At 50.6% G+C, this 469,788-nt stretch overlaps 6 protein-coding genes and 1 long non-coding RNA gene across 27 annotated transcripts; 4 read left to right on the top strand and 3 right to left on the bottom strand.

The window, feature by feature from the left end:
* Positions 1 to 60,641: 60,641 nt before the first annotated feature.
* On the top strand, positions 60,642 to 62,379 carry HES4 (hes family bHLH transcription factor 4). 2 transcript variants are annotated; one of them, XM_072884193.1, is made up of 4 exons: positions 60,642 to 60,829; positions 61,005 to 61,100; positions 61,187 to 61,274; positions 61,413 to 62,379. In XM_072884193.1, the coding sequence occupies exons 1-4, from the start codon at positions 60,719 to 60,721 to the stop codon at positions 61,994 to 61,996; spliced, it is 879 nt and encodes a 292-aa protein (XP_072740294.1). In that variant the 5' UTR covers positions 60,642 to 60,718; the 3' UTR covers positions 61,997 to 62,379. The 2 variants fall into 2 exon arrangements, with proteins under 2 accessions (XP_072740294.1, XP_072740293.1); XM_072884192.1 differs by having other exon boundaries at positions 60,642 to 60,916.
* An 87,234-nt stretch (positions 62,380 to 149,613) lies between these two features.
* Positions 149,614 to 156,427, top strand: PERM1 (PPARGC1 and ESRR induced regulator, muscle 1). The gene is made up of 3 exons (XM_072884281.1): positions 149,614 to 151,660; positions 153,602 to 153,718; positions 156,028 to 156,427. The coding sequence occupies exons 1-3, from the start codon at positions 149,614 to 149,616 to the stop codon at positions 156,105 to 156,107; spliced, it is 2,244 nt and encodes a 747-aa protein (XP_072740382.1). The 3' UTR covers positions 156,108 to 156,427.
* A 7,711-nt stretch (positions 156,428 to 164,138) lies between these two features.
* PLEKHN1 (pleckstrin homology domain containing N1) lies at positions 164,139 to 190,768 on the bottom strand. Its single transcript, XM_072883996.1, has 16 exons — positions 190,653 to 190,768; positions 188,858 to 188,957; positions 182,911 to 183,057; positions 182,452 to 182,532; positions 180,920 to 181,007; positions 177,399 to 177,523; positions 175,768 to 175,917; positions 175,288 to 175,368; positions 170,850 to 170,919; positions 170,195 to 170,349; positions 169,342 to 169,536; positions 168,547 to 168,798; positions 167,807 to 167,959; positions 166,831 to 167,043; positions 166,523 to 166,571; positions 164,139 to 166,102 (listed from the first exon to the last, which is right to left on the bottom strand). Exons 1-16 carry the CDS (start codon positions 190,730 to 190,732, stop codon positions 165,909 to 165,911), a joined length of 2,133 nt encoding a protein of 710 aa, XP_072740097.1. The 5' UTR covers positions 190,733 to 190,768; the 3' UTR covers positions 164,139 to 165,908.
* A 4,518-nt stretch (positions 190,769 to 195,286) lies between these two features.
* KLHL17 (kelch like family member 17) lies at positions 195,287 to 218,324 on the bottom strand. Of its 3 annotated transcripts, none has more exons than XM_072883849.1 (13): positions 218,229 to 218,324; positions 207,272 to 207,524; positions 206,985 to 207,056; positions 206,737 to 206,858; positions 206,043 to 206,264; positions 204,874 to 204,990; positions 203,502 to 203,715; positions 203,269 to 203,413; positions 202,506 to 202,673; positions 202,059 to 202,147; positions 200,882 to 200,955; positions 199,660 to 199,841; positions 195,287 to 198,989 (listed from the first exon to the last, which is right to left on the bottom strand). In XM_072883849.1, the coding sequence occupies exons 2-13, from the start codon at positions 207,480 to 207,482 to the stop codon at positions 198,761 to 198,763; spliced, it is 1,845 nt and encodes a 614-aa protein (XP_072739950.1). In that variant the 5' UTR covers positions 207,483 to 207,524; positions 218,229 to 218,324; the 3' UTR covers positions 195,287 to 198,760. The 3 variants fall into 3 exon arrangements, with proteins under 3 accessions (XP_072739950.1, XP_072739951.1, XP_072739952.1); XM_072883850.1 differs by lacking the exon at positions 218,229 to 218,324 and adding an exon at positions 217,770 to 217,976; XM_072883851.1 differs by lacking the exon at positions 206,985 to 207,056.
* Positions 218,298 to 278,372, top strand: NOC2L (NOC2 like nucleolar associated transcriptional repressor). Of its 2 annotated transcripts, XM_072883847.1 has the most exons (19): positions 218,298 to 218,444; positions 218,717 to 218,902; positions 219,806 to 219,977; positions 220,532 to 220,642; positions 221,317 to 221,437; positions 222,700 to 222,790; positions 224,483 to 224,561; positions 226,527 to 226,637; positions 228,453 to 228,566; positions 229,238 to 229,426; positions 231,725 to 231,864; positions 237,255 to 237,366; positions 244,654 to 244,767; positions 244,939 to 245,040; positions 249,918 to 250,061; positions 256,053 to 256,166; positions 261,174 to 261,309; positions 269,609 to 269,752; positions 272,330 to 278,372. In XM_072883847.1, the coding sequence occupies exons 1-19, from the start codon at positions 218,425 to 218,427 to the stop codon at positions 272,473 to 272,475; spliced, it is 2,346 nt and encodes a 781-aa protein (XP_072739948.1). In that variant the 5' UTR covers positions 218,298 to 218,424; the 3' UTR covers positions 272,476 to 278,372. The 2 variants fall into 2 exon arrangements, with proteins under 2 accessions (XP_072739948.1, XP_072739949.1); XM_072883848.1 differs by lacking the exon at positions 218,717 to 218,902 and having other exon boundaries at positions 218,410 to 218,444.
* On the bottom strand, positions 276,285 to 469,089 carry SAMD11 (sterile alpha motif domain containing 11). Of its 17 annotated transcripts, XM_072883832.1 has the most exons (24): positions 468,973 to 469,088; positions 467,391 to 467,654; positions 463,948 to 464,033; positions 463,488 to 463,555; positions 462,614 to 462,700; positions 458,366 to 458,472; positions 435,727 to 435,821; positions 414,526 to 414,621; positions 408,289 to 408,331; positions 407,489 to 407,562; positions 406,322 to 407,121; positions 404,661 to 404,752; positions 367,685 to 367,863; positions 354,281 to 354,331; positions 332,115 to 332,239; positions 315,233 to 315,325; positions 308,368 to 308,532; positions 302,359 to 302,503; positions 293,042 to 293,157; positions 292,585 to 292,663; positions 291,608 to 292,311; positions 284,038 to 284,162; positions 279,340 to 279,450; positions 276,285 to 276,533 (listed from the first exon to the last, which is right to left on the bottom strand). In XM_072883832.1, the coding sequence occupies exons 11-24, from the start codon at positions 407,106 to 407,108 to the stop codon at positions 276,285 to 276,287; spliced, it is 3,021 nt and encodes a 1,006-aa protein (XP_072739933.1). In that variant the 5' UTR covers positions 407,109 to 407,121; positions 407,489 to 407,562; positions 408,289 to 408,331; positions 414,526 to 414,621; positions 435,727 to 435,821; positions 458,366 to 458,472; positions 462,614 to 462,700; positions 463,488 to 463,555; positions 463,948 to 464,033; positions 467,391 to 467,654; positions 468,973 to 469,088. The 17 variants fall into 17 exon arrangements, with proteins under 17 accessions (XP_072739933.1, XP_072739932.1, XP_072739930.1 ...); XM_072883831.1 differs by lacking the exon at positions 414,526 to 414,621 and having other exon boundaries at positions 406,322 to 407,124; XM_072883829.1 differs by lacking the exon at positions 414,526 to 414,621.
* Positions 406,170 to 411,955, top strand: LOC140661536 (uncharacterized). The gene is made up of 3 exons (XR_012045803.1): positions 406,170 to 406,559; positions 409,593 to 410,021; positions 411,751 to 411,955. It is a non-coding gene; the product is annotated as an uncharacterized lncRNA (long non-coding RNA).
* Positions 469,090 to 469,788: the final 699 nt, after the last annotated feature.

Here is a 469,788-nt window from a genome sequence, read left to right as displayed (position 1 = left end):
AAACCCCGCACCCTCTTTCAGGTCCCCTTCGGCTCAAAGCTTCAATTTCTGTCCCATAAAACTAAGTTCCCAGTTCAGCACTGAAGGAAAGCTGCCTATTCACAAGCATGCAGTATTTAATCCCCTCAGTGAGGACTTCAGAGAGATGATTTGCAGAAGAAAGTGGCCCACTACATACCCAGGTCTGCAGGAAACCTGGCTTCACCTGGCAGGGCTTAACTCTTCTAAACCTGCCTGTCTTCTGTATCACTCCTGTGGAAACCCCAAGGGAGGAATGGGTTCCTGTGCTCTCCCCTGCCGAGAAGAAAGTGCCGCAGGGCCAAGGCACCCAAAGCAGGATACGCGATGTCTGATTTTCTACCTGTGCCAACCGAAAAACTTCACTGAAATGTGTGGTTTCTGGATGAGGGGCAAGGGAGCAGCGCTCAGCTGCGGTGGGAAGACTCTGTCATAAGCCAAGAGCAATGCGGGGTCCAGGCTCCACAGTCGTCCCTGTTACACAGCGGAGGTTTAGCACAAAGGACTCCATTATTACATGGCTGCTATTATAAACTCAAGCAATCAGCTAAAAATATTTCAGTGCCTGGCGTATTATTTTTGCTATTTTAATTATTAATTTTTATTGTATTCCTCGAGTGCCGCTCAACTGTAAATCACAGAAACAACTTCAGTTCAAGGTGGAAGAAACCAACTGTAATATTCTGCTCCCACACTTTGCAAAGAGGAGAGGGGGAGAATTATTTACGCCGTGTTTGTACTATTTTCTGTTTGTTAGTTCTCTCCTTCTAGCCCCACCCTGCCATCTGCTTTCAAAGCTGTGAAGAGAAAAATGGATTTCACAAGCTTTTCTGATGTATTTACCCCTATATGGTCAGTTCTTTGAGTGGATTTACTCAGCCTTGTAGGCTTTCTGGTGGAGGTGCCGCACAAGTCCCCCAGGATCCCGGCTCTCCTTTCCACGTGCAGGTTTAATAAAGTTCATAAGGAGAAGGCATTCCTTCTTGGCTTTTTCAAAAGACAGCACCAAAACGCAAGCGAAGGAGCGCAGGCGCTCCGAGCAACCCTCTTAGGGACAACGTGCTCTGGGAACCGGCACGGAGCCGCACGCTCCCGCAGGGTATTGCTCTGCTCCACCGCCGTCGTGCTGAAGCCTCACGCTGACGAGAGGAGAAACCAGCCAAGAAGCTGATCATGCTGTGAGAAAGCCCGAAACAAACTATTTGGCAAATCAGTGCACAAAATAAATAAACTGTGTAACTGACAAAAATACATAAATCACTGGCGTTTGTCCGGGCTCTTTACAAGACAGCTATTGTAAACCTGGGGCTCACAAAAACTTCCGTGCGCTTACAAGCGAAGTAGCTCAGTCAGCCCTTGAAAAATCCAGAGATCTTGCAAAACTGACAAGGACTTAGGCAGTGTTTGCTGTCTGACACCTCTGCATGCGTTTGGATTGCATTTCCAAGATTGGCTTGCAGGAGGGGCCTCAAATGTCGAGGGAGAGGAGAGGAGAGGAGAGAAGAGGAGAGGAGAGGAGAGGAGAGGAGAGGAGAGGGAGAGGAGAGGAGAGGAGAGGGAGAGGAGAGGAGAGGAGAGGAGAGGAGAGGAGAGGAGAGGAGAGGAGAGGAGAGGAGAGGGAGAGGGAGAGGGAGAGGGAGAGGAGAGGGAGAGGGAGAGGGAGAGGGAGAGGGAGAGGGAGAGGAGAGGGAGAGGAGAGGAGAGGGAGAGGAGAGGAGAGGAGAGGAGAGGGAGAGGAGAGGGAGGAGAGAGAGGGAGAGGAAAGGGAGAGGGAAGGAAGAGGGAGAGGAGAGGAGAGGAGAGGAGAGAGAGGAGAGGAGAGGAGAGGAGAGGAGAGGAGAGGAGAGGAGAGAGGGAGAGGGAGAGGGAGAGGGAGAGGAGAGGGAGAGGAGAGAGGAGGGGAGGGAGAGGAGAGGAGAGGAGAGGAGAGGAGAGGAGAGGAGAGGAGAGGAGAGGAGAGGAGAGGAGAGGAGAGGAGAGGAGGAGGAGGGGAGGGGAGGAGGGGAGGGGAGGGGAGGGGGAGAGGAGAGGGAGGGGAGGGGAGGGGGAGAGGAGAGGGAGAGGAGAGAGGGCTGTGATACTTCCAATCAGGTGGTTACAGCAACCAGCGGTTTCATGAAACCCGCTGGTGGTGTGAGACCATCGCTAGCACTGGATGGCTGAGCAACGCTGACCTTTAGACGCTGTTTAACTCCCAGCCCTCAGCAAGCTTCGGTGATGTCCGCGGCATTTCTTACACAGCTGAAGTTAACTGCCTGGGTAAGGCTTTGCCTGATCAGGGCTTTTCCCTCCAGCAGTAGCAGCTGTCACATTTTCGACAGGACTGTAATTTTTTTCATGTCCTTTGAAGATTTTTCCAATTTTATCAACTCATGGCACAGGCAAATGAGCTTCTTTTAGGTTGGGCTGAGTAACTCTGTAAAGGTCTCTCATTTATTGCGAGTTATTGCCTCCTCAGAATGACTGTACAGACACTCCTGCTGCACTCAGCAGTTTCACGCCAGCATCTCTCTGCCGTTTGACCCCGAAGCACTTCCCTTTCAAGATATTTGTTATCACAGCTCTCAGCCAAGGCTATCACAAGTGTCATACCTTCATTCTGCTTCCCTTGGTGGGGCTCTGGTGTCTGTGGGCAGGTGCTCGGCGCTTGCTGAGAGCAGATCCTTTAAGGTGTATCAGGTTCGGTATCCGAAAGTCGCAGCAGCCCCAGTATCAGTAACCACGGGGTAAATACCACCGGCTGCTCACCTCTTAGTACAGCGAGGGGCAGAGAGCAGAGCTCTTCGTTCACACTGGTATGGCACACACATCATAGCAGCAAGATTTTAGGCCAAGCCTTCAAAGCAAATAAAAGACTTGTGCGAATACCGTGGCAAAGCAAAACGGAGCCCCGACGTTAATCGGAAATACTTCCCCAGGGGTGAGCAAGTGTCCCCATTCCTGCTTGGGCTGGCCCCTGATTTCCCCACTGGTTGCCTCTACGCCCCACTGGCTGGTTTTTCTGCTCTGAGGCTCTCCATCTCTGATAAGCTTCAAGACATGTTTTAATGTGGGTTTTTTTTCCCCTTTTCTCTTTTAAGTTAATCCCTCTCGGTGGTTTCTGACATTGTCAAATGGCTTTTGTGTACTGTCAGAAAATCTCTTGATGTAGCTACAGAGCAGCTGCTAACAAGTTGCCCCTGGGATCCTACATCTATGAGGCTGTCTGCCTGTATAATGATTTTCAAATAAGTAAATCTATTAATGAGATCTCAGTGGGAGCGGGGCTGAGGGCCGGGGAGCAGCTCCCCGTCAGAGGACCCACACAAGAGGGGCTTCGTGCCGCAGCAGCCCCCGGCCGGTTCGCTTTGGCCGTGATGGGCACTGCAGCATCACGAGGGGAGTCACAGAGAGGTACTGTCCCTGTGGGGGACACGAGCCACTCGGACCAGTGGCCAGCACTGGCTGCAGCGTAGGTGCGTGGCAGCGACCTGCACAGCCCTTTCCCTTTGGTTACGGGGGGAAAGCGAGGAACAAACTGGGATCTGTCACACGCTCTAGGTAAGATTCAAGAGATGAATGCAAGAAGTCAGTCTCTTCCTCCCCAAATCAGGGCGGCAGCCTTAGTACTGAGTTAAAAATGCACAGCCTTCTTCAGGGGTTTGAAGAAGGGGTTTGTCAAACCCCTTCAGGGGTTTGTCAGCTTTGCCCCAAGGTTTAGGAGCTACTAGGGTTTTCTCAACAGCATGATCCTAAACCTTCAACTTTAAAACAGGAAAGTATGAGGAGATTTGCACATATTCACATGACTCCAGGAGACAGAGTATAAAAACCCAAACCACTGAGTATAACAAGCACTGTGGTATAATAACAGGTTACGAGGAACTCAACCTGGGCACATCCAATGCCCACACCCTGCTTTACGATGGCAACGAGATGCAGGGCTGCAGTGGCACAGGGAGGCGGTCGTTTCGTGCCCATATGCAGTAGATCAGAGCAGCGGCTGGTCTCCAGGGCCCCCAGACCCGAGGGGTTCTGGTGAAGGCAGAGTGGGGAGCCGGCAGCCTCCGCGACTCGGACCCCAGCACTCGGCGGCCAGCACAGCCCGGGGTTTGCTCAGTGGCCCAGGCTGCATCTGCACGCGGGACTGGGGAGGAGGTGTGCTGGTCCGTCGCACTGGCTGGGCTCTTCCCTCCCCCTGGAACCAGCCCTGCATCTCACGTAGACGGGTACTTTTCCCTCTGAGTCAGCAGCGAGCCCGTGCCCTCGCTCGGTACAAGGGCCAGGCTTCGAGCTCGCAAAGATGGGCTCGGTTTAGCATTGCGAGAGGGACAGGGTATCGGCACAGGGCACACACACACAGGTGTCATCTTGCTGTGTTTTCAGTGGCCGTGAACCTCCAGCATGGTTTAGGACTTAACCTAGCAACCTCTCAGCTTGGAAGCAAAAGTATCCAGTGAACCACAATGACTCTTTTAATTAAAAAAAAAAAAAAAAAAGAAAAGAAAAAAGGAAAAAGAAAGAAGCAGAAAGAAAATTCAGCGTGAACTTCAGGGCAAATGATCCTCCATTATCAAATCCCATCTTAAAAAGTGCATGGGGCTAATTGAATTACTCTTGCTGGATTTCTATGTAGCCATGAAGTCTTCTTAATGTGGATTGATAGCATAAATCTGTTCTCCATTGAGGAAAAAGTGAACACTGGCCCCTGACATCTATCTTTCTTTCCAGAAATCCCATCTAACTGGACGTCTCCCTAGGCCACTTCCAAGAGAAAGATGTCTCTATCCATTACCCCTGACACGCAGCAGCAAAAGGAAGTGAGGTCCGTTCACGTCTAATTACTCCCACTCCTGGATTTATTACAATCATGCCAGGATTAATTGAGAAAGTAAAAATGCTTAGTTGGGTGATCAATCTTCTCCGAGTTACTTACCTTGTCACTCGCTAATAACTGTAAAATAAAAATGCCCCTCTTCGCTGCATCTCAGCAAATGGATTTCTATAATACATTGCTAGGAATCTTTAAAAGGCATTTGAAAGCAGTAAGGAGACAAATTGGATTAGCTGGAGAGAAAGTGCAACCAAAGCATTTTTTTCATTACCATAAAGCAAAAATTTCAGCTCTCCAACACTCAGGCGGCGATACAGAGAGAGTGCCCACCCCCCGACGGGCCCGTGGACACTGGCAGTCCTGCGGCACCAGCACGGTGCCTGGGGCAGCGTTGGCAGGAGCTACGGGGCAGGCTTCGCTACGGGGGTCACGGATACAGCGATGGGGGCTGAAGAATATTCCGAGTGAAACCCGACGAGTCTTTCCTGATTTAAAGACCAAGTGGTTTTTGACACTAGAGACGCATGTGCTTACGTAAGGGAGGCTGGGGCTTTTGCCCAGCTGAAACTGGACGTACCCACTTGCTGCTCTCATCTTGCCCACTCTCCACTCGAGGCTCCCTGGGTTGCCGCGGTGTGTCCTCAGGAGCCGGGGCAGCTGGTTTGGTTTAGATCTCCTAGCTAGTAAGGCCTGGTTTCCCCCGCCTTGACACAGGATGGCCACCCTGTGTCAAGGCGACTTGAAGGATGTTAATATCTTTGAGATCAGACCTCTCTCCCTGCCAAATTTGGCCCAACCATTACTGCAAGAAACACACATCATGCACAACGCTAATAACCCAGCCCCATTCTTCCCCAAAATCTTCTCTGAGAGAAATATCCTTTTTTCCTTCTAGATATGGATATGGATTTCCGAAGGAAAATATCCATTTTCCTTCCGCAACAAGCTCTCTAAAATAACAAGAAGCCAGGAGCTCCCGCAGCCGGGGCGGTCCCGGTTCCTACCGATGGCATCCCCGTGTAATACGCTGCCCTCGCCGTGCTAGCGGAGCCCAGCTGCAAACCTGGGTGCTGGGGGCTGCAGGAGAGGTGGGGCGGCAGCAGCAGCCGTCCTGCGTGTGCCCTGCTGCAGGCTTGAGCCAGCATCCCCGGCGCTGGCAGACGCCACAAAGACACCCAGCTTTCGGGAGCCTTCTTTTAATGGAAAGCATTGAGGGTTCTGGGAAGCAGGAGTCGAGCTGAAAGAGAAGAGATTAAGATTCAGAGCACGCAAGGATCGGGCTTTTTCCTTTCCCCCCTTTTTTGAAGAGCGAGGAGCCAAGGTTTTAGCACTTGGTTAGAGGGCTCTTGGCAACCCCTGCAAAGCTGCTGGCAGGGCAGAGCTGCTGCCCGGCTCCTCTCTGCTGGGCTCCTCTGACAAAAGGTCTGCGTGGTGCCCAGTGAGGCTGCTGGGCTGGAATGGCCTGTCCACAGGCTGGCAGGGAGGGGAGCGAGCCCTCCCAGCTTGTGGTTTCACACTCCCCTTAGCCCATTTCATAGTTAAAGGCAGGATTTATTGGACCAGACTCTCAGGGAGATAGAGGCTTTTGTATTGAATTTTATCCAAAACAGTTAATGCAGCTGCTGCTGTTGCCATTAGCGTGGGCAAAAAAAAAAAAAAGAGGGGAAAAAAAAGAGAAAGAAAAAGACATTGAAACTATCAGCCCTTAAAAGATTTCTTCTTCTATCTGAAAATCAATTTCTTAGTGCACACACACAGAATGACCAGGAAATACTTCATCCTCCTGGTGCCAAGCTGAGAGAAGCCAGCACTGGGGCGATGCTGCCTCGCATTGAAGCTCCCAAACGCTCTCCTCTGCATTCATTATTCTGCGCACACACGCGGAGCAGGCACTCGAGCTGAGTTAACCTCTTGCTGCCTGCTCTCCCACGGCAAAGTGAAGGGATGCTGCTGAGACAGAGCAGGGCCACTCAGCCCCTGGGCACTGGGCACGTCACTGCCCTTCTTTGCCTTACCTTTCCCCAGTGTAAATCGGAGATAACGTCGAGGACCCTGTCCCAGCGAGGGTCAAGGAGAGGCCGCGGATTTGTGTGAGTCTTGATGGTCCATCAGGCTGGTGTGGGCAAGGCAGAGCTGCCAGCCTCCTCCCTCCCAGGCAGAGCTGCCAAGCAGCCCCTCGCATCGCCGCTGGCAATCGGCAGCAGGAGTGTCCTGCTTCAGTCCGCGTTGCACTAGACTTTCAAATTGAGCAAGATCCCCAACATCACTTGATGTCCTTCTGCATCAAATATTTATTTGTGTCTGCAGGTCACGGGCTGAGCGTGCTGGGGCAGGCCCTGTTCCATGGGAACCCATGCCCAGCTTAACGCCTCCTGACTTAATTCAGGTCATGGAGGGAGAGGGGGCAAGAGACCCGGGAGCTGAGGCTGCTGTCTGCCTCTGGCCAGGGGATGAGCGGGCTGTTGGTAGGAATCCCTCCCCAGTAATGTAGCAGCCCAGGCTTTGAGCCCTCAGGCAAAGCCCAGCGGCACTTGGAGTGCATTGCCAGAGCAATTGCCAGCCGAGGGTCCTGCTGTACCCAGCATCGTGATCAAAGAGGATGGAGGAAGGCAGCCCGCCCTCCAAGTGCCCCTGTCCGGCTGGCGCCTAATGGCCTCTACAGAATTCTCCTTTCCCTGAATCTGTCTGCTGGATGCACTGCAAAGAGCTGAATCCAAATAAAAGGCCTGGTGTCATCGAAAAGTGACAAGAGAAGGAGAGAAAAATCAGCCTCACATGCCCGAGCTAAAGGGGCGAGTCAGCATCACGCGATGTACCAGGCTGGAGCAGGAGTGACGGACACAGCGCTCCCAGCAGACATCCCCAGCCCCATAGCGACTGGCCACCCCGCACACCTTGCTGGCTGGGCTTTGGCAGACCCCTGCACTCCAGCCTGACCAAAGCAATTGCTGCTCCCCCAACACTGCAGTATTTGAGAGCTGAACTCCCTTTAACACCTTTCTCTTCACAACTGCTCCGTGAAGCAGCTTCTGCACAGTCGTACGCGCTCTGATCTGTAGGAAGCCCTGGCAACGCTAAGCGACTGGCCCAAAATGATAAAGGAAGTCTGAGGCACAGCATCAAGCAGAAAGATGCCTTCCCCTCCAACCTCCTTTGCTGATCCAGTCCGAGGTGAGGGGAGCACAGCCGGTGTCCTGGAGCACAGCCGGGAGAGCAGTCTCGGGGCAGTCCCCTTCACACCGCATAAGCTGCTGCACCCAAGGGGGGGGACAGTCAACTCCCTCCCGCCGGCAGGGCAAGAGCCTGGCTGGCGGATGCACGGCCATGGGGCGGCTGCAGTGAAAGACTCCAGGCAAGGTACCGCCTGCCTGCCAAGGCGACTCAGCTTGCTGCAGGGAGCAGGAGGCGAGCCAAGGAGCCGAACACAGCAGGGTTGGGGACTGAGCCTCCATATATTGTGTCATCTACTTAGGGCCTGTCAGGGGAACCACATTCTGACTCCCTTTGGCAGCAATAGGCAGAGCCTTTCAATTAAACAAAGTGCTTCAGCGAATTGCCGCCTCATCCATTAGGCTCATCTGACTCAGGCACTTGCAGACTGTCTGCTCCCCACTGCACTTCATTTGGGAAATTGGTTTCTTTAAAAAAGCAGAAAGGAAGAGGAAAGGATGAAGTCTGTGCAAGGGGAAAGAAACGACCCCACCGTGAAAAACCAAATCTTGCAGCCCCAGGCAGGCTGTGCTTTTAGCTCTTTAACAGCAGAGGCAGCTCGTGGCAGACTGGTGCAATGTTCAAGTCAGTGGGAAAACCGGGCAATGTTTTCAGTCAGGTAAGAGAGGGAGGGAGGCAAATGCACATGATGCCAAAGCAGAAGGCATTGCACGTTCACACGTGTGGGTCCCCCCTCTGTGGGTGCTATCAGCTCCTCCGGCGTGGGGAGGCACAGAGCTGGCAGGTCCTGGCCGATGCTTGCGGCAGGGTGCGAGTGACCACGCAGATGAGGAGCGACTCAGCCCCTTGGGCTGAGGAGACGTTGTTCCTAAGCCGTGCTGCTCTTAAATCAGATGGCTGATACAGAAAAACCAAGTCCTGTTCTTTTTCTGTAGTCATAAAAGTTTTCTTTGTTAGGCAATAGCTGGAAAACAGCTGCTCCCGAGCTGCGGGCTTGTTCAGACACATAATCCTTGCTGAGGAGCCAGGCCATTTACAAGGGTGAACAGCTCTGTGCTAGGATCTTAAAACTGAGCAGCTCCTCATGTCCTGGCTGTATCAATGCGCCCATGCTATCGGCTGCCAAACTGGAGGCAGTCTGGACAGTGTGTGCATTCACACCCTGGGCGGCCAGGCAGCGGTTAGGTCCCTGGCAGGCAGCTGGGTGCCGGGGGCACTCCTGACCCGGCACCGGCACCATGGGGAAGCCAGCAGCCTCTGCCAGCGACGGCTGGGCCCTGCAGGGAGATGGCAAGGGTGGATATTTGGGCAGGAAGGAGGCCCTGGTAAACAGACCTGCTCTGTGGCTGGGGCTGGACGAGCTGACTGCAGCCGCCAGAGTTCTGCCCCCACTAAAAGGAGGGCTCCCGGCTCTTCTCGCCCCCTTCCAGAGCTGTCAGGAGCATTAGGAATAAGATGCTGTGTTGCAGAGCTGTCAGAACTGGGCTTGACCCCATCTTATTTACTGGATGGTCAATAAGGTAAAACTAAAATAAAATGTGCCAAAATAATGCAGAAATGGACCTGAGCCAGAAGTTTTAAGTCCAGAGGCTTTGGTGGGGCGGAGGTAAGGGAAGCTAATCAGTCTCGTTGCTCTCGGTTTAGTAGTTCAAATCAAAGTTCAGGCCTGGGACCAGAGATTTGCCCAGGGCTTGCTTATAGTCTAGTCAAGCAGGATTTGTTGCAAGCAACTTACTCTATTTTGGCTTTATAATTCAGTTGGTCAAATCTACTTTTGGAAACCATTAGTGCCCTGGATATCTCTACAGCGAGCAGATGTCTCCCTCATGGATGCTGATAGCTACAAGAGAAGCAATAGCAGGGCTGACCTCAGCCTGAGAAAGGCTGGCATAACCCATCCACTTCTCCCTGGCAAGGCACTATTGTTAATTGTACTTACACTTATTAGAGCAAGCACGGCCAAATCAGGCTTGCTGGTGCTAGCCCCTGTACAGAAACGGGCTCACAAGTCTCAGAAATCCTCTCACATCACTCTGGTGTCCAGCTATTACAAGACCTGCTTCACCTCAAGCCAGAGCACCACTCCAGTCAGAATTAGTTTGAAGCCAAGCCCATCTTTCCTCCTGAGCTGTGTTTTTCTCCCAGCTCGGGTGGGCTGGGCAACGTCAGCCACTCCAGTCACGCTGGCAGGAAAGAACAAGAAGAGCTGTGGGGTCAGGAGGCAACATCTCTCTCCCTCACCTCCCACCAGTGTGGGAACAAACGCTGCCAAAGCCAAGGGAGATGCTGCAAAATGAAACCAGTCCCAGTGCTGGTCCTGGATCAGGGGTCAGAAGGAACACGTGTTGCCTGCTGTGGCCAGGCAGGACAGGTTGCTGTAACAAAAAGCAGAGGTAACTCCAGCATCCCAGGATCTGAGGGCAGAGGCTTTGGCATGATTCTGCCTCTGTCTGGACCAGAAGAGACAAAGCTCTCTTTGGAGAGAGTCCCCCTCCCTCCTCTCCCTCTAGTTTTCATCAGGACCTTCCACTTCATTCCCTTCCAGGCCAGGGAGCTGGTTCCGCTGAAGGTGGGTCCCTCTCACAAGTGCTATCCCTGGGTCAGCCAATGCCATATTCATTCTTTTCCTTCCTTGCAAAACTGGAAGAAAACCAAGGCTGAATTTGCAAAAGTGAGACAGGAAAAGAATGTTCAATTAAAAACACAATATAAGCAGGGCTGACCCAGGAGAATTAATACAGCTAAAGTAAAAGGCTGGCTTGAGGCTTTGGCAGCAGGAAAGCTTCTATGAAATGAAATGCCATAAACCTTTACCAAGTGGGGAACAATAACAGCGCCAAGACGCAGTACGTGGATATTACTCACACTGATTGAGTTAGTGACTGGCTATTGCAATGCAGCCTCAGTGACAGAAACGAGGAAATCGGGTCCTAAGTAATTAACATGCCGGCACAGGGGGAAACTCAGGAGAGGAGACGGGAGGAGCCAGGAGGACAGGAGTGTTGCTCTCTACCACAGCCTGAGCCCCAGCCCAACCTCCTTCTGCTCCCGAGCAGGATTTCCCAAATAGACGACCCTCCACAGGCCACCACAGAGCAGCACGCAATGGCAAAAGGCATTTAAGAGAGTCTCAGCCCGTTCCCTGAGAGCAAAGCCCATGGCAAGCTCGAGCGGCTCAGATCTTTCTCCAGCACTGTAGGCACGGGTTCTCAGGGACAGGCGAGACCGGGTGCACAGAGACAGCTTCGCGATTCTTGTCCTGGTCTTGCTTAGGGGTGACGAGACCCAGACATTAGAGTAACGCTGGTGTTGCACTGCCTCGTTCCTCTGGGTGCTGGGAGAGAAGGGCACAGCCCCTCACGTAGCTCCCGGTCCTGCTCCCTTCCCGCAGACAGGAGGTGGCTTTTCCAGCTCTAGTGCCCTGTGCTAGGGTGAGCCTTTCTGGGCTGCCATCCAGCTGCATGGCTGGGAGAGAGAGACAGTGCAGAGTATCCCTTTGTGAGTGAGCTGAAGTTCACAGGGCCTTGGGCCATTTGCCTTTCCAATTAGCCAGCCTGTCTCCTTGCAAAGGGCTGACCCTGCAGCCTGCCAGGCAGCTGGTGGCCATGGGTGGCCCCGAGGCTTTGAAGCGTTCCCACTCAAACTTTTGGTCTTCTGCTGAAAGCCCTTCTTTGCCCTTTGGCACCCCCTAAGCACAAAGCCACACTGTATATGGGCTTGAAGCGGTGAGATGACCAAGGTGCCCTCCTGTGGGTTTATCCCCGCAGGGCACAGTGGGAAGCGTGACTTGCTGCTGCCTGGGCAGCACAGACTCGAGTAGAGGCATCGCCGACACCGGCGGCGGGGTGCAGCCCCGAGACTGGCCTGTGCCGCTGCTTCTCTGGTCCCACCTGGCTCTCTCAGGTGCCCTACAAGGCAGGCTTAAGGTGTTACCTAAGCCAGGCAGGAGGTACGGTCCCAACAAAATACCAGTGCAGTTTCTTACCAATTCTCTCTTGCTTCATGAAGCAGTGGAGAAAAGCTGGGAAGAAGCTGGGCTTAGGCGGAGAAGCACAGCCAGCCACAGCCTGGAAGGGACATCCAACCCCAAGCCTGGGACCGGCTGTCCTCTGCTCATTTGCCCAAGCGAGCGCATGTCTTTCTTCCCAGCGTTTCCCTGGCTGGGGAAGGCTTTTTTGCTGCAGCAGCAAACGCTAGAGGAAAGTGGCCTCTCGTGGATGAAAGCTGTGATGCACCGCTGCGATGCAGGCCTTTGCACCCCGCAGGAGCAGGGCTCGGTGCAGCAGGGCCCAGGGCCCCTGGGCTGACACCTTGTCCTGGCATGAGGGGCTGGGACAGACGTCCTGCCACGGGGCCCGAGGAGGGACGTGCGCAGGGAAACCCGGGCACGCTGTGGGGCCCGGCCCAAGCCGTGCATCGCCCGGGCTGGCTGGCCGGCAAGCGGGGAAGCGGCAGGCGCAGATCTGGGGAAGGACGGTCTGGGCTTTCCCGTGGCGGGACATCGGTGTGAACCCGCTCCCGCTCTCCCGGCCGAGACACCGCTCTTCACCCTCGCCTCTCTGATGCTCGCCCGCTCTCTCTGCGGGCTCCTGCAGAGCACCCCGGATACCAGAGCACGGTCTCTAAGCCAAGCATGGGCTTGAAGCTCGGCACTTTGGGGACTGTTTATGGGCTTGAAGCGGTGAGGTGACCGAGGTGCCCTCCTGTGGGTTTATCCCCGCAGGGCACAGTGGGAAGCGTGACTTGCTGCTGCCTGGGCAGCGCAGACTCGAGTAGAGGCATCGCCGACACCGGCGGCGGGGTGCAGCCCCGAGACTGGCCTGTGCCGCTGCAAATAAACCGCAGCGCGATCGCCCCCAGCTCCGCCGGGCCGGGAGGCGGCGGGGGGCGGTGCGGGCAGGGGGGCTCCGCGGCAGCCCCTCACCGGAGGGCCGGGCCGCGGCCTCGCCGCTCGGAGCGGGAAGGGGCCGGCAGGGGGCACGAGCGGCCCGCGGTGCCGGCGGGCAGCGGCAGCCCGGGGCCGGGGCCGCTCGGCGCGGGGGGAGCCGGAGCCCGGCGCGGGGGGAGCCGGAGCCCGGCCCGGGCCGTGCCGCGTCCCGGCGCTGCTGGCTGCCGGCCCCGCCCGGCCGGCCGGAGCAGAGGCGGAGCCGGTCGCAGGACCCGTCCCGCCGTTGGGGAGTCGCCTTCCCGCGGCTGGTGGCGAGGCCGGCCCGGGGCCCGGCCACCGCAGGGTCGGTCCGTGCTACCGCCCGGGCTGGGATCCAAACTACCGGAGTGCTACAGCCCGGGCTGGGGCTGCTCTTCGCTGGCCTTAGCGTGAGAACGCCTGGGGGTATGCCCGCCGTGCACAGCGAGGATTTATACTTTTTTCCCCCCTCAACCTGAACAAAAGCAGTTCTAAAGCAAACTTTGTCGCCTTTTGCGTACGTGAAGGTCCAGCGTTAGCTCCCCCTCTGCGGCAGCAAGCTCACTAAACCCTCAGAAAGGACAGACAACCAGCAGGAGAGGAACTGGTGGAGTCAATGAGCCATACTGGACAGAGCGTGTTGGGGCAGCTCTGGCTGAGCATCCCCTCCCGCTGCACTCCCGGACCTGCTTGCTGCTTTGTGGAGGGAAGGGCCTTGCTTTGTCCAGGTGGGAGCAGCAGGAGAATGTGGCCGAGCTCTGCGTTCAGAAACCGTTTTGTCCTGAACAGCAGGACGGCGCCCTGGGAAGAAGGTTCCTGCTGGTGCCGTTACCGCTTGTCACAGAGCATCTTCGGCAAGGATGATCCAGGTTGCAGCAGCCGTCAGCGGGGAGACCCGATATGCCCCACCGTTCTCCTGTCCCAGAGAGTGCCCGGTACCTCGGAGCAGCCCGAGTGCTAGAGGGTGGTCAAGGCACAGGGCAGGTACATGGCTGTTCTGCAGATCCAGAGTGAACCAACAGCAGAGCTCATTAAAGCACAGCTCACGAGACACTGTCATAGCATGTGCCTGCCCCTTGCTGGGGTGCGCAGCGCCTAAAGAAAACACACTGGATTGCAAAACACAAATGTTTGGCACAAAGAAGTACTTTGCTTTTGGTTCCAGACCATGGTGACGTTCCAGCCTGAAAGCCCCTGTGTTTGCATTTCTGAGAAACCGCCACAATTTCTTATCCTTCTCTCCTTCCCTGGCACAGCCAGCTGCCAACTAGGACGAGGGACCATGATCCTGTAAGGGGGGTGATGTGACGGAAAGAGGCGTGCGCTACCAAACTGCCACGCTGGAGAAAAATCAGGCCTCACTACCCAGATCCCACACCCCACACAATGCAGGCCGCCCCGCTATTGTCCAAGGGAGGCAGAAGGGGTTCATCGCAAATATTATTCTGCTGGCTGAGATTCATCAAGTCGGTGGCTCGCTCATGGGCATAGAGTCATCAAAGCGTCCATCAGCACTAACCAGCACTGACAGCCGCACAGCAGGAACAATGGGGCCATAACACTTATTAATCATATCCCTCCCCATTGAACCCGACCCATCAATCAGTCGCCTTGGCCTTGTACTTTGAATTCCCCGAGCGGCGAGCTGCCGATCCCATGGCTTTCCCAGTGGGGGACCAGACGGAGGGACACGCCGTTGCTGGGGCAACGCTTGCCGCCGTTTCCTGTTTCCCCAGATGTCAGCCATGTGTTTCCATAAGAACTGGGATTGTCCCCAAACCAGATGGAGCCACAGGGCGCTTTCACGGGCACTGCGGCAGCTGTGGCAGCCCCTCACACACAGATGTTGTCGTGCATTCTCTCATCTTGGCTGTCTGTGCATCCTGGTGGCTGTTCTCGCTGCCCTGTGCTGGTTCTCGCTGCCCTGTGCGGTAGCATGGGAGGAACGAGCAGGTTCTTCCAAGAGCCTCCAAAACACAGCGACTTCTCACAACAGCTCCCGGCCAGTCTCTGTCTCACCTGCGGATCTCCAGCTGAGGGTGCCACAGAGCACTGGGATGGGGATACCGAAACGTCTCCGACATCCTTCTTTACAACTTCCACCCGCAGTGGGAGTCTGGATATCCATTCAATAAAGCCTTGGGCCTTTCTGAGAAACTGTAAGTCTGATCCCTCAGCCCATCTGCATCAAATAGCCCAAGGTTAGCCTGAGTAACGCATCAAAGTGTGGAAGTATGAGGTCTGATTAAAGCTTTTTCAACGCACGCGTTCATTTTTTCTTTTTTGGTCCCCTGGCTTTGGAACCATTCCCTCCATGTGCTTAAGACATATGCGGAGCACACTGCATGGGAAATCGCACATGCTCCCCACATGGATGGCTCCAGAGCTCCCCAGGGAGCAGACAGCAGTCCAGGAACAGTCGGAGAGCGTTGGCAGTGCTACTGTTTGACTTACTGAGCAGGGCTACGGCCGCTTGCTCTCCGTGCTCAGCGTCAGGGGCTGTGGGGAATTCACAGCCCATTTTACCACACGAAGGAGCTGTCTGTTTTCCACTCAATTATCTGCCTTCCTTTGCACTTTATCCTTTGGGCTGCCAAGACTCTGGTTCAGAAGATGCTTAAAGCCTCCTTCCCTGTGGCCACGTGGGCAAGCTGGCTGCCACCCTGCAGAGAAGGGAGACCCATGCAGCAGGCTGAAGGCAGGCAGCTCAGATAAATGAGATGTCCTCACTAGAACCTGTAGCCAGTGTGCAAGCATTCCCTTTGTTATAGACAAAGGATGTGGCCCCACTGAAGGGATCTCACCATCCACCTCTGCTGAAATCCCCTAGGCAGAAATCTGTGAGTGTGAATGTTGTCCCTTCTTTCTGCCTAAAGCCAAACTGAAATGCTGGGTCCAAAGCTCGGAATGCAGGCAACAGTCCTCCTGCATCCCAAAGTTGTGCCTTAGCCATATCTCGTGTTGGGAGTGTCCCAGGAAAAGGGCCCCCAAAGTCCTGCTAAAGTTTTGAGGGCTCCTGAGAGCAGCCCTGAGGGACGAGCCTCCGCTCGTTCATTAGGGAAAGGCTGTCTCCCCAAGTGCAGGGCTGGAAAGCTGATGGTGAGGGACACACACAGCCTGGGCTGGCAGTCTGGGTCCATCTCCAAGTTACTGTTTTGCTCTTTCTCTCTTTCCTCCTGCCCTTTGCTCTGGAAGGATAGGAGACTCAAGGACGGCTGCCCCCGTGCTGCAAGCAGTGCTGATGGAGCTGAGAAGTCTCGCCCTGGTCCTGTTACGCGGACTGCCTGGGACTGAGCGTTGCCTGCTGGCAAACCACACCTGGAAGAGGCTGGCTTCAGGTGACGCTTAGTCTGTGCCGGTAGGTACAAACAAAGCTCCCCTGCAGCCCTGAGCAGTGTAAGAGGTGGGCGTAAAGCAAGCTGAGGAGCAGGCTCTAGCACCCAGCACTGCGTCTACCCCAGCCACAGCACGGATGTGTGCAGCCAAAGGGCTTGCGAGTCCTGGCTGGAAATGGAGCTGCTGAACTAGCCTGGCTCTCCTGCCCAAGGCGACGCTCGCCTCTCCCCCTCTCCCTTGCCCTTCCCCGCAGCCCAGATCCCCCTCCCAAAGGGAGCCCCCTTGCCCTTGATCTCCAAACAAGGCGGTTCCCAGGTTAACTGGCCTTTTTGTGCCTGCCGAGCGGACGGTGCGAGAGGCCGGCGAAGCGGAGCCGCCCTTGCCCTGCACACAGGATTAGGGCTGGGGAACAGGTGGCTAATTCCCCCCCGCACAATGCAGCGTGGCGACCCAGGCAATGCTGCTGCTGACCCACGGGCCACAGGAACATGTTAACAATTTCCAGGTCAGTGGAGGGAAGGAATGGCAATTTTTTCTGCTCCAGAGGATAACAGGATATGGTTTTCACAGCCCCCACCACAGCCCAGAGGGCAGATTCAAGGAACAGTAACGTTATCCTCATCTTCCTTCACCCTCACCCCCAGGACAGCCAGACCCCTCCACATCCCCGGGTGCGAGCACAAGCCCTGGACGCTGGTCCCAGGTGGGAAAGGCCCCATGCTGCCCACACACCAGCCGCTCCTGCCGTCTAGAGCAGGGCAGATGAAAGGCAGGGGCAGTGCAAAGAGACCCGAACACCCCCTCCGCCCCAGATCCACCGCCCCTTCCTCCCAGAGACCGCGTGGGGCTGACACTTGGTGGTATCCAGACACCGGCTGATGTTAGCATCATTCCCGTGGAGCCACCCATTGTGGCTACCCCTCTGACACATACCTGGTTGCGCCGTAGCTTGCCAGGACACAGCCCGCATCCCCTGTCCCTCTGCTTACAGCAGGCACGGATTTCTTCAGGTCACGTTCCCACGGAGCCCTTGTGAAAAGCTCTTTCATTTCCACAGGCCCTTCATGCTTGAGCTGGCAAGCAGCAGTGAGGCCAGTACTGAGCCTGGTCATTACATCTCCCTCCTTCTGGTTTCCTCTTTGGAAGGAGCTCTTCTGGGCAGGCAGGGCTGAGAAGCAGAAGGAAGTTTCTTAGAGAAGGTGAAAAATGAAGAAAAAAATAAACATTACTCCATTTCCTCATTTTGCTTTAGTCTTACCCTGACTTATGCCAGAATGTCTGCATTTGCTGGGATTCATGAAGGTCCTGTCCCTCTGGGCAGCCACACATTAATGTTCTTATCCTGTTGGCTGCGAAATAGCTTTGGAATACTCCTCAGCAGCAGCAATAAAACAGTGAGGCTCAGAGGAGAGCTAACAAGAGCTGGTCCAGTTTGAGGGTGCTGACAGGTGACCCTGGGCACCACAAGTCCCTTCCCTGTATTTGCTCCAAGTATAACGTCCAGCCACGTTCTTTGCATCCCTTGCTCAGCCTGCAGCCCCGGTGGGGCAGGGGCTTTCTCTGGCTGCAGTCATACAGCGCTTAGCCCATGGCGGGGGAAATCAAGGGGTTATTCCCATCCCTGTCAGTCTGAGGCTGCAAGGCAGCAGGCCACAAAGGCAGGGCAAGGGCAACCTTCTCCTGGCACCAAGACAAGTGCATGGAGCCTCTTGGCAAAGCATGGAAGGTCCCAGGGCGACTGCAAGGACAGATGCTTCTCAACTTCTGTCTCATATAACCTGCTGCTAACAGCACAGCAATGGTTTCTTCAAGCACTTTGTGAAGCAACTGAGCTTAAACAGCACTGCTGCTGCAAGGTGACAGCCTGTCTCTGCCCTGCCTGATGCCTGGCTCGATGGGGCTATGACACCTTTACCTCTCCAGCCCTCTGGCAATCCCACTCTCCAAAGCAACGTGGGAAGAGAAAATGGCAGTGGGAGAAGGTGTAAGGAGGTGCGGACACCCTGGGTTCAATTCCCAGCTCTCTCAGACCTGCTGTGCAACCCTGGCTACCCTCCTCCGTGCCTCTTCTCCCCACCTGGAAAGCAGGGATGATGATACTTAGCTCTGTCGAGTCCTGTGGCAAAAGAGATGCTGTAAAAGGACTGAGCAGTAGTTCTCCTCCCATGCACTGCATTCCCACACTCATTTCTCTCTTTTTCCCTTTAATGAGATTAAGTGAGAATAAATTATGCAGAGCCCACCCCTCTCTCCTCACCCCCACCCCCAAGAGGCTGCCCTGCATGGTTTCTAATTAGCATCATTAATAGGGGTGGGGGCAGCCTTGCTGCCACAGTGCTTTAACAATCAGAGCTGTCAGCGAGGCCCTCAGTGCTGTTAAAGTGTCCCAGAGCTTTTGTCCCTGGGCAGAAGGGAGCCCCCGACTTAAAACCACTTTCCCTTTGTGCTGGGAAGGGGGAGCAGGAGGGGAGGCTCTCCTTTGCCTGCGTTGTCCCTGGGACCACCAGGAGAGACCTAGGGCTGGTGCCGCCAAAGCCCCTTCTCCGGCCAGGTGACCCCCGGCTGGGGGGGTTTTGCCCCGGGCTCCGGGCAGGCGCAGGCGAGGGCCGGTTAGGAGCGCTGCCCGCTCCCGTCTCTCTCCACCCCGCGTTTCTCCATGGGATTTTAAGCTCGGCTTGGCCTCGCCAGAGAATGAATACAAGCAGGTGGCTGCTCCCGTGCCCCGCTGGCTGGCCCTCCCCGGGGCCCGTCCCAGGGGTGGCACGCAGCAGCGACCGTCCCTGCCACGGCCCCTAATGAGCAGCAGAAGGGGACACGTCGGGAGCGGATGTGTTAACGGTTTCTGGTTCAATGGAGGGAAAAATCCCCACAAAGGAAGGTGTACAAATATTGTGGGAAATCTATTGGCCCCTTAATATTTGATGAAGGCCCGGGCCATTCAGCCAGGGTGAATTCCGCAGCAAGGTCTCATTCAACCAGCATCAATGGGAAACTTTTAATTGAGAGGCACTTCATTCAGGGCCTGTGGGTCATTCAGTGCGAGGGGCTTTCAGGGAGAACAGAGAGCCATGTCTTTCCAAGTTGCACCAGAAGAAAAGCCACTGTTTCCTGCGCTGGGAGCTTGAATGCTGAGGGCTCTAATCCCCCCAAAGGGAAAACTGATTCCATTTTTTAAAATTCATTTCTCAAATAACAAAAAGGGAGGAAGGACAAAAAGGGAAGTGGCAAGGGACGGGGCTGGGCAGGGGACCACTGCCCTGCAGGGGTTGCTCCGTTGCTGGGAAAAGGGCTGAACACCCGGCGATGGATGCCCTTCCCTGGGGAGCACTCCCTCGCCCGCTCGGAGGGGCTGGCTGCTCTGTGCCAGTGTCCACCGGGTCCAGCGCCCAGGCACCTCCAGGTTCATCTGCCTGGGGCCACAAGGGAGAGGAGCGTGTCTGGGCTTAAGGGAGGTTGTTCTCCAGCCTCGGAGGTCAGCGCTGACATTTGTCCTGTGCAGTCGGACAGAGGGGTTTAGGGGAAGGGGAGGGAGAAAAGGTCCCAATCACTCAGGGACCCAAGCCTCTGCCGAGCCTTTTATTGGGGCCACAACAGCGGCAGCCCCGACCCCGCTGTCGCGGCAGCTCCCTCGCTTTCTCCTTTGAGCACCAGCAGCCCAGGAGTCTGTGGCAAGGCAGAGCATCCAGTCCCGACCCCGCTGTCGCGGCAGCTCCCTCGCTTTCTCCTTTGAGCACCAGCAGCCCAGGAGTCTGTCGCAAGGCAGAGCATCCAGCCCGGGCCCCGCAGAAGGGAGGGCCAGCCACCGCTGCACGGCGATGCGGTTGCTCTCCCTTTGTGCCCCATCCCCAGCGGAGGTGGGTGCCCCCGGCCGGAGGACAGCAGGGGAATGCTCATTTGGCAGGAATGTTTTGCTTCGCTTCAGTCTTTTCTCTCCATTTTTGGGGGGCGGGAGGTCTTGCGGGAGGCACGGGGGTATTGCTGCGAGAGGCAGCGGTCGGTTCCCTGTTTTGCAGTATGGTGCGGCATCTGGCAACCAAAGCGACAGCCAAAGGGCAGGACAGGCATCTCTCCCGCAAGCAAAGGGACACGAGGGCACCGTCACCCTGTCTGTGCAGCCAGCCAATCTGTCTGCCTGGGCACGCTGCCTCCGAGGGGCAGGAGGTTAAAGCTTTGATGCACACGAGGAGGCAGCAGGAGCCTTTGCTTCAACTTCTTAGAGCTTTGGAGCAGGATTTAAAAGGCAGCTTCCTCCATCCTACCTGCCGCAAGAACCTCTGGTGCAGAACGGCGTGTCGGGGCAAGGAGGGAGTTCAGCTGCGCAGCCCTGGGGTCACGGTGTCCGTGGGGGGGGCCCACACCCCACCAGCGCTTTTCTTCACAGCCGCTAAGGATCTGCTCCGGGCATGAGCACCAAGAGCCTGGGGAAAATGCACCCAGTGACCCTCCTCCCGCCTGGGATGGAGCTTGCTTTCCTCAGCTGTTCTTGCACCGGGGCAGGGTGCCTACCTGCTTCTGCACGTGAGGTGGGCACCCCAAGGTGCAGCTGCAGGCTGCGAGGGTTAGCGCCTTCGGAGCACTGCACCGGGCAGTCAGCTCACCCTCCGCGGTCTCACCTAGGTCCCAGGCAACAGCAGCAGTGATGACATGGGGACCTTGATTCCGTGGGGCTGTTATCCCTCCTCCCCATTAGTCACCTGCACTTGAATCTGCCTTCGGAGTGTAAGAACATACACGCTTTTAGGCAGCATGAATGAATATGTCTGTCCCACTGCTCTGTCCCCGGCGTGCCTTCGGATGCCCTGTCTTGAATGCATCGTTTAGATACCATGCTTGTGGGAAGAGCCAAATGAGAAAGAGATGGGAGCCCGCGTCTTTTCCCCCCTCTGACTTTTTTTGAGGGTCCCTTCTGGGACGCACAGCACCCTTTGCATGACCTCCTTTCTCGTCCCTCCCCCTCCACTCCCAAGCTATAACAAGACATTGCAATAAGTTATAGCGGCAGCTGGGTTAAAAATGTGCTTTTCTAAGGCTAGGTGTCATAAACTCACAATAGGCTGGGCTGAGGGGGACACCCTGCCCCGCTGCTCTGCTCTTCACTCCCCCGGCTGTAAAGAAAGATGAAGAAGGAATTAAAGAGCGGTTGGAGGGGAGGGACACTCCTCATTATGTCTCCTACGCTGCGGTTTCCAGGGAGACAGCTCCTGGCGCTGCATCCCTCTCCCATCCTGCTGCGGCCCTTTGCAAGTTACAGTAGCGGCGGCTGCTGTTTTCCCTCTGTTCCCAGCTGTCTGCCAGGCGCTCTCCCAGGGTCTCTGGCCCAAGGTGGGCTTGAGACCATATGGAAGAGAAAAGACCCCCCCGGTACATATGACCTGTTTGGAGGGGGAAGGAAAGGGAGGTCGAGTTCATGCCTATACGGAGCCAGGAGGGACTGGCACGCGCTGACAGCGTTACATACAGATAAGCTAGGCTCTTGCTTTTTTCTGTAAGTGGTGCAGGGAAGTCCGGTAGTATTTCCAGTGCTGGGTGATATGACTGTGACGGGAAGTCATTAAAATGGCCGTAGATCAGATCATGTGCTATGATCTGTGCTTCTTTTGGGAAGACTAGCCAACGGGAAGCATACAGCCACTGCCGACGAGCCAGAGCTCCTCTTGCAAATGCGTCGCAGCCGGCAGCGGGAGTGAGAGATTCGGGCGCCCTGACTGCAAGAGCGGGCCAGTGCCCCGAGAGCGGGAGTCGGAGTCAGGAGACCTGCAAGCTCTCTTACCTTTCATGGCCTCACTACACCTATGCAAAGTGAGTCTCTCCATGTGTCTGCATGTACGGGAAAAGACAGGTCAGGCTTCCAGGAGCCCAAGGACTAGAAGTAGGTCACATCATATGTGAAAGACGTAAAAGGGCATCCCTCTACTCTGGAAGATATTGAAAGGTTCACAAATGGTCAGAGATTGCAGACATCTTGTGCGGCCCTACCTGAGTTCTGAATTAGCTAGCTTGAGTAACCGCAGCAGCAACCAAGTGCTTGTCGTGCAGGCAAATCCAGAGCCCTGCATGGAAACACAGAAAGCCAGAAAGTGCATTAATTATACATTAATTAAATGTAATTTACTGGGTTTTTTTCTGCATCCCCCCGAGTGCCAGTGTGTTGGTTTGAACTGCCTGTGCGGTGTATCACCGTACAGCAGCCCACACCGAGAGCTGGGCGTAGCTTTAGTGCAGGTCAAGTTCGTAGAACAACAGCAGGACATCTGGGTATGGCTGTGGCCACAGTGGTTTCAAATTTATTGGCATGTGCATGCACAGAGGTAAGATTATATACATTAGAACAGAGCAGTAGAGACATGCCTGATTCATCCCTCAACCGTACTTGTGTGTTTCTGTAGAGAACACTTTTAATAACAGATGCCTGAATACAGCCAAGTCATTAGTGGTTACTGATCTATCTTGCATACACATGAGTTTTTTTAGGCGTCTATTAATGAAGAAGCGACACCCAGACTTACAGCTGAGATCGGACTTCTCCGTCACATGCACGGGCTCAGGAGCGCGCCACGGAGAAGGGCAGCCCAGAGCATGGCTCAAGCCCCACTTGGGAATTGCTGCTTGAAGCTTGACCAGCTGCTGCTTTGGGGGCTGAAATCTCCTGCATGCCATGCACCCTCCCCTGCCTTGCAGAGCGTGTGGGCACCCACGGAGGGGAACCCATGGAGGGGGACATCAGTAGGGGGATCCCAGGCAGCCCCCACCCACTCCATCCACCCCTGGGCACCTCTGCGCCAGCTGCCACGGGAAAGAACCACAACTCCCAGCATGCCCAAGAGGAGCACAGCATGCCCAGATGGCCTCCCAGACCGCTTCATTTACACCTGAGCACCCGATCGGTTCATGCATGAGCATCCATTTTGCACATGCATGAGAGCCCCCCATGTTCATGCATGACCGTCCAGCTAATTTATGCATGAGGGCCCAATCAGTACACACACAGCACCTGATTAGTTTCATGCAAGAACACCCAATTAATTTATGTTTGATTGCTCAATTACGTCACACATGAGCACCCAATAAGTTCACATATGAGCTGTTAGCTCATGCCTGAGCTCCCAATTAGAACATGTATGAGCGCACATTTGCATCACACCTGAGCACCCAATTAATTTATGCATGAGCGCCCAGTAGCATCATGCCTGGGCGCCCGATTACGTCATGCATGAGTGCCCAATCAGTTCTTGCATGAGCGCCTGATTACTACCTGCATGACTGACCAATTATTCATGCACGAGTGCTCCGTCAGCGCACACCTGAGCATGCGATTAGCTCATGCATGAGCGTTGCGTTGGATGCACAGGGCAGGTTTCAGCAGCAGGGAGGTGACGAAGGAGGGAGGAAGGCACGAACTGCACTTTGCCATCACAGTTGCTTCCAGTCAGTTCTGAAACAAATGTAATGCGCCGTCGCGTGTAGAAATATCAGCCCAGCAGAGCACAGACGGATTGAGGAGTGTCAGCCATGATGGGAGGAAACACGGGAGGAGACATGCGAGGAGGTGCAGGGAGATGCTGGAGGAGATGCACAGAGAGGCAGAGGAGACCTACTCAAGAATCCAGCTCCTGGGGAGAGTTTAATTAAGAAGGGCAGAGGTCTTCCCAAAACAAGCTAAAAACTATGCCAGCTTTCTCCATATTCCACTTTTCTTCCTCCTCCGTGGGTGGGATGGTGGAAACATATTCTGGTGACCAAGTGATAAACGAGGCCTCAGTCCCCTGCGTCCACAGACAGGCAGAGTTCACACGCAGACCCCCAGAGCTCCCCTTGCTTCCAGCTGTGACGTTGCAAAGAGGAGCCGTCATTTAGCAACCCCAGCATCCACTGAGCAGCTCTGTCCAGCTTTTGTATTGCTCTGCTTTCTCACTTTGCCCTCAAAACACCTTTGCCGCAGCTCCCAGGCAGATGTTAACTTCATTCTTTCTTTGGGGACACTCCAGTGAGAGGGATTTATCTTGTCCTCGCTGCCTCAGGACCGACATGAGGCAGAGCTACCCCGGGGTCAGATGGACGGCCTGACTCGCACACATTCACCCCATCTCCCCTCGCCAGAGCTCTCTGCGCAAAAGGGGATTGCAGCTTTAATGAAGTCAGGATTTATGCAAGTTAATCTGGAGGTGGCCTGTCTGCGTTAAGCGGGTTGACATACACCCGGTGCCTCCCACCAGCTTTTGTCTTACAGCTCAGCACACGTAACCTGCGGGGCTGTCTGTCCTGGGGGTAGGCAGAGGGGACGGCGAGGAGCTGTCAGGCAGCCAAGCGCCAAGTCCAGTCCGAAAAGCTGTGAAGAGCCTCCTGGGGCAGGGCACCTCGCCGTGCATGGAGCTCAAGAGGTGCTCCAGGACGTCCCCAGCACCAAGCACCAAGCTGGTCCTCCAGCCACGAGAGGAGCCTCTAAATGACCCCTCCTGCCCCGCTGGCAGCTGCGTGCCTGGGGGTCTCCGGGGTAAGAGAAGCGTCTCTTCAGCCATTTTTACTTATCGACACATAGGATCAAAGCCCTCTTTTGTCCCAGGAGGTCTTGGGCCATGTCTCTGAAATACAAGTTCAGGCCCCTTAACCCACCTCCCCAGCAGTCACCAGTGGCAGAGACTGGTTAGGACACCCTCTTGACTATTAGCACTGATGGACAGAGCAAGTCACTCATCAATCTCTTCCCCTGCTAACCCAGTGTTGAGCTTCTCTGCTGCTGCCAGCACAAGGGAAAGCCCCGAGCCATCCCAGCTACTGGAAATGAAGGGTTTCCCTCCTGGCTAGCCCGCCTGGGAGAGGGAGCATAACGCCCCAGCCGCTGTGAATCGGTGCTTGCCCAGGTACCGGGCAGGTAGGCAAGCCTGCCCAGACCTGAGCAGACCTGCCCAGCCGCTTAAGCAGAGCTCCTGGATTTTCAGCCGGGGGAGCCCTGAGCCTGCGCTTGGCCAAGCCCATCAGACCCCGCGAGAGGACCGGCCTCGGTTTGGACCAGTTTGCTGGGCGAGAAGTCAGCTGTATACACAGAAGCGTGCGCTTCTCCAGCCGCTTGCTCCAAACACACGGACGCTGGGGTAGAAAAGCACGAGGAGTGTCAGAGCAGGCAGATGCAGGGGCTGCTTGCCCAGCAATTACCTCAGTTTCGGCTCCCCTGGAAGCAGGCCATGCGTCCTCTGCAAGCTCCCAGCGACAGGGGCCTGGGAGGAGAGGTCTGGGCGAGCCAAAAGCCGACCGGTGACAGCCACCAAAGGGGTCACTGGAAGGAGAACAAGAGCAAAGAGAGACAACGGAAGGTCGCTGGAGGAAAAAGGTGCAGGGCAAATAGAGAGATATGAAGAGTACGAGAGAGAAAAACAGGGTATATAAATACTAAAAAAAAGGAACAGGAGAGGATGGAGGAGGGAAAGTAAAGTGAGCAGAGGAAGGGATAAAGAGCTGTGCCAAATATTCCCCGTCTTGTCCTTTAAGCCCTAAGCTGATCCAGCGGAGGCAGGTATTTACAGGACGGGCTCAGCTTTCCCAGCTTGTTCCCAGTCTTGGCACAAAGGCCAAGAGTAGACGAAGAAGAAGGACAGAGAATGGCAACAGGGCCCATGAAAGCCCCCGACAAACCCCATTGACGTGGCGGTCCTGTTCCCATCTGTCAGCAGCCACTCAGTGAAAGGGTGTGAAGGGGAGGGGGGCAGGCGGTATGAATCAAGGGCTGACACAAAGAGGAAGAGACTGATTATGCTGTTATTTCTCCACTTTCAAACCCCATTAGGGGACATGCCGGGCTTTTCTCAGGGTCTTTGGGATGCTTAAGCTGCCCATTTAGCAGCGGGAACGGTCCAATTAAAAGAAAGACAAAGGAGGAGCCCAGCCTGTCTTAATTGAAATGGGTTTCAGTCTAATGAGGATTAGGTTCAAGAACAGACCTAAGGGAGCAATCCAATACCCATTACCCTCCTGGACTGTACCACGGCCAGGGCCGCTGGCCATGCCGCCCTGGCCTGGGAGCCACACGGCGTGGCAGACCCGGCACGCCAACGGCCTGGTGCGACGGGAAGGAGAGCGGCCCCTTCCCCAGCCACCAGCCCCAGGGGCAGCAGCTCAGGCTTTCAGACTTTGCACTTGCCCTGCTATTTGGAGGTGAGCGGCCTGCGTTCACCCGTCCCAGTGCTGCGCCTAGCAGGGAGGAGGGCAGCGGGCTCGAACAAGGAGCCGTGCCCAGCTCCCCTCGCACCCTGCAGAAGGGGAATGCCGCTGACCTTCACTGGGAAGCCTTGGCTGCCGCTCCGGGGTCTGGGAACAGGCTGAGGAAGGATCAGCTTCCCCAGCCCCGAGCTCAGCCTCGTCCAGCCTCTCCCTCCCCTGCAGCAGAGCCTGTAGAGGGTCAGGGCTTCCCCTGGCTCCCCATCGCAGCGGCCAGTCCCAGCCTCCTGCCTTTTGCTCCCACATCACCCTCTGCCCACCTAATCCCTTTGCTGTGAGCCCCAACCTGCAATCACCCACACCTGCATTTTCAGGAAAGTCCTATTTAACTCGGGGTGGAATGTGCACAGTGTTGCTTCAATTTGCAGGCTTTTTAATTCCTAAAATCCTGCAAAATTTCAACTCTACAGCTGTGGAATGAGATTACATATATATATATATATAAAAAGTGTTATATATGCTTTATATATAAATGCTTTATATAAATATATATATGCTGCTTTATATATGTATGCTATAAATGCTTTATATATATATAAAAGCATTTATATATATAAAAAGCATTGTCCAAACAATGCTTTATATATATATATGCTATAAATTAGAGAGCTATATATATACATACAAAGCATTGTCCAAATTAGGTTGGATTTTCACAGGGATGGCAAAAGCCATATCTCTGTTACAGCATTCTTCCTCCTTCCTCTCCCCTGTCTCGGTGTAAAGTTGGAGAGTGCTGGAACAGGACAACAGCGAAAAGCCAGCAATCTTTTTTTTTTTTTTTTTTTAAATTTGTGGAACACCCGGTTCCCCCCTCTTTTAAGGGCCAGCTGAATGATTTTGATCGGCATTTTTCCAGCAGCCCTTCTACCCCAGCAGAACAAAGCAGGAAAATTATAGCCCAGATGTTAAAAACTCATCGGACAGTCGCAAGCGGGGCCTATAGCATGGACGCCCCGAGCCGCCTGCCCCGCGGTCCCACACCAGCAGCACGGGCGATGCGGAGCCCGGCAGCGCTGGGGACCAGGGGGGCCCCCCCTCCTGGGTGACCCTCCCACCTCCGAGGGGGCTTCTCTCCCTGGTTTTGTTCCCGCGACTGCAACACTCGCTGCGGTCGCGGTCGCGGTCCCGGTGCCGGTGCCGGTCCCGGTCGCGGTCCCGGCGCCGCGCGGGGGCACTCGCAGCCCGGCCGCGCCGCCGGAGCGGGAGCCGCGGGGGCGGCTGGGGAGCGGCGGGGAGCCCCGCAGGGCCCAGCCCGGTACGCACGGCTCTCTGGCTGGCCCCGCACCGGAGCGATGGCCGCGGCCCCGGAGCAGCGCTTCTGCCCCGCTGTGCTGCCGGGAAGCCGGTCCCGGAGCCGCGCCGCCCGGCTGTGCAACCTGCCCTTCCCTTCCTCGCCGCTGCCCGGTCCCGGGGTGCTCCTGCTTCCCCGAGGTTTATTCCCGGCCCCCCCCCCCCCCCCCAAGAGCAGGGGAGGCAGCGCCTCGCAGCAGCCCGCGGCCCCGGGCTGGGTGTCGTGTGTGTCCCCCCCCCGCCCCGGCAAACCGGCAGCGCGCTGTACCCGGGCCCCGGGGAGAGGCCCCGGTTGCCGGGGGGGGGGGTCCCCGGCCGGCCCCGCCGGGAAGCAGCGCGGTGCCACGAGAGGGCAGCGCACACCGGAGCCGGTTGCGCCGGGAGCTGGGCGCTCCCTCCAGCGGGGAGAGCTGCGGGGAGGCGGAGGCCGGGCCTGCGGAGGCAGCGCCCCGGGACACGAACTCTCGGGCTGAGCCGGTGCGGCCGTTTCACGTGTGTGATCTTCAGAAGTCGCTTATATTCTCATGACAGCCCAAATGCAGCCAGCAGCGGGAAGGCGCTGACCTCGGAGCCCAGCTAGAACGGGGCTGCTCGATGCTTCGCTGCCCGTAAAGCCCCAGAGGGAACCGGAGCTCCTCTGCTCATCCTCCGGTTGCACCGAGATCCCCCGCCTGTTTAGGCTAGAAGCAGTTTATGGCTGGCAGAGGCTGATGCTATCTAGTCATAAACACTAATAAGAAGGGCAGGACCACTTATTGCTAATACGCCACTTAATTCTGCTGCCAGATCCTGTAAGGGTGACCGACACAGGTCCCAGCGCAGGCGGCAAAATCACAAGTGCCAGTACTGAGAGCCGAGTATCTCAGATCTGCTCTCTCTGAAGCGGATCTGTTCCTCTTCTCACCTCACACTTCCCCTTCCCCACAGCTGCCCTCCACCCTCTCGCTGGCAGCTGCGGAGTGAATTCGCAAGGACCCAGGTCTCCAGAGCCCCAGGAAGCAAGGCTTTAGCGATCATCTGGATTCTTGTGCGCTTCACCTCTCAGCTGCCAGGAGCGGGGAGGGAGGGAGCAGAAAGCAGCAAGCAGGCTGGGCAGCCTGGGAGGCAGCTGGGATGAGAGGCGCATGATATTTTCCATTTTCTCATCTGAATTACGAGCTCCAATAAATAACCCTGGAAATTTCACATAGTGCGAGCGCTGGCCTCCCAGGTATCCCATGGTTTGAGTCAACAGAGGTGGAAGCAGGTGGCATGCACAATTTATCATCTCCTGGGGGGGGATTTCTTGTGGTGACTGACAAGCGGGTCCTTTCTGTTATTGTCGTTCGTCTCTGTCAGCCCTCCCTTATCAGCACATTGCTAGGTCTCTCTCTGCCTCCCCTCAGCATTAATCATTCTAGTGATGCTGCCCACGCCTCTGCTGGAACCAGGTCGTGAAACTCTCATCCCACCCACTTACCACAACCCAGCTCGAGTCACGTTTCAGCCTCTGGCAAAACCATGTGGGGCTCTGCGGGCCGGTGCACAGTGGGAAAATCCCGGCCGCTCTTTAACCCGTGCCACCCCGAGGCAGGCGTGCAGTCCTCACTGCCCGGGGGGTCCTGCGGGTGGGAGAGGGCCGGCCCAGCGCTGGGATGATGAGGAATGCCGTCCACGCACCGAGACGCCATCCTCGCTGCCTCCGCCACACAGCCAGGCAGGCCGCTGGCAACGCCGAGGCCAGACTACAAGTGATTATTGTCTCTGCGTGTGGCCACAAAATGTGTCTGAAGCTGCCGCCTGCTAAGTAGCTGCAAACCCAGAGCTGCAGGCAGAGCGGGAGGGCAAGCTACCCGGGACCTCCCGGGGACGAGAAGGGAGGGAGATGCTCTGGGGTCACCAGTGGTCATCTGGGACAGGGGCCCAGAGCACTGGCGGGAGGGAGAGATGTGGGGCAAAGCTGGCAGCTGCCTGAGCCCCACCATTCTTCTCTCTCCTCCCCGTACTCGCAGCTGGGCTTGGGGTCCCTGCTCTGCTGGGGATCGGGGGGGGGGAGGAGTGCGTGAGGCGTGCAGTAATGCAGGGAACCCTGCGTCAATGCAAAGGGTCGGGTTTAGCACCCAGAGGGCTACAGCAGTGAGAAAAAGTCCAAGTCACGGATGCGAGGGACGTGCCCAGAGGACCCTAGCTATACACAGCGGCTGCTCTTCCCCCTTCTCTGGTGGGCCCTGTGCTCACGGGCGTGCAACCTCCCTGGCTTTCTAGTCACCACGCAGCTCTCTGTGGCCCCTACAGTTCTTACTGTCCTGTACGTGGGAAAATCCCCTCCATCAGGTCAGGGGATAAAATAAACAGAGCCGGGAGACCGAGGCATTCCCGAGGCATTCTCACCTGGGCCTGGGGCCCCCCCCCTCGGAGTGGGAGCTGGAAAATGAGATTAAAAGTAGCGATTTGCTTTCCCATGCTGAGAGGAAAATAGGGACAAGGGATTAGCCCCAGAGCGAACATGTCACGCCACACCTGCTGCTGCATGGCCAGCCGTGAGCAGCGCTGCAGCGAGGAACGGGGGCCAGGCTCAGCACCGGCCACGCTGACTGCCCGGCTGCCCTGCCCCAGCCCCTTATCCCCGTCATTCTACATCCCCCCCGCAGGTCTTGCATTGCACGATCACGCACAGCACAGGGCAATGCCACAGGGCTTTTGGAGCACTACCTACCTATGGTGCCGGACACTGGGTCCCAGCATGTCCGCACTGGGCAATGGGAAAAGAGACTTTGGGGCAGGCTGCCATAGCACGGGCGGGTGCTGCCTGCCCCCAGCTCAGGATGAAGCCTGGAAGAATGAAAACATCCTGGAAGTGGGAGGAAACTCTGAATTTTAGACCTAGACTCTAGTGCTGCTCCAGGGCTGAATGGAACCACAGATGCAAACGTGCATTTCCAGAAAGGCTGGGTCCAGATCACGACCTTGTGGCCCAAGCTTTGCTCGGGCCAGCCTGAGGGAAGCAAGGCTTCTGATGGTGAAAATACTTTCATCACATCCCTGGTCCCAAATTCTTGTTCTGCCTATTTATCTGGCCAGAACACAGGGCCAGCAGCATTCCCAAGCACGTGGGAAGGCCTGGAGAATGTCTCTTTCCAAAGAGGGTATCAGGCTTTGCATTAAAATACAGCAAGAAGCTGAGAAAGGGCAATAAAAGAAGATGAATGATGTGCAGGTGCTGGCTGGGATCCCCTGGAATGAGCCGCACTAAGTCCCCGGCTCCGCTCACCATCCTGTGTGCTTTTCCCACTGGCTTCTTTAGCAGGAACTTGATTTTTTTTTTTTTTTTCCTGAAGTGTGTGGCTCATGTGCCTGAACGTGCTGGGAATTTCCACCCTCTGGTCCCAACTTAATGGATCCAGCTGCAAAGATACTGAATGTTCTGGTCTAGGGTTTGCCTGCTCAGGTCTGTCTCTCATTTCATTGTTAAAGCAAGTGAAATGTGACAGATTTAAAAGTGAGATTCAAAGCAAAGCTTGGTGGGGAAGAACCTGTGGAGGTTTGAAAGCTGAGTAGGAAGTAAATGGAGCTGCAAAGCTAAGTTTGTGCTCCACAAAAAAGTCTGCCTTTTCCAGACCTGTTCTAGTTCCAAACCACTGTTGGTCGCAGTCCCTAAATTACAGTCAAACAGAAATTTTGAAACTCTAGGACATGGGAACGCAGCAGTACCTCACTGATAATATACTGTAATACAAACAATGCAGTAATGCTAGATGCAGACACTAATTATTGCAAAGAAATGAGACACTCCGCAGCCTTTTCAGAGCACTCCCACCTGCATTATCATCACGCTGAGCTCCCCCCAGCACCCTCATTTCCCTCTCCCGGACATTCCCTGCCTCATTCCTCCCAGCAGCAGAGGCTTTGGGACGCCTTCCTCTGGGAGGAAGGCTCCTGCCTGCCCCAGCCCGGCCGAAGCGCTGGCCTCCCAGCGCAGGTGCGTCAGCCCGGTCTGCCGCAGGTCTGTTCACAAGCTCGGCTGGGACCGTACCCCCGCAGCCTGCGCGCCCACGGCAGCGGGGGGAGAGGAGACTGTTCCCCTGACTTTTATTACGGGAGGTTAGCTAGCTGAAGGGCCAGCCAAAACACACTTGTGTCTGCTAGATGCAGGGCTGACGGGTCACGGAGCTGGCCGAGACAGGATTTCCAGCATGAACAGCAAAAGCCAGCCGTGCTGGGAGCAGCCGGTCTGCTCCGAGAGCCGCCATGGGCAGGCTTCGGCTGCCCCGCCAGAGCTATCGGATGTGACCATCAGAGTGCCTCTCTGCAGGGTGACAGTCACACGGCTTTTCTCCTCAGGGCCTCCCTCTCCTGCTGCTTCGCTTCCTCCCAGCCCCTGCACGCTTGCAGCTCTGCCCGTCTGCCTCATCTGGCTCCGCTCTGAAGCAGAAGCCTACGGGCAAGGGCGAGCCATGGGAAAGAGGAGCCCGGGCTGCCTGCGCCACAGCGGAGCATCCTGCCCGGTGCACCCAGCTTCCGTCCCTGCCGGATCCCGGCAGCCGGCGGGATCGCAGGGCCAGACGCTCAGCTGGGGAAATGGGCGCGGTGCCACCGAAGGCAGCCGCCAGCTGATGGCCAAAGCGATCAATGTACCCACAGCCCCGGCTGGCCAGCGGAAAGCTGTGCACATGTGCCCGTACCCGTGCAGGGGCTCTGGCTTGGCCCATCTGCACGGCTGCCAGCAAATTAACCCCGCAGGTCCTCGACGTCGCCCTCGGCGCTTGGCACTCGCTGTCCATCTGCGTGGGTCCGCAGAGCAGACAACTGCAGCTGGGGGGATTATCAGCTGCTGAGGAAGCTGCACGGGGTGGGAAGGGGCCCTGATCCCCTATCGCTCGGGCTGCAGCCCCCGTCGCTGGTTGCCTGCCAGGCTGGGAGGGCGGGTAGGGCTGACTCAGCAGCTGGATGGAGCCTGATAATGCAGCGTTATCGCCGAGACCCGATTTGGTTGATTGTTGTCTTGGGTGCTTTCCAGATCTTGATACTTCAGGGAGCTGCAGTGACTCACTGGGCGCGTCGGGAGGAGGGCACGCTTCCTGCAGCGTGTTTCAGTGTAGATTGCCCCCGTTTCAGTAAATGAGTAAATTTTATTTATCGCAGTCGTGGTGTGCTGCCTGCCACCACCACGCATCTGAGGGGAGCGTGCCTGCCTGACAGAGACATTTCGAAATTGATGCTGACACAAGCCCATATTTCAAGCTGCAGCGCAGGCGTCAGGGGATCAAACAGCCACCTCCCTGTTTCCATTTGTGCAGTGAAGGCAGGGATGTTGCTTGTGTCCCTGTGTGACATTTATCACTGAGCGAAGGCAGAGCAGCTCCACAACACGTTCTCAGCCCTACGGAGCCTCTCAGAGGGTCTCGACTCTTCCTGCACGTCCTTTCTCCATGCGGTGCTGCTCTCTGGTGAAAGGGCTGGACGTTTGTCCTGTGGCTGGCTGCCCTTTGCCTGCCTCCAGGCAGGGTTTGCATGTTCAGTAGCCAGAGATACATGCAGAAATCCTTGAGCTGATGAAAGCACAGACCCCCTCCGGTGGGATTCCCCTCTCAGGTACTCTCAAATAAAAACGGCACTACTCCAGGATAAACCAAGTGGTCTGAAAGTACTCCGGGTTGGATAGCAACTGGCTGACTCACAGTCAGGAGCAGGTTTGCTGGGAAATTGGTTCTTCTACACCTGCTTACAGGGGGCGATGCCTCCCCCTGGACCTTGTACTGCTGAAACCAGCCAGCCTCTGATGCCCTTCCCTTGGCCTGCCTGCATGTTGGCCCTGTGGCTCCTGAGATGCAACTGGCTTGAAAACTCCCCTGGGATGCCCCGGGCAGACATTGGCAAGAAAAGCCTTCCAGGAAGGCTGGTATTCACAGCCCCATCCCTCCTGCCCTATTTCCCACAGGGCAAGATCTGAAGATGGGTTTTTGCATGTGCTGAGCACATTCCTGCTGTTTCCTTATCAAATTTCATCTCATCGATCGGAGGAATGACTGCTAGCCAAACTCAATTTCTTCCTAATGCATTTCTGGTGGAGAGAAGCGTCTGAGCAGGAGGTGCCCAGCCAGGGCCTCCCCAGTCCCGTGACTCTGCCCTGCAGTCCCCAGCCATGCAGCCTGTGTGCCCACATACTCTTTCATGCTCCAGGTAAGGTGGCTGGCACGTCTTGATCATCCTTGCCGTGTGTGGTAGTACCTCAAAGTGCCAATCCTAAAGACAGTCCTTATCGATATGCAGTTATTGTGCTCCCTCTTGTCTTTTCTGTCTCCCAAAGTGGCCTCTGTGAACTGCTGCTGTGGAAGCCACGAGCCAAACCCCTTGAAGCTCCCCTGGGCTCAGCCAGGGGATCTGTTCGGTCTCCCCAGAAAGGACACAGCTCCTGAGACAGCTCTTTGCAGAGCCCATTCCCTTCCCAGCTGGGTCAGCCAGGGTTTGCCACAGCGAACCTGCACCTCGGCGAGATCAGCGCTGGAAGCTCACAGGCAGGAACATGTCCTCCTCTCCAACAAAACCTGTCAAGCCCCACGGGGCTGCCTTGCAGGTCAGCAGCTGAATCACTTCTTTCTAGTTTCATGCCTGCTGGAGCAAATCTGTAGCACAAGGACAGAGCTGGCCTGGCTTGTCTGAACACCCTTCGTTCATTGTCCTCTCAGAAAATTAACCTTTTTGTGACTGCCACTCCCCTCCACCCCATTAGCCAAGTCATTGCAATGGGCAGGGTGTGTTGACTGGGCGGGCGGTGTCCCTGGGGACCTTGTGGACAGCCCTACGTGTAGCCTTGGAGAGTAGGGGCGTGGGGCGTTGCAAAGACATGATTGCAGGGTTCAAACAGGGGCCTGGAGACCACAGAGCCCGAAGGGCCAAGCTCATCTCCCACATTAACTCATGCCCTGATGAGCAGGTCATTTACTGCTCTGCTGAGACACCTCGGAGGCCTCATCAACAACAGCCACAGAGACAGGATGCGGGGCTGAGGGTCACGGAGCGAGGAGCTGAGCCCTGCTGCAGGCAGAAGTAATGGTGTTCCTCCCGGTGCCGCTGAGCAGCGTCTTGGGCCAACGCTCCTAATGGGCTGGGGAGGGCGAGCTCCTTGTTCCCGTGCCTTCGAGCTGGGAAAGGCACAGGAGCAGCAAACCATATAGATTGAGTAGCACGGACTGAGCATCACAGGGCCCCCAGGCTCCGGTGAATGAACAGTGCAGCCCAAAATCCATGGCTGCCATTAGGAGAGGAGTCTTTAAAAACCTCAAAGAATCCATGCCTGATAAAATTTGGGAAATGCAAACCAGATTTGGCGGGGGGGGGGGGGGTATTTTTGCATCCGGCATCCCAGGGCAGACGTCATTAGCAGAGAGTGGAACGCAGATGCTCGTATAGCAGGGACAGCAGCTGGGGATTGTCTGTCTGCAGAGTGTTTATCATGAACAAAAGGAAGGAAAAGGAAAAGGAAAAGGGGAAAAGGGAAAAGGAAAAGGAACTGCCACAGACTCAATCTCAGTCAATCTGCTGCTGCTCCACTGCAGAAACACCTCTCAGAACCCCACTCTCTACAACAGGTCCAGTCCTTGGGCTACCTTCCAGTGACTGCTGAGAGAGCAAAACAGGCTGCAGGGTGAATTTCTTTTGCCTGAACAGAGCAAGATGGGGTCACTCAGCTTTGAGCACCCTCGAAACAGACATCAGATGGCAGTAGCATCTGGCTTCTAGTGACCTTGGCTGATCTGGCTACCGCAGCGTGGAAGGCTCCATGCTCTCCCACCACCTGAATCCTGCAGTTAGCCAGCAGAAAGGAGCTACGTTTCAACTTCACGTCCCTGTGAGAGGATATCAGACTTTGTGGATGAGGCAGCTGCCACCGGAGCAGCAACCCCAGGAGCACAGAGCCAGCTGTGCCTCTGGGCACCGTCCAGGGCTGCCCCTGCGCTTCAAACGACTCCAGCCTTTCCCGGTGTGGCTCAGCACCCCCAGGCATCTCTAAGTTCTCCGCCCGTTCCTTCCTAACGTTTCTTGGATGAAGTGTTTGTTTCAGGAGTCAAGGCCTGCTTCACCATTATGGAAGCTCCCAAAGCTCAGCATCCAGGCAGATAAGGACCATCCGCACTCCGCCTCCTCATCAATACCGAGCATCTCAAAAGAAGCCTTGAACCCCCCCAAGGCAGATGAGATCATTAGTGGCATGTGTGTTGCAGAGAACGGGGAAGTCGATCCATTTAGTCCTTCATCTGGGAAAGGGTTTGCAGCATGGAGCTGATGGAAAATAATGGCTCTAGATCACTGTATTTCATGGTGAGGAATGCGTGCTTAGGACATTCACGATAGCTGCAGTTTTACTGGTGTGTCCTCTGGGAAGAGGTGAACTCCAGATACCGGGTTTTTAATCAGCAATTAGCATTCACTGCCCAATGAATGAAACTGCATTTCGCCTCTGAGTCAGAGAATCCCTGAACTCCATTAGTCTCCACGTCTCCCTCCACCCGGCCGCCTGGTTGATAGCATCGTGCCAGGGCCACGGCCACCCAAGCCCTGCTAAGGGCAGCAGTTAAAGCGAAGAGCGCAGCAGCGACAGAAACCAGCAAGTCACTTTTGCTCAGCCCTTGAAGGTCTGGGTTTCCAGCGGAGATGTATGTCAGAGCTGAGCCAGGCTGCAGAGTTCCCAGATACGCACTGGTTCCCAGATACGCACTGGCCTTTCAGTGGCCAGAAAGGCCACTGCTCTCGCATGCCCTGACCTGCTCCAAGGCGTGCTATTCCAGCCATTCCGCTGAAACAAACAGCGTGGCAGATAAGCAGGTGAATGTCAGGACCGGGGTTAGAGCCTGTCCATTTACCACTTCACTGCCTGGACACGCAAACAAACAGCAGTTAGGAAAAGGTGGGGAAGGCAGGAATCCTAAATTAGGAGCAGACGTGAATTTAAGTGCTTAGGTTGGTGGTTAGTTGCCACTTTGAGGTTTCTCCGGATAAGCTCCGGTCTCTCAGAAGCCCTGGCCTTCCTGAGTGCTCTCCAGGAAGGCAGGAACGCCTTCCAAGAGCTCAGTCAGCCCCTGGTGATGCAGGGGGAAGGTGCAGGCTCCCTCGCACCCCTCAGAGGTGACTGTCGTCCAAACTCTGTGTCCACAGAAAAGGCCAATTGCAATGTGTGAACTGCTAATTTGTTCTCAGTGGTGCAGCCGTGGAAGGAATTCCAGCTGAATAAAGTCCTTTCTGCTCTGATTAATTGTCCCCCCTGGTTATGAACAATGCAGAACAAAACAGGGATAATATTCATGCTAGGGAAATGGGGAAGACAGTCACCCAAATGCTGCCATTAACGAGTCCAAATAACCGAGGCTGAGCCTGAATGCATTAAAGTCGTGGAGGAAGTCCTGGGAGGAAAGAATGTTCCCTATTAGCCAAGCTCCTAGTGTCTCGAGTATTACAATAGCAGAGCGATTCCTCGCTCCTCACTGCCTGCTGCTGCCCTGGGTTCAGTTAAATGTCAGCTCAGCATCGACAAACTACAAATTACCAGAGGGCGTGTAGCTCTTTCAGTCCCACTGAACCCTATCAACGGGGAAATAATAATGTGTCCCCCAGGCTGGCTGGGATGGAGGCACATCCCCGGCGGGATGGGACCGGGACCACTGCCTCCTGCTCTGGGCGCGGGAGGAGGGAGCAGCCCCGGCCCCTCCAGCCTGCCTGGAGAGCAGGGAGCTTCACCCTCCCCGGGGAACACGGGCACCGGGAGAGCCATCCCCGAGGAACCCACGGCCCGAGCCAGCGACAGGCCAGCCGAGCGGCAGGATCTCCAGCGCAGGCTCCGGTTCCCTGCCCGGCAGCAGGAGGAGCGATGCAATATGCCTCCCCCAAAATGTGGAGGCAAAGGCAGAAAGCTCAGCACGACTTTTGCCCCCCCAGAAGCACTGGAGCCGGTACAAGGCTCAGTCTCATGAGGGGGACAAAGGTTGTGGTTGGAAAGCTTTGGGTTTTCCTCGGTCCTGAGATAGCGTTGGGTTTAGTTGCTCCAGAGAATTTGTTTCAGAAACCGGAAAATATTGGTAAGCGGAAGCCAAAGGAAATAATAGCTGTTTGCTTTCCTCCTGGGGGTGCTCGGAGAATAAACCCATTCGTGATGTTCCCACACGCAGGTCAAGCAGACACACACTGGGGCAGGTAACAGAAGAACGGCTGGAAAGCTTGGCCAAAATTTTCAAGCCTTCCCACCGATGTGGAGTCTCCGAGACGGAGCCGGGGTCCCCGGAGGTCGATGCCTCTGGCTGCGGTTACCTGCGGGGCAGGCACCCGAGGTCGGTTGCGTGAGGACTCCCGGGGAGCCGGAGCCGGGCGGCCTGCCGTGCCCCCGAGCCCCCAGCTCGGTAATAAAAGTGCACAATTTAGAGCAGCCTGGGGTAGTTCTCAGGGGAAAAGAGAGGCTCCGGGCAATAGCCGGTCTCATCAGGAAAGCGAAATATGCTGGCCAGGGCGTTGATACACTTATTTTGCCATTGTCCCTGGAAAAGGAGCCGTAGTGCTTCCCTGCTGCTGGTTTTAAACTAATTACATTCCCTTTAAAGCGGGAAAATAAAAGGCGCTTCGTTTACTGGGAAGCCTGGTAGCATTTTACAATTGCTGCCAAAGCGCTGAGCTTTGAACCACAAACCCCTACTTATGCTGCCCCTACCTAAAATCGCCTTCGGGCAGCGACCTCCATGGCAGGGGAAATATTCCAAGGAGTTGAAAAGTGGTGTAAAGATCGCGCTTTATTTTTAAATGCTAGTTTTCAGCACATAATCTTTCATTCCGTGGGTCGGTCCGCTCTCCCTGAGCCAGCCCCTCTCCCTTACCCTCACCCATTGTTCTGAGCTGTTGTTTTCAATAGATGCATTTTTAACTGATTGCTAGTGGTTTTTACCCCGTTTGCGTAGGAGCACCCAAAAAGCGCTGAGCTACCTCTCTGTTGCTCTGGAGTATGTCTCATCTGACCCGTTCACCTCTGTGTTCCACACTCTGGCTTGCTCAGGGACACGCAAAGGGTAGATGGCCATGGATTTGTTATGCCATGGTATCATCCGTAGGTGTAGGCCTGAGATGTGCCATCCCAAAGCAAGCCAGCTGGTTGCTGGAAGGACAGATGTCCCTGTGTCCTCCCAAGGCATGCAGTGGAAGTGGCACCTGAAGGCAAAATGTTGGGAGCAAGTCCCAAACTTGCCATGGCCACGTGCATGTGGTACCTGGCACAGGCAGGGTCAGGCTGGACATTACCCAAGTGGTCTTCCTAACCATTGCCGCTTCCCGAGTCCGTATGGCAACATGTCCCTCACACACGTTCATGTTGCCTACCCTATTCCAGCCCTGGCTGGACACAGGTACAACAGTTACTGAGACCTCGGGCAAGAAAGCAGTCACTGGCATGATGCTTGTGAGGAGGCAGAAGAGCTCTTCCCGTGTTTGCCCACTCTTTCCTCTGCTCTGGCCCTTGGAGCCACCTGCTTTGAGTTCGGGGTCACTCCCGACGTTGTATGAACGCTTCTTCTGCAAACCATTACGGCAAGTCTCTAGAGACCCAAACCTTGCTGCTCATCCTCGGCAAGAAGGAGAAACTAGGCAAAGAGCAGCTTTTGAAAGCTATGGTGAGCGGGAACGGGAAAGGGAAGGTTTATGGCGAAGCTGGGCACTCTGGTCGAGGGCATCTGCCCCGCAGAGAGGGCTTTGCTGTAGCATTCCCATGAGAACAAGCTGCTGTGCTGAAATGCCTCAACCTCCCCTCCCTGCCTCTCGCCCCTTCTTAATTGGTTTGCAAATGTTAAATGTTTTGGCTCTGTGTTCAAACCGCTGTCTGGCTCCTGTAGATACGGCCTAACCCTAGGAGTTCACCCGGGGCTCCTGGCCCCTCCGGCTCCCCCTCTTTGCCATAGCAGCAAGCCCCTGCCGGGCCGGCCATTGTGTCCTCCTCCCCTAGCCGGAGCACCTGGAGACCTTCTTGTAAAAACTTCATTTGCTGGGGAAAGCTTTGATTAAAACAGCCTGGCAGGGGGCTCCCCCACTCCCGAGTCAATATTGGTTTTGGAACAGATGGGGGTGACGACAGGACGGGGGGAAGCGGAGCAGCCAGAGCCGCAGCCCCGGCGGTGCCAGCGCCGGGACCGGGTTTTGCTGTGCGTGGATGCCTGCGTCCCGAGCGCCTGGGGAATGGCAGGAGGCCCTTAGCAGCGCTGCCGAGATCAAAGTGGAGCAGCCACCGAGAGGTGGAGCAGCCCTGTGTGCTGGAAACCTCGGGGAACAAAAGCATCAAAGTAAATCAAATGAAACTAATTGAAGCGCTTTAACATTAAATAATGAGGGAGAGGCTTTCATGAAACGCCAGCTTCTTCCCGTCAAAATCTAGGGACATGCTTCCAAGAAAACCAAAGCGACAACCCCCCCAACAACAACAACAAAACCCCGAACCCAAACATCTTGCACAAAAGGGCAAGATGATTCCGGCTGGGTGGCTGCGCGGGCCCTCCCAAAGCACGGAGCCCGCCGCTTCCACAGCCAAGCAGCTCCCGAGCGGACGGCGGGCTGCGGGCAGCCCGGAGACCCAAGCACGTGGCCCGTTTTCCCAGACGGCTTCGGTCCCCGGGATGGGGGGGAAGCGCTTTCTGCTTGCTCCGGGCACTTCACAGGCAGCAGAAGGACGTGTGCGGTCAGGACGCCCGGAGCTGCTGGTGCACTCCGGGAGCGGCAGCGAGGGCAGCTGCCATGGCGGCCCTTGCTGGAAGTGCCGACGGCTGAAGCCCGCCTGTGCCTGCAGCACACCGCAGCGAACAGGGAAACGCTCCGCGGGTGCAGACCTGCCTGGTGCCACGGCTAAACCTCAGGTCTGCAGGGCACGGCCCCGGCAGCCTCTCGGCTTCTGGGGAACCCTGTCTTTGCAACACAAAACTCTGAGAGGTCTGATAATTGCTGGGACTTAAGGTTCAGCCTGGCCTCCGGAGGTTCCCAGGACAGCCGCAGCAGCAATTACCATGACCTGCGTGCCATTGCCAGGGAGCAGAGGGAGGACTTGCCAAGTCCATTCTGTGCTGGCTGGGAGCAGAGGGCTCCAAGGAAGCACCTCTGATTGTGGCTTACCTATTTCTGTGGCTCACTGTCTCTGGCAGCAGCAAGGAAGGACATTCCGGCAGTTTCTCATCCTTTTGGCCAGGGCTTAGGATTTGCATGTTTGCAATTACTCCCAGCTAGGCAAAAAGTAGAGCTGTTTTTCCCTCCCTGCTCCCTGAGAGCGGGACTTGAGCAATAAAGCTGGATCAGTTGTGGGATCTATAGCAGAGCTCATTGCAGAGACAAACATGGTCCCTCTCCCCGATTTCTCCTGTGCTCAGCCCAGCTCTTTGGAAAAGTCTCTCTTTTTGCCATCAGAGAGCTGCTACCAGCCCTGCCCTGGGAAACTGAAAGAGAAAGAAGCAGCAGAGATGGACTAGACGGACACCCATTGAAATGTCCCTGGTAGCCGCTGGCTAAACCGGATTGTGGCCATGATGAAAGAAACCCACATGAAGACAATTAGACTAAATTATGTCCAGTCGCAGAAGACAAGTTAGCAGTGAAATGTGAGGCAGTCCGACTCCAGCCAGGCTCAATGTCTGGCTTGCCCCATCGCTGCCACTCATACATCACCGATCAAGGGAAGCCCCTGCAGGTTGTTTTAAACCAGGGCCAGCAGGAGGCTGGGCTAATGAGTAAAATCTGAACATTCCTCAAATTTCCCATCCATCCCAAGTGAGGGGAGGGTGGAGGAGGGGGATGGGGACAAAGTGCCTCTCTCCAGAGAGAGGCTGATTCTAACGGAGGGACCAAACGCTTGTGCTGGGAACGGGGAGCTGCTAATCCCAGACCCGACCCGCGCCAAGCCAGCCTCGGTCTGCACCACGGGGAGGTGAAGTTCTCCTCAAGATGGGAACCCAAACCCCCTCTCCTTTCCTTCCCTCCCTCCCCACATGGAGTCCAGTCTTCCCTCAGCTCTGAAACCAAGTTGGGGGGTGGCTGGGAGACAGCCCGGTCGCTCCCATGGTGGGAGCAGGGTGCTCTGTGAGAGCCATTTTATCCGCCAGAGCCTCCTCCTCCTCCGAGCATCCCCGGGAGCTACCCCAGCTCCTGGCCGGGGGCTGCCGGGGGGCCGCGGGCTGACACAAGGGCTGCACGGAGCAATGACGGGGCTTTTCAGCCTCTCACAGGAAAGCAGCCCCGGCCCCTGTTATTGCATTATTCCCCCAAAGACGACTCACTCAAGGAAGAGGCTGTTCAACACCCAGCCTCATCCATAGCAAAGCCAATAAATAAACCTCGCCCACCTATTCAGAGTTCTCTAAAAGGGGGATGTGGAGGAGGGGAACAGTAATTAAAAGGCATCAAAGAGATGGCAGGAAGAAAAAAGGCATTTTAAAGAGGAAAGAAGAGGGAAAACAACCATTCCTGATCAATACAATTACGGTGCTTCAGAGAGCTGCTTTAAAGCACAAGCATGCAAGAGCCCAGCACCAAGCAGCTCAGCAGCTCATCTCTGCTAAGGACACACAAGGCTTTCCAGGGGCACTCGGGATCCTGGGGCTGCAGGGTTTGTGTGCCAGCCCTGAGAGCTTTAAAAGGACCCCAGTAAATGAGTTCCCTGAGGTTTCTCTCTCTGGCTGGTCACTTGGCAAGCTGAGGCAGCTTTTGAAATCTTGGCTTGGCTTTTGCAGCCAGCAGCCAGCACCAGCTCCCCTCCTTTAGCATTCCTGCACAGTTACGGTGGCAAGGGCTGGAGCCTGCCTGCTGCAAGGCAGGCAAAGGTGGCTTTTGGCTTCCTAAGGACGAGAGGATGGCCAACTCTTGCTACAAGAGAGCAGGGGTAGGGACGTGGGGTCCCAATACCACCAAGTGCAAGGGGAAGAGCTGTAGAGAGCTGGGCTCGCTGCTCCTGTGGTTGCCGAAGAGAGAGGAGAGAGGTGGGACAGCGTGAGAAGAGAAGGTCTAAAGCTGTTGCTGCTGCCAGAGTCCTTCTGAAAGTGGCTGGGTTTCTGCTTCATGTGGGGCCAATGCCAGCAAAGCTGCTTTCTGCTGAAAAACTCCTGCCCAAGTTCCCAAGCGCTTCGCTCTCATGCCTATGAAGCAGTGCTGGACGCCAGCCTCTCCTCATACACATGCCACTGGAAGAATTTGGGAGGTATCTCCTGCAGACTTCTTGCAGCTCATCACCTGATACCAGTAGCCTCTTAAGCCAGGGATGCTCAGAGGACAAAAGTTTCTTTAATCCACAGGCAGCGGCACGAAGCTTCGGAAGGCAAAACCTCATATCTGGATGCAAAGCCCACTGGGGCTGGGTTTACGTGTCAGGTCAGACTGGATGGTTATACTTGTCCTTCAGGCTTTAAATCCATGAAATTTTTTTAAAAGGCAAGAAGAAGAGAGGAAAAGAGGAGAATTTATCAGTAATAAGTTTCTACCCTTTTTCTTCATTAATGAAATCAGCATATGGTCCCTATCCTGAAGACTATCCGCCTCCCGTTACTTGGTTCCTCACCCTCCACCACTCTTTCTCCCTCCACTGCTCTTCTGTGTGTCTCTGTCTCCATCGCTCTCGCCCTGGGATTTTAATTACATTCATCTATTTCGACTCACTAGGTCTGTCACTTTCCAGCAGGACTGCTGTAATTATATTGTGGGAAGCACCGTTCACTTTGCTGAAGCCTGAGCGGATTAAGGATCCTCCGCGCCTTTTCCCACCCCTCTCTGCCAGGTACCTGCACAAAGATGACAGATGGTCAGGGGCCATTTATTTCCCCTAATGAGCTGGTACAAAAGGAGATGGCTCCCAAAACACATGTATATTTTTGGTTAACTAAAAATGCCCCAGACTCCCAGGGCTTTGCCTGAAAGATGGGAAGGGTCTTAACCCAGGCAAGGAAACGTGCCAGCAGACGGAAACAGGGGTTTTCAGGCGCCGCAGGAGGAGCCCAGCTCTGGGTTCAGAGGAGCCTGGACTGCGGGAGCGTGTCCTGCCCTGCGGTCTGCTCAGCACCAGGGTTACTCGAGCTCAGTTTCTCTCCCACATTTGCTCTCAGTACTCATAGAAGGGTACCAAGCGAAAGCTCTGAACCTTGCCTGCGTGATGGGTGCCTCAAAAGCAAATCTTGCATTCCTCTCAGCTGACGAGGAGAGAGGTCCCCAGCCTTATCTCCATGCCCCTGGTAACGTGTGATGAGCACCAGTGCAGTTCAGCTTTCCCAAGGAGCACGAGACGCGGGGCACGCTCAACGGTGGCCCAGCAGAAGCTAACACGAACATGAAACTTAGGCCGATGCGGATGAGAGCGGGCTGTTGGTGGGCATCAGAGGATGTCAAAGGATGAAGAAGATAATTCCAAGCATAAGCATGTGCGGAGATTACAGCATGAAAAGAGAGCATGGCCGCCTGTAGCCTGAGCTGATGTAAAGCACCAGAGCTTTCAAGGATCCGCATAGATTTCTGCCAGCTGAAAGCTTAGCCTGAAAAGTGGATTCAGTTTAACCCTCTGGAAGCATGCTATTAGACTGTGGGGCGCTGGAGATAAACTAGGCACGGCATCCTCCCAGTTTGCTGTAGCGAGTATCTTGACCCTGACCCAGCTGAGGCCTACCGGTGATTTAAAACACATATATTGTGTTACAGAGGCCTGTCAGTGGTGGGGACGGAGGAGTTCCAAACCCCCCGCACGTTGGTTGCCCCATTTCACCCCCCACTGCCTGCGCAGCACCCGGTGCAGGTGTCGTGCCCCCCCGCCGCCGCCCAGCCAGCTGCCTTCTCATCTGGACTCCGAGGTTAAATTTGCCAGTTGTCCTCTTTGTCATTCTGAGGAAACAGAAGCTCGATTGTCCCCTTGCTTAGCCATGAACACAGCAATGGGGTGACTGGGATCTCCCCTTCCCAGGCTGCCTGTGGGAACAGAGGGAAAGCCGCACAGAGCAAAGCTTTCTTAACTCCCTTCTACGTGGCCACCACTTAGCCCTGCTTTCAAGGCGGACGCTGGACAGGCATTGCTGCTGCTGACTGTTTCCCAGGGGAGAGAAAATAAATGAACCTAGAGTTTAAATTAAATCCCATCAATGGAAAAGTACTTGCAGGGCTGAACGTGTCTCTCCCAAGTGTCTCCAAGTTCCCTGAGCTCTACTTAAGCCCACAAGGTGCAGGTGGAGCCAAGACCTCAACTTGCCTCTTCAAGTCTTCCCATTTTTACCTGGGCATGGCTTATATGGGAAATACAGGCTGCTCAGCATTTCCCGAGGTCCCACAGTGAAGGCAGGCACCAGGTTCTGGAGACTGAGCTCCGCATGCAACTTTTTTCTGGGACAAGAGGTTCCGTTGTGTCCACAGATCTTTGGCCCCAGCCACGGAGAGCAGCTCCATGGAGCGGGCACAGCAGTAAGGGCTGCTCGGCTGCTTCAGAGGCTGCCTCAAACATTTACCTCCAGCCTGTCTCCTCTGGGGATCTGCAAAACAGATGCCCGAAGCAGCAAGGCTGAAACTCGCTCGTTGAGATAACGCTCGTTTGCTGCTTCCATATATTTTCAAGAGGTGGCACCTGTAAAATCGGCACAATTCAGTGCTCCGAAGTTAATGCTGCGGCTGCTGCAGCGGGCCCCTGGGCTGCCAGCAACGCCGCCTTAGAGATGAAATGTGCTGGTAAAACCAAGGGTCTTGACCTGCGGTGGTAATTAAAGATCCCACAGCAGTTTTTGCAAGAGTAAGGGAACTAGCCCTGCTGTCCTGGCCAAAGTCCAGCTTGGGTAATTATATTCACCCCCTCGACCCCACCGGGCTGCGTCCACGGCAGCTGTGACATGACATAGTGTGTGCTGGGGCTTCAGAGCCCGGCGGGAGCCCGGCTGGCCACAACTGGGGGGACCTGGGAGCAAGATAAAAGGTGAGTTGAGGGTATTGAGCACATAACCCTGCTGCTAGCTCATTAAAAGACAACATTTGCAGGTCCCCTTTAAACTGTTTATCCATTATTGAAAATACCATATGTTACATGTCCATGAAGATCAGCTTTCAGCCGCAAGATAAGCTGCCTCCATTTATTGTTCTTCCCTCTCTCCCTCCTCCCTCCCTCCCTCTGGGCTTTTAATTACATCCATCACCTCCCACCCCTCTGGTGGAGCTGGCTTCATGTCTCACCAGCCCAGCAAGGGAACAAGGCCCATTTTTTTTCTCTTGGAAGGGAGCAATTGTTTCGCTTCCCGCACACAAGTCCTAGAGCGAGAGACATTTAGCAGCCGCTGTGAAATTTCAGCCAGGATTGGAATTTATTTTAAGATGCCGGCCTTTAAATTTTTCATTAAACCTTTTCCCCCCTGCGATGCAGCAGGCTTCTGCAGGGACCAAGGGAACGTCGTGTTTATATGCCTGGCTCATCGGGAGAGGACGGAGGATTTCACAGCATCCTGGGCAAAGGCTTCCCAGCGCAGCGCACGCCACGAGCAAGGTCCTACAGCAAAAGCCGCTCAGAGCCGAGCGCGGCAGCCCCGGACCCGGGAGGGCACTGCTGCCTCTCGCAAACCGCCCCGGCCTGGCTTGCATTTCAAATGCCACCCGCTTCGCCGGAGTTGGACGTGCTTTGCCAGAACAGGGCTACCTTGCGGGAACAGCCCCTGCGAGTTGCCCTTTCGGTTGGCCCGTTTCCAGGCCCGGCGGTGACCCGGCCGGCGAGCTGTGCGCGGGAGGGACTGGCTCGTTGCCTACCGGGGCGCTGAGCCCAACGGTGCGGTGCTGTAAGCTCGCAGCCGGTGCCAGAGCAGTGGCTTGGAGCGCTGCCTGCTGTAGGGATTGCTTGAAGCATCCTGTTATAAGACCTCGGGTTTTGTTGCTTGTAACTCTGCCAGACCTCAGGTGCCTAAGCTGAAATTTTCCGTGCTAGGTGTCTGCTTTTGCAGGAAAGGAGATGCCCGCAGCAAACTCGGAGGGGATGAAACTGCCTGGAGGAGATCTTCCTTTTTCTCCCCATGTGCCCCCGTTGCATTTACCTTCCAGCTCCTGCTGTATGTGAGCCAGGGGCTCGGAAAACATCGACCGAGCCCATGCACGAGATGAGCTGGGGCTCCTACAGAGACATGGCTCATGATCACGGCGTTAAAGACACCATCACGCACAAAGGTGCTGAGATAGGGCTGCCCGCGCAAGCTGAAGCAGTATTTCTAGTGTCGTGTGCTTGACTTTGCAGCCTTAACCAAGTTCTCTCTTTTTGGCATGCAATAATTTTCCAGTATCGGCTCTTTTAGATCATTGGCTGGTCTTTATATTTTCCTGAATACGACCTGAAAAACCGCTGCGAGGGAGTGCAGTAACTCCTGACTGAGCAGTTTCGGTAAACCAAAAGGAAAAGCTTGACCAACCCCCTATTAGAAGTCCGCTGGCCAAAATTTGGTTGCTGTCAGATTGGTCATTTCCCTGAAGAGCAATTACAAACCCAGGAAAGCCCACCATAGAGGGACCGCTCCACTGGCAGAGTCGCACACGGATGGGACCAAACCCCACCTCCGCACAACACAGTCCAGCTTCCCGGCTCTGCAAACTTCTCCGTGGCCGAGGAGCACGGTTTAAATATAGCCCAGTCCCACCTATGCAGCCAGATCACGTTAACAGGGTTTAATCTCCCTTGCAGATGAAGGGTGCCGCAAAACTCGGCAGGGGCTCCCCGCACCCTTCCACATGAAACACCCCCGTCCAGAGCCAGCTTTCCACGCACCGCCCCGCAGGAACGAACCGATCTGCCTGCACCCAAGCGCTCTGCCAGGTTTTTGCAAGGCAGCAGGTTTCAGCTGCAAGCTGCCATTGTATTTAACGTACAGCGGCGAGGTGTATCATTAATTTATTAATTATTCATGGAGCACCAGACGGGCACGCAGAAGATCAGACAGGAAGAGCTGGCTCCCAGCGAGCTCCCGGACTCTCCTTATGTCAAGACTTGCTCTTCAGTCACAGGCACGTTGTCACCAGCCACATGCACCTGACAGGGCAATCTTTGTTAAAATCCCAATTAGCACATAATAAGGTAGGCACAAAACCTGACTCTCCCAAGCCAGATGGGCCCCCACTTCCCTTTCTTTCCCTTTTTTAAACAAAAGGTTTCCTGTCGTTAAAACCTGGGGGGTAAGAACAAGGCTTTGGATTAGTGGCGGGGGACCTCGGCAGGGGCGAGACCCGCTGCATGCCCCGAGCCCGAGGCCACAGCCCACCCCGTGGGGAGCCCAGGGAGCCTCCGGGCTGACCGGCCGGCCCTGCCGCAGCCACCGGGACACTTGGCAAGAGCCCGGCAAGTGGAGCTCCCCCAGCATCCCTTGGAGCTGGCCAAATGGCCCTGGCATTCTCCGGAGGGGCTGGTTTTGTTATCCGTCCTGGGAAACGAAGAGGGTCGTTCAAAGGCCCTCCACAGCCAGAGCAGTTTCCCTTTCATCGCTTGCTTCCAATTGCCGTAAACCATTAATGTCGGCTGATAAAGGGTGAGTACCGCAAACAGGCCAGACAGCAACCGCAGCCCTTTCATCCACGCGTAACCTTGAGGGTGCAGACTCGGGAGCCTCCTTCCCGATGATCCAGCTGGATCAGCGACAAAGCTATTTGGCCGGGCACATCGGCAGGGACATGGTAAGTGTCGTGGTTTAGCCCCAGCCGGGAACTCAGCCCCACGCAGCCGCTCGCTCACTCCCCCCCGGTGGGATGGGGGAGAGAATGGGAAGAGCAAAAGTAAGAAAACTCGAGGGCTGAGATAAAGACAGTTCAATAGGGAAAGCAAAAGCCGCGCACGCAAGCAAAGCAAAGCAAGGCATTCCTTCACCCCTTCCCATGGGCGGGCAGGGGTTCAGCCATCTCCAGGACAGCAGGGCTCCATCACGCGTAACGGTGACTTGGGAAGACAAACGCCATCACTCCGAACGTCCCCCCCTTCCTCCTTCTTCCCCAGCTTTATATACTGAGCACGACGCCCTATGGTATGGAATGTCCCTTTGGGCAGTTGGGGTCAGCTGTCCTGGCTGTGCCCCCTCCCAGCTTCTTCTGCACCCGGCAGAGCAGGGGAAGCTGGAAAGTCCTTGACCAGTGCAGCAACAACTAAAACATCTCTGTGTTATCAACACTGTTTCCAGCACAAATCCAAAACATATATCCAAATAACAAATCCCAAACCAGCCACTATAAAGAAAATTAACTATCTCAGCTGAAACCAGGACAGTATGGAACAGGCAGAGAAACCTGCATGGGCCATCCCGGACGGATGGAGAGGACCGGCTGGGAAATGAGGGGTGGTCTGCAGAATGGATTTCTACTGACAAATAAGTTGATGTGCGAAGGCAACCTCGATGCTTTGCCGACCCAGCTGACAAGGGGGAAGCGTGCCGCGGTTGCTGTGAGCTGAGCTGAGGTCGGTGATCTGCTGACGGGGGCTCTGGAGCCCGCTTCCATGCAGACGGCCACGGCCCTCACCAGCTGCCTCAGGGAATCTGCCTCGAAATGGGTCCGTCCCATGCAGTGCAGCGCTGCGCCGGGGATGGGTGCCGCACCTCAGCCCTGGTCTGAGCACAGCACGTCACCGCTCCGTCGGCAGTTTCTCGGGGTCTCACAGATTAACTTGTTCTAGGATCTTGGCTACTTGTCTCTGCATTTGTCCATTTTCTTGCCTCCCGTGCCTCACACACACTGTTCCTTACAGCAACCGGTTAAGTGTAGACTTAAGAATTATTTGAGTTCTACTTCCTTCAAAGTACAAATCCTAGCCTCATTTTTCTCATCTTATTTTCAAACAGGTTTTAATCCAGGCATAATGTCTTTAGTAAGAATAACAGGTGGAAACTAGAACAAAAGTTAATATTTTGCCTGTTCAAAGGAAGTTTGGAGCATTCAGGTTCAAAGTATGGAGAGAAAAAGCTACATGAGCAATGTCTGGAGATACGACATTCTCTCTGCGATGCTGAGGGGAGCAAATGTGTCCTAAAAGCATGAGCTAGCAAGGGACTATGGCTGTTACTATTTTGCAGGGAGTGGGAGGTGTGCCAGATTGGGTGTCCTGTCTCTCCCGCCCAATTAAGACAACTCTTTTTGCCATTCATTGCAATTTTTAATATAAAGCTGATACCATGAAAAATTACAGTCTTCTTCCTGGAAGACAATAGGGTATTTTTCAGGGAGTTGTTTTGCTCATTGTGTGCATTGTGGGGGCTTCTTTGCTTATTTTTAAGTGGGGCAAGTTTTATCAAAGACATGAAATGACTCTAAGTCACGGTGACAATGGCAGGGGGATGAAGTCACAATGTTAATCTTCTCTGTGCAAGTCTAAAGAAGTGGAAACTTCCACTGAATGCCATGAAATCCTCTCCACAATGAAGTTGTTCAGACATGCCAATCACAACCTCGCAACAACTACAGAAGTGAAAATCTTCTTGGAAGGAAAAGGCCTGGCCTGATGCTAATAAGAGGATCTCTAGATGTTGAAACGTGTGCCTATATGGGTTTTTTTACAAGCATAAGCGCCAACGCATACCTGTAGTGAAATGGGAGCCTGGGAGAACGAGAGTTTGGGCTCCCTCCTCTTCCTGGCTTTGCAGGACGCCCCATTCCTGCGCTTGCAGGGACACACGGGAAGGTGGGTCACCGCACCCGCCAGCCACGCCATCGCGCTGCCTCCGAGCAGTCCCCCCTTTCCCCTGTCGCTTGCAGCCACAGTGGCTGCTGCAGCACCGGCTCCAGAGCTCCCCACACCTGTGACTCGGGCGGTGCAGGAGGGGCTCAGCGGGGACCGCGCGGGGGCCTGTAGCCCTGGTGCTGCATCGGGGCTGGCTGCGCTGCTGCACCGGGGCTGGCTGCGGCACTGCACTGGGGCTGGCTGCGGCGCTGCACTGGGGCTGGCTGTGCTGCTGCATCGGGGCTGGCTGCGGCGCTGCACTGGGGCTGGCTGTGCTGCTGCATCGGGGCTGGCTGCGGCGCTGCACCGGGGCTGGCTGTGCTGCTGCATCGGGGCTGGCTGCGCTGCTGCATTGGGGCTGGCTGCGCTGCTGCACCGGGGCTCGCTGCGGTGCTGTACTGGGGCTGGCTGCGCTGCTGCATCAGGGCTAGCTGCGCTGCTGCATCGGGGCTGGCTGCGGTGCGGCATCGGGGCTGGCTGCGGTGCTGCACAGGGGCTGGCTGCGCTGCTGCACCGGGGCTGGCTGCGGTGCTGCACTGGGGCTGGCTGCTGTTCTGCATCGGGGCTGGCTGTGCCTGCTGAAAGCATGTGGCCGTAAGCAGGCCTGCACCTGCATCCAACCTCCCCGAGGGAAAAGGGTGCTTTCTGCCACGTGTGTTAAGCCTAGCCTTTGTAGCCACATTCATCTCCAGCTAAAATGTAAAGGAACGATCGCTGAAATTCCTTTTCCTAGCTGCAGTGTATCAGAAACCTTTAAATTATGTACGGCAGATCGGTCTGGTCTCCCGAGCTCTGGAGCGGGAGTGCAGGAGGGAGCGGGAAGCAGCAGCTCTCACGCCCAGCTCGGGGGGCTCTGGTCGCACGCGTGCGTAGCTGGGCGTTCCGCACGCAGCCGAGCTGCTCCATCCTCCCCCTGCCAACGGAGGAACCTTTGCTCCGTGGGTTTCAGTGGGATGGAATCGAAATCCGGAAGCGAAGGGAGAAGTCCAGCATGCAGCAGCATCACAAAATGCCCCGCGGAGGCAGCGCGGAGCCTCTCATCCGGATGAGGAATAGTGGTGCGCTAAGGTCCCAACAGATCTTTTCCTGGCGCCTGCCAAAAGAAAAGCGGCGTGAACACCCAGAACTGTAAAAACCGGTCAAGAAGCTGTTGCTTTGTTTTCTGTCTTCTTCTGAGCTCCTTGTGGGTTTGTTTGAGGGGAAGGGTGGGCTGGGTAAAGAACAGACACCAAAGCGTGTCCTAGCACCCGGAGAACTTCAGAGGAAACCAGCTCATTTCATTAGCGTTGTAAACAAGATGGACTTTTTCAAAATATTTATTTTAGGAATCAAATTAAATGTTCCAGCTATTTGGGAATTCAATTCCCTCTTTCTGCGGGTGCTAGTCAGGGCTCCCAATGCATCAGTGCACGGCTTTAAAGGCATTTCTCCACTCTTTTGGATTAGTGACCCATTCTAACAGGTCTTCATTGACGGGGAGTGTGGGTCTCTCAAAGAGTCCATTGGATACAGCTTACAAAAGAGTTTAGCCGGAGATGAAGAGTTTACAAAAAGTTTGTAGGAAACCGTGGAGTCCTTTTAAAAGAGAATAAACTGCCACTGCTGTGTCTGGGTTGAGTTAATCTGATTAGGCCAAGCTCATCAACAGGCCCACTGAAAAGAATGAGGCGGGGGGAAAGCAAGCTGTGGACAGGGCCAAGAAAAAAACTAGGGACCTTTTTACTAGAGAAGTCAAACAAAACCTATTGTTGCAGAGCATGCTTGCCTACAGATGGCAAAATGACAAATCTTTTCAAAGGCAAAGCAAATATAATTGATGGCTTTTTTTTTTTTTTTCCCCAGGTATGGGAACAGACACTTAATAAGATTAAGGGAAACCAAAATGAAAGGGGCTGTGAAATACCGCAGATACTTGTCCTGGTTGTTTGGATGGCAGAGGCCCGTGGAGTTTACCTACTCTACATAAAACCTTGAGAAAAAAAGACCCTACCGTGTATCATTTGTGCTCCTAGGTCCCTTAGGAAGTGTACGTGTATCGTTCCCTCCACCCCCGGTTCATGCTTGTGCTCTTCCAAACTCAAGGAGACGGCAGCACCCAACCAAGGAGTGGAGCAGCAGACCAACAGGACGGCCGACTCGGCCCAGGGCTGTTCCATCTCTCCAGCCCTGGCTCCTGCCCACGACCCCCCGGCTCTGCTCAGCCTGCCCTGGGCTGGGGAGGGCTGCAGCAGGCCTCCTCTTCCTCCAGCCGGGGTCTGCTTCGGCCGGGCAGCCCCAGCCGGAGCAGAGGGGAGCAACACAGACCCCGTCCCGCCAGCGTTCAGCCGCTCGCTTCTCCCCGAGGGAGGAGAGAACCAGCAAAAGGGCAGGTTTGCAGCGCTCTGAACCCGAGGCAGGTCCTGGTGGAGCCGCTCCGAGTCACCCGCTTCTGCTCCTCACCGGGCACCCTCCCGCCCGGGCGCTTCACCCCTGCCCGCGTTCCGCTCTGCTCGGCGCAGGGCTAGCGACAGCACGGGCTGGGCAGGAGCAGGCGTGCACGCCGCCGCCCCGCCGCCGGCTACGCGCAGCGCTGCTGCCCCGGGCACCCCGCGAGCTGCAGCGGAGCCCCTGCGGGCCGGGGGCTCGGTGCCGGCGTGGTGCCGCGTCCTGCGTTCAGCGCCGGGGCTGGTGCGAGCTTCGTCCCCTCCTAGGAGGAAAGGGGCTGCGCAGGGTCAGGCGTCCCGGGCGCAGAAAGGGGGTGACGGCATCATCGCACCGTCTCATTTTGAGATGTTTATTGTGGGCAAAATAAAAAGCCTAATTTAAAGTCCTGCCGGAAAGTTACATCACCACCATTACGTTCTCAGGAGATATTTCAGGCTCTATATTTAGAGCAGCTCGAGTTGTGCTTGGATTTAACATAGGCAGCTCCTTAGCCAATATAATTAAGAACAGTATCAGTGGAAGGCATGTAAGGAGATTTTCTCCCCAAGGCCACCTAATACAGATGTAATTGACTCTATTTTCTGCTTTCTGCACACGGATTGCCGCAACTCAGCCCCTATTATCCATCAACAAATGAACAGGATCCAGTGAAAGGGACCTCTTCAACCAGGACTGGTTTTAGAGAATGGAGCACTGGGCTGTGTTAAATCTGGACACAACGCGGCTTCGTTCCCTTCCTTTTTATCTCTGCCGCCTTTTCAAGATGTTTTCCAGTTAAGGGTAAGTCAGCAAATATGTGTTTGGGCAAAGTGTTGGCACTTGCTAAAGAAGAGAACATCTGTCTCAATCAGCTGGTCTATTCTATCGCTGCAGCTCAACGGAGGCTCTCAGCACTGAAAGACAAAACCAGGGCAATGTCTTCAGAAAGGTTTTTTGTGTATGCAGTTGCAATTTTCTTTTGCTAAAATTTCCAAGGGCGGGGAAGGAGGAAGGGAGGTGAGAAAAGAAATTAAAACCCATTTGCTTCATAGTAAAAGAGCCCCAGAAAAATCTCCATTTCTAATGTTGCAAAATTCCTGCCGCGTTACCATCGTTGCATTCCCACAGCCAGTTTCGCAGCCCTGAAAAGGATGTCCTTAATAGCAGCAGGCACAATGAATAATAGTTTATTAGCGCAGACAGTAATTTTCTTAGAAATATCTTTGCGTTTAGCTGAAAGAGCCTCGACGTTTCCTCGGAGCGAAAGAATGCCTTCGGTTTATTCTAATTGTGTTCCCGTGCACAACATGACGGTGCAGCCCGAGTGGTCAGCACGTGTCGGACGCAAGGAACGTGCCGTGCACTGTTCTGGAAGCGCGCAGAAATCAGAGAGCGTGAAACCAGGCAAACGGAGGAACGGGGGAAACCTTTTGCACGCCTCGAGACACAGTTAAGGAAGAGCCTTTGCCTTGCGAGACCCGGCCTCGCCTCCGAAGCCCTCGCCTTTGCGAAGGCACCTGGGCCCAGCCTGGCTCTGCGGATAAGGCAGAGACGGCTGCGCTGAAGTCCGAGCCTGCGGGTTTTGTCCCTGTCCGAAGCGGTTCGGAGGCGACTCTGAGAGGCACCGGAGAGAAACAGAGGAGCGGAGAGCAGCAGAAACGGGCCGCGGGGTCGGAGGGAGGCAGGCGCACGGAAAACGCTGCTTCGTGTTTCCCCGAACCCCTTTCTGGCCCTGGGCTTGTTTGGGGGATTTTGCGAGCCATGCGACCCTGATAATTAATTTCAGCTGATTAGAGCGGTAAGCTCCAGAGGGACAAAAGAGGCCGTGCTAGGTTTGAAAAGGATGCTCGGGGCAGAAGGCTGTACTGTAATTTGTTACACATTATAGTCTGCTAAAGAACCTCCTCGCAATCTGCCAGGCCTTAATGTCTTAATTTCTCCTTCAGCATTCCTTTTGACACACTATCCAAAGTGATGTATGGCAGGGGATGATTGCATGGGATCAAGCAGAGGGAAATCCAGGAGGGATTACAGCCCAATCCCTGGGCAAACAGGCGCTGGAGTGGCTGAACACAGCCACAGCTGTCTGCCCAACAATACCCAGAACAAACAGTGCCTGGGGAACAAGGCACGGCCAGCGGCACAAGCAGGCAGGACCCGGGAAGGAGACAAAACCTGCATTCAGCCCCCTGGGACCCCGGGGCCTTTTATGAGCCTTTTCACCCCAGCTGCAAGCTTTTGAGTCGTGCTTCAAAATTTTAGAAGCCTGGCTGTAATAAAATTGGGTTTAGCGATCAAAGAGAGCTGGAGATCCAGTGCAGATCCGGGCTGGGCAAGGACAAGTGGAGACCGCCACGAGCGGTTTGTCCTCTTCTGTTCTCTCTCATCTAATCAAACACCAATATTAGGATTAATAACCTGTCTCACGTTGCCGGTCTTCAGGCGGAAAGAGCCTTTAAGCTGTTTTTTTAAAAACCCAACATGTATGAACATGATGGCTTTTTAAGGGTTCAGGATTAAATATGTAGGCCGTGCCCAGAGAGGAATCACAGAGAGTTTTCACATAAGCCTTAAGAAGGAAAATCCCAGGCCTCCATCCAGAGACAGTTTAAAGGCTTTCACTTTCCCAGTGCATATTCAGGACAGGTTGCCGCTGACACAAGCTGTAAAACCCAAATTATACCAAGCCTGAGTAGTACTACCTGCAAGTGAATAATTGTATGAGAGTAGTATTAAATGCAAGTGAATAAATGCAATTCCAGTTGCACTGGAATTCACCAGTCATGCTTTTTGTGTCTTTGGCATCTCCTACGGACCTTGCTAGTGAACTACATCCATGATAAAACGGGACGTAAACAAGATGCGCATGACCTGTGATGGAGAAAAGCTGCTTATAAGGAGAAAAGCCTTCGTGGGGAAGAGAGTCTGCCCACCCTCTGCCCAGCACCACTCTCTACCCCGATGTCCCAACAGCCCCCCGTTTCTCTGACGCCCCGCAGGCACCCGAAATCCCCAGGGATTTGGCATGCTCGGGCCAGTCCCCATGGGCCCTTCCTTGCACACCTCCGGAAAGTGAAGCCAATTGCTCCTCGCCCCCTGGGCGGTTTCTGTGCTCCTTAGACCATGGCTGGGGCCAGGGGGGAATTTTCCGGTCCCTGTGTGCTCTCTGCCAGCCTGGGGAGCCTGTCCCAGAGATGGGAAGCTGTGAGCAGGAGCAGCTGGCCACAGCTGTATAGCCCCATCGCTCTCGCCCGTGCAGAACACAGCCGGAGCCGACCCGCACGGAGGGTAGCAGAGGGGAAGGCGGCTTGTTCGTCTCCCATCCTGTCACCATTGTGCAGGCTAAATTGCCGCTAAAGGGATATAGAATACTGCAGAAGGGGGCCTGCTGGGAAATATCCCTATCTCCTTTAATAGCACTGCCTCGACAGCCCGCCGAATCACAAAGCACGAGGGGGGCAGGACAGGGGCTTTCGCTTCACCTGCAGAACCCACTTAACGAACCAGTTCAGCCACTGCGCAGCGATCTTCCAGCGTGAGTGTTACTGGGCGCGTCAGTGCCCCCAAAGAGCCATTGCAAGAACGGGGTTCCAAACTGCAACCGAGCTTTCCTCCCGGTTCTGCAATCAGCCTCTGGCTCAGGTTTGGAACTGCAACGTTATCCAAACGTGGGCTTAGGTAGGAACGAGACTCGGTGAAAGCAACACGGTACCTCCAAAATACCAGTCCTGGGATAAGACAGAACTCCAGCTTAATCTGAAGTTACTTAAGGAAATGAGAGTCTTTCCCTAGATTTCACTGAGCTTTGAAACCTGAACACATTTGAAATGTGAGGAGAAAGGCTATGTGTTATGTCAGGGTTTTAGAACGACAAAAATTCTCCCAACTTGTCACACGGAGAATTCTCTCTGGAGAGGAGCACAGTCAATAATCACTGCTGCCAGCCTGGGAATTGCATCACTTGATGTAGATTCTGTTGAAAAACTTGCTCATTTAATCTTTTTTTTTTTTTCCCCCCACTGTAAATATATAATTAATGCATTCTGAATTAACTGTCAAAGGAGGGACACTATTTTTGTTATTAGTTATTTCCTCACAGTATTCTTACATGAATAAGGGAGATTGCACAAAGGGCTGTTGTTCTGCATTTTATTGGTCTCATAAGGAAACAGATCCCTGAACCTTTCCAATGAGACTTACAAAGCAAACATTTATTATTCTTCAGTAAGACAACATCCACCTCGGTGCACTTTTTGCAAAGGAACAGGCTAGACTTTGTGGGCATTGAGATAAGTAGCGCTTACCCAGAAAAACAACATGCCTCCCACAAACCAAAAATCACAATTCAGCCAAGAACTGCTGTTTCTGTGGTCACGTGTGTGTTAGTGTGATAGAGGAAAAGGATCCTGAGATAAATGTATTCCCCTAGATCCTTTGATGTCTGCAGGAAGATGATGCTGTTTCATACAGTACGTCTCACTTGTGTGCATTTTGCAGCCTGTATGTGGCAAACCACCTAAAATTGCACCTGAAATGACAGGCCCAGAATCTGATGCCGCAATGAGAATGGAAATATTTCCAGGAGTTTTTCTTTCTTTTTTTCTTCCTTCCTTCTGTTTGGCCTTCTGGGTCTCTCCAGCACCCCTCTTAGCCATGCCAGAGCACCCGGCGCAGGCGAACAGACGCATCGCTGCCTGCCTGCAAGGCCCACGGAGGGCTAGCTCCTCCAGGGAGGAGGCTCGCCAAGAGGCTACTGCCCTCCTCCCGCTTCCATGCCCCCTGGGGAGGTGGGAGCGCGGGACACATTTCAGGCACTCATTCTGCTCCTGGCGTCCCTTTGCGAGGCGTGGGTGGCAAGCCCACCGTCAGCAGGGGAGGCTGATGTTGGCCCGGTGCCCGGGACCAGATCTCTCTCATTGCCTCACACCTCCGGCTCTGGCTGGCAAACGCTCCGGTGTTCTCCTCCTTCACGCTGCCAGGACGGAGCGCAGGGCTCCCGCGGCTCTGCCGGCACACCCACCAGCGCCAGCGTGGGAGATCCCTTGGCCCCCAGCCCATCCCATCCCGCAGGGAGCTCCCGGGTCACCCCCTGCCCCGGCCGCAGGGGCTGCCCTCCTGCAGCTCTGCAGCCTGCTGGCGTTTCCCCCAGGGCCAGGCTGAGGCCACCAAACTCGCTGCACTTGTGCTTTCAGACCAGAGAAAGGCTCTTTTGAAGAGCCGGCGCTCGCCCTGGGGCAGCGCAGAAGGGCACAACCCGCCCCAGCTGGGCTGCACAGCCTCGGGGTGCCCCAGCACCCCAGCTCGGCCCAAGGCAGGCGGGTGGCAGCGGGTGGAAGGTCCGGGGCTGTCCCCGTGCCCCGGCCCCGGCTGCCACGGCTCAGGTGTGGGACCATCTCTGCAGCCCAGCGCAGCAGCAGTGCCAGGAAATGCACAAATTACAGCCCTGGCTGCAGCAACGGTTAAGGCAAACAGAATGATTCATCGGAGCAAATTAAAAGCAAAGCACGAGACGGGCCAACAATAGGGATTAAATGTAGTACGTGGTTACGGTCTCCTCCAGAAAAATTTCCCCAAACTAAGCCATGTCGTGCTTGGTTTTCAGAGGGCAAATCGAACGCGTTTTCGTACGAGAGTTTTCAAAATTTTAGCAACCGACTCTTTTATCCTTGCTTCAGAATTGGTAATAAAAGGAAAAAAGGCATAATGCGTTTCAAGTCAAGATACCATTCTGAATTTCACGTTGGTCTTTGGAAAGCTAATACCCAATTTCTGATTATTAAAAGATTTAAGCCTGCAGCACAGAGATTTAATACGTATGCTGCATGCTCTAAAAAGCAGGCAGGTTTTGAAATTAGCCGAGAGCTCGAAGGCTGCGTCAATGATCGCGCTCGCACATTAAAGGAAGTTATTTGGACGTGGGAGCAGAGGAACTGACCCACGCAGGGCTGCGCCGCGCCGGGCACAGAAGGCAGCACAGCGTGGGAGACCCACGCCGGCCCCGCAGAGCCAGCAGCCGGCCCTGGCAGGGCTGTGCGTGGGCACCGTGACCCACGCAGCCACCAGGGGCTCGGTTCCGAGTTGTGGGGTGCCAGCTGAGATGTCCCCAGCTGCTTTGCCCAGGCTCAGAGGGGCTGGGGGGGGGTGTCCCAGAGCCCCACACCCTGCCCGGGCCGCCCACGGGTGTTTAAGACACGCTGCACACCTCTGCGGGGGCAACTGCGGGGCGGGGGGGGGTAGCCCACAAAAAGGAGGGAGATTTTGCATCTCCATCGGCATGACGTCACGTGCCTGGCATCACGCGCTCATTACGGGAGCAGAACGCCGGTTTTAATCTCCCTTAACGAGGAACAGCAGAGAAGCGGGGCCAGAGGCCGACTTCCCCCTTGCAGGGGCACGGCCGGGACCTCGGCGGGTGCCGGTAACCGCCGAGCCCCGGTAACCGCCGGGCCCCCCGTCCCGCTGGGGGGGACGCAGCTGCCGGGCCCGGACAGCGCATCCAGGGGGCTCGGGCAGGGAAACCCCTCCTCGGGGGGCGTCTCACGACTCCCGGGGGGCCCTGACCCTTCCTGACCGGCTAAACCGAGGGGTGGCGGGGTACTCCGGTGTCACAAGCTCTCACGGGGAGCAGGCGTGCCCGCGGGGGGGCTCTGGTTCCCCGGGATTTCGCGCCCGCCCCCCCCCCCCCCTTTGCTTTGGGCTTCCCACGCCGCGAGGGCCGCGCACACGCCCGCGCACGAGCGGGTCGCCGAACCCCCGGCTCGCTCCCCCCCGCGCTCCCTGCCCAGCGGCTCCCACGCGTGCCTCCGAGCGCCGCGCATCGGCGTTTGCCCCCCTCCCGCCGCTGCACACGGAAGCGGAGCGGGGGCCGAGCCGGGGAGGGAAGGCAGCGCGCACCCGCCGGGAAGGGCGAGCGGCGGCGGCGGCCCCCGGCGCGGCGGGGCGGGGTTTTCCCATGGCCGCCCCGAGCGGAGCGGGGCGCGCCCGGCGCGGGCAGCCGGGAGCCGGGAGCGCTCTGGCACGTGCTCCGGCGGGGGGCGCGCGGCGGGGCCGCGTCTCGGGGGCGGAGGCACGAGCGCCGCCGCCCGCCGCCCGCCGCCGCCCGCCGCCTGATTGACAGCGGGGGCGGCCGCCAGCCAATGGGCGGCGAGCGCCGCCGGCAGCCCCCCGCCCATTGGCCGCCCGCCGGCCGCGGCCTCGCGTGCCGCGCCAGCCGCCGCCGCCGCCGGCAGCAGCCGGGGCCGGGCCGCCGCCTCCGCCTCCTCCGCCCGCCCGCGGCACGGCCCCGGGCCCTGGCGGCGCCGCGGGCGGGGCTGCCCCGGGCGCGCTCGCAGGCCCCGCTCTCCCCCCCCCACCCCCCGGGGCGCGGCCCCCCGCCGCCAGCCCGTGCCCGGCGGGGCCCCGGGCGGTGCGGGTGTCACAAGCAGCGCGCGGGAGGCAGGCAGGCAGGGAGGGACGGCCGGCCGGCCGCCGGGCCGCGCTCGCTCTGCGCCCCGCCCCCGGGGGCGGGGCGGCGCGCCGCCGGCCCGGGGGCAGCAGCGCGGGGCAGCCCCCGGGGGGAGCGGGGGGGGGGAGCGGCGGTGCCCGGGGCAGCCCCGCCCGCTCCGCCCCCGGCCGCCCCCCACGTGGCCGCGCGCTCGGCGGCCGCCGGCGCGGGGCGGGCCGGCGCGCGTGACGGACAGGCGGCGGGGCGCCGGCCAATGGGAGCGCGGGCGGCGCGGCGGCCGGGCGCGGGGCGGGCGCTCATTGGCTGCCGGGAGTGTGGGAACGGCCGCGGCGGCGGTTTCACACGAATGGGGAGCCGCCGCCGGGTATAAAGGCGGGGGGCGCCGTCCGCCCGCACCGCCGGCCCCGCCGCGCCGCAGCCGCCGCACGCGCCCCGCGCCCGCCGCACGCGCCCGCCCGCCGCGCCATGCCCGCCGACACGGGCATGGAGAAGCCGACCGCCTCGCCCATCGCGGGGGCGCCGGCCAGCGCCAGCCACACGCCGGACAAGCCGCGGAGCGCCAGCGAGCACCGGAAGGTAAATGGCGGGTGCCGGTCGGGGCGCAGCGGCGGCGGTGGTGGTGGCGGCGGCGCTGGATGGCGGCGAGCCCGCGGCCGTGCTGAGGTCGGTGCCGGGGCTGGGGTGGGGGGGGGCCGGGCGGGGCGGGACCGGGCCGGCTGCGGGTGGCTTACCGGCTCCGCTCTCCCCGCAGTCCTCCAAGCCCATCATGGAGAAGCGGCGCCGGGCGCGGATCAACGAGAGCCTGGGGCAGCTGAAGACCCTCATCCTGGACGCGCTGAAGAAGGACGTAAGTGGGGCCGGCGGCGGAGGGGGGGGCTGCGGGGGGCCCGGCCGGCCGCGGGCAGCCCTGACGGTGCCGCTCTCTCCCCGCAGAGCTCCCGGCACTCCAAGCTGGAGAAGGCGGACATCCTGGAGATGACCGTCAAGCACCTGCGGAACCTGCAGCGGGCGCAGATGACGGGTAAGCGCTGCCTGCCTGCCTGCCTGCCCGGGGGAGGGGGGTGGGGTGCTCCGGACCGGGGGCTGGGCACCGGGGGACCGGGCACCGGGGACCGCGCTGCTGGCCCGCTGCTCACCTGCCGCCCCCTCCGCCCTCCAGCTGCGCTCAGCGCCGACCCCACCGTCCTCGGCAAGTACCGGGCTGGATTCAACGAGTGCATGAACGAGGTGACCCGGTTCCTGTCCACCTGCGAAGGGGTGAACACCGACGTGCGTACCCGCCTCCTCAGTCACCTCTCGGCTTGCCTGGGTCAGATCGTGGCCATGAACTACCCGCCACCACCACCGCCGTCCGGCCAGCCCGCACATCTGGCGCAGCAGCCTCTGCACGTCCAGCTGCCCCCCGCAGCAGCCGGAGCCGTGCCCGTGCCCTGCAAACTGAACCCTGCTGAAGCCCTGTCCCCCAAGGTCTACGGGGGCTTCCAGCTCGTCCCTGCTACCGACGGCCAGTTTGCTTTTCTCATCCCGAACCCGGCTTTCCCTCCCAGCTCCGGACCAGTTATTCCCCTGTATGCCAATGCCAACGTGCCGGTGTCCGCAGGCAGCGGCTCGGGGAACGGGGCCGCCACCCCGTCGGCATCCCCGGTGCAGGGGTTGACATCATTTGGGGGCAGCATCGTTCCAGCGTCCCAGGCGGGAAGTCCCATCGGAGAGCGCAGTGAATCGGTGTGGAGGCCTTGGTGACTTTGCCTAAAGCGATTTCCCCCCCTCAAAAAAAAAAAAAAAAAACCCGAAAAAAAAAAAAACCCCACTCTTCTGTTGGCTCCGTTGTATGGAGCCCTGTTGGGGGTTTTTAAGCAGATTTAAACAGAAAGGAAAAAAGGACCTCGCTATGAACGTGCTATTTATTATTTTCAGAGGTTGGGATCTTGACTTGTATTTTTACTCCTTTAAAATGCCTTTATTTGAGATACTTTTTTTTAAAAAAAAAATAAATGAGAAATAGTTTTGTAACAAATATTCAAAAGTATAATGCCAAAGTTGTTTGTATCCTGTTGGTCTGTGTGTGTGTGCGTGCCTGTGTTGAAGACTTCCAGAAAAGAAAAAAAAAATATGCAGGTGTTTAAATAAATAAACTCTTTGAAATAGATTTAATTTCCCCCCACCTTCCTTTCATTTTGTTGGGTGAGAGTGGGCAGGGACAAGCTCATCCTGGGTGTGCAACCCCCTTGAAAAAGTCAGAGCGAACTTTATGGCCTCAAATAAGGCTGTTGGAGGGGATTCCTGTGAAAAAATAGGGGGGCGGGGGGGGAGGTGATGGGGTTGAGGGGGGTCTGGCAGTGTTAAACATCTCCTGAGAGCTTTGCAAGTGTCACATTCCCACTCGGAAGCAAGAGATTCCTAAAAAATCTGCTCCTGCAACCTGAGGCAATGCTTGCAGCCTGCTCCAAGAGAGCTCCTGAAATAATGCTGCTCTTCAGCTTTCTGCTCCTGACCACCTTGCCGTAGGGATTGCATGTGTGGGGGTGGTGTGCGCAAAAGTTACTATCTATCTCGCCTACAAAAGAGGCAAGAGAGTCTGTCCCTATTGTGAGGAGGGTAATTAGAAGGTATAAAGGGTCTCATCGAGTATGCAGCGGGCTCTTTGGGAAGTTGGGAACCCTATTGAAACGCCTGGGAACTCGGAGCTGAGGGTTAATGTGTGTCTTTTTTTTTCTTGCCACTCTCATTGACAGGGCCAGATAGACTCTGATACTCAATGCTGTTGTAAATTCAATTGCCTGGCCTCACAATGCCTACCTCATAAAAGAGAATAACTCGGGGTTGTGGCTTTTTTTTTCCAGTAAGCAAGGGAACTGAGGAAAAGACAGTTTTGCCACCCATTCTGACTCACCCCCAGTACTTGAATCCTGGCCAAGTGGAAGCAATTGCAGCCTCACACACACAGAATTAACCACTTCCAATTGTCACCAATTAATAAGGCCGTGGTGTGGAGAAAGACCATTAAGAGTGAATGCACAGTATGGAAGGGAAAGCTTTGTGTGCTTTGCTCCAAATTTATGAGGTGGGGCTATCGTGTAATCTTGGAGAGCAAAGCCACCAGATGACATGTGTGCGTGCCAGAGCCACGTCCAGAGGCATAACCCATCTCGGCCGGGCTTCCTCCGTCCTCGAGTCTGGGGGATCCCCATAGGCAAAGCTGATTCTCCTGCCCCCCCCACCCAAGACCTAGGGTTTTTCCTGGCGGTTGGGCTGGGTGGGTTGGGTCATGGTGGGACTGGCAGCGTTGCACAGTTCAGAGGATGACTTGATATTTGCAGAACATCCAATTAATTCGACGGGCCTAGGGATTTTTTTAGAATGGAAATGCAATTTCATCTTTTAAGGTCTAGTTCTATTAGCAGTCAGGTTGCAGCATCTGTGAGAACAAGGCACTGTGTGTGTGTGCGCTGGCAGGTATATAAAGCAGATTATCCGCTTCTGAAGGCTTTCCTACACCTTCATGAGATTTCAGCCAAGGTTAGATACAGGACTGCAGGCTGCTTGGAGCCTGGTACTGATCCAGTCCAGCAATCCCTCTGCACCAAAGCGTGGGCAATCGATCACTGCTGAAAGTCTTCCATCGCACGACCAGAACTAGGTATCCATTTGAATCAGGAGGTTCCCAGGAGGTTTTGTTATGCAATCACAGACATAAAATCATGTTACAGCAATTCTCTTCCATCCCCCACAGCCAGTTACTACCCCTCCTCTTCTGTCTGAAGAAGGCTTGGAAGAGCAGATGAAAGCCTGCCTGTCGCCTGCGTGTAACTGTATACCTCCCTGGGGCAGCACCATGTCTCTGGACTTGTCCCTCACTGCCCAGTCCCCCTCCAGATCGCCCCTAGATTCAGCAAATTTCTTGTATTGACAAAGTACCCAGGCCAAAAGTGAGACTGCCAAGCGCTACACTACTGAGTGGAGGCACAGAAAAATCCTCTTTTCTGAGTGGGTTTTGAATGATTGCAGCAGTGCAAACATGACACATACCGTGGCGGTCCTCTGGGACGCTCATCTCCCAGCGCGAGAGAAGCTGTCAGTCACTGCTCTGCCGCTTAAGTGAGACCCTGAGATGCGCGCGCGTAAGGGTACCGCTGTCATTTCACCCCCATATAAACACTGCGGGGAGGGAGCAGAGCCCCAGTGGTCAGCACCCTACTTTTATGTCCAGCACTGCCACCTGCTCTTCTTTTGGCCTCAGGCAAGTCATAGACTTCTCTGTGCCTAGCTCCGGTGGTACAGAAGCTGGACATGAGGTGCATGGCACCAACAAACTTGCATGCCAGAAGCTCAAAATCCTTCTGCAGCAAGGGATGTTGTTAACTCCAGACCGCTTCAGAAGACGTACAACTCGGGTTCAACCACCGTGTCTGCCCTTGGGTTGTACCCAGACCCTGCACTTCTTCAACTGCTCTTCTGGCTCTGCCAGGTTATTCCTCTACAACTGGGTGGCTGCCATGCTCCTTCAAGGCTTTCTATACGGCTGCTTTCCCAGCTTGTGCTAAATTTGGTCTTATCCCTTTAAAGGTGCAGGAAAAGAGCAAAGTATGCCGCTGCAGAAAGGTAAAAGTCCAAAGGGATGGACACAGCGCCAAAGCGATAATGGTTAGGCAGAGTGCGGGCAGCCAGAAGTCCATGGGCGTAATGGCATGGTCTGGGTGTGGTGGAGCAAGGCGAGGTGGGAGGAAGACAGCAGTGAAGCCCAGCTAGCCCGTGATGCCTCCTTCATCTGAACTTAACTGCGACCCCTCTTCCAAGGGGAAAAGTACAGGGGTAGCTGTTCACTAGCCATTTCCAGAGCCGGCAGAAGGCTAGCCAGAGCAGGGAATTTAGTTCCAGCCACAAAACCCAGTGAAATGTTTAGCGGCAGTTCAGCTATGTCTCCACAGCACTGTGGCCCCAACAGGCAACCCCCCAAGAAGTACTGTTCGGTGCAAGGGAAGAGAGTCTCCGGCCAGGCCCCAGGCAAGAAGCAAAGCCCCTTTCAGCTTCTGGGCTGGCCCAGTTCACCAGCCTGCAAAGAACCTCCCGGGAAAAGCACCCGAGACTTCGGCTGAAGTCTTTTTCCCTTCCCATCTCCCGCCCTGGTGCCTTTGCGCTCTTCTCCTTATGAGTTTTCCCAGAGAGGAAATTTTCTGGGCTTATCCTCCTGCCTGCGCTCCGCTCCCTGCCTCACGGGGCTGTTTCCTCGCCCTCCGCCTCCTCCGACTACAGCCACATCTCCTTCTCTGCTGCGGCTTAGCTCTTCCCCTTCCCCGCCCGGGAGGCAGCGGCGCAGCCCGCAGCGACGGGCAGGCTCGGCACCGGCGCAGCGCAGGAGAACTGGGGGGGTGGGGGGTGAGGCCTGCGGGGTGCAGGGGTGGGAGCTGCCCACCCTTCCCTTTCCACGTGGGGTCTTGCCCCCTGCCCCGTCCCAGCAGCAGCCCCGCTGCAAGGCAGCCAAGGGCTGTGCGAGGGGCCCGGCGGCGTTACGGAGGGGGGCTGCGGGGTTGTCTCCCCGTTATTCCACGGCCGGCCTGCCGCCGGTCAGGGAGAGGGAGACGAGGGCGTCCCCGACCCCCTCGACCCGGGGTGGCCAGGGCAGGCAGTCCGGCACACACCGCCTCGTCCTTTTGGGTCGTGCATCCCAGAGACCCTCCGAGGAGAGGGAGCGGTTCCTCCGGCTCATTGGATGCAGCCAGATTTACTCAGGCTGTTAAGTTGATTAATTGAAATGAAGTTCCTCCAGAGAATCGGCGTGTTCTTTGAGGTCAGGGTCACAACACTGAGACGCTTAATCAGATCTTTCCATTTAGGCCCTCTTAGGCAGGCTGGAATGCAGGCTCTTTCAAAGCAAGGCGGTTGGCGCCAAATTTCTGCTCTGCTATCTTGCCTCTTCCATTACATTTAACCAGCACATCCATCATTATGAAATAAAACCCAACTCTACAAATCCAGCTCAGGTGATCTTTCCACAACCAAAGCCGGTAGGTTAAAAAAAACCAACCAACCTCCGTCCAAGCTTGATATTGCTGTTGTTTTAAAAAGCAATGAAGAATGGTGCGGAAAGGGTAACTGTCACTCTAAGTCGGTCCTTTCGGAGGAAGGGGGCAGATGTTTCTGTGCGGATAACAAATTCTTTTATCTGACTGAAGCATTTCTCTGGGGAAGGTGGAGGAGGTTATTATAAGGTTACCCCGAACTATTGTTAAAGAAAGGGTTTTTCATTGCAATTCAAGAGCCCATCATATTACCCAGAGATAAATCACTCCTGTATGGCTATGGAACAGCTCTTACGCAACAGCCAAGCCAGATCCCACACGCATTAAAAGCACTGAAAGCTTGTCCATTGTCTAACTGATCAGCCAGAAGTTAGCATATCCAATTAGCACGTATACTTCTGTGGACCTCTTCCATTCCTACTTCAGTCCCTGTAAGCAGAAGGCTGTTTCTTACATCCGAATGCATTGACTGAAAATAATGTAATTGTTCCTATTTCTTTATTTTATCAGTCGATGTGGGGCTAGTATCTCCATTTCGCTGTATAGCAAGATGGTTATAATTTCAGTGGCAGGATTAGAAGTGCAATATATGCGCTTTAGGCAGAGCTGCGTAAGCAATTAAGGAACCCCCCCCAGCCCTTGGTAATGCTGGCTGTGGGGGGGGTTCCCCCGAAAACCTCCCAACTCTTTCCCATTCACTACTCTAAAGTTCAAGACAACAGCCACAAAGTGTGGTCTGCAGCGCAGACACCTATGAGATGTGGATCTTTATCAGTCACGACCAGGCTCTGCAAAAGCTCGCAGGGCTTTAAGGAAGTCTGATCTTCGAGAACTGCCGAGTTTTGCTCTTTAAAAATCAACCTCTTTAAGGCACCTTAAACTGAACAGCAACATAAAAAGTGTCAGTCCTTGATAAGGTACCAGTCCTTCGTGGAAGTTTTTGAAGCCTTGATAGGCTCTTTTCAGCTTTAGTTTTTAGCAAGTCCAATCCCACTGGGCTCCTCCAGCAGTTGGAGACCCCTCTTTGCGAGGGGGGACTACCCCACCGGGCTGGCCGCAGACTGGGTGGGAAACGGCGAAACTCCTGGCTCCTCCACAAGTGTTTCCACTGGAGAAGGTCACTTTACATCCTTTTAAGTAACCTGCCTCACGCCGGGGATAGCACGGAAAAGTCTATGGAGTATGTAGGAATATATTCTACAGTAATTTTCTACCAATTCCACAATTCTACAGTAATTTTAAACCAAGTATACTGTTTCTTGCACAGTAAAAAAATCGACCGTGCATGCAGAGTTTATTCCTTACTGCATCAGACAGCAAACAACTCACATCTGTCTTTGCACTTCTTTTTATTTTCTGATTTGTTAGCAGACAGCTCTGGGGTGAGCCATCCTTCCTTTCACAAACTAGGCCTTTCTGCCTGCTTGCAAGATCGTACCCATCTGGATGTATATATTGTCCACGCAGAGATGAGCAGTTTTTCTTTCTGCCCGTTTGAACGGCAGAACTTTTCCGAGGCAAATATTTGTAAACAGACTTGTTTTCAAAGAAAAGAAAGGTTTCAAGGCCAAAACATAAAAATAGACTGCAGCAGATGGAAAGAAGGCATGAGAATCCACGTAGGTTTACCAAAGGCCTCAGTCAGGGTCTCTGAGCAGCCCCTGGTTTTTTGACAGCGTTTGGGTGCTAAAATAGCTGAGAAATACGGAGTGCAGAGGCTCTGCTACCGATTCCCCGTGCCTTAGGGAGCGACAGGGGCAGGTGAGGAACTGCTGAGCGGCGTGGGTGGGATGGTGTGAAGGCAAAAGCTTTCCCCAGACATCCAAAATCAATTAGCAGCATTTAGAAGCTATATTTAACTCTGTTTCTGAAAACAGCCAGATCTTGGTTTATAGTTTTCTCATTAAGGCTGTTTATATGTCTAGAGATTCTGCTCTCCCCCCCCCAAACCTGGAGAAGATAAAACAAGGATGAAGTACTCTGCTCGCAAAGGGGCAATCGCTAGGGCACAGATTTTCTCTGGGAAGACAAAGAAGCATCAGTTTGGAGGCAGCGGGTCAGATTCTGATCTTGCGGTTGATATAATTGAGTTTAGCACCTGTCCCCTTGTATAGGAGGAGGACAAAAATTATACCAAAGTCCCACCTTCTCTTTGTGAATCATAAAATAAAGTCCCAACCCACCGTGACGCGCTCTATGTATCACGGTATTTTTCACAAGAGCAACAGTGTAAGCCATAGTGATCCACCCAGATCTAGTCGGAATATGGGCGTTTTGCGTCCTTGCTGTTCCCCTTCCATCTCCCCTATAAGCTTCTTCCCCCACTGCTCCTAGCATGCCACGTGCTGTTATTTGCTACCGCACTGATGCCGTCTATGACGCGAGGAAGGCTGCGCTGAGGGCTGAGCTGCTTGGGTTTTGTAGGGTCCCCTCTTGTATCTTCCAGTCCCTCTGCATCCTAGGTCCTGGGGCAAGAGGTGAAGAAGTGAGAAGGTGGAACAAATCCAGACGCTAATAGCAAAGGCAGTGGCACGTGTTATTGCTGCTGTTATCTGCATGTGGTATGTTAGCATCAACTTAAACCTCCAGTCAAGGAATGGGACCCTGCTCTGCAAGACACTGACACCCAAAGAAATTAGAGAGGATGTGAAGAATGGCCATAGCCAGCAAGTAATTTTTTAGCATATTTTGCTTTGTGAACAGCTTTTCCCACTCTAAGTCCAAATGGGAATTATCTTCCCCTCACTGCTGACCGTCAAAAGCTTCATCGCTTTCTTTGCATAACAACTTTGGAAGGACAACAGCGCTGAAGTGTACACAAAAGCTATGAGATGACACAAACTGCTATTTAAGATTCAAATAGCCTAAGACACATCTATTGCCTGGTTATTTTTAGTGGGGACCAAAGTGCAGTGACCTGGCTGTGAGGAGGGTAAATCCAACTGCCTTGGAGCAACTCAACTTGATTGGAAAGAGCAAGCTGTTAGAAACGATCCTGGCTGGTGATTGTTTCACCTACCAACGTGACCTGTGCTACAGACCTCACTGTCTTTCCGCCTCCTGCCAAAGTGGACTATCCTTCAGTTACCGGCGTGTTTACAAGTCTTGAAGTGCCCTGGCCCCCGGCTAGAGGAGAGCTGAAGCTGACTGTGCCCCTTGCACACATGTGATTCTGGAAGCCCAAGGTCAGCCCGCTAACAAGAGACACAGCGACATCCTTGAGAAGCTTTTTCTTCTTTCCCATTGCAATGCACTCAACTACTGTTAAAATAGCTGACAACATGAGTTAATGTAAGGCAAGGTAATGTAACTTTGCTGAAAATGGAGGTCTGCTCTCAGAGGAGCGTGACTCAGTCCCACAGCTATGGATCTCGCTTGCGCCCTGTGAGCAAAGGGATACTTAATTAAAAACAGGCAGCCCAGAAAACACACAAGTAGAAAGATTTGCTTCCATAAGTTCTTCCTCTATATGTGGCCTTTGAGGGGTAGGACTTCAAGTGGCTCAGTCCGGAGGGGAAAACAAAGCGCTACTTAATGCGTCGTGCAGCTGTGGCATGGACACAAAACGGGCGATTGCCTGCAGGCAAACACGGGCCCCGCAGCTGCTCCCCGGGTCCGCGCTACCTGTGTGTGCTCTTGACCTTGCAGTCTAGCAGTGCCGTCAGTGAAACCTGCCCCGGGTGTTCTGCAGCGTGAGAGAGCATAGACAACTGTGTAGTATGGAGAAGCAGCGCGCTGTAAATTCACACCCGTGCTGGTAACTCGTGTGTGCATCCGGAGCCAGGTAACGGGGCACGGCTGAAATAGCTGCGCTGCTCTCGAGAGGTGGGTGCGCATCCTGCGTGGATACCCGTGGGTTAGCTTTACTCTGCCTAGCAGCAGTGCAGCAAGTCCGGGATCCCGGCTGCGTATTCAGCGGTTGAAACTCAGGCTGTTGTGGCTTTACTGTTTACATCCAAGCTAATAGACTAAAGCTAGCTCATGTATTACAGACGCATTCCTGCAGATTTGTTCCCCCAAAACTAGGGTGCTACACACTGTTGAGGTCCTTCTGGCTACTTCACTGAAAACATACTAAATGGGAGCTGGATCACTGCAATAGCAGTGGGGGAATGAATCCGATTTTCTAGAGGTGAATTGCTATTGGGAGCTTGTCTGGTCTGAGGTCAGTTATCAGTGACGCTAGTCCCATCCTAGGTGAGATGCAAGTTTTATGAAAAGATACAGAGCAGTGCCTGTCTTGGGATGGATAACTCTGCTTTCAGGAGTGAGACTGGCAGCCCACTGTTTTGTGTCTAATGGTTCGTGTGGAGGCTACATGGTAGAAAGGATCCAGTCTTACTGAATTACAGATTGTGGCTTTGAAGGCAGATTCTGCTCAAGATAAATCGAGCTCTTGTACCTTAACTTTTATCCTAAATGCTCTCAAGACTGTGGGATTCTCTCTGAGCTCTAAGGTTTCAGCAGCTTTTGCTGTGAAATCTCAGGGGACCGGTTGGAGAGATGTTACGCCCTGCTGCTGGAGCACTGATTTCCCACATTGGCTGATTTGCCATTAAGAGCAAAGTTCTCGAGTGCAGAGCCCTATTGCTCTGAAGCAGAGCAGGGCAAGAGTTCAGACTGTTGGTTGGGCCAGGGTTTGAGGTACCTTTCCCTGCAGCGCAGGGCTTCACAGGAAAGGTATCCCTTGCTGTTAGTTTTCCGCACAACTCCCTCTTTGGGAGGGCACAGGGGCTCAAGCTGCCTAGTCTCTGTTTGCTCCCTGCGCCCTTGGGCGATTACTTTACCTCCTCAGAAGCAGAAGGCACCAATGTCTACAGTATTCCTACCATGCCAAGCAAAATGCATGCAGCCAGTGGGCGTACTACAGACTGGCCCTTCGTTTGCAGTAGGGACTAAGTCCTGTCAGCATCAGGGCTCCGGTCCCTGGAGCCGTAAGGAGTCCTGCATGAAAGAAGCTGCTGAAGAATGGGTGGATGCCTCACCTTCTGCGAAAGAAGGTTACTTATCCATTTTTGTGTCCCGGGGGAATGTCTCTCTGCAATGCTATTTTAATTTGCAGAGAATGCAGAAGGCTTGCAGCGTGGTGGCTGGAATCAATACAGCAATCAGGTGCCCCCCACTCAGAGACCGGGACCACATGTGCTTTGCCAGAGGTGTCTGCTTTGCTTTGCTTTGCTTTGCGAGAACATGCAAATGGCTTCTCTAGAAAGGTGACAAGGGATCTCTGCCAGGCTGAAATTACTGCGGATTAGCGAGCGCCTGCCTTGTCGTGTTCCTGCAGCCCTTGCAGCAATTTAAAAGGCACAGGTTCTCACAGACTAAGTGAGCACTTCTGTGGCATCGGCAGAGGGATTTCATACCGGGCCTGGTTTTAGCAGCCCTGTGCACATTAAGCGTGGTATCCAATGCACAGAGCACCGCACCCCTCAGCACCAGGGGCGACAGCTCAGCTCTGCCCGCTGCTGTCGGCAGGTCGGGCGCTGATTTGTAGTTTACGGCCAGCTAATGGGTGCCTGTCCGGCAGGAAGGCTGCCATACCAATGACTTTCTGAATGAATGGCTGCTCATTGAGTGGGGAAGCAGGGTTAGAAAGGAGTAGGAGCAGCACAGACAGCTAATGCCCAGGGCAGTACAGACCAGGGCACCCTCCTCCGTGTCCTGCTGGGGGGACCGAGAGCCCTCCAGAGCAAGGAAGTGCGTGGGCTGAGGTGAATTTCAGACTTTGGCCCATTTGCTCTTCTTTCCTAGCCCCTGTTCATCTATCTACCTACCTAGCTACCCATCCCCCTGTATTTATGTATCTAATAGATATACGAACGCACATAGGATTTTATAAAAACTCACCCTTATTCAGTGTTCAGCGGTGTTTGACTAAGTGTTGGGAGAAGTGTCAAGTATCTTCTTCCTCCCCTCCACCTCACTGGAAATCCATGTATCCAAATTTGGTAGCTTTCAAAATGCAGCAGATCAAAGTGTTTGCAAATGTTATTTTTAAGTGGAGTAGAGGAGAATTATAAAGCCAGTTGTGGATTTAATTCTGCATTTGCTGGGTTTAAACTGCTCCTGAGCCAAATGAAGTTGTTACGATTGAGTTGCGAGTATAAACCTCACTGATTACAGTCCAAACAAACCTTTGGGTCTCTTCACCAGGAAATCAAAACACGAGGGTTGTGTGGGATGAAGGAAGCTAATTTTATGATTTGCTTTTAATATCTCTTTGATACACAGTGTTACAAGCTGACTTCTACGTTCATAAACTAATGTATGCTTGGCTTCCAAAGGTATCTCCGTGGTCCAATCCCATTCCTGGGGTCACAAAAAAGTCCAGATATAGGTATCAGTTCTCTGTTGTATCCAAGCAGGGATGCAGGCAGAGATTCCTCCCAGGTACTGTGCAAGAGGCCGACACATGTTAGTGCAAAAATTCCACTGGCTTTAGCAAGAATGAAGATGCAGCCCAGAGTCACTAGTACTGTAAAATGGATAGAAAAGTTTGCAGGGGACCTGAGATCAAACTCTTTCTGAGCCTGATTGACCCCAGGCCATGAATTTGCTAGTAGCTATGCTTCTTCAGAGGACATAATTTCTATCCCAGAGGACGTGTAGCTTTTCCACCACACTTTAGATGTAATTTTAATTCCAAATCTGAACAGAGAAGATGGACTTTCAAAGGTCCTTGGGAAGAAAAAAAGTTGTGAAAAATACTGTTTTGGAAACAATCTTTTTGCCTAAGATCTGTCATAATAATATATCTCAGCATTAAAGCATTCACGTGAAATAATATTTATGGTATAAAAAAGAAAAATAAGCTTAAAGCAATTCATTTAACAAGTTACTGTATTTTCACATCACTTGAAACTGTAACTGTGGACATTGACTTGTGACTGATTCATTCCCGAGTTCTCGCTCTGTTTTGCATGCAGCTGTTCTCAGAGGTGAACTGCCCTGCTAACATTTATTGGGTCGTGAAACATGCACCTCTTTGGGATCATATTGCACTGAAGGCCTGACTCGAAGTTTATCAAGATTAACTGGAGCCTTTCCATTACACCGATTTCTATGGCCAGTGAACTAGTATATGAAATCAATTCAGTGGTAACCCAAACTTTCATTCAGAACTCATCCCGACTTTCTTTTGGCTGACAAGCATGGGTCACTCCCTACTTATCGTTTCCTTTTCCCACACAGTTCTTTGCAAAAGAGGATTTGGGCTTGTTCTTACGGAAAATAAGAAAGCAAGAAGCCAAACGAGGGAGCTCTTTTTGCGCTTTCACAGTCCGTGTAAAAATTTGCTAAGCCGCCGTATCTTGGGGCTTTCTAATGAAAGGCCTTCAGAGGTCTGCTCCTCTGCAGTGATTTTTCTTCCCATACTCTGTTTCTTTGTGAACCTGCTGCCTCAAATTCCTTCAGAAGAGTTAGGACAGAAATGGATATATCTTGTTCTCATTTGCTGACCCTCCACGATTTGCCTGACCAAGGTCCATCGGCTTCCACCCCCTTCCGCTGTCAAATCCTATATCTCAGCTTAACAGGGATGCAGAAGAACGCGTGTGTCTGAGACTAGTTGAAAAATGATTTGTTCAAACCTTCTCATAATATATGGATGATGGAAGTCTCCCACTGATGACCTGTCAGGCAGCACTCCAGCACTGGGTGCTGGGTGGGATGACACATTCACAGATAACAAACTTTGCTGTCAATCACTCGTGTTGTTAGACATGGACTTGACGTGACAGCTATGGCTAACAACAGTTTTGATTGACGTGTATACGAATTGCAGAATATGGAATGTGAATAGAAACAGGACTCATCTCCAACTGGACATAGCCCTTGTGCATTTTAAAACCCAGGGCAAAAAGCAAGCAAGTTTTAAACTATCGTGGGCAGAGCACCCTGCCATAATGCTGTCCTGGCATTGACTGTGATTACCTGTTGGGGAACTTTAAGCTCATTGCTTTCCGTTAGGGCTGTTTCATCGTAGTTGCTACCAGCACCCTGATGGAAAGCCCAAGTGCTCTAGGTGGGAGGCAGACTAGCACCAGCCCAGCGTCATTGTACGACAGTCCTGTGCTGACGCTGCAGACTGCTGCAATACGCAGGGTTCCTCACGTCAGTCACCCGATAATGAGCTGTCTCCTAATCTCACTGCTTAGCCCCAGGAACTGGCTGCTTCCTCGAAAACTGAAGCAGCCATCTCTCTCTGCCGTGGAGGGCAGGGGACCCTTCTGGTATCTGCTGCCACGCTTACTTTTGCACGTGGTGTCGTGCCGCCCGCTTTGCCCTGCTTCTTTGCACCTGTACCTCTGTCAGTAGGTCTGACTTCACTGTCTGGGGCCAGCTGTATGGCCAGGGGTTCCCAATTTGGAGCGCACAGAATTCTCTAGAGCAACCGACGCTACTGCTCCTTTCTGGCACCAGCGCTGGTACTTGAGCAAACACAGCTCAGGAACTCCATCCGAAGCTTTAGGTTAAAGCAGGGAGCGCAAGACCAGAAAGGATGGGCACGGACAGCCAACTAAAGCAACTTCTGCAATTTTTGCTGGCCATAGCCCCATTGCTCATCCTCCCCTGGCTGCCACTTCTAAAAGTCCCACTCAGAGAGTGCATTTCTTCAAGCACGCAGGGCTGACGCTTTGCAGGGCTTGCTCTACGCTTTTCTGCGCCTGTCCTCTCTGCTGCCTTTTCTCTCCTCTCTGAACCCTCTCAGTTATTTTAGGCGAGTGACGGAATCCAGACAGGTCTGTCTCCCAGGAGGGGAGCAGAGGGCGGTGGAGCAAGGCAAAGGAGGGGAAGTCAGCTGGTGAATCAACAGCAGGCCAAGGCATGCTCTGGGACGTGGCTTCAGGGAAGTTATTCATCTTGTAATTCACCCTTGGGTTCTCTTGGCCTCATTTTCCCATCGCTAGGTCTATTATTTCAGTCATTGTGAAGGTATCCTGTCGGAGCTGTCAGGCTGGGAGTGGCCCACCTCCCCGCTGACAGAGGGCAGAAGGCATGGGAAAGTGTCAGCCTGCCAAGATTGCACGCTCGGAGCAGAGGCTGCTCGCCTCACGCTGGAAACTTGCCGGTGGCAGATTGTTAATGTCATTACAACACTTACACAGGAGCAGCAGGTTTCGCCTATCAACCAACCTGCTGCAGGCAGACGAGAAGGAGAATGGGGAGGGGGGCAGGGGGAAGGGAGCGGGCGTACGGAGAGGAAAGGCGGCGGAGAGTCTCTGGGGAGTCTGCAGAGCCGCAGCCGGCAGCCATGTGCCCTTTCTGCCTTCTGCCAGGTAGTTTAACCGGATCCACCCAGACCTCACATGGAGGCATCTGGGGCAGAAGCGCTTTAGAAATGCAGCAGGTGCTGCGTGGAAGGAAGGAGCACGGGACAGGTTGTCTGGGCTGGCTTCCCCAGCACACCTGTGCCTCTGCGAATGCTGAAACATAAGCCTCAAACGGAACAGAGAGAAAGGCACCGGGCCTCCTCGGGGCGTACGGGACGGCTGGGGACTGTCCCCGGCCCCTTCGCGGCGGGTGGATCCATTCCCACCCTGCCGGCTGTCGAGGCCATGCTGCACTGAAACCAAGGGGCGAGCCAGGTCCCGGCCGGTGCTGAGCACCCGCGCCTCTTCCTGCAGGGGCTGGGGGAGTCCAGGCTGCTCAACCGAATGCCCGTCCTCTAAACCGACACCGTACAATCTCACTGTCGTGGTCTCATGAAATACTGCACTTCGGGCAGGTTCAGGCCGCAGATGGGCTGAGGATTTAATGCATCAAGAAGAGGTAGGACAGGAAAAAACACAGAAATTTAGTTTCTTTTTTCTCCCCTAAGCCCCATCTTTGCATTGCAAAGGACTCAGCATGGGACAAATCCCAGGGCTGAGCATCCAGGTTGGGCTGGGTCCTGAGCTGTGGTGCTGAGAGACCCACATCATCCACCCCCAGCACCCTTTTCATCGACAATCCAGACCAGTTGCCCAGTTTGGGACTGGAATCAGCAAGCTAAAGAGTGCTCTAACCAAGCCACAGAAAGGAATTCGTCCCGAAACGTTAAAATAGCTTTTGTTATTGGTGACAGGGGTTTCTGCAGCAGGAGGAGGAGGGATGCAGCACAGTCTCTGCATGCAAGCGGCACTTCAGTGTTTTGCTTGTTGACGCTGTTGTACCCTAATGGCCCAGCCGAGATCAGAGCCGGACAGTATGTGAACAGATGAAGGGGACAGTCCCGGCCATCAGAACAGGCAGAGACCGAGCAAGAGAGAAAGCAGAAAAGGAAACGACTTCGTGCCACCCACGAAGGTAATGGAAGAGGCAGGAAGAGTCCGAGTCTCCCAAATTCCCCCTCTGAGGCCACACTCCACCTCCTGCAAGAGAAAAAGGAGGACACAGGACCACTGGCGCTCCCTTTCCCATGCCGGGACGCAGGGCTACAGCTTCTCTGCCTGGTCTGCCTGCTCCCTGCCCTGCCCAGCTCCCTGCTGGCTAGCCCAGGGGCCCAACCGGGCCACTCCAGAGGCCAGGCTGGCAGAGTCACCCACCGCCAGCGAGATGAATCGGATTTTGAGGGCAGCCACAGCTCTCCAGCGCACGCAGGCACGAGCCTGCCGGTTGTGCGTAGATGCAGCGATAACCAGAGAGAAGGGACCGTGCGTGGGACCAGCGCCTGGCACAGGGAGCCCTTCCTCCCTCTCTCTTCCAGGCAGGTCCGGGTGCAATGTGCATCGCTTCAGGGGAGATATGTGCCTGCACCCTGCTCCAAAACCCTGGGAGCCTTCAGGGCAGCACTTTGAATGTTTAAGCAGGTACCTTTTCTTTTCCTTTGAATGCTTAGCCTCTTAAATCAAATCTAACTCGGGTTCAGCGCAAACTGAAGAGGGAAATCCGGAGCTGCTTGGGGCAAAAGCTAATGTGTTAAGCACTGAGATATAGTCCAGATGTAGAATTCTCCAGGGCCACAACGGGTCTTTGAGCTGCTTGTTTGACACCTCTGGTTTAGACATTAAAAGTCCCACCGGGGAGGAAATCCTCACAGCCTGAGTTATGTGCTATTTACGGATGGGGCTCTGGGCAGCCCTTGAAAGAGCTTGTAATAAAACCTGGAATAATAGTAAATTATTAGCATAGACTAGGAAAGGGGCTTTATTTTTTAAGGCAGCTGGTTTTATGAATTTTTTTTTTTTCATGCTGGATGAAGATAAAAATCCTTCTGCCTCTGAGGAATAAGAGAATGCAGAAGAGGCAGAGAAGTGTGTGAAAGCTCCAGGTCCCATTTGGAAAAGCACTCGGCAGGCAATAAAACCATGTTTCTCGAGCTAAATTGTTTGCATGTGATAGCAGAGGCTTTTCCCCCCAAGTCAGATCTGGGGCTCACACAGCACTTACTGGCTGGATGCTTCAGCTCCCCATTCGGAGTCCTGGGAATCTTTCCCTCTCTCCGCTCCTCCTGGGTCCCAGGTTTTTTCCTTCTGTTGTCCACCTATGAATTGCCCTCCTGTGTGCTCCTCTTTCCTGACTCCCCCCCTTCTGCCCTGCCAGGTCACCTCTCGCACATCACTTCTCCTCTTCCTCCAGAAGCCCTTCAGGGACAGACCACATCTCCTGCTGCCACCCCACATCTCCTGCTGCCACCCCACATCTTCCGCTGCCACCCCACATCTCCTGCTGCCACCCCCACATCTCCTGCTGCCACCCCACATCTCCTGCTGCCAGCCCCACATCTCCTGCTGCCACCCCCACATCTCCTACTGCCACCCCACATCTCCTGCTGCCACCCCACATCTCCTGCTGCCACCCTGACATCTCCTACTGCCACCCCACATCTCCTGCTGCCACCCCCACATCTCCTGCTGCCACCCCCACATCACCTGCTGCCACCCCCCATCTCCTGCTGCCACCCCCACATCTCCTGCTGCCACCCCACATCTCCTGCTGCCACCCTGACATCTCCTACTGCCACCCCACATCTCCTGCTGCCACCCCACATCTCCTGCTGCCACCCTGACATCTCCTACTGCCACCCCACATCTCCTGCTGCCACCCCACATCTCCTACTGCCACCCCACATCTCCTGCTGCCACCCCCCATCTCCTGCTGCCACCCCACATCTCCTGCTGCCACCCCCATCTCCTGCTGCCACCCCCACATCTCCTGCTGCCACCCCACATCTTCTGCTGCCACCCCCACATCTCCTACTGCCACCCCCACATCTCCCGCTGCCACCCCCCATCTCCTGCTGCCACCCCCATCTCCTGCTGCCACCCCCCATCTCCTGCACCTTTCCCGCCCGGGGGGTCTCTCTCCCCTCCAGACGTGCCTTGCCCGTGTCCCAGCTGCCTCCCGCTGCTGCCGCTGCCAGGCCGTGTGTCCTGCTCACGGGCCCAGCCTGGGAGCCGGGCTCTTTGCAGGAGCACTTATTAGCTCTGGTTTCTGACTGCCTGGGAGCTATGGGAAGGGGATTAAGTAGTTGCTTATGTATTTCCCAGCTCACTTTCACCATCCCAGGAGTGAATCACAATGGATTTTATTCTTTTTGACTCTCCTAAAAAAAGGAACTGACCCTTAATTTGCACAGAAATGAGTGATTTTCCTAAGCAGGCTGTTGCAATTACAGGGGTCTTCACCCTCAAGTGGGGATCTCACCTAGAGGAGAGGTGTTCAAGCACTGGCAGAGCACCGTGATATGGAGAGCTTTCGAGCCATGCACCAGCCACTCTCCCAAAAAAGGTGAGCAGAGCACTCTGGATCCAGGCAGCGGCCTGACAAACGTGCTTCCCACTCATCCTTCAGGCTGGTCACACAAACCCTCCACCCGGGGCTGCGTTGCTGCGGCCCAGGGGTGAACACGACGGTTCGTACAGCAGCCACACCTTCCTTCGCCTCGCCTGCTGCCCAAAGCCAGCACGCTCTGCGCTTGCCAGGAGAAGCCAGAGCCCTCATCAGCTCTTTGCCCGTGTTCGCACGCATTACGAACACAGCTGTCATAATTCTCCCTAACCTGAGTACTTTAAGGATGATAACACAGTGTCTGCATGGCTTTCCTCTCTCCTGATATGACTGGAAGTGGCAGGATTTCTCCTGCTCATCACTGGCTGCCCTTGAGTTGTCTTCTAGACATGTTGCTTTTTTTTCCTTCCAGGGCTTTATTTTTTTCTTGTCACTCTGTTTGCTTGTTTATTTTCCTCCCCGCTTGGTGTTAGCCATTGAGACAGAACGTCCAAAGCAGCTACAGGGCTCGTTCAAAGGGTGACAGAACTGAAAGGATGTTTTTTCTATTGGTGAGAGATGCTGCTTTAGAGCAGTCATCCTCTTTATATCAAAGAGGACGTGGCCAGTGAATGCTGTGGACTTCACTGGTGCCAAAGACTTGCAAGGGAGCGTAGTGACAGCTACGCACCCACACAGCCAAGCGGAGAGCGGAGCAAGGTGCTGAACTGCCATCTCCCCAGCTGCCCTGCTCTCCATCCTCTCTTCCCTGGATATCACTGCACAGCCTCATGAGACTTCACAAGGCCAGGCTGTGATCCTGGCCACTGCTGGAATGGACTTAATGGTTCACGAGGAAGCACAGGAGACCTAAATATATACATGCGGCCAGATTTTCTAGAGAGCTCTGCTCGCATACAAGTACCAAAGTAAGAGCCAGAAAAGCTCCCAAAGTTATCCCCGCAGCAGCTTGGATGCACAGGCCTCTCTTGGCTGTCTGACCCCAGAGATGAAAAGAGGGAATCTGATCTGCTAAGGGATTTGTTTCCCAGGGAGAAAGGGATGATCTAGCTCTCTACATGAAGGTCCCCTCAGGAGCAGTGGAAAGGAACCACGAGGAAGAAGAGCAAGGCTGAAGAGAGAAGGCGCTTTTCTGCTTATGAGCTGCACCAGTGTCTCCAGGACTCCTCAGCTGTCCCTAGACAAAGCAGCGTACCACGAGGGTCACAGACTTTGCTGGTATCAACCGTCACAGTTTCACGGACCTCACCGTGGATTTGCTGGTTTGCAACAGTCAAGGCCCACCCCATTCACCCTGCTCATTACAGCATCACACTGCAGCCCGTAGAGGAAAAACCCAGAGACCTTTATGAAGTATGCAGAGGGACCACCAGCAAAATGCAGCCAGCGCTGATGCAGAGTGTGGCTGGTATCCAAAAGACACAGTGGCACTGCACAGACATATGGGGCAAGGGGACACTTAGAGCTGTCCCAGTGGGGTACCAGGTCTGTCATGCTTCTGAGACACTCCAAACAGCCCCAGTCTGAGCAGCTTCCTTGAACTGATCACAGAGGTGAGATGCCAGTGCCCAAATACTGATCTCTCTGACCTGCTGACTCATTTGTGCTAGCACTCCAGCAGAAGGGACCTGCTCATCTTGCCCATCCGGTCCCTACCCAGGCGTGGCTGCACTATTTGCTCAATGATTACTGAAATAAAACCACCATTAAAAGAAACTCCTTCCACCTTGCCAGGTATGTAGCTCCCCTCTCCACTCCTGGGAGGAAGTTTCCTGATGTTTGAGCAGGCTCCTCCACTTCCACACCGGTTCCTCCCAGGTCAGGGATGCCTCCAAGGAGCGGCTGCTCTGTAGGATTGTGTTGTGTCCCAGCAAGGAGCAGCCTGGGCGCTGAGCCCCTGCTCAGAGTGCAGCTCTGACGCCTGCACGCTCCAGCTCTGTACCTCCTGCTTCGATTCGGGAACAGTGCAGCTGACAGGGTGGCGTTGGGAAGGAGCAAACAGAGGAGGAAGGATGGGACTTGTAGAGTACCGGAGGCATTAACTCAAAACTGGCTCCATCTCCCCTGTTTTATTAGAAATGAGGGCAGGAGAGAGCAACAAGCTAAGTTAAAAAAACAACATTTTTCAAACCTATATATTCCATATAAACACAGGCTAATCCTCAAAAGAAAACAGAGAGCCATTAGAGCACATCTGTGTTTTCCAGTTCAGAGCTCTTACTGCATTTATGCTTGGTGCTGTGCAAACGCAATATCCCGACTCGGTGAGCTTGGAGCTGACCCCCACCTCACTGAAGCCAACAGCAGTAAGTTCAGTGGCATGCTTTGGCATCGGCGTGCTTATCTTACTCCTCAGACAGCAGGCTCTTGCAGTCTAACTGCACTCTACGTCCTGGGAAATTTCTGGGGAAGCAGCTTGTAGGAGCTCCTCGTGTAGGAGCTGTGACAGCAGTCCTGAAACACACGTCCTAAAGACTGGCACTGGCTTTCATTTACCTCCTCCAGCCCAGGCACCAAGCTCTGCCACAGTGACACCTGCTTCTGCTTCATAACGGCAGAGAAACCCCAGAAAGCAGAGAGCTGCCCCAAAACACCCCCACCGCCAATGCCTCCCGCGCCCCGGCGGAGTGAGTGACCGGAGGGACAGATAAAGGGTGCTGGGCTCGCTCGGTGCACACCTGGCCGGGTGCGCGTCTGCGAGTGACGCACACAGGGACCCAGTAATGGGAGTGACAGAGGTTACGATATTGTTCACATGCTGCCAAGCACCCGGGCAGCAGCCAAACACGAAGATTATACGGTAGAAGCAGACACAGCCCTTCTCTCTGCCTTTGATGTAGTTTTTATTGTATTTTGGGGAGACACTGGAGAAAGACAAGTCACAGAACTCACAGAGATTAATTTGCAGGCATTCTGCAGAAAGATTTTCCTTTGAAAAACAGATATTTCACCCTTTCTAAGCAGCGATTCCTTCTCACTTTTATTTCTGTACGGTACCGTAACATCTTGTGACATTCTAGTGGCTGCAGAGAGAGGCAGAGCTCTTCTGCCAGCTCATCATCATGTCAAATATGTGGAGCCCAAGAGATTCAGCTCAGGTGTATAAAAGAGTTTATTCTGCCTCTCCGAAGCAATGGAAATTCAAAAGCGGGACACCATGGGATCTTGCTGGGAAAGTCTCTTGGAACGCTCAAGCCCCAGAGAAAGGAAGCTGACATTTACACTATGTTTAAAATATATTAAACTAACAAGGATTTTTCTAGGAAAGAGGGTAAATTTGGGTCACAACTACTGTTTGCTCAGAAGAGGGTAGGAAGTCTTTCGGTTTACAAGTACGGATTTGTTTTTTCCTGTAGCATACACACACATAGTGGTCTCATAGCCTAATCCTGAAAACATTTTTATTGGAGAGAGCACTTGCTATAGGAATTGTCCTGCAGGATACATAAAAAATATTTAGACTATAAAGCTTTTACATGGATATGGAGATAGCAGTACGCATCTGAGAAAGAAAGTGTGAGGAAGAATCATTTCAAGGGCTTGCAACACAGATATTCCTAAATTAAACCAGCTCACAGAGAGAGCCCAGATTCAGAGGCAAACCAGATTCAGAGGCAAAACCCATAATCAGCACCGAGCTGATTTTCATGAGGAAAGAAATCATTTGTACTGCTCTTAGAACCAAACCCAAATATTAAAGTATTTTCCATAGAATCAATAGGTATTTAATCCCTCCAACTGGGGTTTGGACAAAGGCTACGGCCGCACGTCTAGCAGACTCTCTGGAGGACTGCAAATGAATTTCACAGACAACAGTTTGCCTTGCTTCATCCACAATTTCCTGTGCCCACCTTGGAGACTGAATTAGACACACTTGAAGCCCTCTCTTTAAAGAGAAGGGATTCTTCTCTGAAAGGGAGCAGCCATGCAATGGGGAGCTGGGAAATGCCTGGGATTTCTGGCTTAGCTTCTGATTCCCAGGGCAGCTCGGCTCTTCCTAAAGGCAACGTGTCAGAACACGGGGTGCGCGCCTTCCCCATTTTCCTGTTTCATCTCCCGTCTCATGAGAAATGAGAATAGCTGGGACCTCCACTGTATACGCTGCCAGCGTCCTTTCCTAGAAGGGGAAAAATAACCCTGCGCTCTTCCATCCTTTGAGGAAACAAAAGAACGTTTGTGTCTTGCTGGTTGCTTTAAACTTAGCAAAAACTCACTGTGCAGCACTGTATTTGATTCCCCAAGGTCTGTTCACGTCCATTCAAATGAGAGGGGTGCACTAGCGACAGGAATTTGCCAAATGTTTGCTAAATATAACCGGTGTTTTGTGCTGAGGCTTCAAGGAGGAGGATGCTCCTGTGGATAAAGCTCGGGACTTAAGCCCAGCAAAAGAGCATCTTCCTGCCACTCGTCGTTGGAGCGAGTGCCAGTTAGCTGCAGCTCTCCAAAGGCATTTAGGCACATAGTCCCCTTTGCTGGGCTACAGGAAGAAATGGCTTGACATGACACAGTAGCGACAATTAGCAGTACAGTGTAAATCAGGTGCAGGTTTGCTGAGGTCAGCGTAATTCCCCGAACGTGAAACTAGGATGTGATGAGAACCACGTCGTCTGATTTCAGAGACGTGGCCAGGCTGTTGTGGATCCTGGCTAAGCCCCCTGGATGCTTCTGTTTGGGGTACTCCTTGGTACGGGGACAGCAATGAAGAGAACCTGAAAAATAAAGTCTGCCAACCACCTGTGAGCCTGCCACAGGCTTCAACGCGGTGCTGCACGTGAGCTGAGGGCTGCGTACCGCGCTTTTTTTTCCATCTCTACTTTGCAATTTAGGCCCAGAAAAAACACAAGCCTTCTCCCATCTCTTTCGGCTACACGTCCTGGGAGCCGGACAACTGCATGCAGTGAACTCAGCACCTTTATGCCTCTGACTCTTCCTGGCCGCTCTGCCTCAAACCTTCACCTGTCTCTCATGCAGAACCTAAACGAACGCTTTCCTGTCTCCAGCCCAGATGTTTTCTCACTTGCAATGCTTTCCACCAGAAGTACCAAACTATAAAACAAGGCTGGAGAGGGAAGGTGCACACTGCTTTAGAGGAATCCTGACGCGCTCTGAATAGCCCTTTCTTCTCTTTTGGTATGTCCATCCTTTGGGGCCGAGGCCACTTCCTGGCTTGCATTTTAAGCTCTTTGCCAGCACAGTTACCATCACTGTGGGCTGTAAAAGTTTGAATCCAACTTTTGTTAGCCCACTCCTTAGCAATGAACCCAGTCACCCCAGCTGAGATCTGGAAACCCTCTCCGCCATCTGACATATGTTCTAGCTAGCAGGGGTCGGCGCATCTGCCTCCCTCTCACGTATTTGCACATGGCTTCTTGCCCAGACTGGGATCCCAGGTATCAGCTGCAGCAAGCTGGCCTGATCTGTGCTCCACCAGGCTGCTGTGTGTGCTGCTTCAGGCTCCAGAGGGGGAGAGAAGTTGCAATACTACGCTGCAGCTGGGACCGTCTTACCAAGCAATACCCTACCTCATGCAGAGGACTGCCACACCGTGCTGACCAGGCTTACAGTGCAGGTGGGATAGACCCAGCCTGCATTTCAGCCAGATGCCCAAGTCCGGCTGGGACCTCCTTTTTGGAAGAGCCAGCAACATAAGAGGTACCCTGACCATCAGAGGAGAGCTGCTCATCGCGGTAGCGCAAGAGGAGAGACATCAACGTCCCACGTCACTTCTTTTAGTGGCCACTGCAAGAGCTGCCTCCTTCAGCTCTACGAGAAGGAGATGGTCAGTAAGAGCGCGTGAAGGCTCACCGGAGAATCCCCAGCAACATCCCAGCCACGCAGCCCACAAACCCCACAAAGAAACACCAACAACAGACTCTCCTCCCCCAGCAGGTAATTGGAGTTGCTGTTTGCTGTGAGGAGCAATCCTTGAGTTATTAGGGTTTAACAGCTTGGCGAATTCACTTTTAACAAAGCTTTTGACCCAATGTGGCAGGAAGATCGGGGCTGGTCTGGCATTCTCGAGGACACTTCAGAAAGGAAGGAGCAATGAAATGCAGAGCCGTGCTAAGAGATTGTGGCTATCTCAGCACAGAGCTGTGTTAGGGCTGAACGCTGTCCGAGCAAATAGCCGTCCAGGTGCGGTAACACGGACAGGCAGCATGGAGATGCTTCCAGCCTCTGCACCGGCTTCTTCAACGCCCTGGGATTCCCCCCCCAGAGTTGCTGTATAGGTGCACATCCTGAGCAATTTTCACAGCTTCTGTGGTGGTACCTGGGCCAAACCGCTTTTGCTAAACCTCAAGTGCATCCACAGAGCACCCCCGGCGTGCCGTCCTGACCGTGGCAGGCACGGCATATGTTACGTGCCAAGGGACTTTGCATCCTCACCCACTGGGAAGAAAGCCGGCTCATCAGCGACTGACCACCATGAGTACGGAGCTGAATTTGGCTTCCTTTCTGTCCCAGGTGAGGAATACAGTGACGTAATGAAGAGAAAGATGGCCAATATTGTCTTTAAGAGCTAGCCATGCACCCCTGTGGGCAGTTTCAGCATTAAACCGAGCCAAGCTGATGTGGACCTCACAGAGGGAATAAGCGTCTGTGTGGCCGCATTGTCATCTCTTTGCAGAATGACTTTCTTCACTACAAGGGGAGATGTGTTCAGCAGCCTGGGGCCCACCAGGGGTATTGCGCTGCTTACAGACTTTAAAATAAATAAGTCTTGATCCCTCAGCTATAACCCTCAGCAGCATCAGTGTCAACCTCTGTCTGTCCAGGCCTGGGTGAACACATCCTCCCGTCCCGCTCTGTCCCAGGCCTGTTCGCAGCGTTTGAACTTTGCTGACATTGTCAAGACGCAGAGTCCACAAGGCAGCAGCTTTGTTAAATGACTTTCTGAAGGGACTGTGGCCCAGTGTGGGAGGGTGAGGGCAGCCATTTGGAGAGCAAACAAGAGCAGGAGAGAGAAAAATGCAGTTTACGACGGGCACAAATGTTAAAGCCTGCGAGAAACACAGAGAACATTAATCCATTAAGGACCAAATGGATGCCATAAACCAGGAATTTTTGTTTTATTCCTATTGCTTTGATTATAACTCCATGTCACTGAGCATTTACCCAGCCTGCAAAGGAGAAACGAAGTCTTAGCCTTCTGCATGGGCTTTGTAAATCAGCCTTCACTAAGGAAGAAGTTTCTTATGACAGTAGTTTCCTCACTGTACAAATTTCCATCCCTTTTCCATCAGAAAATCTTCCCTCATCCATCCCTTAAAGAGTATGCTTAGCCGGGTGCTGTTGCATCTGCACTTTTAGGCAGCAATTCCAGAGACTAAAGAAAGACTAAACCATGCAATTCCCACATGTTGCATGCTAGCCACTTCCTCCCTCTCCATTTATAGCATGCACTATTCTTGATTAGCAGAAGGGATGTTGGAAGTACCTCGGGTAATTAGCTAGCAAGAGAGGAGGATTCATTCCTGAACTTTGAAGCGGCGGAGCGTGCTAAATGTCAGGATGTGATGTTGTATTGGCGTCACTTCCTCTCTTTCAATCTCACCTTACAACCTTCCTTTTCTCTTTAGCCGACAATTAAATCATTCTGCAGAGGGCTGGTGACAGGGTATATTACCCAGATCCTGTTTAAAAATGAAACTCGCTGGACTTAGGGGCTGTGATGTGAAAACAAATCCATTACACTACAGTTTCATCTTGCAGGTGAATGCCTCTTGCAAGATTTTAACCTTCCCTTTTACTTCATCTTCTTCTCCTGCTCAGATGCCACCAGCTAAATAAGAGCAATTTTCTTTCAAATGCAAGGAATGGCAATAAACTTGGCAGGAAAATCACTCCTAAGCAAATGGTAAGCCCGTCACATGCAAAAGAGAGGGTGCTTTGCTGTCATGGGCGGATGTATTGCTGGTTGCCTGACCTCCATGGATCCGAGCTTAAGAGCATGATCAGACTCCTTTAAAAAGGGATTTAAAAAAATCAAGCCAAATCAAAATGGGCTAATAGATATAATGAATAAAGACTTTTCAGTAAGGTCTTCCAAGGATAAGAACTAGTTTTCCCCAGGAGAAGCTGGTAGCTTTCAAATTAAGGCATTAAATCTCAAGCTAAGCTCAACTCTGGAATATATTAATGAAAAGCGAGACCAAAGAAGCACTTTTTTTTTACCCCCTCCCCCCAAACTAAGGAGATTGCACCAGTTTAATTTCAATCCATTTTAAAACCCTATGGTTACCCTGATGCAAAGCCATTTCCCTGCATCTTCGAGATGCACAGACACCTGCAAGGAACAGGGTAGAGCAACTCACTGAGTTACCCCAGATAAGCTAAGCTCTATTCGTTAGCTACCCGCATTGCTGCAAGATGTTAATGTGGCTCAGTTCAGCAGCTATTAGCTGGTTTGCTCTGTCTGCTCACACCCTCCGGTAGGGAAAGCAAAACGGTGGGAGAAGATAACACCAAGAGCGGGTAAAATAAACTGATTTGCAAGTGCCTGAAAGGCAGCAGCAAAGACCTGCTCTAGGATCCAGAAGGCAGGAGATCTCCTATAGCCCAGCTCCTGCTCAAGCAGATGTTAGAAGAGATCTCCTGGTCTCCTGAGGAGCAGCCCCTGGTATCGATACGTCGCACTGCGCTGCCAAAATTTCAATCCCGACTTTCAGGAATTCCATCTCCGTTTATGCTCCGACTGCTGTAACTTTTCTGAGACAAGAGGTACAGGGGACACTAGATTTTTTGCTCTCTCAGATCTGATGGACTTGATGCATGCAGACTACCAAACTGCCAGGAAATAACTTCTGCTCGTCATGCAGCTGTAGACAAACTCACACCCCAGAGATGAAAGGGGGAATGCAGCTTATCTTCAGTCCCCCTTTAACACCAGTTTCATGTCCACAGCAGAATACAGGATGGTTTTGAAAGCAGAAGACGACTAGGGGTGGAAAGCAATGAAGAACTCACTGATCTTTTGATATCACAGACAGCATCCTGTCTCATAGTCACGTTTGGAAAAAATTCTCTTCTTAAGAAAAAACCCAGTAACCACGTTATATTGTGAGCATGATGTAGAGTTTGGCAAATAAGTTGCAGTGACTGGTTGAAGAGATTTTTCATTTTTCCCTGCTTGTGGAAGGTTTTCTTCAGTAGATTCATTATTCTGAAGGAAGGATTTCTTCCCCAGTTTGGCCAGCTCCTGATTGTTCACAGCCCAGTCCCCATGTATTTTTGACAGCAAGCTGTTTGACTGGCTGCAACTGGCATGCCTGCTCACCTGGTTCCGTTCCAGTTCTCCGACTAGTGCCTGCACGACATTAGCGTGGCAGCCTACTTCTGATGACTTTTGTGCGTCTTTCGGATTCCTTTATAAATTATCCGTACCCATGGATTCCCTCAGACGAATGTTCCTGGAGGAAGAACGCAACAGGCGGCTGGATTACGCGTCCACATGCAAATACCGTTGGCTTGTGGATTCACTGCCCATCGCAACCGAGGGCTGAGCAGAGCTCACAGGTGGGGCGTTTACAGGAAAACAGGTTTCAGAGTTACACAGTTCACGTTTTTGTCAGGGAGGTGAAACAATGCAAAACAATCCGGTTTAACACGCAAGTCACCTGGAAAAATTCGAATTTGGGTGTGGGGGTGAATATCCCCTCAGGTTCCTCGTCCTTGTTGGATGCATTTAATGCTGACTACTGTAACAGATACGCTCCAGGGCCAGGTGGACCCTCAGCCTGATCCAGCTTCACCGTTCAAATACCGGAGAACATTTCTCCCACTCCTGTGCAGTGTTCATGCTGCTCACAGGATCGCAGAATCACGCAGGCTGGAAAAGACCTTTAAGATCATGGAGTCCAACCATAAACCTAACACTGCCAAGCCCACCACTACACCCTGTCCCTAAGCACCTCATCCAAACGGCTTTTAAATCCCTCCAGGGATGGCGACTCAACCCCTTCCCTGGGCAGCCTGGTCCAATGCTGGACAACCCTTTCAGTGGAGAAATTTTTCCTGATATCCAGTCTAACTCTCTCCTGGTGCAACTTGAGGCCATTTCCTCTCGTCCTATCACTTGTGACCTGGGAGAAGAGACCGACCCCACCTCTCTCCAGCCTCCTTTCAGGCAGTTGTAGAGAGCGATGAGGTCTCCCCTCAGCCTCCTTTTCTCCAGGCTGAACAACCCCAGGTCCCTCAGCCGCTCGCGTTCATTCAGCTTCCAACCAAGTGGAAAGCAAACATCTCTGGGACATGGAGAGCCTTTTTTTTCTGCCTTTATTTCTTTTCTCTCTCTCATTCTTCCTTTTGCCAGACTCTAGCGATCAACGGCTGAGATTTTTTCTAAAAAAAAAAAGACCCCAAAGACCCGGGGAGTGGGTTGGGCAAGTCGACTTGGCCAAGGGATGAACAGCCCGCGCTAAAGGGGGGACGGCTGGGGCGGCGGAGCGGGGCAGCGTGGTTGCCTATTGTGGGGCTGCCCGGGGTCAGGCCGGACCATATGTCACCGCTCCTGCGCGCGGGGCGGCGGGGTCTCCATGGAGCCCCATCAGCTGGGCCCTTTGTCCCCGCATCCCCCCCACAATATATTCATGGCCTGGCGATGCCATGCCTGGAGACAGAAACAAATTGATACATACAAGCGCCCACCCCGTTGGGCTCACATGACACATTTGAAGCAGACAATAAAAGGACATTTCAGACTGTTTAAAATCTTGAGAAAAGGGCCCGTTTCCATGGCGATGGGATGGGAGGCCTGTTGCGGCCCATTAAACTCCAATCAGATGTAAATTTCTCCCCAGGCCTTGCTCCGTATTCATCGGCCGGCCTCCGAGCAAGGGGGGACCGCCAGAGCTGCAGAATAGCCCCCTACAATAACCAGTTTGTTTATCAATTCAGGTGCCGTTTAATTGGCTCCATTCAGCCCCCTCTTTGTTTAAAGTAATAACCTTTACAAAGCCCCACTGATTTATAATTTCCAGCACTCTATTAGATAGGCTTCTTTAAATCCTTCGTGCCACCTCATCTCTGGGAAGGAATAAATCAAGCCGAGATCCTTCGCGTTGGTACCCGCTCGTGGAAAGGCCTGTCATCCTGGACGGGCCTCCTGGCAGCCATTCTGCAGCCTGGCTCCATTTAGGCACGTCGGGGCTGTGTTTGCAGAAGGTGGTACGGCGGCTCCGACCTCGTTTTAAACTTTTGCTCCTCTGCGGCGCGGAGGAACGCCGCGGTTGGTTTAAACGCGGTTGCCCTGGAGGTTTGCGAAGGGCTAAACTCAGAGAGAAAACATCTTGAGCCCAAGCTGATGGGAAGCAGGGAGAAAACTTATTTTAGCAGTAGTGATCTCAACGGAGGAGGAGGAGGGCTCGTTTCTTTAGATAGTTTGTAGGGGAAGCGAGCACCAAGGGGGGTGAATCAAGGGGTGGAGAGGCTCAGAGCCTGCTGGCATGGCCATGCAGCAAATCACAGAATCACAGAATTGCACAGGTTGGAAAAGACCTTTAAGACCATGGAGTCCAACCGTAAACCTAACACTGCCAAGCCCACCACTACACCCTGTCCCTAAGCACCTCATCCAAACGGCTTTTAAATCCCTCCAGGGATGGGGACTCAACCCCTTCCCTGGGCAGCCTGTCCCAATGCTGGACAACCCTTTCTGTGAAGTAAAATTTCCTGATATCCAGTCTAAACCTCCCCTGGTGCAACTTGAGGCCATTTCCTCTCGTCCTAAAAAAGCGGCACAGAGGGGCTGCTCAAACCCCCGGGTGCCCTAGGCTGCTGCAGACGAGGGAGGCACAAAGTCCTCGGTGCGTTCTCACACACTGCCCCAGGCTGCCTCCACACCAAGAAATGTAGCATCTTAATGACGGCCCAGGATAGCCAAGAGTTGCTAGATAGGATGGGGAAGCAGCAGACCCTGTATTCTACAAAACATAGCCCAAACCTCCTAAAACAGCCTCCAAAAAGCCTCCCAGGAATACCGTCCCAGACAAAGCTCCCAGCCAGAAGAAGCTCTGGGAAGAATTAATTGGACCCTTGAGACAGACAGACAGAAGATAAAGCTAAGTCCTGTGAAGACATGGTGACTCAGCTAATCGTTACTAGATTTACTTTATCATCCTCTGCTAAGGAAAGGAACTCACGTGGCGAAAAGCACACGGGCCATCCAGTCACGAAAGCAGGCCACAAATGCTGGCCAGAACTCTCGCCTCGTGCAGTCTGCTGCACAGATGCGCAAAGAGGGGGAAAGGGATGGTATCCCAATTCTGGTTACTGTCATCGAGCTAAAACTCCTGGTGGGCGGGACGGACAGCTTGCATCCGCCTGGTTTTTGATTCTCGATGGGAACAATTGTCTATTAGTAAGGCGAAGATGCGCCCTTGGTGCCTGGTGCCTGTGCACCCTGCACCTCCTGTTCAGTAGATCCTGCTGGAACAGATCCCTCGGAGCAGGGACTGACAACGTCTCGTGACATTGTCCCGAGCTTTTGCCAACTTGTCTGAAAAAGCAGCGCAAAACACACGGGACGTGCACTTTTCAGGTCTACTTCAGAAAGACCTTCATCCTTGCTATAGAAGAAGGAAGCACAGAGTCAGCCCTGCCAGGAGCAGGACCTGTTGTGGGAAGCCTGGTTATGAGAGCTGACAAAACATGCAGAAAGCTGAATAAAGGGTAAATTGAATGAAGATGCCGCAGTGTTATTGACAGAGGATATGATTAGACTTACTTGTCACCTCTGGTGGCTCCTCCTTCCTTGGGGACTTGTGCATCCTGCAAATGTTATGTTCTGTTTCTGAGCGGTGAACATGAGGGGAGGGAAACGCTAATGAAGCTGTCAAGCTAATGTTACGCTCACCCCACCTTAGAGCATGAAGTTGGTTCATTTCCTTGCCCGCAGAAGAGGCTACAGTTTGCAGTGGTACCATCTCACGGTACTGGGCATCCTTCTCACATCCTAGCCTCTGAAGTCAAGCGATTGCACAATAAGCTCAGCTTTCGACAAGTAAATCGCTACTTCATCTGGCCGCAGAGGAAAGCTAAAAAACACGGTCTCTAAAGGCACAGAAATGAGGTAAACAAAAATAACATCAAATATGTCTATTTTTGGTAGTGGTTGGGTTTTGTTTGGTTCTTTACCAGTCATCGTCACTACTTGGAGTTTGATTAAGGAGCTTGAATATCTGAGTAATTAAAAAAGTTCCCAATTGCTTTTTACTTGCATAGCGGAGAGCAAGAGAAGCGTACTGCTGACCTACACCAGTGCGCTTGAGAGGGGACTCGGATCCAATGCTTTGACCAGAGGAGCCACTTTTCTGGGGGAGAGGAGGGAAAGGGAAGCAGAAGAGAAGGTCAGGGGTTAAATGGCAGGATTGGAAAGTTTTTTGCAAGTGAAAAGTGGGTTTTGCAAACCCGAGAGTAATCCCAATGGTTTGCAAAGCTTTCAAACTTGCCCCCCAGCCCATGGAAAGCTGCCCCTCACTGTTGTTTAGTCCCGAGAAGGAGCAAATCCATGAATACATTATCATCTAGACAATGAGCTCACATCCCAATCTTTATTTTTCAAATGAGACTTACAAAAAAAAAAACCCTGACACAAACCTGAAAGCCCCCTGATTTTTCTCCGCTCTTTTCTAGGCTCCGTCATGCAGAGAAGCTGCTCAGAATATCCCCGCTCCGCACACACGCACGCATCTCCTCACTGATAGCGAGACACGGTCTAATTAAGAAGAAATCTACACAAACCCCTTACAAAGTCTGAGTGGCAGGTTATTATTGTAGCAAAGTGCAACCTCTGCCATTTTGTCAAGAAAGCCCATCAAATTAGAAATAAGATGTCCATCTGTTTCATGAATGGCGGTGCTGCAAAAAAAAAAAAAAAAAAAAAAAATCAGATTCCCACAAGTTCCTTAAGTCCCAATTATTCCCAGATTATCTTTTGAGATCTGGAGATCTCAGTTGAATAAACCTGTGGCCTTGTTACTGACAGCCCGGTGCATCTCTAAGGAGGGCAGCGCGGAATCCAGGCCCTTGGGTTAAGGTGTCAATCCCTCGGGTGACCCCGGGGGCGAGGGATGCTGCGTTATAGACTGACAGCAGATAAACAGTCTCCGCACACCCTCGCCTTTGGCTCCGCAGCCGGGTAAACAGAGAGGACAGTCGCCTTAGAAAGTTAAAGAATAACGAGGGTGGAGGAGGGGTGGGCAGAAACGCATCCTGGCTTTGGGGACTTCAAACCAAGAGCGAGGTAAATAATATCAGAAGGGAGAAAGGCAAAAGTCATCACGCTGGTTACAGAGGGGGCTTTTCAGCTGTGTCAGCAATCGGCGCTTCCTTTCACGCAAGGAGACAAACCTCATAAAGGCCTTTCATAGATGCCATGAGGGCTGTACTTTTTTAAGACACTCTGCAATCATTTTCCTGAATGCCCCAAGCTTTGTTGTCTTCCCCGTTCCAGCCGGCCAGCAAGCAAGCTGCTGGGGACAGATTTACCACAGCACTGCAGATCTGTGAGAATGCAACAAGATTGTCCTGCTGGCTTTCCACTAATCTCTGGATTGCTTTTCTTACACCACAGCTTCTCTCTCATTTCCCCAACAAGGCTGTGGTTATTGCCCCCCTCGCTTGTAGGGCTTTTCGAAAATACAGTTGACTTCAGTTGCAGACTCTTGCCGTGGAATGTTTTTTACTTCTCAACTCTCTCAATATGCATTTAGTTTGAAAAGGAGAATGAGACTGGGCATATAGAGCAAGAGTTCCACCTCTAACACACGCCTTGTTCCCTTCCCTTCTGCTTCACCCACAGAGCTCAAGCCTTATTTTGTTTGCACCAAAGTAGAGAGCACGTTCTCTTGAAAGTCAAGCAGGCACAACAGTGCATATGAAGGCAAGTTCGTGTCCCACACGATTAAACTCGATCATCCCCTTTCCGTCATGGGGCCGCAAAAGGAGGTAAGAGACTTGGGCAATGCTCACGTGCCTCAGTAGATCCATTGGCTGGGGGATCCAGGGCCATGGGAGACAACCGTGCCCGTGGCTGTGTCCACATATCCTCACTGTAAATGGGGCAAGAAGAATCCACAGTTCTCCCCCCTCCACTTCCAAGCTGCCCAGACAGCATGGATGTACATGGAAAAACTTTTTGAAGCCTTTTTTTCTTCCCTTTTATTTTTTTTTTCCTATTCCAAGGCTTTGATTGCAAATCCTTTTGTCTTTCAGCTCCAGGGAACTCCCCATCTTGAAGGTAGTGTTTGGCAGATGAGGGGGAACTTCACAGCAGAGATTTCAGGCTGAGCCCTGGAGAGAGGACGGGCAAGCAGGGGGTGGGGTGGGTGGGAGAAACTCATCGTTTTATAAAATTTTTCTAACAATCAAGGCTTTCCAGAACATTGCTGGGAGCATACACGCTTCAAATCTGCATGCATTTCCACTTCAAACGCTACACAGAATCATCCTTATTACTAAAACCGGTGTCCCAGCTCCCCAAAATGAAAGCTTCTCCAATCTCTCTCCAAAAGCTTTGTTGAAGTTTAAAAAAAAAGAGGCAAAAAAGGAAGCCCCAAAGCTTAGTCATGGTGTTCCCTGCCTGGAAATGTTCCATGCCAGGTTACTGTGACTCGAGAGCAAAGCACTGAAGCTCTCAAGGTGATGAAATGAGGAGCTCTGACTACAGCGGAGCTGAGTAGGTGCCCACATTTCAGTCCAACTGGATTCCCAAAAGCTGGTCCCAGTGCTCAGCCTGAAACCTAGGCACACAGCAGCCAAGGACCCAGACTTTCTTCCTTTTTGCCAATGTCCTGGACAGTTTTCCAACGATAACAGAATAGAGTTTTGCCAAAAAATAAGCAAGCAAATGAAAAGGCAGTCTGTGGCATTGTGATGAAAAACCACACAGACTAGAGCTTTTCCAGTGCGAAAAGAGCAAAGATTTTGGTCACCTCAAAACAGAAACACAGAAAGAGAAACACAAACCCAGCCTCACAGAGATGGGCATTGGTAACAGCACCAGCTCCTGGTACAAAGAAATTTGGAAGGAAACTTTTCAGCCAGACCGAAGCATTTGAAGGAGTGCTATTTAATGCCTCTTACAAAACTCTCTCAGTCCTCTTCGCCTGGCAAAACAATACACAAAAAACAATACACAAAACTTCGTGAGCACGTCTTGGGATCCAGAAGGAACGACGGGACCGCAGCCCCAGTTTCACTGCCATGCGGTGGCCTGTGGGAAGCCTACCACTGATTTTGGTGGCCGGGGGATCAGGTTTCCAGAGAAGGCTGGCTCTGGCTGCTGGGGAAGGTGCCCGGCAGCCAGGAATTGAGACGAAAATAGAGGGAAACAGTGCAAAACACGTTTGGTTTGCAAACTGCTCCGAGAAGCGGACCGGAATGCAACAAACACAAATACCTAGGGGAAAAGCAGCTAGAGAGAGGCAGGGAGGCTGAAGGCAGGGAGGCTGAAGGCAGGGATTAATATTCCAGGGAGAGGTTGCCCACCATAACTACTGGCCTTCCCTGGAATTTACTCCCCCTTGCTGCACCCTGCAGCAAAGCAGAGCTGTGGGACTGTCCCAGTCCGGTCCCTGCCATGTATCCCTGACGGGAAAGAGTCAGGGGGTCCCTGGTGCCAGCCACACCTCTCTTCTTCAAAGGCATTAATAGCGCAAAGAGGAAAGAAAAAAGAAAACAACTTTTTATTGATGACCCAGATTGTTTTTTAATGTTCCTGGGGAGGGCAAAAATAAACAACAATCTGCTATATAGAAGTCGGGACACCTACCAGGTCAAACTATGCCCGTATTAAATTGTGTGATGGGACAATTTCCATACAAATGCTGAAAAGAGGCAGTTGCAAAAGAGAAAAGCCAAAAAAAAAAAAAAAAAAAAGGGAAGGGAAAAAAAAAAAAAGCCCTCCACAAGCCACAGACACAAAACTGAAACTCTTGATTTCATTGTGCGCTTGTGACAAGAGCAAACCCAAAATCAAAGAGTTTCATGGTCATTTTTCTATCAGAAAGTGATGTCGAGTGAATAACTTATTTACATGCCAATGTGTAGCACTGAAATGGCCCAGGATGGGAAAAAAACAGGCCCTCTGTTATCAACAATGATAGGAGCGGATCCTGGGAGCCACCCCGGGAGGAGGACCTTAACGAGGCGATGGCTGCAGCAGGAGAATGGCAATGAGTTTTTAATTGGTGACACATTATATTTATCAAACTGACAGCAGAGGGGGAGAGCGGCAACCTCCTCGTTGTGTGTTTTCCTTACACGACTTCCTTTGAACCCATTCACGTGTGAAAAGAATTTAAAGGTTATGGGGGGAAAGGAGGAGGGGGAAGGGAGGGAAGAAACCCTTGTAATAATCCAGCGTCATCCTGAATGATAACACTGAATTATTCAGGAGGGTCCTTAAAAGGGTGGCTAAATCAAGGCTGAAACAGAGCCGGAGTGATGCCATTGTGCCGGCTCCTACCACTCGGGGCCTATTTAAACCCAGGCAAGAGAAGGGAAGCAGGGGAGGAAAAAAGTCCTTTCAGAGTCATTTAGCGAACTAGAATGGACTCTGTTTCATGGCATGGCAGAGTTATTAAGAAGTGTTTAATATTTGTAACCAGATCCTTTTGTTAGCTCAGGGATGCCTGGGGGAGCCTGTGGAGCAACTCAGAGCCCTCATAACCTAGGCAAAGGGTTGGTCAAGGCTAGGGGAGGCAGGATTTGACTTCTTTCTTTCCCTTCTCCACCGTCTCCTTCTGAAGCGTTTACATCCTTCGGCCAAGTCTGCCTCAGAAGGAGTTAGGGCCCGTCGTCCGAAGTGTTGGCATACAGGATCGTTTTCGGATGCGGTTTCCCCGGTTTCGCTCCGGGCTGGTGTGAGTGAGCAACCCGGTAACGTCAAAGAGGATGCATGATGGTGACAGGCCAAACGCTGGTTTCCCAAAGCTTTCTTCCCAGATGAGGGACAACACTTTGATTCCCCCCCCCGACCCAACTGGGCTCAAGCTTATTGGGGTTGCAAAGGAGTAGGATGGTGTTTTCCTCAGAGCTGTTGCCTGGCAGAGGGAAAGCAGGGAGGCCGGCACTGATTCACATACGTATGGCCGTAGCTTCTCAGCACGTCTTGGGCTCCGTCAAAGACAGGCGGAGTTTGAAACGCTGCGGCTAGCAGACCGACTCCGGAAAGGGGGGCCCAGAAGCGCTCCCTCTCCACAGCCAGCGCCAGGGCTTGGCCGCGCTGCTCTCCGCGGGCACAGGACAGGCGGCACGGTGCCCGCCAGCCCGTGGGCTGCACAGCCCGGGGCTCAGCTTCCCCGCTGGCCGCACAGCCTGCCCTCGTCCCAGGCCCCGTGCCACCGGCCCCGCCGGCTACCGTATTTCAGTCCGGGCTTCTCTATGTAAACAGGTTTAAAAAAACTACCGTACCTGCCTCGAGTGCTAACTAAAAAGTGGGAGAGTTTCTTTTCTTTCTTTCTTGCCTTTGTAGTGTTCCACGCTGGACAGCAGCACAAGTAGCTTCCCCCACTACTAAACCCATCCCTTCTCCTTTTAAGCCTTTGCTTTAATCATTTGTTGACCGAGAGTTTTAGTGTCCACATTTGCTTTTTTAAGCCCAGATCAGGTAAGAGAGAAAGAAAGGGACCAGAAGAGCCTAATGAAATATTTAAGATTTTCCAGGGAAAGTCTTGGAAGTGCTGACAAAGGTTTTGTTTGTTCCCGTCTTTTGTGAGAATTATTGGAGATGAGCCTGGAAGCAGGTTGCAGAAAGAGCCAGGGTCACTCCATATTGACGGGAACTGTGTTGGCATTGGTCACAGCTGTGCTGCCTCGACTCCCAGCTGAGCCACCAGCCCCCCAGCCTTTGTCCCGCATTGTGAGCGGGACACGGCGCCAATTTTATACAAAGTTGGTTGCACGGCCGCTTTGTTCCTCCCCCACCTCGCACACGTATACACACACGCACACACACACACACATACTCGCTCTCTTCGCGGATAAAAAAAAGAAGGGGAGTGACAATGTGATGAATTCCTTCACTGCTGGGCCGCATAATAAACTGAAACACTGCTGCCCGAGCTTTAAGGAAAAAAAAAAAAAAAAATCGTATCCCACTGCTTTCCTCCTTGGAACCTGATTTTTTCCCACTAACTGCTCCCTGATTTATGGAGCCTTTCTTGTGTGGAGCATATGTGGCTCCGGGCATTTGGCATTCGCTGACATTTTGCTTAAGCAACTGTGAAAGGGCAAATTTTCCTTGAAACGGAGCTGCAGAAGAAACACATGTAGCTATTTCCCCTCCTTTCTCCCACTGCACTCCCCTGGATGCAGCAGGGACCTTGAGCATCTCTCACGTGAGCGGACGGGGCGAGGAGGGGGCCCAGCTCCGTGCAGCATCAGCACCGCGGGTCCCCGTCCCGCGCCGCAGCGGCAGCGAAGCGCAGTCCTCGGCTGCCCTTTCCATCAAGGATATGCGTGCGTTAGTCCTTGCTGCAGCTCGCCTGCCTGTCAGCCCTCAGGGGCACTTCTCTGCACCGAGACCTGAGCCACCAGGAGGGAAAGGAGCTCCTCCAAGGCTGCGGAGCTCAGCAGTGGCGGGGTAGAGCCGAATTCTGGGTCTCTCCGCTCCCTCCACGAGAGCGGGGAGACCTATTTCTAGGGGAGGATGGTGCAGCTAGGGAGGGGGCACTCACCAAAACCCAGGCTATTTTCTCTTTTTTCTCATAATATATGGATGGCCATGGCTTCTGGCCTGTGTTTTCCCACCCTCCTCTCTAGCAGGGTCCCCTGCTGCCTCGACCCCTTTATACTGTGTCGCGTTTCACCTTGGAAAAGAAACCAAACAAAAGTGTTATTGAACAAGTCAGTCGGACAGCGATAAACCTTCACGTGCGTGCTTTCAAAGCATCACTGTACATAAGCCGAGTGGCAGCTCCTGACCGGAGGCAACTGAGAGCCTACAGTCAAAAATGGAGAATCTGGCCGTTTACTTGTCCTGCAGCTGGCACTCCTCCGCAGCTTTACACCAGGCACTTCTTGCAACAGCAAGTTATGGAGGATCATTGCCGAGACGGGGACACTGAGGCATGGAGACTCCTTTCACCTTATCGTGCCAAAGCTCTCTATTCAGAATTGTCTCTAGGAGCAAGACGAGAATTCCTGAGCACCTGTATTTACTTGCTGGCCATACACCTAAGCCAAGCCTTCATCCAAACACAGCCCAAGACCCATCTCTCTCCGCTACAGCTCTGAATATTCGAAAGCACTGAACCACAATGGCTGGGCTCTGCAAACCTGCCAACCTTCACAGCTCAGCTGGCTTGCCAAAGAGAAGGGCCAGCTCCTTTCCTCCTTTTTGACAACCACACAGACGTCGGGTCTCAAATCCTACGTGGAAAGATCACTCCATGGCATCTAGCGGGTCCTGGCAAAGACTGTCTTGACTTTGCAGCAGGTACAGCTCCAAGCACACGCACAGTTTTTAATGAAAACGGTTTCAAATTTCCTAGGACATATTCAGCCTGTTTGCTACTATACCTCCACCACATTTAAATCAGTCATTACTGCTCATTCGTTGAAACTCCTGAGCTCTCATGGCAGACAAACTCACATTTTACTACAGTTCATGCTCTATTTTGTGCAAAGACACAGTTTCTGCCGTCATCCGATTGTGTGAGAATCTCAGTTTTCGTTTTAAAAGTGATCAAAATATGGCCCTTGTGGCTACAGAGGAAAGCTTGAAAATGTAGTTTGAGGAAACACCAGAGGCTAAAAAACTGCAAGGCCAATCGAACCCCACATTTCTTTTTCCTAAGTCTCACGACTTTAAATTTCGTTTCCCAATCTTCGTGTACATATATGGCTGACTCGTGATTTTCTGAATGTCTGGGGACACCAGTGCCATTCTTCTTTAAGTGCCTCGAGGCCCAACACATAGAACGGTAGGAGAATCCCTGTGAGATCACTGCAAAACACAGGGGGTTAGCCTCTACTGAATGTGCTCCTGTGCTGTTTTCACGCTAGTTTTAAATGAATCAAGCATGGGATTTCCCACAACTGTGTATGCAACAGATGCTTTCCAATACACAATATCCAAAGATACTTTCTCCTACGTTCTGGTCATCTTGTCCACAGTTTGAAGCACAGAATTCAACCACGAGTAATAAAATGCAATAGTCAGTGAAGACAAGGAAGAAAAGTGGAAAGGCAGGAGAAAATCGAAAGAAACCAAAGGAAGGAACCCCCAAACCATTGCTGGCAAGAACAAAGCAGAGATACCCTAGAAACATATGTAATCATCGAAATGGTCCAGATCAGTCTATAGTATTTTTCTATAACCTCCATAAATAGTGCCTGTCAGGTTCACTGAATCTTTTTCCTTCTCTGGGAGCTACTTGTAACTGGAAGATCTCAAAGTTCTTTCTAAATGTGGATATATCATCATTCATCCCCATTTGGCAATGAGCTAAAATCGTGTCAGCTACAGCAGGATTGCTGATTTATTAGAAATTTGGAGAAACACTCTGAGCTGGGAACAGACAGGTCTGTGTCACATACTGCCTCAAAAGTAGGCAATATTAAATGCATGAAAAGGCTATTTTTAAAAATGCCATCAGCCAGTTGTAAAAATCACTTGGAAATATTTAGCAATCACAAGAGAGAGGAAGAAGTCTGTAGGAAACTAAACACTGCTCACAAACACCCGCTCTCACCTGCTAACAGCTGGGGATCAGTCTGGAAAATGCAACTGCGTCCCTGTGTGCCATTTAAGCAGAAAAGACGCGCCGCTGTTAAACCGTCGGCTAATGACGGAGCGAAATGCAGGAAGTCTGATCCGTATGATTACCTGTCGTACCTGCTTATTATGACAGACTGTCCCAAGGACTCAGCTGCACTGCACGGAGAAAATTAACGTACCCTGAGAATACATTAAGATCTGGGCTCAGGAAAAAAAATATAAATAAATAAAAATCATGCTCTTTCTGGTCCTTGTTCCATAGTGATTCCTGTGACACTACTCCTTTCTAATCGTGTTATCCCTGAGGCTGGTCCTAACATCCATCATTCCCGTTAATATACGAGCACGGCATGGTTCAAAACATAAAAAGGCAAAAAGGCAGGTGCGCTGGATGGGTTCCTCGCACAGGCTCTTTCCCATCGACAGACCCATGAGCAATGCATGCGAGTGTTTTTCAAGACGTCTTGAAGAGGGCCCCCGAAGGGCCACCACCTCCTCTTCCTCACAGCGCTGGAGCCCAGCGGGGCCAGCACCGTTCAAAGCAAATGGTCTGGAGGGGCTAGCAGTGAGGATGCTGACTGGGACCCGAGTTCTTTCATAACGTGGTTATGAAAGAACCGTGGTGGAGGAAGGCCTGGACTCCACCGCGTGCTGTAAACTTCACAGCCAATTTGTGTGGGAAGGATCCAGACCCTGCTCCGTGCTCTCCTGCAACCAGTGCTTCTTAGATGCGGGATGCCTAAGAACCTCTGCTGTCCGCACCGCCCTCCCCCAAAAAGCTGCACTCTGACCAAGAAAGAGAGAAAGGAATTTCATAGAAATGGCATCAGCTAAATATTCCTTTTGTAAGAGGACAATTCACAGTGTCTCCTGGAGCCGGCACCCTTTGCCCCCCCTCCCCACGGCTGCAGCAGCGGCGCGCAGGCTGTGTGATTTCCTTCGCCTCCAATGAACTCTGACTAAGCTTTATTGAAGGGTCAGTGACTAATGGCAGGTTTGTGCGCCAAAATGAAAAGGCCAAACGCAAGGCCTAAGAGTGGCCTGGGGACCTGAATCCTCCAGGGACTTTATCTGGGAGAGCTCGGAGGATTTTCTACACTTGTCTGATTCTAAATGCCTCCAAAAGCTTGCTCACGGAGAGAGCTGACACTTACAATGCACGTGGAGCTGGGTAATGAAGGAGCCTTAGATCCTCTATAATAGACAGGGTCAAAAGGCCTAGGCCAATTATACAGGCTTTCCCAAAATCTTCTCTTCCTTGATCCCGCATCCTCTCCCTCTGTAATTTATTTGGAACTTAATTTTACACAATCGTGTCAGGGTTGGGAGCCGCCAGTTTTGAGCGGTGTGTTCATTTATAGAGCTTCGGGTCTGTTGGCGTTTAAAGACATTCATGAATTTGCACAAACCAACGTGAGCAGCGTTGAGCCTAAGTAATGTAACATATCCTTTCCACAAAACGTGGACTGAGCCACAGCGCCCGTCCTGATCAGCTCTGTCGCTGACTGCCCCTTGCAGCATCAGGGGTTTGGACACACCTCCCCAAGAGCAGATATTAAAGCGGTCAGAGCGGACCTTCCCTGCCCGAGACCTGCGGAAGCGATACAGGGATCTTGCCAAAGCCTGATGTGCGCGAGCTGTGCCAAAACCACCACTCACTTTGAGCACCGTGGTCACATCAAGTCTGCTGCCGTTACCTTGGCGCTGTCCCCATCCCAGTCTCCGTCTCTTCCCCTCTCTGAGCAAACTGCTTATTTTGCCCGATCCTGGTATTTCAGTATACGCAAGCTGTTTGGTTTTCAGGCACCGTATTCTCCTCACAGCAGTGCCATAGGACAGACAAGGAGCCGAGGCACCCAGACATTGCATGACTGCCCCAAATCCAAGCAGCAGAGCGTGGGAGGGCCAGGGAGGCTCTGCACAGTAATAACCTGTCCCTGTGGTGCCCAGCTGTGACCCTGAGGGACAAGGACGCAGAAGAGAGACCTTATTTTGGAAGATGACACTGCAACGTGTCTGGGAGCCACACTCCGCACCATGAATAGCGGCATTTGACTCCCGCCCGTGTGAACAGACCGGCGGAAGGGCTGCAGGTACAGGGCTCTCCCTCGCCCCAGGCGACCTCCTCGCACCATGCTGTCCTCCCAGCCTGCTCCAGGCTCAGCAAGCGCCAGCACCGCTCCCTGCCTCGGTTTCTCCACCTACAACGTGGCACGCACCACGTTGACACACGCAGTGCGTACACCAGAGGTGAACTTGTGCGGTGCCGCAGCTGGAATAGCTGCTCACGGTACTCGGCCACCAACCACACTACAACAACTCCCCTGCAATCTACCCCAAACCGCCTGCGGGTACATTGTAGGAACAACGGCACAGAGACCCACAATAGACCTAACCAAACATCTTTCAGCCCAAACGAAACCCTCAACTCCTCCCTCACCAGCCCCTGGGTTTAAGCTTACTTCTAGTGCACCGGGGGTGGACTTCTTGAGTCAGATGCCAAAGGGATTTTACGGGAATCGGAGCAGTCGCTGGTGGTGCCAGCGCAGTTTTCTGAGTTTTCTGACAGTGCTTAACGTGGGCCTGGTTCCAAGGGCTGGCCACCACGGCCCACAGAGCCTCCGCTCTCAGGGACAGAGCAGGAAACAGCTACAGCTGAACCCAGTTGACTAAAATAGTAATGAAAAAGCCAGAGGGGCCAAATTAACTTCTGCTGTGAGCTCCCCGGGGCTGGCTGAACAACGATGGAGCTGGCCTGAGCTGCTGGTATAATGGGAGGAGGAGGAGGAGGAGGAGGAGGAGAATGTGCAATTGAGCAATATGCCAAAACACGTGGAGAGGCAGCTCAGAGGGTGAAATCCCTCATGCCAAAGGACAGCACAAGCTCTAGACCCAGCAACATCTCAAGTGCGAATTCCACCCAAGGGACAGATTATGTGGCTCCTGAACAGAAACTGCTGTTTTGTTCTGCTCTGAATAAAGCCAAGGCCAGAAATGCATCTTATTGCTTTGGTTCTGAACAAGCTGACTTGTGCATTGGTATGAAAGAGGGGGTTTTGATTTTTTTTTTTTTTAAATCTAATTTCCTTCTAGATATTTTTTACAGAAGAGTTTTACAAGGAAGCTGGCACGCAAGACTTAGTCGTAAGAATAAATGAGAGCACTTTAGTAAGCTCTTTCAAAGCTGCTGGCTTCTTTCCTCTTCCTGATTATCAGAAGTCTGAGTTTTCAGGGAATGCGCGCTGCTGCTAAGTCTTGTTTCAGCAGAGCATTTTACAGTATGAAGTGGTTTTACTCCAGGTTGCAGCTCCTGGAGTCAAGTGATCTCAGCAGAAAAATCAGCTTTCATTTGAAATTAAAAAAAAGCATGTCTAGAGCCTCCATTGTTATAATGAATAGCCTGGTGTCAAAAGACAATCTGCTTTTTGAATGCTATGCTTTTAAGATGTTTTTTTGGTGTGTCTGGCTGCTCAATCTACCATTCTGCAAGCGACACTAGAAGGAAAGTCCCATGTAAAATGAAAACCTGTATTTTCCTATATAATAGATGCTTAGATATAGCACACAGATCACCAGGAAAATTCTCGGGGATTAAAGCTCTGCTAGAGGAGGTGAAATCACACTGGTCCCCACACTGTGATCTGGTTCTTTGTTGCTGCCATCAGGATTGGATGGTGTGATGGCAACTGTAAAACAAGTGACATGAAAAACTACCTGACACGAACTGGGCTGTGAACCTCAGCTCCGCTTCATGGAGTGCATCGAAGAGCTATGGCAAAGGAGTACGTCCCTATTTCTTGAAAAGGACGGCCAGAGCCTCCATCTGCTTCGCAGCATACGGTATTCATACAAGGTAGACGTGCCACGGTGCTCTTTATAATCCAGGTTTGTTGAAATGGGGAAGCCCCGCAGCTCACCAAAGCATAGGCAGTCGATTGTTGCAATGGATGCTGAAATGCAGAGCTAAGTGGCCTCAGTGAGATGACAGCCACCCACTTACACGAGAACTGGCTCTGGGCCAGTGTCTGCAATCTCAGAACGAAGGACCTCGTTCTGATGTACTCACGAGCAGGAAAAAAGTGCCAGTTCACTGAATGCTTTATGACCACTGCTAAATGTTAATTCTGATAGAGGCTGGGAACACAAGAAACATCAGGGCCCCTGAAAGTAGAGAGAAGCCATCCCTCCTCCAGATAACGCACTATTAAATAAGCAAGGCAGAGGAGAAACTGAGGCCAGAAATGAATTTGCTTGCCCACGATCACTTGGTGGGTCAACATCTGAGTGCAGAGCCCAAGCTTTGGGGCTAAAGCACTTCTTGGGACAGAAAATGTATCTGCTCAGAGGCTTTGCCGCTCCAGACGGATCGCAGAGCATCGCTCGGGTCAGCTCTTACCCCTGGGGGAGGGCGAGCGGAGGGGGGTCAGGCTCCCACCAGATTTCACCTCTCACTAAAGCTGCACGCATTTAATGAGCGTGGGATCCCAGCGAAGGGATCCCCGGCATGCTCTTGCCCCTGGATGGAAGGAGCACGTCCGTCCGCCTTGCTCCTGGATGGAAGGAGCACGTCCGTCCGCCTTGCCCCTGGATGGAAGGAGCACGTCCGTCCGCCTTGCCCCTGGATGGAAGGAGCACGTCCGTCCGCCTTGCCCCTGGATGGAAGGAGCACGTCCGTCCGCCTTGCCCCCGGATGGGAAAGGCGGCACGGTGGCCAGCAGTCGGGCTGGGGAGGAGGGTGTGCAGCCATAAAGCGATGCTGCTAGGAGGGTGCGTTTCTTGCCTCTTGTGTGGGAGCTGCTGTTTCAGGCCCGGGCTGGCACGCAAGGCAGCATAGTTAGTTGTTATTAATGATCCTTCTGGCTCTCCCCGGTCCCGCAGAGACATTCCGGCTTTAATAAGCCACAGCTGGAGCGAGGTTTCCGGGCCGGCAGCTGAGGGGGAGAGGGAGCGCAGGCGGGCGGACGGGCGGGTGGCGTGGAGCCTGCTGGTGTCCAGCTCACGCCTGCTGTTTCCCGGAGCCGGGGCCGGTAGGGAGGAAGGAGCCTCGCAGCCCCCGGAGTGCGGGAACCACTCCAGGCCCTCCCATCTCCTCCTCCTTCCTCATCCCCGGGCAGGCAGGGGAGGGAAGGCTCCCCAGGGGCTCCACGGGCTAAGAAAAGCCTGCTTAAAAGCCAGGCGCTAGGGGGGAAGTCAGTGGAAGGGGAAGAGGAAACCTTTTCTTTGCTGGAAGGAAAGGGAGAAGTGGTAGCATACCCCGAGGCAGCGGAGGGAGCAAAGCCACCAGCCCTGAAGCCCCCAGCTTGCCACCCCACTGCTGTTGCTTGCCACCCCACTGCTGTTGCTTGCCACCGTACTGCCATTGCTTGCCGCCCCACTGCTGTTGCTTGTCACCGTACTGCCATTGCTTGCCGCCCCACTGCCGTTGCTTGCCGCCCCATTGCTGTTGCTGGCCACCCTACTGCCGTTGCTTGCCGCCCTACTGCTGTTGCTGGCCACCCTACTGCCATTGCTTGCCGCCCTACTGCCGTTGCTTGCCACCCTACTGTCGTTGCTTGCCGCCCCACTGCTGTTGCTGGCCACCCTACTGCCGTTGCTTGCCGCCCTACTGCCATTGCTTGCCACCCTACTGCTGCTGCTTGCCGCCCCACTGCCGTTCCCCGCCGCCGGACCGAGTCGAGCGAGCGGAGGCGTTAGCAGTGACCTTGAGGAGGAACCGTGGCCCATTTCCACGCGTTGCGGAGCAAAGCACCTTCTCCTCAGCGCGTGCAGGCGGCGCGGGGGCTGCCAGGCCGGCCGACCTCGTTGCTGGCTGCGGCCCAGCCGCTCCACGCCTTGGCAGGGAGAGCGTGAGAAACCAGGGGGCGACACCCAAGTGTCATCACAGCTGCAAAAACTGCTGAGCAGAAAAGCCTAATTACAAAAATATGCGCCCGGAGGCTTTTCCGTGATGAAAACAGAGCCGCGTTTTACCCTCGCCTGCCAGAAGTGCAATGCAAGTTATTCTCTGCTATGCAGTGTGGGATTTTTAACTAGGCTGGGGGGGGGGTTAGGGGAGACCGAGGTCTCCATAAAGCAGGGTTGTCATCACCAAGTGTGGCATATCTGGGAGATGAAGGAGGAACATAACACACCCTATTAAAATTAACAAAGCTCTTTTTCTTCCTGCTTTTATTTTTCTCTCCCTTCTCCCCCCCCCCACCCCCCCCCCGCCGGCTTCTTGGCTGCCACTATTTACAAAGTGACTTCAGAAACTGATAAAGCACTTTAACCGCAGCCAGACACCATCCTGGCCTCACATGGCAATGCTCAAAGGAATGCACCACCACCGCACAGGCGTGACATTAAAATGGAATCTGCTCGGTTGACGTGTGCAAAAAAAAAAAAAAAAAAAAAAAAAAAAAAAAAAAGAGAGGCATGTGCCACCATGTCCCCAAGGCCTGCTTCTCTATGCCCTTGACACGTGTCTTAGAGGCGGGCAGTGCCACCAAGTCCGCGGAGCTGCACTAATTTAACCTCGATGTCAACAGAGGACAGAGCCAAAAATTCAGGACTTCTGCAGTGCAAGTGGCAATTGCATCCGTTGTGAAAGTGGATGGAAGGATCTGTCCCACCTACAACACCTGGTCCTGGCAGATAGGAGGGACACCAGACCGGTCAGACCGTGGGTCTGAGCTGAGCTTAGCTGGTTGTTCTGGTAGCTGTGGTGATGACAGTGGGGAGGACACCGCTAATTGCACATCAGCGCACGCAGGAGATTGCTACGTGGGTGAGGAGTCAGCTTCGCACCCGGCAGGCTGTGATGTGGATCTGAGGGAAGTGCTCTTTGCACCCACCTTGCCACGGCTCCAGGCATGTGATTAACCCACACCTTCCCCCTGGGAGGTCCTGTGTGCCTTATCACCCTCCCGGGCGCCTTATCACCCTCCCGGGCCCGCGGGGAGCGGTGCCACCAGACCACTGCCATCCCAGCGGCAGAGACCCAGCGTCGGAGACCCAGCAGCACAGCGATCTGCGCCTTGCTTCTTTCTGAGCAATTCTCAGCCAAAAGAGTCCACAGTCTTCATTAACGACCCCATGCCTTTGCCGAAGACAGGCTGTCGGAGCTAGCTGCACCTGCTAAAAGTGTCCCTGTCCCCAAGCTGCCTCTCTGCTGGAGGACGCTATCCCCACAGCTTGGTTGAATTCCCCGCTGAGAGGGTCTTACTCTAATGCCTCTGGCTCCGTCCCAAAGAGAGCTCACGTCCTCCTTTCTGCCCCTCTTCTCTGCAGGAGGGAAGTTATAAGCTCTTAGGTTGTTTTCAAAGGGATTGTGCACCCACACCCCAAAAGTTCATTTACACTAGGAGGTGTTTGGGCCTCCAGGAAATCTCTGCTTAATACTCGTGCACTTGAGCAGCCTTAACTTGAAGCAAACAAAGGTTATGGTCCAGATGTAAACATAAAACACGTATCTTTATTCTTTATCTAATCAAGCTTACATTTTTATCTTTACTGCCACTGGTGTTTAAATGTTTGTACTACTTTTTTAACTAGCTAATGTAAGAGGGACCATAAATCTGAGATGGACTTCCATTGCAGCGGCTTTAGTTCTGCGTATGCTCTTTCAATTAAGATCAAACTGATTTCTCAGAGTTAGTAAATGTGCCCCATGACAACCATGGCCATCACCAAGTAGTTGCTGAAGGTGAGATGCCTCAAAAATAGTTATTTGCCCATCCCAGCCACATTTTGCCCCTCTGTCTTCTAGTACTCCTGTTAAGTCGCATTAAATACAGTGAAACAAGCCTGACAGCAGTGGCATTAGCAGAGCTTTCTACAGGCTACCAACCGTTTGCCAGGCTGCAGATCTAAAACGGGAAGATGCATTTCCTTCCAGAAGTACTGTAAAGACTGTAAGAAAAAGTAAAAAGACCTGTGTAAAGTGTTGTCTAAGGACTGGGGAGATGTGTTGGGTCGACAGTCCTACATACCCAAGCTGTGCCTACATACCCAAGCATGCAGAACAAGTAACAAAGGCGGAGGAGAAGCTTTTCCAGCTGAAGCCCTGCTGTGAAAGAGGCCACCTCCAGGGATGAGAGTGGGGTCTCAGGCTCTCTGTCCCTCTCTGTCTTTGGCTCCTGAGCTGGGACTGACCATCACGGAGCCCATTAGCAGCCCCCGAAATCACCCTTCTCCATCAGACAGGCAGGGACCGCAGCTATCTGCCCATTTCCTACAGGCAACCAAACAGGCATCAGCCAGCAAGAGCCTTTGGTCAAGCTCTGGCCCAGGAAGGTGAGAACGGGGTGAGCTGCTCCTCGGAGACAGCCAGTTTCTTCTTGAAATCATACAGGTGGACTCCCCTGCTACTGTGCCCCTTAGCCATGCACCAAGCATGCAGAAAAGAGTTGGCCTCCCATAAAATCACTGGCAAGCCAGGGTCATGGGGGTGGTGTTTGTCTGTGTCAGGGTCAAAGTGAAGGGGACAAATTCCAGCCATAAAAAAAAAAAAAGAAGAGAGCATCGGTGTTGGCAGTGCAAAAAGAGAAGTCAAGGTACATGGCACGTCAGCTGCTTGGAGCTTTCCAAAGGAAATGCATGGCTCCAATGCTGCATTTCAGTACAGAAAGCAATGCAGACAGGGTGTGGGGGAAGCCTGCAGAACGCGTCAATCTGTTTACCAAGGGGCAGTCCTACCAGATCCGATTAAAGGGGAGGTTCTGGCCATTGATTGCCACATCCCCATGGCCCTTATCAGTCTCTTGTGCGATACCATCTCTGCTTGCAGCCCAGGTAGCCTGCCAGACAGACAGGGAGGGGCAGAAGGCAAAGGGACTGATAAGCCCCGTGCAAAGGAAACGTGCTGTCTCCCACCAGTTCCCTTCTGCACAGGGACTACACGGAAACGGGACCTTTCTCCTCAAGAAGCCTGGAAATTACCTGTATCCAGAGCTGCACATCCTGGTCTATGTGCAGGAGCAGGGGTTTTTTTTTCTGCTTTTCACCCGTCAGCCTGGCAGAGCTGGAGCAGATTACAGAAAAGCATGAAGGGGAGATGGAAGGGGAATTCAGTTGCTCCTTGTGCAGCTTTAAGAGTTATTGTTTGCTCCAGGAGCACTCAGGGCAGAGTGTGAACTACATGAGAGTAGCACACGTCCCTCCGAGAACACATCTGCACGGTCTTTTTCTTGGCGCTGTGCTAACTGAGGCCACAAAGCTTGCGGTTCGGAGCTAGCTCGTGTCTGCCTGGCTCGGAGCTCACTCACAGAGGCCCTATAGGATATACGCTGCTGGCTAGTGCAACAGAGAAGGAGGGAAAGACCCTACAGCACAAGCTGCTTCCAGGAACCGCAGTTTGAAAAAATCCCTCCAAGCCTGCCAAAGGAGTATGCGTGATGTAACACGCATCTTGGGTCTTGGACACCCAAGATGCAGTTTTTACAGTGCCTTCCCAAAACCCCAGATTCTCAGAGCTGATCCTTCAGAGGACAAAGAGGTGGCATTCCCATCCTCAAGCAGCACAAAGAAGAGAATTTGTACAAACCCTGTATTTTAGGAATCAAAGTCTCCTCATGCAGTAACTGGGGTTCATTTCAGAGGCTGTGGAGGGATCATTGGACCTTTCCTGCCCATCCAGTGCTATAGCATTAAGAAACCCAAAGCATTTTGCTGCTTCAGTTTATATCCTGTCTCACCAACTGACGGGAGCAGAGTTGGAGATAAAGGGAAAAAAAACCTAGGGCAAACCCAACCTCAGACTCCCCCTCACCTCTGATCGTGTCACACTGATTAAAGTTGCACTGTCTGGTGTGATTGATCCCTCTGCATAATAACTAAAGCTGACCTATATTATCGAATCGATACCTTGACCAGGCTCTCTCCCAAGGCTGGTAAAGACAACCAAAGCTTTCAGAGCCCCTGTGCGACCGCTCGGACAATCCCGCAGCACGCTTCCGATGAGGTGCCTCTGGCAAGCAGGGGACTTTAGGACGAACATGAAGAATGCCTTACCCAAAGTGAACCCACACTTGGCAGTTACAGATAGGCTGTAATCTGGAGGGTGAAGTTTATTTAAAACCCACACGCTAAACTAACCGTAGAGGCTCTAACCTCACCCTGCCATCCAGAAAACATTTGTATTCAGTGTCCTGTAAGCCAGACACACTGTTTACCCCTGGCTTGGACTTCTTGTCCTCACCTTAGTGCCAAGGTGGCAAGGTTATGCCAGTTTGTACATCGACTGGAAAGAAGTGTCCCTCAGCAAAACTTTTGCCCGAATCACTGCTGCTCCAAGCAAAGCGTGCTCTGCCCTGATGCCTTTTCCTGAGCAGGCCTGGCTCCTGTCCGTGCGTGGGGATTTAATGATGCCGTGTTCCTTCTCTGGCTGCCCAGCCACCATCCCAGCCCATCCCGTCCCATCCCGGTGCAAACGCAGTAACGAATGGGGTGGCTCAAGCGCTTTGAAAAGGCACTGAAAGAGGAACTGTGACTGCTCCGGCAGGGAGGGGAGCGGAGCGGAGCGGAGCGGGGCGAGCGAGGTGGGAGCACCAGTCACATAATGACCACTTTCTTTGTGCGGTAGGCTGTCTGCTTCGTGCCTGGGAAAGGCAAGCCAGGCACGCAGCCTGCGCTGCCACCCACGCAGCCCGGGACCGGAGCTGCTGTCGTGTGTCAGAGGAGCACCTCGTCAACCTCCCCGCTTACCCCACCTCCTCCTCCGCTCGCTCCGTGCTCGGCGCTGTGCCTCCCGCTCTCCTCCCTCGCCATCGCTGTCACTCGTGCAGCACACGCCGGCGGTGCAGCACCTACTCGGCACTTGGACCTGCCAAGGTCCGCACAGCTGGGCACATCCCCCTTCCCAAAACTGTTTGTGCTGAAATTTCAGTGTGGGATGGAGTCGGGGGGACTTCTCCATTGTGCCCAGCTCATCCTGAAAGCGCGATGTATATTTAGATGTTTGCACACATCCCCTCCCCTTCCTTCCTTCTCTCCCTTGCTATTTTTTCTCTTGCTCTGTATTTCTTTCTCCGTCAGCCTCCCCTCCTGCTTTGTGAGAACAAACATTGCACAGTCGCTAATTCCCATCTGCATGCTCTAGCCAAAACACAGGGAGCTGCTAGGCTGGATAAGACTAATGGTCTGTTCAGTGCAGTCTCCTATCTCTGACAGGGAGTAGCACAAGTCACTACTGAGGATGGCGTGCCCCTAAAATACCCTTTCAGAACAGCAGCCTTCTACTGGATAACCTACTGCCCTCGAGCAAAACGTCTTCCTACACACAGACAGTGCTGGATTAATTCATACCCCAAGCACGATGCTTCATCCTGCTTACTGTAACTGGATGTTTCCTTGTTATTCAAGAAAATGCCTAATCCTGGTGATTGCATATGAGTACCTAATCCTTGCTCCATCTAATCCCAATTTCTCACTGCCTGCCTTGGGCTCAACAATCCCGCATGGATTGGTGGAAACCAATCCCGCATGGATTTGGTGGAAACCAAAGCCAGGGAATCAGCTAGGCATAAGTGAAATGCATCCTGTACGGGCCCTGCTCAGCTGCTTCAGGGTCTTCGTAGATGTTGGATGTGTTCCCAAGGGTCCATTCATTTTGGGCACCTGGCTGGAGGCACTGTACAGACCTGTGCAACTGAGACCCTGCAGTCTTATGACTCATGGAGGCATCCAGGTACCCGTGGGATGCAGGATGAGGGTGCTAACTGTTCAGGCTGCTTTCTTGCAATGCAGCGATAGCTGCCACGGTGCCTGTCCAGCTGTGGGATTTTAAACACCTTGTGCAACCCAAGGCACGCTCGGCTGCATATGCTGCAGCCCGGAGAACAAGCAATGGAGGCCAAATGCACAAGTCTCACACTGAGAACGTGAGGTGTAATAGGTCTAGGCAGGGGAGGCTAATTCTTAAAAGAGCTGGATGCAAATCGTGGTAGCTATCTTCAAAGGGAGGGGAGATCCAAATCTCTGTGTCCCTCAAGGTACTCAAAGAATGGGGAACTGAAACTCATCAGCCCTGATCTGACACAGCACAAGGATCGGCTGATGCACGGTCAGCTACGGGCTAGTGGCCCCAGCCCCGAGTGATTGATCGATCGCCCGTTGCAGCTGCGCTCCGAAGAGGTCGAAGCAGGAGTCCCCCTTTAATTGCTGCCTCATCTCCCCTTCACAACAGGCAGGACACTGCCCAGCCCTCCATTTCAGCAGGTGTGTTGAAATAAAAATGACAACCGATTAAAGAAATTACTTTCAAAAAGAAGCCAGTGAGCTGGCCTGAACAACAGGAGAGGCTCTACGGCGATGCCTCTTTGCCCCCTGTTCGAAGAGCCTGCCTCCTGAAGAAGTAAAGCCCAAAGCATACGGAGTCAGAGAACCTTGGCAAGCAGAGCTCTTTATGCTTTGCTCCAATGCTGTCCCATGGGAAAAGGGAAGCCTCAGGGTTTATTTTTGTTTCTTTTTCTATCCCTTCTTTTTTTTTCTGAAGTTAAGCCCTTGGAGTGAATGCATCAGCCAATATCCCAGAAACCTGATTCATTTTCCAAGAACATGAGTTTGGTTTTTAAATACAGATATAAGACAGATTTTTTTTTCCCAAGGACAAGCGAAACGTACCTCTCTTCACTTATATCTGTCTGTTTTTACGGTTGGACTCAACGATCTTAAAGGTCTTTTCCAACCTATACGATTCTGTGATTCTGTGACGGTTGAATGTCAAAGCCTTCTGTGGAAGTGTCTCCAGTGGATTTCCCACTACTCTTCAGCAAGGCAAGCAGTGCCTGGCTCCCCGTGGCCACGCCAGCCCTGTTCCAGAAGTGTGCGTTCACAGCGTTCACAGAGCTCACTGAAGGGGAGAGGAAAAGGCAGCCACAATGTGCTTAAGATTTTACTGTTGCAAGCTGCTCCTGTCCTAGCCACATCCGAGCATGAATGCCAAATTTGTCATTCCTGATATAAACTTAGGTGCTAAAAATAAACAGGACAGCTTACAGGCATGAACTCACGCCATGCCTACTGTGGAAGCCAAAATACTCCCTTCGGATGGCACCATCCCCCTGCCTCGCTGGTAAAACAAACTGCTAGGACTCGGGACTCCAAGGTTTATTTCCCGCTCTGTCTCTAACTTGCCATGTGGGCCCAGCATAAATCACTTCTACCCTCTCTGTACAGCCACCTTGTAAGTGCGTACAATAACCTCTGCTTCCCTAGGGTGTTGTGAGGTTTAATTGCTTGCAGACTGCTCTGAGGTCCTCAAAGATTTGCAGAAGCACAAAGTAATATTAATGCACCAACTCAGAGCACACATTTCACATAGTTATCTACCCTGCCTGGCTGAACTGGTTCCCAGCATTTGGCTCAGATGATTTTGCTTCATTTAATCCATTTTAATTACCTTTTGCTGATTGCTTTTGCCCTTTGTTTAAAACATTTCAAATTCCTAATTGCATCTCTGGGTTCTCCCATCAGTTGTTGTCATGGCTGGTTCTTATCAGCAAGGCAGGGTTTTCTTCGTTTGTTTTCAGATGCTCTCATACTGGTGAGCGGCAAGGCAGGCTGAAACCCAACTCCGGGTCATGTTTGTTTGTTTGCTTTACTAGCACAGGAACCAAGCAGGTTTTCACAGTTTCTCCAGGAAAGGGGCCACCCATTTTGTGGTCTGCACTTTGCTAACAGACAATTTAAGGCTTGAAAGTAAACAGACGATTTTGTCTGCCTCCTGTTGTAAATTAGTGGTTCCTGTGCTTTTTTGGGGGCAGCTGCACCCGTTAACCAGACCAAGACCTTGTCTGAACCTTTCGAGTTTCAGCCCAGGGTGGTTTCTGGGATGCTCCAAACCCCAGGCTCAGAAGGAAGCAGCCCAGCCTCCACTCAGCATCATCACTCAAAAGCAACTTAAAAGCTGCCTGTGCCCGTCCCTCAGCACGCCAGCAAAGGAAGGAAGTATTAACCCCCTTGTCCCCACTAAGACATGTGCCTTGTCTTCTACAGAGGCTTAAAAGGTGAAACCAAACCTATGGCAGAATGTCAGCACTTGCGAGTGAAGGCCAGCGCCCGCTAGACTCCATACGGAGAGGAGGAGGAGAGGGCAGCCGGTTCCCAGCTCTGCAAAAACCAGCCTGGGAGTCAGCCCAGCAAGCAAGGTTTAAAACAGAGCAAAGCAGAGCGCAGCCAGCTACCGTGGCTCACCAAGCGAGGAGCAAGAGAGAAGGCCAACACCTCTGGAAGCCCTGCAGCCAGCCCTTGCCCGGCAGCACATCACTCCTGGTCCTCGTCTAAGGAGCCGCTGCAGTGAGGGCAGTCCTGGTCCAGCGTGGGCATCGCCAGTGGCACAACCCCCCCAGCAGGCACGGTCCTCCGGGCCCCAGCTCTCGGCATCAGGTTACTTCAGGCAAATCTCTTATAAAAGTGCGTGGAGAAGAGCCTGCAGCCCTCCGGCTCCGGCCACGAAGCCTATCTGCCCCAGCACAGGCTCTGTGGCTCACAGGACACACAACCGGGGGCTTTCTCACGCCTCCTGTTTTACCCAGGGTCCCTCCAGCAGGGGACAAGAATGGCACTCTCAGGGAGGGACGAGGATGGGGACAGCGGGGGACAAGGATGGAATTCCTCAGGGTGCAGTGCCGCGGGCTGCGAGCACAGCCCCTGCGTGACGCAGGGGGACGCACACGTGGCAGCACCCATACGTGGCTGCGGTGATGCACACACCCGCGGCGGCGTGGAGCGGGGCAAGGCACGCACGGGTCCGGCGTGCCGCAGGGGCGATGCACGCAGAGCAGGCAGCCCAGGCTGGGGCATGCGCAGCCCAGAGCGCGGTGCGTGGCATGGCCAGCGGCCCCGTGCCCGGCATGTGCCTGCACATCGCTGGCGGGGCCGGGAGGGCCAGGATGCCGAGCCCGGAGCCGCAAGTCTCTCCGTCTGCATCAGGGCTCGCCCTGCGCCCCTCTTGTCCCCCTCGTGCCGTGCCCGCACGCCTGCCGGGGCCAGAGGGACCTGCGGCTTCCTCCACTTGGCTGCAGGTTTTTTGGGCAGCTCCTGCCCAACGGCGTTAGCACTTCTTGTTTAATGCTAACAACAGCAGCCACGTGCATACGTTCCCATTGCTGCATGTTGCCCGTGTGCCCGGTGCAATTCAGAGGGACTGTAAAGGCCAGCGAGCAAATTCACGGCACATCAAGACAGCGTGGGTTGATACCATCCGCCATGGCAGAACTTGACTGGGTTGTAACAGCATCCTGAAGTGGACGGGCCGTAAAGGCCACCACGCACCAAAGGGGAGCTGGGAAAGACTGCGCAAACTATACCCCCCTTCCACGAGTGTCCAAATCGGGGCCATTTCAGTGGAACCTAAATCCATTTCAGAGATTTTCTGAGCTTCCTTATCCGCGGTTTATGAGCGTGGTGGCAATGAACTTTGTACTGAGCTCTGCGTTGTGCTGTGCCGATGTACCTCAACCTTCGTTCTCGCCTGAGAGTGTCCCGGCTCTACGGCTCCCAGCCACCCCTCTGCTCCCTGTGCCTCTGCAGGGCAGACACCCTGGTTCGCGCCTCCCGCGTGACTCTTTCCTCATCTGCTTTGCCCCTGCCGTCTAGCCCTGGCTCTTTCCATGTCTCAGCTAATGTACTTCTGCACTTCAGTGTTTATCCTGTTACCTTTTTAGCCCCTTCACCAGCATGTCCAAGGTGGGGTTGTCAACTGGTACATGCAACAGCTTGCTCTTTGCCACCGTGACTTGCAGCATCCGTGTTTCGTGTGTGGATGAATTCCGTGTCTTTATTTCCCCAAAGAGAGCTAAACCTTTATCTTTGCAGCTCCTACCCTCTGCTCATGCTATTCCCTTCAAAGCAGGCATCACCTTGGTGCCTCGCTACCTAGCATGTGCAATGGCTCGGTTAAGTCGGCCGACATAACCTAAGGAGCATGGAACCATCAAACTAATTGTCACTTGTTTCCTAAAGCAGGATTTTCACTTAGCTCTTTGGTGATGAGAGTATGGTGAATACAATGTTTCTGCTTCTTATTTAACGATCCGTTGACAGGAAAGATCGAGTAGGCAGAAATCTAAATTCTGGATTCTCTCCAATTTTTTATCCACGGGAGCCCAAGCCTTTCAGCATTGGGAAAACAGCAACAGGAAACGAGTCAGGGGGAATTTTAGGAGCTGTTGAGATGGCTGCAGTGTTTTACATTCCCAGAACTCAGCAGGCAGGCAGCTGTCTGGTCTATTAATCCTTTCCAAGTTTCTCTTTTGCCCCACGAATGCATTCCTATTATGCCCGTAGAACATGCAAGGCATGGTCCCATCCTGGCGTTATCCCCTTGCACACCACGACGGGGAAACACCAGCAGCTGTGTTCCATCTCGCTGAAAGGCAAAACGGGACCTGCGCGCCTGTTGTGCTTGCCTACCACAGACTTGGATTAAGCCTGAGCGGTTTCAGGGTTCCCTACTCCCGGCTGGATTTCCCACGGCGGCAGGCTGTGCGGAGCTGAAGGGAAAAGCTCGGAGGGAGATGCCATGTTTTCTCAGGAAGGCACAGGAAAGCCTCCCTGACCGAGTCAGTGAGCTGCGCTGCGCTTTTCTCAGCTGGATGTTGCTGTTACATCCGTGTTTTTCTTCCTCCTTGGCCCAGCTGCTGAAGCTGCTTTCCAGACCCCCCGAGCAAACTTGGATACTTCGCAGGACCGTCTCCTTGCCCCGTGCGAAAGCTAGCTGCGTGCATCCCAGGGGCTGTCTCCAAGAAAGCTTTGGAGCACAGCATCCCTCCGGAGGCCATTTGGACAGCCCAAGCATCGGCGCGTTGCAGAGAAACTGCCTCCACCTCCACCCGCAGCCCCTCGTGCCCTGGGGAAGTTCCTTTCAGGTCAGGGTCAAGACACATCAGCAGGGCTGTGCGAAGGAAGCCACTGCATTAATTAGAGGAGTTCTGTGGGTAAGCGGAGCGTGCCAGGCCCAGCAGACTGTCACTGGAACCTTACGCCAGCGTGCAAGGCAGACGGGCCTCGGTGGAAAAATCTTGGCATCCAGAGGTTACCGCTGCAGCCTGGCACGCTGTCAGCAGAAAATCCCTGCTGGCTGGTTTCTACCTGCTGAAGGAAATCTGGGCAGGAGAAAAGCCAAACCTCCTCCCTTTTCCACGCTCGGTCCCATCCCGGCCCCCGCCTCCCCCACCGCCCGGAGTCAACGCTCGCAAGCACCCCGGCGGAGGCCAGAATTCCTCCCACAAAATACGGCTGGAACGCAGCCACGAACTGCTCAACCTAAACACAAAGGGGAAGGCAAGCCTAAAATAAACACGCGCGCGCACAAGCGCACACACGCATGCACACACACGGCGCTCCGACGTTCGGGGGAGGCGGAGGGGGAAGCGGCGGTGGGAGGATGGCTGGGTGGTGAGGAAAAATTTCATGCTGGCCTCTTTAAAGGTGTGTTATTTGTTCAAGGCTGTCCAAACATTTGCGGAGTGCTGGCAGGCCCGGAATGTGTGCAAGAGCTCCGGCAGCGTGTCTTAGGCGTGGGAAAGCTCTGCTCTCCTCAACCTTTACAGGCTTGTTCCCCCTCAGGCAGTGATTCAATAAAACCCGCGCCAGAGATTTATTGAGCTGATAATGACAGCTTCAGTCAGCAGGCAGACACCAGCAAAGCCAAGGGAGAGGGGGAGAGAGACTCCCAAGTTGCGGAGGAGGGACCAGAGGTCCCAGCGCCGGGCCCGGACGGGGCAGGGGCTCTGCGTCTCCTGGGGGCAGGCTGGGGTCTGCACCTGGGTTAACAAGGGTAGAGCCAGGCTTTCGGGCCCCTTTCGCCAGTGCCCGAGCACGCAGCCCTGCCGGGCGGAGCAGAGGGTGTGCCTTGCAGGTGTGCAGGGCTCCCTGGTGTGGGAATCGCCGGAGAGCGAAGCCGGCGTGCTTCCTCGCCTGGCCCCGGGGAGCTCAGGGACGTGGCTGTGGGACGGGCTGGGCGCCTGTCCCCCAGGGTGACAGTGTCCTGGGTGAAGCGCCCCGGCTGAGCTGGCCGCCTCCGGGGGGGCTGTGCCACCCTCGGCCCCTGGCCCGCTGGGCAAGTTGCTTCGCCTGCCTCTCCGCCACCGCCCTCTGACTGTTTAGCTCTGGGTAATTCCCCGGCCTCGCAAACGCTAAGCTGAGAAGGGCAGCAAGAGGCTTGCTGCTCGCGCTGCTCTGGGGTATTTCTAGCAGGCTGCCCTGGATGCACGGAGAGAAGTTCTGTTCTTCGTGGAAAGGCGGGAGGAAGGTGATGGCCATGAGGGCTTGCTTAAAGGCATTGCTGCTGGTCTAGGTTGCACAGCCCAGCTTGTGGTGCCCAGGGATAAAGGAAATGCCCCGTGAGAGAGCTCTGTGCCACTAGCAGTACCATTTCACTGGCCATTCACTGGCCCACTCAGGCCAAGCGTTGGTTTCCCTTGCTGTTTTCTTTAATAAAACCTTGGCAGATAAAAGCAAGGAAGAGCCCAGGGCTAAGCGCGCGTGAGAAAGGCCAGCAGTTCCAGCAAGGCACTTTGCACTTTCCTACTGTCCCACAGAACTTTGTGGTCACTCCGGAGTTAAATCCCGTAAACACACCTGTGGTTATCAAGTCCATTTTCCCAGTGGGAAATGCTCGCGATAGAAGGGGAGTGACTCACACGGCAAGGCAGAGGCACGACCAGGAACCAACCTTTCTGACTCCCTGCCCATGATAACCCGTGGGCTTTTGTGCCCGCACATACGTTGGGCCCAGCAAGCAGCTATGCGATACGCGCGTGTAAGGAGCATGGCGTTAGGACTCCACTCCTGCGAGCCCTGAGAGGCTCCCCTCCGGTTTTACCGGGGTGCAAAGCCACGTAATGGCAGAGCCCAGGGCCTCGCGCGCAGCGCGGCGCAGTGCTTACCTCGGGAGGGCCGTTGTTGCTGTTTTAACAAAAAATGCTTCAAGGAAAATCCTTCCCAAGATAACCTTCAGTCTTGCGCTCCGCAGCCAGGGAGACACGTATCTCTTAGCCTTGGCAGTCAGGTAGCTGAAGGCAATAGAGGCATAGAAAAATGTGGCTAGCTAGCATTGCTGGGATAAAAGGGAACTCGCATCGCCTCTTATTTAATTATTACCGTCTGTGTTCGTTCTGGCATTGCAAACGTTTGGGAACTTGGCGGCTTACTGCCCGTATTAATACAAAGTGTTTTCTCTACAGTGAGAGTATTCTGTGGTGCTGGAGGGGGTGGTTTTAGCCTCACGCCCGAAACAGCTAGACTTTCTCGAGCGTTAGGTTCAAATCCCAGCAGGACCTAATGAGAGCTTCATGTTGCTGGATGCAGAGAGGGAGTTTTGTGGGTGTTTCGGCTGAGGCCACGGCTCTGCATGGACCTTGCAGTTCCAACAGGCCTTTGCAATTTGGCTGTCAACAAAGAGGGCAACTGGTTTCTATAATAAACACTCGGGGATAGATTTTCAAAGAGCAGAGGCCCTGCCTCGTTTGGGTGTGTGTAATTTGTAACAGAGAGCAAATTCAAGTGTCTGGATTGCTGCCTCTTTCTGGCTGGCACTTGTCTCTAACATTTGGGCCTGGGTTTGGTGGATACGAAGGAAGCCATTCCTCTGAAAATACGAGCCCTGGTATAGTAGAGCTTCCCTGGTCTTGCTGTTTGGTGCCTTCAGGATTGCAATTACAGGTGATGTCCCAGCTGGGAAAGGAAAGCTGGGTCTTTGCTTTTAGACAGGAACAGTCTTAGCTCTTAGCCTTAACCTGCCTTCTCTGACCCCTGATATTGATCCTTTGCAGCATCTGTGGTTTCACCTGCAATTAAAGCAGCACATTTTGGCCTGACTTGATCCTGCCTGGCCTGTAAGGGCCCTCCATTACTGGTTTGCTCAGGGGGAGCAGCCTCTCCATAATCTCAAAGGTGCTGCTCTCCTTGCACTGGCTCATTCTCTCTCCCTCTCCGATGGAGCGGCCTGCGTCAGCCTCAGCTCCTTGGGGTTATTTCAGTGAGGTGCCTCTGAACTGGGTAGCATGCAAAGAAAAGGGCAACAGAGCCAGGATTCCAGCTGCCGGGCAATCCTATAGAAACCTGTGCTGTATTGCAACTGCAGGCATTACAGCCCACAGGAGGACAGGGAGCCGGGGGTGCCAACTGACGAGAAAGCTGTCCAGCAGCCACAGTAAAGACACTGGGAAGATGCAGAGTTGCTCTCTAGAATTACACTGCATGCGTTCTAAATCCACACAGAAGTTTGAGGGGAGGCATAAAGATTGCTTGGAGGAGGGAATTGTTTTGGTTAGAATGAGAATGCAGTCTTAGGACTGCAAAGTACAGCTCAAAGAGCGACTAGCATAGACCGGGCTCCGGGAGCTGTGAAAGGGACAGAGTAGTAGGGGCACTGAATCTGCAAGTGGGATCCACAAATAAAGCGCACGTCCCCCCTCCGCAAGCATCCCATCCCAGCAGGGGAGGCGGCAGGAGGTGCAGAGTCCTCTCCTTTGTCCTCGTCTCTTCCTCCCCAGGGCCCAAGCCAGACCTCGCCGCGTTATGCAACTCTGTCTGGAGCCCAGCAAACAAACCAGCCGGTTGCTCTGGAACATGCAGCTCTCCTGCTGACGCCAGTCCAGTCAAGCCATAGATCAGATGACTGCTTGCCCAGAAGCAGGGCACTCTGTCCAGCTGCTAAGTGTATCCTCAGAGCTAAGGGCAGCCAGGACGGAGCTCTTCTCCTTTAGCAACCATAGTTTGACTGAGGAGAGCACCCAGCTGTCTTCCTGGAGCTTTCCAGGGGCTGGCTGAGAACAGCACGTGCAGCGTCTGCTCAGCCACAAAGCTGGCTTTCTTTTCCAGCAGTGGCAAGAGTTGCTCTGAGAAACGTGTGCTCTTGGCAGAACAGCCCCAGCTCCTGAACCACTGCCTGGCACAGCTGTCTGCAGGAGGGCAACTTCCTCCCTGGGTGGCAGGTATCGAACAAATCTGGTTCTCTCAGCGCTGCCCCGGGAGAAGCCACAAAGATATTGCACACATGTGCGTGCAGGCACGCATCCCTCGCCTGGCCCTTCCGAAGGCTCTGCTGGATCCCCAGCCTTTTCGGCATCTGTTCCACATCACCTTCCTCGTTTTCCAGGCTCTGTGGACTCACTCCATCCTCTCCCAGATGTTTCCATCCTCTACATCCCCTCATGGCATGAATACTCCTAATAGCACCGGGGAGCGAGTGCAGATGTTTCGGTTCTGGAGTAGGCTCTGGTACAGGATGTGTGCAAAGCTGTGCAGAGACTGCGCGCAGAGATCGAACCCGGGAGCTGTGGTGAAAGGCGGCAGCCCCTCAAAGCAGCAGCCCCTCAAAGCAGCAGCCCCTCAAAGCAGCAGCCCTTCTGCACTCTAAGCCCCATTCCCCACCCTGCCCAGCTCTGGGAGCAGGCACACCGGGTGTTAGCACAGGTCGCCTCACTCTCCATAGCCAAGGTCCGCCGTAATGCAGAGGACAAAGCCACCCCCCCCCATGCACAGCTGACTGTGACACTCCATCATCTCCTCGGAGGCACCCACCAACACCTCTCTCCTTCCCTCACCAGCTCCTTTCCCCTGTGGGGTGGGGACCTGCGGTGCTCAGCTGCCGAGAGGGGTGCAGCGGGCTGCGTGGGCCCCCTCCGCCGCGGGTCGGACGCAGGCAGCAGCGTTAGCACCAGGCTGACGGCAGGGAGGGGCACTGGGAGCACAGAGCTCAAGGATAAGGTTCATGCTGTTGAGAGACTTCATCTTTACTGCTACATTATCGAGCCTGTTGGCTTCTAACACACTCCCGGGATGAAAGCACAAGGGGAGTGATTGTCCGAGTATTTACCAAAGTTTAGGTCCGATAAGCCCTGTTGATTTTACAAGTGCTCCTTGCAGCCCTGGGAATGACTTTATGGCTGGAGCTAGCAGGTGGAATACTTTGCAGTGGAGGGGAAGGAGGGCAGACACACCAACCAAACCCACCATTATCCACTTGTTTGCTGATTATTTCTCTGCAATTTAACTTCCTTGCTAAGCAGCCCAGGCTCCCCCAGTGTTCTGCGTGCTTTCCATCACCCCTCTGCAGGCTGCTCACTTGAGGTTGGGAAAGTCCTCGTCAGGTTCGTCATGCTTACATTTTTCCTGAGAGTTTCAAATTAAGAATGGAAACATCTCTAGTGAAGGGCAGAAGAACCTCTTGTCACTGAGATCTGCTTGTCTATAAGCAACTTTCTTTTGAGGAAATTTTGAGGAATGATTCTATGATTCGATGATGATGATGATAAAAGAATATACAAAATAATTGATGCACAATGCAATTGCTCACCACCCGCCGAGCGATGCCCAGCCAGTTCCCAAGCACCGGCCCCCTGGCCAGCTTTCACCCAGTTTCTATACTGAGCATGATATCATATGGTATGGAAGAGCCCTTTGGCCAGTTTGGGTCAGCTGTCCTGGTTTGCAGTGGCGGTTTCCTTTTGAGGAAGCGGTAGAACATCTCTTACTAAAGGTTTTTAGAAGTAGACCAAAAAACAGTCAGCACCAGGGTCTTGTATGGTGTAAATGGGCATCAATGCCACCTGAGGATCTGAAACTAGAACGGCGGAATAGCCCTGTGCATCGGCTGACAGGGCACTTCTCTGCGCTCTCACCCCCTTAACTAGATGCCCCCATATGCAGCTCCAGCCAGCATTTCCATCGGTGTGATACCAGGGTTCTTCTGAGGGCTAAATGTCGTTGCTGGTAGGAACCGATGCCACAGCACTTGAGCGAGGGTTTATACCCCTTGAAGAGCTGCCCACTGTGTTTTAGAGTGCTCTCCCTGCAAAACACTCCTCGCCACAGAGCATGTGGCAAAGGAAGACTACCGTGCTGCTTCGGATTTTCGAGTAATCGGGGTTTTATATGCTGTCATTTTTGCATGATGTTTCTGACAATCGTAGTAATTACTTTCAGTCCTTCTCTATGCCTTCTCACTGTACCTCTTTGTACATTGGCTTTATTTCACAGGCGGAAAATAATGAGTATTAGGTTGTTGAGGGCTAGACAAACCAAACCAAGCCAAACCAACACGTCTCAAATTAGGGACAATATAAACCAGGGCGGCAAAACCGCTGGGCAAACCTTTGCAGCACCTGGGAAGCAACCAGCTGAGCAAGAGCCTTCCTTCCCGGAGCACGGGACCTCACAGAGAGCTCGGAAATGAACAGAAACTGCTGAAGTCTTCATTTCCCCCATTACTCGGGTTAAGCACCAAAACAATGAATCTTTCTGTAAATGCTATTTACAGTGAGATGCACCCTCACTGGGGTGAGGATGGGAGCTTAGATTTTTCAAATAGAAATAGTACAGGGTTTGGCATCCTCAGGAAGTCAGAGTATCTTTCCTCTTAGTATCTCAGATGTTAGAGGAGAGGAAAGCATTTGAAGTCAGGCAAAATAAATAATTCAGTTGCTACATCAACACAACAGTTTCCTCTCTGCTAGCTCTGCCATTTGTCTGCAATTCTGGAAAGCAGCCTTCTTTAAGATGGCATTTAAGTATTTTCTTTTAGATTCAACAAAGCACTTAAGACCATGTTTTAAGTTAAGCGCCTGTTTAAGCCCTTTCTTGAACTGGGGCCTTCTTACATTCCTGCCTCTCCGATAAGAATTTGCATAACATACGTGTCTGCGATGTGCGAAAATCAATAGTGCGTCTCACTAAGACAGCGTATGAAATCCATACCTTGTGTGTGCACATATAGCTGCCTGCGTGTTTGCATGCATTCACACGGAGATGTTTATCTGGCTACTACAACAAATAAAAGGCATCTTGGTGCCCTCTTTCCGCATAAAGCTGTTAATTAGTGTGAACATCCCAGGTGCTGGAAGGCCCTGCTTGTTTGACGTTAGGTGACAGGGCCTGGTTGCCCACGTGTTGCTATCTCCTCAAAGCCTACCCGGCTGCCAAAAACCGCAAAGGCTGTTGATATTCCAGGTATCAGCAGTCTGACTGCTGTAGCAGCCTACAGCTCTCGGGAGCGGGTCACCGAGTCATTAGCAATATTACTAATGGCTAGGAAACCTGAAGCAGCCGGTGACGGCCAGTCCCAGTGGAACCGTGGCCCTAGGCTAGGACCTGCTGCCAGTCCCCACTACGTGACCGGCTCTGCGGCTCCCGCAGCCCGTGGGGTTGTGACCCGAGAGCCAGGTTTGCTTTCCCAGCCCTGCCAGCCAGGCTGCTGCAGCAGGCACGGCTACGCCGAGCGGCAACACCAGAAGGAGAAGCGCCCCAGATGCTACGCTGTATCTGCTCCCGAGCCACGGCGAAGAGCTGAGACTGCTGCCGTGGGTGCTCCGGTGCGCGGCCATCACCGACTCCCACAAGAGGCAAGCCTTCCTCTGCGACCGGGCTGCCGAGCAGGGCTCTGGTACCGTGGCTAATCTGCTTTAGCCGGCTGATGGAGCGCCCCGGTCGTGCTGCTTCAGAGAGGAAACGCGGTGCTGGGCTTTCTCTTTTTTTGCCAGTATCTGTTGAACAAAGCGCCTTTCTTCCCGGCAGACTGGCTGACCTAACACAAGGGGAATTGTCCTCCCCGGCACAAAGGGCGGGGGCGGGTGCCGCTGCGGAGGGCGGAAATGGCCGGGTTCCTCGCTGGGCTGCACCTGTGTCTGCGGCCTCCGGCCCCGCCACGCCGGCATGGACGCCCGTGCCGCCGGCCACCCTGGTCCTCACCTGCCGGGAGGCGTGGGACCGCGCCGTGGGAACTCTCCACCCCTCCGCTCGCTTGCTGCCAGACCGCCCGTCGGTCCCGGGGCTGGGCCCGCACGCCCAGGTTAATGAATTGCACCCGGCAGCAAGGGCGGGGGGAAGAAAGGGAGACTGCTGCAGGAGTCGGGTATGCGAGGCCCTTAAACACATTTTATGCCCTGTCTCTTATCAGCGGCCCTGTCTCCCAGCAGAGGTTGCCTAACCCTGTGAAGAGGGAGAGCAATCCACCTGCTCCGGGGCGGTTTCGGGCACCGTCAGTCGGGAGCGAGGCAGGGCACGTAGGCAGGCTGGGAGCAGGGGCGGTGGCAGCCATGCGGGAGAGCAGGACTGTCACAGCTGACGAGAGGCAGGCCGGTGGCAGTGTATTTTTCTCATGACAAAGATGCCCTTGTGCTGCCCAGAGCAGAAGATGCTAATGGGAACTGTCTTTCCCAGGCCGAGAGTGCTGCAATCTCAAAGAGCAATGGAGAAATTGTAAGCGGAGCTGTGAGTACCAACGGGAGCATTTTGGTTGCAACCATAGGGTTTTAAAACCTTCTGACCACTACGTAAATCCACTTGAAACAAACTCAGCTGAGACCTCTGATTTCTCCAAGGTTCAGCTTTCAAAGTGCCGCAAAGCGCACACGGTTCTACCTGAAGCCATAAATGGCCCACGGAAAGCCGAGAGCCAGATCACATCCTGCAGCCACGCTTCTCCCCTCACCTTCCTTTTCCCCTCCCACTCCTCCTTGGACGTCCTTGCAAACCAAAACGAGGAGTGTCTAGCTGCAGAGGCATCCAAGCCGTGCGACAAGTTATCTCTGAATTCTCCTTGCACTTGGAGTTGTTCGGGTGCAGCTTTTCCATTCAGCCTCATCTGTGGCCCCAGTCTGAAGGCAGCCGCAGGACCATCGCCCTGCCTGCAGACCCACACGCTCTCTCCCCTGGTGCGAGCCAAGAGCGACCTGCTGACCAGCCTGAGATGTCTGCCTTGTGCCCCATGGGTCTAGTCCAAGGCTGCTGGTGCCAACGGTGAGACCCCGACGGGCTCTGGGCGAAGTTCAGGCCCCAGGTATCTCTGAGCCATCCAGCTGAGCGAGGACACTGCTTGAAAACGCGTGTGGCTCATCAGGGCCCTGAGTCCCGAGGCAAAAATAGGAGGATGGAGTAATAAAGGTGAGCTTGTCTCCAAGACATCCACCTAAGGGCTGGGCGCTCCACCCTGAGCGTGGCAGCGGGCGTTGCTAATTTATTGTAATCGCCGTGCCACGGGACGGGTCCTCAAAGGGTTCGTTGGGGGAAGCGGAGCAGAGGCAGGTGCGGCGCGGGGTCCAGCGGCGTGTCTGCAGCCGCGGGGCAGGCTGTGAGGCACTGCAGGCTGCCACAGCCCCCCCGGGCTGCCTCATGCTCCCCGCAGCCCCTGGGGCAGAGCGATTCAGCGCCTCGGGAAGCCGGGCATGATTTCACCCAGCCGGCCTCCGCCCAGCCTGCCAGGTCCCTGGGCATTCACCGGGACGGTTTGGGTCTGGCAGTTCCACCCGTGCCAAGAGCCTGCTCTGCACAGAGCCTGTTCTCGGTGGGCATAAAGGTCCGCTTTGCCTTGCTGCTATGGTGGCAAGCTATGGGGCAGGGCTGTGTCGGAGCTCCTGCTAGCAAGCGTGGAGGACTCAGCTAGGCCAGCGTACAAGAGGGAAGGTGAAGTATCGTGGTCCTTTCTGTGATTTTTTATAAAAGGAAACATGAGCATAGAGCAATTGTATAGAGGTCGGGATGGAGCCAGGCCCTCGGATTGTTTCTTGCTGAAGCCCAGACTGACCCCGCAGGCTGATGTCTCAGAAAAAGCATCCAGGAATGCAATGGTTAATTACAAGTGCCCTGCATTGTTCGTCCTTAGGCTTCAGAGTCAACGACCCCAGTGCACTCCTCTGAGCTCCGACCAGATCCCCTCCTCACTCCCCTGCGGTGATGTGCAGGGGATGGGGAAGTGGGCAGAGGAAGAAGAGAGATGTGGGAGACAGCCTCTGTGGCTGTGTCCTTGCGTAGTGGCGGCAGTTTCCGTGTCGGGGAGTTCATGTCCGGAGAAGAGGGAAGCCAGGTTCCTGCACATTCCAGCCTTTGGCTCATGCTGCCTGCCCTGCCACCCGCTGCCTCTGCCTTATTTCCTTGTGTGTGTGTGTGTGTGTGGTGTTGCCTTTGGTACCCGCGATAATGTTTACACTTTGCATACAGAATAACACAACTTGATATGAATCTGGCTTGAAAAAAATAAAAAAGGGACAGAAAGACAGAAAGAGCAAACCCTAAACTCTGCAGCTGAAAAAATACTGCAAGCTCCCACGGCAGCCAAGATCAACAGCAAGGACAGGCTACTACTCTCTAAGAGGGATACGGATGGGTTTTGCTAACCCACTAATAATTTGTGACGAAAAATAATCACAGAAGGCAGGCAGGTTGGCGCCTGCCCGTCAGGGTGGCTCACTCCGGTGGACCCAACCCAGAGTCCAGCCCAGCTGGGCTCCTTGCAGCGAACTGGACTACTTGGGAAACATCGGCAGTGCTTCCACAGGGGTTAAACGGCAACCGGTTTCTGTTCCTCCAGTGCGAGCAGATAAAAGGCTCTGGAAGAGCCGAGTGTTCCCGTGGGGAGCTGGCGGCTGTCCTTCAGCCCCGTCCCGGACCCTGGGCCCCGGGCAGGAGTGACGGGTGCTCTCCACAGCCCGCTTCGGCTGCTCACAGGCATGTGAGTCCCAGCCCTTGAGCCGCTGGGCTTTGCATCAGAGTGTGGGGCAGTGAGGCAGAGCTCAGAGATGCTGGTCCCACCCCTTTGAACACAAAGGCCTTTTACAGCTCATTTGTGGTTCTGCTGAGGACTTCTCAGGGCACTGGTGCTGGAAGACAGGGAAGACTTTTGTTTTGGCTGTCAGTTTTCCTTAAGTCCTAACGCGGTGTCATCTGGATGGAGTGAGGAATCACCGGTACCTTCCCCCTGCCCTGTCTCTGTCAATTGTCTCCAGGACTTGCCGCTCTCGCCCACCTTTCCAGTTCAGCTCTTTTTCAATCTCAATAGCCTTATTGGCATGACACGGTTTGCAAGTATTGCCAAAGTTAATACATCAAATGTCCGTCCCTAGGAGCAAGCATTTCTCAGCACAATTACTCCCCAAAGACTCATCAAATGCACAGGCCACGGCTGAACACTACGGTTTAATGTCCTCATTAAATAACGATGAATAACCACCCCACCCCCCATCAATGTCATTCTGGTTTCAGAGTACGCAGCTTCTTGGGCTCGGAATCTCAGGGCCACATGGGCAGAGCGTTAGGAGCTCGTTCCAGCATTTATTTGGATTACAGGCGCCTGTCCAAAAGCAGGCCTCTGTTGTGCCTGGCGTTGCACATACAGAACAAGGAAAAGTCCCCGTCCCAAAGAGCTTGGACAATGCAGACATATAAATTATTCTTCTTCTCATTTTATTGACACGTGAGGTGCTTAGGGACTTGCCCAGGGGCATGCAGCGAGTTAGCATCAGAGCTAGGGCTTAAACCCAGATCTCCAGGGACTAAACTGCAAAACCAGTTCTAAATCCCAGCTCTGCAGGCCTTCCCATGGAATTTGCACCAATGAGGCTACCGCAGGCACTTGCGAGACTCAGGGCAGCTCTGTCTCTGGCCAGCCGGTTCCTCCTCTGCTTCCAAAGAGACCTAACTGGTGCATTTCAGAGCTGCTTGCGTTTCTGCAGGGGCTGGCGCAGTGCCCGTGTGCTTACCCTGTGTATACAGCAAGTCTCTGGGCAGTTTGGGATCCTGGAAGAGGAAAGACGCGCACATGCTGTCAGCATCTCAATTCTGCTTTTCTGCCTGCTTAATGTCTCACAGACAGGAGAGGGCTTGGATCCACGCTCAAATTACCACCGCGAGATAAATCCCCTGCTCGGCTGAGCCGCGGTAACTGAGGTGTGCGTGCTCTTATTCAGCAGCAAATGCAGGTTAATTCAGTTTAGCTTAGCTGGCAGCGCTAGCAACCTAAGCTGGGTTGTGTTACACCGTGTTTGCCGCAGCAGCAGAGCTGACGGGCAGACAGTTGCCAAGGCTCGGCTGGTGCATGGTAACACAGAAAGCTTCAGGACTTGCTCATGTCTTTCAGCCCTTCAGACAGATTCACTGTATCTGGCCTTAACAGATGAATAGACAAGAGGTGATTCACAAGGCTCAGGAAGAAACCTCTCCTCCCAGGGAACTGCTGGCAGCAGTTTACATGTGCCTTTTTGGCAGCCTGATCCTGCCCGTTCTCGGTTGCTGGATCCTGCACCAGCTGAACCACAGGTCTGATCCACCTAAGAAAAACACGGCCACACCAAAACTGACAGGACAAAGTTTAGAACGTGCCATGACAATTCCCTGACCTCTCTTCTCTCCCCTCCCACCCCGATGGGAGCAATTTCTGGCTATTAGACATTTTCTCTGTTAATTTTGGAGTAGAAGAGATGGACACACCAGGCTCATCTACGCGCAGAGCTCTGCGCACGCTTGCCGCATCCAGATCAACTTTATATCGCCCAGATAGGTAGCGGTGTCCCAGCCGGGATCAGTGATGGTGGGCCCACGGCCTGACATCCTCGCTGCTCTGGTCCTTGCTCCCTCCCAGACGTGGGGATGTTCAATGGGCTGGGAGATACTCCTGAAAAACAAAGCAGCAGCCTCATAAAGAAAAACCTCCTATAGAGGCATTTCAGTGAAGATTTCCCCCTCCCTGGGCAGGGAGACAATGGTGGGAAGGAAGTCAGAGTCATTATCGTCATTGTTTCAAGGTTTAATCAGGCCCTTGGGGATTAGCACCTCAGCACTGAGGGCACAGCTGGGTGGGAAAGGGCTCGGCTTTCTCCACCGCAGCGGAGAAGGGCCATTTTGCTTGCTGCTGTTTGAAGTGTTTTGCACTTTCCTGCAACCAGGCTTGTTGGGTCCTGTGGCGGGAGGCATACCGGCAACTTCAGGCTCTGGGCAGCAAAGAAAGGCTGAGACTTGCTGGGGAGGCTCCGCGCCGCAGACGGGGGTAGCCGACGGGGCAGGGGGGAGCCCATCAGCCAGGGCCCCTCCACCTCCCCCTCCTGCCCACGTCAGAAGGAATCGGCAAGAGGGTGTATTTCCGGAGAACCTGTTTTCCAGATCCCCTGGCATCCTTCCACCGCTCTCAGTGCATGCGTCATCATTTTATGAGGCTGCATCGTTCCCCGGGAGCCCCCTTCCCCTCCCCTTTCTCTCTCGCACACAGAGGTTTTATTTATTTGTTTATAACACTTCGCCTATCCCCAGGATGCCTTTCATCTGCCAGCGCTTAACCGTTTCGGTGACAGCTCAGGGAGGGAGGGCAGAGCCGTCACCCCGTAGTTTCAGCCAGGATGGACCGGGGCAGCGCTGCTGGTCCCAGAGGTCACCCCGCTTCCCCGGCCCTGCTGCCTTTCTCCTCTCCTCTGCAGAAGCAGGCTCCTTGCACTTGGCTGCTCCCCAGAGAGCTGGACTGGAGGGCAGCTGGCGTGGCTTCAAGTGCATCTCCTGTGTCCGACAGGACTGCCAGACGTGTGGCTGAGAAACAGACCTTTCCCAGTGAAGCACATCCCTTGGGGCCTGCTCTGGAGGTCGGATCTCCCCTCCTGGGACTGGCCTCTCCATTAGTGGGGGACAATGTCTCTGAAGGAGACAATGAGTCCAGCCCAAGCAGCAGCTTGGCCACCCTCATGCTGTGGGTGTTGCCTCCAGACACTGACTGCTGCCCTTGGCTCCTCTTTAAAGGGCTCTGAAAGACTTTTTGTTCACGGATTGAGTGCAGGGCTGTGAAGCGATGGGGCTAGCTCCTTCCACACTTGATGCTTTGAGAGGGGGCTTAACTCTTCTGCCCCTATGCCTCAGCTGTGCCCGTTTCCTTCCCCTGGCATCAGCCCATTGCATCCCAGTCCTACTGCAGCGCTTTCCCATCCACTCTGTCACCACTGTCCCTTCTGTCACGATGTCTTCTCCCCAGATGACATTTCTGGCTGTAGGAGAAACACTCAGTCCAAACCAGGGCTGAGCTGTGCATGCAGAGCCCAAACACAGGGAGCTCTGTGGGAGCAGGCTGGATGGAGATGTTCGAATACGCTCTCATATCCGAAGCAGAACATCGTGCCTGGGCATACGGAGGACAGGGAAAAAGCTGTGTCTTGCCATGTGCGACCTAAGGTGCGGTCAGTCTCGGGGAAGCACAGGCAGAGGTTTTGCGTGTGCTAGAAAGTTGTGATATACACTGAACAGGAGCCAAGGAGAAGTGTGGGCACATCACAGGCCAAACAGCAGGCTCTGGAAGGCCAAGGGAAGTGCCAGCCTTTCATACACCTCCAGGTGCAGCACCCAGCCCCTCGTGCCGTTGGGTATCTCTGGACATGGCGGGGAGCACCGCGCTGCTCTCCAGGGAAAGCTCAGCCCAGAAGATGCGTAGATGGGGAAAAGCCCGGCTAAAACTGCCACGTGCTTTAGCGAGGGGCAGAGGAGAGCAGGTCCGACTCGGGCCCAAGAGGTGTGAGCGGGCGAGGGCAGGGTCAGGCTCTGCGCTCAGTATTGCCACTTCCAGGGGAGTTTTTGGCACCCAACATGTGTGTGTTGGGGGGGGGGGGTAAATATCCCAGCCTGGTAAGTGTCAACAGCAATTAGTGTTTCACACTCGGCCTGAGAGGGGGATAAACATTCACAAGTAACCAAGCAGTGCTGGGCTGCCTGGGAAAGGGTGCCAGACAGGGAGGAGGGGAGGAAGCAGAACAATCAATGCCTTCTAATGCCATTGCTTTGTCAAGAGAAGTTTGCAGCTTGGTGGGAAAGATGCTCCATCCCACACGCTTTCTTGTCTCCCCCTTGTTGCTTTGTGGTTATCGACTGGGGAGACCCCAGGCATTAGCGCTTAGCTCCGTGCAAAGCTTAGCTCCGTGCAAAGCTGCATCACTTCCGAGGGAAGCCGATGTAGCGTGAGCTTAGCTAAACCAGGCTGCTGCTGAGCAGGAATCACATAAGGCAGAACTGAGATGAGCCTATCTTGAATGGTGCCTTGCATCAGGTACAAAAACCAGCTTCGGTTTTCTGTCCTGGGAGTGTGGAGCAGGTACAACTAAACCAGCATGAAAGGAAGTATATGTGCAAGGGCAAAAGCACGCTGGCAGTAAGGCGATTTGCCATCCTCCTTCAGGTTGAACTGATGCAAATTTTGCTTTCAAAGTTCTCCTGTTGCTTCTGACAGTGTCCATGGACCGACACTGACTTGCTGACTTGCTCCTGCTTGGCACTTGTGTGATGAAAAGAAGAATAGGTGCTTAGCATTTAGGGAGGTGGGACGTTCGGGTTCCACAGAACTGGAATTTTGCTACTATAACGGCCAGCCTTTTTACCAGGAACTGACAGGACTGAGGTGCAGCTCCCAGTCACACCAGCTGGCAGGCTCTCTCGCAGTCCTGCTGACTGCGGTAGGATGCGTGCAAGCGTGGGGTCTGGGAATGCTTTTGAAAGCATTTTGCAGGCTACCTGGTGAAGCCCTACGGACCACGTGTGGAGCAACGCAGGCCTAGGCAGTGGGGTTAGAAGGCAGCTCCCCAGCACTAAGGACCTGCCACCATACCAGGTCTGGAAATAAATCTCTCTTCCTTCCAGCCTCCCCACTGCCACTGCTGCTGGGATATTGCTCACATTTCCGCCTGGCACTGATGGATAAAAGCCCTGCTGTGCCAGATGCTGTCCAAGCACTGCTACAGGGGCAAGCCCCTGCCATCCAGTTGGACAAACTGGGCAACAAAATTAATATTTATCCTTGTTTCAGCACTGAGGAGCAGAGGCCCAGGGAAACTGAAGCTGAAATTATGAGTGTCAGTGGCTAAGTGGCCAGATCTCACAGGAGAAGAGGGTCTGACTGACTCCATCCCCTAGTCCAGCCTAGGTAGCTCCCGGAGTCACAGGGGGAGACTGACCCGGACTGTCTTCCTTCTCGGCGAGAGGCAGAGGCTGACTGGCTCTGTCTGCGAGAGCAGCTCATCTCCTGCTCCCGGACCAGGCTGTCTCTCTCAGGAGAGCAAAGGATCTCAGTGCTGAGCGGAGAGGGGCTGTAGGCACTGGAGCTGCTGGGGTCGGGTTGTGCTGCGCCAACACTGGCTCAGGTAAACGTCTCTCCTGCAAATCACCCCTGCCAAAGCTCCTGAAGCTGGTGGAAGGACTGCCCCTCCTTTCCTCCAGCCCTGAGCTGCACGGGGCAGCGCCTGGCTCCACGCAGCATCGCACAAAGGCGCTTTGTCGACATGATTAAAAGGCAGACGTTCTCTTTCTGGAGCCTGGCAGCAGCGAGTCCTGCCTGCCCTCCTCCGGGCGCCCTCCTCCCCTGGCTCCCCATCCGTGCCGCCAGCCTCCGTGATTAGGAGAGCTGCAATGCGTGCTCTCTCCTCCTCACGTGTTGCGCACACGCGCGCGCGGGCGCGAGCGCGCCGCGAAGGGGAGCTTCAAAAGAAGGATGCGTTCCTGGCTCTGAACCGCAGCAGCTCCTCAGGGAGCCGCTAATCCCACCCAGGGCAAGCAGAGAGCGCAACGGCTCCCGGTGATGCACCTTCTCCGGGGGAGCCGCGCAGAGGGACGTTAATGAGTTGCCTGCCTCCAGAGGCATTACCGCTGGCTCTGCGTGTCTGGCACTCGCAGCCGCGGCCTCCCCGGGAGTTACAAACTGCAGGCAGGCTCCCTGACAGTTGTGCTCGTATCGGCAAAGGAGCTCTTCCTCCAGAGAAATAGCAGAGTCACATGGATCCCATTAGCCCTTTGCTTAACATGAACCAGAACCAGAAACAACCACCAGCACCACCCCCAACCCTGGCTCTGTCAGAGACGCTGCACGGCAAAAATCTCCTTATGAAATCAGGCCGAAGCACCGCCGCGCCTGTCTCCAGAGCCCTGCGCGCAAGGAGGGCACGCAGGGGCCACGTGAAAAATGTTGCTTGGGAAGGGGGAATCCACCTGGGGCAAATCGCTGCCGTCAAGTGCTTGTTTCTTACTTTATGGATGGGAACTACCTGTGCTCCGTACGTCACGACAGCCAGCACCGTGCGAGCCCCCGGGGTCCCTGGCAGACAGCGCTTTCTAATGGCTTTGCTAATATCTGAGGGAGTTGAAAGCAAGCCACCAAGTGTTTTTTCTCCCCACCGCACCCCCATTCGTGCAAATCCACACGAGCACAAAAGCCTCCAAGCTTCCGTGTCTGGGGCTGAGAGCTGCAATGGGTGGGATTGCAAAAGCTGGATGGTTGCACAGTCGGGCTAGCGTGTGCCATGGTGAGCAGAGGCAGGCGCAGGCTGGCACCCTTCGGTGGCACCTCTTGGCAGCCGCGCCGCAGCCAGCACTGAGCCCTCGATACGGTGAGCGTTCGGGGTCTAACGCAGGGCACCCCTTGGCACAGCTCACGGTGGTGCTCTCTGGCACGCTGAGCCCTGCAAATGAACCAAAGCCGTTTGCCACTGTAGGCTCAGTGTGATTAACTGGAGTGTGAGGCAATTAACTTTTTCACACTTGCAGCCTCTAAACGCCCCCATAACTCAGAGGCGACAGACTCAGTGTTTATTTTCTGCTTAAAGAGAAGGCAGTTGCAGGTTCCAAAGGAAAACAACCGTTCCCCAGATTTATAGTCAGGCTTCAAGGCAGATAGTAGGACAAAGGAGCCAGTCAGTGCTAAAAGCTGAAGGCCAGGTCCTTGTCTGCAGAAACTGGCATCAAGGAAGCAATTCTATCAGCACAGATCAGGTCCAGGCCTTGTGTGAGTCATTTTCCTTCTCGAGTCACCATCCTTGTCCCTGCCTGGACGGAGCAGGAACTGCATGTAAAGGGCAGCCGTGCCAATTATAACATGGCAGTCTCAGGGCATGGTTAAAACCAGGTTAGGTCTTGCTGTGCTCTGGAGCCCCACGAGCAAGGCACATCTGCTCATCTCTCACAGACTGTCTTCCTACCTTTTTAAGTATTTGGGGGCAGGGCCCATAACTTGCAATGTGTCCAGTGGGAATCCTGCATCCGTGCTCCCAGCTGGGAGAAGGCCTTTGATTTTGTCATTAGGCAGCACAGAGCCAGGAACTGCATGTGTCCTGCTGGAGCGAGCCCTAGGACACCGTCAGATCACTCCATCTGCCTCTTGTTTATAATGTAAACTTCTCTGCACCCCTTCCCTGCCGCAAGAGAATGTGCCAACGCAGACAGAGCAACATGTATCTGGACAGCAATATTCCCAACAGAAAGCAGCAAGCTCTGCTTCTGCCTCTGCCATGGGCCACTGGCTACCCTGGGATGGGGACTGGGCAAGAAGGGAGGGGGGGCTGAGGATGGATTTGCATGCAGGTGGTACTCATCTTTGCAGCTCTCTAGTTATTTTTTTTAGCTAGGAGATGTTTTGTATGCTGCAACAGGCATGTTTTTGCATAAAACTGGTGCTTGGTGACGCCTATATTTGCATTAGGGCTGAGGAGGGACACTGGGGACCAGGAAACTTGAACGAAAAATGGGGCTCTGGCTTTCTAGTAAGGGTCCTGATGCTAAAAGATGATTAAAGGAATTTCCTCAGAACGCCCATATTTTGGTTGGAAGCAAGAGCACCTTCCCAATCTGCTGTAACAACTTCAGTTGCTACACAGTGATTGTTTTTTATAGTAACATCTCCAAGGTCTCAGCCTCATTATCCCCATTTTAGCAATGAAGAAGTAAGCAAAGGGACATGCTGTGTTTTGAATAAGGTCTCCTGGGAGGCCAGCAGCACATCACAGCTTTCCCGAAGGTCCCAGCCCTGCGGCCTTCCCACCAGACACTGCTGGAATTGTCCTGTGAGCAACCAACCCATCGCTCACAGGGCAGCTGACAGCTTCACAGCTCCGCAGTAACTCCCTGACCCACAGCTGCTGCCTACAAGTCGACAGGAAAGCCCGTCTGCTATTAAGGTTAAAAATGTTGCCCATAGGGAGAGCAAAGTCTGACATTGCCTGCAGCATACCTCTCGCCTGGAGTTATTGCCTGTGGATTAGCAAAGGTCAGGGTTTAGTGCTCCAGCCCTTCCCAGTCTCTTCCTTTACTGCAGGTTAGGGCTACACTTGAAAATTTTGTTGATTTAACCTGATCTGTAAGTGCATGGAAAAATCCCACCCAGTCTGGGGGAGCCATGGGAGCAGAATTCCTACAGCAGATGTAATCGTGCTGGCAAACGGAAAATACCCCACCCCTTGGCCGCTGCAGCGTGTTAGGGGAATTAATAGGATCCCTATGGGCAAGAAAGCTCCTTATCAGCAAACGCTGTGTTCTCCTGGTCCTGGCACCCTCTCTCTAGCAACGCGTGATCCCAGCATACCCTCTGCTCCTCCTTTTTCTGCCTTTAGTCTTTTCATCTCTTTTCTCTCTCCCGCCCATTTTCATTTTGCCCTGACAACTTTTTTCCTTGCAGAATGTGGGAGGGATGAAAGCTGCAGATAATTAATAACCCGGCACTTCTCAGCTCTGTCTTCCTGGGAGAACTCAGAGATTCCTGCTCCCTCCACCTCTGCCTCCCCCTGCAAATGCTCTCTCACTTCCAGTCATGAGCTGTCTGTTCCCATTGCCTGACAAATTGCAGCTGGCAGCTCTTGCTCCAAAAGACTTTGCTTATTTTACGTGTGTGCTCGTGGGTAAGGATTCAGTTTGAGCTAGGGACAGGGGAATGGCTTAGCAGCTCTTCTGGAGATGAGTGTCGCTACAGTTTATCCGCAGGCAACCCCCCACTTGCAGAAGCAGCTTCTTGATGTGGGGCTGTGAGGGCTTTGCCGAGATCTTGGGTAAAGCCACGTTGAGGTAGCAGAGACTTCCCATCTCCCTAGCCCCAACGACGCCAGGAATCGCTTCTCCCGCCTCTCTCCCTCCTGTTCTGCCCCTTCCAGCCGGTTCCCAGCAGCTCTGCAGGTCATTCAGGCTTAGGGCAAGGGCAACGGCTCTCCTTATTTGCTACCTCCTGTTCTTTCTTTCTTGAATCCTGCTGTGCTTTCCTACTGCTGAGTGGGTTGGAAATAAGTGAGTACTTTGTGTTGAAAGAGAGATTATCTGGAAAGGCAAAAGGCAGGACCTAAAGAAAGAGGAGGCTTGGGACAGTGCCTCACAGGGGGAACAAATCGGTGCTGCTGCAGAAACTACCTGAGCAAACAGCAGGAAATGCAACAGGGAGAGGCCAAGGAGAAGCTGCTGATAACCTCTGATCACCTCCCAAGAGCCGCATGGTAAATTCAGTGCTGGATCCGTTTGCGTTCAAGAGGGAGCAGCCAGGCGGGTGCTGAATTACGCTCACTCTCTGGTTCTGAAGCATGATTTCTCCTAAGCATCAGTTTTGCAGAAGCCTGGTCACCAGAAACCTTGCCTGTTTTGCAGAACCCTGGAGAATACGCTCAGGAACTGGGCCAGTGCTCCTCCGCAGCGTGGACGCCACTGCCTTCTGCAGCGGAGGCCGAGGCCGCGGATTCTGTGCAACCGTGCAGCTTCTCCTCCACGATTCCCTCCTGTGTAGCCAGATCAGTTTGGCTGTAGTGCAGAGATCTGATGTCCTTAAGGTGAATATTGCATGGATAGAAAAGGAGCCTCTGGCATTCCTGCGGGGTGGGGGATGCTGGGGAAGGTCCGCTCTTTGCTTTGGAAATGTCCTGGCCCACAAGCCTTCATCCAGGCAGCTGCAAGGCAAGCACCCCTTCACCCAGGCACACCCCTGCACCCAGGCCCTGGGGGGAAGGCGTGTGTTCCCCGGAGCCGTGCTGGTGAGCAGGACTGCGAAGCTGCTGGGAGTGCTGGTGTGAGCCTTTCAGGCTGCTGGGCTGCTTTCTTTGCCACGTTGCCCCTTGCTAAGAGAGAGGCTGAGACCAGCCGATGGCTCCCGGGAGGGGCACAGAGCCTGTGCGGTGCTGCCCACCACCGTCCTCGGTGCCCACGGGAGAATTAGGGCAGAAAGAGCGTAAGTCTTGCAGCCCCTCATCCCCTTTCCCCATCAGTTTTGAAGTTCAGGATGGACAACTCCCTCATCTCCACATGTACGCACTGTTTGTTTTATTTTGGGCGCTTCTCTTGCTCTCTGTCCCCTTTCCTCTTCCCATTCAAACAACTTGGGGCCCTGCAGCTTTTTTCCATTTGTGGGCTTACTTTAATCTCTGTTACAGCATTTTGTCTCCTCACCTCCTGCCTGGTGCCTGAGCCGTAAGACAAAGAGGTGTTTACACTCCTAGACTGCCCAGGCATTGAGGCCGGAGACAAGCAGCACAGCGGAGGGCGGATAGAATTGAACATTTCAACATTTTTTTCCATCTGTCCCCAAAACCAATATTGACCCAAGACCCCTGTGCGGCTGCTTTAGTCAAAGTTTTACCAGACAAAGCGGCTCTCGGGACCGCAGCCCCCCCGGGGCTCGGGTCTGAGGGGAGGCAAGGACATGGCCGCTCCCCCGAGAGGACCAGCACATCAGGACGGCGGAGCCCGAGCGCTGCTTTGCCTCCCGGTGCGAAGGAGCCGGTGCCACCCGGCCGGTGCTGAGCGGGGCCACGCAAGAGGAGGGCCGGCGGCCTTTCTCCTCAGGCAGGGCCGAGCCGCCCTGCGTGCTGAAGATCCCCCTGCCCAGGGGCTCAAGGAGGCGAGGGGCTGGATGGAGCCCTCCATAGCGGCAGGCAGATTTTCAGCTCCAAATTACCTTCAATTAAGGAGCGCTAATGGGGCTGGATTTGGCCTGAGCAATAAGGGAGCGGGGTCAGCGCCGAACAATATCCTGTCGACATCGCTTCTGAGGAGCAATTCACTGCGCAAGAGGAGAAGGGGCCTTGCTGAGACGCTCCTCAGCACAAAAACCTCAAAGAGGGCTTTGGCCTCTCCTCCCGCCTCCCCCGGCTCCATTAGCTGGCAGGGGCTCCGTGAGGCGCGTCCTTAAGGAAGAGGTGGAGGGGAGTGAGAGGGGGAAGAGTGGCCATTTTCCCTCTGGCTCGTCTGCTGGTGATCGCACATCCTCTTGGGGAGGGGGGCCATGGGGGGCCTGGGGTTTGGATAACTTGCCTCATTAGTGGCTGTATGACATCATTATCTCACATTAGCGACACTCTTCCAGAGGTAATTGGGAAGCCTCTGGAATGGCCCCGTGACCTTTAATTAATGCAATGGGGCCTTTTCCTTGTGCGATTCCTCACTCTGCCTCAAGCAGCTGCTTCTTGTTAAGATGCCAGAACAGGGGAGCCCTGGTCCCATGCGGGGATTTTCTAAGCCGCTCTCCCCCAGGGGAGGAATAAAAAGGTGCATGAACAGTCAGCTGCTGCCTGACTTGTTTCAGCCTCTGTTTTCACCAGCCCCTTGCCCGCCCCTGACTCCAGGCTGCTGCCTGGGCAATTACCTCCGGCTGCCCTGCATCAGCTCGGCCGAGGCTCCCTGCCTGGCGGGTACCCCTCGGCCTGCGGTGCCCACTGAAGGGCCGGGATGGGGGAGACGGGGCCGTGGGGCACCGACAGCGAGACCCGGTCCTTTCGCTTGCAAAGGAAAGAGGAAGAGCAGCTCTTTGTGTATCTCTGGGGAGAGGGCTTGGAGGAGGCTCGAGGCCTCCGGAGGCCCCAGAGCCACAGGCGGTGGGGGGCTGCTGCTTCAGGTCAGGCAACGGTCACGGCTGCGGACAGGACTAGCTTCGGATGGGGTAGACGCACGGTAGAAATGCCGTATTTCTACAGTCGTCTTGGCTGTCAAAGCGAAGAGGAGTCCTACACGCTGCTGCAAGAGAGAAGGGATAGACCGTGCTCCTCCCAAGCCTTTCATCTCACTCCAGCTGTAATTCTGGTGCCTGCTCCTGTCTTTGCAGTTGTTATTGTCTCTTCAGCTTGGTCTCAGCTGCTATATCAATGGCCTGAGATTAGTCATTGGCAGCCCCAGGTAGCACAGAGATTTCCATTAGTGCTGTGCATCTGGGCTGTCATTATTATTAGCACAGTTATTACAGCAGCGTCTGGAGGCTCCAGTCCAGAGTGGCACTTTGTTGTGCTTGGCACAGTGCAGAAGGGGAACGGGTGCCAGCGCTGATGTGCTGAACAGGCAAAGGAGCTATTGCATCCCTGTTTTACAGCCAGGGCACTGAAACACAAGTAGAGAGAGTGAGTCCCAAGCAAGGTCATGCAAAAAGGCTGGGGTGACCTAAAATACACTCCAGACCTCCTCATCTACTTTCCAGTGTATGGGGTCCTGGAACTGCCTTCTCTGTGCCCTTGCCAGTAAAAAGCCTGACTGGAGCTGAAAAACATAGTCTTCCTTATCACCTCAGGCCAGGATTTGCTCCCTTAAGTTCTTTTCAAAGAAGCACAAGAATTTTTGCAGCATGCAAAGGAACTCAATAGCTCAGAAACACCCGGTCCCCAGTCAGAACCCAAATAACTGGTATGCAAATACAAATGCAAGCTACACATCCACCCCACTCACAAGGAATAGGGGGAAGAAATATCTTACTTTCAGTAAAAAGGGGAGGAAAAATGTGCACTTAAAATTCCCAGATGTGGCACGGGGAGACAGGAAGATGGGAAGAACTCACTGCCGTGGAAGGGTTTTGCTGAAGCATGATTTCAAAGGCTGGAACAATAACATTTCCTCAAAAGACAATAGCCTGATAGAGGGAGGTGAGTTTGTTTGGTTCTGCTCGGAGGCAGATTGATCCATGGCCAGCAAACTGTGTGCAGTATGTGTGTGCTTAGGGGCGGCGGTCGTTGTGCTGGAAAACAGGGAGCTCTGAACATGGGGTGCCGCAACTGGAGATGAGTGGAGGAGCACAGGCAGAGAAGCCTGTTGTAAGGAAGCTGCTCTGCGTTTATTAAGGCAGCACACTTCCAGCTCAAGCTGCACGTGTGTGGGGGAGATCCCAGGCCTGGTAAAGGGGAGTCAGAACATGTTAGGGTGGCCGGCACCGACCTGACTTGTGTTTGAACAGTCATAAGCAGGGAGCGAGTGAAGGTGAGAGCTGCGGGAAGACCTGTCCTCTCCGTAAGATGGTACTGTGTTTGGATATGCTCGCTTGCATGTGCACAGCACAGTTAAATGGTCCCAAATAACTCTCTGTCCCTAATCACTGTTTATGCTTTGCAGATAGGGCAGAGGAATCGTGCCCAGATGTTTCTGTTCCCTGGCCGCAGGACTACAAAGGCAGCAGCTACTACAGCTAAGGTCTACTTAGCTGGAGTACTACTACTACAGCTAAGGTCAGGACTTGGGAAGGCCAGTTGAGCTGTCCCAATCTAGTGGACAAGAGCAGCGTGTGGGCCCCTGGAGCCAGCCAGGCTCTGATTTCTGATTTTGCCACCAAAACTGGGACACCGGTGATCGCTGGAACATTGCATCCCAGCCTTGTGCTTCTGCATCTCCCGTCACCTCGTGCTTGACTGTTCTGTCCATGTCCCACGCAGTTTTTCTCCCTTGCGCTGGGCTCCCCCAGCAGAATCAGCCCCGCTCGCAGGCAGGCAGGAGCTCTAGGTGTTACTGGGATGTAAATAAAGCTCTTTCCTTTGTCCGGACTCAGGCTTTACACTTGCTGCTCTACCCTGGCTGCTGGGAGGCCTCCAAGCACACACACTGCCTTAGGCACTCGAATGGATAAGCAAGAATTGTTGTTGTGGTACTGGCCCAGCTCTAATCCTGATTTTGTCTCAGAAACCTCTGTAATAATCTTCAACCTGAGGAGATAAGGACCACTGGGGGTTATTCTCCTGGCCATGATTCTCTGTGGGGCTTTTGTATTCAAAATGTGGAAACAAATTAACTCCCTGGAAAGAGCTAATCAGAGGATTGAGGCTTTTAATTCACAGGTGACCGAAGACAGCATATTTCAAAAGCAGGTGAATGATGTAGTCAGGTCCTTGGGAGCCTTCAACTTGCAGAGAGCTTTAGCTTTTTTGACAGTGGCATTTGGACTGCTCAGGCTTTGGGGCTCAGCCCGCACAGTGCCATGCCCTGCAGCGCTGCTTGTTGGCACAGCTCGCTCCTCAACAGTTGGCACAAGTTCCACTGTCCCTTGTCGCAGTAAGCAGGGCGGGCATGGCTGTGGGTGCTTTGAAAGCACTTCCCCGTGGGCAGAGGGGAGCGCAGCTCTCCATAATAAACAAGGATTTGGGGATTCCCATTTTACAGCCCCAGCCTTCAGAGGGTTAATGTCATCGGCTCTCCAAGGCTGATTTAATTCAAGCCAGACTGGAGTGCTGCACAGGCAGCCTCCCCTGGAGCTGGAGCCTTTGCTCCGGGTCTCTCCTGCCCTCGGGAGACGGGGTGAGCAGAGCAGCCGTGTGCAAGGAGCTACCGGTGTCTGTTGTGCTTGCAACCTGACCTCTCCTTTGCTCTTTGAAGCTGCTGACAGTGGGTGGGCTGAGATCAGTGGAGTGGCCGATCTGCTGGGAGTTAGAATAACACAACCGTGATGCCCTGTTCAGCTGGGAATAGGATCTGTTTGGAAGGGGGTGGGCAGCACAGGGGTGAAGAACTCGGGACCCTGAGGACTGACGGAGTCCTGCAGATGTGGAACAGCTTGCATTTGGGGCTGGATGGGAGGGGAGACCCTTTCAACCCAAAACATAATTAATCAGAGACTTGGACAGAAAACGGAGCTGTGGCTTCAGGTCCAGCTACCGTTGCCCTTTCCAGGCCCACAGCCAGAACGGGGAGGGGAGAGCTTCACCAAGTTGACACTCTGAGAAAGTCTCAGGTCCTTCTCTCTTTCCACATCTCATCCCAGAGCTCGCTCTCGCTCCCGAGGGCGAGGGTCAGTGTGCTGGCCGGCAGTGCCTTCCCCTCCCCGTTCCAGCCCAAAGCAGCCTCTCTCCCTCACATCACGATGTTGGGTGCAGGAGAAAAAGAACGCCAAAGAGGTGGCCCAAGACACAAGCTCATGCTCCTGTGAGTTTTGCTTTTACCACATGGGTCTGAGGACCTCCTCATCCCCAGCTGGGATTGCCCAAATTACCATTTTTTTGCTAAGCACAGATATAATAGCTGGTTAAACCTTTAGGGGCAAGCTGAAAGTAGCTGATACAATGGCATTTGTCTTGCAGGGAGCCTGATCCCAGCAGTGAGCGACGCAATCTCACCTGCTCCCATCCTGAGCTTGGGCAGCCCTCACTCCTTCCAGTGCTACCTCCCCAGTAGCGGAGGGAGCGGAGGTGGCGCGTGCGGGGGCTGGGGCAGCAGGGGCAGCAGGAGCAGCAGCAGGGGGAGCACACACGGAGGGGCCTTCGGTCCTGCCCTTGAGCCCCGGGCAGCCTCCCGGGAAGGCCAGGAGAGGAGCTGCCCCCCAGCTCGGCCTGCCCGGTGGGACTGTGAAGGAGAGGGGGCCGTGGGGAGGGGAGGCGGGTCCTGCTGCAGGTGGGGTCGGTGTACGGGGTGGCTCAGCAATGCGCTGGGCTGCCTGCACCCCTCTGGCTTGCATAGGAAGAAGAACCCTGAAGGAAAGGTCTGAGCCAGCACTTGGGTGTGGTGCCAGCCTTGCGGGGTGTGGGAGGCAGCCGCTTTGGCTCTAGGATGGAGACACCAATAGGGGGTTTTTTTGTTGCTGTCCAGAGGGCTTGGAGCAGCCCTGGCCCAGGGTCGGGAGACTAGTGGTACTGCTGCCTCGCGTTGCAGCATCACCTCTGAGCCCCTGCTCAGGGCCGAGCACCTCACGTGTGCAATGACGCGCAAAGGCAGAGCAGGCCTTACCCCAAAGCGCTTAGGACAGGCTGGTGACTGCGGAAATAGAGCTGCCTGCTGGCACAGAGATTTGGACACCCACACGTGGCAGCTGGTGACCTACCTGCATGGATCACTGAACGTCTAACGTTGCAGCACAAAGCAGGACAGGTTTGCTGTAGAGACTCCCAACATGCACAAGTCAGCGTTAGCAAAGACCCTGCTCTTCCAGCCTTACGGAACGTGGCTTTTTCCTCTCCCCTAGAGGCACCACACCAGCTGGACGGGCTGCTCAGGAGACGTTAGCTTCCCCTACACCCCTCTCTTACAGCCTGCAATCCTGACTGCTCTAATACCATTACAGTCCTAATGTCATCTGAGACACCTTTTCAGGATTAGCATAGACCTGCGTGCATCAGGAGGAGGTTAAAAATCTAGGGAAACTGCTAACTTTCTGGCTGTAAGTGACATCTAGTGGAAATGGCAGGAAAAATGAGCTCCACAGGGAAAATACTGATCCTGTTGGAGTCCGTGGTGAAACTCTTGATTCCTGTGAGCTGGAACTTCAGCCCAGCAGCCTCTTTTAAGGACTTGGAAGGAAAAAAAAAAAAAGAAAAGAATAGCTCTATCTGTCTGGGTATGACTTCCAGAGAGCTTGGCATGCTTGGTTTGTCTCACATCAGTGAGCAACGTGAAAAGTGAGATGGCTGTGCTGTGACAGCGGTCACCTGGCCTTACGGCTGCTGGTCCCGAGCCAGAAACACTACGGCCACAACAGACCACGCGCTGGTCTGGTATTACTGTGCTATACTTCAGATTAAAACAATGCAGTGGGGTAACTTTGCGCTGCTAAGCTTCGTGGCAGTTTAGGTCTTGCCTAGGTCTTGCTAGCGACTGCTCCTGTGGCTCGTATGGCTGCAGCTCGTCCTGCCGGGTTCTCTGGCTGTGCATGGCGCAGGGGCAGGGGACGGTGGCCCCACCAGCCCCTTGGCTATTCTGGCTGGCAGCGCCTGGAGAGAGGCATAGCTGGGGAGTTGCAGAACCTGCCGCTCGGGGACGGGGAGGCCAGGGCCATGGATATTGGGCCCATCTGTGTGTCCTGTGCCTCTGAGGCAGCCGCGCGCCCTGTTTGCCCGGCCTCCTCATTCTTGGCATTGGAGGTGGCTGCCTGCTGCCGCCCCTGCCCCGGCAGGAAGGGTCCAGCCGGCAGAGTAGATGTGGCTTGAGGCTATTCTTGTGTAGAGCAAAGCCAAAGCTTGCAGGGAAACCTGAAACCCAGTGAGACTTGGATTAGCAACCCGAAACTCAGGCCAGGATACAAGCCTTTTGGAAGAGCTTGGCAGAGTTTCAGGCAAGTGCGGGCTGGGTTTCAAGTCAGCTAAGGCTGACCTTTGAGTGAGCCCGCTGCTGGCTGCTCGGGAAGCATGGGCCTGAATTTTAAGAGAGCCTGGGGGATGAGTTTCAGGGGAAAAAAAAAACAAAACCAACAGTTAAAGGGTTTAAGCAAAAACAATGCAGACCTCTTATGGTTTGGGGGTGATAATTCCTAGCCACTCACCTGCCCCCAAACCAGCAAAACCAGACTGGTGGTTACAGCTTCATTGCGCTCTCAGTTTCAATGCAGACTTAACCCCTTCCTCAGCATGGAGTAACTGTTACTTCCAGGCTTTCTCTGGGGTAGATCTAAATTCCCCGTTTGCTCTCTCCCCGTCACAAGGGCGGTCTCATGACTGTTAGTGGTGCAAGGTCGAAGCTGTACCTGAGCAGCTCAGCATTCCCTGCTCCTGGACACGAAGGGCTGACCTATCTATATGGCAGTTTGTACCTCGCAGGAATTTATGGAAGGGGAGAAATGAATCAGATCGAGGGGGATCACAAGATGGAAAGGCTGGTGCTACGAGAGCAGAAGACCAGAGTCCAGGGATCAGCCAGAGATGGGCGGACAAGGCCACACTGTATCGGTGACCGAGGTTGAAGGATGATGATTAAGCCAAAGCAGAAGAAGGCATGAGAAAATGGCCACGAATAGAGCTGTCTGTCCCAGGCAGTGGGAAGCAGCCAGGGCCAATGTAGTCTTGCTCCTGAAGCTGTGAACATATTTCTCTTCCCATTATGATTTTTTTTTTTTTCCATTGCTTTTCCTGCAAACTCATCACTCTCTTCCTCCCCTAACACACAGCATGTGATGGGTCTAGATCAGGGCAGGGAGGACGTGTTTGTAATCAGACCCACATTTCTCTGCATTGTCTGCGTTGTCTCGGCACTTAATTCAGGCAAAACCCCCATACTTGTGATGTTTTAGTGCTGATTTCAAAAGCTCTGTGAAGGTAGAATTTTCCCAAATGGAGTTTCCTGGATAGGAAATTGCTTATCTTAGAGTATTATTCTATATAGCTCTGATAGCTCCTTCCCCCCCACCAGTCTGTTGAAGTCCCTTTACACTGGGAGTAACGAACGTGGAGCCTGAAGCCACAGAAGGGATCTTTATGCCAAAGGAAGTGCCCCTCCATGACACTGCCGGTGTTCTTGCCTAGCTCCCTTTTCTGTGCCCTTGATTCTGGCTCTTTCTCCCACGCTGTGTCCTATGTCGTCAGGCAGAGAGGGGCCTCATCTGCTGCTTTATTTCAGGCCCTTCTCTAATTACACGTTGACATTAGTTATTTATATAATGTCCTTAATACCAAAGCGTCAATACTGGCGGTGCCGGGAGGTGGCGGGGAGGACTGTGCCCGCAGCTCGGCAGGTGGCATCCGCCGGTCACGTTGGTCTGGAGGTGCTGGAGCAGCCCTGCAGCATCCCAGCATCTGGCATCAGCTCCTCCGGAGACAGCTCTGCAGAGCTGGAGCCAGGTATCCCAGAGAGGCACAGGGTCACGCACCACACGCCAGAAGGTAATCGGAGACGGTCTGTCCGGGCTGCAACTGCTGGATGGCCTTCACGATGGCATAATGCCCCTTCGGCAGCCTGCGTGGCTCCGGGCGGCGTGCCTTGCCCTTGAAGTCCACGCTGCGCTTTTATGGCCCCCCGAGAGGAAGGCAGGGAAGTGCTAGCAGATGCATAATTTCCCCAAGGACGGTGTGTGGGCTTTACCCCGGACAGCTAAATAAATACTTGGATGTCTCCTGCGCCGAGACTTGTTTGTGTCTCTGAGGCCAGGGTGGAACGTGTGGTGGGGTGTGTGCAATTCCTGTTGGGTTTGGTGTGTGGCTGCTCCAGCATCGGTTTTAAATGTGACACTGATAACGCGGGCCGCCAGCCCACTGCTGGCTTCCAGTTCCGTCTCACTGCCTCTGCCTCTTTTATGTTCTCTGCTGCGGTTTGCAAGGCAGAGTTTAAAGGTTTCTCTGACTAACCCTGGCTGCCGGACTCAAAGGGAAGGAAGTCGACTGCAGCCAAGAAAAGGAAGCCAGTTGGTTTCCCTTCTGCGTCTGCGAGCGCGTGTGAGGCGGAGAGGGAGAAGGGTGTAGCCAGATCAGAAATGAGATAGGATGGGAAGACAGCAGACCTCTTTCCTTCCATATTTTCTCGGCTCGACAAGCTCCCTGCGTGCGTCAGCCCGGAGCATGGAGAAAGGAAGCGTGTCCCGGTCAATATTTCCCCGGTGGCGTGGGGCAGTGCGCTTCAGCTCCAGCTGCCGGTGGGCTGCGCGCTTCTGGCTCGCTCCCTGGCAGTGCAGTGCGTGAAGGCAGCCACGACGGGGAGCTTCCTTCCCACAGGACGGCCGGTGCTGGCAGGACAGGGCAAGAGGCCCAGCTGCCCTCCGGCCTGGGGGGCAGGAGCTGGGGAGCAGGAACTGGGGGGCAGGAGCTGGGTGCTGGCCCCCGGCTCCCTGGAGCGTGCGGTGCGGCATGGCCAGCACCCCAGCCCCACCGAGGATCCCCGAGGTGGATGCAGAGGACGTGGGTCCCTCTCGGCTCCCACAGCATCTACATGGCTGGCCATCGCCAGTTTGGGGTCTACAGCAGCCTGATGACCGGAGGGGTGGCCGGAGGGAGCCTCGGGGCAGTGCTGGCCCCCCTCGGGGCAGCAGGGCCTGGAGCTGGGCTTGGGCTCACACTCACAGGCACCGTGCTGCAGGCAGCTACTTCAGGGCATCTATTTCTGGCCCCTGGGACAGGGGAGGGCGTGCAGTGGGAGGCAGGCTCCGGGACTTGCAGGAGCTGAGGGCTATTTCTGGCTCTGGTTGCTGACCCTCAGCCAGTCGCTTCCCCTGTAACTCCCTGGTGCCAGGCTCACCCTGAGCCTCCAACCCAAGCCTCCCTCTGCCACCCACACCAGATGCTCCTGGGCGGCGTGGGACGGCTGCCACGCACCATGCAAGGTTTGTCACAAGACCGTGACGCTGGCTGTGATCTTTTGATGTAAATCTGCAGTAGGCTGGCAATAAGTGCCCCAGGAGTGCTACCAATAGGCAAACGATGCCCCTGAGGGATGTTTTTGTCACCCTAGAAATGGGTAACCTACAGAGGTGGTTATGTTGAAAAGAGGTGGGTATGTTGAAAAAAGAAGAGTCGTTGCCATCCAGATGTCACGCTCCGCCTTGTGCTAAAGGCTGCGAGCTCTGTGGCCTGGGCCCCTTCTCTGCTGGCCATCCCACGGAGCAAGCCCAGGCAGAGGGCAGAAGCGAGCAGTGGGCATCAGGAGTGGTCCCAGAGACCCCAGAGGCTGTGGGACAGAAACACATTGGCTGGCACCCTCACACCTTCCCCACCAGCTTCTATATATGGGCCTGCCCTCTCTGAACCCATCACGCTCAGATCTCAAATGACACACTGGGGAGGGGAGGGAGCGGGGGGGGTATCTATTTTTAGCCCCTGAATGGATCTGTGCTGGAGCCGAGCTCTCTGCCCCCCGTCAAGGGTACAGCATCATGTTGTGCTGGGAGGATTTTCCTGCGTGGCTCTTTGAATGGCTCCATCACCAGCTTAGATTGTGGTACAGGTAGGATGCGGCTTTGTGATCTCTCTGCTTCTTCTCCTACCGCTGGATCCCCCCTGCTGGGTTTTGGGCTCTGTTGCATCTCCCTCCCCAGAGCCACGGGCACGGAAGGGGTTGTCGTGGCTTGCTGAAATGTCCTTGTTCGGACTGTGCTTCATGCATGATGCTGTGGCAGCAGGAATGCTCAAAACCGTAAACCCCCCACTTTTTAAAATGGGAGTAAGGAAAGGGCTATGTGAGGTGCGGTGCTGCTGCGGAGAGAATCCCAAGCCCACTGTGCTGCTGTGGTCAGGGAGCAGAGGCAGAAGGGACCGGAGCGGGGTAGCAGTGGTCTCTCACTGCTGGCCGGGCTATGGGCCAGCACAGCGATACCTGTCCTGCGGAGTCTGCCAGGAGCTGCCCTTGCCTCCCACCGATTTCAGCTGGAAATGAGTGAGGATGAGTGAATGCGGATGGCAGGGAAGCAGGGCAGGAACCCGGGGGGAAAGGGTTAGGGGCATACACCTCGGCTATGTCTGCTGATGCTAGTGCCCCCTCCTCATCCCCTGATCTCTCCGGCCCCCTCCCCTTGCTTTGCTGCTGCAGGCATGGATAACTTCGAGTACAGCATCCAGCTGAACGACAGGGACTGGGCTGAGTTCTTCTTGGCGTCGGAGGAATGCAACCTAGCGCCGGTCGCCCTGGCCACAGCCGAGGAGCAGTGTCTCAGTGACATTGAACAAGGGGACGGCGTGCCGGGGAGGGACTGCCGCACCAGCACAGACGGGCAGATCGCAGTGAGGGTGGGCAGCGGGCCAGGGCCTGGCACGGGAAGCTCTGCCCCACGTGGGGTGCCCGGAGACGCCTCCCTGCGCCGGCCCGCTGGCGGGCATCTCGCCCTGCCGGAGCTTCTCTCGGGCAGCGAGGACGAAGCGGACCTGGGCTCGGTTGGCAGGTTTCTGTGCGAGAGCGACAAGCCCGGCCGCCCTTTGTCCGCTCCAATGCCCAGCGCGCAGGGGAGGCAGCCCCCCTGTCCCCCCGCAGCCGCCCGTGCCGGCCCAGCTGGCGGCACAGCCGAGAGCAGCCCAGGGCAGGACGCAGCATGTGAAGCAGCAGCACCGCAGCCGGCGTCGGCATCAGAGAAAGGAGCAGCCAGCGGCAGTCAGGCCATGGAGCCTCCCAGCCACCCCGCTGGAACAAGCACCCCCGAACAGGGAGGGGATGCAGGAGGGGAACAGCCCCGTGGCAGCCTGATGGTGGCACAGCCGGGGGCTCCGGTGCAGGGCAGCTCACTGGCGCTGGCTACCTCCCCGGAGGGTTCGGCGAGGAAAAGTCCTAGCAGCGCTTCCCGCTTGGAGCCCGGGCTACAGGGACCCCTGCGTGACCACCCCCCGAGCCCAGCCCTGGAGACTGCACCCAGAGCACCCGGCTGCCCAACGGAGGCGAGCGGGGAGAGAGCGGGCGCCGAGCCGAGCTCCCCAGCTGGCTCCCCGGACGTTGTGAGGCCCAAGGTGCCAGGACAGCTGAGAAAGAGCCGCAAGCAACGTGGAGCCAGTGCCACCGAGGCAGCCCAGGGGGACAGGGAGCCTGGGGGGGCTGTGGCACAGGGGACCGGTGTCCCCGCAAAGGCAACTTTAAGCTCGCCGCTGTCCTCACGAAAGAGCAAAGGGAAGGACAAGGCAGCCAAGCCAGCTCCTGTGAAGCTGGGGAGCGAGGAGGCAGGGGAGAGCAAACGGCCAGTGCCTGGCCCTGGCACAGATGAGGGCGATCCAGCCGTGAGCACTCCCCCGAAGCAGAAGGTGAAGGAGCCGGGGGCACAGCCCCTGGGGAAGGCGAAGGCCACCAAGCATTCAAAGCCAGGGCAGGCTGGTGGCTTGGGCATACGTGACAATGTGCCGGTGATCCCTGCCAGCGGAGCCGCGGCTCCTTCGGGAGACGCATGCCAGGAGGTGCCGGGGAAGCCTCTCCATCCCAAGAGCGCGGCGGCTTTTGGAGGGGATGCTGCTGAGGGAGCTCATGGGGAGCCTGCAGCTGAGATCCCCGGGGAGCTGGGCCCCCCTTGCTTTGCGGCCGGGTCCTCCGCAAGGGCAGACACCCTGGACGTGACTTGGCCTGAGATGTATGACTATTTGTTCTGTGACTCCCAAGGGGAAGAAGAAGGAATGGGGAACTCAGTGGAGGGGGAGAAAACACCCTTGGAAAGGGAAATATCCTTGCCTGAACTGTATGAATATTTTTTCAATGAACCAGAAGGAAACAGGAAAAAAGTCAAGGGTAAAGACAGGAAGCGAAAGAAGTTCAGCAGCTTGGACCATGCTCAGCTGCAATATGAGGATCCCGACTCGGCCTCAGTCAAAGACTCCCTGGTTATCTCGGGTCCTGAGATGTATGAACACTTCTTTCCAGACAGGCCTGGGAACAGGGAGGGCTGGAGAGGGATTTTCTCGATCACTCCAGCCTCCGAGGTGAAGAAAGCTGTGGGGGCTTTGAAGTCCCTCCTGCAAAGGCCAATGCATCTCATCAGAGGCCCAGCCCCAGCCCCCCAAGCTCTCGTGTGGAGAGGATCCGGAGAGAAGCTCCCCCTCGTCCCGCTGGCTCCGCTGGGAAGAGGCCAGGCGCGGCCGGAAGGTTTGGACATGGCCCTTGCGCTGACAGGTAAAGCACTGTTATCCCCTGCCCGCTGCCCGACAGCCCCGGCTTGCCGCTGCGCGTAGAGATGTGCCTCTGCCTTGCGTGGTCTCCCCTGCTCCCACCGCCCCTCGGGAAGCCTGGCAGCCAGCTCTGGTCCTGCTGCAGCCATCTCCACTCCAGCCGCAGCGGCATTAAGGCCGCCGTACAGATGGGAGCATTTGGGTGGGCTCGGGCAGGTCTGAAATCACACTCCTGGCACGTTACCTTGCCACACAGCAGCCCTGGGCTTTAGCAAGGATCTTTGGAAGCGTGGCTAAAGCTACCACCAAGACACGCTGTGCCGCATCGTCTCGCTCTTGTGATGCTCACGCTGTCCCTATGCCAAGCGAGTGCTGCTGGCCAGGCCCCGCAGGCTGGCTCCCGGTGCTGCAGGAGGCACGGACAAGGAATCTGGGTATATTCTGGGCATAACTTGCTTTGCTTCCCTCAAACTCCAGTCCTGGGGCAGAGGTGGTCATACAGCATGCGTGCAACAGGCTGCAACTCAGTCTGGCCCAAAGTCCCTGTCCTAGCTGATTCAGATGTCCCCCTGAACGGATATAATTTACTGTGGATCTAATCTATTCTCTTGCACTCTGACCGAGCAAAATTTACTGAAGCGGATAGCTGCATTAAACATGGCTGGTGTTATTGCAAGGTCTGGTAGAGATAGGAATCCCCCATCCCAGTGCCGTCCAACTGCCTACAGAACCAGACACCTGTATTTCTGATGAGGAAATGGGAGGCAAAACAGCAAAATCCTTCTGTACCAAAGAACTCACGCCCCTGAGATAAGGCAATGGCTGCTGAGCTGCTGTCCTGTTAAGGCTGGGCTGCTAATCGATCTGGTATTGGTGGGGGAAAAGGTGAGCACAGAGTGGAACATATCCAAGACTTCCAGCTGAAAGAGGTGAGGGGGACTTTAAAACACACGCTAATTCAAAAAACACCCTCCAGGGACCTCAGAGGTTACCTGAACATTGACTGTTACTGGAGGCAGGTAAGAGAAACAGCAATAAAGGGAGAGCAAGTCTGACCCACTAGGACAGCCAGCATATTTATCTTAAAGCTTGTATGATGCTTACAGCCACAGTGCCTCACAGTTGATATTAAAACCAAACAATGAATGAGTCATCCCAAAGGGTGCCTCAAAATAGAGCTTCCAGTCTGTTTGCACAGAGAAACCCCTTCGCCGTGGTCGTAGCTAATTAATAAGCCAGCTTTAATTAAAAGCCTGATCAAATAAACACAGGAGCAAAAATAACCGACTCTTGCAACATGTCTTCAAGTTGTGCTAGGCTGGAACTCCAGCAGAGAAAGAAATGCAGAGCACTCAGGGCTGTCTTCCTCCTTGGTCGCCGCAGCGGGAGCGAGGTGGGATCTGGGGAGAGGTGCTGAGCGCTGGTGCTTCTCAGGGGGCTGTGTCTTGTACTAGAGCTGCGTGCGCCTCGGGACATTGTCTTGCAGGAAGGGGACCAGAGGGACCTGCCTGCAGCCCCAGCGCATCGGCAGCCAGCCCAGGACTTGCTCTCTCCTAAATCTACTCCCTGCTTCCAGCCACCACGCAGGGAGAAGGGTGGGAAGAAATGCAGGGAGGTGGTAGGGCAGTCAGAGGTCCTGGAGGCGGCATGTCGGCTGGCTGTGCCTCCCAGGCCCATGGGTAGCATTAAGAAATATTTGCCTCGGGCTCTTAACAAAGTGTAAAACTGAGGGGAGTGAAAAATGTGCCCCTCTCCTTAGGTACCTGAGTCCTAAATAGACATGTTTGACTTGACCAATGGTGAAAAAAGGTCTTCTGGGAGGGAAATGTGTGACAAAGATGTATTTCTCGGGGCGTGCAAGGGACTCGCTGCCCCAAAGGGACTGGAGCCTGCTTTGGCAGAGGAGGTTCATAAAACCCCAAGCCTCGTGCTCTTCTTCTCGCAGGGAGGCCCCAGGCTCCGCTGGCGCTGACCCACAAAGACATGTGCCTCGTCTTCTGTGCCTTTGCGTCCTGGGCAGTGAAGACCTCCGACCTGCAGGCTCCGGATGCCTGGAAGACCAGTACGTACGGTGCCCAGCCTGGCGCGAGAGGGGTGGGAAGGACCTCGTGGAAGACATGGCAGGGAGAAAGGCAGGGATGCTAACACACCTAACACTGCCTGTGGGAAAATGTAGTCATTTTCCTGCTTTTCCAAAGTGTCCTGTTACTCTCTAATACCTTCTCTCTCCTATAGAAATGGCAGTCCTGATTCCTACTCACTTACATTGTCCTTTCCCCACACAAAGTGACTGCTGAATTGAACTGAGCCATAGGACAAGTCACAGAATCATGGAATCACAGAATCGTATAGGTTGGAAAAGACCTTTAAGATCATCAAGTCCAACCATAAACCTAACACTGCCAAGCCCACCACTACACCCTGTCCCTAAGCACCTCATCCAAACGGCTTTTAAATCCCTCCAGGGATGGCGACTCAACCCCTTCCCTGGGCAGCCTGTCCCAATGCTGGACAACCCTTTCCGTGAAGTAAAATTTCCTAATATCCAGTCTAAACCTCCCCTGGCGCAACTTGAGGCCATTTCCTCTCGTCCTATCACTTGTGACCTGGGAGAAGAGACCGACCCCACCTCTCTCCAGCCTCCTTTCAGGCAGTTGTAGAGAGCGACGAGGTCTCCCCTCTTAGCTCCTTTTCTCCAGGCTGAACAACCCCAGGTCCCTCAGCCGCTCCCCATCAGCCTTGTGCTCCAGACCCTTCCCCAGCTCCGTTGCCCTTCTCTGGACACACAAAGTCTGTTCCTAGCTTTGGCCCTGCTCTGTCCAGCCTCTGCCAGGGACCAGTACCAGTGTGTCAGAGGAAGAGAGGCTTCTTTAGGATCCGTGCTGGCTAGAAGCTGAATCAGGACCTCGAGTATGCAGGTTTATACTCCTTCATCTCAGCTGGAACAAATGCACATATTTTTCTAACATGCTGTAAAGGTATAATCTTTTTTCTAAATACAGCTTAGCTGAAGTATTTATTATCCTTTATGGTGCACCGAGTCCTGTGAGTAAACAGAGGTCTGTCAGTTCCTCTCCTCTCCAACCACAGCATTTGAATAACTGGAGGGGAAAGAGGAAGCTCGGGCAGCACGAATTAGCACCAAGGGGCGCGGGTCGCTGGGTGACAGGGCGTGGGACGGGGAGTGCAGCAGCCCTGCCCTGCCGCCGCAGCCGAGCGTGGGGTCCAGCCCCTGGGCATCAGAGAGCCCCCGCCACGGGGCGAGACGCCGGGGCCAGGGCTTCCTGCTGCTTGTCCGGGAGAGGAATGTTCCCCACTAAGGTCACACAGGAAGCTGACACCCCTGGCTGAGAATAGCTCATTAGCTAAAGTTGCTCAGTGCAATCATCACAAGGAGCTTTTGGCCTGCTCCTCCTTGCCTTCTTAGTATTAGGTGGTAGATGTGGCCTCAGAGAGGGTGCGAGAAGCGGGATACGAGCCTCGTGCCCTCAGGATTGCACAACCCAGCGTGCAGCAAGCACCCCGGCGAGGACGGGAGGCAAGAGACTGTTTGACATCCCGGACTAGCAATTCTCTTTTGGCATTTTAGGTTCTAACAAGTTGAATTTCCCTGTCTATGTCCCAGGCTCTAACATGTAAATCAAAATCAAGTCTGAATTTAAACTGGGAAGTCCAAAGGCATGGCTTGGGTTCCCAGTTTTGCTTGGGAACAGATCAGGGGAATTTGACCTCTCTTACAAGCCAAGCTCAAAACATTAGCTGAAAGTACAGAGAAGAGCTTGATTCTGTGTATAATCTCCATTAATTACTTTTTGTATCTCTACATTTTCTGATTCTGGGTTTTGGGTATTTTCTGCTTTTGGCTGGGATCAGCGCATCCACAGATAACCCACAAAATGATCTTTTTCTTGCCATCTTCCTGGTCCAAACAGAAGCAGAAAATGAAGGGACTGTCCTGAAGCCCCAGTGAGATTTCCTACTGTGGCCTTCTCATCTGAGATTAGACCCGTTAGATCTCCACATGAACCTGTAGATCTAACCACCACCCATCTCTACCACACGCATGAAGTCCATGTTGTGTTTCCCTTAAAAATAGATGGTTCTTGTGAAATGGTGGTGTGATCAGTGTGCCTGAACTATAGGACTAGATGTAGTCGGCCAGGCTGTGGGCAGCTCAGGACTGAACGCACTGCGAACAAGCACAGTGTGGTGGGGATGAAGAGCAAAGGCAGGAGGGGTCTGAGAAAGGGAGGGGAGCGACCTCCCTAGGTCCCATGGAAGTAGCTGGTGATCTTCAAGTTTGGAAAAAGATCTTCGGGTTTGGAAGAAGCACCCAGACTCACTCTGGAAATGTGTTGGGCTCTTTTCCAGTGTTCCTGGCAAGTTTTGGCACACTTTCTGCCATCCGCTACTTCCGAAGGCAGGTCAGAGAAGGACGCTCCCGGACCTAGGCTCAGCGCAGACCAGAGGTGCTTCCCGCGGACAGGCGAGGATGGTGGAGGCAGAGGCCGGGGACTTTGTTCTTGGGCAGTGTGAGAAGCCTGGATCCCAGCACCAAGACTTCTCTGGACCCATCCCTAAACGGGACAGGATGTCACAGGAAGCAGGATCCTTCCGGTGACAGTCATTTACAATACGGTAGGCAGTTTGTACCTGTACTGGACAGAAGAGGAGCCCGGCGTGGGCTGGCTCTGTTCTTTCTTTGCACACTTCTTGCATACTTGTGCTGTCTCCTAGGAGTAGTCGCAGTGTCTGTTCCAGGGCGCTGCTTGTCTGTCCGTCCGTCCTCCCTGCTGAAGTCACCTGGTGGCAAAGGAAGGCGCTGAGGTAGTGGAGGGAGGAGAGAGCAAAAGAAACCAGGAAAGTGCTTCGTTCCTATGAAAGGCTTGGGGTATCTGTGAAGGAAGAGAGGAGAGCGTTTTGGGGAAGAGCTGTCTCTGTCCAAACATGGTGCTTTGCTAAGCATGTGTTGGCTGTGTGCGGCTAGCTGGGCAGCGGCTAAAGGGGGATGGAGGGGCCACTCACTTGGCACGGCCCAGGTCTCCCATGACCGGTTTGGCTCACTGCAGGAGGACTCATCCTCTTGGATTTCACTCCAAGAAGTCACGGCTCGATCTAATGCTTCAGGAGGCTGAGATAGGGTTTCTGTTGCATGTGGCCGCCTCGGCCCTGCTGAGCCAGAGCCACGGATGCAGTGTCCGTCCCTGCTGAGCCAGAGCTGCGGATGCAGTGTCCGTCCCTGCTGAGCCAGAGCCGCGGATGCAGTGTCCGTCCCTGCGGGTGAGCAGCACCCACTGCAAGGACACGTCTCGCTCCCGTAGGCAGAGGACGGGCAGGTGTCAGGCAGCCAGAGCCAGGGGCCAGGACAGCCGGGAAGGGCCCTGCAGGAGGCTGCGCAGGACAGAAAGGGGCTGCAGGGGCAGCAGGGAAAGGGGCTTTCCTCCTGGAAGCCTCAGGAAAGAGCCCTGACAAGGACAGGAGCATGTTGGAGAGGAGGAAAAGGCACACGTACACGTTTGGCTCTGACAATCACCAGATGAAGGGTCTAGGTAGATCACTTGGTCCCTCCGCTGCCTCCCATCCTAGAGACATAGAGTTGGCTGGGAGGAGAAGTTGGGTGAGGAGGTGCCGTGGCCGAGTGTGTAACCTTGTGGGGCTGGAGAGGGCTGGAGGGGACCCAGAATGGAAGGTGGCGTGAAAAAGGAAAAGGAAGTGGTTCGGGTTCTTCCCTGTCTCTAAGGCCTTCCTGATCGCTCAAGGGCATTATTCATGGGGGGTTTTCTTTACTCCCGAGTCTGATAACAGCACGAATGTGAGATTTGTTAAGCACTTAGGGACCAGATCCGCAAAGGTACTGGGGGAAATCTGCCCAGAATACCCGTGCAGATCTGCCTATGAGCTTTATAGGAACAGTCCGTGGCAATGTTTGTCTTACAAAACGAGAGAGAAGAGGTGTAGCTCTTTCCTCGTAATGCAGAGTGCCATGCAATTTTAATGTGTGTGGGGTTGTACTTAAGACCATGTATTATTGCTGATAAGAGAGCACACTGTACAATTGTACAGTGAGATATGTAGCAGTAAATAGCAAGAGGGAGATGTACAGGCTCTATATGGACTATAGTAGCTGTATATCCAGTAAGAGGAGTTTTGTAGAGGAGGAGAACAGATAAAATACGCTGGAAGCTTCTAATAAAGATCTATCTCATTTAATACTTTTGTGTACGTTCCTGTGTCTGCATTGTTTGTGTGTGAAACTGTTGAATGAGTACGGAGTTTTAAAGAATGAGAAATCAATCCATTATGTGTCTGTTGAGACAAAAATGTAGGCGATGATGTGCTGGCTGAGGAGCCCTGGAGCACAGAGTATGCAGGGAGAAGGGCTGCTTCTCCTCTTCTTTGCCTCAGTCCCCATGCCTACCCGAGACACATCTTGCCCGTCGCATGTTGCTAACAGCCTGAGCTGGAGAGCCCTGCCCTCTCTCCTGTCTCTAAAGCACTCAGGACTCGAGCAGAGTCCCCACTCTTGCCAGCCCTCCAGCCAGCTCCTCCCGGGGTCCCTGAACAGCTCAGCGAGCACAAGTCAACGCACAGCAGCAGCTCCCGGGTTCGGTCCATCGATCCTCATCGCCTCTGCCCTCCCCGGCCCCCCTCGATGCAGCCAGGCTCTCCAGTCGGAGCTGCATCCAGGAATGCCGGGCACTGCAGCCTCAGGCCCTGAAGGATTTCCCCAGCAGACCTCGCTCCCTCCAGCGAGGGAGGGGGAGCACAGGGGAGGCTGAACTGTTCGCATATGCTCAGTTTTACTGTTTATCCAGCCATAATCCATTAAGCGCTCTCCGCGTTCTCAGTGGCAGGTGGAAATACAGCAGCCTTGGCATGGCGGGTGGGTAATGGGGGAACAGCTGGAGGAATCAGGCAATTTCATTATGCCGGGCTTTCCTGGGAGACGGTCACACAGAGCTGAGCAAAGCAGAAAAAGGTCAGAGGAGGGCAGCAGACAGGTTTGCAGAAAGGAAGGGGTCTCCGGGACTGCCAGCTCCTGTCTCAGGGGGCTCTGGCTCTTCCTGCCTCATTCCTCACACCGAGTGAAGTCCCCAGGCTAAGGGACATGGCTGAATCCTGAACGGTCACTGCTGACTTCTTGCTTGGTTTGAATTTTTCAGGTTTTGTGTTTTCTAGCCTTGTCACACAAATCTGGAGGAAATAATGTTTTCCCTTCACTTTGCAGGTGCAGGAACAGAATATCCCTCCCGGCCGCGTACAGTACTCCCAGGTGCAGTGCTGGCAGTTAAGAAATGATTGTGCTAAGAGTCACTGAATTTAATACTGGGCAAAATGGTTGGGAAATCTGTTGTGGTTTGTCTCAACGTCTCAGTGTGTCAGGGATTGCAAAGCTGGCCTGAAGATCTCACTGGAACTGGGAGGGTTTCTGGCCAGAAACCATAATGTTGAAGACACTTTTGATGACGTTAGCCCCTCCAGGGAGGTTTGGATGGGGCAAGGCTTTGTGCTGGGATGTGGGGAGTCTGCATGTACCCACATCAGCGGATCTTTTCTAAGCAATGCCCTTGCTTTGGGGACCTCATCTTCCCCGGGGAAGCGGTTTTGTTCTCAGCTGCTCCCCGCAAGCCAAAGCTGCAGACGTTTGCTGCAATGGGGGTGCTGCCAGTCCAGGTCACTGCCTGGGCGCCCTGAGAGGAATGAGGAAGCTCAGTCAGTTGAGGCTGGGCTGGAGAACTTCACCATGAACGTAGAGCTGCTAAATCACTGCTGGGAAGAGACCTGTGTGTCCTCTCCTGCCGCCATTGCTTGAAGGCTCTGTGCATGGTTTTTGCAGGAAGCCGACTTCTGCTGCTGCTTGTGGACAGTCAGGCTACAGTCGGAGACTACCGCCAGTTCTCCTGAACTGCACGGGGCAGGCCTGGCACCGACGGGAGGCTGCAGGAAAGCTGTTGGGCAGACAACTGGTTTAGGAGTGTTTTGGGTGCAAGTAGTAATACCAGCTATGATTCAGAAAGGAATCAGACCTAGATGTTGCAAGAAGCGGGAATGGTAGGTGATGCTCTGCGCTCCCAGCGTCCCAGTCCATAGGTGAGCCACGTGCAGCTAAAACACTGCACTGGGGTGGGAAAAGCAGCCTCCTGGCTGTCCCTGACCCGCTGGAGCTGGGAAAGGCATGGCGGCACCGAGCGCCTGTTTCCCCACTCCGAGGGACGTGGGGTATATCTCACTCTCTCAATGCCTCTATCCTAGTGTTCAAGAACTCGTGCTAAATTTCTTCCCGGGAGAGTTCAGTACTCATGCTATGCTGTAGGTAAGACAGGGTGCCTGTCACCTCTACCAGCGAGTGCCCTTGGCCCATCTGCGATATTTGGAGTCTGATCCTTTAGAGCTTGGGCTTGGAGACGTAAATGTGATTTGGCACCTCCCCCTGCTAAAAGTTACCGAAGGTGCCAGATGGTCCATCAGGTTGTAGGTGCATTTCACACTCCTTTTGATCTCTGCTGGAAGAAGCGGATGAGATAAATATTTCAGAAGATAGATGTTTTCAGCCCGCTGCAGAAGTGAAAAGAAATATTGAAAGATCTTCTTGGTATCAGGAGATCAGCCCTGCGAGTGTCTACTGAGCTCAGCCAAGCAGCAGTGTCTCTAGTGTCCTTCAAGGAAACCAGCCTGGACTTGCCGGCAATTTTAATGCTTGGTTTATTCTCCGACCTTTTAAGGTCTCTCCTCTCCCTCCACGGCGAGGTCATCTTGCCTGTATCTCACCCCGGAGGGAGGAGCCAGGACCTCCCCGTCTCTTGCAACAGCAGCAGCCACCACAACAGAAACGACCTTTTCGGTGCATCCTCGCTGCCGTGAGACTCTTTTCCCCTCACCACAGAGAGCGGCAGTGCCGGAGGTGGGAGCCGTGCCATCCCACCCCACTTCCTCGCCTTGCACGTAGCTCCCACATCTGACACCTTGTCTTGCCAAGCAGATGAAAAAGTCAGGCAGGTGCACCCTCAAGAACGGCCTCCGTATTTCATCTGGCCTTGATACACCGTGTGCCGCCCGGCTGCCGCAGTCCCAGCCTGGAAGAGGGCTGCGGCTCCCCCCCCTCTGCTGCAGCGATCGGTTTGGCCAGAGCAGCTCTTGCGCTCTTTTTTTTTTTCCCCCTTCATCTCTCCGTAATAAAACCAGAGCAAAGCCTCTCGCCGACATTTCTGCTAGGCCATTCCTGAGTCATGACCGTCTTCTCCCCACGCTTCAGAGAGATTTCTGAGGGCTGGTTGGTGCCGCGCCAGACCCGGGAGTGCCAGCGCAGGGAGGCAGCGGGCAGAGCAGAGGGAGCAGTGACCCCCCTCTTACCGGGACTGGCAAATGCCAGTTGCTTCGGTCGCTCGGCCGGCCGTGAGAACATGACATATTTTGGTGGATTCCCCCACCCACAGGGCAGTGAGGGAGTTGCTCATCACAGGCTAGAGCAAATCCTGCACATCCTCAGCTCCTCCGAGGACTAAGGGCTCTGCGAGGGAGGTGCTGGCTTTTCCGAGCAGGAACAGGGAGCAGGTTTGCCCAGCAGGTCCTTCCCCGACCTCAGCCGCGGTTTCAGGCAGCCGTTCACAGGCAGACGACAGGAAAAGACGTGTTCATGCAAAGCGCTCACCAAGGAATTCCCAAACCTCAAGTGTCTTCGTAAATACAATGAAAAGATCGGCAAGTCCACGCACAGCAAAGGAGCGGGAGCTGGCCAGGTGGGCTGCTCTGCTGCACCTACACTGTGCCCTCCGTTACGGGGGCTTTTTCTCCAAACGCTTGAAGCCAAACGCGCAGGTCACAGGCTCCGCTTTCTTTTCTTAAAAACACCTCTCTGCTGTTTATTCTTTGAGCAAAAGAAGTTTGACATTGTGGCTCGGAAATCAGAAAGCAGAGAGAAATACAGCGGCCCATGGTGTTTCAATAACAGCGCTGGTTTTCCAGCCGTGGTTTCAGAAGTGGGGGGACCCGATTCAGGACTTTTAGCACTTGGAGGGAGGGGGGGGGAGTGGAGAGATCATTTGTCAGAGAGTGAATTGTTGGCAGCTAGTATCATCTCGTGCCTTTCATCTGCCTCTGAATAAAGACGCAGCTATCCTGTGACCGAGCCGAGCGGCGGGATGTGCGCAGGCTTGCTGGCAGCGCCGGAGCGCTGAACCTGCAGTTTGTGGGCGACCGGGTCCCGACTGCGTTTCTGCTGCAGCCAGGCTGTGAAGGATGAATACATTTTTCAGGAAATGAGAAGTATTTCGTGTGTTTACAGGTACTACAGTTTCCATTTTAATGCAACCTGCACTGAGACGTCCAGTGCCACTTGAAGTCAACCCTCTATTTTTAAATCCTGAATCTGCTGAGAAATGTGTTGGAGGAAAAGCAAAGGGAATGTGGGTTTTCACGGTCACAGGGCAGGTGTCCGTGAACAGAGCTCACAAACACAGCCCTGTTCCCACCTGCGACGAAGCTGCCCGGGTCAGCATCTGGACTGGAAACCATCAGGGGAAAAGCAATGGCCAGCAGAACCGATGGACTCAACGGGGAAACCAGGCTGTGCTGAGGAGCTTGGGTGTGGGTCTTGACCAATCTGATGCTTATGGGGGCTGGTTTGGAAACATCTTAGGGCTTGTACACACACATAAATTGCCCTGCATTAATTATACCAGCCTAGCAAAGCTGTACAACCTTCTAAAGTAGGGACAGATAGAGGGAGAGCAGGAAGAAGTGCCTCTTCTAGGGGAGCTAAACCCAGCCGGGAAAGGGTATAAGGAAAACTCCTTTAGCTGCTTGTGTGGCAGGGGCTGTGTACCCATTTCAGTGGCAGTTTGTTATCACAATCCTTAATTACTACAGGGTAGCAGTGGAGAAACTGCAGGGAGCAGGCCTCAGTGGTCAACAGGGCAGGAGCATTCGGGGTGGGACACTCAGGTCCTGTGTATCCACAACCCCGCTCTCTCGGTGCAAGCCCCTGACGGTGCCCGTTTGCTAAGGGCATGCTCGCATTTCATCCCGAAACGCTATGTTCTGCGCCGGGCAGCAGCTGGAAGCAGCTATGCTCTGCCCCAGAAGTACGGCAGGAACAAGGCAAGAACTCAGGCACAGACGCACGAACACAGAGATGGAGTTCAGGACCCGAAATAAGAGCCAAACAGACCACGGCAGCTGCGCACAAAGGCGTGCTGGAAGTGTGAGACATGAGCAGGCTGCATGTTGAAAGGGCAGCATTTGAAAGAGTGACAAATTTAGCCCAGATGTAGCCGGGGAGGAAAGTTGCCACTCTGGGAGCAGGACTAAAATTGCTTTAGAAGCTGTGTCGCGTCTCTGCAGCGTTTTGAAACCAGGATCTCGCACCTTGCTACTGGTGTCCCTTTGCACGCGTGTGTCACCGTCACCGATCAACGTGATCGCACACCGCAGCTTGGCAGCGCTGCTCACCGGGGGACAGATACACCGTCCTTCTGCGGCCAACACACCTACCTCTTGCCTGTTTTTTCAGTTTCTGGAGCACCTCTGGCCGCAGCACAGACACCTGCCATCTTTCCGAGCGTTAGCACCTTCCAGCAGCCACTGCTGCGGGTTGCTGTTTGCACCGAGCAGCGTGCTTGCGAGGGCAAGCCCTCTGCCTGCCCTGCTGCTCCCAGCCCTAAGCGATTACTGAACTTTAAACCGAGGGCCATATCCAGTTCCTCACTGGTCTTCTCTGCAGAATAACTCTGCAGAGGCAGCCAGGACACCTGGTTTTCTGCCCAGAGCAGATGCAGGGACAGAAGTGGCCTACAGGCAGCTGGATGCAGTCCTGAGGACGGTATTTCCTTGCCAAGCAAGCCCCTGCTGTGGCCAGCTCCCCTTCCCAACCGGCTTTGTTAGAAAAGGGCTGCCATGAAGTGAGGTCAGACCGACAAAAGGGCAAAGGCAGAGCCAAACCCTGCAGCAGCCAAATCTGGCAGCCCGCGCAGGGCTCAGCCCCGTGTCTGGCCCTAGCCCTAGGGCTGGCCAGCGCGTCCCACGCGCTCCCCCCAGGTTCCCCCAGGCTGGAGAGCAGACAGCACAGGCCATCCCGACTCGCAGCACGGCACGGGCATTCCCAGCCGCACAAATGCACGGAGCCATTTGGAGTCACCGACTGATTTTTACAGAACACCTTTCCAAGACCCCCAGAACACAGGGCTGAAGCAAAGTCTGATTAGCTTTGGCATTAAACCTCTGGCCAGGTCTCGTTGCCTGACAAACGCAGGGGAGACTTTGCTCTAGGATTAGGTGTTTACAAGTGCCTGACCTGAACGAGAGACAGTCAGCACTCTGGAAATCCTCCTGGATCCAGGGACCCAAAGTCCTGAAGGGAGGAAGACTTTTGGAAAGGACAGCAGCAACGGACAAGAATTCACCTCCATTAAACCAGATGATGGCAAAGAAAGAGGGAAGAAGAGTATTCCAGAAGAATGTGTATTGCAATTGCCCAGTCTCACAGAAACCCACCAGGGAACTTTTACAGCAATAGGGAGGGGCTTTTCCCTTTCGATACATTGCAGATATCACTGTTGAAACCCAATTAAAAAGATCATGGTGACCATCTTCAAAGTCAACGTGTTCAGAGGAGCTCATGAGCATGGCTGCCTCCCAGCATACTACGTGCTGCTGATGTTCCCTAGTGCGATTTTGTTCTGAATAAATAGATCCTTTGGGGGTTAACTTATTAGATACAAATCGTCCCAAAATGAAAGTAAACCTGAAACAAAACGATAACAGCTAGAAGACCCAAACCAACACACACATGAATGTGCAGACAGCTGCCCATTCTACAGTACTGAACGTCATCCACAGCTAGAAAATTAAATAGATCTTCAACTCTGCCACATTTACACGTTAAATACATATAATCCACTCAAACCTTACATGTAAACTTTGTTGGATACCTTCGGAAAAAAAAAACAAACAATGTAATACGTAGATATTCAAGTACAAAGAGCTCCTGGATTGTTTTGTTTGCACCAGTGAAAGAATGAAAATAGAGATTTTGTTAATATGTTTGGTTTGCAGCCTCTTTAGGGAACAAAGGTTAAGAATTTAGAGCCTCAAGTAAAAACATCTGGATTTGCTGCTGACCTTATATGTGCTAAAGGATCTGGCCTAAGAGGCTGGACAATGATAGCACTGAGACTCTGTCCCCTGTTGTTTGTGCCCTGGTCTTGCTGCTGCCCTGGAGGGGGGAAGAGAGAGGGTGCAGCCCACGCTGGCATTGCTCTGATCACTGGAGTGTTAAGGCTGTACTGGAGTTTGGCTTGTAGTGAATTTCCCTCCTTCCCTCCCTGCCTGGATATTCACAGGCAGCATTCAGTGCAAGTCCAGTAACGTACAGAGGGGTGGGAGGAAAGGATGCAGTCCCGTAAGAGGGATCTAGGGCATCCTCTCCAGGGAAGACCTTGGTAAACACAAGCCACTTGGCATATCTGCTGGCAGCACATTTCTTGATTCCATCTGCCAAGGTGTCAGGCTCATAATATCACAGGTCACCACCACGGTTTGGAGCCAGCACTGGCAGGAAAGAATTTTTTGCATAAAGTGAAAAGAACATCCCATTCTGCCCAGATCTGGATTTTTTTCTCCATCTCTGTCAGATAACTCTGATCTTGCAGGAAGACGATCCTACAAGCACAGCTATCGCTTCCAACCTTATATACCACGACGGGGCACGTCTCATGCATCTTTGCAGACTTCAGAGCTCAATGGGGGAAGGTTTGGCTTCAAAGCTATTCTCAGGGATCAGTGGACCCTCAAAGTGACCAGCCTGAGGGCTCTGGTAAAAAGGGAAATGATCAAACTAACCCAGCCAACAACCAGCCTTTTTCTTTGGCCTTTGAGTGACTGCTCCATCTGAACACCCAGTCCCTTTTATCTGAGGGAGCCTGACCAGCTTTTTGTTCTTCCTTTTATTTTCAGGGGGGCAATGCTGTTCCCTGCCAGGGCTCCCCGAGCCAGGGCAGCTGCAGACCGTGCTCCTTAGCACGGCACGCACGCTGCTCCTCCGGGTCCGCAGAGGCTGTCGCTTCTGTGCTTTACCCCCATCCTCAGATTTAGGGGAGAAGTTTGGAACTCTGGACCTGCCAGGATGTGGGAACCAGCCTTTCGCAGAGCAGAGCCCTTCCCTTTGCTTTGTATGCCCCAGGCTCCTCACCCTGGAGGGAAGCCCAGTGAGAAAAGGGCGCGGGGGCTTTTCTGTGCCTGGCTGTAGAGGCTTTCCCTCAGGCTTGGTAAAACTGCTGGCTGGGAGATGGGGAGGCGTGCGGGGTGCCCGGCTCCTTCGCCTCGGCTTCCCACAGGTTGTCATAGCTGAAGTCGCTCTGGAAGCTCTGGAGCTCGGCATAGTCATGGTAGGCTGCGGAGTCGCGGCGTGGGCAGCTGGCCTCTGGCAGGTCGTAAGTGCCAAAGTTCCCATCTGCAGAAAACCAGACCAAAGCGCTCAGAGAGCTCTTGAGCAACCCAGTGGCTGCCTTCTCCTTCGCCAGCAGAGAGAACGCACGAGGGTCAGCAAAATCACAGTCCAGAGGCGACTAGATCTGAGCAAAGCGGCGGAAGCTGCAAGTGTGCCACAGAACAAACCCCAAGCCCCCACGTGTGACGGGTGGGCAGAGCTGGTGGGCAGCGAGTGGAAGCCAAAGCAACGGCCTCCACCAGACGCACGCAGGCGAGGGGCAGGGTGACAGACTCGGTCCCACCACGGGGAAGCAGGAGGAAGGAAGGGCATGCACGAGCCCCCACGCGCCTTCTCAGCCCTGCTTTCAGTGACACTTATGGAGACAGACACGGGCGAGGCGGGGTGGGCTGCAGCACCCAAGCAACCTCCCAAGAGTCTCACCTGGTGGCTGCGACGAAGGGCCCAGATGTTCCTCTCGCAGAGAAGAGACCTGAAAAGAAAGAGATGCACTGATGAGGATGACTTAGCACTGCAGTCCTGGGATACTGCGCACCAGGAATCAGCCCTCTGTTGGGTCCCCCATCCCTGCTCCCCACGATGCACCCCATCACAGAGCAAAGGGCTCCAAGCCCTGCAGTGACTGACCACTCTTCCAGCCCGGAGAAAGGCAAGCCGGGACCCCTGCACCCCCCTGTATTCCCCCGCAGCCTGCACAGCGTGGGGCACTAGGGCTGCATTTAAAAACTCACATCTTCCAGATAAGAAGCATCAGCAAGAGGCTGCAGCTGAAGACGGCATGAGGTGCCGGACGTGCTGTAGCTCGGAGCCGCAGGCAGCTCCCTGCAGTGACTGCTGGGCAGGGGCTGGCAGTTCCTCTTCTGCAGAGAGAGATGCTGGGGTACCGGGACAGCGGGGCATCCGTCCGCCTGTGCTGAGCCCATCTGTCCGTGACACTGCAGGAACTTAACCAAAACAAACCCCAGATTTGATCCCCGCTATGGAGAGTTGGGCAACACTGACCTGCTGCTTCCCACCTGTAAGCCAGCCCTGCTGTGAACAGACTTAGGCAAACCAAGGTTTTCTGCCTACCTTGCAAATTCTACTACATTCCAGTCCTGAAGGCCTTAGATGGGAAATGAAGAATGGCTACGGGTCCCTCGCAATGACCCACAGAGGTAGTGGAAGTTGGCCAGACGTGGAGGTAGTAGGATGAAACCTACTGGCAGCTCAGGGGACGAGGCAGGACAGAGAGCAGTTAGGAAGAACCCTCCGAGGGAAGGGAGGACTTCAGCCACAGACTCAGAAATAGTCTTTTCCCAAGAGATGCGCAAAACTAGAAATGTAGCCTTTAATAGGCACTCAGTTATCACAGCTGGAATTTTTGGGGGTGGATAAAGTGGTTTCTGTGTCTGACTCATCTCTAGTTTCTGTAGACTGGATCGCATCTCAGTCTCTGCCTTTGTTTTGCGGTTTCTGGCTCTTCCTGGGATTGTTGTGATGCTGGCATCCAGTGATAAGACAGGGGAAACCTGTAACCCTCTGACTCTATCCCGGCTTGAAAAAAGAAGTATGCAGTGCCCTGCCCCACCCCAAAATGCAGGCCTCGCGTTTCCACATCCCGCTCAGGCAGACAGCAGGAAAAGAAATGGCCCGAGGCACGATTTCTGGAGCCAAAAGCCTGTGTGCTGAGTCAGGGCAGTAACCAGCAGCAAACGCGCGGGGTACCTCTTCCAAGAAGCTGGAGCCTGCCACGCTGCGACTGCTGGGGGAGCTGGGCGTATAGGGGTCAGCGTACAAGGGGGAGCGGGGTACGGCCGGCTTCTCCAGGGAGCTGGAAGCTGTCGAGGGCTGACTTCCCACCAAGCTCCATCTGCTCAGCTAAAAGGCAGAAATGAAACAGGAACGTGAGATGCTGTTCCCTACTTGCAATTCATCCCCAGGAGGGATCGGAGTGGGGAATCTCCCTGCAATTCAAGTCCCCAGATGCTGCTCAGCCGTGAGGGACGGCGAGGCTGACTGCCGGCTGTAGCCCTCTGTGCTAACGAGGGGACTTCCCTGGGCGTAAGGCAGATGCGCACTCATTGAGGCTGAGGGGAGGAGGGAAACGTGGCATCACACGCTAAACCGGTGATGGCCACATGCTGGAAAGCCCTCAGAAGAAGAGGCTGTGTCCTATGAAGTAATAACACGCCTACTTGCAGAGCACTGGTGCTCGTGTTGCCTCCGGAATTAGTGCCCAGCGTCTCAGGGCTCCAAGAGACGCTGCTCCATTTGCTGTGTTTAACCTCACCTCCCATGGGCCATTTTCAAATGGAAACGGGTTTCATGTCTGCCCTAGAGCACCTGCCGAGGCAGCTATTCCTGCAAGCGGCACTGTAAGGAATACGCGAACCGTGCGCCAGTTCCTCTGCTGCTCGACCCTTCCCAGGCAGGAGGGCAGCCCCACCGCGTCCCAGCCCCCTTACATTGCTCAGGTCCAGGGGAGCTGCAGGGTGATGCTGCGAGCCGCGCGCGGAGTACGGCTCGTTGTACACTGAGGACAGGAGCTCGCCATTGGGGCTTTCGGGAATGAGGCTGCAGATGGTCCTCTCTGTGTCCTGGCCGGGCAGCTGCTGGCCACAAGGCCCACATTTGCCCTTGGACTTCCTGGCGCTGCCCCCCCTCCGCAGGTCCTGCGCGGGCAGCCCCGTGCTTGGCCAGCTGGCCTGTGCCAGGCACTGAAACGAGAAGACAGACCCCGGAGCTGGCTCTCCTCAGGCCAGCCCCGGGTACACAGACCCCGCTGCAGCCAAGGCAAGGCACTCCCCTGCTAGGGCTGCCGCTGCAGGCACCGCGCTGCGCTCGTGCATCCGCGTGGTCCTGCAGCCGGGCCCGGGCCCCACGCGCACAGACCCGTGGACGTACGAATGCTGCACAGGGCCAGAGCAAAGCCCTGCCGAGCCCATCACCTCCACCCACCCACGGGCTTTTACTTTGGGATTTCCTGACCCTTGAACAGTCCCATTTGCCCTTTTGCAATCTGTACAAACAATCCTTATGCAGAGTGGAGTATTGGGGTGGGAGCCTTCAGCAGCCTTTTCCTTTATCAGCAATGACAAAGCTGAGCCAGGAGAAATACAGGCTCCGGGCATGGATTTGCTGTGCCGCCTCGCAAACACGGACCACCCCAGCGCAGCCCCTCTGGGCACCTGGCTAGACCGCTCCGCTCAAAGGCCGTGTCTGTCCCCACGCGCGTCCCAGGCTTTTGGGGGTTCACTTACGTGGAGAGGCTGGGAATAGCCAGGGGAGTGGGGGTCTTCAAGCACCCTGCTCTCGGGCATCAGCACGAAGGACTGTCCATCAGGGAGAGAGCCGCTGTTCTGGGAGAGGTGCGTTAAGGTGGCCACTCTCCCTCCCGACGCCCAGGAGTTTGTACGGCCGTCAGAAGTGAGCGACCCTCTCCCGCTGCTGGCAAACTAGACGGGGGAGAAGAACAGCACGTAGGAAGAGCCCTCTGCCTGGCTGCAGGCACATCCCTCCCCAGCCCCATCTCCCGCCTGAGCGTCGCTGGGCCAGCCCAGCCCAGCCCAGCCCAGCCCAGCCCAGCGTGCCCACACGCCGGGGTCAGAGCTGGGCCTGGGCTATGCCCGCATGGCGAGCAGCTGCCCATGCGGCCGTGCCCGGTGCGGCGGGGTCTGCTGCCCTCTAGGGCTGAGTGGGTGGCTGAGCCCGGCTTGCAGGGGTGACGGGGCGAACGACGGGGGCTGGCAGCAGGGTGAAGGGTGCCCAGGCACCCTGACCCCATCCTGGCTGCAGTGCTGGCAGGGTGGGTCTCCCCTTCCTTGCAAGACCCTGCTAATGTCCTTGTGCCAATGCCTCACTGCACAACACTGTCACAGTCTATGGCCAGGGGTCTGCTTTTGAAGGAACGTAACGTAACACATGCCTATATAATGTAATATAGGGCTTCAAAAGAATTTGCAGGGACCAGCAACTTCATGACAGCCTTCGAGCAGGGAACTTGAAGCAAAGCCTGTTGTGTCACAAGAGTACTCACACGTGGCCAGAGGCAGGACAGACGGGAGTCCTGGGAGACATCTATTGATGACCATGCAAACCCACAACATCTGTTACCTGGCTGGGGTGTGGCGGCTTTGATCCCGAGAAACTCTCTGATCCAGAGAGGGAGGAGTCGGCGTTTCGAAACTGGGCTGTTTTGAGACAGTAGAGCCACTCCTGGTAATCATCATAGCTGCGGCAGATCACCCGGATCGAATTGATTAGTCGGCCTGTAAAAACATCACGCACTGCCGTTACTGGCCTCGACGGACACTCTGTGTCGCTTCCTTCAGGAACCCGCGGGAACCCCCTCGCTCCATCCCTCCCCACGTCCTCCCAGGGTCTGGAGATCCCGACACCGGTGCAGGGACAACGGGAACGCTCTGCCTTCGGTGCTGACCATTTGCACCTGGCTGAACGTAGGACAGGGGCAAACACGGGCCAGATCTAAATGAGGGGGAACCTGTGCAGCCGCGCTGTGGCAAGCGCACCCCTGGGTGCAAGCGCTGCCGCTGGCTCACAGCCTCTCCCTGCCAGCAAAGCCAGGCTCTGCAGCACAGCCAGGGCACACACAGTCCGAGATTTCCAAGCAGTTCATTTCACAGAGCTTGGCTGCCGGCGTGAGTGAGCACAGCCAGGAAGATGGCCACAGCAGCTTAGCGAAACCAGCCCGACCCCAGAGACCTCCGTGGCTGCTGCCAGCACACCCCGCGGCATGCTGGACACGCACCTTCTATTAAAAAGGAGGTTTTCTCGTTCTCTTCAAAAAGCACTTGGATGGCGTTGAGTGGCAGCTCGCCCTGTCAGAGAGAGAAGCAGGCTTAGGACCTTAGGCACAGCTGAGCGCAGCTCACAGTCCGTGCCGTACGGCAGACGGGCAGAGTGGGGAGGACGACGGGGCTGCCCCTGCCCGCCTGAGGGCTGGAGCCTCTGCAGGCACCTGGCTGGCGAAACTCCGCTTCTACAGGGGCTTTCCCGTCAGGGAAGCCAAGAGGCTTTAGGAGCCTACTGCAAAGTTTTGCCACGAGGACGAGGAGGGGAGCCCCCAGCGCAGGGCCAGCGGTGAGGACGGGGCGAGGCTGGCGGGAGCCTGGCTGCTCTCCGTGCGGCATGGGGAGAAGGTGCGACTCGGCCCCGCTGGCCATCCCCTCGGGGTCCTCTGCGGGGAAGGGGAAGCTCGGTGCCTAAATCCCCTAGGCTAGGTCTGCAGGAGACGAGAGGCACCCAAGCTGCTGCTCATCTGGGTGAGGACTTGGGTACCTCTGTACTCTCATAGGTGTGGGGCACAGGTACATTGGAGAACTCAGTCTCCAGCAGATTGGCTCAGCCTTGCCCCAGTCAATTCACCCTCCCCGCTCACACCTCCCTCTCCCACCACCAGCCTTATTGCAGGAACGAAGCCTCTGAAGCCAGCGTGACTGCACGAGCCATTTCTGTAAGCTTTGTTCTTACAAAGTCCTTCCTGAGATCTGAGCTCGGAAAAAACACTCCTTCCTTTCTAGTTCTGTTTTCAAAAGTTTCCCGTAGTTTAATGGCTGACTTCGCCAGAAAATTTTGCAAACTTGGTCCTGAACATGGTTTCAGTTGCTGGATTGGGACTTCCAGCCTTGCAAACAGGAATCCCCACAATCCATACCCTGCAAAGTCTTACAAAGACAGGGTTGAGCCCTGTAAATGCCAGCTGGTGAAACGTGAGCTCTTGTGCTACACGGCACAGTTGTGAATGCCACTCCTGCGACTGGAGGGGGTTTGCCCCTGGCAGGCGCTGCATCTATATTCCTCTTAGCAGGGAGCTGGGGCAGAGAAGCTAAAGCAGCCTATTCCCAGCCCCTGGAAAGACTGGAGTTAGAAGATACCACGCGCTATCGCCTCTAAGTGCAATAGTGCCTTTGCACGCACATCCACCGCTGTCCTCTCTGCCATAACCCGGCGTCCCTTGGTTGTCCCCACATCTGCCACTGGTGCTGGTCTGTGCCAGGCCCAGCTCTCCGGCGAGCTCTGTGGCACGGGCAGGAACAGGCAGCATCCAGACCTCCTCTGCTCCTGCAGCTGCCCCCCATCTCAGCCCAGCGTCAGAGCCCCGCTCTGCTGCCAGATGTCTTTTCCAACCGAAACGATTCTATGATTCTGTGATTCTAATGTCCTTTAAGTGTCACCGCTGTCAGTTTAATTCTCTGTGATGGGCAACCTGGCAGAAGGGCCAAGGGTTTGTCAACACTGAATTACGACCTAGGTCTCCTCTTTCTTTGGGGCTCCCCAAGCCGAATTTTCCTTACACAAGTGGAACAAGAACAGTCCTGGGAGAGCAGCTGAAGCAGATTTTACACTGGAACCATCTCACAGATGAGCTCATTGCTTTGCTTCTCATCTCTTTCTCTGAGCAGGGGGAAACTGAGTGACACACAGTTTCTTTGCTCCTTAAGTCCCTGGTCACCTCACCTGGATGTCACCCTAACCCCGTCTGTGGGCACGGAGCACTAGGCAGGGGCAGCTGGTGGCAACGGCCCTGGGAGCAGCTCCTGGCCAGGATGGCAAACACAGGGTCTGGGGAGCGCTCAGGAAACGAAGTTCCCACCTCATGCCGCTCTCCCCCATGCCCGGCAGCGGAGGAAGCACAGAACGCGGGAGCAAAGCCCTGTCATTTAGCCGCAGGTCCTCTCAAAAGGTGCTATCGGTTAGGACTCATTTGCCTAAGTTTACGGGCTGCAAAATAAGGCGTCTAGCAGAACCCCCTCATCATGTCCTCACTGCAAAGCTGTCCCAGCTGCACAGGCTCTGGGGAATGTGGCTGACGTGACAGCTTTGCCACAAGACAAACGTGGAGCCCAGCCGGGCGTCGTCCATGGTTTGTGCTGGCCAGCTGCCTCTCTGCAATAGCCTGTGGGCACACGCAGGCTTCTGCGGTATTTCTCCTGCACCGAAAGTGATTTATGGGGCTGAGCAGTACAGGAAGGCTGACCTTGGGAGGGAAAGCTCATGCAATGCTCCGTGACTTGTTTTCCCCTGCTGCTGTAAGAAATGGACTTTGACACTTCAGCTGGCGCGGGTGCCGCAAGGCTGCGTGCGGAGGGGGCCGGGGCCACCTGCTCCGGCTGCTCCTCAGCTCTCCGGCACATTCGAGCGAGCCCTCCTGCCACCGAGGACAACTGCGCAGGGCTTCCCCCAGGCGCGAGGTGCTCCGTCCTCCCCAAAGCAACGGGCCCCTGTCCGCGGGAGGGGGCTGAAACACCCGGGGGCTAGAGTCCCACCTAGGGAAGCGCAGCAGCTTCCCGCAAATAACATGCACATCGGCTGCAGAGAGCCCCTCCGTCCTCCCCCAGGCACGGCGTGAACCTGCCCCCCGCCAGCAGCTCCCCCCATCGCTGATTTACGCCTTGCCCAGGGCCTTTTCCCACCATTGGTGAGCCAGAGCCTGCTGCTTTGGGTGAGCCCCATCCCGGCAGGATCAGCCCCTGCCTTCCCCTTCCCTGTCCCACACACAAACTTGGCAGCGGCAGCTCCTGTGGTTTGTACGAAACTGAAGAACAAAAGGGCCAGGCTATTCCTTCACACACAAATTGTAGGGCTCAGCATCTGCTCGCAGGGAAGGGAAGTTAATTTGCAGAAGCCCTCTGAGAAGGCTCCTGTGCCCTGACATGTCTGTGGAAAATCAGGTTCCCACTGCAGTGTCACAGGCTGGTGAATCACCTCCTGCCTGCACTCGGCTACACAGAGCCCTGCCATTACCCCAGCGAGCGAGACGCCTGGGGACCAACACTCATGCACCGTGGGAAGGGAACATTGCACGGACAGGGCAGACAAATCTGGTTTAAGGTTTCAAAAGAGATGAGTTAATCTGAGAGCCCAGCCCAAGGCCCCCTTACGTGGTGCCCCATTCCCAGGAACTGCAAACAACACGTTCCCGAAAACAAGCTCCGTCTGAGGTGTGTCACACAAGCCACCAGTTGCTGGAAAACACCCTCCGCTGTTGCACTGGGGACGGAGGAGAGCTCTCGCTGGCATATGTCCCTCCTCACACCCTTCCCGTTGCAGGCACAGCCATCTCCTCTGGCCAGGGAGATGCTCTATGCGGGTCCTCCCAGGGGTACCCCTTGAATTAAAAGCAGCCTGCGTGGCTCGGGGCCTGAGGTGGACATGGTGAAATCATGTGAAGAAGGACCCCAGTGACTTCACACTGAATTTCACAAGCCCTCAATCCCTGCAGGGTTTTCTTGTCACTGGCTCCTCTCTCAGTGACCAAGAAGGATGCTGCTCCTCCGGAGGAGCAGCTCAGCTCTGCTCTGCCATGTGCCGGTGGTGCCGCATCTGCAGGTTCAGAGACAGTTCAGTGCTCTTTTTTGGCACATTTGTTCTAGCATGGGAAAACAGGGCCAGAAAGCACAGGGCTGTTTAATAGCCATTGCAATGATGTCTAAGATGGATGTTGGCAATCAAGTTTAAGGGCCATTCAGCCTGCCAGCAATGCAAATGCAGCTCCCAGGGCCCACAGTGCCGCTGCCCGTCTGTGCCGAGGCTCCCAGCATTGCTGCTACAAGCAAAGACACACCAGTGGACGAGAGAAGCTCTTTTCGCATCCCCTGGGGCACTCAGGCCTCCACGTCCTTGTTGACCCTTCCGCCGGCATGCCCAGACATTGCTCAGGGCCCTTGCTCCTCAGAGGGAGCCTCCACCAGCAGCCTCGCCTCTCTGCCCGCCAGCCAGCTAACTGCCTTTGCCCTTCCCCACGAGCATCAGATGTGCTGCCTGGATGCTGCCTGCTTTCAAGTGGTCCCACAGAGCAGGGCCTGGGAAGCCAAGCCCCGCGGGGGCACTCTCGGGGGCTGTTCCAGCTCCTGTCTCAAGCAAGCGAGCCAGGCTCTCCGCCAGCATAACCGCACAGAAACATGCCAGCCTCCCTCCTTCCAGAGACTCAGATTCCTTGGCAGTCAGCTCCTTTCCCCCCGGGCTTTTGTAGGAGAGCAAGGTGTTTCTCATGGGAAGATAGCTTGCAACATCCCTCTGCCTGCTCACCTGCCAGCTGGCAAGGGAGCAGCGTGGAGGGAAAGCCCTTGCCAACATGAGGAGCACAACGGAACCCAGGTGGAGGGGAGCAACAAGCCAAAGAAGTGCTGAAACAGACACTGTGGATGGGCGAGAGAGAGCAGGAAGGTGCTCCAAAATGACCTTACCTTAAAACAGAGGCTGTTGCGCTCTTCAGATACTATCACCAGTGTGGACGGGTAAAGCACCAACAGCCGGTCGTGCTGTTCCTTGGAAAGTAAAGAGGAAGAGGGTTCCCTGTGAACAGCCAGAGAGGGCTCAGATCTGGAGAGCCCCTTGCTCTGTCTCTCTGACAGCAGCCTGAGGCAAGGGCTCTGGAAACAGCTGAGCGGCTTCCCTGCGACCAGGCTCCGCCGGCGATTCCTGCCAGCTCCAGCTGCCAGCCCCATCCTGCAAATGCTCATGCACGTGCTGTCCCCAAGCACCACTGCTGGGCCACAGGAGCAGTAACAAACCTTTCTCCATTTACCGGGAAGCGGGTAAAAGGACCCTTCAGGGACCTGCTGGATCAGTGGCAGCAGGTAGGCAGGAGTCTGCGCTAGTCACTCCCTCCGTTGCCCTTCCTGAGCCATGCTGACAGGAGGTTGCTCCCCAGAGATGTGTCCTACCTGGAAAGGCAGATGCTGAAGCTTCACTTTGGAAACACAGAGGACATCGCCTAGGGATTCCCGCTGGGTCCCTCTCCACTCCTGGACAGGCATGTTCTGCACGGACCACCGCAGCTCCTCCTTCCCCATGGAGCTCTGCTTCCAGTCGTTCTAGGGACAGGAGCAGAACTGAGAAGCAGGGTAGACATGTCTTCCCCTAAGAGTTTAGCTAGTGATTGGCCCATCTCAGGACACTTTTCAAGTGTGGCAGAAGCAGGAAAGAGTACATAAATCTGTGCAGGAGCCAGTTTTCCAGCTGGGACTGAATAATCATACTTGGTACCTAGCATCATCTGTACGTTGCCTTTAAAACACCCCGCAGAGACTGGTCTGAAAGAGGCAACAGGTCTCTTGAACCTGGCCCTGTTTTCTAGGCCCCAGTCCCAGTCTCCTCCTCCAAATATTCTGTAAACTCTGGACACAAGAAATATTTTGTAAACTCTGGATAATTGCACAAGCGGCCAAACATGTGAGAAATTCTCTGAACCAGACCCACACCTCCGACCCTTCAGAGGCTGTGGTGGTGGCACGTCTGGGTCGCAGGTCTCCCTTTCAGCACACATGCCCCGCCAGACCCTCTTGCAAAGCCTTTCTTTTTGCACCCTTCCCTCGCAGGAGACCGCACAAAAGGCAAGCTCCAAAATTAGAAGCTGTGTGCGCACAGGCACGCAGCAGAAATGCAGCGAGCTGTTGTCAGGTCTCAGCAGTACAGAACACCTTTGGGGTTGCCATTCAGACTGAAATCCCCCACTCGCTCGGGCGCTGGTTGCACAGACCTAAGACCCTAAGGCCATCTGAACACAAATATACGGTTCCTCCACAGGCAAAGGAGTTCCCAAGCAAGAACGTGTCTGTCAAGCGTGGGTAATTAGCGTGTCTATCCATGGTTATTTTAGGGGTGGTGGAATAACTAAAGGAAGCAGGAGCTGTGAGGCGTATTGCCCAGGGCCAGCTCTAGGCACTGGCAAACAGGCAGCAGGCAGCCGGGGCCACACGCAGGCCCTTGCCACGCCGCTGCCCCGGCCCAGGCCAGCGCGCTGGCAAGGCTGGTACGTGGTGCTGGCGGAGAGGGGTCAATTGCCACACGTCAGAAGGGCTGAATTACAGACGGTGCACGGCCCCGGCAGCTGCTGGAAGGGGTATGAGTGGCCCCAAAACCCCCATGCACCACGCCTGAGGGGCAGCTCCCCGACTGATGTAGGGAAGCACTCAAGCAGCTGGCCCGGAAAAGGGGGATTGGGCCAGGAGGTAACCCCGCACCTCCTCCCGACATTTTGAAAGAGCAGCAAGCACAGCAAGGAGCATTTGGAAGTGGACCCAGAGCCCCTCTCCCTTTCCATCCCCAGCCCCGCAAGCTCTCCAGCCCAGAGGAGGCACCCAGAGCCCCGTGGGGCACTCAGGAAGAGGAAGGTGTTAGGTGAGTGCCTAGAAGTGTGGCGAAAATGGCTGAGAGAGGCTGGCTGCAGAGGTTATCCCTCCCACCGAACGGCAGGAGCAGTGCAGCACCCAGCCCACTGGCCCAGCTTCCCCGGTCGTTGAGCTCTGAGCCCACAGCACGGGAAACGGCTGCTCACCTCACCCGAGGCACTAACCTGAGAGAGGAAGGGCAAGCCAAGGCTTCCTCCATTTAGCTGGATCTGTTTCTCCAGGTGATAAAGCCACTGCTTCAGCTCTGACTCAGTAGGGCAGAACACGATAAGGGGATTCAGCAGAGGACCTAGGTATGCGGGACACAAGATGAGCTGAGCAGATAGGGGCACCAATTGCAGCATCAACAAGCAATCAGCCGGCCAGAGCTGTTATGCTCAGCACATCACACCACGGGCTGCCTGGGAGCGCGTCGCTCTGCTGACATCGTGCTCCAGTCCCTCCCGTCACTACCTCGAGCACGTTGCCTCACTTCACGGGGAGCAACCCGGCAGGGACTGCTCCAGCCCCTCCTCACCGCCTCCTCGCGCAGCCACATCTAGCTCTGACCACCAGTCACTCTTCAATCCAAAACCAGGCCAAGAACAGAAATCAAAGACAGCACAAAAGTCAAGCGTGAGATCAACAGACAGATTTCAGCTTTACAAGTCCCCAGCAGTTTGTGAAAAGCATCTCTGCAGGCAGAGACTATCACAACGTGCTGCTGCAGACAGCCTAACTCAATGCAAAAGTTTCGTGCTCTTTCTTAGTTTCACTTTGGCACTCAATATGTAGAACATCAGGTAGCCTTCTGACACTGCTTATTTATTGCTTCACCAAATATAATCTGTGCCAGACAAGCTGAAGCTGCTCTCAGACATACTCTTGAAGGGAGGAAGAGCCCTAGATCTTGTTGATGTTAATGTTTCCGGCTATCATTTGCTTAGTAGCACGAGCAAAAAAGTCTCACGCACCCTCTGCTACTCACTACAGACATAACCTAGTGACGTTAATAATAATTTCTGGCAGGCTGCAGGATGTATGTTATGATTAATAATTTACCGGTGATCTCATATTAAACCATAGTTGGTGCATGCTCAGTAAGATCTGGCTTTGCGGGACTTAGAAGTATTCAGATAAGCAAGTGCACTGGATAAGCACGATACTTTGCCCTTCTGTGGAGTCTTTCATCCTGTAATTCCCGCATCATTTATGAGCAACAGTTAATTAAGACGTTGAAACACCTCTGTCTGTCAGGAAATGCACTAATACAAACAAAGGAGAGGTGGGGAAACTGAGGCAGAGACTCCCTGAGTGACTTTCCATAAGTCACTCCATTCAGACCCAGTACAGTAATTAGGCATCAAGCATTACTGGCCATCCAGGGGTCTATGTACCTTTGTGGCTCCGGAGCTCTTTTCTCTCCTCTTGCCTGGGTTTCCCTGTCTTTGCAATGGAGATAAAGTGATTCCCTACTTTATAGAGTTGCTAGGAGGGTATAAAGGTGCTGATGTTATTTAGATATTCTGGCAGCTCTGAATGCTTCTCTGGGCGTCCAGGCCCTTATACAAACAGCGGGAACCTTTCTGGTAGGGCATGACCCTTAGCATGGCACTGCTTGCTCTGCTACCTGCTCTAAGGCCAGCCTGTCAGACGTATCCTGAGGGCTGTTCACGTCGCCACATCTAAACAGGGCCCCAAAGGAAGAGAAAATGAGAAGAGAAACTCCTGCCTAAGCCTGAAGCCTGAGACATGCCTGAAGCTCGTGCAAGGAGCTGCTGGGGAGGCCGTGAAGCAGAGCCTGAAAGGCTGCTGCTAATTCAGTTGCTGCCATTTCCCTCAGCCCCAAGGGCATGTTTGTGGCAGGGCCATGACACAGCCATGCTGAGCAACTTGTGCCAGCCCTCGTGCTCTTTTCTTCTGCCCTGTCCTTCCTCTTTCCTTGTGAACGCTTCCAGAGGAACACTGGAAGCAAGAAAGCCCCTTCCTGGAGCAGCAGCAGTTTATTCCCACCCAAATCTCTCTGTCTGGAGACACTACAAAGCTGCAACATTTGCAGTGAGGCGGAGGTCACTCAAGGTGCTCAACGACTTCATCAGCATCAGAGGCTGCGCAAGAGATGGACCACAAAGCCGAGCTGATGGCCAGCCGCCATCCACTTCCCCATGCCAGCGCACCGAGGGAGGGCTCTGCACGCTGCCAGGCTTCATCCTCACACTCCACCTCCACACTTCCAATGATCGTGCCGGCATCTTCTGACGTACTGAACTACCCTAGAAAGCGCAGTTCATGGGGAACTACCGATGCCACAGGATTTCACAAGAGAATGGATGCGTGTCTTTCGTGTCTCAGAGTCATGAGACAAAAGACTTCCACTCTGATCCTGTGTGGGGCCATGGACAAGGCTCTTAGCCTCTCTTTGCCTTGATTTCTCCCCCTCTAGAAAAATAAAACTGCTCCCCTGACCTCCTGGCAATCCTAAATATCCCTACCTCCCTGGTTTCTTCATGTCACTGCTTCCTGATATATACAGCGCTCTCTGCCAGAAAGGCTTTGGTTTGTTCTTTCCCTAAGCAGGACACAAACCTAACAAAGCTTGAGGCAATTTTCCACCCAGCCCCACTCCTGCGTGGTTTAATACAAGCAGAACAAGTCCACCCACCCCAGTGCAGACGCCCCTGACAGGTCACGCCAGGGAGAAGTTTTCCTTCATTTTACAGGCTCCCAAAAAGGGTTGGAGAGCCCTGCCTAGTACAGGGCAACAAGACCGCAGCTCAGCAGGCTTAAAATTGATGGGTTGTTTGTACCAGCTCCTTTTTATAATTTATGTCATTTTTTTGCTTGAGTGGCCATTGTATAACTTTCTCTCTAACAGGGGACACCGGAGGACATAGACAGTGGGCCTAGGACACAAATGAGCTTTCTTGGCTCTGTATCGTTACTGGGTTATTTACTTACTTCTCTGTACTGCATGCTTTAACTACTACTCTTGGGGGCTTGCGACTGCTGTAATTCAGCAATGACTAAGCCCAAAGAAGCCTCCAGCCAAGCTGCAGACAGATTGTTATCCCAGGAAAACTTTTCTAAAGCAAGATCACTCAGAGAACAGTTTAAAAAGCTTGTGGGGGGAGAAGTGCTGGTGAGGGAAGAGTTGGTGAAGTGACATTGGGTCCTGATAGCACCAGCCTGGCATTATTGGTAGAGGCAAGTCGCCTCTCGGCACTGTTGCCCGTCCTGTGCACTTGAGCAGTGCCACACAGCAGCACGCGCAGCGTTGTTCACGTGCCTGCTTGGAGTCGCTCCCTGGCCTCGGGGTTTATATGGCAACGAGAGGTGGGAGAAGGAGTTGTATTCCCTTCCTTCGTTCAAATGTGGTGCACGAAGAGCAAATGACTGGGCAGAGGTGGGAACTGTCACCGTGTGTCCCCATGTAACCAGTCGGAGCACAGGACCATCCTTCCTCTGCGCTCCCTACCCAGTCCCCTCCCTGCCTGCAGGCGTGGGCATAACTGCCCAGGTGTTTAGGAGCAGGGAAGCCTTGGAGGGAAAGATTGCAAATGCTGGGAGGAAGAGCTTGAGCTCTTTGCAACCTCTTTCCACAGCGTGGTTCTTCTCTGGGACTAGGTCAGAGCAAGACGAAGAGCAGAGACAGTCGTGATTCATACACCCTCTGTTCTCTGTTCAAAGGCAACGAAGAGGCACCAACCTGCAATGCGGAAAGCGTGATCCTCCTGCCCAGTACTCTTCCCGTTCTCAATTTCACACACATTCAGCTCTTTCAAAGGCAGCAGTCCCTGCATAAGAAGAACACACCATTATTTTGGGGGGCAGCCCACAGGCAGGCTCTGCAATGAATGTCCCTTTGCCGTAGGAGACTGGAAGTCCAGACTCAGCAGCAGCAGGCTGCTGCGGCTCACAGTGTTAGACTGCAAAATGTTGCTCTGAGGGGAAACATTTGGGACTTTGACCCCACACACTCCGCAGAGGAAGCAGGTTCAGCAGCTCCCTGGGCTCCGTGGGGCCAGTACTGCAGTAATCAGCTGCCATGCTGGCAAGAACACTTTCTTTATATTCCAAGTCTTTCAGTTTTAAGAGAAACCTCAGAAAAACATTGCTGGTTTAACACAAGAAAGCCAGAAGATGGAAATGACCATAAAGCAAAATTGAGCTGTCCAGTTTCTGTACTCCAGTTCATCAGAGTCCCACTGCAATGAAGCACAGGAACAGATGACGAGTTTGTGCTTTCTAAACAAGGACTGCAAAAGATGCTAATTGCCGCAATGTCCAGGGGCCAGTACTGGCACATTAATTCCTTTTAGTTCCTCTAGAATTAATAATCTAAGGAACTGTTTATAAAGTAGATCGGAGATTTTGTAATATTGTTTGTATTCTGACATGTGTCTTTCCAGTTGAAGGCTAGCTTGCTGGATGACTCGAGATTGTATTGGCATATTGCATTACGCTCAAGTCACCTAGAAGAAAATAAATCCTTTCTAAAAGGAACAAATTTTATGAACATCTACAAAACAGCCATGCTCAGTTTTAGTTACGCACTCACGTAGAGGGAGAGCACATTCAGGGCTTCCTGGATGTTCGGCTGTGATTTTTTGGCTGCATGTGCAAAACAGCCTATTGTTTGTGATTCACCAGCATCATCAGGTTAAAAGATTGATGAATGGTTTGCTAGGATAGCTCCCCAAGGCTGCCCTCAGGTTTTTCTTTCCACCCTCTCCCACATGCCTCTTTCTCTGTCCTGCAGATGAAGGACTCCCCCTTGGTTCAGAAGCCAGGGCCAAGTCCACCATCGGCACCGAGGCCAGTGGGATTTTGCGCGATAGGAGCTCTGACCCTTACCAAGGCACGGCTCTCTGTGCTTGGTGCTCAACAAAAAGATAAGTCGTGGTAGCCTAAACACCTCCCACCCCTGGTCCTGCCTGCCAGCCCCGCACAAGCCCCTCTCCCACCTCTATGGGGTCCTTTCTCTCTCCCCACAGACAAGGCCAAGGACCCAGGTGAAAATGAGGTTTTCTGGGTACAGTCCTTAAGAAGAAATGCTCTCTTCCCCCAGGAGCTTGGCATCCACGGGAAGGGACTTGCTGAGATCACCTAGAGGAGGCCACTGGCAGCCCCAGGAGCTGTGCCCCTGCCCTGTCCCGTCCCATCCACCCAGTGCCCCCAGCCTGGCCATACTGCCCGACTCCCCAGCGCTTGCCCCAGCATCTCCAGGAGATGCCCTACCTGGTAGGTGAGTCCATTGGAGCCCGCAGACTGGAAGTACAGGTAAGACTGGAACAGCTCCAAGAAGCAGTCATTCACCTCCTGCAGAAAAGACACATTTTGGGGTTTGTGTCAGGATGCCTTCCTCCTCCCAGCTTCCCTCTGCATCTCAGACTGATCTGTGCACAGAAAAGCCAGCGGTCGCTTATCCAAGGGCCACCACTGCATCTCTGCTGGTGGATCTGCTGCCAGCCCAGCAGCTGAGCACGGAAGCACAGCCCAGGTCCCCGTTGGGACGGGAGCCGGTGGGCACCAGCCGGCACCCATGCACCGCGTGGCAGCAGAAGTCCCTGGGCCATGCAGTAGCCCAAGGAAGTCTCCATGAGTCACATTTCCCAGAATTACTCTTTACTTCCCAGTCCTGCAGGATCACTCCTCGCCTGGGAAGAGAAACGCCCACAAAGGGGTGCCACACCTTACCTGGCAGTGCTGAAACTTAAACTTGACCTTGGAGTAATAGATCATTTTCCCCAGGTTCCTGACAACCGTTTTCCTTCGTCCCTTCTTGAACAGGCTGGGGAACCTCTGGTCCAAGTTTTCTTTCTGGTTTTCCTGGTTCTGAATATTCTGTACCAAGGATCCAGGAAAAACGAATCAGAGTCAGTGTGAGGTGGGGGTCTGATGTCTGGAAGAGATGTTCCCAGAACATCTTCCCAGAAGGGCTTCCTCGGAAAGGCGCCCTGGGCAGGCGCTTGGGCCGGGCTGTTTGTTGTTGGGTCTCTATGCCAGCACGGAGCCGGGGTTCGGTTACTGCTGGGAGGCTGTCCTCCCTCGGCAGGGAGAGACACTGACCTAAAGGGAGGTTTTCTGGGTTAGGAAAGAGGTGGTGCAGAAGCACATCCTACATTTAGGGTCTCCCAACTCCACGGACGACCTCCTGCCATCCTAATCAAATTCACTGGAACAAAGATCGATCAAGGCTAAGCAAACACAGCTTGCCTTCCACTGGGGTTAGTGGAAAGGTTTTCTTTGCTCTAGTTCCACCTGGATCCCTCAGCTCTCCCATCTGCTCAGACCCCTCAGTTTCTCTCGGTGCAGTTCTGCTCTTTCAGGTGCCCAGACGCTTGTGAGGCAGAGTCCCACAGCCACAGAAGCAGCTGCAAGGCACTGAGTCGTCAAGCTGCTCAGTGTCAGTGCGAGAAGCTAAGGGCAGCCAGCAAGCACTGTGGGAGAGCAAGGGCTGACGTGCGAGGGAGCTAGAACTCGGGGCAGGGGGTTCCCTTATTTCCTGCATTCTGGTTATCCAGAAATTCTTCTTTCCGTGCAACGGTGCAAACCCATACCCCCACGGCACTGCACTGCTCACAGCCCGCGGCTGCTGTTGCACTGCCTGGATACTGCAGAAATCCCAGGGGTGAAAAGCTCTCCCCGCAGTTTCTCTGGGAAGAATGGGGTTTTTTTCTGGGGGTTGGCTGATGTCCTTGGGGTGAAGGGAAGGGCTGCATCCCAGCGAGGCCACGGACACCACCGATTCCCCCCAGGTCTACACCCCACTTGCATATCTGAGTCTTAAACGTCAGCTTTGTTAGACACGTCACAGACTCTGGGATATTCATTCCCAAGCAAAAGAGAAAGGTAGGTGGGAGATGCAAGGTTTGCCCTGCTGCTCAGTCGCCAGGCTGTGAGGCCACCTTGGTGGGAGCCCACTCGGAGCCCTGGTGGCTGCGTTTCCTGGGGATACTTCCAGCGAGGGCACGGCCGTGCTGGAGCTGGGAGGCAGGGTGTAGCGGTGGCATGTGGCTCCCCGGGGCTCGTACGCTTCTGTCCAAACAGCATTTCCAGGAATGAGCAGGGAGAGGGCTGCCGGGGCTCCGGAGGGATCGCGTGACAGCCCATCACCCCGCACAGCCAGGGGCTTCCAGCAGCCAGCGCTTGCTTCCCTGCCGCCCAACCTGTCTGGCCCGCGTGTGCCCGCTCCCCGTGCGCCGTGCCAAGGAGACAGCTGCGTAAGCCCCGTGATACATGAAGAGCCAGCAGAGCTAACCAGATCTGTCTTGCTGGGGCCTCCATGACTCACCCCTCCGGCATGAGATTAACCCCTCTCATAATCGTGCCAGGGACACCAGCGGTGCTCAGGCCAGAGGGGAGCTGGTGAACCCGTAACAGGAACCTGATGCTGCCGGGACCCTTTCACCTGCAGAGCTTGGGGTTGCTTCCAGGGCCTCACTGAATTTAGATAACTCTTTTTAGGACACAAGTTAACCCCTTCTCTGCTCAAAGTCTCCCTCCAGCTTTTCCAGCCGGTTCCATGCAGCACCCATGAACACGTACCCAGGTCGTCCGTCCCCTGGAGGTGGGAACCTGCTGGCTGCCAATTAATGGTCTCACTGAGAGGCAATTAAGCATAGGAAAAGATGACATTTGTGTTACAAGCGGCTGTCAGAACAAAGAGCAACTGATCACCTGACAGCTGTGGCAGCAAAAACAAAACACTGCTCGGATAAGGGCAGCAACCAGCAACAGGGAGGGGGAAGAGGATGAAGTAATGAAAATACGGACACAGCGATAAGCAGCAACGCCGGCTACCAGCTGCCTGGGCGATGCTGCTGCCTGGAACGTGACAGCCACATTCCCCAGTAATAAGTAAGACCCCAAGAAGCAAAAGCAATCTGGGAGCTGGGAATCCAGCAGTGGTTTTGGCAAAGAGTTCAGCCTACCCGCTAGCTTCCACAGGGATCCTCACGGGGTCGGGAGGGAAAGGGAGAACTTCCACTGCCACTCTTCACATGGCAAGAAACAAATTCAATGGAATACCTCTCCCAAGCAAGCATCTAGCATCCCCAGCTTGCAAGGGTTTGCAGCAAGAAAGACTGAGAAGACAGCTGGATTTAGTGGCTAAGCATGGGGGCATCTCCAAGACCACGGACAAAACGGGATCACGTCACTGAAATCTCCTGCCGCCCTTTCAGCTGCAGGCTCCCACGCAGCCGGCCCCGTCCGCCCGTGCCACACCAGTCTTTCAAGCTCCAGCAGTCTTATCACTCATGATCAGGTATTGCGGTTGCACAGGAAGAAGTGGGACTGTTCAGGTTTTTTGGGATTTTGTTTTTCTTTTACCAGGCAGATCTCTCCTGGTTTTTTCTAGCAATTTTATGTCCTTCACTGGGGTGCCACTGTTAAGCCCAAAATGAATACAACATTTGCGTATGTGCAAGGAGAACTGCCCTCACACCTTTCCACAGGTTCCTGCCCACATCTCAGGAGAGCAGCAGCAGGAAGCTGGACATCATTAAACCCGACAGCTAGCACAAGTCCTTGGCAGAAGCAAGCACAGCCTGTTTGTGCTGCACCGGGGCAGCAGTGACGCCCACCTCCTACCTGCTGCTTTTCATTCTAACACCGTCCAAGACGGTCACAACCACAATCCCCGTTTTTCCTGCTGAGGACCGGAAGGAAGAGCTGGGACTTGGCCTGCCCATGGGCCAGGGTCAGACCCCGGTTCCCAGGCAGCGTGCAGGCAATGGCACGGCCGAGCGGGCTGGCAGGCAGCATGAGCAGCCAAAGCGGCCACAGCTGCCACCTCCGATTCCGTGGTTTTCTCTGCGAGGCCACTTACACTGGGTGGTACAAAGGTGGCATCAGACACCATCATCCATCCTGCCCTGGCCACAGAGGGAGCCTGGGGGACTGGGCATGAGCTCCTCTGTTTTGTCCATCCCTAATTTCTATGGTTTCTCTGTCCCCCACTTGGAGAAGTAGGCTGACTAGCGCTAGTCAGCCTTCTCACTCAGAACAAAATCCCTTTGTAAGGTTGACGGTGCTTCCCATAAACTCCTGATCATCTGCTTAGGTACAGCAGCAATTTCCCAGGATGCGGACAACTTGCCTAAACCCAAGCTCTGGAGAAAATAGCTTCTGCTGGATCTCAGATGTCTCTGGGCTCAGACCCGCAAGTGCATCCCTGCCCTCTCTGAGACAGGTTTATAGCCACCAGCGTGGTCTGCATCTGGCCATCCCCCAAAAAGTGACACTGGGAACCCCATGATGTCCTGTGAGGGTTGGGGACCAGAGCTGTCACAGCCTCCTCCACAGGCATCACTTATCTCCCTGGCCTATGCACGCCCCAAAACCGTGGGGATGCCTCAGTGTGCAGCCAAAACGAAAGGGAACTAGCATTTATCATTCCTCTGAAATCCTCGCCAGCCAGCTGTTTACTCCCCTGGCTAGGTTGTGCTGGTGGCAAGCACTCTCCTCCCCCAGCCCCGTCCTGATTAGCACTGTTTCCGTTAGCTCAGCTCTCCCGTTGGGTTTGAGGCAGCGCAGATCATTGGAAACCTGGTTTCTCTCAGGGTTTGGCGAAGCAACGGGTCTCTGGCGGTGCAAGTGCCCTGACATGTTCTCTCACTCTCTCCCGCCGTCTCAGATGCCTCATCCTACAGGTAGAGCAAGTTAATAATTAACCTGCCTCAGCCCCTGCAGACCCCACTGACTCCCAGCTGAATCACTAACCCTGGCAGCAGGAAGAGCTCAGCCTTGCAAGGCTGGTGCCCCGGGGCTCTGAAAGCTGCTGTTTAATGATAAAAGAAGCAAAGGAGAAGCACGGCTCTTCTGGCACATCCTCCCCCCTCGCTTTTGCTTAGGCTTCGCAGAAGCCGTAACTTGGATGTGTGGGAAACAGGGCAGAAGGCTGGTGGGAGCACAAGGCGCTGGCTTTGTGTGCCAGCTGCCCGTGGCAGGGTCCAGAGGGGGCCTGGTTTCCAGGGATGTCACTTGCCCCAGTCCCAAACTGCCTGCCATGCCCAGTGGTTTGGTGACCCCATCTCCTCTGAGATTGCATCGGAAGAGTCCCGTGCTGACGGCTCCTCTCTAACCTGGCCCCGCAGCAGCTGGTCACCTCCCGCTCTCGGAGGCTTGTCCTGAAAAGACGGGAGTGGGAAAGGGACTAAGCCAAGGCTTTCTCCAGGCCACACAAGAAGCTTGTGGCTGAGCAGGGAGTTTGGATCCCATCTGCCCCAGGCGAGGGTAACATCTAAACAACTGCTCCACCCTCCTTCCTTCCCTGAAGAGATCCCACACTCTCTTGTGCTCCCGAATGAATAATCTCTCAGTGACCTTTTTTCTCTCAGCTCGCAGGATTCGTTTTCCAGGATCCGCTAACATGACAGCTCTCCCTGCTTCCCCAGGGGAAGTATCCAGGATCTGCGTGGGACCTGGTCCCATCAAGTGCCGCCCAATCCTTCTGGATGCCAGCTGAGTCCCCCAGGGAACCATGCCTGTGGCACGTGCCCGTTATTCTCACTCACAAATAATGGGCAGGACTGTGAAACGGTCCCAGTTCTGCTGTGCTTCCCACCTGTACAGTTCAGGACACATTGCCCTGAGAGGATGGAACTCACTCATGGCCACCTCACAAGCCAGAAGTATGATCCCCATCCTGCTCCCTTCTCAGGCTCACATGAGGAAAAGCAAAGGTCCTTTGGGTTGGAAAGGGCCAACCTGGGAGCAGCTGAAGGGAAAGGGACTGCAGGGACCCTGCTTGTGGGGAGCAGAGGTTTGAATCTCTGCAGGAACCCAAAGTACGTGAGCAGGGCTGCTCAGAACTGGGTCCTGCCGTACACCAAGCCCTTGACAAGCACCTCATCACCAGTGAAATACACCCAGCCAGCAGCTTGAAACCCCAGAGGTAATGTCCTGCTGATGACCTTCTCTGAAATCACCTCTGTCTAGCTGTGAGTCTCTGCCTCAGTTTCCCCTTCCCCATATCCACACAGCTTATTTGCCATGCAGCGAGGGAGATGCACGCACAGTACAGCCCAACAGGCCCCGAAGCTCAGTCCACATCCCTGACCCACCCAAAGGGACCGAGCAAACATACTGGGGTTCATCATTTCACCTCTACTTTCCCTGAGCAGTGCTGGGAAATGGGCCATATGGCCAGAAGGCTGGTACGTGCCTGGGACAGACCTGCCCTTCCTGATTACCTTCCCAAGGCTTATGGCGAATACACTGCCTGCTCCGTCTCATTCCAGCGTGGGAATGAATCATCCTACCTTTGAATGCTCACTCTGATTTTCCCTTCCTTCGCAGGCTACCCAGAAACAAAACAACCAAGAGCAAAGGGGCGTGTGAGATATTCCCACCGTGCTGCCCGCTTTGCTCTCAGCCCGACCCTCCCACCCCGTCACAGGTTTTGGCTGATGGCAGGTCCCCTCACCACCTGCATGGGGACCCTGGAGCAGCTAGCTCTGCTGCCGTGAAGGGCACAGGGCTCATCCTTTCCTGGGTGACCTGCATCTCCTTGAGACAGACCTGCTGCTACCCCCAGATCCAGACCCATCGTCCCTCTTCTGCACAGCGCTGTCCTTGGGGTGGGTGGGAATAATCTCTGGGAGCAGTGGGGAGGGAGGTTGGATGTGTTTGTACTTGCCTTTCCTGGAATATACTGCAGGATTTTGTCTGTGGTCGTATCTCTCTCCTGCCCTCCTTCTATACCAAAAAAGCTGGGCAGTTTTTTCTTGCCATTTTGTCTACAGAGGGGAGAAAAAAACCAAAACACACATGCAAACACAGATCTAGGCTGATGCACAGTGAATTCTTCCCAGAAATAAGGAAGCCAGAAAGCTAAGTAAGCAATTTGTCACGGGCTTTCTAATCATCCCAGCCCAGCAAAGGGCTGATAAACAGTGTGGGAGAATTGTAATGGGATTTGTGCTGCACTTGTTGGTGTTTCTTTGCTTTTTTACACGTCTTTGCATAACCAAATGATCAGCTAGGCTCATCTGTGTCTCCAAATCAGCGGAGGGACCAGATGTTCCATTGCAAAATACAAAGACCAAATCCAGTCCTGACAACTATTCCAAAGCCCCTGGCGTGGAGGTGCATATGTACACATACACCAACATATACTCACAAACAGGTTTTATTTCTGTCTTTGTGGCTTTCCTCTCTCTTTCCTTCCACTCCCAGCAAAGCCCCCAGCTTCTCCTTGCATGCACACCATTAACGACAGTTACCGATGCCATTTAAGCAGCACCGGGACTGCTTTGTTGGGACTTCCCAGCAGTTGCTCTCTCTTTCAACCAGATTGCAGCATTTAGTTCAGCAGAAACCAGGCTCACCTCCACGGAGAGCCACGAGCACGGGAAGCCGGGAGTCAGTGGGGGCAGGAGGTGCTCTGGGGCTTGGCTGCTCCACTGCAGCCACCTGATGTCAGCCCTCCAGGGTACAGATTCCCCAACCGATCCCCTCTCTTTTACCCCACAGTAGCTCCACAGACTCCTACAGGTTTACTCCCAATTTATGTCAGCACAGGAGACCAAGGGGACAGTTTCAGTGTCTCCTCTTTGATTAGAAACCCCTCAGCCTAGCAGAGTTTATGGGGTTTGACTCAAAGCCCAGCACGTACGCTGAACCCAACATAGATGGGACCGGCAGGTTTGTGAGCGATCACCCTGGTTCCTTTCCAGCCCAGCGCGCCCAGGACGGGGAGGGCTCTGCTTCGTATGTGCTTAGGTAACGGCAGCAGCACCGTCACTGCGCTGATGGGAGCACGGGCAGTGGGAAAGGCAGCGCGCGGGGAAGCTTGCTCTGCACCGCCGGGTAGGCTCTATTTTGGGACGGCCGTCCATCGCTGCGGTACCTGAACGCTGCCCTGGCCAGACCAGCACCAAAGTCCCCAGAGGATTTCATGGACATTTTCTGTTGTGTATTCCTTCAGGGTTACAAACGCAGGTCAAATCGTATGGGCAGAGTGTTGGGATTTGGGGCTTTTTCTCCAAAGTAAGAGGAGTGCGACTGTTGTTTTTTCACAACACAGCACCGCAGCTCTGGGTGTCGTGAATAAAAAATTGCAAGTCAAAACAAGGAGTGTCAGGCATTCTGCACCTTGCCCTGCCTGTCCCATAGAGGGGAGCTTTAATTTTCAAAGTGAAATGAAATAAATCGCGTTTCTCCTGGGGGCAGAGTCGCTGCGAGACTCCGCCGCAGAGCCCTAGGATTCCTTCCTAGGCACGCGTGGCGAGCTGATCGCGTTTGGCACTGCCCAGCACCCTGCGAAACCATGCAAAAGCCCGATTCTGCTGAGCGTGTAAATAACTCCTGGGTTTCCCGAGCGGGGCTCAGCCGCTAGCCCCGTTCTGCGTGGTTGCATCGCACGGGAGAAAGTCAGCAGGGCAGCCAGCACCACTGGAAAAGCAGTCCCAAGTAAAAACAAGCGTACTTACTCTTTCTTCAGCGAAGGCTTCCTTCTGAAAGAGCCTCTGAGCCCCCCGGGGGCCTGAGGCACACAAGTTATGTTCCCCATGCCGGCAGCGCCCAGCAGCAGCGGGGAGCCGGGAGGCTGGTGCGTGTCCCCGTGTCACGCCGACGCTCCCCTTCCGCCCGCGGTGACTCGTGTGGGTGTGGGCGAGGCTTTCGGCCGAGGCTCCCTGCTCCTGCCCCTCTCCCCCGCCCCGCTCGGGGCTGGCAGCGCCGGCGCTGGGAGGGGCGAGCCAGGTGAGCGGCAGCGGCCGCGGTCCGGCCGGGGGGGGCAGGCAGGGGAGAGCGGGGGGCAGGCGGGGCAGGCAGGGCAGGGGAGGGCGGGCAGGGGAGGGCGAGGGGGGCAGGCGGGGCAGGGGAGGGCAGGGGAAGGCGGGCGGGGGAAGGCGGGCAGGGGAGGGCGGGGGGGGCAGGTAGGGGAGGGCAGGCAGGGGAGGGCAGGGCAGGGCAGGGCAGGGCAGGGCAGGGCAGGGGAGGGGAGGGGAGGGCAGGGCAGGGCAGGCAGGGGCAGGGGAGGGCAGGAAGGGCAGGCAGGGCAGCGGCCTCTGCCCGGGGACGCGGTGGCATCCCCCGCGGCAGGCGGGGGGGCTCCCCGGCGAGCCCGGCTGCGGGCTGCCTGGCAGGAGGGGTCCCCGCCATCTCTCTCTTTGCCCGGTCCCGTCTCCTCCTCTTCGAATTATAGAATGCTTTGGGTTGGAAGGGACCTTTAAAGGCCATCCAGTCCAACCCCCCTGCAATGAGCCGGGACATCTTCAACTACATCAGGTTGCTCAGAGCCCCGTCCAGCCTGACCTTGAATGTTCCCAGGGATGGGGCATCCACCACCTCTCTGGGCAACCTGGGCCAGTGCCTCAGCACCCTCATTGTAAAAAATTGTTCCTTCTATCTAGGCCTAATCTGCCCTCTTGCAGTCTAAAACCATTACCCCTTGTCCTATTGCAACAGGCCCTCCTAAAAAGTCTGTCCCCATCTTTCTTCATCTGCCCCCTTTAAGCTTCATCTCCCCCCTTTAAGTAGTGAAAGGCTGCAATAAGGTCTCCCACAGGAGTGTTTCAAGCTTGGGGATTTCTCGATTAACCAAACGGTGCCCTCAAGGTGGGTGAATCTGGCCCTAGACCTCATCTTCCCTGTAAAGAGGAATTAACCACAGAAATAAAAACCCAGCGGTGCTTAGATGCAGCGAGCGACCGCAGCATGCTTACCAGCAAACAAGAAGACGCTGGAGCCCCTAATAAATGCATCTGGAGCGTTTTTCCAAAAGGAAATCGATCACTGTTGAGTTCAGCCGGAAGAAAAAAGGATGCAGAAAGAGAATATCAGTGGTTACTGTTTAAGCATTCTCTGAGGTGTTCAAAAGGCTGCACTCAGAACAGTTGTATTAGTTAAAAAGAACCAGCCTGGATTAGAGGTGAAGTGAAACAAACAGTATAAAAAATATAACAAATAAACAGGGGAAAGCTAGTGTATATTGAAATCTAGGAATGATGGAAAATTCATAAAGGAAGCAAAGACCAAAAGGAGATGTGTATGACCAGCAAAACTAAAGGGATATTTATAGAAGAAATGCTTTAAAAGGAGGCAAACCAAAGATTCCTGACTATGGTATGAGTCCCTTACTGTGTGGAAATAGAAATAATAATAGTGAGTAGTTAATGACAATACAAAAGGTAGATGCAGAATAAATATTTCTGTTCTATGGATTGAAAAAAACAGGCGGTATAGTCATAGGAAATGACAAACCCCTTTTCATTCCATGGTACTGCAGGTGGCTGTTAAAAAGCAAACACAAAACTTAGGTGCTCTGGATCAGAAGGTCCAGAGAATTCATATCCAAGAGTTTTACAAGACCTGAACAACAAAAGTCTTGGATCACTGCTGTTCATTTGCAGTAAGTCTTGCAGGACCGTGGAATTTGCAGAGAAATTGCGTAAGTTAATGGGGATACCAATATTTCAATGGGTAAAGACAAACATCCCAGTAATTATGGGCTTATCAGTTGACGCTGATTCCTAGGAAAATTATGTAACAGCTATTAGGGACTTGGATTAACTTTAAGAATTAAAGGAGGAGAAGATAATTAATACAAATCAACTCAGGGTTATGGAAATTAGATCTTGTCAAACTAATTTAATTGCTACCACATTTGAAAAAAAAAAAAATCAGATTTAGTTAATATAAATAATAGTGCTGATCGAAGAAATTACTGCAAAGCATGTGATGTGACACATCTACACGACTTTCTAGCAAGACTCTGAAACACTACAAAGACTGCAAGAGCCACCAATCTATTATAGAGCGGCCAGCCAGGGAGAGTGAATAGCAACTGTGAACAGGGACTGTTCTCTGGGAAGAGCTTTTCTGCCGGCTGCTCCAGGGAGCAGGTTTTGTCTCCAGACTGTTTCGAGTGACAGTCCAGCAGCTCCATCTTGCTACGGTAGCAGAGAGGCTACAGTGATGCAGTGAGGCTGGAAGCGCCCGCATGGGGAACAGACCTGCGACAACCAGCTGGCAACGAGAGAACAAGCAGAGATGCAGCGAAAGTGAAGCTGGACAAGTTGAACCTAGGAACAGGGCATGCATTTTTAACAGGAAAGGTTATTTCTTACCAGAACAACTCCCGGAGGACTGTGATGGCTTCTTCAACAAGGGATTTTTAAAACCAGGAGAGGATATTTTCCTAGAAAATCTGTTTGAATCAAACTGGGATTTGCTATGTGAGGTCTTATGGACATACTGGATGTGTTAGACTCTCTCTTTTTGCATCTGCCTTGTCTTGGAACTGAAGTCACCCTGCAGTAACAAAATCGACAAATCCCCAAAGAGGTAATTGTACAGTCAGGCAACACTTGCCCAGAGAGAGCTGCTGATAACGGACATGCCATAAAATTCCTCAAAGGCCTCCGCATCTTTGACCTTTAAAACCAGCCTCTTTATCCCCCTCCCTTTTCTGTCATATAATTCATTAACCCTTCATGGCCGAGCAAAGCAACAGGACACCCCTCCAGCGGGGCCCTATCAGAAACTCCATAATTTTTATGGCAGGGTGCTTCCGCAAGCTCTGTTCTCTCTGCACAGCTGTGAAACAACTACCCAACAGCAAAGCCACATGCCAGCACCTCCTGGCAGAGACCAGAAATTACAGCCAACAGCAACAACTGTGTTTTATTCGGGGAAAAGTATGATTCCTCTTAAGATCCATGACTAACACGGTCAGCACTGTGACCAGAAATGTGCTATTCCGCCAACATCTTTGTTCCAAATAGAACCTTACAGCTCAAAATAGGGATAGAACTGCCTCTCTCCTGCTGTTATTGCAGGTCCTGCAAATATGCATCATCTTGCTCGCTGGGACACCAGTGACACCTCCACAGCTGGCCGGGCCGGATGGGACCGGCGGCTGAGGACAGCTCTCTCCCCGAGCGCTGGGCACCCAGGCTTGCCGGGCAAGCTCTCCCGGACCCCCGTTGCTCTGCTTCTAGGAGAGCCTGAACTGGGTGGGGAAGGAGTTAGGCTCCAGACTTTGGAGAGACTTTTACAGCACGGTAGTTATTTATAGAAGCCTGCAACAGAAGCAAGAGCCTAGAGAGCAGCAAGAAAGAGGACACGGCAGGGCTATAGCCAAGTCTGGCATGCCAAGTACAGCATCGCGGCTTAACTGCAGGGCTTGCAGTACGCACGCATGGGAAAGTTCCCTTTCAGGCCCCATGGGATGTTGCCATGCAGCTTGTCTTTGCTCTTTTCACCCCCTGCACCCCCACCACCGTGAAATGGTCTTAGCGTTTCCCCCACAGGCAGCAGTGACTGGCAGCAGCTAGCGAAGGCAGATCTGATCTGCTGCAGAGCCTCCCCACTGCTGAACGGCCGACCAGCTCCGCCTGCCCCCAGGCACGATGCATGTGGCAGCTGGAGGTAAAGGAGAATGTTTCTCATCTGGTTTTCATTTCCACTGCAGGGGAAAGCTGTCAACAGCACTGGAGATCGGGAGTCCTAGGGAGACCAAACTAGAATTTAACAGTGGGGAAAGGTGTAAATCAGTCTGCTTCTAAAGCCCCTGGGCTGGGCTTTTCCCAGCCGTCTCCAACACCATCAGCACCTTTGCCCTGCCCGTTCCCTGGGGTAGGGTGAAGGTGCATAGAGCGGTGGACAGCCCCAGCACAGCACCCTTGCTGGGAATACGAAGCACCTTGTCTGCAGGCAGCAGCCTCGCCGGCCAGGCACCCAGCACCAGCCAGCTGAGCGCAGGGCGGGGATCTGGGCTAAGAACCACTCCATTTAGCTCACCTGTGGTGCAGCAGGTCCTTCAAAGCTGGCTTTGGCTCCTCTGGCCGCCTCTGCTAACATCCACGACGGCAGGGCCAGCCCGAAGTGGCCTCCAGACAGGTGCCTGTCCCTGCTCTGTGCCAATGCCTTGAAGCCTGGAGTGGCTGCACCCAGGCAGATGAGATCTCATCGGTGGCTGCTCAGGCACGGATGCGCAGCAGCCTGCCCTGTGCACCCATCCTTCCCCACCGCCGCGCAGGGCAATGCAGAGAGAAGCGATCCCTGCCTTCACAGGAGTGGGGCCAGAGGAGCGAAAAGGAAGGATGCAAGACGCAGGATCCAGTATTCAAGAAAACGTCTTTATTGTACATGTTGGCTTCTATTGCTTGTATCCCCTCCCCAATCCCATGTAGTGCAAAAAATTCAGAGAAACAGAGTTCCACATAAATAAGTCAGATAACTTACAGAGAAATCAAAGTGACAACGGTTTGACATGGAGTGGACCAGGTCTGCCTACCAGTAAGGCCAAGCGAACCTCTGCCCTCGCATCGGGGCAAGGGCTCCTGCCTAGCCTCGCCGTCTCACTGCAGACCGACACCAGGGTCCCTGGGCGAAACACATCAACACACGCAGCCCGGAGCTGCCCGCTCAGGGATGCTCCTCCGCTGGGAAAAGCTCACATGGGAAATCACACAAATAACATTTTGGATGAGACACCGCTAACTAAAACTGGCCGAAAAGCCACACAGTTGACAGTTCTCCTCCCCTCAGATAGGGTACTACGCACAGACAGACAGACACAGACGCACATCCCCTCCGAGGCCTCCAGCTCAGCAAGGGATGTGCAGCACCAGAAGCAATTCCACCCTGGGATCTCCCAGGGCAGATGCTGACACCTCGTGTCCACACAGTGTGGGTCGGGGTGCTCCGGACCCCTGCAAGCTGCTGGGGAACTATTTTGCCCTTTCCTTCCTTCTTTCTCCTTTACAGGAAAGCAGTGAGCACCTGCATAGTTAGTACATCAGAGACACAAAAGGCTCCCTCCTCCCCAGGTTTCTGCAGAACAGGCTCAGCGGTGGTATTGCTCAGGACCCAGCCGGCGGGTGCCAGGAGTCACGCTGCCTGTTTCCCTGATCCTCAAGAGGCAGGACAGCATTGCACGCCATTTGCAGTGTAAATTGCTAAAGATTACAACTGGGGCCAAGGGCACATGGCACAAAAATTCTCCTCAGCCTGCTCCCCTCTGGTTTTGCCTGCCTGCCGCCCCCCAAGGCAGCAGCACCCCTTTAGGCTACAGCAGTTGGACCAGAAGCTGAGCCACTGCTATAACCACTCATTCCTTGTTTGAAATCAGCCCTGTTTCTCCCTTCAGCAGTTCCACTCTGGCCCTGCACTGCCCGTCCTTGTCGTACAGTACTCCCTTCGGCAGGCTGGCTGGGCTCCGCCATCCTTACGCCATTCCTCACGCAGAGGCCTCGGCAGGACGTTGGCATGTTGGGCCAAGGCCCAGCACCAGCACCTTTCACTTCTGACACGGCCGTGGGGCTTTTAGGCTGATCCTCCTTCAAAGAGGACCCTAGAGCCAGGGGCACCTTGAATGCACCGGTCGATATGAGTCCAGCAGAAGACTAAAATCCTGATGTTGCTTATAGGAATGGGAAGAAAAGGATTGAGACCTCGCTCATATGTAGGCACATGCACGCAACAGAGCAGACTTCACCGATTCCATCGTTATTTCGAACGAAGCAGATTCATGTGACCTACTTAGGGCAGCCCTACTGCCACGTTGACCAAGCAGCAACCTGCACGAGCAGAGCCTGGACATTTGCAGGGTCCTCTGCACTACAGAGGAACGGGAGAGCTGCCGAGCTGCGACAGGCTGGGGCAGAGGCTTGGCAAGTGAGAGGGGAAGGAAAAGCAGATTTAGAGTCTGTTCTAAAAGCCAGAAAGGCCTCAGCCGCCTGAGAAGCCCAGACTGTCCTTGGGGAGAGAAGCAGCCCAGATTTTCAGAAGCTGCTGGTAATTTCAGGTGTCCAGTGTTAGGCACTGTAAGTGGGCTTGTAAAACATGCCGGCACCTGTCCAGGAGAAATTAGATTGCCGTAAAAATTGTCTTAAGTTGGGGAGTCCCTGTCTTGTCTCAAACTCTCCTTTCACCCCAAAGAAAAGAGAAAAGAAGAAATCCCTAGCCACTTGAAAATTTAGGCCAACAAATACCATCACAAGTGAAATCTGAACTCTGTAAATGAGACATGAGAAGGAGCGGAGGGAAAAAGGATAAAGGAATTAGTTCAAAACAAACAGTTAGACCACATTTCCAATGCTACATTTGAACACTATTGAGGTACCAGTGGTTGAGTCATTCCTCTATAATGTGGAGAACACCTGATAATATGTCTCAGTTCAAGGCTCATACACACACCCTACAGCATACGCATTGAAAATACCACCCAAGAGGTTCCATGGCACAGGTGGGTCTAGGACAGGCCTGTGACTTACAGTACTAATTTATTCAACCTTTAGCTCGTTAAAGTGGTTGCTTAATTGCCAGGGAGTCACTAATTGCAAATGGTCCCTTCCATGCTGTTTTCACTGTACACACGGTATCTCACACATGCACACACACCCACACATCTATAGAGAACGTCTTCCAGGACACAGTCATCATCTCATCAACAAATGAGAAAAGTAATTGCATCCCTTCTGCTGCCTTAAAAGCAGATAGGATGGGGAATACCAGGATCGTGTAAAAAATAAACGGATATGAAGTCATTAAAAATTAAAATATTAGCATTCAAATTAAAAAAGGCAAAAAATTAACACCCAAAAAAGTAACGCCAGGCAATCCTCCTCATTTAGAAGGCTGGACTGTTCTTGTTTAAGAACCGATACCTTTCCATAAACCCAGAATCTGCTTTGCAGAGAGGGGAACAGCAAACAGGCCGATCCGTTCCCAGCCAAACTGTGAACCAGGACCACGTGCAGAGAGCAGGTAGCCGCACGGTCACTTGAACCTGGGACAGCAACGGCACGGATGCAAACAAGGTCATTCAACCCATCTGCCTGGCTGGGGACTGCCCAGAGCAATGGTCAGCTGGGAGCAGCGACTGAGGTGGGGCCAGCTGAGTATGGAAACACTGGAGGGTTCCGGCTGCTGCATCCAGTTTTGTCTCCAAACCTCACCTCCTCCAGGCCCTGTCCCTTAGCTGGGCTTCTTTTGTTTGCGTATTTTAAGGCATCAATTAGACACCATTGAGAACCATACGGTGGCCTCAGAGTCTTTAACAGTGCACAATAGGCTTGGTAAAGAGTTTGGCTACAGTGACATTCAGAGGAATGGTTGCACATTCAGCCCTGTCCTTGGGAGAAGTGTTGTCCACCTCCGCCACCCCACAGGACTCCTGGAAGCCTCCAAGGCTGGCCGTGCTCGTATGTGTGGCACCGGCTGGATCACGTGAATCCAAGAAGCAGCAATGGTTTAAAGTTTCCCCTCCCCAAAGAAAATATACACCCTTTGGGTGAGCGGTGAGATGAGTCTGAACGGAGCAGAGAGCACCCCCTTCTCCTTGCCCTCTAGAAGGAGGGTGCTCGTCCAGGAAGCACATTTCTAACTGCTGTGGTCGTGCTGATCTGATGTGTGCACCAAGAGTGGGGATGGCTCCGGGGGTTGACAGGAGTGCTGGGGCTGGAGGCAGCAGCCAGTACCTTCGCTCTCCTCCTACAGCGACCGGCTGCCCCGCGGGGCGGGCCACGCTGGCCTAGCGCTTCGCCAGGCGCCCCTGTCCCCTTGAGGTAAGGTAGGTCCTGATTCTTTGTCAAAGGCTCGTCGAAGACACTGACAGGGTGGGCGAGGAGGGGGGCGGGAAGTTGAGGAGTTCCAGCACAGCCACCCCCACGCTGCTCCGGCGTGTGAACATGCACGAGGCTGCTACCCACTTGTTGGTACGGGGGTTGTACTTCTCGATGGAGTTTAGGCTGGAGCTCCCATCGTTGCCACCTACTGCGTACAGCCACCCATCCATGGCCACCAGGTCATGGGTGCTCCTGCAACGACCACGCAGAGACCACAGGGGTGTGAGGCTCGAACGCAGCATATGTGGAGCGTAGGGGAGCTCAGCACCTCAGATGAATGGGCCAGAGCTCTGTCACCCACAAAAAGGAGTGCCCAGCCTCACAAATGCCCAGCGAAAATGAACTACTGGGCTCAAACAGTCAGTCAGTGGCAGAGTGCAGTATAGAGCCTCAGATCTTCCCCTTCACTCCGATACCCTCGTCCCACTGGAGAAGTGCCACCTCTAAATAACAAGCGCTAGGAGCCTAAAATCCTTGGACTTCCAAGCCTTAAACCCTCCCACAGCCCAGCAACATCTCCTACGGGGCCTCAGCCAGCTACACCACCTGGTTCTTTACGGCCACACAGACTGCTGAGAATAAATCCCTCTGCAGAAACACCTACTGCAGAACGTCCCTGCTCTGCCCTCCCGGCACACGTGCACCAGTCCCTCGCAGTGCGGCAGGGAGCATGGGCTGCCTTTGTGCGAGCAGCACAGAGCCGGCCAGCTGCAGCGTTAGCCAGGCCCTGGGGCATGGTCTGCATTTTACGGTTTGCAGTGCCAAGTGAGGCAAGGCTCTCTGTGAGATGGGGTCCCCATTCCCGACTGCAGCAGCTGAGGCTCCCCCGCAGCTCGAGCGTGGCAGGGGCAGAGCTCCTTACCTACGGATGTTCATGGGTGCCACGCTCTCCCATGTGTTGGTTTTGGGGTTGTAGCGCTCAACAGAGTTAAGGCAGCTGGTCCCATCGTTGCCGCCAGCCACGTAGAGCATCCCCTCCAGCACAGCCACTCCTGCGCTGCTCCGGCGGCTTAGCATATTGGCAATGGGCGCCCAGGTGTTGATCTGGGAAGAGGCAATGTTTGTTTGTGAGCCAGATGCACAAGACGTTTTCAATGTGCCCCTGCCAACCCAGTCCTGCTCTAACCACACAGCTCCTGACATAACAGTCCTCCCCCAAAAAGCCTTTTGGGGGGACCCTACTTATTTCCCTTCAACTCTCCCGCAGGAATTGCTGCAGGCCCCAGGAGAGACCTTCGCCGACTGGCTCAGTAAAGCCCAGCCGCAGCTGGCAGGAGTTCTGCCATCCCAGGGGCCTGAGCACAGAAATCTCTGTGCCAGGCCACCAGTCACGTCACAGCTGAATCCCAGCCCAGTCATGGGGGTTGAGCTGTATCTATTTCAAATCTGTACGAGTCACAGCTGTGGCTTTACATCTCGTGAAAAACCTCCAGGACCTTCTCTTTGATCTTTTTGCAGTGATCCAGCCTGCTCTAACAGAGCTGTGGGACCCCAGGCCCAACACATGTCCCCAGCCTGCCACAATCCCTGCTCACCGCTCTGGATGTGCGTGCAGCAAGGACCTCAGCTGGAAGCTGGAAACAGCTCAGGGCATGAACAAGAACTGTTCTTCCTAGACAACTTGAGCTGGCCTACAGGCAATGGGGATAGAGAGCATTCTGGTGGTTGAAAAATCTCAAAGATACATCTTGGAGCCTGCATGGATGAGCTTTGGCTCATTTTGCTCTGGATTGTACCCCGGATACTCTGCCCCTGTGGAAGAGCTGGGGAGGGGGCAGATACCCACACCATCTCATAGTCACCCATGGAGGCTTAAGTCTCCAAGGAGGCAGGCAGGTCTGTGCTGCGCAGGCTCATGTGGGCACACCTTCTGCTCCACTGCTGCTGCAACACTTTGCTAGGAAGCGGTCACATCTTAAACTATGGCAGCGGTTTGCTAAGAGACCACGGGTAGCTGATCTCTCGCTGTCTGCTAAGTTCTCTAGCAACTTGCGTGGCCCTCAGCTTTCTGCAGGGCCCTTTCAGGCACCCAACCGGAGGGGAGAAGGAAAAGGGTTACCAGGCATGCTCTCTCTTGTATTTACCTGGGGCTCATACTTTTCTACTGTGGCTAAGTGGGATGAGCTGTCATATCCCCCAACGGCATAGAGGTTGCCTTCTGCAAAGACAGTCACACGTGCACAGGAGTTAGCTAAAGAGCATGGTCCCGATCCCGGCGCAGCCTCCCACAACTCTTGCACGGGGTGCCCATACGGGCATCAGCTGAGCCGCAGTGCCTCCTGCTCCGCAGGCAGCCGAGCCCCTCTCAGCAGGGCTCCCCCAGCTCCCCCTCCCCTTGCAGCATGGAGCATTGTGAAATATTCATCAGGCAATTTCTCTGCCACGCTGCAAGCTTCCTGAAGAGCTCGTTCGCCTGCCGCTTCTTGACCTCCTCATTATGGGAGCTGCAAGTGCTCCCCGCCAGAGCAATCAGTTATTTTTAGCAGCGGAGGCTGGAGCAGGGGAACGCCAGTAAAGGCCGTGGCAGGCAGAGAGTATGAGCTGGTGATGGAGGGGAGGGAACCTCTGAGTCAGCACTGAGAGCTGAAACCAGAGAACAGGGCAGGGGACCACAGGGACACTGCGCAGCAGCTCCTGGGACGGTGGGGAGCAGCACGCTGCCCTGGCATCCCCAGGGAGGTCCGGCATCTGCTAGGGTGGAGGGTGGTACTTGCGTTAACCCCATAGCTGCACTAAACAATGAAGTGGCCAGTTCTCACACTGCATCCTCCTTAAGGACAGAGCTCATTCAATGGAGTCAGGAGTCATCACAGCATTGCACCTAATGTTGTGACACCCCCGGTAGAGACAGTTTTGACCCCCCACTACTGCTTGGATCATCAGTAAGAGGACTGTCCTGCTTTCATAATGAAGGAGTAATAAGGTTGTCTCTTCCTTTCGGGGGACAGGTGATGATCCACAGCCAGCCCTCTTGCTCCAAAGTAGAAGGGGCACAAAGGAGCTGAGGAACAAGTTGTGGGTCCCCTCAGGAGTTGCCTCCAGGATGTGATGAAACCCAACTACTAAGGAGACTGAGGAGGAGGGCAGAGGCAGGGAGCATGTCAGGACATGGCAGAGGAATGGCTGGGCTACCCAGACTCACAGCTAGGGAATCTAGGAAGAAGGGGCAGGAACTGGAACAGAAGAAGATCAAAAGGAACCACCAGAAATGCAAGAGACAGTCTGCACAGAAGTCAGTCGGGTCCTCATGCCATCACCCACCTAGAGTTGCCACCCGGACGTAGCGTCTCCTGGTGCTCATGGCAGCGATGGATGTCCAGGTGCCTGTCAGAGGGTCGTACCGCTCTGCGCTGCAGCAGGCAGGGACACAGGAACATAAGGTGTGACACTGGCAAAGCCCAGGTCAAAGCTCTTTGACACAGGCCCTCAGGGGCAGCTCCCAAGGAAGCTTGGGAATAGACAGGGAAAACGGAGGGAAGAACTGACAAAGGCTATGTTCTGTTGTGACGCAGGGCTACAAAATGGTTTTTCCCCTGAAGAAACTTTGCCTGCATCAAAGACACTGGAAGACAGAGCTGGATTGCAAGACATCTACTCTGGGGCCAGTCCATCTGTCAGGAGCCGGCCTTGTGGGCTCGCCAGGCACCCAGCGCCAAGGACAGTGCATGCAAGAGCAGTGGAGGAGCCTGTAGCAAGGCAATCCCCTACCTGTTCAGGCACGAGGCCCCATCGTACCCCCCAGCAGCATAGAGAAGCCCGTGAAGCGCTGCTACACCCAGGCAGCTCCTCCTGGTGCCCATGGACACCTCAGGTTGCCAGGAATTGGTGACAGGATCATAGGACTCCACTGTGGCCAAATCAGAGGTCCCATCGTAGCTGGAGGGAGAAAAAGGGAGACCATGTAAGAGCTGGGAAGCCTGGATTGTAGATGAGCCTGTGGGCTGGTCCTACAGCTCTGGAGGCGACCAAGAGCCTTGGGTCCCTGTCACCACCCCTCCCCTCTCCCCCCTGCCCAGCTTCCTCAAGACAGAGTGCACTAAAGCACCTGCTGAAAGTGCAGAGCCCTTAGCCAAGCTCTTTGGTGGTCTGCAAAGAAAGCAGGTCTCAGAGGGTCCCCACACGCTAGGGAAGAGGTGGGCTGGGGACTTAGCAGGCTCTGAACAGCCTGCAGCATAGGGCTAAGGCAAATGGGAGGAAACCGCGCAAGCCCAGGATGTCCACCGCCAAACAGAGAGCTAGCAAACTCACTGCTCAGAACTGCAAGGGGCAGGGATGTAGTTTTCAGTTGCTATTCCTGCAGTTAGTAACCCAGAGATACTGGATTGCTTCATCCGGAGGCTGGCCCCGGCAGGCTCTGCTGGCCATCTCTGCTCCCGGAGCAGCTCTGTGCCGCTCTCGCCATGGGCTCCGTTCAGGGGCTGCTGACGGCACCCCTGCCAGCTCCCTGCGCACGGCTCCTGGCCCTCCTTACCCGCCCACAGCATACAGCTTGTTCCCGATGGCAGCAACGCCCACTCTGGCCCTGCGAGTCGACATGGAGGCCACCATGTGCCACCGATCCGTCCGCGTGTCATAGGCCTCGCAGTCCCCGTGGATGGCGAACAGGCTCCCCCCACCTGCGCAGGGGAGGGCAAACAGAGCAAACAACAGTCCGAGGCCCTGGGCAGGGGTCTGCACGTAGGGGAGCGTGTGGCAGGGCCTTACCCACAGCAAAGAGCACAGTGCTGGCCCCCTCGCAGCGCCGCGGCCTCGTCCTGCTGTTGCTAAGGACCCCTCTCTGCTCCGGCATGAGGTGGTACTTGAGGGCTTCGATCAGCAGGTCCTTGCACTCTGAGTGATGCCGCACCAGCAGCTCTGTGTCCACGTTGCTCATGAGGAAGTCCCGGCTCAGCAGGGGCAGCCGCACGCACTTCATAAGCTGAGGGGAGAGGAGTCGCACCCCATCGGCAGGGTGGGAACCCCAGTGCTGCCCCTACATCTCCCCTACAAACCCCGGGGACCCTGGCAAGGCTGACTCCACCTGGAGATGTCATCCTGCTCTCTTGGCAGGACAGGCAGCCGGTGACAAAGGGCACCAAAGCACATGCAGCAATTCAGCCTTAATGTCTCTGCAGAGCCAGAAGCTCTCAGCCTGGCCATGACATGTCCCACAGCCACCCCAGATCCCCACCCTGCCCTCTGCCTGTACCCACATCCTCTTCCAGCACTCGTGCTATCAGTAACAATCCTCGCTGTGGGGCTGCAGAGCCCAGACACCACCTCCCTCTGCCCAGCATGCCCCATGTTGCCTGCATTGCCCACAGGAGGGATGTTTGAGGGCACACAACCAGCAAAGGTGGAGACAGAACTTGTCTAGGGTCAAGCCCTAGGGTAGGCGGAAACCCAGGGGAAACCCTCAGAGTCTTCCTCGTCCTGCCCCATCTCAGCCCCAGCCTTCAGGAGGGCACCTAGGGATGCCTTCTCCCACTGCTCCAGCCTGTCTGGAAGCATGAGAGCGGCAAGATGACAGGAAGCCGGGGCTGCTGGAGGCACTGACAGCCTCTACCGCAGCGCGAGGCTGCATCCGTGAGAGGGTGCCCACGCTGTGCCAAGCACTGGCAGCCCCGCAGGAAAGGGCTTAACCATGTCTCCTCCAGTTGCGCCTTTGGCGGGTGGGAGGCTCGCAGATCCATGCTCCAAGGTGCAGATGCAGAGAGACAAAAGCATGAGTTAAAAGAAGTTCCCTGCTCAAATTTGCCTGAGCTTTTTGTTTGAGGATGCCTGTGAAAGCTCAGGAAGGCTGCAGGCAGGGCTGACCTCTCCTGCTGCCCACATCCTCCCCAGACCTACACATGCCCAAGCTGCCAGGGGTCAGACAGGGCATCCCCCTCGGATTTGTCAATAGTTTGGACTTCACTCTGGGAGACAGAATTTTCTCAGCAGCACCCTCATCTATGCCTGGACTGGAAGTGGTATGGCAGGGACCCGCTGTCCCTGCCCTCTGGCCACCCTGCAGCTTCCTTCGGCCGTGTACCCACCCAGACCAGGCACTCGGAGCTGGTGGGTGGAACCAGGCCACCTTCCCCAGCAGACTCACCCTGGGGACATGCTGTCTTCTGCTGTCCACATCATGTTTGACCCAGCTGAGCACAGCCCGGTACACCTCCTCCTCTGATGGCACATTGAGGCTGTCACTAGAAATGAGGTCCAGCACCTGCAGAGCGGGGTGGAAAGGGCAAGCGTCGGTTGGTACGGTTTGGGAGGCAAGGATGCATTCACACACCCAGGTAACTGGCCCAGCAGAACAGCACTGCCAGAGGCAGAGCCCCTGCCTCCTGTAGATGCTGGCAGTTGGGGGTGTACAGCTACTCTCTCTCACTGGACACAGAAGGATCCAAAGAGCAACCGGGTCCCCCAAACCAGGCAGGTGCAGCTGTGCCTCCCCTCTCCTTGCAGCACTGGTGTGGAGACAGCTCTGCCCTCGATCGTCCTCCTTGGCTCATTCCCCCCCTTCTGTGTCTGAAGCTGCTGCAATGCCCGACACTTCCAATCAACATCAGTGAGATCAGGCAGACGACTCTGCTTGCACACATCCCTTCAATATTTCATGGGATAGAGCCAGGTGTCCTGGCTGTTCCCAGCACACTCACTTCACCTGCCAAGGACAACGGAGCTGGAGCAAGTGGAGATACGTACCCTCCTCTTGCTGCCACGCACCCCACTGCCCCGAGAATGGGTGAAGGGAAGCATCTGTATCCTGGTGAGGGACCATACGGGTGATGCAGAGCAAGGACTGGGAATGCCCTGGCCAGGGCACGGCGCAGCACTCTGCAGGCAGTGACGACCCAGGGGCCATACTGGCACCACATGAAGAGCAGCAGGAAACATTAGCTGAGCTCTGAATTAAACATCACAGCTACGTGACCAGGGCAGCCTGGACTTATTCCCTGGCCTGTGCTCCCAGAGAGAGGGCAGTGTGCTCAGAGCTCACGTGGCAAGCACCAGCGACAGCAATTATCCTCCGTGCTACCCTCCCATCCCCATTTCACATGGGATTAAGCTCGCTCTCCGACAGCACTCTTCCCATGTATTGCCTCTCCACTGAATAGAGAGGACCCAAAGCACAGAATCTGAGTACATTCCCCTGCCAAACCCTGTCCCCTCAGTGCAGGTCCCTTGGGTTCTTGACACGCACACCGTGCCTTCCAGGACAGGGCACAAGAAGCCTTGCCCACCCATACCTTCACACTCCCATCAGGACCTCACCTGTTTAAGAGGCAGCAACATGAACTCCTCTGTCTTGGACACCTCCACGAAGTGTTGGAGGACATACTTGTGTGCAGACTTGAGGAGGTCGCTGCAGGAGTGCGTGTCAGCAAAACCCCGGATTCCCAGACAGTTGGATGGGTCGAGCTGGCTGAGTAGGAACTTGCAACAAGCATCCCGCACACCATTGAGCTGAAGCAGGCTGGCAGCAGGAAGAAGTGTCTGGCAGTGGAAAAGAATGGGGGAAAAGAGAGTTTCCAGGGCAAGGAAACCATTTTCACCCTCGTCTCACCGCAAGTCAATAACAGAACAGGCTTACTGAGCACCTTCAGGCACACAAGCACATAGAGGAAAAAGCATTCTTTGTTTCCAACAGGACTAAGCTAAAGAAGAGCTGAGAAGGACGCCCGTAACTCCCCACAGGGCCAGGAAATGGCAGGAGAACAGCAGATGCCGAGGACTAGACCTGGCCATTGCATAGTGCTTTGAGGAGCCATTCCCAGCCACAGCAATCGCAGGAGCCACACCTCTAGGTGCAGGGGCAGAAGATGAACTCCCTGACCACTGCTAGATGCAGGTGCCATCACAGAACAAGAGCTGAAAGTGCTGAGCAGAGGTAGAGAAGAGCCCCCAGGAGGTAAGTCTCATACAGAACGGTTTTGTGGAGAAGAGAGATTTGGGGGGAAGCTCCTACCTGCACATTCCCCTCGCCTACCACAATCTCAGCCGTGTAAGCGTATTGCACCAGCTGCTCCAGGGCCTGTGGGTCAATGTCGTGCAGCGTCACGTGGGTCTGGCGGCTCTCACTCATCTCATCTAGGGCAACACAGATACTAGACATGAACAAAGTCCCGCAGCAGGATTGTTTCCCCTCAGAAAGACTTGACCATGCATGGAACAAGCTGCATCCACCTCCACAGCCCAGAAAGGTCTCCTGCCTACCTCTTAGCAAGGAGAAGCAGCAGTATACTTTAGGGAATGGGGTCCACGTCTGCAGGATGGGCATCAAGATACCTGTGCAGGGGGTTACGGGCAAAGGGCTTCATGGAAGGGAGCCAAATGAGGAACATTACTGCCCTTGCTCACAGAGATGATATACAGGCATCATATTTGCATAGGGTAGGGCAGTCAGAATAGGGAGCAGGGCAGAAAGGGGAGGGGTTTGCAGGGAAGAGCGGGTTTGAAGAGCAGGGAGACCCTGGCCACGGGGAAGAGAGGACACTACTTGCTTGTGAACATGGCGTGGAAGTACGGGCTGCAGGACGCCAGCACCACCTTGTGGGCCTTGATCTCCTTGGTGCCCACATGGAGCACAATGTCGCAGAGCAGCCCACGCTGACGCATGCGGTTCATGCACACGAAGGCATCGTGATAGTGTCGCTTGGAGTTGTGGGAGATGCTGTGGCCATCGCGGTTGAGGAGCTGCACACCCCCTTCCATGGCTGCAGGTGGTAGATGGTGGGCTTTCCCTTCTCAGCGGCACTGACATGGGGGAAAACCAAAGCATTACCCAGGCAGGAATCGCTCTAGCCCCAGACAATTCCCATAGCCCCCAAGTATGGCTGCCACTGCTCAGAGACCCCGCGCAAGAACAGCTCCTGTCTAACCAGCCCCTGCCAGGGAAACATCATCCTGCTCATAAACCAGCGATGGGGAGGAGACAGTCCCTGGAAGAACCCAAGCAATGCAAAGGGATGCTGAGACTCTTCTCCGCTCTGTGACACTCACTGCTTCCCAGCTGCGTTCATCTCCGGATCGATATCCTCCTTACCTGCCTTCAGAAGGGTACCGCTCTACAACATATGTGCTCACACTGGTTTTCCTTGAAGTTGCACCGTCTCCAAATCCACCTAACTATCTGCATTTCCATGCAATATCAGCAGAAGCATTGATCTTAGGAGTCTCACCAGGGCATGCCAGTCCTGCACTGACCAAGCGAGCTTAAACAGACCACTAGAAACAGCAAACATGACAACCCTGATTAGCCTAAACAAAAAATAACCAGGGAATCCCATATCCTAGAAGGCAAGAGTGATGTTATGGACCACAGCTCTTCGAGAGGTGGCTGTTCCCTTCCAGCTTCCAGAAGTTGCTAGGAGATTTGTAATGCACGCACCTACCTTCAAAAGTTAAGCTCAGAGAGCTGCTGTATTTCCCGTGCCCTCACAAATCAGGAGGATAAGGCAGAGGGCAAAGGCAATTGCAGCACAGAGCTCTACAGTCCCAGTACAGAATCCTGCAGACCTGGGATTCGACTCTTCCTGACATTCTATATTTCAGGCCTCTTTTCGGACAGAGGCTGGGGATTCCCAGGTCAGTTAGGGAACAGGATCCTGATCTCCACTTCCCTCCAGTGTCCTCTACCCAGGCACATCCAACCTCACCACAGCCTCAAGGCTGCACCAAACAGTCCTGCTCCAGCACCGCCGACTCCTGTTCCTGCACTAGCCTAGCAGGCAGTTTGGGCAAAGCAGAGCTCCTAGATCTCCCTGGAAGCAGCCCCAGCTGAGACCCTGGCTGTCCTTCCAAGAGGTAACTTTGAACTTCAGGTAGTTTTTCTTTGACAAGGCTGACAGGGGGGACAGACAGCAAAGAACAGAGATGCGGATCGGGCGGCTGGGACCCGATGCAGAATTCAGTCTGCACATACACGTATGTGCCACTGAGCATGGAGCGGGACAGTCCTTCCACACAATCTGGGACAGCCCAGGCAGGGAGCAGGAGTATGAACTTGATCCGCTCGCAGAAACAAAAATTGCCTAATCAAGGAATAAGGGCATTTATTTGTGCAAAGATGTTTTCTCTTTCCATGCTGTCTGCATCTAGGCTGCTCATGGCGTTTCGAAAGGCGTCTGACTGTCTCTCTGCCAGCAGCACCCAAAGGAAAGGTTGGGGAGTGAAGAAAGAATGACTGAGCAGCAGGAGGAAGAAGGGGGAGGGAGCAGGAGCAAAAGGCAGCTTGAAGAAAAAAAGCCCGTGTGCTGCACTCGTGCGCCTGCCCCCGCATCCCTGCGGCGAGAGAATCCCCTCAGCCTCTGTGCTCCTCACGACACCTACACGTCGCCAGCCGTGCTGAGCCTAAAAATAGAAACCCACCATGCTGTGCCTGCTCAGCCACGAATGCAGCCATCTATTCATTTTTAAATAGCAATTGTATCGGGTACTAGAGTCTGGGGGAGGAAAAAGATGAATAAACATCTTTCCTGAGCAGGAGAGAAGCCTGCAATGCCCTCTTCTATTTGCATCATCCCGCATGATATGAGATTCCTCATCTCTCTGTCAGCGGGGAAGACTCGTGGGCACACAACAAAGGCAATGCCTGTTGATGCTTTCCAGCAATGAGAGTAGGATGCCATTGTGCCCTTGACAGGAAAGAAGAGCCCATGAGTTAACTGGCCTTCTCCTCCCACACCCCTCAGCTGAGCTTTTCGGAAAGCTGCAACATCCCTAGGACACCCTCAGCACGTTAATTCACATGCGTGGACGCTGCTGGATGAGAGGTGCCCACACGAAGGCCGTTTATAGTTGCTAGCATCTCCACCTGGGCTCAAGAGCTCCTTTCCCAGACCTGGTTTAATGGCAGAGAGCGGACAGTGCTTTCTCGCCTTTATTCCCCTCCCTAGCTGCAAGCCTGAGGGTTTTCCTGATCTGCTCGAGCTGGTTTATCTTTTTAATACACTGCTGAGCATACTTCTCCCCATCAGTATTTAAGTCATGCCCCAGATCTAATTGAGAGCACTCGCCTTGCCCCTCCTGGGTGCTGGCAGCAAAGGGTGGGAGCTCCTGGCTCCACAGCAGTGGGAGGACCAGGGGGGACAAGGCAGGACAGGACAGAGGAGCAGGGAGATGGGACTGCTTCTCATTGCGCTCTCGGAAACTGGTGAGAAAAGGTTTGCTGCCCTGGCCAGGCTGGGGGTAGCACACAACTCGGCTCCAGCAGTCAGGGGAGAGACGCAGAGGGCACAACAGACTGAAGGTTGCTGTAGCCGATGCATTGGCATCACAGTAATCAAACGCATTTCCAAAGAGGGTCAGAAGCGCTGGGCTCTCTTCCCAGCCCTGCCACTGAGTCATTGCACAACTCTGGGCAAGTACAAGTGCAGAGAGTGACAAGGGTGACATTATCTTTCCTTGCAATGATTCCCACGGCCAAGAGGTAGAGACCAGCTATCGCTCACTCCCCTCTCCACTCACTCCCCCCTGCTGTCGCCAGCGAGGGCTGGCACGCACCTCACAGAGCTCGGAAGAGCTCGACTGAAAGACCACCGTTGCCTCCCTCGCCCGCACCGGTGTAGCACCCTGAGCTACACCACCGCTGTGTCACTCGGTCTCTGATGTGACTGAGCAGGGCCAGATGGGGACGCCCAGCCACCGCACTGCCACGGGGTTCCCAAAAGCATCCCCGCACCGGGGGACAGTCCACAGCTGACCTGACCCACAGCTGCAGGCAGCCTGAACCAACTCTGCCGGATGGTTTTTTGCTACAGCCACACTACAGCCTCAGCAATCCCTCCCCTGGAGAGCAGCTCACCCACCCACCAGCCACTTTGGGAGAAGGTCACCATGCTGAAGCACAGGGAGTGCTGGCATGGGTCTGGCCTAAGGCTTGCAGTGGGTACAGCCCCTTCAGTCCCACTTCCCGGTGTCCCCTCCACTCTGCAATAACATGTTCCCATCAGAGCTCTTTTGCTTTAACGGGTCAGAATATAATCAGGGGGAAAAAGGGAAAGGACACCCCACTGCTGCTCCCTGTGCCTGAACTCTCAGCCTCACTGGCAGCACTAAATATTCCTTATTTCCTTGTAAAACTTCATTCCCAGGAAATGAAGGTCTATGAGCACCGCTAAGACATAATTAATGGGGAACAGTGCCTGGACCACAAGAGACAGTAAAGCAGTGTCCAGAGCTCCAGCGGGGGGACGTAAATACAAGCCCACTTTTGTGGAGCATGCAGCAGCATGAATGCACGTGTTACGCATCAGCTATAATGGATGCGGTGGCTGACTTGTAATAACTCTTAGGTTATGACAAAAAAAAGAAGGCGTTTGTTTGGCTCCTATGCGACAGAGCGTGGCCATGCATAACAGCTCTGTTAATTAATGCAAATGATCCCTGCCCAAAGGGAGGTCTGTTCTCCTTGCACAAAAAACCATATTTTGCCGAGAGTGAAAAGAAGCGTGCTGAGCAATAAACAGGCAACAGAGTATCCTCCAGGGAAAAGTTCAGAGCCTGCCCTTTCCCCAGGAAGGCCCTGGAGAATGGCTTTTTGTTGACAGCCTGGATGGAGATTTTGTGTCTGCCAGGCAAGCTAGGAGACTGCAAAGACACATCCTGTACAGCTGGTCAGATGTTGGGGACGAGTCTTTGCTGTGGATAAGGTGACATCCCCTACTCTAAGGCATGACATGCCCTAAGGCCTGACATACAATCATGCTTAAATCCATCACTTCCACGTGTGCCCTATCCCTATGTTGATATTCCAGTACCTCTTTTCTGGTAAATCAGCTACAAAGCCCTGTTTTGTGCGCGGCACTGCATCTCCCACAGAATTGCTGCCATCAGACCTTCAGGACAAGAGATTAAGTCCTCGCTGGCACTCACTGCTCCGTTAGTGCCGTGATACACTACCCCTGCGTATCTCGGCACTAACAGAGCAGAGGCCAGCACAAACTAGGTCAATAAGGTGGCACCACGTTGCCAGTTTCCCCTTCGGAGGAGTGGTTCCCCCCCTTTCTTGGCATTGGGGGTCCATCTCCCAGGCACAAAGTCCTTTTTTTTTTTTTTGCCTACAGACCTCCTCTGGCTCTGTCCCCAGGCAGGAAGGGGCTGCTGGCAGCACTGCTCTGTTGTGCCCAGCAGCTTCAGATCTCCATTCCGAGCAGCGGAGCCAAAGCCATGCCCTCCACAGCAGCACAGCAAAGCTCCTCCTGGGGCAGAGCAACAGCATGGACCCCTGGGGAAGGAGCTTGACAGCGGAGTCACAGGCAGGAATCGCGGCTTCCAAGTGCATCTCCATCTCCCCTACACCAGAAATCAGAATTCTTATTTTTAAGCCCTCTGAGAGGAGTCACAGGCCATTTGCCAGTAAGCAGCCTCCTGCAATTCTCAGCATTCCCCCAAAGAACCGAAACGTGCCATACACATTAAAGCTCAGGACGGGACTAGACCGGGGCAGCCTAAAGGGGCACAGGCAAGACCCTGGCCTGCCCAAGCGCGAGGAGCTCCTTTCCTCCCGGGAGCAGGGCTGGGAAGAAGATGTGCTCCTGTGTTCTCTTCCTTCCCTTCAACAGTCAAGGGACACAAACAGCTGAGCCGGCAGTAACAATAGCTGCTGTTGTGCTGTTGCAAAGTAAGACCACTAATACAGCTCGTACCAGCATCCAGAGATGCAGCTGAGTACACTGCAGGCCTGCAAATTTTCACCTTCCTTATTGCTTTGTGGAGGCCCCGTTAATTTGGCTGAGCTATCCCTTTTGTTGAACCCTGTCCATGGCTCTGAACTCCATGTCTAAAGAGAAGCTTTAAACTACCAGATGACTAGCAGTATTTTTGCATCAGTAATCCTCTTGCAGTAGGCATGTCCAAGACACCAGGGCTGTTTTCACAAGCTACAGCAGATATACGCTACCTGCCCTTACACCTCAAACTTGGATATCCCAAATTCTTGCTTCTTTCAGAGGGCCTGGCACTGCCCATTACAAAATATATTGCATTCCTACTTTTCCCGCTCCCTTCCCCCCAATAAACACAATCAAAGAGAGTTGGACATCATCCAGCTGTATATGCCCAGGACTCAAAGGCAAAGCAGGCACTAAATCTAGGCAATTGTCCCCACCAGGACCTGTCAGGTTAGCGTCACTGATACAGACAGAGAACTCCATCCCCCTCAATACAACATTTTGGGGTTCAGCCCCTTCTCAGCCCCTGTAGCACTTTACCTGCATCCAGGGAATTCAAACAGACAGCAAAAGGCTCACAGTCAGTCTTTTTAATATAAGGTTAATTGTGTGTTCAGCCTAGAAGAGCCAGCAATTGTGAGGAAGCAGAGGGACCTAATAGTTCAGGACCAGCAAGTGAACGAGATGCTCTGAACTGCAGGTCCAGCCATCGCTACTGTGATGGCTGATTTACAGCAGCACCTATACAGAGGTCAGGACTGCAAATATTGATCAAAATGTGACTTAACGTGGCAAGGGGACCTGTCATTCCTGGCACCGGCTCTGCCTTCAGAGGTGGCAGGAGGGATAGTAGAATTAGGAAGCTGGCAGTTTCAGACAGCCAGATTGAAGACTCGGACCCCTTGCACCCCTCTGCCAGCTCCTGACGGACACAGCAGAGGACACGAGCACACCAAGAACACATAACTGAGGTGAGCTGCAAGGAGAAGTTAGGAGCATGCACTGCAGCCCCAAACACTTCTCTCCACCTCCTCTTCTCTCTCTTCTGCTCCTGCTGCCAGCACTGCCCCTGACCACATGCCTGCCTTCTATTCCCCAAGCCCCCTTGCTATGGATGGGAGGGTGAGGTGCGCGCTGCTCCTGCCGATCGGTGGAATTAGTCTGCTCTGAGCTAGCCTCAAGGCAGCACAGGGCACCGCAGACAGCGCTGAGTCTGCAGGACTGAGAATCCCCAGCTCTCAGTAGGGTTTGGGTTTTTTTAATGAATTAGGCATAACTGACACGCACTGAATCCTCCTGTCTAGACATCTGCAGAGAAGTGACAAGCTGCCAGAGAGGATGTGGAGCCTCGGAAAGGGGGTGGGGAAGGTGGGGGAAAACTACACACAGTTGCCAGCTCTACGGCACAGAGACGGTGCTGGCTTCAGGCAAGAAGGGCATTCAGCACATTGACCTAGTCAGTGTCTTTCAGCAGCTCAGTGGGTTGTAATCAATCGGCTCTGGTGCACACAGAAGGCTGGAGGTCTTTTCTAATAAAGCCTCTCTCCCCATTACTCCTGGGGAGTTTTGTTCGGAAACTCAGCTCAAAGTTGCTCTCAGTTACCCCAGCTCACGCTCAGAAGTGCTTTAGCTGAGAGAGGAGGGAGCGCAAAGCAGAGCCTCAATGCCTGCACCGGGACATTCCCACACCCGAAAGAGATAAAGGGTATCCAGCCTGCTTAGTGTCTATCTGGGTACACATTCTCCCTCTCTCATGCACACTTTGCACAGGCAGCAACTCTTCCTGCAGACATCTTCAAATTCAGCTTTTGCCTTTAGTATTTTGCACACAGGGGATCACAGCAGCTCCAAGCACGACTCCGTGGTTGAGGGATTTAGAGGCATCCGTGCTAACATTTGGGTCACTTTGAGTAATTGGTTGTAAGGGTCAGGACGCGAATAGGTTTGGGACTGCTGAATTCCCAGGTTAGGAAGAAACAAGAAATGGAAACTAACTCATGCCTTGAGCTGCTCAGCAAAATGTGCAAGTCTCCAGCTGCACTGGAATTAGACAGCAGTTCCTACAGTCCAGCACAAAGCACACCAAAATCTAAGCAAAAGGAGCCCTTTGCCTCTGCCAAGGACTGGAAATGTGGGTCATGTCCTAATTCCCCCCTCCCAGTGTCCCCCAGCAGACACGGGAGAGGAGCTACTGTCGTATCGAGTGCTACTTTATGGCACAAGCAGTGCCCAACCTCTACACATAGGCATCAAGCAAGCCTCCTCTCCAGGCAGCAGTGATAGTTAACAGCTTCAGCTGCACTATCCATCACTGTGGTATTCCCAGTCTCCCTCTAGCCTCCCCTGTGACAGACATCTCTGTCGCCAACTCATTTTTCAGACAGGTAAAGAGACAAGGCGAGAGCGCTCAGGTCATTGGAGGCAGCCCATATCAGAGGATCTGAATATTCCTGGCTCCTAGACTGGCCCAGGAGCTCCCTGTCTGCAACACCCTTGGCCAGCAGCTATTCAAAGAGGGATTGTGCCCTTTGCCTGTCCACTGTGCCAGGTGATGGTGTCTCGAATAGGTGGCAGTGGGCCAGTTCAGAACAGGTCGTTACTGCACAGCAATGCCCTGACATCAGACGAGAGCGATGAACCTGGTGAGACTCAAGCACGAGCTACCGCTTGGCTTCTAAAGGGAAAGTTGACTCCATGACGTGAGGCAGCGTGGCCTAGGGGCTCCAGCAGTAGACTAGGAAAGAAGGAAAAAGCACTCAGGTCTGCTGGCTGCAAATGGGCGAGCGGATTTTGTACAGGTGGATAAGCCAGGGAACAATGCCGATGCCCTGTTAAGCTCTGCTCACGAGTGACTCTCCGAACCAGGAGGTCACCAGTGGAGGTCACCAGCTGTACCCTGGCCTCATCGCTTTCGCAGAGACAGCATGGCCCACGCCACGTTTACGGACAGCTTACGAAGCCTCCTACCAGCCTCAATCAGTGTGGGTTGGCAACGGAGACGAACCGGACCACGTAAGCAGATCTGCATTTCCTCTTCTGAACAAGCTCAGTGCTTCACACTCTGGAGCAGTGGGAGCCTGTTTTCAAGCCAGAAAACAATTAATAGAATTCCCTCACATCTTCTTGAAGGCAGCAGGACAGGCCACATACATGAAAACTGAGCTATGAGGAGCATGTGACATAATGGCTTTGAGTTTGCTGCGGGCCTGCCAAGGCCAGTGGGTCCCAGACCCTGGGAATTTCAGCTGAAGGAGCTTGAATTCCTGTCCCTGAGGAGTCACATCCTTTAGAGAAGGCAGCGTGGTTTGCAGCCATTTCTAGCAGGCCAGGTGGAAAGGGTGAAGCCTCTCTTGCTACCAAGTCCAGCTTGCCTAAGGGTTTGGAGGCAAGGCTCCAGCACCTGAGAAAATACAGAAGCTGTTTGATTTTTGAGCTGCTGAGCCTGAAATGCAGCAAAGCAAGACCAGAACCCAGAACAGTCTCCCCAGCAGATCTCCAGTCTTCAGAGGATGCCTGCCTTGATTTTCACGTGCCACTCCGTCTACAGAGACCCACACTGATGCTGATGAGAGCAAGGGCGGATGGCCACCAGATGGGCTGGCAGTGCAAAGAGGTTCCATTGCCACCCTCACCAAGCTGACCTTAGCTGACAGAAAGCATAAGGGACTATCCTAGCTACCCAAGATGCTAAGGAGCGACTCCATTTGGATCCTAGACTGTCAAGCCAAGAGAGCAGCTGACTATTATGCCTGCCAGCTCCCGGTCCGCTCTGAATTAGATGTTATTTGCTGGGATTCATGAATCAGTCAGTTCTCAGGAAGGAAACTCAGATCTTTACACCCAAGATCCCAAAGAGTCTTACTCACTGCCATGCTGAATAAAGTATTTCCAGCAGATGCTCATGGGTCAGGAGAGCAACTTGGGGTGCAGAGGGGAGAGATTCCACAGAACTGATTGTTTGGCTGTAGTGATCGTAACCAAAAGGCTATCATATATTGAAGCGTTAGCGAGTCATATAACGGTGAACTTGTAACAAACCAGCACCTCCTGGTGCAAACCGCTAGCACACAGACATCCCAAATCTGTTACGGAGGCCCCATCCCTCCTCCCATCCTTAAATGCAGCTCATGCCTTTGGACCATCCATACTGAAAAGGGGCAGTGGCTCTCTGAGGCTCATTTCAGCTGTGCCCTGTCCTAGGGGCAACAAGTTACCTGCATCAGCCTAGCACACCTGGAGACTGTCAGGATCAAAAGCACCCGACTATCCACATGTTGCTGAATCACTCCAGAATTAACCTCCGTCCTTGGGGTCTCCAGCAACGGAGAGTGCCCCGAGATATTGCTCATCAGACAGCAGCCATCGAAGTCAAAGGAAAGCAGGCTTCTCTGTAGAGAGACCCCATAAAAGCAAGGCCACCGTTTCTGCTGTTTTCTAGCTTGGCACAAAAGTCCGGTCAGTCGGTGGCTGCGAACCGATGCACAGAGAGCAGGGGCAGCCACCCGACCGCTGCATTTCTTCCTTGCTGTAGAGAAGCCGAGGTCCCAGGGCCAGCACTCCTTGGAGAGGGAGGTATTTGCTCAGCCAGCAGAACCAAACCAGCTGCCTGCCCTGGCCTGCTGCTCCCTAGGACCACCTCCACAAACAGAGATGCCGTAGCTCGAGGAGAGCCCTCTGCTCTAATGGTCACTGCAGAGGCCAGGAAAAAAGATGCCTCCTGCTTCTCCCCCAAGTTACCAGAAAACCTGAGGCAACGTTTCTCCCTGTGCCCTTCAGCTCCCCCACAGCCAATGATCCCAAACAGCCCGTGTGCTTCCACTGAGGGCAAGCAAAACCGCCACTGTCAGACCCCCTCTGCAGCTGCTCCCTGGGCCCCACCATCTCGCAAGGCTCTAAAGCGGCAGCTTTTTCCTTTACCTCGCTCCTCGGCTTGGCAGAGGACAGGGAAGGAGACCCCGCTCGGCACGGAAATGCTGCCGGCCTCAGCTACAGAGAGCTGCCGAGGCAGAGAGCGCAAGCAGCCGAGCCGGCCGCGGAGGAGCGGCACCGGCTGTTCTCCAGACGTGCCGCCTTCGACCCCGACAGGCAAACTCGCTCCCCGAGGAGGGATGAGCCGCCAGCAGCGCAAGAGCAGCGGCGGGGAGCGATGGAGCGCTCCTCCGGGGGTCCCCCCGCCGCCGCCGGCCCCCCCCCCGGGTAACCCCTCCGCCTCACCCTCCTCCCGCCGCCGCGCCCGGGCGCTCCCGCGGGGTCCGAGTGCCCGGCCCTGCCGCTGCGGGGAGAGGGAGGGGAGGAGGCGGCGGCAGGGCCGTGCCCCGGCGGTACTCACGGCTCCGGCGGGCGCAGCGACGGCCCGGCCCGGCCCGTCCGCGGGATGCTGCGGGGCACCGCTCTACCCGCACCGCTGCCGCCGGCCCCGCGGCGGGGAGACGGGGCGAGACGGGGCGGGGCGGGGGCGGGCAGGTGCGCGGCTCCTCCTCGGGCCGCGGCGGGACGGGGACGGGGCCGGGGCCGGGGCCAGCTCCGCGGCTGCGGCTTCCTCCCTCACCCGGAATAACCCCGCCGCGGAGCCGTGCCCACAGCCCAGCTCAGCTCAGCTCAGCTCAGCTCAGCTCAGCTCAGCTCAGCTCGGCTCGGCTCGGCTCGGCTCGGCTCGGCTCGGCTCGGCTCGGCCCGGCCCGGCCCGGCTCGCTGCTGCGCCCCCCCGCAGCTAAATGCCGCCGCGCACGTGTCACCGGGCTGCGGGGGAAGGGGAGCTCGCCCCGCCCCCGCGCCGCCGCTCGCTTACCGGGCGCGGGGTCCCGTCCTGCGGGGGGCGGGGACACGCGTGGCACCGGCCCCGCTGAGGCAGCCCGCGGGCCGGCCGCGGAGCCGGGGGGGCGGGGCCGGGGCGGGCAGGGGCGGGGCCGGGCCGCCCCGCCCCGCGGAGCCGCGCGGCACGCTGGGAACGGAAGCGGCGGCCGCGTTGGAGCGAGGCGGGCAGCATGGCAGCCGCCGGCAAGAGGTGAGCGGCGGCAGCGCTCTGCGGGCGGGGGATTGGGCCGGGCCGGGCCGGGCCGACCGACCGACCGCGGGCGGGGGCGGGCACGGGCACGGGCACGGGCACCGCCGGGCTGGGGCAGCGGCAGCGCCGGGCGGCCCAGGTGCGGCTTGTCAGCCCCGCGCTGCCGACCGCAAGCAAGGCCGCCGTGAGCGGGCAGGCCCGGCGCTGCCGGCCCGGCTTCCCGCTGATCTTCCCCCTGATCTTCCCCCCTCCCCTCTCCTCGCCGCCCGCAGGAGCCTGGCGGAGCTGAGCCTGGACGAGTTCCTCGCTGCCGGCTCCGAGTCGGAGCCTGACGGCGGCTCGGGGGAGGAGGAGGCCGCCAGGCCCGCCAAGGGGGCTGCGGCGCAGCGGCGGCGGAGCGGGAAGGCGCAGCAGGATGGGAAGGCGAGGCAGCCGCCTCAGGCCCGGCCGGCTGCGAGGTAAGGGCGCGCCGCTGGTCGCGCTCGGCCGGGCGGTCCCTCCGGCAGCATGCCGTCGGTGCTGCCGCTTTGGGCTAGGCTCGGCACGTCTAAGCTGGCCTCCACCGGTTGCTTGCTTGGTTGGGTTCTTTTACTCTTGCCTGCTTTTATAAGTAACCGCGGGACTTCGTCGTAGCATCTGTCAGAGGATGAGCTAGTTCTGGGACAAGCTGGGTCAGAGGTGCCTAAACGGGCTGCTTTCGAGACCGCAGTGCGGTTATGGGGCACAGGGCCGTCAGGTTTTCGGTCGTACCTGTGTCAATTCAGTAACTGCAGTGGGGAAAAACTTGTGTATGCTTTTAATCTTTTACAGGGTATACTGGAGTCAGGCAAAGCTTACTTTGTTTTTCCTCAGTTTGTGTGTATTTGGTCTTACTGAAAGACATTGGAGTATCTGCAGATAGAAAATGATGTAGTAGTTCTTAGCTGCTGCTAATCATTATTAGAAGCCAAAACAATTCTTTAGTACCAGATAAGATTTAACCGAGCTTTCATTGTCAGATTTCTCTGCCGGTACAGCTTTCAGTATTCTTTATAAAAAGCTTGCGAGAGTAATTCTGAGAAATTAAGAAACAGGTTTTTTTGGGGGGTTGCAAGATGTTTTCATGACCTCTGGTCAGTATCCCAATACAATCTTGATAGTTTGCTATCAGGATTTCTTAGTGCTGAATGAAAATAACCTTTTGTAAGTCCTCTAGAGCAGGTGTTAAATGGGATACAGAACTGTGGCCACAGCCCGGATAAAGCCATCACCATTCAAATTAGCCCCAGGTGTGCTTTAGTGACCAGAAGTTGCTTGCTTTTCTTACAGCATCAGCAGAAGTTTGAGCAATGAATAAATGCATGTTAATTCTTATCTACCAGGAAGAAGGGAAAGGCATCTGAACATAAAGATCAGCTCTCCCGGCTGAAGGACAAAGATCCTGAATTTTATAAGTTTCTGGAGGAAAACGATCGCACACTGCTGAATTTTGATGCTTCAGACAGTTCTGACGAGGAGGAGGAGGGGTTGCACATACCACCTGATACACTGGAGGTACTAGGCCCTATTTTGGAGTGCTGAAATCAATGATTTCACTTACTTACATGTTAAGTATTTGAGTTTCATTGCAAGGCCTAAGCATATTTGGGCTTATTGTGGCACAGATGGCTGGGGAGGAACTTCCCCAAAGATCATCTGCAGGTGTGCAGGCTTGCAATCCAGAAGTCAGCTGTGGATTTGAACTGAGCATGAGGAGTTTGTTAAAGATTGTGAAGGCAGAGCCTTAGAGTGTATTTTCTCTGTGACTTTGGTTTTGTGTCTCCTTTCCCAATGGGAGTTTGTTTTGCCTCAAGTGATACCCCTTCTCCTTGATGTTTTATGTTATTGCACATTTTATTTATATAGCAAAGCTGCAGGGCTTAAGTAGCTTTTTCTGAATTTGTAATACCTATAATTTCATTACTGCTTTACACAAAGTGCTGATAATGGCATTAATAAAACTCATGCCTGCCTGCCTGCCTTCCTCTTCAGTAGCTACTCAGCCAAAGAGATGGGGCCAGAAAAGAATTGTATAAGCCTTTTCTCAGTCTTGGTACCGCCTTCTTTAGGAAGCAAGTGATGAAGATGAAGAAGAAGAACGTGAAACAGTCAAACGGAAGAGAGTTTGTTTCATCCCCGTGAGCTTGAAAATGGTTGAAGAATGGAAAAAGGCTGCAGAGGTGAGCAGGGAGTTGGAATACAAGGCACTTGAGTGTTCTCCTTTAAACATTCTTCCACATATGTTGCTGCCTCTAAAACACCAACTTCCGATTTGTTCGTCTTTCACAAAAATCTACAGAGAAGATGTATGTCCTACATACAAGGTCATACTCCTAGATCTCTTGTTACTTCAGCACAATTTGTCTTTGCAGTTTTTTCTTGGGCTGCAAGGTTAGAGTACTTGCACTCCATCTGAGGGAGAAGCTAGAGAAACTTGTGTGGCTCGGAAGAGGTCGGAATAGTTAAATTCTGATTTTTTCATCCTCTTGCTAAGCATTGTGCCTTTGGCAGCTCCAAGAACTTTTTTTAGTCACATTTTGAGTAGTCATGAAATGGCTTGCTCTTCTGACTAAGAGGGGGAGGGAAAGGTCAAACTGGATAGTTGCTTGCAACTGATTCATTGCTTCTCAGCCTCCAACCAATTAAAAGCCCTTGAAGCCCATTTTAGAGCAAGTGAAGGCCACTAGTGTTTGTTAAGACTGTCTTGACATTTTTCCTTCGTGTTGTAGGATGGAGCTATTTTTGCAATTAAACTTAAAATGAATTCCCATACTCCTGTCCTAATAAAGTGCTCCAGAGTTTCAGAATATTGCTTGCTTTTTCTCCTCAGCAATCCTTTTTCTTCTTTCCACAGAGAAGGCTAACACCAAAACTTTTCCATGAAATCACTCAAGCCTTTAAAGCATCTGTAGCAACCACCAAAGGAGATAATGGTGGGGCTGATCCCAGCAAGTTTCAAGTCACTGATGCTGCAGGTGAGTTGGTCCCCATACTACTTCTGTGAGAGAAAGGAAGTCTTTTGAGAGGGAAGATGTAGCTATTGGAAGAGAGTGGGGATAAGTACTGGCAGGAGTTAACTTACCCTTTCATAGGCTTCATTTCACTTAAGTAGCTTAGCTTCTTCCTGGTGGTGAGTCTGTGTAGTGGTGTCTCTTCTGGTGTCCCAGTGTGTAAGTGTACCTCTCTGTGTATGCTTGGAGCAGCTGGGCTTGCAGACCGCTGAGGAAAGTACCACGTTTCATTCACCAGACTTCTTAGAGTGAATTGAAGCTGGGTACTGTTTATATGCTTGTAGTGCACGTTTTTTTGGACAACTTTTGCTGTGGCTTCTTGCTGATCCCTCTTAAAACTAATCCTACAAGACTGTTTTAAGTCTTCTTACCAAATAGTGTTCTATAACCTCACAACAGTTCAGAGTTGAGTTGCACTATCAAGTTCATGTTCCCCTAGCCAGGACCTCTTGAAATACTGCATGTCTAGATCTCCTTCTCTACAGGATTATCATGCCTGTAGACCAAATGAGATGCAACCTCTCTCTCCAGCCTAGCCCCCTTTTGCATAAGCTCCAGGTTTTGCAGACAGTCCTGTTTTAGACTCACAACAGCACAGCTGAGTGGGGAAACATCCTTGTTAGTGTCTCAGAGGATGTGACCTACAGCCTGCCTACTTTTACCACTAAATTAGCAGGTACTTTCTCACTGTGTTTTATCAGCTTGTTATTTTGTGCCATCTGGAACTGGCACTGTGGGGTGGGACTACTTAAACCTACATGTTCTCCTTAATCCTTTCTTGCCCGGCATAGGGCTTTTTATATCTCTTTCATTGCTTTTGGTAAAATCTCATTCTTTAATGTAAGACATTACATAGAATTCACATGTCCGTTTCTGTGACTTTATTTTTATTAAAAAGTGCCTTTAGTTCTGATTATTGTTTGAGGGAGATTGATTGATGGTAGTATAGACTCCTAGTCATGGGTCAGGCTGCTTTTGTGCTTGGTGCTGTTTACTCAGAGAGCAAAGAGATGGCCCCTGTGCCAGAAAGCTGTCAGTTGTAATCTTGCTGTTTAGATAAAATTACTAGGGTAAGACAAACTGATGTTTTCCGGAAGCTTGCGGAAACGTAATAGTTCTGCTATGGGAATTACTGGCTTCAGTTCCCTGGGGAGCTTTTTTCAGATTAGCTGAGAATATATGGAAAATCATTTACAAATACTTTACTGACTTTTTTTTTTAACCAGTGTTCAATGCCCTTGTGTCCTTCTGTGTCCGGGACCTCTTCCGCTGCCTGCAGGAACTGCTTCTTCTGAAAACCCCAAAGAACAAACTAAAGTAAGTCTGAGGAGATTTGAGAACTGCAGGTGAGAGAAAGCTGGTTGGGGTTTTTCAGAACTGCAACCGGTCTGTGAAGCTGGACAAAGATGGCAGCTCTTCCCAAACACTAGCAAAGTTGCCTGATTATATTCACAGTCGTCTTAGCCAAGTTCTTCCTTTCTTTCCCAGAAGTACGTCCTCTGTAATATTAGACTCCAGCCATTTGCAGAGGACATGTGGCTTCAACAGAAGGAGATCTGGAATTGCATATGCTTGCACTCAGGAGCACTGTTAAGGCATTGTGAGTTGGTTTTCAGAGAAAGGGACCAAGCCTTCGGCCTATATGTAGACAGAGTATTGCAAGTAATGTGATTTTAGTTAATCCAGGGCTTTAGCAGCTGTATTATGCCCTAGAGTCTGGTGGTCTTGAGGGCTGGATCATCTGAATTTGAGCTATTCACTGTTAGAGCATAGATGGAATGGAAACAAGCATGCAACTAGGCAAAGAATGGTACAATTCATTTTGTTCCAGAATGGCAGCGTTGGTCCAGTACCTCTGTATTGCATTTGCCGATGCAATTTGATTTGACTAGAGAGGAGGAATGACAAATTTTGAAATCTCAGTTGTTGCCTGGGAGCTGGGAATTCTCTGGCTGTTGTGTGGGTTGGTGCTCAAACAGTTTCAGAGTCAGGCTGGGCCCATAATTGAATAGGTATCAGCATGGCTTACCCAGGAGCAACTGGAAAAGGTCCTGGAAACTCAGTAAGTACCAGTCTGAACTCTTGCTGGATGAACCAATAGCATAGCTGGGGACTATGAGCCCAGTTTTGTAAAACAAGCTGTGAAGTCCCCAATATGTCTTGCAAGCTGGAGCAGCCTTATTTAGCCTCTGTGCCTGTTTGCTACTAGACATTCACAGAAGCTTTTTACCTCAGTCCTCTCTGGAGTTTCAGCTGGACACAGTTTTATTACTTGCTTCATAGCCTGAGCTCTTCTGTTGTTCCCGTTGTTGGGTAGAGTGAGAATTTAATGCCTTTCAGAAGCGCTTTCAGTTCCAGGGTGATTTTTGTGGCAGTTATTTTTAATTTCCCTGCCACAGATGGAGGGAGGGGTGAGCTAAACTCTAGATTCCTTGTTGACAGTGGTGCCTAGTCTGAGAAGTAAATTCCAGTTCCTTGTGTAAATATCAGCCTCTTTCCTCCCCAGGCTTGACTTGTACAGACCGTGTCTGAATTTTGGGATGGCCTGGGGGCACTACTTCGAGTACAGTGTCAAAAGTTTAGAATAGACTGAGCAAATGTCTCGCCAGTAGTTTGATCCCCAAAACAGACTTTCTTGCTACAAGCCAGCCGGCTCTGTTCTCAGGCAGTGGCTGCAGAATGCCTGACTAGAAGGTAACATCAGTGTGAGGGATTCAGGTCTCCACCAGGCTTTTTGGCTGTCACAGCTCCCTGTATCACACTTCCAAAGACCTGGGTACTCTGCTGGGAAGCTCTTTGAATTGCATTTTCTAATACTGTTCTTCAGGCAGTTTTTGCAGAGTAGAAGTACTTCTTTTCACCCATGACAAAAACTTCTTGCTTTGCAAGCAGTTGTCTTTACTCACTGGCAATATCAAGGAATTGAACTCACTGTTCTTTGTGCTGCTGAAATCTAATTTATTTGGTGGGGTTTTTTCAAAGCTAAACCCAACTCTTGCTCATTTCCAGAATGGTCCTCCCTTCCACCAGCCCGCTTTGGAGCAAGCTGCGACTGGACATAAAAGCGTACCTCAGCTGTACTATACAAGTAAGAAATTTCAGCATGTTTGTGTTACTGGGGTCAGTCTGTGCATTGCTGGGCTTTTGTTCAGGGTCTTTTGGAATGAGGCAGATGGGCTTTTGCACCTGTAAATGACACTGCTAAAAGGAGAGCCAGACAATCAAGAAGATAATTAACAAAGGTTAATTATCTTCTTTTCAGGTGCTTTTCCTTTTGAAAAGACAGTTACTCCAGTTTGAGGGTGACTTTCTGGTCATCACAATACTGGGAACCTTGGGTATTGGTTTCTATGCCGCCTTCTGTAGTGGGGAGTAAATAAGACTTACAGGCTGAGACTGCAGTGAGCAGAAGCAATCTCCCTGAGTCTCAAAGCTTTGGGCATCAGATTTGTGTGTCCGCCCAGTTCCCTGTCTTGTTTTGGAAGTATTTGGTCTAACTAACAATTTGGACGTCCGAAGGATGGCTGGGTCAAAAAGGTACCCTGTAACAAAGGGCTGGGTTCACATTCTAGCAGTTCTTTCTGTCTTAATTTGTCTGACAAATTAATATTTAGTGGGTTCTAAAGTAGTTTGCAGTGTTGTACTCCTGCATTCAGCATCTTTAATTCAATTTTTGGCACTATGATCTTGCCACTTCTTGTAGTAAATACTAAGAAGATGTTATGTTGACAACCTCTGCTCCTCACATATGATATGTCCAAGTATGATTATGTTCCGTCCCTCTAGGATATCCCATCTATCTGAAATTGCTGATGTCTGGTGTTTCAGAGGCAATTCATGGATTATTTCTGAAGGAAATTCCCTCCCCCAGTTAATTTTTTTGAGATTGCTTCATCATGCATCCCCAAATTTGGAATATTAAAAGCAAAAGAACAACACTGAAATAGTCATTCTTCAGAAGCTGAGGGAAGGGGATATAAGGAAGAAAAAGAAAGTGCTGATGTCTCTTAGCTGTAAGCTGGCAGGATGACTTAGCAGAAAGAGCATTTTGATCAGTAGAGCTTTTTTTTCCTCAAGTGGTGGTGCCTCTCGCCAGCAGCAGAACTAAAGATTGCAGTAGAAAAGGAAAAGCTGGCAATGCAGTCCCATTGAAGTAATCCCTCGTCCTGTACTGAGTGCCCTCAGTCCCAGGCTTCACTACAGTGTTTTTCTGGCATAGTAGTTTCTGGACAATATGTTCTCCTTTCCTTTTGGTGTGTGAGGGACTTTGCAAAGGCGACGTGCTCAGTCCAGAGTCTTTGCAGTGCAAGGAGGAGAATGGGGAGGAAAGTTGAAAGTAGAAAAAATGCCTTTGCTTCCAGCAACTGGGATCGCAGACAAGAGGGGGCACTGCATCAGGCAGAACCTCTCTCAAATTGAAGTGACTGTGAGCTTACTGTTGTCTTCAAATTAGAAACTGCAAACGTCTCTGGGTTTGGCTTCAGGTGAACTGAGCTGAACAACCTGGAAATACCAAGATAATGTTTCTTAAATAGTTTGTCTAACCTTTTCCTTGAGCTAGTTAACCTCTCGATACCCAATAGAATTCCAGCTTCCCATTAAAGAGATCCTAGTGAAATCCAGTAAGTCATCAGATAGCTCAGGTGGTCTGTTTCCAAGCCTTGTGTAGACTGAGGGTGTCTTCATTGTGCTTTGACCATTTGTAGTGAGACGACAGAGGCATTGGTGTCATGCTGTCTGTAAGATGTCTTAAACTGTATATAGACTTAGCTTTTGCAGTATACACAAATGAGGTTTTATGTGATGAGCTCAGGTGCCATTAGCCATCCAAGTCCAGTAGCCTGAGCTCACATTTTCCAGGATGATGTACTTTCAGGGGAGTTATTTAGCTTTTGGGGGTTTGTTCGAGCTTCTTTCTAGGGGAGGCTGCTCTCCCAGTCCTTTGGTAACACAGAAATACTTGGAAACAGCAAAATACAGATGCTTAATGGTAAAGGAAGAGGTGATGAGGACTACACACTAAATGGGATTGTGTTTTGTTTTCCCTCTGTAGCTCCTGTCTTGTTTAACAGAAGCCTCAGTTGGTGTAGCAGTCCTTCAGCATGTCAGTTCCATAGTGCCTTATTATTTGTCCTTTCCAAAGCAGTGCCGTGCACTTCTCAAGGTAAGGTGATGTGCTGTGGTATGTCATTTGGATCTGAGGTACTTTCTTTATCCTTTCAGATGAGCCTCTCATGGTATTTGGGCTGGATCCCATGACAGTCAGTCTCTTGTGCTTCCTTGCTTTTCTTTTGGTCCTGGAAAGGACTCCTGCTTCTCTTACAGGCCCTCTAGGTGCCATGAAGTGCTGTCACGCTGAGACAAGTGGGCATGTGGCTCTGCATACAGCTACTACTCATCCCCATGCAAAATGACATGGAGGTGTTCTGGGGAAGCTGTCTGCTTCCTCATCGCAGATGGAGTAATTGCTGCCTCCAGTGTGTTGAGTCTGTGTGTATGTCTGTGATAGAGTATTTCACTCTCAAGAGCTGGGGGTGGAATATTTTTGCAGAAACTTAGTCACAACTGCTGAGCACTTACGAACAACAAAGGAGGCGTGGAAGAGGGCGACAGGGTGACATTTAAATGAAAAGCTGCAAGATAACATTTAAATGTGGCTGGGAGCCCTTTGATGATAACAATGACTGGTATACAGTGATGGGAGGCTGTTACACCTCATATCTGAAGGTGTAGCAGTCTGCTCACTGCTACAGTTGGGATTTTTGAGTAGGCTTTTTCAGCCCTGCAGCTGCAACCTTTCTTATTTCCTCTAGAGTTCATTAGTGGAGATAAGGTAACTAGTTTTTGGAGGCATCAGCCATGATTGTGGGCCTGCTGTACCAGATCCTTCCTGACAGGGCCAGTAACGTCCGAGTGAATCTATACTCTGAACAGGCAAATGCCGGCAGGCCTGGGAAGAACAAAATCTATTCATTTGCTTCTCAAGAAGCTGAGGGAAGAGACCAATATATGATTGCTTTATGCAATGCAGAGATGGGTAAAACTCAGATTAATGAGTTTACATGGCAATGGTGGGTTGTCTGTTAGCCCAGACCTCTGCACAGACTAACCTACCCCTCTCCAGCTGGTGTAGGTATTTTTATGATGCACTGGGTGCTTGTCGTTGTGTCTGTACCAGAGTGACTAAGGATATGTCTCAGCAGAAGTGCTGCCTTACACAGGTCCTGTCTCTGGCTCCAAACCCTGCTGCTGCTCTATTGTTTGAATTAATACAGTGAATGTCCAGGGAACTGGAATTAAGTCAGAACTACCATGAGGAGATGTATCTCAGGAATTGTAACCTATTTGCTCAGAGGGAAAAAACATTGATAAATTCAGAAATCAAACCCTGGTGTCCCCTCTCCAGAGACAATGCATCTTAATAGTATTCTTTGAGAAACTAGAATTTGGTGTTCATGGCAAGAACTGTAGTGTAATTGCAGTGTAGTTGTATTCTGCAGAATTGACTGTAAGACATAAAAATTACTTTTTTTGTTGGGCTGGAAGATGTATTGGCCAAATGTGTAATCTAGTGTGGTGTTGCTGTCTAGGGGATGGTGAGGAAGCTTTGCAAAGCCTAGGAGATTGAGTCACATGCACAAGCTACATGGTGCCTGTGCTCAGAAGCTCAAATGTGTATTTAGGCACATGAATAAAAGTGCACGTATTTTTCAGAGATGCTAGTTTTGGACAGATTCCTCTATTGATCGTGGAAACATCAACCTTGCCTTTTGTGTGGTCTCACAGGTGGAGTATGAGGATAGAATGGCTGCCAGCGCTGTTGTGACTGATTCTGTGACAATACAGCCTGCCATCTTTGTGTCATCTTCCTCCTCACTTGCTTTTTTTGATGTGAAGGAGGGAAGCTCAAGCCTGTCTGTAACCAGGAAGGGGCTCTTTGTGCCTTCACTTATCTGTATCTTTTTATTGTCTGTTCCAGCAAGTGATTAATTTGTGGAGCACAGGTGAGGAAACAGTGAGAGTACTGGCCTTCCTTGTGCTGAACAAAATCTGCCGCTACAAGAAAGAGGTGTACCTAAGTCCCTTGCTCAAGGTAAGGCTGGTCCTTGCTGTACTCTGCAGCTTTTCTTTCTCACGTTATATGCAAAGATCTTAGAGCATGAGCTACAGTCTATTAGGTAGGGCAGGTGCTGGAGATGATGCTGGCTACCTCCAGAAAATTAAACAGGGAAGAAATTCTATGTTAGGTCATAGTGATATCCTGCTTCCTACTACTGCCCTTCCTGCTGGAGGCACACAGGGTCTTAGCAGGGGAGGCCTCTGGTACTCATCTGTCTACTGGATGAATACTCATCTTCCAAATTCTTGAGGGCTTTCCTCAAGTGCTGACACACCGCTCAGTGCTACTGAGCTGCTCTGATCTTTCAGCTAATAGCTGAAGTTCCCAAGTGTAGTTTGCTTAGGTACCACTGTTAGAGAACTGTGACCAACCATACGCATGTATGGCTTAAAGCCGTCCCACAGTTCTCTCTTCTCGCAGAGAAGCAATGGCAGGGGCATCTCCAGGCGCTGTGCTAAACAGATTCTTTCCCATCTCCACTGAAGAAGGAGCAGGCTGGATTATTATTTTTGCATATTCCTTTGAAGTGACTTATAAAAGGAACACTTTACTCCTGGTTTGGACATAGCTGGGTGGGGAAGGTTAGTGAAAGAGTGGTTTTATTCTGTTTTATGTGGTTATGTCTTGTCCTCTTTCCTGCACAGCAAATGTACATTGCATTTGTGAAGAATTCCAGATTCACCTCTCCCAATGTCCTGCCCATGATCAACTTCATGCAGCGTACACTGACAGAGATGTATGCCCTGGACACGCATACCTCTTACCAGCATGCTTTCATCTATATCCGTCAGCTTGCCATTCACTTGCGCAGCGCAATGACGATAAAGAAGAAGGTAGGTACTCATCAGTGTGGAAGGAGTGTACCCTCCTGTGGGGAATATGCGGAGAGGGGGAAATTCCAGTAGCCACTTCAGGCTTTCAGTAGCGTCTCTAAAGGGTCAGTACTTGTGTCTGACCCGTTTTATAACGTGCCAAGGAATTTTTTGCCAGGGGCTGGGATCTTCAGAGATCACCTCGTAGTTGCCTGCGTTTAGAATTGTAGCAAGGAAAGAGAGGAAAGACAACTGCAGGGTTGAAGTCACTTTTCTCTCCCCAGCTTGCAAGAGTTTGTGATGCACTTCCCATCTTCTGCCTTGGGCGCCCTTTTTCCACTCTGTGAAGCTGCTGTTTGCAGCCTCTGTTGCAAAACCTCAAGGTACGGAAGATTAGGAACCACCCAGGTGTGTGCATCTTTCCAGTGAAGTCCATACTATTTAAAGGACTGAATTGAACAAAGCAGCTCAGACCTTTTGGGAGCAGCCCTGATTTCAGCCACCTCCAGTCTGACCTCAGAAATCTGAGTCAGATTGCTAATCCTGGCTTTATTCATGTTTAGCAAAACAGACCCCTATAGATTAATTGTTCAGCTGCTCCCAAACATTGCAGGATTGGTGACCAGTTAAATCTCCTGGCTGTTCAGACATGGGGATAAATGAGCAGAGATAAATGAAGTCTGGGCTGCATGTGCCCTAATTGGATTGCATTGGCTACACCCTCAGTCCTGGCCCAGACAAGACCTAAATCCACTTGATCTCACAGCTGGGGACGGTTGTAGGAACTTTAAATGACAACAGCACAACCAAAATATACAAATCCAAGTAATAAGCCAATTAATTTAATTTGAGCAGTGGGTGGTTGTGGAAGGTGATTACAAGAGCAGACTGCTTATCTGTTCTGTGCAAGAGAAGCTGAGAACAGAGCTTCTCAGTGACCTGGTGAGAGCTGGGAGAGCTCTACCATCTCCAGCTGCCGCTTAAGTCCCTACTGCAAGGTTTGGTCCAGTGGCTGCAATTGAGGGCTTCTGTCATTGGTTCAGGACTTACACATCTTGGTTCATCCATGCAAAAGAGGAGGTGACCTGGGCCTTGAAAGTCTGTCTGAAACAAATACAAGTTGGAGCTGAGGCACCTTGTTAAGTGCAATCTCATACATTCTTGGTGCAGTTCTGGGCAATACGTGGGCCTGCAGATCTCCTTGGAAAGGGTGTCCTTAAGGGGGACTCCTGCACTCTTCTGGGCTTTTATTTAATCTGGCACTATGGGCTGCTTAAGCACATGGCAGGGAGAAAGCGGGGCTTTCCCAAACTTTCTTGAAAACAGTGTCTCTTGGATTGGTGCAAGACTTGACCCACACCTACCCATATAACTGAGCCAGCCTGAAATGCTGGCTCAGTGTGTCATTGCACGTCAGGCACACTGCTGGCCTGTTGCATTGTTTTTGCTGGTAACCATAAAGACTGGCTGAGAAACAGAGCTGAAAGTTTGTTCTTGGCTCTGCTGTCTGTCATTTTTACTCTGCAGCTGAAAAAAATGAAAGTGTCCTGGGTAGTGTCTTTTCCAAAAGCAGGGAGGAGCGCTGGGTTGATCATTTGCTCCTTGCTTTGACAGTGAACGTTTGTAGGAATGTCTTTAAAATGAGCACTGATACTACCTTTCAGAGTTAGTGGGGCAGTGGTTAGGGGGTTTTGATTAATACAGCTGAGGGAAGGGAAGCCTCAAGTGAGAAGGACAAGCTGCTACATAACAACCAAAGGAGTTTGAGTGCAGAGAGGGGAAATCCAGATGAATTTCTTGCTAGCTTGAATCTGTACTGTAGTTTTACACACCCTTGCCCCCCCTCTCTGGACTGCAGAGGCCAGAAGGCAATTTATAAGGGTGTCAGAGAGGGGCTGCTACTTTCCAGCCTTCCTACCTGTGGGAGACCAAGGGCTGTCCCAGGGACTGTGGGTAAATGGAACAGTTAGCGGCTTCCTAACGCTTGGCCACATCGCACCATCTGCTGTGAGCTGGGTCATTAAATCATCCTTCTCAAATGAGCCATACTTGTGAAGAAAAGCAGTCTGTGTGTTGCTCGTTATTTCCTTCAAGGCACTAACTAGTACCAAATCATAACGTTGCCAATGCAGCATCTGAACTTGCTGGATGGTGGGTCAGCATCAAAGCAACAATTAGGATGTTAGTTATTCCTCTCTAAACAGTACACAATGTCCTCTTGGAGAATGCTGGGTAAAATGAGTCCTGTAGAGAAACCAGGGTGCACTCCTTTCAAATGCCACATTTTTAAGCTTGTGCCTGTTTTTCCCTTTTCTCCAGGAGAACTTCCAGTCTGTTTATAACTGGCAGTATATCCATTGCCTGTATTTCTGGTGTCGGGTTCTCAGCACAATCTACCCCAGTGAGGTCATGGAGCCATTGATCTATCCTTTGACGCAGGTCATCATTGGCTGTATAAAGTAAGTAGGATTTTTTTTCTTCTTTTGGCTATACTTCTTTCACTTGCTTGATGTGGCAGAGCAGTTACTAAGGGGTGTTACTGTTACACGATTTGGATAACCTTGGAATTGTCCGAGAGCTGCTTTTGATTGAAGTATTCCAGCTGAAGATGTGTTCTGAACACCTGTATGTGTTTAGGTGGTGAGAAAGCCTAGGAAAGAATAACCTACACCACAACTGAATTCTCTGTATGAGGAATTTCAGTTCTACCTGATTTGGTGTCCAGTTCAAGTCCTTCTGTGAGCTCCCGTATTGAAGGAGGACCAATCGATCAGTGACCCGGTGTCAAACTGCAGCCATTTCTGGGCTAATCTGAAAAGTAGCTAAGTGGTGCCCAGCAGTAAGAACAAAAAATATTGTGAAATTCCTCTTCCTTTACACTCTAGAATATTTGCAGGGTTTGTGTGGTCTGGGCACATGTCTGAATAATGCAAACAGTTTTTGCTATCATCTAGTGGGGAGCTGGGGAGACCCAAAGCAATGCAGTTAACTTCAGTGCTAAAAAGCACAATCCCTCTATTGCAGGAGAACTGTATCTCCAAGAAGACATTCTAGATAGTGTCCTCTTTTTCTGAAGGAAAGCTTAAAAGAACTGAGTAGTCCCCAAGCATTCATATGAAGAACTAGCCCAAGTGGGGCAGCTTAGCTTTTTAACATCCATCAGAATGCTATGTCATGTGTAGAGCAGTTGCAGCACTAGGTAGTATTTCTGTGTTGCTGAGTCTTTCCAAGAGGTTATAGCTGTGTGGATATTTCCATGGAGAACTGTCCAAGTGCAAGCATGCCGTGTATAGCAGTTTGACTGTCTTGGAGCTGAGCTATTTGGAAAAAAAAAGAGGGAGGAGATGGGGACTTGGTTTTGGAATCTAAGTGTGCTTAGATTTTTTTTTTTTTAATTTTTCTTAAAATATGCACACCAGTAGGAAAGCCTGCTCAGGTATCTTTGGCAGTATAAAAGCTATTGTCATTTGTGGGTTGTTGGGGTGTTTTTGTTTGTTTTGGCGTGTGTTTGGGTTTTTTTTCCTCACTTCCAGAGTATTGGCCAGGTATAGTGGTCTGCATTTAAGCTTGCTGAACTCCACTAGTTCCATTAGCAGAGTTGAACTACGGTGAAATTTCTCCCAGTGGTTATCATGGAATCCCAGTGTTGGTAGTGTGTGCGCAATCGGAGACCACGGGAAGATGAACTCTTAGTACCAGCCAGTAATTGTAGATTGTGCAGTAGTGCTGCAGCAGTAAGGCTCTATTTTGAGGTAGTGCGCGGGGTAGGTGATGGCTCTGCTCCGCAGAAGTTGCAATCTGAATAGCCTGGACAGATTATCCTTCCAATTGTACAAAGCTGCAAGGAAAAATGTACTGACTTGCCTCAGGAGCTAAGAGTGACAAAGTACAGAATCAAGTCCTCATCTCTAGCTCGGTAAATACAATTAGATGCATTTTTTGTGTATATTTGTTAGAATTTGAAGAACTAGGACACATTTATTGTCTTTAGTATGTCTCTGAGAATTTTTCTCTTTTCCCATCAGTTTATATGTTTATATATGAAATTTTTGTGCTTTGAAATGACTGTTGTTAATAAGCATTGAGGGAATTTCTGAATCTCTGGTGATCCCTGAAATCCTGTTAGCTCTGTTAACCAGATTCTCAGCTTTAAAACACCACCCGCCTGGTCTTGAAAAACTCCCAAGTGGTGATGAAGATAAGCAGATTTAAACGATCGTTAGAGTATGCATACATCCCTCTTCCCATCCCCCATGTGCACAGGCTGCTTCCCACTGCTGTTGCAGAGCTTTAGTTGTCCTGTGGACTAATCTAGGCACTTTTCTACCTGTCCAGGCAGATAAATCAGCTATCTGGGGCCAAGGAAAGGTGAATCGGGTGAGTCTCAGCAAGAGCAGAAAATAGAATTTGTTAACGTCTGTGATGAACAGGGCTGCTTGACATGAAGTGCAGTTACTGTCTGACAAGGCTTCAAAGATTCAGGAACCGGACAGATGGATTCTAAGGTGGGGAAAATAGAAATAAATCCCACCCTGGTTTCCTTACTGAGCCAAGCCAGTGTCCAGGATATAAAAAGGGGGTAGTTAGGTTAGCAGATGTGGGAATGATGTGGCTCCACAGGCTTCAGTCTATAGCCAGGATCCCTCGTGGCTCTTTCCTGAGTATAGACAGCCTCTTCTCGGTGTTGGTGGCTGTGCTGTCCAAACTGCGACTAGCGAGAGTCGGCCCCTGTGCCGCATCCCCTGGTGTAGGTACGTCTGTAGCAACTGAGTGTAACGGGAGAACTCGGGTTGTTTCTATTTGAGGTGAGAGGATAAAATAATCTAGCCTGCAGGTCAAGGGGTTTTTTGCTTCCTGTACCACTTTATGGATTTCTGGAAGGCCCATGTAGGGGTATGCATCTGCCTGGGGGCTGCTTGGTATCTGACCGCTGTGAGCGGACTTTCTTGTGGAGATGGCGTGAATGAGCTGGACCCCTCTCTTTGTTTCTCTGGGCTGCTCAGCTTTGAGTGGCGTGTGTGTGATCAGGGGGTGGGGAAGGATGCTGTGTTACATCTGGAATGCCTTCTTTCATTTCTGCTCCTGAGGTGGTGGTGTGCCCTGGGGTTCATCCCGGAGGGTGCTAGTGCTGGGAGGAGACTCCCCTTCCCTGCTGCCTTTTGTACCGGGAGGTGGCGCCTGGCTCCAGCGAAAGGGCAGTGAGTGTCTGTCTGTCTGTCGGACCCTCGGCTCCACATACCACCCTGGCCTCTTACGTGAGGGGAATGGGGAGAAACCATGATCCATCGCAGGCTTTTTGCTCTAGGCAGGGACCAGGGCAGAATTTGAAAAGTGATTAAACAAGATAACTAGTAGAAGAGGGTTGCCTGCTAAAATCAAAGTTAGCTGACTTATTTTCTTGCTCCCTCTTCTTGCTTTCCGGCATGTAAAATGCATTTCAACTATTTTTAATAATGCATGTTTCAGAAGTGGACCCCATGTGTGTCGAAGTTACCTGTGCTCAAGATGTGGTCCAGGGAAGTTGGACTACTGAATAGAGAACTGCTGGAATTGATGGTTTCTGACTTGCGGTGCTGGGAAAGAGCCTTATTGCTGAGTTTGCTCGTGGAATTGCCATGTAATAATGAGTGATGCTGTTCTCACAAACAGCTGAAAGGTTGCAGTTAGTTTGACCAATGGGGCAGTTGGAGATATTGCAGAGATAGAACATGGAGGAGATTATTTCCTTCCCCCTTCCTTTCTCTGCTTTGTGCTTTTCTCTGCCTCCACAATCCATAAGTTTTTCCTTTTGATCTGTGTGCTTGCATTTGTCAGAGTTCATGGGGGTTTTTGTTGTTGTTGTTTAGGTGGGGTTTTTTCTTTTTTCTTTTCCTTTTTTTTTTTCCTCAGAAGGTCCTGTTCTAGTACCCCTTTTCCCCTCATCCCATAAAGTGTTTTTCTGACCATGTCTGCTTGGATTTCTACCTTGCTCCCAGTCTAAGTTATAGAAATGAAGTTCTGCCCTGGCTTATAGTTAAATGAGGATTTTTGGTGCCCATTAAGTTTTGGTTTCTGGCCTCTCAGCAGATACAGGGGAGAAAGTAGGTACAGCGTCCTCCACGGAGAAGCAAGCACAGCCTTGGTGTCCCTGAGCAACTTCCCTTGGTGACCTGTGCTGGTGGGGTGGAGGCTGATGCTGAAAGCAGCTTTCTCTGTCCTCCCTAGCCAGAGGAAGGTTGTGGTCACCCAGGAGTATAACAGAAGGAGCTGTAGCGAGTAAAAATAAGCCTTGAGAAGCCTTTAGGCTGTTCTCTACACCACAGCTTGTGCCCTGGCTGCATGGGAGAAATATAGCAGGCATTCCAAGAGACGGTGATGGTAAGATGTTAGAGAGCACCCTCTGCTGAGATGAAATGTGAGTCAGTTTGAACCCCCCGGCTGTGCCCTGGAGTGACTGGGCAGTTGGATCTTCCTCAGCAGAACTGGGACCCAGCTGTGTTTTGTATTCCCTGTGCATCCAGCCATCGGGAAGTTGAGCAGATTGTTGCATCGCCGCACACTCTAAAATTAATGGTCTTGGTTTACAGTAAATCTATACAGTTAACAGGTTTATTCCTCGATCAATTAATTCCTGAGAATGGCTTTCGTCATCTCCAGTGGTGCCAGATCAGGGGTGCAAAGTAGATTTATTTCTATAATGGATCCAATGATAATTATTTCACTATTTGGAGGGGGGGAGATGCAGGTGATTTATGGTGCCTGGTCAAGCTTTTTTTTTTCCCCTCTCTCCTGGATTGCTCAGCAAGCTCTTTGGGGAGGGGAGGGATTCATTTATCAGACTTGAGCCTGTTGTCTGGGAGCTGCGTTTTTCAAAGAAAAAAAAAAAAATCCTTGTTAATGCTGGAGGCATCCATGTCTCCAAGTACAGGTCATTCGGAGTGAGAGGTTTCTAGAGTGGTACAGTAATGAGGTCTGGTGTCTTTTAGGGATAGCTCTGCATTCTCCCCTCTGCTGCTGGCTTACATGGTGCTGGGGGAGCTGACCCTTCTCAGTCCCAACCTTACAAAGGGAGTCGGCTCTACTTCTTTCTTAATACCTGAGTGCATAATGGTTTGAAGTGTGGGTCAAAGAAAGTCTGCCCTCTTCCCCTTCATGCTGATTACTGGCTGTTCAAATGTACACGTTGCCTCTGAAGGAGATAGGAATAGCTCAGGTGCTCCTCTGGATTGGAGAGAGCTGAACAGATTTGGCTGTGAGAGGTCACTCTCATTCCCACTCTGTCCTTTCTGATATGCTGGCCACTGCTAGTCTGGCTCCTTCTGCCTCAGACATTCCACACTAAGAGGGTCACTGTTCAGGTGACAGTGTGAACACTGTGGGTACACAGAGGATACATAGCCTGAAATGGGAAACAGCTTCCTCCTTATAGTCCTCTGGTATGCTGGGGGAGCCCTGTTCTTCGTCAAACTTGCTGCTTTAGGTGGGCATTTTATTGCTGGTTCCTGCCACTTTTTCTTGCATACCTACCTGTGCTGGGAGCATGAGAGCTGGAAGTGTAGAACATGGCTAAACAGCATCAGTGATAACCTTCATCTGCAAAGCTCTTGTCTTGTAGCACTTTCTCCCAGCAGAAACTGGAAACCCTAGTGCTTTGGTTGCAGGAATTTGTGTGTTAGTGTTATAGCTGTAACATGTGTGAATTTTATTTCCAACTATGGGATAGCTTCAGCAGCTCAAACAGTTCACTGTGCAATACTAAAGCTGTCTTTCTTTTGCAGAGTAGGAAAGGCTCTCGAGTGTCACTGAAGGCTGCAGGTGCGGTTCCTGTATAAACTTGGCCTAATACCCTTTCTTCTTTTTTCCTCTCTAGGCTGGTACCAACAGCTCGTTTCTACCCTCTGCGCATGCACTGCATCCGTGCACTTACACTGTTGTCTGAGAACACCAGGACCTTCATCCCAGTGTTGCCATTTATCCTGGAGGTTAGTTGGTTCCTGCTGACCTAGCAACGGCTGATGCCTACTCCCTAATAAGCACGCTCATTTACTATACCCACCAACAGCTCCCAAGGTTGCCCAGTTTGCTTACTCCTTAAAATCCCTGGCAAACAGCATCAGACAGAATGTATTGTTTGGTTAGCAAACAGGATTAAACTTTTATCTGCCTCTGGGCAGAGGGTATCTGAGATCAGCTGGGTGCAAAAATACATTCCTAGTTGGTTTAACTAATGCAGCTGGAGTAGGCAAAGGATTTGCCAAAGAAGAGATTCAGAGGCTCAGTTGGTTGCAGTAACTCCCCAAGCTGTTGTTACTTGATCCTGTTGATGTGTTCATATCTTAGCAAAAGGAAGAGTTTCTCCTAACTGCAGACAAAGGGAAATGGAAGGAAAAATCCCTTCAAGAATTAAGAATTTATTTAGGAAAAAGATCTCTGTGAATGCAGCCTGGCAAAATGCAATATATTTGGTGAAATACTGGTGCTAAGAGACCATCCAGCTTTCCAACATATCAGACGCCTGACATTTCTCCACATAGGTCTTTCTAGCCTTGCTGCTGTGAGAAGGTAGTACAGAAGTGGTGCAGACAAATTTCACTGAAGAAGCATGAGCGAGGCAGGGTGAGGAATGCAGAAGCCCCAGTAGGTCAGCATGAGGCTGGACACTGAAGAGGAGGAGGGAGGGAGACTTCTATAATAAATGACCCGAGTCAGCCAGGCTCGTTCCTAATCAAGTTCTGTTGAAGCAAAGGATTTTGTGGTTTCGTGTTGTAAACGTCCTTTGCAAACCACATCCTCTGAGCCTGTGGAAGGCAGCGATGTTTATAAATCTCCTCCTGCTCTCCCGCCTCCTCCGCTGCTCCTTGGCCCTGGCCTGTGTGGCTTTGCCATTTGCCTGCTTCCTTCCTCTTGTTCATGCATATTTGAAATTCTGCCAACCAGATTTAGTGATAGAGGCATCTCTACTCTGGGGTAGTAGAGCTTGGGGTGAGGATGGTTTCTCTGCTTTTTACTTTTTAGTGTTCTGAGACATAAAGCCTTTTTCCCCTCGGGGCCTTCCCCCCCTCTTTGCATTCTGGCCCCACACCTCAGCTGTAATATGTGTGTCGGGCCCCAGCCAGACGTTACCACACTGCATGCTGAGCTTCCTCCCAGCTTCCACAAGCCCCTGACCACATCCGATCCTGCTGTGTGTGTTTGCGAGGCACTACTCGGCTTAGCTTGTCCAGGTGTTGGTGACAAGAGAGAGATGGGGGCAGGGTAAATGCGTGCATGTGTGTTGCTTGCACGCTCTTTCACACTACTTCAACAATTATTTTGCTTTACCTTCTATAACCCAAGGTGGCTGGCATGATGGTAAACTCCCCTATCTCCCTCCAGCTGTCAGCCTTTCCCTTCTTCCTGCCTATCTCCTGCAAGGGATCCCTCAAATATTCTGTGGAGTTCTCAAGAGCATTCAGGGCTATTCCCTTTATACTTCCATCTCTTCCCAACTCCCTCCTCCTCTCAGATACCTCAGAGGTATCTGAACACTTACAACCCTTAGTGTGTCTCCACAAGCTGTCTTCAGGCAGGAGATGTATTCCAGCTGTGTGGACGAGGTGATAGGAAGCTTTAGCACACAGAGGGGAAGTGACCTGCCCAAAGTGGCTCTGGTGATGCTGGGAGGAGAATCTGCATTCTGATGCCCAGCCTAGTGCTTTAACTATGAGCCTGTTTCTGCCAGCTCACAAATTCAGCATTGGTCCCATGCCACGCCATGTCATGAAACAAAATCCATTTTTAGTCCATTATCCAAACAGTCATGAGATTGAGGGATCTGATCAGTGTGGTGGTACTAAGCAGGAGTAGACTTGAGGGACCAGACTGGGGTCGGGGGAGCGGAATGAGGCCTTCCCAGCATAAGGTATGCTCCATTTGATAGGAGGAGGAAAGGCTGCTCTGTCTGTCACTGTTGCAACTGAATAGTAACTGAATAGTGCAGTAAAAGAATGTCTGTGAAGTTTGTGACCCTATGTTTTGTGCACTTTTTGGAGAGGGCTTTGCATGGCCTTAGAGTGCAGATTCTGTGAAGCTTCTTGTGTAAGTGACTGTGTAACTCTTTCCCTTCCCCCTCTCCATCAAGGAAACCCAACCCTTGCTACCTCTTGTCTCAGCCCTGTCGCTGCTGTGCTTTCAAGAGATGGCAGATTGAATGTTTGTGCAATTCCCGTAGGCACAGGAATTCCCCAAGGCCCTGCCAATAGCAATGAGAGCTGGCTGCTTGATGCATCTTGACAAGGGCTGATGCTCCCCAGTGTGGGCATCCAGTGCTGTCTCCTCTGACTCTGCTTTCCAGGATGGAGCAAAAGAAGAACCTTGCTAAAATTACATCTTGGATAGGAGGAGGTGGCTTGGGAGAGAGTGTAAAGCAGGCAGGCTTTTATTTTTGTATTGTTACTTCCCTTGAAGGGTCTGTGAGATCCCAGGCTTTTTTTTTTTTCCCCATCACTTCAATTATTGTGTGACAGGCGCTAGTTTCTGCAGCAGGAACATTGGTGGCGCATCTGCTGGAAGGCAGGTGTGGATAAACAAGGTGGGAATCTCCCCACCAGCAGACTTCACATGCCAATTTAAAATTGGCTTCCCCTGTGGAGGGATGGGAGAGTAGGTTAACCCTGACATGCTTAGGAGGGCATGAGTTTTTCACTTTGACACTTAAATGGCTTGAGTCTTGTTTTGGATGTGCAGCTTGCTTCAGAGAAAGTCCCCAGGGGCTTGGAGTGCAACATATATGGGAGTGGGCAGTGGATTGTATCGGAGGAAATCGGCTGATGTGAAGATTGTAGTTGGAGAATTGATAATGCTGGACGCTGTCATACATTTAAACACCGATCTGAAATTAGTTTTCTACAAGATATGGGCTCTTTGCCTCCTTTACACAGAGAGGAAAAACTGGAACTTCAGACAGACTAAGCTGAACCACTGCACCAACTGAAGACGTATCTTTCCTTTTCCTCATTCTCTTCCCTCCACCACTGTATTGCAGCTCTTAAATTCCGGATCACAGCCCTGCAGGTACCAGGGGTTGAGTGAAATCATGCCTGACCAATCTAATAGACTTCTACGATGAGATGATTGGCTCAGTGCATGGGGGGAGAGCAGTGGATGTTGTTTATTTCTCTTTATCAAGGTTTTGGATACCATCTCCCATAACTTCCTCACAGACAAGCTGATGAATTGCAGACTAGATAAGCAGACTGTGAGCTGTATTGACGGCTGGCTGAACTTCCAGGCTCATGCTGTGATCAGTGGCATGAAATCTAGCTAGAGGCTAGCCACTAGTGAAGTACCCTGGGGATCAATACTGGGGCTGATACTGGTTATCATAGTCATTAATGGTTTGAATGGTGGGGCAGAGTGGCACCAATCAGCAAGCTTGCAGATGATATGAAGTTAGGAGGAGTTGTTAGTACACCAGATAAGTGTCCTCCAATTCAGAGGGATCTTGACAGGTTGGAGAAATGGGCAGGCAGAAACCTCATGTAGCTCAACAGAGAGAAATGCAGCGTCCTGCACCTGGGGAAGAGTAACCCCATAAAAACATCTTGGGGGCTGACTGTCTGGAAAGCAGCTTTGCAGAAAAGGACATGGACAACAAGTTGACCAAGAGCCAGTGATGCACCCTTGCAGTAAAGAAGGCCGACGGCATGCTGGGCTGCATTAGGCAGAGCTTTGCCAGAAGTTTGACCGTGGTCTTTCCTGTCTGCTGAGCACTAGTGAGACCACAGCTGGAGTGCTGTGTCTAGTTCAGGGCTCCCCAGGGCAAGAAAGACATGGACATACTGAAGTGAGTCTAGTGAAGAGCCACAGAGATGGAGGGATTGGAGCATCTATCACGTGAGGAGAGGCTGCGAGAGCTGGGACTGTTTAGCCTCAGGAAGAGAAGGCTCAGGGAGGATCTTATTAATGTACATAAAATACCTGAAAGGAGGGTGCATAGAAGATGGAGCCAGACTCTCAAGTGGTGTTCAGTGACAGGGCAGGATGCAATGGGCGCAAACTGAAACACAGAAGGGTCTGTCTGAACATCAGGAAACACTTTTTTTTTTTTAACTGTGAGGGTCACTGAGCACTGGCATTGATTGCCCAGGAAGGTTGTGGAGTCCCCATCCTTGGACATACTCAAAAGCAATCTGGACATGGTCCTGGGTAGCTGGCTCTAGGTGGCCCTGCTTGAGCAGGGCAGGTTGGACAAGATGACTTCCAGAGCTCTCTTCCAATCTCAACCATTCTGTGAATAAAGAGGTTGAAGCCTGATTTTTCTCAATGGCACTTAGTGACAAGATGAGAGGCAATATGCAGAAAATGAAATACAGGAGGTCCCACTTAAGCACTGGAGAGAAAATAAAAAACAACCAACAATTTTATATGGTGAGGCTAGAGCAGGTTGCCTAGATAAATAGTGAGTGTCTGTCCTTGGAGATACTCAAAATCTGACTGGACATGGCCCTGAACAACCTGTTCTAGTTGACCCTGCTAGATGAATTCCAGAGGTCCCTTCCAACCTTAACTGTTTTGTGACTGAGTGCTTCAAGCCAGCTTCTGCAGAAAGTTGGGCAGCTTGTCTGAACTTGACAATAATCAGACTCTGCTGGAACGGCTTACCTAGGGTCTCTCAGCCCTTCCCGCAGTGAAGTGGGAGGGCGACTGACAGACCTGAGGGAAAGCTGCAGGCAGGCCCAGCGAAGCACTGTGTCCCTGCTGTGAGCTGGCCTGGGGCAGCCAGCTTTGGGGTGATCAAAGCAGATGCCAGGATGCTTTTGATAGAGCCTGCGAGAAAGAAATGGGGGGTGGAGGGGGCAATGCAGTGGGAGTGCTGTGGGTGGGGAGTTGGTTCTCTGGTTTGCACTCTGGCGGTGTCAGCTGTCTCTGAGCACCCTTCCGACTAGCTACGTGGAAATCAACTGCAAGCTTGAGATTGCCAAAAATCCTTCTCCTTCCTGCCTGTGTTGCCCTGTCCTTCCCGCTGTCTGCTAGTGGTTATCACTTAAGCCAAATTGTTGGCTTTTGACATTTTCTGGCCCTCTAGTCCCTCATTATCGCCTTTCCACCCTGCCACAGGATTCCTAGACATCAGTCATCCTCTCCTTCAGTCTGGCTGTTAGCTGATCCATTCTGCACAGTCCTGAGATGGGAACCACATTTTCCTCCCTTCCCATGTGTCCTGACCAGCTCCCTAGCACCTCCTGGGAGAGTTTCAAAACCTCTGGTTGCATTTCCCCACTTGCCTAGCAACATGTTAGGATCCCACAGAGCCTGACGCCTTTTGCTTTAATGCATCTGACCTCAGGGATCAATACTACTGTTTTGGCCAAAGAAATAACCGTGCATAACGAGGTTTATAGCATCGATTCCCTAGGCTAGGGCTCTTTGTTTTCACAAGCCACCAAGCTTGTCCCTCCCTTCCAAATAACCTGGATTGACAAATAAAATGTAAAAAATCAATAGTCGTCTTCATGCTTTTCTGGCCTGGGGGCATCCATGTGACCTGAACACCCTCCCTTTCCTCCTCACCCTCTAGCAATCAGTGTGCTGCATCCCCACGTTGCTGGGCTGGTTGGGGTCTGATGATGAATGTGTTGCTGCTGCAAAGAGGGACTACAAATTATTTCCTGCTCAGGAGTGCCATGTAAAAGCATTAGGGACAGGGAGAGGAACTGTAGGTTGCTTTTGAGGTGCTCACAAGTATGGGTGGGCAGGATATTCTCCTCAGCCCCTCTCAATGCTTGTCATCAGATATGCAAATGATCACCAATTGTTGGCTAACTTTTTTTTTTTTTAAATTAGATCCCATTGCTAGTGAGCACCTCCCTTGATTGCCACTTCTTATCCCCCGATGGGGGTATCTGGAAATCTGCCCCGAATCAAGGGGTTTTTGCAGTTCTTACCATCTTTCTCCTGAGGTCTGCCCCTACCAGGCTGGGAAAGGGCATATTTGTATGGCTGCTCATTTTAGAAACCTTTTTCTCCTTCCTATATCACAGCTTCAGAGGAGGAGCAGCACAGTGCACAGGCTCACTGGGATAGTGTACCCCCTTGCCTGATGTCTGCCCAGGGCAGTAGGGACCAAGGCAGATTCTGGCTCTAGCTGGTTTCAGCTGAAGGTAGCTTTCCTGTGCGCCAAAGGTAGCCTTTTGGGGAAGTGAAGAATGGAAATTCTCATGGATTCATGTTACACTTCCCCCAGTGAAGTTGGGAAACTCCTCCCAAAAAGGAGGGAGTGGGGAAAAGGCTTTCACAGTTCTTGGTCTTGATTACAGTTGGTTAAGTTTTAAGGCAATAATGGCTCTTCTTAATTAAAACCAAACTCTAGATGCCACCCTGGAGAGCCAGTCACACACACATATGTAAACTTCCTCTCTATTTTCTTCTTTCTACTATGTAGACTTCATACCTTCTGCTTCAGAAATACTCTTCTCCCCAACCATTATCATTAAACAAGGTCTGGAAAAACACAAAAGCAAAGGTGCAGGTCTGCCTTTTGACATTACATGCTAGTCTACTGGGCATCCAGTTGTACTCTAGAGCTTGTGTGTGCTCATCATTTGGATGAGCAGAGTGCATGGTCTCCTCTCAAACTCTGGGAAGGGGCTAGTTTTTCTCCGTGTCCCTTGCTATAAAATGAAATGTGTCTACGGGGAATAATATGCACTTATTCAAAGGCTGTTCAGTTATAATTGGTACAAGGAATGCCAATAGGAAATGTGTTAGAATAGAAACCTTGCCTGGCAGGGGGTGTTTGTCAAAAGGACTTACTGGTCTCTCTGCTTCCTGGGACAGTTATTTCAGTGACAATAAAAGGGTAATGGATTTGGTGTAAGCAACGTTTAGTCTTGCTGTTGAAAAGCTCCTCACCTTAAGGGACAGCTCCAAAATACACCCAAGCTTTGTAGCGCAATCTTTCTGACCATTAGAAGCATGGGTCTGAGGAACAAACCTCTAGTTTCTTGTGCTGTTGCTTGTGTTGGTTTCCTTTTACCTCATACTTCTGTGGCACCTTTCACGCTCCAGTCTCTAAAGCTTCAAGTGTGATTGTTGTTTGCTCCCTGACTGTCTTTTGCTAGGGTATTTAGGAAAGCTGTGGTACAGTGATCAGAACAGGCAAGCAGGAATCAGGATTTCTGGATCATCTTCTCAGTTCTGCCACCAACCGCACGATCTTAGTTGAGTCATTTGGTATCTGTTTTGTTTTGCGGTATGATCATCTTTACACTCAGTTTTTTCTGTTGCAGGTTTTCCAACAAGTGGATTTCAACAAGAAGCCAGGACGTATAAGTGCTAAGCCTATAAACTTTGCAGTGATCTTGAAGCTTTCCAATGCCAACCTGCAGGAGAAGGCCTTCCGAGTAAGTGGAACCCCAGCAGCCAACAGTGCACAGCTTCTCTGTGAACAACGGAGTTGCCCTAGCAATATGCTTTGTGTTCCTGTCCTGTAAGTCTGGAGACTCATTTCCCAATCTGGGCACTGTAGGGTTTAGTTGCTATCTGATATCTCTGTTTCTGCTTCCTCTACCCAGGATGGACTCATTGAACAGCTCTATGACCTGATGCTTGAGTATCTCCATTGCCAAGCCTACAGTATTGGATTCCCAGAGTTGGTTCTCCCCACTGTCATTCAGGTAAGGTGTAAGATGCTTCTCAGTCATGCCATGAATGTGCACAGAGTGGGATAAAGTCATTTAAGCTAACGGTGAACTCAAGATGACCCTCACAATGTGAGGAGAGCGCCATTTACCTTTTCTTAATTATAGTTTTTCTTTGCATTTTGGGGAATTCTTGGGGAGCAACAGAGGCATCAGATCTAATTAGGAGGCTGAAGGTAGGTGAAAGTGGCTGTGGAGTTATCCCAAAGTGGGAGCCACTTTGGGAGCCAAAGTGAAACAGAGGGCTGCATAACTGCTGTAGAGGTGTGGTTTTGACTAGTGAACGCAGATGAGTTCTTGGCAATTCAGAGTTGTCTGAATTGTCTCAGAGCAGTACCTGTGCTCTGTGAGCCCATGCTTTTCCTTGCCTTACGGCCTCCCTCATGTGCTTTCCACAAGGTGGCAATCTTCCCTCCTTTCACAGCGTCTCCATCAGCTGGGGCACTTTCTCCCCAGGTCCCTCCGTACAAAACAGAGCAATTCCTGTCTCCATCCATCCTCCTTGCTGCACCTAACAGCAGTGCTGCAAAGTAGTCTCCTTTGCCCCTCCCCTGGCATTCCACGGTGCAGGGTGTTCTTCCTAGCTACTTCATGTTTACATACTTCATTATCTGCAATAAAACTGCCTAATAGTGCTGTGCATCTGGGTGCATAATCCTTCCGTAATACCTTGCTAGCATCTGGGTGCATAATCCTTCCGTAATACCAACTGAAGGTGGCTTCAATTTTGAATGAGCAGTGACCTCTCTTCTTTGAACAGTAAGATTGCTCAGTGCAAACATGTTGGAACTTGTTCCCTCCCTTCCTCCCAGTCCTCTCTATTTTTAACTCATAAGTGGCAGGTGTCACACAAGTTTGGCAGAGGGCTGCTGTCATATCCTCCATGGGAACACGAACCTCCGGTTTGCTTTGGTGTCTGCCGTGAGACCCTTTGTCTGCATGCCTTGTTTCTATGATGCCTCTGGTTGACATGGGAGCAGTGACTCGGTTGGGACCCACAGGCTGCTTGGGAGGCAAATCTCCTTGTTTCTGCTGTATGTAATAGGCTGGCATCTGTCAGGCGCATGACTCTTGGCTGGGTCCCTGCAGCCTGGCACAGGCCATTGCCGAGCTGGCAGTAGGCAGCTTTGGCTAATGTGAGCTGACAGGCACTCTGTGCTAGGAGAGCAGCTCCTGTGCTTGCTCTCGCTTTGCGTGCTTCTCACTTATTGGCAGTGAACAAAGCCCTTTCCTCTCAGCCAGCAGCTGTTGAGAGCATCGAAGCTGTCGGAGCCGATGTTCTAGCTGGAATGAAAAACGGCTGACGGCCCTCTGGCACCAAGCGCCCTGTGGCTTCCAAACACACCCTGGGACCAGCCTGTATTTCTGCAGAGAATTAATGCTATCAGATTCCTATTTGGCTGCCACTAACCACAGCCTCGTGGCGTCTGCTGGGCTGGGGTGCTGAGGTTAGCTTCCCAAAATCTCAGAGTCTTCGGGAAAGTGTGGGGGGGAGGCTTTTCTCCTGGAACGGTTCCAGTTAACTGTAAAAATCCATCTGTCCTGATTCTTCCTCCCCGATGAGCTCACGCTTCTCTCGGTGCCGTGTCGTAGGGGCTGTGTTCCAGCTGGCGAGGCTTGCATTCCTCGTCTTCTGGTCAGCGGCTTTGGGAGAAGCTAGGCTGAACTGCCTTCAAACTGAACTTTAAAACCTCCTTGCCTGGAAGGCAGGAAGCACCCAGGCAGATCAAAGGAAAGCAGAGCCAGTAGGGGCGGGAGACAGTTCAAAGGCTTCTGTTTTGCCCAGCCGCTGGGACAACCCCATGGCGGTCACTGCCTCCGTAGGCTGGTAAGGAGCTCAGAGCGCAGAGCCTGTGTGTCTGGATGCTTGGAAGAGACTGCCTCTTCCCTCCTCTAGAGCCCTGACAGGCATCACAGAGCAGAGGTAGGAGGTTAAAGGGAAAAATTGGGCAGGTGTCGATAAGGGGTAGGTGCTGCTGGGTGGAGGCAGGAGATGGCATGATCCTAGGCAGGACTTGCAGCTAGACAGGAGAGCCGCAGGAGGTGCCGGTTTGCCTTGCCAGCAGCCACTCCTGCTGCTCGCTCTCTGTCCCGAGTTGAATATTCCCTCTGCTTTTTGTGAGTGGGGGATTGGGCTCGATTTGGGTTCCCTGGAACACACACGCCCAGCTGCTTCAGATCATTTATAGCTCCCTGCGTCGTTTACAGTAAGAGGAGCTGGGTTTTTGCTGTGGTCTCTGCTGGTATAAACCATTGGTGTTGGCAGTTCAACAGAATCAATCCCACTAATCACAGAGCTGCTTAGCTAGGAACCCACATGAGATGTTAACGACATATATGTGCACACATATACATGCGTATGTTCTGAGTGCTTTTATTCTGGAAAGATATGGTTGTATTTGGCAGAGTGGAAAAAGGCATACACAGAGTCCCTTTCTCTCTCTCTCCTCTATCTTCTTTTACCTTCTTGGTTGTGTTCCCTGCCTCTTAACACAGGACTGAGATCTCATTATGTTTCGTTAATATCTGTGGCAGATAGTGGTGGAACTGTGAGGGATTGCAGGGGTAGGAGAGAGGAGGGGGAAAGAAAAAATGAAGGATACGGCTGTGAGAGCAAACACACAACACCAAACTGCACAGACAGAGCCTGAGATTTTGCAGGATTTCTGGTGACACTTCTGCAACAAAAGAAAAATAATAATGTATGTGGCAGCGGATGAAATGGATCTGGGGCTGCAGCTGTGGGGATCATGTGAGATAAATCAAATGACAAATGCATCTCTCAGTAGAGATAAATATGCAGCACCTATAAAAAATAAATATTTTAGAAAGGGGGGTGAGGGTGGGACAGGCTTCACCAGCAGAAGAATAGTTTTGCTGATGGTTTCTTTGTACTTGTTTGATGGGCTGTTTGCTTTGTGGAAAGGGGAAAAGGTGTTCATTTTAACTCACGTTTTTCTGAGTTGGATGTATGATGGCAGGTGGGCGTATGCTGGGGATAAAGGGACAAGAGAAGCCCCTGCTGCTAGGCAATGGGGGACATTCTCCATGTGTGTAACAGGCAGCAGATCCTGCAGCAATATACCCATCAGGAGAGCAGTATCCTGACAGAGAGGGGCTAAGTGTGACTGCTGCCTCTTGATTAACATTTAATACCTACCTACTTGGCATGTAAGATCAAGCCAACATGCAGGCTTGACAGGAGGGAGACATCTTCCTCCTTCCCCCAGCTCTGCCTTTTGAGGCAGAACATTTGAAGCCATAAGTAGAGAAGGCAGTACTGTATTTTCTGACTAGAAACCCTGTACCTCTATCATGATAGCATATGCAGATCCCAGCCGAGATGAAGGTCCCATTGTGGTTAACCATTTTCTTTTGCCTTGTTGGATCTCTTTCTCTAAATCAAGTGACTGTGTAGAGTGCGTGTGTGTATATATATATGGCTCTAGCAAAGAGCTTGGACTGCTGAATTTGGACGGCACTCCAGAGGCTTGTCTTGAAGTTGGTCAAAACTGTTAGCAGAGAGTGTAGTAAACTGGAATTCAAGCCACAAGTCAATCTGGACAGCCCCATCTCTCTTTCTGTCAGCAAAAGCGTCCACTGCTGCCTCAGCTTTTAGTTTGGAGGTGTCAGAACAGTGCAGTGGTGTTGGAGGGTGGTTTGTATTGGGAGGGGAAATCTTCTTTGGTGGGGAGAAAAGAGGTTTGCTTGAGGACAAGGCTACTGAGACTAAAAAAAAGAAAACGACACAAAAACGTGCTCTATTTGCAATGAAGTCTCATTGTCTGAGAGTAGTGAAGTGTGCTTTGGGTGCGGAGAGAGGGCAGGAGCGGATTCTCTGAGTGGGATGGTCCTTGTCCTTTCAGGCAGCAGTAGGGTTTGTGGTTTCCTGGCAGACTGGCTCTTGTCCTGAGGGTTACATATAAAGCCTTGGGTCTAAAAGAAAGAATTATCTACGTATATGCTGCACAACTTGTCCACAAAGAGGGTTCTTTTGTAAATTTTTGTGTGGTGGGCGTGTGGGTTTGCGCCCTTGAAAAATCAGTGGTGCCAGTTGGAGCTGGGTTGGTACAGTCAGACACGAAGCAAGCGTCACCCCTTGTGACTCTGCAGATCTCTCCTGACCCATGGCTCTGCTGCTGTAGCAGCACCAAGTTTTCCCACCGAGCTATGCCAAAGACCCTTAGTCCCAGTCCACAGATGCTTCCACCCCAATTTTAAGTCTCTTCTCAAGCTCTGCCTTCAGTCCCAGCTATCAGTCTCATTCACAGCCTCTTGTATTTGGTATTCCCATTCCAATATCCACTGGGCTTCTACAGTCTTAACCCGCAGGCACGTTTCCCCATTGTAATCCTGGCTTCCCTGTGCTTTTGGCCATCTAGCATCCACAGGTATCCACTGTTATTCCTGATCTCTGTGCATCTCGCCCACAGTCCCTCTTACTATTTGGCTGAGCAGAAGATAGTGATGTTGTAAGTACAGTGGTAGCTAGGAGCTGAGGCCCCAGAGAGCTAGACCTTTTTCCTGCTGGCTGCTTGAACTCCACTGATACATTTTTTTCAGAAAGAAGTAGTGTTAGAGGGTGCAAAGAGCTGTTTTTGACCAAGGCCCCTGTGCTGGATTGCGTACAAACATCTGTCCTGTCACTGCAACTCTTTGCATCCTCCCAGCACAGGGTGGCAGGACCCCCAGGGTTGAATATGGGTGATACATTGGAGTATGGTATGAATTGAAGGGAAAAGGCACCCCACGCTGTCTGTCACTGGGGGTGGGAAATGTTTTTTTGCTGATGGGATCTGTTTATGGAAACTATTACATTGCTTTCATTCTTCCTCTCGTTTTCCTCCTCCCAGCTAAAATCTTTCCTGAAGGAATGCAAGATTGCCAACTACTGCAAGCCTATCCGGCAGCTCCTGGAGAAACTGCAGGAAAATTCTGCCTACATCGCCAGCAGGCGTCAGAAAGCTACCTTCGGCGTGGCCAGCAGGGAGTCTGTGGTGAGTCTGCTACTTCTATTTGGGCTTCCTGGAAAGACAGTCAGACTCCGGCTGCTGGGGTTGAGCGGGTGGCAGAGGGAGGAGGGACGACGAGGTCATGGAAACGGGAGTATGTGGGGTGGGGCAGATGTTCACAAACAACTGAACTCGGCAGGGCTCTGATGCTATAGCTGGCAAGACTCTGCAGCCAAGAGCCTCATGGAAAACACAGTCCATAAATTATACCCTTCTATTATTTATAACACACACACGCATGGAAGCGCCTTGCTTTGCTGGGGCACCTCCTTTGCTGAGAAGTTTCTTGGGTTTCATCGTCCCATTCCTGATACATAGGTGCCAGTTTGTGCCTGAAGTGACGGGGGGATTCTGCTGCCTCTGTAAGTGTGTTGTTTCCTCCTAGGCTGTAGAGACCAGTCTCCAGCAGTGTAGAACCAAGCCCTCGCCAGACTGATATGTGGCAGTTCAGGATCCTGAGGCAAAACTTTCCCCATTTGCCTGGGCCCTTGTGGAGACAGAGCTATAGAATCAGGAAAGTTATGAGCCGTAAGAACTGTGATCAGACATCCTGGGCACTGCAGTTGCTTCTCAAGAGAGAAGCTGGTATATTCTTCTTTCTGCAGCCTAAGCATCCAGCCTGCTGAGAAAATGCTGGGCACATTCGACACCTAGAAAAGTTGCAGTGGCTCTGGGTGGCTCATAGGGCCTGTGGAGCAGTTGAGTTAAATGTCAGGATTCTACCTTTGTGACGAGATGAAGAGGAGTGACTCAGGTGATGATGGAGACCCCCCTCTTATCTTAGGAAATGAACTGTAGCACAGCTAGAAAGCAGTATATTAGAGGGTGTGTTAGCTAATAGTTGGCCATCTGGCTAACAGGCTGAGAGATGCTGCCTTTCTCCTTGTTTCCCCTGCTCCAGGAGTCTGCCTGCTCTGAGCCAGGTCCTCGTAGGGATGGTGTGGCATATTGTCAGGACATTCCTTTCAGTGTCCTTGCTTGAAGCTTTTTTTCTTTTGCTTTGCTCCATCCTTCTTTGGGGACCTGTTGACCTGACCTAAACTCTGAGGTATTTGAAATCCAGGCCCTGTGTAAATGAAGCCAAAGGGAAGGAAGCGTTGTTAATGAAGCTTTGTTTGTGTGTCCTTTGGGTTGAACATTTTATCTTTGCTTTTTATCCAGCACAGCAGCCTTTGCAAGCCTGATAGCAGGTGAACTGTGTGTATGCGTGCCTCTCTGTGTGAGACGAAGTAGTGGGTCTGACTCTTCCTTGCCTGGCAGGAGAGAGGTGAAAATATCTCTGTCTGCAGGGTAATTGATGGGTCAGAGTGGTCTCTCTGGCCACATGGTATCATCGGAAAGTGTGGAGTTCTGCATCATTGAAAGCTCCACCTGTTGGCATGGAGCTGAGCACAGAGCAGAAGTTGCAGTGCAGACTCATTTGTCTTCAGGCACTAAGGGGCAGGGACTGCAGGAGAATTAGCCTTTGAAATCCTGTCATATCAATGCTAGGACACAGCAGCGCTATTCTGGGATTAAGGGCTTGATGGTACTGGGTTTGAAGTGACTAAGTAGTCTTTGGTTCTGTAAATGCCGTTCTGGGTTGGACTGTTTTGCTAAAGGAATTACACTTCCCGTCTGGAGTGAAGTGGTTAGGGTTTTGTTGTTTTGTATTTTTTGTGGGCAATGCTGTGACCACCCACCCACTCTGCAGAGGTAGAGATTTCAGCCTCTAGGGCTCTCCATGAAACAGATGAGCTGGAGAAGGCCGTTGGCTAAATAAAACAGGGTTTCCAGCAACTCTGCCACTGTCTGCTTTTCCCACAACTCTGGCTGCAGTCCCTTGTGTAAGAACTAAACGATTATTTTAACATCTTGCTGCCTGTATGTCTCCTAGTTGACATTGGTGCACCTGCCCTCCCAGGGACATCTGGGTGGCTGAGTACCGTGAATCAGGCAGGGTTGCCTCTGGAGGGGCAGCACCGGGCAGCCGGCCTTGAGTAAGGGAGGAGGTTGGTTAAGGGAAGCATGCACCAGTTTGCCAAGCCTGTTTGGAGACTGTTCTGCCGTTTAAGGGGACAGAGCAACAGTGTAAAGTGCTGCTCAGGGACGATGCCTTGTTTGTGCAGTCTGTATTTTTGCACTGTGGTGTTGTCCTATAGGAGAAGGGAGCCTTTCTCTTCCTTTGGTTAATGGGATATCAGTGCTCCTGGGAGCAGAGGAAACAGCCCACTCGGTACTGCTGTGGGCTGGAAGAGCCGTAGTGATTTATCTTTTGTGCTCAGAGGGCAGGTCTTGTGCCCAGGTGGCCCTGCATTTTCCCCCTACTCCTTTGCAAGCAGAGGCCAAAGCTCACACAGAGACTGGGCTTCCCAGAACGATTTGGAGTGTCCCTCGAGATCTGGGTTTAGTTTGCCAGGCCATCTCCAAGCTATGTGGGGTATTGGCATTTCTCATGAGCAAACGCTTCCAGAAAAGGGAAGGGAAGGAGAGGGGTGAGGGGAGGGGAGGTATTTACATGTCCCCCTTGCCAGCAAGAGCAATTGAAAGCAAATGCTCTCTGGTATTCACATCCATGCGTTTGTGCCTGCTCCACTGTAGGGAGCAGAGCCCAAATTCTGAGCTAATTCTTCCATGCAACATGCTGAAATGCAGCTTTCATGGAGGGGAATTACAGAGAAATAGGTTTAAATGAGGGGAATAAAGGTTGTGAATGTGATTGGATCTGCGCTCCTGAGTAGTGGGCCTGGTTTAGAAAGCTGGATTTTACCTAAGGGTCTATGTTATGTAATTTTAAAGAAGAAACAGCCTGGGGATTGAACTTTGCTGCTGCTGGGGGAGCATGGTGGTGCAGTGTTTAACTTAACGTGGACGGACTGTGGAGGGATCCCTCCTTGCATCCCAGCAACTGGGGTATGGAGGGATAAGCACACCACGTGTTCAGCCTGACTTCTTCCACCTTATTTTAAGGTTGAGAACTTTACTCTTTTTTTCTTCTTTTTTTTTTTTTAAGAAGCAGGTTAATATTTGAGAGTCAGTGCTTTTTTGAGAGTACAATGCTAATAGGTTACTATACTAATTAAGGTCTTTGTGAGGGGAGCCAAAAAAAGTGGAGCCTGCAGCTGAAGTTGAATCCAGATGCATAGTGTGCAGCTCTGATTTTAGATTCATCTGCACCAGTGTGGGCCCTGGACTGGCCGGGGAAAACGCAGGGAAGGAAAAGAGCACACCAGGACCCGCAGCGTGTGCCGAGCTGCGTTACAGCTCTGTGGCTCCCAGGCAGACCTTTGCACTGAGCTGGGGAACCTTAGTTTAAGAACCATGCAGCCCAGCAGGCTGTTACGCTTAATGAAATGTGAAGTGAGGGAATGAGCTGATGGAAAGCATTGCCTCATTTCCATGGGATTTCCAGATCTTCTGCATTCATCCCCATCTCGCATTTTAGATGGGAGGCTTTTCTGGAGAGTGGGTGATGATCTTTGTTACATTTGTACAGTTGCTAGCACTGTGGGATTGATCCATGCTGGGTGTTGCCCGACAGCACAGTGATGCAAAAGCAGTAATAGAAGGAGAATTGCAAATGATTGAAGTGGGTGTGATGGCATCCACTCTCTCAAAATTCCCGTTGAGGTGTTCTGACTAGAAAGACGGGAGTGTTTTAATGGTCTTTTTTATCTCTGGATTCCAGCCCACTTTAAAACCAAAAAAGCTGTATCAGACAGAACAAATAGAGTTTTGCCCTCTGTAGGAAGACTCTTTCTCAGAAGCTGTCCATACCAAGCAGCATCAACAAATTGCCTGATTACAGCTGGCAGCCCGATATGAGCCTGATCTATAAATGGGGTGACTTTGTACTCCTTGGGAATTGCTCCTCTTGCCATAGCGGTGGGTCAAATCGACAGTAAAGCTGTGCTGTCTGCCGGCTGGCGTCTCCGCTAGCGAGTGCTGCTGGAGTCGGCAGTACATCAGCTGCGCTTTCAGTCAGCCTGCCGGGGAGGAGACCGGAGAGCAGACACAGGCTCCAGCCACGCAGACCTGGAGCCGTGTTACAAACAGTCCCGTGGGGGTTGTGAGTCTGGGACCCGTGATTACCAGAAAGGGCCTGTTTGGCTTGATGCAGTATTGATAGCGCCTGTTGTAGGATGCATAAATAGATTCTGCGCCATTAGAGTGCAGGTGACACAAGCTGGTCGCCATAAAGTTCGGCTCCTGGTGCCAGCTGCAGAGACCACAGATCATCTCCACTTCCCTCCCAGTGATGGGCCAAACCAAGAGCTGGCGTAGACTGATGTATTTCACTTGACAATATACACTGAGTACTTGCTTTTTTGTGTAAGCTGGGAGCGCTGCGCTGCTATCCATTGCGGACATCTGCTCTTTCTGTTTTCTTGTGCGTACGCTGCTCTTTAAACAAACTTTTTCACGCACCTTAGCTCACAGGCTTCAGCCAACGCCCCATAGCTCCCTAGTTTTGGGGCTCAGCTCCCCAGAAGCAGTTGATTTGGGATCTGCTGAAGAATATTTCAACTGCTGTTGTGTTTTCTGCTGTGAAGATGGTCTGGCCTTTTGTTCCCACCCTCAAACAGGAGCGCTGTGTACACACAGCTGCCCATACAGAGCTTTGGATTTGTTCTCAGCCCTGGATTCAGGATACTCTTTGGATCTGTGTTGACCTTTGAGTGTATCTATGCTAACCTTTGTTCCTGTTGCTCATTTCCTTCCTCCTTCGCCTGTTTCAATTCCTACTTGTATGTCATGTCTTTCTGCTTACCTTAGATTGACTTTTTACTGTGGGCTAATGCAAAGCCTCTGGGCACCGTGGTAATCCAGTTAACAGGTACAGTTCTGTGTGGGTTTTAAGTTAAAGGGATGTTGGCAGGTTAAGAAGAATGTATTTTAATGTGACATACCACCTCCCCCCTTTCAGCACTGATATGCCAAATGATTGAAGCCTAAAAGAATTTTTAACCATCTAATTTGCTTCCCACCATTTACAGTGTTTGCACCTCCTTATTCTCCCTGCTTGGACAGCGGAAACGGGCTCGGCATTTCTTCATGCTCTGCTCTCTCAAGGTTGGGATGAGTCCAAGACCCTGCAGGGGAATGTTTGTTTCAAAAATAAACACTTGGCTGTAGAACAGGGGAAAAAGGCAATCAGACATCTCTGGTACTTAGGCCTTGTAAATGCTTGCAGGAGGTTTTTCTGAATTAAAAAGCAAGAACTGAGCAGGTGATCGAATGCCCCTGTTGAAGGAGCAGGGGACAAATTTTTGTCCTCCGATCTGTCCCTTTGATTCCTACCTTCAGGTTTCAGTTGAAGTAATTTCTTTTTCATTACAGTAGGCTGCATCATCTGACTTGACACTTGTCAGTGTCTTCTCACTAGAGCTAGAGTAGAAGTGATATCTTAGTAGAGTAATAGTGTATCCCAGAAGGCATTGAGCTGATTTTAGGAGAGCCTGTTGTGAGTTCTTAGCAATTCTGAGAATCAGGCCTCTTCTAGAAGGGAGAAATAGGAATCTGGGAACCCACATTTCAGGCCACCATGCTGAGAAAATTTGGTGATCTTCCATAAGCTAAAGCATCTTATGTACCACCATATAGATGCTCCTTTATGAGGACCTTATGCTGTCCTTCAGTGCCATGGGTATCCTGTGCTTTGGCATTGCATAAATAAGCTGTTGCACTGGCCACCCTGTCCATTTCATCTTTTGGCTTTCTTTGATCTCCTTGCAGTGCCCAAGCATTGCTTTACCTAAGGAGAGTTGTCAGTCGCACCGCTCCTGACTCAGTAGTTGCTTAAATGATTGTGCCTGAATTCATGCTTAGTCCTGCTTGCATTCTTAGTCACGGTTGCCAATTTCCTACCCAGAAAATGGGAAAAGGTGGTTTGGGAAAGGGTCTTAACCTCTGCTCTTGACTCCCTGCGTTTGCCAAAGTTGTATTGGAAAACTGCTTTGAAAACCTTTCCTAAATTTGCATCCCTTCTCTCCACAGGAACAATGGGAGAAGCAGGTCAAAGAGGAGGGGACACCTCTGAGCAAGTATTATACTCAGTGGAAGAAGCTAAGAGAGAAGGAGATACAACTGGAAATCAGCGGCAAAGAAAGAGTAAGAATGAAATGCCTAACTTACTGGACATCATCTGTACCATGGGAAGACAAAGAGAGCCATGTCCTGGCAACAGGATGGTGGCTGGTTTGCTTCACTGGTGTGAGCTGAAATTGGCTTGAGCTGTGTGAATGCGTAGGCTGGGCATTCTTGGAAAGAGCATGAGTGTGGCTGGACAGCAGCCTAGCCCATGTCTTCAGCTCCCTGCGGGTTTGTCTTGCTGGGATCTCTAGGAGCAACATCTGTGTCCTCTGCCTGTAGCCTCTTCATTTGCCCAAGTTAATAGAGGATAGGTGAGATAGGGCGAAGTAGCGCTATGGTAAATATCCCTCTGTCCCTCTTTAGGCTCATGCCATTCAAGACCCATTGGTACAGCAGCCTTTGTAATTCAAGGCTAGGAAGCTGAAGACAGTAGTGATAGAGTAATTGTGTGTACTGGCAGGGGTAGGTTGGGTAACAGGTTCGACTGGTCTGGGCAACTGGGGCAATAGCCTTACTGTGGATGTTACTTTTGGAAGAAGCATGTGATGTAGTTTTGAAGTTTAGACTGTACACACAGTTCCAGTTCTGTGTGTTCATCCCCACCTTCATGGGCCTTCTCACATTGCTTTAGGCAGTTTGCATCGTTTCTTGCAAAGTGCATTGCTTTCTTGATAGTAAAACAGGATGGGTTGAGTTCGTGTAGGCCTTTAGCTCTTTTTCCAGCTCTGCAGAATGTGACTGGATTGCCATGCTAAAACCTAACTTTGCAAGAAAGTAGGGAGGGGAAGATGCCTCTCTTCTTAGCAAAGGGAATATCAGAAATGTGTTCTGTTTTGCATTTTCTTATTTCACCCATGTGGGGGTGGCTGGTTGCGAGGTGGGACTTGCTGTCTGGACAGAAGTGCTCAGACTGCCATTTCCCACATCTCCTGTCCAAGGGAAGGCTCCTTGGCCACTCCTCGTGGCACTGCGCTCCAGGATGCAGAAGGTGGGGATGGGAGCTTGCTTACATTAGGAGTCTAAAGGAAAGCTGTCTCAATGCTAATGCAGTGAAAGTGGCTGAGCTAGGCTCTTGGCCAGGGAGCAGGAAATAGATATAATTGGTGTCTCCAGCGTATGGTGGGGAACAATTAAAATAATCGATGGGACATGAGGATGATTGGCTCTGAGCCAAGTCCCGGAGCATGGTAGAAGACCTGGGAGATCCTAGAAATGCTCAGTATCGTATACCAGCCTGAGATAAGGACAGGAGGCTGAAATTCCCTGGGGCAGCCATGCAGAGGGAACAAAAATCAGGCTTGTTTTCTGTGCAAACCCAGCAGGAGAATGTGGCCTTTGCAGAAAGGAAACTGGGGGGGCTAAAAAACATCAAGAAGTGATGGCTGTGAGTGGGGCTAATCTCTTGCCCAAAACTGGCCCTGCTGGTATGAGCTGACGCTTTCCTGGTACTGAAGCAGCTATCACAAGGGGAGAGGAGATCAGGCCTCAGTTGAGACAAGCCCCCGTCTCATGTTAAAGGGAGGAGGAGAGCTGGAGCTCCTTGGGGTGGCCAGGACCAGCTGAGGTGGAGAGCCCTCCTTGAGGGGGATTGCTTTCCTTTAGCAAGGCTCCAGAGCGTGACTTCTGAAACCAGGGGAAGTCTGAAGGGCAGTGACAGGGACTTGTTTTCTCTTGGAGAAAGTGGGCTGAACAGATAAACTGGAGAGAGAGACAGACTTTGGAGTTAGCTTTCTAAAAGGTCTGTGGCTGCCTGGCATCTTTGCTTGGTGAATGGGGCTGTTGTCTCTCTCGGTGGGGACCGCTAGCTTAATGATGCAGCATTGTGAGCCCCAGCAGGAGAGTGAACACCATGAGGCCCATTAGGGCTGGGAAAATCCATGTCCCGTTAGCAGCCATTGGGGGGGGAAAATAACAGAAAAAAATCAGCCTGGCTCTCAGCTGCTATGAGCTGCAGCTTGCCTTATATAATAACGCTGACCCCGTCTGCCCACTCCATTTGCTTTTCCCAATGGTTTTTAATGGGATGTAGACTAATCGGCTTCATGAGACTCAGTAGATAGTAACCCTCTAGCTGGGGATTAAAAGACTGGCCCCCAAATTACCTAATTACTGCCACTGCGTGATGAACATAGGCTGTATCTGTGAGCTGTGGCTCAGTACCAGTCTCAGTCGTTTGCTTTGTGATCACTCCGCAGCTAGTAGGGTTTTCTGGTGCCTTTATTTTGAGGTGCCCATCTTGAAGGCACTCCTGTGGAGTCTCAGAAACTTGGAGGCAGCACAACTCGGCAGGATTCAACACCAGGTCCTTTTTAATATGCTCAGGTTGAGTTCAGCCAGTACTGATGTCACCCAAAACAGTAGGCTGCCTTTGGAAATGGGGACTTTTCCTAGGCAGTGTGAAAATACAAGGAAGTCCCAACTAACAGCTCCCTGCTGTACATGTCCTGCGCAGGATGCTGAAGAAATTTTTCACAATGTTGAGATAAGTCTCTCTCTTTTGCTCCCTTGAATTGGAGAAGTTTGGAGAAGACTGTTCCACATCATGTACATGAGATATTTTACTCATACACAGCTCCATTTCTGCTTTAAACCTAGTAAGTGACGTGTTCCATGGGAACATCCAATGCTCAGGATGTGTGAGGAGGGAGAGTAAGACCTTGGATGATTTTTGCATTTCATTTACTACTGCGGAGCAGTAACAGTGACCAGGGTCATGGAGAACAGGACTAGCCAACAGGGACTTGGGTAGTTGATGTAGTTGATGCAGCAGTTGTTTGTTGTCAAAACTAGGTTTCTGCTTCTGTTTGTGACACTTTCAACCTCAACTATTTCAGGTTTAGGCAGTGCCGGACTCCTTTTTAACTGCTGCTGTTGCTAAAGAGCGATAGCTACCAATGCTGCAGGTAGCATGGCTCTTGGCACAGAAGAGGGCTCCAAGGTGCTGCCTGTGACTGGGAGACCTCCAGAGTTGGCTCAGCCGTACTGATGACACGCCACAGGGTACAGTTCCTAGTACCTGCTGGAGTGACCGTCTCTGGGACATGAGACGCCTTGACCCAAATGGAGCTACTGAGGGAGGACATGGTGGTCCAGGTCTTGGGCTGCAGGAAGCACCGGTGCTTCTCCCCAGGGCTGGGATGATGGCAGCATGACCTGGCTGAGGCACTTTCAGGGGCGAGGAATGTATAAATTGAAAGGGATCAGATACAGGGACTGTGTCTGTGATCGCAGCCTAATGCTGGGTTAGAAGCATAGTTGCTGATATATTTTAGCTTCTGAGACCTTTGTGTTTTATTTCTGGACCCTGTCATTGAATCAGTATTTCTGGAGCATCTCCCTCTGTCCTCCCACCCTCCATGAAGTTATATGCCAGAACAGATGAGAGGAGTGAAGCATGAGCCTGTCTTGTCGACCAGAACTGGTAGGGGCTAAGGAAAATGTTTTCACCATAGCAGCTCCCCTGCCCCACGACGGGGCTTGCTGGAGCATAACCCCCCTAGGCAAGAGGATGGTTACACTATGTCATTAGGTCAACTGAGGGCAGCCGTTTGGCAGTGACGCTGGATTGCTGCTCTTGCTGCGTTTTGCTTCCCAAGTCTGTTCTCTGGCATGCAATGACTGCTGTTTGGGAAGCCAGTCATGTACCGCTTTCTTCATGCGTCTTCCCAGCACAGAGACGGCCCAGCAGGTCTCTGCAGGGCCGGTGGAAGGAGAGGCATCTCATAGTGGAAAAGAGCAGGTGGGAAGATGATTTAAAATTAGGACCCTGCAAATGGTGGTTGGTGATTTGCTCCCTTCTCCCCTTCTCTGGCCAGCTTCTGACTTTCCATCCTGGTGCTGCAGGTTATTGCTTGTAAGTGCTCAGCTCCCAGAATCAATATTGCCCAGCTGGGGACCATAACCATGAAACAGGCTGGGAGAAATTGCTGGAATTGGCTGCAGGAGCAAATGCGCGTCTCCGTGTCTGTCGTTGTGTCTCCCCCCCATCCCCGTACTCTCACTCTTTTTCCTCTCTCTGCTGAGAGCTGTCTTTATATATAGACTGTGCTTTGGTGCTATTCCCGCTGGGGGAAGCTCGCAGGAGGGTTGAAGTGGATGTGGTCAGAGAGGAGTGTGTTGAGGGGTGGTCTGACGGGTGGGAGAGAGCAAATGAATTATTACTCACAGGGTGAATGTTTCCAAGCAAGCTAATGTGTGCTAATGCATGAGTGCTTCCCAGGAGGTGTGCAGCCAGGCACGGGCAGCGGGCAGCTGATGTTCAGAGAGCACTTGGGATTTAATTTGCATTCTGATTATCTTTGCCCTGCTGGCCTGAGCCCTTGCAAGTAAATCCTCCCCCTAATCCCCCTCCGGAGAGGTGTAAAGAGCAGTGAGGTGGTGTCGATTGCAAGTACTTAATGGCATTGATATTGCCTGTCTGCAGCAGCAAGGCTCTTGGCCCATTGATCTCCTTAAGGGCTAGCAACGGGGGAAGTCATGGTGTAGACAGACCTTAAGCATCTTCAGCACCTTGCCATTTAACTGTGCTGAAATTTGCAGCCAAAAAGACAGTGCCTTTGCTACAGCTGTCACAGCTTGTGGCGTTGGTGGAAAACTGCTACTTCAGAGATGACCAGCACAGTCTGGCTTGATTGTGCTTGGCTGCCCAAGCTCACAGGGCCTGCGTGGCTTTCAGTCCAGAGATCTAGGACAGACAGCTTCTCATGGATGTCTTGTATTTTTATCCATGCTAAGGTACCAGCAGTAGACGGCCCATTAGCAAAAGTATTTTATTAGATAAAGATCAACAGAGCAGTGGTGCTTTGCATGTATCATTCACCTTTGTAACTACTCACAAATCTATCTGTTGCTCCCCTAGTTGGCAGCAGGCAGACCCAACTGTTCTTGGCAGTGTGGCTTACACATACTGGGCAAAGCCAAGTTCCTGTGTTTATAATGCTTTTATTTAAACATATAATGCTCAGCATTTTATGTTTAAAAGCACAAATTAAGGTTGTTCTTACTGTTGGTTTTGTTTTTTTCCAGCTTGAAGACTTGAACTTCCCAGAAATTAAGCGTAAGAAGCAAAATGAAAGCAAGGAGGAAGATAAGAAGGAATTCAAGGACCTCTTTGAGCTGGACAGTGACTCTGATGAGGAGAATGCTGGATTCCCTATAAAAGGTATGGGGCTGGGGCTGGGCATACCTTCTCCTTGTCCAGAATTCTGTATGATGTGGGTCAATACAGCCCTGCCTGAAGGGGGATGCATGCTGGCCATGTTCGGTTCAAAAGATGTACTGTTAGGGAGAGAGAGCACAGGGTGATGATGCCTTTTGGAGGCTTTTTAACGTGACAGACAGAAGGTAGTTGGGAGGCTTTTATCTTTCTCTCCCTCTCCCACTTTGTCACTCCAGCCCATTTTAAAGCCTTAGTCCTGCATTAGTCATCTTCTGTACAGGACCCATACTCTCTTTTCCCCTTAGCACCTTTCTTTTGCCACAGACACTGACCTCAACATCATAGCCCAGGAACCAGGGGATGTTTGGCTGAACACAGACCCTGCTTTCAAAGGCTTCAAAGTAGCAGCCATGGTTCATATTGTAATTCCCAAAGAGTGAGTTCTCCTTCTTGTGCGTATAGCCTGTGCAGGTTCTGGGCTGAAGTCTCACCTTGGAGAACATAAAAGTGTTTGCTGCCGCCTTGCACTGTGAGTGGAGGTGCAGAAATCCATGTTTTGTTTTTGTACCTATAAAAGAGGAGTAAGAATGTTGTCCTACCTGACAGCATGCTGGGTCTTTGCTGTATACGTCATTGCAAACAATAGCTATCATAGGGGCTGGCTACCAGAACAAGGATCTTTGATGGAAGAATGGTTATCCTCTCTTTGCATGCACTTCTGATTTATTTATTTTATAGTGACTGATGTTGCAAGTATTCTTGATGAGCCAAGAAAGTCTAGAGCCTCTAGAGAAAATGGGGTGATGTCACTCTCTGGCTGTGACCACGAGGGGGCCACAGTAAATTGTGGAACCTGCCTGAGAAGTTCACCACATAGTTTGAGGAAAAACTTAGATGTTCTTTTTGTAATTTGGAATGTTTGGGATATCACAGGTTTTCTAAAAGCATTGTCATTCATATAGTAGGGCGACGTGCAGGAATACGGAGTTTTCTTGTTTGGACATTAAATCTACGGATAAAGTCCTACTCTGTTGTGCGCATTGTAAGGGTGAGGATAAATCTTGAGACGTACCACAGAACCAATGAGCATTGTCTCCCTCGCAGGCACCTGTGACACAGGAGGAAGAAAAGGTTGGAAAACTCTTGTTTGATAGCTTGAGGTTGAAGTCTGGATTTTTGTAGGTGACCCAGCAAAGCATGGGAGGAGAGCAAAAGTGAGCACATGACCCACTGAGGTACTGAGAGATCAGCGTGACATCAAAATGATTTGCTGAGATATATCCTTGAGATCTGGGGTTGGCCTGCCTGCCATATGAGTCAATGCCTTAGAAGAATCCCAGTGGCTTCTAAAAAGGCAGTGATAACTGCAGTTCAGAAGGCAGGTTGCTGGGAGCCAGGGAAACCCAGGGTCTCTTCCTGTGCCTCCCAGGAACTGACTTCATGTACGCTTGGGAGGTTTCTTGGACTGATGGACTTCTGGATGTACACTGGGATCCTAACGAGGCATGTCTGTGGTGAACGTTACTGACGATACGACACAAGGTCTAAGGTAGCTGTCTGTCTGGCACCTAATGTACGCAGCTTCTACCTTGTTTCTGGTGCCTGCTCACTGTAGAAATCTGCTGAATATAAAGGTTTGCAATCTACTTGTTAGGCATGGCTTTTACCCCCCTGCCTGTGCAAGTGCTTGTGACATCTGTCCATGAGGTTCTTTGGCAGCTTTAAGGGGCTGACATATATTGTGAAGAGAATGCAAATGAGGACTAAGGTCCACGTGACATCAAAGGGCTCTCCCTACTCTGTTTGTATGAGTCCCAGAGCTGCGGTATCTAGTCTGTGGTATCTAGCCGCTGAGCATGCATCAGCACTGCAGTGTCAGTAGTGGGTCTTGCCTTCCAACATTCCTGGGTCAGCTGCCTCTCCATAGCCTTTGTTCTTAGTAGGGTGTTTTCTGGAGGGAGGGAACAGGCCCTGAAGGCAGCTTCCATCTCGAGCAACTGCGCTCAGCCCCGCCATGGGTCCTGAGGTGCTGGGTGGAGACAGCGGAGCACTGGGTCTGTACTGTGGCACGGGGTGAAGTCCCCTCCAGGCAGTGGTGTGACTCCGCAGTGGGAAGGGGACAGGGAACAGGGAGGCTGGGAAAAGCGCCCGTGTCTTGGGAGATGCATACAATGAGCTCTTGTTCTTACTCTGTGTGGGGTGTGAGATGTTCCCAGCCGTGCTCTGCATTCAGTAACTGTCAGGGCTGGCTGCAGATGGAAGTCAGAGAAGCCCGTGCTTCAATTTGCTGCAGTTCCCTGTCTTTGTGGCCATTGTTCTACCGGGTGGCCAGAGGCAAGGGAATTTGGGAGGCCCTGCAGCTGCTGTGGCCCGTGTATTCGCTTCTTTACCTGTGAGGTTTGAAGGCATAGCCATCTCCTCTCTTCAAATAAGGGAGAAGGAGAGTCTGGGACAGTGGAAGGACTTTGGTTCATCTTGAATCAGCCTCAGACTCCTTCCAAGAGAGACATGTTGAGCAGCTGATGGCAGAAATCTAGGCAGGAAGATAAGACTGCCCTGGATGGACCTTCTGGGAGAGGAAAACAAGAAATATAGCTGGAAAACAAGAAATATAGCTGAGAATGCCCAGCGATGCTGACCTCCTTGAAAAGTGATAGGGAGAGATGTGATCCAAGACAGGTTGGTGCTATGAAAGTAACTGTGACACTGTTGTGTTGTGGGGATCTGGGAAGCCCGTCAGAGCAGATCAGCCCTTCTGACACAACACTACTTCCAGACGTAGGCAGGAAGAGATGGGGCTGGTGGGCTATGCCCTCCCTGCTCTGGGAATGGAAGCAGGGGTTTGGGAATCGTAGAATGGTTTGGGTTGGAAGTGACCTTTACAGGGCATCTAGTCCAACCCCCCTGCCAGAGCAGGGACATCTTTAACTAGATCAGGTTGCTCTGAGCCAGTTCCCTGGCTCAGAGCCATGGAGTGCCAAGGCTGATGTGGGAAAAGAATAGGAGGCTCACTGGAAAGGTCAACCGTACCCATAGACATCCATGCTCTCCTCATTAGCAAGGCTTAGCGGTGGCACCCAAAACTGTTCAGAGTTCTTACTGGAAAGAGCCAGTTCCAGAGTCCTGGGGATATGTAGGTCTCTGCAAAGAAGGGGGAGGAAGGGAGGGAGTTCTGGAAAGGAAGGAATTCCCTGCCAGAAAAGTCCTAGCTAGACAGTTGCAGTGGTCTGTTGCTGTAACGCATCCTCTTAGGCAACCCCATGGGTTAAATCTGTGAGGATGGTTGCCCTGGTCTGGAAAACTCTCTTCCCCTTCATGGTTGCTACATAAAAGTCTGGATTTTAGAACCTGCTGCTGGTGCAGCATCATTGTGGCTTTCTGGTGGGATCTTGGGTGTGGAGGTGTAGTGAAAATGGCTCCCATCTCTCACCAACCACAGCATTTGGCTTGGCAGAATCTTTCCTGTGTTGACAGGATGTTCTTCTTCCAATTAGTAGTTGTTTTGGCCTGCCGGGTCCCAGACCAAATTCACAAGAGTGGAAAATTGCCTGCTAAAAGCCAGGAAATCATCAGTTTTCTGTTATTTAGCCGCTGTTCAAAGCCCCCCTCACCTTTTCTTTTGGTTTAAATTAAGTGTTGTATCAGTGAAATGTTGATTTCAGTTTACACTGTCCCTAATCTCTCTGGAAGAGGGTAGGCCTGGAGAGCGGCTAGAGTTCTTGGGTTAACCATTGCTAGTCAAAACATCTTGCTCGTTAACTAACTTCTACCTCAAAGACCTTTGTATTTCTCAGAGCAGAGCAGGCTTCTGAAAGAGGTCTTTCCAGTCCCAGGCAGGGAGTGAACGGCACGCTTCTCCCAGACTGGGGGGGTTGGGGAGCTCCCTGTTCTCATGGTTTGCCGTTACTCATTCCTGGGGGGCCAAGGGTAGACGATGAAAACTGTCCCTGCGCGTGGGAGGGGGGGTAACGTGCAGATCCTCTTGTCCTCCAGCAGCACTGGTGCAGTTGTGCATTACCTTCCCTTCTGTTCGGAGCGTCCCCCTCTTGTCCACCCCCACCTCCACCATTTTCAGCTGTGCTGTAGGCAGAGGAAGGAGATTTGCTGCATCCAGCCCCAGGCACTGCTGCAGGAAATGGCCGCCAGCAGTTTGCAGCTCGAACAGCCCTTGGCCCCGGTCTGTGCTGCTCCCAGATGGGAACCACCCGCCCCTGCTCTCCTCCGCCGGGGAGCAGGAGCAGCATCTGGCAGAGGCACCTCCTCCAGAATCCTCCCGGAACAGCATCCCTCGAGCAGGCAAGGAGGGGCCGCTGGGGACTGCCCTGGAGTTGAATAGGAAGCATCCTAGATTTTCTGGAAAGTAGGAGAAACTGCGGCATGGGCTGGGGAGCAGATTCAGAGGGGGTAGGTTCCTGTGGGGAGAATCGGTGTGGGCATAACGTTGTGGTAGTGGATTCTCACAGGGCAGGTGCTCCTGGAGGGATCCTTGGAGTGGTTCAGAGGTGAAAGTCAGCTCCAGCCAGGTGTTACAGCCTTGAATCTTTCTGCCCTTCAGCTCCAGGGCTGCACTATAATTGCATGTGTTGAGGAGAGGGGTAACAGGCACGTGCATAAAGATGCAGGTGCAAGCTAAACACCTGCAGTGCTCTCGCAGTATATGGAGATACCAGGGAAGAGGAACAAGTATGTTCGGGGCAGGGGAGGTTTGCAGGGCGGTCAGCAGCATCAAGATGTTCTCAACTGAGGATTGCAGAGACCGTTTTGTTTAATATCCACTGATGAATCTGTTGGTTCCCTGATTGTGCTGGATCCTCGTTGTTAATGTGGCTTCCACAGCATCCTCTGGTAACACGCTAAGACAAGCCACAACTTTAACATAGACGTTATTTGAAAAAAGCATTTTTTTTGCTTTAAGCCTACTGCCCACTGAACTCGCTGATCAACCTTTTGTGCTAGCTACAGCCATCAGCCTGCTTTAATGGACCACGTAGGGTCCAGATAGATAAACCCTATCTCTTAGGCCTGTCTTCTTCTGAATCCTAACCCCAGTTTTGCATTAGGCCAGAGATGAAAGGCTGGTAGCAGGCCACCCGCTCCCCTTGGCCCAGGCCTTCTTCCTAGTCCTTCAGGTCCTGCAGGACCCAGCAGTAGCTAAGCTCTCTGATCCTTCCTTACCTTAACCTTAGCCTTAGCAGCCTCACAGCAGCCAAAACTGTGATAAGCCCTTTATCTTTGACAGCAGCAGCCTTCTCCCTAGCTCCGTAAGCTTTGCAGGTCTTCAGTCTCTTCTTTCCTGAGTCCCAACCTGGACTTCAGCCTTTGCTGTAGGCCACAGGTCCCTGGTAGAAAAAGCCTCCCACCCATCTGAACCTTCATTCTCACTTCTCGGGCCTTGCCGAATCCGCCAATGAATGAATGGACGAATCGCTTCTGAATCCTAGCGAGACTAGCAAGAACAAACATTTCTCTGTCTGCTGCCACGTTTATAGAAGTCTTATTGGGTCTCTTTGTGGTTTGAGCCCCCTGCTCTGTCGATACTGGCACTTCTGTTTATTTTAGGGGTTCCTGAAAGAACGGAGAGTCCTTCTGACAAGGTGACGCTGCCTGGTGGCTGTCGATTTCTGGTTGCTTTGTTTTGGCCTACACCTGGCTGTGGCACAGCCCCACCAGGGAATGAATTGCAAGCGGTGTATTGATGCATGCAGCAGATATGGCTGCACAGGAAAAGGAAGGAGAGTGATGAATTTGCAGTCATTTTTTTTAATCTTGTGGATCTGAGGGGAGATTCCTCCCACCTTGTGCAGGTGGAGCTGAAAGCTGCCTGCTCATTTCGGCAGGATTGCACACCCAGGGCATCCTCCCCGAGGGGGCAGGGAAGGTGGTGAACGCAAACAGTTCCATCACATAGAGACAAGCTGCCCTCCGGAATGGAGAAAGCATTTGGCAGGCAGGAGAGACTCCCTTGCCTGGGTCTCTGCAAGGTCTGAAGAGGGGAAAGAAACAAGTTTGCACGTTTCAGGAACCCCCGAGTAGGCGAGGGCGGAAAGAGCCAGGAGATGGGGAGGAAAGAGCGTGGATTTGATCAATCTGTGTGTCGCTGGTGGGGGTGGGGAAGTTCATGCGTTCCTCTCATTTACCAGCTGACAGATCTCTGGGAGGAAAGGCGGCTGCTCCTGGAAATTATTAATGGCTTAGAAAGAGGTGCTGGACTGCCTCGTCATGAGGCAATTAAAGGCGAGAAGGGAGCGTGGCTGCGGCGTCTCTCCGGGCCTGGCTGTAATGAGTGATCTGTCCACATTAGGTGTTGGTGTGCCTCTAATGAACTTGAACAGGTTTCTTCATTTATCCCTCACGTAATCATATTACATCAATTTAATGCCAGACTGGTGGGGGCCAGGGGTGTGGAAGGGGAGGTCAGACATTTTCATTTCCTAGCAGAATAATCGTGGCCCTTCCCAGTGGCAAAATTCCTGCTGTGGGCTGTCAGCTTGAGGATCTAGAGGCAGAGTGAGGAGGAAGAGGGGAGAAGCACTGGTTAACCAGAGCACCCTAAGCATTGTCTTCTGGAGTCTTGCTGATACGCTTCTGCCGCAGGAGAGGGAAGCTCGAGTTCTGCGTGAAGGCTGTAGTGGGGCCTCTGTGTGTGTACATCGGTGGGAGGGGAGGCAGGGGCTGAGCTTAGGGGAGGGGAGCAGGAGGCTGGAGAAGTTCAGTAAATTCCTCTTAGTAGCCTGCTGCCTGTGTCGTAGCACGTAGGAACGACCTGAGGGCCCGATACCCAGTTCCTGCCCACAGCTGGTTTCTTTGCATACTCTCAGATGTGCTGGTAGCTGGGTCTGTCGGTGCTTTTGCTAGTGCCGCTTGATGGATGCGAGCGTGCCCCTCTCGGTCGTTGCCTGAGCTGCTCAGGTGCCCATCAATATGATGTGGTGCGGTGAACAGCACTGCAATCCATCTCCTGTGGAGCGGGTGCTCTCCGCACGGCTGCGGGCGCCCGAGATCGCTCCGTCCATGAGATGTAGCTTCCGATCCCTCGGGGGGCAATTGCACAGAGCCTGCACGCTGGCAGAGCTGACAGATGGGTGAAAGCAGAGCGAGCAGGGTGATGACGAGGAGCTGGGAATGCTAGCAGCCAGCTTATTAATGGCTCTGTATCCAGTTCAGTGAGTAACATAGGTCAGATGCTGAGGAGGGAGGATGGGGCAAAAAATAGATGCCATGGCGGGGCCCAAGAATCACAATCACAAGAATCACAAGAGGTACAGCCAGTTTCCAAGCAGAGAGTCTGAAGTGTGAATAAATAGGTTCTTCAGCAGTTTTGTAAGTAAGGGCAGGCAACCTGCAGCACTAAGCTGGGCTTAGCTCAGGGGTGGTGGCTGGAGGGAGGCAAGAAGAAGCTGGTGGTTCTGCTCCCTCTGTACAGAATTTGTGTTGCGTCATTTAAATGCCTGGTAACTCACGCTGTCCGGAGGAGGGAGAGAGGGGAGAAGCACTCCTCCACTGAACTGAACTCAACATGAGTAAAAGAAGTCCAGTTCCAGAGGCAGATGGTTTTTCCACAGGCCAAGCACCCAGAGGCTCTTAATACGTCCTCCCAGGCTCCCTGGGACCTCGCTAGCCATCTGCAGAGGGAATTTGCAGCAAGGTCTGTTCCTAGACCTTTTTGTTGTGACTAACAGAAGGAATAAAGCTAAGAGAGGTTTACAAGGATGCCCTGAACCAGAGGGTCTTCAGTTACATACAACCACGGAGGGGTGGAGGTGGGTATACGCAGGCACTATTTCTCAGTGAAACCAGCCCTTCTCTGGTCTCAGCTTCGTGACTTATTCCTTCTCCTTTCTCATTTCTGTTCAGTAGGCCCATTTCTTCTTCTTGCGCTCTTCTGTCCGTCTTTCTCTCCTAGCTTTCATGTCTCTCTGAGCAGGGCAGACAGTTAGCTATCTTCATGACGGACGCTTGGGTGCTGCGCTGGTGGTGCTCCATAAATACCAGATAGCAGCAAATCCTGGGCTTTAGCAGTAAAACCCTGCTAGGGGCTTCTGAAGTGATTTCTCTTCGTGTCCTGGCCTTCCTGGCCTCTAGCAGGTGCCTCTGAAATGAAATGCATCCTTCTCTGGGCCTCTAGTGCGAGGGGACATGGCTTTTGGAGAAATAGGGTAAATTTCCCCCTCAGTGGGTGTGTGACTGTACTCCTGAGGATGAACGCTGGGGTGGCGGTACTTTGCCCTTCGCATGTACTGCCTGCGTGTGTGTTTGTGTGCTGCTCTTCATGTTGCCATCTACATAGTAAAAATACTTGCAGGTAAAGCCAAAGCCAAGCAGGCATCAGACGACAGTTCAGAAGCAAGCAGCAAGGACTATGGTGAGGATGATGATGATGAAGAAGAAGGGAAGTATGAAATCGAGGAGGACGAGGAAGAACTGGAAGATGACAGCGACTCAGATGGTAAGTAGTGCAGCTGGGCAAAGGGGAAGGGAATTGGGGGCTCCCCTTACAAAGGAACTGTCTCCTCTTTTCTTGCTGTGCTGCTGTTCTGAGCTGCAGGGTGTGAGGAGAGGCTTTTACACACAGACACACACACACGCCCTGGACAGGGAGAGCTGGCAGTTCTGAGTTTATATTGAGAAGAGAGCGAAAGGGTTAAGGTCTTTGCAGGCCTTGCTCTAACAAGCCACCAGTCCCTTTCATCTCTTTCAGGGGCCTCCTGCAGAGATGCTCAAACAAACTCTTGAAGTACAGCCCACCCCAACAGGGTACAGAAACCTTGCTTCAAGACTCTCCACAGGTTACACATGCGTGGGGGTGCAGAGGGTGCACTTCACTTTTCATCTGAGCAGTGCCTGGGGCATGGGGTGCTGCACAGGGGTAACTCTTTAGTTGCTGCTTCTCAACAGCTCCTCCCAGGACAGGACTAGTAGGAGATCTTGTCCAGGTCCTGCATTTGTCTGGGGTTTCTGCACTGAACCAGCGGTATTCGCCAGTGTGTGTACAGCCCCTGCTAGAACCACTGGCTTCGCTCTGTGCTTGGTGCCAATCCCTTCTGCCAGTTAGTAGCTGCTGCCCAGAGACAGAATGAGTAAGAGCGGTGGGTGTCAGTGTGAGAGGCTACCAGTTCAGCGTGCTCCTAGCAGGCCGGAAGAACAGCTGTCTAAATGGCCACCGAGAAAGCTGCCAGCTGTGTCACCAGGCCTGTGCTAGACACCAAGCCAGGCTTTGTCGCAGCTGAGGAGAGAGTATCTTCCGTCCCTTGCACAGAGCCACAGCCAGCACAGCCTGCTCAGCACCCCAGCAGTGAGAGTGCAGCTAACCACGTTCGGCTCAGTCTTGCCTGTGTCTGCCAAGTCCCTCTGCTAACTTAGCAGACGGAAGCTGGGCCTGCCAGGGGCTCTGGCTGCTGTGGTGTTCCTTTGCTGGTTTTTGTGTGCCACTTGCTTAGGCCTCTGTACTGGAGTGCCAAGCCTGTGCTCCTCAGCATGCCATTGGGTGTGATGTGTGGTTGTGGGGAACAGCCACAAAAGCTCCTGTGTGCAGGCTTTCTTTACTAATTTGGGGAGCAGGGAGAGCAGGAAGGGGGAAAGAGTCCAAGTGAGAGCAAAATCTGACTGATTTAGCATGGCAGATGGCTGTGGCTTGGCATGCACACCCAAACCTCGGCGCCGAGAATAGATGGGTATTTGATGCATGTTCTGACAATGCTGTAAAGGATAAAGAGGGAGAGTTTTCCCTCTCTTCCTACTGGAGTACTCAGACAAGCTGAAGGAAAAGCACCCTTCCTTGGTGTCAGGGGAGCAGGAACTCTGATCCTCCCTTCCTTCACCCCTAATGGCAGCTTCCTTCGTTTGGGGCTGTAGGAGCACGGCGTAAAGCCAGCAGTCTCATGGTGCCTGGATACACGGGTGTAGTGGCAGTGACATTCAGGCCCGGGTGCTCCTGGCCTATGGCACTTTTTCAGACATCACTCAGGCAGGGCAGACAGGCAGATCCGCCCCTCCCAAGTCTTAAGCTCTGTGTGCTGAGCATTCCTGTTCTGCTTTTTACCGAAACACACATGCAGCCTGGTCGGGCAACGGAACAGCGAGGAGCTTGTGCCCAGGACAGCTTCCCACCTTCCAGCAGGCCAGAGCCTTAGGGGAGAACTCTGCACATGCTCTCAGTGCCCTGGAGAGGCACTTCTGTGGTCCTCATGCTCTGCTGTCACCAGTGTGGTTTTGAAAGATGTGAACTGCAGTGAGCATCCAGCCCCCAATCCGGGCAGCCAGAGGTAGCTTTTTGTCCTTTTTGGTGAGTGGGCTGAACTGGCAGCTGATCCAGGGAGTGCTGAGGAGAGGGAGAGGCAGCCACAGCCCACAGCTGCCCTCCTGCTGCTGCTGCCCTCCACAACCTCTGAGAGGCTGTGGGCATCAGACCGGAGGTAGGAATTGGTGCTGAGCAGATGCTTTGCTGGTAGAGCCTAAGAAAGATGGTCTGCAGGGCCCCCTTTGGAAGCAAGGTGTAGGAAGCTCAAGCCACACTTCTGGAATGAGAGGGAAGGGCACTGGGAAGGGGGATGTGCACAGCCCCTAGAAACCAGTTCTCACTTGTGCTCCCCACTACTAAAATATAATTTCAAAAAGGAGGGAGCCTGGGGCTAGTTTTGCATGTGGGAGTCTTGCAGTTACCTGTGACAGCTCCTTTCTGTCAGCTCTTAATGCCCAGCCTGGCGTCTCTAGTGAGGAAGACTGACCTGAGCTGTGAGGGCTGAAGGGTTGGAGGCACTGCCTGTCTCATTCCCCCTGGTTCTTATTTTGCGTTTCTGCCTCAGGCACAACAGTTAGTTAGGTCTCCTCTCCTATCCCCCCAGGTACTTCAGAGCCAGTGCTGTACCGAGCACCCTGCAGCGCTCTCCTACCGCTATCTGGGAGCTGCAGTGGCGCCAATAAATTAATGAGTGTCTGGGATTAATTAGCAATGAGTTGCCTCGACTCGCCTCACTCTCACTCCCAGTAAAGCAGGATTTACACCCCTCGCTCTTTCCACCCACAGAGGAAGGCACGGAAGCTGCTCGGGTTTCCCAAGGGTCGCAGAAGCAGAGGCGCGGCACTCGTGGGATGTCACGATCTGACCTCGAAGAGCTAGCCCGAGGAGAAGAGGACATTGTGGAGGACTTAGCTTTCTCTGATGATGACTGAGCACCCTGACAGCCACCCCCTCCAAGCTTATCCCTTACAGAGCTGCTGCGTACTGGATCACCCAGCCTTCAGCACCTGTAGCTGGTTCTCAAAGAGGCGGTAAGAGCTGGGGAGCACAAAGGGTGGGAGGCCTGCCCCAGGTGCCACCAAGGACGTACTTTCTCAGTGACACAGCAGAGACGCTACTTGGACTTTCAAGCTTTTTCTACCAGTTATGTTTTTGGTAACAGTAAAATTGTGGTCACGTCAAGGCCAGTAAAACTGCTCAGCATAGGTAATAAAAAGCTCTCATTAAAATCTGCTGCTTTAAATAGCATAGGGTTCAGTTTCAGCTCCTGCTGGAGCGTTAAGTGAGCTGACCAAGGGAAGGACAAGGTTTTTTGTCTAAGGGTCCTCCTGTCTGTTCAGCCAACCACCCGTGTCGCCCCAGATTTTGCTCTGGGGCCCTCACCGCACCCTCCCTTTTGCCAAGAAGTTCTTAAGGCTTGCATAGAGCGTTTCAGAGCTTTGTAGCATCTTCGCTGCAGATGGAAGCCTTTACCAGTAACATCGGAAGCAGCTCAGTCAGTTCAAACTGGCTGTAAGTATACTAAAGAAGTTAACTTCAAGTGCCTCAGGATGGGGGGGCAGAGACAGGAGATTGTGCAGGCAGGAAGGAGTAAGAAGAGGCGAAACTCTTAATAATGTAGGAAACGTACTTTCATTTTGTGATGGCTGTTGGATTTGCGTGGGATACATTTACTTAGCAAAAACAAGGGACAAGTCTGAGCCTGTGCTTTGTACCAGACCTATTGTTATCCACAGGGACATAAAATCACTTCTTTCTAGGGCCAGTCCTAGCTGCTGATGCTGGTGGTGAGCACCATTTTGTTCTGCGAGTCCTGAGAACAGTAGTGATGACTGCAGGCTGTCTTGGGCACCCAGCCTTTCTTTATTACCTCAGAGCCAACCACTGCATCACCTGGGCAGCTTCTAGATGCAGCTCATTATGTGTCCTCCTGTAGCAGTGGTGCTTGTGGGAGGACACTGTGTAGCCCAAGGTGGGTGAGGGCAATTTGTGATCTGCTGGGAAAATATAAACAGCTTATCTCTTGAGACCACTGTTCATTTGCAAGACTAGCAGCTAGGAAACATATTCTTTGGAAACTAAACTGGAAATAGAGGGTATTTGCTGAGAGAGGTAGGAAAAGTTAAGTATTCTTAGGGCATAACTGACAGAATCACTCCTGAAAATTAACTGTGCCTTTCAAGAGCATTGTTATTTGTTAATGCAGATTTTTGGAAAAGAAGATAGAGGGCCAGGACTTAGTGCGATCTTTATTCTTCTCTGCCACCGTTCAGTGAGGTCAGTAGCTATCTATCAGCGCTAGAAGCGGACAAGCTACCTGCACAGACGTGGTCATCTCTGCCTTCTGCACTGCCTATGTGTTCCCCTCCAGGCATCCTTACTCCTGCATAGCACAAGAGAACAAGATGCTTTTTTTAAAAAACTTTTTTTTTTTTTTAAAGTTTGATTTTCATGGAGTCAGAAGAACCACAGCTCAGAAGCATTGCCTTATTGCAGATAAAAACCCAAATGTACTGTAGCCTGGCTAGTGGTCTTCCTCTCACCCACACGTGTAAAAGTGATAACAACTCCGTGTATGCGAAGAGGTAACGATGCTCTTCCTGTCCCACACTGAGTGCTGCTCCTCTCCTGCTTCCAGGTTCATTCATTACCGCACAGGTAGTTACTGCCGTAGGACAGTGTTGTGGGGTGTGTGCTTCATTCAGAGCCTGTCTTTTTGGAGCTTAGTGGCAGGGCTAGGGATAGAGAGGGTTTCTTTTTCCCAGCTGCAGTTACAGTAATTGCTAGACCTGCCCTTCCTAGACATGCATCCAGATACTCTTCATCCCATAAGGGGGAGGAAGCAACCTCAGAAATTAGTAATTAAGTTTTATTATTAACATCATCATTATTGTCATTATCGTTTATAGCCCACTCTGAGGGGGCCAAAGCACCTGCTGCTTCATGAGGGGTTTCAGAAGTGCTCAAGACTGAGGTTCCCTACGGCTGGTAAAGCCTGTGTCTTCCGGCAATTACATATGGGAGCCTGGGATATGACTGCAAAGATGAGAATTGTAAGGCCCTAACTGTAACGAAAAGGTTTTTGCTTACTTACCTTTTCTTCCAAAAGAGAAAGGAGTTGCTTTTTCTCCTTTCTCTAACTCAGATGGGCAAGGTGCTGTCTGCGTTTTGGCAGCTGTGAACTAACCCTCAGATTGGCTTTTAGGCCAGAACTGTAGCAGCTCCAATGCACCAAGCGTTACCGACACCAGGAGTCAGGCAAATGGCCCCAGTGTACACACAGTGAAAGAAAGGAGACTTCTTGGCTAAAGCGACCACTTGCAAGGAGCTCAGGAAGCTAGGTACCATTTGTAAATTAAGTGTTTTTCTTTTTTATTTAAATTGATTGCTGGAAAGCATTTTTACCGTGATGTGATGGATAATGACTTTTTTTTTTTTTACAATATAAAGAAGCTAATGTACCACCAAGCTATTTTGTAAGAAAAACGGTAGCACGTGCAACATTTAAACAAAAAAAAGGGGGGGGGAGAGAGAGAGAGAGAAAAGTACCACATGTGATTGTTGTTCACAACTGTACAAGTCACAGGAGGTCACCCCCAGGAGTTACCATCTCATTCACAGTAGTAAAAACTCTACCCATTGTTTTTAGCCTGAATCCCCCAGCATCCCTCCCCCTCCTCTGGGAACGCACAGGTATCTGTCTCATGGTCCACAGCAGGCCAGAATGTGCAACTACATCCACCTCTGTAACAAGGCTTTAAAAATAACAAACCCAATTCTACGAAGAAAAAAAACCCACCCCAAATGTATAAATGAGTCTGTTGTACACGTGAAGGAGGGAGGGGGGCACATTGGAGTGAGGCCTGTGACCCTTCATCCCACCAAAGCACATACTCTTTTCTTCTTCTCTTCAAAACAAAACATCTAATGAAAAAAAAAAAAAACCAAAACCAAAAACCTCTGCAGGGCTGGAGCACAGGCAGAGTCCATTCTCTGTGTGTGCCGAAAGGGACAACGTGCCAGGGAAGAGGGCAGCCCCTAGCCCGTGGGACAGCACTGAGCCGCCTGTGCCGTACCATCCACACTGAAGTAAACATGGACCGGAACTTGCCTTTTTTTTTTTTTTCTTTTTTTTTTTTTCTTTTTGTCTGTCTTTGGTATTGTTTTAAAAGTTGCTAGAGATGCATAGACACCTGAATGAGGAACTGAGTACAGTTTCCAGGGAGGAGGAGATACTTGGGAAGGTGGTTGGTTTCATTTCTGATGGGGTTTTTTTGCTCAGGGGTGCTGAGTACCACTGGGAGGAGCAGTGCCTGTTCCCCTTCCCTGCTTGGAGTCACACCCAGAAGTTCCTGAAAGCCATGTTTCTTTGAAGACAAAGAAAAACGTTCGTTCCCTGTCCTCGGCTCTCCATCTCAGACTGATGAGCGAGAAGGGGTGTGAAAGGGAATGGGAGTGCTGCTGACATCCTCCAGAATCATTTTCTTTCTCTTCACTTGCGTTGTCTCAGTACATCTTTGGATAGTTTTCTTTCCTTCCCTTTTTACAGTTTTTAAAACTTCTGTGTTTTTTTTTTTTTTTTAAACAAAAAGCAAATGCATCCAAAAAAATTAAAAACCTCCCTTCCTCACTCCTATGTCTCACACTGCTGAGGGAGGCTCTCCTGGTCTCTCAAAATGCGTTACCTTCAGTTTGTTCAACTGAATCTCAGTTCCAGAAGCAGTCAAGAGCTGTCCTGCAGTTAAGATGGAGGTTTCGTGGTGTCATTGATCCCAGCAATGATGGAGGGGTTTCCGTTTTCCTGCTTTGGTGAGACGCGGCTGGCAGAGGGCAGGCCACTGCTGAAAGGGGAGGCCACGCTGCCTGTGGAGGATGGCCGGAGATCAGCCGGGGGTAGGTCCCGCTCTGGTGGCCGTAAACCAGGAGGTTGCAGTGGGAAAGCCATGGGGAAGCCTGCCATGTACAGAACTCTGCCCACTCTCTTGGCCACCTATTGGAAAAAAAAAAAAAAAAAAAGAGAGGAAATAAATGCAGGGGAGCAAAAAAGGATGAGAATGTATGTGACCTGTCTTCAGAAATCCATAGAAGCTGCATTTTCATGCAGCAAGCCCAGGTTCTGTACTCCAAAGTGAACTGCAGATAGAAGAGCTACCATTCCCAGTCCACCATAGGAAAAACAAAACCCCTTGGTGACCTACCAGAGAAGACTAGGGAAGGTTTCCTCTTCTCCCCTTTCTTCTAAAGGACTCTCTGTCCTGCAGTAGTGCTCCCTAGCTCTCCGTTATACTGGGCACTTTGGTGCATGGCACCGAAGTACAGCTGGAGCTGCAAGGTCTACCCTAGATCACATCCCACAGGCTAAAGATGTGCTGGGACTTGTCGTGCAGGCCCTTTTCCTGTGATGTGTTTTGCATGTGTCTGTTCTTTGGCCAGAACGAGACTGAAGGCCTTGCTGAGGTGCGGGCTGAAAGGAAGCGTGCAACCCAAAGCTGAACCAAGTCCAGCTTCTGATCTGAAACAATCAGGTCTCACTGTCTCATGAGGGAACTATGGAAACTTGCAGCCTGTTTACCTGGCTAGATAAGGCTGCATGGACAACTACGCTAGTGCTCTTCATCTTTCATGGACCCCAGCTCATCCCCTTCATGAGTGAAACATGGTGGTGGTAAGCAGCAGTTCCTAGGTCATCTCTGCTACACGAGGCTTTGGGAACATGCCTGTCTGTAGCTGCCTTCAGGTGACGGTGTATCAGGTGAAGGGGGCTGACTGATTCCTGCCACTTCTGTTATTTCATTAACAGGCACCACTGGATGGACAATTGGATAGAACTCTTCTGCTCTCCTTTTGCTAACCCAGCCCAGGGTACTGTACAGCAGGACAGTACATGATGTCCGCTTCTGAAGGGCAGGAATTGCTCTAAGGGAGCTGAGGGGCGCTGGGACAACAGCACAAGGGAGACAAAAATCTGGCTACAGGGTGGCTGCTGTTAACTGCACAGGAAACTGTAAGCCTGCAGCCTCTCCCTTCTGCAGTACCGAAGAAAACTCTCGTGAAGCAGTTCTTGCCTCCCAGCAAGGGCCAAAGGCCCCACAACTTTCCAGCACCTACACAGCTGGTTCACATTTAAGCTTAAACAAAAACATAGGCTTGTGTTCAAACCAGACAACTGCGGCATTATTCAGTTAGCAACATCAGGACTTTGCTCCCCACTTACTCCCCCCCCCCCCATGCCTTATTATAGAACTTTAAATACTATTGATTAAATCGAAGCAGGGTTTTCTAGTTTCAGCCCATATCTCATATCCCCCCCCCCCACCAAATCCGATCTAAGAATGTCTGTGAGCTATTTGGCATTCTCTGTTTTTAAGAAACATAAGAGTTTTATTTCCTACTGAATTGACCCACAGGGAACAATTGCCCACAGAACCTTTTTATTAGACCCCTCATAAACAGTGAGGGCTGTAGGGAAAGTAGTAAAGTTGCTCGTATTGTTTTAACATAATGTAACAAGTGTATAGCTTGTGGGTTAGGGAAACTATGCCAGAATAGTTACTATCAGTGCAGCCCATGTATGTGCACATGCACATTACTGTCAAAACTATTTGCATGACATAATCCCCTAGGGAACAGAATAGAACAGCCTGTTCTTGACATGTGTCAGAAGCCATTTTCTGATCATTAAATGGAGAAAAGAAAAAAAAAAAGAAGCTAGTGGAGATGTTCTTCTAGATTTGAGTCCAACCAAGGAGAAGTGGAGGCAACTGAAACAGAAGTCACCATGACCACCAGCTAGGGAAGGCAGGAGAACAGCAAAGCAATTTTAGGAAAGCAGACCTCTACAGGCAGAGACTTGGGAGCCAAGTCATAGAGGAGGGGGAAAAAAAAAGGGTCTTTTGAGAAGAAGAAACATCGCTATAAGGGCACAACAGCAAACTAGTCTGTTGAGGAGGAAATAATACAGTCCCCTAAAAGAGAGAGCTTGGCTAAATCAAGAGAGGCAAATACACTTTCTCCTTCCAGTGTATCAAAATACAAATGAATAGCACAAGCCAGGGCGGGTGGCACGGCCCATCGGCAAGACCAGTAAGCTATGACTAGCAAGAGATAAAAATGTTACAGAAGTCTATTACTAGCACAGCTGAGAAGGGAAGGAGCTGGTCCATTACTCACTGGGGAGGGAAAGTAATCAACAGATGATGCTGAGACACATTAAATGCATTTGTGCTTCAAGCCTTGCTAAAAAAAAAGAGAACTGCCCAAGAGCCATCTGCTTACAGGAAAATGAGCAGCAAAAGGACTTACATCCAGTCTAGAAAAAAAGACACAACTGGTTCCCAAGACAGCTTTACCCGGTACTTCGGGATGACTATTTTCAGGCTCAACTGATTTGAAACCATCTACCTTGCCTCGCCTGTTTACAGCTTTTCTTTCTTGGCCAGTATTTGTGGGAACAGCCTAATGTGTCTTTTCTAGCAGGAGCTGGTCCGTTTTAGGCGTTTCCCGCTGCATCTCTGTTACTCCTTCCCACCACTTGTCCTGAACCATTTGTTTCTGTTCCTGGGCACTGAATGCTGTCCGTGTTTTCTTCCTGAAAGTTATGTGACTGGCTCTAGATGAGGATGTGGAACATTTTGGAGGACTGATCAAGCTTTCTTGAAACCAGAATTACAAATAAACAAATAAACAATTATTGCTTGATAAATTATATTCAGTAAACCAGGTCTCTTGACAGCCCTGCTCCAGCTAGGAACAACTTTAAAGCATGCCACTTGCTACTATGTAGGAAATTTTCCTACCTGTGACCTTATCTTCAGTGCAGGTCCGAGTTTCAGCCCCATATTGTTCAGTAAGTGCTCTTCCGTCAGGAGGGGCAGGGTCTCACCATCAATAGCCTGCTCTCGGAATACCTGGAAGAAACAAGAACACGGGTCCAGGCTTAGAAATGCCAGTGACATATTTGATGCGCTTGTCTTGCCATTGCACAGAAGGACGCTGTAGAAAAGGTAGCCTCTGAGAGCCTCAGTGATGAAGTAGGCCCATATTATTAAACGAGAGGTATACACAATCCTGTATCCAGAGCTAGGAGCCAACATGTAAAAGGAGACACGTGGGAATGTGAATTAGGGCTGGTTAGGCCAGTGTAGATAAAGGTGGTGTTTGTTTTTTGTTTTTTGGTTTTTTTTAAATATTGGGCTGGGGCTTGAAGTTGTTTCTCTGAGGAACATCCCCAGGTTTAGCAACCAAAACAGCTGACCTAAGTGCAACATTATGAGTAAGCCCAGCTGCTAGCGTATGAGAGCGGATTTGAGAAAGAAGAGTGACATGCCCAGGGGCCCTATCCCAACTCCAAAAAAAGGGTAGAAGACGTAGGAGAAAAGATAAGAATCTAAATTTTGGCAAATCCTAGGTCACTCACACTTGTGTGGATATTTGGAAAAAGTTGACCCAGTAGACTTCAAAAGTATTTGCAGTCTTCAGTGAGGCATATGCAATTGAAAAGGAGGAACTTGCTTGTTCATGCATTTCCTTCTCAAAGCTGCTAATTTCCAAAACAGTCTCCAGGCAAAATACATAAACAGATCTGTGGAGCACATTCTGCAGGTTAGATGGATTCATGTGCAACACTCAGTTTCGCACCTTTTTTTTTTTTTCTCCCTTTCTTTTTTTTTCTCCTCCTTTGCCTGTCGTATATTACAACCATTCCTAGAACGTGCAAGCAGCCTGGAGAACGCTGTCCGTCATGCTGTTTGGCAGTGACTCCTGCTACCCAGAACACCAGTTGGGATTGGGGACGACGAGCCCTCCTCACCGGTCTGTTTTAGCGCTAGGCCCTTTCTTTTTCCCCAACACTTCTAGCAACATGGGACTAATAGATATTGCAGTACCACTGTATTGACTGAGGTGGCCAAGCGGTACCACTAACCATGGCATGATCCTACCGAGTCAACTGCACTGGCCTTTCAGCCAGTTTCCATTAACAATACAGCAAGTCTCTGTTAGTCGAGTGACGCAGAACGTGGTGACGTGCATACGTGTCATCACAGAAATGACAGCAGGGCTAGTATAGTCTTACAGCAGTTTCATATGAACACATTCTAATACCCCCAGCCATGCAAAACTAGACCATTTTAACACATCCGTAAGGACAGAAAAAAGATACTTTGTTTTGCCTCTATCTGTTTCAAATTACAGGGTCATGCAAGAGTTTTCCACCTAATGTGTACTCTGTTATAAAGGTTAAGGTCTGGATACAGTGGTCTTATTGCTCCATTCATCATACGTAGAGCAGGGCTACACTTACACCAGTCTCCCCTGGGTGTTCATTCTGGACGTACAGGCTCAATACTTCAAGAGTAAACTGCCATCCTCTGGTGGTTTAGCCAGCAGGTTCCCCTTGGTTCTGGGAGATGTGGGTCAGATGCCTGGTTTTCCTTACTGAACCACACCTCCACCCCACAGTATTTTTTTCACACCCCAGCGCATACTGGATGCTCACCCAAATTAACTGTCTGTGGGGCCTGATCCTGCCATCTCTCCATGCAATGGCTCATGCATAGCATTATTATTACTAAACACTGGCAGGGGAGGGGGGGTTCAATTTAATGGCTTCTTTTTCAGCAGCAGAGCGTAGCCCAGAGCCATCCCTCTGGAGAGTGGCAGTGGCTGTCAGAGCCAAGGCAGCTGAGCTGTTGCAAGTGTTTTTTATTGCTGGACTCCACCAGCAAAGCCACTCATGACTGCAGCATGTGTTTCTGCTCTTTGACCTAGCAAAAAAACTGACTATACCGATTTCTTTTCCTTCCTCTGAAGCCAATGTGGCCAGGAGCCAAAAGCCTCCCTTCGCTCGGCACTAAAACCCTCCACAAAAAAGCCTTAACTTGAGAAAAGCATCCCCCTTGGGTGTCCCACAGGTCTTCATCCACTGCAGGGACAAAGCTGAATATTGTCGAGGGCCGAAATCAGGCATGGCAACTTTTGTTTTTGCTGAAGTTTTCTTGTTTGTCTGAAACATGTTTCCAAATGCACAGCATACCACCGAACTCTTGCTGGGTTTTCCTGGCAGGAGAAGGCTGCAGACCAGTGCCAGACCTCCCCGGCAGCTGTGGTTTTGGAGAAGAGAACACAGACAGCTCTGCAGTTTAGAGCCACGGAGCTGGGTCGCCCTTGAACACTGGCATTTTCACATAGTAAAAAACCTGTTAAGCATATAACCATAGTGCATAAAAACGCATCATCCCTTAAGCCATGCACCCCCTATGTAATGCAACATAGCAAGGCCACGACAGGAGGCTGTTTACAGCAGCTCCCATTATCGTAAAACATGTTGTTTGCAATGCACTGAAAAGATTGCTGAACCTTTGTCTCAGCGAGCTATTGATTTCTTCCCCACTGGTATACCAGGAGCTGGCATGGAAGGTGTAAATGGATGATCCTTCTGCAAGGTGGTTGTGTTAAAGATTTCTGCACATTTCCTACTGGCCTAATTCAGAAGCTTCCAGGCAACTCTGATCTTCATCCCCAACGCAGGAATGCAGACAAACTGCAATACCACCAGCGCAAGAGCACACTGTTTGGGGTGGGGGCAACAGGGAATGTAAGTAGCTGTATATTTTGGTTTTAGAGCCGTTTGCTTGAGCTCTCTTCAACACATACTGCAGCCCACACACGTACACCCCTGAACCCATCCCCCATCCCCTTATCATCCTCACTAAACCCAGCTCCTGAACTCCCCCCTACACACGCAGACCTGCTGCTTTGCACTCCTGTAAACACCCATCCATCCACCATCCTTTTTTAACCAGTGCCCTTTCCCTCCCTCTCTCCATAATCAGAAACTGACCCTTCTCTCTTCCACACACTCAGTCACCCTGATCCACTCCCAAGCACCACCCAAATCTCTGTCATTCCTCTTGGGCAACGTTACATGTACCCCAGCTCCGTAACAAACATTCACTTTCCTAAATACTACCTCTGGCATGCACAGCTGTTTGCTCCAAAGAAGCACTGGTTTTACAGGTGGTTTTAACAAAGTGTGTTGTGATGGGATTAACATCACGGTTAGGGGCAAGGAAGGACAGACTTTAGATTGAAAGCACATTATCCCATCACCTGAGCAAGAAGGGGGAGGTGCGGGGCAATTCCAGGTTTCCGCTTCCCCACCCCCTCTGGAGGGGTGCAAAAGCATGCACCCTTCCCCATGGCACACTACCAAATCAGCATAACCCGAAGGGAATCGCTTCCCTAGGGCCGGATACCCACACTGCTCTCCTAACAGGCGAGCAGAAGCAGGGGCGCTGAGCTTTACCTTTCTCAGAATGGCTGGGGGCAGGTTCTGGGAGAGGACACTTGTCCAATGCAACTAACAGAGGGAGAGACAGCAAGGGCCAAGGAGGGGGAGGCGGCAGATTTTTAGAAATCGGATTTCAGCCAGCCTGGATGTCAAAGCACAGCTTTGCACTCCTTAGCTGTCAGTCAGGGAAGCTCCTCTCTTGAAGTGGCATGTCCGGAAAGCTCGACTCCTGCTCTCCTTCCTCCCTTCAAGACCTGTTCTCAGCCTAGGATGTCTCTGCTGAAAGGCTGGATTGTCCTGAACTTTGGCCCTTTGCCTCTCTATCTCTGCTACTTTCAGTGCCTCCCTTCTAAGCACACTATATCCTCTTTACAAGGCTGTCCCAGACAGCTCAGGAATCTGTGCCTTCGCAGTTGGTGCGTTCTCTCAATGGGGCATTTATAATGGACTCTAGCAGATGCGGAAGCCAAAAACACGGGGTTGTTTTTTGTATTGCACCTCACAACCTCACACTGAGCAGGCTTTATGAAGCCCCCAGTACTGATGGATATTTCAACTCTCCTATAATGAGCTTAAAAATCACAGTCGCCATCACTCTACAGTGTAAGCACGGAGGTCACTGACACTTGTGCAAGCGGGGTCCCTCGCAGCCCTGCTCTGCCCCCGCGATGCTCTGGGTGCACCAAGAGAACGCAGCACCTTCTGCCAGGCTGGCTGGTACCGCGAGCTGCCCACCCCGATCCAGGGACTACCTGACAGCCCATCCCACAGCACAGCTGCTCCACACAAAGCCACCGCTGCGTTCAGCTCTGCGATAGAGCACAGGGCAGCTTCTAAAAGCATGAGCTGGGCAGCGAGAAGTAAGTGACACGAAGAGCCACTAACCGTGATCAACCCTGCGACTCAGATGCTCACTCCTAACCTTGCCCCGCTCCCATCCTCTCCCGCTGGACTCTCTCCTTATTGCTATCCATCTGCAAGGCCCATCACACACCTTCTTGGGGCCGTCACTGGCAGCAAGTAGCTATTTAGCAATCCACGAGGAAAGAAAACCAAAAAGCTTCAGGCCCTGCAGGACTCTGAGATATGCCTTCTCCTAGGATGGACAGCGCAAGTAAAATAGGCATAGATGGGAGGGAGAGACTAGGGGCTTGCAGGGAGGACGTTCCTCCCATGACAGTCTTGAGGCTGTTGAGAGATTTACCTGAGTGTACTCGGTGCAGCCAGACAAGTTGGACACAAAGCTGCATACATCCTCCACCGTCCATTTGCTGATGTCTTCCAGCGCAGGGCTTTCCTCACCATCCAGAAACAGACCTCCCATGGTGCCTGGATTGTTTGGAGTTGGGGGGGTAGGAAGGAGGGGAGGAGAAAGAAACATAAATCATTAAAATCCCACACGGACAACAACTAGCCTGCAATCTGAATATTTTTCTCTAGCCACACATTCATCTTTAATGACCTGTCAATTAAAGCGCTGGGCAGGGTCAATTCATAGGCCTCTTCCTCCTGGAGGTCCCCAGCTTAGAAAAGGGGGCAGGGGAAAGGAAAAATCCTAGCTAATGCATTTCATGTGTTTAATGTTCTTCAGCTGTGGGGAAGAAATGGGGGGAGGGGAGAGAAAAGAAAAAACCCTGAAGGAGTGTTTCTCCACACGCACCGCAAAGCGGAAAACTCTGACTGCCCTGTGGGTTTCTTTCCCCCAACCCTTCTCCTGGCTACGTGCTCCGAATGATAACAGGCTCCAGCACCTCTCCCTGGTGGCCCACTGCCTTGCCGGAGTGTGAATCACTGGAGAACATCTTGCTCTTTCAAAGCGTTCATTTCCAATCCACCCCAGCCTGAAATATCCATCGGATCGGTCTGCCCCAACACAGCCGCTGCCTCAGAATACACTGCCCTCCACTCCACCGCAGGAGCTGGGCATCTCTCCTGGCCCGGCATCTGACGGGTGACGGGACGACCCCTGCCAGCCCCCGCGACACTCTGAAGATAGCACAGCTCCGTTCAAGCCGATATGTCAATTCTCCGAAACGCAACAGCGGTTCAGGTCCCAGCCCTGTCAGCAGAGACGAAGGTGATGGGTTCCAAAAGGGTGGAAAAGATCCCCCCCCGCTGCCCTGCGTCGCCAGTGCCTGACAGCACAGGACATGCACGCTGGGAGAAAACTGGACTGGAGCTGAGAGAGGAGCTGGAGGAGAAGCACAGAGAATAAGAAATGGCGAGAGAAATGCCAGCCAGGTAACTCGTATCTACTGTAGGGTGTAACAGGAAAAACGCAGAAACAAGTAACGAAGAAACGTAGTTCCAGAAAATGCCACTTCGCGGGGGGAAAGGAAGAAGGGCGGGGGGGTGGGGGTGGGGGGGCATTATTAACCTGTGGAACTCACTGCTGCATGATATCATTTAGACCAAGAGATCAAGAGGACATTTATAGGGATGTGAACATCCATGATTCTAGTGGGTAGAGAGTTTATGAGGGGTATAAGCTGTTACGCTTCAGGGCACGAAGCAACAAACTACCAGAAAAAATATTTCTCCCAGGGGTCTATCATGACAAAATTATCTGTTCTGTAGGCTTAAGCTTTTTCCCTGAGGCATTTGATCAGCACCATGGACGTAACCTCTTGCTGCGACTCCTTTGCTCCTGTCCACAGCAGGTCGGATAGCACTTCTGCAAGTCTTGATAGCACTAGATAAAGTGGGATGCAACAAAATCATGGTGGGGAGCACAAGCCCAGAGAACGAGGAGTGGCCGGTTCCCTGGGGGAACGCACCAGGTCAGATGCAAGAGGCACAGAAAGAGGTGCAGAAAGAGGCGCAGAAAGAGCAAACAGCCAAGTCGAGTCTCCACTAGCTAGTTGGCAAAGCCACCAGCACAGGCCAAGGTAACAGGAAAAGGACAGGATTTACAGAGGAAGTTATCGTGCCAATAAGATGCTTTTAAAACAACAGCAGGCTGCACAAGAAGCAGTCAGACACTATGTAATCATTTCCACTACATTTCCGCTCCCAACTTCCTGCTTCCCTTCCCAGCCTCACCCTCCGCACTGTTCCTGCAGCCGCACCACCACTTCCCCTCCCGCCGCCTCCTCTTGGGGAAGGAGACAGCAGTGCCCTGTCTGCAGCCCACACCGCCCTGCACAGCACTGGGTAGTCGATGAGCATCTCCTCGTGCAGCGATTGTACAAGGACCGTCAGCCTCCTGTGGAGAGAGGGTCAGCCACTGCTCACAAACGGGGATGAGTCCGCATCTCGCCTTACACGCATGGGCCAGTGCAAACAGATGAGTGCCAACTCCAGAGCCGGAACGTCTTGGCTGGAGCCGTGGGGAGAGACGGGAGCCCTCCAAGGCCTCCTGCCTCTGCCAGCTCTACCTGCCCCTCCGGAGTAGGGACGGGACTGTCCCTCCCTCTCCCCATGCCTTGGGGACTCACGCACATCTTTGCAGGCCTCCTTGCCAGCGCTTCTTACCAGCCCGGGACCCTCAGGGCGCTCGCTGTGGGCAACAACCAGACCTTTCACACCCTCTTCACATCCTTAGTCTCTACCCCAATCTTTCCTTCTTGCAGGCACAGGGCCCTCTCCCCTCCAGCGTAAATACCAGGCTTGCAAGATGCTCTGCTTGCTGCTCCCCAGACAGCTCTGCCTGGCCATCACGTGCCGAGCGTGGAGAGCTCGTTGCCCCCCGCCTCGCCACCCTGCGCCGCGCTGGAGGCCAGGCAGCTCCTCGCTCTCTTCATACCTCTTCTTCTTCCAGCTAGAAAAAGCTTCAAATACTTTTTTTGTGTTGATAACAGCTGCAGAGAAAACGACCGGCTTTCCTGCGAGCTAGGCGCCCGTCAGTGCGGGAGGCGGAGGCAGAGGCTGTTGCCAAAGAGCCAGCGAGCACTTTCCGTCCCCTCGCCACCCCCAGCTACCAGACAGACAGACAGATGGACACAAGCCCTCATTCTCATTCCTATTGCATTCCATTTTCCAGGAGACAAACTCACAGCTGCTTATGTTAAAATTCACAAAACACCCAAATGGCTGAGGGCTTTTTTTGCTGTTTCGGGGGAGGGTTTTTCTTTCTCGGGGTGGGGGGTAATTCTCTTTCTCCTTTTTGGAAGAGTGGCTGCAGCTTGGTAAATAGAGGAAGTGAAATTGAACTCAATTATTCCAGGCACAGTCAATGCTCGGGCGAGACACCTCCATCTGCAGCCAGAGCAAGCGCCTCCGAGGGGATCTGACTATAACAGCCAACTGCTTTAAAATTAGGTACTTCCTTATTCCAAAAGCAAGCCAAGGATTGAATTGCAGCAACGCAGTGCTTGGGAATGAATTCTCCAGTCACCAGCCAGCCAGACCCATCCTCAGGGTTTAACCTCAGCCTGCACGGAGAGAGGCTGGTCCGTCCCCACCAGTCACGCATGCTCACCAGGTCCCCACCAGGGTGGGCAGAGATTTAGCCCAGGTGCTGCTGCCCTCACAACTGGCAGGGACGAGGGGGAAGGTGTAAGGCTTCCCCACGGCCCCTCTCCTGCACACATGCTTGCAATCCTGGAAGCGCACCGAACGCGGGATCATTTGCAGGGTTACTGACATCGCCAGAAGAGCTGGGCTAGCAACTACTTCTACAGAAGCCTTTCTCCTCTGTGGTTTGCTTTCCTTTGTTTCTTCGTGCCCCCAGAAGAAAGGAAGGGAGAGGTCAAGATGCACACAGATGCACACACAGTAAGCCTGCTGTGTCCAAGAGTGAGGGCAAGACAGGCCTGCTGTATGGGAACAAGAAATATTTTCCACGTACCCACACACAGAGAAATATAATACGGCCAAAATATTTATCTCGGAGAGTTTGTTTTCCCTTCCCATTTATACCAGGGAAACAGGGACTGACTGGTGGAAATATTCTTGGGAGGGGGAAGGTAAATACCAATACTTTGGGTTCTGGCCTATTAGCTCTTTCTGTGCCACAGAACTTAAAAGCTAGAGGGTGGAAACCTATTTCCCTTGAAGTTAGTGGCAAAACACCCCTCTTCCCTGCAGAAAAGCCCAAAATCTCATGGTGACTGCAGAAGAGCTCAGCCCTAGTAGCTCCAAAGACTCAGTCACCATTCTGTGTACTCGGCACCCCTGAAGTCAGGGTTGTGGAGCCTGGTGTTCAGGCATCCCCCGCTGCCCTTTTGCTTCCACCTCAGCTCTGTCACTGGTCTGAAGTCACCAGATGCAGGAATAACCCCAAGAAAGACTTCTGAAGGAGGACACAATAGCTGATTACAGTGGTCCCTCTGGCCTCAGTGTGTATCTAATTTGCAACTAGCGCAGGACCCGCCCTCAGCACACCGCGTCCTGTCACTGGCCCTTTCTAATTTTGAAGTCCCTAGAGCAGAAGGGCTCCTGTCCTTCCTCCCGTCCCTCCTCAGGAAGATGCTCCACCGTCTGCTCCATCTCTGTGCATGGCTGCACCCGCTCACCACTGCTCTGGCAGTTTGGAGAATGATAACAAATAGGTGCCAAGCGGCTGGAAGGGACGCACCTTCTATTATAATAATGACATGTCACTGGATCCTGCTGGACTGCGAGGATGCATAAAGGGCAGCATCTATTCCCTGCCAGGCCTCCTCTGTCTTGCTCTATGATAAATGATGGTCCGAGAGACTGGTAATGGATTACAGAGCATTTCACCAGATGGGGCCCAGCATGTAGGGATTGAAAAGAATCCATCGTCCCAGGCCAGCGTCTTGTAGACAGGTGTCCACGTAAAAGCCCTCACCACCCATGCCGCAATCCATTTATAATTTCCCTCCCTCCTCCTGATATCCAGCTGCTTCAGAAGAGAAGCCTAAGGCCGAACGGGTCAGAGAGAGCAACCCTTCTGGCCATCCCAGTAAGGGAAACCTCTGCTGCAAATCCAGCAGCCAGGCTGCAATGGGGCTGTCTCTGCTGCACGGAGACAGGCGAGTTTTTGCTCCTGGGATCACAGGAGACAATTCAGGTGCCAACTGGGAGACCAGTGCAGAAAGCAAACCCACTTGGAAGTCAGCCCACCTATGCGTTTAATCAGTTTTGCTACCTCTCTCTAACCCCTCTCCCATTCCTCTCCGTGCATGCACCCCGTCCTTTCCGCACACCAGAGAGGGCTGGGGTCATGGAGCGGCACCGGAATGTTTGTGTTAATTGCTCTCCAGACTACAGATCGATAGAAGGATTTTAGCCTCCTGCACACTCCATCCTTCACCTTTTCCAAAGGACGGGGCTGGAGGAGGGTGGCGGGAGGAGGAGGGGAGCAAGGCTGCTGAAACCTTGACGAGATGAGGTCATCGAGCAGCCGCCAGATCCCCAGAAGGCAGCTCAGGGAATCGACCCAGCTCTGGCTGCCTCATCGATATTCTTCCCAGTAGGGACAGAAAACAGTTCTCTGCCTCCAAAGGAAGAGCCTCCCCTTGCTGGAAGACCAGAGGAACTGTCTGAAACTCAGCGGTCATTTTCAGCCAGCCGCTTCTCTCTTCTCCCTCTGGCTCTTCCTTTCGGCCTGCCATGTACCTGCCTTGTTTAGGCGGTTACTTCATAATACCAGCCACCAGCGTACAGCGCAACATTGCGACCATCCAGGCCAAAAGAGCGGTCCTTGTGCAAAAAAGGATTACGGAAATTATCTGGCACCAGGGGAGAGGTGGGTGCAGTTCTGTCTGTCTGTCTTCATGTGGTTTGTGTTCCCCAAGGGCCAAAGTAACACATTTTTCATTGGCACACGTTACCCCAGCACACCCCACGATCCCCGCAGCATTTGGATCAATATTAGCCCTCAATATTTCAGTTGCTGAACTCCCAGCTCCCCTATCAACCTGCTGCGCTGCATCGAAGAAGATGCCCTGTCTTCCAAAGGCTGTTTCAGGTGAGAGCTTTTGCTCTGGAGTTGTACAGTGCCTAGCACAACAGGGCCTAAACTCAGTGCTGCTGTCCCACAAACAGGCAGTATTAACAGCCACGACAACATGTGAAGCTAGCCGAAAGCAAAAGAGCCCTCAGGAAAAGACCTACAGCTCTGGAACAGGCTCCACAAATCAGAAGTGCCTGGAAACTGGGCAGTGAAACACAGCCCTGATCTTTGCCGAGGCCTCAAGACACGATCGTGATATAAATTCGAAGTGATAATAATAAATGGCCTATTACAGTAACTCACGCATTGCTGGGGGAGGGAGGAAACCCATCTACAATCCAGGCCTCCCTGCAGAGCCTCACACAAGCGATGAGCACCACAGAGCCGTGCGTTTCCCTTTTTAATGGCCGGGAGAAAAAGGCTCCTGTGAGGAAGCCTCAGCAGCCCAAGGCAGCAGGAATATTTATCATGTTGGCCACCTGCCTGTCATAGAAAAATCGCTTCCTCCTTCCTGGTTGGAAGGCAGCTCTAATGAGCGATGGGCAGCCGCGTTCACAACCGCGGCAGCTCTTTGCATAGAAAACAGGCAGCCTCAGCAACCCTCATGCTATGCCCCCCTTTCTCCCTCCTCCACGTGGCAGGAGGTCCTACCTCCTGCTAATTGCTCAGCCAAGTAATTAGCTGAGGCAGATTTTGGCTCTTGGCTAGGCTGGCGGGGCTGCCACCCCTGCTCTGCCCACAGGAGACCCCTGGGCAGACCAGCTACCAGGGTCTGAAACCTCACTTTGTACCACCTGTACTCACTGCTCCCTTCTGGCTCCAGCTGTGCCTGCCTTGGCTGCCCATCTCCGTAGCCCAAGGGACTGCGCTGCTGGGGACCGGAGAGCTGGCAACGACTTCCCTGCCTGCCTGTCCCATCCAACAGGCACCAGTCCAGCTATACCAGTGCCTGTGAGACTGAGAAATACACCACAGGCAGGGGAAAGAGCCCATCCACCTCTGCCCTGGGAAAGGGGCATAGCAGTGGTAACTCTGACACCTCCAAGGTCATGGGGCAGCCAAGATGTGTAAGTCACTGCTGGGGAGCTCTTTGACATTCCATCCCAAAGGTGCTGTCTCACACGCTACCCTGGAAATGTCCCAGATCTGACACTCAGCAGGGAGGAAAATGCTGCAGCCTTAATCCTTCATTTCCCTCTCCTCGAACTGTGGCAGTGCACAGAGGGAGAACCAAGCGTGTGGGAACCAGCCAGCCACCCTCCAGCCCTGCACATCCCCAGTGCCATCTGCACCTCTCCCTGCAGAACGGCCTCAGCCTCACTACCAGCCTGCGGGCTCTGCCCACGCAGGGCAGATCCCAGTCACCCTGGGAAGCTCTCCTTCCGTTCCTTTGTCCTGCTGTATCTGGGTGTTTCTCTCCAACCTGGCCCCTCCAGTCCCCACTGCTTGGAAATCACATGAGCACAGCCCAACAGTCTTTACAGCCTCTCAGGCCACCCTTCCAGATACAATACTTCTGGCCCTTTACTTTGTAGGGCAGCACCTTGCAGCCATTAATAATTTTTGTTGCCTCTCCCTGAAGCCCCCTATAGTTTACTGGCATCTGTCCTGAAACATGGCTTCCAAAGAAGGCCCAAGCAATTGCAACATCCCTTAGTCCATCACGTTGCGAGTTCCCTTCTCACGTGCTTCAGGCTCACTTTGTCCCTGCTGGCCCTCTTTATGACCCTTGATTTGCTTCGTTGCAAATGAAGTCCTTTATACTAATTAAAAGAAGGTGCTTGGTTCCCTGTAGAGAAAAAAGAACTACAACCACACTGCAGAACAGGAAGGGGGAAGAATCCCACTTTTAGCACACTGCAAAACATGTCTGCTCAGCCAGTAACTCAGCGACAGGCCCCCACGCACTCACCTGCATGGAAGTAGGGGTTCATCGTGTAAGGGAATCCAAAGGGCAGCGGCTGAGGTGGTGGGATGGAGGCTGGCGGCAGATATTTCACCTCATTTTTGTTGATGCCTGGGCCAAGCAAATGGCTGGGGGACTCGGCACTCGAGGAACTGCAGGGGGCATTTTGGCCAGCAGCCGCTTCACCCAGCTCCTTGGCCCCTTCACAGACTTTGCCCGTCTCTTTGCATTCCTTAAGCTCAGCGGCCGAGCTGCTGCTCTCAGCCTTCAGGCTCTCTGGCTTCTCGTCGCTCACATCTGCATCGCTCTCAGAGTCCTTCATCTCCTCATCATTACAGTCTGGCACCCCATCCCGTGCCCGGGGCTCCGCCAGCTCCTTGGCCTCGCTCAGCCCCTGCGGCTCAGCGCGGTGGTGTGCCGATTTCCGGCTGCCCCGCCGGGGCTGCTCCTTGGGTGGCGTGGCACTGCTGGGGACGCTGGGGTTGAGGGAGAGCAGGGGCGTGTTATTGTGCCGCAGCACCAGCATGGCATTCCTCCGGGAGAGCTCCTCCCGCAGCGGGTGGCCCTCGGGGATGTCGTGCACGTTGCGCAGGGCCGGGTGGTCTGGGGGCAAGCCGGGATGCAGGCTCAGCGGGTCACCAGCCAGTAGCCTTTGCCTGTGGAGATTCTCCAGCTCCTTCTGGCGGATGATCTCGGCCGACATCTCCAACCTAAATTGGGAGAGGCAGAGAGGGAATGTCGGGGGGGGGGGGGGGCCTCTGCAAGTAATTTGCTAACCCCCAGCCATGCTGAACCAGAGCTTGCAGGATCAAGGTGTCGCCTCCACACCCACACGTTGTTTCCATTGGTCTCACTTGGACAGCACTCTGTCACCTGTGCACAGCTCATCCAACACAGCACCCCACATTACTCTACCTGCTGCTAGGAAAGCGAAGGAGAAGTCCAACCCGAGCCCAGGCAGGCTAGCCCTCTACACTCTTTACCTTGCCAGGTTTTGCTTTCGTAGCATCTCTTGCTGTCGTGCAAACATCTCTGCTTGTGCCGGCTGCAGGAACCCGTAACCTGGGGACAGGGAGAGCAATAATATGGGGTTATTAATCTCAGCATTGACTCTTTGCTAACTCAGGGCCAGCTCCCCAGAGGGCTAACTGAGCAGGAAAGGGCAGCTGAGAGCTGCCTTTCTGTTCTAGAGCCCATCTATTCCCTCACTCCCAAGGCAGTGCAGCCTGCTGCTGAAACATGGGACCAGGGAGGCTAGTGGGGATTAAAAGAGAGCAGCCGAGGCAACCTGCTCCTATCGCTGCAAAACAAGGGCGAAGGCAGCACAACAGTAATGGGGAAACACAGAAGATGTGTCTGGCTAAAGGACAGTTTGCCACAGCCTGCATCTTCGCTCTACCCGCTTCCCCTGGCTGATGCAAGCATTTCTTATGCACTCACCTGGTGTCTGGCACAGAGCCGAAGGCACCCCAAGGAAAGGAGGTCTCAAGTGGGGGCCCAGGGCAATATGGGGTGCATTCTGGGGTGAAAGCAAAGGCGGTGGGTGGGATATCTCCCTGCAGAAATCAGAAAATAAATTCATGTTGGAAACCTGAAGGCTCCATCCACAGTGCCCAGAGGGCCCTGGCTCAGGAAGAACACCCCTTCTGCAGATGACCTGCATTCTGTACCAGAGGCTGTTCTGAGACAGAAAGATGCCTATTCACCCATACGCAAAACTTTTAAAACTGAGAGAAAAAGGAAAAGAAGCAGAATCAGAAGGGGAAGAAAGCAGGCTGGACTCCATAGGTCCCACATACTTCCCACCTTGATACGTTTGCTTCTGTGGCCTTTCAGCTGGGCTGTTCAAAGGGTTTTTGGCTGGCCAAGGCTAGCAAAGGCAAGGCTGAAGATGCTGCATCTGCCTGCCCCCTTAGCAAGCTTAAGTTTCTATCTCAACTACCTTACAACTGAAAAGGCATTCTGTATTTTAGGAGCTGGAGAGTGGGTTTGGGAAGATTTGAAGGCATCACTGGCATGCCTTGCAAAAAAAAAAAAAAAAAAAAATCACGGTCCTAGTTGGAACAACGGGTGATCTTTAATTCTGGAGAGAAAAGCTGAAAGTGAGGCAGAGAAAGACACAGGCAGGAGAAATGGGGAGAGGGATGTTAGCAGGAAGTGCCATGGGGTCAGTGGAAGGGAGTACTACTGGAGAAGGGGTGGGTGATGCTGGCCAGAATGGGTAAGGTGGCAAGTAAGCTGGAAGAGGCAGGTTTGAGGGGTGGGGAAGAGGACAATGCCTGGAAGCAAGGCAGGTAGCGCTTGCTTGCTTGCGGGGGGGGGAAAAAAAAAAGGGCAGAAAGGGAATAAGAGCCAAGGTCTCTTCCATTAGTCAAATCTGCCCTGGGAGCCTGCAAGCAAATCCCTGCTTTCCGGCTGCACGTCTCTTAATTCCTTTTGATGGCCACTTACAACATTATTACCTTCACCAGGGCATCTAGAGGCAAAGCCAAGTGCTGTGCCGTTTATTTTCATTTTACAATATCTCCCTATAAAATCTGCATCAGGAGAAACTGGAGGGCAAGAGAAAGGGAGCAAGAAGGTGCATGTGACTTTGCAACAAACAGACCATACGCACAACCATGCTCCCCCTTCCAGTGGGGGGATGATGTGCGAGTGTGGGATAATGTGAGCATCCCAGCCATCCATGCCCCCATTCCACACAGCTGGGGATGGATTACCACCACGGCTCAGGAAAAGCCAGACAAGGACTTTTTGGGGCTGAGGTAGGCAAGGAAAGGATTCCTGTCTTTCCCCTAGATCTTCCCGGCATAGTTTTATCCTCATTCTATGCAACGGCCACTACAAAACGCTGCCACACACTGATCCACAGCACAGAATGGGCTGAGATTCCCCTCCGAAATTCCTCCTTCTCCCTACCCCTTGCCCATCTGCCTGTCTCTGCCTCCCCCCTTCCCGTCTGTCTCCACTCCCCTTCTCCCCTTCCCCTGGCTGTCTCCGTCTCTCCTTTCCTCCTCCTTCCTCCCCTAGCTCTCCTCTAAACTAATTGCACAGCTCGCTGTGTCTGGAGGAGAGCCACAGATCGATCCGTCGCTGTTGAAATGTTAATGCTAATCGTATAACCGCTCCGCCAGCACCTCGCACTTCAGTGGCAGCTCCAATTAATCTCAGGTAACGCAGCGCGTGACCTTCGGCTCAGAGCCGGGGCAGCAGCCAAGCGATGCTTATGTAATTACACCATGAAGTGTGTAATCACCTGCCCTAATCCCCGAGGCCTCACAATTAGCCGAGGCCTCGGTCGCTGGGCTGCCAAGTGCTTTGCCACCCCGGACAGCCTGCAGATGAGTAACGGACAATTAAAGCGGCATGACGGGGGCTAGGAGGTGTCCGTTCGATCGTAATTAGCTGTAATCATGGGGAGACGAGCCTGGCAGACGTGCTGTTCGTTTTATAAGAAGCAATTTAGGAAATCAAGTCGCTTTTAACCATTCCATGGCCAGGCAAGCAGTGGCCATGCCCTCCCTGCCTTTTATAAATGCAGAAAAGGGGATCCTGTACGAGAGATAACAATGCACAGAAGCCCCAGGTGCAGGCTGCACACAGACAGCTCAGAAGGAAACGCTAAAAACAAAGAGAGCTTCTTGATTTTGGCCAAGAAGAGACAATCTGTGCCCAGGAAGCATACTGTTTGATGGGGATCAGGACTAGGCACTGGAAAATAAAAGGTTCTCCCTTTGGTGGCAGCCCAATGTTAATCAGAGGCTATTTTTATGCTTTAATGTTGCACTACAGGGCCTAACTTTGATCCCTAAGGAATTCACATCTGCTGGAGACCCTGCAGTTCATTCCTTCTGTCCTCTCATCAGAGCTGTGCAGCTTCTCTGCCTTTCGGGGCCAGGGATCAACTCATACTTTGGACTGGCCGGTGAGTGGTACCCCGGCTGGGGAAGGGGGGATGGCAGGACGAAGCAATTGCTGCGGGACCTGATCACGCTGCCATGCACACGGCTGAGCACAGCAGCCTGCGGAGGCTCAGAAGGGGCTGGAGGTAGTTGTAAGAGGAGCTGTAAGAAATGCATCAGGAGCAACTTCGAACGTGAGAGGTCAGTTGCTGCTTATGTTACACACACAACACATGCTGGGGATGAGTCCAAAGGTTTAGAAAATTCAGGGAGACACATTTACACATGCTGTCATCATGCCTGCCTGACACAGCAGACCACACGGAGACCCCAGAGTCGTTCTCTCAGCAACACTGGAGCTCTCCACCAAACACACACAAGGGCAAAGCTGCTGGGGGAGGCCAGATAAACAGGACCAACCAAAGGTCCCGCAACTGGCACCGTTACACCCGTGGAGTCTGTGGCCTGAAGTCCGAGAAGGAAGGCTGCATATGGCCAAACAAAAGGGAGTCATTGCACCTCTCCTGCCATCCCCCTAACGCTCAGCATCACTCCCCAGCAGTAGATAACTTAGAAAGAAAGCAGGTATGCTCATAAATATTCAAGGGACAAGGGACTCTTCTCCCTGCAGGTAGACTGATACTCCCTAGCTCATGCTGCAGAGCCTCCAAGGAGCAGTGATTCACACCGCCTGCGTTACCATGAAGGACAGACGCTTTCTGCCATCCCACAAACCCAGCCTCCTGGCCATCGAGGCGGGGAACCTGTTGGAGCCTGCCCCTGCTCCCTTCCAGCCCATCTGCCTGATCCTTGGCATGGAAACCTGGCACAGGAGGGAAGGAGTACAACCAGGTCGTGTCCTGGCACAGAGCTGGGAAGCCCTCCCAGGCTGCCTGGTACAGATACAGCCAAATGCTTCCGAGCAAGCTTGGAAATGAACTGGCAACCCTGAAGTAAAAAGCCCCAGAGACCTTAACAAAGGCTACTGTGCTCTTAGACAGACGTGCACCAAAACACAAATCCTTGCATCCTCTCTGAGGTACGTATCAGCCTTCAACCCCCCCATTAATTTCCTTCCTCCTCTTCTTCCACCTCTCAGAGTAAGGGCTGAATTACAGTTCCATACTCTGAGAATGTTAATTTAGCCCTTGGCAATTACATCTGATAAGCCTTGTCCTTACCTTGCAGAGAGCAATTCTGTGTTACTGCATATTCCTTCCTCCACCCACTTTTTTCCCCCCCTAATATGCCAGCTGGAGGCTTGTGAGCAGGGTATTAGGGGATTTGCACTGCATGCTGCTAAATTTGATATGTCCTTTAACAGGAGACAAATGGTTCACAAGGCTTAAAAAGTATCGACTTTTCTTTAACAATAAGCACTAATGGCCTTCAAATAATCAATATTTAAAGTCATTATGGGGTTACACATTATACTGTTAAAACCAAGCCTTTCACTTTAACCCCATCATATCCTCCCAAGCCCAGAGCAGTGCTCCCCCCTGACTCACTCCAAGCTCAAAAGGAAGGCTCGGAGCACAGGCTGTGACTGGAGATGTGAGAGGGTCAGGAAATGCAGATTGAAACCGGCAAGGCATGGAAATAAATTTAGAACGGATGGGAGAGGGGGAAAAAAGAATGCATGAAAGCTCTGCTTTCTTCTGCTTTGCATTTGATAGGAAGAGACACTTTAAACCTGAGGTAATAGGCAAGCAGCACACAGCTCCTTGCTGGTTCGCCATCCGCAGACACCGTCTGTGCCAGGAAGGGAATATAAATAAAATGAAAGGGCTTTCTAAAAATGGTATTTGGGATTTCCAAGCAAAAAGAGACACGTACTGGTGCTGCCCTTCTAGGGCAGCAACGAGGCCTGGACACGGAGTCTGGTTTATGCTGCCAGGGGAAATCACTCCCTCAAAATCCAAACTGGTGCTAAAACCAAATTAGTTAAATCAGGTCAAGCTCCTTGGCCTTTGCTCTGCATAACATTCAGCCAGCTGGGATCTGGTGAGGAATACTCTCAGTGCAACAATCAGAGAAAGAGGGATACAGCATTCCGAGCAGAGAGGGGGACGCAAGGCTGGGGTAGGTTAAGCGTAGGAGAGATAATGTGTCCAGAGAGGACAGGAGAATGTGCCCAAGGAGCGCAGGAGTAAAAAGGAAAGCCTCCGCGATGCAGGGGGCAGAAATTAGGTGGTGAAAAAAAAAAAATGGTAGCAACAGCAGATGGAAAGAACCCAATCCAAAAATCCTTGCTGAGTATTTCAGGCACATCTTTGCACAGAGAAAGGCTTCTGGCTGATGCACAATGTTTGTCAGCTTACTGCAACGGAAGGGCAATAAGTGCATCTTTGAGACTGCGGCTCCCACCCCCAGAGCACTCTAGCCAAAGGGCTTGGCTTCCCAGGACCCCAGCAGATCAGGATGCTGATGGCATCTCACACAGGCAGTATTTCTTGCTTCTTGGCATTCCTTCTGCCTTCACCCCATAATTGTCTATGGTCCTGCAAGATGAATTGCGTCCCTAATGCTTCTTATAGACAGTACCAGAGACAGCTGAATACTATTACCAAAGTATCTGCCTCAACACTTGCCCTTTCTCTGACTATAATCTGCCTTCTCCCCCTCCTGTGAGAGAGAAGCAGGTTCTCCCACACAGACCCCATGCCACATACTGTACGCATGTGAACAAGCTCCTAGCAACTCATAACACAGAACTGATGCATCATATTTAGCCAACAAGCTTCACCACACTGATCGCACTGTTAGGCAGCTCATCCAGCCCAGTCTGAGCACCTGTACAATGCCTTCCATTGGCAAGGTATAAAAGCTTTTCCCTAAAGGGGGGTGAACGCAAGTGTTCCCTAGGCTTCACACACACTAGCCTGCTAGCCTGCTCTGCGAGCAGCAGTCTGCTCAGTTCAAGAGTACAATCAGGAGTGAGCTCTGCAGCATGTACCAGGAGATGAATACCCTGGGTAAGAACATGCCAGGCTAAATGACCCCAGCAAAACCAAGTACATTGCCAACAAATTTTGGAGACAGGATCCAAGGAGTAGGATCCAAGCAGCTCTCCATCTCTGTGGGGCACAGCCACCTGCCATTTTTGCAGGAGACAGAGCAGTTTGGAGATGGGAAGTACTCCAGGCTGGAGTAGTTACAAGGACACCTTTTAGTTGTACCCTTTCCTCTTCCAAGTCTTTTTATAACACTGAACTCAACAATCTTTTCAAACAAACCACCAGGTCCTGGCATTCTATAATCCAAGTCTGAATCAATCTAGAGAAGGATCTAGGAAACCAAAACCATTAAACCAAATGGATCCTCAAGCCTGCAGCTTGAGTCTACTTCTGGCAAGACGTATCAGTTTTACCAACTCTTTTCGACAAATGAGGAAGCTGGAGCAAAGAGGTGAAGGGACCATTACTCTGCTAAAAGGACCTTGGAACCTGGTCCAAGAAAATCCATATTCAGCGTGTGCACACATGTGTGTATCATCCCCTTCAGAGCCAGTACCCACCTGCCTGCCTCGTGCTTAGTATCATTAAACCTACCAGCCTGTTTCTGACCAGCAAAGACGGATGCTAACTAGTGGACAAATGTCTGAACATACCTATCTTCCCAAATGTTCCCTAGCTCAGACTCATCACCCACCTCTTCACACCTGGAAACTGGAGAACTGTATATATAGTTCCCACTAGCAGGCACAGGTCTCTGCGTTCCTGTCTTTGCAAAAACAGCAGCACTGCCCTCATAAAAAAACTGGGTCACCAGTATGGGTTTTCCCCCTTTGCTTTGCCAGAGGTAATGGCTAAAGTCTGGAGTGGCTAATTATTCTTGCCCACAAAGCTGCTGCACTTGAGAGCTGACCTGATCCCCACAGATCTCCCGATAGGAAGCTGAAATGGAATTTTAACACCATGCCAAACAGTTCACATCCCCCTGCATCATGCGTTATTACTTCTGCTCCTAGGAAAGGAGATGCCGTAAATCTACCTACAGTTTGCCGATGTATGTGAGCCAGCTTCCTCCATTGCCTTCTCCTCTGTCAGTGCCTACCTGATCCTTTTAAAATTTCTATACCTTCATAATAAAGGTGCATAGAGACTGCTTTGATTTACCCTGTTGACAAAGACCACGGCAGCCAAGTACAAAACCCAAGGCTAACAGCAACAGGGAGAATGGAAGGGAGAAATTAACCCATATGGTGCTCTACTGCTTTACAATACATGGCCACGGCTTCTCCTGGCACACCTAAAAATGCCCACAGTGCTTTGGCAAAACAGCAAGAAACTTTGCACATGACAGCTCCAACTGGGCCGTTTCTGAGTGGGAACACAGTGATACATGCTGACCCTTAGTGGCACTCAGGTGGCTGTGGACCACTGGGGACAAATAACGATCACGTGAACTAATGCCAAGCAGACTTACCAAGTCATGACTATGGGGCATAGTTGTAGCTTCCCATTTCCCAGCAGGACTCCCCTGCTCGGCTAACCAAGGATTATCACACCTGAGAGCCTGGCCAAGCAGGCAGGCCACACAGGGCCTTCTCACACCCTCCTTGTGGGAGCAGATGGCTGCAGAAAAAACAGGCAGTCTGGTCTGTGATGCCTTGGCATGGTGGTAGAAGGAAGCACGGGACATGCCCATCCAGGCCCACCATGGTGATGTTCCACATGGTTTGTCTCAAAGCTCCTTGGAGAACTACTCTGCCCAGGTATTTAGAGCAGGTCCTGTACGTACGGTCCGAGGCAGAAGCAGTGTGGCAAAACAAAACCAGGGCTGACAACGTGCTATGAACCTTGTTTCAGTCTGCAAACTCTTGGACAGAAATGAGACTACAGAGTATGTATCACAGAGAAAAAGACAGCTGCTTTGTTTATTTACCACCAACACAGCCACAGGCTCGTCTTGCTTATAGGCAAATAACTAGACCTTTACAAGTGGGTGCAAACATCCTTGCTCCACGCAACATGCCACATTACACTGCTCTTCAAACTGAGGTGCTCAAAGGCCTTCCCAAACATTGAGTACAACCTGCTTTCAAAATGAGAACCACTGTCACCATGCAGCAAGGGAAACTGAGACACAGAGTGACTCCTGCAAACTTAATCCAAGAGCGTGCAGACATTTCTCTCAACATCAAAGGCAGGTTGTGCCCCTATGCGTTCCTTTCCCCCCCTCTCACCTCGCCAGGATTTCCCTCTCACTTATGCCGATGCAACTATTCATAGGGCTACTTGGAGAACTGAATCGAGATGAAAAGTAGTGGCCTTTTCCAACCGTAACTCCGGGTCTTCAATCTCTGTCCTCTGAGCTAGCGAGTAACTTCTCTCTCCCTCCCATAACTGGGGAGGAACACCGACCCTAACTCAGTCCTCTTCTTAAACTGCTAGATAACCCCCTCTTCCCAAACGATTTAAGGTTTCCTGGCCTAGCCCAGCTCCATTAGCTAGAACACCTGTCTGGCAGCGGCAAGTACCTCTGGATTTGATACATATCTAATTCATTTTCAGTTTGCCCCTCCTGTGTGCAGCACCTTCCCATAAGCAACCTCCACCCTTCCGTATGTGCCTTCTCAGCCAGGCCTCCGGCTGGCCTGGCACTTCTCCAGGCCACACATAGCTGGAGAAATTTTCCTGATGACTGGCTGCACTGAAGCTCGTCTATCTCTGCATTCCTCACAGGTCTGCCTACAATCCACATGGACTGGGTTGGATTTTATTAGGTGGGTTAGCCAAAGTACACCCTGTAGGAGAAAGGTTTACCAGGTCTGTCCAGCCCCTACACATTGCAAACCCATTGGTCAGAAAGAAGGAAAAACAGACAGGATCTCCAAGGCTATAAATGGGGGGCCCCCCGATTCTGAACTCAACACATACATATGACCACTAGAGAACCAATATTGCAGCCTGCTGCCTGCCCCCACCCCAAGATGAAAGCCAAAAAAGTCTAGATACTAGAGCCCTTCACAGCTTGTCCCATGATAACCAGAGCCTTTGCATCCCCATGGCTGCCAGGCCCTCTCCCGCCTCCGCTATCCTTGTCAGAAACACACGCAGCTTTAATTTAATATCCTTCTGAAGTTCTTGATTGTGGAGAGAATGGCTTATGGCACAGAGCAAGACAAATGAGCTAGAATTTCCTGGGAGGGAGGGAGGGGGGGAAATCAGCTTTCCAGCACTCCTATCAGTGGTAAAGGGAAACTGTGCCTCCTTCTTCCTCAAAAATGAAAATTTCTTCTCTTTCTATTCCATCGTAGAGCATTCATTCTCTCTCATTATCTGGGAATGCTATAAAATACAGACTTAAACATCTTAACTTGCTCTGTGCCAAAGAACAGGTTAGAGTCTAGCATCTGCTCTGGAGATCCAAGGCAGGACTGGGATTGCTCCCACCAGCCAGCCAGTCGCCAACCTGGATGTGAATGCGTATGTGCACAAATCACCTCCCTTTGCACAGACATCCCAGCATGTGGCAGGCACACATACAAAACCACACTTTTGCACCTGCGTAATGCCCCAGGGTGCAAACGCCCAGGGGAGGCATTAACACTTTGCGGGGGCAAATCAAATCTGCCCACACTCATGGGCACCGCTACCCTCATCCAGGCGCACCCTCCCCTCCCGCACCCTTCGGGTACCCGTGCACACCAGAGCCTTTCCAGACTGGCTCTGAGGGTGCACACCGGCCCCGGAGCCCCCGCCCCGCCCCGCCAGCCGGGCTGCCCGGAGCCCCCCCCCGCCCCGTACCCCCGTGCGATGCCGTGGCGGCTGGAGCAAACCCCGCCCCGGGGCGTGGGTGAGACGCGGCCGGCCCTTCCCCGTCCCCCGGGCGGAGCCGCCCCCGCGGTACCTCTCGGGGAAGTGGGTGTCCCTGTGCTGGGGGAGGCCCTGCTTCCTCCGCTGGCTGGAAGAGTTGCTGGCCGAGGGGATGTGCGCTTCCATCGCGCCGGGGTTGCGCGCCGCCGCCGCCACCTCTTGCCGCGCCCGGAGGAGATCTGGGGAGAGGGAAGGGATGAGCCGCTGCCCGGCACGGGCCCCGCCGTCCCCCCGCCCCGGACCCACGGACGGACGGACGGAGGCACCCACCGCCCGCCCGCCCGCCCTCCGCCGCGGGGGCTGCTCCGGCTCCCCGCCTGCAGCCGCGCACCGCCGTAGCCCCCGGGCGGCAGGGCTGCTCCGGGGCTGCTGCCGGCTCCCCGCGGGCGACGGGGCTGCTGCCGGGGCTGCTGCCGGGGCTGCTCCCGTCCCGTCCCGTCCCGTCCCTCCCCGCAGCCCCTCGGGCGACAGCCTGCCCCTTTGCTCCCCCCCGCCGCCGCCGCCCGTCTCCGCGGTGCGGGCAAGCTGTCAAGCGCCGGGGAGGCGGGGGAGCGCGGCCGGCCCTGCGGTTCCCCTGCCCCGGGCTGCCCCGGGTACTCACCCGGCAGAGCGGGCTCTTAGCGGGATCCGCCTCCGCCGCCAAGGGAGTTTGGCAGCGGAGGAAATTGTGCAACTACGGGAGGGGGTGGATTGCTGTTTAATTGCCTTCCTGTTGGAGGGAGGGAAGGAGGGAGGGAGGAAAGAAGGGAGGGAAGGATGGATGGGGGGAGGCAAAAAGGAGAGGGAGGCTTTCCCGAGCCACCCGCCTGCCCCCCTCGCCGTGGGCGCGTCGCCCCGGGCCGCGGCTCGCAGCGCACCGGGGGCGGCACCGCCCGGTCCCCCAGCAGAGCCGCGGCGGCACCTGCCCCGGCCCTCCGTGCCCAGCGGGGAGGGCAGCTGACCCGACCCGCCACCGAGAAGCCAGCCGCGTCCTCCCGCCCGGCCCGCCTCCGCCGGCCGGGAGCAGCCGGCCCCGGCCCGCGGCCACCCGCGGAGCCCCGCGCCGAGCCGCACGGACGGCGGCGTGCAGCGGCTCCGCGATCCGCAGGGCCCTCGCTGGGCACCGCCGATTGTAGCTGCCCGCCCCGGCGCCCCCCAGACCCTGGGGCCCGCAGGGTTTGCCGCGGGCAGCGCTCTGCGCCCAGGACCCCCCAGACCACGGCCCAGCATCTGCCCCTGTGAAGCCTTCCTTCCCTGCTGCCCCTGCATCTCCCGCTGCTGCCGAAAGCAGGGGATGGGGGGCCGTTTCCCTGGGTGGCCCCTACCCCCTCGGCCAGGGAGCACCCGCCTCCCCCCACTCCGCTGGCCGGGGAGCACCCATCCCTGCCAGCAGGCAGAGCCTAGCAGTGGGGCCGCAGCGCTTCAGAGCACCAAGGCCTGTTGTCCTAAGCACGGTGAACCTCCCAGCCAGCAGCCCAGAGCCTGGGGGAGGCTGCGGCCCTCACCTGGGCAAGGGGTGACTGCTGGCCCTGGCAGGTCTGTACCTGCCTAGGGCAGCTCTGCCGTAGGAAAGTAAAGGGCTGGGCCACAGAGCAGATGAGGATGGGGTACAGAAAGGGGCCCCTTCCAGCCTTAGACACAACACTTTAATCAGACCATTGGCTGCAGGTCAGAAAGAAATGCACCCCTCGTTAAACCTGCACTGCCATGTTACCACTGCAGAACCCTCTACCGATTACACAGGCGGACTGTGCAATGACAGGTTATATGCATGTACAGTCTTTCCAGGGTGGGTGTCAGCATAGACAAGCTGCCCACACAAGTGCCATGTGATGGACAAGGGAGGCATGGCCCGATACACCCCAAGCGCACGTTAATGGGGATCACAGCATACTCCAGGGAAGAGCAGGCAATGCAAGTACAGCTGGCTTGCTATTGCACTTGCTTTCTCAGGGAACAACGCAGCTGGACAGGCCTACAAGAAGGTCTAGTGACATGGACACCCGTACCAGTTGCACTGACAGAGGCTTTTTCCAGAGTGCTACTCCCTCACAGCTACGCATCAGGAGCCCCTTAGTTCCTATACCTATTTGAAAACACCCTATACACAAGTGGCTGATATCCCACAACAAAACCTCTGCTGCCACTCACACGATGCACAGGAAACGCATACATACAGATGCGCACTTAGAGGAAACCTCCTTCATACACTCACTGTGTACCACTCTGCAAAAGGAAACCAAAACACAGCTGGGGAGAGGAGGAGAGGAAGATTTATCTTAATGAACACATCCTGGTCAGGATCAACTCGCACATTGAGATTTCAAAGCACTCCACATCCAGCAGCGTATTAGTCCTCTCCCCACAACTGGGATAAATAAAGCTAGGTTAATATAGGAGTGTTGCATGATCCTGGTAAGGATACACTTTCCATTTCCTTGCCTTCCCCTATACCACCATGCTGTTTTCCTTTGGTTCTGGAAATCCCAGCCACCCATATTCCTATTAGCCCCAAGATGTGCCCAGCCCAGCTTGAGCTTCACCAATCACTTCATCAAATATTTTGGCCATGGTCAGGGCTGGAGCCCCGTGGTGGGACTGCAAGTTCGGGACGAAACGCTTACACGGCTGCTATTTTTGCTGGCAGTAAGAAGGACACCTGAATGTTTCTAGCCACGTTCATGCACGCACAATCCCCGTCCCCACGCCCCCAACCGAGGTGACAAACATTCAAATGACGTACAATTTTGAACTGCAAAAGTATGTAAGAAATAGCGAAACAACAAACCCCATCAGATCACTTATAAAGCCTAGAGAATTCTCCGAGCCAGGGACCATGCACCTTCAATGTTTATAAATTAATTATCTGAAAAACCCAGGTCACTCCTTATTGCCACAGTGCCTGTAATTTAGAAGTCTGGCATGCAGCCAATTCCAGAAGCCGCATTGATCCTGAATGACCGCAACAACCCCCCACACGCACACCCTCTCCTCTCCTCTCTCTCTCCCCTCCTTCCCTCCCCTGCGTCCCTACCCCCTCGCACAGGCCCCCCCCGAGGATCTGTTATTTACAATCCTGCACTCTGACAGTTGGGAAATCAGATTGATTGACAGTGGGACGCTGGCGGATGGAGGTTCCAGGCACGGAGACAGACTGAATTCAGAATGTGGGATGAATGCCACTGGGAGAATGGGGGCGGAGGAGGGGGGTTGAAAAGCAATTAAAAAAAAAAGATTTCTAAATTATTAACATTTTTTAAATTATTAATGTTATTGGTGCCTCCATGTGAGCCCGCAGATAAACTGCGCTTTGTACTGGCACTAATAATTTATAGCCCAACCAGAGCCCTGTGGTGTGGAGACAATCCAAAATACACGAAGTTTTGTCTTGTCAATGTTACACGAGAGAGTCTGTCTGTGCAGACTCCTTTTCTCCCCCTGCCCACCCCAAAACCTCAGTGTGACCTCACCTAACAAATGCTGATGAGACAATTTAATCATAATCATAAAAAATACGTCAGGCTTTTAATGTAATGAGCTACTTTACTCATTACATGGGGGGAGAAGGGGGTGATATCAGCTGTTCCGCAGCACACTCTCTGCCTGGATGTACACATTCCGCATGTCCAGCAGCCATCCGGTGCCCAGGTTAAGTGGTCTATCATGACTGTCTGTTACAATACCGGTACACGTAACATATTTTGTGCTGAGTACGTGCTTTGTTGTATTCAACATGGTCTACACAGACCTGCATGTCATGGTTGAATATTCAGCATTTGCATGGCTGCATGTCTTATCCTTGTGTGCACAATGCATGTTACATACTGTCCTCTCGCATACTGTGCTTGTGTTCATTGCACGTATGTGTGCAAACTCCAGCCCTACAGTGCGCAGCTTTGCCCTGTCCCTATGTATCATGCTTGCAGGAGCTCTGCATCTCTGTAAATGTCGGGGACAGCTGAACACCACACACAGAAGTGTGTGCCCATGTTCACTACGGTGTGCCTCAGCACAGGTTTATGCCATGCCTTTGCTGATACGCAAATCCTTACTCCACAGCGAAAGGAATTGCCTTCCTGCCCCCAGAGAAGCCAATCAAATCAAACAGAGTGGAAAAGAAGACAGCTTCTTCATTAACCTAACAAGGAGCCCTGAGGATTTACACTCTAGACCGGAGATTCTCCTCCAGCTCTCGCTGAATGCTTCGTCGATGTTGCTTGCGCTCCTTCCATGGATCACCCTGGCAGGTACGTGTCAGCCCTCCACGCCTTGGGTAGGAAGCAGCACAGGGACTACAAATTCTTGCATAGCACTGCTTTTCAGTGACGCTTCAACCCTCTGCTTCCAAGACTGGAACAGCATCACCTTTTCCATCTCCCTGGCTTTGCCTGATCCAGACTGCCGAGTTACTTCCCTCACCCCTCACTCCTGCATCAGAGGACTCGGGTACAATGCACAATGCTTTACTCTGGACCAAGCCGAGCCAGCGGCAGCAGGCTTTGCTAGCCCGAGGGAAGGTGAAGCGTCCCTGTGGGCTGAGGAGCCTTTAGCCTGTGGAGGGATGCTTGTGGCTCCTGCGCTCTGCCAAGCGGTTCCCAGGGTGGAACCTGTAACTGCCTAGTGCCCCCTTTAGGCACAGCGCAAGGATGCTGCAGCGGAGCTGGATTTAGCCAGCTTCCTCCGCAACCCAGGCAAAACCTACCAGCAATCCTTCAATTCATGTGGGACCCATTAGATCCTGGTACTGCAGGACCCTTATCCCCTCAGGACATCACTCCAGCCCCAGGACAAGGCAGCAGCATTGGACAATGGTATCTGTTAATGAGGAGGCTGCTTCAGGACCAGGTTTTGGATTTTCTCCTCCTTGCATTAACATAACTGTACAAGAATCAGCCTCCTTTTAAAGAGCAGAATGGCAGCATCTTCCCTTGAATCTAGATATCGGTGCAGAAATACTCCTGTGCTGCTAAAGCCTAGAAACAGCAGACAGGCAGGTACAGAGGCACAATCTGCAGTGCACACAACAGGCCTTAAATAAAGAAGGGCCAGGGGTCCCTCAGCTATCCCTAGTGCCCAGCTCAACCTCAGAGGACCATACCATCCTGAGAAGGTCTGAGAACAATTTCTTAGTGCTGGAAGCTGTGACCTACAGGGTCCTTACGGCAATGCTCTGAGGAAGCCCTCACCAAGTGAGCATACGCTGGGTATGGAAGAAGTTCTCTCCTTTTTGGCAACCCTTCCCCTCACTTTTCAACAGCAAATCTGGTTTTGGCTAGCGAAGGACCAGATCAATCCTTGGTGATGTAAACATAATTGTTTTCAATAGATGATACCATGAATGAACCTGTCCCATGGACTTCAGCATTTGCCTGCTAAGCTGTCTTCACTGCAACTTAGCTTCATCTGCATATTTTAATTGTCCGTAAAATCATAAGACATCTAATTCTCATTAAGGTGAAAGGTCTTTAACACCAATCTATGCTATGTCTGTGTGTAGCAACTATTGCACAAACTTTCTAAACCTAGCACTATCAATGCTTAACTAAATCCTGCAACATCATCTTGCTGTTTCAGATTCCATCACTAAATAGCAGCATATCTGGCACTGCCTACATCTCACACACCCCCTGCGTTATGCCAAGAGTCATTCCCCTTGCTCCAGACTATGACCCAAATAAGACTTATGCCACAGATTCTGAATATTCAAACTGACACGAACTCTTGAAACAAAGGAAGAAAAGGACCCCCCTCACCGCCACTGCAAAATACACAGTAGTGATGTTGCAGCTAATCTATTCCAGTAAACAAATGCATAGCCCCCACAGATAGCCACAGAAGGTATTAGCATTTATAGACGGCTGAGCGTAGATGCCCCCACAGAGATGGTGGGAGAAACAGTCTGTAGGATACTCTTTAGCACCACCTGTACTCGTTGCATGATAAACATGCAACACTGCAGCCCATAAATCCTCCTCACATGCACACAGGGGTTAGGGACATCTTACAAGACTTATACCAAATGGCAAAGCGAGCCCCTTCTTCTCCCATTTGTAAGAGCCTGTACCTCCATGGCTGGGCACTGCCATGCTGTTGGCCAGCTGGTAGAGACGTTGCTGCTGCTGCTCTTCAAACGTGCCGTGTTCATTCAGTGCTGACATCATGCGTCTATAGTGCTCCTCGGGGGTCATCTGAGTCACCGAGTCCTCAAGCAGAGGCGTGTGGGAGTTTTCTGAAGAGCAGAAAGATTTGGTCTTTTTTCCAGAGAGAAATACAGTGGAAAATCACATAAGTATAGGGACAGTGCAAAAGAAAGAGAAAGGGGGGTAGAGGGACATTAGCACAATTTCCCACAACTCTGTAGTGCACCCACTGAACTTGATGTACCAAGCTGCCAAACGCAGCTGTCCTTGTGCTCCAAGATGTACCACTGTATGCGGTCAAGACACACTTACAGCTTGCTAAACCTCCAAACACGGGCATGCTTATATACAGAAAAGTCTACAGCTTCAATTGCCACAACACCCAAAAAACTCATTAACAACTTTCCCCCCCCCACCACCCCCAAGCAACAAGCATTGCATTATAATAACAACATAAAATTACCAGCAAGCTCTCTACCCCCAAGGTGGCAAAGAGGACAGGCAGGATGAAATAGTTCACTGAGTTCTCACCCTTTCATCTTAGGAGACGCGAGTTCTTTTTTTCAACTAATACCTGATCCGACATGCACCTCTTTCCCCCACCTTTCTGAACACCCGCAAGGACACAGTAACACAAGAGATGTTCAAGCGCCCAGTGTAGGTGATGCTGACAACCACACAACAGACAGTGATGACAGTTCACCTGCCCAGCTCTTGGAAGCAAGTCACAAAAGCAGGTTGTTTCAGATCTGTACATATGGCTGAGCACCCCAAGGCCATTAAAATTACGTCCAACATGCCTACCTCTCCATCTTCCCGGAATGACTGCACAGCCCAGGAGGGAGGCGCTTTGAGGAAGGCCCTGCCTGCTCCCTGGGCAGTAGGGATCCCACTCTAACAATCAGGGAGATAAAACCACAGAGGTTTTCTGTTTACTGTAAGCAGAACTCAGAGTAATTACCGTTCTCCGCCTTGGCAGTGGCTGCTCTAACACTATTTTATCTTGGATCTATCCCACAGGCAAAACCTTTTCATTACTCAGAGAGGAACTCCCAGTAACAATCTAAACAGGCAGAAGGGAAGGGAGGAAGCGGGAAGGGCTCCCCCCACGCTGCAGTCACAAGACCACCGCTGCGTTCAGTGAATGACAAGACCACCCTACCGTGTGCCCCAGATTCGTGCTCCTTCATCCACCTCATTTCGCAGACAGAGTCCCTCAGGGATCATGGCAGGTGACTCTGCTGCTAGACTGGCTCCAAATTGAAGGTGGTGGCTCTGAGCACAGGCCACTTACTTTACACCAGTGTCAGCACTGTGATGAATATGCAGGCACTGGACATCTTGCTGGGAAAAAGAGCTGTGGATATCTCTCAGGTGAGAGAAAGGCCCCTGAGCTAGCTATCAGAAGAGATAGCCTTTGGCAAACAAATACAGTCCAAGAGACAAAGTACCTGTAAAACGTGGCCCTGCCACAGTAGCTTAGGGACTGGTTCACTTCTGCCTTGGCTGGAATGAGAGGCCATTAGTGGTAAGTCCTGTCTGCCACCAAACTCATTACACAACCAAGTGTACAGGGGCTTAGATTTTGGGGATGCAACCTTCACGTGTTGTAACGATGCCACCTCCTCCTCAAAACATAGGAGGAGATAATAATAATAATAATAAAGGGTCTAAGCTGCACAAAGTTTCAATAAAAAAGGGTTGCATCAGCGCCTCCCAAGGCACTCTTCCTCTGCAAAAGGGAAATGACTTCAGTCCCCTCCAACTCAGGTCAGCCATCCAGCTCAGCAAGGATTCTCAATCAGCACAGCAATTTGTGGCCGTATCTGCAACCACTGATCTCTACCCCAGTGACATGTATTTGCATCTCAGGGACCACAGGCTTCCCATGTAAATCACAGGTTCATGGCCTGCTTCAAGCCAGCTAGTATCAGGAGCTGGGTCCCCACCCTGTACTGTCTGCATCACACTTAGAAACCAGACCCGAAAGAGGGAGGCTGCAGAAGACGACACCTATGCCATGCCTGCTCCCTCCCACTCCCCGCCTCCGGTACCCAAGCCTGCAGGGGGTGGGGGGCAGAATTCCCTTCCAGGTCCCCTTCCTGCCAAGTCACTCTGCGGGCCAGATTCCCACATCCTCCTCCGCTCTCTTGCCGCTCCTGCCACCTCCCCCAGGAACGCAGAAGTGCGCCAACTGTTTCGGTTCCCTTCTGGTGCTCTTACCCAAAGGTCTAAGGAGCAAAGCCGCATGCCACAGACCTGATTTAGAAAAACATGGATTTTTTTTTTTTTTTTCCCCCACAGCTGTGTCATTAGAGAAAAAAGGAAGGGGGAGGGGATTTAATAACACTTAATTACCATAAACTCTATCCGATCAGCCACAGAGCAGATTTCAGGTGCAAGGAGGGGAGGGAGAATGGGGGTGGCAAGGGGAGGCTAAGAGGAAGGAGGAGTCCAGGGAAAGGCTGGATTTCCACACTTAAAACTTGGAAGATTTCACATGACTCAGCCAGCGATAATTCCAGCTTTGCTGAAGCTTTGCTGTCTGCTTTTGTCATTACCAGGGGGTAATGCGGGAGACTGATCTCACCAAATCTCTTCCAGCCGCCAGGTGTGAAATGGACTCTGGCACGGTCACTAGGAAGGCACAGCCGAGGCAGGCATCTGTTGGGCCTTCACGCTCTCCAGCGTGCCTCCCTGTTCGCCCAAGCCAAGGGGAGCCCACCTCTCCCACTCTCCACCAACACTGCAGGGTCCCAATGGTAGCAGCCACAGGGAATTCAGGCTCTTGGAGGACACAGGTTTTCTGCTCAGCCTGAAGGATGTGTCATTGCTGCACAACCTCTTCACCAAGTTTTTATAAGGCTCATCCTCCCCGAGCAATCCCAGACAAGTCAGGAGCACCCAGCCTGTCTGTCTCTTCTCCTTTGCTACAACAAACTCATGACCAGCCGAGGCTCCCTTTACTGAACCACAGTTAAAGCTTAAGGAGCCTGCTGCAAAAGCATCTCACCCCAGGTTCAAAGCCAGCTCTTAGTCAGTAGCTTCAGGGTCTTTGCTGCCTGAGCTGTCACTTGCCAGGGCAGAGCGGGCCCGTGCCCACTCCCATCATATTCAGCAGTATGGGTTTGGGGGGGGCAGTGAAGTTGTTAGCAAGAATGGGGCCAAACATGGTTTCTTCATTTGGCCTAACTGGACAGCTGCCAAAGCAATCAACATATGGATATTCCCCCCCCCAAAGAAGAGGAACAAATCGACAGAGGCTGGATCTGAGTTGCTCAGCTGTAGTCCAGCTCCTGTTCTGGTCTACTTCATTAACCAAAGATGCAGTAAGATTCCGTTTTGTTTTAAATTATCTACAATAGCAAAGAAAAGAGAACGGCAGAAGGAGCAGCATATGAGCTCATCAGCCCACCCCGGGGGGGAGTGCAATATTGTTCCCTACGTGTGTTTTCCAGCACTTAGTCCAGTCTAGTTTCAAATCTTCCCAAATGATGAGGCTCCTACCAGATTTATTTTTCAGCAGTTCAAACAGGAACCAAAATACTCTTACTGATTTTCTCTTTTTGCAATTGTTCAGTTTTATTTCACATCTCAAGGTATCGGAGAAGCAGATCTCCAGACGTGCTGTTGCCGCAGGAGTGAAGGTTTTACTTGGGGAATTGTCTCCCAGGGAGAAAGCTTCCTCCGTGACCTGCCAGCACAGCCCTCGCTCTGAGCCTCTGATATGCTCGCATTTCCATATTAGACGCGAGAACGTTCTGCTCTGTTTGACAGCAGTGCTGGCGCGGCCCTGTTTCCACTGAGATAGGGCTCTCTTTTGATCTCTGGTGCGCACACTGCGAGCTTTGGGAGGGGGGAAGGGAAGGTTACTGCTTCCCCGCTGGAAGGGTTTCCAGCCCTACAGGTGTTTTTTCACTCAGTCAGAGAGAAGGAGTGATTTACTTGGCTGCCTCTGTTCTCCTTGCCTTGTCAGGCGCAGCCACAGCAGCACGAGATGTGCCGCGGGCACGGGGTCACTTCTCCTCTTCAAAAGGCTGTTTCAGAGACAATGCAGCTGTGCCCTGAGCAAGAGCTGCATCCAGGGACAGCATGCAATGGAGAGGGGGAGAGTCCCCACCTTGAGCTGTACATCACCACAGGAGAGTGCAAAAGGCGGAGGACCAGCACCCACACAAGGCACACCACCAGGCCAGAGAAAAAGGAAGGGTAGGTCCCAGGGAGATACCGCAGACCTGGCTCCTACTAGAGGACAGTGTGGGGCTGCACGGCCTACAAAACTCCAGTTGGTCCTTGTTTCCCTCCCCACTCCTAAATCACAAACTGCACTCACAGCATCTGGGTCCCAGCCAAGCTTGGGGCTCTAGCGCAATCTCACACTTTACAGCACTATTCTACAGCAGTAGTTCCCAAATTCCAGGTAACTAGCCACTAAGGTCCATCCTGTTTGAAAATGGCTTGTCACACAACACAGATCCGTCTGTTTCCAACCAGCTCCTTAGTATAGAGCTGGGAACACAGGGATCGTTTCCCTTCTGGCCCTCCACCGTATCCGTGCCACCGGAACGCTGCCTGACTGCCAGCAGGATGGGAAGTCTCCTGGGAGTTCTCAGCTGCAAGGTGCTCTCACTGTTTGGGGTTTAAGACACAGCAACACTGGATATAGCCCTTCCTTTGACCACTTTTTCATAGCAGGGGGTGGGCAGATAAAGGCCGCAAAAGCACAAAAGTCTCTGCCCCTACTCAGCCCCTCACTATTCCGATGGTATTCTAGCATCAGCACAGCCTAGGCTAAAAATGCCTGCCACAGTGTTGGAGAGAACAGGGGGTTCCCCAATGATCTAATATAACAAAAACCAGGTAACATGGGAGATTAGTAAAAGGCCCAGCTCAGAATTTCCATTCTGTCCCACACGCTTTTAAAGGGCAGGGAAGGCTTTCTGAGAAAAAAAGTGGGAGTAGAAAACAAAAGTTTGCTTTTATTCAGGGCTTCCTAGGAACCCCTTTCTTCATAGGTTGGGGGAAACCCCCGAGTCATTCAGAGTTAAGGAGCAGGATTTAGATCCTAAGTGCATACTGCAAAGTCAAGGGCTGCTTATCTGCCTCACGCTGCACTCAACCCACTCAAGTAAACAAAAATGGTGGGAAGGCCAGAGGAAAGAAATGGAACGGGATCATTTGACCCTGCTGCTCCCATGGTGAAAACATCCATTTGTGCAAGTTCAGCCACTTTATTAGGGTGAATCCAAATGCAATAGTTTGGTTTCAGATGGCTTGATTAAAGTTTAGCCCATTCTCAGCCAGGACACATAGGCTGCTGTTACCTGGATTCAGTTCCTAAGCATGCACGGTCTTGGAATTACAAAGGATACAGACTCAGCAGAAACAGCAAAGACGACAGCAGGTGTATCAAGTGTGTTACAGGAGTCTCACGCCCCTATATAACAAATGCGTTTCAGAATCTATAGAAGCATCCTGCTGGAACTTACCTGCACATCTACTAGAAACATTTCAAGGATAACAGGAATAGGGCAGATGAAAAAAAATCAAGGAAAACAGGTAAGGAGTAGCAGTATCTAGGGTTCCTGTTTACACCTTTCAGAAAAGCCCAGTAAAAAGCTAAGGCGCTTTTACTTGTATTAAAGAGTTAACAGGCAGGAGAGGGTTAAGTGAAAGAAGAGATTTAGTACGTTCTTAGGTAGTGTTAGCAATATTATGTTAAGTGACACTAGCATTCAACGTCCTCTCAGAGTATGCTGCCTTTCAGATCATAATTTGGGGACAAGGAGTCAAGAAGAGACAATATACAGCAACATTATTTGAAATTAGGATGCAGTACAGGTCCCTACAATATATCTTTATATAGCATAATATAAGGTATGTAGCTTAAGAAGGCTTCAGGACAAACTGCTGCAAAAAGTGCCCTTTGAGATTCCCTGGATTGGTTCTTGAGAATATACACCTTGAAGAGTCTCAGCTGCTGGACTCCAAGCTCATGAAACAGGATCTAGCTTCAGACAGCTATTCTGCTTGTATTTTTTAAATTTTTTTTAGTGGCCAAAGAGTGTAGGTTAAGCACAGTGATCGAGATGGGCATTACTGACAGCTAATTAGTTTGAACTTAACAACAAAGCCTTTAAGTGAACGGCCTGCAAAACCTCATTTACGCAACCTGGAGACAAACTCATTAACTGCAGGCTCCATTACCCACTCCACTTTGCCAGTCGTAAAGAAAGTTTAAAAATCATGTTTACAGGAAAGAACCATAAGAAAAATCAGGAGATGAAAAAAAAAACAATCCCTAAAAAGAGAAACCTTCTGCAGATTCCATCTCTATAGGAACAGTGCCATAAATGCATAAGAAAGAACTAGGCAGCCCTATTCTCCCTGCTAGGCTTCTTTTTTTCCCTTTAAAGGAACAGATGCCAGCATGATAAGCCTGTGTGTATCTTTTATATTAAACATGTAATCAAGACATTCTGCCTGAAAAGTAGAAACACCTCTAAAATCCACCTCAAAAGCTGCAGCTTTCCTTTTTAATCACAAAACAATTATTCTAATTAAGCGGCAATCCCTTTCTCGCACTGCAAGCTTCCCTCCGATTAGATAAAGAAAGCACAGTGCACTGGTAGCCTCCTGCATGCACCCTCAGTGCCGGATACTTACAGCTCCCACCCCACAGCCTCTTGCAGCCCTCCCTTCCCTCCCTCCTTAATTTCAATTAAGTTCCACTCTTATAGAACGGAGAAGAAAGGGGAAGGGGATGGGGGAGGGAGAAGCAGCACTTACCCTTTGGGGACTCACTTCTGGCTTTCTTGCTTTCTAAAGGACACTCACTGCTGCTGTTGGGAGAACATACTCTTCTCTTGCCTAAAATTTCATCTAGAAGAGAGATGAGAAACCTGAGTATCAGATAAGGTTGTACTTTCCTCTTTGCAGAAGCAACCAGAGAGACTTTGGTATTTTGCGTCTCTCTCTCTCACACACACACAGACACACACACGCGCACACATATATTACAAGCAGAGGAAAAAAAATGAAAGTAAGAAAAATCATCATCTTGAGAGCCTTGATCTGCTTTCCTAATCACGCAGTCCAAAAGCACATAATGACTATTCACACACTGATCAATGCAACGTTTTAAAGCTATAAATTCTGAATCCAGTTGATTTCCTTACTGAGTTTCATCATTTGTTCTGTTGCCTTTTGTCCCCCTGGTGTTTCCACTCCTTTCATGCCCTGATGCAAAGCAACTGGGGGAGAGAAAGGGGAGGAAAAAAACAACACAAAAAAAAGCACAACAGATCTCTGAATCTTCCTACCACAGTATCTCTCTCTCTCTCTCTCTCTCTCAATCTCTCTCCCCCCCCTCCCCCCCCCCTCCTCCTTCAAAACCTCAAGGTCCTTAGCAATCTTCCCCCTCTAGATTGTACGGAAACACTCAAGCCTTTTGCATTACTGCAGCCCTACAAACCAACACAAAATATCTAATATACAATTACAGCATCCCCGAACAGATTTAAAATCAATATCCTCCCATAATAATGCTGGGGAAACTGAAAGCATGATGTTGCATATGGGCAGGAAGGAAGAGACTGTTTGTCACTGCAAGCATCAAATTCTCATCTATCAAGGGCTTGTTAAAGATGCAGCATCTTAAAATAATAAAAAAAAAAGATCGCACAAACAAGCACCATATTTGAGCGAGGACACGTTGCATCTGCCTGTGAGTCAACATGCATGCAAAGCTTCTGCAATTTGCCCAAAGTGTGTTGGTTAAGAAAGGTTACAAACCCCCTTGGTGCTATTTATAAGAACAACAAAATTATTTATGTTCCAGGGGACATTTTAAGCCAAGCAACTGTCCCTCATACTCAGAATCACTCCACATTACTTTGAATTCAGCTAAGCAAGCCCAGGTTCCTGCCTTGGCATTGTATTTATCAAGAGATCCAGAGCACAGATCTGTGGCTGCCACAGGCTGAGCAGTGCCGAGAGCAGACAGTTAACGTGCCGAGGGCAGAGCCTGCCAGGCAATGCCTTTATCCAAAGAGCAATTCTGGAACTCTGCAAAGTTACGAGTGGCATTTCAAGGTTTTAAAGAGCACAAGCTGCCTCCGATCTTATCTTGCCATGACCCTGTCACCCAGCCTGTTAACAAAACTGGCACTCAGAGACAACAGCAGAAACTTGCAACCATCCACAACCAAAAGCAAATACAACACAACAGTGGCAATTGGAAAGCAGATGGGAAAGGATAGAGTCAGCCAGTGACAGCACTGAAGTTTTCTCAGCACTTCACATCCCAGGTGTTGAGCCAGCCTTTCAAGACAATTTGAATTGTATCAGTCCTCCTGCCTCAGTTTACCCTTTAAATAACTTCTGCAAAGCCACAGACAGTATCGCGTTGCCAAGCCAGCATCAAAGCTAGGAAGTACCTGGCCACACAGCACAAAGAGAGTCACAAGCTCCCTCCCCACGGAACGCTTCATTCTTCATGTTGATTTTCCTGGAAATGTTAGTCTGATGCTGCAAACCCTCAGCGCTGGAGGCCAAGATCATATATCCTCCTCAGAAGTGTTCTCATCCGGGATTTGTGGCTTTGAAACAACAAAAGTCCCGTTGCTCTGCTCGCCCCTCCCAGCCCAGGCAGGAGGCAGCAAAACCCAACAGGGCTTGTTCTTAAGTACTTCAGGCAGAAGAGACTCCATGGAAGAACTGGTGACAGAAGCACCAGTTACATGTGACAGCAGTTAGAATATGAGCAGTGAAGATTCCTTGGTTTCACAACTCTGCCAAGGCACCTCATTACCCTCCTATCACTCCTTCTCTCTTGCTATTCCACTCCCACCCCCACGCGCCCATCTGCCAGCAGACGTTCGCTCTGACTAGCACCATGCCCTGCTATTCCCAGACACGTCAGCAGGACAGGTTGCAAGTCCCATCTCACTCCCAACCGGCTGCGCTTGTGCAGGGGAAGACCAAGATCACACAGTAACTCTGAAGCGGCACCAACTCCATCAGACCCATGCCCCACCAGTCTCCAAAACACCCACTTCTCGGCACACACGCGAGTGAGCTGGCAGCTGCGTGAACAGTCAGGTGTGACAGCCTGCCATCACCGGCATGCCACAGGGAAAGGTCCCAGATGTCTTGCAGCCGAGATTTGAACTTGGCCCTCCAGAGAGATCCCACATTAGTGTATTAATCTCTAGGATGAACTGCAGCATTTTCCTTCCAGCATCTCAGGTTCACATTGTCCCAAAGCACCAAATCCCACACACTGAGTTTGTATTTGGGTTGCCCCCCAGCAGTTTTTATGGCAGTCAGTTAGATCACAGAAAGAAAATTTTCCTCCTTTTTTTTTTCCCCCTTCATTTAAGGCAAAGTCCTGGGATGTGTCAGAGACTGCCCCTGTCCCAGAAGTGTGGAGACTAAATCAACAAGATATACAGTAAGCAAGGAGAAGGGAGTAATTATCATCAGTAGCCAGTACGGAGGCACAAAGATCTAACAATCCACCCCAAATTTACTGAGTCAGTAGGAGAGCACAAGACTGAATAGCAATCTTTTGAATTCCAGCCCAGCGTTACAAGAATTCATACCCCCCTCTTAGCTTTCTTAGCTGCAAAGCAGGGAAGAGGCAGATCACATTTTCATTAGTTACTTAGTAAACTCCCAGATTCTGGGGTACAACCTAAATGGCAATGTATTTGTATTACAGCACCAATCCTTTCCTCTTTACAACTTAAACCATATGCACAGCTTTGACATACCACTTACACCTGCTAAACACGTGCCCTTTTACAGGACCCTATAGTCTAAGTTCACCTCTTTATGTCCACAAGCCATTCATCCAACCATTCGTTGCACTCACACACAAAGAACCAGGACAGCGGCTGAAGGCATTGGGATGGGAGCATCCACAGTCCGTCTCCCCCTGACTTTGCAGTAGCAGCAAAACCAAATATGTTTTGCAAATGACTTGGCAGTGTAGCTTCTGGATGTCTTACCACCCTCACAGAGACAGGTTGTGCATTTAGAGTGCATTGCTACTCATTGACCAGAGAGCCAAAAGACAGCTGTTTGCTCAGCCCATGCACCTGCAAAAGGCAACACTCCACCTTAGACAGAGGATGGGGAGGGATGGTTGTGGGGGGCTTTTTTTTTTTTTTGTTCCCCAAATCCCTGCTTTTGCCTCCTCCCTCCTACCTTCTACAAAGCATTTCAGTTGAAAGGAAGCGAAATCAGGGCAGTTTTCAATATTAAAGCTGAAAATGAAAGACATTATCAGCAGAACTGTAATGTTATGAAGCTAAGCCAGGCAATAATACAAGTAAGGAGTGCTAGAGGAAGCCCCAAGCATACTGATCACTTACTGCCACCAGTGCAACACAGCCCTGACCACGCAGGTCTCCCATGCAGGTCCCCAGATCCTGCATTACATTCAAGGCTCCTGCCAGCCTGACAAGGCAGTACAGAAAGTGATCCAGAGAGGTTTTTGGAAACAAAGTCAAATATGTTCCCCGAAGATCTAGAAATCAAAGTGGATTTTTCCCCCTCTTTCGTGGGAAGACAAAGTCCAGCAGTCACCTGCTGCACTTCTACAGTGAAACATGAATAGAGACAGGCCATGAAAGTAGGTCAGCTGGAGGAGGACAGCACTTCTGTCCCCATACAGAAGTATCACCCACTGGCTTTGCAACCACAAAGAAAAGGGATGTGGGTATGGCACCATAAAACAAGCTTGTGTAGAAGCCAGGGCAACGTGGGGTTTATCTAATTACAGCCCTCCTTGGGCTTGAGACACACTGATTAGAGCCCATGGGTGGAAACATCACCTGGAAGTAACAGCACTTTGTACTCCTGCACTGCCCCTAATCCTCAGCCTCCCAGCACTCAGCAGAGCTGGGTAACTTAAGTCATGTTCACCAACACATCTAAGAATCCCAAGCCTTGTTACCAGCTTTGAAGAGAGGACTAGGGAGCCTAAGTCAGCTGGGAAGACTAGAAAACCTATCCCTAGGTTTCCCCAAAGATGGAGGGACTTTATCTCCACTCTTTACAAGGGAATCTGCAGCAGAGAAGATGCACCAAGGACACCATTGCCTCAATGGCAGGGTGAGAACTGAGCCCATGTCCTAGTGACTGAGCACAGGGTTTCACCTGGAAAAGGGAAATGAACAAATATGAGGTGGTCACAAAATTTTTGCCCTCCCAGTGTTGTTAAATGGGTGGATTACAGACCGAGTCCCAGTTACAGCTGAGGGATTGCCCCAAGTTTTTCTGCACTGTGTTATGCTACAGACACAATGGGAAGAGATCAAGACCTATCTCACGCTCCCCATCCATATCATTGGTTTATGCTCTGAAAGCTTCTTGGACCCAGAAGTCCTAAGTAAACAGAGAACTGAGCCAACTTACATGGGAAATCACCCAGGCTCAGATAGCCAACATCTAACAAGAAGAGAGTCCTTTTTTCACCTCCTTTCACATTATTTTAAGAGGAGGAAAACATCCTCCCTTGCTCTTAATTCCCCCATCAAACTTAAACCCTGGAGATGACAATTCCCACTGACCAGTCTGAAATGTCTTGGCAGCATTTCAGTTTATTCAGCTCTCCCCTTTCCTTTGGCATAAACAGGCTACCATCAGAGGAGCTGCTCTGCTCAAACTCTGGTGCTCCAGCCCTGCTGCTCAGTCTGTTCCTGTGCCGAATGTGACAGGTTTGCAGGGACCCTGGAGACTTCCTTCCCCAGCGATGGGCTTGTGCCTTTGTAAGAAGCTGCACCAGCTTGCCGAGTCCCAGCAGGCCCAGAGCTGCTCTCAACAAAGGCTGGCGTACGAGGGGCCACGCAGTAGGCTGCGCACAGCAGCGTGGAATCTGGCTGCACATCGGCCCCATCCCTTGCCAGCAGGAATCAATGGAACAAAGGGAGAGTGAAGCACAAGGTCATGGGAATAACGGGCCATAATTTAACTGAGGGCAACGAGAATGGAAAAAAAATTATTGGGGAAGCTGGGGGAAGGGAGACAGTGGGCTTCTGGGACTTGGGATCCTGGAACAATACAAGTGCGTGCCAGCTCATGGGGCAGAGTTAGTTCTAAGCAAGGAAGGGGGAAATACCGCTGGATCTCCGCAAAGGGGATGTCGAACCCGCTGCAAAATAAAGGTAGTATCCTCCTCCCAGCAGGTCAGCTTAATGGCCTTAGGGACACGGCAGGCAGCAGGCTTCAAACCTTAGCTATTGCACTGGGTTATCTCATTGTTCCTTTATGTCTCCACATCTATATCTATTTGTTGGTTGTCATTTAGATTTAGATTGCAAGCTCTCCAGGGCAGGAAGCATCCTTTTGCTAGCTGCTGTACCAGTCTTAATAGTACAAATAGTACAAACAGCAGAGCAAGCTGGCCACTCCTGCCTCAGGACTGTCCCTAGCCTAGACCAAGGTCCCTGCAAATGTTCCCTAAGCATCACACTAAGTTCCCTGTGACAAGAAGCTCTTGGAAACAGGAAGAAAAACAGGAAACAAAGGAGAGGGAGGAATGGGACACACTAATGGTCTCTTACTACAAAGCAAGGAGGATGCAATATCGAGTAATCAAAGGTTTTTCTCTTTCCTGCTCACTTTGAGAGAACTTAACTTTGGCAGACTGGTTGTGCAGTCACTCCTCTCAATGGCAGAGAAGGACTCCAATAGGCAAGAGTCAGTGACCATCACTCACTGATCTCAATACATTACACAAAAAGTAGCACCCCAAAGGTAGGCCTAGCATCACTAACCCCTTCCTCAATGCGAGTTAACCGCAGCATATATGAAAGCTGCGGAAGCACACAACAAGACAGTAGTTGAGTAGAAGGATTCCCAATGTATAACCATCCTTTCCTAGGCTTGAGAAGGAGCCTGCATCCCCTTTCTCAGCTCTAACCACTTGGCCATCTGCCTCTCCTCCTACCATGCAAACGGTATCCTGCTACTTCCCACCTCCTTGTGCTCACTCAAATTGCGTAGCTGGAGCTAAGCTCCTAAAAGGACTGTCTAATATTTCAGTTCCCAAGGAGTGAAACAGAGGGAGGTGCAGGTCATGCTGGAGCCATCCTCCTGTCTGTCTGTAATAAGGCTGTTTATTAGAGAAGGGGCACCAACACCCCCTTGTCTCCCAGATTGTTACAAAATTCATTTTTACAGCATGCACCAAGCCATAGAAAGATAGTAAATATTCATAGTATGAAAAACACTCATGGAGAGGATATACTGCACTTAAGAGAGAGATCTGAATTAATTTTATATGCTGCAGACAGGCTTTTTAGCAATTGCAAACTTGTGAATCCCCACTCTCTTCCAGAAAAGATTTAAAGAATGAGGCTGGGAGGGTGGGCTGGAAGTCCAGGCCTTCTGGTGACTCTCTAGCTCTAGAAAGGAGCATGTTCTAGTGGGTAAAACAGGAGTAAGGGGGAAGCTTGTTAAATTAGAAGACTTAAGCACGGTTCCAATAAGGATCAGGTTTTCCTTGAGGGACCACAAACCTCTCGGGCAAAGGTTGTTTGGCCTCAATTTACATATCTGTGATAAAAAGCTACGAAAACTGGCATCGTTCCTCTGACGCAGATACCTCCCTCAGTCCTGGGGAATGCCACACAACACCCAACCGTGCCAAAAGGTGGGTAAGGCAATGCGGCAGGGACAGCACTCACATTTCCCTGTGGGCTCCTACGTGCTGAATCTTCTGCGTGTGGTCTGTGCCAGCAACCTGGTATTCCCTCCAACACCCAGGACAGCTGCTCCACCTCCTCTGGCTGCTCCTTCTACAAGCCTCCCAGCATTTCTTTAGAAAAGTGAACACTGAAGATAGTGATTTCCAACAGAGCTGCTGGTGGTGCTGTACCCTTAGCACCATTTAAATGTCCATTTGCACTCATTCAGCCCCTGAAAAAAACAGCGCTCCTCCAGCCCGTGACAGCTTTGACAGCCAGACTCCTTAATTCCTTTTTCTTATTCCCTTAATCTGTCATCTTTATCAGGCTGGGGAAGTGCCAGGCAGCATGCAGGAGCCCCGGCCCCGATCAATCTCCACATTACAGCTGACAGAATGGTGCTAATAACTTATTGATCTAATGTTTGCCAAGCCCCACTGGGGCTGAAAGGCTGCCATTGATTGGCTTGAGGGAAGGAGCCTCTCAGCTGAGAGCAGAGCGGAAAGCCTTCAAATTGTCTTCTTCCCGAGGAGCTTGGAGATGAAGGGAGGGTGGGGAAGGGAGAACAGGGAGGAAGACAAGGGAACTAAAGAGAGGAAGAGAAATGGAAAAGAAGAAGGGTGCACATGTGAGATGGGAATTAAGAATGGAAAAGGAAGGAGGAAAAAAGGGTTTGAGAACCAAAGAAACGCAAGGAGGAGGAAAAAGAGCAGGAAAGGGGAGAAGAGCAAAGAGAAGAAAAGGAATTGGGAACAAAAAGACTGTGCAGAGCTGAAAAATTGATGAAATAGGCAGTTGACCCTCTTCTTGCTCACAGCAAATCATTAATAAAATCTTTCCAACCCCCAGCCCTCCATCCTAGGACAGCTCCTCCCAAGTCTGGTCACATCTGACGTAAAGCATTGGCACTGCTGACTCCCCTGACCAGGTCTGAAACCACAAGCTTGCATCTGGGGAGAGGGCATCACTAGGACAGATTCCAGTTTAATTTATGAGTCTGTTCCCCACAGTGATATACATGCAACTTAACCCTTGAGAATCCCCACCCATCTCCTTGATTTGCACTGAAGAGGCTAATAACCGTAGAAAGCCATCAGACATGCTTAGCAGAGGGAAAGGAGTTGAGGGTCTTTACTGTGCCCCTGTGGGGAAACCTGGTCTTACCTGTATATGCAGAGACAGCAGGAGGAAAAAAAAACACCCAAATTATAGTAATGCTTATCATCTTCTTTCTCCTTTACCGGAGATCAGCCCAGGGCAGGCCAGTTTTGCCAAAGGGTACACGTGTTGGAGCAGTGCTGTAAGGCAGGGACTGAGCTGGCAGGGCTTCAAGAAAAGGCAGTCATGGTCACACACCACCCTGGCAGGTTTGTCTGCCCCAGGGCTCTAAATGCACAATGCTCATTGTGGTCAGGTCTGTTTTCCTGGTGGACTTCTCTTAAGTCTATCAATCCAAAAGGCAGGGCCAACATTTTCATGTGTCATCTCCAACACATCTTTCCCACACACAGCCCTGCACCTCTTTCTCTTCAGCAGGACAACTTCTTCACTTTCATCAGAGACCTCACGAAGCTGTGAGCCGTAGAGCACCCTGCTGATTGCTTGAAAGAAACAAGGAGCAGAGCAGCAGTTCAATGCCTGCTACCTGGACATCTAATCGCAATGCAAGCTTTCCAGGCGCACAGCTATGGGGAGCTTGTGGGGGGACGGTGTTTCCCCTGCTGTGCAGCAAGAGCAGAAGGCTAGGCTTTGCAGGACTAAATCCACAGCACCCAAACCTGATGACATAGAGACACACATGCACTAGAGCAGGAACAGTGTCAAAACCCTGGCACTGAAGGATCAGCTTGACTTGTGGCAGGGTCAGGAGTAGTGACTCACTGCCTCCTCTCCCTGCGCTTCCAGCCAGCAGCAAGCAGGAGTGGACAAGTCAGGTGCCACATTACGATCTGTACTGGATTTCTATATATAACATCAGTGAGATGTCACTGCACCAATGATTTGTTTTCAGCTCTTTACTAGCTGCCTGTAAGGCACCTGGGAAAGGAGGTGGAAGCAGGGGGTGGGGAAGAGGTTATTTTTGGAAGCAGGATAATCTTGCTCTTCCTAGAGCTGCAAGGAAAGGAAGAAAGAGTCGGTGTCTATTTCAGTTTCAAAGCTGCAACATGTACTGGCCATGAGTTTGGTGGCTGATCCAGCTGCCAGAGAGCGATGGACTCATTGTCCTGACTATGGCCAGTCTGCCCTGTTCACGCCAGGCACAGAGAAGGCCAAGCTACTTACGCTGCCATGGTGAGCCCTGTCCAGCTGTGGCACTCCTTTCCTACAAGTGAGGGAGATACACCTTGAAACACATCACTGACCTTCCCAAAGATGTTTGCAGAGCCATCCTACAAGAACCCTCCTGCCAGGAGCAGGCTTCAAATCCCTGCCAAGAGCAAGGTTTATTGAACTCCAAAAACAGGGCACTAAACTGCCTTGGCTCCTTCTCCTCCTGCAGTGACAAAGCCAAGAATAAAACCTTAACACTCACACCAGCAAAATCCTATGCACTAACCTACGCCACAAGTGCAGTTGCAGGGCACAGCAAAAGGAAGTGCTTCCATGTTGGGCTTTTCCATTTTTCCTTCCCTTCCCAAGACCACCGTTTGTATTACAAAAGGATGCTGGTTACCTCCCACTCCCTCAAGGCCTCAGAAGAAATAAAAATGAACTTAAACAGAGCACAAAGAAAGGACAGTCCTCCAGATGCAAGCCCAGAGATGAATGGCATTGACAGAGCCTAGACCCTCATGTTGCCTAGGTAAACAACTGTCCTTCATGGTAAAACACATAAACAAAGGTGGCTGGGCTTACAACTCCCAGATGCCCATTTGGTGCTGATTTTCTGCTCAATTTAAGGCAGCAGTTCAATAAAGGCTTCTGCTTTTTTTGTTGTTGTTTAGCTTTGTTAAATGAAAACATGTCTGCATCCTAGCTCATTATCACACGCTCAGAAAACAGCCATTCACTGTGATTCTTGTCTCTAACCATTAGCTATAACATCCCTGATCCCAATTCTTTTTCACCCCCAGTATTAACTCCTCCTTAGCAGATGAAAGCTCTAGGTCTCAGTGCAAACCCAAATGAAGTTATTGGGAAGCCCTTCATGGCAGGCACACAGAGTTCAGGGATAGGCCCAAAGAAAGTGAGACAACTAGTTTGATCAGCTACGGATCCACGTGTGTGAGCTACAAGCACTGCCTTGTCAAGAAAAATTCCAAGACCCATTTTTAAATGTGAATCTGTTCACAGTTCACTCCTGAAATTTCTCCTTCATCCTTGCTTAGTCAACAGAGCATCAAGTGGAAAGATGAGACAGGAGCGTTAATACAGAAGAACAAATAACCTTGCAGAGATCTCTCTTTCATGGTGTTTTTGAGACATGTAGATGAACACTGCTTTTCCAGGACTGCAAAGGCACCAAGTATACATGGCCTCCAATGGAGCAGGACTCCTAAAGTGGCACTCCTCAAGGGACCCAGATGCCATGTTCTCCCTATCACGTGGGATTTTCACAGGAATCGTTGCAGGTTAACATGCAACTATACTGGTCCACGAGGACACCACTGCTCTGGGGCCAAGGTTCTCAGGGTTTGTCATCTCCATCACATTGACCAACAACCCCTAGAAAAAGCCCAAGCTCTCTGGGAGCTCTGCAACATTGGAAAGCTGGCCTTCTGCTGCTTCCCACACCACAGCCAAAGAAGCCTCTAATCACTGGGGAAGGGGTCTTTAATCCATGCGCAGTCCCAAATATTATATGCAGAACCATAGCAAATTGCTTGCTGTTTGGAGTAAGACCTGATATTTTGCCATGTCTCCATTAAGTGCCCTCTCTCAGCCAATATTCAGACATCAAGGCAACTCCCTCTAATCACGAGGGCCAGAAGGAAGAGAGGGAAGATCTACCCACCTTCCTCTAGTATCAGTGAGCCTGATCCCTCCACTTTTATCCATGCAAATAGTCCTACTGCAACTGGAAAGTCATGAAATCTGGTGCTGCAGAACAGAGGGTATTTGAGGAGAGAAAGAGGAGAAATTAACAGGATTTTTTCAGGGGAGAAATTATTTAGGGCCTTGGGACCAGGACTCTATTGCAAAATGCTTGTCCAAATCCTAAAGCAGCGTGCAAAGCACACACACACAAGGGAGAAGGCACCCGTACTTTCTCTATGAGCCATGGAGACCCGCGCGGCCTCCTCTGTCCTCCCCCACCCCACGCATGCCCTGGCAGACTGCATTAGCCAAACTGGATAGAGGGGATTGGACTTGTTTACAGACACACCGCTAGCTGCTTAAAGGGGCTCTAAATCCGTGTTTGATGTGCAAACCGTCAGCTTTGCTACTGTGCCTTTGTCAAGCAGCCCTGGCTCTGCTCATCCTTGTGTGTGTGTCTCTCTCTCTCAATTAAGATTAAAAGCGCCTTGTGCCATCATCCGCTCTCAAGGTAAGCCCCTCCGTAGTGCCAGTGCTGTACCCTGTCTGCTGCCTCGCCTTTATCTGATCCATTTGGAAACGACTTTTATATTCTCATTAGGCTCATCGCCTGCCCTCCCCTCCCACACGCACGCTCCCCCTGAGGCATTTGAGCATACTTGCTCTACCTTTGCAGATGTTGTTAAGCCTCTTACTGAATCTCACCAATGCAGGCTGCCTCTGTATGCTCCTAAGGAAGTACAGACCCCATTATACGTACTTTTCCTTTCTTCCTCCATTTGGCACATTATATCCCCACCGTGACTGCAATTTAATTAGCACCAAGGAAAGCATTCTCCAGCATTTTCCACTGCAGAACACCACTAGAAGGGAAGGACGCAGCAGAAGACCGAGTCCGCAGGGTCAAGAGAGGAGAGACCATTCACGCCTCCTAGGTAAACTGGCCTGGGAGCTCTGGGCATCACCAAAGCCTACTTCTCCAGGTAGGCTTTACATATGTTCCCCCCAGCTGCAGTCCTGCAGACTGGCAGCACTTAGGTGAAGTAGCTCACCTCTCTTCTCTGCAAAGGGAGTATCTCTCAGCCCAAGAGCCAACCTTTACCCCTCAGCAGCTGGATTAGCTAGCTCCAGATTTAAAAATAAATACATAAATAAAGGTCCAACACTGGCCAGAGAAGCAGGAGGAGATTAAACCTAGCAGCTGGATATAAACCCAGTGTAAACATAACATAGACTTCAAAAGAGGAGCTGGGTATCATTTTGATCAATGAAGAGCGACAGAGCTGGCAGAGGCAAGTGCCCTTCCTTTACGCTACATTCTCTGATCCTCCACAAGAATTTACCGCTCTTTCAATCCATGTTGGAAACAATGAACACTCGCACACTTGAAATTTGCACAACCGTTTGGTGAACAGACATTATCCAGGGACCATAGAAACCAGTGCTCTCCATTTTGCAAGCACAAGCACAAGCACCTCCACTCCCAGTCACAAAGAGAGGCAGAGAAAGCAGAATTGGCAGAAGTTTACTATTCTTAAAAGCCTGAGGACACAATACTGTCAACAGTCCACCCAGATGAGAGGGAAGGAAGAATAGTGTGAGAGGGTGCAGATGGGTAAAATCCTAAACCAGTGAGATGGATTTCCTCAGCCAGTTAAGAATTCAGAGTTACAAACAGGGCAGCTCTTCCCGAAACCCAGGACCCCCTGGGACCTAAGGAAATCCAAGTGCATCAGTGGTAATTGTAATAAATCTGTAGTGCCGCAGAGCCGGCCCAACACACGCAAGTTTGCTCCATGATTAAGAGATCTCTGTAATACCTTAAGGTCCCCAGTGGGCCCAGAGCAGTGAGATACAGCTAACATGCATCAAACACATAAGAATATCTCAATCATTACCACAGCTGACGGTGGCTCCTAAGCCAATCGATAGGGCAATTAGATTTTATCAGTACACGCCTCTCGGCCACCTACTTCTGCTGTCATTGCAAAAGCCTCAGTTACCCCTGCCAGCTCCAGGTCTCCAGATCTCTTACTGAGAAGCACTGGCTGGAGCAGATTTTTGCTTTTTTTGTAGATTTTTGCTGTTGGTATTCTTTATTTCCTTTAAAGGTCCAGTATCAGGGGACACTTCAAACGTGAGTTAAGCTGTCAGCTATTCTTATCTAGATGTCTTGCTTCAGTACACACACCAGCAGGGAGGAACACCACCCTCACCCTACCTCCAAATCTCTCATATGCTGAATCTCTAGAAGTAGGCTATAATCTGCATCTATTCCATACTGTCACAGTGGAACAACAACATCAAGGTCTAGCAGAGAAGTTAGGGAGGACAAGACAGGAAACTGAGCTCTGTTGTTCAGTCATCATTTGCTTTGTGATCTTGGGCAAATTTGCCTTTCTGTGCCTTGGTTGACTCATGCCCCTCTACAATGTACTCAAAAACTGGTGGAAAGCATTATGCATCTTGTCCAACATTTCTGATGAAACTTTACTTGCTGGCAACATAACTACCTCCCTTTCCCCTTTATCACTGTAGACTAGCAATAACAGTCCTTCCATTTTTTATGATAAGTGTATTTTCAAAGCACTGTAGCTCTTGGATTTGCTAGCCCAGGTTTCTGTAGATGCTAAACTTACCAACACGTCACGATCACTACACTGGTCTTAATCACACCTAAGTGATGCAACAGATAGCATAGCCGTTTCTTTTTGATGACTCCAGACTCTTCCTAGCTCTTTGGGCCTCACAAGATCAAAAATACAGTGACTTCTTTTGTCCCTGCTATCCCAAGCTCTAAGACTGCACCTCCTCCAGGCTTATTGTTCCAAATGGCTAGCGCTCACCACTGTGGGTTATTACACCCACCAAGGCAGGTTATTAAATCCTTGTCTAGTCAGGGCCAAACACTATCTGAGTCTTTCAGGACCCAGTTATTTTCTAAGTCTTTCAGCCTCTGCTGTCCCAAACTAAGCTCTTCAGTCTCTCTGTTCCCAAATATAACCATCACCATTGACATGAAGTGACCTGTTTTCAGTGAAAAATTATCCATAAGCCTTCCAAAGATATTAATATCAGTGCTGCTCTTCCAACCAAAGACCTTTTATGTTCCAGCAATACATCAGTCTCTTCAGCCCCTTTTGACCTGACCATCAGCCCAGATCTAGCCTGAACCCTGACTCTAGTCTCACCTATCTCCCAGAACTCATAAAAGCCCCAGAACTAACTACATGCCATTATTTTCCATTAGTTTCAGCCCCTTTCTGCATTTCAAAGACCATTAAAGATCCAGTAATACTTCTAATTTTCCAGTCCATGCTGTTTGAAACTATAGCACTGCCTCTAATCCTGGTTTTAACTATAAATCAAGGAACTCTCTCACAGAATTAATCATAAACCAACCAACCCTGCCAACTTCAACCCTCTTCTTAAGCCCATGGGCCCTGCAATAAGCAAATCTCTTCTATTCGTGCTATCCTTGTTCTCAACCCTCTACTTAGCCTCAGCCATAGCCAAGAAGCCACATACACTTCTGTATCCTCTTTTAGCAGTATGCACTCACCCCCCTCATCCTGCACACGTAGAATTTGCAGTTTGAGCTGCAGAGCAGCCTCCGGAGTGTTCAGCCCCTACTGGCTGGGGCTGTACGCCTAACTTCAAACCATAAATGCTAAACCAGCAACAGAAAACATTTTAGCAGCAGATTCCAACTTACTTTGAGAGCACTGCAGCTTATACTTATGAGCAATGCAGGAGTTTTCAAACATATCGGCATTAACATCATTTATTCAGCATTGTCCATCTCCAAATGCCTTTTTGAGGGCGAGATTCTCATAACCCAAATACACAGTATTGTTCTCAAAGGCCTACAATGCAAACAGCAGACAACTGGGGGCACATTTCTTTTTCCCTTATTGTTGTAACTAAGCAGCTTAAACAACAGCCAGTCTTTTAGACTAACCCAACACTAACTCTCTTAAAATTATGTATCTAGCACTTAGTTATACCATTCTCCCCTTCCACCCCTGCCAGTAAAAACAAACAGAACCCAGACATAAACCCAAGAATCAGCATCAGCTACAAATCCCAGCACATTTTGTTTCTGTTCCCTTGACTTCCATGTCCGGGAGGTGGTGACATAGGTACCAGTTCAGCACATGCTCTGAGTCAGAGCTGGCAGGTTCTGCGTAGACTTTGGCAAATTAGTCTTCCCTTAATTGAACAAGCATGTAGAGTGAGCCGGCTCCAGACAGTGGGGAAAAATCAGAGTTAAACTGTCCCTGTGGAGATGTGACAATGCCCTCTCTCCCTTTAGATACCTAATCTCCCCACCGTCCCCCCACCTACTCTTTTGCTGGTCAACTCTTGTTAGACGCACCAAATCTATCATGTCCTGAAAAGCTCTGTCACTTGCCTGGTGGCCTCTTGTGTGAATGAGCCCTCTTCTTTTTCATTGCTCAGACTTTCATTGAGGTCAGAGCCAAGCACTGCTGTCCTCACTGCTACAACATGCGTGCAGTGCCTATGTTTTATATTTCTTACTGTTTCTTATGGTTAAGCTAACCAGAGAACCTCAAAACACAAATTCTAACAAATAAGAATTAGGACTTCCACATCTCATCTTTTCTACTGCTTAACACTGATAGGAATGAAAAGTACTCTTTGCATTTCTGGGATGCTATGGATCTCAAAGAATTTCAGCAACGCTCATCAAGCCCAGCAGTTTCTCTGTAAAGCAAACAATATAAAAAACATTTTAACATACAGGGTCAGCTGAGATGTATAGACTCAAGCAAGGTCATACAGAAAAAAGTATCTCTCTGTCCAGTTTGGCTTTTAGAGCTGTATAGGAAAGGGGGCTGTGGAGACTGGTTAATGAAGAGAGTTTGGAGATTCAGCTGTGAAAGCAAAGACTGGGAGCTGCCCACGGCTGCTTTACAGACATAGCACAAATCCCCTGGTTCAGCACAACACATATATGGGACTGAATACTTTACTGCAAAAGTAGTCACACCAGTACAAATTTCACTGCAGGCAGGAGGAACCCTTCTGGAAAGGGGTCAAGCCTCATGCAAAAGGCAAACCAGGTACCTGCCATGTTACTGAATATCCTCCAAAGACATTCCCACAGTGTATTAGATGCGGTGTTCCCTTCAGATCCGGGGTTAAGTTACACAGTCAATAGAATGACTTACAAGAAAATATGAACAAAACCACAAACATACAGATTTTCAGGAAAGGCCTACATTAAGATACACAGAGAGATCCAATTCTGGTTTGGAAGGACAGGGATCACTCAATAGAAAAACTAACATAACTCCCAGTTTTCCCTCAACTTATATTTATAATCAAAAGCAAATCATAGATTCTGCAAACAACAAACAGATCTCTAGTTTATTACCAGTGCCTCACTTGTTGACTGATTCATATCTATCACCAAAGCATCCTTGCCCATAGCTCCCTTACTGACATCCAGAAAGGCACAGTGCAGGATGCGAGAGGAGCATTTCTGGTTTCACCATGTTAAGTTGAAACCAGGTAAACTTCCCAAAAAAGCCAGGTAGCACTATAAAACCAAACAATCATGCTCACAAAGGAGTTGGCAGGCACAGAGGCAGCACGGGGAACCTCTGATTAATGAAATTACAAATCAAACCATGCTCTCTGCAAGGCCTTTCTGCTTCACTTGACACTAACCCTGGGGACATTTCACTTCATTGCTGGCGCAAGCTCCTTTGCCAGTAGTTTAACACAGACCACTAGATTTGAGAATAACACAGGGCTGAAATCTCAAAAGGACTTTAACATCACCATGAAATCCTTTTCATGCTAATCTTTAGCCAGAATATTAAAAGCTTTCACATAGCTCACTCTAAAGTGTAACACAAACAGCCACAGAAAAAACAGCTGCTGAAAAAATGAACAAATGAGGGAGTGAAAGAGAGAGGAGAGAAGTCAACAAACCCAAACCAGCAGGACCTGCTCCAGCTGCTTACCTGCTGCTCCTAAGCCAACGTCGATGCTGTTTCTCTTGAATTCACAGCGGCTCTGGGTCTCTGGCATAACGAGTTGACGGCTCTGATGCAGGTTGGAGATGATAGTGGAAAGGTCGTTATCACGGCTGCAACAGAGCAGAAAAGCACCAAGTTAAGGAAATCCTATTTGCCACCACATAATTGATTTTTGTGTGTATGAGCGTATGTGTGTGCGCACGCAAGATTCTTTTGTTTGCCCCTGACATAGCTGTATTTCAAGAAAGGTTCTCCCCCTCCTACATCAGGTTCCTAGGTAACCTCCTCTAGTTTTGGGGAGCGGAGACTAAGTGCAAAGCACTTCCCAAACAGAACTCTCATTTCCCATAAAGGACTCCGCAGCTGCCAGAGCTCCTGATTTCAGTTTTGCCAGATATAACTTGCGTGGGCCAGAACTTACATCTCAGATGGAAAAACTGAAAGTGTAGGAATTGGCAGATCTATTCCAGAATTAATAGGAAACTTGAACTGAAATAACTGATAGTTTTCTATCAGTTGCCACCCTTCTATTCTTAAAAAAAAGTAAGTTTTTCCATTCCATCACTGTTGGAACACAAGACTACTTTATTTACTTGAATAATAGTTTTTCTTTTTAGAGAGAAACCCACCATGAACCCAGACATCAGCATTACTCAGAGCTGAGGGTACAGATTTATTTATAAAACTCATTTTCAACTCTTCACTCTAACAGATCCTGAAACAATGCTCTCTTCCTTCTGGGACAAGAGAATGCATTAGAGCAGTTCAGCATTATTTTGCCTGTTATCCTTGCATCAGATTGCCGTTAAGTAGGCTAGTTTAGTCTTTTTTCCTTCTATGGAGAGGGAGAACACAAACACAAAAAAGACATTCACTGTAGCAGATACTGCAGTTCAGCTGGCAAATGCTTTTGCTTGCAAACTGCCGTCCACTTGCAAAATATTTCTGAATAAATGATATACAAACACTGAAGAGGAAGAACAAGCTAAAACGTAGACATGATACTAAATGGAATGTCTCCCTTTTGTTTGTTTGCACTATATGTTAAATCACCCATCCTTCTAGCACAAGGCGCTTGCCCCAAGCTAACTGTGGCTCTTTTTCTTCCTCTCCTCGTTCTAAATGGAAGATGACAGCCAGAAGAACCAGAGACACTTACAAAAAATTATACATATTAGAAATATTGCCCTCCCTCCCACATCCACAGCTCCCTCCCAACCTCTACTCACATGACAAGTGCACCCACTCTGTGCTGCTGTGACACACAGCACATGACCACCAACTCACTGGTGCAGAGGAGAGTGTCCTCACCTGGGACCAGCAGGACAACACGGAGGGTGCATTATCTGCAGAATTACCTAGCAATGATCTTCCTTTAAATATCCCCCTCTTATCCCCCCTTACCTCCTCCCCACCCGCTGCACCCCCACCTACAGGCTATCAGCACTAGCAACAGGAGCAGATCTGCTCAAATGCTCCAGAGAGCCCATCCCTAGTGCAGAAGCAGGGGCTAATCTGTCGTCTAGCTCTCTGCTAATCAGATAAGTTTATGACAGAAAGTCTTTAGACAGAGGTACTTTCAGCGGGCGTCTGGCTCCAGATTTTCACAAGATGTAGCAGACAAAAACAGACTCTCATTTCAGCAGCCGCTGTCATGTTCCCTGCTGCTCCCCCCGCGCACTCCCCCCACCCCCAATCTCAGCAATGAGATAGGATGCTCGGATCTCAAAGCCTTTGAGCACCCATTGCATCTTCCTCCGCTAAACCAGTTCAGATTCCTCCTTATGCAAGCAGAAGGCTAATTACTTAAGCAAGCCCACAGGTGAGTGGGAAGCCCATTTCTCCTGTGCCAAGCAGTTTTGGGTCTTATCCTCTTTTAGCTGCCACCTTTAAGATGCATTATGCAAATATTTTGGTGTCTTAAGTCATTTATGGGATTAATGTGAAGTGATTATCAGTTCTTTTTAATCATGCCAATCAATAACTGGATGTCAGGGACAGAGGACAAATGCAGATAAACGCTGCCATCAGCACAATGCTCAGGAAAGGGCGGAGGAGATGAGCCAGAAGTGCAGAGGAGAAAGGCAGGGAGTAGGAAGAGAAAAATGGGATAATTACATCTTTGCATTTGCAGAGTGTCTTGCATCCCAATTCAGCCCAAAGCACCTCTGATATGTAAACACTTTAAGGGAGCTACAAGAAGGAATTGTTTTATCCACCACTAAAATGCAACTAACCTCTCTTTCTGGAAAAGAGCATAGCAACTCCTTAGCATGACTTGATTCTCCAAAACGCAAAGAGTGCAGACCACTGCAATATATCCACTGTAAACTAAAACCAGGACATCGACGCGGAAGGAAACATTACCACACCAGAAGGGATATTTTTCTTCCCCAACAATCTTGTGTTTTTAGGACATCTTCCATGGCCTCAAAATTAAAATCATTATGGTATGCAAAGGTGTGTTAGCAAGTCATAACTCCACACATGAGCAGTTACCACAGGGCTGATAGGTACACTCTACAGGCTTTGAATTCAACTCAGTCTACCCACGCAATTAGGCAGGATCCCAGGAAAGCATGACTTTGCTGGAATACCTTTGCAGAAGGCAAATCTAACACCAAGGTAACATTGAGAGGAAAGGGGAGAAAGACTAGAGATAAGGCAAACAGGCTGAGACAGCTTTTAACACATCAAACTGTCCCCAGGAGTTGTTCCTTTTGCCTTAGTGCATGGGAGGTTTGAAGCAGAGACTGCCTTTTTGTTCTGGGCTTGTTCTATACCTGGCACAATGGGAAGTAGCTTATGGCTGGGTCTCAGTCTTAGTATGAGAAAAGAGAGTGAATGGTAACCAGAGCTGCTTATGAAAAATTGAGATACCTTTCTGCGTAGGTGAAGAAACTAAGCATTTTTTTTAAATACTGTAGGCCAAGCTGGCCCCAGCAAATACAGCTCACACAGCTTCAACCAGGCTCCAGTGATTGTGTGGGCTCTCTAATAAGGGACATACTTGTGTAAGGCTCTGCTTAGACCACAGAGGACTTTCTACCACCATGTTGGATCAACAGACTGAAACACCAGCTTTGGTTCTGCAGCTGACAACTCTGCCACCTCCAGCTTACCTGTGACTGCATGAGATAGTAAACAAACATCATTTTTACAAGAGATCCTCCTGAACCTCCACAGAGCAAAGTCCAACTAACTGCTTTCATCCCAATGCCATTTAATAAAGCTAGTGACAGTTTAACTTTTAATTGAGTCTCAGTTCTTCAGGTATTCCACCAGTTACTCAATGCCTTAGCCAGAAAGAAGGGCTCTGCCCAGCTGCCAGCAATTTTCAGAAATTACCCTGCTTTTGCACACTCCTACCTCAGACTGCGGCACTGCACCTGCACTTCCAACCCTGAAATCACATTGTCCGCTGCTGGTTGGCCCAGCAGGAGAACAAAAAACGTAGCACTACCTCAAGCTTTGGGAGATCTGCTTGGTCCGTGTACCAAAAGTTGCAAAACATGAGTTATAACTGCAGCCTGGCCAAACTCCTTCACAACTCAGTCCTGCCCAGGCCTACCCCCCGGCCCTGAGGGGAACACCTCAGCCAAATCACAATCACTGACACCAGCCCTACAGCACAAGGCAGGCAAACATCTACCTCAGCCCTGCCAGGTCCATTTGCCATAAAAATCCTAGAAACAGCCGAGCACGTTTCTCCACAGAAAACAGCTATCCGAAAAACTCAACCAACCACTTACCTTCTTCTGAAGGCAAACTGCGCGCTGCACAACGTGCTCCCCTCGGCAGAGCGGCCCAGTCACCCAGCGAGCACCTGCGCGGGGCAGGCCCGGGGCTGCCAGGCGGCCGATGCTGGCCCTCCACCCCGTGTTTCAATTCCCTTTGACTAAGTAGTCCCTGATTCCTCAGTCTCATTCCTCATGTTTCACTCCTAACTCTCAGCTCCAGACATTTGTGCCCGCATCCTGTAAAAGAGGCCCGGCCCAGCTCCTACCAAAGCCCGTCTCGCAGACGCGGCAAGGAGGCTGGCTCTCGCTGCGCAGAGCTGCGCAGTGCAAAGCGCAGCCTGAACAAGTGGCACAGCACAGAAACGAGACCCTCTCCCTCAGCCCAGGTTACAGGGTATTCTCTGTGTGTTCAACTTGCTCACGCTTACAGGATGGTGTTTTCAAAAGACAGCAAGTCTCTCGGGGAAAAGGCTATTTGCTCCTCTGGGTTTACACACCACCTAACTTGCTCACAGTAATCCTGTCATATACAGAGCAGGCAACAAATTCATGGGCTCAGGGCTCCAGCAGGCAGAGCCAATGCAGGATTAAAGATCCCTCCCTCGGAGGGAATACAACACGCAAAAGAATATCCAGCTTGCAGGACCTCAGGTCAAGATGCAGAACACGCACTTTGGGGATACCAACACACCCGTAGTAACGCCTAAAACTTGGCTGCTTGGTCTGGCACAGCGATTAATGCAACTGAAGGCAGGGACCTAGGCTCACTGGAAGGGAACCTGAAATGGGTGTGACAGCAGCCCCTCTGAAGTCCTCCTCAGCAAGAGCACAACTCCTGCGTGACCTCAGTGGGAAGGAGCCTGCGTTAAGGGGATTGGAGAGGGCTGGTCCTTCCCATGTAGAGGATTCCCCCATCTGTGTGCTGAAGCCAATAATTCCACCCAGGTGCTCACTTGCAGCCCCAGCAGGGCAGAGTCACACTCTGCTTTTCCTTTGTCTTGTCTCTGAGCCGCTGCTGGGTGCCTGTTAATGCAGGCGCTCCCCCATACATGCGCTGACACATGCACACACAATCAGATTAAAGGTCTGATCCCTTCCAATAGCATACTATTATATTTTAAAAACCGGATTAGAGAAGGGGGCTTGAGCAAGATACAGATCTCCTGAAAGGTCAAGGAGGAGACAAATAGCCTTCTGTAGGGCTGCAGGTTGCCATGGCAACATTCAGTTTGCATGGGGTTTGGTAATTAATGGTTTGGGGACCTGCAGTAATACAGGTATGTTTCCAAGCAGCAGAGGAACATGTTCTGAGGCATGACTGTCTGGGCACTTCCATCTCGTAGCAGCAAGTTTTGCTCCTGCGGTAAAACGAAGGGTAGAAAACGGAGTACTTACTGTCAGGGATTCCAGAAGGCGTGTGGCTGGTCGGCCACATCCAGATTTGCTTTCAACTGGGAAGTGACTCAGTGTTACTGACAGTCTCATAGACCTTTCTTCTGGTATCTGGCTCAGGATGATCGAAGCTCTGATCACACCACATGTTTTTCAGGTATTTCTGCTATTTTGGTGGGCAAAGTTTTACAAAAGAACTTGCAGCACTACAAGATTCTTGAGTCTGAACTTCAAATCCAATACACATTTAACGTCAATCCAGAACGCTAAAATTCACCCTCTCCTACATCTGAACAGTGAATCTAAACATGTCTAATAAAGATAAACTTCTGTTGTTGCTTTCAGTTACAGCTGATGTGCTGTTGCTCATTCTCGATTTGAATCCATCGTCCTGTTTTTGCGACATCATACTTAGCAGCTGTGGAGAGGAGTAAAATGTTAAAAAAAGATGAGGATCCCATGTGGCAAAGAAGTGTGTGATGATGGCTGATGAAGGAGTGAGATCCCATCCCCACAAGACATCCCTCCTACTAAGAAATAAGGGAAAGGCAGCAGCTACCTAACAGCACTGTAGACTTCCCTCAAGGCCAACTCTGTAGCTTTGAGAACAGCTGCAAGTGGCACAGACCTTGTAATGAACCTGGCCTCATAAGGAAGACACTTCAACAAGGAGTAAAGCTGGCAGCGGTGATGTGTAAGTTCTTGTTTATTGTTGTGCTCCACGTAGCATCGGAGAAGTAACCATCCCACCAAACATGCCATGTATCTATCCTGCCTTTGCCTTGCCCATTTATCCACTGAAAAGAATGTCCTAGGCTTTTGCAAGCTGCTTTCCATCCAACAGGATTCCCATTCTGCCACTAGGCTCTGTCTTGCTGCCAAAAGCAACAGTCGGAGAAGTGGCTGGATATTATTATGGCTTGGGCAATGTTCAAATCCTAATGAAGAGAGGGCACAGGAGCAACAGATCCATTTACCAGGAATGCAGGAAAGCTGTGATAAGGGTTTTGTCTAAGCCACAGGCAACTGAGCAGCTCGCCAGTGTACCACAACTCAGGCCACACATGCTGCAAGCAGCGACCACAAAACTTTAAAGGCCAAGTCCAAATGGCTCCTTTAACTGGATGTAGTATGAAATGAAAGCTGCTCTCTAACAAAATGGCCACCTGACCTTGGAGGGTGTTTCTGAAAACACTGTACACTTGACGTCTTACACTGGCAACAAAAGAAAACTGCCGGGGAGCACAGCGTAGGAGGTATATGCCACAGGTTCCACGCTAGGTCTGGGAAACAACAAAAGAAGTCTTTCTCATCCTAAAACTTCATACCTGAACCCAATGAACATTGGACTCTGGGAGCATAGTCAGGACAACATGGATTAACTGTGCAGCTCAGATACAGATCAGAGCTGATAGTCTAAAATTCCCTGTCACATCCCAATGCTCTGATATAAGGAGCCCGCTCTGCAAAGCAGCAACGAGATGTACTAATAACTAATGACTGCAAAAATTACCACTGGAGGAAAAAAAAAACATTGCTAATGTTCTCTATGAATGCTTTGATTGCTGCACTGTCTATGTTTAATGGAACTCGCTGGTCCTCTGTCTCCCCCAAAGCTGGTTGTTCTGACGAGACTTTCTGTAATGGCAGTATAATGGTCCACCAGTGGTCATTCGATAGCTGCACTGCTTACAGGAAAAGGCACTCAAAGGGAGAGACAGCCACATCAACAACTGGTGGAAACGTCACCCAGACAGGAGGTGTCTGTTTGGGACAAGACGCCACAGTAATCCACTGACTCATCTGTGGAGTCCGCAGAGAAGCACCTGCAGGACAACAGCTAAACCAGCAGTACTATCATTTCTGGCACACATTGTGTGAGCAACACCATCTAGTCTAGCTAATGAGCCCCAACCTGTGCTCAAGGAAGGAGAAGTCTATCATAGGGACTGCCACTGAACTGTCAGATTTGCTAAGTGTGGCCATCCCTTGGGATGTATAAATGAATTAGGAGCAAGCCCTTTCAGGGAGGCTGTGGTAACCAGACATGCAGCAATCCTGTGTGACTGACTTCTGGGAACAATAATCGTTTTTTGAGTAACATCTGCACTGTAAGCCTCCGACTGGCAACGTTTGAAGCCAGCAGCTATTGCTCTAAGACCCCTTCTGGTCCTGTCTTGTCCCCTGGGCCTCCCCCCTGACCAGCATTTGGACCCTCACTCTAGTCACCTCTCCTCAATCTCAAGTGGTCCCAGCAAACTAGTCCCTTACCTCTGCTGAAAGCTATCTTCCCAGCCTGGTTCTGGAGCCAGCCCCGCCAGCACATTCAGCATGGAGTGACTTGCAGAGGGGACTAGGCAAATGGGGCAGACACTTTGGTCTCCTGGCCCCTTTGGCTCTTGGCCCCTGGAGTGAGGGTAAGCAGAGAGGTGCTGACAAATGCCTGGGCTGCCCTGTCCTTGTAGGGCACCTGCGTGGAGACATACCACCCTTGAGACCCTCGGGAGGTGGCAGCTTCCAGTGACTGTTAACCCAAGCAGGACTCAGACTGGGAGCGATGCCTTTTAAATGTGTTTCATTTACCGACATTAGCAGCAACTGCATCTTTAACAAAGAGAAGGATGAGGAGACTAATGGATGGAGACAATTAACCAAAATATAAATCAGTGTCAGAGTCTCTGCATCTAGCAGAGGCAGCCAGGCGCCCGCAGGGTCTGGTGGTTCTCGCAACACGCTGCTCAAAGTGACTGCAAAGAGTGATTGCAAAGAGAGGGAGGGAGAGGGGAAGGAGAAAATTTGGTCAAAATTTAAATAATTTTCAATAATGCCTGCCTCCCTGTTTGCTGCAGCCCTCTCCAAAATAAGGAGGCAAGAGTAACAGTAACCTCACTACAAATGTCATGCCCCATCCTCCTCACAGGGTGAGCCAGAATGAGCCCTGTGTGCCTCTTCGAGATTGTCCGTCCTGCTGGCAGACAGGGTTTGCTCTGCCCGTGCTCTGAGCTGCAAGATCACATACAGTAACCTTTCAGTGCTTGGTATCAGGCACAAAAAGTGCAGGTCACTCTGCAGAGGAGGTATTTCACCTGCGGTGCAGCACCACTTGGCAGTGCCCAAAAAAGGCTGCTCCAGTGGTTAGGATATTCAGCACAAGTTTGAAACTCAAGCTGTCATTTTTCTGCTCCAATTTCCTGCCCAGACTTTGCTGGCATGTCAGTTAACCACTTTGTGCTGCTGTTCTCCGTACACATGGCGATGCACAGGGGCACTGTGCGAGTGGGAGGCATTAGACACCAAGAGGCAACCTGGTACTTCAGCAATAGGAGTTCCAGATATATCCGAGATAAAAAAAGAGGGAGTGATATTCTCAGTAGACACAAAATTGCATAGATACAGAAACTGCAAGACAGTTAGCTGAGGAAATGGTGAATGAATCTAGCACTGGACCAGACTGGATAAGTCTCTTCCTAATACTTAATCAAATCAAAGGCAAACTGTAAAAACCCAGTCAAAAATGTATGACTGTCTTTGAAGGGATGCCAAGTAGGAGATTGATGCCAGGTTTGGAAGAGAAGAGAGACTCAGAAAAGTAGTATGGGAGGAAATAAAACTGAAAAATATTTCTTTTTAAATATGTTTCACCGGCTCTCCATCCCCTTAACGATCACACAGTAAGTGCAAGGATTATATTAAATTTTACTGATCAATACAGTTGCCATAAAGCTGTCCCGACCCTCTGCCCCTCCCTACAATAAAGAAAAAAAAATCCAATATGCAAAAGGAGGAATGTCAGGGCTTGCAGGGGGAAAGACGCACGGACATCGATTCAGCCAGGGAGAGTGGAGATCAGCGCAGGTGTGTGCCCATGCATCCTCCACACAAACCCTCCTGTGTCACTCTGAGGAACACACATGGGGTTTCGTTTCCTTCCCCATTCTCAGCCTGACCTGATGCAAGTCTGGTTGAAGAGCAGATTTCAGTGGTACCCCTGGCTCAGGTAACAGATTCACAGACTCTGTTTACTCTGCAGTGACTTCTTTCGATATACCATATGCACCCCTTCTAGCCAGGCCACGTCCCTTGCCTGGCCAGGTCGATATGCCAGGAATGAGAGACAGTTTGCAGCTCCAGGGAGATGACAATATTGCCAGAACCTGCAGAAACGCCAGTGATTTCTCCTTCTCTGTCGACCTCCTCTCCCCTCTCCTCACCATCTCCCCAAAAGACAAGCTTCTGGTGTAAGGATCAGACCCGTGTCACAGCCAGACTGTTGTCAGAGTCATTTAGCAATAAGCAGACAGTGTGAGTGTGTCGCTCAGGGCTACCCAAACTGGAGCATACGCCCAGGGACAGGACAAGCATGTAAATCAGTCAGTGACTGTGTGAAGGGAATAATGAGCTTTTTATGGAAGCCATTAAAAGGAAAACCCAGATTGGTCTATAAATACTGTTGCATCATTATAGCTCTGAGAAACAGCCTTATGTAACAGCACAACTATGTAATGTCAGGACTGGTGTAAAATAACAACTCAAAGGCTCTCGTATTTTTTAGTTAGCATTTTTTTAAACCCAAAACAAAACTAATAACCGATTTCCAAAGAAACACATGCACTCCAGCCCAGCCCTTGAAAAAATCCACCTTCTGTCTCCCTGCTATGCGCAGGTAAATCTGGGGCTTGTTAAAAGGACCTAGGAAGACAGACATGACCTGGGGACTGCTGGCCATTGTGCTGCCGCAAGAGAAATACCTGACCGCAGCTCCCACATAAAATGCCACCAATATCACTCCTTTTCCCTTAACCTGCAATGTCCAGCCTCTGTGGGCCATTTAATCACAGATTCATTGATTTTAAGCCCCAGAAGGGACTGTTATATCTACCTCGTCTGACCTGCACAGAACCTGTCAGAAAATCACCCTATCGTACTCCCAGCTAATAGTGGAAGCTCAGAGTGAAAAAAATGTGTGACCTGTGTCTCTGCCCACCAGGAAGCAAACAGAGACCCTCCATCTCAGAACCCCCACCACACTGAATCGAGTGCTCTGGGAGTAAAATAATCTATTTATTCCCAAGAGCTGATGAATCCTCTCAGCTTCTTCCTTACTAGTATGTAAACCATCCTACCCAGATGAAAAAAAGCACATTTCACAAGATGACCGCTCTGACTGCCTGGCCAAATCACTGCAGGATTAACCATCTTCCAGTCCGGCAGAGCTGAGAGTCATCTTGGGATAAGAAATTCTGCAAAATAACTTTCTCCTCAGCATGTCTCGGTTTGCCCTGGCATGGCCTTTGAGTGCCAGAGGTCCTTGAGCAGACAGGCAAGGTCACTGTCTCTGACAATCCCAGGCAGTAAAACTAGGGTCACTGAGTCAGCAGAAACAGAGAAGGGATGTGGATCAGGGAAAGCTCGCAGCTCAGACTGATCAAGGGCTCTTCCCCTCCTCCCTCACTCCTGCTTATCACCTTGCACACAGCTCAAAACATCCAGCAACATCTCCCTAATCGCACAACGCACAGCCAATACCTTTCCTCTCAGGTCGACGGTGGACAGAACAGCCAGAGCAGGATAAGACCTAAAGCTGGGCACAGGAGGATTTGGGTCAAGGATTTGAAGGCTCTGATCAGGTGACTAATAAAGAAGTGGATGGGCCGGGGGGTGCGAGGGGGAGCAGCAGAGTTTGTTTCACTGTTAAACAATAGGCAGCATGACCCGCTGACAGGCTGTGTCACTTTTCCATCAGAGGTAGGCAGATAAGCCCCAGGCAAAGAAGCTGGATGCAAGCGAGCATATGGATGTGCAGCTCTGAGGAGCAGAGGGGCTGCCTCCTTCCTCCAGACCTCTCTGTGCCTTACTGCCTCTCCCCATCCCACTCCTCACACTCCAGGACCTCTCTGGCATAAGCTGGAGGTGCCTCTGACCTGCCACTTCATGAATTGCAACGTGGCAGACTTCTGGGAGGCAACGTACCTCGTGATGCACTTTCTGGCTCCCTCTCCTTATTTCCTGAGTTCATCTCTAACTTCTCTATTTGCTGCAAAAACCTAGACCGCACATCTACCTGGCGACTGACACCTGTAGCCAGCAATGTGTTCAACAGCACTTTCACACGCTCAACCAAGTGCAAACTGGCCCTGTCCTTCAGGAATCCAGCTTGGGCCTGCTGAAGCTAATGGAAAGACTCCCACCTACCTCCACTGCTACAGGAGTGAGCTGTACCCCGCTCTAGACAGAAGACAGAAGCATGATTTCCGGCAGGCAAAGCTCAGGGCACAGTTGCCTCTCATTCCTTGGCCGCCTTGGTTATATTTTTATTGCTCAGTCTTTCGGTTGCCTTTTAAAACTTCATCATTGATAAAAAATCCCTCTTAGTCACTCTCTGTCCTTCTTAGACACCAGTCTTGATAGACCTTGGCAGACAACAATTTACCAGCACCCCACTTCTGCCTCTCAGGTATCTCCACCTTCTGATGAGATGTCACCCGTCAGACACAGGCAAAAAGGGAAAGAAAGGGGAAAGGTGAGGGAAGGGAAAAGAGGAAAGAGGGAGGGGTAAAGAAGTTTTACCAACTGGAGGGAGCCGAGAGGCCTGAAAATCCCAACCCCAATCATGGGCAATACAGCCCTAATTCTCCCTGCAGACTTATCCTGAAAAAAAAATCATCCTGCAATGTCCCAAGTAAAATGGTCATAAAATTTCATTAATGCTCATGACAGTTCATAAAAATGATCCGTAGAGCTGGCAACTCCAAAATTAGGTGGAAAGAAGTATAAAGATGTTTTTATTGTAATCCTGCTTTGTCATTCGGCTCTCTGCAAGCCCGTAAATAAAAATAAGATGGAACTACACCACATTCATGCTGGACTAGAGATGGGGAAGAGATAAAGCATTGAGATGAAGCGCAAACCCAGTCCATCATTACTGGCACCTTATTCTGATAGTCCGTTTTGACATGCGCCCATCCGCTAAGGTGCCACAAAAGCATTTGGCAAGGGGCGTGCACATGCTAGACATTTTAGCCTCAGATTTCCCCTCCTGTCCGCAGTAATGCAGATAGGGCTTTTGAGTTTGAAAAACTATCAGACAGGCCTAACACATCTTGAATCCTGCATTTCCACCACAGTTGTAATCTTGGAGACAAAAAGCTTACTGTGCAGCAGGATAAAGGAGCACAGTGACTTCTGAGAAAAGGAGAAGGGCACAAAGCATTAGAAATAATGAGAGCCTGAATCCAAACAAGGCAGGGAAAACCTTCAGCACAGTCAGTCGCTTTACTACTCCTCCATCACCAGCAGGATACACCAGCCCTCCAGATGAGACACCTCACCCAGACTTGTAAAAAGCATAGGGATTACAAAAGCATGGTGTAAGCACTGTGCAAGACTACCACTGGCAAGGTGCAGCACCTGGGAAGCACCATCCCCGTATGATGCTTGCGTTGCTGTTCATAGCAGTCTCCTGCTCTTTCTGCCAGTCTTACTGGCTTACAGCTCCCAGCTCTCTTCTGAGGCAGGAAACCTGAAGGTCTTGTGCTACTTTCCTCTCATAAGGACATGGAACCCAGTCCCCAAGTTGGCAAGAAGCCTGAAGGTTAGCTACAAGCCTCTTTTCTCCCACCTGCCATTTTTTCTTAGTGCAGATGTGCATCCAAGTACACACATGACTAGTACCTTGAAAACATCTTTGACTTCTGCCTTCTATGCACACACTTGTGGGGCACCAACCCAACACAAATACACCAGAGTTCAGAAGGATTTTCCGCAATGGTCCATCTTCATTGGCTCATCTGCCACAACCACTGCAAGTGTCTGTACATTTTTCCTCTGAACATCCATCAAGCCCATGCTATTGATCACCCCCTCCCTGAGCACAGGCGACAGCTCACCTTGGCCACTAATAAAAAAAGTTTCACTAAGAGAATAAGGAAGGCAACCATGGCAAGCAGAAGTGCAGTTGGAGGGCAGGGTGTCACATACTTGTGACAACCCCTTTTGTGAGTCAAGTGCAATATGTGCATGTGCATGAATACCTAAAATTGTCTCCATTCTGCTCTTCCCCTGCCTCCTCACTACACAGACCTTGTGAGTCAACCTCCAATACTCCTTGCTTCATGAACCCCTGCAGCTCACATTGGATCCCTCCCTCATCCTAGAGCTTCAGTGGCTCTTCGTTTTCCTTTCTATCATTTCCCAGGGGCTTAGTGTGTTCCCATGCAAATTTATAAACCCTTCTTTTAGTTCGCCAGTTGTCATTAACACCAACCTAATCATCCCTGCTTACCCCAAATTTCCTCAAGTTCCTACGTCTCCCATGCTGGATCTCCAAACTCATCCCTTTAAAGATACTTCTGAAACTGTGTTACTTGTCAGAATCCAAATCACACCCAGCCTCTCGCTCTAAGCTAAGCAGCTGCTCCTGCTGCATGAGGGCAGGAAGGCTCTACAGAAGGACCTGGACAGGCTGGATCGATGGGCTGGGGCCAATTGTACGAGGTTCAACAAGGCTCAGTGCCGGGTCCTGCACTTGGGTCACAACAACCCCATGCAACGCTACAGGCTTGGGGAAGAGTGGCTGGAAAGCTGCCCAGCAGAAAAGGACCTGGGGGTGTTGGCTGACAGCCAGCTGAATATGAGCCAGCAGTGTGCCCAGCTGGCCAAGAAAGCCAATGGCATCCTGGCTTGTATCAAAAATAGCATGGCCAGCAGGAGTAGGGAAGTGATCGTGCCCCTGTACTCAGCACTGGTGAGGCCGCACCTTGAATCCTGTGTTCGGTTTTGGGCCCCTCGCTACAAGAGAGACCTTGAGGGGCTGGAGCGTGTCCAGAGAAGGGCAACGGAGCTGGGGAAGGGTCTGGAGCACAAGGCTGATGGGGAGCGGCTGAGGAACCTGGGGTTGTTCAGCCTGGAGAAAAGGAGCTAAGAGGGGAGACCTCATCGCTCTCTACAACTGCCTGAAAGGAGGCTGGAGAGAGGTGGGGTCGGTCTCTTCTCCCAGGTCACAAGTGATAGGACGAGAGGAAATGGCCTCAAGTAGCGCCAGGGGAGGTTTAGACTGGATATTAGGAAATTTTACTTCACGGAAAGGGTTATCAAGCATTGGGACAGGCTGCCCAGGGAAGGGGTTGAGTCGCCATCCCTGGAGGTATTTAAAAGACCTGTAGATGTGGTGCTTAGGGACATGGTGTAGTGGTAGACTTGGCAGTGCTAGGTTAACGGTTGGACTTGATGATCTTAAAGGTCTTTTCCAACCTAAACAATTCTATGATTCTATGATTCCATGCATGCAAGTGCAGGGAAGGGCCAAATGATTCCTCTTCCTGCAGCACCAGGCAGCCTGGAGGTCCTGATTTTTCTCCTGACAGGTTTTTGGGCACGTCTGATTTGCACCAAAATCAATGGGCTTGTCCTGCTGACATGGTGAGCATTCCCTGAAAGTTTTGGACTTGTCCAGATGCTGCATTCCAATGTTCCTCAGTAACAGACAAATAGAAATGGTTTGCTCAGCCAATAAAAAGAATGTGTCACTGACACACAGCTGGTGTGCCTAATGGATATAAGGTCTCTTTAAATATCCCAAATTCTCCTCATTTTCTCAATTCATTAAGCTGCCTGCTTTGAACTGATGAAATATTAAAATACTCAGATGAGCAATTTTAAATGGGTGATAGGGTGTAAGTGTAGACAATGAACAGTGGGAACTGGTGATCTGCAGGAATCACTCACGAACCCAATGTATTAAAGGACAAGACAGACTTCTATTTGAATCCTTTCAATTTCACAGTAGGGTGTGAAGAGGGAGGTCAGAAAACCTCCTGTTCTGGAAACATGCCCTTGAAGTTTTGATCCAACACACAATCAAAAGCAGAAGGATATGATTCTCTTTTCGATTGCTGTAAGCAGCTGAAATATATCAAGAATGCTCCCCAAAAGCTGCAGCCAAGCTTACGTATATCTCAGCAATACACCATGTGAAGGCTTAAGGTGCCTTCACATGCTTGGTGTATCCAGAATCCTTTCAGTTGCCCTACAAAAGGTCCATTATACCCCTCCTCCCACAACAGATACACTAAAGAGATGACAACATACTGCAGATAAATATGAAGAGCATTACTCTTGATTAAACATTCCCTCTTGCCTTGTAGGTATCCAACAGCCTTTCTCACCTACCTTATTTGAAATATAATTGTATTCTTCTAGCTTTAAAAGGAAAGCTAAAACTAGTTTATCAGCTACCTATTCACCTTTAGCATTTCTCTGAATCCCTGCTAGTACATAAATGGTCTCCTTTCCCTAACCCATCCCTATAGGCAAATGAAGCTTCCCGGGAATGAATATAAGAGCAAAAAGTACTGCTAATGAAATAATTATTTCAGATGAAAAAATACTTTTCAGCAAACTGACAGGTACTAGTTTTCTCCTCCCTGTTCATCCATTCTTCCCTACAAGTATGTTCGTTCCAGAATCTGCACAAACAAGGCCATAGATAAGGCCTGGTTTGGCCTTATCCCTACAGGAAAGGGAGAAGCAAAAGCTACTCGGGTAGCTCTGCTCTACATGACTCCTTGCAAATCTCAGGCTTAATTCTCCCACTCACATGGGCCTTGGGGAGTGTCCTGCCAGCAGCCTCTGTGGAGTCCAGGAACACAAGCAACTTCTAGAACTGAATGTCATCAGTACCTTCCAGCAAGATGGTGTCAAGAATGACTTTGTTTCCTGCCAATACCAGTCTTTTGGGGGGTTTAGATCCACAAATAAAAGGAAACCATATACTCTATAGCATAGAGCCAGAAGTCTGTCCTCTTGCCATTTGAAGTCCCCCAAAAGCAGCTGATGGGACATCAGGCCCATACGTACCAGCTCCTCCCATTTTATCTCAGTATCTACACTTTCAAACTTCACATGGATGCTTTGGGGGTGATCAAATACAAGCAAAGCAAAGGTTGCTCATATTTTTTTCTAAAGAACTGGAGGCTTAGCTCCTTCGTTGAACCTTCCCAAATGCTCTGCATTCTGCATTCTGACACAGAACGTTCTTGTTAATGTCTATCAACTGTGTGGATTTGATGTGGATTTACTTTACTTCTCTTCTTCCAGTTAAACAAAAGAACACATCCATTTACTTGTTGGGCAACTATTGTCTAAAATCAAACAGGTATGTCACTGTTCGATGAACAAACTGAGTTCACCCATCTGGAAAGTCTTTTCCTTCCAACGTATTGTCTCCACGTAGCCATGCCTTGGCTGCCAACAACAGTGGCATTAGCCAAGAGCTTCCTTGTATTTATTGGCTTTGCCTTCAGGAACCACGTCCTGGTTCACAGCTTTCACAGTTACAAAGGTGAGAGCTCTTTGTATATTCCGCCAAGATGAGGATTAAAACATTTCCTTAAGCAGTCTACGTCCCAAAGCCACCACAGAAATAATCTGGAAGGGCCAAATTCAGCCTCGTGTTAAATAAGTGTCCTCCCCATACCAATCCAGAAGTCATGGTTAACACATTCTGCAATATTTCACTGGAATCTTTTTAAGCTTTCTATAGCATACAGTCAAAGAGTCAGCTTCACAGTTGTCCTCCAAAGTCATCACGAGTTACGGAAACAGCTCTGCAGGTCTACATACAGTTGGTATCTCACCAGTCTCCTCTGCCCTGACTTAAATCAGATGGGCAAAATCTGACTCATTCTGTTTAGTTCAGCTCACTATCAGCTTTTTCAATTGGGGCTACTGCTTCAGCCCTGCTGTCCGTTGGTGTTGAGGCAGAAATCAGTGACTGACATGGAAGGCTGAAGGCAGGTCCCCATTTGAAGGCACTTGTCCCTCTGCCACTGTCTGATTTTCCTGCTGTATCTTAAAGATGCTTATCTGACAAATACCAGCTCTTTTAGCAGCAGATGCTAAAGACTGCAGGGTGTAAAGAGGTCACATCTAGCTTCCAGGTGCTAAAAACTTCTTGTGACCTTTTAGTACCTACTTCAGGTCTCCTAGATTAAAAGGCAAAAGCTTACTAGGAAAAATAAATACATACATAAATAAATAGACAGCCCAGAAGCCATCCTATATCAATCCTTACAGAGAAGAGCAGCAGGATGCTCTGGCACTTGATAACGTTACCTGCATCACACAGCAATACTTTCTGCTGAGTCAGGATCAGCCTTGACATGTTCAGAACCATCTACTTTTCAATTCTCCTCTCCTGTTTTCTTTTTCTCTCCCTGTGTATCTTCCAAAGGAATGAGCTAAATCAGTGAATTTCCCTTTATTTTTCTTCTCCTGTCCCACTTTCCATGTATTTGTCATCTGCTTCTTCCACTGGGCCTGATCTGTTTAATGTCCTCTTCCTTCTTGACTAACCTGTTTCATTCCTCCTTAAATACAGTTTGCTAAAAAGTGTGCAGCCACATAGACCAAATATGTATATGTAACAATCCAATGTAAGCACTGCTGTTTAAACTCAGTTCTGGCTGCGTAAGGGTTTATGCTAGGGTTAAATCAAGGTGGAAAGGCCCACTAAGTATGTTATAGTCAGATTTAAACATACACGTACACATGCACACGGATACACAGGCTCTTGGCCAAATGTCTGTCTGTCTAAAATACATTCTAATGTGGATCGGGCCCATCCAGAAAGACTGGTTACACACCACTGTAATCTTTGTTTAAACTGTGGTTGTTAAATGCATTTTATTTGCTCTGGGCAAATGATGCCTTTGTTTTCCTTCCATCTCCTCATGCAGCCTTCATGTGGCATGTACCTGGAGAAAATTATCCCCTGGCAGGCCCAGTAAGCTTGGAGTGTCCCCTCAAGTGGCTTTTTGTTCATACGGCAGTGAAGAGACTCTCTTGCATGCTCCTGCCTCTTTCCTTTGTCACTGTTTTATGCCTGCACCAGAGCAGGGCTTCAAAGACAGAAATGCTGCCTCGGATATTCTTTCAGAGTTTGCTTACCATGCAGCCAAAAGCTAAAGCATGTGGCTGAACATTAAGATGCCTAGCTCAATTCTCTGCTACGCTCCTCGTCTTTTTATGTAGCTTTAACCAAATTACATACCATCTTCTTTCCTACCAGTCAGGCCATCTTTAACAAGGGCAACACTAAACAACTCTTGATTTCCTTGGAAACAGGGATGGCTTAATTGCACTGACAGTGTCTTGAAATTCTCAGGTGGGCAAAATGTTTATTCCATCCTGAGCTGCATCACTGCATGGTATTAACATGCATGGCCTCTTATCTATTTCTCACTCACCTCCCTGCAGCTCCCTCAAGACATCAAGTGGCAACAAATAGAAGGAAAATCCTTTTCCTCCCTGGAACTCCTTTTTATTCCACAATTTATTTTCATGAGATGCCTCAACCTCAGAAAGGTAATCCTGCCTGTGGTGCTGAGCAACTGGGACTCACACTGAAATCAATGGGAGCAGAGAGCAGGCATCTTGTGGCGGAGACCAGGCTTTAACCTTGTGTTTACTATTCCAAAATTTGACAGGCTTGTCTTGAAATAAAAGGAGAAGTGCATCATTTACTGAACAACTTTAACACATCTCAGCAAATTATTCCGGGAACAATATGCCCATACAAGGGAATTCTACCTTAAAATGAAAAAGACAATTTTAAAGGAAGTCTAACTGTAAACAAAAACTTAAACCTGTATTAACTTCAAAGCTTAAAAGGGAAGGGAGCAAAGCACCTGGCAAGACAAGGAGAGATCCTAATCTCCCCTTTCAGGACAATTCCCCTATCTCGAGCTTTTGGTTCTTTGCATACGGAATGGTTTGTACCCAATTAAACGCCTTTTTATCCAGGGCAATGCAGACAGCAATTCTAAGGTGGCTAAAGCCAAAGAATCCAGGTATCCTCTGACAACTTGGAAAGGAAGATCAAAGACAAACTTATGACAAAGAGGCAGATAAATTAAGATGGCAGTTCTCAGACCTGCTTGATTTAAAATAGCATGTGTGTGACTGTGTGTATTCATGCAGGTGTGGTGCATCATAATGGTTTCCTGGCATGGGCTTGGGATGACCTGTGTAACTCCCATGTGCTGAATTATGCAGGTCACTGAGACAAAAGGTCAGCTAAACCTTTTTGCCACCCCGTGATGTATTTTAGATATGCCAGATGTTTTACAGAACTGGGTGGCAATTTAGGTCACTTAAATACATACAACCTTTTTCTGTACCGACACATAAACACACAAATGACTTTCTTTGCCACATAGCATAACACGTGTTGTCTTCTTCTGAACTAGCTGGATGGGCACAGTTTTTGATAGTTGGACTAACCGTTTAATCTGCAAACGCAAAACTTCTGTTCCCAGGAGGAACTACTGATGTTTCTGCCAGGAGAGAGCTAAACTGAAGAGAACAAACAGTTAAGCTGAGGAAGCCCAAAAAGTCTACTTGTTGACATAAAAATCACACCATTATTTTATTCTATGCATTGAAAGTTCAGAATTGTTTTTTAAGATAGGGATTTCAACTTCCAAAGGTGTTTGCACCCTTAGTTGCCATTGTGCAGAATCGTTATTCACATGGCTCTTAATTAAGGCTTATGTCAGCACTTCCATTACAAACCTCTGCCTTTTAGGAGTTTATAACTCAGCCATAAAACTTTGCTCTAGGCTGAAATTTATCATGAAAGGGTCTGCCTGGAAGGAATCCATTCTTTTGTATTTTAGAATCCCAAAAGCTTATAGCACCAAACCAGGGATTTTATTCTAAAGGCTGCCATACAAAAAACTTCAGCTGTTTTTTATAGGAGTGCTGGGTGAGATGTGCCTTCTACACTGGCTTCTAGATGCTTACTGATCAGGGTGGGGTTCTCTATTCTTAACATTGTACATTTTAGGAATTAGGGGGTTTTATGCTTCAGGGCCAAAGTCTGTGCTTACTTCAATACCAGTGAATACCTCTGCCCTTGCTCCTTCCCTAACGGAGTATGAATCAGTACAGATTTCCCACCCTTCACTCCCCACTGCCTCCACTGAGCCTCATGGGGATGCCAAGACTTAATTCATACTCCAGTACTCAATTAAATATAGATGGACTTGTCTCTCCAGGTGCACAGTGTAGGCTATGACCTTCACACACCAATGTTGCCAAGAGAACAGTCCAAACTGTCCTCAGGTTGGGGGAAGGAGGGAATGGGTATGTGAATGGGTTAAAATGACAGAGACGATTTGTCCTTCACTTCTCTGCTGCCCACTTGCACTCTTGTGCCACAGGTTTTTTGGGGAAGCACACAGAACAGGGACACAACTTCTTAGCACTGCATTTGAAGGGCGTGTGATGGAGACGGAAGTTAATTTCTAATACTCTCTGCTCCTGTAACTGATGCTTACATTTGCAAAACATTCTGAGGCTTGCAGATCTAACAGAGAAATGCCCACATCAGCCGCAGTACTGATAGGTATGTCTCTCTAAGGCTCTTAAACAATGTTCTCTTGAGTAAACACTACATTTGCTGCACTGAGTCTTATACACATTAAGTCTTGTCAGAAAAGTCATCAGATTAAATTATTTGCACACCCTTGTCCAGACAATCTGATCTCTACAGAGTATGAACCGTTTCTTAAATGTTTGTGAAGTGTCTAGCGTGCAGTGGGCACTTCCACAAGTAATAGTAGTAGTAGTAGTAGTAGTAATATTTTCCTACCGTTTTTAAATCTCTAACTGAACAGGAAGTTTACACAAAGCATCAGAAACTACTTTGAGCAAAACAAAAAAGTTATTAGTGGACTGCTCTTTGCAAACACATCCAGTGGACCAGATCCTGGTTTCTACAGTATCCACATCCGTACAAAGCACATACAGAACCAGATTCTGGACTGCTCTGCACCCTGTCTACCTCCTTCTGTTCTATGCTCCCCGAGAAGTTTCACAGCTGCGCAGATTAATTTTTCTTGTTTTAGAAAACAAGCAGCACCTGCCAGCCTCAACTATTTCACTCAGATGTGGCAATCGAGTATAAAAGAGAAATTTCAAAATTCCAGTTTTCTTTTTCTAGTGCAGAGGCAAATTTCTGCAGGTATATTTTTAAAGTTTATGACTACTAGCAATACATAAAGAAAATGCACTGTGCTCAGGGTATCAACTGACCCAGAGGTCACAAAGGAATATTGATGTTTGTAACTGGATATCTTCAATTTATGAATTTCCACCTTCTTAGGCTATCTGTTACTGCAGGAAAGAAGACTTTAAAACCAATATACCAGACTGGTTTGGCAATCTTTCTCTTCTCACAGTTCAGACTTCTATGTCATTTCTTTCATTTATGCTTTGTCATTTTTTGAATGTCAACTTTTTCCTGAGGTGACTTGTCAATACTCTTGCACTGCACTTTTGCACCTGTAGTTCAACCCATTCATACTTCACATTGCAAAATGCAGACCCCAATTGGCTCCAATACTTCATACTTCCAACGCTGCAGTCAAACACCTACATGCATAAGTTTTTGCAGGACGAGGGTGTCTCAGTGGCACCATATTATCTAAAGCATCTGTCATCCAGTGATTCTTGCCACTTGCAGTCACAGGCCCACCTTTTAAGGTAGCACTGCTTCAAGTTTGCTAAGCACAACACTGCAACTCCTGAGCAATGCAGGAGCATCAGTCAGCTTGGCCTTCAATGAGCCTTTTGTGCAAAGAATCGCTTTTGCAAATGAGATGCAGACTCCCATGTCTCTCATGTCAGGAAGCAGATCTGGGCCACCCCAACCTTGCATTCTTCCAAAAAGGGACCAGAGTAAACATATCAAAACCAATAATGGGCTTTCTTTACAAGTCAAATCAATTCTCTCTTCCAACATAAAAGAGACTGTTTCCCCCACAAACAACTTTCCCCAAAATAAAAACAAAAGAAAGGACATGTGGTAAGGAGAGAAAGAGGAACAAAGGAGGAAGGAAAAAAAAACCACAGCACTGACAGTTAGAAATGTTCATTTACATCTAACAGCATCCATATGCCAGTAACATATCATAAACTCTTAGCCTACCATACAAAGAGGGTGCCCCAAAATGGTACCTGCAAGAGGTCTCTCGGAAGGAGATGTTTAAATCCCAGTGGGTGTGTATCCTGTTAACAAACAAACAGAGAGGTCAATGGCACACGCTGAACGCTGCATCTCTTGCCACGTAAAAGATCTGCTCCATCATGACAACCCACCCACGGTCCTCTCAAACTCCCTCTCCCTAGCTCTCAACCACAACTACTGCCTTCTTCTGAGCTGTGGGGTGCTGCGACGAGCCACACTGCACACACATGGCAGTCCTGAGTGTCCACAGCAGGACTCACAGTGCTGTAAATGAGAGCTGCCGGTGAGCTGTACAGCGGTGAGAGAACTTCGCTCTGCTGCATGCAATCTCCCTAATAGGTGTAGGGACTGCAGGATCTTGTCTCAACTAATAGGACATGTTCAGAGGAAGCAGAAAGAGCTAAGCATTGACATTTTATGAAGAAAACCCAAATACGTCTGTACAGTATTCCCTCCTCCACAGCCGCCCCAGCTGTAAATAAATTATTTGCAATTTCCCACCTCGGAAATTAATTTCACATATTCTGTCACTCTGCCTGCTGACAAGCAGGAATAGCAGATTCTAGATGAACAATATCCTAAATTAAGACAGAGCAGCCAAGGGGGTTGGTTTGTTGTTTGGGGGGGTTGTTTTCCCCCTTGCCACTAGACAGCATCTACACCAACCCAGAGGGCTAAGGCAGATGCTTGACCTTCTGTGGTGTGGTGTCTCCACTCGCTACCAGGGAGCACTGATCTCCCCCACCACCCAGAGCAGATCCGTGACCACCACTGCTTCTCCATGTCAACGTGATTGATGAGAACCCCAGCCATTTGAGACCAAACTGGCAAGCAAGCCTGTATCCTTGCACAAACCCACTCCCACATCTCTCAGCATCTGCCAGTGAGCATGCTGGTTCCTAGCTGTGCGTATAAATAAGCTCCTGCAGATGTACGTTCCCAAAAGCATTAAACAGAAGTGGCTGCAAATATCACAAGCAGCAGAGGCCAAATGCACTTTTGCGTATTTTGTGTACCCCTACAGCACTCCTGCCTCTGTCCTCGACTAGAAAAAACAACAGAGTGTAGCTGAAGACCATCTGATGGCAGAAAAAGCCTAATCTAAAACCTGCTGAAGTAAAAGAGAGCCTTTCTTCCCATTTGAATGTGCTTTGAATTGGGCCAGAAAACACTTAAGCATGATCAGTGAAGTCAATGGGACTTAACTCAGGTCTGACTGTCTATTTAAGTGCTTTCCTGAATGGGTGCCCCTGCTTCAGCCTAGTTCAGAAATCAATTGAAAACAACTCTTGGCACGGAAATAATTTCACATCCAAGACATGATGCTGCTGCAAGTTTTACTAATGTGATAGCATACCTATTGTGCTCTTCCTGCAAGACTGGCCCCGAAAGGGAGTCTGGTTGCTCTCTGAGTAGTTCTTTTAGGGGTGAGTAGTTCTTTTAGGGGATTGTTAGATTTTAGTAGATATTAACTTCCACCAATAAAGCTCTGCTCAGAACTGTACTTAGTAGTTCCACATGTACCTAGTTTTTCCTATTGTTCTTCTTCCTCGTATGTAACAGTTTAGAAAACCTATCCCAGCTTTCCATATTCCCAACATTTTATTTGCAAACAGAAATGGAATAGGTACTTCCCAGCTACTCAGCTTAGAGCAGTAACAGTTGTTCTTCAAAGTTAAAATTCAGACATTTGAAAACTTTCTGGAAAGGACAGGCCAAACTGGGGCATTAAGTAAAATGTCCAGGAACTGAAGTTTGGTCAAACTCTGGGACACATTTGGACTTTCCAGGTGAGCTGATCTGAATCCAAAGTTCAAAGCAAATTCAAGCCAGCCAAAGCCCTTATGGCCCGGAAGGGTCTGGCCCACTCCCAGGAGAGTGGAATTGGTGGAGAGTGGTAAGCCTGATTTCACACTGCTCCCTTGAAGACAAGATTTCCTGCATACACAAAACCTTCATAAACCCCCTTTAATTCCAGCTCAGCAGCTTGCACTGTGCAAATCAGATCCTGGCAGCTGCACCGTGGAAGTGGGGAGAGCTCCAAATACTGCACAGCAATGAACTCTGTAGGACCAGCTGGAAATCAAACTGCAAGTCTGAAAAAGAACCTTGTGCTTCTCCTGTTTCTCTGTCCATAAAACATTCTTCAGTGCCCTCAAAAAAACTGAAAGGGTTTGGCCCTGAGCTATATGTAAATTAAATGCCATGTTTGGCTGAGTAAAACTCTATGGTCCCTTTCCTGATGAAAAAATTACAATTCAGAATACCTGTGGTTGAGGTTACCTGCCCCATGGGCCTCTCTGAAGGCAACACGCATTTCCTCCAAGCAGCGTTTCCTCCAAGCCCTATACGTCAGGGAGTGTCTGGATAGTTTAGAGCTCGATGATGGTGACGATAGGGTGGAGTGTCTATGGGTAAGAATCAGGGGGAAGGCCAACAAGGCAGATATTGTGGTGGGAGTCTGTTACAGACCACCCAACCAGGATGAGGAGACAGATGAACTATTCTATAAGCAGCTGGGAGAAGCCTCACGATCGCTAGCCCTTGTTCTTGTGGGGGACTTCAACCTACCGGCTGTCTGCTGGAAATACAATACAGCAGAGAGGAAACAGTCTAGGAGGTTCCTGGAGCGTGTGGCAGAGAACTTCCTGACACAGCTGGTGAGGGAGCCGACTAGGGAAGGTGCCCTGCTGGACCTCTTGTTCACGAACAGAGAAGGACTTGTGAGCCATGTGATGGTTGGAGGCCGTCTTGGGCAGAGTGATCACGAAATGATAGAGTTTTTGATACGTGGAGAAGCGGCGAGGGGGGTCAGCAAAACTGCCACCTTAGACTTCTGGAGGGCAGACTTCGGCCTGTTTAGGAGACTGGTCGAGAGAGTCCCCTGGGAGGCAGCCCTAATGGGCAAAGGAGTCCAGGAAGGCTGGACATTCTTTAAGGAGGAAGTCCTAAAGACACAAGAGCGGGCTGTCCCCAGGTGCCGAAAGACGAGCCGGCGGGGAAGAAGACCGGCCTGGCTGACTAGAGAGCTCTGGCTAGAACTCAGGAAAAAGAGGAGAGTCTACGACCTCTGGAAGAAGGGGCAGGCAACTCAGGAGGACTACAAAGGTGTAGCAAGGCCGTGCAGGGAGAACATTAGAAGGGCCAAAGCTGAGCTAGAGCTCAATCTGGCTGCTGCTGTAAAAGACAACAAAAAATACTTCTTCAAATCCATTAGCAGCAAAAGGAGAGCTAAGGAGAATCTCCAGCCCCTAGTAGATGGGAGACGAAACACAGTGACCAAGGATGAGGAAAAGGCTGAGGTACTTAACGCCTTCTTTGCCTCAGTCTTTAACAGCAGGGCCAATTGTTCCCTGGGTACCCAGCCCCCTGAGTCGGAAGATAGGGACGGGGACCAGAATGGAGCCCCCATAATCCAGGGGACAATGGTTAGTGACCTGCTGCACCACTTAGACACTCACAAGTCTATGGGGCCTGATGAGATCCACCCGAGAGTGCTGAAGGAACTGGCAGAAGTGCTCACCAAGCCCCTTTCCATCATTTACCAGCAGTCCTGGCTAACTGGGGAGGTCCCAGTTGACTGGAGATTAGCAACTGTGACACCCATCTTCAAGAAGGGCCGGAAGGAGGACCCAGGGAACTACAGGCCTGTCAGCCTGACCTCGGTGCCGGGGAAGCTGATGGAGCAGATCATCCTGAGTGCCATCACACGGCATGTAGAGGATAACCAAGGGATCAAGCCTAGCCAGCATGGGTTCAGGAAAGGCAGGTCCTGCTTGACCAACCTGATCTCCTTCTACGACAAGGTGACCTGCTTAGTTGATGAGGGGCAGGCTGTGGATGTTGTCTATCTAGACTTCAGTAAAGTCTTTGACACGGTTTCCCACAGCATTCTCCTGGAGAAACTGGCTGCTCATGGCTTGGACGGGTGTACTCTTCGCTGGGTAAAGAACTGGCTGGATGGCCGGGCCCAAAGAGCGGCAGTGAATGGAGTTTACTCCAGTTGGCAGCCAGTCACAAGTAGTGCCCCCCAGGGCTCTGTGTTGGGGCCAGTTCTGTTTAATATCTTTATCAATGATCTGGACGAAGGGATCGAGTGCACCCTCAGTCAGTTCGCAGATGACACCAAGTTGGGCGGGAGTGTTGATCTGCTGGAGGGCAGGAAGGCTCTGCAGAGGGACCTGGACAGGCTGGATCGATGGGCTGGGGCCAATTGTACGAGGTTCAACAAGGCTCAGTGCTGGGTCCTGCACTTGAGTAACAACAACCCCAGGCAACGCTACAGGCTTGGGGAAGAGTGGCTGGAAAGCTGCCCAGCAGAAAAGGACCTGGGGGTGTTGGTCAACAGCCAGCTGAATATGAGCCAGCAGTGTGCCCAGCTGGCCAAGAAAGCCAATGGCATCCTGGCTTGTATCAAAAATAGCGTGGCCAGCAGGAGTAGGGCAGTGATCGTGCCCCTGTACTCGGCCCTGATGAGGCCGCACCTCGACTGCTGTGTTCAGTGTTGGGCCCCTCACTCCAAGAGAGACATTGAGGGGCTGGAGCGTGTCCAGAGAAGGGCAACGGAGCTGGGGAAGGGTCTGGAGCACAAGGCTGATGGGGAGCGGCTGAGGGACCTGGGGTTGTTCAGCCTGGAGAAAAGGAGCTAAGAGGGGAGACCTCATCGCTCTCTACAACTGCCTGAAAGGAGGCTGGAGAGAGGTGGGGTCGGTCTCTTCTCCCAGGTCACAAGTGACAGGACGAGAGGAAATGGCCTCAAGTTGCGCCAGGGGAGGTTTAGACTGGATATCAGGAAATTTTACTTCACGGAAAGGGTTGTCCAGCATTGGCACAGGCTGCCCAGGGAAGGGGTTGAGTCCCCATCCCTGGAGGGATTTAAAAGCCGCTTGGATGAGGTGCTTAGGGACAGGGTGTAGTGGTGGGCTTGGTAGTGTTAGGTTTACAGTTGGACTCGATGATCTTAAAGGTCTTTTCCAACCTATACAATTCTGTGATTCTGTGTTCAGAGCCTAAGAGTGGGCCGTAGTCCACTTTGGACCACGTATGTCCTCCCATTACACCCCTGTGTGTGCTCCATAGGGCCCTTACGGAGCCTGTGTAGCTGGCGCACAAAGATGCACAGCACCAGAGCATCCCATTCTGCCGCACCACTAACCATTCTGTCTCACCCTAAACTTCAGCTAACCACTTGCCTCTCCCTTCCACAGATGCTCAGCTCTGGGGCTCACAACACGTAGTAGACATCCATCTATTATACATTGCCTGGCAGGTAAAAAGTGTTCTTCAGACTGGACTCTCAAAGCAGGGCTGCAATGTTCCTTTTATCCGTGAAGCTAATATACCTCATTCAAAAGCTCCCATCCACACTGGGAACTGTCATCACTTCCAGCTTTCTTGACTCCTTGACTTTCTTGACTCCAGATCCTGGGACTGCACAGCCTGTACCTTAATGGGAGGGTGCACATCCCACCCAAATGCCAAGGAAGCAGGCAGGCAGGTCCCTCCCAGCCACGGCACTGCCAAAGGGGGCACAAGCCCGGAGGGTGAAATGATCTGCTCAGGCAGCAAAGGGAACCGACACCAGAGCAGGAGTTTGCCTGGGCTCCTGGCTCTCCACTTGGGGTTCAGTCTCTAAGTTAAACTCTCAGCCTTCCATAGAATGTAACTTCTCATGGTCTCTTGCAGCTGCTGACACGGGTAGACTGCAGGTAGTGATCCTCAGTGTCGGGCGAAGGCATGGCTCATAATGAGACTTAGCACAGCTAAACTTCAAAGTGTAAGAACACTGCATCAGAGAGTTATAAGTAGGGGGGAGGGAAAACCTCATACCAAAGGAATAGCTCAGATCCACATAGAGGCAGAAACATCTATCTGCCGAGATGGATAATTAAACACCCATATTTAGACAAATGAATAGGTGAGAATGAAATTAAATCCTAATTATCTTTTTTGGGGGGGAGGGGAGAGGGATAGGGAGCAGAACCAAGCACTCTTTCCACATCTCTATGCCGTTATCACCAATTAGATTTCTGAGGCTAATGTACGTCTTGCTTTAACGGGTTATTCATCTAACTGAAATCAAATTACTAATAATTTGCAAACTATGAGCTACACAAGCCCGTCCTTGGGTTGTATAAAAAGTGGTGAGCAGGAGCCAGTCCCTTACAAATTAATAACAGAAAAGGAAGGGGAAAAAATAAAAACCATAGCCAGGCAAGCAAAGGTGCCACAACTGCTACTGTCTCTCCCACCTCCTCACCCACCCAAGGTCTCAGACACAGTGTGATCAGTTAGAAAGTGTTCCATAAAAATGACCAGATGGGCCCCACAGCAACAGGGAGAGCCAGGTTCCCTGCACAGCTTTGTAAGCGGGGAGGGCAGGCTGAGGGGTACACAAGCTGGGGGAATTAACAAACTGCTGCATCAGGCCCCTCAGCAAGGAGGGCCTAGAACATCAGGGTTCGGTTTGTGCAAAGAATGAAATTGCTTATGCATGTATGTGAACCAAAAAAAAAATTAACAGGAAGGGCTGAGGCTATTCAAAGCATCTCTGGAGCCTGTACTGGAATGGGAATGAGAATCCAGCCCAGAAAAGAAAGCGACAGAGCTGGCAAAATAATGGAGAGCAGCTGGGGCAGTTTTTAATTTTAAAGTCGGTTTTTTCCTTCCCTGTCGTTTCCTTTTTACCCTAGTGGTCCCTGCAAGCTTTCAACACCAGAGTGGCAACCATGGAAGGGGCCAACAGCGCGAGTCAGGCATGCCCCTAACGCCTTGTCACTCCAGGGGCAGCAGCAACCTCATTCTGCAGCTGAGCTTCTGCGCTGCGGCCAACTTGCTTTCCGCTGCTCCCTTTGGCTCGCTCCACTGCCCCAAGCGCATGCTGCAGTAACCAATACACGTGCCATGTAAGCGTGGAGAATATTGGGCAGCATCCAGCTACAGGAACAGGTCATTACTGCCAGAAGGAGAACCCATCACAGCCCCATCTCTTACCCACAACTGTCCCTTCCTACTCCCATTTAATTATAAGACCAACACTACCTTCGGATGGAGTCTGTCTGTGCCTTTCAGTTTTCTAGCACAGGCAAGGCCACAGAGAAGAGAGAAATATTGACAAGGTTTCCCCACATCCACTGGTTTAGAAGACTGCACTGAAGGGACAGTGTTGGCGAAAGGGTGAATTAAGGACTTGTGTTCAACTGGCACAGCCCAACACCACCACAGTCACTGGGAATTCAATGCGCCCTGGGTCAGGCCCTCTGTATCACCATGGTGCATGGAAACACAGAGCACTTAGGCACACAGTGAGGCCGATGCAATGCAAGTCACAATGCTGCAGGTAAGCAGTTTGGGGAGATATATTTGCAGGTACCATTATGCAGGCTGCTTGGTTGGATGGTCAGAGCTAGCTCCTCTCCCCTCCCTACTCTTCACATATATCACTGTCTTGGCTTCCACAGTCTCCCTATATCCATGTCATGCTATTTTCAGGCAGCCAATATTAAGAAGCTTGCGCAGGCAATGAACAGGGGTAGGATCCTCCAGGAAATCTCATACATGATGGCTGGAAGAATGGCCTGAAGATTACAGCAGGACTGAGACTTGGACTTGGGGCACTTGGGTTATTCTCCACCATGGAATTGATGTTGCAAGGGTCAGATACAAGGAGATACAGAGAGCAGCCAAGAGCACTTGCGGGTCAAGATTTCATTTGCTTTTATTCTCACATTTCACCTTTCTTTCCCGTCTCATATCTCCTTCCTGGGCAAGAAGGGATTTCTTGCTGTTTATTACATTTTATCCTGCAGCATCCCTGAGAAGTAAGTAGCTGTTTTCTCTCTCTCTCTCTCTCTCTCTCCCCCCCCTCCCCCCCTCCCCCCACCTCAAATGTATGTCCTCATTAGGACAATGACGTGCTTTCTGGCACCCTGGACCAAGTCCAGCCTTTGCTTCCCAGAGTAATCTTTAATATATTTATTGAATACGGTGACTGTTATTAAGTGGAGCATGGCTCAGAGAAAAAGGGGGAAGGAGAGAGGAAAGAGAAAGGAGAAGAGAAAATAAATGGTTGCAGAGGAAAGAAGAAGGGACTGACAGAAAACAACCAGCGGAAGCTGTGAAAGAAAAGTGTCATAAAGCAGCAAAATATGTCTCCAGCCACATGAGGGGCCCTGCCTCCCTCCTTCTCTTGACTCATGGCAATTAGAAGAAGGGCTATCGCATCTAAGCTAAGAGCCTGATCCACGCCTGGAGCCCAGAGCCCTGCTCTGCCATGTGTCTAGTCTCTCTTCAGTTGTGTGCTGCCTGGAAGAGCCTTGTCAGCTTAGCCCAGACCCCAGACATGCTCTGGCTTTGGGGGCAGGTAAAAAGCAGTGTTGTGTGGCATATCCCGCCAGGAAACTGAGCTCCAGCAGGAGCGGGGATGTCACACGGCTCTCATCCCAGGGCAGCACCAGGGGGGACTGTTTGGGAGCGTTGCAGGAAGAGGCCAAGCAAGAGAAGGAAGGCAAAGGCAGTGTTGTGTACACTGCACATCAGCTGAGAAGGCATTGGGACCTCATGGCTCTGAATTACAAGCAGGTGCATGTGACAAATATAATGGGGGGGTGTGTGGGTTTGATCTTCAATCAATTAGGGAGTCAAAGAGCAGCAGCCTTATGGGATATAAGAAATAGCTTTCCACTTAGAAAGGCAGGCAGTGGAAAGGCTGACAGCCGCTAGCCATTAAGGCTTAGTGGAGGTCAGTAATTTCGCTATTAGAAAATGGACGCTGAGTGAGGAGAATGCTGTGAAGCTGGTCTGCGAGGTGAGGGATGCTGGGGGACGGGGGAGAGCAACTTGCCCCTGTCTGGACTCTACCCACGTTCATGTGTGAACAGGGGCAAGGAGACAGTGTTCCACCATTCCTTGAGTAAGCACCTTCCTTTCAAATGCTCTCCTCTGGTTTGAAATAACACTAATCCCATGCCAGGTGCTAGACACCGGGGTCATACTGCTGACACAGCCAGAGAAGATTCGGGGGGTGACATAAAAAAAGGAGGAAGGACTTAAGGGCAGTATGAGGGTCTCCAGAAGTCTGCTTCTCAGTGCACAGACACCCTGTTACAGGACAACGTTTGTTATTTCTCCTCAAAATGGCTTTTATTTCAGAGCAATATTTGGCAAGGAACCCAGCCCGTTGTGTGCTCTCATTGTACAATCTGCTCCTACTTGTGCTCCCAATCCTCTTTTTTTAATCAAATAATTTCAAAGGCATTTTCACCATACATGTCCATTTGCACCTATCCTGCCCATTACTCAGTCCAGTCAGTGTACAAATTACTGATATCCCATAAGGGTTCCTTCAGAGACAGGTCAGGTCAAAAACTTCTACCATTTTAAAGAGGTGCTTAAATATTACTGCCTCTTATTATTAGCCGTGCCATCACATTTTGCTGGGGACTTAGACAAAGCTGTGCGTGAGCAGTTCCTAACCTGCCCTGTTAAATCTCAGATGCTATCATTACATTTCTCCTCTTCTCTTTCCCTCCCCTCCCATACTAATGAAAAAGGCCAGTCTTTAAAATAGAAATTAAATTCATGCACCCACAAGACAATGCTGGGCTTAAATCCAACAGCATGTGAGGATCTTACTGTTAAAGCTGAACCTTACTCTCTGGCTACACTGGCTTTCCTCTGTTTGGAGATTCTTGGGATAATGTAATGGAGATCCTTAAAGGCCATTTGAACCTCAGTGTGAAAAAGCTCACAGGCTGTTCCTGAGGTAATGCATTTATCAATGTCGGCTGGGATCTCCCAATGAGTGTGAGGAAGTTAATGCTCCCCAAACTATTGCAGAGCAATGGAATTTGTAGTCTCAAACTTCCTCTGCATTGCTGATTTTGTGTCTAGGATAAACCAGAGAGCGGTAACCAAAAAGCAGACTGGCATAACTTTAGTTTAGCGTGCTGGGGAGAGGCAGCTTAGTTAATAGTCTGCAAGAAAGGAAAAAGGCTTCATGAAGCCAAAGTTTCTAACTGCAGTCTGCTCTACATAGTTCTTGTACCAGTTCAGCTGCGTCAGTATTATTATGACTAAAATAACCATACAGGTGACATAGGTGCATCGGTATAGAAATGCGCTATACTGATATCATTCTTTTCCCCATATAGGAAAACCTATTTTCATAGCCAGACAAGCATGCTCACCAAGGAGTCAGGACAACTTAACCAAACCATAGTAATAAAGGCAATGCAACTGTTGCATGTAGGCAATGTTGTAAAAGAGCAGGATTTTCAGGAACCCAAAATCTGATCGAAAGAAAAAGGATTTTCCTCTGCAACGCTGTCCCAATAATCTTCAGAGCTGACTGCTTACAGTCTGGGTATCAAGCTACGGTATCAAGCTCAGCAGATGCCTCTGGTTATATGAGACAAGATTTTAAGCCCTCTGTCTTCCAGACAGGAGGCATAACACAAAGGCTACTTAGCACACCCTGCAAAGCAGGCTAAAGAGGACTCAAGCGGGCTCACTACAAGATGGAAACATTCACCTTTAAGCTTGGGTCACCTGGATTTCAAAGCAGATGAGCCAAGCTCACTTCAGTGTGAGGCTTGGTTTCCTTAACTTAATTACCTATGTGCAAGACAGCAGAGAGATACAGTTTTGTAAGGACTTGGTTCTGAAATAAGTTGGCGTGCACTGAAATGCACTAACTTCAGTGGTAGTTACAGGTCTCTGTTCCTTTCTAGGACCACAAGAACATCATGAGGCAGGTTTTCTTTGCCTCAGACCTCCTCTGAAGGCCATCACCATGGGCAATTGCCTAAGATCACAGAGGAAAACACTGTCAAAGACTAGTGTGAGGGACTAGCCGAGAAACTAAGCTTCCAACTCCTATTCTAATCCCTAGAGTCTTCTCTTCACCAATGCCCAGAGTAGCAGTAAGCATTCCCTTGTGCCAACAATGGAAGGAAACAGTCAATATAAAGGAAGTTGGGAATAGGAGAAAAAAGAAAAGGCAACAATGTTCAAAGCAATAGTGCAAGAGTTTATAATGTAAGCGCACGCAGGTACGCACGAGGGCCATCCAGGGGTACCAGAGGAAAACACAGGTTTGCTCAGGCCCTGACCTTGTTTTCCTACTACCACAGTTTAACCTATTTCTTCCTCTCAGTGGGAGACAATAAAACCTCAGCCCAATCCGTCACCAATCGGGGAGGATCCAACAGGTGAATTAAAAACAGAAAGCAGATGGGGCACTGTCTCTGCCGGGCCCCAGCTGTCATGTCTGCGAGCTGTCTAGCCTTTACGATGCCGCTGCTGTCTCTGGAGCCAGCCCCATCACACCTTCCACCCCAGTCCCTGGGCTGCTAATGACACTGGGAACGGAGCCAGAGCCTGCTCCCTGCAGCAGGGCTGTGCAAGAGCGGGGTCAGGACGCTTTCCATTCATTGCTCGTGAGCAGGTGGACATGGCCAGTCCTCCCCATCTTTGGGACAGGAGGGCTGGGGGACCCATCTGCAAGGGACAAAACGCTTAGAAATGCTGAGGGGTTTGAGCAGTAGATGTTCCCTGCCTGGGCACCAAGCACTGAATTACATGCTCTTTTTTTCTGTTCCTACTGCACTCATCAAGAGTGCTGCCTGGCCCTGTTTGCCCCAGCTATTCTAGCTTTTCCCACACACATTGTATCAGAGCTCCCAGGAAAATGAAAAGGAGAACAATGGTACAAAAGCAATGAGAGTCTGGCCGACCTGGTAAGAATCATGCACTCCTCTAAGGAACCAAGACAAAGCTTAAACAAGAGACCTTCAGAAAAACTGATTGAAAAGTACTGAAGAGCACAGAAACAGTAAGCTGGGGGACCTTTGGCTAATAACTATTAAGTATTTTTTCTTCATTTCCTAATAAACAAGGCAAAGTAATTACAGTAATTAAAGATTTAAGATAAGAGCACTTTATATTTGGGGGCCCAGCATATCAATTATACAGTTATCATGTTGTTCTCTCTCCTAATGAGACAATCTAGCACTATAATTTTGCAGAATTAAAAGCATAATTAAAGGGGGCAGGAGAAGAAGGGCAGTTTACCAAAACTGATTAGGAGGGTTCCCTCTCCTCCGTGGCTCCTGTGCGCATGCACAGTGCAGATGCATTCCCCAAACACCTTTTCATTTCCAAGCGATAACCCTTGAACATGGCTGTTGGACAGCTGCGATGATAAACCCAGACTTTAATTACAGGCGGGTTTTATGAGAAGAGCTGGTTACTGTTTTGTCTCCCTACTTTCAAGCTCTCAGTTGCTGAATGTACCAGCATCTGCTGGAAGGCAAGAAGGCAAACAGCTTATCTACTCAGGAGCAAGAAACACATAAAACATAAGAAAAGCAATTACATGCCTTCAGTTTCCACTCCTCTGTTTTTATAGGGCTTGTCTCAGAATCTGAGTGATTTTATGCATCAGAGGAAGATGACAATCAAGATGAGTTGCAATGATATGCATGGGAGGCTGAGACACAGTGCCTTTTGGTATTTATTTTCCTGTAGTCACAGGTCTTCTAAACATCATATTTTTTCAGAGGGATGAGAGAACCCAAAATTTTGCAGCTCAATATTATGGGCACTGAGACTATACATGAGAGCCCAAGTGACAGTTACCAGAAAGTAACTCAAGACAATCCCTTCTCCTCTTCCTTTAACCCTGCATGATTCCAGGACGAATGTATATGGTACTGAGAAAGACACAATCAAAATATGTAAGTATTGAGGTAAGCCCCAGTATCTGAGTGACTCTTTGCCTGCTGCAACTCCATTACTTCTACCTTTAGACTACAGAGGCACGCGGGGTCAGCGAGACACGGCTACGCTCTTTGACGCTTGTAATCAAGAACATATAACAACCACCATTGCTGCTACCTCCTTCCCAAACTTTGTTCCCCAACATTGAATTATCTGGTTTATATTACATCCGAATTTGGGGACAACTGAAAGCAAAAGGCAGAACTTTGGACCCATACACCTCTGTGTATTTTCAGACAGCTACGTAAAAGGCCCACAGATGACTACTTGGTCATGCAATTCGTTGGCCACATCAGGCACAAAGATACAGAATGCTGGACAGAGGGTGAAATACAACTTACGGTCTGCAAATACAGACGCTTTTAGTGCAAACACAAGGCCCATGGTACAAGGCCCCATAGAGCCCTACTCGCCCCGAACAGGAGTAAGTAAGTAGAAAAGAGAACCCAACGACTCTTTCTGAGCTATAATGTGGCATTTCACTTTAATTTCAGGCCCTGGAGGTAACTCCATTGGGCAGCCTGGGCAGTACTGGCCCACAAAGGCTGGTCACCTGCTGTCCAGTTTTCTCTGTCTTTGCTCTTGCAATGCAGCACTCCCTGGCAGGAAAGTACCTTCTTTTCATGATACTGATATGGAGATCCTCCTCCTGCTTTACTTCAGGGTGTTGACCATTGCTCTTATCGCTCTCTTCGCTGTCGTCACTATGCGAGAAAATTGAGCTCAGCTCTTTCTTCGGGATCCTGGTTGGAGGTAAGGGGATCGTCCTCTTCTCTGCCAGGCGACCCCGGTTCTGACACAGGATGGAATTAGTTGGAATGGGAAAGGGCAGGAGGAAAAGAGAAGAAAACAAGAATTTGGTTAGGCAACCCAGAACCAAGCAGCTCCTCTCAAATGGCTGCCCTGCGAAGGCAATGCTGTTAGTCATTGCAGGTTCCAGACTGGTATGTTGAGTGGGCAAAGGCTATGTTCGCTTTGCAAAACTTTTCAGCAGAGGCATATCTGTATCTAGTTCTTCCAGTTCTAATATTCAAGTCATGCACTTCCAGCCTCTCCCCACCTCTTCATTCCTAGCTTGCATCTCATCCACGCCAATAAGGAAGGAAGATGGCAGCGGAATTAGAATCATAGAATGGTTTGGGTTGGAAGGGACCTTTAAAGGCCATCCAGTCCAACCCCCCTGCAATGACCCGGGACATCTTCAACTACATCAGGTTGCTCAAAGCCCCGTCCAGCCTGACCTTGAATGTTCCCAGGGATGGGGCATCCACCATCTCTCTGGGCAACCTGGGCCAATGTTTCACCACCCTCATCGTAAAAAGTTTCTTCCTTGTATCTAGTCTGAATCTACCTTCTTTTAGTTTAAAACCATTACCCCTTTTGTCCTATCACTACAGGCCCTACTAAAAAGTCTGTCCCCATCTTTCTCATAAGCCCCCTTTAAGTATTGAAAGGCCGCAACAAGGTCTCCCTGGAGTCTTCTCTTCTCCAGGCTGAACAACCCCAACTCTCTCAGCCTTTCCTTTTTAGGCACCAGTCTCTCTCTCCAGAATATTTCCTACCAAATTTTGCACATTAACATAGCAGAATAGGTTAAATCAAACCTTTGCCAGTAGCCCAGGGAAGACGTGATCCAGATAATCCAGAACACTTCTGACTGCAAAGGGAAAACTGCCTATGCCAGCCAGCAGCAGGTTTGTCTCTCACACCAATGAACAGTCCACATCAATTTCAACTTGAATTACCGAGGCTACTTTTCACTGTTCATTTGCATGTTCAGATGAATCTAGCCCGTCTTGCCTTGCACAGACTTTCCCTAGGTGGTCCTGGCAGTGCACTTCCCTCAACAATTCACTTCTGGCAAGACCCAAATAAACAGGAGGAAAATTCCCAGGAGGCAAAAGCTGCTTTTTCACTGCATGTGCATTTGTGTACAGAACCCAGCACAACATGACCCTGGTCCCAACCTCCTATCTTCTGCAAGTAGTGAGAATGTATTATAGACCACTCTGTCCCTGCACCCTTTGTGCCTGATCCACGAGAAGATATGAGCCTAGTGCAGCCTGAACTAGGGTGTGTTGGGTTTTTAGCTCTCACTGTGATAAAACATGTTTCTAGCACTTGGGGTGTTTAGCTCGATCTGTGATTGACCAAGACCGAGTGCCATAATACGAGCACTTACAGTGGAAGATGTACACTGAAAACCCAGGGAGACTGTAATGTCATTGCCCCACAGAATTTAAAATTTTAGCAAACAAAATCATGACACTGGGAAGGGAACCACAGCAAGGGGAAGTGAAGCACAGTGTCATGCACATTCTTTGTACAGGTATGTAGGCATACTTCCTTCAATAGGACATGTCATAGGAAAGAAACATTTTTGGCAAGGACTGGAACAAAAGGAAGAAAGGTGTGCAAAACACGTCGAATAAGTGCAGAGTAACATTTCACTAATAACAGTTTCTCTGAAACATCGACTCCAACTTTCCAAATAAACCTGGCAAAATGAAAACGTCCTGGGAAAGCCAGTCAGGCTCTCTGCAGGGGAGAACGGAGCAAAACTAAGTGATAGAAGAGCCCATGTTTTTTTAATTAAACAAATTAAGAATTTTCCACAAATACAAAACAAAACCTTCTTGTTTACCTCTGTCAATAAATTCCAGTTGTGGTCATTAAAGGGAGCCCTAATCATTGTGATAATTAGCTAAATCCATCTGGAAGGCATCACCCCAAGGAGGCACATTAGCTTTCCCATTCTGATGCACTTCCAAAACAAGAACACAGCTGCCTGTGAACAGCAGACACCCAAGGGAGAGAAGAGCACTGGGCCAAACTGGCTTAAAAATGGCAAAAGGCATGTATACAAGGAAAAAGACATGCACTTTCTTCTTGAGAGAGACATGAAGAAGAAAAACACACCCTTGGACAGCAAGAAGGTGAATGCTTCTACATCTCCGAGTATCCCAAGTACAAAACTTGGATCAAGCTGCAACAGGCTTTGTGGTGAGTCCAAACGACTCCGACACAGGAGCGTATCCTGACTGTGAATATCGCTGGGGACCCTCAGAGACCCACCTGCACAAGGTGAATTGCTGTGGCGTGAGGGGCCAACCGCATCTATGTGACAAACAGCAAATGCTTTCCCTCATCCTTCTGGGCTCCCCTACACAGTAGTGGAGATCCACTCACGTGGCCCTTTGCAAAGAGGTTTCTCACTGTCTGTTCCCTGGAGGAACATGCGATATAAATTGTGCGTCTCCTGCCCTTAAATGCTTTTCACATACTAGGTGCTTTTCCACCCCTGCCCCCTTTCCTGCTCCAGTGCGTACAGAGAATGAGCGCAGAGCTCACCCTCTCTCTAAAGCCATCTTAGCAACTCTAGCTTGCACAGTGGCAGAAGGGCAGCAGGGAGAAGAAGAGGAGAGAAAGGGAAAAGTGAGGGAAAGGAAAGGAAAAGCAAGGAGGGCAGTATTTGCACCACATTTCTGTCATGCTGAAAAGCCAGGACTTGATATCAGCATGAGCTTTATCATGCCAAAGCTTTATATATTTTGTGAAGTTGCAATTTATCATAACAATTAAAGGGGGAGGGGAGGGAGGGTGTGCAAATTTCCGCTTCAAAATAATTGCAATTCACTCTCTGCTGTGACTTCACAGGCTAAAGAGAACGGCACTGATCAGATACTAAAAATCATTTTATGGCCATTATGGTACCTTCGAGCAGTTACCAGGTCTCAGTGACTGCCCAGGGACTCATCAGCCCTAACAAGAGAGAGAGCGCAGCAAAAAGGGAGGCACTAAACCTAGAGAAACAGCCCACCAGACCAGGAACACAGGTTCCCCCTTTCCCCTGCTCCTCAGAATGCTTATTCTCTGCCTTTCTGTAAATTGTATCCTTACACCTAAAGCTGCTGCATATATATACCCCTATATATACACACACATATCCATATGCCTATATATGTAATATACAAATATGTATATACGTACCTATATAGATACCGCCTAACACAGAGAGCTCCTTCCCTTAAAAGACAAATGAATGAACATGAATGGAAAAGAGAACCTGCATCTGCAGCATCTCTGCTCACAGATGACCTGTACTACTTTAGTTCTGACAGGGGCCAGAGACGGACAACGTCAGAACCAGGGCCACAGTGGTTCCAGGGCCCTTGTAAACACCTGCATTCCAGCACTGGCGATGCATTTTTTAAAGCCGTGTTTACTTTGTACTTTGTATTTTTGCCATTAGGTTTGGGGCATTTTATTTCTTTATTTATTTATTACGTTTCTCCATTCCCAGAAAATTAAAATAGACTGAGCCAATCAATTTTGCCTTTTATGTTCATCTATAGTCAGTTTTGAATCAATTGCACTTTCTTAATCTGTTTAGAGGCATTCACCAGTAGATATGCATTACTTTTAAATTAAGCACAAAGGTAGCCAGAAGCCTGGTCCAGAGCCTGCTACAATCAATTGTCTTTCCATTGACTTGAAAGGGCACTGGTCCAAGCTGCAAATAAAAACCGCTCATTTGTGCGATGCATTCCATCCAAGGAATCATTCCTATGACTCTGGCTTTTGCTAAAGTCCTTTGCCAGTTGTATAGACAGCTTACGGGACAGGAATGTACCTACAGAGCTGAGCAGTATATTGAGATCCCTACAATTACTCGGATTCAGGGTTATCAACTATCACTTGGCACGCAGTGGCAGGTAGTAAAGTATGCACTTAGCAGAGCGGTGTTATGTGCAAAAATACACCCAGAGACTGCAGTGGCATTGCTATATATGGCGAGGTACCTTAGGATTTATAGATATTTGATGTAAGCCTCATAATCTCACATTAAAAAAGCTTGTATTTGTGTGACGGTGTCATTACAGAGTGATCTCATACATTAATGGGATGCTGATGTTGAACCATGAACCCTATAAGAAGATTTGAATATTTTAAAAAGAAAACTGCCTCCCAGTTTGTTGATATTCACTGGGATGTCTGATGCTTGGGAAAACAACTCAATCAATAGTCACCTCCAGCCAGAGAGCCAGGCTTCTGGGGACTCGAGCTCCCCCCTGTTAAACAACTCCATTTTTACACACATGAAGGAAAGGGGGAAGGTGTGCTTTGCCAGCTGGCTTGCTTAACCTAGTGGGACTGTTTTGGCCAGTGGGTCAGAAGGAGCATTTTCCATAGCTGCAGAGCCTGCAGCTGTTAGTACAGGTGCAGTACCCCCAGCAAAAAGATGAAGCAGAGGTAGTGGTAAATATGTCTTATAGCTCAGTCCAGCAAAGCCAGGTTGCCTGCCTGCCAGCTCCCTGCCCTGGGGAGCACAGACAGAAGGTGGTATAAGGAACAGATTATACCCCTGAGAGCAGGGGGAATGTAGGATCCCCACTGAGGACCTGTTCTCAACACACGTACATCGTGGGTGAAATACAGCCAGCCAGCCAAAACGCTGCTGCAGAGCTACTGTACGGGTGCTCTCCCCCACCCTGCAAGCAACCCTCCAGCAACCTCTTCAGTGCCTGAGAGGAGTCAGAGATGTTTGCTTTCAGGACAAACACTGACTCAGCTTAGAGGAAACCTCTTCAGAGCTTGCACTTTCCTTTCATAACACGAGGATTTCCCCCACCCCTTGGATAGAGGGGGGGGTGGGGGGGTGGAGAACAGAATATCACTGATTCTCTCTTTAATTAGTGTAACTAGAAAGGAAAACATTTCTGCGATTCTCCGAAGCTTTTGCAAGGGTGAGTGTTGAGGGCACTGCAGAACTGCCTCATATATTAGGACTCCCTTCCCTTTATACATTGTTAAAGATTAATTTTGTGGGTTATGATACCAGCTAACGAAACACAGCTGGAGTTTGAGTCAATAACCCTCTATTCCCCAGGCACATTCAGCTACCCACCCAGCCGTTCCTGCGTCAGTCCAGCCCTCAGTCACTCAGCACTTCACCCTCCTAGGGTCTTTTGACACCATTAATTGCTTTCATTGCCTCTCAAAGTATTGTCTGGGTGGGGGGTTGCTTTGTTTTTAAAAATCACAGACAGGCATATTTCCTTTCCCCAGGAAAAATCAGATGAGTACCAACACACAATTAAAAGTTACCAATTACCCAAGTCTAGAGGTGCAACTACAAGTAAAAAAACCCAACAGCTTGGGAACAGTGGTAGGTTACCTGAGTGGAGAAGCCTGGAAGCCCGATCGTTCTGTCATGAAAGCAAGGGACCATCAGAAAGATGGACAAGAAAACAGTGGTGATATTTCTTCCCTTCCAGAGAGCGGGGAGAAATTCCACTCTGTGTGGCTAAGCAAGGTCAGTAGAGTTACAAAATAAAATCTTTCTCCCCCCACCCATCCAACCCCCTCATAGCTCTCCCCTGGAGCCATGTTCTCCCAGCCAAGAATACCAAAAACCCAACTGTTGCATAAGAGCCCTGGGAGAGCTTGCAGATGGAATGACGGGCAGAGAGCATAGGACTTGGGGGAGAGACAGGAAGGGAGGGTTAGGAAAGGTTTCCTGCCCTGGGAGCTACTGCACAAGGTCAAAACAGCTGAAGGCCCTGGTGTGACATTCAAAGTCAGCCAGAAAAGGAGAGATTCCTCGCACAGAGAGTGCCTGGTGAGCATTTAATTGATCCCAGCAATGGAAAGACCTCTGCTATGAGAGCTGCAAGGCAAAAAGCTCCATGGAAAAAAAAATGCATATGAAAGCAAAGCTTTCGCCAGTCCACGTTAACTGCCAGCCAAACTCTGGACATCTGATCCCATTGGGAATTGACCCAAGAAGATGAGCAGGTGCAGTCCCTACGGACATCGCTTCTTCAGCATCCAAATCACTACCAGAAAAAAAAGCACCGAAATACAAATGCACAAAGAGTTTGCACACTGATAAAAATATCAAAGCTGTTTGCAAGATGATTCACGTGCCTGTGATTCAACTCTCAAAAATAATTTCTATCGGATAAAAAAAAACCCTGCAGAAGCAGCAGCACATGCATTCTTTCTGTATACGTAGATCTGGGAAATACAGGGAGCAGGCAGAGAATGCTGGGGGGAAGGTAAGAGGGGAGGTTTGTGCGCTGCCAATGCTGGGAGCTGAAGAATGCTAAATCTTTTCCATATGTGAAGGAAATCCTCGAGTCCAGACAGCATTTTCTCTCTCTTTTTATTGATAATAAAGATAGGGAAAAGGAAAGGGGGAGGTTCTGAGAGCCTGGAATATTTTTCTTTTACTTTTTCAAATAATAAACCTAGGCAAATGGCTTTGATTAGGGAAATTACACAGCAATGGAGCCCACACATCCCCCTGTAGGATAACTGACCGAGTTTGCATTTACCTTCATCTGTGATTAGTGTAAACACCTAAGAAAGGGTCAGTTCCAAGATAATCCTCCACTCTCCCCTGGGCCTTCATTAGGCGTTCTAGGCCAACGTGCTACCAGGCCGACTGTTTCGGCAGCAAATCCGGTACGGGCGCAGTTCTGCTGCCCCGCGCTTACCAGCTTCTCCGTCAAAACTGAGGCCACAGACAGAAGAAGCTGTCCAGCCTCTCATCTTACCTCCTGCTCCAGTGTTCAGTAATGAACAAATTAATAAAACAACAGTCGGCAGCCTTCCGCTGCATCTATTTTTCTGCCTCCCTGTCAGCTGCAGTCCAGCCCTTTAACCTGACCACTAATAGGTTTATTATTTATCATCTCTTTCCAGTGACACCAATGTTATACTGAAAGTTGTTCCAGCACAGGAGGGATGGCCCAAAGTACAGAGGGAGCAGAAGGGAACAGACAGCAATGGTCAGGCAAAAAATTAAGACGGTACAGACCACGAAGACTCTTCCAGGTTTGGGGGACTGTGTCACGCTCTTCATCAGAGTCTCATGAAAGTGGTTTACAATTTCTGGCAATGACTAGAGGCAAGCTGAGGAGGCAATTCGGTGTAGCCAGACAGGTCTAAGAGCTGTAGCCATGCGGACAACAGATTCTGGGAATAACCGTGCCCCAGCAGGCTCTCTAGGTCTACACTTGATGATTCCTCATTAACAGTTTTGAGTTGTCATCAACTGGTTTATACAGAAGCTATCAATTCCAGTACAGACAGTCCAGGCCCATTTTTAGGGTATTTTATCTTCTGAGAGAGAGACAGGGAATGTATATCAAAGAAGAAAATTACTCTTAACCACAATTTCCCTGTGTGATCCTAGGCAACTCACTTGACCTCATTGTGCTCAGTCTCCCTGCTATAAAAAGCCATTAGTAACACTTTCTCTCCTTTGTACCTGATCCTCTATACCGTTTATATCGTAAGCTCTTTGGAGCAGAGAATGATGTGTCGAGTCTGAGGCTGTGCACAGAAACAGGGCTGTAGGTACTACTATAATCGGACAAAATATACATGTTTTAAACCAAAAGAAAGTTACACAGAAGGGAAGCTGCAGCTCTCCCCATCAATATTAACAACATTATTTTCTGAAGCCCTAAAGAAACAGATGAACAAGATCTGTGAACAGAAGGGAACATTTCCCATTTATTACCTCTGAGTGAGTTATAAAGCCTAAAGGATAATTTGTTAATAGAGTGAGAGCTATGCTCTTCTGGAAAAGCCAACTGGAATTTCCAGTCTTTGAAGGGAGGTAACTCTAAGATAGAAAATCCATCAGTCCTTTGGAGCCACCTGTTTTCAAAAACTCTTTGGAAGAAGGCTGAAAAGTGGCCTAGTCTTCGTTTTCTATGTCTGTTCCACATCAAATAACTGTGTCCATTTCAGTCTGAGGTTGCAAAGAAGGAAGCAGAGATGTGAAGCCAGGTCCTCAGGCAATGTAAGTCAGTATTAATGGGGTAAAAGTCAACTTACACCAGCTGAGGATATGGTACACTGATGCTATTTCCTAAATAAAAGCAAAACTTACATATTTTTCTCTTTTTTCCTTCCTTTCCTGCTCCTCCTCTCTGGTGAAGAGACAAGGAGCAAAAGGGCACGGATGCTTTCAGACATTTTCCCTTCTTTTCATGCACCTCACTGCTGTACCTTTCGAGTAACAGAAAGACAAGAGAACAAAATAACTGTCCGTCATTCCCCCAGGTATTAATGTTTCACTCCAAAGTTTCATTACATCAGGTCCAAGAGAACACAGCCTTTCCCAGCGAGTCTGAAATCTTTCATCAAGAGGAATTTGACTGGGGTTTATACTTTTATTCTGCTCTGGAGACACATGCTTAAAGCATTTCTTTGAGATCCTTGAGATTTCCAAGCGTGGCTTGCAGCCTGCTCAGCCAAAAGGAGACAGACCCAGGCTTTGTTCAAGTCCTACAAGAATGAGGACCAGCCACTGTAGCTTTTCATTGGGTAGAGTGAAATTTCTGCCTCAAGTTCTGTTTTGAGCTTTTTTTTTCTTTTTTGATAAGCCTTCATTGTCATAAAGAGCAACTTGCACAGAGATCAAACAGAAACGTTAAACAGTTCCGCCCAAAATGCATGTTGTTGCCGTAACAGAAACCAAAACAGGCTTTATCTAAACAGTTCCATGTGTTTTAAAAAGTTCAATAATTATTATCTTCATTTAATGGGACAGACAGACCTGGATTTGTTGAGAGTCAGTTCCTCCTTTCCTTTAGTTGTCCATATGGAAGAAGATTTTGCTGCTGCTGTAGTTATTGAGAGCTACAGCTGGTTCCTTTGGAAAAAACAGGTCCAACACCATCCTAAAAGCTGGGCTTCCAAAATTTTGAAGTGCCCCATGATCACAAGTGACTTTGAAAACATAAGCTCCTAGGGGCATCAGTGGAACTCCTAGACTGTCAGTCCCTGACCCCAGCCATACTCACCTCGCACACCCTGGTGTTAGACCGACCCAAGAAAAGCCTCCTGTCCATCCCCACAGCTGGACCACTCTTGTCATGGGCAGAACGAGATGGAAACTAACTAGAGGGCAATTCTTCTCAGCTTTAAATAAATTGATTTCCCAGCACTTTCCCTCAAAACTGAAGCAACCAAACTGACGAGAGCAGAGAAACAGCAGCTGCTCCACACAGCGGAGGCAGAGTAACCAGAGCTTTGCATTACATCCTAGAATTCCCCAAGGAGGCTGGTGCCAAAAATCAGCCACATCTGCCTCCCTGACAGGACCACCCAGCAGTGCAGCACCATCCTCCCTGGATGGCAGACATGCCTCTTCAAGAACCTTGAGCTCAAGCCTTCAGTTGACACCTGCAGAGAGACCATTCAGGCTGGTAAAGATATAACAAGATCCACATACTGAAGTGTTTCAAGTGTGATCCCAGCACTGAACTGCAGATCAGAAAAATCTGAGCAGCGAGCTGCCACTTACTGAGTGAGCAACAGCCAGGTCTGCCCACAAAGTTTCCTCAGAATGACTCAACCCTCCCAACAGCCAAGCAAACTTTGAAAATCCAAAGCAAACAAGAAAACTACAAATATTAATTGAGGCATTGCTTCCACTTTTGCAAAAAAAAGCCTGGTGTTTAAGTAGACTCTTAAACTATCAATACCAAAACAAAACAGAGAAAGGTGCAGTTCGTTCACAGATGTGGCATGACTGGCAGAGTTTGTCCAAACAGTATTCTGCAGCACCACTCAAGGCTTTGAAAGGACCCTTTTTTACAAATCAAAAGCTCCAACACCTGCTGCAGGCACAAGAGTGAGGCCACAGCCTCCCTGGAGCCCCTTCCCTACCACAGAGAGCCAAAAGCAAGTGAAATCTGAGCCAATAAGCCTGTCACCTGCTACAGGGACACCACCATTATGCAATACTTTTCATTTGCAAAGCACAACGTGTTTTATAAGCTTTTGTTATTCAAGGGCTTTTAACACATCGGGGAGGCCGGTGAGGAGCAGTAGATCCATTTCACAGTGGTGCAAGGTGTGATGAAGATATGTAAGCCCATGAACTAAGTCATACAGAGAGGCCGCTGCAGAGCCAGGAGCGGCCTGTTGCGCTTCCAAAGCCAAAGGGACAATATAGTCACATCCAGTGTGGAGAAGCAGCTCTGTGGACCCTTTTCAATTATCACAGGAACTGGACTACAATACCTTAGGAATGCCTTCTAGTGCTATGGTCATAAATGCATCCTTTCAAGTAAAAAAACAGCTGAAGAAGAGGTCCCCCTCCCTCCCTCCCAATCTCATTGCCTTGATACGTGCACAGACATACAGCCTCCACTTAAAGAAGCACAAAGGATCTGGGTCAGGTAATTGGAAGAGACTGACTGACAAATTGATCCTCAGCTTTTTTAACTTGACCAGTGTCAACATGCACCTGTGACAAAGAGCTGTCCAGGCACAGAGTACCCGTCACTAGACTTGGGTGTCATTGCTCAGAAACAAGCAATTCTGCTCTAAGGCTGCAAATGGTATTTACCACTGATGTGAGACTCACAGAACCACCTTAAAGTCATTTTGGGGTGATTATCTGATTTTACTCCACACACGTAGCCTGCACAATGGAAATGACTTGCCCAAGATTTGCTGGGTAGATGAAAAAATGCGGGAGAACCAAGACGGGTTGTGTGTCTGTCACTCCCCCGCTCCTACTGCTAGACCACACGTGCTTCCAGCCGCACCACAGGGCTCCACGTCTCAGTTTGTCAACCCCTTCAAGAGGACACCTTCCTTGCTATCACACACTGTATGCTGGCACTGTTACCTCTTTCCACCACCCTCTGCGATATCAAAACAAGAAAAAGGCCATTTCCCCTTCTCCTCCTTTCACTAGCACCTTTCCTTCAACTGCCTGCACAGCTAAAGGTACCCTTTTCTGTAGTTGTATTCATTTTAAGCTTTGTCTCCCTTCCCCACATCCCTCCCACCCCCAAACCACCGCAGACTACCTATGAAAACCGCTGCTTCCATTTCCGCTTCATGATTTGCCTGCCACACCTGGGGGATTTCCCAGCAAATTGTATTACTTTATTTGGTCAATTGGCCTACAAATTGATTTTCCTGTACAAATAATGAACATTTATGGTTATTTTCCCCATAGACTGCTTTATTTTCCATGTAACAAAGACTGATTTCCTGCAGTTTTTGAGACCCAACCATATGATCTGCAGTTACTGTGACCCCTGGTTGATGGATGGCAAGGACTCGAAGCACAACAGGAGTGTTTGGGGTTTTTTTCCCCTTACGCTCTAACAGTACTACAGGCAGAGATGACAGCTGGGAGTAAACACTGGTACCAGACCAAGCAACTCTACAGGATGTTTACTATGGGAATAAATGGTGTTGTTTTAAAAGAGATTCAGTCCTGGGACCGGCCAGCCACAAGGCCAAGCAAAAGCAGACGAAGGTATCGGGGGACAGAGGGCAGAGCAGACCATCCCGGGCAGGGATGGCAGGAGGCTGTGAGCCAGCGCAGGTGCCTTCTCTGTCCACCGGCACGCCCAGGTGCCCAAAGCATTTGAAATGGCAGCCCCTGCTCATTGCAACCTTTGGGGACACGCTGCCAGGACCTTCTTTAACCTTAATTACGCTACGGTGGAGGGAAAGGGAGGAGGAGTCGGGGAAGAAGGGTTTCTAGAAAACCAACGGGGAGTGAGGTGGCCTGGCGTGATTTGTGGGCAGGGAGGAGAAGTGGTGTTCTGCACTCGTCTCCCCAGAGATGCAGAGACAGAGCAATAGCTCCACAATACATTTCATTTCCACTAATGAGAAAACGACTTTTGAGACAGAGCCTCGAGCAAGTTTTGAAGGTCACTTCCGCAGGTGTGGAAATGAATTGGACTAGATCAGGGTCCAAACATAAGTTATTCTACTTAGACCACAACGGATTATTTGTGTGCATGGGGGGTTAACAGCCTCAGGGCTGTGATGTGTGTGTATGTTTAATTTAATACATCTTGATGGCTGAGGCTGCTAGGGACAAAGGCCTCTCAGCCTTAGCACTGCAGAGAAGCAAAGACAGGGAGGTTCCTTAGGTGAATCTGAGAGTGAGGGTGGACACAGAAGAGAAAGTCAATTATCCGGAATAAGTCCCGACTGCCTGCAATTCCCCATCCCCAGTCCTCTAGGGGTGGGTTTGGCCCATGAAGTCTGACTTCAAATCCAATAAAAAATTAACTGATTTTGAGCAACTACTAGACATGCCTCCTTAGAGTTTTACTACGTGCTCTTCAGCTGCAGCACAGAGTGGAATTAATGAAAGGAAAGAGAGTCTGAGAGTATCAGGCATGAGGCTAAGAGCATGCCAAATTCCTGCTTAGCTTCTTTGATTCAAGGGAATCCCTCCCTTCTTCTTGGCACTGCTGAGGAATGACATGCCCTCAGTCCATCAAAATGCGGCATGGCTGAGAGCACCAGAAAGAGGTGTGTCATGACTGAGGATGGCACTCATCCTTAACATAAGCTAGTCAGGGCAAAGATGCATCTCCCACAACCTACTGGTATAGCGTGCAGATGTTTCGCTCTGTGGTGCACTTTATGGGCTCCGCAGTAACTGCTATACGGCACTCACCACAACACATTTGAAAGTCCACCTCAACGTGGAAGTCAGTGCTACAAGATCAAGTTGCTCTCATACCCCACTCCTACTCCGAAACCAGATTACATGTGTTGATTAACTGTGCCAGGAGAGAGGGAACCTAATCCAGAGACAGTACAGTGAACTTCTGGTGATTTGTATAAAAAAATGGGGTGTCAGACAGATGACTTGCTGTGGCCATCGCAACGGCCCTGACAATGACAACAAAAAGGAACCGATTATCAGCTTCATAAGGTGCAGTCCCTGGAATCACAATGTGAAACCCATTCTTCTCACTCAACAGACATGATGTGCGAACATTGAAGTCCAACTCTAGCGTATCAGTAACAGCACTTTGCAATTGTCCATAGCCTTTCACTTCAAGGCCTGCAGCTTTTGCAAAAAGGGCACACAGTTCTTGCTATGAAGTACTTTTCTATCATCTTCTAGGCAAGCGAGACCAAGGGAGGGTATGGTGGGGCAACTTGCTCATTGTCACACAGTAAAATGGTAGAGGATCCAAGACTGCAACAGAATGGTCCTGGCTCCAAATCTGCTGCTCCCACCACTCCGTTACCAGTGCACCCCTGAAAAAGAAATCTAGCTGAGACCTACTTGTGAGTAACTGAAGGAAGATCTGATACTGCTGCTTGCAGTCTGTAAAGAGCTGGGTGTAACACGCTATGCCCGTATCTTTATCCTGAACTCAAGCAGTCTACCTGATTGCCTTGTATATGTGTTCTGCAGGCACTGGGGGCACTGCTCATCATTCACTGTGACTGTGCAGCACCCAGAATCACGGGTTCCACTTAGAATGTGTGTACTAACAAAACCAAAGGATAAACCAAAACTCACAGAAATATGTAACTAGTTGGCTCAGCACATTAGGGGCAACACGAGATGATACTGCATGATTTACAATACATCTGTATATATAAATATAACACTGGGAAATAAATGACTAACAAATACAGTGGCTTTCCGATGAGTACTGAATGGAAGTAGGGAGTGTTGGGAGTTGTGTGTTTTGAAGATAAACACAAAGAGAATATAAAAAAAAACCCCAAAACCCAAGAGCAGTAAATAATTCATCAAAAGAATAAAAAACAAGCAGCTGGAAGGAAAAAAAAGAAATACCAAAGGGAAGTGTTTTCTGAGCAGGTGAAAAAAACTTCATCTCTCATGGGAGTGAAAACCAGAACCAAAATTAATTGGAACAAAATTGGGGGGGGGAGGGGGGGGATAACGGGGGGACGACATGTTTTTAAAGGTGAAACATTTTGTCTGGAAACTGGTATCTCCCCTCTTAGGCATTTAAGCATTTCCCTGAGGTGGAAAACAAAGTCTGCCGCTAAGCTGCTGACAGAGACAACGCGGTCTTATGTGGCTTCCAGCAACACTTCAACCATGGACAGAGACTTCAAGACAGTCGCATGAAGAAACAAACCCGCTCACATATCCAACACTTATTTTGAAGCAAGTCTAGTAGTTTCTTTCACCCAAAGCCACCAAATCATCAAACAGCCTAATGTACATAAAGCCGTGTTAACATAACTTGCCCATAACTATTTGTAAGTCTTGTAGGTTTTCTTCAGTTTTTTAAACAAAGAACTCGCTCCAGAAAAGGGTCTGTATTTGGAAGCTCGCTGATGGCAACTTTTGCAACTGACATTCACTGCTTTAAAACACAGCACATCTGTAAAAATCTAAAATAAACCCCCCCCAGTTTTCAGTGCATACACTTTTGCTTTCTCTTGCATGAGCATACCACCCCAGGCTGTGGCTCCTTCCCATCACGGGAAGGATGCTGAGCTGTGCTTGGAAAGTACCTGGATGGGATACCATTGTACCTACACCCAGCCTTCTGAAGGAGGGGAAATGTGTGACTCAATAGGTGGCACTCTTCCTTCTTGAATAAATGTACTTGGGTATACTTTGCCGTCAGAGGTGCTGGAGAGCAAATTTAAGGCCCCGACTTATTATTTACTTGGTGATTTTCTGGGCCTGTTAAAATAAAAATCCCAGCCAAATACAAGCTTTACCAATTACACTCTGCCAATCCTAATTCCCCCCCTGCAGTTCCAAGAAGACACAGACTTCTCTGCGGTCGCATGATCCTCTTGTGCACTGTTAAGCAGCTCTGTTTTACCCGGCAAGCATCTGCATCTGAGAAGTCCGTGAAAGTGAAAGCAAAATCCCACCCTAGGCATGTTCCCATCACATCCTCCTCCTGCAGAAATCACCAGTTCCAATTAACAGCTTTGGTCTTTCCTGCAGACACCCAGGCACACAGTTTCAAAGTGTTGCAAGAAATGGTGCATACGCCTCCTCGTAAGGGCACCAGGCTGCGACGCAGAAAACCTGCTTGAGGACTCCCTGTCTGCAGTTCAAGGGCAGGTCTATCTACAGGAGTTTCTCCTCTCATTAGCCAAATTCAGAAAAAAGACATAATGGTTTTGTGCCCCAGACTGACAGAGGACTTGTTTTCTAAACCTCTTTAGGGGACCTCCATAGGGAATTAGTCATGGAGGTGAGTAATATCTATGATTTGACAAAGCGTAGGAGAGCGAGTAGTCATTTGACAGGTTAACAGGAGCATGGAGCAGCAGCTATATTTAGGTGCCATTAGCACGCACACATGTCTTCACACATTTCTGCAGGCACACCTGCATTCCCGTATGTCCAGAAGGCATGGGAAGGGAGCAGTTAAAAGCCAGTACCTTCCCCACATTTCCCAGGAAAGGGATAAGAAATGAGGGGATTCCTTTCTCCCCGTCTTAGCCCCACCCAAGTTTAGAGCCATTTAAATCCTGAAAGCAGACCTGACTTTTGCTCTCCATGATCACCAGCTCCAGAGACAGGTAGAGTCAATTCCATTCTAGCCTGAAGAACAAGACACAGACCATATCTTGCTCCAGGTCTTCTGCCTGTGTGGACCTTGCCCCAGAGAGTAGCTTAGGTAATGCAAAAAAACTGGAAAGTTTAGCCACTGGTTTTCAATTGCTTCCGATTTGCTGAATCTTATTTTCAGTGAAGGACTGGACCCTTAGCAGACTGAACTTAAATTTCCTGGTAACAGGCTTGCTTTCCCTGATTATTTCCCAGAGACTCTTGGAGTCCATGCACCAGCTAGGATCAAGAGACCAAAGGATGAAAAACTCTGGTCTAGGCTGTGACAGTGACTCTTCGAAGCTCAGAAGAGAGGGCTATGCAACAGCTGGGGCGGTGGCCAACCTTCAGATCTGAAACATACCTCTGCTGCTGCTACTGCTCCTGTGTTCCCACCACCTTCACAGATCAGGAAGGACAGGGCGAGGTCAGGGACCTTGGATGTCATCACACGCCAGCTCCATGTGATACCTGCAGTCGTACTGAAGATGTCCCGCAATGGCGGGACACAGTGCACAATGACATTACCTGGCCCTGCTGTCCTTACTGTAGTAAGGACTGTAGAAGGCAGAGGTGCGTCACGCATTCATTCGTGCTCCCCTCCTCTTTCCCCTCAGTGCCCCTCTCCCTCCAATTCCTAAAGCCAACTGCCAACCATCTCCCCTGCACCCTACGAGGTCCCTGTGCTTTCAGCTGTGTAAAAAGAGAAGCAAACCAAGCGGCAGCCACCACCCCCAGCTGCCTGGCTGCCTTGCCTGGGGGCCTTTCATTTCCCCACAAGCAGCCCCAGGATTCCGCCAGCGTAGATGAGTCACCTTGCCCGTCTGGGTCTCTCCCAGGGCAGTGTGTGGGGGTGGAAGGGTTGGGGCTCATTGCAGGAATTTCCACACAACCCTCTCCTAACCGCACCCCGCTACGAGCAGCCAGCGAAGAAGAGGATAGCAACCAGCAACGCTCACCAAGGAAAGGGAGAGAAACAAGGGGGACAGAGATGAAGGGAAGAGAAGACGAGCCCGGATACAGGGCCCAGTTGCAGTCTATCTACTGGGCTGGGATGGTACTGGTACAGGGATCCCTAATGCAAACACAGCTCAACAACAGTCTTGCCAGGGAAAGCCTCTAGACAAGGAGGGGAATGCGGTCTCTTTCAGATGGATTTAAACTATTTCTCTGGCCTTCCCTCACTCCAGCTCAAAACAAAAGCAGAATACAAATGTCAAAGTACAGCACAACACCGCCTGAATGCCACAATGTAGCCTCCGCACAGGCAAAACCAAAATAAAAACAAAACCCAGCACAAACCCAAATTCTGATGGATACACGGAGAAACAGCCAAAATAAGAGTTAATCAAATCAGGGCCAAAATCTTACACCCATTGGTTCTGGAGACACAAGATCAGGTCTGAGAGACAGCTCTCGAGAACTAAATGCCCTATTAAAATAAATAGGGATCAGATGGACAAACCCCTCCAGACATTTCAAAAGGCTCAGCTGAATTTCCCCATGCACTGCATTCAGGCAGGTGAGCCATTCCCAAACAGAAAAAGATAAGAGTAAAGCAATACCAGGCACTCCAACAGGCAGAGGTCTGGGTTTGTTTAGACACTGGGCGCCAGCTGGAACTCTAGAAAAATCCCCTCTGAAATCACATTACAAGTTGGGAGGGTAAAAGAAAGGCAAGGAATAGTATTTAAAAATACAAGTTAAGTGAATAATAACTGTGGATTCTTTAGCAAAGACTGCAAAGGTGGAATTTAGGTGGAAAGAAATTCTGAGCCCTTGGGAGGCCACCCATTGTTCACGGATTCCTGCAGCCTCCTGAGATGCTATTTACTGAGCCCGGGAGGTCAGCTGGAAGAGGGATAAGGGGAAGGAGATTAGAAGAGCTCCACCTCCCCTGGAGGAGGGATACCGCACAAGAGCGCCTTATTTTCAGGCAGATCTGTTGTGCTGGCACCACTGTTGCTGCCTTTCCTACCTTGGAACAACTAGGCAAGCAGTGAATATGCTTTTTAAATCAGGAACATGTAGCATGAGCTCCTGAGCTGTTGCTTCTCACCTGTTATCTCCCCGTCAGAGTCACCGTCTAGTTTTTACTCCTGTCTTCCCTTACCTGCCAATCTGCAGCTGGAGCACAGCTTACTTTTTCTTGAAAATAAAGTTATATGCTGTCTTCTCTGCAAGGAAGCAAAGCACACCAAGACCAAAAAGTCTGCTAACTGCTCTGTCCTATCCAACAGGCTGCTGTCCTTTCATTTGCAGGGAAATTAGTGTGCAGGTGGCCAGGAAACATGACAAGGAGGTAGAAGATAGCTTGTCCTGTTTGTTACACATCCTCGGCTTCTCCAGGACCTGCACTAAACTCTGTGTCTTCTGGCTCGTCTCCAGCTGATCTTGTCCAGTCAAACACAGAATGCTCTCTATCTAATTCTGGCTGACACTCAAACACCTCATTAGTTTTCAGAAGATGCCTCCCAGTCTTCTATAAATTGTACCCCACCTCTCTTGCCCACTAGCTCATCTACTGGTTTCTTTCTTCAGTGTTGCCAGACATGGGCTTTTTTCAGCCCCTTTTACACAGGTACACATCATCCTTATCGCTGTAGTTACCAATATACAGAGGGAGAGAGAGCACGCACTGAGGTACCTTTATCGCTGCAGCACACACTCCTGTCTGGATCATTATTATGTATTCTTTGGCTGCAACAACAGCTCGGAGTCCCCAAACATAACTCCATCGTGCTAGGTGCTGTATAAACAGAACAAAGCAACAAACCTGACCTCAAGATCTCTGCTGTCTAAATAAAGACAACACTTGTAAAAATATTTGACAGCTTCTTAACCTCACATTTCCCTGACATTTTCCCTTCTTGCTAATTTTATTGCAAATGCAACAGTGGCTATTTCACACAGTGAAACAATTTTCTTCTGAAGCATGTTTGCAACTGCTTTGTTATTTCCTTCTCGATTTTAGTCAGCATTTCTGGTACCACGAAGAGATAGATATGTATTTTTTAAACTAATTACTCAGAACAGCCATGTCACCTCATGCAAAAGAAAGGGGCTACACTTGACCTTTAGTCAACAGGAACCGAGCTCACCCTGCACTCTGCGGCACCAGCTCTCTGCAGCCTATTAAGAGGTAATTCAGCAGTAACAAGGGTAAGAGAATTATCTCAAATACGTTTCAGGCTGCTTCGGTCAAGAGTGCTTCATCCAAGTTGGGTAAATGCTCTCACTGCGCCTTTTGGCTTCCACCTATGAGAACTTGACTTTTCGCACATGCAAAACTTTGAAAAGGGCTGAAAATTCCTATGGGGTGTGTGGGCCAGATGTGCCAAAAAATAATAACCAATAAAATGTTGTTTCTATAATATAACTGGTAACCATGGCCTGGGGGGGCAGGGGAATCGGGCTGAACAGAGAGGGCAGGAGAAACCAGGAGCCAACACGTGCTCCGTATCAAGCTATCCCTGCCTTGAAAGTCCCCAGCAGATCCTCAGACTGTTTCTTAACAGCTCTTTGCTGACAGTAAGGCTGAAACTGGGGAAAACCGAGACATGCTAATGAACATTCCCTTCCAAACCTTATGGGTATCCCGGTGGGAGTTAACGCGGCATTAACTCCCACACGCTCCCCTCTATGGCTTTTAGTACACAGCAAGAAGAAGGAAAGGTCTCTTAGGGCTCCCTGTAAGAAGTGCCGCTACAGCAGCTCACAAAGAGGGAGAACTCTGTAAGCAAAGGTTTTGGGCCCTAGGAGTTGCTGAACCTCCACCCTCCACCCCATTTCCTCCAGGTCTAGATGTTTGCCTAGGCTGCCTGACCCCTCACATTTTCCCCTCCTTCTTCTTCCCAGACAAACTTTGGTACAATTGTCTGCACTCTGTTAACCCAGGAAGGCTTCACTTAGAGGCATCAGAGGTTTCAGCTGAGGCTCTTGAGGTTTTTTTTCCTCACCCTATTTTCCACCTGGAATGACTAGCACACGGGGAGGATAAGCCATTTATTTGCCCAAGGTCACAGAGCCAGTTAGGACTGGGTCCCCTCCTCCATGCAACTGAGGTCCTTTGCTCTTGCTGCTGGGTCAAAGAGTTTCACTCGCCACAGCTCCTTCCTCAATCCACCAGTGACTGTTTTAGTGGCAACTTGTGACACTCGCAAATCACCGCTCCACAAAGGGTCTAATCCTGCGGCCCTGGCAACCACATCAGCATGTAAAGCCAAATCCTACTGAAATCTCTAGAATCAGTGCCAAAAAATGGCTGAGAGCGAGAAGTAGCTGCCCAGAGTACCTCATCCCTCAGACAGTCTGCACTGCACTCCCTGTTGTGTCTAGGCATAAACCTGGTTTGCAAAATCTCCAGGATAGGGGCTGTGTAATTCAGGGATGCTGTTTGTATAGCACCTATGACAGCAAGGCTGCGATCCATGTTAAGGATTCTCAAAGCTCTCCTCCTATAATGTGAACTTGCAGTTCATGTACCTGCAAGCACATTATCATAAGGCTCAGCTCCCCGTCCTCCCTATGTTTTATCCTGGAATTAGATTGAACAGGTTTATGGTGCTGGAAGAGACCTGGTTAGGAAAAGGAAGGAGTGATGAGTTCAAGAGAGAAGGATAATCTAGATGGGCCAGAAAGGCAGTTTTGAATTTCTGACTGTATTTTTAATTAATTGCATGGCACTTACGAGCCGATGACAGGTGTTCTATAAATCTAAAATAATTAAATAAAATAAGCATAAGCTAAATAACCGTTTTGTATGTGCCATGCATATTTAAATATTCAAATCATGAGTGTGATATTAATAAAATATATCAAAGTTCACATTGATATAAACCAGATTTATTGTGCTATATATAGTACAGCTGGGCCTTATAGCATCACAGAGGTGGCAAAAGCAATAAAAAACTAATCTGTTTGTAGGCAAGCAGCCATATTCATGTTTGATGGGTTCACATAGACAGCCACAAAAACTGAAAACCTAGCTTTATTTCCTCATTTTCAAAGATCTGTAATGAGCAACTATTGCTGGCTTTCTGCATATGACATCTACAGATCCTTCTCTCCACACCTGGCACGACTGGTATGTAACACACTGCACGTGTGTGCTTTGCATTTTGATGACTAACTCTTCTGGGGCAGCCTTCGCCCCAGCACAGCACACTCCAGCCCATTTCCCACACATTCACTTATAAACCATTTAAGCCTTCAGCCAGCCCTAAGCTGCTCTAATTTATGCCACAGAACAAAAATGCTCTCAACTACCAGGAAAGAGCTATATAAAAGAAAGCATCTTCCTTCGCCACCTTCTCCTTCCCATTGAGCTCTGCACCGAGTGCCGCTCAGCTAAATCCCACGGATGTGATTTCATTCCAAATAAACAAGTTGTTCCAATTATGCAAATTCCAAACTCCAGGAGAGATGAGGGCATCAGTAGAAGAAGAAAAGGGGAAGCCACTTACATCTACCTCAGCATCTACAGCCAAACCCAGTCCGGTGACACCGTCAGGGTGAGTGCCACGTAGGTGTCTAGTAGCCTGTATGTTATGGTGGGTTGGTCTTGATTCAGGTCCTTTTGACCAGCCTGTCAAATCACACCAAAGTGCTGCCACAGCAGGGCCTCCTCTTCGCTGAGAGGTAAAGATCGAGTGAGCCGTGGAGGATGAGCATCCCTTCTGCTCCCCAGGAATAATGCCTCTGGTCAGGGAAGCAGAGGAGGCACTTTCGGGGCTGACACGAGAGAGGACTGAGGATAAACAGGGCATCTACTAGAAGGGAATGGAGCCTCAGGGACCGTGACACAGGGGCTGAACTCCATTTCCAGCTCTCTTCCTGGATGATTACAAGGAGTCATTTCCTCTCCTCGTGCCCCACTTCTCCCTCATCTCTTCCGTTTTTAAAACGGGGGTTTTCATATTGAGGGAAAATAATGCAACACCTAATATTGGTCACCTTCTGGCAATAATAACACAGCCCTCCTTCAAAAGCACAGCCTAGCTAACATTATATTACAAGAGCAGCCAAAAAAGCCCCAAGAAACACACACATAAATGCCAGCATGTTTCAGAGTACTCTGCGGAGCAGACTGAGTGATGTCACGCATCTTTTTCAGCTCTAATTACCAGGATTCTCTGATCAAGGTAGAATTATTTGCTGATCAAGGATATTATTGATTCTAACTCGTTGGCCTACTGGGATCAGTCTGAATGACACAGTAGACCCCGACAGATTAAATACTGTCAGAACATTCCAGGGAAGCTTTGAGGAAAGATTCTCTTCCTCTTACTGCCTTAGCATATGTCAAGTTTCACAGCTCGCAGGATATCAAGATGTTTCATGCCAGCCAAGGCTAACGGCACAGCATCTTAGTGCAAGCCAACGTTGGGGATGTTTCTCTGTACAGATGAATACAAGTCTTGTGAAGAGGGAGGTGGACGACAGGGTATTTCCTAATGGCTATTCTAGTAAGCAGCGAAGTTGAGAGTTCCAGATGTGTCACATCTCCACCTCTTCTCTTGCACATATAACCCTGTACTGACACCTTTCCAAGACCATTTAAAGCAAGCATCGAAGGAAGGTAGATTTGATTGTTTAAGGAGTTGCAAGCTTTGACAGAACACACCGTGATCACTTCTTTATATAATTCAAATACCACCTTGCTTCGTAATCCGGCGGCCAGACAGGAAGACTTGACTGAAAGATCAGGAGAAAACAAAAGCAGCCAGACAAGGAGCGTAGCTAGAATAGCATCTAGGTGGGGGAAAAAGCCTTGGCTTTCATGAGAAAGCCACAGAGGTCAATTTTTTTGAAGCCCAACGCATCTATTCATTACCCGAACCCGCAAGCTGTAAACACTCAGTCTGGCAAGCAGCATATACCACATTGAGAAGACGAAGAGAAAGCATCATTCTCTTCGCGAGGCCTAATGCTCCACCAGCTGATCCACACGCCAGGTTTCCGATTAAACCAACACTGAACAACAGGAGGTAAAAAGGCAGAAATCCCACTGGAGACATAAAGCAAATACTAAGGAGTAACAGACTTTAAGACAGTGGACATTTCATCAGCATAATATGCGGTAAAGGGCCTTTGTAGTGGTAAAGGCCTGTCCTTCCCCACCCATTATAAAGATCTTAATCTTAAATAATTGCACGTGTAATTTTAATAATTCCTTCATTCATTGGAGAACTCCAAACTGGTTTGTAAACATTGGCTTATTAAGGACAGGAGGTAATAATGGTTTCAGTCCATTACTAGATGGGAATGGTAGAACTGTCAGAAACGCTGAAAAAATAAGAATGTTCAGTAAATACTTCATTTCTGCACTGGGAGAAAAAGCTAGCTCTAACATGGTATGAAAATGAAATACTTTTCACTCCAGCAGTGAATTAGGAGGTTTCCACACAGAAACTTCTGAAGCTATATAGTTTTAAATCAGCAGATTTAGATAACTTGCCCCCAAAGAGTTTCAGAATAGTTAGCCACAGAAGTTCTTCAGACATTTTACTCAGATTTTTAATGAGCCTCAGAACAATGGGGAAATACAAGGTAAATGGGAAAACATAGCACTGTGCCTGTATTTTAAAAAGCATAAGCATAAGCAGAATAATCCAAGTAATTTTATAACCCCCAGGAGAAACAATGAAATAGAGGAAACCGGACAAGTAATAATAAATTAAAGGAGGGTGATATAATTTATGCAAATTAAAGCTTGTTAATGGAAAAGATGTTAAACTAATATATCTTTTTTTGCTGAGACAATATTGCTAGTGTAATGTGCTTAGATTTCTGCAAGTTATTTGATCTTATACCACACAACTTTTCGAATGAGGAATTAGAGCATTACAAGTCAACATGACACAAATTAAATGGATTAAAAGGTGATTAAAAGACCTCAGAATATAAGCATGCAACCAATTCTCCCTAATATTTTTATTGATGACCTGGATGAAAACTAAGAGTCATCGCTGATGGTTAACACAGAGAACGTGCAAGTTAATGGCAAGTAACGAAATCCCAGGGTCACAGACACAAAATAGTGTGGGCTAGTGGGTGAAGTTGGCATTTTAAAAGCAGGGAATATTATCCCAGGAAAAAGTGACTCTGAAAGGGTGTAAGGGTCAGGGTGGGAATCAGGTGAAGAGGTTTATCATGGGCAATGCCCTAGCCATATCAATAATGCAGACATAAATGCCAGAGCAGTAATCAGAGCACAAAGATTATAGTGTGTGTATATATATATATATATGCTTGACATTACTTGAATACAGTGCCAACAGTTCAAAACAGATGCTGCTGTATACTGTTGGGGTTTTGCAGAAGAGTCATGCAGATGATTAAAGATCTGGGATTGCCTCATTATGTGGAGAGGCCGAAGGAACCCACTCTATTTAACTCACTAAGGAGAAGGCGAAAAGCTTTCTGCATGATGGTCTATGGCTACTAAAAGGGAGTTCCAAAGAGCGACATACAAAGCTGTAAGGAGACCAAGTGGCAGGAATGTGACACTAAACAAATTCAAATTAGCAATATCCTCATTGTTTCCTAAAAAGTGAGAGTAGTTACCCACTAAAACAATTTACTAGGATCAATGAAGGACGGGACCAGGGCATTTAATCAAGACTGGACACTTTCCTTAAAAATAAAAGTACAAAGATGAGCCACCATAAACAGGAACTAGCTTGGGGAAGTCCTATTGCTTATTATAGTGCAAGAACTCAGTCTTGATGGTTACAGCGGTCTCTTGCCCTTTTAACCCGTAAATCTAAATATTTTCATTTCCATATGCAATACCAGAGGTGCTCTCCCCAGCCTGTATATGGGGAAGCTGAATCATGGAAAGGTTAGTGCCTACGTTTCCAAAGGCCATGCAAGGGTACCAAACACTGCACAGATCCCTGATGTGAAAGGGAATATAAGGCACGTGGGCCCTGAGAAAGTATGTTTCTGGGTAAGCCAAGTGAAACATCCCAAATAAAAAGCTGCATTTGAAAACAAAGGTTGGAGAAAGCAATGTGGGTTATCCTCAGCAGGGAAAAGGGCAGAGGCCCAGACACCTGACTGCCAGCCCCCAGCATTCACTACTCTACTCCACAAGTGAACAGAGCCAGTAGATGCAGGACGATTATCCTGCAGTGCAGGCTATGGTTTTGATTCTGAAGTTACAAATCAGGTGTTCTTAATGAAACACTGAGTTTGCATAGTTATGTTTTGGCTTTAGATGCCTCTCTGTCCATAGGAACACGCAGTAGGACTGCTGCCAACCGACATCTCAAAATCTGATGTCTATTATATTGGGTGGTGTATTCAGTGGCAATAAACAGCAACCAGCCAAAGCGAAATCTTTCTCTCCAAATGCCCAGTGCTTTGCCACTGAGGTGCATGGTTAGCAGCCATCTAATATGATCCCCGATGCCAATTCACAGAAGAGCCCCAAGTACCCAAGTTCATTATGCTCTTCAGCATCAGCCAGCGCCATCCAGAGAACAAGCCTTTAGAAAAAGAATCATGCACTGAGATGACATTAAAGAGTTCCAACAAATTAAGGGCAACTTCTCTGGAGTACAATTTAAAACATTCAAGCAACTTAAAGCTGGAGTGCAACCCTCACCACAAAGAATTCTGCACTGTGTATGTTTCCAATTGATTTTCCTTGTCGGCGCCGAGAGACCTCCCCAGGTGGAGGCTGGTCTCCAAAGATGGGAAATCACTGAAGCAACTGATACCTAGACTTTATTACGTATTGAACCCATGTGTGGTCTTTACTATACCGCTACTAAAGTTACAAAGCCAGATTCTTCCCTGGCTTACGTTTTGGATCCCTCCAAAGCTGGACAGGGTTCATGTGGGGCAGATCTCCAGGCAACAGAGCATGATTATCCCAGTTGAAGCTCCCACCTGCAACAAACATGAACACCTGGGTCACTTCCTTTCACACAGGATTTCCTACTCTTCCAGTAGCTCCACTGGATGTGATAACAGCAACAGCTCCTCTGCTTTACCCACTCTAGGTGTACTTGGGACCTTGTTTCCCAAAGCAGCCACAGCTGGTGACCAGCAGGACAGGTGAGAAACTGGATCACAAGTCGGAATCGTCTTGCTTCTGTTGTGGGGTAAAGATCTGAATCCCAGCTTCTCCTGTGTTTTGGAGCAGTCCTGGCTTCGCTTCCTAGTGGGATTTGACACTTCATCACTCAACTCCTCTTTTCAGTGCAGTTGAATCCTGGATAAAGGCGGGGGTGAGAATTCAGACTGCCTGTATCCTCACGTACCAAGCAAAAATATTCTACCATCAATGCGTCCTGTTACCCTGTTAGTGAGGGTGGAATTATACACGGTACAGATCAAGACAGAGTTTGGTCTTAAGACACAGTACTCACACACAAACATTTTTCAGACTCCTCTGTCCTTCCCTCTCTCTTACTTTGCTGCATGTATTTCCTTGTGATATGGAGAAAAAAAATAGTTTTCGCTTTTGTTTCTAGAGCTTGGTGTGATAAGCAGTCCAGGGTATTAGGAGTGCCACCACAACAACAAAATTACTCTCAAGATGTAAGTTTTTCAGCATCACACTGCTAAAGGAAAAGCACAGTAACTTGTAGAAAATATAATTCAAATATCCTTTAACCATACTTTTTTTTGATTCTATAGTGGTTTAAAGACAACAGCAGAGACATCAATGGAAGAACTAAATCCTCCCAAAGCAAGGATGATTTTTGCCCTCTGCACACACCAGGGGAGAGAAATACCTACCAGCCTCATAGAATTACTTTTACTGAACTTATTTCTGAGAAATCCATCACAGCAAGGTGAGACTTCAAAAAACCAGATCCACATTGCTGATGCAAACAAGTGCAGATCCATAGACTTCCAGCCCTGAATTACCAGCTCATGAATTTCAAGCCAAAAATGTGTTAAGGAATCACATTGTTAATTCTGGGATTAAAAAAAACCCAGACCAAATGTATTATATTCTTATTCAGAATTAAAAGCATCCTTATAAGGAGTATGCAGGCTGCCCTTCTCATTCTGGATGGGCTGCTTCTTGACTACTTTGAGACCACATACTGTCCACTATGCCTGCAAAAACCTCAGCAGTGGTGTTTGGATCTGCACCTGAAGGACAGCACCACCACCCAAAAAAATAGATAAATCAGCCCTCTGCTCTGAAAGAGCCAATTTAGCTTGATAAGGAACAAAACTGCTTGAGGGCCAGAACACACCAAATTTTCCATGCTCTGCTAGGTGTCCTCTGATGCACGCTAAATTTTGATGCAAGCCATGCCAGTCTAAAGATGAAAAAGAAGTCAACAACAGAGTTAAACTGATGTAAATCTAGACTGATTGTGATCAAAGTCCACTCCTGCATTCACACTGCCATGCTCATTTTAACCCACATTTACTTTAGATCAGAATATGATGTTATCAATTCTATTGCAGCTAAGCAGGAACATGCCAGGCATGGCTGAGGTCCCACCAGTTTTAGGCACTGAACACACAAGGAACAAAAAACTACCCAGCCATTCACAATATACAGCTTCTTTTCTTTTTTTTTTTAACTGACCCTAAAACACTATAATACTTAAGACTAATGGTGTACAATTTTTAAGTAACACTACTATTGTAAACTCTAGTTCATTGAACCATCACTGAAGAATCTTGTAGTGCCTTCCTTTGTAAGTGTACTTTACGGTTAAGTGGGTGAATCACAAGGGGGAAATAAAAGAGGAATTGATATCATCGTCCCCTCTGGGGAAAAAAAAAAAAAGAAATAAATAAAGATATGTTTATGTGATTCACCCCATGTCACAGAAAAAGAGATCTCAAGAATCACAGCTGTGACGAATGGTGGGAAAAGTTATTGATCTAAAAGAATTCATTTTTACTATAAGGGCTGGTACTTTTACTTATTTAATAAAGGTCTGGCATCAAATCACTGTGAATTTCAGGATTATCTAATTCTATCTAATCTCATTCAATCACTGATGCTCCAGACTGTGGCAGAAAGGAATGCTTGCCCTTTCCTGTCTTCAGGGGCCATCTCCGGTTACCCTAGCAACACGGCAAAAGCAGCTTCAACAGAGCCGAGTACCACCTATCACATTCATCTCCAGATAAAAAGAAAGGATGGGGTTACAAGGGAGTTTTTGCAATTTGATGGGCAGAGATAGGCAGAACAGCAGCTACCATTGGAGTGGAATCTACTCATAACTCTGAATTAGCAAGGCCCCAGAGACTCGGGGATAAATACAAGCTCCTAGGGGTAAGACACACATAGACAGCAAACTAGTCTGGTAAAGTGGTCTGCTTGCTTTCAAAAGAAAGAGAAAAGTTTTATACTAAGAAGCTGTGGTGATTAAGAAGCCCAAGTTAACTGAAGCTGTTTAAAATCCCAGAGCTGCTTTTTAAATTATCTGAAACAATCATACCTCCCAGCACTAAACTGGGAATCAACTACAAGCAAACAAACAACTCTGTTGCAGTGTCATCATTAGAAATATTTTACAAGATGTATTTTCTAGACCAAAAGGGTGTCAAGTGTCTTTTTTATCACCAAAAGCTCTCAAGTTTTCCTGCTTCTTAATTTTCTGGAAACCATTCAAAAAAGTTCTACCTTCCTAATTGATCAGCACAATGCAAGAAATAATGGGTACTGCCTATCGTAGAATCATAGAATCATAGAATCATTTAGGTTGGAAAAGACCTTTAAGATCATCTAGTCCAACCGTTAACTTACATCTTAAGTCAGAAGATGCTGTTACTCTTAGAAATGCTGATTAAACCTTACTATGAACTCATTTTTGTTTCCATTTTACAATGTGATAAAACAAAAAGCCACATCAAGGCTCAGGTTTTTTTATATGAGTGGGCATCAGTGCAGAACTCACTCACAGACAACTGCCTTCAATTTGCACCGAGGCACACCAAGGCCTCTTGCTCCACGGCACGGCCCCTACATCACTTCCAAAGAGCTGAGCTCTGGATGCGCGCTGGTAAACACAGCAACTTTAGCCAAACGCATAGGACATCTCTCCTAGCAAAAGCTGCTGCAGCAAGCATACGTGCAGAGGAACAACACCTTTTTCTGGCAAGCGTCCCACTGAAAAAAGCAAGGCTGTTTGTATGAGCCCTTGCTCTAATGTCACAGTACAGCAGCCACGGGGAGAACAGCCTTCGCTGTGTCTGTACGCATTACACCAAGGTGAGACTGCCTCCAATGACCTGGCTCGTTGGCGAATGCTGGCGCAAGTTTCTTTCTAGCTGAGGATGTAAAAGATTAAAAAAGCCTGCTCTGCATACCAGTTGAAGCTATCTTGACATCTTAAAATGAGGGATTTGATGTGCAGGAATATTTTCGTACAGGTAATCAAAGAACAGGGCAAATTTGGGTTTGACGGTATTCCCAGATTCTGTGGCTTTGTATGCATGTGCAAAATAAAGTGAAATCAGTAAAAGCTAAAAGTTCCGCATTGACTAGAGGTAAAATAAATGAGCAAGAACCTTTCTTTCCACGCTTGGGAATTCCCTCCATCCATCCCTCCTCATCCTCAGACACGTTGGAAGAAAATCCCATATCAGATTATATTTATGACCCAGGGGAATGTGTAATTTCCCCTCTGTTCTCAGTGGTTTTGTTAAAATAACAGAGCCAAAAATAAAAGAAAGGAAATGCATTGTTCCAACAGCGGAGGTGGTACATACAGAAAATTTACCTTCACAAAAGAGCAGCGTAAGAGTAAAGCAGAGGTGCCAAAGATGCTCTCAGTTTTACTTACGAAACTGCACGTGATTCCTGCAACAATAAGTAACTCTTCAGGAGATGTCTTTCATTGCCCTCAACTGGAAAACACAACTTTGGGACACACAGCCCTATAATGAGTTTTTCACTGACATCTACCAGAAGTGAGGAAGGTGAGCATCTCCTAACAGAAAAAAGCCCTGAAATGGTGAGAATGGTGATTCTTCAGCTGTTGAATAAGTGAAGATGATGCATTTCAATATGGAGGAGGAAGAAGGGAGAGAAGAGAGCACAGATGCCAAACAAGAATCTGCTGTGTAGCAAGACGTTTTCCAGATAAAGGAAACAGACTGTGCGTGAGAGAAACAGAGTAAGACAGTGCAGAAGAAGGGGGGGGGGGGACGACCACAAAGAAAAAAACACAAAAACAAACAAACAAAAGATAGAAAAAGGAGAAAGAAACATAGGCATAACAAAGTGATTTTGCAAGCATAAAATTCTGACCAAGCATTACTTCATGAAAAACAGAGTGGCTCTCTTCTCCAAAGTCTAGGGGCAATAGGAAACTGCTTCTCTGTTCTCCCTGTCTCATAACTGAACCAGAACAAGCAATCTGAAAAGTTCATAATCTCTGCAAACTTGAACTAGTTGATAGTTTTAAACCTCGCGAAAAGAAAAACGAACAAAGTTTATGAGGGAGTTAATTCTGATCCTTTAGTCACCTCTGCCATTTAGATCCCATGTTCACTGAAGGCAGTTGCCACCAGGCTCCAAATTAGCACTGATCCCTTTCAATAAGGCCAGCAAGTTTGGACATAGACCACTGCAAATTAAACCCAGGTGTCTGTGCCCTGAAGCAGTAGAGACAGCCCTAAGCAGTTTAATGACATCTCTAAATAATTTTGACAGCAAAATTACTTATCCTATGTCACCTTTACACCGCCCTTGACACACCGCTAACAAGATGATGTTGCTTTCCCTGCTTCTATATATTTATTTATCTTTCTTCCCGTGCTTAACTTTCTTTTCCTCAGACCAGTAGATTTGCTAGAGCTGGCGGAGTACAGTCCAATTCGCCAGGCAAGCAGTGCCAGCTGCAAAGCCCATCCTGCATCTGCTGACTTGGTGTGTGTAAAACTTATTCCCACAGGTGCTGAGGGCTCGGAAACTGCCTCTTCCTACAGCTGAGCCTACCAGAGAACATAACGCCGCAGTGCCAGAAACGACACTCTGCCTTGGCTCTTCCAGGGAATCAACACCACGCACAAGTCTGCGGGACAAGGAAAGCCCCTCTGCAGTCTTTATGGAATCCCAGCAGGAGGAAATTTGCTCGTTCCAAGCAGAATCCCTCATACGTGCCAACCTCAGCATAAATACTCTTCCACCCTCTTTCAGGGCGGGTTAGCTTGGCCCATTATTCACAAAGACTAACCTGAACTCACAGATGGATCTTCCTCTGTCCTTCCACCACGCAAGACCTTTTGCATTCAGTTTCCCATCACTGCTCACTGGAACAGCAGAAATCTTCACTACAGCTCTTGCACTTCAGCAAACCTCCCCCACTTTGAACTCCTTAAAACCCACTGTAAGATAAAATTATTTTCCTAAGCCATAGCTGCTTATACATCTCTGCTGTTCACTCACAAGACTGCAATCCAATTAATACTTTCCTTTCCAGAGGGTATTTAATAATCCACAAAATTAAATCCTTCAGTATTGTGCTGGCACCCTTAGTGCCATTGATCTGGGTTTGTTCTGCCTCTGCGTAAAATAATAACTAGTCGTTTTATTGGTGCAACACCCATCTTCCAAATCTTTGACAGCGGACAACATCATGCAATCGCAGTGTGCCCTGTTCATGAGCAGAGCCTGAGGACCATTAGAAATAACTTCCAATGCAGAATACATCTAGGAGCACCTCTCATATCCACAGATTCCCATTTCAAGCTGTCGGTTTTCCCCCGTGAAGTGCTGCGTGACCCAAGAGCAGTTGATTTTAGGGACCCTTCTGTGAGAGAAGCAGACATTCATGTTCCCACTGCCCTCGGATTAGAAAGCCTTGCAAGCTGAGGCTGTGGACTCAAAACTCAGCACCTCTCCCCAGTACTGGATGGGATGTGGGAGTCTCTCACCCCATTTAAGAGCACAACACATACCTTATGTCCAGCTTCTCTGTAAAGGTGATGTCTGACAGATTTTGAAGAAACTTTTGTTAAGCATTCAAGTTTACCTTACAAATTTGCAGTGCAACACGCATACTCTAAAAATCATCTGAGACAAGTCCATTAAAAAACAGAACAGAACAAAAAAACCCCACAAACAAACAAAAAACCCCAACCAACTCAAAAGACTCCAACAAATGCTAACCTAAATAAAATGTGCTGGATTAAAAGCAACAATCCAAATCAGCATGAAACCACAAATAAAAATCAACAGACTGTGCCAAAGACCTTAGGGGGATAAAAAGGTTTATAAGTCTGCTTTACAGAGGGGCTTTTTCCACATTCATAAGGCAGCGCCCAGAGACACGAAGGCAAAGTTATGAAAACAGTCCTCTTCACATAAACCCCAAGATTGTCCAGCTCCAATCCTTAAGTCCACAGCAGCTCAGAAAGGAACCTAAATCTAATCTATTCAGTTAAAAGTAAAATTTCAGACTTAATCCTGCCTCTACAGGCAGCCAGCTAGATTTTCCAGCAGGCAAAGTCCTCTTCTCATAGGAAAGTTCTCTTGAAAGAGTCATGTCCAGTCTGGGAGACTCCCCTTTTTGGGCTAGCCTCTGAATTTGGATCGCACAACACAGGAATCTACTCAGTAGCCCAGGGATTTCCCTTCCTTCCCCCTGTGCAGCTCTGTTCCTGGCTTTCCAGGCAAGCTGCGGAGCCCGGTGGCCAGTGGCCCGGGGGCCAGGGCGGCATCACTGGGGAAGGGCAGTGAAGGCCGCTGCAGACAGAACCCAACAGCACAAGTCACACAAAGACACATTTTGGGGGAGATGCAGAGCTGCCTTGCACCCCTGCACCTCTGAGAGAGGGAGACAGGAGAACGCTCAGAAATCTTAGGGCTAAATAACAGAGATTTCGCTGATTACTGGCATTCAGTTTTTTAAGTAAGCAGATAGTTACTTTTTCCATCCTTGACAAAGTCTTGGACTAATGCCTTAACCTCAGGGGCATCAAAAGAAAACAACGACGACGATGACGACAAAAAGCAAAAAGAAGCAAATAAAAACAATCACATATAAATCAAATCAAAACACAGCCCCAGTAAGCAAATTAATTACCACTGTCACTGGCCAAATTACGCACAATTACCATGTGTCTTGACATGCAACGAAGGAGATGGGGGGGGGGGGGGAATCTATCATGCTTTTTGTTTTGTCCGAATACGGCCATATCACGATAGCGTTTTGAAAGCTTGCCTTTCCTTCTTTACCTGTGGCCCGAACCTCAAACTCCAACGTGGGCTACCTTTCAAACAGACACCCTGTCCAAGAAAAGATGGGAAAAGAGGATGAGGAGCAGCCAACGTCCAGTCCTAACACACTTTCAGAGGCAGCCTGGCTAGTATGAAAAACACAGTAAGGGTCACACTTGTCTGATAAGAGAAACAATCAAAGGATATCTATCGTAAGGAACGCCTCTCCTCTGTTATACTGGATATGTGATGCTGGACTTTGCAAATTTAAGATACTTTGTTTGAGCAATAAAGATTTTAGTGCTGTTCTCAAGACCATTAGGCTTCCCCCTCCCGCTGGCTCAAAAGACCACTGCTAGCGAGCACGCTTTCAAGACCAGCCCCGGCTGTGGGTTTGAAAGTGGAGATGGAGAGAATGCCTGAGTGGTATTTGGAGCACAGAGGGAGGTTTGATGGGGACAGAGGGAACCCTGTAGTGAATGGGTTTCACCAGAATAGACTGGAATCCATCCAGGGCTCCAAACAAGATGAACTGTGTCTGCCCAGAACTGACAAGTACAAATATGGGGGAAGACCCCCGTCCACATCTGACAACTTACTCCGTGAACGCTTAGCATCCTGCGCCTCCAAAAAAACTGAAGGGACCAAGACCTGTGCCCTTTCTCCCCTCCAGATCTGAAAAATCTCGGGTGCACAGGCTAGGGTACAAAGAAAAGGGGACAGGAAAACCGGAGGCACAGTCGCTCTCCAGAAGGGCAGGGGGTGGGGTGAGCACCCCCCATCTCCGCGGAGCTGGGCAGAGAAGCAGCCAGCGCCGTGCCATGCCGGCACCGCTTCCCCGCCAAAGCCTCTGCTGCGCTGCCTGCGCAGCCGGCCTGGGAAGGACGACCCTGCCCCTGCAGCCCCCAAAGCGGCACAGGGGATGCCCCCCACCCCCGGCCCCGGAGGGAGCCTCCTGCACTCCCCCGCTCCCGGGGGTCCTCCGTGCATCCCCCCCCCCAGCTCGGAGCGAGCCGGCGGCCCGGAGGGGCCCTCCTGCATCCCCCTGCCTTCCCCCCGGCCGGCAGCGGCTCCCCCCCGGCCCCCGCTCCCCGCCGCTGATTGATGGATGCCGGCGCGGGGGCGGCCGCGGCCGCGGCCCGGGGGAGGAGGCGCCAGGGCGGCCGGCGCGACGCGGCTGCTCCCCCTCCGCCTCGCAGGAAACCGGCGGTCGGTGGCGGAGCTGGCCCCGGCGCCGGCCGCTGTCTGCAGCTGCAGCAAACGAGCTGCGACGGGGCGGCGGGGGGCGGCGGAGCCGGGCTCGGCGGGGGCCGGGCGCCGCTTCCCCCGGCCGCCGCGGGGGAGCCCCCGGCGCTGCCGGCACCGCGGCCGGGGGGCGCGGGCGGGGGCGGCGCGGCGCCAGCCCCGGCGGGCCGGGCGGGGGGGGGGGCCGGGGGCCGCTGCCCGGCTGTGTCGGCGCTCGCCGAGGTGGGACGGGGGCTGGGAGTCGGGGGCGTCCCGCCCGCCGGGCTGGGTTCTGCTGCGGGGAGCCGGAGCGGCTGGTGGCGAGTCGGGCCCGGGGCGCTGGTGCAAGGCTCGGCTCTGGTCCCGCAGACGGGTTTTCCAACCCGGCTCTGTGGCACGATGCGATTTCCTTTCCAGACCAACCCCTCCTCTCCCCAGCCCCAGAAGAGACCCAGAGCCGGCCTCAGAACAACCGCTGCTCTCGATTCGAGCCCCTGACACGACCAGCCTGACTGGGCGAGGGTGGCAGGGCTGGGTGAAGTGGAGGTAACCTTTCCCGAAGGAAGAGCTGGGCCGGGGCCTCGGAGCGCTTCCTTTCCCGCTTGCAGTTAGCGGAGAGGGGAAGATGCCGATGCCTACAAGCAGCCGGCTTGCCCCGTTACAAAGGCAACGCTGGAGTTTTTCTGGCCTGTTCCCGCTGTCCAAGGACTGATTTTGGATCAGGAGGCCCAGCTGCTGCCAGAATCAGTTCCCCATCTCCATACCCCCCGGGTGATAACGCCGTAGCCCAAGGACCCAGGCAGCGCAAGTCTCTACTTACCCACGCTATAAAATATAAAGCATTTCTACATTTGAGGAGAAACAGCCCTTTGATCTCAGTGGTGCCTAAATCGGTGATCACTAAATGGGGAAAGATAAAACTCTGCCCGATTTTTAATCCTCCTTCTCATGTAACTGTTTGGAATGCGTAGTGCATGTAGCTATGACAAGGCACTACCAAAAGATTTCAGGTTCCAAATGTGAAATTGTCGTTTGGTCAGGTATATGTTCTAATTACAGCACAGCAAATGCAGTAAGCACCGAGAAACAGAGTTCTGATAAAAGCTCTCATTGGGGTTTGTCCTCGCTGTGCAAATTCTGACATCAAAACCCCCTCTAACTAATTTATACAGCTGGGGAAGCGGTAGGAGGCAAGTCCAGAAGGATTTATTTCTCCTTTTCCAAAACTATACCAACCTCTCTTTTCCTCTATCTGAACTTCTGAACACTTGTTTCATGCAGAGCTGCCTTGCCATCGGTAAATGCATAGTATCCCTATGCAACTATTAAAAATATTGCTGCTAGGAACGTGCAACGTGTCATCTTGGCTACCACCTAATGCAACTTGGTACCCAGAAAGTGACCAGCAGACAGGGTCATCTGTTTCTCCAACACCACCATCACTTTGGTCTGCAGATCACTGCTTGCTGGCCTCTGATCCGCATGGTTGGTAGCTAAAAGCATATGCAAAACTCAAAACTGGAGAAAGCTTGTTACACCACACCGCACTTTGCCCCGTAAACTCAGAGGAAATACATGAGTCCGTCAAAAAGCCAGGTTTCGGTTTATCTGGTTTGCTGGGTTTCAAATACCACGGCAATGCTGCAATGTAACGAGTACCCCTAAGCTCAATGGGCAGTTACTGCTTCGGTACGGACTGCTGCTACGCAAAACAGACACAAGAGACTCGCATCACGGAGATGGTATCTTCACATTAATTTATGTAACTGTTGGTTATTGCCCTAAGCCCCTTCCCATGTGAATGTGTGTATTTGTATACATAAGCAGGCATGCACATATATACTAGGCAGAAATAATTTAAATTCGCAATTCTGTCTGTCGTGCAGAATCATAAAGATACTGCATGTGAAAAGAGATTGTCCATTTGATCTCAAAGAAAGAATAAAAGAAAAAATGTTTGATTTAAGTGGATAAAAGTACGTAAATTTACCGCTGCATCTGTTTCCGCGGTGCTACTGACAATGTTTTAAGTCATGGTGGTTTTTTTCAGACCAAGACCTGCTTTAGTTCCACAAACCAACAGCTTTGCCGTCCTGTTTAGATGTTATTGTATTTTATGGTTACTTTTACACATGATGAACTGGTTTTAACGCCTTAGTTTACTATTATTTCAGTAGCTTTTTATTTATAGCATCAACATCTTCTTCATGAAAATGCTGATGTCATATAGAGATCTTGAAAGTCTCAGGATAAAGGCAGACAGCAGAAAACACACGGAACTCAAAAGTTGGGAAGAAAAGATCTATAAAAGCAGTAACTGTGATCTATGACGTGAAGGTTGTAGAAGCGTTTAAGATGAGCTTGTTCCTCCTACAGTTTATCTAAAAAAATTCACTAATGGATTGTAAGCTGTGGCTGTTCTGACTCTAACACGTGGGTGCAATTGCAAGTCCCTTTCGCTTTATTTAGCCATTTTACACCTCTGCACAATACACAGCAATGAAGGGGTGAGAGCAGGGAAGAGGCTGCTGAATGATTTGCCGTTCGCGTATAGACAGCTCCCCCTGAAAACCGTACAATCGCGCTGTGTGTTGCATCCTTTAGGTCAAACACTGCTCTTCCCGTCTGCTCTGTTTGCAAACTCCTCTCCTGCTAGCCTTTAACTAGACTGCAGGTACGCTCGCCGTGCAAGCAGTGCTCTGGCAAAGACTCAACGACTGACAGTTCCTAGCCCTCAGAGATCACGGTTTCATGATCACAGCAGCAAAGGGATTTTCTTAAGGGAAGGAGGCGGAGGAGAGGGGAGATGTCTTAACTAAAGCACATAGTTTAACAATAATCTTACCACTGGAGACGAAATTCGACACCCAGGGCAATCACAGATTGGAGGATGTACCTGTAAGATTCCTTTGGACATAAGAGTCTTCAAACTTTTCCCTGGATGCAGAGGAGAAGAAAAAGAAGAAGAAGAAGAAGAAAAAGGATCAGCACCTTTATAAAAGGAAAGTATTTAGGGAAGGGGGGGGAGCACGCATCTCCTGCCATACAAACACCCCTCCCCTTGCCTGCCTGCCTACCAGCACCCACCCCCCACCCCGCCCGCCCCTTCATCGAACTTTCTCCCCCGCAGACAGCCGGGGGAAGGAGCACCGCCGCAGCCCTCCTTCGCCCCTGCCTAACCTCGGTGCCAACGCTCCCGCAGCCTGGAGAGAGCCGAGGCGGCCGGCGCACCCGGAGCCCCGGCGCAGCGGCCAGCCCGCGCAGCCTGCGCGCACCCCCGCGGGGCTCCGCGCTGCCCACGCCGCCCGCGCGGCCAGCCCCACGGCGGGGGACGGCCGTGCGAGGGGGGCAGCCCACTCGGCGCCTCCCCCCTGCTCCTCCGTCCATTTCACCTCAGTCCTCCTGACTCACCCCAGAGGAATTGAGGTTTCCTGAAGGCAGCCCGGAGCCCAGTAATAAAAGAAACAGGAGAGATGAGCGGAGTAATGACAATTAGCGCGGCCCCCGAAGTTATTCCCCTTTTCTCTGGCGATCAATAAACAAGGCGAGGTGTCAGTCACCTCCTAATAGCTCCTCAGACCCCCGGGCTGACACCTCCCGCTCTCAGCTAATTACGCGCCGCACCGGCTCTCCCCGCCCGCGCCCCCCCGCCTCCCCCCGGCCCCCGCTCCTCCGGCCCGCAGGGCCCGCCGGCTCCCCGCTCTCCACCTGCCGCCCGCACCAGCAGCTCCGCCGCGCCAGCCCCGGTGCCGGGACTGCGGCGCTGGCTGGGGCCGCACCGCAGGCAGGAGGGGAGGGGAGGGAGGCAGGGCAGGCTCCCGTCAGCAGCCGCCAGCGCCGCGGAGGTCCCGCGCCACCCAGCTGCGAGGGGAACACCCCCCTCCGCCCCGCCCGCCGCCCCGCCGCCGCCGCCGCCGCCGCCGCCGCCGCCGCCTCGCCTCGCCTCTCCTCACCCGGCGCGGCGGGGCTGCGCACTGCCGCTCCCCGCGGCTCTGCCCGCCGCCGCCGCCGCCGCCACGCACGGGCGGGCGGCTCCGCGCCCCGCCGCCGCCGCCGCCACAGCCGGCCGCCCCCCACGGAGAGCAGCCGCGGAGTGGCGCCGGCCCCCAGGCGCGGCGTGCCCGCGGGGCGCTAACCGGCCCCCCGCAATTTGCCTGGTGTTTAAACCTCCGCCCGCGCGAAATGAAACTTCTCTCCAGAAGAGAGGAGCCCCCCGTGTTCCCCCCACCCCCTCCCACCCCAAAGCAACTGTTCCCAAATCGCTCGGAAAACTTCGCCGCGCTCCGGTACCGGGGATCCGGTAGAGAGGGACCGGGGGCGCGCGGGGAGGGGGGCACGGCCGCAGGGGATCAGGTCCTGAGCTCTCCCCCGCGCGAATGCTAATAGGCAGTAAGCCTCCCCCTCGGATCCCGCTCCCAAAGCATGGGGGCGAGAGGGAGGATGCCAAGGAAGAGCAGAGCAGCGTGGGGACCCCGGCACAAGCCGGGCGGGGAGCAGCGCCTTTACCTTTGTGCCTGATGCTGCGCTTCCAGTCCTTGGCCGTCTCCCTGCCGCTGACGAACTGGAACTCGTTGGGGGTGAGCCACTCTCCCCGGTACCGGATAGAGGGTCCTTTGCTCCCCTGGCACAACTTATTGATGTAGAGCAGCGCCTTGTTCTCCCCGCACTCCACCTCGATGCAAGGCTCCCCGTTGTCAAAGAAGGGCTGGAAATCCGGGATGGAGGAAAACCTCTCCAGCATCAGGTCCTCGGGGAGGTGGTGGGGGTGGTGGGGGTGGGGGTGGGGGGTCTCGTGGAAGCCCAGGTACGCGCGGTGGGCAAAGATCTGGTCGTAAGCCGGCGGGTGCGGGGTTACCACCGGAATGGCAGCGGCGGCCAGAGGGGCGAGATAGTCAGGTAAGGTTTCCATGGGCTGGTTAAAGGCTGCCAGGGCCATCTCTTCCCTGTCAAGTCGCTCCTTCTTGATCGCAGGCATGGTGCTGCTGCGCTCCCCGTGCGCCCTCGTCTCTCCAAAGCACAGTGGCTCTAATGTCTCCGGTTCAACTTGCCCCCGCTCTGGCTGGAGTTTGGATGAAATGCGCCAGCAGCAGCAGCAGCAGCAACACAAGCACCTTTGGCGCTCGGGTGCCGGAGGTGGCTGGTATCCCCCGGAGCAGCCCGCTAACAAATCTCCTGGGCTGGCTCCCCAGCAGAGCTGTCTGGGATCCCTCTCCCACGGAGAGGCTAATGTACCGTAGACCCGGGAGCTGCTGTGTGGCTCGCAGATCTGCCCCTCCGGACTAATACCTGACATCTCGGAGAGGTCTCTGCTGCCGTAGACATTATTTTGGTTTAAAAAAAAAAAAAAAAAAAAAAAAAAAGCTTATTGATTCCCCTAGATCGACCCACCTTCTCACCAGGCTGGAGGGTTCCCCGCCGCCCACCCGGCCCCCTTTCGCCCTCCCCCCCTTCCTTTAAACTGACACCTGGTTTATTTATTTATATGCAATAATTAAAATTAAACGCGGCGCCCCCGCCGCCACTCCGCGATCCCCTCCCCTCCCTCCCCTCCTCCGCCGGCGCCCGCCGGGCGCAGGGAGGACGAAGCCGGCGGTGGGGGCCGGCTCCCCCGGCTCTGCCGCGGGGCTCCAGCCACCCGGGCGGAGAAGTTTCCCGGGGGCCGCCCACCTTCACCTGCAAAGTGCAGACTCGCCCCGCTCCCACCGAAGGCTTTGTGATCACTGCGAGTTGGTATTTAATTTCCACTCCTGCACAAAATTTTGAAAAACATGCCATTACGTTACATGCATCTACGTGTATATATATATATATATACGCACAGAGACACACAGACATATACATTTATATCCCCGCGAGCTCGTGCCACGGCACGGTCCCCGCTGCCCTACGCCGCTGCCCCCAGACCCTAACGCCTGGCTATGGTGGGCTGCGGGGCCGGGCTCCCCTCCGAGCCGGGACAGACATGTATTGATCTGCGCTCAGAAGTCACAGTGTAGTTCAGAGACTCTGACCAAACAAGATTTCCCTCCGCCGCCGCCGCCGCCGCTTCTCCAACTTGGCCCATTTAAACAGCAGAGCCGCTCGCAAGCGCCGCGCCGGCGGCGGGAGAGGGGGTGAGCGACGGACGGCGCGGCCAGCGCCGCGGCCGCGCCAGGAGCCGCCAGCCCGGCGGGGCGAACCGGGCACCCAGCCGGGCGGGTGCGCTCCCACGCAGGAACCTGCCGCTCGCTCTCCTCGGCAGGCTCCTGGTGTGACCAGCTATACCTTGAGAAGGCAGGCGAGAGCCTTCTCCTTTCCCGTGTAGGGATGCAGCAAGACGTAGGAGACACGGTATAAATTTGTTTTCCATTACGAGCTGCGGCAGACGTGGCACAAGGTCCATGCGAAACTGCCCCGAGAGGACAACGCGGCCCAAAATTAGGTTGCGCGGTTCTTACGGAGATTTGTCGCATCAACAAGATGGAGTTCCCTACCTTTGGATGCTAAGTAGAATCGACTGTGCAAGAAGAATCCTACCTAGAAGGGAAATAAAAATAAATTATCCCCTTAAACACAGTACAAGAAATATGCCCCACAAGTCTTACAAGGTGACAGAACAGAGAGAGTTCTGTATGAGTTCTGTCTTAGAGTTCCCAGAACAACAACAAAAAGTTCTTAGCTTTGTCCCAAGGTGCGCCTCTTACTACTTGCTTTGTTGCAGGGGGAGGTGGTGGCAAGTTGAACTTGCCTTCCAGACAGCGAGAAATGGATTTGCTGTTGTGACAATCAGCCATTGACAGAGTTAGCAGGGTAGTTTCTGAGCAATAATAGCCCCTGCCACTTCAGCACCATCTCTCAGACGACCTCAGAGCGTTCTGGAGAAGGAGAAAGAACACCACCTCCTAGCACCTTTTTGAGGAAGCTGCTTTTAGCTTCATTTTACTGGTGGAGAAATTGAAGCGTAAAGAGGCCGAGATCCAGAACATGAGCGCTGTACTCACGCGGGGGTTATGCAGCTACTTGGTCCCACGATGAGCAAATACAGGCTAATACAGGTGACGAGTTCACACTTGTGCACCAAGTGATTTGCCTGAGATGCTGAAGGTCTTACTTTCTGCCCCCTTTAGCTCTCAGCTGATAAGTACCCTTCTCTACAAAAAGTCCACTAATGGACCACTAGCTATTGCTTCATACCAGGAAAGGCGGAGGAAACTGCCTCTCTGGGGTTCAGCAGATCTGGGAATGGAATCTAAGCCCCAAACCTCAGTTTTTTCTTGACACTACTTGACCACGATCCTTGTTTCTTGCCTGTTTATTCTCAAGAAATGCAAGGTCTGGGAGCCATCCTTGCTTCTTGCTCTAATGAAGGAGGCAGATATACATACCCATCAAACCCTCTCATTTAGGCTTTCAGGCTTAGGCTCTTATTCTTAATGCTTCTGATTGCTCAAGATGACAGGGGAAAAATCACTTTCTATTATCACCTAATGAACCAAGGAAAATGCTTGGAAGAGGCTCTGTGAGACACAGGCTTTCTCTGTGAAAGTGTGTAAGAGGATTCTGGATGGAGGTCAGGTGAGAAGGCCATACAGTGAGAACTGTTCACTCGCACACACCCAGAAAACCTTCGTGCCTGGCACGAAAAACTGCACTGTGCTCTCTGCAAAGGCTTGAGAACTACTTCAGACTTCCTTTGACTCCATCTTCTTTGTAACTTGGGGACTGACTTCTTTTCACTTTTTACAGGGGAGTATTTTACAGGGGTATTTTTTCTCAAAGCCGCGTTTCTTTTTTACAGCCATAAGGATTACTACTCTTCTTCCACCTCCATTCCTACTGGCAGCTTCACCTCCAAGTGTAGAGAGAGCTTGGCCGCAGCCTTCTCCAAAAACAAGTCTCCATGCTTCCTCCAGGAGGGGTTACAGCAGGGTAGAACAAGAATGGCCTTCATCCCCCAGGAACAAATCCTTCTGTGGTACTTCTAGACTTCTCAGATCTCCATGGTTTGGATGCACACTGAAATCTCCTAACAGCACCCTGCATTACCCTCCAGCCTGCCCCTATCAAACAGCTGTAATGAGACCTTTCCTAACCCAGAGAACTTTGATTTACCTTCTGTTTTAAAGGAAAAGGTGACTTGCCATGGGGTTTTCCCACTGCATGCCAGCTCAGTTGCTTTTTATCTCTGAAGAAACTGGGCTCAAATCTGGACATAATCATAAGTGAGGTGAATATGCTGAGTCTTCATTCTAGAAGGGCAGAATCTACTTGGCTGTGCTTCATTCCTGGCAAAAACAGGCACTTGATGCCGGTCATGACATAGGTGCACTAGCCAAGCCGTGTAGAGGTCCAGCACTGGAAGAGAAAGGCCTCATGATGGTGTCTCAATATGAGGTGCACAGCTTGGACCAGGCAGGGTTTCTCACACACACATAAGGTGTTCTGGCAGAACTCAGTGAAGTTTGGGGGATTCAAGAGGCACAAGTTCAGGCTGATCAGATCAGTCTCTTACAAGCACTAAAAGATACTAACAAGTCCTCCCTACCCCTCCCCACTGTAATAAAGAACAAGAGCTCTGTCTGGATGTCTGAGCTCAACAGCAGGAGTCTGAAGTTGTTCAGCTCCAGTCTCTTAACAGTAGAGCTTTCAGGATTAGTGTAAACAGATTCACCACTGGAGAGCAGCTCAGAAAGATCTAAGCAAATCCATGCACACATGGTTAGAGAGAGAACCAGGTACGCTTTGCAACTTCCACACTGAGGAACTGGAACATGTTGTCAAGTCTGGGGGCATGAATCACCATGTCTTTTTGTTGTGTGTTTCCATGGCACCTAGCAAAGTGAAAGCATGATTCTTAATTTGCTCACAGAGGCACTACCACAGTGAACATAGTATATAGTGATCATTTTCCAACATTTAGCTCCCCACCTCTGGAATACATCATGTTGGATTGAAACAAAACCTGGATCTTTTATTCCTCTCAGGTCAAATGTGTCAACTGCAAAGAGCTAGCTGTGCTGTAAAGCATTTTACAAGAAGAGATGGTGCTTCAAGCACAGGTCTGAAAGTTAAGAGATAAGGATTTTCCTCCTTATTCTATCACCAGTTTCATGGACAAATTACTTATCCTGGATATGCCTCCATTATTCTACCCATAAAAGGAGGGAAAACTTCCTAAATTCGTTATTTACATGTATGACAGTAAACCTCTGAGTTTCTAACTGAGATCAAAGGTCCTTTGTGCTAAGTGTTTTAAAAACTCATTGCAGATGCAGGCCCTGCCCCTTTACAGGAAAGACAGGTTGAGGCTGGGAGGAGAAAGACACCCAAGTACATGCAAAATGACCAGCCTGAGTTCACAAACTACTCCAGAGCTTCTGTCTTTGCAGGATTCCAGCACAGACACCATACGTGCCATCTCTGGCACCATTATGCCTCTGCCTAAGCTGAGCTAAATGGACAGATACAACGTTCTGTCAGCACAGCTCCATCTATAGCACTGGTCTTGCTGGCCTTGTCGTAGCGGGTCTGTAGCATCAGTTTCTCACAGTCCAAAACTAACTATGCCAGCAAAGTTCTGTCCTGTCCACCAGAAGAGCTTAGATAATAAAACAGGTCTTTCAACAATCGGTGTAGTATCCACTGAACCATGTTGTTTCCCCCAAAGCAGTTGGGCTGCTTACCGTTTAAGACTGCAAGTTCACAGCCCTCCCCACTTCCCTATCTTTCCACAGAATTACCCTGACCCTATCACACCAGTGGCGGAAAGCAACAACTCTGTCCCTACCAAATTGCTGAGCCTACCAAAAGACAGGGAAGGAGACCAAACAGCCACACCACCACCTCCTGAGCCAGCCAGATTCATGCCTTCCCCAGTCTTCTTTCACAGCCTCACAGGACATGAAGGCTGTCTAACAGCCAGGATTCACTGCTTTTTGTCTTTTATTCCTTGCCAGGTGTAGCCCAGCTCTGTGCTCACTGCATGTGAACAGCCAGCCATGCTGCCAGAGTCATGCTCAGCGGGATCAGTATCGGAGGTAATAGTAGCCTCAGGCCAGACTGCTTCATTATGAGAGATATTTTGACAGCCCAGCAGCAAGAGCAACAGCAGGGAGGGCACAGGTGGGTATTCAGGGGAGGAGGGTTGGGAAGGAGGACACTGGAAAGGGCTTTGCCTCTGAAAAAATGCTTTCTCAGGAACTGCTGGGCCGTACCCTTTTTAATCCCACTGATACAGAACACTGCCTTTTACACCAATTTATTGGCGTGAAAAAGGAGCACCATGGAACTCAGAGTTTTTCTGTCTTTCTTGGAAGTAGCATCACGGTAGTATGAGCTTACACAACAAACCAGAGCTGCAAATTGCATATATCCCTACCTAATGCTTGCATTTTGTCTGCTTCCAAGAGAACAGCCTGGGACAGTCAATGGTGGTTCAAGGAACTCTCTTCTCATCAAACTATTTTCAGAAAATACCTCTTCCAAATCACCTTCTGTGCAAGTGCCCTGTATAGCTATGTGACCAGTCTAAGTGGATCAGTACTCAAAAAACTGCAGGAATTAAATGTCTGTTGGGGAGAAGTGACGGAAGTTTTATCTGGGGGGACGAGGACTCTTAATACTAAAGGAGCTGCTGCCTTCTTCTAAATAATGAATAACTTCCGTGCAGGGAACACATTTTCTGTTCTCTCTCTGACTTAGAATAGTGGTTATGCTGTGCTGCAGTCACCTGGCCTGGAGCTCAGAGACCTTTGTATGCTGCTACACATACTGCAGCAAGAGTCACCCTGCGACTGCCCCGGGAGGCTGGCTGTGCGCCGAGTCACCTTGGGGATGTGCTGTCAGAGGATATGGCACTGGAAAACCTATCAAATGATAGAAGGACCGATTCATCTCTCTCTCTTACTGGTTGAAGTTCAGGTATGTTGTGGTAACTTAGATCAGAATCAGCCTTGAGATCGCTACAACAAGAAGTTTAAATTAAAAGGGCACAATCCTATTTCCATAAAAAACACTGGCAAATTTTTACTGACTTCACACTTCAGTGTTCTAGTCCCCCATAACATAGCAAGAGATTGCCCTTCTCTGCAAAGGTTTTGGAAAACAAGTTTAGCGACACTCAAGTGATGCCTCCATGATGTAAAAAAAGCACTTACAGAAATCATCAATGGAATAAAGCCTTAAGTATCAAACCTGCTGTTATAGTAACCATTCTCTCTGACCCTTTACTTTTAAGGCAAGAGCTGCTTTCTTTGCAGTTCCAGCCGTTGGACAGCTTCCCTGTGCTTCTCTCTGCATTAACTATACTTCTTTGCGCATATTGCAATTAAAAATGCATCTTTCTCCCTTGTCTATTCCTCTCTCCCCAGAGGTTATTTATTGCTAATTTGTAACTATTGCGAAAGACTTGAGATACCAGAGTTGTAATGCAGAAGAAAGCCTCCACCAGTTTCTCTGTTTTTCTCCTAAAGCCTTTGTTTGTGCTACTCTACTCTGCTCCACTGCTAAGAAAAACTCACTGTATCAAAAGATGGTGAAATGATGGTCATGTTGTATTAATCTAAAGCTTGGCTGTGTCCCAACACTTGTAGATCACTCTTTGCTACTCCACTTCCCTAACTTTCTGCCTGCCTTCCCTCCTACAATCATAGTAAAAAGAGATACACTGAAAAAACAACTATCCAAGAACCTGGGTATGGCTGGAATTTAATCCTGGGTTAAAACAATTAAAAAATTAGTGACCATTGAAAAGAAGGTAACATTAGGTGTGCCATCCCAATGTCAAACAGTGCCATAAAAGAATCAGCCATGGGTCTCTCCCTTAATTCACAAGTGTATACAAACACGTGTGCACAAACAGAGCACTTTTTTTAGGTTAGGCAGATAACTTTGATAGCTAATCCTTTGGAAGTGATGTGTCAGAAGACTGTGGTGTAGTCAAGGTGTGACTGCTTTTAATACATGGTGGAAAGATCAAATTAAAGACTAGGTAGAACCTGCCTTGACCCATTTAGGAGGTGTTGAAGGACACACTACCTGAGCTGGCTTACAGCTTTCGAATACATTAATTAGAGCTAACACGTTCTAAAGTCTTTAAATCATTGGGCATCTCTGCAGACAGGTTTTGTATTGTTCTAATTCTCTTCCTTTCTAGAAACTGATGTAGTGTAGTCATTGCCCTAGTAATGATGGGATTAGCATACATCACCTCTCCACTAGTATAACTGCACCCCACTAGAGAGCTGTGCAAATTCCACTAGGAACGTTTCTGAACAATTATTGTTACAGTAATGTCAAACTTTATGTATAGATAGGCCTTAGTCTGGGCTATGTCTATACTGCAGTTTCAGATATGACTGCAACAAGTGTCCATCTGCCATAGCTAAACGTTACTAAATTAACACTGGTACTCTGAGAAGACATCACGTAGGAGCTCCATCAACACGGACCTATGTTTCCGTAGGGAATTCTCACTGAAGTTTGTGCTGCTGTGCTTTCTCTGCAATTGTTTCACGGACTATCTAGGTCAACGCCAGCGCAGGAAGGCAGTCGTAACTTCAGTGTCACTGTGACCAGAACTCTTACATGGTCTCTTCTACATGTACGTTGTATTTGAACAAAACATGCCCAAATACATACCTGCAAACAGTCACAGCCATAAGCAGAGTCTCCAGCGAACTCACAGAGACAAACGCACATGAACAACTTGGTACTCACTCCTCACTACTCACTTGTGCCTCCATCATTATGAATAAATGCTGGGTCCGGACCACATGAAGGCTTGTGTTGTTTGGGTTTGTTTTTCTTTTCTTTTAAATCTTACATTCCTAGAAAAAGAGACTCATTGAAGTAAACTTGTTGCCATGACTACACTGCAATAGAGTGCTTTAATTAAACAAAAACTTAGATAAGATATAAGAAAAGAATAACAAAAACAAAACAAAGGGAATTTCAAAAAATATGTAAACAGGCATTTACACATTTGAATCTTCTCATGGTGATTTGAGTTCCTTGGAAGAAGAGCAACTTTTCTGCTCCTTCCCTTGCGTTGCTTCATAGCAAATGCAGCATGCTTGTGGACAAGAGAAGCTGCCTGCTGCAACTAGTTAGCACCGAGTTTTATTTGCTTGTCAGACTTCCAAACTTGAACTTTTCTACATGTGGAGTCAGGCATTCCAACTACTATTTCTGCCTATTTTGCTTCACTATGTGACTGCAGCAATTCACCTCGTGACTCCAAACTCAGGCTCTTCATTCATAAAACAGAGAGAAAACATTCTCTGTAAAGCCGAGTTGGGAAGCACAACCCTTCAGGTGTTCACACTCCTCATTCATTTCTATCTCATACTACAGATTTCTGTAGCTCTGTTTTTCTCAAGTTCAGTAACTCAGTCACTGAGCAAAATCAAATAATTGTGAGCCATAACACATCACAAGCGGCAAATGCAGAAATGTCAGAGCAAGCAGTTTACAAGTTATTTTGATGCCTGATGCCTAAAATTGTTCATCTAAGCTCTTTGGCAAATACTTACAAATAACTATTTTGTTCACAGCAGGCGAAAAGGATTTTGTTTGTCATACATCTTCCTTGCCTTAGCCAAAACTAATCTGCATCCAGACATGGCACAAACTATTTTCACTCGCTCTTCACACTCAAAAGGCAGCATGCAAATAGATATATTGTCAGCACACGCTTGAAAAACTGCTCTGCACGCTGTGACAAAGTTTAAAGTTTTGCACCAAGAGGAAAGGATAAAAAGGCAGTTTGAACATTGTACTGTTCGCAAAAGCTATTCCTTTCATCTGTTGTCTGTAAGCACAGAGTTAGCCATAGCTGCGGATAAAATGATGGGAACAGCTACAGTCCCGTAGCAATTGACACCCACAGTAGCAGTGACAGCCTGGCACCAAGGGTCATCCATTGTTGGACACAGACACACAGAGATGCACGGGCATGTGCACTCAGAAAATAGATTCCGGGTAAACAAGAGAGCTAATTTTTCTCTGTTTTGTGCCCTGAGAAAGACAGGAAGAGCTAAAATATCAAACCTGAGGTTCTGTGCATATCAATTGGTAAGAGACACGCTGCTGAAATATTAGTTTGGCTTTATGGGAGCAGTCATCAGAATTTCAGTCACTAACATTTCAGCCATATGGTAACTTGCATCTCATCCGCAGCAGACTAACAGATGTGCCAACAGCTGAAGGGGCAAAAAGCTGGGTTCCAACACACATTTCATTTTTCACTACCCGGGGAAGACTTAGGAGGAAGTTGGGGCCAGTTACTGCAGCTGAGTAGTGGAGGAAAGAGATGTCTTTAAGTTCCTGTCTCCCCTTCTAAGTACATCAAGCATGCAGACATTTCTCACACGTGCTTTGCACCCAGAGCAATGCTGGCATCAGCCATAAACCCCTGCATATAGGTTGAGGCTGCACTGACCCTAAAATAAAAAAGCCTAATCCATTGGAAATATCCAGAAGACACTCAAGCCTATTACCACCCACCTGCTTGTAACTTTCCTTCAGTTTTTAAGGAGTCTGTCTCTGTGGTATGGTCTCTAATCACAATTGCAGCAAAACTGATTAGGATGCACATGGGAACATCATAGGAAACAAATATAAAATTGTCTTGACAAAGTAACTGAATGCATTTATAGGGACGGTATTGCTTTTAATTAGCCTTAATTTCCAAAGAATTATTACTTGCTCAAAAAAAAATCTTTATGGATCCATAAATTATTGAGTGCAAGATTCTCCCCCTCTCTCCTACTAATACCTGAGAGAGTAGACCTAGCATACCTCACCAGGGAATTTGCTGTATTTGACTGCAAGAATGCTCATTGTTCCAATGTATTTCGTGTTTTTGTTACTACAGAGATTGTATCAGTATCAGTGTTCTATATTACTACAAAGATTGTATCAGTTCTCACTGAGTGAATATGGAAATCGAGACCCAATCTGGATTAACCTTCAGACTACCACAGACACGTTGTGCTGCTTAGAAGTAACCTGTGTGTTTGTACACATGTGCACATAAACACACACACTGGCCATACACACCTAGGCAATTTCATACCTCATTCTAATCAGATTCGTAGTTTGCTTCTTGAAATACGGTGATGCAAACTAAGCCATTCATTTCTGTCTTTATAAAACAAATGTGGCCCTAATTAGCGTCAACCTGGAGAAGTCCAGGACATGGTGCAAACCCAGGTAAATAGACTTGCTTAGGGATGTTATATCCACATTATTCTGGGCTGAACCCCCCATTCTTTCTCCTCCCTTCCTCCCTCCCTCCGTTTCCTGGTCCCCATGGCTACTGCTCATAGTTTGCATACGCCCCAACCATTTGCTTCCACCCTCACAGAAGAAATGCCCCACGTCGTTGCTCTCGGGACATGTGGTGTGGTACAATAGGAGGAGGCTGTAGATTCCAGAAGTCATCAGGCCAACTCTGCAACAGCAACTTGGAGTCCCTTCTGAGACAGTTGACATCTGTCCAGATCCTTAATTCTACTGAGAGAAAAAGGGTTTTAAACTATTCCTTCATCACTAACAATACTGTATAAAACGGCTCTCTTTGAGACATTTCAAATCCCATGGCATCCCATTCTTCACCTTTTTTTTTTTTTTTTTTTTTAAAAGAGAAGTATGAAATGCCAGCAGGCCGAACATCCTCTGAGAACAGACTGAAACCTACCGAATCATCAACACCAAGGGGGTTTCTTTGGAGGAGGTCTCACCAAGTACAGGCATAGCCCAGTCCTGTTTATTGTGGTGGCAGGAAAACAAGCAAGCAAGCACACAGTTGAAACTAAGATACAGTTCTGTGCATGCCCCACACCTTTTTGCAAATATTTTAGACCTTTTCAGCAGTGTGGTTTTATCTTCACTTTGAGTTGACGGCAGCCACTGCTGCATGAAAGCTCCAAAATGGCTTCAGCAGCCAGAACGCCTGTATCAAGACAAAGCAGGGAGAGAGATCTGAATGACCTACTTGAAACAGCTTGTGCTCCAGTGCCCAGACATGAAGATTCACATCATCTAAGAAAACCTAAGAAAAAACATAAAACCAGTCCCAATCTCAGCTCCAAAAGCAATACACAACCTGCCCTTGATTATGGAGATTAGCACAGTAATGTGTCTGCTTAACTTCCAGCCACCCATATTTGAAATTCCTCAATATTTGCTTTCTGTCATATTTGTTGTGGAGCAGAGCTCATATCCAAGAAGTCAGGGAGTGTGGTACCCATAGTGCATTCACAGGCGCTGCAGTGTGAACCAGTTTTAGACTCCACCACTTGCCTCCTGAATTATAATTCAAGAGTGTGTGGCACAGGGTTGAGGGTTGCCCATCTCTGTTCCCTAGGGATATCAGCACTACCAGAGACGTCAGCTTCAGTACCCCTTGCTGAGGATTCTCCTGTGCATTTTAATCTTTATCTCAGGAGGCAAACACAACATTTTACAGAGGACAAAGACACTCCATCCCCTCTGTGCCCTTGTTCTACCTCATGGGTACATAGGGATGATGGGTCCCAGCCTCCTCCTCTATCAGCAGTCCTGGAAGGGGACACAGCTCCACGCAGGGCTCACGGTCAACAGCCAAGTAAGATCGACAAGAGCACGCATACCTGGGTGAATGCAGCTTTTTCTTCCATCTGGAGCTATAAGCCTTCATGACAAGCGTGTGACTGGGTGTTTTAATTCGTAAGGAGATCCTCAAGAGGTTGTTGCAGGGAGTAGCTGGCACATCCCATCTATCTATGTCACTACGGTATCTAGGCACTGTTATCTCATTTCAGATTATAGCCGATTATGGAAAACATTTCCTTAGAAAACTGCTGGTCCTTTAGTAACACTAATGCCCTCTTTTGTGACATTCTCCAGGACTGTTACAAGAGCCAGGGTTTGTCAGCACTAAGAAATTTACCACTAAAATTATAGAGCCATTTCATACTGCGTAACTCCCACTTGGGAAGCTTCTCTGAGAGAGGTACTTTTCTAATCTTATTTGTATTACTCAACTGGGGAAAGGCATTATTATTTGGAATAATAATAGAGATCATACTGTTCTACCTACAGTACTTCAACTACACTGATACTTTTGTAACTTTTTTCCAAGCAAACAGACCTTCTTTCTCAGTCCCTACCACCCCCCATTCTGCCAGTAGTGTGCCACAGCAGAAATTCTTCTGGAAGTACTGAAGAAACCTGCAGTGCAATGCAAGTCTGTAATCAGAGCTTCTGTGAGACCAGGTGTTTCAGGAGTGGATTTGTCTCCTCATGGAATAGACAGGAAAAATCCTCCCCAGCTGATCTCTGCTAATACCTTGATCTGTGGCCTATTAATGAGCAACTTATTGCAAAAGTCACATCTTTACATTTCAAGTTGTTTTACTTAGGTTGGATGTACTGTTCACGAAAAGATCTAGCTGCCAGAATCAGGCTTTCAACATGCATATTTGCAATGACAAATTCAAAATTCCCTTTCCATTGATGTTCTTGGAGCTGTCTTCAGACTTGCTGCTGCAGTAGCTACCACTAAACGCCACTAAAGCAGTAAATCCATCTATTGGAAATAGTCATACAGAACTGCAGCGATGAGACACAAACTTATTCCAATTAACTTATTCTAAGCAGGAGGAAACAAACATTCAGCTCTGTTCTCCATGAAACTTGAGTTAAAAAGGGTGGAACCTTAAGGATGTGTATGGTAAAGAAAAGGCCATTCAGGAGACAATACAAATAAACCCTAGCAATAACTCAACAGGGACAAGAAGGTGAATGGTGTCCCAAGCACTCCTTTAGCAAAGCGCTGAAAATACCTCTGGGATTGTCCGAGGTCCTTGATTCAATATGTCTTTCCATCAGCTGCCTAAAACATTCAGCAGTAACATCTGGAACCCCCATCCAATTATAAGATGAAATGCAGGAGGATCAAAGAGAGAGTTTCCCAGCTCTCATGAGAACAAGCTGGAGCGTGGGATAATTAGCAGCTTCTGACTGCTGCTAACCACCTCTCACTCGTTAGCATTTTTCCCCGGCCTTCCCACCTGCATGTGCAGTCCCCTTTGCCTCCAGAGTACCAAGGTCCCCTCCACGCGTGTCTCTTTTAACCTGCCTGTAACAATAGTTGTCCTGACACATCCTAGAAGTTTATAGCGGTCTCTTTTCTCCTCTCCCCAATAACCAGAGGCAAAGCCTTTTGGGACATATTTTCACTGCTTGGGAGTGGGGGTGAGGGCAACAGACTCGGGGGGGGGGGTGTCCCAGAGCTCTGGGGATCCTGGTGCATCTGCAGACAACCAGGAGACAAATACAGCTAAACAATAACAAAATAATATTTACTTTGCTTCTTGTATTCCCCTGTGTCCAAGGAGTTCTGGTCAGGATGAGAGAGGTGTAATTCACTGAGAGAGAGAAACATTTGCTCACTAGTTCCCACTTTTTTTTGAACTGGCTAACACCTTGCAAGCAGGACAGAAGTTTCAAGTCTGAAAGGCACCGTACCAGTAGCGAGGAGTCAAGCTGTCAGGAGCAAGACTGAATTGTGAGTTGCTTGCCCTTGCAAAAGAAATGGGGGTTGCATGTCTGCCGCATGTGGGGACCCTAGAGTTGCATCACTGGATTGGGTTTAAGCGCCTGCTCTTTACAGGAAGAACAGCAGTCAGCAATTCTCCTCTACCCAAGGGACAGACTAGTACAGAAGGTATAGAAAGTAAAGCTTAGACCAGGATCCCCAACACGAACAGAAGCAAGACCATTTTCCCCATATGCTGCGGCGATTCTCCACGAGACAAGGGCATTTCCTTCTGCCAAGTCAACCAACAAACTGGGCCTTTCCCCCGTGCCATGGTGTTCCTGTCACATCACTTAGAGCAGGCTCATGTCACAATCCCAGAGACAAAATCCATGGGGTCCCAGTCACACTGTCTGCTGACAAGGGAGACAATCTGGCGGGGCATACAAGAAATCTGCACGCAAGGAAACAAACAAGCTGAAATAAGGGTGAAACGTTGATGAAGATCTGGAATGCACTAGGAGATCCTTAGGTTAAAGGTATCCTCGGAACGTAACTCAGCCAGTAACAGCAGACAGGGTCAGCCTAGGGATTGCATACAATTTTATCTTAAAAATCCAACTTTACATACGGCGACTCCACAAAAATATAATAAATGTAAATCATGTAACAGTGTTGTCATGTGGATTTTGAGTAATTCTGCATCAGAAGCAGTATACTGTGTGGTTGCCAGAGTGACACAGCTCTGACCCCGCTCTGCAGTCCAGGCTGTCCACTCCTGGAGCTTACACAGACAAGTGCACACCCCAGAGCTCTTCAAAGGCTGTCCCAGGCAAACCTATTGTCTCACTCCTATCATCTGACCTGCAGGTACGGCTGGGCGCTGAGGTAAGCTACAGCCCCGTCCTTCTGCAATCCGCCTTCGGCGCAGCTCTGCCTAGCTGCAGAGCCCAATAGGTCGCAGTGCTCACTGAGTGTAAGCTCTCCCTGACGGCCGTGTGAAGGCATGGGCTGCAGTCACCGAGAAGTCTGCAAAACCAATTTTTCCCCCTTGCTTGACAGAGACTTCTGAGCTCGTGAATAAGGAGGGGACGAGCTTGTTCAGGGGATCAGGAGTCTCAGCTAACTGACCGACAACAGTGGAGGCTCGGATGCTCTGTTCCAACGGCGTCTCTAGCTCCACCAAACCAAACCCCCATTAGAAACACATTAGATTCCTCTAACTCGGCTCCAGACTGCTTTTTAACAACCAGCCTTCTTCCAGCCCTCAGAAAAGCCTTTTCCCTGCTGCCTCTCCCTCGCCGACCAGCAAACGCTCCCGGAGACACCAGACCCGGCTGCACCGGAGGGGCGAGAGCCGCGGGGGGAACGGAGCGCTGGCTCGGCGAGGGGTGGCGGGGCCGCGGGCACAGCCGGGCCGCAGGCTCTGGCGCGGGGCGGCGAGCCCAGGAGCGCTCCCGGCCGGCCGGCCGGCCCGTCGCTGCTCGGGAACCCCCCGGCGGGGCCCCCGCCGCCGCCGCGGGTTGCTGGCAGCAGCCCCGGAGCCGCAGCGCTGCCGCCGGGGAGAGAGGTAATAAATAACCCGGGGAGCGAGGCGCGGAGCCCGGCGGGCGGCGCAGACTCTGACCTGACAAATACCCACTGGAAAATCATCACCTCCCGCCCCCGGGAGCCTGGAGCCAGCCCCAACCCGGCCCCAGACGGGGGGTGGCTGCGCAAACACTGGGGCGCGCAGGAGCCAGCCGGCCCCGCCGCCCGCCCCGTCGAGCCGCGCCGCGCCGCCGGGGGTGGCGGCAGCGGGGGCGGGCGGCGGGGCCGCGGGGCCGGGCGGGGCCGGCTGCGGAGGGCAGGGGGGGGGCGGGCGGCCCCCGACGCCACACACAGCCACGGCACCTCGCCCGGCGTTCCCCGGCTGGGCTGCGGCGGCTGCGGGCCGCCGAGCTCACCCCCGTGCCGGGACGGGGGGACGGCGCTCCGGCCGCGGCCCCGGGCAGCGAGCGGTGCCGAGCGGGAGCCGTCCCGCACGGCCGGAGGGGTTTTCCTGCACCCGCGCTGGGAATGGGTTTCCCGGCGAGCGTGGCTCCCAGGCTGCAGGGCCACCCTGTCCCACCGGTGCTTGCCCAGCCCTAGAGCCTCCTCTCACCTGCTCCGAGAGAAGCCGGCACCCAATTTCCCGGGGGTGGCGAGGAGGAAAAGGGGGGGGGGGGATGGACAAGATAGATGCTTTATTTTCTGCTCTATGCAATAAAGTGTGATTATAAAGAATATAACAGGGAGCACAGCTTGAATTCCAATTGGTGGAGAGCCTGTTGTTAACCATCAGGGAACTATTTATTCTCTAGCCTTACTGATGCTCCTTGGTCAATAATGATAAAGGGGGGGGAAAGGAGAAGAACTTGAAGCCATTATAAAGAAGCAATCACATTACAGCGAAGCAGCAGCAACAGCCCCCTCAGAATCTATGATTCCCTCAGGTCATGTCTGGTGTGCTCAGACCACTGGCCACTGTCAGTATTTACCCTGCATCATTAACCCACCAAACAGTTTTTGCTTGCCAGAAATGACCGATTTCTCAAGCCTGATGGCAGTCATCATTCGGGAGACAGAGCAGTGCTCCCCTGCTGCTGAACTATCTCCAGTGATATTTAATAAATAAATAAAATAGCTGGATCAGCTCCTCAAGAAAAGGGAAGAAAATGTGTCTATTTATTGTGATTAAATATTCGCTACTCCCTAATTCTGACATTTACTCATACATACAGATATGTGGCCTACATGTATGCTTGCCCTAAGCTCTGATCAACTCACAAAACATCATTATTTATCGTTTGCATTGCTGTTACATCTCAGAACCAGGACCATATCGCATGAGGTGCTATACAGACAAAGGACGAAAGACGGTCCCTGTCCCAAACAGCTAGCTGATGCACTCCAAGACTCTGCTCTTTTTTGCATTACTGAATTCCACATGAGTTTTGCCAATGTTTCAAATAGGATCAGAGTCACACCAGGCCAACTTTAGAAACTTCTGGCATCCAAACTGGATGCCAGATCAAAAAACCCAAACACGGCGCAGAAACCTAAGCTCAGAGTTTGTTTCCTTTGCTCTGCCACAGGGGAGTTGGTTGTATTTGAAGGTTTTGGTTAACTCCTCCTTTACTCCTCACTGGCATCATTCCATCACAGGGGCTCTGCAAGCCACACAGGGCTGCACACAGATCTGAATACCCAGCAAAGATTATTTATGCCGTCTTACAATGCACAACCCATGCCAAAAAGCAAGCTTCCATGTCGTGAAACAGCACTTCACACCACTCTCTGCTGTATTCCCAACGCCAAAATGGTTCTTAGAGGTTTCTCCTGACTTTCTCAGACCCGTTTCCCCAACTGAGATTATCCCTTGCTGCCTGCGTCAGAATCATCTCAATCATGGACAGTAAAGAAGTGGGAGGGTGGGGCATTGTTATTTTTATCATTGTCATGGGTTTCCCGTAACACAGAAGATCTGACCCTCCTTGCCATGAACAACATCAGCTCTGGGAAATCCAGGTTTTCTGACAGCTTTGCCACTTCCCGTGTGCGTTCAGGGAAGTCCTAGAAGCACAGTAACGAGTGAGGGGCGAGAGAGCAGGAGGCCACAGAGAGTGCAGCTAGGGCTGAGGATGGGCTTTCGGGGGGCAGAGCCTGCACACTAGATCACAGAGTGGACAGAGTACAATGGAGAGACCAACCATAGGGCGCACAAGGAGAATCACAGTCACCTCAAAGGAAACAGCAACATTTTCTTAAGGAAAGGTCATGGGTTCCTTATTCCCATGGTCTTGCATCGCCCCTCTTTTTTTCTCTGTTACCTGCTGCGGCCTTGACTGGCGTTTCCAAAGGAGCTCAAGGACTGGCCCAGCTTTAAATTTTAATGTGGATGAAGCAGTAAGGCCATGGCCATAAAAAACTGACGTTTATACATTTCAAAAATACACATATTTTTCTTAGTGAAGACAAAAGGTCTGAGGGAGTGGAAAGCGCCTGTCCTTGGGCTCCCCAGATACTTAGTTCTGAAAGTCTCATTCTGAGACAGTTCCAGTCTCCTTTACATTTCTTTGAAGATTCTGCCTTTAGCCTGCAGAGCAGGTTCCTTCTTTCAGTCTTCTGGTTTGGGGAGCTAAGTTATTCTGTTACCTTAAAGAGAGGAGAAAATTTCCAGGGTTCTGGAGACATGGCACTTCACTTCTTTAGGTCTCTCAACAAAGTGATGCAACCAACAAAACAGGGCATCGTTTTGCTCAAAACCAAGTGACAGGCTAAGGTTCCTTCAGGTGAACACTGAAACGTTATTGGCAACTTAGAAAGCATTATTCACTTGATCACTGTTATTTACACATACATACCCAAATGTGATGCTGCCTCTAATGGTGTTTTGAGCTGTGGAAATGTCCCTAAATTGTGACTAATTTTAAGAGTAGTACTGAATGAAGCTGTTGTAAAGCAGTCCAGGAAAGTTCCTCCCCAACCAGAACAAGGATCAGCCTGCTTTAAGGGCAATCATTCAATTAATCTCTTTTAATAGGCAAGATGAAAATCAGGATCTAGAAGAATAAGCAGGAGAAGAGAGGGACATTGTTCCTTGCTGCCAGCAACAAGCAACTCCTATTGACACTGTTGGCAGTTATTCACGCTCAGCAGCAAAGGAATTGGGGACCATAACCTTGGATAAAAGCTTGACTTGTAGACTCGGTACAACTAAAACCAAATCCTTTTGCGGAAGCCAGGAAATTAGGTTCATTATAGCTTAGAAGAAACGTTAGAATCTCTGCTTAGGGAGAAAGCCATGTTTCTTCCCCTGTACAGGGATGCCTGTCTTTTTGCTATGTGATGCCTTCTGTAAGCTCTTTTGGGGGCAGGGGTATAAATCATAATAAAGCCATGGCATAGCATATAAATCATAATAAAGAATAATGATACGTAATAAGGATGAATAATATTAAGAGGAGAACTGTGTGAGAGAGAGCGAGAGCCTGCACACACACATACGCACAACTGTACAAACAAATACAGATAGAATTGGTGCTTGTTACTGTTTTCCAAAGTGAGCATTTTTTTTCTCAGTGAATATTTTGCTGTCAACACATTGACCCCAGCCTCCTTTCACCACCTTCTTTTCCTACTTTCCTGCCCTGCTGCACATGGAAGGCCAGTGAATAAACACGTGCAGGTATTATACTGCTCAGAGGGTCATGAACTGACATTACAGTGGGAGTTTAAAAACACCCAGCTCCTGCAGGTCCTGTGTCTGTCGGAATACAAAGCTTTCCCTCTGCTTTGGGCTGCATTATGTCACCTGCAGAAAGCAAGGAGCAGGTATCACGCTAACCACAACACACAACTGTCCCTTTCCACTGATGCTTCCAAACAACAGGATAACTCTCTGTCTACACTCCACATGACTACTACCAACAGCATGCCTTGAAAAGCAACAGAGATCCTAACCTGCTTGGCTGTTTAGGGAAGATACAGTTCCCTGAAGGCTAGAAGAAACTGCAGATTTTCTGTTACTTCACCCTTTCTGAGCAGTTGTAATAAAGGGAACTCAAAAAGCTGCCACCTGGATAGCTCTAAATATCCAACCTCATGCTGCTGAGGAAAGAGAACTGGAGAAGAGAAGCACAAATGGCCAGAAAAAAGACCTCAAGGAACACGTAGCAGTTGTAGCAAGAAAACAGGAAGGAAAAAATCCTCAATGTCCAGCAGGATGCCCCTTTCTTCATGTAAAACCAATGCATTTATACATAAAAGAGACAGAAAGACAGGCCCATGGCTGTCTGCTAGGGTGGAAGCAAGGAAGGAAGGATGAATAGGTAAAGACACAAAGAGAGAGGCACTGGGAGGTGAGAGAGTTTAGCTGTAGGTAGGAATCTCCTTTTCTGACCTGTCTAAAGCACCTGGCAGACTGTTGGAGCTATACAGAAAGTCACAAGAACCACAGACAGTAGCACCAGGCATTTTAACTAGTTTTAATACCATGCAGAGTTTGATATACTTCCCAAATCCCAGGATTTATTAAGCATGGTTCTGCTGCTTCCACTTCTAAAGCAATAAAGCTGAAAGTGTCAAAGAAAGAGGTTCCTGGTTTTATCTCCTTTGTTTTGTGGGACCTTTTTAATCTGAAGCTGAATTTAGGCGAGGCTATGCTGATGGTTCTACTGCCTGACTTATGCATTTGGGAGGGGTTTTTTCTCACCATTTTTTCATGCTGGCTGCACAAAAGTAACAAGGCAAGCTGTCCTCTCCGACAAGGGGAATCCTTTCCCCCACACCCTGCCCAGCCTCTGGCACTCCCAAGAACGATTGGTAACCTCCATGCGTTGCTGTCATTTTTTAACTGCATTTAAAACCAAAGGTGGGTAGAACTGGTTTGGTGAAAGTCCGTAAAAAGTCGGTAATTACAACAGCGTGAATGAGCCTTGTAAAAAGTGGGAGAAACCTGACGCAAAGGAGAAGCTGGGAAGCCAGGCCCACCACTACAGGAAATCCACAATGCTGTAACCCATAGGCATCTGCTAACGCACCCTGAGCAGAAAAAAACAGCACCACGAGAGGTTCTCTACCTGGAAAACATCCCTGCATGTTTATCTGCAACTGCAAATTTAGGCTCAGGAGCTGGGTGAGAGTAATCACAATGCTAATATCAATTTAGTGTAGGTGAGGAGGACTAGACTGGTCAGGCTAGAGAACCTTGGGCCTCTTCTGAATTCTCAAAGTTAGGGGAGCAAAATGGCAAATTTACCCCTTCCCACCACCCTGCCTTCAGGGCATCACCACTCAGGTGTACAGCTCAGCTGTACGGGAACAGGGAGGCTTGCTACCTGTCACGTAAGTCTTCACCCCTCTAATGAGGCAGATGATAGAAGCAGAAGTTCTAATTTCACATTCCGCTAATTGGAGAACTGGATTAGTGATCCAGTTTTACTCTATACAGATGTGTTTGTCAATTTGCAGACAAGGAGGGAAGTAAATACGTGTCTGAGATCTTCAGGGCTAGATGCGAAGATCAGACTAAGAAGTAAATGTCCTAGTGCTTAAATAGCACAGCAATCAAACTTCCTTTCCATGTCCTTCTCCCTTACAGGTAGATTTGGACTTCTCGGATCCTTGCAAAAACTGGTTAATCTACCTGTAGATTAGCCTAAAGGTTTTTTTGTGTTTGGGTCAACTGATTCTCCACAAGAGCTTGACTAGAAAAACCCAGGGATAACTAGATTGCTGGCATATCTGATTAGCCGAAGAAAACAGGGTGGATGGGTTGGTATAACTTTACAAAGCTGACTAAATTGGGGCTACTGGTCAAGATACATCCAAAGCTGTTTGCTGGCCGAGTTAGCCAGTTCCATTTCATGTATGATGAAACAGACTTCCCAGTCACTGATATTAGCAACAGAAACAGTACAAGGGAAAGATTGCTTAGCTGGTTAAATGTGTATTTAAAATGCTGATAGCCCACACAGAGATCCACGAAAAAAATTATTTATCATTGTTATTAACAATAATAGGAATAAAACCAGTTTTAATAGCACGCAGGGTTTGATGCATTTCCCAAATACAAGGATTTATTAGTTTAAAGCCTGTGTATTTATTTGTTTCTCTCTCCCCAGTCCTGCCCCTGCTTCCAACCGTCTTGAATTTTTAATGCACACTGTTTCTAATGTCAGCCGTTTTTCTTGTAAAGGTTTTTTGACATAACTTTATATTGCTACATCCTTTTGTTGTTGCCATTCCCCATCCTTGTTAGAGACTCCACTCCCCTAATGAAGCTCGTCTCCTGCCAGGATAATAAAAGAAAACAGATACAGAGCTGAAGTGAGCCAGTGCGAGGTGTGTGCATGTGTGTGTGTCTGATTAGAAATAAGGGTGACACACAATAAGTGCAGTAACAGCCTGTTCTCCAGGGACTCCCAAGGCTGTCCCCAAGATCTGCAGTTTCTATATATGGCTGTGTTTATGTGTGTGTGCATGCATGCATATGGCTGTATACATACACATAGTTTGTACGGTTCTATATGCACACATAGTTTGTATGGATCTAATTGTATATACGCACACTGACAATGTGGAAGGACACGTTCGGAAGATGTGTACTGCAGGTGCTAGAAGTAGGGGACATTCTGCCAAATTAAAAAAATAAGAGTCAAAGTAGTCCAGTGACTTCCAAGTCCCTACATTTTGGGGGTATCCTTTTAGTGTTTCACAGTAACAAGTTGCTGATTAAGGCTGTTTGGTAGCTTTCTAGCCGTTGTCTCTCTTTTCTTTTTTTCCCCCCATCCATCTTCATGAGTGTCTAATAAATGGGAAGGCACCTTACTCCTATTGCCATTCAAACGAACTAACAGAACTATTTTCACAGCCCAGGAAAGGACAAAGATCTCTGCTATCCTGCGTGTAACACCCCCTTCTTCCCAGCACTGAGATCTGTTAGTGGCATGTGCGCATTGGCATCTTTTGAGCAGTAACAGCCGCTGCAAAAACACATACTGTAGCCTGGACAAGAGCTCCATCAACTCTTTAATGCCTTCCAGCCTTAGGAACAGCCTCTTGTGCTCTTTTAGGGCAATTCATGGTCTCACTGTAAGCTATGAAAAAAATCACCAAACTCTACAGTCCTTCTTTCTCTTCTGTCCATTGAGAATAAGAAACTTAATGTTTCTGTAACTTTCCTCAGACTTCTGACTACTTCCATAGCTCCTTGATAACTAAGTCTCACACTTTCAATGTGATGGAGGTGGTCAGTGATTACACTTGTATTACAGTCTGATAAAGAAGAGAGAACTTAAATAAGGCTCCTGGGGACACAGAACAAGGAAGTGGCAGAGTCAGGGAAAGACCTGGGGTGGTGTGACACCCAGGTCCTCCTCCTTCCGATATACAACATCTTCTGCTCAACGTTAATGCATGCTAAAGGCTATGCAAGACCTCTGTGGCTAATGTCACTTATCAGAAGAAACCTCCAAACTACTCGGAGAAGCGCAGTCACTATGGGTCAGTGTTAATTAGCCCAGACCTGTAAAATTTCTAAAAAAAGAAAAGAAATTGTAAAAAGGCAATGAAACCCAAAGCCCCTTAAAAAAAAAAAGATCCAACTGCCATTTCAATTTACCCTGCATTCTGTATTCCTGCCTGGTGCAGAACGCCAGCAATATTATTCTTCTGTTTCCACAGCGGTGCTTCAAACAGATGCTTTTCAGTGTTGAAGGCACGGAATGCGTATACTCTGCCTGCTGCTGTGAAGATGCAGGGAGCCAACCGTCTCCACAGAGGTACTGGGAATCAGGCTTGCGTGTTTCAGCTGAAAACTCCAGTTTTCTAGCCCAGCAATTGCTGGGATGGAGCCACACTGGTAGCACAAGGAAACAACTACATCTGGTACTTCAGAAATAACAGAACTAACAGAAACAGCGAAGCAGTTTCAGCACACAGGATCCTGCCTCTCCTTTCAGACATGGTTCAGACTTTGCAGCCCAAGTCTTATTTAGACTGTCTATAACAACAGTGATGATGGGGGCTGGCTATTGGTCCCTCTCCTTCCCATAAAAGAGAGCACGTAGTGAAAAGCAGTAATTGGTGAACCATAGTTCCAATGCCTCTCCAAGAGTTGTTTGCTATTAGTCAGAAATTTTTAAAAGGGTCCAGCAACGCACATAGATGTACCCTGAGCCCAAGCACACTTACAGATTACTAGTCCTCTTGGATGCTTCAGAAAACCAGATACCTATTAGATACAGGTGCAGCAATATTATCCTGGGGACTAGCTTATTGCATACTCCAACAGACACAAAGAGGACTGGGTCTCTAGTTGAAATAACAATGAGTAGAAGAATCTGTTTTGACTTGTTTCCAGTGGGATATCCAGTTTTTAAGCACATCAGACACATTAACATGAGGAGAACCTCTACATATTTGTAGCTTTCAACATCTGAAATATTTACAGCTATCTACAGCTCTACTCATTTGTCTGTAGCAGTGCCACATACGTTAGAACTCAAGAAAACTCCGTCTATTTCTTCCTATCAGACCAATTCTAAAATTCAAGAACCAGAGTCATTATGTCTAGGCTTGGTTTACACACTAACTCTACACTGAAAAACTTAATTGAAATTTCAGGTGGAAATTAATCTAGTCACCTCTTGTTCCCTAATAGATTTTGATCTACTTCTCCACACTGTGACAATTTCTGGCATGGTAAGTGATGTCTGTTTTAAAGAAGGCCATAATTATTAAGTCTACAGGGAACTGTAGGTCAAGACAGACACGCAATGACATAGCTCTTACTAGACCAGAAAAACAGGAATGACTAGGACTACTGACACACTGCAGGAACAATGATGGATCAGTAAGGAAAATACTTGCAGCATGCAAGATCTGGCTCTATTTTGTCCTTTTCAAGCTGTATTTTCATAGCTACGGAAAACATCCGACTAATTTTTATAACTGGAACACCAGTCACTGTCCTCCTTCCAAAATTCTGGCTGGAAATCCCAGAAGCCGTCTCAAAACAGGAACACAATACCTGCAAAGTATGGGGTAACCTAACTAGCAACTTTTTATCATCAGAATCCAGAAAAGCAGACTGGAGTAGAAGCAAAGGGCAGCTGAATTTAGGCATGCTTTTAAGGAAAAATAAAAGTATTTGCATGTCTCTGCATATGTGTGAGCAAGTATTACAACCAAATGGGTCACAATGATCAAGACCCAGTATTGACACACAGCCTAGAGATAACCAAGCACTGGGAATGATGAAGTGCTGTTATTTCTAAATAAAGGACAGGTCACAGTTGTATGAAGTGCAACCAGTTTTGACAGCAGAGTAATCAGCAAGATGGATAGACTGCTTGATGAAATGGGGAATCCAAGCTCCAGGATGGATGTGGCTCCTGGAGTAGAAGCATCCCAAAGAGGTAAGCTCTTGTCTGATTTTCTCCTTAATTTGCTAATGCCAGATGGGCAACACAAGTTGTCCCTCATACGCAGCATGATACCGCAACTCAAAACATCTCTTTTCAGTCCCAAACTCTGTACCAGCCCCTCGTTCCTGCTCTGTAGTATCTGGAGTGCTATTCTGAATCCTAGCCCTCCCTCATGCAACCCAGAAGCTCTGCCAAACCATGGCTGGATGTAGGAAGGGTGGTCTGTGGCACCCACAAATGAGACCAAGAGTGTGAGACCAGCACATTCTTTTTCTCTCATCGCCTAAGGCAGCAATGCAAGCCCTCTACCCTTTCTCCCTGAATGTCAGTTCCCCAAGACACTCTCCTGGTACTTTCATGCATTTGAGACAGACAGAAAGTCCTCTAGCTTAAAAAATGGAGCCTGGTGAGTGATGAAAAAAATCTGCTGTCTGACCAGATTATGGCAGCTCTCTCCATGCTATACCATCTCCTCACAGGCACACACAACATGCACTCACGCAGAATTGTGCCAAAGTAAACAGGAGCAGTCACAAGTGGACAGCAGGGGCGTTCTTGGTGCTGTGGGGTAGCAATGAGGAGATCAGACAAGAGGGCATTGAGATGATGGATGTAGACATGAAAGAACATGTGTACATAGAAGATTGAGGGCTCTTTTGTCCACAGAAGAATGGTGGAGATATTAGGAGAGTCAGAAAGAGGTTTGGTATAGAAGTGGCTCATTTTGGACCATCGAAATCTCCTCCACTACCATGTCATCAACTTCCAAAGAGCTATGATTTCTTCCGTAGCATATCTATCCTTCCCCTGTAATTAAACTCTGTGCCTCTGCTGGATCCTGACATGTTCCCCTCTAGCTGAATTACTGGTACACACTGCAGCCCAGAGGAATCACAATTCCCAGATTATACCAGCTCACAAGAGACCAGGATCCAGAAGGTCCCAGGTACAGCCACGCTTAAAAACTTCCTGGGGGAGCTGTCACACCGAAGAATGGCAAAAACACAAATAGCAGAAGTAAGCATTTGTGGTTGCTGATAATCCCTCAAACAAGACGAAGTTCACCAAACTGCTGAACCTATTGGTGACCAGGACAAAAATGGCTTGGGCGCTGTGATACTCCTGACAACTAAAATGTTACATTGCCTTGGCAGTGGTTACAGTCTATAAGCCAAGCCAATCTATCTATCTACTTTGCTTCTGGCACCATCTGCATTACCCTGTCAAGCTTGGAAGCTAAATACATAAGCATGATTTAGTGCCCACCCAAGGGGTTTGTGTGTGGCCTCCAGAACAGGTGAGATCGTGCAGCATCATTGGTTTACCCCTTTCTTTCTCACAGATACAGGCCTGAACTCAAGCTAAGAGCTAAAGCCACAGGCAGTGCCCTCTGGATACTGTGGATCTCAGTCTGGAATCACAATGACCAACGCAGAACAAGCGTTATATTGTACCCTACAATCCCCAATTAAGAGCACCATTCCACAGGGGCCATTATTAAGTGCTTTTGTGGAGCTATGAGCCAACGCATGGGAGTCTAACAAGCTTTACAACTGTGCCTGAACACTCCAGATTTCTTCCTGGAGAAGTGGAAGCCACTTCGGTGCTGAAAAATCTGTGTGCTTCCTGAATGCTTCAACAGGCGTAACGGAGAAGCAGGAATGGGAGGCTTCTCTAACTGACATTAATTACACAGACCCAGCACTGTGGCCAGTGTGCCTCAACCAGAAAGGAAGATAAAATCCCTGCCATAGATAGCCTGCAAATTAATGTCTGATGCATGCTCCTTTTTTTGCACCATACTATCCAAAACCAGGGGCAACTGTTCTCAAAGATGGCAGGACTCTAGATCTGCATTCTTCTGAATAATGGAAATATTCAAATGTTAGTACAGACTCAGCTCATCAGTTTTCTTCCTCTACTGACTTTGAACAGGAACCTTAAAGGCACATACCATAAACTTTGGAGAATGGGAGACCTCAAGAGGATATGAAAATCCTAAGTGGGACCCATCTTGTGTCTAAAGCTTTGTTACAAACCTCCTCTTTGTAACAGAACTGCACACTTGCTATCTTTCTGGATAGCAGCTAACATGCAATCAACTAACGGTGATAGTAAATCACAGCAACAATTGCCCGTTGTGTCTTACACATAGCAAGGTGCATATGTGAGTGTGCTCTTGAAAAGCTTTTTTGACATAAAAGCAAAAGATCTACTGAGACCTCTTCCAAATCAGAACCAATATGTCTGTCCCGAGGCAAGTTTTGATCAAGGAGAAGAAAGAGAGTCATGAAAACCACAATGACATTAAGACAAAACTATTGGCTTCACACAGACAGACTCCTGGGTGGCAGTATGAAGCCAAGAAAAGAAAGAATGGGTCTTTCATGGATAGATGGATCACAGAAGGGGAATACGCTACACAACCAGCAGTTCTGAAGGGAAGATGATATTTTTCCCCTTGGCTATCCTAAATAGACAATGGGACCAGCAGTCTTATGATCTAAGAAAGACAATGGACACAACAGACAGAGGCACGGCGGCACTGTCGGCAGAACAATTATTAAAAGGAGAGAATCCATACAAATATTTTTTTTTGGAGGGGGGAATTTGTTGTTGTTGTTTATTTTAATTGAATTCTATCAGGAGGGCAAAAAACAGCCCTGCTGAAAATACCCCATTCACCGAGATGCTAAAGGACATCCAGCAGGTTCACAGCCGCTGCATAACACATCCCAGCCATCTACGATTTTAATGCTTAGGAGGTGCAGGCTGTGCTGTATTAATATGCAAAGTGTGCCTGCCTTCCCAATTAAATGGAAAATGCTATGATTAAAGGCAGTCAGAAGATATTAGATGGATAGTGCTGAACTACGGGCTTTATTTCCTACACATAGAAGCCCCACAGGAGTGCTGATGGAGTACATGCCGGGGAGATTACCAAAGGCGAAACAGAGCTGGGAAAGGAAAAATGCTTGGATACGTAGAAGGGGGAGAAAATGAGGAAGCTGTTTACAGGAGGATTGAATTAACACAGTACCTCATCCTGGTCTCTCAGACATGGGCCCTCTGGGCCACACATATCTGGAGGGAAACCAAGCACTACTGCTCACAGAAGCCAAATTCTGGCACATCATTTTGAGGGAAGAAGGCCTCAGAAGCTGAGTGAATCACAGCATAGGGCCCAGAGAGCTTCACAATTCATAGCTGCACAACCCTGAGGCAAAGCTCAGAGGGGACAAGCCTTTCCTATGCCCCCTCTTTCCTTCTTAGCATCAGCATGTTCTCCTCTACCACCTATCTGGGATGGGAGAAGAAAACACAGCGGAGAAGTACAGCATGCTGGATAATTTACAATTAAACCCATGAAGATGAGAAGATAAAACAGGAAACATTAATAACTGATTGGAGAGTTCCCTTTGCCTTGCTGTGAAGGGCTTGCTCTAAATCACCCACGATAGCTTTAACCCTCGTGGCTCTGCTCTGCATCTCAGCCCCAGGTCATGGAGCCAGTTCCCCCCACTTACTCTTCCTTCTTGTCTCTGAACACTGCTGCACCCTGTCACCAACGCACTCTGTGCCCATGTTTCATGACTTGCATTTAATTAAAAGAGATGGCAAAGTCAGGTATATTTATGAGGACTTCTAATCCTCACACTTACATTTTCAGTTGCTATGGGTTTCCTTCCAGAGTTCGCTCTTTCTTCCCAACCCCCATCATGTAACATGCACCAGAATAAAGTCTAATAAATTCTGCTATGTAATTGGCTGTATATTTTAGGAGTCCATCTATCCCAGTGCTGTGAAAACAGAGGCCTTCAAAAAATTACTGTAAGGACAGAAAACCCTGGGGGAGGGAGTCCAAAGTGCTTTATTTCCTCAAATGACTGCTGCTAAATTGTTACAGGTACGAGGCTGGAGTGCTGAGCGGAACAAAGCCAGAGCCAGTGGCAGCTGCGATGTCACAGGACAGCACTTGAAGGAAAGCAGTTGCCAGAAGTTGCACCTTTGTCCAAAACCAGTTTGCTGTCCTGCTTTGCCTGTCTGAGAGCAAGAGAATCACCACAGGGGCTAAACAGAGGGCACTGCCTGCCTGCCCAGTGTGCAGTTCAAGTGAGGAACAGATGCCTGATGTATATTAATGCAATAACTCTTCAGGTTCCAGTGCTGCTCTCACCTGCTAACACTCCAAAGACACTGAAAAGCCCATGATACTCTTTAAATGAGCCACTTCCACCACAGACTCTCCTAGAAAGGTTGGGAAAAGGTCTCCACATTTTGAGGAATACAGAACTTCAGCTGCTCTTTGTCTTTAGGGAGGGATTCCTTTTAGCTGCAACATGGCCCCAAGTGAAGCCACACACAGGAAAGGATGGACATTACTTCTAGACTGCCAGCTTAGCTCCAACACGGGTTGGCAGAGCCACGTGTAACGATGGTGCGTGTTACTGACTTACCCTCGTAACTGCAGAGCTGGTCGTAACAGGTAAGATGCAAAGTGCGTTGGAGTTAGCTGTGTTTGAGGAAGCCTGCGCTGCTGTCTGTTACAACCCTTTTGGAGATAAAGAGAAAATATTGGTTCAGCACACTGCAAGAGAATAAAATACTTTTCTCTTCTTTTTTCATGTGCATTATCTAATGGACTAACACATACAACTAGGGAGAGTTAAAAAGGTGACGTTCATGTAAACAAAAGCACAAAGGATGTAGGAACATTGTGTGCTGTATTTGAGGAAGCAGCTCCACTCAAAGTATTAGAAATACTGCTAGCAGCTCCAGATCATCACAGGACTCTCTTCTACGATGACCTGTGAAGAGGAAATGTGCATACACAAAAAATTATCTGACCTGTTCTACCAGCATTTAGGATGACACATCTCTACTGACGACAATAGAAATTGTCCATATGCAATGACAGCACTCACAGATGGGCCTGCTGCACCGCTCTTAACATGTTCAGCACTTAGCAGGATTTACTGGTTGTAATCTTTCTTCACACAAGGAAATCCTTCTACATAAGTACCTCCGCCCGATATCAGCATACCAAAGTCTCCCCTCATATCCAAGTTCCCACCGACCCATAGAAATTTCAAATCCCCCATTCACTGCTGAATCCAAATAAAACACTGCAAAACAAGAGGGAGGGAGAAATTAGATTTCCTCTGGGTTGCTCATTTAAGTAAAAGAAGAAAAAGACATAAGAAAAGAGGAGGGAATTCTATATGGTTGGCACATGTGCCCCCCCCCCCAAAACACACAGAATTATGGCCAAAACTGTATGCTTGAATGCCACTGCACAAACTCTTCTACTTTTCTACCATTCCTCCATGATGTTAGCAGAAGCTAACACCCCTTAATTCACAGTTTTTCACATTCAAAGTTTATGTCCAATGTTAATGTTATTTAAATGTCACCTTATTTTTTTTCTTCTCTCTCCTGTGAATTTCATGCTGGGTTTCTTATTTCCCTCCATTTTTTAAAGAATAGTTTATTAAGGAAAGCTGACTGTACCTCCACTCCGTCTGCTGGAACAGCACTGACGAATAAAAAACCCACCTCACAGGAGACAGTTTTATTCTGTTGATCGGAAGTCTGCCAGCCCAATTTATGATTGGACATAAGATCTCCAAATCTGAATTTATGTGTTGTAGTATAACGACAGGTCAATGAGATTAAAAGTATGTTCATGAGAGAGCTGTAAGGCAATTTGAGTTTCATGGTTCTGTGGTGATTGGGCATTCAGTCTAAGAAAACCTGCGTTAATAAAACACTTGCAGTCCCCGGGAACAATCTGCACATTATTCATTATCGCAGCCCGGCTGCGGTCGCCTTCACCAACACCCCCTCACCATAAAAAGAGGGGGGGGGGAAGAAACTCTCCCCCTCCTCCTTATTCAGATGAAGCTGTCAGGGAGACAGTGCCATTGATAATGCGAATGGGCTGAATTAACAATAGAAACACTTTTCTTCCTTATCATATGGTTCACATAATCAAAACGGGGAGGGGGAATGGGAGGGGAGAAGAAAAGTCTGAGCCTCACGTATGGGTCTCCCCCACCAACTGAAAAATATATGGACTAAACACAGACCAGCAGCTTCTAATCGCATACAGAGTAACTCCCTTGCCTTCAAGGAACCCTGTTTGCTGAAGAAACACCACCCTACAAACCTTAAACACAGGGCTTAAATGAGTCTTAGCCAGGTCACAAAGGCTTGCGTAGGTCATCTGAATCAGAGCAAACCTGCGTAAATTGTAGACATGGGCCCCACAGCTGCATTTGGATCTATTTGGATTCTGCATTTGGATTCTGAACGGCCAAAAAGCCTTGCCGTTCAGAACACAGGCTTGGGCTTCAAAACACGGCTGGTTTGGCCCACAGGTTGGATACAGCAAGTCCTGCAAACTTTAGGTTCAAATTCAAATATCTCCCAGGGTTGGAACCCAGACCAAAATTTCAGTTCAGTATGTTATCATGATAACTTTCAAGTGAAGCTCAGATCTTGATCCAAAGTTACTGGTGGGCTCAAAGTTGTTTGCTTCTACCATTCTAGTTCACCCTGTGTCTCCCTGCAGATAACTGCTAGTTCAAGCCCAAATCAAATTCCTCATCTTGCTTTGGCATCACACCCAAACTCCTAACTACTCCTACCTAATGCAGGAATACTGCTGCCCTTCAGATTACACAAAGCACCACGTAAACAGAAGGGAACCTGCAGCAAATCCAAAAGCCATCATCTTTCAAGACGTTTCATTCTTCATCAATGCTTCTTTTCTTCATCATCATAATAAAGATTTTAATTCAAGAAAGATCACAGGATGTAATCATTTGGTGGTAGGGAAAATGTTCAATGCTTTGTTTCCATATGGACTCTGTCTAAATAAAGCAAACTCCTCACGCTCCTTTCCCCATGCAAGTACAAGGCCCAAATTCACCTTCGCCTGATTTAAGAAGGGCTGAGAATCCACAGTTCTAGTATACCTCAGTAATTGCTGTAGGTGCCCAGCACTTCTGAATGTTAAGCACAAATGCCGAAACACTAGAGCAGAAGCATGTAGAATGCAACACCAGCAGCCCTGAGGACACAGGAAGGATGTGAAGAAAGGAGCCTGAAAAGGGACAGGGCCAAGAGGAGATGACGGGGAGCTGCTATTTTTCTGTACATTTCCATAAATAAAGGTTCACTATGCTGCCATTTGACTATTCCAATCACTATGCGATGGAGTCCCAAATCAGAGATCCCTGTGTACCTACAGAGCTGTTACTGCTGAAGGGGCCAGAAAATGTTTGTTGAGTAAACCCATCTCTGATAGGCAATGAGATACCAGGACATTCCTGTTTCATCGTTGTTTAATCTGTTCTGTTGTCAGGCAGGGCACTGGGCCAGTAAAAGTTCCCATTGCCTCAGCTTCAGGGGTGGACTGGCTTCAGAATTTATACAAATAAAAGAAGAAACGAAAAGCGCCGGCAGCACCAATCTGATTACAGAGTCATTTATTTTCTGGTCGTTAATAATTTGTGCAATAAAAGATTGCGTGCCTTTCTGAGTTAGTAGGAGTTATTGGCACAAATTTCCCTCCACACTGGTGTGAGTCTGTGCTTGGAACATAAATTATTAGTTTCTTATCGCACTCCTCCTCATTTTTCATGCTGCCACAGCTAGATCGCCAGAAGCCAACCCCTCAGTCTCGGTCTTATTTTATGCTGCATGAGAAAGGCAGCAAAGATGGCTATTCCCTCTTTAATTACACAAACTCACTTTTGCATTGCCTCTCCCCCAATCTGCCTCCCCACCTGAATACTGGCAGGCGTGTGCACTGTATTGTGTCTGTCTGTGGAGATAGGCAGGTACTCTGCCATTTGCCACCTACATTTCTAATGAAAGCACTGTTCTTTGACAACACTCAGAGTAAGGAAATGACAGGCTTCCACCATCCTGCCAGCTTCTATCAGATATCTGTTTGGAATACTAGCAAGAAAGTTGCATGCGTGCATCTCAGTGTGAGGATAAAAGGAGACTGGAATTCATACTATCCTTGAAAGAGTAGGAGGAAAGTACTGGCACAGAATCAGGTCGTACACAAGATGGCTATATCTCCAGTTGCAGGTTAAGAAGTTTGAGTCTTGGATGTAGCTGAGGAAATGCTTGGGCTTTCTCTTCCTATAGCATTAAGCAGGTGAATGATAAGAACGCCTCAATGCTCCTCTGTAAAACTGATGCTTTACCCTCATTTCCAAAGTATTTGAAGTTCAGTGGGGGAAATAAATACACTAAGGATTAAAACTCATTTAAAAGCTATCCAAACATCCTTCTTGTTTCTCTGACACGCAGCGCTGAAATGCTCTTTAGTGATAATAATAATTTTGTTAAATACAGCAGTTCACATATAAACCACACCAAAATTCTTGGACCTTCCCATATGTCAGCCGCATGGTCTTCTCCATTCAACATATCTCTCTCAGTTGTGTCCCAGGAACATTTTCACCAACATCTGCTTAACTTCAGAAGAAGTACTGACAGATTCTGACGACAGAACATGTCTGGCATCTGCAAATGTACTTGCCAAGGGCTACGCAAACCATAAGCTTCTAAAGATAAGTGAAGCCAGGAGGTGCAGGAGTAGCTTTGCCTTCTCTTCATTGAAAGACAACTACTCACCAGTTGAGAGTGCTTTTCTATGCAGCACCCATTCACAGCAGTCTTTGGATCCATGTTCTCTTACTCTCTCCTTACACACTCCACTGGCAACTCTAGCTACTCCTCTGGTCACAGCCAAAGCCCACTACTCTCCCTCCCAGATTCTTGGAATGCCGGATACCTGCTGCATGAACCAGGTTGTGGGAGGCTAAGAATGATTGTGCATGCTGGAGGTGTCTATTACAAAGGGCATACGTGCAACAAGTGCCAGTGGAGCCACATGTTAGAGATCATGGGGCATTTTATTCAGCTTTACAGAACGCTTTCTCCTGCCAATATGGCTAAGCACAAGCAGCCCTACTGAGGCCTGATGTTGTCTATCAATAACAGAATGATGTGACATGCTTAGGGCACCCCTGTGTATGTACGTATGTTACAAGGAACACATGTTCCTCCATTGCAAGAGGATTTATAACAGGGGTGTCGGGCAGGCATAGCACACACATAAGGGTGTATTGTCAGTTCAAGAGTGATTGATGGCTCCGTGCTGGACATGTCTCTAGTGATTATACTGCATTGGTGAGTCACTGATCATTTCAAAACGATGCTTATGTCTACAGGGTAACATCCAACACATCCATGGTTCACGCTATGTTCCAAACGTCCACCCTGAATTCTAATGACCTGCTGAAGGAGCATCACTAGGGCTCTGTTTCACTGGGTTAATTTCTCTCAAAGAGCAGCCTTTCCCCCCACAGTACAGCTAAAATCTCACTAGCCACCAGCATGTAATAGAGCTGCAGAGAAGCACACCATCCTCATCAAGTGTAGCAGGATGCCCACCCCACAGTAGTTTAGGAAGCCCATGTGCTGCAGAACATCCCCAGACTGCTATCAAACTGAAGTACTGCTCACACACAAAACCCCAGCCCACCTACCGCTATCTCACTGAGTACCTACGTTAGAAAACTCCACGCTCAGCCCTGCCCAGGAAAAAAGTGAGTCTATGTTGAAAATGTTAACACAGGAGGGACTATAGCTGCAGTCATGTTACAGCTGTAATAAGCATATTTAAAAACAAAAAAAGAATGTTAACAAAATAGTTGCATGATCACTTAATCAGATCTGTTCTTGAAAAAATTCAAAGACAGGAACACCAGCATCACAGAACGCCTTCAGAACAAAGATTTATAGATCACAGTAGCAACCCCTCCGGTCTATCACAAAATTACACTAACAGACAGAAAAGAGAATCGTTACATTAGCAAAAGCAATCATTTTGCACTGTGTACATGCTCCTGGTTACCGGACACAAATCCTGGGCTTTTCCCTGATTCTCTCGCTACCAGATTTGCATATCCCATGCTGTTTGCCATCACTATTCTGATTTTCTCCTAGCTTGCTCCCAGTTTGGACTCTCCAGTGGAAAGCTACAGACTAGGCTAGAAAAAAATATCTAGTTGTTTTTTGAAATCAATGATTGAAATCATGACTGTAATCAGATACTGAAAAAAATGAGTGAGCAGAAGGTTACTTGGCTGCAGAAAGACCCAGAAATAAGGATGAAATAGAGCCACCAGGTTCAAACCCAGATCAGCTGAGAGGGTACCTGAAATCAGGGCTTCTGATTCACTGCATGTAGAACAAAGACCCACTGTCCCTTCAGGACCTAGGGACTCAAAATCCTGGGAAATTTATTTTAAGTCCTTGGGACAGGCAAATTTCTATCCTTGGAGAGAAAAATACTGAAAAAACACTTAACAGAAATATTCTTAGGCTTTTACCAGGCCCCCAAATCGTCTTGCAACATTTGGTGCATTAGAGAACAGTTCCCGAGTGCTCCAACAAGCACATCTTCACTCTTCCTGTGATCAAACGGTTTTAAGATCTTTATCATTCCTTTTTCCACTTCCCAAGAGAACTCCCTTTATCACAACCTATTCCAAAATTGTTTTGCTGCTATCAACACTTGCCAAGGCCATGCTTTCTGTAAAATCAGTTGGCAGCATGCCACAGGCAGGACTTGTCAAAATACTGTCTCCATGGTGCCTCTTCGAGGACCCACACCTGGTGACATTTCCATGCCCTCCCCAATTCCTTAGTCACATCCCTCACTGAGACAGCTGGCCCAATACCAGCTCTCATGCAAAAGATGAAACCAAGCTGCAGAAGTGTTTAGAATTTCTGGTGAAGCAATGACAAGACATTGAGGGGAGGTTGCAGTGGAACCTGTCCAGCAAAGTTTCTGTGGGTTTAAAAGCAGCAGACCGATACCTCAAGAAATTACTCAACAGCCAACATGGAACTGGACTTCAGCATCCAGTTAAAGGTTAAAAGCAGGCTGACAACTCTTCAGCTGAGAGTCTGGTTGCAAACCATTCTCAAACAAGTCCCTGGAAATCCGGTCTGCATCACTGGCTCAAACCTTGCCAGCTTAATCTGAATAATAACAGAGAAATGGCCCCTACAAGGCTAAATGCTATCAGTGTAGGACCAGCCAGGAAGATAAATTAAGCAGCACGCGTGGCTGAGACCCTTTAAAAGAAACAGTGCACTTCCTATTTTCTCATCTTGAAATCTCAACACTATAGTGGCAACACTGGCAGGAGTTCCTCAGTCAGTCTCCTCCTAAGAGGTCAGCACTTCAAGCAGATGTCCTTCTCCAGATCCCTTTCTCTTCCTTTTTTCCTATAGCCAGCATGCCATTGATTTAATTCATGATGCTTCTTTGCACAGCAATAGCAACCATCATCTGAAGTTCATGAAACACTTGGCAAACAGTCCTTTCTCAGCTTTCCAGTAGCACTGTGGGGAGCCAGGGAAGCACCAAACATGGGCAAATATTAGTATGATTTCTGATGTGATGGCGGTGACATAAAAAACCCCCATGCTTTAGGAGCAGTGCCCCAAAGTACTAAGAACCTCATAAAAACATTTTGCTATTCAATATTCCTGAATATTTCAATAAATAGTTAAATTCCCAAATAAATTTCTTACATCTATTCTGCTTTTGGTTTTACTTCACAACATTCAACCCGATTGCTATTTGCTGCCTTACAGTTCCGTGCACGAAGATTCAGAGAAATCAACTTATTACTCTCAACTCGTCTGTGGAAAAACAAAGGCACAGAGCAAGCATTTGGCATTTCAGAATCAAGAGACGGGAACAGCAGACAACTCTGTTTCCTTATACACAGGCAGCTCAACATGACCAGGCTGTTCTAAAATGGACCATGCATGTTACTTGTTACCTACTAAGCATAAAACAATTCAATTCCCTTCCTTATATATAACGATACTTGACTTTAGTATTTCTAGAAAGGGAACTGTTTTCCCCCATTTCTCCCACCCTTCCCAGTTTGAGCCTTGCACGTATCTCCTGAAAAATCTGCCACTGTGCACGCACAAGCTGTGTTGCACTTAATGAGGCACTCCAGGTTCAATGAGGTCCTTCATCTTTTCAGTTCTAGCTCTGTGCTTCTCCCTTCCAGGCATCTAAGTTGGCTCCTGCACGATCTTCATTATGGTACTTCTTTTTCCTCAAGTTATAGCTCCATGGTTCCTTTCCCTGCTGCCTGAGGCAAGAGGCTACAGGGTTAGAACTCCCCGGTTCTGTTTCCAGATCTGTCACTGAGCTGTTGTGACCTTGACAACATGCCAGGAAGGTGGCATTTTTCAAACTTGGGTGCCTAAATTTAGGCACCTGACACAACGTTATTTACTGACATGATAAGCATCCATAGCTTTTATTAAAAAAGAGCAATAATTATGACAGTATTCAAAGTCTCATACTTCTGTGTCCCCTCCTGCTTTCACATTTCATTAATCCCAAACCTGCATCTCCCCCTTACTTTAATAGCCAAAGCTAATGCAAGCTTTATCTTCAAACCCAGTGTAACCTATACTCCCAGTTCTTCCGGAAGCTACACTCTACTGCCAACAAAACCTTCACATGTATGCCTAAAAAGGTTAAATGAGAACCATAGATAGGAGTTTCTGATATCGAGCAATGCATTGACCCACCTTCCCTAATCCCTTTACCATACACCACCACAGCAGAAAATAGAAGCCTCTTTGATTTTCCTCCTTGGGATCCACAGTACTTTTAACATTCTCAGCAATCCACCCAGAAAGAATAATATACGTGCTTGGTCTGTGGACTATTGCATCTACATACAAAAATTGACGCAGCTCAGTTTTTAACTGATCTCACAATAGGTCTATAAAGCATGAAAACGGAACCTTCCAACCAAATGCTTCACATTCACGCCCTTCCTACAGACCTGTAAACCCCTCATAAAAGGCCCTCTCTTAATCTGTATGATGACTATGCACTTTTTTGTTTAAGAAAAAAAATGTACCAAAAAATATGTGCTATAGACGGGTAACATTTCAAGGTGTCTATTTGGTCCTGTGTGTGAATCCACAGGGAGACAAAACAGTACTTTCTCATATTGTACATGTATGGATCTACATCAGATGGACTTTGTGAGTGATCTGACTCTCTTCCATGGCATCCAAATAGCTAGGGAGAGAGGCTTCCCCTAATCCCAGCGCCATCTCTGGGAAGGGTTTATCGTGCAGAATTACTTCACAATGGCAATGGGAAGTAGGGGAGGGTTTTCCTGTTTTCCGCTGGTATCTCCTCCATTAGCCAGAAATCGGGGCTCCCAGCCAGGCAGCACCCCCGGGGCCCGGGCCGGGCCGGCGCTGCCGCCGCCTGCCTCGGGCAGCTCCAGCCGGCGCGGAGCCGTGGCGCGGAGCCTCGGCAACACAGCCACCCGCGGCAGCCCCCCGGAGGCGGCCCGCCCCCGGCCAGCGGGCTGGGGGGAACGGGAGGAAAGAAGCAGCAGAGCGGGACCCCGCCTGGGGCCCGGTTCGCCTGGGCTGGGCTCCGGCAACGCTGCCTGGGGCCGCCCCGGGCTGGCGCCGCCCGCTCCCCCCCCCCCCACCCGCTCCCCCGGGGCGCTGCAGCCGCCGCCGCGGTCGGAGTCGGCCTGGCAGCGGAGCCGAGACGGCGATGAGCTGCCGACACGGTTCAATTAGCGCGGCGGCCCCGGCCGCTGCCTCCCCCGGGGCGCGGCGGGGCGGGGCACGGCACGGCTCGGCACGGCTCGGCACGCCCGCCGCCGCCTACGCGCTCCCCGGGCGGCCGGGGCCAGGCAGCCAGCGACGCGGCCGGCGCTCGGCGGGGAGCGGCGGGCGGGGGGGCGAGGCTTAAAAGGGCGATAGCATGGAAAGACAGACGCTTGCGACAACAGCTGCGGCCCGCAGCGGCCCCCGGGTCTCGCACGCAGCGAGCAGCGGCTGCGGAACACGCGGGGCGGCAGCGGGGGTGGGCGCAGAGTGCCGCGGGGCGCTCGGGGGAGCCACACGCTCAGCAGAGGCGTGCGAAAGGCCGTACTCGCACCCACGACTGGAGTTGCTGAAGCCACCGTCGGTGAAAGAGTGCTCAAGGCTGGGGAAGCGTGGCAAGGGCACACACAGACGAGCAGGAGAGAGCAAAGCACGCGGAGCGCGCACAGCCGGCACAGAGGTACTGCAACACGCGTGGGCAACCTCACAAAAGAGCAAAAATAAAGCGTGGAGGTTGCACATGCAAATACAGTCAACGCCGGCATACCAAACACGTTCACAGAGAACAGCAGCACTGGGCTTTCGTCTCCTGTACAGGCAACCACAAAGCACCAACCTACAGGAATGCTCAGGGTGACAGCACCTGAGAACAGTGTCACACATGGTGGTCTCATCGTCATGAGCCGTCGAGACGCGTTGCTGGCACACGGTGCAGGGTATATACAATGATGGAACTGCGCCAGCACAGAACAGTGCACCATCACTAGCATTTTGCACATCAACATTGGTGCTTTTCTGAATATTTTAGCAATGAACAGCTTCCGTGCTGAGATGGTCACGTTTCTGTTTTGACCCTTGGACACATGGGTACAGGTGTCAGACACAGGAAAAGTCTTCTAAATGATCAAGTGCCACACTCCAGCTCAGTAGGAAATAAGTCGCCAAGCACTGGTGGTGTGGCAGAAGGATGAAGTCACGATTGGAGCCCCATCCCTTCAACCACATCTGCCAGAAGATTCTCCACACCTAGCAAGACCTTTCATGGAGGCAAGCTTTGGCACTAAGCACATAAGTTTCAAGATTCAATTTTCCCCCCGTTTATCCTACAAAAGGATGTACTACTCAGCTGTAAGTTACATCCATTCATCCCAGCCCCGCTGCCACCCCACCAGAAGCTCTGCAACATCAGATACAGTGCAGTGAAACAAGGCTCGGACTCCTGGGGTCCTCTGCCCGCATCTCTCTTCTTTCAGCATGATGGACCATCTTTAAGAGAGATGGGTCTCCATTGTACAAGAGATGAAGCTGGGGCAAGCATCTTATTCTCTTGTTCCCTCACACAGAGATGCATTTGTTTCCTGGGAAAGTAAGGAAGATGATGGAAGTTGTTTCCCCTCTGCATGTTCCTTTTGCCCTCTGTCAGCATTTCTCTGAATTGGAAGATCTGATGCAATCCCACAAAAGCCAGCTAGTTTAAAAACTACATTAGGACTAGGAGTGTGTTTTAATCACCACCTTGTCTGACCTGACAGGTTTTGAAGATGTCCTCCTCCTGGCTTCATTTTCAAACAGTTAAAAAATATTTCCTATATAAGAGGAAGGGCTTTTTGTATTTCAACAAGACAGTTAAAAATCTCACTCATTTATCATCACGGTCCTACTTTCAATTTTGCCTTCCTGGAAATCATTTTGGGATGGGAAAGACAGATTGTATCTCAAGCCATGACATTTCAGTAAAATGCCACCTCTTCTCATCACGAAATGATGGTGTTTTGCCCCTTATCATCAAGTCATATATTGAGGAGAAGATTTTTTTTTCTCTCTTGAGTTTGCATTGCAGAAAAAATTAAGCATAGCAATCTACAAAATATCTGACTAGACTCAGCCTAACACCGATCCAAAAACGGGACAAAACTTACCATGGTTATCAAAGTTCCCTTCTACTTGATGTTACAAGGACTGGGGAAAGCAGTAGTATGTCACAAGCAACATTCCGCTCTCGCATAAAGGGATGTGACACCTGTTAAAGCAGAGTTGTGTCCACTCAGCTCCAGGAAGGCATTTGATCTCATTATGCAATACATAGGAACCAGATGGTGTGGAAGGAGCTGTTATGCCCGAAATATTTAACCTCAACTCTAAATATATATCCTGACTTCAAACTTCACTACTTCAGGAAAGCCTTTCTTCAGAATGAAGCTAATTTTCAAAATCAGATACTTTTTGAGGATAACAGTGAGGTATTGGACATCTGATTTTCAGAGCTGCAGAGCCTTTCCACAGGTTCCCATTGACTTCTGTACTGGAGTTACAAAGGTGTCTGGAGAAGGACTTGCAGGCTATACTTGTTTCCATGCCAACAACCACAAAAAAGGGTTATTTCAGATACAGACTAGCTAATTTTCAAATGACAAAACTATCTGCCATTTAAATTACGTTTGCTTCTCCTAAGCAGCTAAGGGGGGGCCTAATCCATATTGTGGAGTAAAAACCTGCAATATTTTATTATTAAAGTTTAAGCTGTTTTGGAATTACGGAAACATGAGAAAGGGCCTTTGTGTTTATGCCTGTAGACCTGAGGCAGGCAAACTTTCCAGTAGAATCTGAGGTAATTTTACCTGAGCACATCCCAGTGTAAGAACTGGGAACAGTGTAAGAACCTGTTGGCCAGGGACATGATGCTAGCCCTGCCAAAACAGGTGAATAAAAACTAGCAATGAGATAAGCGTGGAGAATTTTAGTCATACTGCTGTGCAAGCAGAAACCAGGAGGGAGGGAAGAGTCCTGACAATGCAGATCTCATTCTGGCAAAACTCTCATTGACTTCAGTGAAAACTTTGCCTAAGGAGGGGTGGCAAATTTCACACCTCATAACAAAATTCATCTTAGCATAGCTTAGAGAAGTTACATGCCTTCAATTACATCAGTATAGTCAGTGGAGTAAAACCCTTAAGTAAACAGGGTTCATTTCTGATCTAAAATGGAAACGAATTGTCTTAAAGGCGTTTTTGTGGGCTCTCGGCAGACATGATTTTAACTAACATGTAGGTCATAGGTACAAAGAACATAGCACTGCAGAAATCTCTGTTCAAGCTTTTGCCTCATTTGTTCTTTGTTGCAGGCAAGAAAATCCTGAGAAACGAATTTTTTTAATTCCAGAAAAATGCTGGGATGCAGCTCCCACTGGGAGAAAAAATGGCAGAGCTCAGAGCCCTTATGAGCAATTGCTCACGGAGAAACTCTGCCAGGAATTATAACTTGGGGAGGTGGGGAGGAGAGTGTGGAGCAGAAGAGGTGATGATGTGAGAAAATAATCTCTTTTTAAAAAAGAGAGATGGGAAAAGAGTTGCTCCCTAGATGAGTTCTGAATGCCAAGTTTCAGCAGTTTTCAGCCACATTATAAACCCTTGAAAAATGAGATTTAAGGCTTCTTATCAATTAGATGGACTAGCCTTTGTGCTCATAATTTTTTACAGAATTGCAAATGCTTCTCACTCTCCTCTTCTCCTAGAGTCGGGTGGGGGGGGAAAAACCCCTGAGGAAAAAGCTAAGTTCCTTTCAGGGACAAGCTGTTCATTCTTGAGGCAGAGAGCCTGGAGGGCTCTGTGCAGACCCTAAATAAAATGACAGTGGTGGCCCCACAAATTTGTTCCTAGGGTTAGCGCTCTAGCTGACCCTTCCCCATTCATCATACCAGTTCAGTCACTCATCATGAATGACACAGCATGACACCACATGAATTATCTCTGACCTTCAGGAGGAGTGGCTCCTCCAGATCACGTTGGGGTCATGAGGAGGGCAGGAGGGAGAAGTCGGTCTATTAGACCTGGGGATGAGCAGAATGCTTCAGCCTCCAGAGCAAAAAGGTGATGTGTTCACGGCATGAACCTGTCCTCATGGCCCAAGTAACAGTCCTATAATCTCAGCCATCAAGCCCAGGAGCGTTGCGTGAAGTAATGGTGTCTCTAGGATCAAGAGAAGCCCATGTGAACTGCTTTGGGTAAGTCAACTATGGACACAGCAAAAATGCCTGTGCCCTGATCCAGGTTGATTGCCCCGCAGAAGCCACAACCAGGACGGGTGTCTGGGAACTGGGCAATCCTGGTGTCTACCGCAAACGGGCTTGCCACAATGCCAAGAAGCTAACAGATTGTTGGCATTTCTATTAGAAGCACAAATGATTGGGTGTTTATCATTTGTCTGAAAGCTGTGCTTTGCTTCTTGTAGGAGGATGGAAGATTTGCCCCCAGATCACATCACTGCTCCAAGGAGTTCGGCGTTCATCCTGCCTCCTGCAGCAGACAGTGCTTGATGCTCCAAAGGAAGGTGAAGTCTTAGGACTCATCCAGCTTTGGGCCCCATCCTGACATTCCTACGTTCAAAATTTAGATGCTTTTTCTGTGTGTTGAATAACCAGATCTCGCCTATACAATATTATAAATATAATCTAAATGTCCTTAGGTACTTTTAGCCATAGAGGATGACTTAACACAGCTTAGTTCAAGGCATCTTTCACATACAAAAACTGTATGATGAAATATGCACAAATAAATCTACGCCTTTCAGATGCTCCTTATCTCAGTCAATGCCCAAAATTTTCAGCATTACAGAAATGTTTAATTTTAAGTAAATGAACCATACCACTGAATTCATTAATACCTCAAGTCTAGCAAACACTTGTTGTTTACAAACAACTCCACCCAGATGAGTCTGCAAATCTCGGTTCAGCTAATCCCTGAGTAAAGTTACCCCTAATGCAATACTGTTAGCAGGATCAGGGCCTAATAATTTAATCCAGCTAAGAACTACTAGCTACTGATGCTAGTGAATACAATGGGGCCATTCAGGTACAGAAGTGTTAGGTGGATTCAGATTTAGAAATAAAATTGGGAGAGTGATTTTTCTGTAATACCAATTAAAATTAAACAATGAATCTAATAAGTTCTTGATGCAGACAAGCAAGAAACGAAAAGGGCTGCAGTTCTTTAACATAGCGAACTAAGCGCATATTTCATCTGCTTAATATTCATTCATGGAAAATCCAAACTTAAAAGTTAATGCTGCCGGTTTTATGTCTTTTTAGTGTGTGGGGGTATCTGCTGTCCGCCAAACCACCACCTCTTGCCAAGTTATTCTTTCATATTTGTCCAAGACCATAGCATCAATAAGAACTAAAATGACACTGCTCTTATGTCATTATCTATAGGGAGATTCCCTTGTCACCAAGACTAGTTACAAACCCCAGAAAATTCCCTCCAGGAAAATCTAACATGGCAGTTTTTACCCAGAATATTGACTAAAGCAGTGTTTAAAGGCAGGCATGTTATTCTGCATGGGGCACTAGGGAGGTCTACATCTCCTGCTTCCCCCAAATCAAACAAACCACAGAGCTAGCAGTGAAGTTCCAACTATTTCCATCATTCAGCTGCAGCCTGAGAGGGTGCGAGCGCTCCCCAGGACTTTAATTCCTACTCTACCTTTGTGCAGGCAGAAAATGGAAATGAAGGAACAGAAAATGGAAATTAAGGAACTGCTCTATCGTTTTGGCAGGTGATTCAATTTTCTTTGCTGCATCCTGGCAACTGGCTTGCATTATTGCAACTCAGTGCTGTAGGAAAATCTAGAGTTGCAAGTCTCTGCTTATGCGGGGCAGGCAGGGAAGCTGAAGAAGGACTCAGCACTGGCAGCTGTTCCCCCAGGCACTGTGCCTGGGGCTAGACTCCATTCTAGTCCGGACTAGATTCCCACAGCACCATACAGCGTGTAAAAAGGAGTTTCAGAGATGGTGCCTCCTCCCTGCCCCCTGCACAGAGGCAGCAGTAAAAAGTTCCTTGCATCCATCATCTTCCCTGTGCACCTGTACAGGGTTAAGCATATTCTAACCCACTGTCTCATAATGTATTATGCTAGGGCACGACCTTACAGCTAGGGTACCGTCGTGCAGCTGCTGTCCTAGGAGAATGTCTACATACCGATTCCCTGCAGAAGGCAGCAGGCTGGGGGGGGCGGGAAACAAACAACAAACCTTTACAGGAAAGAGATGAGCATGTAGATTCCTCACCAGTAATTCCATTAGAGATTATTAAATCTACTACCCCTAAATAAGGTCAGTGGCTTTTTTTTTTTTTTTTTTTCAGTCTATCCCTCCTTTGCCTGTTTCCTCTAGGCAGGCACCAGCACCAAGGTTCTTTACACGTTATCTGAATCTATTTTCTTTTCAGCAAAGCAGATTCTCAAAAGAAAGCAAGTTCCCAACTTTCTGTTCCGTTGGCTGTAAGCATAAGAACATGAACTGATCATACAGGAATCAGGAAGAAACCTTGTGTTTCTTGTATATAGTAATAAACATTCAACCACGTGCAGAATATGACAGGAGAGATTGTGAATTGGAGTTACTGCTGCAAACAGAAGACAGGTTTTGTTAGATTAAATCTGTAATCCTTTAGCATAGGAGAAGTCTCTGTCCTTTTCCCGATAGTGACATTACCCATCACCTGGCACCTGTGTGCCAAATGAAATAACACATTGACCAAGGCATTCCCAAATAAATTTAGTCTCCCACTCTCCTTCACTCTCTCTCTCGAGTTTACTACTGTTAGTTTTGCATTTTCTGCACCCTTATATGCAACAGTGGTGCTTACACAGATAGAAATCCCCTCTCAATTAAATGGGATTTTGTGTGTGAGTACTTGCTTGCAGTATGCCGCTGTTGTGTTATCACCCTCCTCCTCGGCTTCTGTTGTGGGAGAACAACTTTGGGCGGGTGAGTGTGGACACCAAGCTCTGAAATTAAACCAGTCAGTATGAGCTCTATTCTACTTCTTAACACTCATGCCACAGCCAAGAGCTATCCCCTACAACATCACGAACAGGTAATTCTCGGAACTGTTAGTTTCAGCTTTACCATCTGCCCCTCTGACAGCCAAACTTCAATTCATGAGGAGATTGAGAGTTATCCCATATGTTGAGGGATATCAGATCAATTGAAGGTGTGATTTTAAGCAACTGAAAAAGGTTTCTCATTTTGAACCAGACTTATTTCAGTTTAATTTATATCAGAGTTTCAAATGAAACTGAAAAAGGAAGTTGGCACACATTCGCTTTCTAAATGGACTTTCTCTAATTCATTTAATCACTGACCCAGTCACAAAGCCGGAACAGTAGAACATGTGCACAACTCAGCTGTTTCAGTGTAAAATCCCGTGCATTAGCAAAAACTATCAGTGAAAACCAGTGCATCCCTGCTGATTGACATAAAATGACAGCTTATCAGCTTCCTTCTCCTTCCATAAGTATTCTTATTAATGGTTATAGACACCCTTTCTCCTACAAAGTCACAAAGTGGGAATTAATATAAAAAAAAAATCAAAAGTCACATCATCAGCTAAAAATCCTGCAGTAAGATCTCAGCCTACAGCAAGAACAGCTAACCATTCACAGACCCATGTGGTTCCAGGAATGCACAGCTCAACACTTCGTACTCTTTTGGACCTAGGTGTAATAGGAACTTGAACCGGTAACCCAGACGGACCTTGTTTCTCTTTTCTCTTGTTGCAGTCCTACCCTCCTTTATACCAACGATGAGGAGTACACAAAAACCTCACCTGATAAGGAAGATAGAGAAAAAGTCCCCCACTATCCTGGGCATGCTTTTTGCTCCTTTTAATCGTATGCATTCAAAGGTATTTATAAAAAAATAGGCAGTGCGCTATAAGGAATATTATCTGTTCTGCAGGGCTCCTTTCTAGATACCTGGCTGTGGATATTCAACCTGTGAATCCTTTAGTTCTTAGCACACAATGAGGGACAAAAGAAGTTGGTAAATTATATGGCATCTGTCTGATACAGACACTTCATCCTCTTTCTGCTACACCAAGCTGATTGCTCTTTCCAACATCACAGAGAAAAAGAGAGAGTACAAGGAGTAGAGAGAAAACAAAGAAAGGAGACTGCCACATCTCCAACTTTACTCCAGAAAGGTAATCAGCTGAGTAAAAGTCCTCCTCCTCCAAGGAAATGTGGTAACTGAATTTCATCTCCTTCCCCTCCTCAAGATGGCTGGTCTTAATTGTTCATGCCAAACGAGCAAGGAAGGAAATCTTTTAATCAATTTAAGATGAGAAAGGGGATGGTGAGTGACAGCAGGCCAGACACATCACCGGTCTCCAGTTTCTGAGAACTCTACTGTAGCTGGGATCTATTCATTCGTCTGGGATAGACTGTTCTTAAGACCCACAATCAAACTCTCCAGCTTGTTGGCTATTCAGATTACTTCCTAACTCTTTTGCAAAAGTTCCATAAAGTTTACAGTTCAAGCCTGATCTTTTATTTGGGATACGCTTGATTTTACTGTCTTCTAATGCCTCTCCCACACTTCCTTTCTCAATGCTGTGTTTTCTGCAGAATGAAAACTCCAGCACAGATTTACAGAAAAAAAACCCCAACAATCAAAGGGGTTCTCTCTAGCTATGCTCTTTTTGAACAGAAGAAAGATAAATCTTGTAGTTACCTAAGATAATGTGGTCAGTGTTAAGGTTTTTTCCCCCTCAGCTGCTATACTATGCTTGAAGAAAAACAATAGATGCTCTATCTTTTTAACATTACAATAGCAATAGCCATCAAAGGGATGCCCTGGGAAGGCAGGTGACCTGCAGAATGATTTCTCTGTTAGAATTTAGTCCACACAGTGAAAAGTGAGTAGCTCTGTCCTATGGATATATCAAAAATAGCAGACCTGCTTCCAGGCACTGCTGAGGTTGCCATGATGCAACCTGCTTCTTCCATGCTTGAAGGTAGTTCTGAAGATATCTTGTGATGCCACAGCAGTGCTTTTGTGGACTTCGCAATATGAGGTGGCTTACTAAATTTGAAGAGAAAGCAAATATAAAAATTATGACCTTTAAATGCATACTACATGATGTCAGGAAGAAGGCTTTGACTCAGAATAGCCAACATGTCTACTCCTGGCTAGACATGAAGAACACAAAGTATCATGGAAATACCTGCTGCATGATGATAAAAGAATCACTTGCTAACAGGTCTATCGAGTAATGCCAACCTTGCCTCCTCACAAGATCCTCCTCACAAGAAAGAATACAAGCTGAACATTCCCATACCTGGCACAAAAGAAAGGAGAGTGGAGCTCGGGCTCCATAACTGGGGTTAAATGTCAAACTCATCAGGGACATAGCAAGGGTACACCATCCCCATTATGCTTATAAAGAAGAAGAGAGGCAATGCAGGAGGAGAGGAAGGGGACGGGGAAGCAAATAAATAAGGACAATGCACAATTTATGAAGACAAGATGGTAGTAAGTGCTACTCACCCGGAGTGTAAATTGGTATTGATGTCACAACACAGCCCAGCCAAAAAATGATGATGATGATAATTTAGGGCTTGCACTATATCTCACTCAAGCCACAGTCCCATCCAACAGCAACTCTCACCCTGCCGCTTTCTTCCCCTTCTCTATTCATTGGTGTCCTCTTAAATCAAATACACTCAATGCTGATTTGATTATATTTCCTTATTTTATTTATCATCGCTTACTCCTACTCTCCTCACAAGTTCTCAGTGGGCATCTCAGTCATTTTCTGGTACCTGGCAGTACTCAGAGGAACAAGCCTGTCTTTAGGCCACAGGAACTGGAATCCTTATGCTGGTAAGGATTCATGCATCCTTCCCAGCCCTCATCTGTCATCCTTTAATCTCGCCTGTTTTATGCTCCAGATACTGGCTACCCAGTCCTGACTTCCCAGGTTTATAGCCCTGACTTACTTCCCTCCTGTAACATTTTACTGCTTGGTTATCGGCCCTTAGGGGCCTCATTTACACAAGTGCTGTTTTCGCTATAGTTAAGACTAATTCACTGGGTTACAGTTTGCTCTTACATCCTACGTTCTGTTCAGTTCCCAGTCTCCTCTCTCCTGCAGGGAGGCAAAGGATTTTCTAATGGACAGGAGACATTTTTAAAAAAATAAATTATGGGTATTAATCCCCTTTTGGGTGTTTCAAAGCCTGAATTAAATTCTCCCCCTCTGTATAGCATGATTCTGCCTGTTTCTCTCTGATGCACGTGCCCTCTGGGCCCTTCATAAGGTCTGTGGGACCTTGAGAAGGAGATTTTATCTGGGATCTGCTCTCCTCATCCAATTTGATGTTCTAGGGGAATGGCAGACCACAGCCCTGAGCAAGCCTTGGGAGACAGATATGTCCCCTATTTGCACCTCCAGTCCAGCTGACAGTATTCTCTTCCTAGAATGTACATCTGTGTGCTTTCTTTTTTTTTCTTTTTCTTTTTTTAAATTTATTTTCATTTCCTCATTAGGGAAGGAAATACTTTCCTTGTTATTTATGTTCATTTCTTCCCTAAAGCTTTATATGGTTACTCTATGACCATTAGGTTTCTACCTTTCTAATATACACACATGTACAGATACAGGTAAGCATACACACACAGATAATATATATTGGTGTGAGTATATGGCTCATTTCAATAAATCTCCCTAAACAAGGCTCATTTTCCAGTGCTGCTTGCTTCCACAGCTCCAACTCCAGCTGGGTCTGCGATTTATTTTGTTTACGGACCAGTTTTCATATAAAAGCACAGCACAATCAACGCCCTTCTCTACACTGACTAAGCCAAAACCACAGGATCACCTACAGAAAGACAGAGGACACAGTCAAAGGCCACCTGGTCAACCTATGTGTGGTCCCCAGGGCTGCATCTAATGTGCCTAAACCAGAGAAGACTGGTGGTACTATGCAGAACAGGTAAGTGTGATCCATGAAGCTATACAATGTGACCTGTCTGGGGTTGCATGCCCAACAAGACTTAATTCAACTGCCTAAGCAAATGAAAGAGAAACTCTACATTTGAGTCACATTAGAACCTCCCACGTGCCAGGATCAAGAGTCTGTTGAATTCTGTTTCAGTGAACTATTTAGCACCCGCTTAATTCCAAATAGCACCATAACAATGTCAATTACAGGAAAAATGAAACATGAATTTGTAAATAATACCGTCTTTTGCTGTTCTCTGTTACTTTTACAGGATCAAAAGCTTATTGCCAACATTTATTAGATTTCCCAACCTACTGCAAGAGATAAATAGATATTATCCCTATTTCTTTGATAGATAAACTGTGGCACAAAGAAATTAAATGAGTTGCCTTAAGGTCATACAATGAACAGCTTAGGAACTGGATCACTGGACCCATTCTTTTATTCTAATTTTTGTGTCTCTAAATGTCAAACCCTCCAGGGGTTTGGCACATACTTGCAAATGATTTTCCAAAACTACCAATATTGGCGTAACTCCATTCCTATAGAAGCTAGTATGCTGTGAACAGAATTGGACCAGTTTATTATCGTAAATGGCAACAAAGCTAAAGCAGCACCAACTGCAGTTCAAAATCTCACCCAAATGCAGAATCAATAAATCTCCAGAGTAAATATAGTAAATAGTGACAATAGTAAAAAGCAAACCAGCATCAACAAAAAAAGCAAAATTAAAACCAGAAATGAAAACACAATCACAAGAATTTAAGGGCCGTAGAGGAGCAAGAGTCCAGCGTGTTACGGTATGGTTCTAATCTGTGATGCGGGCTTCTGGCTGCTATGGGATTGCACATAAATAATAATATCCCACAGCTGCAATTTTTTTTTTTTTCCTTAAATTGGCTTCTTTGGCAACAGTGACCACAACCAGATCCTCATCCCACACACCTTTCTTTTCTTTGAACCCCACATGCATCATACACTCAAATGAAAAAAAGCATCCCTTTTTAATAAACAGGGATGTACCTAAAGTGCTACCTTGTGGCAGGCACATATATACTGTGTTCACATGAGCCTCAAGAAGTGTGTGATTATGTTCAGTATTTGTTCTTCATGGCCCTTCCTCTTTCTCCAAGCGCCCAGCATCCCCTTTTCCACACTCAGAGATGTGCTGTGTGCTGCAATATTTTCACTTGATGGCTGATGGAGTTCCCCCACATAGACGTGGGAGGAAGGAAAAAAAAAAAAAAAATCACAGCTCTGTTGCTGCACATGTCTGCTTCCTGGCCTGGCATGACAACCCCAGCACCATTGCCAGGAATGCTCTTTGCAAGAGAAGGGTGTGAGTGCTGCAGGATCCCCCTCAGACCCAGCTACCAGCTGGTATAGGCAGTAAGAACAACACATTATACATTCCTGCAAACCTCACTTGTTTCAAGCCACAGAAATCACGCCTAATGTATTGAGCAGTTAAAAATGAAGGAACCCCAAACTTGATGCATGTTTCTATTCAGTGGGCAAAACAGCTCCAGCTTCATCGATACCCTGTCAGGTGGTCTAGCAGCAACTACCTGTGGGGTTTGAAGACTGAGATCCCAGCTCCAGAGTAGGCTCACCCTGCATAATACTGGTTTCAGGACGAATCGTGTCCTGCCATCCAACCCATCATTGGCAAGGGGCTGATGCAGACACATATATCACATGTAGATGTGAAGGGCTGTGTCCTCAGTCAGCACCTGAACCTGAACGTTTCCACAGATTACCACTGAAAAAATGTAATATACTTCACCATTCCTCCATGTACTAAATACTGCATCACACATTGGACAACACTGTAGAGACTTGGATTGGCAAAACCGACTATCCCTCCCTCACTGAGCTCAGCTCGCTGACTCCAACAGACCTATTTATATGAACAATAATTACTCCTCTGAATAAGGGATTCAATCTCCAGCTATTAGACTCTAAAGTAAAAGCCCAAATGACAGACACTAATCTCTTCAGGGTATAGAAGTAGTTTTTAGATGGTACATTAACTGGCTGTGTAGTTTTATCTAGAGAGTCCCCATTCCATAATCAGAATGTGTACATCCTGTATACTACCAGATCCCCAACCAACATCTGTAGCGCATGCATTAGCAGCAGTTTACCATTGTGCTTCTCTGTGCAAATTCTGTCATTAGCAGCATTCCCTAACTCCTTCCAATTCACGTGGAGCAGAAGGGGGGAGTGCAGTAGATTCCTGAATGCGCATGCAGTGCTTGCTTTGTAGTAGACACGCGATACACTTAATTTTCTAAAATGTATATTCAGACATAGGGGAGACTTGGACAAGGTTTAAGGTAGCTAGTAACTGTCTCCAGCATGAAGACTCTAGGGAGGTCTGGAGACAAGTGTTCTAAGGACAGCATATACATTGGAGATGACACCCTAGGTGGTTTTCAGGGCTAGAGATACAGGTGTGTGGACTTAGAGGTGACGAAAAAGCACTTTCTGCAAGCTTAGTAATCTTTTATGCCACCCCACTCGTTTGGAGGGAAAAGGACCCAACATTCCAGCATTCCCATTTCCAAAGAGAGAGTCTGAATCCCACGTGTTGCATACCTCACTTCTGTTGATGATCCCATCGAGCATCAGCAACGTAGAGGAGCTTTGCTTTGCAATTTTTTTGTGCTCCAGGCAGGAGTTTTCACTCACTGTGTTCAGTGAACCTAAATAATAAAGGGAAAACTTAAATAAAGAGTTCCACCTCAGAGGCAGTTGCTGAAGAGCAGTTACTAAATGGGAAAATGGGCAAAGGTCCTCCCATGTTTCCAATATAATCCCACTTCCAGCTAGGGCAACAAGGCCTCAACTGGACTGTCACGGCTAAGGCACTCCTTCCTCTGCAGTAAGTTAGAGGAGAGGATGACTGTTGGCTGAAAGTACAAAGGGACACAAAACACAGAGACCCGAGTTGGAAAACTGGAAGCAGTAACTGAAGATGGAAAGTGAAGGAGAACTGAACTCTGGGTCAGCATTGCTGGAGTAATTCTTCTAGCCACCATGATGTGACCTCCCTAATAAACCACTTGAATAACAGGATGGGGACAAGGAAGGAGGTAAAACATTTTCAGTGTTTGTAAATAAACTTGATTTTGCATGTGCATGAAAGCTTATTGAACAAAAATCCAGTTCAGTCTTGAGTCCCAGCCAGTGCCCCTGCTTCCCTTCTCCTCACCAAACCTAGTAAAAAAGAGAAAGACGTGGCTAAATAGTAGGGTCTCCCTAGTTTCCTTGGGTTCCCTTGACTATCCGTCATCCTGTAAGAGGGATTGTGCTGAGAAGGCTTAATGGGATCTCAGAAGCTCAGCTATCTCCAGAGCAAGTCCTTGGGACAGAAGAGTTTGAACCTCCCACACCATACACCACTGGTGGCTTGGAGTTGCAGGGCTTATAGTTTTGGGGGTAATATTCAAGGTCTGTTTTGCAAACTGCTAAGCGGTCACAGTCTCATGGACTTCCAACAGTTGTTGCTGTTCCTCCAGTTTCTAAGTAGATGACGATGAGTGGAATGAAAGTAGCAGGAGCCCCACACAGGAGGGGGTGAAAGGAAGGAAAGGAGAATCAAGAGAGAGGAGCCACTGCTTCTCAGAAACACTTCTTTGACCCCTTCCGTATCAGCAGGACTCCCTCACCTCTCTACTAACATACCGTAATATGCCAGCAGGCTGAAAAGAAGGCTGCATTCTTCCAGGAAACATAAACCCAGGGCTGGAGACTGCATGGGCGAGAATTTAGGGCAGATCTACTCCAAGACTCATCTGTCCTAGCACCTCATGTTCCCCCAATACTGTTATAATCAGAAATAATATTATAAACAGCTCTTCCTTCATCATAGGCTGATAAATTCTCATCCAAAGGTTCTTGAAATAGGTATAAAGACTTCTACTGATTACAATAAGATAAAGGCCACTCCAGCCTTTCTTGCAGAGGATCTAAAAACTAGCAGCCATGCCCTAATCTGAAATGTTCTCTGATCATTCCAATTCCCTAGTAACTAACAACCCTGACACCAAAATTTTGCCATTTTTCCCCACAAACCTGAGAAGTATTTATTCACATTGCACAGACTCCAAGGGGTTAAAAGCCATTTTGTTCTGGATACATTCTGTGTGACTCAATTTCTAAAGCACTAAATCGTAAGCCATAAACCCATGTCATTATTTACTTTCTTAAAGATAACATGGAGCCAGCTTCTCCCTGTCTGTCTCTCCGTTTTGCTGCCTTTTGGAGGCATTCTTTGTGACTGCTGCATGGCTCAGTAATTCCCAAGTCAGTGCATATATGGAAAATCCCTGTCAAACAATGGCCCAGGAGAGGGAAGGAGGAAAGCTCCATTCACCACCAGACTTGGTTCTCTCATAGCTCTCCCCTTCCCCACACCCAGATGCCTATGTGGCCATCTTCCCTGCCTCCTTGTTTTGTGTACCGAACAGCAGAAGTGCTCACGCTCCACACCCATTTGGGGAGGAAAAGAAAGGAGGAGCGGCGTGCAGCAGAGGGAGTGGGGAGGGCGTCACAGGGGAACAGAATGAACTTGTTCTCAGAGAACCATGGCGTCCAGACTGGCGGGTTTCTCTTATCCTGTTTCAGTTCAGTAAAAGCCTCAATTAACTCCACATTAATTATTAAATCAGAACAATGCATCTTTGGGTTCCAACAACTAAATTCTGTTACTGCTGTTTCTTTGGGGAGCTTGGCTAGTTTTACAACTTAGGACATAAATATCTTTCTTCAAGGAGTTCCTGGGCTGTTGTTTTTCTTTTCCTCTCTGTGGGAGCATTTTTAATCACAGTATCTTATGCATGCATGGAGAGAAGCATTTCTGGGCCTGTTGCACCTTGAAAACTTTTTACATCTAACACATACAGCTCTTCCAGGCTCCCACAGGTGCTAGCAACACAGCCATGAGACTTCAGCCCCCAAGAAAGCTCTCAAATTAAGGCTCTCCATACAGATCAGGAAGCTGGAAGCATTTGCACAGCCCCTCTAAGAGGGCCTGCTTCCTTGTAAAATGGTGTGCTGGGTTCCCAGGTACACATTATTCTTTAATTCTACAGCTTCTTCCCACCCTTCTCCACAGATGACCCTAGGAATTCTACCAAATAATGCCAGTCTAGAAATATTTGCCTTTTTCTTACGCCATTGTTGCTAGACACACACACGTAGAGGATGTTCTTCTGTTCTTAGTTGTCAACTGATGTATCTGTCTCACTGAGCAGAGCAAACCGTCCCCATACATACCCTGCTCATACCATCATTATCCCTTTTCTTGGCACAGGTTAGTAAGACCCAAGATAGCTGCTCTCCATGCATTTGACTGGTATGCCAAGGACCCCCACAGGGAGAGAAGAAGAGGAGATACAAGTTGCAAATGGGGCCATTCAAAGCTCCTCTCCTGCCCTTCAACTTTGCACAACACCATGAAGTACTAACTCGGTACAATGCTAGAAACCTCTAGGCACTCACCTTAGCTCAGGCCTCTTCAGAATGTTTTTGCCCTCCCAGCCCTAACCTCTCTTACTTCCCCAGTATATTTCCAAATTCTTGCTCTTGTAGGTGAGTCTGATCCTACTTTCTGCTTTCTTGCCCCAGATTATTTGGGAGACAAATGGCTTTCCTAAAGTCTCCTGGACAGTCTCTACCTTCCACCCATGAAGTTCTAGGACTTCCCGAGGAATGAACAGCTCCAGCACTGCAAAGTGCTTTTGTTTCTTATGTGAATTGCATGTCTTTGGGAAGGAGCTGACCCAACAGAATTTAATGCAAAGGCTTTATAGCTACAGAACGGGTGCAGGAAGGCCTGGCAGAACATCTGCACATTGTCTGAACTGGAGGGAACAGACTCCATGGGTCAGAGGGCCTTCATTTCCCAAACAGGGAAGTCTCCAGCTTCATGGATACAGAGGGAAACCCATCTCTCTCCTCCCATCCATTTCTTCCTCTGCCAGTTCTCTCCCTCTCTTTCCCGTTGTGAGCTTTTGCTGCTTGCCTCGTGTGCGGAATGAATTAAAGTGATTAGAAGCCCCCTGGGCCATATTCACAGCTGGAAAGAGGAGGAACAACTCCAAAGGCTTCTCTGTCAGTTGTATGGGGCCCCTAGTCTCTCAAGCACCTTGCCCCAGACAGAGAGGAGTGGCAGGGGAGAAGAGAGTGAGGCCACCAGCGACACACTACAGCACAGGTCAGAGAGCAAGAAACACAGCAGAAGGGAAGAGAAGGGACAGGAGATACATGAAGGGAGAGAGATGAAGCAGGGAGAAGAGGGTCTCAGCTGAGACCAACTTTCTCATTTGCACTGCCCTTCATCTTTTACCCCTTTGGCCACGAGGAAGAGGGATTAAGGGTGTTCTCTACTCTTGCTCCTCCCAGACAGCATGAAATCATTGGGCATAAGGTAATGGTTTCAAATCTGCACTGAGCTGAGTTGGGATACTATATGCAATAAATTGATAAGAAGGGAAGGAAAAAAATGGTGTCCAATACGTATCACCATGGGGACAGCTTTGGTGCTGGGCACAGACTGAAACTCTTCACTATAATAATAAAAAACTGGGGGACTGTGTGTGTTAAAAAAAAAAAGTATAGAAAAACAGACATAAGCAGGTAACTAAATTAAACAGGCAGCTCTGGGCAGGCAGCTAGTCAGTCAGCCATTTTTTCTGTGTCCCTTCACTGCTTGGATTTTGGTTTCTGCTCAGACTGGGGGAGCTGGCAAAACTTCATGCTTGACCTGCAGTACCACTGACAACATGTGATTTGTTTTGCCTCTGTTGGAAAAGACTGCAATATTTGCTGTAGCAAACTTACTGTCTGTCAGCCCACATGTCCTTCAGTGATGCCATTGACCACAGCTCTCCACTTCTTTTGGCAGAAATGACGAGGGGGAGGGAAAACCTGCAGTAAATATATTTGTATTAGTGAAGCTGCTTCCACATGTCTTTTTAAAAAAACCAGAATGGTCTAGAAGGCGACCAGCAGTACATATTTTCTTCTAATCCTGCAAACCTTTCAAGATAACTCTACACATTGTTGCCTGCATGCGTGACTGTGTGTGAGCTGTGCATTTGCCAGCAGTGCACATCATGCTCAGAACCTTTCTGATCTTGCAGTTTTCAGGTGTAAGGTCATCCTGTGAGGCTGCTCCCTGAGTGCTGAGAACACAACCCTCTTGTTCAGAAGAAAAATATCTCTACAGCCAGATTTAAGTTTCTAGGAGTACCTGTCTCAAAGATATGCCTGAAAGACACTACCCAGTGCTCTGGGTCACATAAAAAAGAAAGGCAGACAAGAAGGCACACTGCGGGAAGGATGTCTGGCGACTGTGTGAACTGTGTGGCACAGCCACCCACAAAAATGAGGCACTGGGCAGTGCTGCAAGAAGCACGAATTCAATCCCTTTTTGCTACACACTCCCCTGTGTATCCCTTTGGCAAGTTCCACATTGTCTGATAGAAATCAAGCTGTTCATCCTTGCGCTGCAGTTCTACATTTGCAAAATCCACCTTTCAAAGAGTTCTTAAGATCTTGGATGAAAGCTGCTATTATGCCTTACAGTTAATTAGGTAATCATTATTATTTATTATCGTGGGAGTTTCTGGAGAAGTTGTATGAAAGCAGAATAGCAAGCTTGACCTTATGTACTCACATCTCAGTCTAATTCAATATTCTTTATCAGACATACCTTTGCTGCAAAGTTCCTCAGAGTAGGGGCTTGTTCATTCTGCAGGAAGTTTGCAACACTTCAAAATGCTATGAAATTAATTAATAAAATTATCACTATCAATCATGATAAATAACTAGCAAAGCTGCCTGCCTATGGATAGCAAAATACATATATTATTGCCAATTTGCAAGGGATTATCAGTGGCAAGTGGAAAAGTCTCTCTAAAATGTTTCGCTATGGCTTATTTTAATGCCCACCTCCATTTGCATTTATGGAATAGAATTCTGAAATTTACACCGTTACATAACATAGGCAAATAGAAGAAACATTAAGGGCAAGGACAAAGAAGCAGCCTGTTGAGGTTTGTCTGCTTGAGAGAAGTCCACACGTTCCCCCTGGAAAGTGGAAAATGTCAAATATAGAGCCCCATGGAAAGTGGAAAATGTCCAATATAGAGCCCCATGATACTCCTGCTTACACTAGATTTATGTCAATGGAAATCCTCTGACACCAGTTGAATTGCTCTTCCACACCAGCATGACAGCAGAATCAGGGCCAGGTTCTCTGCAGGGGAAAAGAAGAAAGAAACAACCTGAACAGTTTTCATTTGTATCTGTGCCTCACACTCTGCCCCATTTAAAGCAAGGCAGCAGAGAACCATTTCTCCCTTCTGTTAGCAGGGTCTAATAAGAGCAGTAAGAACTGTTCACAACTACATCCTTCATCTGAGCATCTCGTAGCACAGACATTTCTCAGTCAAACATCACACTATTCATTCCTGTAAGGCACATATGGATGTCTATCCCCACTCTACAGGTGCACAAACTGAGGCCCATGGGGAGTTGGTAGAGAAGCTGGGACTACAGTCAAGAAACCCTAATTTCATAGGCCCTTGGTAGAACTTCCAGATGATGCTTGTTTTTACGCCAGATATAACCCACTGTTTGCTAAGCAAAGAAGAGATATGCTTTGCTGCCAAGTGTGAAAATCAGCGTGCAGCCATAGGATTGAGGCATAAAACCACTGTCCCTAAGGCCAGTCAGGCTGATCATTTTCATTCATGGATTTACAGAGAGTCCCATAATCTTATTTTAGCAGCACCCAAGCACAAAAGGGAGCAACCTCCCACAGACTGGAGACAACAGGGAAACTCGCACAGTGGGCCTGATCCAGAACTGCCTGATGACAAAGGAAACATTTCACTAATCCCCGTACATTTCTACAGGCTTCATCCCCCAGAGAATGCCAGCAAGATACTAGTGGAACCCACCAGCAATGGATCTGTGGGAGCAAGTAAAAGGTCCTGCTATCTTATTGTGGTCCAGGAATCCACTTTCACATGATTAATTATTTGTACTGTTAAGCAAACATGAGTGCTTTTAGTGCAGACTGAAGAAAGGTTGCTCCTAATCAAAAGCAGCCAGCTTGTTTATTTCTATTTTTCTCCCCATTGTCTATTTTGGTGTTTACAAAAACCAAAGTTGGGAGCTGTGTGGCTGTGGCCTCCTCACAGCAGCTGGCTTGCTTGTAAAGCCTCCACATCAGCCAGAAAGACATGCCAGATATATGGTTCATAGAGCATTCCCAGGGGGAGAAAACACCCCTTGGTGGTAAGGCCAGGCCAACATCTTTGTGCCTGTGGTGCACAGAGGTGGTTCCCCAAGTTGGCTTCAAACAGGCCAGCAGAACAGGGATGGCTGTGATGGGAGAGCCCACAGATACTCAAGCAGGCAGACCTGATTATCTAGAAATGTGCAGTGAGAGGCATTGACCACCACTCCAGCCCAGAGCTGGGAACAGTGGCTGCACTTCACCTTGGATTCTGCCTGTACGCTCCTCGACAGCTCCCATTCAAAACCCTACAGGTCCTTTTCTTTGGATCCTCCCACCCTAGAGAAAAAAGGATGGCGAGCCAAAGTCTGCCTGTGAGTCTCCTGTGCCATGCTGACATGTCCACGGGACAGCAAGAATCTCTATGTAGCATACCTAACTTAGAATGAGAATTGCAGTCGCTGGGCCTTTTCTGAGTGTGCAGCAGTCACACGTATACTGTTGACACCCTGCACTGGCTTCCAGTTTCCAGTTCCCTGCTACCTGAGAAAAGGGAGATGCCTTGAAAATAACCACCAGTTTGTTGTACCAATAGCTAGCCTGATTTTCACTGTTCACTTGGATAATTCTGAGACTGTTGTTAAACGGAGTGGCTGTTTAGCAATTCTGATCACCAAGTTCACTGTGTTGGAGAAGTTTCATAGGCTGAGGTTGGTTTCCTTTTGTTGTCTTTTCTTTAATAATAAAAAAATTACACCCCCCCCCAAGCCCTTTCAAGCCACAGCAAGAATAACAGACTCTCCCAGCAAAACACTCGCCAAGAAGTGCAGCACTTCATAATGTGTACATACATCAAACTGATAACTCCTGAAGAAATAAATACAACCTAGAAGAGGAAAAATGAACTCACTTCTTTAAGCATATCAGTAATATAAGCCATGGGCTAAGCAGGAGAGGAAAGAACAAACTCAACACAAGCTAGGAAGAAGGGGGAAGGAAGCAGAAATGTTACTCTTGCAAGGGATCACATAACACCAATTACCGATAAGGCATCAGGAAAGGGGTATAACAGCCGTGAAGCAGACCATAGCGAAATACCACTGTGCAGGTTGACAGGAATGCATTTTCCACTCGCTATTAGGAGCGGGGACATCCACCGCCCATATGTTTTCCCTCCCCAAAGCAGCGTTAGTTCTTCTTTTATTTTGGAGAAGCTGCTCTGAGCCCTGCTTCCTTCTACCCACTCCCTCACTACAAGCTACGTGCCCTGTCCTCCCTATTGATTTCCATGTCCTGTAGAGCAGTTCCTGTCCCTACGGCAGCTCTGGCTGGAGGACTGCAGGGCAGACTCCCCCACCGCAGCTCCACAGGGAAGAAGGGAGAATGCACACCTTTACAAGAAGCAGCCCATCTTAAAACTGGGCCCCTGCTCGTGAGGCAGCAGTTCTCAAAAGGTCCCCTCTCGCTTGAACCACTGTTTTCTATTTAGATCCCAAGCGGATATGTTTAGCCACACTCTTAACTCCAAACGTCACGGCTAGCTCCCTTTTCTCACTAGCCCCATGCATTAGCTGGGGGTAGTTGTCCAATTCTACCGTACTTACAAAGAGCAGAGATATAAACCTTTAATGGACACTGCAATAAGGGGGGGCAAAGCACCGCTATACCACTGTATTAAGAGTACTGAGCCATGTAAACAGCCCCAAGAGAGATCTCTGGATGCTCCCAAATACAAATTTTCCTGTGCTAAGGGAGCGCAGAGCCAGACAGGTTAGAGGGGAGAGCTATTAAAACCATCTGAACTTGAGCAATACTGGGCAGCTTGTACCTTTTTTTTCATTTTTTATAGCTGCTTACAGTCCCAACTTTTTCTTTAATATTCTTTTTTTTGGCACAGGACTGATTACATGCCTAATGCCTGAAGAAAAGTGGGAATACTGAAGGATTAGGAATACCTAAATTTATGGCAGGATTAGCTGGAGTTTTATCCTGCTTGACACAGAGAACTAACATGAACAATCAAGAAGGTCATTCCAGCTCCGTTATCTCCTACTCCTGCTGTAAAGAATGCAGAAATAAAGGATTGCACACACACAAAAAAGTTTATGACATTCATTTGAGATATCCCAGTCTGTTACGAGAAATCAGCATGTTTGTTGAATAATTCCACAATAATTCAAAAAATATTTTATGAAAGAATTAAATAAATAAAAAGTCTAACTCTTCTCTTGCTTACATCAGTTCTACATAAAACAACATTAATGAAGAGAGAACCAAACCCAAAGAAAATATTTGGTTAGATCTCATTCCACTGCCAATGAAATTTACCACTGAGCTTAATGGAGTAGGACCAACACCAGAAATACCTACATCTTCCATACAGCCGTATCATTCAAGGCTCTGCTGTGATGTTGGTTGATGAAATTAGCATTTCTGTGAGCAGAATGAATGATTCAGGTGCTAATCTAGTGCAGATTTCCTTGGGTGACCTTGGGCATGTTTCAGTTCCCTTTCTCTGAAGCAGGGATAACAGCCCCAACACCTTGGATGGCTTGGGGAGACAGATTCACAAGTTTACCGTGGACTCAGATTGAGTTAGTGATGGATCCAGACAAGAACAACAATGGACAGATCCTGTAGAAGGGAGAAATAAAACATGGAAGCATTATGAGCAGATTTTCATATGGGAGCTGTAGGTTCTCAGCACCGCAGAAAGCCAGCCAGCCACACACACTCTCTCTCTCTCTAAAAGGATTTTCTTTTAGACTGAGAATTAGATTTTTTGAGTCTTTGCTCCTACACTGGGCTTGACATTTTAAACGTATAGATCAGGCGATCCAGAAGAGCGGAGCTCGGGGGTAACAATAGTGATTATTTTTCAGTAGGAAACACTGCTCATTTGAATCGGGTGTAATTACATTACAGCAATGCTGCAGAACAAGCCCTTGTCTGCCCCTCCCCACTCCCTCTTTCCCCTGTAGGCCCATACCCCTGCCTTTACGTTGGGGCGGGGTTACTTATCGCAGGGCAGCAGCCCTCTCCCCCGGCATGAGCCGCTCACAGAGAGCGGATCCCCCCGCGCTGCTGGGGCGGGCTGCGGACGAGGAGGGGGACCCCCCCCCGGGCCGCCGCCCGAGCTGGGAGAGCCGCAGGGCCGCCCACGGTGGCCGGCAGCCGAGGGCACGGCCGCGGCGGGCGCGCTGCCAGCCGCCGGGCCCCCCCCGCGCCGCTCCCCGGCCCCGCGCCGGCAGCCCGCGGGGCGGCGGCGGCCCCAGACGGCGCGGCGCGGCCGGGGCGAGGGCCGGCTGGGGGGGCGGCTTCCTGGAAGCGGCGGGCGGCGGGTGGCCGCCGCCGGCCCGGCGCGCTGCGGGCCGCGGGCAGCGCCGGGCCGCGCCGCCCAGCCGCGGGGGGGAGCGCGGGGGAGGCTGCGCCGCCCCGCCCGGGGGGGGAGCGGCCCCGCGGGGCTCCGGCGAGGCTGCCGCGGGGCACCCCGCGGGGCGGGGGCGCGGACCTGCCCCCGGGACTCCCCCAGGCGGGGGCGCGGGGCTGCCCCGGGCACGGGGGGGCGGGGGGGGGGCTGAAGGCGCCGCTCTGCCCGCGGCAGCCCCGGCCCACGGGCCTGGGAGGCGGGCCGGCCGTCTGCCGGGCCCCGGTCGGAGAGCTGAACCCCGCTCGGGGTTCCAACAGAAGGCAGGCCGAAGAGGAGGCTGTGCTTCGGCACCTCTGCAGCGGGGTTAACTTGGCTCGTTCCTCACTGACACGTCGTGAGGCGACGGGACTGTGCACCACCAGGATGCTGCTGCCCTGTCCTCCTGGGCTCCTTTTACAGGCCCTTGTAAACAGAGTCGGGTGGCCAGGCCAGCCCTGAGCAGAGACACCCACACTTCTCAGGGGTACGCAAAGTAGCCGAGAGCGAGACCACGGCAATGCGCCAGGCGCTGGAGAGTCGTACCTGTAGCGTAGCCATGCTGAGCGTGCAGAGCCACTTTTCGCTCGTGCTTCCTCTGCCACTGAACAGAAGAGCTTTTTGCTGAGTCCGTCACAGGTTTGGTTTTGCAGCGCTATAAGCAGTATGCACTTCAGGTCACTGGAGTAAGAAAGAAGTATCTGAGTCATGCATTTGGCTCCTGGAATGCACTTTGGGTTCCCTGTGGCATATGGAAAAGACCAGAGCATTTTGGTACTCCTGAGTAACAGCAGCAAAACTGAACTGATGTATCTGGAGCGAAACCTCTCCAAAGGGTACCTAGACTGATCGAGACACAGACTGCAAATAACTTGCTCTGGAAATGTATTTAGGGAGCTAGAGCTTCCCCAATGGCTGCATTCTCCTCCCTCCCTTTTTTCTTTTTAGCAAGCCAGCGTAGTCCCTCCTTCGTGATAACAGACTATTGTGGAAGGCACCAAGGGAAATTCATTCCTCCCTGATACTTAAGGAGATGAGGTTGATTTGTTGATATCTTTTCTTTTTTATTATTCCTCCAAAACTGTTTAAGATGTTTAACAATCTAGCTTTGAAATAATGAGGAAGAGGACAGTTTTTGTACTGAGTGTTGATAATGGTTGAAGAATTGTAAGCATCTCAATGGAATTGTGTCTGCTCCAACAGGTTAAATTTAAAGTGACAATTATTCCATGTTTTCAATACTGAACGTTGAGCCGGTGGTTTCAATGTTACGTGAAGATGGCGCATACAAAAAGAATCCGTGCTATTGCACGTGCATTGGACTCTTGCATATTTGAATCCTGTACCAAAAGGTTTACTATG

Source organism: Ciconia boyciana, chromosome 19 (genome assembly GCF_034638445.1).
Source record: "Ciconia boyciana chromosome 19, ASM3463844v1, whole genome shotgun sequence".
In the NCBI taxonomy this organism is placed as follows: Eukaryota; Metazoa; Chordata; class Aves; order Ciconiiformes; family Ciconiidae; genus Ciconia; species Ciconia boyciana.
This window is presented reverse-complemented; position numbering and strand designations above follow the sequence as displayed.

Bases quoted from the DNA above. Each gene is read 5' to 3' on its own strand.
- HES4 (XM_072884192.1), top strand. From the start codon at position 60,719: ATGCCCGCCGACACGGGCATGGAGAAGCCGACCGCCTCGCCCATCGCG. The intron at 60,917-61,004 runs GTCGGTGCCGGG...CTCTCCCCGCAG, and splicing joins GAGCCCGCGGCCGTGCTGAG to TCCTCCAAGCCCATCATGGA. The intron at 61,101-61,186 runs GTAAGTGGGGCC...CTCTCCCCGCAG, and splicing joins TGGACGCGCTGAAGAAGGAC to AGCTCCCGGCACTCCAAGCT.
- PERM1 (XM_072884281.1), top strand. From the start codon at position 149,614: ATGGATAACTTCGAGTACAGCATCCAGCTGAACGACAGGGACTGGGCT. The intron at 151,661-153,601 runs GTAAAGCACTGT...TTCTTCTCGCAG, and splicing joins CATGGCCCTTGCGCTGACAG to GGAGGCCCCAGGCTCCGCTG. The intron at 153,719-156,027 runs GTACGTACGGTG...GCTCTTTTCCAG, and splicing joins TCCGGATGCCTGGAAGACCA to TGTTCCTGGCAAGTTTTGGC.
- PLEKHN1 (XM_072883996.1), bottom strand. From the start codon at position 190,732: ATGGGGAACATAACTTGTGTGCCTCAGGCCCCCGGGGGGCTCAGAGGC. The intron at 182,533-182,910 runs GTAAGGTGTGGC...TCTTTTCTGCAG, and splicing joins TTAAGTTTCAGCACTGCCAG to GAGGTGAATGACTGCTTCTT. The intron at 169,537-170,194 runs GTAACAGATGTT...TCCCCCGTCTAG, and splicing joins AGCCGCCACACCCCAGCCAG to TTTGCCAGCAGCGGGAGAGG.
- KLHL17 (XM_072883849.1), bottom strand. From the start codon at position 207,482: ATGGAAGGGGGTGTGCAGCTCCTCAACCGCGATGGCCACAGCATCTCC. The intron at 206,265-206,736 runs GTAGGAGCTTCC...TTCCACTGCCAG, and splicing joins TAGGCGAGGGGAATGTGCAG to ACACTTCTTCCTGCTGCCAG. The intron at 198,990-199,659 runs GTAAGGAGCTCT...TGGTCGTTGCAG, and splicing joins GCACCCATGAACATCCGTAG to GAGCACCCATGACCTGGTGG.
- NOC2L (XM_072883847.1), top strand. From the start codon at position 218,425: ATGGCAGCCGCCGGCAAGAG. The intron at 218,903-219,805 runs GTAAGGGCGCGC...CTTATCTACCAG, and splicing joins CAGGCCCGGCCGGCTGCGAG to GAAGAAGGGAAAGGCATCTG. The intron at 222,791-224,482 runs GTAAGTCTGAGG...GCTCATTTCCAG, and splicing joins ACCCCAAAGAACAAACTAAA to AATGGTCCTCCCTTCCACCA.
- SAMD11 (XM_072883832.1), bottom strand. From the start codon at position 407,108: ATGTCAGGTATTAGTCCGGAGGGGCAGATCTGCGAGCCACACAGCAGC. The intron at 332,240-354,280 runs GTACCATTTTGG...GCTCTGTTGCAG, and splicing joins TTCCGAGAGACCTCTTGCAG to CCGTGATAACGACCTTTCCA. The intron at 292,664-293,041 runs GTGAGTGCATAA...CCCTGTCCCCAG, and splicing joins GGCTCTGTGCCAGACACCAG to GTTACGGGTTCCTGCAGCCG.